This window comes from Sarcophilus harrisii, chromosome 4, assembly GCF_902635505.1.
Source record: "Sarcophilus harrisii chromosome 4, mSarHar1.11, whole genome shotgun sequence".
In the NCBI taxonomy this organism is placed as follows: Eukaryota; Metazoa; Chordata; class Mammalia; order Dasyuromorphia; family Dasyuridae; genus Sarcophilus; species Sarcophilus harrisii.
In genome coordinates, this window is record NC_045429.1 from 194,535,210 (window position 1) to 195,111,925 (window position 576,716).

General features: G+C 35.4%; 4 protein-coding genes across 6 annotated transcripts; 3 read left to right on the forward strand and 1 right to left on the reverse strand.

Annotated features, from left to right (window-relative positions):
• Window positions 1-38,374: 38,374 nt before the first annotated feature.
• PDSS2 (decaprenyl diphosphate synthase subunit 2) lies at window positions 38,375-326,868 on the forward strand. The gene is made up of 8 exons (XM_031964462.1): window positions 38,375-38,831; window positions 157,151-157,285; window positions 215,071-215,269; window positions 247,363-247,437; window positions 264,015-264,188; window positions 265,111-265,242; window positions 282,285-282,317; window positions 325,235-326,868. The coding sequence occupies exons 1-8, from the start codon at window positions 38,557-38,559 to the stop codon at window positions 325,391-325,393; spliced, it is 1,182 nt and encodes a 393-aa protein (XP_031820322.1). The 5' UTR covers window positions 38,375-38,556; the 3' UTR covers window positions 325,394-326,868.
• Window positions 326,869-370,121: 43,253 nt separating this feature from the next.
• Window positions 370,122-436,815, forward strand: BEND3 (BEN domain containing 3). Its single transcript, XM_031964463.1, has 4 exons — window positions 370,122-370,848; window positions 396,829-396,876; window positions 397,939-398,150; window positions 430,461-436,815. Exons 2-4 carry the CDS (start codon window positions 396,840-396,842, stop codon window positions 432,717-432,719), a joined length of 2,508 nt encoding a protein of 835 aa, XP_031820323.1. The 5' UTR covers window positions 370,122-370,848; window positions 396,829-396,839; the 3' UTR covers window positions 432,720-436,815.
• A 9,864-nt stretch (window positions 436,816-446,679) lies between these two features.
• Window positions 446,680-460,422, reverse strand: MTRES1 (mitochondrial transcription rescue factor 1). Of its 3 annotated transcripts, none has more exons than XM_012549251.3 (5): window positions 460,308-460,422; window positions 457,089-457,195; window positions 453,436-453,902; window positions 451,815-451,887; window positions 446,680-447,252 (listed from the first exon to the last, which is right to left on the reverse strand). In XM_012549251.3, exons 3-5 carry the CDS (start codon window positions 453,897-453,899, stop codon window positions 447,073-447,075), a joined length of 717 nt encoding a protein of 238 aa, XP_012404705.1. In that variant the 5' UTR covers window positions 453,900-453,902; window positions 457,089-457,195; window positions 460,308-460,422; the 3' UTR covers window positions 446,680-447,072. The 3 variants fall into 3 exon arrangements, with proteins under 3 accessions (XP_012404705.1, XP_012404706.1, XP_003769379.1); XM_012549252.3 differs by having other exon boundaries at window positions 457,089-457,279; XM_003769331.4 differs by lacking the exon at window positions 457,089-457,195.
• Window positions 460,423-519,859: 59,437 nt separating this feature from the next.
• Window positions 519,860-527,481, forward strand: LOC100914995. Its single transcript, XM_012549245.1, has 3 exons — window positions 519,860-519,957; window positions 520,838-521,211; window positions 525,617-527,481. Exons 1-3 carry the CDS (start codon window positions 519,860-519,862, stop codon window positions 525,691-525,693), a joined length of 549 nt encoding a protein of 182 aa, XP_012404699.1. The 3' UTR covers window positions 525,694-527,481.
• The last annotated feature ends 49,235 nt before the right edge of the window (window positions 527,482-576,716 follow it).

Consider the following 576,716-nt stretch of genomic DNA (forward strand, 5'->3'; position numbering starts at 1 on the left):
AAGAACTCTGGGAGATGACTAAAAACCATTACATTGAATTCCCAATCCCTATATTTATGCCCACCTGCATTTTTGATTTCCTTCACAAGCTAATTGTACAATATTTCAGAGTCTGATTCTTTTTGTACAGCAAAATAACGTTTTGGTCATGTATACTTATTGTGTATCTAATTTATATTTTAATATATTTAACATCTACTGGTCATCCTGCCATCTAGGGGAAGGGGTGGGGGGGTGGTAAGAGGTGAAAAATTGGAACAAGAGGTTTGGCAATTGTTAATGCTGTAAAGTTACCCATGCATATGTCCTGTAAATAAAAGGCTATTAAATTTTTTAAAAAAAGAGAAAGTGACTATTAAAATTAATTACTTTTAGGCATTAGTGTAGCTGGATAAGGTATATAATTTAAGATGTAGTAGATTCAATGCTGATTAGGTCTATCAGAAATTTACACAATCTACAAACACATACACATACACACTGAATAAAAAGTAGCAGCTGGGATGGGAAAGGACAAGAAAATCTCAATGATGAAGAACATGGAACTTGAACAGAGTCTTGAAAGAAACCAGGAATTTCAAAAGGTGTCAGTGAAGAGGAAGTATATACCAGTATGGAGGACAATCAATGAAAAGACAAGAAGACATCATATGTGTATATCATATGTGAGAAACAGCAAATACACTAGTATATTTGGAATGCCAAGTATAGGGGAAAAAAAACACTGACAAAGTAATGAGGAATTTATTTTTTATCCCTAATGGCAACAGTAAGATCTTAAAGTTTGTTGAGTGACAAAGTCAGGTCTAAACTTTAGGAAAATCACTGTGGCAAATAAGATGGATTGGAGTGGGAAGAGATTTGAGTCAGGGAAATCAGTTATTAGTCTTATAATGAAAGATTGAAGTAGTCCAGATGAGATTTGTTGAGGGACTTAACCAAGGTGGTGGCTGTCGGTGGAGAGGAGGGTATGGAAAAAGATAAAAATGTCAAAATTTGGCAACTGATAGGAGATGTGGAATAAATAAGCAAAGTTGAGGTTTACACAAAGATTGTAATCTTACATGACTGGAAGAATGCTAATACCATGTTTGTGTGTGTATATATACATATGTGTATGTATCTGTATTATATATACATATGTGTATAATATATAAATGTATACATATACACATGTATTTTGTGTGTGCATATATGTATGTGTGTATATATGTATTTATGTGTGTGCATATATGCACACAAACACACACATATATATAAAGAGGGGAATTGGAGTAGAAAGGTAATGAGTTCTGTTTTGTACATATTGAGGCTGAGATGTTTTTGGTATAGCCCATTTGAAATATTCAGTAAGAATTGGATAATGCAAACATGAAGCACAGAAGAGATATGGGTATGGATATGTAGATCTAGGGTCTACAGTATAGAGATAATCATTTTTTAAACTTTTACGGAGATAATATGTAATTTTATAGAGATAATCATTGAATCTATAAAAACAGACAAGGTCATCAAAAGAAGTAGTTTATAGAGAAAAGAGAAAAGGCCCAGGATAGAGCTTTTGTTTGTAGTTGTGACATGGATGATAAGCCAGAAGAAGTCAGTATGAAGATGTCACCAATTCTGAGGTACCAGGTACTACCAAGTACCAGGTACTTGGATCACATGGCCCCACTCACTTCTGGGAGTCCTGTTCTTAAGAAGAAAGAAGCACTCCTTGCCTGACAAGTCCAAAGAAATTTTAAGAACTAAGATTTTGTGTGTTGCTATTAGAAACTGGGGAAGAAATATATTCTCTTTGCTAAATCACTCAATTTCACTTGAGGGTATACAACTGAAAAAGAACCAGAATTAGAAGAGCAAAAAGTGACACTCTGGCCTGAACTCTAAGACAATCTGGTGATTGTTAGAATGAGAAATTTGAGTAGCCCTTCAACGACTTGGTAAAGTGCCTCTTGCCTAACCAGTTATTTATTGGCTTATGCAGATTCGCTCAAGCTCTTTGTGTAACACATGGGAGACAAAAAGAATTTGGAAGCAGTTTTACAGCAGGAGAGCAATGGCCACCAAAAGTGTATTGCATTTGCAAGTAAAGTACTTTATCACAAAGAGATTCATCATCTCCTGAATAAACTAGAGTTTTTGGCTTTGGAGTGTGTTGTCATGTGGAAAGGCAATAACTCATTCACATATCCTGACTTAACACTAAGTTAGGTGATATTTGCTATAGGTGAGTAAAAGCACTAGATAACTTTGAACTCAACGTGCCAGGGATAACCAACATAAAGGACTCATCATCCTCTAAGTCCCATGTGTCCTAAGTCATGGTAAAACACATAGAAAAGGTTGATTTATGTATAGATTTTTTACAACTGGAATGAAATGGAAAGAATATGAATGATATCCTAATGGTGACAGACCATTTCACCATTGGTATGTAGATATATTCGACCAGAAATCAGAAAGCTTCTATAAGTTCCAAGTTCTTGTAGGAGAGATGTATGACTGATTGTATGTCAGGATCCACTCATCAAAATTGAGACTTTGAGAACAAGCAACTCAAGAAGGTGCTAGCAGGAATCAAGAAATCCAGAAATGCACCGTGCCATCTTAGAAACAGAGTCTAGCATTTTAATTACACATTGCTGAGCATTTTGAAAATCATGAAACCAGAACAGAAACTCAACTGATTCACTGAAGTCAAAATATGGTTTATTAGTACATGCATATGTAACAATAGAGACTTTGGGATTTATTCTCCCAGCACCACTCACACTAGCAGGTCAGATCCCCAGAGTTTTGGTACAATTATGTCCCTCCCAAGGTTTTAGGAGTGGTCGGGGGAGATTTAGGCATTTCTTTCTAGTACTATAGTCCATGAACTCTCACAAGTATGCTGGTATATTCCACAGCATATTTCCCCTATAATTATTAGTAGATACTCAAATGTTCAGGTCAATAATGAAGTGAGAAAATGATACACCCAATGGACAGACCAGAATAACTTGAAGAAGCTATCCAATATTCTGAGTAGAACCACTATGAAATACAGAGTGTCTCAAAGGATTTAGTACAGTTTTGTTTTGTTTTGTTTTGTTTTTTTGCTGAGGCAATTGGGGTTAAGTGACTTGCCCACAGTCACACAGCTAAGAAGTGTTAAGTGTCTGAGACCAGATTTGAATTCAGGTCCTCATGACTCCAGGGCTGGTGCTTTATCCATTGCACCACCTAGCTGCCCCGATTTAGTATAGTTTTAAGGTATTATACCATATGATAGAGTGTAACAGTATTGATTGTATCCAATAAAATGATCATCTTGATTGATCTTCCCAAATTACCACATCTGTTTATTTCATTTATAGATTACGCTATTAAAGCTTAAAACTTAAGACTTTTGAGAGACCCTGTATTTATTGGGGAAAGACAAGGCCAAAACTCACAAAAGATGACAAGGATTGGATGGGTTTCAGTTTGTGGGACTGAGTATCATATTATCATGGATTTTAAATAAATACTTGTTGATTTTACTTTGTACTTAGAATCATTTATCCATTTATGACAAATACTAACAAAACATATTTTGTTTAGTGACAGTATTCCTTGGAAATGCTCATTTTCCTATATTTTTTTTTCTAGCAAGAACCTTGGAACTAATTATCTTTATCCCACCACCATCCCCCAAAGCCTTCTCTTCTCTAGAATGCTCTATTTCTCTATCATCATCCCTCTAATAATCTAGATTTATAATGTTCAAAATAATGATTGATTCTATTCCCTCAGTTTCCAGACTAAGACAATTGCCAATTGTTATTAAGCATACCTCAAAAGTATTTCTCCCTTTATTCTCCTATCTCCACTCACATGATCATTACTCCAGTTCAGGTCCTCCTCACCTGTCTCTAGGATTCCTGTAATTGCTTCCTTTTTAGTCTATTTCATTCTAGTCTCTCTTGTTTCCAATATGACCTTCATACAACTGCCAAAATAATCTTTCTAAAGTCATATTACTGCCCTGAGGAAGTGGTATAAGTTAATCTACTATGGCAGTTAAATGCAAGACATACTTGGGGAACAGTAATAAGACAGCTTAGCTGCATTGATATTTCCTGTAATCGAGAAGCTAAGAAACATAAGTTGGTCCCAGAATATGAAGATTGCTAAATCCCAGGTTAAGGAGGTTGGATTTTATTCAAGAGGCCATAGGGATACATTAAGGTTTCTGAGCAGGGGAGGAACAAAATAAAGTGGGGGAGGAAAGGATGTATTGTAGTGATGGAAGAAAATGAAGTGAAAGAGATGTGCAGTGAGACCAAATTAAGCTATTTTAGTGAGTTAATAAGCATCTATAAAAGACCTACTGTGCACCTGGATCTATGCTAAGCATCAGGCATTTTGAAAGCGTCAATGAGGAAGTAATAAAGGCCTAAACACTTTGAAATTACACTAAATCTCCTCTGACATTTCAATCAATTTTTTTCATGCTTATATCTTCCAGAATGATGCACATTCCTTCACTCAGTTAATAACAACAGCATTAGTCACACAAAGTACTGTCTACAAATGACCTAACTTTGTGTGAAGAACCAATCATAACATATTCCTTGGGCATTTGTACCTGAAAACAGTATTAAAATGCAGTCTTAACAAGTCAGATCACAGATGGCATTTAAAGAAAGAAAAGTAGGAGCAGTGAAGCTTTTAAGATAGGAAATAGATTGTGGGATTGAGAGGCAAGCAGGGTGGAAGATTAGAACTATTTATGCTAATCAGTGAAGTTAATTTTCTCATTATCTACCTCAGTTCCAGTTTAATAAATTCATATCAGATTATGATCTTGTAGGAGTTGTTTTTTTTTAAACCAAAGATAGAGTTAACACAGATATATATATAATATGTGTGTATGTATATATATATATACATATATATATAAAACATATGCATGCAAATTTGTTTGTGTTTGATCTATTTAAATGCTATGAATGAAGTATCTTTGTTTATTAGACATTGTAAGTTCTCCTGCCTTGAAAAGAGAAATGCATTTATTCTGATAAATATTAATGTCAACTTAATTTTACAAAGTGTCTCTCTCTTAAGGCACCTGGGAAACCCTAGAGACATTCATATCCATCTTAAAAACATCATAATAACCCAATAAAAGCACTACAGTAAAGTCATATGGGAGATAAAATCAGACCTAGGGAGAAAAAAGAAATTGAGGCTAGATCCTAAAAATATGAGAATGAGAGCCCAAGTGTTAAAAACAATTCCTCTGAAAATAAGTTTTATGTGTCTTTTAAGGAAGGAAGAAAAGATAAATTGAAAAAGATGAAACTCAGAAGGGAAATCTGTACCTAGGGGACTCCCAAAGATTGAAATGTTGACTAGATTCACTGTAGCTTCCGTGCCTGCTGATATGCTATTTTTGAACTCCCCATGCTTCCTACCCCACAAGTACATTAGAGGGATTGTTTTTCTTGTTTCTGCAGCAGCAGAAGTATGCAGTGTCATAAAAGGCTATGGTACATAAGACCTCTAGGTCACTGCACACCAATATATATAAAACAAAATCAGCCCTTGAAGAAGTGCTCTCTCTTGCATCTCTCTCTTGTCTCTGTCTCTCTCTCTCTCTTTTTCTCCTTTATGTTGCTTTTATGATTATGGTTTGATTTATAAAAAATGATTTTAGGACTAAGGACAGGATAAACATGTGCTCAAAAATGTACAAAACTAAAAGCCAACAATTAAAACTATGCAGTGTTGATGTTTTGGAAAGGACACTTAACTAGATTCCAGAAGTACTGGATTTGATGGCTATGTCCCTTATCAGCAATATAATTTTGTGCATGTCATCATCTCTTTGGATTTCAGTTTTCTTTTATTAAAAAAAAAAAAAAAGGAAAGAGGGAAGCAGACTAGACAACTTGTAAGTCTCTTTCAGCTCTAAATATAACCGATAGCATATCAATTTGCATATTATATGTATTTTTGTGGTTAATATTCATTCATTCAGTGATATCCAACTCTTTGAGACCCCATGGACTACAGCCAGGTCCTTCTACCCTCCACTATATTCCAAAGTCTGTCCAAGTTCATGTTCATTGTTCTTCTGACACTATTTATCTTATCCTTTACCTTTTTAAAAAAGATTTATTATTATTATTATTATTATTATTATAGCTTTTTATTTACAAGTTATATGCATGGGTAATTTTATAGCATTGACAATTGCCAAAACTTTTGTTCCAGTTTTTCCCCTCCTTCCCCCCCATTCCCTCCCCCAGATGGCAGGTTTTATCCTTTACCTTTACCATTCCTTTCTCCTTTTTGCCTCCAGTCTTTCCAAACATCTGGGTCTTTGCCAGTGAATTCTGTCTTCTCATTATGTAGCCAAACTATTTAAACTTCAGCTTCAGTATTTGATCTTCCAAAGAACAGCCTAAATTAATTTCCATAATACTGATTGATTTAATCTTCTTGTTGTCCAAAGGACTCTCAGAAGTCTTCTCCAGCACCATAGTTTGAAAGCATCATTCCTGCATCATGCTTTCCCTATACCCCAACTCTCAAAAGTATACATTATATATCTTCAACACATGTAAGTTTATATATTATGTATATTAAATATACATATATAATATGTAATATAGTTCTATAATATATAGTATATTATATACTATAGTATAATATACAACATTCATATTACATATACATTTGTATATATGTATGTATGTATATATATATATACAATATACAAATGATAACCATTACATTTGTTCTATAATATATACTATGTATACTATATACAATGCTATATATACTATATGTGTGTATGTGTATATATGTATACATATATAGTAACATACACATCATGCAATATAGTGTATAGCTTGCCTATATATTTCTGTGTATATGAGTATACATACATGTAATAATACAACATATGCTCATACATATAATGCATGTATATATGCTCATATATACAATACACATTCATAAATATTACATACATATATACTTATAAACACAGATACAAACACCCACAATTTTATTTATGTAGAGAGCTTCTCATGTGGACACTTCCTGCACCAATTGCTAACTATCTGTAACTTATAGTCTTAGTTGTTGAAAACCCTGAGAGATTCTGTGACTGTCCCATGATCCCACAGCTTGTAGGTGGCAAATAGAAGGCAACTTCTTCATAGCAACACCATAAGAAAAGTTTAATTGGAAAGCTGGCTTACACTATGCCCCAGAGACTAATAGACCCTAATCTAAGATGAAATCCTAAATTTTAAGATATGGAACTAGAGAAACCCATTAATTAGTCCCATCACAATACTCATAAGAGACATCTCAACTCTGTCTTATATGAGAAAGTGAACATATATTTCTATAAATGTACATGCTGTGTAAAAAATTTGGAAAATTTATCCTCAAAATATGTGAGTAGAGTGTAGAAAGGAAAAAGAAATGTCTTTTTTAGTAATTTGCACAACTTCTTCAATCCAGACCTGTGATCTCATTGATATGGGGATCTCCCGAAGAGGAAATATCTACCACTGCAGACCTGTAACTTTTATGTCATTTATAAACTATTGTCTGATGTTTACATATATTGTATTTAATTTATACTTTAACATATTTAACATGTATTGGTCAACCTGCCATCTGGAGGAAGGGGTGGGGGGAAGGAGGGGAAAAGTTGGAACAAAATGTTTTGCAATTAATCAATGCTGAAAAATTACCCATGCATATATCTTGTAAATAAAAAGCTATAATGAAAAAAATTAAAAAAAAGAATTGTCTAAGAGACTGATTAATTATGTGACCTATGCAGGGACATGCATCCAATAAGAAGGTGATGGGAGACTTGAATCCAGGTCTTCCTGACTAAAAATAGCTTTCCTTCTTCCATACTCCATGCTATTTCTCACTTCTCTAAAACTTTGAAAATAAAAAGCTTGTCATTTGCATTGATGTAAGCATATTGCTTCTTACTTGTCACATATTTAAAACATATTACCCTTTGCTCTCTTCAAACTGCTCTCTATCTTGTTCACACTTTCTTATTGATTTTCTAGTTGTGATAAAAAGATTTTTTAAGTCAAAACATCAATATGATATATACAGAATGATTTAAACCAGAAGTTGAGACTCCAGTTTTGACATGGCAGGAATTGACAATGACACATCTCTTGTGTAGAAGCCAACTTCTTATTGGAAGTGGCTTACATGATAAGCCCTGATCACTGATCTTCTCAGATCTTCTTTCAGAAATTCTTCACAGCCCAGCATGTTGACATCACTGTTTCTCTACCACCAAAGTTAAGAATCTTTTTTGGAAAGTTACTTCTTATTCTTCACTTCAGTCCCACTTCCAGAGAGATTTAATTTGAATGAGAAAGAAAAATTCTGATTATATTTTCAATCTAGGTAAAGAGGAGAATTTTCTTTGCAAATATGAAAAGAAAAATAATTATTTTAGGGGTGTCTTTTGGTTTTCCACAAAAACACTTAGCATTTAGACAGTGCTTTAAGTTTTGCAAAACATGTTGTCTCATTCAATCTTCACAACTGCACTGGGAGGTAGGTGCTATTATTACCCCCATTTTACAAATGAGGAAATTGAGGCAGACAGAAGTTAAGTGACTTGCCAGGGTCATACAGCTAATAAGTATCTAAGAATTCAAATCTTCTGGACTTATCCACTGTAGCATCTATCTATCTTATATTAGGAGTAATTGTTTTCATATTTCTCATAACTAACTGTTCTTTATTTAAAAAAAAAGATAAAAATTTTTGTTGTTCAGTCAGTTGTATGCAACTCTTTGTGACCCCATTTGGGGTTTTCTTAGCAAAAATACTGGAGTAGTTTGTCATTTTCTTCTCCAGTCTCATTTTGTAGATAAGGAAACTGAAATAAACAGTGACTTTCCCAGGATCACACAGCTATTAAATAAACATCTGAGGTCAGATTTGAACTCAGGAAGATGTCTTCCCGACTCCAGGTATGATACTCTATCCACTGTGCTACCTAGCTGCCCAAGATAAAAATTAGATTAAATCTATGTGAGGGCTACTCAAATAACTACTTAGAACTAAATATTCAATCCAATAAAAAAAAAAACTAAATTTCACTGAATTAATTAGAAGCTTCATTGAATTAACTGGATAGATTAGTTTGGTCTAAAATAGACAGAAAATTCAGTTGATAGTCCTTCAATTTTAGAGAAAACATTAGATTGAAACAAAATGATTATTCATATAGTTTATACTTATTCCATAGCTATGAACTACCTTGAAAAATACTTCAGTGGTCCAGTACAAATGAGATCTCATTGATGTGGGTACTCCCAGCAATGGAGCATATCATAATCCATTCATACTCACTTGTACTTATCCTCAAGATCTTTATTCATTTCATTTTATAAATCTACTATGGAGGGTTTGCTGCATATGCTGGAGGTCTTATTTAATATCATGTACTCCAAACCAATGCAGCCCACAAGCTATGCTATCCTTGTCACTATCCTTTTCTAGGCATACATCCTTTAGTATCTTTTCTATTATTTTGTATGTAAGTAATCATTAATATTCTACATGTTTATACCCATCATACATCTCACTTTTGCTCTAACAGTGACGTATAATTTTTATTCCTTAAAGATTTTAGTATTCTATGGTTCAAGGAAATGGAGCATTACCAAAAAGAATATTAATACTTAAAAAATGGATCTTTAGTATATTTATAAGATGTCCAAATAAATATGAAAGTAGTATAGTATTTGATATGATTCCAAATACTTGGATAATACTATTCCACAAAAACCTCTAAAAAAAGCTTAACAGTAGTTTGGCAGAAATTAGGATTAGACCAACATTTCACATCATATACTATAATAATCTCTAAGTAGACACAGGATCTACATATAAAAAGGTCATATCATAAATAAATTAGAATAGCAAGGAATGAAGTTTTCTCAGAACTGTGGACTTAGGAAGAGCTCTTGACCAAACAAGGGACACAGAAGATCAAAAAAGAAAAAATATATAATTTTGATTATATAAAATTGAAGCATTTCTGAATAAATAGAATCAATGTAGCTAAAATTAGAAGGTACATAATTAACTGAGGAAAATTTTTATAGCAAATTTCTGATGAAGAATTGATATTCAGCAAGATAAATAAGAAATTGATTCAAATATATAAAAACAAGAGTCATTTTCTAAATGGTTAAAGAATATATAGGAACCTTTGATTTAGCAGTATTTCTACTGGGCTTATACCCCAAAGAGATACTAAAGAAGGGAAAGGGACCTGTATGTGCCAAAAGGTTTGTGGCAGCCCTGTTTGTAGTGACTAGAAACTGGAAAATGAATGGATGCCCATCAATTGGAGAATGGTTGGGTAAATTGTGGTATATGAATGTTATGGAATATTATTGTTCTGTAAGAAATGACCAGCAGGATGAATAGAGAGAGGCTTGGAGAGACTTACATGAACTGATGCTAAGTGAAATGAGCAGAACCAGGAGATCATTATATAGCTCAACAACAATACTGTATGAGGATGTATGTTGATGGAAGTGGATTTCTTCGACAAAGAGAAGATCTAACTCAGTTTCAATTGATCAAGGATGGACAGAAGCAGCTACACCCAAAGAAAGAACACTGGGAAATGAATGTAAACTATTTGCATTTTTGTTTTTCTTCCCAGGTTATTTTTTACCTTCTGAATCCAGTTCTTCCTGTGCAACAAGAGAACTGTTTAGTTCTGCACATATATATTGTATCTAGGATATACGGTGACATATTCAACATGTATAGGACTGCTTGCCATCTGGGGGAGGGGGTGAAGGGAGGGAGGAGAAAAGTCAGAACAGAAGTGAGTGCAAGGGATAATGTTGTAAAAAAAATTACCCAGGCATGGGTTCTGTCAATAAAAAGTTATTTTTTAAAAAAGAATATATAGGAACAAGTTTTTTTTAAAGAAGAAAGCCTAGTTCTGCCACTTCTAGTGCTGAGCATATGCCCTCAGAACTGTTCAGAAAAAGCTCAGTTTAGCTTCAAACACACTCCATGGAACATGCTCCTTCCCCAAGTGAAAGCGTGTTTTTAAAAGCTTCATTTTCAGTTTCTCTAGAAATATTAGGAATTCTATTTCTTTAACCTAAAATTCTTTCCAACTTTTCCCTTTCAGAAAGTGGGAATTTCTAAAGCCTTCCACTGAAATGGAGTAAGGATGACCAATTTTCCTCATGCCTAGATAAGGTGATTACCTCCTGCTCACCTAGATTGGTGGGTATCAAGACCTCACCAAGGGACAGTGTCTGTCCTCTTGAAATTCAAAATTAATTCAAGGGCTCTTTTGAATCCTTAAAGGAAACTATCCAAGAAGGAATCAAGTAGCTTTGGAATGTTGACTCCAAACTTTATTTTCATATATGGTGTTTTTCTTGGTCAAGATTTCTACAAATTTTACTTGAAATCTTTATGAGGTCATCATGTTGGAAAGCATGGAAGACTATGTCAATTTGAACATCATTCTGTCTCCCATCTTGATTTAAACATATATTAAATAAAAAGATTTCTGGCCTAAAGCACAGGGTACAGTATTAATATTAATTCACTTTTTGACACCTACTACATAAAAACTGAGTCCTCAATGTTAGATGAATAATATGACCCAGGGATAAAATAACTCAAGGAGCTTCTATGTAGCATTTATTGAGGGTAGAGTTGAATAGGAAAGCAGTCTGTGTAAATGAGAGTAAAAAGTTGCATTATATACCAGTGTTGATGTTGAGGAAACTCTTAGCTTATGATTAACCTTGATAAGCTATAAACAAACTGACACATGCTCAAAAGGCAGTAGAAATCTCCAAACACTTGAGGAAAGCTAAGAAGCAATTTCCCACTGCAGCAGCTCTGATGCTAAAATAACTTCCCAACCTCACCCTGAATTAGACTTATCCTTTTACATTAACGGCTTCTCTACATATGGCCTGGGCAGGAATTCTTAACTTTTTTTGTATCATGGATCTCACTGGCAGTCTGATGAAATCAACAGACCCCTTCTCAGAATAATGTTCAAATACATAGAACTACAAAGGAAATCAATTACTTTGAAATAGTCATATACACGTATACACATGTTCATAGACCTTGGGTTAGGAATTCCTAGTCTAGGGAATATAATTATGAAATGTTTATACATTCTGCTATTTGTGGGAATATAACAGGATACTTTTTAATTCTTCCCACTATGGCTACCCTCCCCTTCCTCCCACCCAGGTTGAAAGAAGATAATATGTCTCTTTTCTTTCAAAGGTCCAGGGTTGGAAGGAACCTAAGTAATGTCTAGTCTGACTCTTAAATTTTTTAGTTGAGGAAATGGACCCAGAGAAATTAGCTTGTAATATGGTATAGGAGAATACATTCTAGAGATGTTCATTCTGGGTCTGAATACAAAGTTCTGTACTTATAAGTTTTATGATAAAAAGGAAGCCACTTCCAATCTGGGACTTCATCTCATAATCACAAAAAAAAAAAAAAATGATGTTTCTATTACTGACTTCAGATGGTTGTTGTGATTTGTAAATCTTTTTAAGTACATAAACATGAGGGATTATTATTACCAAGTTAACATAATAAGTTAATGATTGACCCAGGACTAGAATTCAAGTCTCTTGACTTTACCATTACATTTTATACCATTCTATCTATACCTGAGCAAAACTCTTCTGGGCTGAACAATTCACTTTTCCACACCACATTCAATGACTCCTAGGCAGAATTAGCAGATACAAGCAATTGGAAAATAAGAGGTCTAAGTTCTTCTCCAGGTGCTAACCCTAGTGTGAAATTAACTATCATCCCCATCCTAGTCAATTTCACATGATTGTACTGTGGGGAAAGAAAAGGTAAAAAAAGTATACCATGTCTTGGTCCATTTCCTTCTTATCTACAGGTGTTCTAATCACATGCAGTTGGAGAACAATAACTGTGGGGAATGAGATAGGGAGTGGATGGAGAATAAAGAATAGCCTAGCAGCAGTTAGTAACCACGTGAGGTTATGTATAATAAATACCCTTTATAATTTTGTAGATTTTTATCATACTTCCCTCTTTAGTCTTCAAAGCTGAAGCTTCCTAATTCTTTGTATGCTCTTCTCATATAGCAAGATCTTTGTTCCCTTCATTTTTTAAAATGCTAAACCGTCTTCACTTTCATATCTATCTTGAATACCAAACAGAATTACGTACCATAATCTAAGTACAGATAGATCTGCAATTGTTGTTTTATTCAAGGGTCATATTATGTTTTCTATTTTATTTCAATAATCAAATTTCAATTTGTTATTGATTTTGTTTCTATTTTAAAACAACTTCAATTGCAAAAACACTGGTAAGCCAGTACTTACTGAGTCTGCTGGAATCTGTTACATAATCTCAACTGAGCTCTCACTACAAGACAATCCTTTTTTACTTGATGAACTAACCCACTTGCCATAATGTTTTTTTTTTTTTAAACCATTTCATCCCTCCTTAAGACTTTTATGGCTTTCTTCTACTTCACCCTATCAGCTGAGAATTTTACCTTATATTTTACTTTTTAAATCATTATGGCCATTTCCTGAAAGGTCTCTCTTCTCCCTTCCTTATCATCTCACTACTTCTCCTACTATATCCACCCTTGCTCCAATCTCTGATGAGGTGGAGACTCATTTTTCTTGCTAAGGCAAAACCCTTAACAAGCACCTTTGTTCCTATTCTCTCCAATCTTTGCCAGTATATTAATTGTCTCCTCTGTCATCACCATGCTCCGATCTTTAATCTTTCCATATCAACTAGCTCCTTACCTGATACCTACAAACATGCATATGTCTCTCTTTGAACCCTAAAAAAATCCTTTTTGCTCTATTCTCACTAATTAGCATCCTATATCTCTCTTTTACTTCTCAACTAAACTCTTTGGCAAATCTATCTACTTTAAGTGCTTCTACTTCCATTTCCTTTTTTTTTTTTTTTTTTGCTATTGTTGTTCAGTCATTTCAGTAGTGTCTGAATCTTTTTGACTCCATTTGGAGTCTTCTTGGCAGAGAAATTGGAATAGTTTGCCATTTCCTTCTCCAGCTTACAGAGGAGGAAACTGAGACAAATAGGATTGAATAACTACATAGGTAGTAAATGTCTGAGGCCAGATTTGAATACAGGAACATGAGAGTTCCTGACTTAAGACTCAGCGTTTTATCCACTGTACCACATAACTGCTCTCCTTTTTCCTTACTTCTAAAACAGCATTCTAGCTTCTAACCTTCAATACTCAAATGAAGTTGCTCTCTTCAAAGTTACCAAATAAAACCTTAATTACTAAATCTAATAATTTTTTATCAACTTAATCCTTCTTGACCTATCTCCAGCCCTTTATACAATCATGGTCTCCTGAATAATCACAGGTTTTCGTGACCCTTTTCCTCTGGTTCTCAGTCACAATATTCTTTCTAAATCTCCTTTCAAGACCATTGCCCAAGTCAAACCCACCCAACCCAACCCAAGACAACTTGGGATGTCTCCCAAGACAAAGTCCTGAATCCACTTCCCTTCTCTCTCTATATCATTTCTCTTCATTATTTCATCAGTTGCCATGGGTTTAATTATCTCTATGCAAATGATTCCAATATTTATGCATCCAAGCCTAATCTCTCTCCTGAACACTAGTTCCACTTCAACAACTGCTTACTGTGCATCTCAAACTGGATATCCCACAGGCATCTTAAACTTAACATGTCCAAAATAGAATTTATTTTTTCGCCAAAACCCTCTCCTTTTCTCAACTTTCCTATATTGTCAAGAGCACCATTGTTCTCCAAGTTACTCAGACTCATAGTCTCTATGTCATTGACTCTCTTCACTCACATATACTCTACGTATTCAATGTATTTTAAAGTCTTGTTAGCGAGGAGATGCTATGACATACAAGTGAACTGAAGAACAAACAATAATCTCTGTGGGTAAAGCTGGCCCACAAACTGGAATTAATCAATTAGAAGTTTACTTCCTTCTTTACTTCCTTTCTTCCTTCCTTTCTTCTCTTCTTCCCTAATTTCTTCCCTTTCTCCCTTCTTCCTTCTCTACTTCCCTCCCTTCTCTTCTCTCTTTCTCTCCTTTCCTTTCCTCCCTCTGTCCGCATAGGATATCATACGCTTACCCACAGATGCTCTTAAAAGCATTTTTTTTCTCTTTTGTACCTCCAAACCCTCCCAAGGTATCTTGGGGTTTACTGGCTAGATTTCTTTCTTAAGGACCAGGCCTTAAACCAAACCAATCTGATTCCAACTGGCCACCCATAGGTTCTAAGCCAAGTCCCATTTGGTCCTTGTTTGAGTCCTGAAGGATTCAGATTGAATGTAAATAGCAATAATTTTTACTTTGGCCAGAAACCCTGAGGGTCTTCCCCTCCCAGATTCATTTACTTATTTAGATTTATTTTTGGAGTAGTGAAAGAAGAGATTCTTTACCTCATTTGCTATCTAGCCTTAGGGTACAGCCTCAGTCAAACTGAGACTTGTTGAAGACCTTAATGTAAAAAAAAAGAACAAGGTCTACCATTTCATACAAGGTCATTTCTAGTTATTTTGATCTATATCATGCCACTGGATCCATATGGCTCTGGAGGGAAAAGTGAGGTATGTGACCTTGTACAGGCTCCCTCACTTAAATCCAATTCACTAGCATGTCATGGCATCACCTCCCTGAAGGACAAACAATAACAAAGTCTTGTCATTTCCACCCTTACAATATTTTCCCTATATTTCCTCTTTTCTCCACTCATCATCTCACATCCAAACTATTGCAATAGCTTTTTGGTCAGCATCCCTATTCAAAATCTCTAGCCATTTCAAACCCACCTTTAATTTAGTTGCAAAAGTAACCTTCCTAAGATGATAGTCTGATCATGTTAGCCCTTCTACTCAATAATTCCCCATGATTCCCCATTATCTAGAGGACTACATATACAATATTTAGATTGGCATTCAAAGCCTTCACCTGATAATTTCTTCCTGTCTTTCCTGTCTTCTTTCATTTTACTGTCTTCCATGTTTTCCACAATTTAGGGATAACATATGAGCACTCCATTTCCCAAGTTCATACCTTTTTATTGACTGTCTCCAATTGGAATGATCATTTTCTTCTCCAGGATTCTCTAGCCTTGTTCAAGATCAGTTCAAATCCTGTCTACTGTTAAAAGAAGGGCTTTTCTATTTTATTTCCCCATATCTCCATCTTACTCTATAGTCCCCTTCCTACCGTACCTTCTATGTGAGATTACCTTCCATTTACCTTGTATATATCTTATATGTACATAATTATTTACTAGTCATCTTGTCCATCAGAAAATTAACTCCTTAAGAGCAGGGGATCAACGGCATCCTGATTCAACAGACTTTTCAGAAAAAGAATGCATATAGATGTGTGTATATAACTTTTAAGTTTAATCTACATTATTTAGCATTTTCTCTATCATTTCTTTAAGTTTAGACAATTAAAAAACACGATAACAATAAATCAAGTCCTGCCTTATAGCATTTGTGGATTTCCAGGGTGTAAATGCTCACAAAATTTAACAACCAGCTCTCACAAGCTAATTAGAACTTTGTATAGCACCTCCCTGGCTGGGATTATGTTTTTCCAGTGTTTAAAAGTCTCAGGGATAGTTGGCTGCTCCTGAGAGATAAAGGTCTGGCTGTTAAGGGAAGTTCTATGATGACAGAACAGCTAAAGCATGGTTTGGAAGTCCAGAAAAGTCAGGAGTAGAGCTAGAAGGGGAATGAAGACTTCTCCACAAATGGAAGGCCCAGGAAGAACTCACCAATGGGAAAAGAGGTTTGCCTGACAGAATTATATCATAGACAGAGGACCACAGAAGTGATTGGAAGCTCCAGGGCAAATAGGTTTTCCAGGATGAAATAGCAACTGAGGCCTGGTTTGGAAGTCCAGAAAGTCAGGAATAGAGACGGGGAAAACCAGAGGTTCTGAAAAGCCATGCTGGTCCCCCAAAGTCACTGATAGCTCAGAAGTAGTGTCACCCCTTACATTTTATGAGATTGACTTTTGCAACAATAATTATTATTTGGAAGATTAAAGAGTAAGTACAATGTTATCCCTCTTCTAAAACTAATCATTGCAAGGTAAAATACAGGTTAAACTCAACATTTTAATTTTAAGTGTAGAGGAAAGTGCTGATTATTCAAGGTAAATGGGACTAAGAGTCCCATGAATAATCAAAAACTTGGTTAATAGGGTATGACCGGAGTATAATGCTTTTGGCTTCTGTGGAGAGATTAGGTACATGCTGTGAATTGGTATTAAGGAAATTGCACAAAAAGTTAGTCTTAAGGTACCATGATTCTGAAGAATCAGCCTCAGGTGCACAATATATCACTTTCAGCTTTTTCTCTTGTCTTTTTCCATGACTTTTTTCACCTTGGAGAATAGAGAAGCTCACCTGAGCCCTGGAACTTTTTGAATCAGTGAGATAACTCCCTATCTGTACCATCATGGTTTAGATTGACTTGAATGATTTTTACTTTCAGAAACTGATATATATGTTGTGGTAATTCTTTCAAATTTTGCCTAACATAATTGGTTTTGTATTGCAAGTTCTTTGACAGCAGGGAATGGATCTAACACAGAGTTGCTTAAATCTTTTTATGTTATGGATCCCCTGGACATTTTGGTGAAGCATGTGAACTCTTCTCAATAACATTTTTAAAAACTTGTAATTGCAGGAAATGATAAATTTCAATTATAGGTGAGTAAAAATAAAAATGAATTTTTTCCCACCCAAATTTCTAGACCCTGAAAACTATCCCTTCTTGAGATTTATGGACATCAAGTTAAGAACTAACTTTCAAATATTCCTCACTTTATATAATAGCTATGGCACAGAAGTTGTGGGTAAATTAAATCTGCATAAATGCAATTGTAATATAAACCTGATGAGGAATTTCTGTTTCTGACTCCTATAGCTAATCCTTCATGAAGCAAAATGTTCTTTTAGAAAGTAAATAATAATTTATTTTAACTGCTTCAGAAATCTAGATTTTTTCATACACTACATGAAATACTTCTGTATTATCCAGTGTGCAATGAATTATACTTCATACACTGCATGAAATATCAAAAAGAACAGGAATTATTTGAAAGACTGATATAAATTTGGATTGATATTTTCCCTGGGGGATGGTAAGGTGGACCAGAACTGCAGCTAGACTTAAATAGGAGTTGAAGGCACTGGACATTAGCCACTTTACCACTTTTTCTGCCAAATTTAAGGAGAAAAGATGGTTATTTGGTGGCTCAACATACAGTAAAATTTCATTCTAATAAATTAATCATTACAAACATGGAGTTGGAATGGAGATCAGATGCTTAATTCACTTCTCTTATAAAAAAAAATAAAAGGGAGAGATGCTTACTCACTGGACACTATACTGGGTGAAGATTAATAGTTGCCTGATGCAAAGAATGCCTATAATAAGCCACAAAGTAATAGCAGAGCAGATGTTGATGAAGGAGTGCTCTGGGGAATTTTGTTGAGCTAGGGTAGGTTATAATCTTCTTGAGAAGTCTATGTTATTTGATTCTGACACATGAATCGTGGTGCTTGACTAGGAAATACTAGTTTTGATTAGTGGTCTCTTCCCTAACTTTTTAAATTGTGGATATCTGGCAATTTTTTTATTAGAAAGAAAGCCTAGAGATGGAAAGGGGCAAAATAGAGTAGTATTACAGGAAAGGAATGGTGAATTTGTATTACAGACAAGCTCATGAAGCTGTGGTCCCCCTTGAGTTATTTCACTTCGGAGTCCTCAGTCTAGTTCAATCCTTCCTTGAGACAAGTTCTTTTGGCAATGCCCCAAACAAGTAGTCATTTAGGTTAGGAACTGTCACTACAAGGTGAACTTACTCCATTGTGGGACAGCCGACTGTTATTATTACTAATATAAATCACTCACTTTTCTATGGCATTTAAAGTTTTTAAAAATTCTATTCTTATTAATTTACTGAGATGTATTGGGAGATACAAGAGAAATATAAATGTTTTGTGCTCTGAGGAGCTTGCACCCTGGTTGAGGAATTGTCCGACTTAGAGAGGGGAAAAGATAAAACTCTGGTAACCAGATTTCTAGTCAACTCTGAATCCTTCTTCCCATATCTGTGCTTTTATGCTAGTTACCCCCCCCCCATGCCTGAAATATTCTCTCTCTTCATATCCACTTCTTGGAATTATTGATTCCTCTAAATAATTAGCATAGCCACCTTTCCCAGGAGGACTTTCTGGGCTTCTTAACTTTCCAGGTTCTCATTCAAGATTACCATATATCTGCTTTTCCATTACAATGCTCCTGCCAATTCAGTAGACCCTAGGAGAAAAGTGCTGTTATTATCCACATTTTCTAAGTGGGTTACAGGGGCTCTGGTCATGGTTCCAGGGAACAATAGAGTGCTTGCAGTTCCTTACAGACCAAATCACAGGCTAGAGGAACTGGTAACTATACTTCTCTTTGGCTAATGCTTGGAAAAACTGAGGTCTTGCAGATCCCTGGAACTCTCTTTGAAAAGCATTAGAAAGGCTTTGAGGGCAAGTTTTTGTTTGTTTTTGTCTTTCTAATCTGGGAATTTAAGATTATGTTTGGCACACAATAAGTGTCTTTCTGAACTTGACTCTCCTTCAAGTTCTATCACAAAGCAAGATACATGTCAGGGCTTGACAGAGAGTTCAGCTCCAATTCCTACAATACCCTCCTCCTAAAGTCTTAAACTTCAAATGGCAAACATCACCCCAGCAATAGTGGAGTCATCAATCAACAATATATCACTTGTATAGCAATGCCCTGAAATTGCCAGGCCAGGGAACAAAGTAAGCAGAGGAATGGGATTGGATCTCTTTGGAAGTGGGGAGGAAGAGGCAGGGTTTGTATTAAATACAAAATAGGAAAAGAAAAAAATTCCTTTTTTTAACTTTTTCCCATATGGGTTTTGCTTTTTAGAATTACATCATACTCAGTCCTACTCCAATCTTTCTTTTGAACTACTCAATTACTAATGACAAGGTTAGACATACATTTTACATTTCCATGTATTAAAAGTAAAAAAAAAAAAAAAAAAGTCCTTATTGAGTCCTTTATAAAAAGGGACTCAACTTTGATGTTTACTTTATATTTCTCTCTTATTTGTCAAATTTTCTATTAAGTTCCGGTTTTTCTGCAAGAAAATCCTGAAGATTGACAATTCATTGAACATCCATTTTTTTTTTATTTGTTTAGGCTTATACTTAACTTTGCTGAGCATGATGTTTTCAGGCAAAACCCTTTAGTAGATAATGTTCCAAGATCTGTGGTCTTTTAATGTAACTGCTACTAGGTCTTGTGTGATTCTAATTGTGGTTCTGCTGTATTTGAAATGCTTTTTCTTGTTGCTTGTAATATTTTCTTCTTGAGCTAAAATCTTTTGGAATTTAGCTAAAATATTCCTGTAAGTTTTCATCATAGGATCATTTTCAGGTAATGATTGGTGGATTTTTTTTTTCTATTTTTACTTTTCCTTCTCATTCTAACACTTTAGGACAATTTTAAAAATTATTTCTTATCTTACTGAATCAAGATTCTTTTCTTCTTTTGCTTGTATCTTTCAGGTATTGATTATCATGTTTACTCTTCTTGATCTATTCTCCAGATCAGTTGTTTTTCTTACATTTCACATTCTCTTCTATTTTTTCAGTCTTTACATTTTGTTTTATTATTTCTTGGCCTCTGCTAACTTTGCTGGCTTCCCATTGCCCAATTCTAATTTTCAAGGAGTGATTTTCTTCTTTTAAGATTTTGAATCTCCTTTTCTAGTTGGTTGACTTTCTTTTCATGATTACTATTATTATGAAAATAGCTTGGCCTTCTAGACTCCCTGAAAGGACCTCATGATTTCCCAGGGTTTCACTTTGAGAACTGTTCTCCTAGAACATAGCCAATTTTTATGAAGGTGCCATACACAACTGAGAATATATATATATATTAGTTATTAATATGTATAATATATGCTAATTATATATATTTATATATATATATACTCCTTTCTGTTTCCATTCAATAATCATTACAATCTCATCCTGTGTAACTTTTTTAAAAATATACTGAAGTTCTTATTTCTTGCTTAGTTTTTTTTTTTTGTAAGATTTGTCTAGGTTTGAGAAGAATACATGAAGATCCCAAACTATTATAGTTTTGCTGTCTATTTCTTATTATAGCTTACCTTTTGCTTTTTAGCAGATCCATGTTATGTTATCTGGCATATATAGACACAGATAAGGTTTTGATATTAATTTATCATCTATGATATCTTTAAGCATAATGTAGTTTCTCAGCCTGTAATTTTTAAAATAAAATTTATTAGTTTTATTTCCTTGCCTGAAATCATGAGTGTTACCTGATTTTCTGTTTCTTTACCTGAAATATTCTTTTTTATTTTTTTTTATTTCATGCATTTATTTTAATTGTGTGAATCTTTGTTTCAAGTGTATTTCTTGTAAACAATATATTGTCAGTTTCATTTTCTCATATAGTTACCCTACTCTATTTTATAGGCAAATTCATCCCATTCGTATTCACAGTGTAGTTGATTGTGTTTTTCCTTTCATTCACTTAAACATTCCTCTTTGCCTCCACCCCTCCCACCCCCATCTTCTTTATAGGAAAGCAAAGAGCAGCAAAATAGAAGTATACACAACATTGGTTATTATCTAATGCAATCTTTTTTAAAAGATGTACTCAACATTGATTATTATTATCTAATGCAATCTTTTCCCATTCTGCTGCTCCTCTTTTTCTTTTCTTGTCCTGGATTATAGAATATTCCCTTTTCTTTCATTTATTTATTCTCTCATGAGCTGCTCTCCAAAGTTTGAGTTTGTTTTGATTATGACAAATCCTTTCCTGAAAGTACTTTACCATTTTATACTGACCTTATTTCCCCTATTCCTGCTTAATTCCCTCTTGACTTTTTAAACATATTTTTGAAGTAAATAATATGTATGTGTGTTCAAATATGAACATTATATATAACCTGATATGATGATCCTTCTTCCATGTTTATACAATCTTCTTTTCATACCTTTTGCAGGTATCAACCCTGTTACCTTGCCATTTGTCAATGCCTCCCTCTATTATACACTCTTTGTAATAGCAAGTAGCCTGGTATAACATGTCAATATGTCCTATTTTGCATCTCAATTCCAAGAACTAGTTCAATCACAATATCCTGGGTTCAATATACAAAAATATATGAATTAAGATCTGCCCTGGAGATCTAAAAATAGCACGGTTACCAATCAGCATTAGACAACTCATCTCTATTGCTCTTCATCAAACCCAAACCCTATATAAGCACACAAGTAGTCTGACTATCTAAGAAAAAGTCATTCTCCCTGATAAACTTTATAAAAGTCTTCATTGGATCAAATTTTTGGTCCACTTACTTAGGTGTTCCCATCATCCACTCTCCAATTTTGTGAGATATCTAACTCCTACCTCTTTCTTCTTCCTTTCTTTACTAATTGATTCATTTTTTCCCTTTCCTTTCCTATTTTTCTTTTAAAATCATCAAAATATGACAAAACTGCTTTGAGCATTTTCCATCTTATTTATTCTCACTATGATGAAAACATTAGGGTTCTGAAAAGCCACTTGTTTCTTCTCCCCTTATTAGAGTGTACATGCTTCATACTCTCTTTCAACTGCTCACATGCATTTCCTTTTCATGTTTCTTTTGACTGTGCTTGCATTTCAAAGTATCTATTCAGCTTTGTTCTTTTTATCAGGAATACTTGGAAATCTTTTTCATTAAAGGCTCATTTTTTTCCCTTTGTAAGATTATACTCAGTTAATTGGGGGTAATTTATTCTTGGATGTAAGTCTTTGTCTTTTGCTTTCTGGAATAACATATCTCAAACTCTTCCTTCTTTTATATTAATGACTACCAGTTCATATATAACATGATTGTGTCTTCATAGTATGTGACCTCTTTCTTTGTGAATATTTATGTTATTTTTCTTTAACTGGAAGCTTTAGCCTTAATCAGACTTATGTAAGACTTTGGTAGCTAACCTCTGCTAGAAAGGAAAAAAGTACTTAGGATATGTTATTCCAGTTTTCATTTTGGGATTTCTTTCAGACAGTAGATGGTAGATTCTTTCTATGTTCCTTGATCTAATAGATCTGGGAAGTTGTCCTTCATTGTTTCTTGAAATACTGTTTCTGGGATTTTTTATGATTTAGTTTTTCAGGAAGTCTGATAAATTTTAAATTGTGAGTCAGATTTTTCTTTCTTCACCCATTTTTGAGGACTGTTGTTGCAGTTGTTGTTTTAAAATAGGAGATATCTTACATTTGTTTTTCTTTTTTTTCAGTATTTCAATTTTTTCTATTATTATTTGAATCATGAAATGATTGATTTCTGTATATGATTTTTAAGGAATTTCTTACTTGAATAAATCTTGGTAATGTTTCATTGAAAAAAAAAGTCTGGCTTTTTTCTGCAAGAATTCTAGTAAAATGTGGAAAACCTGTGTTTTTTTTTCTGATACTCCACAAGCAGATGATATGGTGTTCTTTTCTTCTACATTTGTGCCTTGGCATTCCTGGCTCCATAATAATTTTAATTGCTGGAGTTTTCTTCTGTTTACCGATTTTTCCAGATTTATTTACTAAATTGAGGTTTCATGTTAGGGCTAGATTCTATATACTTCTGGAAGGAATAGTGAAGCCTCTTTGGCCCTGATATGAATGCTATGTTCTTCAAAGATCTTAGGAGTAACTGGCTAGGGATAGTTTAGATGTATTCTGGTTTGTCCAGAGTGTATTGTTCTTCCTGTCCCAGTCTCAGAGGCTCTTGAGGCCTGGCTCTGGAGCAGAGTGACATATCATTAAGGTTTAAGAGTCTCTGTGTAGATCCTGGTATAGATTCCTATCTCTCTCCCCCCCCCAAAAAAAAAAAAAAAAAAACATAGCTTCAGGCCCCAGTTTACTGTTACTTCATGCTGGAAGGCTTCAATGAATTGTACTCCCGGATAAGTCTTCTCAGTCTAGACTTTTTCTCTTCTGCCCAAAGATTTGTGGTCCCATTAATTTGACTACTAATGTGTGAAACATGTGTATGTGTGTGTGTATGCACTCAAACTTTTTCTAAAATGAAGTTTCATTTAAAGAAATTTATTATGATAATACCTTCCTTTGATGCTACATATTTTACATTGGTTCTTCATAGTTTCTTGTTTGTGATGTGTTATAACCTGCTCACACTCAGAGTATGTGCTTTTCCATTGTTCTTTGAGTGATGGAACTTGTTTTTAATAATTTGGGGATTGCATCTATTTATTATAGGCATACACTAATACTAATAAATTTCTTTTAATGAAACTGTGAGAAGCTTTTGTTAATTCAATTAAATAAACATTTATTGAGCACTTACTATGTGGCAGGTATTAAAGATTACACAGATACAAATGAAACACCTTTACTTCCTTTTAAAAAAAGTTTTTATTATTTATTTTTAATAGTCCCTACTTTCAAGGAATGTACCTTCTCTTTGGAAAAAAATGATATCGTATTATACAGATAAGCATACAGAACATTTATAGAAACTAAGTAGCTTTGCAGCTATGTGGGAAGAGATCAGGAAAGGCCACCTGTAGGAATTAACATCTGAGCTATGCTTTCAAGGAGGGAAAATATTCTAGGTGTAACCAGCAGGTGTCACTATGTAGCAAAGTTGGCTGGGCATCTGCCCTTATTATTATATTTTTTATTCTACCTCCCTTAGGCTTGGGGGTGGGGAGGGGGCAGCTAGGTGGCACAGTAGAAATAGTGCCAGGCTCGGCGTCAGGAAGACTCATCTTTGTGAGTTCAAATCTGGTCTCAAATATTGATTAGCTGTGTGATCCTGAGCAAGTCACTTAACTTTGTATGCTTTAGTTTTCTCATCTAAAAAGTGATCTGGAGAAGAAAATGGCAAACTACTCCAGTATCTTTGCCAAGAAAATTTCCCAGATAGGGTTACTAAGAGTCAAGCACAACAAACAGGGACTTAGGAAAGGCAGAATTTTCTCAAACTAGACCTTTCTCCTACCAGAGGGCAGCCCAGGAAAACAACCTACCCTCTGATCCTGGTCTCTATTCCCACCAAATTCAATGAGAACTTATCTCTTTTTCCTCTTAATTTCCCATCATTCAAACATTTTCTCCCCTTATCTCCTTTTTTTTCACTCTGGGCTTAAATAACTCATGAACCTTTAAAATCATCACCAATTACTCCACATTCACAACCCAAACTCTGAAATTCCCTTATATAACCATAAACTCTTATCTTCCCTCTTCCTCCTCCTCCTAAACCTATTCTTTGTCTTTTTGGCATCCTTTTCATTTCCTACAGGCTGTACTCCTTTTGACTTCAAAAGGAAGAACCTTATAGTTCTGCAAGATCACAGCAGCTCTCAAAATTATACCTCATCAATGCTCCCTTGCCCCTGGACCCCTTTCCACCCTCTGATTGGAGAGAGGTAGGAAATGAAAGAACTCCTGCCCAAACCCCAAAATTTGAAGAGATCACCCAAGTTGGCCATTTCTGCATTTCCCAGATGACTAGTTCCTCTCTACTTTATTATGGCCCGAAGTGGTACTTTCCCCACCATCCTCCCATTTCAGTTTCCTTTTAAATATTGTTTTCTCCCATTAAACTGTGATCTTCTTGAGGACACTTCTTGCCTTTCTTGGTATTCTTTTTTTAAAAAAAAAATATAGCTTTTTACCTACAAAAACATATGCATGGGTAATTTTTCAACATTGACCCTTACAAAACCTTCTGTTCCAACTTTTCTCCTCCTTTCTCCCACCCCCTCCCTTAGATGGCCAGTAGTCCAATACATGTTAAATGTTAACTTTCTTTGTATTCTTTACTTAGTGCCTGGCATGTATAAAGATCACTGATTATCTCCATCTTTCCACTCCTTTCTTCACTTTCCTTCCTTCAAAATACTGTGAATTCAACATAATATCATCTCTGTCCAATGAAGGAATAAAAAAATCTTGTTTCCTACACCCCATAGAAACAAACCTTAGTTTAAACAGCTCACATTATTGCTATTTTTAAAAATAAGTTTTTGTTTCCCATCCTTCATCTCTTCATTCTATATAAAAACTAGTATTAGTAAGATAAAAAGAAAAAAGAAAAAGGAGAGAAAAATTCAGCATAACTGATCAATACAAAAAGATCTGAAAATAATGCCAAAAAACTGCCAAAGTCTTCTAGAAGAAGCTACATAACCATGTCAATGGAATTCATTACTTATTCATATCTACTATTATCTGAATCCTCAATACCACTAAGACAATTTTTTATGCTTCTCTGATTAATTCTGTCACTAATTAGAAATCTGGAGCAAACTTTCTCTTATCCCATGCTATGGATGGACTGGGTATAGGTAAGTGGAGGAACGGGATACCGGGCAAAATTAGTCATGGAGTTGGCTTGCTTGCAACTCTGCTAAGGAGCATTTTTTGGAAATTGTTAAGATGTGCATTCGAGTTCTGTAGCCAAAAAAAACAGAAATATCTGATGCTTCCTTGTAGAGGGCTGGAACTTTGGAGAAGTATACTTGAAACAAGGATACTTATAACAAGATGTTAACTCAGTGGAACTGATAAGATGATGGTTCTTTAATATACATATACTTAGTATTCAGCATGGTGATGTAATGACTCTAGTTCACACCTACAGTGTGCTGTAATGATATAATCATACCAAGGTATTTAAGGGCTGAGAAGGACTAGAAATGAGATTCCATCTTTGACCAGCCTCGTGGTGGCTGTCCTGCCTTCATCACTTCTCCATCCACTAAGACTGGGGCTGATCCCAAGGTCCTCCAGAAAGCTAGCCTGAACATTACACTTCCTGTCTACTGTAAAACAAGAAAATTATTTTAGAGTATTTGCATCTCAGAAAATTGTTGCATTTTATAATTCAACCTTACAAAAAGATGGTGGGGTGATATATAATGTAGTAATGTTGTTATTATGAAATAATGTTGTCTGAGAGTAATTGTGCAGCAAAGTGGAGCAATGGATAGAGTGATGGGTCTGGAGTTGACAACTCATCTTTGAGTTCTGCCTCAGACACTTAATAGCTATGTGGTGCTGGGCAAGTCACTTACTCTTATTTGCTTTAGTTTCTTCATCTGCAAAATGAGCTGGAGAAGAAAATGGCACTCCAGCATCTTTGCTAAGAAAACCACAAATGGCGTTTTCCAACAAAGAATGAGACACAATTGAAATGACTGAACAATAACAAAAAAGAATAATTCTGCCTGTAACAGTCTTGTACTAGTTTTCTAATCCCTAGTAATTAGGAGTCAATGTGTCAAAATCAAGAAAGAAAGCCTTCTTTGGAGTTAGGAAGACTGGCTGTTAATTTTGGACAAATCATTTAATTCTTCAGTCCCCAGGCAACTAAGACTATAAATTTCAGAATAAGTGCCTATCTACATTGATAAGAAAGTTTCCTCACTAGGAATTCTCTAAGATAATGAAATAACAAGTCCAGGTTTTTATTTTTATTTTTTTTAATGGTTTTTGACAATTGAAAAACTTAAGAACTTTAATCAACTCAGTGACTAACCATGATTTTTAAAGGACTGACGCTGCCTACTTTCTGTCCAAAATATTATTGACTCAGGATACAAAATAAAATGTATATTTTTTTGTTCATGACCATTATGAGGATTTTTTGCTTGCACTATGCATATTGGTTATAAGGATTTTGTTTTTCTTTTCAATGGGTGGGGAGAAGAAAAAAATTTTGTTAACTGAAAACAACAAATTAAAATTTTAATTTGTTTTGGAATATTAATATCAGGGATTGAAATTAAGTATTGTTTTGTTTCAGGTTTGGTTTTGCAAAACTGCTGGATCCTCTAGTACCCTTTTTCTCCAACCCCTGGTTTTGCAAGTTGCCACTAGGGGAATAATATCCCTGGCCACAAAGGCAGAGATCCAACTGGGAGGAGGTTCTCTTACAGAAGGGAATACTGCTTTAAGTGGGATTCTGTATGAGAAAAAGTTGTCGTTGGGCAATGACTCTTGTTGATTCATTTGTGCTATCTTCCTGACCTTAGCTTTTCTTAATTCTCTTTCCTAGCTTTGATTCCGCTGCTACAGGCCCCACATCTGAATTCTTTGTCCAGGTCAATAGATCAGAAGTTACCTCTTGAGATCCTCTTTGACTCTGACCTCAGTAATCCAACCCTAGTTTTCCAAGACCCCTTCTAGAAAATTGTTCCTAGATATCAGAATACCAGGTCCCCTCTTGCCTGAATCTCTATGCAATGTAGGAGTAAAAAAATATTGTATCATATAGCCAACAAAAACAAACCCTATTTCTAACAACTCACATTTATAGTGTCCCAAAAGTCTTATTGCTATTTTTAAAAATGTTTTTTTTAAATTCACAATAATTTTTCCCAGCATCCTTTATCCTCTCCCAGAGAGCCACTCCATATAAAAATAAAAACTAGTATTTGTAAGACAGAAAAAAACAAAAAGAGAAAAATAACAGCATAATTAATCAATATAAAAAGTTCTAATAAAGGCAATGTACAATACTTGGGACCTCTTGCTTCTGAAAAGGAGTGAGTGGAACTATCTTCTGATATTTATTCCTTTGAATCATGCTTGTTCTTTATAATTTTGAAACATTTGCTTTTGAATTTTTTTTTTTAGTTTTTTGGTTATTCTTTTAGTTTATTGTAGTGGTTTTGTGTGGTGTTTTCTTGGCTCTGCTTACTTCACTATGAATCAGTCCATGTAGATCTGTCCTTCCTTTTATATATTTGTCAGATCCCATTTGACATTTTTTATAGCACAGCAATATCACAATTTGTTTAGTCATTCTATTTTGTTTCCATTTTTCTGCTACCACAAAAATTGGGCATATGGGGTATTCCAGGAAGACTAGTATCTCTGGTATGAGGACTTGCTAAGCCCTTTTCAAGGCTGCTCATCCACATTTGATGTCCAGCTTCACATACTTACTAACTGTGTGATCCTGGGCAAATCATTTAGCCTTGTTTGCCTCAGTTTCCTCATCTATAAAGATGATCTGGAGAAGGAAATGGCAAACCACTCCAGTATCTTTGCTAAGAAAACCCAAAAATGGGGTCACAGTGTCAAATATGACACTGAATAACAAAAAAAAAAAAAAAAAAAAAAAAAAAAAAAAAGATGTCTGCTCTCTCAATTATTACTGGAATTTGTCATAAAATAAATCTTCCTAATTTCAAGTCCAGTGCTCTATTCAAGTCCACCTACCTGCTTTACTTTTGTATTTAGTGGGAAAGATTTTAGTATACCCCTTTTGTATATGATGCTTGCTTTTAGTCTTAGATGGATGCATTTTATGATGTTAAAAATACCCATCTGGATTATGTGGTTTTTAATTTAAATGAGTATTGTACTTTGTCAAAGGTTTTCCCCCATCTATTGGTATAATCATGTGGCTTGGGATGTTCTTGTTTTTAATTTGAATAATTATGTTGACTGTTTGCCAATGTTGAACCATCCTTGCATCCCTGGTATAAATCCAAATTGGGTGTAACAAATGATTTTTTAGATTCATCATTGTAGTCTGACAGGATTTTATTTTTAAATATTGAATTGCTATTTATTAATGCTCTTGGTCTATAGTTCTCCATCTGTGCTTTAGTCTTTTCTGGATTAGGTATTAGGACTATATTTGTCTCATAAAATGAATGAGGCAGGGTGTTTTCTTTCTCAGTTTTTGAGATTAATTTGTATAGTATTAGTACTAGTTCTTTAAAAGGTTGATAGAATTCTCATCTGAATCTGTCAGATACATGATTTTTTTTCTTTTGGAAATCTCTTTATGGCTAATTTGGTCATCTGTGAATTTGAATATTTTATATTTTTAAAGGCATTTCTTTATTTCTTTTTTGTTCTCAGTTTTGCTAGCATGACTGTTTATGACATTCTGATTTTTTTTCCTTCTGGTTTTGTTGTTCATTTACTTTGTTCATTTGCTACTTTATTGATTTGATTTTATGTCTTCTTTTTAATTAGATTGACAATTATATCAATCTTTTTAAAAATCAGCTTTTAGCTTTTTAATTTTTTGTTGTTCCCAGTTTCTCCTCTTTTTGCTTAGTTTAATTTTTGCTGGCTATTTTTTAAAAATTCATATTCAATATATTAATCCTTTTTTTATATTTTGTCAATGAATGAGTGTAAGAATGGGATTTCTTCTCAAAGACTACTTTACCTATATTCTAGAAATTTTAGTATGACATATTTCATCATTGTTATTTTCTTTTGCATGATTGATTCTCATTTGTTCTTTGACCCATTTATTATTTAGCATTTCATTATTAAGTCTTCATTGGGTCTATGTCTTTTGTTTGTTATCTCTCAAATGATTACTATTTTTATTGTATTATGATCTTTAAAGGGAATATTTATTATTTCTGCCTTTTTGAATTTATTTGTGATATCTGTGCATGGTCTTTTTTTTTTTTTAATTCCCTTCTGAGAAATATCCTTTAGCAGCCCCATTTAGAAGATGACACAAGTCTTTTAGCTTTAATACCTTGAAGAATTTGTTCAATTCTATATTTTGTCTCTTATCTGTTTTTCTATTAAATTTATCCAGTACTGAGAGACATTGAAATCTCCTGCCTCTATAGTGTTACTGTACATCTTGAAGTTAAGTCAATGTTTCCTTTGTGAGTTTAGATGTTAAGGCATTTGGATCATATCAGTTCTGCATTTAATGTTGGGTTTTTTGTGAATTCAGTATAATGCCATTTCCTCATTTAGCCTTTTTATGTTTTCATTGTTTTTGCTTTGTCTGATAGCATAATCACAGCTCTTGCTTTCTTGGATTCATCTAATCAATCACATTTTTTTAAAAATCCCCCTCATTTTTATTCTTTTTTTTATGTCCTTGCTTTTTTTGCATTTCTTATAAGCAATAGATTTTTAGAGTTTTGTTTTCTTATCCATTCTGTATTCCATTTTATTGGATTATTTAATCCATTTACATTTAAAGATATGAGTTATTCTATGTTGTCCTCCATTTGTCTCTAATTTTTTTCTAAATTTTTTCTAAAATTCTAAAAACCATTTTCCTAAGTAAGTATGTATTATGTCTCTTCAGTTATTTTATATTAATCTATTTTAAGGCAACCCTACTCCTAACAGCTCTCTTCTCTTTATTCTCAAACTCCCTTGATTTGTCACATACTTCCCTTGTCTGGGGTTTTGCTCATTAATTCATTTTTATCTAACATTTTAATTGTTCTGCTTTTTCCCCTTTTATTTAAGTAATCAAATAAAATTCTCCTTATTTTCTACTCTGGTGGTTTCATATTTTTGCTTTTGTGCCTTTTTCTAAAAAGGAATTCTTTTTTTTCATTCTCTTCATTATTTATCTTCCCTTTTTGTGTTTTACAGGCTTTCATTTCTTTATACATGGTCTATTTACATTTTAGTCCTTTTAGTCTCTGTATTCTTCATCGAATTAAAGTTTATAAGAAACTATATTTTGTTCCTTCTAAGCAGATTCTATTATTACTTTGTAGATCTTATTTCTTAGCCCTGTCCCCTTTTCTATTGCTTCACTCTTAGAAATATTAATTATTACAGGTAATAGAAAATATATTGCTTCATGGTAGGGATTTTGGAATCCCTATGACTTGGCAACAGAAACCCTAAGTTGCTAGTGCCTGATAGAGCAGGTTATTATTTATCTTTGCCTTCTCCATGATCATTATTTTTCCCTTTGCCTTGAAATCTCCCTAGGTCCATGCTGCCCTACACTTTTGAGTTTAAGCTGCTTCCAGGTGCTTTGATTCCTTTCTTTTAATGCAGGAAGTTATCTAAGTACCAAATTCCTACTATTGATATAGACACTGAGTTCCTCCACTCACATTAGCATTCATCAAGGATCCCTACTTCCACCACTGAAACAAGATTTCTCCATTTCTTTTGCCCCTTTTCAATTCTGCCCTTTACTTCTTTGAACATTCTGCTACAGGATTTCTTAAGAATGATTTTCTCTAGTCTTCGACTTGATTGGGTACATGACATATTTATCCTCTTATCTTTTTTTCCTCATCCCTTTTATATGCCCTTCTATTCTGTAAATTAGGCCGGAAAAAAACACAGGGAGGAGGAGTTGGTAAGTTGGTAGGTTAGATTTAGTCCATGATGTTTCACATTTTTTTCAACACTATCATTTCTATTTGACTTTGGCTTTCATTCTTATTGCTTTGTGTGCATTTAAAAAGAAATTTCTTAAGAGTGTTTCTATTTTTATTTTGGTTTTGATGTCACCTTTGGTTTCAGTATTTCTGTGATTCGGAATGTTTAAGAAACATCATTCAAGTCTGATATTCTTTCTAGGAATGTTTCAAATACCTCATTTTATTTAATATCCATTCCATTTTCCTTTCCTTTTTATTAGATGATCTTTGTCCTGGTCACTTGTAGAATTTTTTGTTTCTCAATGGAATTGTTAAATATAACCATTATAGGCATGGGAGATTGTAGCATATTCTAAGACCCACTAGATCAGGGCTTCTTAACCTTTTTCTACTTGCAAGTTCTTTTGTCCAGAGAAAATTTTATGTGACTCTGAATACATAGGTGTATAAAATAGGTATACAAATCAAAGATTTGCTGATAAATCATAATTTCATGACCCTCCCCCCCCCCCATTCTGCTGCAAGACCCCATATAGGGTTGTGACCCACAATTTGAGAAGTTGGACAGTAGACAACAGGGGTAGCAAGTTATATTCATGATAGTCCCATCTATTTTCACAATATCTTTGCATGATGGTACATAATAGACACACAAGATCCAGAAATAATTGAACACAGTGGCACAGAGTTCAATAAGCAACTGCTGGTTTAAGGTTGAACCCACTATTCCACAAAAACAGCTGGGAAAACTGAAAAACAGTCTGGCAAAAATTAGATTTGGACCAGCATGTCAAATCATATAAATTCCAAAAGGATACTTGAGCTATATAAAAAGTCATTCCATAAACAAATTAGAAAAGCAGGAAAGAAAATACTTTTGACAACTAAAGATAGGAGAAGAGCTCATGGACCAGAAACAAGCTGTACATAATAGTTTCATAGTTCCATGTATAATATTTTTTTTCTTATTTTTTGCCCATGAAAATGTCCAGATGTTGATATTTGTGAAGTCCAAAATAATATACAATTTAATTTAAAAAGAAATAGGGGAACGGTTCATTTGGATAAAAAGACAATAGCAACTTAGGGTTTCTGTTAAGTCAAAATGCTTTTCTCCTAGCTCAGTCTGCTTCCAAAAAGAGAAATCTGCTCTCTTGATGAAGATAAGAGTTTTGAGCTAATCTCTCTTTAATTGGCAATTGAGGGAAACTGTTTCCATGGGCTGTTCTATAATCTTACCAGGTACCAGTCCAATTTATTGGCAGCCCATGAGAAAAAGATAGCTCCTTAGTTTCTGATTCCCATTGTCTGCAATCTGAAAATTTATCAGTTCTGAAAGTCAGAGGCAGGATCATCAAGAGATCATGAACTTACTTGCCTTCCTTCTATTTTGGTTTCTGGCTTCTCTCTCCCAGAAGCCTCCAAAAAGAGTTTCAAAATTTTTGTTTAGTCAGTTGTTACTAAATGGGAAATCCTAAGATATTATTATTTGAGTCTTTTGTCTCCTCAGAAAAGACTTCATGTGTTCTGTTTTCAAGTCTTTATGGGGGGGAAGGGTTACACTTGCATGATTCCAAATTGTTATCTAGCATGATTAGATTAGCCATAGCTAAGTAAGGCCTTGTCTTCCACAGCCTAACAATGACCATTTTTAATTTTTTTGTTATTTATTCCAATCTGGGTGGCACATTAGATAAAGGGTACAGATCCTGTAGTCAGGAAAATTCAACTTCCTGAGTTCAAATCTAACCTCAGATACTCCCAGCTGTGTTAATCTGGTCAAATCACTTAACCGTTTGTCTCAGCTTCCTCATCTGTAAAATGAGCTGGAGAATGGCAAATCAGTACAGTATCTCTGCCAAGAAAGCTTGAAAAGAGGTCATGAGGAGTCAAGTACAACGAAAACAACAAATGTGAAAAAGTTCAACAATAGCAGAATGACTCAATAAGTCCAAAACGATTTTCCCAAAAGTGAACCCCCATCTGAACTTCCCTACTCTAGTCATGGGCACCACTCCAATCATCTTCAGGCTCATCCTCTCCTCCACATTCTCTCTCTTCTCACTCACATATATCTAATAACTTGCCATATTTTGCCATTTTTATCCCTACATCCTATACTTGGGACTATTTGGCTTAATGTGAATTATTTGTGCCTGACTTGTGGCAGAGCCTTTGGAGGTCATATTGATCATATCGGTCACACTTAGACACACCTTGACCCCAAAATAATGTTATTTTGGTCCTCTTTGAGATGGATGAACTACCACCATCACCACTTATATGCCATTTTCTCCAACCACATAGGCACCACCCTAGTTCAGGTCTTATCACTCCTTCAGTGAATTATGACAATAGGCTTCTAATTAGTCTGTCTAGCTCTCCTCCCCCCATTTTAATATGTCCCCCACACAAAGGGTTTTAAATGCACATTTGAACAGGTTATTCCTTATTCAATAAATATCAGAGGCTCCTTATCTCTTCTAGGATCAAATATAAACACCTCTCTGGTAAAGCCCTTTACAATCTAGCCTTAACCTATCTTTCTTTCCTGCTTTCTTACATATCTTTCCTGTTCAAGTACTGCCCAGTTCAGTCTGATCTTACTGTGTTTCATACAGGATATTCCTATCTACTTCATACTTACTCTCCCTCAGTCATTTCTTATAAATGTCCTTGAAGACTTAATGAAGTTTCTTAATCCAATCACTTCCCAGAGAACTCTCTCCCAAATCACCTCTAATCTCTTTCACAGATATTTTTTTAATTCAGATAGATATTTGTACATATTGTTTCCTTGGAAAGAACATAGATTCTTCTAGGGCAAGAACTGTTTCACCTTTGTTCTTGAAACAAAGCAACTAGACACCTAGCACTTGGCACAAAATAGGTGCTAATAAATGTTTCATCATTGATTGATTTTATAATCCTTCCTGGTCACACAGGTCTATCATTACTCTCCTCAATACTCAATCCCCCTTGTCTACGAGTCTTTTACACAAAGGGTTTTCTTTCCACATAATCCTTAGCTACCTTTACTAATTAGAGACAAATAAGGGGAATGTTACCTTCCTGATCAATTAATTGGTAGTTATTGAATGAATGAAAAAGATTTTATTAAGTCTGTGAAGAAAACATGAACAGAAAGGTAAATCAATCCTTAATTTCAAGGATATTATTTTAATAAGAAGACAACATAATTAGAAAGTTTTAGCTGCAAGTTAGATGGAAAGACCAAGTGTTTAAGATGCAACAGCTTCTTTAATGTTATTTTCACTGAAAAAAATCATACCCATTTCTGATACTGATACTGAACCATTTGCTAGTGTCATCCCTTTCTTTTTCCTGGTCTTTAGTAGCTCTATCTGCTAAGGAGGGAAGGACTGCTGTGTTTGCATTGCCAGAAGGCTGGTCATATATCTGGAATAGGGTTGCCATCCTGAAAGATGGCTGCTGGGACCAGCCTGGAAGCAGGGCAGGTGGCCTAGGGACCAGCCTGGAAGCAGGGCAGGTGGCCTAGGGTGATATTGCTATTCTTGGGGTTGTTGAACTTTCCTCCTCATTGGTGGCAATTGGTTTTGTCAGCTAGCAGTAGCAGATTCCATTTTCCCCAACAGTTGTTCCCATCTGAATATGGCTAGGGCTGGAAATAGGGATGATGGTCTAAAAGGTGTTATTTCCAGTGTTCTTGGGCTCAAAGTCTGCAGTTGTCACCATTGGTATCTGAGGGGAAGTACTGATTGGTGCAACCTGTCTGGAAGATAGCACTTCCTGTCCCACCCTCAGGGTGCTCTACTGCTTTGTATCTATTATGTTCCATACATGGCTAAATACAGAGAATACAGATATAAAAATGGGAACCACAGGGCTATGTATAGGATAGTCTACATAGTCTCCTGGGGCTTCCTCTAATTATAACTCAACAAAAACCGTGACTTAAGAGTTCCGAGTCCCTTTATGTTACACCTGGATCCATATCAGTGTTGACACAGGTGAGGAAGGAGCAAGGCATGCTGACTACATGAAAGCTCTGCTTGAGTGGAAACTTTGTGTGTTTCTCCTTTCCAAGTTTCTTCTGAGGTTAGTGAATGCATAGCACTCTCTGTCTCTTTTCTTCCCTCTCTTTTGGATGTGTTCCAGACTTCAATTCATGACTTTGCTGAGGCTTTTGGCCTGATTCCTTTGGTGACTTTCTGGGTTTGATCTGGGCCCAGCATTATTTGCTCTTGTGGATTATTTTTCTGAATTGCAACCCTATTCTTCTCCAGATGTGTTATCTCCCTCTGGGGCTGCAAGTTACTCCCAATAACTGACATTAGGGGCAGTTGGGTGGTATGGTGGATAAAGTGCCAGGCCTGGAGTCTGTAAGTCTCAAGTTCAAATCCAGCCTCAGATATTTAACTAGCTGTATAATCTCAGGCAAATCACTTAACCTTTTTCTGCCTCAGTTTCTTCATCTGTAAAATGGGGATAGTAATAGCACCTACCAATTAACAGAAACAACCAGGATTGCTGTGAGGATCCAATAAAGTAATAATTTTAAACCATTTGACATAGTCCTTAATACATAGAAAACATTATATAAACAGTGTTGTCCAGTCCTATTCTACTCTTCATCGTCCCATATAAGGTTTTCTTGGCAAAGATAATGCAGAGCTTTGCCATTTCCTTTTCTAGCTCATTTTACAGATGAGTTAACTGACCAACTTGTCCAGGTCACACAGATAAGTGTCTGGGGCCACATTTGAACTTGTCTTTCTGACTCCAGGTCCATGTCTCTCCACTGTGCCACCTAGCTTGTATTTATGTAGGAGAGCTATTATTTTTTATTATTATTTTATTAATAACACCTAAGTTCCTGGTTTATTATGAAGACCCAGAGAGTAAAGTACTTTAAATAGAGTGTCTGGCACATAATAAGAGGTTTATAAATATCAGTTGTTATTCTCATCAATGTGACTCTAGATAGTCACTTTACCTCTGTTTACCTCGATTTCATCAACTGTAAAATGGGATCATAACATACCTTATTCCCAAGGTTGTTGTGAGCATTCAATGAGATAATAATTGTAAGGCATAGTGCCATATAAATGTTAGTTATTATTATTATATATTGTTATTATTATTACTGAACTCCTTGGGCTTCAATTTCCTCAGATGGAAAGAAAGAAAAGAAAGAAAAGGAAAGAAAGGAAAGAAAGGAGAGAAAGAAAAGAGAAAAAGAGAAAGAAAAGAGAGAAAGAAGGAAGAGAGAGAGAGAAAGGAGAGAGAGAAAAGACAGAAAGAAAGAAAGAAAAAAGAAAGAAAGAGAGAGAGAAAGGAGAGAAAAGAGAGAAAGAGAAAGGAGAGAGAGAAAGAGAGAGAAAGAAAAAGAGAGAGAAAAGAGAAAAGAGAGAGAGAGAAAAAGAGAGAGAGAGAGAGAAAAGAGAGAAAGAGAAAAGAGAGAAAGAGAGAGAAAGAGAGGAAAAGAAAAGAGAAAGAGAAAAGAAAGAAAGAAAGAAAGAAAAAGAAAGAGAAAAGAGAGGAGAGAAAGAAGAAGAGAGGAAGAAGAAAGAAAGAGGGAAAGAAAGAGAAAAAAGAGAGAAAGAGAGAAGAGAAAGAGAGAAAGAGAGAAAAAGAGAAAAGAGAAAGAGAAAAGAAAGAGAGAAAAAAGAAAGAGAAAGAAAGAGAGAAAGAAAGAAAGAAAGAAAGAAAGAAAGAAAGAAAGAAAGAAAGAAAGAAAGAAAGAAAGAAAGAAAGAAAGAAAGATTTTGTAATCTAGGAAAGCCTGAGAACACAATCTTGAGAATCTAGCATTTGGACTCAAAGAACTTGGGGTAAAAATTCTATCCTATTACTTGTTATTTGTGTGACCTTGGACAAGCCACTTAACAAATTAATTCTCAAAAAAAATTAAGATTAAAAAAAAAAAAAAAAAGTCCTCCCTAGCCAGAGCGTCGCAGCGGGTCCCAGGAAGGCGTTTCCAAATTGGGGGATGGAGGGGGAGTGCCCGCTACCCAGTACAAGCCCGAGCCAGGGAGGCGGGGCCTGGCCCCGCCCCGCCCTCTTTACGACAGCCGGATTGCGGCGCCCAATATGGCGGCGCCCAGGGTACCGGTAGCTACTCCCGCGGCTGCGGCTCCGCGGCAGAGTTGCTGAGCTGGCCGGTGACTAACTTGAGCTTTCCTGACCCTGTCTCTCCGCCGGAGTCTTTGGCCCCCCCTCGTCCCTCGGTCCCTGCTAGCGCCGACGCCATGAGTCTGCGGGAGCTGCTGCGCCGGCCCCGCCGCCCGGGGACGCCGAGCGCACTGTGGCGGCCGCTCCTGCGGCCGCCCCCCGCGCCTCGGCGTAGCCTCTTTTCAGGCTCCCCGACCCACTGGAACCAGGTGGTGTCGGAGGCCGAGAAGATCGTGGGTTACCCGACTTCGTTCATGAGTCTTCGTTGCCTTCTGAGCGACGAGCTCAGCAACATCGCCATGCAGGTGCGCAAGCTGGTTGGAACGCGGCATCCGCTGCTCTACACGGCCAGGTGAGCCCGCGCGTGCGCCCCCGCCCCGCTGTGCCGCGCCCCGCCCCCGCCCCGCTGTGCCGCGCCCCGCCCCCGCCCTGCTGTGCCGCGCCCCGCCCCGCCCTGCTGTGCGCGCGCCCGCCCCTGCCCTGCTGTGCCGCGCCACGCTCCTGCCTTCGCTGTGCCGCGCCCTGCCCCTCGCCCTGCTGTGCCGCGCCCTGCCCCGCCCTGCTGTGCCGCGCCCCTGCCCCTGCCCTGCTGTGCCGCGCCACGCTCCCGTGGCGTACTTTGGCGCCGTCTCTGCGCGCGCGGCTCCTGCCTGCTCCGCGTCCCAGGCCAGGGGGACGCTCCTGCCCATCTTTCCAGTCCGCTTTCGCTCTTTTGGGGCAAGAAAAGGAAAAAGCTCTGCCCGCTTCTCCTTCCTCATCTTCTCCTTGAGACCGCCTCTAATTTATGTTTGGACGTAGTTCTTTGCGCGTTCTCTCGTTTCCATCCTCCCCAATTACCCTGTAATCTCCTGGAGACCAGGGACTGTTTTTTTGCCTTTTTGAATCGCTACTTTCCGCAGTCTGAAAGGTTCTGCAATGGTTGGCCATTTCCCTTTCCGGCTCATTTTAGAGAAAACTGAGGCAAGGTAGGTAGTAAGCGTTGGACTTGAACTTGAGTCTTCCGAAATTAAAGCCCAATGCTCTCTCTATCCATTGAGCCAGTCACCTGTGCCTGCCTCGTGCAAAGTAATTCATCCGTGCTAGTTTCTTTTCCTTCAGGGCATTGCTTAAGAGGCCGTTCCATGAAGTCTTTCCAGCCCTCTCCGCTGAAAACGATTCCCAGTGGAACGTTTTCTCTGGATCTCTCTTATTCCTTGTGTTTTATTTATTTGTGTGCACTGTATTCCTCCTAACTCAGGCTGTCTGGGAAGAAAGAATTGTATGAAGGTTTTGGGAGAAAGTTGGCTCCAACATGAGTCCCGTGTGGGGAATTCCTTACAGTTACATTGCTTCGCACAGTGCCTGGAAGACAGTAAAAGCATAATAAATGGTTACTGAATTGAATTTGACCTAAATTTTACAAAGTATGACATGCTGCTTCAGTTGAGGGATTTGGAGAAGATACGGAGAAGAGAGTTAAAGAAGCTATTATCTTTTTCACCAGCAGTCCCAGTTATCCGTTCCTAAGAGTTAGAAAAAGTCTAGTCTGACCCTCTGATTTTACAGGTAGGGAAACTGAATCCCAGAGAGAGGTAACATGTTTCTTTATATCAGAATTACTTCCACTTGCGTCCCCTGAGGACCTCAGCGTTTCATCATGTTTTGAAAGAAATCCTGAGTTCTCAAAAGAAGAATCAATAATGGGCACACTGTGAGGTCCTACCAAGCTGGGAAGGAGAGGTGGATTTTGTCTTCCGTGTGAAGAACAGACTAAACAGACGTTTATCATCAGGAAGTTGGCAAGGAGTTGGGTTTTTTTTTTTTTTCTCTGCCATAACCCCTCAAAAAGACTGTCTGCCAGAATAGAGACTGTTTGGCATCTATATGGGTAGAGAGGGTATACATATTTGCCACTATTACCACCACCACCACTACTACCATTACTACTACTGCTTTGAAATTTGCAAGTGCTTTACCTATATTATCTCTGTTTGAAGGAGGTACAGCTTCTAAGGGAAATATAGCAATAATCCTAAAGTTCCCTGGCTTTAGAATGCTATTTTCTAATAATCTGTCAATGAGATAATCTGATGGTCTATGACAACCAAGTTCCTGAGACTATAATGCATAGAACACTGCTCTGATTTACCTCTGGGCCATAAAATTAGCATATCAGTGACTTGAAGCACCTGATCTCTCTCTTTTTCCTACAAATCTCTTCTTGCTCCTGGTTCTTTGCTAAATGCTTTTGGAATTTAGCCTGCTTCAGTTGGCCTTACAATTAACAATAAACTTTGCTCCTTGACTTGGAGATGGGTTCAAGCCTGCAAATTCTTTTGAGAAACCTCTTGACACAGGTCGGCCATCCAAACCTCTTAGGGTCTCCTTTTGAACCTCAACATTTTGATCCTCATAGCAACTTTTTGTTGTGGGTGCTATTATCATTTTCATTTTTTGGATGGGAAAACTGAGGCACAGAGAGGTTACTTGACTTGTTCAGTTCTGAGGTTGAATTTGAACTCAACTCTTCTTGATACTAACCAGTGCATTATCAACATTACCAGGTGCCTATGATATCAGGAATCCTTGAAGTCGAAATTCCACAAAGCAACTTTCTCCATTGAAGTTTCAGTACATCATAGGTTGATATAAGAAATCAAATGGGAATTTGGAAGAAGTTTTATGGAAACTGCAAGTGACACAGAAAAAGTTTAAAAATTTAGAAATGCATAAAATATATGTATATTATACATTATCAACATGTTTTGTCTTTTAATACTATGATATTTCAAACTTTTTGTACTATGAGAGGAACAAAAAAATTTACAGGTGTACATTAGTCTTTTAATGTTATGACTAATAAGAAATCGGAATTGTTTCATCATTTTTGAGTTTTATATTTGAAGGGTAGGAAAATCTGGCATTGGATCAATTTAGAAATTGTGAAGGGACTGAGGTAGTGACACTGGTTGCAGTAGAAAGATGAATGAGGTTGTTATTGTTTGTCCTTTGTTTTCTAGAGGACCATGATCTCAGGGAGGTGATGCCATGCTATGCAAGTGAATTGGATTTAAGTGAGGGAGGGCTGTGCTAGGACACCCACTTCACTTTCCCCTCCAGAGCTTGGCTTTTTAAAGCTAAAATCTTCCCGGGTTTCAGTTTAACTGAGGCTACAGTCATTCAGTGATTAAGACTAGGGGCTATAGAGGCAAAAAAAAAAAAAAAAAAAAAAAAATCTCCTCTTTCACTTAATTAAAAAAAAAAGTCTAATGGACTGAATTGGGTCCTCACATGTCCCATTCCTAGCTTTGTGCTATCCCACACTCATCTCTTCTGCCAGTTTCTCTGTTGGAAGATGGTAGCTGGGAGATAGTGAAAATGGTTTTAGCTTAGAAGTGGTTTCCTTTGTGTAGATCTCCCACAGAACTCATCCTAGTTGTCTTTTGCTAACTACAGAGGTGAAATCAAACAGCCACTAGTTGGGAATTTTGATATTAATATTTAGAATGGCGTAAAGATTAAGACAAGCTATTTTGAAAACTGTCGGTTCATTTTATTAAGAAATGAGCAGGGGCAGTTAGAGGACATAATGGATAGAGCATCAGCCCTGATGTCAGAAGGAACCGAGTTCAAATTTAGTCTCAGACACTTAAGACTTCCTGGCTGTGTGACCCTGGGCAGGTCACTGTACCCCAATTGCCTCAGAAAAAAAAAAAGAAAAGAAAAGAAAAATGAGCAGCATAGTTAGTCTAGTAGAAAACACACTAGCCTAAATCACACAGCAGGCCTGGGATCGAGTTCTGGGTCTCTGACATGACTTTGCTGGGTGATTTTGGTCAGTGTCTTAAATGAGATTCCTCATTTGATAAATCCTGAAGGTTAGTATAATTTATCTCTGATTTCCTTCCAAGAGTCAACTTTCACCTCAGACTCAGAGGGAAAATCTTTCAAAATAAATATCTGGTAGACCCCTGCATAATTTTTGCAGAGCATGTCAAATTTCATTAGAATATTTTCAGTAGCATTTAAAGACAGTTATACCAAGAAGCATTAAACAAAATGTTTCAATTATAACAAATGGTTCACTTTCATCAGCAGGAATTTATGAGTTGCATCTCTTTCCATATATAAAAGTTTAATAGAAGTACTCAAAATCAGGTCAGGAAGGCAGTAATAATTGTTGAACAGGCTGTGATGTATAGTTCAGAGTAAAACATTACTGACATGTTACAAATCACTCAAGTGATATACTCTCGTGTAGCAGGGACCTTCAGAGAATATCCAGCAAAACTCAAAGTGAGGCAACAGGAGCATATTATGAAATTAAATTAGTATGTATGTTTTAGATTAGAAAGAAGTCTATTTCTCTAAATTTTCATCAACCCTCTCTTCAGAACTTGAACTCCCTTTCCTAGTATCTCATTTATATGGCTTTAGATAAGGCTGACAAGTTGAAAATCTGATATTCATCAAATTTAGTTAAGATGGAAACATTTCAATTATTTTTGAAAGAATGGTTTTGGGGACTCTCAGGAAAATGACATTTATTAAACTAAACTAGTGTTCTTGCTTACTGAAAGCAATTAAGTTTTGTAGTGTAAATAAGAGTTAACTTTTAAATGATTACACTAAGCAATAAACCTATAATGTAACTGTAAAAATTGATGAAGCATAGTATATATCTATCTATCTATTGTCTTATTGGTAAATTTAGGAATCAAATAATTAGAGGCAAAAGTTTCATTTTAAGTACTCTATTTTTAAAATTTATTATGTAATTTTTAAAAATTATAGCTTTTTATTGACAAAACATATGCATGGGTAATTTTTCAACATTGACCCATGCAAAAACTTCTGTTTCAACTTTTCCCCACTTTCCCTCCACTCCTTCCCCTAGATGGCAGGTAGTCCCATACATGTTCAATATGTTAAAATATATGTTAAATACAATATATGTAAGTAATTTAATTTTTAATAATTGTCAGTAATTTCATTGAACCAACATTTTACCATTTTGTTCTTGCAAAATATTGCAAGATTTTTTTCTGTACAGCTCTGCAGTGTGACAAACTTTTGTGAGGCATTTTCAAATTGAACAGATGTATTGCTTAATTGTTGCCTTATGATGCCTTTTTAGTAATAGATTCCTGAAGGTCTATATATAAAGTTATAGTTAACATCTTAATGGTTTGTGCTGTAGTTTCCCAATTCATAAATTTTAAACCAAAATATTTATATTTACTCTTCATTTCTGAAATGAATAAAATTTTATTGATTCCTTCCATATAATATAAAATTATAAACAGTTAAATGGTTTAATAATGCCATACAGAATTCAAAATTCAAGTTTTGTTTTTATAATTTTTCAGATTTGTATGACAATATTTGGAAATAATTTTCAATCTCACACCATTTTATCTGAAATTTTTGCTATATATATAGCTTCATGTTATATGCATGAAGAACTAGATTACATTATGAGTACTTGTGATTTTTCAGTCAGAATTGGGAGGAAAATATATGCTACATGTTGTATATAATGGAGTATATATACACTATATATAAATATATAAATCTCTCTCTCTCTCTCTGTGTATATATATATATATCTTCTGAGAGAAAGGTAATCTGAATTTAAATCTACATAGCAGATAATCACATGTAAACTGGTTCTGTAAAATTGCAAAATCATGCAGTAAAGTCTGCCCTGCATAAATATCAGATTTTCTGGTCACCAGTGTCATTTTTTCTGTCAACATCTTGGTAAGCTTGATAAGAAAAACACCTCCAGGAAAGCTCATTGCTTACTTCATTCTTTATTCTCCTCACTTGTCTGCGCAGGGACTTTCTCCCATCCACCAAAACCTTTCTACCAAGAAAAAGAAAAACAATACATATTTCAGTTGTTAACAGTTCCCAGATCTTTCTTGGATAGATGATAATTATGCCATTTACAACAATGTAGCAATTAGCTGATTGTTTTTCCCTTGTTCTTTTAGGTGTTAAGTATCTCTTTGTAGTGTACATTTACAATTAGGTATGCAGATCCTTATTAATCAGTCACATGTTTGAGTGCCCAGTATTTGCAAAGATCTGTAAGACACTGTTCTTACTCTGAAGGAGTTTGTGGCCTATTTAGAAAGATAAAACATGGGTAGATAATGCAATTGAATTCAACAAATTTTTTTAGCCTACTATATTCCAGAGGCCTTTCTAGGTGCTGAGATTGTGAACACAGGTATAAAAACCATCTTTGTCCTCTAAGTCACATTATGTAGGAGGTGGGAGGGAGGGGGAGATAGTGCATACACAGATAAATTATACACATATACATATGTCATATATAGACTGTACTTATACACGTGTATATAGATTGATTTATCTCTGTACATGTTATATGTATGTTTATAATATCTTGCATATACACATGTACGTGCATGTGTGCATGCAATATACAAAGTAATTTTCAGATCAGAAGGTGACATATCAGAAACACTAACAACCAGGGAATCAGCAAAGGTCTCTTGTAGGAAGGTGTACTTGAGCTGGACCAGAGAGAGATGGAGAATCAGTGACAAGAATGAAGGGCAGCAAGCAGGCTATGGTGGCTGAAATCTGAAGTGATTGAGAGGAAATGTATATAATTAGCCTGTAAAAATAGGTTAGAGTCAGACAGGGAATGACTTTAACTATCAAACCAAGAAATCTGTTTTTATCCTAGAGACATTAGGGAACCTTTGGAGCATCTTGAACAGGAGCGTGATATAGGCACACCTGTTTTGAGAATTGTTATTTTTTTTTTTTATCTGTGAAAAATGAATTGGAGAGAACAGATACTGGAGTACAGGAAATCCAGTTAGAAAATTGACATAATAGTCCAGATGACAGGTGATAACGGGAGGTCAGAAGAGGATGAATTTGAGAATTGCCGTGTGAGAATCCAACAGTCAATAAACATTAAGTACTTGCTATGTATCACATTGTGCTACATGTTGGGGAGAAAAAAGAGGTAAAAGATAGTCCTTGCCCTGAAAGAGCTTAGAGTTTAGCAAGGAAAACAGTAGGCAAACATACATACACACACACACACACACACACACACACACACACACACCCCAAGCTTTTATTCAAAATAAATAGAAATTAATTAACAGCAGAGGAAAGGCCCTGGAATTAAGAAGAGTTGGGAAAGGCTTCTAGTAGAAGGTGGGATTTTAATTTGTATGCCCTGGAATTAAGAACAGTTGGGAAAGGCTTCTAGTAGAAGGTGGAATTTTAATTTGTATTGAGGGAATCCAGAGAGATAAGTAATTGAAGTGGAGGGGGAGAGCATTCCAGTCATAGGTGACAGAAAATTCCCAGAGCAGAGACATGTTCATCGAACAGGCCAGAGGCCAGTGTCACTAGATTGAAAAGAACATGAAAGGAATAAGGTGTAAGAATACTGGAAAGATGGGAGGGAGCTAGATTATGAAGGGCTTTGAATGCCAAACAGTGCTTTTTGCATTTAATCTTGGAGGTGATGCAAAAGATTGACATGATTGGACCTTTATCTAGGAAAATCACTTTACTGGATAAATGGAGAATGGATTGGAGTGGGGAGAGACTTGAGGCTGGTGGATCCAACATCAGATTACTGCAGTAATCCAGGCATGAAATGAGTGCCTGCACTAGAATGGTGGTAAGATCTGGTGGTAAGATCAGCGGAGAGAAGGGAACATATTTGAGAGATGTTACAAACATGAAAGGATGTGGGAGCAGATTGGTTATGGAGCAGCAGGGGTTGAAAGGTACTAAGAAATCCATTAGTACTCATAGATAGTGATCTTGCTGGATAGGGAAGATGGTGTTACACTCTATAATAAGGATGTAGGAGAGAAGAAAGGTTTAGGGAGAAAAATAATGGGTTCTGTTTTAGACATAATGAGTTTAAGCTATCTACAGGACACCAGTTCAAGATGTTTCAAATTTGGAGATCAGCAGAGAGTCAGAGGTAGGATAGGTAGATTTGCCAATCATCAGCCTAGAGATACTGATGAAGTCAAGTAAAATAGTGTAGAGGGAGAAGAGAAAAGGCAACTTTGAGGGACATCTGTGGTTAAAGGGTGATTTGGAAGTAAACAATTAAGGCAGAAAAGGAGTGATCAGGTAGGTAGTAGAAGAACCAAGAAAGAAGGTTGTCTTAGATAACTGCATAAATATGTGTACATATATTGTATTTATATATACTTTGACATATTTAACATGAATTGGACTACCTGCCATCTAGGGGAGGAGGTGGAGGGAAGGAGGGGAATAGTTGGAACAGAAGGTTTTGCCAGGGTCAATGTTGAAAAATTACTCATGTATATGTTTTGTAAAAAAAAAAAACTATAATAATAATTTTTAAAAAGAAATAAACGTGAGCTGCAATAAAAAAAGATAATGACCAGCAGAATAATGAGGGGGAAAAAAAAGAAAGAGGGTTGTCTTCAAAATCCAGAGAGCAGAAAGTATCAGGGAAGAAAGAGTGATCAGCAATGTCATGTGGAAAGCAGTGAGACCAAGGAAGATAGGGTTTGAAAAAAGGCCATTAGATTTAGTGACTAAAATTTCACTAGCAGCTTTGGAGAGAATAGTTTCATTGGAACCAAAAAGTCTGAAACTGGATTATAAAGGATTAAGAAGAAGTGATGGAGAGAAAGTAGAGGCAACTATTGTAAATGGTCTTCATGAAGAGTTTTTACTATATTACAAAAAGTAAAAGAGAGGACCATAGTTAGCAAAAGTAGAAGAACTGAGTGAGGATTCTTTTCAGAGTGGGAAAGATGTATACGTTTATAAATAGTGGGAGATGAGAGAGAGAGAGATTGGAAAAAAGTGAGACTTTTTTGGTTTGGAGTTTATTTTTTTCCTGGTTTTTCCCTTTCTGTGTCTTCTTTCACAATATGACTAACGTAAATGATTGTACAATCATAACCAATCAGATTACTTGCCATCTTGGGAAGAGAAGAGGGAAGGGAAGGAAGGAGAAAAAAATTGAAACTCAAAATCTTATTTTTTTAAAAAAAGTTGAAAACTATCTTTACACATAATTGGAAAAAATTAAATTCTGTTTATAAAAAAAAGTGAAAGAATTCATAAGATGTGGCAATTAATTGAGATTTACATAGGTAGTAAATGTAGAGGATGAAAAGATGGTATTGGAGTGAGACTTGAGGCATGTTGAAGGATGATAGGAATTAGATGAGAGGAGAAAAAGCAATATTCTGAAAAAATGGAAATATTATTAACAAAGATACTTGTATATAGAACACTGAGTAGACCAGTTTGGATAAAATGTTTTGGGTTTGAACAGGGCAGTTTATAAAGGAAAAATGAGACCAGATTGTAGAGGATTTTGAATGTCATGTTCTTAGTCCATGAAATTGGCCTTATCTTGTAAGCCCCGAAGAACCTTTGGAAGATTTTGAGCAAAGGAATGATGTAGTGAAAATGATCAAAGAACCAGAGGTTAGAGCTATATAATTAGTTAAAAATAATACATATACACGTCACTAGATTTGTTCTAAACAACCACAGATACATATCTATATATCTATATCTTTTTACACAAATAGGGTGGTACAGTGAATAGAATGCTAAGTTTGAAGTCAGAAAGACTCATTTTCCTGAGTTCAAGCTTGGCATCATACAAGTGGGAAAAATTACTTAATTCTGCTTCAATTCCTGTAAAATGATCAGGAAAAAAACAAGTGGCATATCCCTCCAGTATCTTTACCAAGAAAACTCCAAGTGGTATAACAAAGAGTCAGATACAAGTGAAAAATGACTGAATGATAACTGCTTCCAAAAATTTGGAATTATATTTAAGTTTTGCCACTGTGGTAGCATTTTTTTTCTGAATATATATTTACCCATTTAAATGAGTAATAGCACAGTAATAATGTCTTTGTGGAATTAGGTAATAGTTCGAGCTGGTTCTATTTGAACTGGGCATAGGATTTCAAACGGTGGATCTACAAAGCAGTAGTAGTTATACAAGGAAGAGGAAATGACCTGAGTAAAGGGCTCAGATGAAATGAGGGGTAAAATGGGTTAGGGAAATGACTAGTATATTAGTTCATCTAGGTCATCTGGTACTGATTATCCTTTAGGTAGTCATGAGTCATTGGAGGGTTGTTTGTTTTGTTTTGTTTTAAAGCAAAGGAGTAAATTTTGACTATAAAACATTATAATTTGTATTTAAATTTTTTTTCTATTTACTTTTTTTCAGAACTTTTTTTTTTAATTAAAGCTTTTTCTTTTCAAAACGTGCATGGATAATTTTTCAACATTGATCCTTGCAAAACCTTGTTTTCCAAATTTTCTCCTTCCCCTAGATGGCAAGCAATCCAATATATGTTAAACATTATAATTTGTATTTTTATATATGTTTAAATAGTAGTCATCTTTTAAAAGTTGTGAACAGGTGGCTAACCTTAAACAGACATCTATATGAAAACAGAACCTAGTGGAACTAAATTTTATTACTGACTCAGGGCATAAGCCTTTTTTTTTTTTTTTTTTTTTTTTTTTTTTTTTTTTTTTCTCTTTTACTTGGTTCATAAAAAGAATCCTCATTACCTAGTTTCTACTTAGAATGGGTTTAAGAATCCTTGACCGAGGTAATCCAGTGATTTATAGCCATTGCCTCAGAGAACAGGTGAACAGGAACAGTTGAGATTATGGATGCTTAGGCTGCAGGTTGCTGGGAGGATAGGGTAGAGGAAGGGAAGGAATCTGCTTTGAGATCTCCCTGATAATTACTTATTTGAGGATTAGACTAGATGATGTTGGAGTTACTTAAAAAATATCAAGACTAGAATTTGAGTAACCCAACACTAATATTAACAGTTAATAAATTCCCTTTGCTTCAAAATATCACCTGGCTGTGTGAAGTATACCTGCTTACGAGAGCCGTTGCTATAGTAAAGGAAGCTGGGTTACAAAGTTGATAGAGTGCCAGGTCTGGAATCTGGAAAACTCATATTCCTGAATTCAAGTCCAGCCTCAAAACATACTAGCTGTCTGATCTTGAGTAAGTCACTTCATTCTGTTTGCCTTAGTTTCCTCATCTGTCATATGCGCTGCAGAAGGAAGTGAGAAACCACTTCGGTATCTTTGCCAGGAAAATCCCAAATAGAGTCGGGAAGAGTCAGATATGACTGAACAAATGCTTTCAAGTTTAGTAAAATAACTTTGTTCCTTAATTCATCAGTTTTTACATCTGAGATTCTGTAGAGCAGGTATACTTATAGTGAGGCATACCTGAAAAGTAGCATGCTAGCTCTCATTGGGTTCTGGTTCCTATTCTGCCACCTCTGAGTAGAATAATGTTTTTTAATACCCCCCACAGCTGGAAGTATTCTTTCTCTTCTGTGAGCTGTCATGGTATTTTATTTAGATTTTTCTCTTGTGTATACACAATATACTTTGTATGATATTTACTTTTAAACTCATCTTATTTCTGTTAATAAATTCAACAAACATTATTAAGTGCCTGCTAGATGTAAACTCTGGTAATACAGAAAAGAAGAGATAGTGCAGCTTCTAATATCAAAGAGCTTATAATTTAAAAGAGAAATGTAGTATGTATGTATATATATATATATATATATATATATATATATATATATATATACTTGTTATATATACATTGTTATGTCCCAAGGTAGAATATGATTGGGGCAAAATAGATTTACAGGCCACGTATTGTAAAAAGAATTTGAGAAGTTGCCATTCAGCTGAAAGATAGTTGTGAAACATACATTTTCAGACACAGTTAATGTGTTTATTTGTTTTGCTTAACCATACTTATTACCATGGAGGCCTTCATTCAGAGATGGGAGCCATTGGGAAGTGGCAATGATATAAACCCCAGCTTACTCTCACCATCTGCTTTCTTGCTGTTGGACAGAGCTAAGGGAGATCACTGGACCATGCTAATTGGGTTCACTGCAAATTTATTTGAACTAATCTCAACTGGGATTTCACTAGAGCAAAGCAATCCTTCTACTCCTTCCATTTAATTCCTTGTCCTATTCTATAGCACCTGTTTCAAATCTTCTCATCTTCCTCTTGCCTGGAATGCATTTACTTCTCACCATCTCCTATTTTCTTCTCTGGCTTCTTCCAAGACTTAGCACAATTCTGTCTCCTGTAAGAGGCTTTTTCGGTGCCTTCCCCCTGTGATTATCTTCTGTCTTCTCATGAATATATTTTGCATGTATTTAGCTATTTTACATTAGAATATAAATTTATTGAGCACAGAAGTTTGTTTTTGCTTTTCTTTATATAGCCAGTATTAATTGTACTGTCTGACTCTTACTACTATAAAGAGTATTTAATAAAAATTCATTGACTTTATATATAAATAAAATATAAAAATATAAATAGAATATAAAAAAGAATATTAATGAAACTTTTTTTTAAAAAAGAAAAAATTTGAGAGACTGATGCCTTTAATTTAGAATGATCAGGAAAGCTTTTTGGAGGAACTAGCACCCGAGTTAAGCCTAAAAGGAAGGGAAAAATCTCAGGAAGTAGATGAGAAAACAAGGAGAGCAATCTCTGAAAATGTTGAGTCAGGAGACTACAGAAGAGATGTCTTTAACATAAAGTATGTGAAAAAGGAGTAGAATAAAAAAAGATGTGAAGGCTAAACTAATGCCAGATTGTGAAAAGTATTAATTGCTAGTTTAAGAAGGTTGAATTCTGTCTTCTTCTTAAACTGGTTTGTGATTCCATATGGAGTCTCATAACTAACTGACTGTGGAGATTGTGAAGTTATGATTTATCATGTAAATGTTGATTTATGCCTATATGCCTGAGGTTGCATAAAAATTTCTCAGGTAGAAAAAGAATCACAAGTGGAAAAAGTTTAAAAAGTTTTGCAGTATGAAGATTTTTGAACAGAGATCAAACTTGTATATTAGAAAGGTTATTTTAGTAGTTTGGGGAAGGATGAATTAGGAATTCATAAATTGGAGGTAGGAAAATCATTTAGGCGGCTATTATAACTAAACAAGAGGTAATGAGGGTCTAAAATAAGGTTAGCTTTGTGAGTGGCAAGGGAGACATTAATCCTTGAGATAATAGCCTGGTTGATTTACGAAGTAAGTCAGCTGTAACATATTTATGATGTGCCTACTATGTGCCAAGTGTTTTTTCTAAGTGTTGGGTATATAAATAAAGGTAAAAGATAGTGCCTGCTTTGGAAGAGCTCTCTGTCTAATGGGGAAGACAATGTATAAACTATGTATGGGATAAATTGGAGAAAATCCAATTATCTCAAAGAAGCAGGAATATAGGAGATTAGGAAAGGCTTCCTGTAGAAGGTGAGACTTGAAGGAAGCTAGAAAAACCTGTAGTTAGAAATGAAGAGGGAGATCATTCTAGGTATGAAGGACAGTCAGTAAAAACGATTGAAATCAGGAAATGTTGTCTTATTCAAAGAGCACCAAAAAATTGACAGTTAATTGGGTTTTGCAGGAAGGAGTTTGGAGAAGAAAAGTTCTAAAGGTAACTCAGATTTTGAGTTTTGGTGAGAGGTAGGTTGTGAGGCTATTCAAAAAAGTAGAGAATTTTGGTAGAAATGAATGAAAAAAGGATTTATTAAGTACTTTTTTCTATACAAAGCATTGTGTTAAATGCTAGAGGTACAAAATGAAAAGTAACAGTCTCACAGTAGCTCCTGTTCTAATGGGGATGACAACACATATGGAAGGTTTCAATTGCAAGTCAGATGGAAAGGTCCCCTGGTCTTTATGGTGCAGCCGTATAGCAGATGGTAATGCTTTTTCTTTAGTGTCATTTTCACTGATAAAATTATATTAGCTTCTTATGTTAAAACATTTGAAAATCCCAAGGACTTGGATGCCAAAAATTTCCTTTTCTAATCTTTTGGAGTTGTGGCTATGTAGCACCTACAGGTGCAGTTGGCAGGTTGCATCTCCCAGGGTCATGGTTGAGGGGCCTGTTCCGAAAGCATTATTATTGCTAGTGCTTTTAGATTCAGGGTCCTGGGCTCTCTCCATTGGAGTGTGAGGAGAGATGGTGATCTTTTGATTTGCCTGACACATGCTGTCTGTCTCTATCTCTTTTAGGGTATGTGGTTTTGTTTTGTTTTGTTTTTTGTTTTTGTTTTTGTTTTTTTTTTTTTTTTTTTTTTGCTTTCTTTTGTTTAAGAAGGAGGGAGAAGATGATAAATTAAATTTTGAATATTAAATTAGAAGTGTCATTGTAGGAGATGTAGATTATCTACTAAGCAGATGGAAATGTGAGATTGGAACTTAGTAGGGGTTATTGGACATAGTTACATATATCTTTCTGCTTATCTATCTCTGTTTATCTAATTATTCTGCCTGTAGAATATATTTGAAAGTTATCCATGGAAGAGAAGTCTTACAGTGAAATAGAAAAAATAAAGTTTTAGAGAACTTTATTTAAACTCTGGCTTTGACACTACATTTGAGGCTTTGGGCAAGTCACTTAATTTTGGCCTCAGTTTCCTTATCTATAAAATGAGATTGGATTTAGTTTTAGTGCAGGAGTTCTTTATTTGGGGTCTTCAAGTTTACTTTTAAAATATTTTGGTAGGGGCAGTAGGTGGGACAGTGAATAGAGCACCAGCCCAAAAGTCAGGAGGACCTGAATTCAAATATGGTCTCAGATACTTAACACTTCCTAGCTGTGTGACCCTGGGCAAGTCACTTAACCCCAATTGCCTCAGCAAGATAGATAGATATGTAGCTCAACAAAATTGGTGTCCTTTACAATCCTATATTTTATTTGATACATTTTAAAACATTCTGAGGAGGGTAATCTATCTAAATTTCACTATCCTGCCAAAGGAATAGACACACAGAGTTAAGAATCTCTGGATTACCTGATCTTTGAAGTCCTTTCAGTTTTAAATATATAACTTCTGGAAGCGGATAACATTATTAATAAAGTAGAGAAAAATGGACTTAGGACCTGGGAAAATGTACATCATAATGAAGATGAACCAGTACATGAGACTAAAATGTTTTTAGTCATATCTGACCCCATTTGGGGTTTTCATGGCAAAGATATTGGAGGGATTTGCCATTTCCTTCTCCAGTTCATTTTACAGATGAGGAAATGAGGCAAACATGGTTAAGTGACTTGCCTGGCGTCACACAGCTAGTAAGCGTCTAAGGTCAGATTTGGACTCAGGATGGTGGTCTTCCTACTCTAGGTCTGGCACCCTATCCTCTGTGGCCAGACTAAGAAATAGCAGATAAGAATGAAGAGAACTGTGAACATAATAAATCTGGCACTAAATAAAACTGAACTAAATTAGCCCAGAAAAAAGATGTGTCATGGAAGCCAAGGGAAAAGAAATGATCGAGAAAGGACCTTAGTGAATAATGTCCATATGGTACAGGAAATTCGAGAGTTCTAAGGTCTTGAAAGAAAAGATCTGTTTTATTTGTTTTAGTATTTTATTCAGTGCTCTGCATATGGTAGATATTCAACATATATCAATTAAATTGTTGATCTTGGGTAGATCACTTTTCCCTAAAAAATCTAAAGATTTTTCTCATTAGCCAATTAAGGACTTAAATTCATTTATCTTTAATATTCCTTCCTTCTATGATTCTATGTTAACTACTTCTGACTTGTGGGTAAGAGTATTTCATATTTGATGAACATCTACTTTTATTCTGGACACTGTTTTGGGCCCATTAGGGTATATAGAGAAATTTGATGTGGAGAGAGAGACTTGGAAGAAACTTATCTTGATGTCTTGTTGGGGAGAAGCAAGATAAAGGTGATCAGACTTTTCATACTTTGTATAACCATCACTGTCACTGTTATTTGCATAAATTAGGGAAATATTTAGGTGGCAGTAGGAGAGATTAAAATCAAATTCTTATCACAGTATCACTTCTTTTCTAGTTGAGATAGTAGAGCTTTGAATATTTCTTTTTTTTAACACTAGCTTTTTATTTTTCAAAATACATGCAAAGATAGTTTTCAACATTCACCCTTGCAAAACCTTATGTTCTATATTTTTCTCCTTCCCTCCCCATCTCATGCCTCCCCTAGACAGCAAGTAATTCAGTATATGTTAAACACGTACAGTTCTAAACACTTCCACATTTATCATGCTAAACAAGAAAAATCCAATCAAAAAGGGAAAAAAATGTGAGAGAAAAAAAAACAAGTAAGAAAACAACAATAAAGGTGAAAACACTATGTTGTGATTCCTATTCAGTCCCCATAGTCCTCTTTCTGGATGCAGATGGCTCTCTCCATCACAAGTCTATTGGAATTGGCCTGAATCATCTCATTAATGAAAAGAGCCAAGTTGATCACAGTTGAGCATCACATAATCTTATTGCTGCTGTGTACAAGGTTTTTTTGGTAAGAAAAAAACTTTATTAAAGGTTTTTATTTTCAAAACATATGCATAGATAATTATCAACATTCCCCTTTGCAAAACCTTGTGTTCCAAAAATTTTTCCCCTTCTTTCCCTTCCTCAGAAGGCAAGTAATCCAATATGTTAATTAAACATATGCACTTCTATACATATTTCCATAATTATGCTACACAAGAAAAATCAAATCAGAAAGAAAACAAAATGCAAGCAAACAACAATAAGCAAACAATAACAAAAATACTATGTTGTGCACATTCAGTCCCCACAGTCCTCTCTCTGGATGTAGATAGTTCTTTTCATCACAAGACCTTACAATGTTCTCTTAGTTCCACTCACTTCATATAGTATTAGTTCATGTAAGTTTCTCCAGGCCTTTCTGAAATCATTGTTTCTTATAGAACAATAATATTCCACTGCATTCATATTGTAACTTATGCAGCTATTTCCCAAATGATGGGCATCCACTCACTTTCTAGTTTAAGTATATTTTTCTAGCTAGGGATAATAATAATAACTTGGGTATCTGCCCATAAGTTGGACAGCATTTGTTCTGAGAGCTTCAGAAAGATATTCAAAAAGAGAATAAATTGTCAAAAAGAAAACAGAAAGATTTCTTAGAACAATTCAGAAAACCAGATCTGATTTTGTCCTGAGCTTTCCTTTCCCTCTAATATAAGCTGGCTTAGTGGAAGAACTCATGGAGCCATACCCCCCACTATAGGGGAGAAGCTTACTCATCACAGTATCCATAGTCAATATTGCACAGCATTTAGGTGACTCAGAAATAGCTAGATAGTTGAAGACCAGCTGAAGCAGAGATGTGAGACCTTGAAGGGAACAAGTGAGATATCTACCAAGTCGCATTTTGAAGACAATAAATAGCTAGGTGATTTGACCCCCAAAGTACCTAGAACTTAGAGTAGCTAATACTTATAGGTAAAAAGAGATTCAGATGTTCTGTTATTAGGGGCTTTTCTGAGATTTTAACTCAGAACTTCTAGCTGCAGGGATGAGACTTACTCTCAAGGAGTTGACAATCTATTTGTAGGAGTGAAGCATACATGAAATGAAATAACTAAAGATTAATACATGGCACTATTTTTAAAAAACGTTGTGAGGCAGGGAGGTGACACAGTGAGATACAGCACCAATCTTGGAGTCAGGAGAACCTGATTCAAATTTGACCTCGCATACTTAGCAACTGTGTGACCATGGCAAGTTACTTAACCCTGATTGCATTCCCCTCTCCCCCCAAAAAACTCCACTACCAATAAGTTGTGTGTCAGAATCCGGGGGGGGGGGGGGCGGACTTGAAAATTTCTCTCTTCCTCTCCACTCAACAACAACATGTGTGTGCATGAGTGTGGCAGGGGAGGGGGAGTGTCTATCTAATGTCCAGATTTCGCATACACTCCTGAAAAATAAGTTGTGATATAGCCATTAGGTGGAAAGGAACGGTGGTAAAGTCACAGAATTTGCAGTCAGAGGAACTGAATTAAAATCATGCCTTTTCTGCTTATTATTTGTGTAACTGTTACGTCATTTCACCTCTGCTTTGGTTCTCAGCTATAAAGTAATTTACGTGACTGCTCCTTTTCCAGTTCTAAATCTTAAGAACTTTTTATTTATATAGCATTTTACATAGCAGAGTGCACTTCCATAGACATTTCACTTGATCTTTAGAAGTGTTACTACTGGGCTTATATCCCAAAGAGATTTTAAAGAAGGGAAAGGGTCCTATATGTGCCAAGAATGTTTGTGGCAGCCCTGTTTGTAGTGGCTAGAAACTGGAAACCGAGTGGATGCCCATCAATTGGAGAATGGCTGAATAAATTGTGGTATATGAATATTATGGAATGTTATTGTTCGGTAAGAAATGACCAACAGGATGATTTCAGAAAGGCCTGGAGAGACTTATATGAACTGATGCTGAGTGAAATGAGCAGGACCAGGAGATCATTATATACTTCAACAACAATACTATATGATGATCAATTCTGGTGGACGTGGCCCGCTTCAGCAATGAGATAAACTAAATCAGTTCCAATGGAGCAGGAATGAACTGAACTAGCTACACCCAGCGAAAGAATTCTGGGAGATGACTATGAACCACTACATAGAATTCCCAGTCCCTCTGTTTTTGTCCACCTGCATTTTTGATTTCCTTTACAGGCTAATTGTTCACTATTTCAAAGTTTGATTCTTTTTGTATACCAAAATAACTCTTTGGACATATGTACTTATTTTGTATTTAATTTATACTTTAACATATTTAACATGTATTGGTCAACCTGCCATTTGGGGGAGGAGATGGGGGGAAGGAAGGGAAAAATTGGAACAAAAGGTTTGGCAATTGTCAATGCTATAAAATTACCCATGCATATAATTTCTAAATAAAAAGCTATTAAAAAAAAAAGAATAGGTATGGTATGTTTCATTAGTCATGTTTTACAGATGAGGAAAATGTATATTTGAGAAGTTAATGATTTGTTGAAGGTAATATGCTTTGGAAATGGCACAAGAAGAACTGATTGATGGGATCATAGATTTGGAGCGGGAAAGGACATTATAGTCCAACCTTTACATTCTACAGATGAAGCTTCTGCAATCCATGGGGGAGGTTAAATGATTTGTCCAACTTTATGGAGGGGTACTTTTCAGAGAAATGATTTTACCCAGGTCCTTTGATACAAAAAAGTATACATCTACAACTTTAAAAAAACACAAAACTATATTCAATATTGTTTTCTTACATTAACATTTTTTTCTTGATGTCTTCAAGATAAAGCTAAATGACTACTTACCAGTTATATATCAGAGTGGTCTTCTTTTCAGTTAAGGATTGAAATAGTGATCAATGAATTCCCTCTAATTCTGATTCTCCCAAATCCAAAAAAAGTGGGTGACCACTTGTCCTCCAGGATAATGTAGAGAGTATTTCTATATAAGTAAGTCCAGGTTGAACTATATGGTTTCTTAGGTTTCTTCCATTTCTGAGATTTTGTTATTCTGAGGTGTTTGGATGACTCAAAAGTTCTTGATCAAGGAAGTTACCTTTCTTATGCTGATGGAGGTGGAGAAGACATTGGAGCCACAGAATCCAATGAGGATGCTGTTGAAATACTCAGGGGTGTTTCTTCCCATTTCTCAAAGTCTATATTTTCTGAAAAATTATATACAACTAAATGCTTCTATCCTGTTGTTTTCATTTAAACAGTATTAAATCCACCTTATTAAATAAGTAAATTGATCTTACTAAAGTGTCTTAAATATTTTTGTCTAAAATAGAGGAGCCAAGTTTTTTAGTAGTTGACCACATGATCAAAAATCCATATGTGTGTGGGCCACATGAATTTAATCATATAATTAATTACATTCAACTTCAATTATAATTACTAATTGCTCTAAGCCTGCTAGCAAGACACCTGGCAGTAGTCAGTTACACAACAGCAGTTGACAGGTGGTTAGGTCCTACTAGTTCCTATGTGCAAGCTAATTAGATAAAATTTTTTTTGCTTAAAAATCTCAGGTGGACTGCATCTTGCTCCCCCTCGAGTAGGCAGCTTTTGGCCTGAGGCCACATGTTGGCCATCAGCAGAGAGAATTGATCTCTTTTTAGACTTTTAATCTTTTAAATCCTTTGTTAAATGCTTTGTACAGGCTTTACCAGCTCTCCAATTTAAATACTAAGGTGTTGGAAATGCTTCTGATGATGGTAATTCCATTAAATAGGATAGTGATTTGTCATTTTTATCAGTAAGGAATTACCTCTGTTTTACTTTAAACATGAGAAACCTCAATTTATTTTGATATATCATTGGTATCTTGAAAGATTTGACTTTTGGAATTAACATTTATCTAAATACTCTGTACCTTGCCTTGACTTTAAGAACATTTTGATCTTGTTCACATTTAGAAAGACTGGGTAATTTTCTGTGCATCTTTTCTTATGGAAGAATGACATTTTATTTATTAGTCTCATCAAGGGTATTGGTTACTTTGTGATTGAGACTCTTAAGTTCCATTCAGCAATTTTGGATACTTAAAAAAATGTTCTGTCTTATTATTCTTTTTTCTTTCTATGTAAATCCCTAAGAGCTCTTTCATTTTTATGTGAGATTATCTTTAGCTTCAGTATATTTCCCTTTTTTTATTTTAAAGAAAGAAGCTTTCTGGATTTCTATTCTAGGAATTTCTGGCTGAAAAACTATATTATTTGATAGGGACTGTAGTCTCAAATATTGAAATTTTAGAGGAAAAGTGTGAAAAGTTACAAACTTCTGAAGTAATCTTGACATGTTGAATCTTATTTGATAAAAAGTTATCAGTGCTATTTTGGTTTTGCATCATAGACATTTTGGAATTTCTTTCCTCCTTTAAAAAACTTTCCCTTCTTCAAAAAAAAAAATGACAAGTATAAAAAAAGTATAAGAGTAAAATGGAGGGAAATGAATAATTATCTATCATAACTATGAGTGGTATGAACTCACCCCTAAAATGGAAGATGTTAACAGAATCAATTAGATTCTCAATTAGAACTCAAAATCTAGCAATGTGTTATTTACAACAAACCCACTGGAAACATTAATACAGTTAAAATGAGGGGTTGGAGCAAAACTAATCATTTCCAATCTGAACATAAAGCAGGATTAGCGATTATGATTTCAAATAAAGCATCAACAAAAAAACAAATTTGATTAAAAGAGAGGGAGACTTTTGGTGAAAGGTAACATAATCAATGAATATTAAGTACTGAATATGTATTCACTCAGTAGTATAGTTTCTAAATCCTTAAAGGAAAAGCTAAATTAATTATAATGAGAAATATTTAATAAACTACTAATATAGAATCTCAATCTGTTCTTATCTGTAGATAAATCTAATCAAAAGATAAACAAGAAAAATGTTACAGCCCTAAATAGAATTTTATAAAAATTAGATATGATGAATCTGGCAATTATTGAATTGAAATAGAAAAGAATATATATATATATATATATATGAATGAATTGTAGCTGTCATCTTTTCATAAATTGTTTACGTCTTGGGTCATAAAAACTTCATAAATTCAGAGAAGCAGAAATGTTATACTCATACTTTACTAATAACAATGAAATAAAATTAAAGGCCATTGGGAAAAAATTTTTAAATGAATTGGTGACTAATAACTAATTGAATTTTAAATAATTGAGTCAAAAATAAATTATAACAATGATAGGTAATTTCACTAAAGATAAATGACAACAAATTCCAAAATTTTATATCTCTAAACACTTTAATTAACTAGAGAGAGAAAGAAAAGAGGAGGGAGAGGAGAGAAAACAGATTAATGAATTGAAAATGCAACTAAAAATACTAGTAAACCAGCGAATTTAAAAACTTCAATAATCTTAAAATGAAAGATTAATAAAATTCAAAACAAACATTGAATTACTAAATAAAACTAGAAGCTTTTTTTTTGAGGGGAAGAGGAAACAAAAATAAATCATTAGCTACTTTGATCTAAAAGAAAACAAATTATCACTATCCAAAAAGAAAAAAAAAAAGGAAAATTTACAACAAATGAAGAAATAAAAGATGTTATTAGAAACAAATTTTTCTGGACTATGGCCCAACAACTTAAATGAAACAAATATTTAGAATATTTATTTAGAGATATTTAGAAAAATATAAAATCCCCAAATCAACAGGACAGTACGATATTCAAACAACCTAATTTCAGAGGAAGAAATTGAACAAGTCAAACAAATGGTAACTTCCGAAGAGGTGAGAAAAACTCCAGGATCAGAGTGATTCATTAGTGAAATTTCTCAAATATTTAAAGAAGAATTAATTAAAAGTTATATAATTAGATTATAAAAACAGCAAAAAGGTGTAGGAGAAGGGTAATCCTGCCAAGTTTTTTTATGACATAAATATAATCTTGATCCAAAGAAAAATCACAACAGAAAAATAAACTCTAAAGAAATAAAACAATCTCTCTAGTGAACATAGATGAAAAAAATTTAATAAATATTAGCAAAAAAAACCCTAAAACAAACCCACAAAGTTTATATATTATGCTCAAGCTGGATTTATATCAGAAATGCAGGGTTATTTTAATATTAGAAAAACTAAAAACTTAATTAATTATATTAATAACAAAATTTGATAATATAAAATGTAATGAATAACAAAAATTGTATGATTATATTTAAAAATGTAGAAAACTTTTGATAAAGTTGCAAAACCCATTTCTGTTAAAAAAAAAAAACCACAAAAACAAATGAACCTTTCCTAAGAAGATAAATGGTATTTATCTAAAAATTAAAAAAAAATTATAATTATAAAAGAGATAAAATTATAATTCTTTCTAGTAAATTCAAAGGAAAAACAAGAATATCTTTTTTTTTTCCCACTACTCCTATATGCCTTCATAATAACATGTAAAAAGATAATCTTCAAGGATAAGATATTGATTGAGTTTGGTATAGTTCAGTTTTCTCTACATTTGTTCTAATGGTGTTCTTGGTTAGCAGTGCATCTTCTACTTCTACTTCTTGAAATCTCTGTTTCCCTTTAAGACCCTAATCCTACTTTCTATCAAATTCATTCATTCATCTCTGCAAGAAGTCTTTTCTGATTCCCCTCCCCATCCTACCTTGATTGCTAAAACTATCTTCCCACCATTGAAATTACTTCATATTTACAGAGTACATTTTGTTTTTCTCTTTGTATCCCCAATGCTTTGTATATATATTTAGATTCTTAGAAAATGCTTATTGAAAGAATGAATAATCTCATTTGAGTCTTATACAAACAACTCTGTGAAATATGTCCTTTAGCTATTATTATTATTCCCATTTTACAAATAAGGAAACTTGGGTTCAGAGACCTGCCCATCCATGTAACAGTATGACAGTACATGATTTCAAATTAAAAACCTGAAATAAATTCTTGGTTCCATCTTTTACTAGTTGTGATTCCATGGTCGCCTAAATTTTTTAAGCTGTAGGTTCTTCATCTATTCAGTGGGGCTAATGTTATTTGCACCACCAACTTTACATCATTGCTGTGATGACCAAATCAGATTATGCATATCAAACACTTTGTTACTGCTTTATAAATGTCAGCTCAAATTCTTATGTGAAAAACTTAAATGTTAAATTTCGGGTAGTACTGATCCATGAAATGTTCATAAAATACATTTCGTGTACTAAAATAATTTTTACAAGAATCATAGGTCCAAAACTGGGAAGAAATTTAGAGAGGTCATCTAATTCAACTCATGTCATTCAAATTAGGAAATTGAAGCCCCAATTCAGGTCCTGTAATGCCAAATTCAGTGCTTTTTTACGCTGAAGTTCTCTGGGCATTTTCTCTTTTTTAAAGCAACAGTTATTTTTTGATAGTAAATAAGACTATATTTTTAGTATTTCCCAAACATTAGGGGACATTTTAGTCTAACATTTCTGTGTTGGAGGATATATTTGTCTTATAGGGAGCAAAACTGTGATTTTTAATTTTAAGAGCAAATTCCACAGTTTTGTAAGATGAATAGAAGGAAACCAATTTGTGAAGATTATCATAGACTAGAAAAACTTTCATCTATTATATTTCATTTGGTCAGGACAAAAGTGTTCTACCAAAAACCATTCCTGCCCTAGTGTTGTGTCTATTAGACTTTTATTTATTGATGGTAAAATTTTAATTACAGAAGATTGAGAGGTTATCTAGTTTATGCCTCTATGTGCCACCATCATGCTTCTTCCTCTCTGTAGCATTTTGAGTGGAGTACACATATCTTTTAATTAACCTAATTCTGTAAATAGAAGAGATTCTAGAAAAACCAGAAACATGTATTCTAGCTCTGAGTATGGACAAATTATTTGAACCTCTTTGTCTCATTGTCTTTGAAGCATTATTGTGAAGGGCAATTGAGTAATGTGCTAATATGCTTTGAACAATTATAAGATGTCCAGTACAATAATAGTAATTTCAGCACAATAAGAGGAATAGAACTTATATTCCAAAGTCACAGATGAAAGATTTGCAACAGGTTCTAACTGTTGGTGAAGAGAAGATAGTATTTTTATTAAAGGACTTAGCAACTATAGATTATACTTACTATATTTATTGGTCAAAAAAAGAAATTGGGAACTGTTTCACAATGGATATGGTAAAAGAATAGGACTAAACAATTCTCAGAAGAATAATTTGTTAGGATTCTTGCAAGGTACTAAGTCAGTGGAATTGATAGAGACAGTAGTTATCTAATTTAGCATGGTTCAGTATGATTGATTTTAATCCTACAAGGAGATGTTGTGGGCCAGAACTTGAAACAAGGTATTGTAACAGTGGTATTGAGGAGACAATGGTTAAATTTAGTTTAGCATTGATTTACTCCTACAACAAATAATGGTTTCTTATTGATATAATGATTGGTGTATACTCAGTGTGGGGCATATAAGCAAGAAGGTCTCAGGGCCAGAAAAGACAAGCGCACTAGAAGCTCTCCAAGGCTGAGACAGATTCATTCCATCTTCCACCTTTGTGCTGGCTAGAGGTTGAAGCACAAACCTTTGGAGTCAGAGACATTCGGAGGGAGCTAGAGGCAGAAGCTGGCAGAGTATAAGGACTAACAGCAGGAGCTCTCGGAACCAAGGAGAGAAAAAGGCCTCTAAGAAAGCTAACCGAGCCCTGGAAAAGCGACAAGTCTTTGAAGGAGACAGTAAAGGATTTGGACTTTAATGCTTGGCTGCACTGGTGATTACTGAACTGAAACTAAGACTGCCTCCAGAGGCCCCAAGGAAACCCTAACAAGAGAACATTATATTTTAGAGAAGAATATTACAATAATTATTCCATATTAACAATATGAAAGACTACTCTGAATCATTAATAATGAGAGACCCTCAGATCAACACAACACTGATCTTATTTGAGATAATAATCAGCAGAAATAATAAAAGATGAGAAGAATCAGTATTGGAGGGGCTGGGAAAAACCAGGTTCACTGTGAATTGGCTTAACTGTTCTGGAAAGTATGTTCAGGTGCTAAAATATAAATAAAAGAATGTCCAGCTTTTCTTTTTTTTCCCCTGAAGACAAAAGCAAAAATGTGCTAAACCTTCAGTGAAAGAAATGGATTCAGGTTACATATGAGGATGCTCTCCCTAGTTTTAGTTGATAGAAATAGCATTTCTTTTACATAGGGGGTGCTCATTCCATTGGAGAGTTCGATTTGTAAGCAATGGTTTTTCTTTAAAGCAGAGATAAATCACATGATTGCTGAGGTCCTTTACAATTTCTTACAAGAATTTAGACCACCAGTATATACTACAAATGTGTTGCAGATGGTTTCAGTTGTGCCTAATAAAATTAAACATGGCAAATGTTTAAACTAGCTTTAGGACTGTGCAGCTTTAGACAGGATTTAAGAATGAATCCAAATCAGCAGGTGTTTAACTTCCACAAAAATATGGCTTGTTTTTTTGAAGGAATTTGTCATTCCATAACTTGCTCCTCTATCAGAAACAGCTGTATCCAAATATTGCTTCATATTGTTGGCAAATCATTTCAAACGCAGGAAGCAACTCCTGATTCATGTTTTTGATTTGTGTAAATAGTTGGGATGATGTTCAGGCTATCCACAAACCATTTTCACTAAGTCTCACTGTCTAAATTTGATCATTTAAAATTTTCTTTGAATTTTATTTTATATAATACACATAAATGACAATTTCAAGTTTTTTAGCTCCCTTCTCTCTCTCTTTTTCTCTCTGTTCCCACTCCATCCCTGGAAGAAATTTCAGAGCAAACTCAGGAAGATTTGGTTCAGGTCCTGCCTCTTAGCTAACTTACTGGGTCATAATAGATTAAGTACTTACGGCACAGTTTTCTCATTTGTAAAATTAAGGGTTGAACTAGATGATCTCCAAGGTCCCTTTCAACTCTCTTTTTATCCTCTCTTCTTTGCCACAGTAAGTGTAATGCCGGAGAAACTGAGCAAGATAGAGATTAGAGAGTATTTAATAATTTATTTAAAAGGGAGAGATTTACTGGGACCAAATGGATCCATGGTTTGGTCCCAGGGCTGAATGAGACTATCCTCTCCAAGAATCCAGCAAACAATGTGAGATCTCAATGACATATATACAAAACTCAGGGGATAGACTGAGGCAGGGGCAGAGTCCAAGTGCTAAGAGCAGAACAGGACTCTGAAAGGGTGGGGTGAGTCACCAGAGATGGGGAGAGGCATCTTGATAAGACAGTATCTGATATTCTGATAGCTTGGGATGGGGAGAGATATTCTGATGTTCTAAAACATAAGATCTTTTATCCTTATCAAATATTCTGATTAAGAGGGAGGAAAGGTTTTGCAGGATTGAGCAGAACAATTATTAACTGAAACAGAACAATTAGGGAAATTGAGTCAGGACACTAAACCAAAGAGAATTGTGGCGTAACATTCCACACTCTCTCTTCTGAATATTCAAATCATTGAATTACCTTCCTCTAGAAGGTCTTAGCATCATAATTTTGACCAACCCTATGTAAAGCAATTAAACCAAAATAAAACTAGAAAAAAGCAAGGACAAGTCTCTCCCTGATTACCCCAGAGTTATTAGCATAAAAACAGCAAATCTCATTTAGGAAGGCACACAGGCCTCCCTGTTGCAGAAATAGCAGGTCCTCTGCAGTTGGGGAGCATCTCAGCCAGAGAATCCAGTTTGAGATGGACAGTTCACTGTGAGTTAGGTCTGTGATCATTTGTGCATTTAACTCAGCCTCTGCTGAGTAGCAGTGCCCAAGACAGTCCTACTGCCCATCTTAAGAGGGGCACCCCAAGTCTGTCAGGGGCTCCAAAGAGGGAAAAAGTGGGGCCTGCAGTAGCTCCACCTGTCCCCTCTGATAGAACAGGAACTGCTACTAGGAAACAGATTTCTGAGCAGATTATGCAGTTAGACCAAAGCAGGCAACCCTGAACTATTAGAGGCCTGATACCAACCTTTGAGAATGCTCAAATGCTAATTAAAGAACTGGGGTAACAGGAGTAGAGAAACAGATCAGAGAGACTGCCAGTCCCCAGACAGGTGTCTGATTTCTGATTATTTCTAAAAAATAATCCCCAAAACTGAGTCTGCCAGGGCAATTCCAACAGAATAAGGGATTTCAAAGTTAAAACATAACTAGCAAATCATAGTCCAGTAAATTTTAAGTAAGGAGTAAAAACGAAAAGGACTGTTTAAATGATTTCCAACTCAATCTGAACTAATGAGATAGGGGGTGGGGCAGAAGTGCCTAAGAAAAATACATCAGTTTCCCCAATTTCCTAACCAGTTTCTTCCTTTTTTTTTCCTCACGGAAAGGAATTATCAAATAACCATCCTACATATAAATCCCAAAAGTGAATCAAAATTCCTGTATGTAACACACTAATACAGTAAGTTTCCTAAAAATCCCTCAAACATACAGCAGTAGTTACAGTTTTAACAAATCTTATACACAGTAATACAGTTAAAATTTTAACAATAATTCAACTACTTTCCACTTCCCAATATCAGTCCAAATTACATCAGGAGCAGTAGTCTCTCAAAAACTGCTTCATGCTGAGGATGGTCCAAAATGCTCAGTACAGGGAGGGGATGGGCGTGGCCGTGCTGCTTGCTACCAAAGCTTTAGATGGGCTGATCCATGTCTCAGAAGCAAGTCAATACCTATAATTTGACCAAAATCTAGGAAAAAAAACAAAACCATAAATCTAACAAGTAAAGGTTAGAATAGACTGATACAAAATGTGAAGAGTCCAGTGTGAATTGGCCAGCAGCTTCACAGGACAGGCAAATGGCTGTCAGCTATAGTCCCCATAAATAAATAGCAGGTAGGGTCTCACTGTGCTAACTGTCCTCTCATTATTTAGAAACCTTTAAAAACCTGAATATCCACAGACACAAATATTTATTAACAGATAGATGACCAGGGTAAATACTCATTTGCCAAGTATTTAGGATATAATGATTACATTTAACCAGATTGGAAACAGCAAGGTATGACATAATTGAATTGCATTAACAGTTTCTTATTGACCATTGCTCTGATTATAGAAATAGTTACAGGCGGAAAAAATGCAGGGACATAACTATAACATAACATAAGCAATCAATACTGATCCCTAAGCTCATACAGGATAAATAAGCCACTTTAATCCAGTTTACTCCAGATAATTGTCCCAATGGAATTTTAAAATTCCCAAATAATATTAACTACAAGCCCAAGAAATTTTACCTCCAATAATAAATCCCATTAACCAAAGTTTCAGATAAATCCTAAACAGATATTTACCATAACCTTATATTTATAACAGTGAGAATTTCTCAATAAGTTCACTTCTTTCATATCTAAGTAGTTGTTTCCATAAGTGAACATTATACCTACAAATCAATTTGCTTTTAAAAATACCCAATACATAGACAAATATTCCAAATTACATATTGTCCATAACAAACATTTTCAAAAAGACAAACAAGAAAAAATAAGCTTTATTATTTTCAGACTCTTTGAATGACCCGATACAATCAATTAAAACTTAGAATATCCTAATACCACATAAAAGAATCCAAAAGGTTCTTAAAACTATTAATCTTTTAGACATAACCTCATATTGATAACAGTAATAAATTTGTTTCAGTAAGTTCACAAGTTATCTTTCATATTTAACAGAAACATTTTCAGAAGGACAAAGAAAAATTATTATTTTCAGAATCCATTGAAATGACGGGCATAACCTCAGGATACACTCAATTAAACTTATACAGGATACTCAATTCTACATAAAAGAATCTGAAAGATTCTTTAAAATATCCTTTAAACTTTTAGAAATAGCCCTACCAAATTATAGATCAGTCAGTTAACTTAAAAGGGGAACTATCTCTTGAAATCTTTTGCCAAAGCCCAGCCCCTACACTTCCAGCCAAGGCTGGAACACACTTAGTGGGGAGGGGGATTTCATGTGGCTGCGCTTACCCCCATTCCACCTCCAAAGAAGCAAGGGGGAGGGAAGGTGAGCCCATTTCTAACCCCACTCAACTTCATTTTCTCCTCCCAATGTCTACTTGCTAAAACCTTCTCCGACATACTTTAATCATTCCCAAACCAATACTAGATGCTCCATTTAAACTATTAATTGCTTTTGCAAACCAATCTCTCTTGTCCCTTGTCTTTAAATCACTTTTTTAAAAACTTTAAACTTCAAGATTTGCAAATAACTTTGAACCAAATTTTATAAAACTTCTACCTATACCCAACAGAGCTGACAAATTTTTAAGGCATAACTCATAGTTTACAAATTACCCAATACTTTTAGAAAGCAACATACCATCTAAGTAGGGAGATACAAGCATGACTTCCCAAGGCAAGCTACTGGCATTTTGTTTTAATAACCTATATTTTAACTTAAAATCCAATCAAATAACCTTTAAATTTCCAATAATATAAAACTGCTTTTCCCATCATATTTCAAATAATGATTCTCTCTGGCCCCACGTGGCCATTATTCCCAATGGACTTTTCCTAAGCTCCAACTTTGGCCAGAGTTGGAGCCTTTAGAAAAGTCAGACCTTTCTTTACCTAATTAGAGGCACATGATCCCTTTCAGGTAAGTCAACAGAACTTCACTTCAAAAAGTTATTAGAATATTACTCTCAAAGATAACTAAATCTAGCCTGCATAGGCAACAGTAAAATTATTTCCCATAATTTTAAAACTGCCCAAAGGAATACTCAGAACAAATCTAGCATGCAAAATGTAAAATTATTTCCCACAATTTCAGAATCATCCTAAAATTCCTAATCAAATGTTTTTTCCAGCCTGAGTTCAAAGCAATTAGCATAAACTCCTTTTGTTCTCCAGAAGCTTTATCTAGGCTAGCTCAACCCAAGCCATGCCTGAATTTTAAACTACTTCAAAGAAAAACCTGAGTGCCAGTTTTTAAAAGTTTAAAATCACAAGCAAATTTTATATTAAGTACAGTTGCAACATTGAAATAAACAATTCCTAAATTTCTTAATTTAGCAGAGCTCCCAAGGAACAGGACAGACAAACAAGTCACACAGAATACACAGATATAGACTGCGCAGCCAAAACATTTAACACACAGACCAGGGGCTATCTGGAAACCTTAGAATAGCCCTGAGGGAAGTTGTTGTAGCTTGAGAGTCTTCCCTCCCAGAATCCAAACAGAGCCTTTTTAGGCTTTCAAACATTTGGTGCATTTCTCTGCCTTCAAAATCAGTGCCAGATGGTGTCTTAAAAAGATACCCAGATTTATACTCTGAAATGCCCAGAGTTGTGCCAGCTGGCACACAGAACCAGATGTGTCTTAGACACCAGGTAGTGACCCTGTGTCCAGAGATACCACAACCAGAATTTATGCCCGTCAGTATCTCATGATTCTGGGAATCCAGATGCTAGCACAGACAGAACAGAACAGGTTTTAAGACATCCAGATTTACTCTCCTGTGGTGGAAATGGCGTGTCCACCATCGGGCATCAGGCAGTTGTGGCTGAAAACTGCTCTTTTCCTGAGGCTCTGAAAAAAAAATCCAGAGGGCCGGCCTCTCCAAGCCAAAAACCCATAGCTACCCTGAAGCCCAAGGGGGAGACCCAAATCTCTCCATTCTCTAATCCTGCCCATTTTCTAACATCTCGGTGGGAACCTCCAAAATGTAAGGCTGGAGAAACTGAGGCAAGATAGAGATTAGAGAGTATTTAATAATTTATTTAAAGGAGAGAGATTTGCTGGGATCAAATGGATTCATAGTTTGGTCCCAGGGCTGAATGAGATTATCTTCTCCAAGAATCCAGCAAACAATGTGAGTTCTCAATGACATATATACACATGGCTCAGACTCAGGGGGTAGTCGGAGGCAGGGGCAGAGCAGGGTGCTAAGAGTAGGCACGGGACTCTGACTGGGTGGGGCGAGCCACCAGAGATGGGGGGAAACACCCCAGAGATGGGGAGAGGCATCTTGATAAGACAGTAACTGATGTTCTGACAGATTGGGATGGGGAGAGGCATTCTGATATTCTAAAATATAAGACCTTTTATCCTTATCAAATATTCTGATTAAGAGGGAGGATGGTTTTGCAGGATTGAGCAGACAATTAGTCAGAACAACAAAAAGAGAACTGTGGCATAACATAAGAAGGAACTAAACTGAAGAACATGCACTTTTCTGGATCATATCAGTCCTTATTTCTTTGCAGTTTCTTTTTTAATGAGAGTAAGACAGGGTAGTAAGCAGTGATATGTTGAATTTTGGCATTAAAGTCCAGCTCTGATGCCTCATGGTGGATAAATGATTCCAAATTCTTGAAGGCTATACTAGTGGAGTGCATACTCAATTTGGTACTACAAAGCCACAATTAGATGACTCAGAAAAGGGGGAAGTAATGGATGGGATCTATTGCCTGAGGCTATCTTAACTAAATTCAGAGGCACTCATTGCCTCATGAATTTTGGGGCTATAACATTTGAAGACCCAACTACTTAATTTGAGAGAGATATTTGATTTTTTAGGAGTACTTACTCTTATAAAATCATAGATCCTGAAGTAACCACTAAAGTATTCTCATTTGATAACTTTGAAAGGTTTTAATGATTTCTAAAAATGAAAATGTTCAGTATTTTGTGAGACCAGATCTCTTTGTATAAATAGCTTCTGTGGTAGATTGATTATAAAGGCCTGATCCCTGCCCTCAATGGAAATTTCAGTTTGGTTGTAGGTATAGTGTAGTGTTACAGAGCATTAGAGTTGTATAGAACCATACAAATCCAGTCTTGATCTTGTTATATAGATGTTTTATATAGTAAGTCCCAGAAAGACAGCTGGTATGTGCAGTTGATAGATCATTGTTACACTACTAGTCAGTGTCTAAAGCAGGCCTGAATCTCAGGTCTTTTGGACTCCAGAAGTCACTTAACTTATGCTTGTTTCCAATGTTCTTAAGTGTAAAATGGGAATAGTAAGAGCTTCTACCTTCCATAGCCACCATAGAGATCCAATGAGATATTTGTAAAGTAATTGGCGTAGGGCCTGGCATATAGGAAGTGCTTTATAAATGCTTATTCTTTTTTTCCCACTCATTGACTTGGCTAAGGTCTGCATTTCAGTCCCAACCTTTACTGAGGCTCATCTGACATTCCGGTAGGCCGGAAACTAGACAGTGGCAAATAAGACAATATTCATCCTTTTAAGGGGCAGCTAGATAGCACAGTAGAAAAAGTGCCAAATCTGGAATCAGGAACACTCATCTGCCTGTCCTCAGACACTTGCTACCTGTGTGACCCTGGGCAAGTCACTTAACCCCATTTGCCTCAGTTTCCTCATCTGAAAAATGAGCTGGAGAAGGAAATGGCAAATCACTTGTGTTTTTTGCCAGGAAAACCTAAATGGGGCCACAGAGAGTGAGACACCACTGACAACTGACAAATAGCAATCCTTTCGAGAAACATAACAGTTTAGGGGCTTTGGACAACTTTTGGAAAGTTGGACTCAACTTTTGGAAAGTTGAGTTTGGACTCAACTTTTGGATTGAGTTAATCAATAAACATAATATAGAATGCAGTTATGGTAGTGATGCAAAAGAAAAAAAAAAATGAGTTCAAAGGAGGATGGGATTACCTTTAGTGAAGATGTATCTGGAGAAGTTACTTGGAAAGTTAAATCTTAGAGCCCAAATTGGAATGTAGTTCTTCTATTCATTTTCTGTTTTTTACAATATTGTTAGCTCCTCAAAGTCTCTCATTTAAGCAGCAGAATTAAAAAGTGAGGTTGAGTAATTGGAAATAACAAATACAAGAACTAAATACCATTAATTATGATAATATGTAATTCACAAATTAAAAGTATAGACAAAGATTATAGGACTTAGCAATGGGGATTGAAACAGCTGGGAAGATTTCACAGAAAAGGAAGGAATTTGAACTAAGACTTGAGAGATGGGTAGGATTTGAGTAGCTAGAAACCAGAGGTGGGAGAGGAAATACCAGCTGAAATGAATGACATGAGCAGAAAACGTAGAGAAAGAAAAGGACTAAATTTTAATTCAGGAAGCTCTTACAAGATTAATACAGTTAATTTGGCTACAGTTATGACTATGAATTTTGTGGAGGAATAACATTAAAAGAAATGAAAACCTAATATTATCCATCGTATATTATAAGTACTTTTTTCTCTCCTTCATGAAACTCTCCAACTTCTGAACTTTATCTTAGCACAGAGGTGGTCCTGTACTATTGATGACTATGTCAACCAAGTGCAAGACTCTGGCATGTTCTACAAGAGGGAGATGATTTCAAATAAAAAATCCAGCCATCAGCTATATTGTTGTCTGAGAACTGGTCTGTCCAAATTTAGAAAGTCTTGCTACTGTGTTATTAATTTTTGTTTTATAATAGAATAGAATTAAAGTTTAGAATGAACTTAACTTAAAGGAGAAAAAGATGGAATTTAGAAAGGCTTGCTACTGTGTTATTAATTTTTGTTTTATAATAGAATAGAATTAAAGTTTAGAATGAACTTAACATGATGATAAGAAGTGTAGATTAAAAACTAGCATAAAATTTATTAGTAGGCTCATGCATAGATAATCAATATAGAAAAAATAAATTCTAAAAGCAGTTAAAGAAAGGGCTGTGTACAAACATGGAACATGAAAGTATGGATTTCTTAGAAACCTCAAATTAAATGTAACCATTTCAGAAATAATCATAATGGTGAACTATTGAAATTGAAACATAGTATATAAAACATCCTGAAGTTGCCCTTTTAATTTCCTTTATTGTGCTGTAAATAGAAAGAGAACATATGTGAAAGATATGGTGGTAGTATAGTCAAGACTTGGCAACTGATTGGATATGTGGACCAAGGGAAAAGAAGAGGTAAAGAATGAATGAAATGATGGTAATATCCTCAGAGATTGGTACTCTACAAAAGTAAGGAAGGAGGGAAAATTAATTCTGTTTTGGCCAGTTCTATTTTGAATTTGAGATGTATTCAGAACATCTAGGAGGAGCTGTTGCAAAAGTTTATGCTCATGTATAGTACTATATGTTGCAATAACCTAAATGTCTTATGAAATAATGTTTCTCATATTTTTTTAGTGCACAATAAAACCAATTCTACTTGTTCATTTTTCCCAGGCCGAAACTTTGACCTCTTCTATTTGCAACTTCATCTTATTTTTGGTATTGTTTCTTGCAAGAATGCTAGTATTAATTAGTGTTATTCAGTTCTTCAATAGTATATCAAATTCATTGAAATCAATATTTTATGTCTATAGATTATCTTAAAACTGCAAGATTCTTGCCACTCTCTGTCTCTTTTTCTATTAATCTGACACTCTCCTAGTGGAATTGAAGTCTGGTTGCAAAAATCTTAAGAATCTTTTTCCTCTATTCTCTGCTTCATGGGTTGCTGTAGTTGGAAAATTTATTACCTAATGACCAATTTCATGGTAATGAACCTCAGTACTGTCAAGGCAACTGTACTTGGCTAACTTGATCATAGAACAGCTGATAATCTATTGCCAGGAACTGAATCTTCCAGAATTTATCTTTTTTTGGCATACATAGTCTTTGATAACCCAGGCTATGTTCCATCAAAGAGTATTCTAAAAAGAATGGTAGAAATTTATATTTATATAGCATTTTATTGTTTGCAACATACAAAAGCCTTGTGAAGAATATAGTGCAAGTTACAACAATTCCCATTTTACACATAAAGGGATTGAGGCTAAATGACTTGTTCTTCTTGATCCCAGAGTATAGAACTAGAAGAGATGAAAGATTTAAATAGAAAAATTTAGGTTTGAAGACAGGAAAAACTTCTATTCAAAAGTTAGACTGGAGTGTTTCTGAGTTAGTAGGTTCTCCTTCCTACTGAAGGAGATCTTCCAACCAAGGCTAAATGACCATTTAGTGTGTTTTGGAGTGAATTTTTGTTCATATACAAGTAGAACTAGCCCTCTGAGGTCCCCTATAATTTCAAGATCTTTGATTCCATGATTTGTCCATGATCATAGTTGGTCATTTACCCAAAGAGTACTCATTCAACCCTCTGCCCACTGTTAATATATCACTTCTTATAAATAGCAGCTATTTCTTAGTTTTCAAAATATATTTTATTTTTCCCCCAATTATGTTAAAACACTTTTTTAACATTTGAATTGGTTTTTTCCCCAAGTTTTGAGTTCTAAATTCTGTTCCTCTCTCCCTTCCCAACCTGCCCCTTACTTGAGATGATAAGCAATCAGATAAAGGTTATATATGTGCAATCCTGTAAAACATTTCCATATCAATCATTATGTACAAGAAAACTTGAATAAAAGAAAAAGAAAATGAAAAATATTATTAGTTTGAATTCAAACAATATCTTTTTTTTTTTTTTAGAAAAGTATGTATATATGATAGTATACTTCATTATTTCTGTGGTATAATCTTAGATCATTGTATTTCTGAAAATAGCTAAGTCATTCATAGTTTTTCATTTTATAGTATTGCTGTTACTTTGTACATTGTTCTTCTGGTTCTGTTCACTTTGCTTTGTGTTGGTTCCTGTTTTTCTGAAATCATCCTGCTTCCTCATTTCTTATTGTCCAATAATATTCTATCACAATCATATATCATAGCTTGTTTAACCATTTCTTAATTAATAGGCATCCCTTCTATTTCCATTTTTTATTACCACAAAAAAGAACTGCTATAAATATTTTTGTACAAGTAGGTTCTCCTCTCCTCCCCTCACTCCTTGCCACCTTTTCTTGATGTCTTTAAGATATAGACTTAGCAGTAGTATTAAACAACAGTTGTTTCTAAGGTGCTTGAAGATTAACAAAGTACTTTTTTTATAATCTGATTCACTTAGTCGTATATCATTGCCCCTGTTTTATAAATGAGTTAACTGAGACTAACAAAGGTTTAGCAAGCAGTTATGTGTCATGGGCAAAATTTGGAATTATATGCTCTTTCTGCTCTCCCAAGATGCTTCGACTTGCCAAGGTTTCATAGGTAGTAAGTAGTAGAGCAGAATTTTAAAGCCATAGTTAAAGCTGAGATTTGAACTCAGGTCTTCCAAATGAACCCTAGTCTATTTTTGAAACCCATGATTTTGTTTTTTTGCTGATAAATTGTATTTTAATAAAACAGACAAAAACTTAACAAAACCCAAAAATGCTTCTCAAAATAATACTTCCCCAAAAGATTCTGAATGTTTACAATAGGGCATTTTTATTTTTTACTGTGGTAGAAAAGCCATTCTTTGTAACTAAAGTGAACTGATAAATAGCATTTTCCATTATATTATTCCACAAATTCATAAAAGTTTATACATCAGAAGAGATTCATTGGTTTAGAAAACCAGGATTTGAAGACCAGAAATGGAAAATGTCTGGGAAAGCCATAGATATCATAAAATGTTAGAACCAGAGGGGGTCTCAGAGAGTTTGGTCCCATCATTTTACAGTCGAGAATACTAAACCCTATTGAATTTAAATAATTTCTCAAAGGTTACTCCACTAATTTCAGTAAAGCTGTAACTACAGCCTTTGTCTGTATCCTAGTATAATGCTATTGTTGCTATACCATATTTCTCTATATCTGGTCTCATCTCTCATCTCTTCTCCCATCCCAGTCATGGGGCAAGAGCTTTGTATTCCCTAGTTCCAAGAGCTTGCAATAATTTACTGCTTCCGAGGTCTGTGATTTCTTGGGTTTGACCCATTTGTGCTTCTCATCTTGTTTCTCTTGCCCGTGTAATTATATAAATTTTCTATGAAAGATCAATTGGTCAGTAAGAGTTTATTAAGCATCTACTATATGCTAAGCATTGTACTAAACATGAGTAGCTAGGTTGCATAGTAGAAAGTAGACTGGGCTTGGAATCAGGAAGATTCATCTTCATGAGTTCAAATACAGTCTCAAATTTACTAGGTATGAGACCTTGGGCAAGTTACTTAATCCTGTTTGCCTCAGTTTCCTCATCTGTAAAAATGAGCTAGAAAAGGAAATAACAAACTACTCCAGGATCTTTGCCAAGAAAATCCTAAAATGAGATCAGAAAGAGTTAGACATGACTAAAATGATACAAAAAGAAACAAAAGTTACTAGGTAGAGGGGATACAGAAATAAAAATGAAACGCTTGTCTTCAAAGAGTTTACATTTCATTAGGGGAAAGAACATGTAATACATAAGGCTATACAAATAAATCCAAAGTATTTTGCAAGGGAAAAATATTGGGAGCTGAGATGATCAGGAATGATTGTGTCAAAGGTAGCACTTGAACTGAACCTAAGAGTTCTAAGAAGTAGTGCAGTCTTGACAGTGGGGGAAGGTGAGACAGAGGCTCTGAGATTGAAGCTAAAAGCTTTTGCAGTATGCCAAGGTGAGTTTGGCTAGACCTTAATGTGTGTATGCCATGATCTGATAACTCATTGTAAAGGGCTTTAACTACCAGAGGAGGATATAATTGATCCCATAGGTTAGAGGGAACTATTGAGATTTGAGCAGAGGCTGTACTTAGACTTCACTATGGTTTAGGAAAATTACATTAGCATCTATGGGGAAGGATGAAAAGAAAAGAAACTTGTGGCAGGGAGATCAATTAGACTGTACTCCATAAGCTTGGATTCCTTCCTCTGGGTCTTTTTATATGTCACTGATACCAGTACAGCTTTCCAGATGTCCATCCATTGTGTTATCCCTCACTTGAAGCATATATGTGGCCCTTATCCTTTTTGGATACTGATTTGTATACAAGAAATAACATACAGACTTCATTTCAGCCTTAATGATTTAAAAGAATCCCAAATTCCTTCTCTATCTGCTAGATAGAAATTATGGGTAGGGTTGAACTGAATTGATACAAGTAACTTCTAGAGAGAATCTTTTCCCGCCAATATAGGTAGGTACAATCTATAGACTAAGAGTTATCTGGAATTGAAATGTTAAGTGATGTGCCTTGAGTTTCACAGCCAGCATATGTTAGAGATGTGGCTTAAACCCAGGCTTCTTGAGTTGCAGGAAGATCTTAAAGACCCATTCTTTAATCACTGTACCCTATCATCCCTTGAGAAAAGGGGGAAAAAAATGTATACGTATATTTTAATTTAAAGGCACATTAAGATTGTTTCCCTTCATATCTCTGAGGAGACAGTGGTAAAAAGATTATTGGTCTCAAGCAGGTGAAAATTGTATTCAAATCCTACTTCATGTTAAATGTGTTGCCATAGGATAATCTCTTCTTACTTACACAGGATACTTTTAATCTCTTCAAGCTTCAATTTCCTCATCTTTGAAATGGGAATAAATTCTATAATTTTTATATAGTGCTGTGCAAACTTTAACTGACATTGGCAGGGCCTTCCTACAAGGTGATGCCCTTTTGAACAGTTTGGCCGTCCTCTGGCTAGGGAAAGGCTTTGACTAACTGAAAGATGATTGAATTGTTTGTAGTAAATAGCTAATCTCTGTTATTTTTAAGAATAAGATGAAGTAATAGGTTTTAATTCTGAATGGTAAGATTTTTAATTGCACTTTTAGATAAGTAGTTTGAAAAATCTTCAATATGAGAAGTAGTGTGACTTAATATTTCTCATAAAATAAAGTTTATAATGCAAAGGAAATTATGTGTATGTTGGTGAAATTTTTTTTTTTTTTTGAAAACAGGGGAATTGGACTAGATAACCTTTCAAAGAATCTTCCCTCTCAAGATTGCTGTTAATGTTTTCATTATATCTACTGTAATCAAGGGAATTGATTTTGTGTTTCTGCAGCAACTATAGCATAGATCATATAATATCAAATACTTTTTGTGTATGTGGTGTTAACTCTGATGCCTCATACACACTACATGTATGGCAGTTACAGTTGCTATGGAGACACAAATCTATGGACACATTTTGGTTGATAATGATGCCTTTTTAAATGTGGCTTTTGTTGCTATGTGAATCTGAGGTGATATTAGGGCTTGACCAAATGATGCAACATGAGATCAGTAATTTATTTTAAAACTTGTGGTATTTCTAAATACAGAAACAACAGCAAAAAATTAAAAATCAGTTCTTTAGTTAGTAAAGCAATGTTTGTGACAACCTAGGAAGCTTTAAAAAAAAATAGGGCTTATTTGAAAATGGTAAGAAAAAAGTGCCATTGTTAGAGACAGAAAACTCTTCTACCTAAGTGGTTTACTTATTTTCTAATACATCTTATAAAAGGTCAGAGATTACAAGTGTCATGTAATTATTACCACTCCTAAAGTAGAATTAGTATTCCCTAGTAAAGATTAAGAGAAACTTCCTCTGATGTAATTTGAATCTATATCCTCAAAGGTGAGAGTTAATAAGAACATCCTCATGAAGCAAATGATACCTTTCCTAAAGCTAGGAAACTTTGAGAATAGTGGTCATGATTTATTCGTTGCCTCTGTGGAAGTTTATGTCAAAGGTTGAGATGAACATCAATTTGAGGCCTAAATTTAATCATGTCTTTGTGAGTGCATTAATTTACAGCAGAGAACATTATTCAAAACTCTTTAAGTATCAACAATTGTTTTCCTTCCCTCAATGAAAACACAACCTTATTATAGTTTTAATCTTTAAAGTCTGTAAGGTACATTGCAGGTGTTGGTTAAGATCGCTAGTTAAGATCATTTCCTTGATGTGGATTGTAACACAAGACTATATTTTATTCTGGTTAAGTCTAGGTTCACAACGACTTACTGCGATTAAAATGAAAACCTTTGGGATTTTGTGAGTCCAGATCTGCATGTATAAAGAATGAATGCATAATGAACCAAAGCCAAGTGTCAGTCAACTGTGACTAGAGACTGCACGAGTGACAGCCACCATGTCTCTTAGTTTCATCTTATCTAGTTGTTTTGAAACAAATTGAAGGCCTTTGTGGGTAAGAATAGATTTGAAAACTCATTGGATTCCCAGTAGTTTTAATTTTTTCAAATTGGAAATTTCTCAAATGGGAAAAAGGGGGAGATAGGAAGACTAGAGAATCAATCTAAAATTCTTATTGTATTCTAAGATGTTATTCCTTTTAAGAGAAGAATATCAAATTTACTGTTAGATTCTATAAAGTAAGGAAAACCTGGGTTCAAATACTGTTTCTGATACTTACAAAAGACAAACGATATCAAGATATTTTTTTAAAATCACATTCATTTCCTGTTATATCTTTCTTTCTTTTGAGCCAGTCTTCTTTTGTGACAAAGATTTAAAACAAAAATGAAAACAATGTCAGCTTAAAAAATCATCCTACTTAATAACCAGCCACATGTAATGAAAATTGCAATATTTTGCCACTCCAGTTTTCTGTTATTCCCCCCTTATTCCAATGAAAAGGGATGATGTGTTTTGTTTTAATCTTTTAAAGGCCAAGTTTGCTTATTAATATGACAAAGGATTCAGTTTTGTTTATTTCTTTCCTACTTTACATTGTTATAGCATTGTGTGTATTATTTTCATGGTTCTTTTTACTTTGCTTTGCAGCAGTTCATAATAGCATTCATATACCATTATTTGTTTAGCTGTGCTCCACTTAGTGGACATATACTTTTTCCCATTTCTTTGCTGCTACACAAAAGTGCTGCTAAGAATGTTTTAATATAGCTGAAAACTTAATGGTTTTTGTTTCTTTGGCTTGTATATCTTGCAATGCGATCTGTGGGTCAAAGAATGCATGGCTCTTTTAGTCTCCTTAACATAATTCTGATAATTAGATCAACTTACAGCTCCACCTATAATGAATTATTATACCTGCATTTCTTAAGCCCCTCCACTATTAACTATTTTTTCTTTTCTGTCATTATCATTTTGTTGTATGTGATCTGAAATCTTAAAGATGTTTTAATTTACATTTCTTTTTATTTTTCATTTGGAGCATTTCATATGGCTAAATGGTTTGCAATTCTTTTGAGAATTTTGTTCATATCTTTAGACCTCTTATATATCAGGGAATAGGTCTTGATTTTATACACACACACACATATGTGTGTTTGCATCTGTAATTTGCCTATATTGGATTTCAGACCTTTATCAGCTATAATTGATAAAAAGCTCTTTTTTTTTTTCCTTTAATGAGCCATTTCCATTCCTAACTCGAACTGCATAGGTTTTGTTTATGCAAATATTTTCTATTTCATGCAATTAAAGCTTCTGATTTTGATCTTTGTGATTTCTTATATTTCATCCATTTTCCTCTATTTTATTCTTCCACATGCTATATACTTTCCTTCCTTCCCCATTTTGATACCCCGATTGAACCATATAAAGCTTTGCATTGCCCTTTCTGGCCCTAGTTCCTCGTCCCTTTATCTTATTACCAGTCTTGCTCTACCAGGCTTCAGTTTGGGATTACTTCTACCATTTATTCTTCACTGCCTTTATTCTTTATATGCTACTGAATCAATCTAGGAAAAAAAAAAGATCTGTGCTGAGTCCCCCATAAATATATACTTTGTCTTCTAAATTGAGCCTTCATTTGCATCTCCCTTTCCATTAATTGACTATCACTCCTCCCATTGACTCTTCCAAACCTTTGCATTCCTTTTCAAGTGTGCTATGATTCCCCCTTTCCCAAATATTCCCAGCTGATTGTCTCATATTACTTAAATTATTAGAACTATTCTTTGAAATCCCCATCTTATTCTCTCTTCATCCTCTCATATCATTTAGTTATCTTCTGTTACTATTTCTTATTTCATTTCACACAAAGAGATGGTCCTTCTCTCTTTGCTAAGAAAACCTTTCTTCAAGCATAACTAAATCTATACATCTCATTTTCTTCAACAGATTACCTCTCTTCTCTTATCCCTACTTTCTCATTAATCTTCAGGCTCTTCCTTACTACCTACAAGCATTCCCTTGTCTCTCCCCAGTCTCAAAAAACAAACAAACAAACAGAAAACCCCAACTTGCCTTTATTCTATCCATCCCTACTAGCTATTCTCCTATGTTTCTTTTTTTTTTTTTTTTTTTTTTTTTTTTTTTCCGTCACTAAACTCGTTCTTTTCTTAACCCTGCAGTTAGGCTTCTAACCTCCTCATTCAGCCTAAGCTGCTCTCTGGAAAGTTACTTATGTTCCCTTAATTGCCAAATCTAATAGTGTCTGCTCAGTCTTCATTCTTCCTGACCCCTCTGCGGCCTTTGATTTCCTCCACCACACTCTTCTCCTAGATAATCTTTTCCTTCTAGGTTTTCATGACACTTCTCTTTTCTGGTTTGACTTTCTCCTCTTGCTAGTTTGACTTTTTCTTTTCAGTCTCCTTTGCTAGATGTTCATCCAGGTTATGATCAGTAAACAGAAATGTCTTCCAATGCCCTTTCTTGAGACTTTCTATTCTGTTTTTGGTGGTGATCTCATCAGTATCCATGTATTCATTTATCATTGCAATGCAGATGATTTTCATATCTACTTCTCCAGGCTTGATTTCTGTTTCCTCTAGTCTCACATCTCCAGTTGCCTGAATGTCTCAAACTAGGTGTCTTTCTTCTTCCTTCCTTCCTCTTCCTCCTCTTCTTCTTCCTCTTCTTCCTTTTCCTCCTCCTTTTTCTTCCTTCTTTCTTCTTCTTCTTCCTTTTTTTTTTTTTTTTAACTTTCCTGTTGCTGTCAAGGGCATGTGGCATCTTTATATCCCCCATGCTTGTAGCCTCAGTGTTACCTACTACCTCTCACTCCTTAACCCCTGTTTCCAATTTTTTTTTTTTTTTTTTTTTTTACAACATCTCTGCTATCTCTCCTTTGCCACTGCCACCAGTCTGGTACAAGTTCCCCTCACATCATGGCTGGACTTTTGCAGACTGCTGGTTCCTGACTTTATCTTCTGTTTTCAACTCCTGGATCTCTTTGAAACTTATATGGTATAAATGTGGGATTTTTGAAAAAGGGCGGCTTCTGATAACAGCTTTGTAACCATTAGCAATCAACTAGCAAACATTTATTAAAAATTCTTATTAAGTGCTAGGCATTGTGCTGAATGTTGCTAATAATGAAAAAAAAATGTCCTATGTGACCATGTTATCTAAGACATCTCTCCATTAAGATTTTTAAGTGCAATTATGTATTTTAACATTTTTGTATCCTCCAGAGTATCTAACATAATGCTAGGCGTATTATAGGTGCTCAATAAATATTATCACCTGAGTAGAATGCCACCAACAATTATTTTCAAATCATTTAACTTCTCCGAGTTAAGAGTTTTCTCTTCTATAAAATGAGAATAATAATTGAAGGGCTCACCTCCCAGGGTTTTTATGTGGCTCAAATGAGAGGATGAATATAAAACACTTTACATTTTACCACCTTTAAAGTGCTTTGTAAATAATGATGGTTGTGTGAACATTTAGAGAATTTTGAATTATGGTAAACCCTAAGACTAAGCAAGTGAATACTCTAATATTATTCTAATTTATTTTTTTAAAAAATCATCAATGATTTGTTGAATAGCTTTTATACTTAAAGGAATACTTGATTTGGTGTCAATGAAAAACATGCCCAGTGTTACTTTCAAGCACTAGAAAATATTTATTGCCGCCTAATGTCTTTGTGAATGTGACTTTGTTTTCAAGACCTCTGTGTTCCATATACCCTTATTCTGAATTCTGTGAAATGCTGTATTTTAAAATTCTTTTATTCAAAATGAGCCCTTTTTTGTAGTCTGGAGGCAGAATTTTGCCATTTACAAGTGGATTAAAATTTGTCTTCCTTCTGTAATTGAAGTTAGGATAAACTCTTTCTAAAAATTAAACTGTTTTATGTATTCATACTTGTTTAAGTAAATGTGATCCTAATCTTGTCTAGTTCTTATGAATGACTTTCATGACAAGAGTAGCTGCTAGATTCTGTAATATCCTCTGTAGCGGCTCACTTGGTCTGAGATGTGTATTTGAAAATGAAATTGGAATAACAGCACCTATTCCTTTTACTTGAGAATACTCCTCCTCTAGACTGATAAAGAGTAGTAGGATTTTTTTTTTTTTAAGTGAATGCAGGTCTTTGATGTTCTGGCCTTTTCTTGTGCCTATTTTCTGCTTATTCTTAAGAGCAGAGTCAAAATGTTTGATATATGTCATTGAATCACAGTGAAAGTGATTGTTGGCAGTTTCTATCCATTAAATTGACTATTTATTAGGCCACTTAACTGTGTGCATAACCATGTGATAGGCACTATCAGGAATTGTACAAAGAAGTATGAAACATTTGAGTTATAAATTCAGTGGGAAGGTATCATAGATTACTAGTGCCACCTTTTTTGTTCTAGGAAACCTTTTCAACAACAACAACAACAAACTGTTGTGAACCCCCAGATAATTTACTATACTACTTTATAATATTCTTTTAGATTTATTAATTGATTACAATAATTACAACTTTTGTTCCCCAAAAGTTCCAAATTAAAATTTATATTATATAATAAAATTTTATTCAGCCTATAATTATGAAAGCTATAAAATAATAAAACTCTAATTATAAAAAATCACAAATACTTTACGTGGGACATTCTATTAGAATTAAAAGAAATAATCCATGCTAATTTCTTATGCTTACTTGCAATATTTCATATTATTTTAATATAAGTAACACTTTTAATGAAATAAGTTACAGCCTAGGTGTTCATATAATATAGTAATCATGCATTATTATATATTATTAACCTATTCTTCTTATTATATAAATTGTGATAACATAATAATCATGAGGGCAGCCAGGTAATGCAGTGGGAGAATACTGGGCCTGGAATCATAAAAGTTAAGTTTAAATCCTACCTCAAACACTTACTAGCTCTCAAACTCTGGGAAAGTAACTTTCTGTCTCAATCTACTCAAATGTAAAATGGGGATAATTATAGCACCAATATCTCAGGATTGTTGGGAGGATCTAGTGAGATTATGTTTGTAAGATACTTAGTATAGTACCAACTACATAGTAGGGACTTAATAAATTCTTGTTCCCTTCCCTTACCCTTCCTTTCATATATTAATTTAATTTCAGTATTGGACTTTTTTATTTGAACAAAGGTTTGTATCTGGCTCACTCCCAGACATAGTCTTAAATCTGGTTTCGTATCTGGTTTATTTTGGTATTTGATTTAAGACAAGAATAAGGTGAAAGTACTTCCTCACATGAATATCTAATGGAAAATGGCAGGAAAATGTTGTAAGCTCTCTTGCTTGTTATGAGATAAAATAATAACTTTAGATGTGATGTAATACATATTTCACTGGAACATGAAATGTTGACTTTTCTACCACTAGTGACAAGCACTGTATGAAATGGTAAGTGTACTTAGAATTCATTTGCATGTATTACTTTATGTATAAACTACTCTTTGTAAGGAAAGAAAATTTTTAGATGGACTTTCTTCTATTTTACCTCTAGCACATTGGCTGTGTTCTCATGGAATGACTGGTCAATGTTGCTAACGATGCACTTGAAAATCTACTAGGTAAAAGAAGAGGAACATTTGGAAAACAGTACTGCCACAAGAGGCCGTGTAATGCAGAACCTTTGTGATGGTCTCTAATGATTTTAAGAACACCTTGACATTTGTGCTGCAAGGACACATACATACATTTGTAACATCTTGATCATGTGACTATGCAGCTGATGAATGTAACAAAAAGAGCAGAACAAAAGGGAACAAGGGAGCTTTCCTGGTGCACTGTTAGGTTGTCTGAAAAAATACTAGAATTCCGACATACCATCCTAGTTCAGTAGTTTTTATGCAGTTGTTTATAGGGGGGACTGTGGTGAGAATGGAAGAGAAAAGGGACTTCTATTTTATTTTTAATTAATGTATTTTTGTTGTAATAGGACAGACATAAGCATACAAACAGGAGGCAAATGATACTTCCAGAAAAAAAAAAGGTCCAGTAAGGCTTCATTTCCTCACTTTTTGGTAGTAATCCTTTATGCCTGTGACTCTTCATAGCACTGGGTCAGAGGCCTAGTACGACCTCTTACCTTAGGGATCTTTTAGGAACTAGATTTTTTTGATTGATCTGAGGGTATAATGGCACTGTAGAGTGGGCCCATTTCAGTCTAGATACCTTTGTGCCAGAGTAGCAGCTTACCTCAAACTTTGGGTTTATGTCTGGTCTCAGCCAGCCCCACTTTTGTGGACAAAGGCAACACAGGCAGGGTAAACTTGTGATGATGAGATTGGTCTACAGGGCTTCCCTTAGCAACTTTTCTCACTTTGTGTATTCCTTTCACTCACCCAAGGCCTTCTTGACATGTCTTTCTTCATTCTCTGCCTTTACTGTTCTGGGCTCTGAAGGGACACCTGCCTAGACTTGTCTTCCCATTAAAAAACACATGTTTACTTCCCTGTTTGCTTTATGCTTTTTTTTCATACCTCTTAAGTTAATAACCCCTTACGATGAGACTTTTAGTATTTTCTTTGATGAACATTAAATTAATTTGATAAACTAATTCATGCTAATCAGCAAGAAGACGGAGAATTTCACAGTGGAAAGAAGATTGGATGGAAGTCAGAGAACTTCTGTTAAATTTTCTCTCTGGACTGGACCTCTCTAAACATCACCTGCCATATTTATAAACCAAGAGTTATAGTCCTGCATGGTCTCTAAAGGCCTTCCTTATTCTAACCAGCATTAAATTCATGGTCTTATGACCCCACTAGGATCTTCCTGCCCTCCTTTTAGGTAATTTTCACAGTAGCCTTTATAAGGCAATGACTCTGATTTTGTGATCTTATTTAATAGTAATTCTTTTAGGAATGTTAGGCCAAGTAGAATAGAGTGGCTAGGCTAATAGATGAGATATTTTTGGACAAATGAAACTTTATGGTATCTTCTCACTTCATACTATGCAGACAACTAATTACTTATAAATCAAAGACCAGGTATGTGAATGGAGCCACACTTTCCTAAGCTGGCCAAGAATAAAATTGTTCTTCTAAGGTTATGCTCTTTTAAACTATTTGTGGCTATCTGTTAATGTTTGATCATCCCTTCTAAAACCTAATTCTTACCTTTTTTTTTTCTAGTCCCTAACTTAGGGAATTATATTGGAAACATTATCTTATGATTCCTTTACATGAATTATAGAAGTGGTCTTGTCCCTCCATCCCCCTCCAAGAACTTTCTCTGGTTTATATATTTAGATCTCAGTTTGAGAAGCAAACCTAAATAATAGATGTAGTTCATTACTTTACTAATAGAATTGAAGATATTTCAGTGTTGGTGTTGGTGCGTTCTTCCTTTATAAAGAATCACCCAAGACCACTTTAGAGCAAATTGATATTTTGGAAAAATAATCCCTCTAATCTCCCATATTTGAATTGTAAACTCCTTGAAAGTAGGATCATGGACTGAGAGCTGAATTTGATTTCATGACATCAGATCCCAGAGGTCATGGAATCCAATCCCTTCGTTTTAGAAATGAGGTACTGATTCACAGAGAAATTAACTCCAGGTTCAGAGCTTAATCTACTCCATAATACCCAATATTTGCTGAATGAATGAATAGTTAAATTACTGAAATTATGAATAGGTATGATTGGTTAGAGATTTTTAACTGAACTTGGAAGGGTTGATTGTTGAAGCCAAGCATTTTTGTCACGGTGGGAGGAAAATATTTCCTATAGATAAATAACACCTCAGTCTAAACTTTTTGTTGTGAATATTAGTTCTCTGTGGACAAAGAAACTAATTGGGCTAGAATATCTGGAAGGAGAAGAAGAAAAGAATGGAATATTAATTTTTTGTACCATCTTTGTCTTCCATGTCAGAATAAAACTGATATGAAACAACCTTTTTAATTTGCTTGTTACACTGCTTTTCCATTTCAGAAATATATTTCCTTAATTTTTTCATCAAATAGAAGGCAACTTTTAAAAATGCACCAAATAGATTTGTGAATTGGAAAGTTGGAAATGGATGTATGCCATAACCAAACTGTATTTGTCATAGCAACTAAGGTTGTAAAAATCAGGTTTATTCCAAAATTATGTGATCTAGAATGATGAGGGAGCACAAACGTATCATGTAATGGCAACAGAAGCAGAGGTAGTTGTGAATCACTGAGGTTATAGCCTCTATCATGTGATTTGTGGTGATGCTCTTGGAGAGTTGATGCCACTTTAGTCAGCTCTTATGTTACCATTGCTTCACCTCAGCCCACACCAGTTGTGAAAAGTCAGTGTGTTATTTTAACACATACTTTGTGCTAGGTTTTCCTTTTTAAAAACCCTTGGAGCAGGTATTTTAAAAATTATGTTTTTATTCTGTTTGCTATACTCCCTGAAATGAAATGTAGACTACAGTTTTATAGAATAAGAAAGATTATTTTATATAGGAGTTCTTTGACACAGAATAGGGTTTGTACAAGTGATTAAAGAAGAAGCATTTAAAGGTAGGTTGTGTTTTTATATATATATATATATATATATATATATATCATAATATATGTATAATAATATGTGACACATTGAGAGTAAGAAAGAACAAACTTGTTGTCTGTCCAAATGATTCAGTTTCTGTAGCTGCTGTGTGTTTACTTTTTCTAGGCTCTTTAGTCTTTCAAATATCTAAGTTCTGTCTTGGAGTAGCTTATATGTGAAATGACCATATCATGCAATACTTGGTCTGTTGCTTTGCTGCCAGTAATAGTAAATTTTGTGGGATTTAATGTCAACATCTGCTCCAGAAATTGAATTGAGATCACTATTTCATCTTAGCATAGTTCATTAAATAAGCATCAGATAAAAATTACTGCATTTACAGAATCACTTGTTCTGCAATATGCTCATTTTCAGATTTGTTTCTGTGTCAATAAGTCTGTAAATATTTACAAAGCTCCAATTAGGCACCAGGCACTAAAGCTATGAAGAAAGACAAAGGATAGTCCTCAAGGAGCTCATAGTCTAATAAGATAGACAATATGCATACAGCTAAGTATAAACAACCTACCTTCAAGATGAAGGAAGCTAGGGAAGCCTGAGGGCAGAGATGACAAGTGAGAGAGTTCTAGGCATGAAGTAGTCAGGCAAAAAATGGAGAATCTTGTATGAGGAACAGCAAGGAAGTCAGTTTCACTAAATGGCAAAATATGAGGTGAAGGGTAGGATGGAGAAGAGTAAGGTATAAAAAGACTAGAAAATGGGGCAGGTCATGAAGGGCTTTGAATGTCAGGATATATTTTTTTTAATTCTGAAGGTAATTGGGAGCCATTGGAGTTTATTGAGTAGGAGGTGACATGATGTTAGACCTGGGCTTCAGGAATATTATGCACATGCACCCCAATACACATACCTAGTGTGTAAACAATTACATCTAATTATTAGTATCTGAATCATTCCAACTATGCATTATCATCTGTTAATACAGATGAGTTGAGATTTGTTTATGGTATCTTGAGATCATTTCAGGTTTTGCACAGAATTGAAGGAAGCAAAATAACCTGATTAGTTTCTAGATGGATGATGGGGAATGGGTATAGCTGTAGACATTTTAAAAAAGAAGAGGAAAAACATCAAATCATGTCTTTCTCAGCTATCCACAAACTCAGTTGAGCAATTTGTTAAGCCTTTTGGAAATGATGGTGTATTGGCAATGCTTTTGTAATTGTTTATAAACAGAGTGAAAAAAAAATCACAGATTTTTATTCTTTCTTCCTGGAAGATAAAATAGAAACTAGCAAGTTGCTGCTTCTGCTTTCTATTTATTTGAGTTTAATTGACTATTGAAAATGTTATAAATTCAGATATTTTGGAGGATACAGTTTAAACCCAGGCTTCTATAAATTTGTGAAATTAGAGAATCATAAGTTTAAATCTCCAGCCTATTTTACCTGGTGAATATATTTTTCTGAAGTTTATTTCATAAATTTAAAAGATAAGCCTAGAGTGAAATTGTGTTAAAGACTGTAGTTCTTTTGCCCTTTAAAAAAAGGTTAACATTGACTTAACTATAATCTTGTCAACCAGACGGAATCGTTCTTTAGTTCCCCTGGGTGAGGTTAATACTTAACTTTGCTATCAAAGTTGACAGTGGAAACATTGATTTTTATAGTTTGGAAATTAACAGTTTGAAATTTATAGCTCAGGTTCAAAAAGAATCAAACATATTTTTAATAAATACTATACTGTGTAGTCTGTATGTGTGTTGTGTAGATAAAGATAAAACTATAAGCATACAACATTTCTCAGTGAAGAATTGCCTCTATGTCTGCTCTCTGTGTATGTCTATGGATATCTCTCTTTTTTCCTCTCTCTCTCTCTCTCTCTCTCTCTCTCTCACACACACACACACACACACACACACACAGGCATTGTTAAACCTTATGTTTTTGGGGAAGGGAAAAATAACAAAAGAACTAGGGGAGTAGAAAGAGAGCTAAGGGAGGCATGACTTAATTAGGAATTTATAAATATCTTAAAGAATCAGCCAGGAACTTCTTTAAGTGAAAATATAACGTGCCATTTCAGGATTGAAGATGTCCTGGTGATTTCTGAAGCACAAATTTGTGATGATAATCCATGCAGAACTTTGGCTAGCCTGAGGCTAGTGGTCTGAATGTTTTCAGTACCATTTCAAAGTGGTAGAGGGGAGGTGACACATCCTGCAATTATATTAATAACAGACATTTTAAAATTGTCTATTGTTATATGGCTATTTAACTTTATATAGAAAAACTTTATAGTAGAAAGATTACTTTTTAGCTTATAAAGAAAATATCTTTGAGGGAAATAATTTAATTCTTACATAATGTTCACTTATTAGTGATATCCAGATGCTATATTTTCAGCTTGGAAATTGTAGTTAGATTATCCATTGTGTAGTACTTTTCTTCTGTTGTCTCTAGAATTCTGAAGCCAGGCAAAGTTATAATTCACCACGGAGGAAGGAAAGGCTTGTTAGAAAATAAGCCTGATTTTGTGAAAAGCATTTTTTTCTTTAAAGATATTTAAGGAGCTTTGGAGCAAAGAATAGAAGAGAGAGCCAATAAGTGCCCTTTTTTTTTTTTTCTTTTTTTCCAAAACTGGGTTGCAAACTTAAGTCTTATAGTAAATGTTTCAAGTCTTGTAGTAAAGTCTTTCTTGAACAATTCTGAATTCCTTGACCATTTTATAATATATAATATCAATTTACATATTATAGGGATACTTCATTTTATTGCACTTTGCTTTATTGCACTTAATAGATATTGCATTTCTTTTACAAATTGAAGGTTTGTGGCAGTCCTGCATTGAACAACTCTATTGGTACCATTTTTCCAACAGCATATAACTCACATCATTTCTCTGTCACATTTTGTTAATTTTTATACTATCTCAGACTTTTAAATTATTATGATATCTATTATGGTCATCTATGATCAGTGATCTTTAATGTTACTATTGCAATTGTTTTGGAATGCCACAAACTCTGATTCTAGAAGACTGTAAAATTAATTCATAAATGTGTGTGTTCTCACTACTCCACTGACTAGCCAATCTTGTCTCTTTCTCTTTCTTCAGACCTTCCTATTTCATGAGACATACCAATGCTACAATTAGGCAATGGCCTCTAAGTGTTCAAATGAAAGGAAGACTCATTTGATGTTGCAAACTTCATTGTTGAAATATTTAAAGAAATTGCCACAGCCACCCCAGCCCTCAGCAAACACCACTGTGTGGGGTGGGTGCTAGTGCCCATTTCCCAAATTAACTAATCAGAGACATCTTCAGGTACAAAGAGAAAGCATTTATTTAGTCTATGCAGGGAGAGGCCCAGACACACACCTGGGAGGCATCCCAGCTCCCAACATGTATTGGTGGACCTGACAAGCTGGGTTAAATAACAAAAGACCCAAACCTTTTCATTGAATAGACTAAAAGAAAGTAACCAGCCTTGACCAATGGTCACCACTTTTGTCTGCTTCCTTTGGGTCATGTCACTTCCTGTCACTGACCTGAAGTCTTAATCTTTTAGAAATTTGCAGGCCCAGAGATCACAGAACTTCCTGCAACCTGAGGTGCAAGGCCTGGTCTTCCAGCTTCATGTGATTTAGCCCTAGTCTCATAAATTGGTGGTGAATGGAACTGATTGGGTGATCAATCAGTTAGCTGCTATCAACGTTAGGGCAAGCACCCCCCTTGCCAGCAAAAAGATTATGAATTGCTGAAGGCTCGGGTGATGATTAGCATTTTTAGCAATGAAGTATCTTTTAATAAAGTATGTACAGTGTTGTTTTTTAGCCATAATACCATTGCACACAATAGAATATAGTATGGTATAAACATTACTTTTATATGCATTAGGAAATCAGACATTTTGGAGGACTCACTTTATTGCAGTGGTCTGTAACCAAATTCACAGTATTTCCAATGTATGCCTATATTTTGCATTTGTGTTTCTCCTTCTATTAGATTGCAAATTATTTAAAGGCTAAAATTAGGATGTATTTTTTGGCATCACCTCCTTAGTGTGCAATGTAATCTTTCCAATTCTTATTCAGCTCTTCTACCCCATTCTCTTGAACTGAGTGGCTTTTTAAAAAGTGATCACTTGTCCAGGTAGACAAGGGATTTCATTTTTTCAGATTGAGACTGGAGTATAAGACTAGATCCACTGCAACTTTGAAAGTCTATATTTCCATAATAAAAAGACCTCAGAACCTGTAGACCTGTAGTTTATGGAACTCTATGTAGTATAAGCTCATTAGTGACAGTAGTTGATTTGTACCTTAATACTTAATTGATTGATTGACAAAAACATATTAGGAGAAATGGCATTTTAGAGGTACATTTTTTTCTCAGTATGTAATGTTCTAAAAGGATATTTATATAAATATCATTTCAGTGGAATATTGTAACTTTATGGTGGTCTTGGGTATCGATGACACACCATTGATTGTGGCAACATTTGGTGGATTATCTCTATATAAGATGACTATTATGCTTTTTCAGTATTTTTGTTTTCTTGTAAGGTTTTGACAGTTCTCCCTTCCCGTATGCTGCCATTTCTGGCTTTTGTCAGTAAATGCCCTCTCAGCACCTTCTTATTTGCTAAAGCTCAACTTATAGTTGTCTTTGTGAAAAAGCACAAACAAATAAATGTTTCCGAGTGAAAAGCTGAGGGGCTCTTCTATGAATAAGCATACAAGTTTAATAGCACTTATACTGCCTACCTCATAGAGTTATTATGTACTTTAAACTTTAAAATACTATATTAATGTTAGTTATCCTTATTATAGTACCTCCACATTGTGGCCCCTTTAATTAGATATGGATCATAGGATTTAGAGCCAGAGGTGGTTTTAGACATTAGCTAGTCCAACATACATTAATTGTTCTGTAGTTCTTTGTTGGTTTTCATTTAGTAGAAAATATTAGACTGGTTCATCAGAAGAACTGGTAGGTCATTGGAGCAGTTATCTGCCTACTGAGCCAAATCAGTTTAATCAGAACTTTTCCCTTCTGGCTTCTGGCTTCCCTTGACCTTCTCTCAATGTTTTCTCTATTGCCTGAGGTCTCAGGACAAAAGCCTTTCTTTCACCTAGGTGATGTTCCTCACCAGCCCAGCGGGACTACCTCCCTGCCAGGTTCTTTTACATCTTCCTGTTGTAATTCAGGCCTCTTAGGGCCACAGAGAACATCTTATCACCATTTGTCACAAGAGAGGACCTTGTATGGTCTAATCATATACTTTCCTAGACCAACCATTGATACTGCCTACAGTCATTTCTCAATGAATGGCATATTCCTACCTCCAGTACTCTCTCCAGTCCAATGATTTTAAATCCCCAAGCCAAAGTACAAATCCCATTCTTCATCTGTTCACTTCTTTATATCCATGTCAGTCCTGTCCCATCCTCCCTTGCTCTGGATCTTTTAGAACTTCTGATTCATAATTACCAAAGATTCATTTCATTTTAAACATGTTCCTTTCTTGTTCCTTCTGTATTATGGTTCTCACTAAGACAACACATTCAACAGTTTTTCTTCCCTTTCCAGTAGTAGCTATATGTTGAGGTAGGAGGGTTGGACTACTTCCTTCTCCCTGTTACCATGTCTACAAACTCTCTCATTTTCTCAAATTCTCATTCTCTCAAATTTATTACCCAATCTGGATACTGGTAACCATTTATTGTTTGACCACTTTCCCTTCCCTAAGGTTATTCTCTTTCTTTTCTCAATAAGACCATTGCCATGTTTATAGTCTTTTTGCTTGTGCTCCAATTTCTGCCCTGATAGTAGAGGAAATTAATTTACATGACAATTCTCCCTAAAGTACCCTAATCTCTCAATTCCTCATTCTCCTTAATTCCCATGATTTGGTGTTTCTCATTCTCTGCTAATTACAGAGATAGTCATACCTTTAATTTTTCTATCATCTGTCATCCACAATATTTCACTTTCATGTTCATGTGGTCTGAAATTCCTTTATCTGATTATAATCTTTCCTCATTCTCTCCCCTATGCTTCTAACCCTGTTCTTCCTCCTTAGTGTGACTTCCATTCTCTTTACTCCACAGCTTTTTCCATATATTTTCTGTTGTTGGACAACTAAGTGGTGTAGCAGATAGATCCCCAGGCCTGGAGTCAGCAAAACTGAGTTGAAATTTGGCCTCAGACACTAGCTGTGTAATCCTGGGCAAGTCACTTTAATTCTGTATGCCTCAATTCCACATCTGTAAAATGAGCTGGAGAGGGAAATGGCAAACCACTACAGTTTCTTTGCCAATAGTACTCCAAATAGGATCATTAAGACTCAGACACAACCGAAACAACCGAACAACAATAATATATTGACTGTGCTCTCCTAACCTCTTGGTGAACTAATTCAACTCACCACCATTCATTCTCTCCTCTCACATCCCTTGTCCATTTGTTTTATTGCCTATCATTCCTTGCCAAACCCCAGCCTTGGGATTATTCCCACCATCTGCTGCCTTTGTTGCTATTCACGTGATATTAAACCTAGCTTGAGGAAATCTCAAAATTGTTGATTGGATCCACTAATTTATGTTATCCACAAATTTATGTTCTCTAATCTGAACCGGGCTCTTACTGTAGCAAGGCATTCATTCTCCTCCTTAATCATTTTGCTGTGTCGTTCTTCATAGCAACTGTTTCAGATCTCATCTTTTGTTAAGCCTTCCACATTATTCTCATCCATCCATTGTTTCACCTATGGACCTTTACAAATTGAGGACATTTTTTTCTTCTTATCTATTGTCTTTCCCCACTTTCTCCTTCTTCAGTCCTGTTTCAGATTGCCAAGGCCATGTCCTCTATATGCACCTTTGCATACATAGTGTTGCATGTATAATAGACCATTAATAATATATACTTAATGGATAAATTAAACCCCAATAAGCATTAGATAGTGCAAGACACAGTCATTTAAATAGCGGGAATGGTTCTTTATTTTTTTCTTTGTCGTTATCATCTGATTTATGTGCCATTGAATTAGAGTCTACATTTTGAAGTAACTGACATAAGTCAGAATAACCAGCTGGCCTTGCTGAATATTTTCTCAATCTACAAGTCTATACTTCTTGTGAGCCTGTTTTCTGATTCCTGTCCTATGCCAATAATCTGTAGAACCTCATATACATCTTTGTAATGTATGATACTATCTATTCCTCCATCATAGCATGAGCTCTAATAATTTTTTTTTCCCAGTAATTGTTGGAAGTGCAACTTTTAACATCCCATTTTAGGTTCAATTTTAGGAGGAAATGAGGCACTCAAGTCATTGATCATTTGACAAAGGAGGTTTACTTTTCTCTAATACAGTAAGTGATATGCAGTAAGGCTGCTGTGGCCTTCAGCTTTAGTAAATTCATCCTTCTTCTCTTCCTCACAGAAACAGATCATTGGATCACCAGGTTATAAAGACTTATGTAGTCTTAGGCACCCACCAAGTCTAAGGGTCTCAACTTGACTGTATTCCATGTGGCTGGGACCAATCAAATCTCAAGGGCAGCTTTGTCCTGGCTTCACTCCAGGTTGTCTTTGGGGTGAGGTGGGAAAACTGCAATGGAAAAATCCTGGCCCTATCACACTAATAGTGATATATCAGTGCTGTTTGCAAGAAAACTACAGATCTAGCAGAAAGCATTATTAAAAGCAAGTTTCTTAATTAAAGCAGACTTATACCTCTGCTTTTTTCTATTTTGATGTAGTAAGATGTATTCCTGTTTTCTTATCTATGTACTCTGATCTTAATCTCTCTTCATTATCAAAAATCTAATATTTCTGTGTAATGACCTTTGATTCACTTATGCTTAGGTGTCCAGGGCAGTGATAATATCCATTCTCCACAGTCAACCTAAGAGTCTTTTGATTAGTATGTCAGGATCTAAGCCTGACTGCCCCCTTGTTTCTTTTTCTTATTTTAAAACTCTACTCAATCAACCACTGACACTTTATCTCTCCTAGGAACCACACTTACCTATTTGGCTAGGCCCTAGGGAAATTCCTATTTAAGAGTTGAGGGGAGGGGAAAGGTACTACCTTGACCCAGTTTTGCTCCTATATAAATTCTCTTCTATGACCATATCCCTGCACTCACTATCTAAAGATGATAGATCCCATGGTTATAGGGAGTCTCTTCCTCTACCAGTTCTCTTCCTAGAAATAATGTTGAATAAATCTGCTTGTCTTACTTAGCTCTGGCTTCTGTGGCTCCTGGTGCCTGAACTGACTTTTTAGAAGCCTTAGATATGCCTGACCTCTGTCTGGGTCAAATACTGGGTGTAACCTTCTGACAACCACATCTACCTCCTAAGATTTACTTTTAGGAATATGTGCTAGAGAGTGTGGTGAACCTTGTGTTGTCCTGAGGAGTGAAGGGGAGCTTCCTATCTCAAACCTTGACTGGAAATCTGTGATAGGAAAATCTTTGTTCCGATCAAAGAGATATTTATCTTGTAGTACAGGTGGGCCTGTTCTTTGCTTTTTATTTTCTGGATTTTCAATTTCATTTTAATCACTCTTAAAAAATAATCAAAAAATTCTAAGATTTTTCATGTCTGTTGTGGAGACCAATTATGAACATATAGAGAAACCTTCTTATGTTTTCTAATAAACATATGGTATATATTTTAACATGTTTAACATATATTGAATTGCTGCCATCTAGGGAAGGGGGTGGGGAGAAGAAGGAGAAAATTTGAAACACAAGGCTATGCAAGGATCATTGTTGTCAAATTATCCATGCATATGTTTTGAGAATAAAAACCTTTATAAAAAGAAAGAAAATACCTTGAATACTTAAAAAAAAATAAACGTATGGTAAATCAATTTGTTTTGTTTCTTATTAAAAAAAAAAAATCTTTATTGTTGCCTTCTATTTTTATACAGCCATCCTTCCTCCTCCACTGATATCTTATCTTCTTTTTAACAAAGAAAAACATTTAAGGCAAGTCAATAAACACAACTACTAAGTCTGACACTGTCTATTGCATGAGCCCTAGAATCAGGAGGACCCCCCTCATACCCCCCCCCCCAAAAAAAAGGCAGGTGTCACAGTGAATGAGCACTGGCTCTGAAGTCAGGAGAACCTGAATTCAAATGTGACCTCAAAACACTTATCAACTGAATTACTCTAGCCAAATCACCTAACCCCAATTGCCTCAAAAAAAAAAAAAAAAAAACTTATGGAGAAGAGAGTAAATAAACAAATATGTATAAACTACATAAAGGCATACCTTAGAGATATTGCAGTTTTGATTCCAGACCACATCAATAAAACAAATATCATAATAAAGCAAGTTATACAAGTATTTTTGGATTCCCAATGTATATAAAAGTTGTTTACAGCATACTGTGGTCTTTTAAATGTGTAGTACTATGTCTTTTTTTTTTTTTAATGTATATCCCTTAATTTCAAAATACGTAATTGCTCAAAAAAAAAAATGCTATTTTCTGAGCCTCAGCAACTCATAATCTTTTTTGCTGTTGGAGGATCTTGCTTCACTGTTGATGAATGGAATGGATGTGGCAATTTCTTAAAGTATGACAATAATGAATCTTGGAGCATCTATTGACTCTTCAGTTGAAAACTTAAAGGCCATTGTAGGATTATTAAATGGCCTAATTTCAGTATTGTTTCTCAACAATATTCTTTTTTGAGGAGGGAGGCTCAAGGAGGATGGGGAGAAAGACTGGTCAGTGAAGCAATCAGCACACACTGTTCTCTGTCTTACATGGGCATGGTTCATGGTGTCCCTAAACAATTACAATAGTAGCATTAAAGATCACTGATTACAGATCACCATAACAGATATGATATTTTTGAAATATTTCAAGAATTACCAAATATGACAGAGATACCATGTGAACACATGCTTCTGGAAAAATGGTGCTAGTAGACTTGCTTAATACAAAGTTGCCACAAACCTTTAATTTCTAAAAAATGCAGTATCTGTTAAATACAGTAAAATGAAGTATGCTTGTATAGTATAAATAGTAAATATTTAGCAAAGAGAAGAGACTAGAATGAAGAGGGATTGAGAACAGCTTCCTGTAGGAGGTGAGTCTAATCGATATTTAAAGGAAACCAGGAAAGTCAGCAGCCAAAATTGAAAGAGAACATTCCGGGCTCTGGGGTCAGCCAGAGAAAATGTCAGGTGGGAAGAGATGAAGAATCTTGTTCTTGAAACACCCAGGAAGCCAGTGTTCCTGGATTGAAGAGTGCGTGGGAGGTGTAAGGTTAAGAAAACTGGTATTGCATAAAAGAGTAGAAATAACACTAAAAAAAAGAGAGAGATGGGAAAAGCAACATGAATAAACCAAGTACATGTAGAAGAGGTTCATGCTGGAGACAACACAATTTTAAGGGGATTGAGTAATGAACTCTCAAGAAATAAAAAATATCAAATTTTGGGGGTGAGAAGTGGAATCATGAATCTTTTTGTTACTCCTCTCCTCCAGAAAAGGCAATTGAGAAAATATAACTAATGATTCTACTTGCCCATCTTCACAAACTGTTAATTGGAATAATATATCTATACCTATATATATCTATATCTATATCTATATCTATATCTATATATATATATATATCAATGGCAACCTTGATAGAGCTCTGAGAAGATTAACAAGTAGTCTCTTTCTTGCTAGTCACACAATTGACCAAAGATATACTGTTTTGGTTCTATTGGTGTTTTACCCAGTTCCCAACGCATCCCCCTACAAGATTACACTGTGCTTATTTAGAAACAAAAACAATAAAACATTGGATTCAGCAGAATTTCCTTGAGAATATAGTACTAGATCATCCCTAAGGTCCCTTCCAAATATAAATCTGGGGTCCTGTAGAATAAATGCAAATGCTCCACTAATAAGTTGTTTCCCATACATAGAAAAACCACATGAAATCCTTTGAAAGAAGTTATACCTGTTATTATCTTTCAAGGAATCTGGTATGATTTTGGCTGAGAGGCTACTGGGTCCACTCTGCAGACTTTTGAGGACAGTCTCCCTTTCAATTGAAAAATTATTTGTTAAGTACCTGATGCATATAAAATGGACTCTGTTCTAGGCATTAGGATATGAAGATGAAAAAAGGAATATAAGGAGTTTCCAGTCTAATTCTTTAAATTGTACCTCTGCAACCCTAAACCTGGCATGGTATACTGAACCAAGTAGCTACCTATTAAAATAAGCTAATGTCAGCTAGGTGGTACAGTGGGCCTGGGGTCAGTCCTGGAATCAGGCAGACTCATTTTCCTGAGTTCAAATGTGACCTCAGAAGCTTACTACCTGTGTGAATCTGGGCAAGTCACTTAACTCTCTTTGCCTCAGTTTTTTTATCTATAAAGTGATCTGGAGAAGGAAATGGCAAACCATTTCAGTATCTCTGCCAACAAAACCCCAAATAAGGTCACAGAGAACCAGATAGTTATAATGTCAGGCCAAGTCACTTGGAACATCTCAGTACTAAAAGAACTTGTGGATGTAATGGATGAATTGCTGTCAGGAATCTTTGAAAAATTCTGGAGAATGAACAAGGAGTCATAGGACTGGCAGATGAGATCCTGATTTTCAAAAAGGGAAGCATGATAAATTGTTCAAATTGTCACCTTTCTTGTCTTCAATTTCTAACAGACTACTATAATGGATTATAGTATTAAAATAATGATTTGTGAACAGTGGAAAGAAGAAACAGTGATCAAAAGCTAGCATTAAGGATCATGGGATTGTATATTTAGAGCTAGACTCCATTCCATCATTTTACAAATGAGGAAACTTCACAGAGGCACAAGTGGCAAAGGTGAGGTTTGAACCTTGATTCTCTGAGTAGATTCATCATTTTTATACCTGTACTATTCTGCATTAGAATCTAGAATGAGAAAAATGAGAGTATCTTTGTATTCTATCCTGGTCAAGCCATCTCTATAAAAATTGTGTTCAGCTTGTGTTACTACATTTTAGGAAGAATTCTGACAAACAGATGGATCCAAACCTATCTTACCTGGTAAATGAAGAGACTTGAAGGACAAAAATTGGAAATGCCCATTACTACAAAGAATAATCTATATCTGCATTGAGGGCAACTTTGATAAAGCTCTAAGAAGAGTAACAAGAAACCTATATCTTTATAGTCACACAGCTGACCAAAAGATAGGAAGGGAGAGGGAGGAGAAAAACAAATTAGAAGTGTTTAGTTTGGATAAGAGAAAGAATTTACATTTACAAGTAATTACAAAATCATGTAATAGGTATTATATTTGTTTTAATTGACCTACAGGGCAGGACAAAGAACAACCAGAAATGAGATAGAGGGAGGTTTTGGCTTAATATAAGGAAATCTTCCTAATAATTACAACTGCCCCAAAGTAGAATAGACTACCCTGGAAGTTAAATAAGTCTCTTTTCTGGATCTCTTCAAGAGAACACTGTTGATCTTCTATGAAGATTCCTCTTCTGGTAGAGAATTGTGTAGGTTAACTTCCTATTTATGACCCAAACCAATTTTTTGTTATGGCTTGGGCATTCTAACATAGGATATACCTATACTGCTTTTTAAAGTTGAGTTTGAATGTCCTTTGTTCTGAGCCTTATATTGTTATATTTTTCTTTGTATTTCTTTTTGATAGTAGATATTTAAATTCTTATGTGAAAAATACAGTATCTAATCTCCCTTTCCACAAAGCCTGTTTGTTTGATTTCCTGTAATACATACTGTTTTGCATAATCACTAAGTACTAGGTTAGTATCTTTTAAAAACTGGAATGTATGTTGGTCTGAGCTTCCCAGCTAAATTGTTAGGTCTCTATAGGGTAAGAGTAGGTATGGTAGTGATATGTACCTTCTCTCCTAGTGATACGTACAATGATAAAGTTCAATATATACATGATTAATTTTGGAAGAATATCCCCTTTGCATTTTAGAACTCAGAATTACTGAGAGGAGATGTGGTAATTTTTCACTGGCAAAATTGTGTCAATGGGTCATGTTTCATTTACCTTAAAGTAATATTTGGTGAAACAATACCTGAGCAAGATAACTTCCCTTTTGAGAATTATTATGAAGATGAACTTGGAGCTCAAAAAAAATCAGAAAGATGACTGCAAGTCTGGAGCTTTCTTAAAAGAGGAATTTTTTTAGCAGTCAGAGTAGTGGGGATTTAAAAAAATATTTTGTCTTATGCTGCTGTAGGCATTTTCAACTAGTTTTATTTGCTAAGGGCTAAGTAGAAATTATCAGGAAGTTTGAAGTCTCTGACATGGTTTGACCAAAGTTATTGTGTATTTATGAATAACTTCATTCCTTACAAGTGAGGACTTTTCATTGCCAAAATGTGGACTTTTTTGTAAATGAACTCTTTTAATAGAACCTTGTCTTCCTCTATACTATTTCACTTGTTGGTCTTATCTCCCATGGATTTAATAGTTATGCCTTTACTAATGACTGTTAGTATCCAGCTCTAACTTCTCTGTTGACTTCTAGTCTTAGATCTTCAACTGCCTATAGATGCACATCTTCAGCTAGATATCCCATAGATAATTTTAATTCAACATGTGCAAAACTGAACTCATCTTTCCTTCCAAATCTTCCACTCTTTTTGATTTCCTTAGTACTATTGAAGGTATCACCATGGCCCCAGTCCCCCAGGCTCATCTTCAATTCCTAAGTGTCATCTTCGTTTTCCTCACTTTCTCTTTAAGCTCCTATCTCATATCCAATCTGTTGTCAAAGCCCATTGATTTTACCTTTATAACATTTCTCATATATGCACTCCATTTTCTCCTGTGATATTGCCACCATCTTAGTGTATATCCTTATCACCTTATTGTAATAATACAGTATGCTTGTATTATTACAATAGTCTTTTGGTTAGTCTTCCAATCTCAGCTAATAGTGATCTTCCTAAAGAACAAGTCTTGACCAGTCACCCCCCTACTCAGTAAACTCCAATGGTTCCTTATTATCTCCAGAGTCAAATATAAAATTCTATATTTGGTATCCAAATTCCTTCATATTCTGTCCTACCCCAATTCCAACAGTTATCATTTCTTATACCTTATATCCTTCATAAGTGTACCCCTTCACTTATGTTTCTGCAAAAAAAAAAAAAAATACTCCATGTTCCAATTCTGTACGTTTTTCCTGGCTCACCCCATGCCTAGAATGTGCTTCCTCCTCATCTCTGCCTCCTTACTTCCTTCAAATCCCAGATAAATCTCTCTTTCTACAAGAAGCCTTACTCAATCCCTCTCAGTTCTAGTACCTTCTCTCTGTTGATTATTTCTAGCTTTTCATTTACATATGTGCATAAAAACATACATGTTTGCATGTTGTCTCCATTCTTAGACCATGAGCTTGAGAAGCAAGTATTGGCTTTTGCCTTTCTTTGTATTCTCAGTGCTTAGCATAGTGCCTGACACAAAATAGCTGTTTAATAAGTATTTATTGAGTATGAAAATGGTGACAAAAACTATTAAGCTTGTTTTTGTTGAATAGAAATTATTGGTTTGAGTTCATAATGTTCTGCAGTCATTGAGGACTATGATATTCACACTGGCTTTTTTTTTTTTTTTACTTTTGGACTTTTGCAATAACTGTTTTTCAACTTTTTTGTATAGCTTAGGGTTATCTCTATAGATGGGAATTTTCCCAACTTGGAAAGTGGCCAAAAGTTTATCAAAAGTTTGTTTTATTATTATTTATTTTATCTAGTTTGTCAAAAGTGAAATTTAAACAATTATTTTAAAAAATAAACTTTTGGAGTAGAGGAGATGGGGACTGTGGTCCTGTTCTTATATTAAGCTTTGGTCATAAGATTCACAAATGGATTTGAATGAAAAGTCCTTTTGGCAGTTATCCCAGTTACTTTGGAATCGTTCTTCTAAAAGTTTATGTGGAACATGGATTTCAAAGTATTTGCCTGCGTTCCCCATGTACTTTCCCAGTTCACATTTCGAACAGAGTATCAAGAAAATATTTACCCCAAATAATTTCTCCATACTTATTCTCTCTCTCCCACCCTCTTTCTACTTGGAAGCTGTGAAGGCAAAAGAAGCCTTTTCCAGGAAACTAGACAAAGGACTCAATGAAAGGGAGCAGCTAACCAGCTGCAGTATAGGGGAACTCTTCTGTGTGTCTTCTTTTTGAGATTATTTTCTATTTACACTGTGTATGTCTTTTAAGTACATAGTTATTTGTATGTTGTCTCCCTAGTAGAATGGAATATTCTTGAGGACAGGAATTTTTATTTTTTGAACTTTCTTTGTATCCAGCACTTAATAAATAATTGTTTATTTTCAGTTCAAATAGCACTCTACCATCCTTTAACTACTTCTCTCTCTGTTACTTTCTCCCTAATTCTCTTGTCTCTCACTGTCTCTCTTATCTCTACTTTGCCCTCTCTGTCTCTTCCCCCTGCTTCCTCTATGCTCTTGTTAGAGATTTAGGGGTTTAGGGTTACCTCTAGGGAGATGGACAGGTTTTCTAAGAGGGAAGTCACCCTTATCTTCTGGACCAAAGTACTTGAGACTAATGGGAAAGCTTCTTCCCTTTCACCTCTTCTCACATTCCCTCCCTTCCCCCTCAGTTCAGGAAGAATAAGAAAAGTCAGTTTTTTATTCTCTAGATCAGGAATTACCAAAGAAGTAGAGAATTTTAAGATCTAGACTTGTTGCCTTTAACCTTGTTCCTGATTGCTTTGTAACTCTGCATAGGAATCATTTTGCTACTCATGAGGAGTAGAATGGCATATAGAGTGAACCAGACTCTTGAGGTTCAGGAGATACAGATTTGAATTCTTGCCTCAGATACCGATCCAGCTTATTTTATAGACGGAAGTAATGAGGCAACTGGGATTAAATGATTTGCCCAGGGTCACAGCAGGACTAAGTGTCTAAAGCCAGATTTGAACTAAGGAAGATGAGTCTCTCTGAGTCCAGGCTCGGTGCTCCCCACTGTGCGACCTAGCTGCTCCTGCCATTTACTCGTTTTGTCCATCGCCCTTTCGGAAACCCCTTCTGTGTAGTGGGAATGATCGGTCGAAAAGGAGCCTTGATGAAATAGATCCTGTGGCAAGATCTGACTTGGGGAGCTCATCATTGCTTGCCGTTCCCTGTACTTCTCAGCTGGGTACAATTCTTGTTAAAGATTTAAATTATAGCATTGGGCTTTTGACCTGGAAAGGACTTCAGAGAATCCATTCCCAGAGATGAATACACTGAGGTCAGGAAAAGTGGAGTGACTTGTCTAAGTTCATACTATAGCAAAACAAGGATCCGAATCCAGCTTCCATGGGGATCCAATTGTCCTTCTGCCCATGTGATTTGAGGGAGCCAGCAGAGGGCAGCAGAGGCCCAGCTGAACCAGGGCAAGATCCCTTTGGCCTGCACAGGTATTCTCTGGGGTAAAAAGTTCACAGGCTATATTTCTTCCCTGGGGGGTGGGGGTGGGGTCTGAAGATAGGTCGATGATAACGCTGAATTCTCAAAAAGCTGAAAGCCCCCGAGTTGTGATCTTGAAGAAGCTGTCTGAGAACGAGGCAAATGGGCCCTAGGGTTAGGAGGCATTCCAGAAAGAAGGGGGAGAATCCAAACCAAAAGAAAGAACCTTTTAATCACTGAACAGCTCAAGAAATGCTTTGGAAGGTTTATTTTCTTTTTTTTTTGTTTTGTTTCATTTCTAAAGAACAACAGCTGATGGAAGGAAGGAGGCTCCTCTAGATTTGAGTAGTAGCATAACCCTTAGATAGAAAGCTTCAGAAAGGAAATCTTTTCAGACCAGAGAGACATCTTACAGTTTCCTTGGTTGATTCTCCTTTGATTCGTCCCATTTCTTTATCAATTATCCGAATCAATTAGTAAATGTTTGTTTGTGTTATTGGTGATTATGGGAGTAATACCAAAACGTTTAATTGCATTAGATACAGAGAGCTTCTGGACAGCGTGCTTTCTTATTTGTGACCCTAACCACCATTTCATTCTTTGATCTCTAGGGTTAATATCTTTCAGTGGTATCTTGGCTCTTCTGCAGTAGCTTGGGGCAAATGCTCTTTTTGCCATATCTTGCCATATCGTAAGCAGTACGAGCACGGTTTATTGTTGTTTTTGTTAAGATATCTGCTTTCCTTTGGTGACCCCCCTCTTTTTTTGTACAAAAAGGATGTCAGCAAAAAGAGTTCAAGGCTCATTGAAAGTTTTTGAGCTAGCCACCTCTCCCTATTGGTGACTCAGAAGGCTCTCTAGAAAAAGAGGTCATTTAAACGAAAGTTACAAATGTTCCTGGAAGCTCAGACTGTTTCTTTAGTCAGTCATTCAGGTAGGTACTCAATTCTCAGGTCAAAGACCACAGGTACATCTTCAGGCCAATCAACCTTGAGAATAACTGACCAACCTTTGTAGACTTTTTGACTACCAGTGAGAAAATGCTGAGAGAAAGAATCAGCTTCCAGATGTCATAGGCCAGGTAGGTCAAACCAGACCCTCCTTTGGGAACTCAACTCAAAACAGTGATCACCTAGAAAGCCTTAAGTGTAATATCTGGCAGAAGATTGAGAGGCTCAGATGAGATTATTTCAGGGAATCCCCTGATTAAATGCTGATTAAATGTCCTATTGCACATATGCATTTCTTAAATCTAAGCTCAGTAGCAAAATAATATTGGATTTATTTCTATGGAAAATAATAGCATAGAGAATTCTAAAGAACCTTTCCTAATTTTTGTTGTTGTTGTTGTAATAAATACTGGGGGGAAATCTCTTTGAAGACCACAACTTTTAATGTGTTTGAACTTTTTCTATCCTTCCAGAGGTGCTTAGCTATATATATATATATTCTTCTGCAGTCTTCCCTCACACAGAAAGTTGCCTTATGAACTAAACAGATCCATGATCCTTTCATTAAGAAGGATTCCTCATTAAGAGAGATTTCTTCCTGCTTAAAGTGACTCACATAAGTCAGTGTTCAAATAAAATATGAATGGTATGAATTCTTCATGAAATAAAGTCATATTACTAATGAATAGCACAGCTTAAAAGACACATCATATTTACTGTGATATACTGGGTTTCATGTAATCCTAATCTTTATACATTCTATATCGTTTTAAGTCAGAAGTGTAGCATTTCCATGATATGGAAAAAGCTATGTAAAAAATGTCTTCATACCAGAGAAAGTCTGAATTATTATAGTAATAAAAGATAAAATACCTTGATGCTATGCAATTTTATATATATGTTTTATGCATTTCTGAGTTTCTAAACTTTTTCTGTGTCATATGCTTCATGTGTTGTCTGCAGCTTCCACAAAATTCCCTCCAAAATTCCCATTTAATTTCTTAGGCTATCCCTCAATATATAGAACCATGATGGAGAAAGTCATGATGGGAAAGAGATAATTGAACAAAACATAAAGCCATGCTTAGTACAAACCTTAAGGGAGTGTGAGAGCCAGTGCTGGAGACAACAATCAGGGCTCACAATATCATTAGAGGAGCTAGCTAATGAATGGAATTTTGTGAGATGTGAGAGAAAATTCCAGGATGAAAAGGAGTTTGTTCATTATGAAATGGAAATTCCAGAGGGCACAGTGGAAAGGAGATTGGGATTGGGATATGGATAGAGTCAGAATGGGGATGATGGGAATGAGAGACTATAAGGAGAGAGCAAAGAAAAGTTTTTTCTTCAATGCTTTTGACTAATTATTATAGGAAGAGGTAGAGAAGCAGCAGAAGCCATTAGGAGTAATTGGAGATGGCTGATGGGGACAGAAGATCACAGTCTTCAAGGAGTATTGTACAGAATTGGTCTAAGTCTGGTTCTGTTCTTTCATGTAGTTGGCTGGTAGAGAGAGGGGAGTTATGGGGAATAGAAGTGGAGAGGTTTCCCTGCTGGTTGAAGATTTAGTTGGCTCAAGGCTCTGGATCTGGTCTGGATTTAGACTGGTGGCTCCACTAAGGAATAGGTATGAGGGAGTGGAGTGGTGGCTCTGCCTTTAAGGTGCTAAAAGTTTACTGGAAAGGAAAACCTCAGAGTTCCCTGTATTAGATAAAGAGAATAAGTGTCTTGTCTTGTGAATCAACTGGCTCCTTCTTTCCTGAGAATCCTATGGGACTTCTACTTACTTAAAATGTTAGCTCCTATCCACCAACAAACAAGTATATTCTGGGAATTCTGTGGTTGTTTGAAAGGTTTTAGGGGAAATAGGAGAGGGGGAATTGGTATGAGAGAAAGGGACTGAAATGCTATAACTTTTCCCATTCTACATAGAGTGACAGGTTGTGGTGATGCTTTGCTGATTTCATCATTTCCTCCCCTTCTTTTTGACGTACGAGAAAAAAGCTCTGATTTTCAAAATGAATAGGACCATAATCAACATCAGATCATGATCTTCATTTGATGTTGCAAGAAATAATAAAAGACTTAGTTACAATTCCTTGCAAAATTCAGCATCTAGTAACATTTTTATTAGCTAAAAGAGAGATCTATCCAGATATTGGGAAATGTACTATAGACAATTTGATTTTTTTTTGCATTGAATTTTTCTTGTACTGCTAATAAATATGCAGCTTCTTAAAGAAAACTGACAAATCATTGAAAATATTCAAAGCAAGAGATTTCTAAATACCTAGATATCCACAGTATGATGTCAGACATTATACTACAAAGTAAACTAAAAATAACCTGGGATTTCATAATTTGAGAATAATTAAAATAGAAATAGTGTAATTAAAATTGAGTATACAAATGGATTAAAAATGTGTCATAAAGGTCTGAAATAGGATAGCTATGTATTTTTAGAGAAAGCAAATGATACAGTATGATATTGAAGAGAGACAATTGCAAGAGTCACGTCCATCCGAAATACTTGGGGGAATATTTTCCATCTTTTGATGATTCTATCCATTTCTCCTGGGACATACCAAAATGTAGGTTCACATATTGATTGAACAACTCGATAGTAATTTTTCCCCATTTAACTTTTACTTCGTAAAATCTCTGAGTTGAAAGAAACTTTAAAGGTAATTTCATTCAACCTCTCACTTTCTACAGAAATTTCCCATATAGCATCTCTGACAGATGACTGTTCTTCTTTTATTTAACTTCCAAGGATAGGGTGCGCAGCATTTTTTGAAGGAGATAATTTCATTATTTAAAAAATGGAAAATTATATCTTATTTTGACCCAGAATCTGACCCTTAACTCTTCTCATGGTGATTATTTTTGGTCCAGAAATTAACTGGACAGCTATATATTTAAGGGGAGGGGGTAGAGGGGGCATTTGTGGTGAGTTTCCCTTCATTGGAGTTCTTCTGGTTATTTGTTGCTGGTCTTTTGTGGAGACTAGGTAACTGTAGTTGGGGATTTAATTTGATATCTATTGTGTGCAAAGACCCAGACTTGGTGCTAAAGTTATAAAAACAAGTTCCTTTCCTCAAGGAATTTTTATTCTATTCATTGTGTCTGTTTTCTGCAAACTAACCTTACTAAATTCAGAAAAACGTATTGGATGAAGGTGGGTCATCAAGAGATTGGAGGAGGGGGGTAAGAAACTTAGGAAAGCATTTCAGATGTGATGAGCTTATTGTGATCAGATAGGTAAAATCAATGAATCAATGATCTTTTTAAAAAATATATTGAAACATATTGATTTGAGAGGCAATTTGAGAAGTATAGTGGAAAGATTACCAAACATGGAACAAGGAAAATGTTTCAAATCCTGATTCAGCTATTTGGCTATTGTTAGGTCGGTTAATCATTTTAAAGTTTAAGTTTCCTCTTATGTAAAAGTGGAGTCTTTTCTGGCGGTGCAGAGGTTCTCTGTAAAGGAATTTACAGACCTGAAAACCTAGATTGATAAAAGAGGTTTATTATAGGAATTGAAAGTAAGCTTAGAAATCCTGACAGAGAGGCATGAAGTCTGGTTAGGGAAATAGGTGAGGATAAGGAGAGGACAACACTGGAAAAGAATATTATTACTGCAGGCAGATTTATGAAAAATGGAGTTTTCGCATTGAGAATGCAGTTCTCAGTGGACAGAAAGTCCTGGCAGCTGAGTAAGCCACCAAGATCCATCTGCAAAGACCTTAGTTGATGGAAGCTTATTATATTGGTTGTCTTGGTGAGGGTTGGGAAGCCCCAACTTGGGTGCCCCAAGCAAGTCAGAATTGGGGTTGGGACAACCGGAACAAATCAGAACCAGTGGAGGCTGGGAGAGCCCAAGTTGTCTCAGATCCAGTGGGGGCTGGGACAAGCCTGGATCTCCTATTGGAATTCAAAGTTTCTTAAAGGGACCACAACCTGCTTCAGTACCTATCTTAAAACATTATTTTGAGGATCAAATCATTTAATCCATGTAAAGTACATGGCAGACCTATTTATGTAAATGCCAATTATGGTTGTTGTTGTTATTTCCTCAACTATATCGTCAGTTTCTTAAGGGAAGAAATTATATCTTCATTTTATGTCTGATTTCTAGGACAACACATTTCATGAAGTGGGTACTAAACAGATGTTTAAATGAAGGAATTAATATTGCATTCCTTCTGGGGATAAAATTATAGTATAACTGTCATGTGGAGGAAGAAATAAAGCATTCCCAAGCTTAGGAATCTAATGAAAGAAAGGATAATCATATCAAATAGAATGTTAAATTTTAAATCACTTTCACATTTTTGAAGGGTGTTCTAATATTAAAAATATCAGAATACTATGAACATGTGAAAATGGGAAAAGAATATGCTTTATTTAATGTTAGCCTTGCATCATGTAACTGTAATTTATTGGTTACTGGGCAAGTAATTCAACTTTTCTGAGTCTCAGTTTCTTTACTTTAAAAATGAAGAGTTTGGCTAAGATGATCCTTAGAGACATCCATTTTTCTTTCTTTTTTTTTTTTTTTTTAAACTCTGTGACATGATTAAAAAGAGTCCTAAATTGCAGTCATTGCTAATGTAATAATAATAGCTCTTTAATGTTCCATACAGTTAAAAATCAAAGGAAAAACTTACAACTTAAGGTAGATTATAAAAATTGCACTTTCAATTGTACACATATGCAAACTGTTTTAGAAAGAGTACTGTGTAGAATTTTGGCACTAAAATAGAATCCATGTACTTTAATTATAATGAATTGTTTTAAAATCCATAGACAGGAAAAAATTTAAAGTAGTGAATTTTAAGTCTTAAAATTGAATCATAACATTTAACTCACAAAGTCATTTTATTGTGAAAGCATTATAGAGACATTAAATTAAATGCCTAGCACTGTGCTAAACAAAGTAGCCTAATTGTGGTCTTAAAGTGCCAAGCATCCAAAAATTTTTTTTTCAATTATACATTTAACCAATTTTGCTTGGTTTCTTTGAGCTGTACCTAATAAATTTAGTTACTGTATCCTCGGATGTAAGAAAGTTACTGTTTCTCAAAGCAGTCAGTTCCAGTTGTGGAAAGCTCTAGTTGCTAAGAAATTTTTTCTTTCATCCTTCCCAAATCTTCCTCTTTGTAACTTTTTACTCATTATGCTCATTATATTTAGTATACCCTTTGGGCCAGACAAAAAAGTTTCATCTTCCTTGAACATGACAGTCTCATATTTGAGGTAACATGATCCTTTGGTTTCTGTATGGTACAGTGAATAGAATGCTGGGCCTAGCACCAGGAAGACTCGATTTCCTGAGTTGAGATGTGTTCTCAAACACTTACTAGTTGTGTAACTCTGGACAAGTCATTTAACCCTGTTAGATATGACTGAAAAGGAGCATTTCTTGGGGCCATAAATGCCCCCCCCCCCTCAAATTTCTTCAATATAATCTCTCATTAAGCATGGTTTAAAATCCCCTAGCCATTTTTAAAGTGACCCTCCTCTGAAGACCTCCTGCTTGTTAATATCCTTCCTGAAATGCAGCTCTAATTACTGACCCCATACATGTACCCCCAATATTACCTTATCAAAGCAGAGCATTGAACATCTTCCTCATTCTAGGACTCCTTCTATTACTACATCCCAAGACCAGGTTAACTTTTTTGGGCTATTCTGTCACCCCCCTGATTATGAAGCTTATCATCCACTAAAATTCTAAGGTCCTTTTCACACCAATTGTCGTTCAGTTAAGATCTTACTATCCTATACTTGTACAAAGGAAGTTCTGAGCCTGTTTAATTTCAACTTGTCATAATTCATCATTTCAGTTTGTTGAGATCTTCATGATTCAGTTCAATATTTATTGAAAGCGTGTGTGCCAGACACTGGGGATAAAAATGTAAGGAGTGACAAAGTCCTTTTTTCTCCACAAGGCTTATAGTCTAGTAGATGAAAAATTATGGTTTCTTTTGTAATTGGGGTCTTTTTACTACACAATATTGCCTGAAATTATACTTGATGGATATTTGAAACTTCTTTCTTACAGATGATCTCATGTTTCTGAAAACTGACTCATCCCCTTGATTATATGGGTCTATATAAGTCCACATTCAAATTGGTTACTCAAAGAAGCTGGTAAATTGGTGGGCAGTACAATTCACATTCTCATATTCTTCATTTTTTTCTGCTCTGAACTGAACTTTAAAAGGTTAGTCCCATTTTTACAAGATTACAATATATCATGAACAGGTGGTTAACTAGATTCCTACAGACGCTTAGCTTCTTTTGCTTTAAAAAAAAAAATTCTTTGGGCATATTTTGTCCAAACAAAGAATATGATATATTTTTAAAACTGCTCATAAAAAATGTTTTTAAGAAACATAAGTGTGACTTCATATAACTCTTCCCCAGCCTTTCTATTTTCTCCATCTCATTATTGCTTGTAGCTTAGTACTATTCAATTACATTATAGTACCATATTTTTTTGCTGTTGCAATAATGCTGCTATAAATGTTTGGATTTATTTTGGAGAAGCAATAACATTTTTCTTTTTTTTTTTTTTCTCAGTAATAACATTTTTCAAAACTAAAATGAAGAGATTGTTGAAAAGAGAACCTCAAATATTAATTATCAGTTTTTTATATGTAGTACTGAATAACTATGATAAATATCTTGGAAATATATTTAAATGGCAACAAATGAGATACAATTTGGAATTGAAGATTTATTATTATTCTTGCCTCTACTCTCACTAACTTTGTAATTTTGGACTTCATCTCTGACCTCCAAACTTATTTTCTTCATTTATAATATGAGTGATTTGGGTAGATGACTGCTAATGGGCTATGTGGAGTGTTCAGGGAGGAACCCCTGGCACAAAGGTTGTTGAGCCCTTTTCAGGACTCTGTATCATCTGCTAGTGTCTGACTTCAAGAAGCTGAAGCTCACATGCCAGCCACGCCCCAGTAAATTCATCTCAGCAGATGGTTAAACCATGGTTGAGGATAACAAGAAGACCTCAAACCTGTCATTAAATTAGGGGGATGTCGTACCCTCGACGTGAGGAGATTTTCTTTGGTAGAATAAGCAGATAATAACAATTTGTTCTAACAGTCATGAAAATACTTCAGGTTTGGTCAGACATTGAAGAGACCAGGATCATCCATTGTATCCTGGAGCATTTGTTTTGCTATTGCATTTCAATGGGTCCAATGTCCAAGTCTCCAAGAGAGAATAGTACTGATGATTTTGCCCAACTCTGTATCACTTAAATCCTAAGCAACTTAAGTCGAGACATGACCCATGATGTCTATGGTCTTTGGTATTCTACAAAAACAAAGGACAAACAACAGCAATTAAGTGCCTACTATTTGCAGAAATAGTAGCCAGGCATATATAAATAAATAACTCTATACTTTATATTCTACTGAGTTAACTATTTTTTATTATTATTATTATTTTATAATTATTTATTTTTAAGATTAGTGCTTTTCTTTTGGAATCTAGGTCTTAACATTTTCCCTCATGACCTATGAACATCTATATCTCATTTTAAAATTTTGTAGCTCAGGGTAAAATATGTAGATATAATATTTTTAAAAAATTCTTTATGACTACTTAGAATACACTACAAAATGGGAAATAGTGAACAATGTTGGGACAAATTTGATTGTGAATCTGATGGGGGGGAGGGGTGAACACTGAAAACTGTGTCCCCTTTAATCTGTAAAATAATCACTCTGAAATTGTGTCCCCTTTGATTTAGGGTCTCCCAGATTGCAGAGAGTCTAGGAGAAAGCATATTTTCCAGACTAGACCTTTTCTAAGGCAAATCACATCCCACACCCCCTATTGATCTTTTGGGTAGTCAGATTCCCATTCAGGAAGCCTTCCAAGTGAATTTCTTTCAATTAGAGAACATTTGAGTAGCTGAAACTCCAAGATAAATATTTAGGCCTAGGGGCATTGGCTCTCTTTTCAAATGGGAACCTTAGCCTCAGACTTCTATAAAGGACAATTCTAAACTCCATATCTTTGCAGAAATCTGAAGTGGGAATTATGCTTCTGCCAAGGGTCCTCTCTCTCCTCTTGGCACAGTTGCCTAGCAGGACTCTTGCCTGCTGTGGAGACATTCTCTTCTCAGTGGTAACCTCTATTTCTGTAACAGGACTTTGCCACTCAGAAGTCTGCCTTCCTAGCAAAGCTGACTTCTCAGTACCAATAAAACTTCCCTTTGCCATTTAAACTTTTCGGGTTGGTGAATTCTTTTCGCTTTGGACTTATCCCTCTGACCAAAGAAGGGGATTCCCACAACTCTCTGCATTGCCACTAGAAGAGCATCAAATCTACTTAACTTTTCCCCCATATTATGTTATCTTTCATTTTGTAGTCCTGTCACTGGAGAAACTGGAAAATTGACAGAATTATGTACATGGATAGATGTGAATGTTTAGGCATGCACAAGATGGAAGAAAGTTATGGAAATATCCTCCTTGTAAGAGATAATTTCTTTTTAATTTTAGCGTGACTTATAGTTTACTATCTGTGTAGTGATTCTCCAAATAGTTTTGTCACTCAAAGAATGCTTTGATATAAATAAAAATTTGAATTTGACTCATTAATTATAATGTCCAAGATCTTTTATATCAATAGTGCATGCCAATGAAAGACTAAGAGTTATGGTATGTCGGAATAACTAGTGTTTTGTGAAATATTTGCCTAGTCTTTCATTTTTCCTTATTCTGTTTGAAGAACATTGCCCTATCTACCAGAATAAATCTGGAAAGTACTATAATACAAACTATAACGAACTTTTCCTTAACCTTTTTTGAATCTACATTCCTGAATGAGGGAAGAACAATCTCTGATCAGGTTTTGTTTTTAATGTTAGGATCTTTGACAAATCTTCTGGCTAATATTTTGTATGCCTTTTGAATGGTGTAGCTAAAACTATATTGCATTTGGAGTCCAGATTCTTTGGCTCAAATTTTGGTTCTCTTATGAATGACGATAGGCAAATCATTCTATTTTTCAGGATTTCAGTGACCTTATATGTAAAATGAGGGTCATGGACAAGATAGGCTCCAGAGACTTTTTATAGCCTCCAGAAGCTTTAACTTTTCCCTTCCTTGGATTAATGTGCATTTATTAATTTGTTATATGAGTATGTCCAGAGAATTGGAAATGTCCTGATCTGACATTTTGACACTAGTTTTAAGTAGAGGAATTTGAGCAAATCATAGTTTATTGAAACATTTTGGTAAATTGAAATATAAGAACTATCAGTCTGGGATTAAAGTCTCATATATATATGTTATAAGTAGTTTCTTTGACATTGAGTCTTGCTATTATGAGATGACATCTTGACAGTTTTAGGGGAAAAACTTGTATTTTTCTTTCTGGAATTATACTTTTTTTCTTTTAACCTGCATTACATGAACCTCTGAAACCTTTTGTGAGAAGAGGAAATGCCTAATAAAGATTTTTCCTTTCTTGTTTGAATTGAATTGCTGTTATACCTTATAAATAACCCTTTCTGAATGGTATTTTACAGGAAAACTGCAAATATCATACTTCTTTCTCACTTTTTTTTTTTTTTTTTTTTGTCTCTTGGTCTCTGACATTTCATCAAATACTTAATTGCCTCTGTATTTAAAAAGAGAAAAAAAACTGTTATGATTTATCTTGGGAAGAATATAGAAAACTAGTCAGTTTTATAGGAATATTAATAGCAAAATTGTTGATTCCATTAAATTATCTTCCATCTTTTGAAAGGAAATTATCTTCCATCTTCCATTTTAGATTGGTATCTGAGAATATGGAATAGATGTTGTAATGCCGGAGAAACTGAGGCAAGATAGAGATTAGATAGTATTTAATAATTTGTTAAATGGGAGAGATTTACTGGGACCAAATGGATCCATGGTTTGGTCTCAGGGCTGAATGAGACTTTCGTCTCCAAGAATCCAGCAAACAATGAGAGTTCTCCATGATATGTATACACATGGCTTAGAACTCAGGGTAGACTGAGGCAGGGAGCGGAGTTAGGATGCTGAGAGCGGGAATGGGGGACTCTTGACAATCCATTTCTGACAGGGAAGCATGGGGGGAGGAACCTCGGAGATGGCGAGAGGCATCTTGATAAGATGGTATCTGATACTCTGGTAGTTTGGGATGGGGAGAGGCATTCTGATATTCTGAAACATAAGATCTTTTATCCTTATCAAATATTCTGATAAAGAGGAAGGGGAGGTTTTACAATACTGAGAAGCAGAGAAACTAAGTCAGGTCAAGATAATCAGAGAAACTGAGAACTGTGGCATAACATTGTTTGCTAAATGAGGAAAGAACGAATTTGGTATTTGAATCTTTTATATTGTAACTGGAAAGGCACAAATAAAAATTTAATTACTAGTAGTTAATTAACCGAGGCTTTTCTTTGAAATACACTTCCTGTGCTTGACTGTGGGGCTTAATTCAGAGTTTTAAAACCCATCATTTAAACATTAAACTTACACTTTCTTTAGTGCCTTTAGGTTTGTGCACTTTCCTCACAGCAGCTCTTTGAAGTAGGTCAAACAAGTATTATTATTCCCATTTTCCAGGTGATAAAAAGGGATAAGAAAGGTTAAATGGATTGGCCTTGATCACTCTGCTGTTATTGGAATTGTGATTCAAACATCTCCTCTTGTGACTTCGAATCCCAGTCCATTTAAAATATCTTTCTATACATGTATTTCAGTGGTAATTGAACTTGTAGAGATGAGAAGTTATGTTTGATTGTTTAAAATCTTTCCTGGAAATAAAATGATTTAGTATCCTTGATGATTCTTCTCCTTCTCTCTTTCCTCCTCCCACACTCTCTCTTTCAAAAGGGGTTTGCCTTTGAAAGTATCTCCACAGTACTTTACTGTTGTGTAAATGGATGCTATGGGAAGAAAAACTGATAACTTCTAGGGGACATTGAAGTATGTACCCAATGAATGTACTATATAATCTAAATCAGGATGTTTTATGTGATTAGAAAAAAAAATCTGAATTTAGGTTTAGGTTGATAATTTTTAAAACTTATCAAGTCTTTCATCACACTCTTGAGACATGATTTAAAGCTAAATTAGAACTCTTGAATGTAAAATAATGTTCCAAAAGGTCCCTCTTTGTCTTCCTTGTTTTTACTGGTGTTACCTCTCTAAAATTTGCTGCTATGCTTTATTTTTCAGTGTTTTGGCAGAGCTTTGTGTTCTCACAAAGTACTTTTCGGTTCTATTTTCTATATTTTGAAAATTCTTTAATACCAATGTGTGGAACAGGTCTGGTGCAAGACCCCCTTCCCAGTTAACTAATCAGAGACATCATCAGGTACAAAGAGAAAGCATTTATTTAATCCCTGCAGGGAGAGGCCCAGACACACCTGGGAGCCACCCCAATTCTGCCATGTGCTCCTGGAACCTGGCCAGCTTCCCGTTTGTCCAGGGTTTAAAAGCAAAAGACTTGAGCCTTCTCATTGGTTAGACTAAAAGGACGTAACATTCTTGACCAATAGTCACCAATACTGGCTGCCTCCCACAGGTGATGTCACTTCCTACAACTTCCTGTATCTCCTGATTCAAAGTTCATCCCTCCAGAGATCAAATGACCTTCCCAAGGTCCCAGTTCTGGGAATAGGAATCATGTGACTCAATAATGAGAAATACTTTATCCAATCAGTCCCATTCACCAGCACTAAACTTTTTGTGTAGATGGCAAGTTACACAAATTATGTGATTTTTAGTATTTATCATATTCTTGTAATATATTGGCTTTCTTTTGTTGTTGTTGTTCAGTAGTCTGAATTTCTGTAATTAAAAATAATTAACTTAAAAGATGTCAGTCAATTCTAACATAATAAAATACAAAATTAAAAGCAAAGATTATAGTTATCATCATTGATAGTTTTCCTCCCCTAAATCATGTTCTTAAGTAAAATGGAGAAAATAGGGGAAAATAACTTGGTAGTATAACAAAAGGCAGTAATATTATGGAATCCACATCCTTACATTTGAAAGACAGTAGTAAATGACTGCTTGAGCATTAAACTCTTATCACTAAAGGTTCAAGGTGAACATGTAAAGCATGAACTGAAAGATATTTAATTTTTTTCTTATTATAATGAGAGTGCTTTGCAGTCTGAGAATAATTTCTTGCTTTCTCCAAACTACACTCTCTATATTCCTTATTAGTATCCTAAACCTATGCACCAGGTGCTTGGGTGAGTGCATTTAGTAACTTAATGAGGGAGTTCTCTGGCCAGTGGCATGTGATTTACCATTCATCTTGGGTAAAGATCACTGAAATGGCAATCTGAAGGCAAATTCTAGGCCTGATTCTACCATCAATGACTTTGAGCAAGTCATTCATTTAGCCCCTTTGGCTCCTATTTTTCTCATGTATAAAACAAGGGAATTGGATTAGATAAGGGTAATTTCCTCTCCAGCCTTCAAAATCAATTCCATGTCTATGGCCTTAAGAGAAGCATTGTTCACAGAACCATCAAAACGTAGAATAAAAAAAAGTTAAAAGAGATGGGAAAGAGTAGGACATACTTTAGGGTAAATGAACAGAAGAGAAAAGACTAACCTCTGTAGACTCCCCCCAAAAAAATCATTGAAAACTCACACAAGAAAAATTATCTTAGAGGAATTTTTGTTCCTGTAATAGTTCTCAACATAGTCATAGTCATAACACGATACTGATTATTCTTCTGATTTTGTAGAGAAACTGAACTGTAGTAGTAAAATTATGGAGTAAGTTAATAGTGTAAGAAGTTAGGATTCAAAGTTCCAGACTGAAAAAAGATAGTCACATTAATACATTATTAGTGAAGTTATGAATCTGCTACCTTTTAGGGGAGCAATTTGGAATTATGTAAATGAAGTGTTTAAAATGCTTATGATCTTTGACCTAAATATTGCATTATTGGACTCATGCCTTAAGGAAGCCATTGAAGAAAAGGTCCTCAGTCAAACCAAAATAATTATAGCAATATATTTATAAGCATCTATACTAAATTCTACTTGGAGGAAATAAATTGGTTCAGGAAGCAGGATTGTTCGTCTTGGAGAAGACTCTGTCTTTGGGACAGAAATTGGGGGTGGAGAAATGGGAAAGGAACACATAATTGTCTTTTAAGTTTTTGAAGTATAGTGAAATGGGCTGCCTTAAGAAATAATGGAAGCACTTTAACTGGAGTCTTCAGGCATAGACCCCCCTGGATATTTCTCAGCAGTCTTCAATTATAATTTAAACCAGCTGGCTTCTGAGAACCCTCCCTCTGGCCATTAGGGGGCACTGGATAATGCACTGGGCTTGGACTCGGGAAGAACAGAATTCAAACCCAGCCTCAGACACTTTCCAGAGTCTGGGGCAAGCCACTTAGCCTCTGTCTGCCCCAGCACTGTAATATGGAGAGCTTAATAGCACCCACCTTGAAAGGCTGTTGTGAGGAACCTATGTGATATCAGGAAAGAACTTAACACAGGGCATGGTATACAGTAGACACTTGTTCCCCCAAACACTCCTACATTCCCTGACTTTCTAGTCTGCTTACCTTCTTGGCTATGCTAATGCAATAAGACCACTTAAGTTCTGCTCTTATTTCATACCTCTATGTTATAGAATGAATTTAGGACTTTTCTTAAATGAAAATGCTGTTTGATTCTGTATTTCATGCTAGTGTTGTTTATAAAAGATCCCTTGATTGGCTAAAATTTATTCTTTTGGCTTCATTACCCCTGCATATAAATAAGATAATTTACTACCTGAATGAAGCTCTGCTTTCAACATTTAAAGGGGTAGAGAGGAAAATATGTCATCTCTTAAATTCTAATTGAAACACAAAATCGGTTAGAAAGCTTCAATTATCCCAAAAGTTATCCACAGTAGTTGATGACGTGCTATTTTTTTTTAATGTAAAAATACTTTTTGTTGGATTAATTCTACACCCGTGTATAATGCCCCTAATGCCAACTTAAAATTCAGGGAGTGAAGTTCATTTTTATAGAACTTAGCATTTCTAAGAATATATATGCAGTATTTACTGTTTTTTCATTTAGAATTATTTCAAGGAACACAAAATTGTTTTGGTTATTGGAAGTGGATTTAATATCTTTTTTTAGATTGGGGATTGGGCTGTGTGTGTGTGTGTGTGTGTGTGTGTGTGTTTGTTTTAAATTCATTGAGATTTGGAGCAGCATTTTGTTAAAATTTATCATTTGTCTGCAGCAAAGGTTTTCTAGATAATGTAGTTTGGATATTTTTCATAAATTATGAAGCTTGTAATTTATGTAAATGATAACATTAAATACAGTGTAGTGTGGCATTACAGTTTCTTTAACTAAAAATAGCTTATCTTCTACATAGACCAGATTTTTCTGTATTTCAACATTTGAAATTACATTTTCATATGCTGTAATGAAAATGCTATTCAGATTAGTTTCAGAGTTAAAGAAATACTTTTGTTTTGGGGTAAATGCAAACAGCAATATATTCAGTCCAAGCTACTAATGTTGGAGTAATTGCAACACCACCAAAACAAAACAAATTTGAGAAATTTTCATATATTGACATCTTGTTTTGTGAAAGCAAGTGGGTCATTCAAGGTGACAGTTGTCCCAACCAAAACAGATTGAGTCTATATGCTGAGATGTAAAGACTATTTCAAAAATCAGACATAGACGCTTGATTCCTTTTACTGCTTCCTGATGAAATTCTGTCCATCATGATTGCTCTCAGTGCTATTGCAGGGCACTCTATCTGTATCTCTCACATATACTCATATTTTACTTTATGTGATGGCTTTGGGTCCTCCTCCTATTTCCTCTCCTAAATTTTAATTTCTTCTCCTCCATCATGGCAGGGAATGTGCTTCATTATACCTTTGTATCCTCAATATCTCCCACAGTGCTTTGCACTTAGTAGGTACTTAAGAAGTATTGGAATTGAACTAAATTGAAGAACTTCAAGTAAAGCAAAAACAGGTGGATTTTTTTCCTCATACCAGCCTTATGTTCAATATTCTCAAGTTTATCTAAATGTTCACTCTATCCAACAACATGTGGAGAAAGTTAATCCTGCTCTCATCTTCAGCCAGAGGTAGAAGTGTATTGCCAAAGGGAGTTTTGACTTTTTGTGCAGACCCTGGAGATGCCTGCAAGCAGAGGGCACTAATGGGAGGCCTGTCTCCTGGACTTTACCTCTAGTATGCTTAACAACTTATACACTTGATCCTGAGAGCACTCTTTTTTTTTTTTTTTTTTTTTTTTTAATAAGTAATTCTTAAATTTTTTTCTCTTGTGGCCCCTGTCCATCATCTTTTTCAAGACAAGTCTCTTTTTGTCCTGGACCCCACATTTTGCTTATAGTTAGCTACAGCCATCATTAAACAGTTGATCAGCATCTCATAGCTAAGGTCTATTGCCTGGAAGGAGTATAGAGAAGATGCAGAAATGCAATCATCTCATCCCATTTCTCAAAAGTCTAACCCAGACTTTGCTGTCACCGTTGTCTTGCTCCTCTATTTCTCTAACTTTTTAAAAGCTCTTTAGCATTTTGGGGGTGCTTCTTTCCTACAGTTTAGGAATCAGTGATGGGATAGGATACCTGACAGACAGATTAGTTAAGCACTAAGCTGTTGTCTAATTTACTTGGAATTTACTCCTTGGAAGCTTATGGCAGAAGTACCCAGCCTCTAAGTCACAGTTTGCTGTTTGGTTTGATTTCAATATTTAAGAACCCCTCTTCTAAATATAATTCTTCATATTCAGGAGGATTACATCTTTTGGAGAGAATTATAGCTTCCAGTTTACTTTCTCAGCATTAGATTGGAGCTGTACCTGACTTATTATTTATGTTTTTATTATTGTTTAGTCGTTGCTCAGTCATGTCTAGCTCTTTGTTACCCCATTTTGGGTTTTCTTGGCAAAGACACAAGTGTTTTGCCATTTCCTTCTCCAACTCATTTTACAGATGAGGAAACTGAGACAAATTGGATTAAGTGACTCGCCCATGGGTCAGACAGCAAATAAAAGTGTGTAAGGCCAAATTTAGACTTGGGTCTTCCTTACTTCAAGCCTGCTGCTCCATAACTCCTGCTGTGCCACCTTACTGCCCATTCTTTATATTTTAGTAGCTTGAATTGAATCAAAAGAAAGCAGAACTTCTTGAATTCTGCCTTTTTAAAATAATTTTTTCACGAATAGTTTTTGGCTCTCAACCTATTAAAATTAAATACTATGTTAATTCTGTAATACTATTATTGGATCATAAACTCCTTGTGGGACATGTGGCATCAAACACTGTCTCTTACATAATAGGACTTCCACAAATGAATGAATGATGTCGACTTCAAAATATTTACAGCTGACAAAAAGCCCTGGGATAGAAAACTCTGAATGAAATCTAATGACTTAGATATATATACCTTATGATGAAGAAACTTAATTTTGTACTTAAAAAACAAAAACAAAACAAAACCAAAAAAAAACCCTTGATTTCTATTTTCTGGTTTTTATTCAAAATTGGGAGAAAAGTGAGTTGATAAAGATAACATTCACTACATCCACCTCAGGCTTTTCAGGATAAGCAATATATTAGACAGCACTGGGAAAATGTACCGATTTAGATTCAAGCAAAGTTGTCATCTTTTTAGTCCATTTGCCTAACACGTGTTTAGCATACAGTAAGTGCTTAATAAGTGTTGCTGATTGATCTGTATCAGTAATTTTTAATTTATGATGCAGGAATGGGCAGGAATTCTTTCCAAATAAAGATTGACATTACTAAGATAATACAAGAGACCATTTGTGAAATTTAGTTACACTCTTGTTATCCATACTCAAACTAAGTTTGATTTTAATGTTTTTATTCTTCAACCTGTGAAATATTTGTATGTGAAGTCGCAGTATCCTCTCTTGACTGTATATATTAAAAAATACATTTGTTTTCATTTAGCTTCTAAAGACCCAAACATTGTCTTTACATGTAATTGTTGGAATTTCAAAATGTATTTATTCTTAATCAGTTGTCTGGTATTTTAAAAATGAATTTGGATACTGGCAGTTCATAATAGTTAATAGCCTGTATAAATGAGTCCCAAGCCACCTCTTCCTTTATTGTTTAAGAAGTCCTGTTTGATGTGTTGGAAGTCTAGAGTTCCTGTTGTTTCTCAATCCTAGCACATCTCTCTGTCTCCTCTGTGCATGTTTAAATGACATTAAGTCCTGTTATTTCCTCTTATTTTCTGTAGTCTCTAGATTTCCACCAGACACACTTACTGTCTTTAATAGGTTGCTTCTTCCAAAATGCATTAGGGTGATGTTTTTTCCTGTTTTGTGTGTTTTGTATCTTTTTGGTATTGAACCTCAATCATGTTAGTGGTGAAGATTTGATGTAAAAATTATGATGATATAATAGCATCAGACACACAAATAGCCAAACAAAGTTTCTCAGGAAAAGAGTAGATGACTTTGGGAAATTTTTGGTGGCCTGAAGAAATATAAGAGACAGAAAAATTAAATTTAGAAATAATATGCCAAGTTTTGTAATGTGTAATTCTTACATGTGGCATATTGCTGTTGACACTTACCTGTAGATTTCCTTTTTAGACTTTTTATCCCCAGCATCTTCCTAATGCCTCTGATTAGTTTTATTTCTATTTTTCAGTACATATAAGCAACCAACCCTTTAGTTTGAGCTGAAAACAAAAAAAGTACGTGTAGATCAAACCTCTTACAGATCTGTAGCAGGCATTCAGATTTTTTCCTTTGTAGTATTTGTAATAATGAGCATATTACCAGAAGTAATATCTCTGATCCTGCATATATTCTCCTCTGCAATTGATAAGTTGGTTGATTTTGTTGAATTGATTTTTTTTTCTTTTTTTAATTGTTGTTATAAGAACAGACATTCTGGGATAAGGAGGAAGAGAGAGAGTTATATTCCTAAGTGAATGTGATAGGGGGAAAAGAGCTTTTTAGTTTTTAAAAAAAAAAAAAAAAAGATGGATTTTTTTTTTAATATCTTAAAAAGATTCCTCTTCATAGGATCATAATTTCACAGCCAGAAGGTTCCCTAGAAGTCATGTAATTCAGTCCCCTTATTTTTACATATTGAAAAACAGGCTAGAAAGATTTCACCAGATGACACAGTTGTTAAGTGACAGACACTTAAACTTCTGTCCTCCTATTCCAGCCCCAGCACTCTTTTCACTGATGGAACTTCTCTTCTGGGTTGCAAAGTTGATTTGCAGACTCCTATAAGAGATAGATAATAACTGTTGAACATCCAGGAACTGAGCACATTAGAGGAAATGAGACAATAGAAGGTGTTATTCTTACACTTTGACTCTCACACTCCTACCCACAGGATCCCTCTCTTCCCCACATTTCTGGCTCTTGAGTAGTTGTGTCATTTGAATTAGTACGAAAATGTTGAAAGAAGTAGAAAATTGAAGAGTACTGAGGTTCAACCCCTCTTTTCTTTTATTTCAGTTGAAACTTCTACTACAGAATAAGTAGGAAATGAGACCTGCTCTACAAACCTTAGATAATTTGGCATTTTTATTCATAACAGCATCAGGCTAAATGTACTGGGAATAGAGAAAACATTTGTTTTACAGAACTACTGATGTGAAGGATTCATTTTATCCTGACCAACGAAAATACTTTTGGTATGTACCATCCCAAAGGGACTTGAAAATAATAAATTCACTATTCACAACTCTTAGTCTTAAGAATATTGATTCTAATATATAAAATAATATTAAAGCAATATTACCACAAGAATAGTTAAAAAGCTAGGAAGAGTATTTCACATACATTATTATGCAGAAGAGACTTTAGCTATGATCACACTCATTTTGCTGAAGAAAGTGAACCTCAAAGGAATAAAATCACTTGCCCAAAGCCACAGTGCTTATTAAGTGGTAGACCTAGGATGGTAGTGCTGATCTTTTGACTTCAGAGAAAGAATGCTTTATCCTTTGTCATGTTCTAATTACAACAGAATGCACCAGTAGAATCCAGCACAACAGATAGTTCTAGTCATTGCTTCATTATCTTTTCCCCATAAACTCTGCCTTCTTTCAAAACTTCCCAATTATTTATGGACACCACCCTGCTCCCAGTCACTCAAGCTTCCAAAATAGCTGTCATCTATGACATCATATCCCCCATATCCAATTTGTTGCCCACTTTTCTCCTCTGAGATTGCCACCCTACTGATGAAGGCCCTTTTCACTTTCTGCCTAGATAATTGCAATAGATTTCTGGCAGGTCTGTCTGCTTCAGGTCTCTCTCCATGCAGTCAAGCCTCCACTCAGCTTTCAAAATGATCTCCCTAAAATGTAGGTCCGACCATGACACTTCCCTATGCATTAAACACCAATAGCACCCTATTGTCACCTAGATCAAATATGAAATCTTGTTGGCTTTTAAAACCCTTTACATCTTGGCTCTTACCTTTCCAGTATTTTTATACCTTCATCCCCTCTGCTTACTCATCAGTGTGCTCAGTGTTCTCCCATAGGTTAATTGATCTAACTGTGCATTTAATAAAAAAATTATATCTTTTTTTTCAAGCAGCAAAATTCCACCTTCCCTATCCTGTCTCCAACTGAGAACAAAAGAAAAGCAAAATTCCTATTACAAATTTATATTATCAAGCAAAAGAAATTCCCACATTGGTTGTATTTCATTTTGCACTTTTTCTCAGGAGGTTAGACTCCTACTGATTGATGGATTCCTCCTCCCTTCCCCCCCTCCAATGGGAATTTTTTGTCACATCATTGTTGACACCTAACTTAGGCACGAATTGACTATTCAAAGTCTACCACATTAAATACATTATTATTTTCTTGACTCTTCTTATTTTCTTAATGTTTAATTATTAGTCTTCTCAAAATGTGCTTGCTTATTACACTTATCAGAGTTCTTAATTCTTTCAGAGTTGTTTATCATTTCCATATTGTTATCATTGCATAACTTGATCTCCTGTTCACTTTACATCAATACATGTAAGTTTTAGCAAATTACTCTCAAACCATCTCTTCTTACAACATAATAATATTCTGCCACATTTATGGACTGTAACTTGTTCAGGTATTCAAGCATTTTCTTTAGCCCCTCAAACTAGTATTCTTTTCCTTCTTATCTCTATTTCCTAGTTTCCCTGGCTTCCATCTCAATTCAAACCCTACCTTCTGCAAGAAGACTTTTTCTGTCGTCCTTCATATTAATGCCTTCCCTTTGAAATTATCTCCATCTTGTCTTGTTTATAATTTGTTTGTACTTAATTGTTTGTATATTGTCTCTCTTGTTAGACTGTGAAATCCTTAGGGGTAGGAACTGTTTTTACCTTGTTTGGTTCCCAAGTGCTTAGCACAATATCTGCCACATCCTAGATTTTTTTTTTTTAAATACCTGTTGAGTTAACTAGAGTCAGTATAATGAAAAAGAAAATCTAATACCTAGACATGGAATTCAGGTACATTAGGTGTTCCTGGAAGAAATTTTATGCTCTCCATCTTGTTTAATCTGGTTTTTTAAGAGGCAGTAAAATTTACTAGTGGGTGTGCTAATTACCAAGACAGCTTCTCATGATTTTCAACAACGAAATACAAAAATGTAGTTATAAGGGGAAAGGAAATAATTCTCTTCTAATAATTAAAGAACTTTTCTTGCTGTTTTATTATTGTTGGATACTCCCTATACAGATATTTTAGTAAAGAAAAGTATATGAAAAGATCAATTCATCACAGTTATAAACCAGATTTCCTTAGTTTTATTTATTACCATTGAGGTTCACTTTTTTTTTTTTTTTTGGTCTGCCTGTAAGTTTTTCTGGTATATGCTTTAACCATTAAGCATGTTTTAGAGATTGATACTTCCCATTGTAAGCTGGAGATAAGAATATCTTATCTAAGATCAAATTTAATAGTCCACATTCAATGTTCAAGTGACTAAAGATAGTAAATACTGAAATCCAATGCTTTTTTGTTAAATCATGATATTTCATTGCATTACTTTTATCTTGTTTAGCCTTCTCTCATTATGTGTCTTATTTCTATTCCCTTTTTGGAGTATGTTGTAAGGGTATCATACTTTTTAGCTTTGTTTTTTGCCCCCTCCAAAATCTAGAGAATTGAAAATGAGAAAAGAAAGTTAAAGAAGAAACAGCCAAGATAAATAAGGGAATTCTGAGATGAAGAGTAATATTTGATGGGATAGCGATTTCTTAGGATAAAATGGCATATGTATAGCACAATTTGATTTTGTAGTCCCCAAAAGACGTCTTGTAGTATTAAAAATAGAAAATAGGATGTTTTATAATAATAGCAGCATTAGCTGACATTTATATAGGGCTTTTTAAAAATTGGGTTTTAGGATTTGCAAAAAAAAAAAAAAAAAAAAAAAAAAAAAGGTTTCTTTTCATAGATTTCTCCATTTCATGTAATCGAAGCTGTAGAGTTGAAGTGACCCTGGAGAGCATCTGTTGAGTCTAACACTTTCATTTTATTGATGAAGAAACCAAGTTCTGAAGAATGAAGTGATATTTGCCTGAGGTCATACAATCAGTGACAGGAGCAGGATTTGAACTCATGTCTTCAGACTTCAAACCCAGGGCTCTTTCCACAGCACCATGTTTCCTTTTTTGGGACCTCGGAATAATATTATAAGGAAGATGGAAGAGATCATCATCCTCTGTAGTAAGGCTCAGAAACAGGACTTGCCCATGGTCCCACAACTAGTAAATATCGGAGTGGAATGCAAATTAAATCCAAGACTCTAACCAATATGCTTAACTCCCTTTCATAATACTAACTGTCATTTATACAGTGCCTTAAAATTTGCACAGTGCTTTATGTGTATGGTCTCATTTGACCTTTTACAACAGCCTTGACAGAGAGAGAAAATAAAGGTAAATCAAGTTCCTATGATGATCTGAATGGGTTAGTGATTCTGATGTAGATTGGATGTGCAGACTATTGTGCTGTCAAAGTCAATCCTTCTGTTATTAACTTAAAGCCTCCTAAATAAAGTTCAGACATTCATACCCTGCAAAAAGCCATTGGGGAGATAGATCCAGAATTCTATTGGGCCTCTTCTGATTGATGGACTCCTCCCATGCCAGGGATCTTTTTGCCACATCACTGTTGACACCTAGCATATGCAGGAATTGACCATTCAAATCTTGCCAAACTAATCACATTAATATTTTCTTGGCTCTTTTCATTTTCTTAACAAATAGTACATTGCCAGTTAACCACAACTCAGACCAACCTAGCTCAGAGCACCTGTGTGTATCAAAGCCACTACTATATGGACGGAATAATATTTGATTAAAAAAAATCTTCACCATTTTTAACATATATATTTTAACAAAGATAATTTTTGTGTTTTCCAATTTCTGGTTTTCGTTTTTAAAGATGATGAAGAAAGTATAATTTCAGAAGTTTACAACGTACAGATGGGGTTGTACTTTAATTATTTTAATTCATTATTTTCTCCTCGTCATATTCATATTTGTGGTTTTATGCCCTGCATGGCAAGTGCTGAGAAAACATTTGTAGAACGTCTTGCCAAGGACGACTGTTGACTATATGGAGTACAGTGACTTTACTGTTCAAAAATTTCATATGTTTATGAAAAAAAACCCTCAAATACTAGTAAATTATATTTGCCTGTCAGAATTACTAGCTCTTTTTTACTACTGTATTCAATTTATTAAATAACTTAAATGTATTAGATACAGTAGTACAGCAGTTTTATTGATATGCTGGCAAAGAAACAAACATGACCACTCTTTACCATCTGCTTATAATGCTATATAAAGAAGACCATGTTGGTTGCCTTGGAAACTAACATTTCCAAAACCACCAGTGTTTGCTTAAATTCTCCAACCTTTTAAAGTCTTGAGATTTTTTTTTTCCTGAGAGAAGAATAGAAAAAAAAAAAACCTATAAAATTTTCCAGTGATTTTCCAACAGTCCTCTGTAAAAATTCATTTAGCATTTCAACAGACATATTTTGCTTCAGAGCTTCATAAATTAAACTATATGTAGATTATAAACTGATAGTATTCTGATATTTCTTAATGTTTAGAAGGTGCTAATGCTTTCTTGTTGAATACTTAGCTTTTATCAATAGTTTGACTTTAAAAAGAAAAAAATCCTGGGTTACTGTTAAACTACAAATCGCGTTGGGGGGGATGTGGGGGTTGGAGTGTGGGTATGGGTACAGATAACAGAAATATTAGCTGGTGCTTAGTGTGGTTAAATTTTTTTTTTAAGTGGATAGAATTTAATTATGGTAGATAATCCTTTGTATCTCACTGAAAAAGACAATCTTAACTATGTTAGCCAGTCATTGAGAAATAATAATGGAACAAAGCTTAACTTTAGAGCCAATATGTTCACAAGAACTGTAGATATTGAGAAAACAAAATTGAGGGGGAGGGTAAAAAAGCTTTGGCAGTTAGTTGCGAAATTACTTGATGTAGGAAGTATTCCTATTCCCCAGGGTCAAGAACAAAGAAATAGATACGTGCTTTTTAAAAAATTGAAGCTAATAGAAGTGGAGCCTCAGACCTTTTAATTCTGATTATTCAAGATTATATTTGAATTTTCTGTGTATGCTTTCTTCAGAACAAACATTGTGCCAGCACTGAAAGGAAAAAGCATCTGTTCCAGCTTTCATGTAGTCCTTGTTTAAAGGTTGTTCTTAGTATTTGCTACAGGGCAGGACAAGGTTGGAATGCCATCCCCTTTTCAAGAAGGTCAGAAATGATCAAAATATTAGGTAGTAAATAGGTTCAGACTTAGTAAACTACTCTATTTCCTTTTTTCTTGAATGGATACAAAACCATTTTACTTTGTCTTTCCCACTCCTTTTTAGTTACTGATTACTGTTAAATTATTTTCCCTTTGATTTCTGGATATTAAAATATCTATACTCATCATCGGAAGAGAATCAAGATTTTTAAAACAATCTTATAAAATAATGAATTAAACTGAAGTAAATAATTAAAGCATTATCAAAACTACAGAGACATAATGAGAGTCTTTGGATGAGAGGTTGTTTAGAATTAGTATAGTGAATGTGGGGAGGAAAGCATACAATTTCATGTTCTGAACTAAAAATACTAAACTAAGGTTCTTGGTTTGGGTTTGTTTGGAGGGTGGAGGTGAGGGGGGGGGTTGCACCTTTTTTATTTGAATAGGATTACTTACATGTTGAAGTCTATGTGGGACAGAATTTTACATATATGAGTTCATAATAAATATTTCTTGAATGAATGACTTCCTAAGACTAATTAAATAAAAAAAAAAGATTTGTTTCTAGATTTATGTCAGCCCCTATCTTGCCAATTTTTGCTTGAAATTTCATTAGTTCCACAACATAGGAGGAAACTTGGGGGCAGTAAGCCAAGTTCTAGAGCTTAAGTCAGAAGACTGAGCTATAAAATCTGACCTTTGATCACAATAATCAACCCTCATAGCACACTTTTAGAATTGTAAGGAACTATAGAGACCATGGAGGTCCATGATCTCATTTTATAGACTTAGAAACTCAGAAAGGTTAAGTAATTTGGCCAGTCTGAGCTATTGTGTCTAAGGTGAGATTTTTCTAGCTCTAATTCCAGTGTTTTATCCACTTTACTCTGAGATAATAAGCACCTACTTTGTATTATTCACTAGATATTAAAAAAAAAAAAAAAAGATTGAGACATTTAATTCTTAAGAAACTTACAAACTGATCTGGAAGCAAAAGCATACATATAGGTGTATATACAAAATAGATTCAAGGTAATTTAGAGGAAAGGACACTAACAAGTGGAGAAAGTTAGAGATTCTTTGAAGCAAAGGAAAGGAGGGAGAAATTTTCAGGTATAAAAAAGTCAATGCAAAGGCATGGAGATGGAGATAGAAGGCCATGAATGGGAAACAGACAGTTGTCCCATTAAACTTGACTAAAGTATATGTGAAGATTGGAAACAGGAGTATTCAATCCACGAAGCAAAAAGGTACCATTGGAATGTCATGGTCATATCCCTGTTTAAGGAAAATCATCATGGCAGCTGCACAAAGGATGAATAGGTTAGAGAGAGATGAAACAAGGAAGCCAATTAAGAGGCTGTTATAGGGGCAGCTAGATGATGCAGTGGATAGAGCACTAGCCCTGAAGTCCAGAGGACCTGAGTTCAAATCTGGTCTCAGACACTTAAAACTTCCTAGCTGTGTGACCCTGGGCAAGTGACAACCTCAATTATCTCAGCAACAACAACAAAAAAAGAGACTATTGTAATTCAGACAAGAAACAAGGAGGGCCTGAATTAGTGACTATGGGAGTGGAGAAAAGGGAAGTGATTCAGTACATATTATAGAGATAGAAATAGAAAGGATTTGGCAAGTAAATTGTTATATAGAGTGAGAGAGAATGAGGACTGGAAGGAAGGTGTTACTTTCTACACTATTAAGAAATGTCAGAAGAAAATGTGTTTTTGGGAAAAGATGAGTTCTATTTGAGTTTGAGCTAGCCAATAGGATGTCTCATTCAAAATGTCCAATAGATAATTAGTGATTAGAACCCAGGAGAGATGAGATTTGGAAATTATTGACATAGAGATGATAATTAATAAGCTCTGATGCAGCCACTTATAGGGAGAGAAAAAGACCCAGAACAAAGTTTTAGGTGTAAATTCATTTAAGGGATGATACAGCAAAGGAAATTTAGGAGTGATCAAATTAGTTGGAGAGCCAAAAGGTCAATAGTGTCAAATGCTGTAGAGAGATTAAGAAGAATGAATATTGAGAAGACACTATTAGATTTGACAATTAAGAGAGAAATTTGGAGAGAGCAGTTTCAGTTGAGTATTAAGGTTAGAAGCCAGATTGCAAATTGTTGAAAAATGAGTGAAAATAGGAATGGAACTTTTGAGGGGAGAAGAGGGATTACAAAATGGAAAAGCAATAAAGGATAATAAATTGAGGAAAGGATCAAGGAAAATTTTTTTGTTTTTATTTTTTAATTGAGGAGACTACATCATGTTTTTAGGAGGCAAGTAGGATGTCAGAAGATTGAGAAAATTTTAAGATTAACCAAGGGGGCTGATTGAGACAGGGCACATATAGAGCAATTGGCTTTGGCAAGAAGAAAGAAAACTTCATCATCAGAAGTTGGAATAAAGGAGGGTGAAGTCAAGAGTTTTTGATATGCCTAGAAAGACAGAAAAGAAAGAATCGAACTCTATGTACCCTTACATTAAGTCACCTAACTTCGTTTTTGTGTCTGTAAAAAAAGATTAGACTTGAACTTTAAGGCCTGTTTTAGCCTAAAATCTTTGATCCTATGTCTAGTAGATAGATAGAGTAGAATTACTTTTTTTTTTTTAATAGATTTTTACATTAGTGGGGTTTTTTGTTTGTTTGTTTTGTTTTTGTTTTTTCTGAGACAATTGGGGTTAAGTGACTTGCCCAGGGTCACACAGCTAGGAAGTGTTAAGTGTCAGAGGCCAAATTTGAATTCAGGTCCTCCTGACTTCAGGGCTTGTGTTCTAACTACTGGGATCCCTAGCTGCCCCCCAAATAGATTTTTATTGATAGTTTCTCTTTTGTCTAAATATCCTGCTGAATCCTTCACTATCTGTTCCAAAGAGACAGCTTTTATAACAAAAGGTTGTTTTTTGTTTTGTTTTTTTTTTTTAAGAGAAAGAAGAGGACGAAAAAAATCAACAAAACTCATCAATACATTGAAACAATAAATTTTTGCAGTGGTCTACACCTGGCACCTCTACAAAGGAGTGGGGAAGGGGTGTTTTCTCCTATTTCTTCTTTGGGTTTAAGATTGTTCTTTAAAATTTTTCAGACATGTTTTGCATTCTGTATTATTATTACTATTATTATAATTATTGTGGTTGTTCTTCCCATGCACATTATTGTATTGTTGCTTCTCTGTTTACTTCTCTTTGGGTCAGTTAAATAAATCTTTAAAGTAAGTCAGTTTAAACCAAGTCTGCTACTTTTTTATTCATCATGCTTTTCTTTTCTTATAGAACAGTAATATTCCTTTACATTTATATGCTACAATTTCTTTAGACTTTCCCCAATTGACAATTTATTTTCTTTCCAGTTCTTTAGTGCCACAAAGAGTGCTGCTATAATTTTAAGTTGTTTTCCAGTCATGTCTGAGTCTCTGTGGTGCCATTTGGGGTTTTCTTGGTTTGCCATTTCCTTTTTCCAGCTCACTTTACAGATGAGGAACATAGGCAAACTAGGATTAAGTGACTTGTCCTGAATCACATTGTTAGTATTTGAGGCTGGATTTGAACACATGAAGATGAGTCTTTCTGTTACCAACTTCTAACTTCTTTAGAATTTGTCTAGTATACTGTTAAGTGTCGTTTTGCTAAAGGTGAAAATGATGTAAAAGATATTTAAAATGGATTCAAGGAATAGATTACAAATAGATTCTTTCTCTTTTATGCTTTAATTTTAAAATGTTTGTACCTTAGAATTTCTGTCATTGATACTATGACAGATCTGGCTGAATTTTGCATTTTTACCAATGCATGAATAGCAGCAGGAGAATCATCCTAAAAAATTAATTCTTCGCAGGATCCCTCTAAACTTTTTGTTCTCAATCTTTTTTTTTTTTTTTTAAAGAGTCCTCAGCCACTGTTTACTCTTCCTTGTTCTTATATTGCCACTATTTCATGAATAAACTTGCATTGTAAAGGATGACATGTAATCTTAAATATTCCTAACAGCTTCACTGGAGCTTCATAATAGGAATAATCACTTCCTCACATTTATTTGAAATGTCCTTCTACATAAATGTTATCAGGCTTTTAACAGATATGCTCAGAAACAAAGATTTTCCCATTGTCCTTAAATTCTGAATGTTTGCTACTAGGTTGAAAGTATAGGCCAATTATTGCTGGTTTGTCATTCCTTTATTAACTCAGTTTATTTTTTTTTAATACATGTATAGCAAAAATAGCACTTATTTACTTTTATTATTCAAGAAAATATGGAGGCAGCTAGGTGGCGCAGTGGGTAGAGCACCAGCCCTGAAGTCAGGAGGACCTGAGTTCAGTTCTGGTCTCAGGCACTTAACAATGCCTATCTGTGGGACCCTGGGTAAGTCACTTAATCTCAATTGCCTCAGTTAAAAAAAATTCATTGAAAATATGTATGCCCTTTTCTGTACTATCACTTCCCCTTTTGCTGTCTTTTAAACCTTACATATTTTATATCATCTTCTGCAAAAGCCACAATTTTTTTAAAAAATGTATTTTTTTGTGTTTTACAATTCTTACTAAATTTGGATTTTACAGGGAGGCAATGTTGACTATAAGGCTTTGATATCATTCCTTGTTTAATTAGTTACTTGTTAAATTGTATAACCATATCTTAGGTAACTAAGGTATTGGATTATTTTAATTTAGGATGGGCCTCTTCCCTTTAAAATTAAAAAGAATGTTTCTTGATTAAGAGTGTAATACCCTCTTTCTTAAAGATGAACAGAAATAAACTGACCATAGGAATAAGTAGAGGTCTCTAAAGATTATTCACCAGCTCTTCAATTATAGGTTGTATAGGTAGTTTTATGGCAAATTTGTGCCAGGCTTTCCTGAAATCCAGTTGTATTCACAGCACAAACATTGCACCTACACACACACACACACACACACACAGACTTTGTCATCATTATTAGTATTTTTCTTTCAGAATTAAGCTCTCAAGATTGTTCTTTCAAAAAATCATTGGTTAGTGTTTAGAATTTTGTAATATTAGACAGCATCTTGTTTTTAGACTTTGCCCTATATAAAGACTGACTTTGGGAAGGATTTTTAGAAATTTAGTAATAATGAAGTATTTAAAATCTGCATACTTACTGTGATTTAAAAAAAAAATCTTAAATCTAAATGTTATATTTCTTGAATTTTAAATATTGACTTCAGCAAATACAGATTTTGAGAAGTATTTTTAAAATATTACATTATAATTTGCTTTTTAAGTGACTGTTTAAAGCAGAACTGGTACTGAATTAGGATGTTTTTTGTTTTTTGGTTGCTTTATTTTTGCCTTGGACAGGGTAAAAAACCCTTCTTGTTCTACTAAAAAAAAAAAAAGTCACTGGGCCAATATATTTTCCTTGGCTCTTTCCACAATCACTACTGCCATGCCCACAATTTCCTGCTATTCTCAATATTACCCAACTCCCAGAATGTGGGTCTATAGCAAATATTAGTACTGAATAGGCACAAAATATAGCTTTACCTAAAAAAACAAGTAAGGAAAGGATAATTATGCACCTATTGGAAGACCAGCTTTCTGTTAGGCATAAAGCTTGTGCTGATTTGCATAGCTGCTCTTGTCAGGGTTTTCTCATTACTGATGAAATGCAGGATATCATTTTTCAGTCCATACCTATCGACTTTTCTAGAGAAGAAAAAACCATGGGTGAGAAACTGCATCTAAATGAGATGAAACCTAGTAATGGCAAGAGAGATTTGCATTTGTTATGTGCTTTCTGTTTGTATTACAGATCTATTAAACCACTTTTCTCTTCAGTCCTTCCTCACTAAAATAAAATTATTGCAGCATTGTCACAGGACAAAGAGGAGATAATAAAAGCAGAAGAGTATGAGAGAGTGTGGTAGTCTTCAAGTATGCATTACGTTTTATTAAAAACATTCATGCAAAATATAGAATATATTTTTAATGTTTCATTTGCTACCCCCCTCTCCCCCCAACCTTCTGCTGACTATTTTTGTACAGGGAATAAAATTCTTTAGTAATCCACAAGTTAAGGAGATTGTTTTGAGGTGTCTTTTAGGGAAAAGATGAAAGAAAAAAATGTCTGCTTCCTTCCCTGGAAGGTATAATCTTGTGTACCATTTTGGTGGAACAAATGCCACAGGCCACCAAAAGGCCCAGAATCTTATATGATGAGATATTTCTTTGTAATTCCCAATTTAAAATTGAGACTTCATGGGCAATAGAGTAGACACTGGCAGCCACTGCTGTCTGACTTTTTTTCAGTTGTGGTTTATAACCAGGACAGCATTTTTACTGTAGTGTAGTTATTTCTTATATTGAACACCTTCTATGTGAATGGGGGTCATTCAAGGCTTCTTTCTGAAGGCTTAGCGTTTCTTTGCCTCTTATGAGTAGTGGGAAATATCTTTCTGGTTCTAAAGTTCTGGGAAATCTTTTATCTTCCCAGTCTCTGAGCCTCAAAACCTTGGACTTGTTTTTGAATCTCCTCTTTTCTTCATGTCCTACATCCATTTGGTTTCCATGTCCTATTAATTCTACATCTGAAGGAGATATCACTCACACACTACTGCCTCTTTCTGTTCTCACAATAGCCACACTCTCATCTCCCTATGGTAATGGCTTCCTGGCCTTTTGGTCTCTATGCTCTAATCCCAAGTAACTTTCTTAGTGTACCACTCTGATCCTATTATTCCAGTTTTTGAAAATCTCTGGTGATTTCCCATTAAGTCCAAAATAAAAAAAAATTCTTTGATCTTGAAATTTGTTTTTATAACATGACTGTTCTTCCAGCCTCCTCACATCATTTCTTTTTTCATACATTCTGTATTCCAGCTTGTCTCTACTACTGTAGATGTTCTCTGTCACTGTGCTTTGCTTATGCCATTTCCGCTTACCTAGAATGGATCCCTATTGTCTCCCCATTTCAACCTTTAGGCCTAAGTCTGAAGCTGCCTTCTTCATGAAACTTTTTCTGAATAAGCCCGCTGCATGTGATCATAGCTATAAAGTTAGAGGCTATTCAGTTGGAGACACTGTCTTACAGATGAGAAATTGAGAGCAGAGGTGAAAAGAAGTGCCCATTGGCATATTTGAATTGGCACAGTCAAAGCTTTGGAGAGGTCACCTTTAAGCAGTCCAGGTAATGCCATGGAGGAAGCAGTTCAAGACATTCTTCAATAACAATTAGTCTCAGGCAAAGTTTCCATATGTATGGTGGCAACCTGCTAGCACCATCCATTCCTTCCTTAGCCTTGTCTGCAGCACACTGAACTTTAGAACAGGCTGTTTCTTTCTGATTTCATCTTTGAAGCATCAGCACCTACATAGCAGCTAACAAGTTACCTTACATAGAGCGGTTCTCATTTTGAGCAAGTGGGCCTTCACAAAGGCTTTATTGGAAATAGTCTGTTTTATTGCTCTTTTCTCCTGCCTTTAATTATGACACTTATTTATCTTTGAGCCTTAGAGTGTACCCTCTTCTCCTTTAATTTGAAAGTTATACATGAAGACTAATGCACCTTCTCAGGTGAATTGCCCTAGTGTCGGTCAGATAGATGATATTTTCCTCTAAGGGTTAGGTTGGAAATTCTACAGGTATACTCCAGAATATTCAGGCAATCAATAAACATTTATGAAGTGCCTACTATTTGCTTGACACTATGCTAAGGGATTCAAATAAGGGGGAAAAAATCAATCCTTATCCTTAAGGAGCTTATATTAGATGGGGGAAACAAAAAGCAAAAGGAGACTGAAACCGGGGGTGGAAAAAAAGGGGTGGGGGGCAGTTAGAGAAGATAGAAAGGTCAGAGAAATCCCTAATTAGAGCAACCTGGTGAGAAATGAGAGGTTCTAAAATGAGCTTCCTCTTCAATGGAAGGTTTGGGAATTCCTAATTCCACCCTCTAGCAAAGGGATTAGAGAAAGAGTGGTGTTGAGGTAAAGGCCCAAGGCTGATAGTTCCCAAAAATGAAGTTTGTGGGGGCAAAAAGGTAAAAGTCCCAAAGAAGTACTACCAGATGAGAAGTGAGATGTTCTGAGTCTGGCTCCCTACTTAAATCCAATGTTCAGTAAATAGAGTCAGGTGAAATAGTTGTGAAATAAAACTTTTGCATATGAGGTTATGTTTTCTAATTTTCATTTCCAAGTGGTATTTTAGAGACCTTTATTACTACCATCACAGCAATTTTTCCCTTTTGCCCCATCCATTTTGTTTATCATTTATTCATTTTTATTAACCATCCTCATTTAAGTTTATGAGAGCAGATAGGTACAAACACAGGGATATGATCATTTTACATTATGACAATTCTGTCCAAAGAAAATAAGTTGTATTAATTCTAAAATTTTATCAAAAGCTTTTTTTTTGTGGGGGAGGGGTATATAATCCAAGTAGGTTTATATATATATATATATTTTTTTTTTTTAATTTTCTTTATGCCATGACTGGCTAAAAATTCATTCCTTATCTAGTTTTGAAAGATAGAAAGATAGCCTTTCATTTTCCTCTAACTTTTTAATGTGACTTTTAATATTTAGCTTCTTTATTCTTTGAGAATTTATTGCATCATGTGATACAAGATACTAGTCTAATGCTATTTTCTAGTTATCACTCCCAAAAGTAATCATAACTGTAATCTATTTTTTTTTACAAGGTTAGAGTTTCCTGCATTGAATAGTTCACACCAGCATTTTGGATACAGTTTTCTAGAATTGTGGTGTTATGGAGAACAGTTTTATTTTCCTGGACCATGTACATTTTATTTCTCATACTTGATGGCAAATTTATGTTGTTGTTAAGCTATAAATGATTCCTGATTATTATTTTAAACACAATTATTCAGTTTCATAATTTTCTTTGCTCTCCTTTTTTCCCAAAAGGCTTTATTTGATTCATAGTAAAAAGTTTCTCCTTTCCCCCCCTTCTGATTATTTAATTTTACTAGCTTCCATCTGCTATTATATTTTTATATTTAATTTTGGCCTTAATAGATGTGAAAGGCATTATTTTGAGTAACACCTATTTTTTGTCTATCACTGTAATGCCAGAGAAATTGAGCAAGATAGAGATTAGAGAACAATTTAATAGTTTACTAAGTGGAGAGATTTACTGGGACCAAATGGATCCATTTTTGGGCCCAGCTCTGAATGAGATTATCATCTCAAAGAGTCCAGCATTGAATGTCAGGTACGAGATTCTTTTATAGAGTAACAAGAACAATGACATAATGGGGGTGGTACCTAAGATGTCATAATGGGAGGTACTTGAGAGGCTCCTGATATTCTAATGATATTTAAAATGCATAAAGACCTTTATCCCATCAAACATTAAGAGGCAATAAGTATAGCCTAAGGTCTAAGACAGTGGTTTCAAACTTTTGTTTTCAGTATCTTCATCCTATTAAAAATTATTGAGGATCTCTCCAAAGCGTTTTTTGTTTGTTTGTTTGTTTTTTTGTTTATCTGGATTATAATTATAGACATTTACTGTATTGGAGATAAAAACTATTTTTGAATTTGTAGACCCTCTAAAAGGGTTTCAGGATTCTCTAGACCCTACTTTGAGAACCACTGGAAGATATAAGACCTTTATCCTATCAAACATTAAGAGGGAATGGTTATAACCTGAGGCAGAGTAACTAAATAATACAATTAGGGAAACTGGGTCAGGACATTAAAAGAGAAGGTGGCACAACATCACAACTTGTATTGAAGCAGATTTTCTAAATTCTTCACAATTGAACGATTGTCATTAACTAATAGGACTGATACTTTCAACACTAAATATTCATTAGTTCTACTAAGGTTTGGTGTGTTTTTTGTTTGTTTGTTTGTTTGTTTGAACATGGGCTGTTTACCAGTTGAATAAAACCATAGAAAATTGAAAGAGATTAATTTCAAAGTGTTTTTCTTATATTCGAGTAGTGGAGTCTTTGAAATTGGGATTACAAGTTGAAAAAAAAAAGCATAGAGCATTAAGAGAACACTCATTCATATTTCCTTGATTTATTTTCTGCAATAGACAGCCTGTGGTAGTAGGAAGTGTAATTCACAGTACATTAGCTATTCGTGAGTGTCATGCCTGAGTTTGTGGTGAGAGTCTGTATAGTATAATGACATGTATGTTTCAGAATTTGATTTTTCTGCCCTTGCACTCCAATATATTAAATATGTTAAATAATATGATCAAAGAAATTACACATAAAATCTTTGTGTTTTATAATTTAATATTCATTGGTTGTATGATTAAAATCCCTTAGTATATTTTTATACTACTTGCATTAGCAAAGCTTACCATTTTCTAACTGTTCTCTTAATTTTAAGGTGTTCGTTCTTTATTCAGTTTTCCATAAACCTAATCAGCCTTATTTTTAACTGTCTATCTTGACTTCACTTTCGTATTTTTCTCTACACCACTGTTGGTTAATGCTATTTTAGGTTTTTAAATAAGTTCTTACTGTGACTTTTGCCCGGTGCTCTTCTCATCTCCCATCCTCATATGCCTTTTTTTTTTTTTCCCCTTCTCTTTTTCCTTTTTTATATACACCTGTCTTCTGTCACAAACTCATCAAATCTAATTGCATCTTCTGGAAGCCTTTTCTGTAGTGGCTAACTTGGTCAGGCTATCTCTTGGGGATTTCATTCAGGTGCTATGTGAATATGGCCCGGGAGCCATGTCAGATGGCCTGCTCTAGTTCCTGTATTCTAAAGCCTGGTCACCTCAGACCTTAAATTTGTTTCAAGTCTATGGTAGTTTAAGCTCAGCATATATCAGTAATAATGCACTTTTCATTGGAAATTGACTTCTGGTACTATTACTAATTTTGTATAAATTTCTACAAAATTTAAACTTTTTATTAGTTTGCCTCAAGTTATATAATAATTTGTAGTTCCATATGTTTTGACTGTTTATATGGAACTGTTTATTTTTACTTAATATTTCATTTTTTCCCAATTACATGTAAAAAAATGTCAACATTCACTTAAAAAATTGAGTTCCAAATTCTCTCCCTCCCTCCCCACTCCTCTTAATGGAAAAGCAAGCAAATTGATATAGGTTATACATGTATAAATATGCAAAACATTGTTTCCATATTAGTTATGTTGTTATAAAAGATGGACCAAAATAAAAACCCAAGAAAAGTAAAGTTTAAACAATACTATATGATGACCAGTTCTGATGGACCAGGCCATCCTCAGCAACGAGATCAACCAAATCATTTCCAATGGAGCAGTAATGAACTGAACCAGCTATGCCTAGAAAAAGAACTCTGGGAGATGACTAAAAACCATTACATTGAATTCCCAATCCCTATATTTATGCACACCTGCATTTTTTATTTCCTTCACAAGCTAATTGTACAATATTTCAGAGTCTGATTCTTTTTGTACAGCAAAATAACGTTTTGGTCATGTAAAAAAAAAAAAAGAAAAAAGAAAAATAAAGTTTAAAAAGTAAGCTTTAATCGTATTCAGATTCTATTAGTTCTTTTCATGTTAAGTCCTTCAGAGTTATCTTGGCTCATTGTTTTGCAGACAGTAGCCAAGCCATTCACAATTGATCTTACAACATTGCTTGTTGTGTACAATGTTCTCCTGGTTTTACTCATTTCATTTTGCATCATTTTATGTAATCTCTTCAGGTTTTTCTGATAGCATCTTTTGTTCTATCACAATAGTATTTCATCAAATCATATATCATAAATTGTTCAGTTATTTCCCAAATGATAGGTATTCCTGAATTTTCATTTCTTTGCCAACAAAAAAGAGCTGCTATAAATATTTAGATATAGTTCCAAATTGCTTGACATTATAGTCGAAGTTTACAACAGTACATTAGTTTCTCAAGTTTTCCACACCTCCTTCAATAGTTATTCTCCTTTTTCTGTCCTATCAACTAATCTTATCAATCGGTATTAAGTTGTAATCAGTATTGTTTTAATTTGCATTTCTCCAATCAATAATCATTCAGGGTATTTTTTCAAATAGCTATAGATAGCTTTGATTATTTCATCTGAAAATTGACTTTATATTTTGTGATCATTTGTCAGTTGGGGAATGGCTTTTATTTTTATAAATTTGACTCATTTCTCTATCCTTTATCAAAAAAACTTGATTCAAATTTTTTTTCACTATATTTCCCTCCATCCTGCTTATTCTGTCTCTCCTTTCACCCTGTCCTTCATCTAAAGTGTTTTGTTTCTATTTCCTTCCCAATCCAACCTCCCTTTTATGAGCACATTTCCCCCTTATCTTATTCTTTTTCTCTCCTACTTTCCTGTAGGTTAAGATAGATTTCTATACTCAATTGAGAATATATGTTATATCCTTTCTGACCTAGATCTGATAAGAATTAGATTCAACCATTCCCCACCACTTCCTCCATCTAGTTCTTTCTTGCTTCTTTCATGTGAGATGATTAATCCCATTCCTTTCCCTTTCCCCAGTGTATTCCTCTTTCACCCCTTACTTTTATTTTTAAAGTGATCATCCTATTATATTCAACTCACACCTGTGCCCTCTGTCTAGATGTGTGTATGTATGGAATTATTTTCTTCAGTGAGGTTTTATACTTCCTTTCTCATTTGGGCACTGTTACTTTTTAATGAGTTCTTTTCTTCAGTGAATTTTTGTGCCTCTTTTCCCCTTTGGGTAATTCTGCTTTTTAACAAGTTTTTCTCTTCAGTGAATTTTTGCGTTTCTTTTAACATTTGACCAGTTCTGCCTTTCAAAGCATTCTTCTGTTCGTTGGATTTTGTACCTCTTTTTACCATTTGGTCTGTTTTGTTTTTTTAAGCTGTTATTTCCTTTAGTATTTTTTTATTCCTTCTTTACCAAGCTATTGACTTTTTTTTTTATGATTTTTTTGCATCACTTTCCTTTTTTCCCCCAATTTCCTCTGTCTTTCTTACTTGATTTTTAGACCTCTTTTTAACTTTTCTATAGCTTGAGACCAATTCATATTTTTCTTGGAGGCCTTGAATATAGGAATTATGAATTTGCTGTCTTCTAAGAATCTGCCTTGTCACCACAGTAATTTTTTATGGTCAGAATTGATTTTTGTTGTTTGCTCATTTCTCATTTTCTCAACCTATTTTTTATTTTTTTATTTTTAACTTTTTGCTAAAGTGAGGCTCTGCTTCCAAGTTGAAGGGCACATTGTCCTAAGTTTCAGGAGTTTTGTGCAGTTATTTTCAGAGATATTTCTAGGGACCTGTAAATTTTCAAAATTGGGATCTAAGGGGAAGTGTAATTTCTTTTTATTATTATTATAGCTTTTTATTTACAAAACATATGCATGGGTAATTTTTCAACATTGGCCTTTGCAAGACTTTTTTTTTTATTTTAAAAATGCTTTGATCTGCATTCCAAGTCCATCAATTCTTTTTTTTTTTTTTTTTAATATTATAACTTTTTATTGACAGAGCCCATTCCTGGGTAGTTTTTTTTTGTTTTGTTTTTTTTTTACAACATTAGCCCTTGCACTCACTTCTGTTCCAACCTCTCCTCTCCCTCCCTTTACCCCCTCCCCCAGATGGCAAGCAGTCCTATACCAGTTAAATATGTCACAGTGTATCCTAGATACAATATATGTGTGCAGCAGAACTGAACAGTTCACTTGTTGCACAGGAAGAATTGGATTCAGAAGGTAAAAGTAACCTGGGAAGAAAGACAAAAATGCAAGCAGTTTACATTCATTTCCCAGTGTTCTTTCTTTGGCTATAGCTGCTTCTGTCCATCCTTGATCAATTGAAACTAAGTTAGATCTTCTCTTTGTCGAAGAAATCCACTTCCATCAGAATACATCCTCATACAGTATCGTTGTTGAAGTGTATAATGATCTCCTGGTTCTGCTCATTTCACTTAGCATCAATTCATGTAAGTCTCTCCAAGCCTCTCTGTATTCATCCTGCTGGTCATTTTTTACAGAACAATAATATTCCATAACATTCATATACCACAATTTACCCAACCATTCTCCAATTGATGGGCATCCATTCTTTTCCAGCTTCTAGCCACTACAAAGAGGGCTGCCACAAACATTTTGGCACATACCCTTTCCCTCCTTTAAGATCTCTCTGGTATATAAGCCCAGTGGAAACACTGCTGGATCAAAGGGTATGTACAGTTTGATGACTTTTTGAGCATAGTTCCAAATTTCCAAAACCTTCTGTTCCAACTTTTTCTTTCCTTCCCCCCCCCCCTCCCCTAGATGATAGGTAGTCCAATAATACATGTTAAACATGTTGAAGTATATGTTAAATCCAATATATGTATACATATTTATACAGTGATCTTGCTGCACAAGGAAAATCGGATCTAGAAAGAAAGAAAAAAAAAACTGAGAAGGAAAACAAAAATGCAAGCAAACAATAACAGAAGGAGTGGAAATGCTATGTTGTGGTCCACAGTCATTGGGGAAATGTATTTTCTACTCTCTTGGCCTATGTTGTGGTCTGTGAGTGACCACAAGCACTGTTTTCTGCCCTGAAACTGTGATGGAGGGTACTTGCTTCTCTGGAAACTGATATGCTAATGCTCCTCTTTACCCTGAGGCTGCCACTCAGGACTATGACCTGAATCTGAGTATGGGCAAAGCAACAGAGTCCTGCTCCCAGTGCCAGCAAAGAGATCTCTATGATCTCCTTCTGACAAGTTGCTTGACCACTCCCTCTTCTCCCTTCCTGCCCCCCTCCCCTTTACACATTAAAGGACTGAGAGCACCAAGAGCCGCTGCCACTATAATTGCTGTTTCATTCATTCCCAAGATCTGCGCCTAGTTTGTCGGGGCCTGATCTGTGCTCCCCTCTTACCTGGGTATAACAGACTTTTTCTGTCAAACTTTATGTTGTATTGGGCTAGAAAATTGTTTCCCTACATCCTTTTGTGAGTTCTGCCGTTTCAGGATTTGTTTTAGGGCATTTTTTCAAAGGTCTTTGTCAGGATTTGTGGGAGAGCTTAGGTAAATCCTTGCCTTCTCTCTACCATCTTGGCTCTACTCCCTGTTTTTACAGCCAAATGTGTAAAATGTTCGTATGACTGAATTATTAATTGTTTTTTAAATAAGTTTTTCTCTGCCACATTTTAAACCTTGGTCCTGCATCTAACTCTTAATTTGGATCTTTTGTATTAATTATGTGTAATTAATGATTTTGTATACATAGATGCAGATAAAAATAATTTTAAGGTGATACTTGAAAACAATTACATATGAAATCTTATAATCTTTTAAAAATTTTATTTAAACTTCCTGGAAAAAGATCACTTAACCCAGAGAGAGGACTATGGGGACTGAATGTGGATCACAACTTAGTATTTTCACTTTTTTATTCTTGCTTGCTTGCTTTTTGTTTTCTTTCTCATTGTTTTCCTTTTTGATCTGATTTTTCTTATGCAGTATGATAATTGTGTGTTTATGTATAGAATGATTGCAAATGTTTAATGTATATTGTATTACTTGCTGTCTGAGGGAGGGAAAAAATTTGGAACACAAGGTTTTGCAAGGATCAATCTTCAAAATTATGCATATGTTTTGAAAATAAAAAGCTTTAATTTAAAAAAAAAGCTAGCTGATATTTCTCAAAAGCAATAAATTCGTTAGCATATTTATATAGGCGTCTCATTAAAAGTTGTGATAAATGCATCTGTTCATATTTTATTTTGTTATTTGTTTTCATTTTGTTTGGTTAGTTTGGTGTTGAGTCATTCATTTAAGTCCAATTCTTTGTGACTCCCTTTAAGATTTTCTTAGCAAAGATAACAGTGGTTTGACATTTCCTTTTCCAGCTCACTTTACAGATGAGGAAACTGAGGGAGGCAAACAGATTAAGTGACTTGCCCAGAATTATCTAGCTAGTAAGGGTCTGAGGCTGGATTTGAAGTCAGGAAGATGAGTCTTCTTGACTCCAGACCCAGGATTCTATCTCTATTTCTATTTGCCCTCTGCTTGCTTAACAGACCTCATATATATCATATACTTGTTTATTGGGTAAGTTAATTAATATATAGTACTTTTATGCCAGAAAAGAGCACTGTCCTTATAGTCAAAAGAAAAGGGTTTTTAGTGGGAAATGGTGTTTCCTTCTGCCACCTCCCTTTAGCATATGATGAGATGGAGACACACACACACACACACACACACACACACACACACACAAATTGGTGACTTTCACTAGTCCCTTACTTATCCTTGGAGTTTGCCATCAATTTGTTGCTCTGGAGTTGTTTGTCTCCTCAACATGGGAACTAGGGTCCCAGTGCTTCATTACACCTCTACTTCAGATTAATAAAGAACTTTTTTTTTTTTTGGCTGAGGCAATTGGGGTTAAGTGACTTGCCCAGGGTCACACAGCCAGGAAGTATTAAGTGAGTGAGATCAGATTTGAACTCAGGTCCTTCTGACTTCAGGGCTGGTCCTCTATCTACTGTACCACCTAGCTGCCCCATAAGGAACAATTCTTTGTTGACTCAATTCTAAGGAGATGGAAGAAAGAAGAAGGATTTTTGAATTGTTCCTATAGTACAAACATGAATTAGGCATGGAACAAAGAATTCTATTCCACCACAAAAAAGGGACTACCAAGTAGTAAAGAACAATAAAATTAATACATTCAGCTGAAAAGCTAGTGTTCAATCAGCATTTGAACAGTGATACTTATTAATCATTTTACATTTCATTTCCATGAAGTGACCCCATTCTTCCATGGGTTCTAACTCTAGATAAATGCTTTCCTTTGTCATTGTTTCTGCCACAACTGCTCCAGTAATGAGTATCCTGATGCTAGGAAGGAGAAGATGCCAGCTGCCTCTGAAGATCTCACAAACTCCATCCCAGATAAGGGGTGATTCTATAAACTTCCCCTTGTGTGTAATACCCCACATCTCTCATAGAAGACATGCAGACATTTACTCATTTTCTGATCTCTCTAACCCTCTCCAACCTTTTTACACATTGGAAAGTTTAGGTTACATTGAATGATCACCAATGAAAATACTCAAATGTCCTCAGTATCCAAGGAGTTACTCTATCATGGGACATCCCTAGGAATCATGTTAGTTTCTGGGCTCCTACTTATGTTCTTTTACTTGTACAAACCCAGAGACACTCAAGATGTTACCATTTATTTAACTAAAGCAAAAGATTTATATTAACGAAAGCAAAAGAAATAGTAAAATAACAGAAGTATTCATTTTAAAAGCAAGTGTGGGCATAATAAACATATCACAATTCACATATACACCTGAGTAATCTTTCAGGGCACTGAGGATCAGGAGAGACTGAGCACACCATTGCAGAAATCTGCCAAGGAGTCATGTGAATGAGGAAAACCTATGTGTTTAGGGTGAATTACAATTCCAGAACTGTAAATTTTAGTGTTGTCTTTTTGTCTCAATAACTGTTTATAAAAATTCCTTGACAAACTAGCTTCTGTAAGGAACAGATGATTCTACACTAAACTAACTTGATTCATGCTATGATTGAATAACACCTCACTGAGCTCTGCATCTCAGCAAACCAATCTCCTGCGTAACCTCTGATTCCCTACTTCAAGCTGTTCCTCTGCTGAGAACTTACTACTTAATAATAATGTAGTATCCATCACTCTGGCTTTGAACTTAACTAGTGCAGTTCTGAAATCTTTCTGTTCTCTCTTCTTTTTTTAAGATTGTATTCTAGGCCCTCTGATCTCAATTTAGCTTATTGTATAGTAATAAAATTCTCAACATGTCTATAATCAGATAAATAATTTTTTCCCATATTCATAAAACAGTTCTGGTGCTTATTTCCAACATAACATAGCTTGTTACATTATAATTGAACAACAACTGTATCAGAATTCTGTGTCAGAGTTATTATTCTCCTTAGGACTGTGAGCCCACTTATGTCCTAGACAAGTGAATTAACAATGCTTATTTAACTCAGCAACATGTTGTTCCATATGAAGAGAGAATTGTCTTACTTAGTAAAGAAAGAAGATAGTACATTACACGTCCAATTCAATGAATAGAGAAAGCTCTCTAAGATTAATATTAATAGAATCTTATTTTAATGATTGTTATCAAAGCTTCCAATTTTAGGTTAAAGGCTATCTATAATTTTAGGCCTATAGGAGAAATTAAAATTGCTTGACTCATGCCTACAGTAAATTTCATTGAATTAAATCCAGTGTAAATTTATTAGCTCCTTCATAAGTCTTTTTCTACTTAGCAATCACTTTAATCAAAGTATTCCTTTGGGGCAATATTTGTATAAGAACTGTTTAAAATATATTGTTAGATATCCTTATTAAGACAACATAGTTTTAAAATGTATTGTTTTTTTTTTTCTTCTTTTAATTCTAAAGAATATTCTCTGAAGGAATCGGAGAGCTTTTTGCTAGGAGGTTTGTGACTTCAAAATATTTTCTTACTACAGTCACTGTAATTTGTGAGATGTATTAGAATTTCAGAGAGGTTAAAAATTAAAGTAGTGGGCAGGGAGCAAGTTAGTTATTGGAAAAGGAAGTAATAAAATGAAGAGTTTCCACAGGTTAATTAAAAAAACATTAGATTGACAGTCTGAATTTAAATTCTTGCTCCAACATTTATTACCCTTGTGACCCTTACCAAATTGCATAAACTCTCTGGGCCTTTTTCCTTTTTGTAAATTGAAAGAACTTAACTAGATAACTTCTGAGATGTAGCCCAATGCTAAGTCTTCACAACTGTGTTTGATAAACCCAAGAACAAACAAGTCATATATAACAAGAAATATAGGGAAAACTGGAAAATAGCTTGGCAAAAAATATATATCATCACCTTCCACCATATACCACAGTAAGCTTCAGTGGATATGAAATCCAAAGATAATAGGTCACCTAATATGAGATAGAAGAGATGGCCAAAGATAAAGATTAAAATAGGCACTTTTAATGACATCATAAAATTTTTGCATTGTAATGCTGGAGAAACTGAAGCAAGATAGAGATTAGAGAGTTTTTAATATTTTATTTGAGAGGGAGAGATTGTACTTGGGGTATGTTGCCCCCAGGGCTGATGTCTAAAAGCTTCTGGCAGGGAATGTGAAGTTCCCATGAAATATATATATGTGACTCCAAGCTACTGGGGTAGACTGAGACAGGGATGGAATCAGAGCACTGAGAGCAGGAACAGACTATCAACCCGGTTCTGACAGGGTGGGGGGAGGCACCAGACATTCTGATAAATAGGGAAGGTCTGGGGTCATGATGTCTAAGACATAAGATCTTTCTCCTTATCTGGATCAAATGTCCTGATGATTAGGAGGGAAGGGTAGTGTTGCAATTAGGGGGATTGAGGTAGAACAATTAGAAACTAAGGCAAGACAGTTAAAGAGAACTGTGGCACAACAGCATGAAAAAATAGCACAACTAGATTAAGAAGAGTAACTTATTTAGGGATAAAAAGAACTTTGCATCAAATATCTCCTCTAATGTCCAAGACAGAATTAACATAAGTATGAAACCAAGAACCATTCACTAATGGTTTAAATGATCAAAAGATAAGAACAGTTTTCAAAAAAAAAATTGCAAAATTATTAATTGTATGAAAATTTCCCCAAAATCACTAATCAGAAAAATGTAAATCATAACAATTATGGAATTATGCTAAAAGAGTGACTTAAATGAGTACACTTTTTGAATGAAAGATATCACTAATGAGTTTATCCCTTAATGAGGGCAAAGGTCCCATACACTAAATATTCATAAGCATTTTTGTGGTGTCAAAGAATTAGAAACAAAATGGGTATTTATCATATAGAAAATGACTAAATAAATAGTGGTACATGAAAGAAATCGAATGTTGTACCTTAAGAAACAATGAATATCAAGAAGCCAGAGAAAAATAAGAAAACTTATATTAACTGAAAAAACAGCAAAGGCAGCTGAACCAGGAAAACAACCTACATAAAAAGTACAGTAATGTAAATGAAAAGAACAGAAATACAAAACTGAACACCATATAATTATGATGACCTAGTCCTGTTAAAAAGAAAGTGCAGCTTCCTCCCTAATTTGGAGAGATGGCAGGCTATGAATATGGAATCTGGGACATGTCAGAAGTGTTTAGTATATTGATTGCTTTTACTATTTTTTTTTAATTTATTAAAAGTAAAGATCTGCTGGGTAGGAGAGGAGGAAAGAATACATTAGAAAAAAAATATAATGAAAAATCATTAGAAAGGAATACAATGAAAAATCATGTGATATCAATAAAACATTTTTTTAAAGAATAAATTATTTTGGCCATAATGACCTTAAGGAAAACCACTTTATAATCATACCATTTCTCCTTTAACTTCAAGATTTATATATAGGCAGTAATTGCCTTAACTATTTTTTGAATCAATTACCACTGAGGTGTGCCTGTCTTCTCATCTCTCTCCTCCTTAGTTGATAAATTAATGATAAAAGTAGTAAAGCAAGACATTTGCAACATATGCTAGTTTGAAAAGGCTTCTGGAAGCTATTGTAAAAATATAAGTATGTTTTCTTGTAACAAAGTAAGTTCTCTGGGGGCAGATTAACAGTTTGAATAAATTAAATAACTGTTTCCAAAACAGCATAGCCTTAAATTCAGTTCATTAACACCCTTTTTGAAAGTAGTCATGATGAGATAAACTGATAACGTTTACAGCTCAAAAACTATCTCACTTAAAAAAATTTTTTTTTTTTACACAACATCAAAAATCTACAGGTTTTCAAGTGTCTTAAGGAGCTTCTGGACAAAATTTCCCCAAAGCTACATATTCATGAAGAATTAGCACCTAGCTATATTTAGGTATTTTATAATCTAGAGAACCTAGTTATTATAGCAAAACTTGGGGCACGATCTGATTTATAAGTTGTTATAGAATCACACAGACAATTCTGATCCTTATCAATAATGTTTCCTGAAATTATTTTCCTTTGAGCTGATAAGAAATTAAGACAAATGAGTCATTAAAACACTACTGCAACTGAAAATTGAACTTTTAGATACCCAACACATATGAGTTTCACTATGAAAGTAACTTTCAAAGGCCAACAAAATATATATTTTTTATTATAGCTTTTTATTTACAAGATATATGCATGGGTAATTTTTCAGCATTGACAACTGGAAAACCTTTTGTTCCAATTTTTCCCCTCTTCCCCCAGATGGCAGGTTGACCAATACATGTTATATATGTTAAAGTATATGTTATGTATTGGTCATCCTGCCATCTAGAGAAGGGGGTGAGGGGAAGGAGGGAAAAATTGGAACAAAAGGTATGTTATGTATTGGTCAACCTGCCATCTGGGGGAGGTGGTGGGGGGAAGGAAGGGGAAAATTGGAACAAAAGGTTTTCCAATTGTCAATGCTGTAAAATTACCCATGCATATAACTTGTAAATAAAAAACTATTTTAAAAAAATAATAATATATGTTAAATACAATATATGTATACATGTCCACACAATTATCTTGCTGTACAAAAAGAATTGGACTTAGAAATAGTGTACAATTAACCTGTGAAGGAAATCAAAAATTCAGGTGTACAAAAATAGAGGGATTGGGCATTCTATGTAGTGGTTCATACTCATTTCCCAGAGTTCTTTCATTTGATATAGCTGGTTCAGTTGGTTACTGCTCCATTGGAACTTATTTGGTTCATCTCATTGTTGGAGATGATCAGGTCCATCAGAATTGATCATCATATAGTATTGTTGTTGAAGTATATAATGATCTCCTGGCCCTGCTCATTTCACTCAGCATCAGTTCATGTAAGTCTCTCCAGGTCTTTCTGAAATCATCTTCTTGGTCATTTCTTACAGAACAATGATATTCCATAACATTCATATGCCACAATGTATTCAGCCATTCTCCAATTGATGGGCACCCACTCAGTTTCCAGTTTCTGGCCACCACAAAGAGAATTGCCCAAATATTCTTGCTCATACAGGTCCCTTACCCTTTAAGATCTCTTTGGCATATGAGCCCAGTAGTAACACTGCCTGGATCAAAGGATATGCACAGTTTGATAACTTTTTTGGGCATAATTCCAAATCGCTTTCTAGAATGGCTGGATCCCACAAAATATTTTTAAATGATCTGCAATCAAGGCTACTTATTTAACAGTTTAGGCCTGTGTGCATGGATTCACACACTCTCTCTCACACATACACACTCACACAAAATGTCCCAAAAGTTTTATGATTTCAAGCTTTAAAAACTTTAGAAATTTAAATGCTATAAACTTATACAAAGCATCCTCTGAAAGTTTGCTTAAATTCCTTTTACATTTACTTAGATTAGTAAATTTTAAATAATAAATTTTTAGTTTTAACCAGACAAGGTAACTTATCAATATACATTGTATGTACAATAGTTTCTGGATGACATTTCTCAGACCCGTGGATTGGTAGAGGCCAATCTTGCACAATCAGATTTGTTATTTCCTGATCTGTCTCCATTAGACTTTTTCTTGTAAGGTCACATCAAAATTTTCATGGAAAACCTAATTCTTTGAGTGGTCTTAAGGCTAGAATTATGAATGCAATCCCTTTTGAACAATTTTCAGTTGAAGAAACTAAAATTATTTCTAGTTATATAAAAAGATGCTCTTAATCACTATTGATCAGAGAAGTGTAAACTAAGACAACACTGAAATACTACTGTTCATCTCTCAGATTGGCTAAGATGACAGAAAAAGATAAAGATAAATGTTGGAGAAAATGTGGGAAAACTGGGACACTAATGCATTGTTGGTGGAGTTGTGAACTGATCCAGCCATTCTGGAGAGTAATTTGGAACTATGCCCAAAGAGTTATCAAACTTTGATTCAACAGTGTCTCTCCTGGATCTGTATCCCAAAGAGATCATAAAAAATGGGAAAAGACCCACATGTGCAAAAATGTTTGTAGGAGCCCTTTTTTGTAGTGGCAAGAAACTAGAAACTGAGTGGATGCCCATCAATTGAAGAATGGTTGAATAAGTTATAGCATATAAATGTAAAGGAATATTATTGTTCTATAAGAAAAGTTCAGCAGGCCTAGAAATGCTAAGTGAAGTGGGCAGAACCAAGAGAACATTGTACACAATAACAGCAAGAATATAAAATGTTCAATTCTGAGGGATGTGGCTCTTTTCAACAATGAGGTGATTCTGGCCAATTCCAATAGACTTGGGATGGAAAAAGCCATTTGCATCCAGAGAGAGAACTGTGGGGACTGAGTGTGGATCACAACATAGTATTTTCACCTTTTTTTGTTGTTGTTTGCTTGCTTTTTATTTTCTTTCTCATTTTTTCCTTTTTGATCTGACTTCTTATGCAGCATGATAATTGTGGAAAGATGTATAGAAAAATTGCACATGTTTAACATATATTGGATTACTTGACATCTAAGAGGGGATGAGGTGAAGAGACAGAGAAAATATTTGGAACACAAGGTTTTGGAAAAGTGAATGTTGAAAACCAGTGTTGCATATATTTTGAAAATAAAAAGCTATTATTTAAAAAAATAAATGCAATCCTTTCAATCACTGAACAGCAGCCGATGAAAGTTTTTACAAAATTTAACAATCAGCTAGAGTGATCTATTTGTATAAGAGAGTGGTTATTTTGAATTTTCATAAGAAACACCAGTATTGAACATTTAGATAATTAACCTTTCAAATGTTTTTTGTAAATTTGTGTGTGTGTATGTGTGTTGGCACAATAAATAGAACATCAGCCCTGGATTCAGGAGGACTAGAGTTCAAATCCAGCCTTAGATACTTGGCATTTAGTAGCTGTATGAGCAAGTCACTGAACTCTGATTGTCTGTCAAAAAATAAACAAAAATGTGTGTGTGTGAGAGACAGACAGATAGACAGACACACACACACACATACACACCATGAGCTTGGTAAAATGCATGTGTATATATACATTTTAAATTGACTACAATGGAATGTTTGTTTTGAATTTACCTAAGAAAACAACTGGTAGGCAAAACAAGTATTCTATCATATATAACATTATACTTTTTTTTTTTTTTTTTTTTTTGCTGAGGTAGTTGGGGTTAAGTGACTTGCCCAGGGTCACATAGCTAGGACGTGTTAAGTGTCTGAGGTCAGATTTGAACTGAGGTCCTCCTGACTTAAGGGCTGGTGCTCTGTCTTTTAATACTTTTAAATATTTTTAAATTACTTTTAAAGTTTTGTCTATTTAATTTTTATAAATTGAATTTTGTGACTATTTCCTTTTTCCTTCTCATCCCAAAATCAGTTCTGTCACAAAAAGCAGGTGTTTCATAATTCTATCACTCGTCTGGACTTCCCAGGACAATTTAGTCCTGGCCCCATTTTCCCAAAATTTATAAATACAACCTATTCACAACCATTTCTATATTACCATACTTCTCCAATGTTATTATCTGGTTGGTTTTGTTGTTGTTATTTTTGTTTTTGCTTTACCTCCAAATTCCTATAAATGCTTTACTGTGACTTTTATCCACCCAATACCAAATCCTCTTTCTTGTACATCTAACATCTTTCCTTCCAAATATAGGATCAAAGGATTTGGAGCTTTAGGACTTTAAAAAGCATTCAGTTCAACTTCATTTTTATAGATGAGAAAACCGAAGGCCACTGAATTCCAAATCCGTATACATTGCTTTTTTTTTTTTTTTTTTTTTTTTTTTTACAGCACCTTATTGCTTCCTTTTCTTCATCTGTTAATCTCTTACCTGTCCTATAAATTCCAATTTAGATTTTACCTTCTCCTTCCTCTACCACCCAAAAGACTTCCTTTAAGCCTCATATAGTTAATGCCTTGATCTAAAGTCTTTATTGCAATTGTCAAATGATGAGTATATTAGATATTTCTTTGTCTCATACTCTTCTATCAAACAACAAGTATTTATTAAGTGTGTCATTGATTTAAAAAAAAGAAACAAAAAAAAGAAAGAAACATTACTAGAGCCTCTATTATATGAGGAAGACAAAGAGGTAGGAACAACATATTTATGTAAGTGTATACAAAATAAATTAATAAATATAAGATGATTTTGGGAGGATCAGGAAAGGCTTCATGAAAAAAGTATTACTTGAGCTGAACTTTTAAGGAAGAGGTAGAGCTAAAGAAAAAGGGGAACCGCCAGTGCCAGTCAGGAAAGTCAGAGGAGTGTTGACTAGGATGATGGAAAAGTTTGAAGGAGATAAGGTTGTGAAGTGCTTTAAATGTTAGTTCATTCATCAGAATGAATTTTGGTATTTCCTTAGATTTACATTTGTCTCCTTAGTTCTCAAGACAGTTTCAATCTATGTTGCAAAAATCCTGAGGCAGAAGGAGGGAGGTAGAAAGAAGGTTGTAAGACCCTCGTCAATATTTAACAAAAATTTTAGAAAAACTTGTTTAGTTATTGTTTCACTTATGGCTGACTCTGTGATCCCTTTTGGGAGGGAGGAAAGTGGTTTCTTGGGAAAGATGCTGGAGTACCATTTCCTTCTCTAGTTCACTTTACAGAAGAGGGAACTGAAACAACTGAAACAAACAGATTAAGTGATATGCCCAGGGTCACTCAAACAATGAGTGCCTGATAACAGATTTAAACTTATAAAGTGAGTCTTCTCAATTTCAATCCCAGGGCTTTATCCACTGTACCATCTAACTGATCCTAGCTGTGATTAGGAACAACTAGAATTTATCAAGTAGGAGGGGGTAGAAGATAGATTGGAGTGTTCAAAGACAGAATGTAAATTAGTAAAAGGGCTATTAAATTAGTTCAGGAGAGAGATTATAAGGTACTAATCATGGTGATAACTGTATGAGACAAAAGAAGACCAAATCATTTTGATGATTACTACTGCATAATGTAGTTTCTAGTCACTTTCCAGTCTTAAACAATTGAAACAGTTCCTGCCATATATAGTACATTTTTATTTTCCTCCTTCTTCCATGCTATAACAACTTGGAATACAGACTTTAAGAAACAAGAACTTCTTTTTGGCATCATTATAGAAAAAAAAGTAACTCCCAAATAAACCCATTACGTCATAGAATTAAATTTAGAGTTCCCAAACATTCATGTAAGCTTTTCAGAAAAAAAAACCCTCATATTTTTTACAAAATAAATAGTGTTCCTTTCAACTCATGGACAAGATTGAACTAAAGGAGGTATTGTATAAGAACTATTAACTATCGAAGTTTGGGATAAATTTATAAATTTGACAATGTATTTAGTAGCTTTTGTTCTTTTTTCCACAAGAACTTAAAATTTTTTTCTTTACTCTAAACCTAGTAAATATCCACTAGATTTTAAGTGATGTATGTAAAATCATATGCTTCAAGATAATTGATAATTTAAAGTGTGTATGGTCTTTCCATAAAAATAAAAGAATTGCTTTATTTCAGTATACCCTCCAATTTTTCTTCTGCCTCTTTTAAAACTACAGTTGCTATTGCTGCTGTTCTAATTCTGTTTCTGCTACTACTTGTTCTCACTTTACTTTCTTTATTCCATATCACTTTATATATTTCTTCCCATGTTTTTATAGACCTCATATATTTCTTTTAGCACATTTATTATTTATATGCTGTAATTTGTTTAGCTATTTCCCAACTGTTAGACATGAGTTGTTTTTACCTTTTTTAGTTTTATGAATGAAACAGCTATAAATCTTTAAAAAAAAAATAATACCTTTAGCATTAAACCCTATTAATGGGGTCACTGTTTCGAAAAAGGTGTGAATGATGTTGCAATTCACTATACAGAGCCAGTTTATTTCCTAGAACTTAATAATTAGGCCTTCTAACTGACCAAAATTTCATTACTTAAAAAAGATGAAACAAATTTTATTTAGAAAGCCCTATATTGATGAAGGAGCCATAGATCTAATCATATTAATACTAACAAACTAGAATACCTCTTTGACATTTTTGTCTGGTCTTAACAGTCCTGCATGTGACCCATTTATATGTTGACTAATTTATTTATTCTGAAATTACCTTAGCTTAAATTGGTTCCTCACAATATATACCTATGAGGATGTTAATAGTCAACCATTTCAGGGCACAGTATATATATAATACAATACTTAACTTCAATTTATTTCATTGCTTATTTCACTACATTTATGACTTCAATCTAAAATGCATGTGAATCATTTGTATATTAACCATTCTGTTTAATTTTTTCTTGTGCTGTGAGATTATATAAAATATCTCTGTCCCTGCTGTGAGCATGGCACTATTCTTCAGCCCTAAAAAGTTATTTCTGTTAACATAAAATTTGTCTTTAGTTTTTAAAGATGACACTGTTCATTTCTTACAGAAGTACCATCTGCAACACTAACCTCAAAATATTCTGGACGACTGCATCAGAAATACTGGAAATTCACCATAAAGAGCAAAAGAAAGTTAATATTCCAGTTTGAAACCTATACGTGTCTGGATTGATGATATTTTGCATAAATAATCAATGGAAAATAACACATGTTGCTGATAATATTTCCTTTTGCTTGTGAGAGTGAATCCAGGTTAGATTACTTGGATTTAAATTGATCCTTTGGCTCTTAGACATTTCCATTCTAAGCAGTAAGAATTGAGGATTTATCTGACCTATATCACACTTTCATCAAAAATTAGGGAAAAAAAGCCCAGTATTTTTATTTCTCATTCTGTTGCTGCCACTAAAATTCAGTTATAGCTTTGTCCTTCCATTTTCTATCACAGGATATCTTTTTCTCTGGTATTGGATTGAGAATTCAAAATGAGAAGTTTTCCTGACCAAAATTTTTCTTTCCTTACAGCTACAGTTTATCAGTTTTGCCCTCAAATAGGAATTTAAGTTATTGTCAGGGCCTCCTTAAAATTCTCCTAAAAACTCCTCCCTCATTACTCTCCTGGCTCTGCTTCTGACTTTCCCAGATTTGCCACCATGTTTCAGTTACTGTTTCATCTGGGAACTTCCCTCTGTGTTTGGAACCTCTTCATCTGAAATATCTTTATCCTTCTGTCTTCTAAACCCCACCCCTATTCCCAATATCCCTCTATCTGTTCATGAGTTCCTCCTGAACCTTTAGGGGAGGGGCCTAGTCCTCTCCCCTCCCAGGTCTGCTTTTGATTTTCAGGATTTAAATAGCATGTCCTTTCCTTTGTTCTCTTTTAACCCATCTCCATTTTAAGCTCTTTTTTGATGTTATATTCCCCTGTCAGAATGTAAGGTCTTTGATGACAGCGACTATCTTTTTGCTTGTATCTATATCTCCTATATTTGTTAGCACAGTTCTTGGCAACATCATAATTACCTCATAAATACTTAATTGTTTTACCACCTCTTAATCCATTTACTCCCTCACAATATTCATATATTCCCAGAAATTCTTAATTTTATGAATATTTGTATACTAACTAACCTGTATATAGTGGTTTAAAGTTTGCATCACCTTTTATCTACCATGTGTCTCCTAATCTTGTGAGTGTAAGTACAATCTCCATTTTACAGATGAAGAAACTAAGTCTTAGAGAGTGTAAAAGTCTCTCTAACTGCATCCAAAATACTTTCCACTATATTTATTTTGTTATGATTTTGTGAATCCTATTAAAATGAATAATGAAAAGTCTTATTTATTTTCTACTTTTTGTGTGTTTAGGAGGCTTGTACAAGATAGTCGAAATAACCTCCAATTGCGTGGCCTGGTGGTATTACTTATTTCCAAAGCTGCTGGACCTAGTAACACTGCAGTATTGCCTCTCAAGCATGACATGGTCAGTGGAATTTATCCCAGGTAAGAAGAAACTGGCTTTTAGAATGGTTGGGGGTTTGTTTTGTTTTTCAAGTTAATAGGCATTAGTTGGGCAGACCATATATAGCCATTGATTAAGTATATGTACTTTTTTTTTAGCTGTCATTCTTTGAGGCAAAGACTCCTTGAGGTAACAATAAATCTTAAAACAAAATCAAAAAGCTACAAAAATGAAAAAAAAAAAAAAAAAAAAAGGAAAGTACTTCTAGTACTATTGTTACCATCTCAACCTAGACTTTCCTGGGGACCCAAAACTAGTTCCTCCTTGGTTATAATAATGGAGGAGAAAGTCAAAAATTTCAAGGAAATTAATTTTAAAAAATCAAATGAAGGTGGCCTAGCTGTACCAGATCTAAAATTATATTATAAAGCAGTGGTTACTAAAACCATCTGGTATTGGCTAAGAAGTAGACTAGTTGATCAATGGAATAGGTTAGGTTCAAAGGACAAAACAGCCAATAACCTTAATAATCTAGTGTTTGACAACCCCAAAGACCCCAGTTTTAGGGATAAGAATGCATTATATAATAATGGAGGATACTGAAGTATGTTACTGTAATTATTATTCCCCTTTAAAAAAATCATATGTGTCCAGTGACAAAAGACAAATGGCCCCTGATAGCTTACATTGAATTTTGGGGAGCTAAATATTTGTCATACCAAGTGCTGTGATAGTTTATGGCCACATCAAAGTAGCTCAAGGCTTTAGGTGTATGGTGTAGAGTTACAGATGCTCTTTGCATATTTATTTGTGTATCTGAACCTAATTAGTAGTTTACTTTTACCTAGGAAGGAATGTAGTGTATTTTTTTTTACCCTCCTTCCTCAAGGCTACTTCATATGGCACATTTGGTGCCTTAAAAAGGGTCCATTTCCTGAGGATATTGATGTCCATCATTGTATTGATGGTGTACTCATGACCACACCAGACAAGACCATGGTGGCAATGGCTTTAGATGGAATTTTCGGTGTCCTATGTAAAGAAGAAGAATTAGGTAGGTAATCAACCTAAAAAGAAAATCCAAAAATTGAACAGGAATTTCGAGACACTCAAAAAGAGGAGATTGCTATTATTTTCAGACACATGCACAGTGAGAAGCCTGAGTTAGGATCAAAACAATGGTGTTGTAAAACACCTTGTATGTTTTTCTATTTTTGTAAAAAAAATGTAGAAAAATTTTTATTTTTGTTTTGATGTTTCTTAATGCCTCATGGAATTATCAGTTTCTATTTGCTACATTCATATTTTCAGATAGTTTTTTAAGCCAAGCTATTAATTCCCTTTTCAATTTTTTCTTCCGTAGCTCTCATTTCATTTCTGGTTTTTTCCTTAAGTGCTCTCATCTCATTTATGAAAACATTTTAAATTGTTTTTAAAACTTTTGTTTCATCTCATAGATTCATAGAATTCATAGAATTCTAGTTGAGTTTGTGCCCAAGCTGTATTTTTTCCTGAGACATTTCTTGTAGATGTTTTGGAATCATTTTCTTCTATTGTATTTGTGTCTTAACTGACACCTTTGTTTCTTTGCCCATTCTTCCAGACTGACTTAAATATGATGTTGGGATTGAGCTCTGCCATATTTCTGGAGGAAAGATCTTGGCTCGTCCTATTACTGCTTTCTTGGGGATTATTTGAGTTTTGTGTATTCTAGGACCTTGGGACCAGGCTGAGAGACCTACAGACTTTTAGTCCTCTCAGAATGGTCTGATCTGGAACAAAGTTTATTGCATATCCATCCCCCCATCCCATTCTCCTGCCTATCTTCTCCTTCCCCCCTAGTATATGCATTCACACTTCTGCAGTTCCTGATCTGAGTTTGTGTAAGAGTAGACCGCTTTTGGACTCTACCTCTGTTAGCTAGCTTGGAAAGCTTAGTTGCTTCATTTAGACAGAATTATAGCTTCTCTTTGTTCTAGTTTTCTCACTCTGTTTATTCTTGAATTGTCTGGGCTAAATCCTAGAAATGAGAACCTGCTCTGAGTTTGGAGTCTGAGCCACACCAGTGTTGCTGTTGACTCTGATCTTTTCCCTTTCTCCATACATAGCTCATGGTCCCCTTACATTGGAACACCACTCTCTCCTTGGGTCCCCTTTTCAGTTCATCCTATATCTGTAATCTAGCACTGGGTAGCTAATAACAAAGCTGCTAGTTGGTATCTATCCTTTTTGCAGTGTCCTAGTCTAGGTTTGGGAATATCCTAGTAGAAATTCTCACTCTGGTTCACAGCTTCTCCTTGTGCATTATAATGCTTAGTATCTGGTTGCTCCTGAATGATCTCTATCCCTGATGTCCATAGACCTCCCTCTCCATCTCCCTATGACAAACTAGACTGGACATAGGACTCACTTACCTCCCTGTGTTAAACTAGACTGAATAAAGTACTCATTATGACTTGGAGTATCACTCTACCATCTTAGTTCTGCCCTTAGTTCTGAATTGTTTTGAATAATTAGGCATCTAAATTTTTGGAGGCTTTGCAATGTTCTGGGATTCGATTCTTTCCACATTGTGTGTTCAGCAATTTGCATCATCTGGATGGCCCTGATATCTTTTTAATATCAATATTGTTCCATTGAGACTAATTGACTCATAGGATTTCATAGTCTGCAAAAAATAAAAATGGAGAGTTACCAAAAGGACAGTAGAGTGGTACACTGTGAGTAAAGGTGGCTATTATGAAGAATTGTGCAATATACTATCAAAAAGAGCTATGAATGGAAAAGAGGGTGGTTTGATCATGATCAGATGAGTTCATAATTTTGTCAACCTTAAAGTACTCTATAAACATTCAATTTTAGGATGATGATAGTGATGATGCAGTTTGAGAAATGAACTGATGGACAATCCAAAAATCTCTAATGCCATTTTGGAATATCATAAGATCTAGATTAAGATCCCTGACATATAAACATTAGATTAGATACTATGAGTGATGAGAAAAAAAAAAAAAGGATAAATAGAGAATCTTGTTATTTTGTGGCAGTAAGAAACTGAAACATTTCAATAAATAATAAAAAGGTAATATGTAAAAAATAAATAAGTGCTATAGACAGTATAGGTACATTTTATTGTAAAGGAATGAACAGTGGGTTTAAAGTTAAGGAAACTGGATTTAAGTTGAACTTTGTAGTAATCTAGTAATATATATATATATATATATATAAAAGCTATTTGATAACTGGTAGATCTACCTATGCTGAATAAATAGTTCTTATATCAGATGATTGGGTCAGAATCTAAGGTAAAATGTGGCTTTGAGTTTTGAAAATCCAGTGCTAATTAAGCCAACTTAGTAGGCAAGTTGACTATGAACAGTGATTACCTAGTATAATTTTTAAAAAAAAGCTTAGACTTGACATCAAAAGATCTGTCTCTGACACTTTAGCATTGTGGCAATAGGAATATCATGGAAAAGTCTTTATCGGTACAAGATACATACTAGATAAATATTAGAGGTCATATTTGCAATCCCTGCCTCATAGGCTCATTATGAGAAAAGTACTTTATAAAATGCAAAGTGCTAAAGAAGTATAAGTTGTTAATTGTTAACATAATTGTGACTGGTTAGCAAAATTGGTAAAGAACCCCATGCTAATAATGAAACCAAGGTCTTTGAGCTTTCCTTTCTGGTAAAAGGAGCAGAGCAAGAGGGCATAAAGAATCATTAAGTGTGGCTTATATCCTATCATTCCACTTTACCCCCATACTTCTCTCAGAATGCAATTCCCTTCTAGATTGAAGATCAGTTCTAATATTCTCTCATTACCCCTTGGTAACCTGCCTCTAAGCCCTCATTCTTTGACTAAGCTGAGAGGATAAACTTTTTCTCCAGGATCTTGGATGTTGGACATTTGTCCCTGTTCTCAGCTATTAGTTCCACACATTACACTGTTCTCAGTGGACTTTCCCAGTATCTTATTTTGTTTTTGTTTGTTTGGTTTTTTTTAGGATAATATTTCCTTGGGTGTTAAATTATAACTAGAAACCATTCTTAAGCAGGTAGTACTCATTAAGAGAACATTCTTTCCACTGTACAGGCAGAGCTTTACATAATGCAGTAGATTCTCCAGATGAAGACTAATGATGTTCAAGAGCATCTTTCAGCTTGAGTCCTGAATTTTTGCAATGTAGTATACTTATTAGATAAAATTGTAAAAATGAAGGCAGAAATAGGACATCCATAAGTGGATCAGCGTCCTTTCCCCCCCCAAATTTGCAAAAGCATAGTGGTATATTACATAAATATTTAAATGTATAAATATGTCAAATATTAATATGTATTTAAATATATTCCTTCTATGTGCCAGGCACTCTAAATGTTTCTACATTCATAAGGCGATTTATACATTGGGAAATCTAGGTGCTTTAAGGGGAAAATATGCAAAACAATTTTATTAAATAAAAATATAGTAATAAAAAAGAGATAAAAAGAGGATATGTATAAATAAAACAAAAGTTTGAAAAATATTTTAAAGAAATGAGTAAAATCTTTGGTTTTATTGGTATAGGTAATTCCCACTGAGGAAAACCTTTCTATTAATATGAATCAAAATCTGCTTTGCAACTTCTATTCTTAGGCATTTACTTGGGACACTAGAGGTAAAATGACTTGCTCAGGATCACACTCTTAGTATGTCTCGGAGGTGAGATTTAATTAAACCCAAGTCTTCTTGGTTATATATCCACTATCCTGTGCTGTTTTTCTTTTAAGAAACAAGCAACCAACTTTTAAATTTTTCACAGATAATACAAAATTGTATTTCAGCATAGACTTTGTATTGAATTTCTTGACTTGATCTCTCAGGCATCATTCATTCCCCATAACTCCCCATTTAGATACCCCCAGGCTTGTGTTACTCTTAGTTTTGTTTGCTATACCCAGTTTAAGGAAGAGAAAGGACTGACATAGTATAAGCCTTGCATTTGCCATTAAGCTTGCTGCAGAATGAACATGATGGCTTTCAGTGTGGATTTACTGGACACTCCTGCCAAGTCTGGGCTCTTCTAGTAGAATTTAATGAAGATCCATAGTATTTTTAATGTGGAAACACAGTGTTTAATGAAGATACACAATGTAGGATGATCATTACCTTTCTTTATGTCCATCTTGCCTCATATTCTACTTGTTGGCCACAAGGAGAAACGTGTTAATGAAAATAGAATATGCCAGTGTGAGAAAGAATTAAATCAATCAGAAATAAGGTAGTTATAGTCATATCAGCCTCATAAATAGCCACTTTCTAGGATAGGTAATGTGCACTTGGCAAATGGTAGAGTACTGATTTTATTTTCTCTAACAAGAATCATATTACCTGCATAGCTACCTAGATGGAGTAGAAGCAGGTCAATAAAAATTAAATTGTGGGCAGGTAATCTTTTGTATTTATTTAAAGTGAGGATAGAGGGCATTCAGTCAACTCTTGATTGTGTGCTTGTTATCCATGTTTCAGATTATCCTGATTACTATACACTTTGCAGATTACTATTATCTATAAGTAGCCTTGGGAACCATAAGCTGTTGCTAAAAGGGCATGGCTCCCTATTGATGAGAAAAATGTCATAAAAAATAATACTATTTGCAATTTACTTTCCCCAAATCCCTTAAAATGGAGCAGAAATAGAACAAAATTATAGCCATGTAATTTTCTTTTCTTTCTTTTTTCCTTCCTTTCTTTCTTTCTCTCTCTTTTTTTTTAAGCTATCTTTTTGTTAACATTTATGTTTAGTTCAGCAAGCATTTATTTATTTTATATCTACTGTGGACAGAGTACTGTTGGATATATCCTGCCTTTTCTGTCTGATACTTCCACTTAAATGTTTGGTGCAGGCCTTCATTACCTCATACTTGGATCATTGCAGTACTCTGCCTAAGTCTCTCCCTATTCCAGTTTATCCTCCCCTCAGCTATCAAATTAATCTAACCAAAATACAGATCTAACAGTGTCACTACCTCATTCAGTCATCTCCAGTGACTCCCTATTACATACAGAATCAAATAGAAAATCCTGTTTGGCTTTTAATAACCTTTATAACCTGACTCCTTCCTACATTTCTAATCTTCTGACACTTTATTCCCCTCCATCTATTCTTCAATCTAGTCTCCTTCCTATTCTTCCCAGAAGATGCCTTCAGACACTGGGCTATTTTCACTGGTCATCCCCCATGCATGGAACTCCCTCCCTCCTCATCTGTTTCCCAGCTTCCCTGCTTTCCTTCATATCTCAGTTAAAGTCCCACCTACCGCAGGAAGCCTATTCTGGTTCTCAATTAACCTCAGTGCCTTCACTATAATATGATCCCCCATTTATAATTTCTATATGTTGTTCATATATAGTTGGGTTTTATATTGTTTTTCCCATTAGAATGCAAGTCTCTTGAGACCAGAGACTGCCTTTTGCCTTTCTTTGTATCCCAAGTGCATGCAACAATGCCTCTCTGGCATGTAGTAGACATTTAAGAATAAAGCAAGTAAAGAATAAACTTTTCAGTTACGGTTCTTTGGGTAAAAATACCTTTTACATAATTTTACCTTTTACCTTTTACATAATACCATAGAATCACTTAATCTAAAATATTTCATTCTTCCAACTTGATAAAATCAGTTGCTTATTAAAGTTTTTTTTTAAAGATGATATAACCAAAATAACTTTTGTACTTCAAATTCTAATATATAGAATTGTAAGTATGAAAACTTAGCTGTTGAGAATTCTATCTAGAAAGTGACTTACCTAATCCCAAATAAATAACTATACTGTTCTTCTCATTCACTTCCCCCAAATGCAATGGAAAGCAAGATGGAAACATGACTATATGTGAATTCTTAGTTCAAGAAGAAGATAAAGAAATTATAAAGCTCTGAAAATCACTCTTTCCATAAACCTGTGAATCTAAATGATCACAGCATTAAGACTGGACTTGGTCTCAGCTGCAGATATTACAGTGATTTATCTTATTAATGTGGTGTTAATTGGTGTCTGGTGACTTCTAATTATAGTAACAATAGGCTCTAACAATCATTCCTCACCTCCACGTGCACATTAGGAGTCTGTTCATCATTTAAACAAATAAACAACCCTTCTTCCCGCCCTGACCCTCCTTTCCAAGCTTGTCTTTTACCTTAGGGATTGAACTATTCAGTTCTTGTCATTTTAGGTTTAGTTTTTTTAAGCAGCTATGTTTATTTTTTTATTAAAGCTTTTTATTTTTTCAAAACATAAGCCTGGATAATTCTTTGACATTAACTCTTGCAAAATCTTGTGTACCAATTTCGTCCCTTTCCCCTACCCCCTCCTCTAGATGGCAAGTAGTCCAATATGTGTTAACCATAGTAGAAATATATGTTAAATCCAATATATGCATACATATTTATATAATTATCTTGAGCGGCTATGTTTATAAAAATGTGGAAAAATGTTTTTGGTCTTAGGTAGCTTAATTATCTATTAAAATTAAAAGAGTAATGCTAAAAGCATTTAGTTAAGCCAGTATTATCTGGCTCTGATTATTTTGTGAACAAAATTGTTGTGCCTTTTTATCCATGAAAGGCAGCATGGCATAATGGATAGAGGCTGCCTTGAATCCAGGAATACCAAGGAAAATTTCCATCTCTTTCTATACTGTCTTAAGGACACTAGACAACACTTTTAACTCTTTGATGCAATTCTCCTAGGTAATCAGTTAAAAAAAAAAAAAAAGACACCAGTCATTAGTAGGGGGAATTTTCCCCACCAGGAAGTTCCTTTCACTATTTTACCATGCTCTGTGAAATGGTGAAAATTCTTTTTCAATTGAAGGAATGTAATATGGACTTTTCTCCTTTGAAAACCTCAACCATGAGAAATGGTTGTGGCACTATTAAAAGATTACTCTGAATTATTCAATTTAACTTGTTCTTTCCAAGATAAATTTGAGATACCTAATCTCTTTTATAAAGAAATCTCAGGAGATAAAAGCCTGTACAGTTTGATTACATATTCCTATTGATTATATTCCACCCACAGCAATAAAAGTAAACTCCAGATACAAATCTAACAATATTACTAATTCATTACAACCAGCACTTATTTTCTTCATTAACTTTTTATTGTTATTTTCAGCATACTCAGCATGCACAAATGCAGCAATTATATGTTGAGCAGGAAAGGGGAAGGTCCTTTATGTTCAATGTACAGTACATCAGAAGTCATTGCTTTACCAGAGCTGTTGGAAAAACAAAATAAGATCAGCCTCTTACAAAACAAGTATAATTAACAACAAAAAGTAGGTGGGCAAACTTACCAATCTCCTCAGAGCTGAGAGTTTGTTATAGTATATAAATAACATAGTATAGATCAGCCTCACTAAGGAAGTAGTAGTTTGGGGGCAGGGAGAGATCTAGACTGCATAAATTATTCTTTTAATAACTAAAAAGCTTTAACTTTCTTTCTAAAAGAAACACTGTCTATTAGACATAAAGTTACTGATATAAGCCCTTTCCTTCAGCCTGGCTTCTCTTCTCTGTACAAATATGCTTAGGAATCTCCCAGTTCTAAAGCAAAAGCCTTCCTTTGAAGGCCTTAATCCATCTCATTCCTTGCTAGACGTCATGATCATTCTGGTGTTCTTGTCACTTTACAGTGACTGTACTATGTTCAGTTTTGGGCACCATATTTTAGGAAGAATATGAGTAAGTTAGAGAGTGACTGGGAGTGAAGCAGGTTGTGGTCCCTTTAAGAAAGTAGTCCTTTCAGATTGATTTGTTCCTTTCTGATTCCCAGCCCCTCCTGGCTGATGCATTATCAATTCAAGAAGCTAGGACCTTTGACTCACAAATCCTGGTCAAAAGCACCCCTTTGAATTCCAATAGAAGATCCGGTCCTGTCCCAGCTCCCACCGGATCTGAGCCAACTTGGGACTCCACCCACGGGCCCCTTTAGCTAAATCTCTCATTGTAAAAGAGCCAAGTTGGAGCCCTCTCTAGGCAAAGGTTCCAAACATGACAGCCTTACATCTGACATGCCAAGGGTCTCTGCCCACTGGAATAATATTTCCAGTGCTCTCTTCTCTTTACTTAACACCTTTTACTAACTAGACTTTAACCATACTTCCTACTTCCTGTGCTCCTTTATCAATCCTAGTTTTCGGGTCTGTAAATTCCTTTACAGGGGACTCTTGCACCGCCACTAGATCTCATTTAACTCTCTACCCTTGCGCCGAATCCAAAGGGGTTCCAGGGGAGCTCCATTTGACTCCCTGTACCCTGAACCTGCCACTAGACCTCATTTTCATTTGTGTACCCTAAATCTAAACCTCATCAGGAGGAGACAGCCAAGATGATCAAGGATCTTAGCTGGTATCATCTTAGGAATACTTGACAAAACTGGGAATGTTTAGCCTGGTAAAGAAGAGATTATTAGTTCTCTAGTTTGTTAGACATCCTCAAATGTTTGGTAGATATATCTGATATAAAGACTGTATACAATATTTCTGCTTGGCTCCAAAGGGCAGACTCAGAGCCATGAATGCAAGTTGTAAATAGGCCAATGGAAGCTTAGTAGAAAGAACTACCTACCTACCAAATAGTTATCTCTTCTATATTGTAAGGTTAGAGGTATGACATTCCTATGATTTGAAAAATATGTGTAAAATTTTTTGCTCCCCTCCCCCCCTTGTATCAGAGAGGAAGCTTGATTTTTATTTGTTTGTTTGTTTGTTTGCTGAGGAAATTGGGATTGAATGACTTGCCCAGGGTCACACAAGAAATATTAAGTGAATGAGAACAGATTTGAACTCAGGTCCTCCTGACTTCAGGGCTGGTGCTCTAACCATTGTACCACCTAGCTGCCCTTTTTTATTTTTCTTTTATGAGGTATTTACCGTACCTTATTGTAAAATTTGGGTTGATATGATACTATACGTATATTTTATGCATTTCTGAATTTCTAAATTTTTTCTGTGTCATCAGCTGACCTTCATGTATTATCTACAGCTTCCGCAAAACTTCTCCCAAATTTCCATTTAATTTCCATTTAATTTCTCATGCCAACCCTTGGTAATGTCGAAACCACAATGAGGAAAATCTCATTATAGAAGGGATACTTGTAGAGCTATTCAAAAGGAAATGGGCTGCCTCTGAGGGTGGTGGGTAAGTTCCCCCTTGCCCAGAACTTCTTTATACAAAGGCTTGATGATTACTTGTCTGGTATGTTGTAGAGAAGATTCTTGTCCAAGTACTGATTGTATTTGATGGCCCCTGAGAATGCTTTCAGTTCTGTCACTTTGTGAACCCCTCTGTCCTACTTCTTCATCACCCATTGCTTGACCTCCCGCAGCCAAATCTGGCTTTGATCCCTTCTGCTTTTTCTAAGTTCTTCCTAATCACCAGCTAACAGTAGATCCTTCTTGTTCCTTTCTGCATCATTTTTACTGTGCCAAACATTGGGGGTAGAATGTTCAAATGAATGTAGGTGGATGACACAATTAATTTAATTAAATTAAATAGAATTTGTAAAAGGGGTGTGGATGGAGAATGTCTTGTAAAATAATACTGGAAAGCAACTTGGAGCCAAACTGTAGAAAGCCTAAATACCAGCAAAAAGATTTTTAAATTTGAATTCTATAGGCAGCAGGCAAATGACAAACTCAACTTTATGTAAAGATGATTTTGGCAGTGTATGAAGGAAGGATCAGATCAAAAAGGAGGAAAACAGACCTATTATCATAGTTTAAACAGGAAATGTTAAATGTATCAACTAAGGTGGTGGTAATGGTAAAGAAAGAATACTTGTAAGAGATATTTCAGAGAAAGTGATGAATTGGATATAGGTCAGAAAAAGGAAAAAGTCAAAGATGGGCCCAAGGTTTAAAGCCTAAGTGACCAAAAGAATAAACAGAAATAGGAAAGCTAAGAAGATCAAGTTTAAGAGAAATATGTTGAGTTTATTTTTGGCCTTGTTAAGGTGTTGCGTGAAACATATTGGTCAATAGAGATTCCCTGCAGACATCTAGAAATATGAGACTTTGTAAAAGATTTAGAAATTATAAAGAGAGAAATAATAACTAAGGCCTTAGGAAAGGAGTCAAGAGAAGACTAAGGCTAGGTCTCGGAGAAGTCCCATTCCACAAATGGGAAGAAGAGGAACAAATGAAAGAGAATGAAAAGGAACAGTAAGAAAGGTAGAAACGGAACTAGGAGAGAATAGTGCCCTCCAAAGGAAAAAAGGAGGAAAGAATACCAGGGAAGAGAGGATAATGTGGGTGATCTTGGCAACCACTGTATCATCTATTCCTTAGAGTGTCAAGGCAGCCTGTGTAGCTGTGCTGTTTTTAACAAATTCAGCCACTGGAACTTGAGAAGTGCCTTCTCCTAAGCAAAAAGTTCAAGAGAAGCATTAATTCAGACTCTCTTGGAACTTGTAATGATTTGACATAGTATCAGCTGTACTAGAGGTAAAGACAGAATTTGTTAAAATTAATCAAAATTTTTGAAGATTTTTTTTTAATATAAGGGAATATATTAAGGATTATAGAATTATGTTAAATTAAATTTTTTATCTTTGTGTTGGCTAATAAGATATATTCTTAAGAAGTTTGTACAAGTTACTATTTGTATTTTTTAGATAATAAAATATAGCAATATAGTCTGACTACATCTCTCCCTAGGGTTTTAGGGTTTACCAGCCTCTCAATGGTTGGTAGTATCTTTCCCTAAGGCTATTAACTTGAACTATTATTCCTGTATGTAGGTCCTACTGTTAGCTACTATTAGTTAACTGTTAGTTAATTTCATTTAACCAATTAACATAATATAGCCTTTTCAAAGAGACATTTACTTCTAACATATATCAAGAAAAGGAGTAACATTCCCCCTCTCTCCCTCAACAGCTAGGACTACACTCTCTCCTATACTACATTGGTCCTTGGGGGGAGTGTACCCAAACTTAAAGCAAAGCATTGATCCCACAAATTTAGCCTCCAAACATAACATAACTCTTGCATGAATCTATATCTCAACTATCTCTGGGCAGAATCCCTTATGTCACTCATCAGGACCTTGCTGGGCTGAATCCCTCTGGACCTTACTGCTGGACTTGATGGCTGATAGAACTTGTAACAGACTCCAGCTCTTGAATGTCTTATAGTTTGCCATTCTTACCTTTGAAGTTCACAAGAGCATAGCTGTCACCAATATTCTTCCACCTAAAAGCAGGGAAATAAGTCAAAACAGAGACAAAAGCAATTAGAAGGTCATATCCTCACAACTTTATTGAAAGAGCTCAAGTTCCATCCCTACCCAGATATAGCTCATCCTCCTTGAATATCAGTTAGGAAGAAAAGAGCTATCCTAGAAGACTAACTTGCTTTGGCTAGTCTTCTGAATATAGCCTGGTTCTAACTCATACCATAGTCACTTAACAGAATGACAGTACATACATGTGTATATGTGTATGTGTGTGTATATATATATGTGTGTGTGTGTATAGATAAATACACATGTTCATATCTCTATGTATGTATACATTCTTATGTGTCCTGTACAATAATAATTGACGTTTATAATACTTGAAGTGCACTTTACATACACTATTTCATTTGGTTCTCACAATAACCTTCTCAATTAGATTCTGTTACCCTTATTTTTCATATGGGGAAACTGAAGCACAAAGGAATTAAGTGACATACTTAGGTTAGTTAGAAATATCTGTGGTGAAATTCTAACTCAGATTTTCTGACATTTAATGTCTCAGCTTTAGCTTCTTTATTAAAAAGATTCGGAGACTATTAAAGTCTCTTCTGGCTCTAAATCTTTGATCTTGTGATTCAGAGTCCTGTGCTTTATCTATTATATATCATTTCCTCAATTAAATATCTGATGACTTAATATTCTTATAATTAAGATTTTTCTCAAATTCATGCTGATATTCTGCAAGTAGTTTGAATTTATATGCTCATAGTGGATATCCTTCCTCCCTCCATTCTTTCCTCTTTTTCGTTCACATTATGAAACACATCCAGTTGGTTATAGTAGAAAGAATGTTGAAGCCAGGAGGGTTGCTGTTCAGTTGTTTCAGACATATACAACTGTTCATTTGGAGTTTTCTTGACTAAGATACTAGAGTGGTTTGCCATTTTCTTCTCCAGCTCATCTTATAGATGAGGAAACTGAGGCAGACAGGGTTAAATCACTTGCCCAGGGTCCTACAGCTGGTAACTGTCTGAGGCTAGATTTGAATTTAGGAAGATGAGGCTTCCCCAGATTTGTCACTCTATTGCATCATCTAGCTGCAAAGAGTGCTTAGTTCTGATTCTGGTACTACTTTTAAGTTGTACAAAGACCACTTCAGCTAAAATTCTTAGTCTGTGAATTCACTCAAATTCTAGTGATATTGGGGCACTTTATTTTCTAAAACAAATTCTAGTTTCTAATATGGAGAAAGGTTTTGCTATCCATTAGCTGTACTTGTTAAAAAACTGAGAAAATGAGGAAGTACAGTAACTCTGAGTAGGTAAAATAAAAGAGGTCAGACATTAAAAGTTCCTTTACCTTACTCATAGGTGAGCCTCTACGGCCCTCATTTTCATTCAGAGCCTATTTATTCATCACAATTCTCTCAAGCATGATAGTAGTTTTTGAGCTACAGGAAATTAAAGGTGATATAGGTAAACATACTGATCTCAGTGAGAAGTGATAGCTGGCAGTAAGGGAGAAGGCAAGAAAAGTATTAAAAACAGATACATGACTTAAAAAAATATAACCATTCAGAGCTATTTATATAGTCGCATGTACTCCAATAGATCCTAAAATCAATGAGTATTATTTTTAATAAAATACTCTCTTCACTCTAAATGGTTAGGAAAAATAAAGAGTGCCTAAATAAAATGAATATAAGGTTTCAATGAGAAGAAAAGGAATCTGAAGTGGGGGACAGTTTGACATTTATTAGAATTTGGAGAGTGTAAAAGTATCATATAGAGGAGGAAAAAAAAGGAAAAGGATAGATAGACATTTAAAACTTCAAAAGATTTTATTCTCTTCTTGAAATAATAGCTGTTATCCTGAGGAGAAAGAAGTTGCCTGCCCTCTGAAGAATGATATTGGAGAGGCAAGAAACTACTAAGTTGAGAGATTATCTAGGTTAGGAGAAAAAAAAAAATTGTAGTCCTTCTTTGTTGATTCTTTGCGCACAGATACTGAGGCAACTATTTGTCAACCTGTAAACAACAATAAAGATGTCTATCTTCTAGGTTTACTCTCCTTGGTTAACTGTATCAACTGTGCTTCCAGATTCCCTTCATTCTAAACCCATAGCAGTCTTTTTTAATTTGGTTTGAAGAGCCAAGATTTATGAAACTGCTTCCTCCCTTGAGTGACTATCTCTTTGTTTCTAAGTATGTCTCCACTCTCAAGTAGATATTTTCTCCTATTTATATAGTAACTCCAATAAAATGGCCAATATAGAGAGAAAGGAAAATTCCTGCCCTGCTTTGTTACCCTTTGGTACAGGCAGAAGGATTTTTCAATCATTTTCAAACTGTGACTTTTCCAGAAACAATGATTTGTTTCTTTTATGTCTCAGGTAGTATGACTGATTCTCTCAGCTAATCATAAGACATTTTCTATGTAATATCACTTCACTTCATCTAATTCCTAGATCCAAAATTGTCTCAGATTGATTAAAAACTTATTTGGTTTTTATTGGTTGCTGGCAAATTTCCTTGACATCTACTTTACTCATTGTAATTGCCTTCTGGACCCTCTCTGGTCACATACATTGAGGTAAGAAAGGGAAATTTCCTTCCTTATACTGAACCATGGGTTGATACAGGGAAAACAGATTTCTGGCCAAAAATGAAGTATGCCTAACAATGGCTATTATAAATGTATTTGCCAAGTGCCTAGCAAAACCAACTAAAGGAATTTTAAACTAAAAAAAAAAAAAAAATAGGGTAGAAAAAGGAGATGGTGATAAAATTGCCTACATATATTCCCTCCAAGTTAGATGCCATGGAGAATAGCTTCAAAAAATAATAGCTGAAACACCAAGAAGTTGCAAGTTTTCTAGACTGGCTAATAGAAACAGAGGAAGGAACAAAATAAAATCATAATTTTTCTATCTAGGGGGTTAAAAAAAAAGCATGCAAATTTTAATGATGCAGTTAGGTTTTTATAAATTGTCTGGCCATTCCCAGGATGGCCTTGGATTGTATTTTGAAAAATCACTCTGCACAGGCTTCATTCAGTCTACAGGAGGAAAAAATGTGAAAATGTATCTCTTCAATGAGATGAGGTGTGTAGACAATTGCCTGGGATTACACTATTTAAAAAAAAATTTATCAGTTTTTTTTGGTTACATTTTAAGTTCTGAACTATCTCCCTTTACCCTTTCTTCCCTCCTTACCCTGCACAAAAGGCGGCCTCTATTTGACACAAATAAATAGATATTGATATACATATAAATATAAACATATGTAATGGAGATATAAAATATAAAATTCTATTTATCAGTTCTTTTTCTGGGAGGTAGTTAGCAACTTCCTTCATAGATCTTTTATATAATACTCAGAATAACTTAGTTGGTTACAGTTCTTCAAACAGTATTGCTATAAATGAATACAATATTAATAATAGACCTAATAATAGTTTTGCTAGGTCAAAGATTTTATAACTGGAAATAATTCCAGATTGCTTAAATGGTTGAATGGTTCTAAATGGTTGAGTCAGTTCACAGTTCCACCAACAATGAATTTACATCCCAATTTTTCTACATCATCCTCAACATTTCACTTTTTCCTTCAATCATTTTAGCCAATTTCATAGAAGTAAAATGATATCTCAAAGTTGTTTTAATTTGGATTTTTCTATTCAATACTATTTTTTTCTTATGATTATAAATTGTTTTAATGTCTTCATCAGAAAACTGTCAGCTCATATCCTTTGACCATTTATCAGTTGAGGAATTACTCATTCTTATAGATTTCATGATTTTTTAAATATATTTGTGATATGAGATCTTTATCTGATAAACTATGTGCAAAAATTTCCCCCCAATTTCCTTTTTTCCTTCTGAGTTTGACTACATTTATTTTTATAAAATCTTTTTTTTTTAATTTAATGTAATTGAAATCCATTTTACACCTCATACTGCCCTCTACCTCTTATTTATTCACAAATTATTAGCCCATCCGTAAGTCTGATAGCTAATGTGTTCCATGTTGTTCATATAATAGCTCTTTATATCTAAATCATGTATACATTTTATTCTCATCTTAGTAAATAGTGTAAGATATTGGTTTATGTCCGATTTCTGCCAGACTAGTTTCCAGCTTTCCCAATAATTTTATATCAGATTAATGAATTCTAATTCCCAAAATTTAAGTCTTCACACTTGTCAAATACAAGGTTATTATAGTCATTTGCTGCTGTAAATTGTATGTCTACTCTGTTCTACTGGTCTACCTCTCTGTTTCCTAGCCAGTACCAGATAGTTTGATAATTACTACTTTATAATATAGTTTAAGTTCTGGCACTTTATGCTGTTTAAAATTATTTTAATAAAGTATCTCTTACTACCTCTTCTTGCGAGGTTTTTTTTTTTTTGTGATACGTAGGAATGCTGATGATTTATGTGGATTTGCTTTATATCCTGTTATTTTGCTAAAATTATAAATTGTTTCAACTAACTTTTTTAGTTTAGTCTTTGGGATTTTCCAAATATGTCATCATTTTGAGTGTTAAAAAAGAGAGAGAAATTTTATTACCTTGTTTCCTACTCTTAATTATTTTAGAATTTTCTTTTATTTATAAGATCATAGATTCAGGAGTTGGAAGGGACCTCAGAAGTCATATAGTCCAACCTTCTCCCGATTTTTAAACTGAAAAAAGTTTTATTGTTTGAGGGGATGGACACTCAGCTAGCCTCAAAACTCTATCATCAGAATCACTTATTTTCCAGTGTTTTTACAATTGACAGGGAAAAATGCAAAAGAAAGCCAAGTGAAATATCTCCTTAAAAAGTGTATACCATTCATTTGGTCAACTAGTAAATATAAATACTTAATATGTAACTAGCACTGTTTCAGGCTCAAAAGAGTCAAAGAAAAGCAAAAATAATCCTTGCCTTTTGGTAGTTTACATTCTAATGTAAAATAACCATAAAGGGATGCCATTGGAGTTTATTGAGCAAGGACCTGGGTGACATGGTCAGACTTAGATTTTAGAAAAATCACTTTTGTATCTATGTAGAGGATGGATTGGAATAAGGAGATATTTGAGACAGAGAGGCCAAATTATAAAACCATTGCAGTAAATCTAGAGTAGAGATGATGAGGGCTTGAACAAGAGCATCAACTGTGTGAGTAGAAAGGAGAAGATGCATACAAAAGGTGTTGTGAAGGTAGAAATGAAACATTTTGGCAATAGTTTGCTATATGGATTAAGGAAGAGTGAAGGATTGAAGATAAAACTTTGAGTTTGCAAGATTGGGGGATTAGGAAGATGATGGGATCCTCAACAATAATGGGAAAATTGCTGGGATGGGAATTTGGAGGGGAAAATAATGAGTTCTGTTTTGGATATAAGGAATATGATTTGCCTATCACATCTAATTTGAAGTATCTAAAAATTAATTAATGACAAAAAATTATAGCTCAAGAAAGAGACTAGTGTTAAAGGCTATATATTTCTAGCAATATGATATATCCCCTAATGATGATGACTAATTCTGTGGAAGCTGATGGGATCGCTAAATGAAATATCACATAGGGGTTCTAAACTGAGCTACATGGATTTTTAAGAATATTTTGATAGCTGTATTTCTATATTATCGATTTTTTTTGTAGACATTTATTTTATTTTATGCATTTTAAAACATTCTGGAAGACGATACATAGGCTTTACCAGACTATCACAGAAAATTCATAACACACAAAAAAAGGTGATTAATAGTTACTGAATCCAAAGATAAGAGAACCCAGGATAGATCACTGGAGACCTCTCATAGTTAGGGGCAGGGCATGACTTGGGTGATTGGCAAAGGACACTGAAGAGGGAATCAACAGGAAAAAAGCTAGGACAAATAGTGTCATGAAAAATCAGAGAGGAGGTGATTGAAGGTATTTTATATTGCAGAGAGGCCGAGGATGAAGCCTGAGAAAAAGCCATTACTTTATTTGGCAATTAAGAGATTATTGGTAAGTGTGGAGAGGATACTTGTAGTTAAATGAAGGGGTCACAAGCTACACTATAGAGAATTTAAAAGAGGATGGTAGTAGAGGACAACAAATAATAATAATAAAGGTAAACATGTTTATAGGCAAGGAAATAGTCAAGAAAAAAGGAAATAGGGAGAGAATAAAGATGAGAGTAAGTGGACAAATTGGCTGCAGTTCACTAGAGAAAATGGGAGAAAATATGGTAATTTGCTTAGCAAGAAGGACCATTCCTTCACCCTATTGCAAAATGAAAGCCATCATGGTAGGGGAAGATGTCTTAGTGATATGAGAAGAGGAAGGGAACATATAAGAAGCTTAGAGAAGATGGTCTAAAATTTTTCAATAAAATATAAGGCAATGTAAGTTTTACAAGGGTCAATACTGAAAAATTATCCATGTATATGTTTTGAAAATAAAAAGATGCAGTTAAAAAAGAAAGAAAGAAAAGAAAATATGAGACAAGTCAGGTCCAATGCTGAAAGTGTAGTGACAGAGGATGCCATGAAAGATTTCAGGAGGGAGGAAGATGAAATGAGTTGAAATAATTTACTTGAAGAGTATTGATATTCTTGTAGAGTCAAGTGAAATTGAACAAAAGCCCCAGCACATTGGATAGATTGGATAGATCCAAAATTATAGGCTATAAATAGGACATTCCACACACACACACACCTTACCCCCCAAAAAAAGGGAAGGCACGGATGGGTGTGTTGACCATTAAGTCATGTTTTAGATAAATGATTCTTAAACAGATTGATAATAAAAATAGTGGTAAATGTTTTCCCCTCTCTCCATGTTTTGAGAGGCCATGATTTTGTAGTATTAAATAAAGCAAATGTATTGTGAGCCAGACACCTGTTAATAATCTTAAACTTGCTTTAATAATAAAACTACTAAGCTTGTAATTCCCTTGCTGTCTGAATGACTGACTTTATAACCTAACTTTTTAATTTTTATTTTTAAAACAACATTTGTTTTGCTCTCTGTTTTGTAATAGTTTTCTACAAGAGTAGATTTATGAAATAAAATGAATTTATGCTTGGAGGAGGAGGCATCTCTTGCATATTGGCATTTTAAATTGCTTAACTTGAATTACTCTAATGACATTTATTATTACCAGGTTGATAAAAAAAATTTGATCATATATTTTTATGTTATGTTGCATATACTAATTGCCACTTATGTATTCCTTTGGATGTTTATGTGGATTCCTCCAACTTTTAGCTGTCCCAAATAGGGAAAACGTTCTAGAATATTTATATGTATTGTATCTTAGTTTTTAGTTAAATAGATGGGGCTTATGATTTTGTTTGTGCTAATGAATTGGTTTTGTCAGATGAACAAGAAAATGTTGAATTTTTGTTTTGTTTTGCAAAAGACAAGCTTAAATACAAAGATTAAGTTTCACCAACTAAATCCAAATCTCCAACTATTCATTTGCCATATGCTTTTATTTAGGAGGGTAGCACATAGTAGTTGTTCAGTAAAAATTGAATGAAGTTACATATGAAACTAGTATTTCTTACTTTTTCTGTATAAGATATTGTACAAATACGAGTATAGATTTATTAAATTATCACATGAATATAATAAATTACATTTATTACATAAATATTATTTAAGACTATTACAAAGATATCATGGGCTTGTGAGGATATGAAAGGATAGGGAAGGAATTACCTTTCCATTACCTATATGAGAGGATAGGGAAGGAATTACTTTTCTATTAATGACTATCTGCCAAAGACAGGCATATTTTCACCAATATTCTTAGGCCACTTGGCCAATTTAATATACAAAGTGTTCCACATGCTTGGTAATCCCTATGCCCTATAATGGCACATTTCCTCGTTTTCTTTTGACTCCTGTAATTTGGAGTCTTATTTAAGTGAAAAATACTTTTTTTCCCTTTCATCTCTCCCCATTCTTTAACATTTCCCCCTTTTCTTCTCTGTTTTTTCCTTCTACTTTACTTTCTCACATTTTGTTTTTTTCCTGAGGTAAAGACATGTCCTGTTCCATCTTCATTGCTGACTCTCCTTTTCCTTATTTCCATCCTTCTCTCTTCATCTTCACCCCACCCCTATAGGACATGAAATTGGTATATTCTAATATTCTCAGTATGACTTTCAGATCTTTTTTTTTTTTCTCCTAGCATCATTCAATACTCTTTCTTCCTTTGCAATTGGTATCATATGACTATATTGCCTGTATATATTCTTGTGGCTTGATCTTTTGGTCACTGTCCCTGCTTCCTCAGTGAGAGTAATATCTTCTGCTGGTCAATACTCAAATCTGAATAATGTCTACATTTCACTTCTCTGTTCCTATCCCTAGTGCTGCTGTAAAAAGTCATAAAATTGTGTGTTTATATTAGCTGATCTTCAGTGAGCTCCTTTTGCTGCATAGAAATATTCTTCAGTTATCTTCATCTCATGTTCTCAAGATTCCATATTCCAATTCTAATCTGTCATTCCACCTCCAATCTAAACACTTCTGATTAGTGAGCCTGCATCATTTCTGGCCCAATCCTGATCCCAGCATTGTGGTTCTCTCTTGCCATATTCGCTCCATGTTCTTCCAGTCAATATTTGATACTTTATTTACATCAGCACTCCAAATTGTCCAAGGGATGTCGTTCATCTTCTTTTTGACTGTACTCACTGTCCCTATAACTTCCCAGATCAAAACGCTTGTTCCTGGTGATCATATATTGTCCTGCTGTATTAGAATATAATACAGGAATTTTTGAAGTCAGTTGTGGGTTTGTTTTTCTGTTTATATCACCAGCTTTTTGCACTGTACTTTGCATACAGTGAGCACTTAATAAATGATATTTCATTCATTCATTGAAGTCCTTTAGATTATCTCTATTTTACTCTATTTTTACAATTGACACAATACTTTACTGAACCTCTCTTTAAGCCTCTAACTCCAAGACTTCTTTCTCTCTGTCTCTGTCTCTTACTCTGTCTCTGTCTCTCTATCTGTCTCTCTGTGTCTTTCTGTGTGTGTGTGTGTGTGTATGCGCGTGCGTGTGTGCGCGTGCGGCACGTGCGTGTGTCTGTCTGTCTCCAACAGATGAATTTTATTCCCATTTCACTGATGCCTTTGTCCCTTTTCACACCTAAAAATCAATCTTAAACTTCATTCATGCTTATTAGTGTTAATTTGTACTATTTGTACTATCATTGATCTCACTTCCTTGTCTTCCCTTTCTTCTTTGCTTCCATTTTCTGTCTCCTTGTTGACCCCTTTCTCTGCTTCCCTAAAAACATTTAACATTCAACAAACATTTAACATTTATGTGTATCTAGTACTTAAGTGCTAGTTCTTAAGTATACTAAAAAGACAAAGCAAAAACAGGGCTACTCCTAAGCACCCTAATATATTCTTGTGAGGAAACAAAAGGTATAGCTTCTAAGAATCCCCTATCCTTAAAAACTCTTCATTTGACCTTGTCTGTCACTTGAGAGATAACTCTTAAGATATCTTTCTACATCTATACTCTCTTTCATTACCATAATTCGAAAACAGTTGTCTATACTTAGTCCCTCTATTTCTTCACCCGCTTCCAGAACTCTTAGAATTTAACTTACCCATCCTGTCACTCTACTCTACTGAAACTGGTATTTCAAAGGTTATCATTGATCAAGTCTTAAGTGCTAAATCACTTTTCCTCTTTAAACAATTTATTGACACCTTTTTTTACACCACATTCATTACTTTATATACCTTCCCTTGAGCCCACTCTTGTAACAAAGGAAAAGAGATAGGAAAAACTATCAATGTTTATATACACACATATACACAGCTATCTATCTATCTACATATACATATATATGTGTGTGTTTCATATATAAAAATTCTGCACTCATAGTCTTACCCCCTCTCTTCTAAAAGAAAAGAAAAATGTGTTTCATCATGTTTCCTGGAATAAAGATTTATCATTGCATTTAATTCTGCTTTAGTTATCTTTTAATGTTTTGTTTTAAGTTTATCTTATGATCATTCTATAAGTTCTAATTCCAGTTGCTTTTCAATTCATACAAGTCTTCCTGTGTTTTTTGAATTGTTTATATCATTTCAGTAACCACTTAGGTATTCTATAGTAGTATTAAATTAAATTTTATACCACAGTTTGTTGTTTCCCCCAATCTTTAGTATCCAATTTTTTCCAGTTTTTGTTTTTTGCCAACATAGAAAGCTATGATATGCACAATATATATGGCCTTTTCTCATTTCATAATTCTCAACCTCTGAATAGTTTTTGATTCTATAAGCCCCTCCCTTCTATATACTCTTTTCTTTTTTGGCTCCTCTAACCCTGTTTTCTCCTATTCCTTCTATTATCTTTTCTTGTTTCAGTATCTTACTTCCCAAGTGTGAGTGTCTCCAAAGATTGGACCCTAAGACCCCCTTCTCTTTAGTGATCCTTGGCAGTCACTTTCAGTTTCGACTATCAGAAGACATACAGTGCTATATAAATGTGTTTTAATATTATGGGAGAAATCTCTCTCTCTCTCTCTCTCTCTCTCTCTTTTTTTTTTAAAGTTCATTTGGTAGATAACTGGTGCTGAAATAGTTCTATCACTATAAGAAGTTACAGAGTCTGTGAAAACCTAACCTTAGTATGCCTAAGCACAGTTTCAAGAGATAGAAAAAAAAATCCTGAACATACATTAGAATTATGAAGCGTTGTTTTATAGAAAAGATTGCAACAGAATAAGAAAAATAATTGTTTTGCATATTACAGTTTTATACAAAAAGACATAATAATCCAGTGCTTCTTTCAGTATCACAAAAGTTGAACAAATTTAAACAGAATCATAATTTCATATATCCCCTAAGAAAACAAACCTAAACAAACTATTGGTAAACTAAGGATTCATAGTAGGCTGATTGAGGAGATTTACATGTCACCATGTAAGAATTAGGGACAGTTGCAATTCTTTTTTAATAATATATCACTTTGATTTCTGTTTAAGGGTTGTCAAATCGTTTCCCCTTAATTCTATTGTTCCATGAATCAAGTTTTGATCCAGTAAGGTTAATATTAAAAGAAGACAAGTTTTAAGTTCACCAGAAATTGCAGGAGGAATGACCTTGAGCTCTGAATAATAAAAATTAATATAAGGAAATCTAAAAAATTCTCATAACATTGTTATTAAAGGTGTTAAGTAATTGTAAGTGATTTTATAATTACAGAATTACAGAAATACAATACTTTTTCATTGCCTCTTAACCTCCTCCCAATCAAATTAAAGTCTCCTTGAAAATGAGAATTATTCCTTTATTTCTGCCACACTTAGCATACTGCTCAACATGTAATAGATCCACAATAAATACTTTATGATTAATTGAGACAGACTTGCATACAGGAAACATTTTTAAAACTAGTACCAGATCTTTTGGATCTGAAGGATTTATTAAAATCTGGGGTCAAGGGTAGCAGATGGGGAAATTTTTTTCTACTGTATGAATGGGACAATAAAATGGATGAAGTTTTTTCAGTTTGAGACTAAGTCACATGGTCCCTATTCCCTGAGCCAGAAAATGAGGTCTTGAACCCTGGAATGCAGGAAGTTAGTGAGGTTACAGGAAGTGATGTGACTCAGAAGAAGTAGACAGTATCCAATGAAAAGACTGGGTCTTTTGCTATTTAACCCATTGTTCTACTTTCTGCTGTTCAAGTGGAGCACATAGCCGGAGCTGGGATGCCTCCTGGGTGTGCTGGGCCTCTCGCTGCAGGGACTAAGTCCATGCTTTCTCTTTGTACCTGAAGATGTCTCTGACTAGTTAATTTGGGAAAGGGGCACTAGCACCCACCCCACACATGTATATGCATTTTTAATTGTATTCCTATTAAACACTGGTTATCAAATATTTAATGCATTTGGTTGTTCATGTTTGGTTGAACATAGTAATGTATTTCCCCAGATGACTTTTGAGCAGGTGTTTTTTCTGATAAACTTCCTTTTTATATACAGAAGAAAATGTAGTGCATTTGTCCTTGTTGTGAACCTGTTATTTGAGGTATTAGAGATTATTGTTTTATAATAACTTTGTGTGTTGATACTTATGTGTTCCTACTAAAGAGCAGAGACAGAGATATCATTATCTTGCTGACAAAAAAGATCCATATCGTCAAAACTATGGTTTTTCCAATAGCAATGTATAGCTGTGAGAGATGAATTATAATGAAAGTTGAGTGCCACAGAATCAACATTTTTGAATTGTGCTGCTGGAGGAGACTTTGGACAGTAAGGAAATCATACCTATTTACTGGAAGGTGATATATTGAAGTTGAAGCTTAAATACTTTGGCCAAATAATGAGAAGACAGGACTTATTAAGGATGACCTCCACGTTGGGAAAGATTGAAGGCAAAAAGGAGATGGCAGAAGGTGAGATGGATAGATAGTGTCACAGAAACAATGGACATGAACTTGGTCAGACTTCAAGAGACAGTGGAGGATAGAAGGGGCTGGTGTGCCATGGTCCATGGGATCACAAAGAGTCAGACATGACTGAACAACAATAAAGGTGTTGAATACCTCAGTAGTCACACTCATTGAACTTTTTAGTGTGGAGAGGGGGAGAACAGCCCCAATGATAGTTGTGGCCACATGAGAAAAGCTGCAACTGCTATAGGTAGATATTTGGTGTTATTCTGAGCCATCTCTTACTCTCCTGAAGGTAATTTCATATCAAATGCAAATGTAACTGAGTTTCTGAGACCTTGAGTGAGAACCAATAAACTGAGATGCAAATCAGGATTCCACCCCTTCTTTCCAAGACCATAGATAATCACTTGAATACTATCCAGTATAGCAGAAAACTGGCAGAATTATCTTTGCAGTTGGCTATGTAAAACTGTTGTTTATAATTTAAGGCTTATTATAAATCATGCAAGTGACTATGTTCCCACTAAAGAAGTGAGTGAGAAAATATGCCATGAAATTACTTGGTTTTCCCTTTGTTAGCTATCTTTCTGGCAACAGGTAAGTGAAACATGACACTTAAAATGTGTTGTATTAATTTGACTTCCCTCTTTTTTAACAAGGGAATTTACTTTTCCATATCTTTGATTATAGATGGGCCAGAGCAACTTTGTTTAACCCAAAGACTATGTTGCAAAATTAGGGATTATCAGTGAATTGAACTAGAATGGTGAAAAATAATAAAATGAACTAATTCAGTTATAGTTTCATCAATCTGGATTTTATTCCATGTTTTGCCAGTAAAATAAAAATTAAGCTCCTTTGGTGTTTTGAATCACATTATATACTATTAGTTCTATGAAGCAAGATGGCCCCCATCTTACCTCAAATAGGCTAGCTAAAGGGCAGGCAAAATAATAACAGGTTGTAATTTGTTACATATATCTTTTAAAGACATCTTATTGTTATTTTCTCTCTTCATTTGTTTGTAATTTTCCCCCCACTAGATTCTGACAGCCAAGGATATTTTGCATCTATAAGTCCCTAGAATGTATCCCTAGTACAGCATCCCACAGCTCCTGGGAAATGTTATTTATCCTTATCCCCAATATCATCTAGTCTGCTGCAGAGAGAGACATTCCCAGGTGTAAGACTTTTAAGCCTTTTGGACCAGTTTTAGGAGGGAAGTCTTCAATAAAGTTGGTTTTGAATAAGATTGGTAGAACTAGAATCCCTAAACTTTAAATGAAGTGGAGAATATCAAGAGAAGTGTGAAGTGCTAGAGGAAAGGGGAGGCCCATGGGGAGTGAACTCACATTTTAGTGTCTGTTTTCTACATCTGCAGTGTGGAAAATGGCTGCTGGAGTAGTTGTGTAGAGAAAGAGCCTGCTGTGTAGTAATGCCTACCATAGGCAAGTATATATTCTCAATCTGTGGTAGTAAGGGAACCAATTTCCTCTAAACTGATATGCTAATGAGGAAACCACCGTGTAGGTCCTGATTGCTGATTTTGGCTTCCTATAATCCAAGTTTCTTGAGTTCTTTTAAAGCCATTTAGGAGAAACGCAGCTTATTTTTATAAATACATCAAAATTGTCTTCTTTTTTGGATAAGGACAAAGCATTTGTCTAAATCATTCTTTAATATTTTATAAAAAGTCATAAAAGATTTTACTACCAATGTAATGTAGCAGTCATACTGGAAACAGTAATTTGCATATGAAAAACACCATAAGAAAAAAGTTTAATTCAAATGGTATATAAAGCAATTAAGAGAAGATTGTGTGTAGTACTCTTCATTTACCTGCTGCTATATGTATGTAGTACATAATGTTTGATTTTGGTCATTTGAGAGAAGTTAGGAAATTTTTATCCAAGTACCTGGTAAAACACCTTTAATTTTTCTTTTTGTTTTGGAATAAATTTTGATCCTGGAAACTTATAGTTCTTAATCTTTTTTTGAAAAAAAATCATTGTTTCATTTATTCGTGAATGCATCAATTGTAAATTTTTTTTTTAAATAAAATACCTACACAGATTAAACTCTGATCAAATGTAATGTAAGTAATTGTGTACCTGTAATATGTAAAGTTTTATGTAGATTATTATCCCTAAGGAAATATATGTCAGAGCAACTTTAAAAGAATAACAGATATGTACTCTAAAGAACTGTGTATTAAAAGAATTAGGCACTTCTTTTCTCTTAAAAAGTTATATTGTATAATCAGTTGTATTTGGGAAAATTGTCCTAAAAATATTCTCTTACCTGCAAGTTTATTTCAAACTTAAAGTAGGCAAAAATTGGGCTAAAATAAAAAATTTTTGAAATGTGATTATAACTTTTCCCCCAATTCCATCATCTGTATTAAAAGAAACTAAAATTGTTGAAACCATGCTTGCCTTATGAAGGGTGGTGTGGGTGGTATGTTGGGGGTTGGGATGGGAGTTGATCCTTCTTAAGACACCTGTGCTGCATAATGGAGGAAGAGTAAAAGAGAATAGACCAATAGAGATTGTTGAGGAAGTATCTAGAGTAGTTATTATACTATTGATTAGCATAATATGCCTTTAAAAAACCTTGACGTTTGCTAATTTAATGCAGTTTTTAGATTGTAGAAAAAATTATTCAAAGTCATGGTTGCAAATTATGTATTCATTGAGATAGGTTGGGGGAGGTGTAAATAGATTGTAGAGAAATAACAATGACTCTGATGATAGGACACTATCTGTATTACTTTTCTGAAAGAGGTTTGTATGGAGGACTTTGACAAAGCCATAAAAAGTTTACAATTATGTTTGCCAAGTCATGTTGAGGCAATGTTTTGTATTATTAGTGTTAAAATAGCCAATGTTAGTAGAAAGGGGGGCCTTTTTTTTCCCTGGACATCATTTAAATAAATCTGTGATTCTGATTATTAGTTATTCGTGTCTTTCTCCTCAAATATCATATCCACTCACAGCCTACTATATTGTGTCATGGGTTTCCCAACAGTTTGTGGAATGATTTGTCAGTTATGGTCAGGGAATATTGATTATTGGTGGTAGACTTATTAGGGGAGAGGGGTGCTTCAGCCAGTAAATAATTGTTTAGTAAGCACCTACTGTGCACCAAGTACTGTGTCAAGGCTAGGGATATAAATAAGAAAAAGAAAGACAGTCTGTGTCCTCAAGATGCTTTCAAGCTAATACCTGGAGAAGTCATAAAAAAGGAAATGTGGGGGATGACAGAGATGGTAGAGATTAGTCTAAGGAATGTAGCTGGTTAGGAAATAAAGATTTGGCTTTGAGAGAAGTTCTTTCCCCTTCCCCGCAGTCCTCCAGTCAGAGTGACAGGAGGATATTGAGATGTGAATACCAAAGCTAACACACTAACCCAGGATAACAAATTTACTGGGGATGTGATCATAAGAGCTACAAGCCAGAGTACATTTGGTGGGAAATGAATGCTTCATAGAAAAGCAACTTGTTTTATTAGAGCTGCTAATTGTCATTTACTATTTTACCTTTGTTCCTGTTATGTTCCATGGCCTCACTCAGGGATCTCACTAAAACTCATTCTGACTCTTGTTCTTTTAATAATATTGTCATATAGAAACAAACTTCAGAAGTAGACAATAGCCAATCACTTCTCTATCTTCTTGGCAACTTATAGAATAGCAATTTACATCAAATGATGCTTTAAGTTTTACAAAGTTCTTTCCTTTTGACATAGACACAGAAATGTGCAAAGTGAAAACATTGCATTTATACTAATTCCTCCCTGTATGATATTGGACAAGTAATTTTCCATTTCTGGGTAATTTTGACCCCCTATAAAGCAAAAACTCATTTAGCTAAAAGTTACAAAACACTTTGCTTATATATCATCTCACTTTATTTTTTTTATTTTTGGCTAAGGCAATTGGGGTCAAGTGACTTGCTCAGGGTCACACAGCTAGGAAGCCTTAAGTTCTGAGGCTTAATTTGAACTCAGATCCTCCTGATTTTAGGGTTGGTGCTCTATCCACTGCACCATCTAGTTGCCCCTTGCTTTCTTCTTATTATAACAGTGTGAGATAGGTCGAATGTTTTTGTTGTTGTTGTTTTGACTTGTGAATATGGGACAGTAGGAAGTGTGTTGAATTTGGAGTACGAGGACTCAAATTCTGCTTCTTGGCTGGCCCCTGGATATTGGCAGTAGTTATTCCTTCCACGTGACAGGGGTTTAGGGGCCCAGCACTCCTGCAATCTAGAAAATCCACATTAAATTTTTTTGGTCTTCCTTTTGTACCAGAGAAGTCTTAATTATTATGATATGAAAAATGTGTTAATATTATATAGCACCATGTGTTTTGTGAATTTCTGATTTTCTAAACATTTTCTTTGTCATTTTACTAGACTTCATGTCTCATCGCAGCTTCTTTAAAACTGCTCCAAAATTCCCTTTAAATTTCTTATGCCAACCCATAATATATTGAAACCAAGATGGGGAATGTCATGATGTGGAAGGGATATCTGTAGTTGGTTAATTGATTTTAACTTAAAGGGGGGGGGGGATTTTTTCAATTTGTGACTAGAAGGGAATTTCTCAGAAATCACAGATTTTCATCCATCAAGGGGCCATACTGACTGGTAATCAAGTAGAGTAAACAAACTGAAAGGAAAAGAGATTTTAGGAGGGCCACAGATTCTGTGTGTCAGAAGCATGTTTTAAGCCCAGGTCTTTCTAAGTAATAGACCAGATAGCTGTCTATCTACTCTTGTCTGGTACAGGTATTATTATCCCCATTTTACAGACAGCACAAAGACTGCCTTTTTAGAAAAGGAAAATTACTTCCTCAAGACTTTAATAAGTAAGCATTGTTGCTAGATTTGAACAGGTTTTCTTTCCCTGCTCCAAGACCTCTTTCTACTATACTGCTATCTGCTGATTATACACTAGGTCTTCCATTCCCCCTTTTTTTATTTGGCTTTAACTTCTTGTCTTGTGCTGATCTTGCCACAATTACCCATGCCTTTGTGACCTCCAGTACTCTCTGTTTAAAACTGTTCTTGAGGGAGAAAATCCATCTACTCAGAATTTCAAATAGGAAGAACAAAGAATTCATTTACATTGAGTAAATCTAGACAGATTTGAAAGAAAAAAATCCTTAGTGGTTATCTGTTCTCTATCACCTCTCCACCAGAAGGAAGGAAAAGGAGAATTCTAGTGGCCCTGGATTTCAAAGCTATTAAAATGAGATACTGATAAAGAGTAAAAAACAATAACTAGAAAGAGAAGAAAAGAATAAAGAGGAAGATGGTGTAGGAGAATGTGCTGGATTCAATTCAGAAGACCTGTATTTGAATCTTGGTCTTTATTCTTAATATATGCCTCTCCACAAATCATTTTACCAACTGTCCTCAATTTCCTTATCTTTAAAATGAAGTTTGGTACTTCCCCTGCCCACTTCACAGATGGATTGTGAGGAAAATGCTTCAGTACAAATAGAGTTTTATTAGTATTATATTATAGTGGTACCTTGGAACTCATCGTTAATTAGTTCCAGAAGGCACAATAAAAGTGGCAAAAACAGTGAGCACCAAACGAAATTTTTCCCTTAAGGAGTATATCTCCAGGCTGCAGTCTAGCTATCCCTTCTTGCCCAATTCCTCAAAGGGATAAGAGGCTCTGCCAGCTGTAGAGAAAGCCAGTCTAGCCCGGCTAAGCCAGGCTTCTCCTTCTTGACAGCTCACCTTCTGAGATGAACCTCAACTTTTATATACTCCCCCAACCCCAGCCTGCCTAACCTTGTTGAGGTGGGGGAGAACCTGAATGTAGAGACAAAAGCTATCATCCTGTGCCCTCTGGTACCCAGGGCTCTGGCCACCGCACAGGGTGCCCAGGAGTCTCAGGTTCAACACTGCTACAACCTCTGCCTGGGTTCTCAACCTCCGCTGTTCCTTCTGCTTTTCCTCCTACTGAACATGTTGGCTCCTCTGTACCCTTTCCAGTACTATTGTTTTCAGAGCTAGGACACTATACACTACAGCCCACATCGACCTGTGGGGAACTGTCTGCAATCTGCCTGCCAACATGCACAACCTCCATATCCTGGAGGCAGGAGGGAGACAGTAGTGGCAAGGACTTGGTAGTCTTCCTGGCCAGCCTCACAATCCTATTGCTCAACCAAGAGAAAACCAAGTGCAGTGGGTGCCAACCAAGTTAAGTGCTGAAGCTTTTTTTTCTCATCAAAATGAATCAAATAACAAATCGGACAATTGCCAAGGTACCACTGTATTAGTATTAGTGGGTCAGTAGGATAGAGCTCCAGGCCTACCATGTGACCTTGGACAAGTCACTTAACCTCAGTTCATCTCAGTTCCTCTTTTGCAAATTGGGAACACTGTGGAAGATGAAATGGCAAACCACTCCAGTATCTTTGCCAAGAAAAGTCATGTAGAATCAAAATAATAACATAGGACTATTAGTATTATGTATAATGTTTGCATATATATTTAGTATAAATGCTTTTGTGCTTTTTTTTTTCAGTGGGGGTACTCCTTCCACAGATACAAAAGATAAATCTCCATACCTTAGTAGGCAATTCCTGGTGATGATTTCACTTAAAACTAAATTATGCTTAAAGTCATAATTTTTTTTTTTTTTTGGTGTTTAGACTTTTCTTTGGAAGTCTTTGGCAGTACTGAATATTTAAGGAGGATTATTTTTGAAAATGTATATAAAGTACTTATGCCTGTAATTTGCAAATAATGTGTATTTGAATAATATTAGATTAGGTAAATTATTTCTCATTAAATATAAATAAATGTGTTCTTGTAGCAGAAGCAGCGATGAGGACCTAGTATTGCCTTTTTTTAGGAAAATATAAATGTTTGTAACCATCAGTAAATTTGTAACCTTTAATGAATTTTTAAAAGGTATACACAAAGGCAATGTAAAATGAAAACTATTTAAAAATAAATTGATGTAAATGAGGCATTTCAAAGTATAGGTTGACACTTTATCATTAACTTTAATTTTGCAACTTTTGTCAGTTGGTGTCACAACCTTAATGTTATTTTTTAAATAGTTTTTTGGGGGTATTTAATTAAGTAATGTGCTGTTTGCTTATTTAAAACTGCCTGTCTTTGTTCATGTCAAAGCTCTACTGGCAGTGCTTTTCTTTTCTCTCTCTCTCTTTTTTAAAATATTCGATGTTAGATAATGGTTTAGGAAATAATAGATTCCAAGAACCTTTGATCCACCATTACTACAAAATAAAATGCAACTTAATTTTTTTTCCAGGCATAATGGTTTTAACCTTGTGTACTAATTTGACTGTGCTTGTGGGGGCAGAGCCTTAAATGAGACACAAATGAAGGAAAAATTGCTAATGCTGCCACTGTATATCTAATGAGCACTGTGTAATAAACCATAACCTCTTCGACATTTCTGTGGAAAATGGCGTGATTATTTTGGATGGCTGGCCCTTTGTGTATGGCTCATTACCATCTGGCATAATGTGTATTGATATAGCCTGTAATTGTCAACTCCTATTTGACATGCTGCCTTTAATAAATGTGACTTGCATGGTTAGAACCCACTAATGGTTATATGGGAAACTGTAATTAAAGAAAATATATATAGTTAGATAAAATATACACACATGCATGTACACTATATCTTTATAGATGGACTTTCTGTTTCTTTTCAGCTTCTAGTCTTTGAAAAAGAATATGAATGCATTTCCACTCCAACTTAATACTGGTATGCCAGTATAGGAGCCAACATATCACAAGACCAATATGAACCAAATGGAATATTTTCTAAATTTTCTTTAGTCTTGAGTAAAGCAATTCTAGTGAAACCTAAGAAGTAATATAAAAAGAATCTCTCATCCTTATAGTTGTTCCTATGTTTATAAAGTTAATAATAACTAAGCTAAAGTTATTTTGTCATTATTCATCATCAATTTAAATTTAAAAATATTTATTAAAGGTCTGTTTTGTATATAGGACACTGTGTTAGATGACAAGATATATAAAAATGAAATATGTGATAAATGGTCTCTGACTTTAAGGAATCTAGTTGGGTATAAGACATGTATGTTTAAAATGGACTCAAAATGAAGATATACTTTTTTGGTCTAGAACAAACAATAAGGGAATCTTTTTTGCTTGATATTTGTTACAAAGGTTTTGCATCCTTTTTTTTTTTTTTTTTCATGGTAGGCGTGTGGCTCTATCCATGGGGGTGGGGAGGGTGGGGAGGGTGGGGAGGAAGGGACATTATAGGAGGGAGAGAAAATTAAATGCTTACAAAAAATATGCTAAAAGAATTTTGAGGCAGAGGGCATCACTTCTGGTTGGGGATCACAAGGACAGCCTTTTTGGAGGAAGAAGTTAGCACCTGGAGGAGAGAGAAGAGAAAAGCAATAATTGAGCACATACTAATTGTAAAGAACTGTTCTCAGTATACAGATATTAAGATCAAGACATCTGCCTTCAAAGAAGCTTTCATCCCAAAAGGGAGAAACAACACTGGTAAGAGTGTGATGGCCAACATTTTGTTCAAGAAAGCCCCAAGGATGCTGAATGGAGCCAGGGGACAAATGAGTGATGGCTTCTTATTATTGTTTTCTAGATATGGTAATTGGTATAGGGTCTATTTCATTAAGTATTTTCAGAACTAGAGGTTTGGGTTTGGAGTTTGCAGAAGGATGTGGAGTGGAAGAGAGGATGTACACAGATGATGGCTAAGAAGCAACAGTATGCATGGTATGGGAGAGGCTATTTATGATCACTCACCTACCAGAAGCCTAGGCTCCAAGGCAGAGTTGGAGCTGGGAGTGCCTGATTGGAAGTAAAGACTAGAATAAGAATATAGTGGGATGGTGGCTTGAAAGGGATTTCTAGTGGCAAATATGAAGGGGGGACTTTAGGAAAGTAGGATTGCCCTGGTTTTCCTCTTCCTAACACTTTTTAGATAATATTTGTATTTCAAACACTTATGTAAAAGTAAACTTTTAATAAAAATAGCTCACATTCATATGGTACTTAAAGGTTTATAAAGCACTTTCAATCTAGCAGTTACATAAGATGGAGATGATATTCACATTTTATATATGAGAAAATGACTCTTTTTTAGTTAGCTCAGACTTTCTCTTGGTTGCCAGCTAGCAAATAATACTTCTTCCTCTGAAATCTACTCCATTTTTTGCCTTCACTATATCCGCTACTGGGGCTAGTTCCTCCATTTTAAAATTGCTATTAACAATGACAGTTTCCTCTTCCTCAACTCTCATATCTACACAGATTATCAGTTCTCAAGAATTAAACCTTCACACTCTCTCTCAATCTGTTTTTGATATTCCCACTGCTAACACTTGAACACAAGCACTTAGTACCACGTTGGGGCCATTACAGTATTTTTTTTTAAGCCGGATCTGTCTTGCCTTATTTTTTCTTCTTTCTCCAGTTCATCCTTCATTCCTTTCCAGACTAACTTTTATGCACAAAGCTGGCTATGTCAGTCCTGTCTCTCTGCCTTTGTTCAATCTATTCCTTATGCCTTGTTCTTCCCTTCTCTTTGAATATTGCATGCTTGCCCATCATTTCAACCTCTCTACCCCGAACACCTAAATAGGTAATAATAGGAAGGTAATAATTCTTCCATTTCCCCAGGTCTCTTATAGTATTTTGTATCTTTTTAACAAACTTGATTTACTTTGAATTATACTTCTTTGTGGATAGATATGTCTTTCTACTAAATAGTAAATGTCATCCAGGCAGAAATCACGTCTTACCTAAATTTTGGATCTTCCCCCAATGATCTGAGAAGAGTATCTTAAGCATATATTAATGTGTTGAATTTTCCAGAAAAAAAGAACCAAAACTAGTCCCCAAAATGAATCATAAGTATTCTTTATGAACAAAATTCATAAGGTAGTACTTAAGTTCATAGGGTATGCATTAAAAATTAGACATGGTCTACCCTCATGTTTCTAAACTAGCTAATAGTTATCTCAATTACTTAACTACCTTCAAGAGTTTAAAACTGAAATATAGAAAAAATTACATTTCTGCTAAAGAAACATAATTGTCTATAAATTTATATATTTGGATAAGAAAATAGAATGTTTATTTGTAATCTAGTACCACATGATTTTTGTGAAATAGCATCCTTACACAGAGCATGCATTTATAATGTGAGCATACTTGATGTCTCTAAAGGAAGGTTGGAAGGCCATACAAATAGCTAAGCAACAGGCAAGCTTCTTAATAGTTCTAGAAATTAAAAGATTTTTTTTTTTGAAAGAGGAAGGGAACTTCCAGATCATCTAGTTCAGAAGTTTCAAATTCACTGTGCCCATCTGCAAGCAACTGTCAGAACTCCCATTTCAGGCTGAATCAGATTAAAATGTAACTGAAAAAAAATTTTTTTTAAATATAATACATCATTGATAATGTTAATTTAGAGGATCCATTTCTACTTGGTTTTTACACCACTGATCAAGTTGAATATCTTTATTTTGCAGATAAAACACTGGAGCCCACAGAAATAAAATTATTCTCCCCAAGTAAATCGTGCATTATTGTGCAGAATTCAGATCAGCTGATTTCTAGCCAAAATCTTTCTCTTACATTATGTTAACTCTCTACATGAAATGTAAAATTATTTTTTGTGTGAATAGTTATGCCCCATCCTCATGTCTTTTTGGTGAATGGAAATTGCTACTAGGGATGATAGATATGATAAAAAAAACATCCAAAAGATAGCAAAAACTAATGTAGTAGTACAATTCCCTGGGAAGGAATGGAAATATAGATACAGAAGGAGGAACATATACTTGCTCATGGGAGGCTGATTCCAAGGTTTTCCAGAGGAGATGGTCCAGTAAATACTCTCTTTTCTGAGGGGGAAAACAATAACTTTTGCTATAGATTTTCTTTATGTTGAGGACCTTTGTATGCAAATAGTTTGCCTAAAATATAATTAATTTGAATTCATTTTTGTTATAGGAGGTTGCTGTTCAGAATGGTTAGGTGGTTTCAGAACTGGTTGACTAACCTGATCCAATGAGTGCTAATTAGTGGCTTAGTGTCATGATGTCAGTCAGCCAGAAGGGAGGGCTCTCTTGGAAGGCCTTAGAGATCTGTACTTGGCAGAGTTGTATTTGCCATTCTCATCAGTCACTTATGAATAGACCATGCATATCAAATCAGAAAATGACAAGTAGCTTGGAGGAAATTACTAATACATGGGAAGACAGAATTAGGATGCAAAAAGGTCTTACTAACCTAGAATAGTGGGCTGGAGCTAATGTGATATAAAATTTTATACTCAGTTCCAAAATAAATAAATAAATAAAATACAACAGTATGGATATATTTAAAAGTTCAGGTAATCAAAAAAATCAAGGAGTTTTTGTTTTCTTATTATGGGGACAAGAATGTGATATGGTAACCAAAATGGCTGTTTTGATCTTCCTTTCAATTGACTTTGATGAAAATGATGAACAATCCTTTGATCACAGTCTATAAATATAGACTGTGTATAATTCTCCTGTATAATTTTTCTGTATAATCTGAGCAGTGTCCCCAAAAATCTATGTAGGCCTTTAAAAATATAGAAGAAAATTGTCCTTTCTCTATTTTGTGAATATAACTAATTTTTTTTACTTTTACATGACCAATTCTCACCTCCTTTTCCTGTTATAAATGCCTTTGATTATTATTATTTTTTTTTTTATCAAGAGTAAGTTATTATTGGTTATGTAGCTACCAGGCATTTTCCCACTGTAATTTAGATAGATAATCTTCAATTATGATTATTCCTTTTTTTTTTTTTTTCCCTGAGGCAATTGGGGCTGTGACTTGCCCAGGGTCACAGAGCTAGGAAGTATTAAGTGTCTGAGGTCACATTTGAACTGGGGTCCTCCTGACTAAAGGGCTGGTGCTCTATCCACTGCGCCACCTAGCTGCCCCAATTCTGATTATTCTAATATAGCACAAATGCTATCATTTGTGACCATATAACTGGAAGATTACTAGTAGTAAAAATGAACTTTTAGGACAGGAAATAACACGAGAATTTTGAAAGCACTGCACAGATTTCAAAACACATTGTTACCCATCTTCATTCTCCTATTTGCTTCCCAGCCCAAGTTGTCATCCTCTGCAGTGCCCAAACATATATTCTGATGAACTAACTCGCTATGGGGTCCTACACATAACTTTCTTTGGTCTACTGTGTGAGGATCAGCGTATTATAGAGGCTTGTCTCCAGAAGTTTGAACATTTAATGATGATTAAATGCCCCCCTATTCTTTGCAACATACTTATGTTTCTTTCTATACAGGTAGAGGTGAAAGAGAAAACAATGTTAAAAAGCACAGTCTGTAGACCATTTTCAAATATTTTGGAAATCATTGATATTCTTAAGAATTTAACAGCATCCATATTCCTATTCTTTCTATAAATGAAAACAGATAAGACACAGAAGTCACCCCTAAATGGATGGATTGATTACAAGTTCTCCTTTGAGAAGTTAATAGTGTAGTTGTCAGAGTTAGTTTCATCATGGATCTAAAAATTCCGAACAATATCATTTAATGGGATGTTACTTCCTCTTTCCTTGTAGCATTCATGATGAGCTTAAACAAACAGACCACTAGGACTATAGTCTGTTATAGAAGCAGCTGAATTTGACTTAAAAAAAAAAAAATTGGAAAATTTCTAAACTTATAGCTTGGCATTTGTTGACTTCATTGTGAAAATACACAGATGCCATAAAAAAAATAAGTTAATAAAAAAGATTAAAGACTTTAAAATCACAGAACAAAGACTCATAGACTGTTAGGGAATCTCATATCTATATATTATTAATAGTTCCCTCAAGAAGAGGATTCCAAACATGGTGATGACTATATCTTAATCAATAAGGAAGTAACTCTTGACCAATGTGTCAATTGTCTGAGAATCAATTGTGTGCAGTTGGATCACTTAGCCAAGATTTTTTTTCTTTCTTTTTTTTTTTTTTAATTATAGCTTTTTATTTACAAAATATATGCATGGGTAATTTTTCAGCATTGACAATGGGAAATCTTGTGTTTTAACTTTTCTCCTCCTTCCCCTCACCCCTTCCCCCAGATGGCAGGTTGACCAATACATGATAAATATGTTGAAGTATAAGTTAAATACAATATATGTATACATGTCCAAACCGTTATTTTACTGTACAAAAAGAATTGGACTTTGAAATAGTGTACAATTAGCCTGTGAAGGAAATCAAAAATGCAGATGGACAAAAATGGAGAGATTGGGAATTCTTTGTAGTGGTTCATAGTCATCTCCCAGAGTTCTTTCGCTGGGTGTATCTGGTTTAGCTCATTACTACTCTATTGGAACTGATTTGGTTCATCTCATTGCTAAGGATGGCTATGTCCATCAGAATTGGTCATCATATAGTGTTGTTATTAAAGTATATAATGATCTCCTGGTCTTGCTCATTTCACTCAGCATTAGTTCAGTCTCCAGGACTTTCTGAAATCATCCTGTTGGTCATTTTTTTACAGAACAATAATATTCCATAACATTCATATGCCACAATTTATTCAGCCATTCTCCAGTTGATGGATATCTACTCAGTTTCCAGTTTCTGGCCACTACAAAGAGGGTGCCACAAACATTTTTGCACATACGGGTTCCTTTCCCTTCTTTATAATCTCTTTGGGATATAAGCCCAGTAGTAACATGGCTGGATCAAAGGCTATGCACAGTTTGATAACTTTTTGAGCATAGTTCCAAATTGCTCTCCAGAATGGCTGGATGTATTCACAATTCCACCAACAATATATCAATGTCCCAGTTTTCCCCACATCCCCTCCAACATTCCGCATTATCTTTCCCTGTCTAGTCAATCTGACAGGTGTGTAGTGGTATCTCAGAGTTGTCTTAATTTGCATTTCTCTGATTAATAATGACTTGGAGCATCTTTTCATATTAGCCAAGATTTTTTTTTTAATGCCAAATTAAGATGAGAATAAATTGTCCGATTTTAATATCTCCAGTCCAACCTATTTAAACAAGCTATTCACTCAGAAGACCAAAAGAGCCCCAAATTGTGGTTTTTAGGGAAAGGTGTTGTCCTGTTGTCATTGTCCCTATTCAGGACACGTCCAATTTTGGTCACTCTTTTAGAAGGACATTGGCAAATATGTCCAGGGAAAGGTTCACAGGATTAATAAAGGGACCTGAAATTATGCCTATTGGGGGGAATTTCATTTTTGACGTCTATGAAGGAAATTAATTTACTTAGCACAGAGAATAAAAGACAATATACAGGGCAACATGGCAGAGTAAAAAGAATACCAAATTTGGAATCAAAAGTCTGCTACTTAACTGTTTTTGTTCCCTTGAACAAGTAGCTTAAGAATTCTGGATTTCAATTTCTTTATCTCTAAAATGAAGGAGGTGGGACTACTTGGCCTTTGAGCTCCCTTCCCGTTTTTGGCTCTATGATTTTTCCTGCTAACTCATGGAGAACAAAATAAAAATCAAACATGTAGAATTTATCAGGGAGCCTATTTCTGCTTAATGCAAAGAAAAATTCCCCAACAATTAAAGGCTTTCAAAAGCAGAATGAACTATCATGACAGTAAGTCCTCCATCACTAGAAGACTTCAGCTAAAGGCAGAATGAAGGTTGTCAGAGATGTGGAGAGGTTTTGTGATTTCATAGGAGTTAGATTAACTAAGGTTTTATTCTATAATTTGGCATTATGTTAACTCTAATGCTAACTTCCAATGTTAACTCTTTTAATGTGAATTTTTCTGTGCTCACATTTAATTGTAGTTAGAGTCATCCCTCTAAAATATTTTTCCATTGACTCCAAATTTGAATACACTGGGATAAAAATTTAAATAAGGAAAAAAGATCACAAAACTGAACATAAAATAAATTATATAATATCGTATAAATTAAAATAATGGCAATATGATTCATGATAGCTACATTACAGCATAGATGCTTAGTATTCATACTCACCTGGGAACTGAGATAGCTTTTGGCAGTCCTCTGCTTACTTTCATGACATATGATTCAACTTGTTCCTACAGGCAAGAAACATAGAGCAAAAAGGCAGGCACCATGTAAATTGCTAACAATCCCCTTTTGAAAAGTAATTTATATCTTTAAGAAAGATTTTTAAAAGTTCATTCTACCTCTACAATTCTATGATTCTGTACTGAAAGGGCAAACCAATAGGTTTGTTGTATTGATAGTCTGATCTGTTATTTATCATGTTTTATATAGGTTTTCTTCACTGTAAAAATTGATAATAAAAAGAATGTTAGCCCTATTCATGCCTTTCTTTGTTGTGATTTCATCCAATTAGGCTATTCTGATATATAATTAAGTCAGTATGGTTTACAGAACAGACAAATAGGGAAAGGACCCAGTTATCTCAAAATGAAAAACATGATATAGGAAAAAGATATATATATGTGTGTATATAAAAAGGTACTTCTCATTGTTAATCAGTACAGAATATTTTATCATTCTCTACATTACTTCATTTAATTTACCATGCAAAGTATATGTTAAGTACAGGCAAGTTTTCTTTAGGCTTTGTGGAACCATTTTACATGGAATAGAATTCTCTCCATCTGGATCCTAATTGCCTTGTCTATTGGGGTCGCTAGACCCTACCAAGCAGGAGCCTAAAGGTGATATATAAGTCCCTGGACTGTCCCTTTCTTTGGCCTATTCATACTTCCTTTGGTCTTATGTCCTATTTTTCTATTCCAGTTTCTTCCCAGATTCTTCTCCCCATTTTGTCATCTGTTTCTATTCCCACTGGTTACTATCCATTTTATTAGATGTAGTCAATTAAATCTAGTAAATTTAGTAGATGCTAGTAAATAGCACTGTTTGATAAATTCCCAATTAAGAAAGCCATTAGCAAGCAATCAACAAGTATTTATTAAGTAATTACATATTGTCAGCCATTGTGTTAGGTACTGGGGAAAAGAGGGCAATGAAAGAAACCATTCCTACCCTTGTGGGAAGACTGGAGTTAGGGGCCTTAAATGATAGTAGTGCCAGTGAATAGGACCAACAATATCTCAAATCCCACCTCTTTCATGAAACTTTCTTCCACTATCCCAGCCCTTAGTATATATTTCTGTGATTATTTCCTGTTACTACTCACTTAAAATTTATCATACTTTACCTTCTGTTATTATTTCTCTTCCCCAGATGTTTCAGGAGTGTGTTTCTTTAGCATAGTGCCTCACACTAAGGATCTCAGTAAATATTTGCTGAGGATGAGGAAAAGTTTCAATCTAAGTTTATAGATGATGGATTTAAAACTACTGAGATTTTTTTGAACCCAAATGATCCAAGAAGCACAGTTTCTTTAGTCTTGTGCTAGTTAGAATAGATGTGTGCTGATTATCCATGCTTTAACTTATTGTTATTGCTAACTGTAAATTATTTGGTATTTCAAATTCTTAGAAACCTGCCCCTCCTACTTTTTCAGTCTTCTTACAGCTTACACATATATCCCCAAACCCTCCCGAGAACCCATTTCCAGATTGTCAGCATTTTAATGTCAACCCCTCTTCCCCCCATGCTTTCAGTGCTTTCTCTCCCCATCATTACCTCTAGGCTTCCTTGCTAAAATCTCACCTTCTACAGGAAGGAAGCCTTTGGATCTCCCTTAATTCTAGTGCTTTTTTTTTTTTTTTTCTATTGAATATCTCAGATTTATCCTAGTTGTAGTTGTTTTTTTGTTTTTGTTTTTGTTTTTGGTACATAGTTGTTTGTATATTGATTCCCCTTTTAGACTGTGAACTCTAAAGACTGGGGACTGTTTACCTTTCTTTGTATCCATAGTTTTTAAGAGAGTGCTTGGGAATACCTAGTTGGTGCAGTGAATAGAGCACCAGCCCTTAAGTCAGGAGGGCCTGAGTTCAAATCTTGCCTTAGACACTTAACACTTCCTATCTGTGTGACCCTGGGCAAGTCACATAACCCCAATTGCCTCAGGTGTGTGTGTGTGTGTGTGTGAGAGAGAGAGAGAGAGAGAGAGAGAGAGAGAGAGAGACAGAGAGAGACAGAGAGAAAGAGAGAGAGAGAGAGAGAGAGAGAGAGAGAGACACAGAGAGAGAGAGAGAGAGAGAGATGAATGCTTGCCACTGGTATTTATTAAGGTCCTTAAGGGGACAAATATCTTTCTCTTCTTGTATAGCTTCTTTTATGATGTATTTTTTGTCATTTTATCAGTTTCTTTGTTTCATGTGGGTTTACAAACATACAAGGTTTGAGGTGTGGGTCAAAAACTTAATTAGCTTAGTTCATCTGACAACATAAACATAAGCATAAAAATATAAATGCATGTGTCTCTACAGGGCCTGTATCCTAAAGAGATCATACAAAAGGAAAAAGGACCTACATATGCAAAAAATTTTGTAGTGGCAAGGAATTCAAAACTGAATGGACATTGTTCTCTAAGAAATTATCAGCAGGATGATTTCAGAAAGGCTGGAGAGACTTACATGAACTAATGCAAAGTGAAGTGAGTAGGACCAAGAGAACATTGTAAACAGCAGCAGTAAGATTATGTGATGATCAACAATGATGTACGTGACTCTTTTCAACAATGAGGTGATACAACTCAGCTCCAATGATTTTGTGATGGAAAGAACCCTCTGTGTTCAGAGAAAGGACTGTGGGGACTGAGTATGGACCACAACCTATTATTTTCATTTTTTTTTGTTGTTGTTGTTCTTGTTATTTGGTTGCATTTTGCTTTCTTTTTCATTTTTTTTCTTTTTGATCTGACTTTTCTTGTGCAGTATGATAAGTGTGGAAATATGTATAGAAGAATTGCACATGTTTAACATATATTAAATTGCTTGCCCTCTAGGGGAGGAGGTGAAGGGAAGAGAGGGGAAAAAAATTGGAACACAAAGTTTTGCAAGGGTGAATATTGAAAATTATGTATATGTTTTGAAAATTTAAAAAATTAAAATATAAATAAAGTGCATTTAAAATATAAATAAAACCACAGATCAACTGAGGCCTGAGAAAGGAAAAGAAAAATTGGTCGGTGCTAATGAGAGCAAAAACATATAAAGAGGAAAGTCAGAGTAGCTTAGTGTTAAAGGAGTAATACATGATTTTCTTTTTAATACTTCCTTTTATGCTGCTGAGGATCATTATCAAAGCTTTAGAATCAGTCAAACCTTCCCAATGTTAGTCTTTATTTAGTCCCCCTGTACTATTGCATTTTGATCCTCAAGATTTTGCTCTCATTCACTTTCTTCCTCTCCCTGGCAGAAACACCCTGGAGAGTATGGCTTTTATGTGAATTATCCATATCAAATCCAATATTATCCAATCAAAACTTGATTCCCCTCAACTACATTTTATTTGAATGACAGACCCGAAATTTGCCATTAAGCAATGTCAGGTTGACTAAAACCATAACTTTAGAGAGATGTTCAAAGCAATGAAAAAGTCACAAAAGATAAAAATTAAACCAGATTTTTTTGAGGAGTATTAATAATCATCACAAATTTGGGGAGAGAGTCTTATTTCAGTTTTCACATGCAAAACAAATTTTAAGAGACACTGAATATACTATAGAATTGTGAATTTTACTGCTTTAGCTTCTTCAAAGTCTCTAAGCATATGCATAAGTGCCAATTGTCAGTGATTGATTTGTAACAATAGGTAGATGTACTTGTTTTTTAAATAGTTGTGTTAGAAACTTATTTGTTCCAACCTCCTCATATTTGTACACAGCACAATAAATACGTATTTCCTTTGCCTCCTCAAACTAGAAAGAATTGTGTCCAAAATTAGACATTATAGAAATGATCAGGTGCCATGGAAGACACAGTGAGCTAGACTGGGAGCCGAGAGCCAGAAGTAATGTGGATTTAAAGGACCAGGAAGGAACTATATGAATATTGAGTGTGCTTGGATAATACTCAGAAACTCCATACCAAAGAAAGCAAAAATTCAATCTCTTTTTTACATGGAAGCCATTCAGATTATTTGAGTACAACTATCACCATTCTAATTCCTTTCTTTTCAGAGCTAAACATTCTCAGATCCTTTAGCTATTCTCCATCAGAGCTAAAGAAAAGAATATTATAATCCAGGCCATATTTCTTGGTCTTGACCATTCCTTTTTCTCGTTCTTTTCCTTCCTTCTTCCCTTCCTCCTTTCCTCCCTCCCTCCCTCCCTCCCTCCCTCCTTCTGCATTTATTCCAGACACTTTGCCGTCCTGATTGTTCTCTGCACAGGTTCCATTTTGTCAAAGTCTGTTTTGAAAAAAGTCCCTTAATTAAATAAAGTACTGAGATGTGATCTAACCTGTGCACTGATTGGAGTGGAACTCTTGCCTCCATATTGATAAATCATAGTTACCATAGCCTATAGTTCAATTACCTTTTTAAAGTAGACATGCCACAATATTGAGCCATGTTGACCATAAGATCATCTTTATAAATATGAATTGCTGTTAATTTAGCTCATCTGCATCTTATACTTAAAATGTAATAGATATTTATTATGTGTCTGTGGTGTATAGAACATTATGCTAATATGGGCAGCTAGATGGCGCAGTGGATAGAGTGCTGGTCCTGGAGTCAGGAAAACCCAAGTTCAGATGTGGCCCTGAATGTTACTAACTGGCTTTCTGGGCAACTTACTTAACTTCTTTCTCTCTGCCTGAAATTCTTCAGCTGTAAAATTGGAATAATAATAGCACCCTGGCTTTTTGTGAGGATCAAATGAGATGCTGGTAGAGCAGTTAACACAGTGCCTATGAACTTCCTTCCTCAGTGCTGAGGGGAAGACAAAGTTTAATAAATAAGACATAATCCTTACCCTCTAGGAGTTGAAATTCTTGGAGCAGGATATCAACATAGATAATTAGTAAATAAAGTATTATACAAATACATTAGATCAATCAATCTGTAAGCATTTATTACAAAATAAAGTGCTGAGTGAGTCAAAGGGGCATTATCTTTATTGATTAAGGGGATTGAAGGAGCTTCCTGTAGGAAATAGCTAAGATCTACTTAAAAGGTATGAATTCAACAGACAAAGAGATGGAGAGAAAGGCATTCTGGGAATAAGGAGTGTTTTAAGCAAAGGCGCAGATATATTCGAGAGCAGTGTATGTTGGAGACAAATTAGTCAGGTGTCCTGGAAAGGAGTAATGTCCAAATAGGGCAGCATCAGATTAGGGAAGACCTTAAATCTATTAACTAGAAGAATTTAAATTTTACTTCACAGATTATAAATGTACTTTGTGAAATTATCCCTCTTTTTCTGTGAAATATTCCTCTCTCTCACCTTTGTTGAGTTTTGTTATTTTGTTTTATTTTGGTTTTGGTTTTAAAAATCAGGACCAAAAGAACACTGAACTTAACTTTATTTCCTATTTTATATCATTTCTTAAGCATGTCTCCCAAGACTCTTTATATGCCTGTGATTAAATTATTAAATAGTTTATATGATAGAACTCTATAGCAACATTAGAGATTTTTTCCTACAAGTTGACATCAGTCCATTAATTGATGCTCTTTTGGTTATGGCTATTAAACTGGCAATAAATCAGTTTAAATATATTATCAAGCACATTTTTCTATCTAGGTCATTTATTTTTACCAAACTATATACATTTGCCACTCTGTATATTCTTTTGTACTTAATGTTTTGCTTACCTATGTATCCTTCTTTCCATTCTCTGATTTGTCTTTTTAAAATTTTATAGCTCCCTATATATCACTTTCTTTAAACAAATCTTTCCTCTCTTATTGGACTCACTTGTGATTATTTTCAGAATTTAATTTTTAAATATATCCTGTTCTGCTTAAGTAATTTGTATTACACCCGTGCAATCATGTTATTTCTTTAAACTTTTTGATATAGTCCAGTTATGTGTGACTAGACTATATATAGTCTTCCCTTGCTTAGATATCACTGGCTTCCTTCAATTACACCAACCAGTTTTTTTCTAATTGTTTAGTATTAAAGCCAGGGTAGTAACACCTGACACTTCATTTAGAGAGAGAGAGAGAGATTGATTGTTTGCTACTATTGAAGAGATTTAAAAGTAATATGCTGCAGGTACTTAAGATAGTTCCCAAAGAAGAGTTACAAAAAGATTCTGATAGGTAATAGTATTATTAAAATAAGCATATAATCATTATTTAGAAGAGCTAATAATTCTTGCACAATTGTTTTTAGAAATGTCACAGTACTTAAATATGCCATATACACATACACGCACACACAATTTTCATGTATTTTATATTAAGGAATAATATTGGATAGCATTTTGTCATACTAATAAATTCCATTGACATGACATTCTTGTACTTTTAATTAATTTCATCATTGTGCTTTTGTGATGAATATGAATTAAAAATTAAAACCATAATCTGTAGAAAATAATTCTTGTTGACTTATCACTAATTTATTAAAGTAGTTATCTTTGTAGATGATTGATTTATTGGCTAATTATATATGCAACAGAAAGCCTTAAGGTAATGGTCCATTTGCTTTAATGTGATAATTTTTTCTTCCATCTTTCTTCTGAAGTTTCACTGCTTATTTAGTTAGCCTTTCTTTTCTTAGATAACATTTTACATATTACATTTAGCTGTGGTAAAGCCTGTGAATGGTATCTATTGCCTCAGCATTTATCCTTTGACTAAGAAAAGCAATAAATAGTTTATTTCTGTCTCATTATTGCATGTGACCAGTATCACTTTAAGGGAATAGATATGAGAGCCAAGTTGTTGAATATCTATGCAACTTTGCTACTTTGGGTATCCTTAATCTCTGCAGGATGCAAATTGTCAGACACCTGTGTTATTTGGAAAGCTCCCTGTGGCTTTGTATGTTGAAATGTTATTTGGTGATAGTGCTTGTAAGTGAGTTTTCTTTTGAATTGAATTTGGGACTTCAAAAAACCTTCCTGAAAAGTCTTTTCAAATTTCACTTGGTTCTGACTGACTTTTCAGTAGCAATGCTAAGGTCTCTTGATATTGTTTACTTCAATTAAAATCTGGTTTGGCAATTTACTACCTCTTGGACTGAGAAAATTGCTTAAGGTTTTTACACTTTTTGACCAATATTTTGACAGTTGTGAAAATTCTTTAAAAAATATCCTTTATCTCTACTCTCACCCTCTCTTACCATCTCCTCTCTATAGAAGTCTCTTTTAATTTGATATTGTATAGCAAGTGATTGTAATAACCTGTCACCTCTTTGGAGCTTAATGCAATTCTATTTTAAATTCTTTTTCTTCTGAATACAACTGAATAGCCCAACTTTTCTTCTCTCATTTTGGCTTGGAACTTTAATTCAGCATGATAATTGGATTTGAGATTTTCTTTTTTCTTCCTTTTATTTCTAAGAAAAGAATTCCTTTAATGATCAAATGTTAATTTACCTGAGAAACATCATAGCTTTTATATTGTATTGTGCCAACATGCAAAGGGAAATATACTGTATGAAAAGTCTTGATTTAAATATTTCATTTGCTTTGTGGAATTGTTTCTTGTGGCTCTTCAGTTATCTGATTTGATTGAATTCACTGTAATTTAATGTGATGTTTCACATTTTACACTGAACCTGGAACCTTTCTCTTCTAGGAAAAAGTTCTTTGCCCTTTAGTTTTTCACCTTACCTCATCTCTAGTAACTGTAAATGAAGCCTGCCAGGCTTCCCATTTCAGTCCATTGGTGCTTCCTGTGATTCAGTCAGAGAGGTCATCCTGGAGTGACATCTCCCTCCTTTGTGGGGCCTCTGCTCTATTTAACATGCAGCCTCCACATCCCTGTTTGAGAAAGAAGGGGAAAATCCACCCTCAGCTGCTATCCCGAGGTGGTGCAGCATCCTGGCACTAGGGAACCAGACCCACACAAAACCTCTGCAACCATCCAAGTGCCCTTGTTCCGGGACAGACTCCGAGCATGATCGAATTAAAAACCTGTTTGGTTTTCTCATTCTTTTTTCCCCCACATTCTGCCAAAAAAGACTATCTTGAATCAAACTTTCAAGGATTTCCAGATCTCATATTCAGATTTAGATAAGAGCAGTTCTTTGATTTCACTTCTTATTGTCAACTGTTCTGTTCTGTCTCCCAGGAAGTTTGTGCATAAAGCAGTTTTCATTGCTGAATTATGAACCCCCAAAGAAAGGGCTTGTAATGAAAATGGCAAGACCACTGTGTTCTTTGTAATCAGTTCTTTAATACTCCACCTGCTGTACCATGGAGACATCCTGTAATTACTGGAGCGGAGAGCTGAACTCTCCTACCGAGGCAGCCCTGAAAGAATGAGCACTATGGGATGTTGGATGACAGAATCTAATATATAATGGGGGAGGGGAGGGACAGATATTTTGGAGAAGCATGACACTCGATCTGATGTATTTGTGTAACCTTTTCATGTAGAGCTAGGCAGAAGTCAAAAGGGAGATTTTTGGTTTCCTTCATTAAAAGCTTATTAAATGAAGAAATAGGACAGTCGTTTTGCCTCAGTAGATGAGGGTCAGAGAGGCGGGTCTGATCTCCTCAGGATATTAATGTCTGCCTTCAGCTGGGGGAAATGAGCCGTCACTTGAGTTAGCGGCAGCTTTATGTGCTCATCACTAGGGATTCCCATATGTCCTGGGATCTGCAGCAGTAAAAAATGGCAGAGCTCAGTTGTAGAGAGCACAGAGGGCTCTCATTGGTATTCATGTCAGGTAACTCAGCTCAATCTGCCCAGAGCAAGTCTGTTTAATGTTGATCAGCTGTCCATCTGATAAACTGAATTGATATGGGCATTCCCTCCAAGGGCTGCCCTGACAATGACAACCAGAGCATCTAGATGTCTTGTTAGTCTTTTTCTGTAGACTCAAGTATTTTTAACCCTTTTTTGAGACTACAAGACACAAGTAATTTTAGTGACATGGTATGGCTGCCTGGGTGAGCTGCCTTTCTCGGCAGAAAATCTCCTCGCACCCTATATAGTAGACATGTCTCTTGTTGATCAACCATCCTTCCTCCCCCTACCAAAAGCACCTCTTCTCCATAAGCAACTGATTGTCCTGGCAGGATAGTTGTTTAGATTGGAGAGGTCAAACCCAAGTTAAAAAGAAATTCCAGATAGTATTTGTCTGTTTTATTTTACCAGTAGGTACTTCTCAAAAAGTTATATTTAAAGTATCTCTGTCTTTTTTCTGTAATAGAATAATGCAATAATTTTTTTTAGGCAGCTAATTTTTATAGTGAAAAGCAATAACTCTAGTCCCCTTCCCCTGTTATCTGCTTTTTGAGGCATTGATGCTCCTACACAAGGTATCTAACCTATTTGTAGATCAATGCAAGGGTGTCCGTAAGAGATTCATTTACAGAATGGATCAATGTTGAACCGTCCTATAGAAATAAGCATGAAGAGCTTAAGCTGTAAAGCTGTAATTTAGTTTTTTAATTCATCTTCTGCACATTAAAATGTCAGCAGCTGTAAACTGTGACATTACCAGTGTAATGTGTGTCTTTGTGTGTCTGTCTGTGTGGGGTGTGTGTATGAGATTTTTGTTCTTTCTTAGCTACATCTAAACTGTTTATTCACAACATGGCGAGATTCTAACACAGTCCCAGGTGTTTAATTTCCTTAAAATGAGACCAGCTGCTGAGCATCATTTCTCAAAGACTTTTCTTTCTTTCTTTCTTTTTTTAAATCTTCTTCCTCTTTATTATTTCTCAACCTAGAGTTGAGACTTGGATTTAAGTAAGGCAGAGATGTGCAAGGTCACCAACCTCATTCTCTCCTCCAGAGCCACCTGAGCCTAGTGGCAAGGCTTAGATCAGAATAGATGCAGTATCCTTTTTAAGTTCAGAGCTTTCCCAGGTCTCAGTTTATAGGTCTTCAGTAATTAAGGTTTAAGTAAGAAATGAGGCAAAAAAAAAAAAAAATGACCTCTTTAACTAGTCAGAAAAAAATTGTATATCTGGGAGGGGAAGACCCTCAGAATTTCTGGCCACAGCAGAAAAAGAAATTGCTATTTACATTTACTCTGAGCCATCAGTAGCAAACTGTGAACAAGGGAGGCTTTAGGATGAGATCTTTTGTTAGCCAATCAGTGACAGAGTGATTTGGGTTTTAAGGCATGGTCCTTGAAAAAGAAATCTAACTTATAAATCTCAAGATATCTTGCCAGGTTTCAGCTTGAACTATCCCCCAAAAAGGTTCAGAGACCACAGCTGTTCATTAATTACCTAGTAGTACTCTTAGACCTGGAAATGAGGTCGTAGTATATGTATTTGTTGTTTTGGTTTATGATCAATTATTTTTGTTTTGGGATTTCTTAGAAAATGAACATTTCTCCCAACTACAGCTTTACTACTTTTGTTTTCAGTGGCTGAGATTTTTCTGCATTTTGGTCAGATTTTCATAGTAAAATATATGAATGGGATGAATGAAAAGAATAATTTGGGAAGCTGCTTTCATTTTACACCTAAATTTGAAAGTGTAATTTTAATGGAGACAAGATGTCAACATGAATAAATGGTGAAATTAAGGAAGCTTTTTATGGTTTTATGCTCTTTTTATGGGGGTTTAAATTGACTAGAATCTTCTGAGACTTCATTCCTATGGTATACTTATGAAAATAAAATTTTGATATATTTGAATATAAGATTGATGCTATGAAGAAAGGTCTTCTTAACTGATATGACTTACTGTAACTAAATATTTAAAATATTTTAAATTTGTGTTAAATACATTCCTCATATTTTAACAGGCATTTTTTTTTAAAGCAAGTTTAACCCTCTTTTATTTGTTCTTCTCTACCATACCATACCACTATTTAATTAAGAATCTCTGTTAAATTCTGTTTTAAGTTCAGTTTTGTAAACTAATAATAATTATGACATGTTCATCTCCTCTCTGAGGATTTTAGTCAAGCTTTATTAGTTTATTATTGTTTCCCTTGCATTCTTATACCAGATCTTGCACCTTACCTGAAGTAGTCAAAAAAGTACCAGAAAACTTTTTTTTAATCTCTTCATATATATTACCAATTACAGATTAATTTGTATTGAACTGCTTTTCTTTAGGAATACAAATAGCTGAGATAAAGCTTAGTATTCACACTTTAGTATAGGTTATTTTAATCAAATCCATCTTAAACTGATAGCCTAGTGAGATGGATTTTTAATAGAAAATAGGGAGAGTGTAAAAAGAGAGGGAGACAGTGGCAGCAGAGATGCTATAGACATCAGATTCTAATGACCTTTTCTTCCTTCTGCTCGATAAAACTCCTCTCCATATTTATTATGGATACTTATTTCCCCAGCCATGTTTTCTACAACCTGCCTCTTAGTAATTCAGAAGATCCCATTGTGGGAGTCAGAATGCTTTAGATGTTCTGATGGGAAATGAGCAACAACAGTAAGGGAAAACTTCAGGAGAAGATTGGATTTGAGTTTTTAACTGGATTCCAATTCAATAAGCATTTCTTAAGCCCTTGATTATGTAAGGTTTTGAATTGGGCTATATTGCTATTCCTAACCTTTGCTAGAAATTTATACACAGTTCTTCAAAGGTATGCTGCCATACAACTATCACTTTTACAGTAATGCTTTATCAGTTTTGGGGAAAGAACTATCATTTAAATGTCATATGTTGACCATATGTTATACAAGTTATTTTATGAAAGTTAATTGTGTAGATTTTAAAGTCAGTGTTTCACACTACATTACATTTTGAAAAGAATACTGATAAGTTTTCATCATCCCTCTCAAATTTGAATATTCAAATAAATATTTTCTTATTTGGTGGGGCAGCCAAGGTCTAGTGTAGTTGCTGACTTTGGAGTTAAAAAATAGTAGTTCAAATTTTATATCTGATGGGGGACCATGTTGTGGGGACCCAGAGCAAATCATTTGACCTTTCTGATCCTCAGTTTTCTTATCTCTAAGATGAGGGCTATAATAGCTATAGGATCCTATTTTTCAGGGTTATAAAGAGGATTAAAAGAGATGGTATGCCTAATGCACTTTATAGTATACAATTGATAGCAATCATTATTAATCCTTTGTGAAGGTAACATTATCTTTACCCTTCCCCCATAATCCAAATAAATTTCATTAATACAGTTTTCTAATAGGAATCCACAGTATCTTGGTATTTTGGACTACCTGATGGTTTTGTGAAATTATCAGCTTCTTGAATTGTAAATTTAAGAATGACTTGTCAGTCAGTTCTGTTATAGAATTTGCAGATTTTATAATTTTAATATCCAGGATTTGACTGAAAAATCTTTACTATTTATATGTAGTATGATTTTTTTAATATATCTGAAATATAGGCCTGTGATAAATATAGAAAGTGTTGGAAGAACTCATAGGAAATAGATTAACTGCATTTATTTAATACAAAATTATGTGAAATTGCTGAACATTAATTTATTAATTAGTAAAAGTGATTGAGGTTCTTAAACATACTGTATAAAAATTTTGGGTGAAAAATAATTAAATTTAAATTTTTTATTGTTAAACATGCAATATCTTATTTTAATTACTTTACCACAATTATGTTCATTTGTACTCTATTACCAGAAATGAGTCATAAAGAATATGAAATTCCTGTGAATATAAAAATGACAAAGTAAAGAACTGATATATTAAAGAAAGCTTAAAGCATCAACAAAGGTGATATATTGTTCCAGATGACAGCTATTTAGAAATAGACTAATGAAAGATATATAGATATAGATACGTCATCATGTCAGCTTAGAGTTTAGAATTGGACAAATGATGGCAAGTCAGTGTAGATTTAAGGTTGACTCTCTACTGTATTCCTTCTTTCCCTATGGAAAACTAGTTTCCAGGACTCAGAACCATGTACAAAACAACTACAGTGATGTTTCAATGAAAACAGCAGTAAAAATCCTGAGAATTAAGAGTATAAATTCTCTACATTCAGTAGAAGGCATTAGACTCTAGATGTAAATTGAGGTTTATCAGTAGTTCTCAGGCATTTTTTTGCTAATGGTATTATTCTTTGGCTTGAGGAATAAAGGCATACCTCACGGTTAATTTGACAAAAAAATGAATCCTAGGCAAGTTAGGATCTAGTACTATTAATAGTGCCTAAGATTCCACTTTTCCTTTCTTAACTAAGAGCCCCAATCTTCTTTCTTTACTCTTCTAGAATGTACAGTAGAGAAGATGGCAAAGAGAGTTACTGTTGTGAAGCAGAGATAAGAAGGCAGAAAATTAAAGCTGGGGAAAGGAGAATTTGAGAGTTGGAGGAACCTCAGTGGTCTAATCCATACACAGAAGAATACCTATCTTGATATACCCAATAAGTAAATAATCGTAATCCTGCTTGATGACCTTCAAGGAGTGAGAAGCCACCACCTTTTGAGTCTTCCCATTCCAATATTGGACTGCTCTCATTGTTAGGAGATTTTTACTGACCTCAAGTCTAGTGTCTTCTTTGAAATTCCTCATTGTTCCTGGTTCTGCCTTCTGGAGTCAGAGACCAAGTCTGACCACTCAACCACATGATAACCATTCAGATACTTGAAGACTATCATGTTCTCACTAAGCCATTTTTTCCTCCAGGCTAACCTTGTTCAGTTCCTTTAACTCATTCTCATATGTCTTGTACTTAATGACTTTTGACATTCTTGTTACTCTCGTTGGATGCTAAATATCAGTTCTATCTATTTACTTACTTATTAATTGTTCTTCTTTTGACTGAGAGCTCCTGTAGATGTCTAGATAATTGAAATCCTCCACCACTACTTTATTTTGCCTCTGTGCCAGGTTTGCCATCATTTGTCCAATTCTAAAGTCTAAGCTGACATGATGACGTATCTATATCTATATATCTTTCATTAGTCTATTTCTAAATAGCTGTCATCTGGAACAATATATCACCTTTGTTGATGCTTTAAGCTTTCTCTGATATATCAATATTTACTAATAGTTCCAGATATTTTAGTATCTGGACCTGAACATTTACATCTGGAACAATATATCACCTTTGTTGATGCTTTAAGCTTTCTTTGATATATCAGTATTTACTAATACTTCCAGATATTTTAGTATCTGGAACTGAACATAGTACTTCAGATGAGGTTTCACAAGAAGCATGGTACATTTGGAGTGTCACTTCTCTATTTCTAAAAGTTATAGCTTTCTTAATACAGTTCAAGATCACATTAGCTTTTTTTAAAAATCTGCCACATCACACAGCTGACTCATTGAGCTTTCAAATACACTGAAACCCTCAGACCTTTTTTCAGAATAATTGCTGTTTATCCATTTCTCCCTCAACTTATACTTAAGAAATTGGTTTTTTACAGTCAAGTGTTAAGACTTTATGTTGATCCTTATTAATAATTTCATCTTGTTAGATTCATCCCACTAACCTAGTCTATTAAGATCCTTTTGGATCCTGACTCTGCCATGCAATGTTTTAGCAGCCTTCCCAAATTGTATGTCACATACAAGTTTGATGAGCATGCCATCTATGCCTTTATTTGATTTACATGTAAAAATGTTAAATAGCACAGAGCCAACCATTCATCCCAGGATACTTAAGTAGAGATCTCCTGAAATTTTGACTTTGACCCATTAACACTTTGGGTTCTGCTATCCAATTAGTACTAAATTCCTCTGGTTATATTTTATAATAGAAATCTATCTTCTCTGTAGGAACAGTATAAGATAGTTTTATCTAAAGCTTTATTGAAATCTAGATAAACTATATCCATGAAATTTATTGCCCTGATCTATGAGTTTAGTCATTCTGTCAAAAAAAAAAAAAGGAAATGAAGTTAGTGCAGCAGGATCTGTTCTTGATGAATGGGTACTGGTTCTTTGTAATCATTGTTTACTTTTCTATATATATATTCACCAGTCATCTCTTTAATGATCTGTTTGAGAACTTTGTTGGTAATTGAAATCAAGCTTACTAACATAGTTTGAATGCAATTTTATTTATAAGGCCGTGCCATCTTCTCATTCATCTTTTGTGACCTGGCCTCGCTTCTGTTTTCCGCATATTTTCTAAAATCCAAGTTGGTTAGTAAGTTCCTTGTGAATCCACAGCAATCTCTTCAGACAGATCCCATTTCTCCTCATCAATTTTTTTCCCCCGTATGGCTTCAGAATTTCATTCTTGAACCATTCTTTCCACTTAGATCAATTTCTCTTCAAGCATTAGTCACTTGTATACTATCTGTCCTTCACTGAATTCTTAGAAGTTTGTTTCCTGAAATCTAGGATATATCAGACTTAGGATACCTAGATTTACTTTCCTTTCTCTTAAATGGCATGGTCATATTTCCCCCAGGGTTCCCATCATTGCCACCCTAGCAACCAGTTCCACCCTATTAGTGAGAATCATATTCAGAATAGAATTTGCCTTTTTTCTATTCCTCTACCTTTTGAAGGATTAATTATCACTTAGGCAAGAAAAGAAGTTATTATTTGTTCTTCTTTTGACTGAGATCTCCTGTAGATGTATAGATAATTGAAATCCTCCACCACTACTTTATCTTGCCTCTGTGCCAGGTTTGTGTGGTTCCCAAATTCTCCTCTAGGTGATATGTAGTACATATAAAAATCATTTCAATTTTTGCTTCCTGAATCAAAATCAAGTTGTTGTTGTTGTTTTCACTATCTAGTTGAGAATGTACATGCATAGGTAGGAAGAAAACATTTGTACATATAGGGACTGGGGTATCCAGTTCAGAAAATAGCTTGCTGGCTACTTTAGTTAAAAAATAGTATTTGAAGAGGAAACATTTAATAAGATAGAAAGGAAAATACATTAGAGTCATATTGTCGTCTTTAAATATCAAACTGAGAAATTTGCATTTTATTCCAGGGGCAATATAAAACCACTGAAGGCTTTTGAGGAAAAGAATTACATAGTCAGACTTAGCTATGCCTTGAGAAGATTATTTTGACAACTGTGTAGAGGATGGACTGGAGAAGATTAAATTGTTTGATAGGTATCTTCAGTTAGTCTTAGTGTTCTGATAATCCCACTTTACCCTGACAACTATAATATAAGCTCCTTGAGTTTGGGAATTGTTTGATTTGATTTGGTTTGATTTTTAACATCTCCAGGCCTAAGAGAAAGCTGGACACCCAGAAGGTACTCAATAAATACTCGACAAATTGAATTGAAAGAAGAGTTCTTGTTTACTAGCCTTCTCTCTTGTTTACTCAGACTTTAGTCTCCACCAAGCCTTTTCCTTTTTCCTAATTTAAGAGCAGCCTTAGTTCAGGATGTCATTATCATCTTTTTAACAAATCAAACACAATGTCCTACCATCTACATGGGAAAGATTTAAAAATATGTTTCCCATAGTAGACCTTAGTGAATATTTGTTCAATCAATAGTCTTATGGAAAAGACCTTTAGGAGACTATGTAATATAACCCTTTCTTCTTCTCTCTCTTGTATTTTAGGAATGAGTCACATTTATAATCCATCTTAAGTATGTTGAAAGAGAGTAAATGAATCAGAAATACAGCTTTTCCTTTTAAAAGCAAAGTTTTTAGAAATATATTGATCCATTAATTATGTTTAAGTATTAGTGTATTCTTTCTGTGGGCATGTTACCATAATCTTCTTTCCATGGGTATATTACCATAATCTTCTTTCCATTTTTTTCTAAGGAAGAACACCTCTTCTTTCTCTTCCTTCCTTGTGATTCCTAAAACTATCACCCCACTTCAGGCTTTTGTTAGAACTATTGCAATGTCTCTCTGATCTTTCTCCATTTAATTTGTCCTTCTTAACTCCCATGAGAATATTCTTCTTAAACAGCGTATAATTGAATGCTTCTCCTTCTGAAAGCCCTCTCATGACTTCCCGTTGCCTAAATCCAAATTCTCTACCCTATTAGCAGAGGCCTGCAATAATCCAAACCTGGTTTTCCAGTCATCTCCCCAGAGAAAGTGTGTTGTGCTCTGTATCACTTGTCATTCTGATTATGTTTAATGCTTTTCTACCTCAGGATCTTTCTTCATTTTATTTCTTCCACTTAGAATGCTCTTCCAAAGGTCAGCAAGGTGTCCCAGTAGATAGAGCAGTAGCTCTGGAGTCAGGAGGACCCAAGTTTAAATCCATCTTCAGAGGCTTGACATCCACTGATTATGTGACCCTGATTGCCTTGCCCCACCTATCCTGAAAAAAAGTCATTTAGAATGCTCTTCCTAGCTACCTCCCCTTTTCAGAATACCCATTATCCTTCAAAATCAAAGTCAAAGACTACCTTCTCTATATAATGCATTTCTGGACTACTTTGAATGAAAATAATTTGTCTCTCTTTATAACCTGGTAGCAGTTCATACCATTTAGTGCATCTTCTTTTACAGTTGTTAGTGTTTTATGTCTTATTTCTCTTGTGGATTATAACCTTCTTGAGAGTAAAAGTTATACTTTATTAATCTCTGTATAAAATGTTTAACATACTGCTGTGCACATAAAAGTAGCTCAAGAGACAATGTAATCAAGAATGTTGGACTTTAGTTAGGAGACCTAAGTTAGAATCCAGTTTCTGTCACCTCTATTAGTGACTGTGGACAAGTCGTTAATTATTCAGAACCTCAATTTCTCTTTCTGTAAAATGAGAATACTAATGTTTATTCCACTTGTGTCAAAAAATGGGACAAAAGCACTTGTAAATTAATATGCTATATTTTTATGTGACTTATTTATATAGTGTTAGGTATAAGAACAGTAATGGCAATGATAATCAACTTTGTGACAAATTATTTTGAAGCCTTGAGACTACCAGAGATTGATGAACCAATAACAAAATTCTTGAGCTACTGTTATCTTTGATTCTACCCATTGGGAGTTTTAGTAAATCATGGAGGAATTGAGGTGGTGGAAAGAAATGGACAGAGCCTGCCAGCTTAAAGGACCATCCAGCAGGGCATTAGCTCTATTAGTAGATCATGATCTGTTGGTTGGAGACTTTTGCTTAAAAGCTAGGTGGAAAACGAATAGTCAAAAGCATCTTTTATTGTTAACTTTAGTCTGATTTTCATGGTGGAATTATACTCTGATTTTTCTATCCTAAACTTCTAAAATAAATTTTACTTTTATGTTTTAGTCAAAGAAGCCTGGCAGAGATCACAGAACTTATCCACACTGCTTTCCTTGTGCATCGTGGGATAGTAAATTTAAGTGAATTGAATTCTTCTGATGGTCCACTGAAAGACATGCAGTTTGGAAATAAAATAGCTATCCTGAGTGGAGACTTCCTTCTGGCAAATGCCTGCACTGGACTAGCTCAGTTACAGAACACTAAGGTAAAGAAGGGGAAAAAGCAAACACATAGAGAAATATGTGTTATTTTCCTTCTACACATACTTATCTATTATCTAATCACTGACTTCCCTATAAAAATGGGAGTTGCCTAGATATGTGCACATTGAATAATTCAGTAGCCTTATTAAGTAAATGTTAGTTTTTGATGGTGCTCCAGATTGCTAATCAAAAATCATCATTGATCAAGGCTGCCATAGTTTCAGAAGTGAGCAAATCATTGATTATGAGAAGAGAAAATATATGATCTTTTGACATACAATTTGCATTTATAGAAAAAAGGGAAGAGTGAAAAGAAGTGTCATCCCCACACACATAAACACTTAGATTTAATTCCATCCTCAGTGATGATTAATTTCCTCCATTGAATTCCTCTCCATATTGTCACCTCCTAGACTTTCAATGGAGTGGTCTCTTAGGCTTTATGGTTTATATTTCCATTTACACTGTAATTCACATGTGAGTTCCATGGTCCCAATTCCTATTCTTGCTCTTAAGATATTTCTTCCTTTCTACTATTGCATGAATATTTTTAGAGGTCACAGGGATACTCTTTCTTTTAGGCTCTGCATACTAGGATTGTGGATATGTCCCTGGGTTTGGGGGTGAAACAGAAGTACAAATTAATGTCTTTAAACCTTTGTGAGATAATATCTGGTATATTCACTCAGTTAATATTGTGTTATTCATAAATATTCTTCCTTCCTATATTATGTAACTGTTTGAATTTATGAGAATGAAATGCTTTATTTCCACTAAAATCAGATCAGGAAGCCTCTGAAATTCACTCAGTATTTTACATTCAAAACCATTGCTGTAAATGTTCTCAGAGTTCAAGACCTCTACCATCTGCTCCATTAGGCACTTGTTTTCAACATCAGTTCTTGATTTAAAAAAAAAAAAAAAGTAGTAATCTTTAACATTTCAAATCCGTCGCTCAGCTAGAAGCTTCTTGAAATCGATGATTGGCCATTTCTCTTTCTATCAGTAAAACTCACCTGCATGCTTTCTACACAGATTTTGCACTCCCAGATTTCATTTCATAACTCTCTGTGGGAAGATGTTTTTCCTTTTTAAATCATGGCATGTTTTCACTTAATTTGACAATTATATCTTGTAGCTTTTATTCTCAGCAATTCTCTCTTTCCCCTATCCTAAACATGGATATTTGATTTTTAGTGTTTCTACCTTTGTTCTTTAAGGGGGTCATTAAAATCTCTACAAGGTCAGTTTCAAAAGAAGCTTCATTGACTCAATTTGTTTAAAATACCTGTAGTACTATGTTCAGTGTTCTGTGGTTGAGCTTCTGTAAATCTCAGCTTTTGATGTATCACTGTTTTAACCACAGTAGATGACTTCTAAATGATGTGGATCGTCTTTGAAAGTAAAAGGATTATAGGTTGATACTAGTGTGCTTAGCATCCAGAAAAATGTATTTGAAGAATGTCTTCCATGTGCTGAAAAGATTCCTTTCATTCAAGGACTTATAGTTCCCAACAGAATAGTTTTCATATAAATCGAAGCCATGTCTCAGAAATAGAATAATTTATTAATCTCTTAAGTATCTGGCAAGCAAAAAGACTAAAAACAAAAAGCCAGGAAACGGAAAAAATCCACTTCAATACCACCCCTTAAAAGGTTTATACATTTTTAAATTGATGTCTTTTTACATTACTTTCATTTCTCAGTATATCTCTACTCTACCTCACCCAGAGATCCCAGTCCTTCTGACAAAGAATAAAAAAAGAAAGATAAAGAAGAACAATTCAGTAAAACTAACCAACACATCAGCCAAATGGGATTATTGTATTAAGTGTTGCACATCCATTATCTCCTCCCTTCTCCATAAACATATATTTCTTCCAAGAAGAGAGAAAGGATTATTCTTATTTAAAATCTCTTCTTAAATGACAAGCTTGGTCATGATAAACCCTTTACTTTCAGTTTGGACTGATTAAATTTCCATTTCCTCCATAATCTTTGTTTTCCTGCTTCTTCTTACTTCATTTTGCATCAGCTTCTAACAGTCTATGCTATGGTTCCCTGTATACTTCATATTCATTTTTTCTTGTGATACAGTAATTCATTGAAATCAATCCTGTACCACATTTTTCCTCAATCAATGGACATTTTACTTTGTTTCCTACAAAAAGGGTTTCCAAAAACCCTTTTGTGTGATGTGTAAGAAGATTTTTAAAAAAGCTTTGACCTTCTTGGGATGTGTACTTAGCAGTGGGATTTTTAGGTCAAAAAGATTTTGGCATTTTAGTCACTTTCTTCACGTGATTTCAAATTGCTTTTCAGAATAGTTTGCACAGCCCTAGCCACAGTATAGTAGTATGTCTTAATTAAGACATTCTTCCTATATTTTTGTCACCTGACAATTTGCTGGTTATAAAGTGAAAGCTCAGAGTTGCTTTGATGTGTTTGTCTTTTTTCCACCCCTGGTTTGGAACATTCTTTCATATTAATACTTTCCAGTTTTTCTTTTGAGAACTATTGGTAATCTTTGACCATTTATCTACTAGGTTATGATTCTTGATCTTTTATAGATAGGCTAATTACATATACAACTTGGATATTTGACATTCAACAGAGATAAGTACAAAGATTTTTTTTTTTCCTTATTTGACCACTTCCTTTCTTATTGTAGTTGTCTTGATCTTATGCATGTAAATGCTTTTCTATTTCACACAATAAAATATATAAATTTTATCCTTTGGTATCACCAAAATCCCTATTTTGATTAAGAATTCTCTCCCAATTATAGATATGAAAATTTTCATATGATCAAGTTCTCTGATTATTTTTTTTTAATAGAGTGACCTTTGATATTCAGCTCACATATACTTTTGGAATTTGTCATGCTATGTGGTATAAGATATTAATTTAACACTAATTTCTTCTAAACTGCCTTCTTGTTTTCCAACTTGTTGGCAAATATGGAGATCTTCTTCCAGTTATTTATTCTTATCTGGGTTTATTGAACACTTAGTTGAGTTTAATTTGTGCCCAATTCTTCCTTATCTAGTCTGTTCCACTGATCTACTACATTACTACTGTACTAAAGCTATTGTCTTTTAAATGCTTATTTACTATTTTTTAGAGGTCATTTTTTGAAGTCTTCATAGATAATTTTAATGTTATGTTTTATTTGACAACACTGAATCTTCTTATCTAATCATCTATTCTACATTATGTTATCTTCAATTTTTGGCCAGTGATTTTGGACTTCTTTTTCATAAAATAAGTTCTCAGATATTAACAATGTAAAGATAGAGGAGTTTTGTTTGTTTTTATAGTGCTAAAATGGTGTCTAACAAAGAACCTTTCACAAAGTAGGTACTAGGTAAATGAATGAATAAAATGGTCTGGGATGAATTTCTGTAATTGGATGATAGGTACAGGACAGTATCTTTTTATTTGTAATATAATTTTAATGTAATATAAATGAAGTTTCTCTTTCTAGATAGATTTAGATGAATAAATCAGAAGTAACATAACTTAGCAGATAGTCTTGAAATCTAGAGGAATTGGATTCAAATACAGTTTGAACTTTGGGCAAGTCATCTTCTCATAGCACCCACCAATCAACTTTCTTAATGTATAAATTACATACGAGCTATCTATTGGCATTGATAAGAGAAATTTTGATTCCTGGGAGCTCAGTATATTAGTAAAATCACTGGTCAGGAGAACAAAACAACCCCAAATTGTTTTATTTATAGTAATTAAATGTGATTTTTTAAAACTTAAATCCATTCTAGCATACTAATTTTATTGTGCTGTTAGACTCTTGTCTGAGATTCTGTATGGTGTATTTATCTCTGTACTTCTCTTGGGGCAGACAATTAGATGAAGGATTCCGCAGTCATAATGAAATGCAGAGCTATTTTATAATTGCCATGGGTAAAATTAGCAAAGTCAATTATTTTCCCTTAGGCCTTTCCCTGAAGATATTAGAGGTCTGCAAGGTAATTGCCTTAGGTAACACTTAGATTTTTTAAATAACGCTAAGTATAGAAATTGTTATATTAATTCTCTGGTAATTTTCTTCTTGCTACAGCTGTATACTGTTTCAGTAGTGACAGGAGCACAAATGAGATTTATGATTCATGAGGAAAAAGCTCACAATTGATTTAAAAATATTAATGCTGAAGTTCATTCATATGTTTTCAATTTTGATGGAGCTGAGAGTAATTTTTTATTTTAGTTCTGTGAGGACCTTCAGATAAAGATATCTCAGAATATCAGTTCTGAAGCCATAAATTATCTGACCCTATTGAGATTAGTTGCTGCATTGTATTTGTGTAAAACATCACTGTCTGGTATAATGATGAGGCTATGGCAACCTAAAATCTTAGTTACTTGAACATCAACCTATCAAGGAGATTGGCTAAATAATTGGGGGAAATATTATGAAATGTAAAGGGCAGCAATTTTCCAAAATAATTCATTATTGCAGGTTCTCTTTAGATTTTATGTTTATTTATAGATTAGATTTGTATTTTAAGATTAAGCCACAATGCATATTAGACTTCTTAGATTACTATTTGATATGTTGTTGTTCAATTGTTTTTCAGTCCTGACTGATTCTTCATTAACCCATTTGGGGTTTTTTTGGTAAAGCAGTTTGCCATTTCCTTCTTCTGCTCTTTTTACAGATGAGGAAACTGAGGCAAACAGGATTAAATGACATGCCCGGCTATTAAGTGCCTCAGGTCAGATTTGAAAGCTGGAAAATAGTCTTTCTGAATTTAATCCACTGTGCTACCTAGCTGTTCTAATTAGACATATCCTTTTAAAAAAAATCATTTAGTCAGTGTTTATTAAATGCTGATATAGACCAGTATTTTCAAAGATCTGAATCCTGCCATGTTATTTTTGTGTATTTGAATGTCCCCTTTTTTGGTGGAGTAGTCTAATTTCCATATATTAAACTGGGGAAATGAAATTTTGTATTATGATTGAACTAGGGTTTTTGTTGCGGATAGCCCACAACACTACCATGAGGTCACACCTGAATACTGTTTTATTAAGCATTAGTGATTTACATTTATAAATAACCAGTGGCAACAGATGTACTCCTTACATAGCTGATGTATTTCCTTATGTTAACTTTGTTTTCCTAAAGGCATAAATATGTTGTTTACAAGAAAGACTTTTGTTTGTATAAACATTCCCAATTTATGCATGTAAATCTACTCTTCTTACACCAACTCTAACATACATTTTATTAAAGAACACTCTATTGCTGATTTGCTGTTTGTCTTCTCTATGATATTAAATTATAGTTTTAGTTGATGTTACAAGTACAATAACCTAAAAAAAAGAGCTATGTTGAAATAAAATATATACTTTCATGTGACAGGGTGTTTTTTTTTGTTTGTTTTTTTAATAATGTCAGGGTTGTAAGAGTTAGTTTTATTTACCAAAATTATTGAATTAATAGCTCTTTAGCATTTTAAAGCTAGTACAACTTCAGATCCAAGTTCTTTTTACATGATAACCTACTCTAATGTGATTTTTCTTTAAAAGGATATGTTTTCAAAAGTAGAATGAATTTCAGTGGATCATTTTTACATTTATATAAAAAGATTTGGCATATATACATTTTTACACAGAGACATGAATGAAGCCAGTGAAAAGTACTGGACTTGTTTTAAGAACCTCATTTCTACCCGACTTATTTGTCTGATGCTTTAGATTTTTCTGTAAATCTGTATTGCCAGTTTTCAGCAAAGTGTCTCGCATGTATTAAGTGCTTAATAAATGCTCAGTGATTGTTTCAGAAAAAAAAAAACTTTTCAATTTTTTTTTGTGAATTTATTTACTTTATTTAACCTTAGCTCTGAAGTTAAAGTAGTTAGCACATAAGGTGTAGGCTAATTATTCAACAAACATTTATTTAGTACTCACTGCATTTGGTGCCTTTCGGTAGAGATATACAAATAAATGAGACATGTCAGAGAAGTTCTGTAAATTGCTATATATTACATGAGGGAGGATATCACTTTTTGCTGGTAGGAAGAGAAAGATGAAGAAAGGTTTCATATGTGATGGAATATTGAATAGAGCCTTAAAAATGGCTAAGATGTTAGTATGAGAAGAATATGGAGGTGAAGGAGCACAAGACTTTCCAGATATAGGAATTTCTTCAATTGAGTGATGGTGGGAGTTACTGGTTTATGGTCAGATAAAAATCCTTTGACTGTGTATAGATCTCCTCTAGGACACTACAGTTTACCTCTCAACTAACTGTGCATATACCCCAAGGTTATGTCCTAGACATTCTTCTCTTCTCCCTCTGTATTCTTTTTTGTTAACCTCATCAGCTTCCATAGGTTTTAATTATGCCCATATAAATTATTCCAAAATCTCCATAAACAGCTCCATTCTCTCTTAAAATTCATAAGTCTTTATCATTCAGTTGACTATTGGATATTTCAAACTGGATACTCCAGAGACATCTTAATCCAAAACTCATCTCATTATCTTTTCCTCTAAACCCTCTCCTCTTCCAATTTTCCCAATTTAAATTGAAGGCACTACCACCATTTCATTGTTCATCTCAGCATCATTCAGAACTCTGCACTGTCCTTGAATACACATCAGTTGTTATATCTTGCCATTTCTACCTTCTATGCTAATATTTGTAGCACGTAGATATCTTAGAGCTTAGGAACTAGATTTTTTTTCTTGCCTACTTATTTATTCTATCTTTTTTTCCCCAAAAAAAACTGGAACAGTTAACTCTTTTATCTCATGTAGTTTTCATTTATGATTTTTTGAAATATAGCCCTGGGAAGCCAAGTTTTTTTTTTTTTTAATAGCTTTTTATTTACAAGTTATATGCATGGGTAATTTTTCAGCATTGACAATTGCAAAACCTTTTGTTCCAATTTTTCTCCTCCTCCCCACCCCCTCTCCCAGATGGCAGATTGACCAATACATGTTAAATATGTTAAAGTATAAGTTAAATACAATATATATACACATGTCCATACAATTATTTTGCTGTACAAAAAGAATCGGACTTCGAAATAGTGTACAATTAACCTGTGAAGGAAATCAAAAATGCAGGACGACAAAAATAGAGGGAATTGGAATTCTATGTAGTGGTTCACACTCATTTCCCAGAGTTCTTTCCCTGGGTGTAGCTGGTTCAGTTCATTGCTGCTCCATTGGAATTGATTTGATTCATCTCATTGTTGAAGATGGTCATGTCCATCAGAATTAATCATCATATAGTATTGTTGTTGACGTATATAATGATCTCCTGGCCCTGCTTATTTCACTCAGCATCAGTTCGTATAAAGTCTCTCCAGGCCTTTCTGAAATCATCCTGTTGGTCATTTCTTACCGAACAATAATATTCCATAATATTCATATACCACAATTTATTCAGCCATTCTCCAATTGATGGGCATCCACTCAGTTTCCAGTTTCTGGCCACTACAAAGAAGGCTGCCACAAACATTTTTGCACATACAGGCCCCTTTCCCTTCTTTATGATCTCTTTGGGATATAATCCCAGTAGTAACACTGCTGGATCAAAGGGTATGCACAGTTTGATAACTTTTTGAGCATAATTCCAAATTGCTCTCCAGAATGGCTGGATGTATTCACAATTCCACCAACGATGTATTAGTGTCCCTGTTTTCCCACATCCCCTCCAATATTCCTCATTATCTTTCCCTGTCATTCTAGCCAATCTGACAGGTGTGTAGTGGTATCTCAGAGTTGTCTTAATTTGCATTTCTCTGATTAATAATGACTTGGAGCATCTTTTCATATGGCTAGAAATAGTTTCAATTTCTTTGTCTGGGAATTGTCTGTTCATATCCTTTGACCATTTATCAATTGGAGAATGGCTTGATTTCTTATAAATTAGAGTCAATTCTCTATATATTTTGAAATGAGGCCTTCATCAGAACCTTTGACTGTAAAAATGTTTTCGCAGTTTATTGCTTCCCTTCTAATCTTGTCTGCATTAGTTTTGTTTGTACAAAACCTTTTCAATTTGATATAATCAAAATTTTCTTTTTTATGATCAGTAATGATCTCTACTTCTTCTTTGGTCATAAATTCCTTCCTCTTGGGAAGCCAAGTTTTGATAAAGCCCATTGGGTTTCAAGTGGCCCTGCTTGACGATTCCTTTAAATCCAAATCGCTCTGGTTCTCACTCATTGGCTAATAATAGGTCCCAATCCAGGCCTTACTTGCTTATTGAATTTTGGTAACTCAGTGTAAGTGTAAATAGCAATTGTTTGTGTTCTGACCCGATACTCTGAGAATCTTTTTTTTCCCAGATTGATTCTTTGGTGAAAGCAAAGTAGGCCATCTTCTGCCTCTGTTCTTACCTTAATGAATGTTGCCTCAGACAGGCTGAGACCTTGGAAAGGCCATAGCTTAAAAAGGCCAAGGTCTCCCACTGCATTAAGGACCATCTTTAATTTTCCCACCAGTCCTGTCTCTTGCCACTGGACTCCAGTGATTGGACGACAGAATGAAGCAAATGACTCTACATAGCTCTGCCTCACTTAAATCCAATTCACTTGCAAGTCAAGGCATCACCCTGATGATGTCATTGTTTCTCTTGGAAAACAAAGAAGGAACAACAAACAGCATCTAATCCTTTTGCTCCACTCACATCTATGACTTTAGTTCAAGCCTTCATCACCTTTCACTTAGATAATTGCAACAACATCCTAATTATCCTCTCTGCTTCAAGTCATCACTCAGTTGCCAAATTGATTTTTCTTAACCATAGAAAGAACTATGTGACTCTCTTACTCAACTTATTCCAAAGGTTCCCCCCTTAACTACAATATAAATGCTTCTGATTAGTTTTTAAAGCCCTCCACAACCTGGTCCCAACATACATCATTTCTCATCTCATTTTAAATTATTCCCTTCTCTCTCACTTCAATGTTGTGATTCAGACAATGTGGCATTTTCTCATTTCCCCACTCATAACACTCCACCTTCTATTTCTACCCTTTTGCATTAGCATCCCCCCTTACTTAAAATATACTCTCTCTTTACTTCTCCCTCAAAGAGTACTTGTCTTCCTTTAAAACACAACCCAAACATCTTTCTATATGAAGCCTTTCTTTAAAAAAACAAAAACTTTTTAGTTTACCAAATACATGAGAAGATAGTTCTCAGCATTTACCTGTGCAAAAGCTTGTGTTGAAGCTTTTTCTCCTTCCTTCCTTCCACCCCCCTCTCATAGACAGCAAGCAATCCAAAATAGGTTAAACATGTGCAGTTCTTCTAAACATATTATATTCATCATGCTGCACAATAAAAATCAGATCAAAAGGTGAAAGAAAAAAACTCAACAAAAACAAATAAGGTGAAAATACTATGCTTTTACGAGATCAACCAAATCATTTCTAATGGAGCAGTAATGAACTGAACTAGCTATACCCAGAAAAAGAACTCTGGGAGATGACTAAAAACCATTACATTGAATTCCCAGTCCCTATATTTATGCACACCTGCATCTTTGATTTCCTTCACAAGCTAATTGTACAATAATTCAGAGTCTGATTCTTTTTGTACAGCAAAATAATGTTTTGGTCATGTATACTTATTGTGTATCTAAGTTATATTTTAATATATTTAACATCTACTGGTCATCCTGCCATTTAGGGGAGGGGGTGGGGGGGGGTAAGAGGTGAAAAATTGGAACAAGAGGTTTGGCAATTGTTAATGCTGTAAAGTTACCCATGTATATATCCTGTAAATTAAAGGCTATTAAATAAAAAAAAAAAAAAAAAAGAAAATACTATGCTTTTGATCCACATCCAGTTTTCATAGTTCTCTCTCTGTGAATGCAGATGGGTCTTTCCATCTCAAGTCTATTGGAACTGCCTTTGAATCATCACATTGTTGAAAAGAGCCAAATACATCACAGTTGATCATCATGTAATCTTTTGTTGCTGTGTACAGTATTTTCTTGGTTTCTACTTACTTCTCTTGTCACCTGCACATGTAAATCTTTCCAGGTTTTTCTGAAATCAGTCTTCTCATTTTTTCTTATAGAACAATATTATTCCATTATCTTCTATATGAAGCCTTTCTTGATATCCCCTACTACTAGTGCTCTCCCTCCCAAACTATCATGTATTTAGTACTTTTGTGTGTATGTGTGTATATACATATATATGTATGTAGATATGTGTGTGTGTATGTATATATATATATATATATATATATATATGTCTGTGTCTTATATTAAATTATTATAGATTGTATTTGTATTCGTTGTTTCTCCCATTAGAATTAAATGCATTGGGAACAGAAGTTATTTTATTCTTTATACTTTCTATTTCCTACAGTGTTTGGCATGCTTATACATTTCATAGTTGTTGAGCCATTAAAATAGTGTGGAACATATTCAAAAGATGTTAGTTAAGAGGTCACTTCAAGTTGGTAAAATACCCAAATTGTCTCCTGAAACAACCTATTTTAAATCTTGGAATATGGTAGTAGTTAAACAGATATAGAACTCTCTGGAAACTGAATTCAAAGACTGGTAATCTTAGAAAAAAGATGTCTTTAATGGAATGTCCTCAAGAGATCCTGGCTCTACGTCATTAAACAATTTTACAAGGAGAAGGATGAGCATTTAGGTGCAATGCTTATTAGATTCTCTAAATGGCACAACTACCCAAAAAGATCTAAACAAACTAAATGATATAAAACCTAATAATATGATATTTAATGAGATAAAATGAGTTTGCAGTTCATTAAAATCTTCATCTCATTTTTGAAGTACATTTTTACATATTTATGATATATAAACTAGAAGAATGGCTAACATGACACAGGATCCAAAAAAGTTCTTGACCAATTAGAACAATGAGATAAGTCTGTGAATTTTAAATTTAATTGGGATAGATGAAAAGTCTTACAATTGAATTCAAAAAAATAAACTTCAAAAGTACAGTGTAGTGAAGATAATTCTGAAAAGCAATCCGCTTTAAAAGATGTAGATTTTTTAGTAGACTAAAAGTTCAGTGTGAGTCAGCATTGTTACATACCAGCCAAAATAGCAAATATGATCATCAGCTCCATTGTGGGGTAAGTGTAATATATAGAACATAAAAAGTACTTAGTTCTTCTGTCCTAGAATATTTTGTTCAATTCTGAGTAAAGCATTTTAGGAATGGCATTGAGAAGTTGAAGAGGAAGAGAGAGACCAGAATGCTGTGGAATTTGGACATTGTAGCATATTAGGAAATGGGGATTCTTAGAAGTAAAGTGCCCATCATCTAATATAGCACAGTAGATAGAATTCTAGATTTGGATTTAGTAAGACCTGAGTTCAAATTTCATCTCTCATACTAGCTGTGTAACCTTGGCTAAATTATTCCGTCTTTTTGATTCTGTTTCTTTTCTCAGAAACAGGGATAATAATACTTGTTCATCTCTATGTAATGGAGTTGTTGAGATCAAATGATATATTGTTTGTAAAGAGATTTACAAATTAGAAATTTGTTATTTCTAAATACTAGTTATTATTATTATGACATCTGTCTTCAGATATTTGAAAAAGTATCTTCTGTAAAAGGGATTAGATTTATTCTTAGTCCTAGGGACTAAGATCAGTGGTTAGAAATTACAAAAATGCCAGTTTTGGCCGAATGTAAAGAAAAACTTGAACAATTAGAGATCTTTAAGAGTGAAATGAGCCACCCTAGCAGGTAGTATATTCTGCTTTCCTAGAGGTCTTCCACTAAAAGCTGGATGGCCCTTCCAATAATGATTATATAAAAACTGGTAGCTTTTGAGACAACAAACTAGCCCTTGGAGAGGCTGTTGCCTCATACTCATCCTTTTGAATGACAGTTACATAGCTTTAATTATTTGTTCTTAGTATGGTTATTCAGTGATTTACTGGACTGAGAGAGAAATACAGTAATTATTATTATAACAACTAGCCCTTTAAGTATAATGACTTTACCAAGCCAGGTTTTTTTATTAGTCTTCTTGCTCTCTCTCATTACCCCCCTTCCCTGTTTCACCCCTCCAACTCCCCCCCCCCCACTCTCTCTCATACACACACACACACACACACACACACACACACACACACACAAGAATCAAACAAATTAAGTCATGATTTGCATTCTTCTTTATTCACTTATATAAATTTTTAAAGTCACAGAATCATGGAACCTTAGAGTTGGAAAGGACCTCAGATTTGACCTAATTTAAACCTCACCTATACCTCTATTGCTATATCTTCATCTACTGATAGGGGTCATCCAGACTTTGAAAAAATTTATAGCAATGGGGAATCAAAATTTCATGAAGTAGCTTGTTTGGAACAATTCTAGTTTTTAGTAAGTTTTCCCTCCAATGAATTGAAATCTGCCTCCCTATAATTTTCCATTTCTGATGGGAGCTAGGGAATCCTTATCCTTCTGGATATCAGTTGAATATTTGAAGAAAGCAATCATGTTCTACATCCCTCCCCCCCATTTTTTTCTTCTATGTAATCATTTTCTTTTTCTTTTTCCTCTGTTCTCTTTGTGAACCAATCCTAATCATGACAAATAAGGGGAAAAACTCAGCTAATGATATGTCCATTATAAGAAAAACCATTAGCATGGAAGTAAAATTAAACATCAGAAAATTCTACCAACCTCCAAAAGACATAGAAGTACTCAGATTTGCCCTTCATAATCTTCTTGAGTCTTTATCTTCCCTTTTTACTTTAAAAATAATTTTTTCAAGTGCTAGTATTCAAAATAAAAATTTTAAAAGTTCTTCAGTTTTTAAAATTTAATTACTAATATGACAGAAAAGTATTGCATTCTCCTATTTTTCATTTTGATACATGGCATATTAATAATTTTATGGACTAAATCAGCTTTGGGGGGCAACTGTGGCAGACTAGCAGAGTCAAAGAACATAAACACACTAGTTAGGTGACCCTGGGCAAGTCATGTAGATCTTTTTACACCTTAAATATTCATCTGTAAAATATAGTAACTCAAAATATAAAAACTCCTGTTTTTAGGATCCAGTGGGATATTTACAATCTCTTTTCAGAAAATAGATTTTGAGTGCTAGATTATCAAGGCATAAGGGAATTTATTTATATATATAAATAAAGTGTGTGTGTGTGTGTGTGTGTGTGTGTGTGTGTAATTTTGTAACTACTAGTATGAGACTAATACCTAATTGGAATAACTGCAAACAAACAAAAAAATTGAAAAAAAAAAACTTTTACTACCTGTAGAAAAAAAATCCAGGTGGACACATTTCATTAGTAGTGATTCTTAGCCCAGTTGGGTTGAAGTAGTTAAGCTTTGGCATTTCCATCATTTTCTTCAATCTTCAGAATTGTAAACACTCAACTAAAAAATTCACCCCAGGCCAAAGTTGGCTTATAAGGTCTTAGCCCAGAAGCAAATTTTATTTATTTAGCAATAGTGATTGGAAGGATGCCCTTTCCTGGCAGCTAATGACCAACTAGAGGACTTGTGTGCCCTAGGCAAAGCTAAAGGCCATTAGCCCAACAGGTCATTAACTGACAAATGCCTGACCTGGAGGTCATTTCTGGTATTATAAACTGTAAAAACATTGAAGTGTATATGAGAGGAAGGAGGACTGGGCCAAGGAAAAGTTCCTCTTTTAAAAAAATAGAAAATTGCATGAATCTACTTCTATTCTTATTCACATGATTTAATTCTGTTTGTTCTGTGTTTATTCTTGTAGATTGTAGACAAATCAACCAAAAACATTCAAATGACTTTGCTGTTATTTTGTTATCTTAAGAGTGACATCCCTGAATGCTGCTATTCCATCATCTTCTTGATTGTCTTATCCCATTTTTATAATTTCATTTATACTGCATTGAGCATATGCTGATGATTTTTTAATTATATATTTCATGTAGTCTAAAACAAAAACACTTTATATGAAATCATAAATCTCCATTTCATAATACTTGCTTAAATATGTAATAAATTCTACTTGTACTTTCAAAGCTGTCCTACCTGTCTGTGCTTCCTTCAAAACTTCCTTCTGTTTCTCATGTGAGTTTTTTAAAAGTGCCACAATGACCTTTTTGCTTCATTATTGCTAATTGTGCTCCCCTAATTAACTGACAAAAAGGAAGGAGGAAAAAAAAAAGCCTTTTACCAAATAATCATAGTCAAAGAAAACCAACTATACAGTAGTCATGTTCAAAATTGTATGTCTCTGCACCTTGTGCCCATCATCTCCTCTATCAACAATTGAATAACATGCCTTATCGGGTCCTCTAGAGATATGGTTGGTTGGTGTTTTGCTCAGTGTTCTGGAGTCTTTCAACATACCTTTTCTTCACAGGATTGATATACATTGTTTACCTGTTCTCACTCTGCAACTGTCTCAGAATCTCTGAAATTGTTCTTTTTAATTTTTTTTTATGAATCCATTATATTCATATACAGTTTGTTCAGCTGGTTCTTGTTTGTCAAAGAAAGAATTCATGGGACCCCTTTCTTTTCTTTCCCCCTCTTTTAATTTCCATTTAGTATCAGAAGGTTTGCTTTGCTTATGATTATTTCCTCCCCAGCATCATTCCTTCTTAACATCCCCTTCCTATACCTTCTAGTTTCTGTATTGTTTAATGTATTTCTATACTAACAATGTATGAGTACTATCCTCCTTCCTTTCAGATAAAAGTGAAGTTCTCTCTGATTCCCACTTGCCCATCCTCCATATTTGCATATTCTTACATACTCCAATTGTAAGAAATAGCAAATTCTTCTCTCTTCCTTCTTTTTGTACTAGAATATTTTTACTTTTATCCATTTTTTTTGTCTTTTTCCTCTTAAAACCCTCAGATAGGAATCAATCCTGTTCTTACCCCACAAGAATACATTTTTTTTTACATTTGGTTCTGAATAGATACTTGATTTTCTCTTTCAATTAGAATGTTAGCCCTGCATCATTATGAAGCTTCTTCCATTTTCTCAAAAATTTACCTTTCTAGGTTTGTCTAGACTCTTGTATTTATATTTAAGGTTATTGAAATAGCAATCCCAAGGCAGGAACTCACCCATCTGAGGAGAGGCATTGTAGTGTTTTGAAAACAGGGCTGGATTTAGAGTCAAGGAGACCTGCCTTCATGTCTCTGCTTTAACCATACCTAGTTGGGATGGTCTCTTCATCTAATTGAGCTTCAGTTTCCTTACCTGTAAAAGAGGATTATACTAGCACTATTTATCTCATAGGATTGTTACGAAGAAAGCACTCCATAAAACTTAAAGCACTATAAATATGAACTTTTATTCATATGCTACACATTCCAACCAAATTCTATTATGATTTATCTCTCTTATTTCTAATTTTGTCCTTTCTTTCAGTAGAACATTATCTGTACCTTCATAATATTCTGGAAATGACTTCCTTTGCCTTCCTCCTCTTCCTGCCTCCACAGTTCTATTAAAGCTATTCTTCAACAGTACAATTTAGGTGGTATCCCCTCCGTGAAGACTTCTTCCCTTGACCCATCAAGGTAAAAGTGATCTCTCCCTCTTCAAATGACTCCTTCTCTTGTCTCCACCAGTCTTTTATGTTTATCTCTCTCCCTTGTACCATAGTTTTTTTGTATCATAGTCCCCCTTTCCCAATTTGATTGTGACCTCCTTGATAGAAATCACACACACACACACACACACACACACACACACATATAGATAGATAGATATAATCTTTGTATCCAAAGATACAGTGCTTTGTCTCTAATCAGTACTTGTTGATGCTTATTAAATGAATTTTTTGTATTATCAAAGACGGATAAGGCATGGAAACAGTCCCCATGGGAGACGTGGTGGTACATGGTGAAGAGTGGTATAAAACACCAACCATAATTATAATGATAGTAATGCCTAAAAATAATGCTTTAAGGTTTGTAAAGCATTTCACAAATACCTCATTTGATCCTTACGACAATATTTTATGATAAGTGCTATTATATATAGGTAGTTAAGAGGGGAGAGGGAGAAAGGAATGAGTACGTAGATAAATAGGTAGATGTAGATGTCTAGATGGAGCATAGAGAAAGAGCTTACTCTGTGCCAAGCACCATCATGAGTCCTAGAAATACACATTTAAAAAATACTGTCTTTAGGCATTTTATGGATGAGGAAAGCAAGGCCAGGAAGTTAAATGATTGTCCCTAGATCCCACCACAAGTGGGATTATGCTGGCACTCTATGCACTGTGCGATCTACCTGTGAAGACTTAGGCAGAAGATTCTGAAGTTCACTTGGTAGACCAGAGGGGATTGCTGAACATTTTTGAGCAGAGTGAAAGACATTACCTAGTTTTATTCATATAGAATAGTAATCTAGTAGGAGTTTAAAGGATAGATTGAAAAGGGAAAGATAATGGAGATAGAAATATCTGTCAGGAGGCTATTGCAGTCAAGACAAGTAGTAATGAGGGCCAGTGCTAGGACAGATAGAAAAGAGGGAGTTGTGGTTTATGTACTGATAGGACATTATATAACCAATTTGTTATTAGAGGAGTAGGTGAACAAAGAATCAAAGATAATACCAAGGTTTTGAAGTCAAGAGAAGAGGAAAGGAGATGGCTTTGAAAGAAAGCTATTAACATGTCTTCCATATGGTTACTAATAAATCAAAAAGTTTTTTGATAAGACCCCCCCCCCATGTGCTTGATAGTGTGTTGGTATAGAGAACTGTAAGCTTGAATTTTAGATCTACCTCTCCATACGCTGATATGACATTTCCACCTGAATATTATTCTAGCATCTCAAACTCAATAACAAAATTCATTTCAGAAAAGTTTTTACTTTTGGTCATAATACTTAATTAAAAAAAATTAGTGATAGTCACAGTTTTACTATTTGGAGTAATTAAAGTTTATCAATAACCACAATTTTACTAGTTTACATGAGGTTTGATGATAAAATAATGAGAGGTTCCACAGAACAACCAGTTTTATTATTACATAGGGATTCCATATCTGCTGTTTTCTAAATCTGATATATAGTTTATTATATCACTTGAGTTCTATATATTTTTTCAATCTCTACTGAAAAAGGTGCTTATTATTTGTAGCTATGCTTTACAAACTAATGTATCAGCTGTTCTGAATTAAAAATTAAGGATACCAATTTGCCTGTTTTTTACTGCACCTGTACTAATAGTCTTGCCATTTCTCTCTTCCCTTCTATCTTTCGCCAAAAGGAATTTCCAGCCCAGTGAAACAGATTGTCATCCCTCCCACAAATAAGCAAGGCCCTACACTTGGCAGCATTGGGAAAGGCTTCCTCCAGAAACCCTCAAGTTTATAAATCCCTCCAGAACTCTTTTTGGTCTATAACAAGCTTGCTGCAAAAAACTTTTGAGCATTATCTTCATTTTTGGGGATCCCTGACTGTTGGGCAGAGGTCTAAAAATGTATGTCTTTTCTAGACCAAGGAGAGTGCTCTCTTGAAGCAATTAATTTATATTAACACTGGCATATAGTTTAGCACTCATCTGGGTTTTCTGGTTCCAGGTGGTGAGTGAGTTGGTTTCTCTATGGTTTGGGCCAGTATTGTAGCTAGTGATTTTCTTCAACGACTGCTGCTACCTTGAGGTTGCCAGTAAGGAAGTTTGATCTACTGGAAGTATATAAGGGCAGAGGATGAGAGGAAACACTTAATGGGAGCATTTCCTGAAATATTTCCTATGAATCTTCTCTTCCTCTCTCTTAACTCCATATGGCAAATACCTTGACCTATATCATATGAACCCTGAGTTAAATTAGCTATGATGATTTCAACTATATCAAAATATATTTATTTTAAAAAGATGTATTCAATGAAAATTGTCACATATTTTGAATCCTCTCATGTTCTGCTCTGTGCATGACATTTATTTATTTTTCTGTTATTTTGTATTTGTATAAATAAATACATTAAATTTCTTTAAAAGATATATTTTATAAAACAATGGCTAATTTTTGTGATTTTATTTTTCCTCATCTTGCTACTGTTCTGCTATGAAAGAACACTGAATTTGGAGTTATAGAACCTGGATTCCAGATTTGAGCTTTCCTACATACTACCTCTGTGACTTTACAAAATCACTCAACCTTCTCTAGGCCTCAGTTCCTGTACCCATAAAATTAAAGCATTGGACTACATGACTTCTAAGGTCTCTTCCAACCCTAATTTTAAAAGCCTACAAAGACTTATTGAAAGAATAAGCCTGGCACTTGCTTATCTCAAGATATGAAGTAAGACTAAATCTTTCTTGAGAGTCCTCTATTTTTGCTTCATATCTCTGCTATTTATTTCCCCATTGGAAAGAGAAAAGGCAAAATAAATTTGTGTGTAATTAATGCTAGTAGTTTTACAGATTAATACAGTAGTTTTACAAAACAGTAGTACAGTTTTACAGTATACAGTGTGTATACCTGGTCATGGTCTGCTAACAGCAGCTTAGAAAAGAGAGTATAATTACACGCCTGTCAGATTAACTAGAATGACAGGGAAAGATAATGCAGAATGCTGGAGGGGATGTGGGAAAACTGGGACACTGATACATTGTTGGTGGAATTGTGAACACATCCAGCCATTCTGAAGAAAAATTTGGAACTATGCTCAAAAAGTTATCAAACTGTGCATCCTCTTTGATCCAGCAGTGTTTCTACTGGGCTTATACCCCAGAGATTTTAAAGAAGGGAAAGGGGCCTGTATGTACAAGAATATTTGTGGTAGCCCTGTTTGTAATGGCCAGAAACTGGAAACTGTAATGGCCATCAGTTGGAGAATGGCTGAATAAATTGTAGTATATGAATATTATGAAATATTATCATTCTATAAAAAATGACTAGCAGGATGATTTCAGAGAGGCCTGGAGAGACTTAGACAAACTGATGCTGAGTGAAATGAGCAAAACCAGGAGATCATAATATACTTCAACAACAATACTATATGATGATCAATTCTGATGGACCTGGCCCTCTTCAACAATGAGATGAACCAAATCAGCTCCAATAGAGCAGTAATGAACTGAACCAGCTACACCCAGTGAAAGAACTCTGGGAGATGACTATGAACCACTACATAGAATTCCCAATCCCTCTATTTTTGTCCACCTGCATTTCTGATTTCCTTCACAGGCTAATTGCACACTATTTCAAAATCCAATTATTTTTGTACAGCAAAATAACTGTATGGACACGTATACATATATTGTATTTAACTTATACTTTAACATATTTAACACATATTGGTCAACCTGCCATCTTGGGGAAGGAGTAGGGGGAAGCAGGGGAAAAATTGGAACAAAAGGTTTTGAAATTGTCAATACTGAAAAATTACCCATGCATGTATCTTGTAAATAAAAAGCTATTAAAAAAAAAAAAAGAAAAGAATACATTTTGGTGGATAGTATATAGGGTAAATGATATCCTAAAGGCATAGTTATTATGCCTTTGTGGAATGAATGTTGGTGTAGAGATAGGTCTTTCATGAATAAAAAGACATATGTGTTTAGTTCTATTAAAAAAAAAAAAAACAAGAGGGTCTTCTAAATAATTTTGTTTTTTTATATTGCAGTCAGAGTGATCTTAAAAATAATGTTTAGAGGGCAAGTATTTGAAAGAAGATTATAAATCTTGAATGTTTTCCAGGGTTTTGACATGCTGAGCAAAACAAATTATGTTGTGACCTTTTTGTGGATTAAAACTATTCTATTTTGATATTAATGTTATTTATAGGTTAGCCAAACTTTGATAAAGCCATTTAAGTTCATCTTTAACATTTGTATTTTAAAATTTCAGAGTATTTTATTTTACTTTAGGAAACTGATCACTTTAAGTTATGATACATTGGGGTGAGCTGATGATTTGCTAATTTAACAAACATCTGCATTCTGTAAAGTCCATTCCATCTGTCAGTTGTTAAATAACAATACTCCTGAATTATATTTATTGACAGAGGCACAAGAATACTTAATACCACTTACAGATAGGACCTGTGTCAATTCAAGCCTGGTCAATTTTTACTGATTTATTCCACAAATCAGTTTGTGGACATAGCCTAGCTTGATGTCTGTCTATGCTTTTGGTTTCATTTGGTCCCTTCCTACATTCTCTGTTTTTCTTCTTCTGTTGGTGAGTGTTCTATCACTACATTATTATTTAGTCAAGCATTATAATTATACCATGTTATTTATGAGGAAATTCAATTTATGAAACATTTATCAAGTGCCTACGATATGCAAGGCACCATGGCTACAAAGACAAAATGAAAAAAAGACTCTACCTTTGAAGAAATTATGTTTTATTAGGAAATATAATGTGCAAACAGTTAAGTACAAGGTAATTTGAGAAGGGAGAGAAAACTAAGAAGTTGGAGAATCAAGAAAGATTTCCTAGCATTCCCAAATAGCTAGTTGTAAAAAACTTGGGCAAACAGTTCTCAAAAAAATATTGACAACCATGTTCTATCATTACAAATAAGAGAAATGAATATCAAAACGATTTGGGGCCTTAAGTAAAGCTTTACTTAAACATAGAAAATTGCCAAAGATAACAAAAGATGGGAATGAGCAACAATAGAAGGGTTGTAGAGATTCAAAACTAATGGAATTGTAAATTGATTCTTGAATTTGGAATTATGCTCAGAAAGTGACAAAAATTTCTTTATCCTTTAATTCAGAGATTCTCCATGATTGGACACATACATTTTGAAATGTAAAAAAGAAAGGCCATTTGTATATATTTATTTAAGGCAACACTATAGTGACAAAGAAGTAGAAACAAACTCTCTTTATTGAACAAAGAATAGCCAAAGAAGTTGTAGTATATGAATTTAATGGAATATTACTGTTTTTTTTTAAATGATGACTACAGAGAAACATGAGAAGATTAATGTGAATTAATTCATGAAGTATGAAAAACTAGGAAAAACATTCTATGTAATGTCTCCAAAAACATAATTAGAAATAACAAAAATGAAACAAACAAACCTGAATTCTGTGTAATTATGATTATACCTGGTCTCTAAAAAAAGATATGAAAATATATTCCCTCTCTATTACCATCTTTCACCTTTGTGGAGTTAAAGGATTATGAATAAACAAGTGAATGAATGAATGAAATTAAAGCACTTATTAAGCACTTAATATATGCAAGGCACCAGGCTAAATGAAGTAGAAAATCCTCATTTCAAAGAATGAACATTCTAATAGGGGAAGCAGCACAAATCAAAGGATTCAGCTACACAGAACCCTTCACATTGTGAATGATGGATCAGTCCATGTGATCTTATTGACTGGGGTATCTTTGCTTTCTAAATTTTCTTCTGCTATCCTCTATATCTGAAATGCTCTTCTCATTCAAATCTGCTTAATAACTTACTGGGTTTTTTTAAGTTCCAAATAAAATCCCATTTTTTATAGAAAACCTTTCCCTACTTCTATAGTTCTAGCAACTTCCCTCTGTTAGTTATTTCTCCAGTTGTTAGATTATGAGTTCTTGGAGGGCAGAGATTATTTTTTGCTTCTTTTTTTCCATTTCTCCAGCACTTAACACAAAACCTGGCATATAGTAGTCTTTTAGTAGATATTTGTTGACTGATTGCTTGACTTATTAACCCACATCAGCTTGATAGGCTATCAGAGAGTGTCTGAGGCTGTGGCTCCTGAATATGACAGATTTTTCCAATATTCTGGTTAGTTTTGTGGCCAGTTACATTGACAGATATAGGTAGTGTAAAAACAAAGGTATCACAAAAGTGTTTATATATACATATATATTTTAAGAAAATTTTTTCATGGTACATGTCACTGCATCTAAATCTTAAAGTAAGTTGAGGAATTTAAGACGTGAAGATAAGAATGTATTCTTTCTAGGCATAATGAGTTGAACTATATAAAAGTACAAAGAGAGATATAATGTCAAATGCGTAGCAAGTAGGCTTGTTTGACTGCATGGAATCATCTATAGATAGCAATAATGTAAAATGAATTTAGAAAAGTAATCTGGATTTTCTAGATAATAGGCTTGGAGAAATACTTTGTGTCACATTCCACAACAAATTCAAAATGGCTATAAATTCTTCATATTAAAGATCACACAATAAAAACAAATTAGTAGAGAAACATCAAAGGAATAGAATCAGTTGCAAAAGGTAAAATAGATCATTTTGATTACATAAAATGAAAAGGCTTCTGCATAAACAAAATTAGTGCATCTAGAATAAAGAGGGAAATAGAGGGGAAAAATCTTTGTATAAGATTTGGTACCTCATCCAAGATCTACAGACAACTAACAGAAATATGTAAGACCAAAAACCATTTTCATAATAGATAAGTGGTCAAAGGATGTGAAAAATTTTTTCAAAAGAATAATCACAAACTATTAACAAAGATTGAACAGAAATTTTCAAATCACTAATAATAAGATAAATATAAATCAAAAGAAATCTTTATCTCCCACCTAGCAAATTGCTAAACGTTACAAAAAATGGGAATAATTAGTGTAGGAAGGGTTATACAATTCTAATTCACTGTTGATTGAACTGTGAATTTAGTACAACTATTTTGGAAAGCAATTTAGAATTATACAAATAAAGTGACTAAAATCCCACACCCTTTGATCTAGAGATTCCACAACTATGTGTATATCTTAAGGAGGTCTTTGACAAAAAAGAAAGGCCCCATACACACCAAAGTATTTATAGCAATACTTTTATATATCAAAGAATTGGAAAGAAAATAAATACCCATCTTGAGGAAAGGCTAAACAAATTGTGGCATATGAATGAAATGGAATATTACTGTGCTGTAAGAGACAACAGATATAATGAAAATGGAGAAGCATAAAAAACCTTATATAAAGTGAAACGATAAATTAAACAGATTCAAATAATGTATACAAAATAACTATAACTAAAATAAATGGAAAGAACAACTGCCACAAAACAATCAAAATGAATTTTGCAAAATTATAAAGAATAAGCATGACCTCCAAGAAGAAAGAAAAAAGGTAACTTGACTACAACTTCTTTGAAGAGATAGGGGATCCTCAGGTATAGAATATTGTATATGTTCTATTTTTTTCAATATACTGATTTCATTTTTTTCTTCTTTTTCCTTTAAAAAATTTCCTTGTTATATGGGGGTTATATGAGAAAAAGGAGAGATAAAGGGGGAAATTTAGACAATATAAAAGCAACAATTTTATTTTTTAATCTCTCTTCCCAAAGTAGGTCAGAGTAAAATTGCAAAGGATTTATATGCCACAGGAGGTTGTGGCATGTAATACAATGAAAAATTAACCAGGTTTGGAATTAAAGGAACTCAGTTCAAATCCCATGTCTGCTATTTCCTATATATGTGTCTTTGGCCCATCTCTATACCTCAACATCAGCATGGAGTTTCTTGAGCAAAGGAGTGACATCATCAGATCTGTACTTTAAGAAGATTATTTATGAAATAGAGAAGGATATAATGAGGTCAGATAAAAAAGTACACAGCTCAGGGGAGTGAAAAAAGCCTGAACTAAGGCAGTGTCCCTGTAAATGAAAAGAAGGTAATATATGCAAGAGAAGTAGAGATTCAATTAAATATAGATTTGAGGGAGAAAGAAACATCAGAGATAATTCTGAAGTTTTATTCTGAGCAACTGGATAGAGGCATCCCTACAGAGATAGAGAACAAAGAGATAAAGATTTACAGGGAAAATAGCTTGGTCTTGGACATGTTGTGTTTGAGAAATATATGAGATATCCAAGTAGAGGTATCTAGTAGGCATATGGTGTAAGTTGAGCTCAGTAAGAGCAATTATGGTTGTCTATATATACAAAATAATTATAAGGGTCATCTATATTCTAATAGATAAGATCCTAACTGAGATTATTTGTTTGAATCATTCAGGATTTTACAAATGACTTCAACTATAAAATGTCTTTTCATCTGAAAGATGCAGTAAATGTAAAATCTTATTTTGTTTCTTGTTTACCAAAAAAAAAAAAGGCATTTGATCTGGCAGGACAAAAAGCCATCTTATCTTTTACAAGATCATTGATATGCCAAGATCATTCAAGATTACTTGGAAAATATAACAACATAAAATATACTTTTTAGTGACCTTCTGATAATAAATAGCAAAGCTCAAAGCCAAAAGATATATATTCATCAAAAATATTTACCAAGGTGATAGAGGAGAACTATAATGTTCAGGCTAGCTTTCTGGAGAGCCTTGGAACCAACCCTGATTTCAGCAGGATAGTCACCACAAGGATGGATAAGAATAGAGTCCAAAGCCTTTATTCTTCAGCAGTCTGACAGTCTCCAGAAATCTCTCTCACAATCTCAATCAGTCCGCCTCTTTCCCCAGTTCTCTCAGTCCTTATAGGGTATATAAGGTATATATAGGGTATATATATATAAGGGTATATATAATTACATCATTACAGCATACTAAATATGTGTGAACCAGAGAACCATTACATCACCATACTAAGTACTAAATATATATAAACTAGATAACCATTGTCTCATCAATTCCACTGAGTTAACAACTTGTTTCAAGTGTACTTATCCAGAGGTCTGGCCCTCTACATATATAGATGTAGGAGTTATCTGCATAGGCAATTTGAACCCATGGTGGCTGATAGGAAACTCAAAGCAGAAGGTGTAGAGAAAGAGAAAGAAAAGGGCCCAGGACAGAGATCTGGGGAACAGCCGTGTTTGGAAGTAGGACATCCAAAAAGGTCCAATAAATATTTTAAATATACAGTAATGGTTATTTAAAAGCAATCTCATATTTTTCCCTGATTTCTAATTACAAACTTAAACATCATTGGCTTTTCAAGGGTTTGCAGTAGCAAATCTAAGGTTATATTTAAAAAGAAGGGGGGGAAGACAAGGATTTTTTTTTAAATTGTTAAAAATAGTGTATTAGTATGCTTAACCTTTGATTTTTAATGTGGAAAAAGCAATAGGATGTTTGGGGGTGGGGAGACAGGAATGGTGAAATAAATAAATAAATTCTGGCTTTGGAATAATGAGCTTCTGACAAGTTCAATACAGCCAGAAAACTCCATTCAAAAGGTGGTTGGCATCAGGGAGAGCAAAACTACCTACCTAATAAAGAAATCTGATATTCTTGTCATTTTAAGCGTGTTCTCTCTCTCTCTCTCTCTTTAATAAGTTCTTTCATTGACATGCAACTATGAAGTGAACAATGGGTTGAGAATTAGTAGACAGATACCATTGCTGATTGCTGCAGAAAAACTTCTAGATATACATACATTGTTAGTAAATGTCCCTATTCTCAGTTACTAGAAATGGAAAGACAAAGATAAATGTTTCATAAGATAAAAAAGGACAGATTACATTTTTCTCATCCCCAAGAGTAAAGATTGCTAAGATTTCTTGGTCAGTTTTTTGGGTTTTTTGCTTCTGAATTATGCCAAGCATAACAGAAAATCTGTTTCCTTCAAGGTATTATTATTGTTATTGTAGATAAATTATATCATTTTCTCCAGAGTAGAAGATAGCTTTGAGATCTAAGGTTAGATGATAGACCCAATGTGATTCATTCTGGACTACTTAAAAAAATTCTTCAGCTTAGTGGCAAATTAGAAGGAACATCAGCCATAGAATCAGAAGGACCTTAATTCAAAACCAGCCCTATAGACACTTCACCGCTATGTAAACCTGTGCAAATTGCTTAATCCCAATTGCCTTCAAAAAAAATATTTTTTAAATCCTTTTTCTGATGTCTTCTTTAGTGAAGTAACCAGACTGGTCATTGGACTTTTTAAAATCTTTTTCCTCATCTCTTAAATATAGATAATGTAGTTCTAAACTCAGAGGGATATTATGGGTCTCAATATAAGGTCTGTCAAAGACTGCCATTGTGATGATTACTTCTTCAGTACTGTGATGGCTGTAGCCCAGAATAATAAGGATACTTACTATAGAATAAACTTCTCAAGGTCTAGACAGGCTCAAGAGACCCAGTCCCTTATCTTTAAGAAAATGAATTGCCTTGTATCACCTTCTGTGGCAGTTGGAGAGAAAGCATGCTGTAGCATGCTGTCAAGAGTGTTGGACCCCACATCATGAAGGAACTAAATTTGAATCTCTACTCCAATACTTACTGTTTGTGTGACCACAGGAAAAATACTCTCTGAGGTTCACTTTCCTTTTTTGTTAAAAAGGATACATAGAATCAGGAAGGAAGGCACAGTCTTGGATTGAGTAATTTTCTTATGCCCTTTTAAGTCTTCTGTGATTCTGCATTCTCCCTTAAAGTGTAAATCAAATTTTACTCTTTTTGCAAAAACTTAAAGTGCTAAGTATTAGCTATTATTATCCACAAAGCTTCCACAATTACATTTTTACTTCTCTCTCAGACTTCCCATGACATTTTATTGGAAGAAGTAAAGGATGGTGAAGTCAAAAGAACTGGGTTCTAATCCTGATTCTGTTACTTCTAATTTTCTATATAGCAGTATATTTATTTATACTAAATATTATCTACATCAATAATAAATCTATGTTTATATGGCAATCACTATACCTCTGCGAGATTCAAAATGATTGCACCTGGATTAAATGAACTTCTAAGGTCCTTTGTTGCTCTAAATTGATGATCCTGTGATAAAAGGCAATAAGTGTTAGAAGTGCTGTAGGAAATTTAGTATATTAATCTAATAACATTGCTGGAGTTGTGAATTGATGTTAATCATCTGAAAAACAATTTGGAAGTATTTAAGGAAAGTCTTTAAATTTTTCATATTCTTTGACCCAGTTAGAGATCTCACTGTTTTTCTTTTTCCCCCCAATTTTTATTTTCGGGTCTTTCTGATGAAATATTTTATTGAGATCTACTCTAGAAAAAAGATTCCATATAGACCAAAATAATCAAAGTGACATTATTTATAGAATTTAGAATTAAAATAGGTGACTGTCAATTGATGGACAATGACTAAAAAAAAATTGTAGTGAATGTAATGGAATATTTAAAAATAGCAAATATGAAGAATGTGGAAAATTATGAGATTTCCATGAACTGATACTGGCAGACAGAATAATATTAATAATAATGGTAATAATAATAGTACTTTAAGGTTTACAGAGCACTTTTTTATATTTTGTTATTTGATGTCACAAAAACCTTGTAACATAGGTACTATTATTATCCCCATTTTATAGATGAGGGACAGAGCTAAGTAAATTGGATGAGGCAAAATTAAACTCAGTTCTTCCTGTCTCCACATTCAGCACTTTTTATCTCCCACATCACCTAATTGCTTCAATAGAATCTAGAAAACAATACACATGATTGTAATCATGTAAATAGCATTATTATTTAGAATAATATATTATTACATAATATAATAATATATCAGATAAATGCATTGACTACTTTAGGTCCTGAAGAGCAGGTGATAGAACACACTTCTTTCCTCAGTAGAGAAGTAGAGGGGGGATAATAGAAGTACATGTAAACTGCTTGATAGAAAAGGTTGTCTCATTTTTGGTTGTTTTTGTACCTACAGTACTTAGAGCCAGTGTCCAGCATATAGGTCACCTTATAAATGCATACTAATTATATACAATTTCTACTATTGTCAAATACAGTCATCATGTTGGCTGGTTTTGCTTAACCCTTTTGCTTTGTATAAAGGAGTGTCTTAAGGAATATTGTGACTTTAGCGATCAAATCAAAAAGGATCCATGAAAAGCTTAGATGTAGAGACAGCTACCATAGATCCCAGGCATGACCTAGGTAGTGGCAATGTGACCAGAGAAGAAAGCATGACTGTATTAGATAGATGCAGAAGCATTAACAAAAATTAGCAACCAATTAGATGGACAAAGTCAACAGTAATTATAAGGCTTTGAGGCTGCATGATTGCAAGAATGCTAATACTTTCAGAATTAAGAATGAGGAAAAGGGGCAAATTTTGGAAGAAAAGTGAAAAATTCTGTTTGAAATATGTTGGGCTTTAGGTTTTTGGTTTTTTTTTTTTTTTTTCCTGAGGTGTTCTTGGCAGGAGACTCCAGTGGAGATATGACATTTATCAGATAATTTGAAATTTTGGAACTAGAGCTTCCTCTCTGCTCTTTCCCCAACCTTAATGAAAATGTTTTCCTAGGTTTTGTTCATTTCTACCCCTGCTCTTATGAGAAGCAGTTCTTGGTTCCCCAGTCGACTGTTGTCTGCAGTTGTTCTGAATCAACCAGAGTCTTGAAGAAAAAGGAGCCTCAGCATCTTGGCAGCATCAGATTGGCTGACCTCCCTCATCCACAGATGGAGTTTCCAAACTGGGACCTTCTCAGAGGATGTTGACACAGCAGCCAATTTCACTGGGGGTAGGACTACCACTGTGGGAGTGGCTGGCTCTAAGGCTGGGACTAGAACTGGATTTGGAAGTCATGGCCTTGATTACACCAAGAATCCTTCTGCACCAGTTTATACTTTGCCTTATCTGAAGCCATGGGGCTTGCTTGCTTCCTAGTGGACTTCCTCATCCTCCCTTGCCTTGTGAAGGAGTCATTTCTATTCCCTACTGTTTCTCCTCCTCCTAGTTTAGTATAGCGAAAGAGGGTTGAGGAAGAAGCTTTGGGAATGGAGAACAACTTATACTTAGAGGTCAAGAGAAACTAATGACAAAAAAAGGGAGGCTCTGTTACCCAGTGGAAAAATTGCCTCAGTTTCCTTATCAGTGAAATGAGGGAGTTGGATTCGTGGTATCAAACTCAAGTAAAAGTAAGGGCCACTAAACTATACATAAGGATCTCTGAGGTCCACATATTGACTTAGAAAACATATTAAAGTTATCTTGTGTTTTTTATTCATTTTGTTAAATAATTTCCAATTATATTTTAATCTAGTTCAGGTCACACTCTGGAGTGTTATGGGCCCACAATGAGGCCCTGTGAACCACATGTTTGATATGTCTGGATTCTAAGGCATCTTATTATGTAGTTCTTAATCCAATGCCCTAAATCCTTTCGTTCATTGAAAGAAATGAGGGGAAAAAAATCTAGGAGTTAGAGAGCAGTGTCATGGGCTCAAAGTAGGTGTGGAGAAGGACCAGAAGGGAGCGGACACTAACTTTATCAAATGCTGCAGAAAGATGTGGATGGGGAATATATCATTGGATGTGATAGATCATTAGTAACCTGAGAAAGAGCCATTTCAGCCATTCAAGAGAAGCAAGAGACTCAGATTATAAAAGGAAAAATGAGTAGATGATATAGTAATGGAAAACTGGAAAAGGGGGTAAGGGAAAGAAAAATGGGCTAGGAAGAGATTTACGTTTTTTAGAATAAGGACCAAAATTTTTTATCTTATGGCAGTATACATTTAAAATAACTTATTTAAAAGTTTAGGAAATAACTATAGGTCATCTCTAACTTAGAAAATCCTAAAATTTTATTATCATTATTATTATTATCATCCAAGTAAGCAAATTACTTGGAATTTGAGGCTCATTTTCTCATAGGGAATTTTAAGTGACTGTGAAATTCCCAGGCTACACCATAAAAGTATTTTTTAATTCATATTGTAAGTGAAATAAAGTATTAGCCTGAGCTACCTATATTGGAAACAATGGCTTATATCTGGGAAAGTAGAAGAGGAGTATAATTTTCTTCTTTCTTCACTGTATAGGACTAGCCTTTGCAAAACTTTGTAATAGGTGAAATGTCTTTGGCAGGTTCTCCATTTCTATTGCCACATTATTCTTCTACTACCTGGACTTCTGGTACCTTGTTTTAGCCCTCCCTTCTAAGTCTTGATGCTTCAAAATTAAAATGCACCTTTCCTGGCTTATCTGCATTCCTTCACCCACTCACAAGTCTTATTCCTACTACACATTCCGGGTAGTAATCTGATTTAAATAAATTACAAAAGGTTATGAATGATAGCGCCTTGAAATTTTTAAAAGAGGATACTTGTTAGTCAAAGTAATGCACTAAATGATGAAATTTTAAATAGCATTTTGAATTAAAACAAAAATTTTCAGACCTCTTAAAAGAAACATATTTTTGAGCAGAGGGACCAGCATTAATTAAGGCAGATTAAGTCCTGTTCTTAAGGCTTAGTTTCCCTAATTTTTTTCTCCTATTCCTTATTTTCCATCCCTTTGGAACCTATTCATTTTCCAAATGCTCTAGGTTTTTTCTTTTTTTTCAAAATCTAATGGGCTCTTCAGGACAGTAGTGGCAGGACCTGCAGAGTCTGGGGCTGGAGAAGATGAAAGTGTTTCATGGCAGTGTTTTGAGTCATTTGTGAGTCAGGTGTATAAGTCAGAAACAGGCTGTCCTTGCTAATTGAATAAAAGTTGGGGGTGAAGAGGGAATACCAAAGAATGTTCTGTTGCGGCTACTTTGTCTAGAGTTTCAATAGAATAGGGGAAAGGTCTAGTAATCCTTAGCCAGATCCATTGTGAAATGTTCATAGTATCATTTTGACATTTAGAGTAATACTCTGTCTTTATAAATTCCTCTTCATATTACCAGTGTTAGTCTCAGAAGTTAGGCTGTTTCACAAACCATAACATTTTTTTAGTGAGTGATTGATCTGTATTATGTGTCCTAGCCATCAGGAGAATCTTGGGATGGTGCTTATATTAATGGTAATATAATCTGAGGCTTTTCATTTAGTTACAGTCCTTCATAGACCTATTGGTGATACTCAATCCTTCTGGATTTGAGAATGAAGCTTTATCTGATACCTTTAGAGGAAAAAAAAAAATCTCTTCATTTTCTCTGTTCCCCACTTAAATAACTCAACACATCTGGTAATACTGTAGGATCATTGTCCTTTCAGTTCCTATGCAGATCATATTGCTACAATATTTCTTAAGTATTTGGTTACCTCAAGGACAACACAATTTAAAAAAAAAAAAAAGGCTGTTTTTATAAATCTTACAAATTAACCTATCTGTATTGCTAGGGGGAAAAAGTGCTTTAATCAGCAGAATTTCTATAGTCAACTGTGCCAGTATGTTATATAGTGTATCAATAAATATAGATATGGAGATAAATGTTTGTGTATTGAGATTTTGAGGCAATTGATTTGGCCAAAAATATTTATCAGGTATGAGTTCTGAGACACAAATATTTTTTCTTTGGATTTGTATCCTTCAGCTTAAAACCCTTTAAATTAATCAGAAATAAAACTAAATTTTAGTAAGCAAAAAAGGATCATATATAGGAAGTTTTATATATATATATATATATATATCTTATATAAGAAGCTCAAGAAATTAAAATTTGCAAGCCTTAATGGTCTTGTCTTGAAAAAACTGCACTAAACTTCATAATAAACTCCATCATTTTGTTCTCTCAGATTAAGATAGTTTGTTTAAACAACTCTAAATTGTATCATAGTTCCAGGGAGACCATTGACTGCTTGTTTTACATTCTCAAACAAGTTCAGATTTTTGAGCTTTGCTCAATTTTTTTTTTTTAAACAATAGGAATCCTCAAGATAATAGAGATTGATAAATATGATTTAAACATTGGTGGATTGCAGACATTTTCAGCATATGTGATATAGTTGACCCTCGGGCCATGCACTAAATACATCCCCAGCTCATTTCAAGAACAGCAGAATGCCAAGTGATCATATTTAAAAGGTTAACTCTGCTTTCAATTCTGTCTTCCTTTTCTATATTAAGAATGAAGATAAGAATTCTAACAGTTTCCTGAATGAGGTATTGAAAAAATTACCTGCTACACAGCAGTAAACATGCAAAAATTAGATTGATTTATGATTTCATTGATTAGCTGAAATTTAAATAGATATTCCTAATGACTCTTGAGTAGATTTCCATGTATATTAATGGCACACTAAGACTCTTAAGATAGTGGGTTTGAAGGATTTAGATATTGGTTTTAGTTTTCAGTTGGGCAGTTATTTGCCAAGACCTTTGCTGGTAACCCTATTCATTCTGTCAAGCCACATAATCCTACCAGTACATCGTACTCTGTGTTCTGTTCTGAGACAAGATGAGGATAAAGATATTTTCAAATTGCTTCATTTCATTTTTTTCCCCTTTGTTTTTTAGGTCGTGGAACTTGTATCAAGTGCTCTTATTGACTTAGTACAAGGAATATACTGTGAAAAGTCTACTTCAACAGAGGTAATGTTTTTGAAGTCCCTAGAAGGGAGTAATTTAAAACGTTCAAGAAAAATGTGATTTCACTTTTGTTTTTGTTTAAATCATACATAGCATTTTTTTAGTTAAGTGTTTTGGCAAAAAACTAGTGGCCATATGCTTGGTACAAAACAGATTTAACCAGTTAATATAACCTCTTCTCCTCTGTCTGGACTTAGAGTCTGCTCAGTCTGCAGTACTATCCCAGCCAACTGAGAGGTATCCTTCTAGTTGACAGGTAACTTTTGTACAAGGTGGAGCTTGAAGACAATCTTTGCTGAGACAGCTGTGCTTAGGCTTTCGTCACAGGAATTGATATTGAGGCAGGGATCCTCAAACCTCGGCCCAAGGGCAGATGCAGCAGCTGAGGACATTTATCCCCCTCACCCAGGGCTATGAAGTTTCTTTATTTAAAGGCCCACAAAACAAAGTTTTTGTTTTTACTATAGTCTGATCCCCAACGGTCTGAGGTGTGAGAGAGAGAGAGAGGGAAGGAGGGAGAGGGAAAGAAAGAACGAACATGAGAACCACTTAGGCCACTTAAGCAACATAAATATTACAGGTATAACCTTGGTACATTTTGGAAAGTCTAGTCAATTGTTATTGGGCTACAAAGTTGTGTTGTTTTGGTTACCCACTAACCAACTAACCCTATTTAAAAAGTTTGAGGACCCCTGGGTATATCACAGAAGAGTCGACTGTGGTCCAAGAAAAATGGATCAACACTTAAGCATGCATTTCTAATTGTATTTTTATTATCCAGAAAAAGTTGCTATCATATGCACTTCTGCATGGTAATAATTGTGATGGTTACATAGTAGAATTATTTTGATTAATTTTATAGAAATAGAATTAAGATTTTTTTTTTTTACTCATTTAGTAGGACTTTTCAAGAAAGGTTTTGTCACACATCTTAAAATGCAGTTATTTCATTTTAGCAGTGCATTAGATATCAAGAAATTGCTTCGTTTACCATTTTCACCATTTAACATTTTATATATATAATAAGGGATTCCTTTCTTAGATCCTTCATTATTCTAACTCATGTTGTCTAATAGTTTAATTTTAACTAGCTAGAAATTGGCTAAAGACTACATGTGTGCAGATGTGTGTGTGTGTGTGTGTGTGTGTGAGAGAGAGAGAGAGAGAAAGAGAGAGGGAGGGAGGGAAGGAGGGAGAGGGAAAGAAAGAACGAACATGAGAACCACTTAGGCCACTTAAGCAACATAAATATTACAGGTATAACCTTGGTACACTTTGGAAAGTCTAGACAATTGTTATTGGGCTACAAAATTGTGTTGTTTTGGTTACCCACTAATAATGAGCCCAGGTTAGTTGGTAAGAATAGCTGTCATCTAAGCATTCTCTTCAGGGAAGGTTGGGCAGTAAGGGGAAGGGCAGTTTAGACGGAGAGAAATATACTTTGAAGGATGTTGGAGCTAAAGTATTTTAGAATGAAATAGGCTAGAATAGGACTCCTTGACTGGGTTTTTCAAAACTTACTGTTTCTTTGCCATCTATGAAATAAATGTCTAATCTTAGTCTAGTTCTTTTCTAATATTCACATGTAACTTTATGAGGCCTATATTGACAGCACTCATAAGCTCACATGATCCTGAGAACCTATTTTGTGGACTGAGAACTTCAACCTTTAAAACTATCATTCTTAGGTAGTGATCTTTACAAGGATTTCCCCATGAGATATATCAGTTAGATTAAAAGGTTACATATAATATATATGCCAAACTAAAATGTGTAGTGAAATCTCAGGCAATTTTTGAATTAAAATGTTATTGCTAGGATAGCTAGATGGTGAAGTATATAAAGGACTAGCCCTGGAATCAGGAGGAACAGAATTCAGATTCGGCCTTTGACATATATCAACTGTGTAACCTGGACAAGTCACGTAATGCCAATTGCCTTGCCTCCTCCCTCCCAATGACAAAATGTCATCATTAATCTTAAGTTATTTCTAGATTTAAAAAAAATCATAAAAATCATGCAACCATCTTAACTAATGCAGGGTCCTTCCCTCCCTCAGAGGTTGGAAATGGGAAAAGAAGTTGTAGACACAAAGAACTTTTCACTATCTTTGATAAATGAGCCACAGCTTAGAAAACACTGGTCTGACAAATTTTATTAATACTAAATTCACATTTTAGAAAGCTGTAGCATCACATTTACCATAATATACCCAGAACCAAAGAAATGTTTCCTTTCAAGCCAACTGAATTTCTGAATAGAGCCAAACCATTTGGGTGGAATGTAGGGGAAGAGAGGAAAGAAAATTCATAGTTCAATTGCAGCAGTGGGAGTGCTTCTTGGTACCTCCATTTTCGCCCCAGGTCCAATTAAGGTTAACCACATTTCCTTCCCTACCAAGAAAGCTCTGACTCTCTGTGTGTTTGCCATTGCAATAGCTCTTCAGAATCTGGTTTCTTTTGACTTGGCAGGATGATCCCCTGAGAAGCAGAGAGGGAGGAGCAGTGCCCCCACATCAGAGTGACTTCAAGGTTTTCCTGTTCTGGCATGATTGTCAAGCAGCCCACAGGTGGAGGTCATGTGGGAAGCCAGTCTTGCCTCCTTGTGAGTGGTTGCACAACCTCCTTAGCCTTGGGCCAATTCAGTACACAAAAGAATTGCTTTGTGATTTAAAATAAGCTGCAAACCTTCCTATCTCTCTAGGGGTTAAGTGGCTACCTTGGTGTTTTGTTCCTTTATGGTAACATGATGCAATAATGAACCTTGAGCTGTACAAAAATAGCTTTCTGTAGAAGGGTATCTAAAAGACCAGGGATAACAAGAGAAAACTATTGTCACTGTGGATACAAACCAAAATCATATTCTGCTCCAAAAAAGACCAAGTATGTAGACTATAATAGATTTACCTAATTTTCCTTGGAAATCTGGTCTCATCATTTCTGAGTATAAGTCTATATTAATAAGATTTAATCTCTCTACAAATAAATAAATGTGCAAATAAATTCTGGTCTTATTAAATGGACAGACTGCTTCATACCTCCTACCCCCTCCATCATTTGCAAGTTTGTGAGGTAATTTCCTATTAGAAGAATAATAATTTCATTGATATTCACTGGAAACTGTTTTCCCCCTTTGTGACTATTCTTATACAGATATATTTACTAATTAAAAAAATAAGTATATTCAACAACAAGATAATGTTTTATAATAATGGCACCTGCTCATGAAACCAACTATATACAGTTTTCCTCAGTTTCCAAAAACACTAGATATGTAGGCATTCCCATTTTTCCAAATTTAGCAGCATCTTCTTTATAACAGCATTTTTTCTACACCCATAAACATTTATAAACCAATTCTTGATTTTTATTTTCTTTTAAATATGCAGATATTCAAAATTTCCCCCACTTATATACATTATAAAACAACTAAAGGATGTATTATTTTACCAAACTAGAGCAAGAAAAAGGGGCTTAATTCTGCACCTGTACTTGAGTAGCTTCGGATTGTTCTTTCCCTTCCCACCCCCTCACCCCCATTTCTCAACTGAAAGATATAAAATCTAACAGGTTAAACAGCTGGACTAACTAATGTCCCCTACAGACCTAGGTGGTATCTATTGAGCACTATTAATTCCCACTACAATACTCTATTACCAAAGTCCTGCTCAGAAGATGACATTAAAGATTGACTTTCAATTTTGTAGCTAACCATCTCAAAATCTGATGGTTCATTAGGAAATTGGGTTTCAAAAGTCAGGCTTTATTTTCCCTTTTCTAAAATTATCCTTGGCATATTTATTTAAAATAAATTTAATTTTTTTTTCTATATGTGTATATGTCCCCTAAAATATTAGAACTTAGATCATCTAAGCTAATTATTTTAAAGATGGGAAAATTAGGGAAATGACAAGTTAAGGTGTATTCTTGGAAATCATGAAGAAAGGCCCTTCTACTTTCTTTAGAAAAGGAACTATTAGGACCAATCAAGAAGCATTTATTTAAGCACCTACTGTGTGCCAGGCAGAATTCTGTTTCTACCTCAATGGTTGCTGTCTAATTCAGTTTTTCATCCTTGAAGAAATGAAGGTCACTCATTGCACGGCTTTTTGCTCCATTTTGACATATTTCCCTAAATAGCATTCTTGGCTGTATACTAAGTGCTGCTTTTCTATCAATAGGTTTGGGTGGGATAAATTTTTTTTCATCCCTCTGATTCCTTCCCCTTCCCTTTTTAGATGATCAAGAGCTGCCTCAGGGAAAACTTCATTCCATGGGATGAACCACATGTACTTTTCAGTCTATAGATTACACTCTGGAACACTTAAACTTCCATTTACCCATTCTTCTTTATGGGAAGAACACTAGGTTTGGAGAGGGTTCTAATCTTGATGACCACTTCTTTGACCTGGGTAAATCTGCAGTTTCTTCATCTGTGAAATAAGAGACCAAATGACCTTATTTCTTCTTCCCTGCCAGAGTTTTTTGCAATTTCTCCATTTGACAGTCTGACATAAAAGATATATAAGGTATTATTTTTCAGATATGCCGTGTTCTTGATTTCTTGTCATTCACAATCCCACTCATTCCTATTTCTATTTTTTAAGAACCCCAAATTCATTGTAACAGTATATTTATTGTCTGCTTTGTGAAAGCCGCTGGAATACAAAGATAAAAAATCATGCAGTTTTTGCCCCAAGAAATTTGTAACCTAAAGGACATAGGATCCATAAACAAGTACAACACAGCTTAACAAGGTAGGTTGTTGTGATAGAGAAAAATTAAGAAGTTCCTAAATGCTCTAGGAACAGTTAAGGAAAGTGTCACTCTTAATGACACAGTGATAAAATGAGACACAGACCATATAGAAGAAATACAGGGGAGTAGATGTCACCAGGAACCAGATATTAGATGGTTATCTGATTGTCCTGATTTTTTTCTACTCTTAATTAACTACTCACTGTGGCAAAAAGACAAGCACACTGAGTTGTACATAATTTCTTTTCATTATCTATTTGTACATTTCAATAAAGTGAACATATACAGTTGAGAAGAAGAGGAGAAGCCTTACTCCCCATATTCCTCTGGTTCTAAGGCTTCAGATACTGACTAAAGAAGAGCAGAAATCTCTAAAAACAATCTTATCCAGGGATATAGACCTGGAATATGCAAGGAGGATCACATGGTAGGATCACACTTTGAAGTACATGCAGTCTGTAGCATCATGGAAGTTTTCCAAGCCTTCTATATTATTGTGACTGCCCTTTATATAGTTATAAATTTGTTTATGAGTGAATGGAATGAGTCTTCCCTCCCTTGGGAAAAGAGGAAAAGAGTGGTTCTGTTATTTTTGGAGGTAAAACCTACTTATGTCCTTATATGCTTATAATAAATTTTGTAATAAACATACATTGTGTTAAAATATATATATATTGGTAGCCTGGCTGCTGACTGGTGGACTGATTCAAGAGCCCTAAAGGAGATTGAAAAATGAGCCACATTTAGAAGTTTCCAGATAGAGACATACAATTATCTCTTACACTTATCCCTAATGTAGGTCAAAGGAGTGAGGTTGTGTAAAGGGCAAACTGATTATATTAAAGAGAAGTTACCTAATATTGAACATGATCTGCAGAAGCCCAAAGTTTTGAGGACTAGATGGATGCTAAGATCCCTTCAACTCTGAAAATCACTGATCCCTTAGCTTCCCTTATTTTCCACAGTTCATTGAAGGATTTTCCAATCCTGAGATCTAATGAGAATGTTATAAAGGTGTTAACATAGTACCTGGCACATAATAATTATTTAATAAACACTTGTTCCTTTCTAGGACTGTGTAGCATATTGTACTACATGTTTGTATTCATCCTCAGTTATTTGCCCTTGTTTCCATCTATAATTTTAAGAATCTATTGGGTTGATTAGTTTCCTAAGCATCCATCTTGGTCTTATTAAATAAATCCTTCTTTTTCTTATCATCAAAATTATTTCTTTGTGAATCTAGAATATCATTTTTGATAAATATCTTTCCCTCATAAGCTCATTTCCCTTGTAAAAAGCTCAAGTTGAAAGAAACATTTTGAAAAGAAAATATCAGCCTAAAATATGTTAGAGGTATTTAAAAGGGATAGACACATAAAAGTGCACCTGAGATGTGCCGATATGAAGAACTTGCTGCTCTGACTTGGAGAAGCAAAAATTATGTAGCAAAACTAGTTTTCATTTGGGCAGTTGCTATTTTTTCTATCTCAATCTTAAGAGACTAACTAGTCCAAAGATCCTTAGCTCCCTGCCAATACATCCCCATGAAGCTCAGAATCTGAAGCCCGTATGCTTGGACTTTAAAAGGATACTGATATATGGAAAATATTTGTCTATTATGCAGATGTCAACTTGGAAAAAAATCTATAAGGGAATGACCCAAGCATCTGTCCTTGGTGCTGTTCTCTTTAATTCAACAATGTTATTAATGCACAGTTAATTTGTTGGTTGAATGAGAGAGGATCCAAAAAGATTAATTCAAGATGAAGAGCAAATATAGTAAAATAAAATTTAATATGCACAAATATAAAATTCTGCAACTGGATTTAAAAAAACAACTTGGACAATACCAGATTGAGAGTTGTAGCTATAAAAGTACTTAAGAGAAAGATATGGGGATTTTAGTTCACTCAATATAAGTGAACAGGGAAACATAACAGTAATAATAGTATCTTAGACTATATTAAGAAATCATACCATCCAGAACAAGGGAGGTTATAGTTCCACTGTACTGTTTTCTACTCAGATCACATTTAGAGTATTGTGTTTAGTTCTCTACATCATGTTTCAGGAAGGATATTGACAAAATTGAAACATGTAGAAGAAGGTGATCAGAATGGTGAGGAGACATGGGAATAGGATCATCCCTTGCCAAGGCTTGTTTGAAGGAACCAGGGGTATTTAGCTTGGAGAAGAATATGCTCAGTATTGGAGTGGGGAGTGAGGAGACATGATGGTTTTTGCACTCATGTGCAAAAAAGGACTGGGCTTATTCTGCGTGGCTCTAGAGAGAGCAAATAGTTAGAAGTTGTAGAGTTGCACATTTCAAATTATATAAGAAAGATCTTTCTAAATATTATAGCTCTGCAAAAATGGAATGGGCTATTCTAGTGTTTTCTTCCAGTTTTTCCAAAGTGAAACTAAATGTAGCAGGGTTTGTTTGTTGTTGTTTTTTCTAGATAAAAGTTGGACCAAAGAGCTTTTGGGGTCTCTTCTAATTATGAGATTCTATAATTCTATCAATTCTCTAAATCTATTCTCCCAAAATCTAGGTTACATGTCAGACTATATCAAACTCCCTTTTCCTCTATCACAAATTCTAAGGTGGGATGGTTGTTTCTGCCAACAGCAAAATGTTTCTGAATGTAACAACCAAAAATTAATTCAAAATCAAATATGCAATGACTCCAAGGTGTTTCTGGTAGCACTTGGCCTATGCTGTATCATACAACTCCACTGCACCTTGATTCTGAACATACAGCATGTACACTTTGTACTGTATATACATGAACACCACCAGAAATACCTCAGCTCAGAATTGAGATGGGGTTGTATAAAAATTTCTCTGGCAAAAAGGAGTCACAAGTGGAAAAACTTTAATAAGCTCTGCTTTCAATTAGTTTATTTAATTTCCAATTAATTTTTTTGACGTGTTCTAAAACCCTTTATTGAATGTAATTTTAATTTCAATACAATCCAAAGGGGATGCATTTAATATTTCTGTTTTTCTACATTTCTTTATGAGATAACAAGGTCAATTTTTGTGAAGGTGCCATGTATAACTAAGAAAAAGGTATACTCCTTTCTATTCCCATTCAGTTTTCTCTAGAGGTCTGTTATATGTAATATGAATAAAATTATATTCATCTCCTTAACTTCTTTCTAATTTAATTTGTGGTTAGATTTGTCTAGTTCTGAAAGGGATAAATTGAGATTCTTTGCTATCTATTTCCTCCTATAATTCATTTAACTTTTTCTTTAATTAACTACATTCTATTCCATTTGGTATGTATATGTTTACTGATATTACTTAATTATTGATGGTGCCTTTTAACAAAATGTAGTTTCCTTGATTGTCTCTTTAATTAGGCATAGTCACATTAGAAATGTGTACTTTATCTTATGCATCTATTATATATTCTGCTGCATGTCATATATATAATGACCTATGCAAATAACTGTGACATAAAATTGACATAATAAATAATTATAGCTATCAGGACATTAAACCAAAATCAGATTCAATGAGCCTTTCTCAAAAACCTGATATGTTCAGAATATCCTTGTGCTAAGACTCTAGGTACTAGATTGAAAAGTTCACATTTAAGATTATAGAGAACCACTGTGAATTTTCAGTGTAATGAAAATTTGTTCATAAGATTATTGTGGTAGTTATGTTTATGATGGCTTGGGAACCAAAGATGGAAACAAAAAGACTAATTAAGTTGATGTTGAAAGAATCCAGGTGTGAAGTATCATAGGCCCAGAGAAAGGTGTTGGCAGTGGAAATGAACATTAAATAAGAATATAAAATTAATTCAGCAACTATTCCTGAGTCTCACTTCTATAAGTAGTTTGTGATATATATTTCTGGTTTTAATACTTATAACTGTTTTCATTCACTCAGCTCAGTGATGTTCTGTCTCTTTTTCCCTGTTCTTTGCATCTAAATTTTGTTAACTCCAAAACTCAACAGTATTTTCTCTTAAAAAAAAAATTGAAGCACACAAAAATACAAAAGGGGAAAAAACCTCTCTTCTTTTCTTCCCCCTCTCCTATCTCCATTTCTATCCTTCTGCCTCCCCTTATTTTGCCCTTCTATTCTTCCCCCCTTCTGCCCCTCTCTTCCTCTCTCCCTCTTTTCTTCTAAATATACTCACACATATCTCTCCAGCAATACAGTGGGTATCTTACACATTCACTCAAATCTGTTTTCCTGAGAAAGCATAGCTCCCATAAGCACAGCATTTCTACCCTTGAGCAACAGCCCTGTGAGCCTCATGGTTGGAAGGGAAGTATAGTTTGTAGGGAACCAGGCCAGAGGAGCTGAGGGTTTGAGCCCTCTATGTGATTTGAGGGGCTGGACTGTTGTCTTTGGATGCTAGGGAGATAGGCTGAGGTCTGAGGCTTGGTCTTCAAGGCTCTGTACGGTGTGAAAACTATTCTCTCTGTGCACATTACCTAATAGCCTTTGCTAGGCAAAGTATAGTCATTAAAAAATCATAGAAGGGACTACTAGTAGAATGGAAGAGGAGGTCTAAGAATGCATGATTCAATTAACTTGTGAAGTGAAAAGTAATTAAAGATATTTTTCCTAAGTAGTTTGGAAACAGAAGAAATATATTTTGCTTTCTTTGAAGTTAAAAATCCAGAATAGATATGTTTAAAAATAAAAAATGGATTTTAAGAGATTTTAAAAATGAATATTGAGTGCTATATAAAAGCATTAAAATACTCCAGAGTATATTTTATTGGTTCATTTACTCACAACCTTGTCCCTCACATTGTACCCAAGGCATGTATTAATGAGCTAATAAAACATGCCATGTCATGTTTTACTGCTTGTTGGGCATCTGTTAGCACTAACATCAGTCACAAATCCAAGACTTTGATGATGGTGGTGGTGATAATGATAAATACCTATAATTTTACTGACATCTTTTTTTCTTTGAAGTAGACAATCTCTTAAATCATCCATTGAACATGAAAATGTTGAAATTGATTCAGAATTAAAGCCTATTGTGTGGCTGTCTTCAGGAATGATTTAGATTCAAAGGAGAATAGAAACAAGCAAACTTAGTATGAGGTAAAAGCACTATAGATTAGATGGAGGAATGTCAGCTTGCATCAGAATAGGTCATGGTATGAAGGCTGTTATAAATAAAGAAAAGATAGAAAAGTTATGGTTGCTAAATGTAGTCATTTTTGATTAGCAAAGCCATTGAGTTCAGAATGGGTCAGATTGGTGTAACATTTTGTTTTGTTGGAAGAGAAGGAATAATATTAAATTTAAATCTGTGCATAATGTGGGTGTAAGCTATACAAATTATTAGTCAGCACCATACAACAACCTTGAAAGAGAGTTAATTTTACTTGTTATTAATAATAAATCATATTCCTATAATACTATGAGTTTTACAGCTACTTGAAAGGTCAAATAATTTGCTTATCTAAATTGTTTAAAAGATTACAAATAGGGGCAGCTAAGTGGCACAGTGAACAAACAACCCATCCTGGAGTCAGGAGGGACCTGAGTTCAAATGTAGCCTCAGATACTTACTAGCTGTGTAACCCTGGGTAAGTCACTTAACTCAGATTGCCTCCAAAAAACCAAAAACAATTATGAATGACCATTTTCTCAGAACAAGTCCCTGAAATTAAAAAAAAAAAAAAAAGTTAAAAGACTAAGAATAAGGACTGGATTCTGTGATTTCATTGATTTTCAGAACTTTTAAATGAGGAAACTATCTCAACTGATGATGGCAATACAACCTGCAAATACAGTCTTAAAGTTGCCTAGAGCACTAAGAGATAAAGCCAATTACATAGGATGATAGAAACAAAATGGGTCAGAGATGGGTCTTTATGTCTCAGAGTTCAGCCCTTTTCTTTCCTTATGCCTCTAACAAAAAATAACTATATGGAGAGCACCATAGTTCATAGAGTGCCAGGCCTGAAGTTAGGAAGACTCAACTTCCTGAATTCAATTTTGACCTCAAACTCTTACTAACTAGAACATTGTGGGCAAATCACTTAATACTGCTTGTCTCAGTTTCCTCATCTGTAAAATGAAATGGAGAAGGAATTAGCAAACCTTTGTATCTTTGTCAAAATGGATACAAATGAAAAGGACTGACAAATAAATTCTCAATATTTCAGAAATCTGATTTCATCAGTGTTGTTGTTACTTCCATTGATGCAAATAGCAACTTTCTTATAACTTAAGGGATAGTCTTGAAGATTTACTCGGACCAAAAATTTTTTAACCTTGCAGCTAACATAGTAATGAGTCTCTCAGAACTTCAGGTAGGCTGGGCCTCTGGCCTGTGTGCATGGTGCCTGGTACACAGTAAACATTTAGTAGGATGATTCTTTACTAAATGAGTTAATTGTCAACTGATTGACTAACTGTATCTACAACCTTTTTAAGTTAGTAAGTAGGTACTTCTGAACCTTGTAAATATGCCCTGACCATCTCCATACCACGTTGAAAAGGTCATTAAAGAAATTGATGGAATCAGTTTCTTTGTGTGCCTAAATGCAATAAGAAATATGGGACAGTTGATTATCCATCTTGTGTGTGTATGATGAATATAAGCAAAAAAATTACTATAATATTAATTGTAGTTTATATATCAGTAACCATTCTAAGCAGTTGAAGAATTCTGTCACAGAACTCTCCAAGTCATTATATACTTACGTTCTAAGTGATTTCCCTACAAAGATGGACATAGGAGAGTAGGGCAAAAAGTGTGTGGAAAGAGTGGATCAGGTTTGATCATTGAAAAAGAACAGAGGTAAGTTAGACTATTTTAGGAAATTAATTCCTTTATAGTATATCATTATACTTTCTTTTAAAAGGAAGGATAGTAGAAACTAGATAGCATTATGAATGGAGCTCTAGATCTGGATTCAGGAAAACTTTAGTTCACATCTTATTAGTTATGTGACCTTAGCCAAGTCAGTTAACCACTGCCTCAGTTTCCTTATTTGTAAAGTAGGAATTATTACTATTGTAGATGATTGTGAGGACTAAATAAGATAAGATTTTTAAAATATTTTGTGAATTTTATGTTACTATCCAAATACTACTAGTAATGATGATGATGTTATTATTTTGTAAAAGATGCAGGACATGGTAAGTACCAAGCAGTATCACAGGCTATAAATTTATCTTAGTGGATAGAAAACAATGGGTAGAAAGGCTAATTACTGATAGATGAATGAATAAATGGAAAAGGAATTTATAAAGAGTTTACAATGTGCTAAGTGCCGGAGATAGACAGAAAAGCAAAACAATCAATTTTCTCAAGAAGTGCATCTTCCAAAGGGGAAGAAAACACATATAAAAGTTTTCAACCAGAAGTCAGATGGAAAGGATCACTGTCCTTAAGGTACAGTGACAATGCAGATGTTAATACATCTTTTTCAATGCCATTTTCATTAATAAAATCATATCTGTTTCTGATGTTGAACCATTTGACAGTGTCAAAGACTTTAGTGATAACATATCATAAAGGTATCTATATAATTATGTCAAGACTATGAACTCTCGCCTGGCAACCCATTTTCTTAAACCCTTATCAAGAGATATTTGAAAAAATGAAGAATATATAATTTTTAAACAAGCAGTATTTTTCCAAGAAGTATGAGTAAAACAATGTGCCATCAACTTCAAATGTAGATGAATAATGAAAATAATAACATAAATATTAACTGTGTATTTTGCAGCTTTTATTTTATTCTTTTCAATAAAGACAGTTCATTGCCTGTATAACTATGATTAAATGTTTATACTTTTACTGATATGTGGACAAATTTACATAAATTCATCCCCCAATCCTTATTTAGGCCATGTACCCCAATTTTAGGTTCAAATATAGTATCACTATAAAAATAAGCAACCATTCCAGAGGTCATGGATTCATAGACTCAGATCTCTAAAGAACCTTAAAGGCCATTGAATCCCAAACCCTCATTTTGCAGATAGAAAAATTGAGGTAAAGAGAGATTAAGGGACTTATCCAGCACCTCAAATAAGTATTTGAAGCAAAATTCGAACTCAATACTTCCTAATGCCAGATCCATCATTATACTACCTAGTCCTCTCTGGAAATTTTGTTGACCTCACTTCAGTAACTAATAAGAATTATCTTAGAATATAATCCAGGCTATCCCAGATTTGTCTCTCTGAAAGATTCTTCAAAATGTAACAACTATAAATATCGATGTCTTCTACAATTTTAAATTCATTTTAAAATGAAATGGTTCAGTATGATTATATTATGATCTTTAAATGGACCTGTATGTCAGTTTAGCAAAATGTGTGCAATTAGTAACTTAGGAACATTTATTTGCAAAGAAAATTAAAAAGTAGTATTAGGTTTAAGAAAGAAAAGTTTCAAAATTTCACCATCAGCTTCTAGATTGAAAATGATGTATTGTCAGCTGACAATTCTGTGTGCCTATATTTCTTCATCCTATCCATCTTTCAAGCTAATGGATTTCCAGATAACCTTTGCCACAAACTTATTATGTTCCTATAAAATGGGTCTGTCATTTGATAGTTGTTTTAAATTCATATCTCTAACAGCTTTTACCTAAGTTCCATTTTCCATTCACATCATAAAGTGTACTTTTTTTTCTTCTTGTGCCTCCACACATGATTCTGCCATTCTGAATTTCTGTCCTTTTATCTGGTTTGCAACTGTGTGAGCATAAGGTCAGTGACTTGTTCAAAAAGTTCTAAAGTAGTTCTGTGGTAGAGACCTTAAATCTCGAGGTCCTTAATTCATTTCCCTGTTACTAGATTATTGTAAGCCTCTCGTGTATTTCTTGATTCTAGTATGTAATGAATGTGAACAAGAGAACAATAAAGAGGTTTCCATGTTTAGAATTTTTATGCTACCTAAATTGTTCAGTGATATTATACCTTACTTACCTCACTCCCTAATTGTGTTCTGGAAATCATAATCTTAGTTGACATGTGTTTCTTGTTCTTCCAGAACTGGTTTTAAGAGAAAGGGAAGGTAGGAAAAATAGAAAATAGATTTTTGCCCATTGAAATAATCGAATTTAAATTGGAGTAAAAAATGTATGTAGGTATTCCATTGGATGTAAATGCTGTTAGTAATATTTTCATAAATTCTGTAAAACAAGTCTAGAATAAATATTAGTAAAATGGCATAGAAATCTAATACAATATAATATATATATATATATATATATATATATATAAAACCCAGATCATATTTGTTCCTATCACCTTCCTGACTACAATGTATAATGGAGTGTCAATAAACAATGAATTTCAATGTAATGCTCATCTTCATTTCTTTGAATTTCAGAATTGTAATTCTTTTCCCATTAGTCACATATTCTCTTTTGCCCTGTAACCTAGCACCCGTTAGCATGTACACATGACAGACAGAGTAGAGATTAATGGATGGATTAAATTTCATTTGTTACCAATTTCTTTACAGATAATAGCTTTAGAAAGTGATAGTGTTTATTTATATCTTATTCATAAATGTGCTACGATACTTAAGTAAACCAGGCAATAGTTGGATTCTAGTTTGTTGAAATTTCAAACTAAATGAAAATTCTTGGGAAATGTTTTGTTTAAAACCTTTTTTTTTTTTAAAGTTTCTCAAGTGTAATAGTATCCTGATTTGATAATTTCCACATACTGAATATGTGACTCTTTAATAATTAAGTCTTAGAATGTTTGAAGTTCACTATTCTGAATGTGAATTCAAAATGTACAATACTGTAATTTTAGAGGGTGTTAGATATGGGGAATCCTTTATTCTCTAGAGATTGGTGACCCATAGAAAAATGTAATTAGGATTACTAAATCAAAACTATTTAGTACATTTTTAAAAGGAAACAAATAATAATTTTCAAATGGATTTCAATTCTCTACTATTTCCATAAAGGAAGGAGATGAAGAAAAGAAAAAGCAATGGAAGAGGAGTGACATACACTGATAAGTAAAGACAAAAACAAAAACAAAACAAAGCAAAGAGAACAGTAAAGACAACTTGTTACTACTTACTACTGTTATTTTTTTTAATAACCTATGTATTATGTAGAAGATAAGCATGGATTGAAATTTGTTATTAAAAATGTTTAGAACCATGAGTTTATTAAAATCCTCTCTCTCCCCCTCATGTTCAATGGAGAAATTTGCTAGTTTTCTGCTCTGAGCAATGGAGTGTTTCATCTCATTTTACAAAACAAAAAAACTGACTTTTGTAAAACAAGATATATATTGTAAAACAAGATATATATTGTAAAACAATATATCTTCCTTCTATGACTTAGAGTAGTGGGCAAAAAAAGCAAGATTTGAAAACAGAAGCTCATGTTTAAGTTTTTACCTCTGTCATTGATTATCTGTCCCAAGATTCACTTTTCTCATCTGTTAAAAAGAGATGATATTTGCACTACATATCTCACAGGAATTATGTGTGGAAAGCTCTTTTTAAATGCTAAAGCACCATGTGAATATAAATTATTAATATGGTCCTATTAAAAATAATACTCATGATGCAACTTTGTCGTTATAGACATAGGAAAAATTAACTAAGTCAATCCTAAATTAAAAGTTCTCCATCCTGCGTAAAAGATTGTACAGAATTTTATGCTAAGACCCAGAATATAAAGTCATAACCTCAGAAGGCTAGAGCTACAAGTGATCTTAGATATCTATCTTCTCATCTAGCCTCTATGTTTTAGATATAAGAAAACCCAGTTTCACAAACATTAAGTGCTTTGCCTAAAAATCACAGATCCTATAATTGATAGGATGAGCACTTGAATCTAAACCTTTGTGATTCTGAGTTTAGTAATCTTTCTGTTACCCCAGAAAGGACTTTTTTTTTTTTTTTTAAGAGAGGGTTTTGCTTCCTGGACACAGTCATAAATATGATAGAAAACAAAAAGATTGATAGGATGAGCATTACACTAAAATTCATTGTTTACTGACATTCTGTTATATGTTATAGGCAAGAAGGTGGTAGGAGCAAATATAATCTGGATTTTATATATATATATATCTTATTGTATTAGATTTCTGTGCCATTTTACTAATATTTATTCTAGACTTATTTTGCAGAATATATGAAAAGATTGCTAACAGCATTTATATCCAGTGGAATTTCTTACTTTCAGGAAGGATCTATGGAATTAAACTTCATAGTTTTTTTTTTTCAATTTGCTTTATTTTTAACTTTATGATTTTTATAATATAAAGATGAAATAAGGTGTCCATAGATTACCCAAAATTACTCCCTATACTATGTCTTAACATAGCAACCAGCCTTGGGTGTATTTATATAAAATAATCCATGCTTTGTATATTGTGGAACCAGAGGATTTTTTTTTTCATGATTTCCTTGTCCTTTTCTTTCTCTTTGGTAGTTGGAAGTCTTATACTAAGTTTTATAGATGCCACATCTGGAGATGCCACAGAACTCTACATGGAGAATGGTTCTGAACCCCACGTTGCTTCATTTCACCTCAGTTTGTTCTGGGTTATCTATTTAAAAGTGACAATTCTCTGGCTCCAAAACTAATATATATCACAACATTTCCTTTAGTTTCTACCTTCTGCATTGTTTTAAGAGCAATGACTGGTTCACTTGAGATGAGGTTTTTGCATTTTTCCTTTATCACCTTCAAGTGACAAATAGTTTGTATTGTTTATTGCCTAGTCCTATCATTCTTCAAGAACTGAAATAATTGAGCTACTTTTAAAGAAAAAAAAAACTTTTTTTTTTTAAAGTTTTTTCCTCTTGGCTTTTGTTGCATTTTCAGGAAAACTGTATCACAGATGATATCGGAATATCAACTTGGAAGGAGCAGATTTTCCTCTCCCATAGTGCCTTGCTAGCAAAAAGCTGCCAAGCTGCAATGGAATTAGCAAAGCATGATACTGAGGTCCAGGATATGGCATTTCAGTATGGAAAGCACATGTCTATGAGTCATAAGGTATTGGCACACCCTTTCTCTTTATCCAGTGTTTAAATAACTAAAATGACATATGGGAAACCTTTTAGTACTTAATGACCTTTTAGGTCTCAAAATGTACTTGAGCATGCACTTAAGACTCATCGGTAGTTTAATTATTATCTGTTATATAATATAGACCATATAGTATGATAGTATGTACTTTTCATAAAAGGCCACCATTTATTCACATTGTATTTGGAATCCTTTCTTTTCCTACTACCTTAAGTGGCTCCTGGAAATTATGAAATAATGAGTAATGCTGCCATTCACAAAATTGGAAGGACATTCACAAGAAGATGGAAGTTTTTGTTATTATTCCTTTATGGCTGCTTGAAAATTAGAAATTGAGGAAAGTTAATGAAAGCTTAGAGGTATATTGAGAAAAATGAAAACACTTTAGTTCTAATTGCTGCTTTTTAATGTGCAGAATAAAGCAAACACCCTGAGATTAGCAACCGCAGGGTTCATTTTTTTATATCTGTAATTTCCAATTATATTTAATAGTATGTATCTCACAGATGCTACTCAAACATTTCACTAAAGAAAATAGTTTTCATGGGGGGAGGTGATTTTTTTCTTTTATAGTAAAAACAGATTTGAGGAAAATATTTATAGAATATGTAGACTTTTATCAAGAAAGAATATTTATGAAATCCTTGCATCTGATTTTAAAAATAAATAAAAGCTGGAGGTGAGTTATAAAAGGAAAAAAATAGCTTCAGATGAATTTGAAGGTAAATATATTTCAAAACATTCAGCTATAAAATATTTTCATCTAAAAAGTCCAGTCTTTAGTCTTTTTCAGTTACATCAATGTCTCTTCTCATGACTAAAATATATTAGTTATAACTGTTTCAGGATACAGTGTTCTAACATAACTCTTTTTGTCTATTCTATCCAGATAAACTCTGACCTCCAGCCTTTTATTAGAGGGAAGTGTGCTGGCTCCATCACATTTAATTTAAATTCAGCTCCTGTAGTCTTACATCAGGAGTTTCTTGGAAGAGAAATGTGGATTAAGCAGATCAGAGAGGTAACCTAAAATTAATTCTATATAGAGTGATGCTAGTAGTGTTTGACTTATTTCAATATATGTTTCATGATGGCTTAAAACACTGTCATTCCATTGTATGAGAGCATTGTCAAGGAGCAGGTACAATTTCTTCTTCATAGAAACCTAGATTTTTAATGAATTGAAACATTGTCATTTAAAAGTCAGAAAATTATAATTCTGCATTCTCTTATTATCTAAGTCCCGGAGTACTGCAACACAAGGCTAGTGCCTGTGGTGAATGCTAATTAATTCAGTTTTTTTTTTCAAAGGCTTTCAAAAATTGTGCTATGGTAATAGCACCACCCTTTAACTGACTGCAATTTCCCATCTGTAGACTCTAGCACAGGCTGCAGAATTCCAGGAGCTCCGTCTGTCAACTCATTGAGTTATTTTAAAACAAACTAGGACCCTGAGTGAGCTCTGAGGCATTTTGAAAGAAAAAGAGATAGAGGTGGAAGGGGGAGGAGAGAAATCATAGTATTTTGGAGCTGGAAAGGACCTTGAATATCACCCCCTAATGGTCTCACTAACTACTTTGTTGTACCAACAACTGAGGTACACAAGATCTTCCCTTCTTATCTAAGACATCATTAGATGGCTTTAAATGGTTGAAGGATTCTTTATGACAGCTAGACAAAAAAAAAAAATTTACAAATGGATAATGTTGCTTGCTCTGATTGTGTTATGTTAATACTATATGCTAATGTTCTTAAATTTTATATTTTGGTTGGAAACTAGAGCAAGAACTGACAATATATTTCTAAAGGAAAATAAACCCACTTGCCATTATAAATGACAATAGATATAGATGTAAAATTCTATTTTAATTCTTCCACAATGTGGGATTTTATTTCTGTGAGTATTCCCCACATATTGCTTTAATTTTTAAGATATAATCTTCATAGGATTACCAGTTTAGATACGGAACACACCCTCAGAGGCATAGGATCCAACTGTTTCTTTTGATAGAGATGGAAACCATGAACCAGGGAGATTAAGTGACTTGATCATAGGCACACAGTTAGGAACTAGCAGAATTAGCATTTGAACCCAGGTCTTCTGCTTCCATATGCATCATTCTTTCTTCTGTGCCTTCTTCCTGTGGTCACCGATGTTTTACCACGTGGTGGTAAATTCAGAGTTGATCCTTGGCTGACAGTCTGTTTTCAAGGTTGCTAGAACTTGCCAAGGCTTGTACTATGCTGTCAAAGCCTTTATTATTTTATAACATAAAGTGTTTTTACAGAGAGATATTTTCACCAGGGTTATTCAAAGTATCATGAAGCAGCTCCTGCACAAACAAAAGACAGTTTTCCAGTGGACAGTGAAGTACTTCAAAGTCTCATGTTCTCAGATGACATTTACAGTAATGCAGAAATTTACAGTAATGCAGCAGAACTGTTTAGTCACATTTGCTTTTTAAAAAATAAGAAGAAAGTGAATGAAAAATACATTGCCCAGATCATGGTACGCATCTGAACACCATCTCATTAAGGCAGATAGCTAACGAAATGACAGTAGTCATTTCTAGTGCCTAAAATTAAGGAGAAGAAGAGAAGACCAGGAAGAGCTGAAGACTGAACCAGTGATTTCATTAGTAAAGGGATACACATAAAGAACTCCCTCTGCCAAAGCAGATCAGCACCTTCTCTGCAATTTAAAGCAGAGTCCTGTCTCTGACACTACTAGAAACTAGGTCTCTCTGGCTTCGAGACCCTCTCAATAACTGCCGCACCATGATGCCTCTTAAGCAGGGCTGAATACCATTGAGAGATTAGCCCGGGCTTTCAGTGGTCCCAGAAGAGAACACTACTGCAAAAGTTCGTCTCCAGGGCAGGGAGGTGGTGCAGTGATAGAGCACCAGCCCTGGAGTCAGGAGGACTGCACTTCCAATCTGGCCTCAGATACTTAGTACTTCCTGGCTGTGTGAGCCTGGGCAAGTCACTTATCCCCAATTACCTCAGAAAAAATAAAAAGTTCATCTCCTTAAAGCTAGTGTTTTCCCATTAGATGACTAAATGACACAGTCTTGGAAGAATTTGCATTACAGATAACCCAAACATAATGACTTTTTCATTGGGGACATTTAGATTGTGTTATCTCACTAAGAACAACTTGTACTCAAGAGGTGATATAAAAGCCGGGGTCATAGTCTGTGATAGAGTGGGAAAAGGGTTGTATTTGGAATCAGAGGATCTGGGTTCGTGTCTTGGCTCCATTGCTGACTATCTGTGTGCTCTTGGCCAGTTGCTTACCTTCTTTTGCCTTGGTTTCCTCACTTGTAAAGTGAAGAATTGGACTAGCTGTTTTCAAACATCATTTCAAACATCAGCTTCAAATCTATGCTTTAATCATAGAATGAGTAAAGACCTTAAAGGTAATCCAGTACAACACCCTCATTTCATTGAAGAGGAAATTGAGGTCCTTTGTGCCTGAAATGCTCTCCCTCCTCAACTGCTTACTGACTTCCCTGGCTTCCTCTAAATCCTACCTAAAATCCCATCTTTTAGAGGAAGCTTTTCCCAATCCCTCTTGATTCTAGTGCCTTCTCTCTGTTAATCATTTCCTATTTCTCCGTTGAATAGCTTGCTTTCTGTATTTGTTTGCATGTTATTTCCCCCATTACATTGTATGCTCCCTGATCAGGAACTGCCTTTTGCCTCTTTTTATATTCTCTTAGCACTGGCCCTGGCACATAATAATTGCTTAATAAATATTGATCAATTGATTAAATAACTTGCTCAAGGTTATAAGCGTAGACAAAAGTAATGGAGCCAGTATTGCAACCCACTTCTTGATGTTTTTTCCACTATGATATTGAGTCTAGACTCAACATCAAGGAAATGTGTAACTGAAATAGGATTATATAATAAAAATGAGAATAAATAGATAGATACCTTAGATGTGGTATGTTTGTATCCATGATACCACAAAAAAAGAAAAAGACCTCTGCACTATTGGATAGATCATCTATAGGAAAACACAGACAAGAATCCTACTGGGTGAGATAGTATGATCTTTGAGGAAGGAAGAAGTATCCACACAGATGAAATTACAGAACCATCAAAATGATAAAGTAAAAAGTAAAGGTCTTTTAGTACCTAGTACAGTTATCCTTTATCCTTGAAAGTACTGATTTTTTCCTTTCTTGTTTTTATTTGTGTCTCAAGTGTCTGGCATAGTCTTCCCCCTTTATTATCTTGCTTCATGATTCTCTCCTGAGTGCAATTCCTTTTTCACTAAATGCCTTTTATACATCTTGAATTGGATGTCCTATAGGCATCTCAAATTTAATATGTTCCCAATAGGGAGCATATTATCTTTCTCCCCAAATCCTCCCTCTTCCCAATTTTCCTATTGACAACACCATCTCTCCCAGTCACCCAAACTTGTACCTTCAATGTTCTCCTCAACTCCTCATTCAGACTCAGCCTACATATCCAGTCTATTGCCAAGTCTTGTTTTTTCTTGTCTATATCATCACTCTAGTATTTCCCTTTCTTTTCAGTCACAGAGTTGTTACCCTAGTACAGGTCTTATGGAAACCTCACTACAACAATAAAGCTTAGATCTGATACATCATCCCTTGCTATGCAGGTTCCAACAGCTCCATTTACCTCCAGCTCAAAATATTAAATGCTCTGTTCAATATTTAAAGCAAGAACAAATGGACAAACATTTCCTCTAATACTGTGAGAGATTATAATCCCCATTACCCTCCCCCTACTTAATTGAGGGTAGAATTGGAGATTCAGCTCACAATTTAATTCCACCTCTACATTAGTCTCACCAAGTTCAAACCTAAAGTTTCCTTCAGAGTCTTACTGTTGTGCTGGTGGAAACACTTGCTCTGGATTCCTGGAGTTATGGTATCCTGTGGCTTTAGCACTCAAAAAAAAAAGACTCCATTCCCTGTACCTGGAACAGAAAAGAACAAATAGAAAGGCCAAAGATCAGGCCCATTTCTGAGGGGCCATATAACTTACCAGGGGACAGGTAGATTGAAACCCTTCCTCCCCTCCTCACTTACGGTGATGCAAAAGTGACCAGACATGCTCCTCAAAATTGGCTACATCATAGTGTCTGCTATATAATACTTAATAAGTGCTTTTTTGATTTTCTCTTCCTACCTTGTAAAGCTTCTAATATTTTCCTCCATTCTACACTTTCTGCAGTAGTTACCCTGGATTGTTTCTACACTTGTTTCTCACACTGAACACTCCATCTTCTTACTGTAGCGACTTGTCCTCCATGCCTGGAATGCTCTGTTTCCTCACTTCCACATATTTCAAATCAAACCCTATTTTCTGCAGTAGGCCTTTCATGGCATTTTGCCTCCACCATTTTTTTGTGAGTTTCTTGGTGATAGGGACTATATTTTTGCACTTTTATATCTTTAGGGCATAACATGGGGCTTGCCACTTAGTACACTGTATCTACATACTTTTAAATTGATTGACTTAATAAGCAAATTCTTGCTGGTTGATTGTTGTAAAACAAAGAGTAGAAAATCTTAGCATAAGAATACATTGCTTATGTAGATTTCAGCCAATCCAACATTTTTGGTTACTACCTGCAAAAATGTATTCTTGGATCTCATCATTCTTTATCTGGTTGTCTTTTTCTGTTACCCATTGGGGTTCACATTACAGCAAGAGAAATATTACTGGCTAGTTATATCGGTAAGGAAGAAATGATGTATTCATTGTGTCTCACTATGCCATCCGAGAAACCAGAAAGAAATTTTTTTCCCCTGGTACTTTCAGCATTGAGCATGTCTGCTTTTCATACTTCCTTCCTATACTATCTCAAAACAACAACAGCAACAAACAGAAGACTAGCTATCTTATTTTACATATCACTTTGAGAAACGGACACTGGGAACAATCAGGTATCAGGCTAGCCTTGAAGTTGTTTATGGGTATTGGTTTTCTATTGACACTGTTCTTTCTGTGATAGGAGTGTAGGATTACAATAACTTAATTTCAAATGGCAACCTACAGCCATGGAAGAAAAAAATATGTATTTGCAGCAATACAGGTAGAGAATGAGTAATTCACCTTTTGCTGAAGTCATTAGCTATTTATCTTTTTTTACCCTCAATAAAAGAAAGAACTACAGGATTCTGTCTCTCTCAGGGGAGTGCAGGTGCTTCCCACTGTGAGGTCAGCATCCTGGATTTTTAATGATTTAGTTTTCTGATTTCATTGAAGGTCACTGCAGAAATAAAGATTGTGATTATGTTGTCTTGGCCATTCCTAAAAGTGCTGAAATGTCATATGGGTTTGTGACATTCTGACATCATTATAACTAGTCATAAATTTGCTAAGTCTATTATCTTTTACAAATTCTTACAGCTTACTTGTTATCATACATTCCACTGTTACTTCTCATTTAAAAATCTATAGCAAACTATTCTTGATTGTGTTTGTAAATTAAGTGTTTAAGGGCAATATAAATGTACAAGAAAATAACAATTTCATTTTCTTTTTTTAAAACAAAAATAAGAAAAGAAATCATCTGTTCAAGGAATTTCCATGCACACTATTCTCCATTATTCTAATTACTCTCCTAATGCTATATGCTTCAGATGATAATTCTCTTCTCCAAATTACAGTGAACATTGATAGTATAAGCATTTGAATCATAGACTTGTTGAATTAGAAGGTACCTAAGTAATCATCTAGTTCAACCCATCTCTGAAGCATGAGTGCCTTTTATAGAATCTAGCTCCAAATAGTATTCATTGTTAGGGAGATTTGGTTTGGTTTGCTTTTCATATTAATGGAGTTCTTTCTATTTCTTCCTCTTGCTCATAGTTCACCTCTTTGGCACTAAGGAAAATAAATCTAATCCCTTTTGTATATTATAGTCCTGGAAGTGTTTCAGTATACTCTTAAAACCAAGGGATATATGTCCCTGGGATCTTCTACAAACCTTCTTATGAGCTTATGTTTCAAGACCTTTCACTGTCCTACACTTCTTATATCCTGCTCTCCATGGCTGGAATTCTTGTCTCCTCCGAGATTCCCTGGCCTTTCCTTAAAGTCCCAACTAAAGGCTCAGCCTTTCCCTTTCTCCTTTAAGCTGGGGCTTCTCTGAGGTTATCTTCCATTTATATTATGCATCTTAATTGTAAATAATTGTTTTCCATATTTTCTCCCCCTTTAGAGTGTAAGTTTCTGTGAGGCAGGAAATGATTTTGCTTTTCTTTATATTCCCAACAATGCATGGGACACTGTTGTTCAGTCATTCATTCATGTCCAGTTCTTCATGATCCCATCGACCATAACATATCAGGCCCTTCTACATGCACTCTCTCTCTCGAAATCTGTCCAAGTTCATGTTCATTATTTCTGTGACACAGTCTTTCATCTCATCCTCTGCCATCCCCTTTTTCTTTAGCCTTCAATCTTCCTCCACTTCAGGATCTTTTCCAGTGAGTCATGTCTTCTCCTTATGAGACCAAAGTATTCAAGTTTCAGTTTCAGTGTTTGACCTTCCAGTGACCTACCTAAATTCATTTAAGTATTGGCTGATTTGATCTCCTTTGCTATTCAAGGTCTCCAAAGTCTCAGCATCACAACTTAAAAGCATTAGTTTTCTATCACATAGCTTTCCTTATAATCTAAATCAATAAATCCTTGTTAACCACCCTGGTTTGTTGATATTTTCACTAAACTGTGCCTATCAAACTTAACATATGACCTGACCTTTGCAAGATTCAATTCAATTCAATTCAACAAGCATTTATTAAGTACCTACTATGTAACAGGCCTGTGCTAGGCACTGGGGGATCCAGAGATAAAATTAATAGTTCCTGCCCTCAAGGAACTTTACATTATATTAGAGATATGTGCACAGAAAAATGTGTACAAAATGAACAACAAATTTGCAAGAAGAGCACTAGTAGTTAGATAAGGAAAGGCCTGTGACAAGGTGAGGAAGCAGGAGATGGAATGTTGTATATGGGGAACCAGTAGGTCAGTATGGCTAGACTGAAGCATACCTGGAAGGGGGAGTTTGGACAGATAGACTGCAGACAAATTGAGAAGGGATTTAAATGCTAAAATGGAGAAATTTAGAATTTTTTTCCCAAAAATAATGTCACTGAAGCTTTGTGGACAAATGAGTTTTGACCAGTCCTATACTTTAGAGATATCAGTTTGACAGCCTTCTGGAGTATGACTTAGAGACTTCAGGCAGATAAACCAATTAGGCTAGTACAATATCACAGGTGAGAGATGAAAAGGGTGGTTGTGGTTTGCCTGGAGAAAAGAGGACTTATTTAAAGGATATAGAGATAGAATCATTAAGGCATCACTAATTGTATATGGGGTATGACTAAAAAATCAAGAATCAATCAATCAAACATTTTTTTATAGTACCATCTGCACCCAGGAATTGTTTTAGGCTCTGGGAATACAGACAAAAATGAAATAGTACCCACCTTCAAGCTTGCTTCTGTCAAAGAAAACAGCATGTATACAATTAGTGTAGACACAGCAAGGGGGATCACGATAAGTCTCATGTAGGAGGTAGCAGTTTTGAAGGAAACCAGGGATTCTAACAGGAAGAGGTAAGGAAGGAATGTATTCCAGGCACAGAAATAGAGATGGAACATCTTGTGTAAAAATAGCAAGAATCCTAGTTTGGCTGCACTATAGAGTAATGGATAAAGCAGAATAATGTATAATAAGCCTAGAAATATAGGTTGGAGGCAAATTGTGAGGGAGGTTAAATACCAAACCAAGGAGTTTGTATCCTAGAAGTATGAAACCATTGGTGTTTATTGATCAAGGAAAGTGACATGATCAAACCTTTGGGTAAGGAATATCACTTTGAAAATTGTATATAAACTGGATTGGAGAAGGGAGAATCTTGAGTTAAAAAGACTAATCGGGAGGCTGTTATATTAGTCCATCACAAGACATAGAACTCCCTAGTATTTCACAGTCCTTTCAGAAGTGGACATTCGGATAAGAGGGGGATTAGGGTTGTCTTATCATCAGGTAAGTATGACTTATTTTTCATAAACTAGTGCTAGTTCTTAGGCAATGGTGCTTCCTTGTGTCAATGTTCAGTATAAACCATCTCTTTAAAAATGAGTATAAGAACTTTGTCAGAAATTGTCTTCACATTTCTACTTCCATAATGTGAAGCATCTACTTTCTTCCCTTTTCTGAAAACTGACAGATTTGCTCATTTCTAATTCATTAGCCTCTCTTCCATTCTCCATAGTTCCTTGGAAGTTTATGGGGGAAAAAAAGCATTTGGGTTAGTTTTCTTTAGCAGTTGCTTGAATTTGCAGTTTGGGTCATGTAACATGCTCTTGCTCAAGAAGATTCAGTAGCTCCCTGTTGCTTGTAAGATAACATGCCAACTTACCTGGCATTTAGAGTATTTTACAAAATAACTCTAAGCCTATTAAACTATTATCACCTTATTATGTGTTCTTCAGCCAAATTGGCTTACTTGCTGTTCCTCAGACAGGGCTTCATTTCTCTCTTCTCATATCCTGTATACAGGCTTTCTGCCCAAACTTAGAGTATACTCCTCCTTCACCTCTGACTCTTGGAATCCCTGCCTCCTTCAAAGCTCAGCTCAAGGTCTGTCTCCTGCATGAGGCCCTTTTTAAAAGTTCCCTTCTTTTTATTTTGTATAAATATATTTTGTGTAAATTACTAACATTTACATATTGCTTTAAGGTTTATAAAGCACTTTATAGACATTTCATTTTAGCCTCACAACAATCCTAGGAAATAGTAGTATTTTCACTGTCATTTTACAAAGAAAGAAACTGAGGCTAAGAGAGGTTGTGACTTGGCCAGAATCACACAGCTGAAAGATGTCTTAGACTGTCTCATTATTTCTGTATATACAAGCAATCTGTGACTTTCACTGAAGGTATATTCTTAGAAAGTGGCATAAAAATAAAAAACACAAATGTTGATACATTGAACCTATGGGAAATAAGGGGTTAGATTCCCACAACTACCAAAAACCATAATTTTTCACTGGAGATTGCTGAAAATACACTTTCCTGCATATAGTTCTTTATAAGCAAACATTAATTCTGATAACATATACTTTTCTTAACATAGTAATTATGAAATAACCCTTAAAATACAGGACACAAAATAAAAACTGGTAACATGCAATACATTCAGTAATATCCTAGAATTCTATGACCTTTTTTGCTATCTCAATTCAAACAATATTGTATTCACTTTTCATAAGCCATGAAATCTACAGTACTGTAAATTCTGTACAACAGATAAATTTCTTAAAACAAAAGAATCTTTTAATCTGAATCTTACTTTCTACTGTGTCAGATAGCAGTGTGAAGGATTGAACTATATAGTGTATGGCTGTAAACCTCTCTACCTTGGTCACTATCTGAAAATCTAGGGAGAGGTCCCTGGGACTTAAATCACTCCTGTCTGAAGATGTCAGGACTGGCAAGGTCTTGACATCATCTCTAATACTCTGTCCTTCCTGACTGGTAGATGGCATTGGAGATTGTAAAGGATGCATCAGACTTGAAATAATCCATCAGCAACATAAGCTTTGTGTGACATTAGGATACCAGATGCTCTACAAGCTTGCACGCATCGTGCTTATTTTTGCTCTATTGCTCGTGGCTACACATGTGCACAGTTGCCAGTGCAAAAGTGAAAATGAGGTTACTAATAAAATCATGCAAATGTTTGATATCCTGAATGTTGAGGACTGACTTTGCCAAGTTTCACTAAATGAATTTAAGTTTCTTAAGGACAGCACTTGGTAGGTGTTTAACAAAAGCTTATTAATTAATTAATCCTCCAGTCCTTCCTAGACAACAACCCTGCCCTTTTTTTTTTTTTTTTTTTTTTTTTTTTTTTTTTTTTTTTTTTTTTTTTCTGCCCTTTCTTTATATTGCTTCTTGCCTTTCAGGAACATAGCTTTAAAAGAGAGGGTATCCAGCCCTTTCTTTTGACTTTTTTTTTCTGAGATATGACCTTTTTTTGATGTTCTATCATATATCATATTCTTATAATCACTTTAGCTAAAAACTTTTGTTTATAGAATCACAAAATAACAGATTTAGAGCCTGAAGAGACATGAGAGGTCATTGTGTCCAATGCCATCACTTGATTGATGAGGAAACTGAAGCCTGAAGAACTTAAATAATTTACTGAAGGTCATATAGCTGGTCATTGTCTGAGGTGTGATTTGAACCTTGGTCATTCTGATTCCAAGTCCAGAACTCTGTCAGTTACACCATATTACTTCTCTTCTTTGTTATAGCTTTATGAAAATTTTAGTTCCCTGTGCAGCTACATTAATCTCTCAGTTCACCTTTTTTTTGGGAGGGACGGGGGGAGGCAGAATAATTTGCCACTGTGGTACATGATTTCTTCATGTGGCCAATAATGGATCTATCAGCTGCCAAGGAGCTCCCAGGCTATAGGGGAAGACAGTATGCAAATAGCTGTGTACAAATGAACTGTATACAGGATAAATTGAAGATAATAAACAGAAGGAAGATCCTAGAATTAAGAGGGATTGGGAAAGACCTTCTAGCAAAAATGGGATTTTTTTCTGGAATTTAAAGGGAAGGGAATGGAAGCCAGGAGGAGAAAGAATACATGTGTTCAGGCACATTCTAGATCACCAGGGAAGATGCCCAGAGTCAGGAGATGGAGTGTCCTGTTTGAGCAACAGCAAGGAGGGTCACTGTCACTGAATCGAAGATTATGGGATGGAATGTAAATTAAAAAGGGATTTGAACACCAAACGCAGGATTTTATCTTTGGAGGTGATAGAAAGTTTGTTGAGCAGGATAATAACATGATCAGATTAAGGAAATCATTTTGATGGACTGGAGTGAAAAGAAACTTATGGCAAGCAGAACAACCCCCAAACTGTTATATTATTCTAAACATGGAATGATGAGGACCCACATCTAGGTGCTGTCAGGAGAGAAAGGGGCGTATGCAAGAGATGTTATAAAGGTACAATTGACAAGTCTTGGCAACAGATTGGATAAGAGGCCTGAAGGTGGAAGAGTGAGGAGCTAAGGAGGACACCTAATCCCCTGGATTGAGGGGGGAGAGGAAAGGGGGAAGGGGAGGTTGCAGATGATGGTGTCCTGAATTTGAGTCTCTACTCTGTCACTAGCTACCTCTGAACTTGAGTGAGCCAGCTAACCTTTGGGATTTCCTCAAAATAAAAATTAGGCAAAATGGCGCTGTCATCTCCTCCGCCCCTTCCTTTCAAATTCAAACTTTATTTCTTAAACACCTGTGCTCCTTTAGCAAGCTTTTTGGCTTGATTTTATTGCCATTGTGGCCTTCTGTTCTGGACCCTTTGGAGATCTGAGTAGATATTATTATCCTTGGTAAAGCTTTGTGTTCTTTGTTTTACTTTCCTCCTCAGAGTCCAGAAATATAGGCAGCAGAAAAGATGGGCTTGAGAATGTGAAAGAAAAGTTTTGGTTAGAAAAAGGTTTACCACATATAGAAGACCCTACTGCTCTTCAACACAGAAATCTCTTCCACCTGTCTGCTGTTTCCTCCTCCTTCACTGAGCCCAAGAAAAAGTTAACCATAAGGCAATGAGCCAATTTCACAATTTCAAAAAATTGATTAGCTTCCCTTGGGGAAGAATATGTTAAAAAAACCATTTAATCAGCATTGCTATAGAACAGGCTATTCCAGCATTATACTCTGGACTCTTACGGGTTGTCAGAAGCGGAAGAGGAGGCTTAAAAGCCTGCCAGCAGAGGAACCTTCTTTTTATATTCTGGTAATCTCTATACTAGTTACCTGATCAGATCAACAGTGGGTAAGGACTTAAGCCTCCGACCAAAACACAACTGGCTGCTCTAATTTTAGTCCTACCAGGCTTAGCTTTGCCTTTTAATAGAACTTTGACCTAAGAATTTTATCCCATATAGGAGTTATACAGGAAAGCCTTTCCTGGATGCATTTGGCACTTTCTGACTCCATGCAGTCTCTCTTAAAGTACCAGAATTCTTCGTTTAAAAAAAAAGCCAAAACTTTCAACACCATTGCTGATGCACAGATTGTTCACTATAGCTAAGACTTATTTTACCTAAAAGAATTTTTTGCACTGTGTAGGAAGAAAACCCTTAAGAAAAATTATTTCATGAGAAAGTTCTGAAATGAAGATCTAGGAGAAAAAAGTGTGTGTGTGTGTGTGTGTGTGTGTGTGTGTGTGTGTGTGTGACTTTTGTTCAGGAATCTGGCTGTCATATTGGCTAGAAGGTTAATGTAGCCACAGATGATCAATTTCTCAGTTTGCTCTATATTATGGAATATTGCTTTCCTGCTTTTAGAAAAAGCCTTCACCAGTCTAGATAACAACAGTTGGAAATTGGAGACAGTTCATTTATGTTATCCAATTCCTCTTTGTTACCAGACATAAAAAAGCATTTGTTTTTTAAGGTAAAAGACCACATTGTATATCCATTACTTACCAAAATGGGATTTCTTTTTGGTCCATAGAGAATAGGTATATAAACCTTTGGAATTAATCCCTTTATACATCCTCTCAGTCAAAAGCACGTTTTTTTTTTTTTTCTCTGTTTGTACAGAATATTATTTTACAGTGCTGACTGCAGCTATTTGAGAGCAGTCTGCAGAGTTATGAACACCAGTACACTATCTTGTCTACTTTCACATTTTTCAAGATAATGCAGGGTTCCAACCACACATTCTCTGTGAACCACTACAGATTGATAAAAAATTACTTGTGTTTCCCATGACCTCGGTTGGCAAGAAGCATTCCAACAAGGGCCCAAAAGATGACTGAGCCCCTTTAAAAGACCCTTGTAATGAAGCCTCCAGGGAGTCTCTATGTGGAGTGAAATTTAAAGTTGCTTCCGTAGATGCACAGTAGCATGAAGCAGCTTAAGACTGCTGTCTGTTTAAATGCCCTCCTGTTTTGCATTTATTCAATATCACCCTATTTTGAGCCCCAGTGAGAAAGTTATTTTAATAATATCTTTTTCTAGAAATACATGATGTCTGGCAGATGTCATGAAAAGCAGAAAAATAGAGCATTTCATCCTCTTTAAAGCTTAGAGAGCTTATTTAGTTATTCTCCGTTGGTCACAAAAATAATCATGGTCCACATAGAATTCTAGAGCATAAAGAGTCTTTAGAGAGCATTTAAATCAATCCCTTAATTTTACAAGTGAAGCAACTGAGGCTAGTCCAAAAAAAAACTTTCTTTTTCTGTTTAAAATTTTTAAAAATTATTTAGCATTTTTTTTCTCCTCTCTATCTCTGCAATGGGAGAAAAATACAAAACCATTGTAACAAATAAGAATTGAATAAAATAAATTCACACATTGGCAAGGTCTATAAATGTAAGTCTTATTCTGCATGTTAATCCATCACCTTTGTTTTGTGAGATAGGCAGCATTCTTCATCATTGGTCTGAATCTCTGACCATTACATTGATCAGAATATTTAAATCTTAGAATTTTCATTTTTATAATATTAATATTATAGTAGAATTATTCTCCTGGTTCCACTCACTTAATTCTGAATTTGTTCACACAATTCTTCCCAGGTAAAGCAATTTTCCTAGGATTACAAGTTAATAATGGCGGGGCAGATGGAAATCCAGGAGTCCTGAGTCCTAGTTTAAGACTATCTACTTTATTACATTATTTTCCATATTCAAGGACTAAAATTAATAGTAACAATCAATAAGTATTAAGCACTTACTATGTGTGACACATCTTGTTAGGCACTGGGAATACAAATGTAAAAAATACAACAATCCTTATTCAAAAGGACTTTACATTTTAATGGGGAAGACAACAAGTACATATCAATTTACATATAAAATTACAAATCTATACAAAGTAGTTAAATAAAAGGTAGTATGGGAAGAAATATATTAGCACATGGAAAAATCAGAAAAGGCTTGACACAAAGATGATATTTAAACCATTTCTTAAAGGAGAGAGGGGCTATATAAGGCAGAAGTGAGGAGAAAGTGAAATCTAGGAATGGGGGGGGCAGGCGGACAGTCATTGCATGAACAAAGAGTTGGAAGATAAAGTGTTGTATGTAAGGGTCAGAGAGAAAGTTTTTCTGAATTGCAGGATGCGGGATAGACAGTTTGATCAGAAAGATAGAGATTAGGAACATGTCAGTTGTGAAGGACTTTGAAAGCTAAGCAAAGATAGAGCCTAGATGGTGGAGTAGTAGGAATCCGTATAGTAAACTCTTCTCCAAACAGATCCAGAAAATGCACCAGACAAAGTCCTGATGGAAAAATGCAGAAAAAAGTCACAGGGAGTCATTTGTCCAGGCCAACTCAGCATAGAGAGACAAATAGGTTTGCAGAAACTGGGGACAGGATTGGGCCAGAAGCATATTATATACCCCCTTGGAGCACTCTAGCACCCAGGGAGAGACTGAGCACTAGAGCAGGAAGAAGTCCCAAACCCATACCAGAGCCCCCCCTCATGCAAGGGCTGGATGCAATTCATAGATTGGTGGATTCTAGGACATATGCCTAGAAAAAAGAAAGCTCAAAATAATGATGTGGCTCAGAACCCAGGAGCAGAATGAAATCTCACTTCCGGGATCTAATCCACTTTACAGAGGAATAATGAGGACAGGAATCCCAAACCAAAGAGGAGCCTGCAATTCTGCCACTGAACTAGCAGAACTTTCTAGCTGATTTGTAAAGGTGAAGTCAATAGCAGTCTACTCCTGCATAGACTAAGACCCAGGGCAGGAATTTGCAGAATTCAGACAAGGGAGAAGCAATCAGACTTCGCCTAGCAAAATGTTTGGGGGAGCAATGAAAACTTCTGATTCCCTAAGCTGTCCGTTAGATCTGAAATAACACATTTCTCTGTATACCGAGAATGTAGCAACAGACCTTCCTTCCTTCCAGAGATGTGGCAGAGGATTCTGAAGTGTTGAACTTGACTGGAAGAATGGGCAGACAAAAGAAGAACTTCCAAAATAGTAGGCTGTTGTAGTGTTGGTAGTGCTGAAGGCCTAGAGGCAAAACACTCTAAAACTCTACAAGCAATATTTTAGTGAAAAACACAGCTTTTGCACAACGTCAAATAGAATTCCTAAAAGAGATAATGTAAGAGTTTGAACAAAAGACTTTTTAAATGTTTATATAAATGCAGTGAGATCACTTATGGAAAGAAATTAGAAAAGAAATTAAAACTATGGGAAAAAATTAAAAAGGAAATTAGCATCTTCCAAGAGATGTGAAATTTTGTCCAGGTAACAAACTTCCCCTTAAAATAAGAATGGATCAAATAGAAGACAATGATTCCAAGAGACTTAAAGAAATATTAAAACAAAGTCAGAAAGCTAAAAAAAAAAAAAAGAAGAAGAAGAAGAAGAAAATATAAAGTATCTCATAGCAAAAACAACTGACTTAGAAGACAGAAAAGAGGAAAAATTAAGTCATTGAATTATCTGAATGCCATGACCAAAAAAGAAAAAAATCCTAGACATCTTATTTCAAGAACTTTTAAATAAAAGTAATTTACTTTTATCTTCATTCTTTGTTCTCTATTTAGTTCTTATGTAGCATGTTATTAATATGTAGAAAAGAAGTCATTCTTTAAAGTAGGAAAAATATGCAGATTTCTGACAAATGTATTTGGAGGTATGTGAGCTTTATCTTTAAAAAGCTATATAAAAATCAAGTAAATCATATCCTCTCCCACTTGGCAAAGGGAGAGAGAGAGAGCAAAATCTTGAGAAGCATTTAGATTAATTATGTTCTTTCATACTTTTACCCACGTTGTGATAAAATTAGCAATTTATGTTTCAAAATTTGCTAATGTTTTTCACTGTTTTCTTAGCAAAATCTGCAATTTGTTTTGGGAGATCTGTGATTTTATGACTCATGAAACTTTTTAATAGCCTCATAAGGTCTCTATAGGATCAAACTCTTAGTCATAGGGCCAGCTAGATAGCCCAAGGGTTAAAGCACTGGTCCTAAAGTCTGGAGGACTTGAGTCCAAATATGGCCTCAGGCATTTAACACTAGCCACATGACCCCAGGCAAGTCACTTAACCCCAGTTGCCTCACAAAAAAAAAAAAAAAACATTTAATCATAGTGAGAAAAGTAAAAATCTTAATTCAGACAAGATTCAACAGGAAAAGGTGGCTTTGCATCATTAGAGTCAGTTCAGGTAAGATGTTAATGATACTTTTGTCCTCGACCATGCCAGAGTATTTACTTTCAATTCATTATTTTTCCGAAGCTAACTATGAATTGATGGAAATTTTTTATCATTAGATATTTTTGTAATGGTATTTCATAGAACAGAATATTAGCAATGTTGGAGAGAATGGGTGGGGAAGGAGAGAGCTAAGAATGTATATTAGAATATGAATGCTTTAGTTTTCCAAATAACTTATTGATGACTAAACCAAAACACTTCAGACTTCATAGTTGAACCTCAAAATCACTAATGTACCAATTAAGTATGTATATAATTCATATTCTTGTGACACAAGAGAAAGACAGCAGAACTAAGTGATGCTTAGCTCTTACAGCATTAATGACTTAATAGAAGACAGAGCAAAAGCTCAATGTGAAAATCCATTCCAAAATATGCCTTTGAAGCATGAGAGGTAAACAAGTTGTTCTGGGCTGAATTATAGGTGCAAATGGATATAACTAGTGACTTTAATAAACACAGAAGTGGATACTTCAGTTTTTCTATGAGGCTTTTGATAATGTATTATATGCTTAAGTTATTTAAACTGTATCTATTATCTCCTGTAATGATCCTCTAGTCAAATGCTCTGAAGTTCATAGATTCAGAATCATTTAACCTAGATTCTGTGTGTCTGGTTCTAAATCCTAAAGAAAATAATTATATTTTAAAAATAATGCATTTTAACAATTTTACGTGAGTGTTTAAGCTTCTGTCTGTTGGGAAACAAAGAATGCTGCATAATTTTTGATGATCTATAATTCAAAATTTTATTTTATTTTTTTATTTAAGGCTCAAGAAAAAGGGACCTTAGACTATTCAAAGGTAAGTGAATGTTGTTTGTCTATGTATGTGTCTACATATATATGTAAATATATAAAGCTATATAGAGAGATTTAATTATTGATCATACTTAGTTTTGAAATGTGGAAAGAGAATCATGATCAAAGTTTAATAGATTTTCTGTTTAGGGCTTGGCACATAGTAAACATTTTTAAAGTGCTTTTTTCATTCTTTTATTCATACTTACCATGTTAATTTACATATCTGAACTGAACATTATCAGAAACATTAACACTACCTATAACTTAAAGATATCTTTTCTTTAACAATAATAATAATAGTAATCATAATACTTCATGTAGGAGCAACTTAATGAAGTAGGCAGGTCAATTAGTATTAGCCTCAATTTGAGAAAATGAGATTCAGACTTAGCCAAGATTATATATACATCTACCAGGTTTTGAGCTGAAGGACTGTCACATTCCTAGATCTAGTGCAATCCAGTTCTAGTCCAGAGTTCTCTGTCTGCAAAATGTTGTCCTTTTCATCATCACTTTCAAATAGTCTGAATAGACAACCAAAGGATGTAGGACAGGGACAGCTAGGTGGCACAGTGGATAGAGCACCAGTCCTGAAGTCAGGAGGACCTGAATTCCAATCCGGTCTCAGGCATTTAACACTTTACATCTGGGTGGCCCTGGGCAAGTCACTTAACCCCAATTGCCTCAGGAGAGAGAGAGAGAGAGATGTAGGATAGTTTAAATGACAGATTCTCTATATTCAAGGTGTTTATAGGTGATAACAGACCACAGCTTATGAGGAATCATGTTTTCCACCTCTTGGCACAGAGATGATAAACTAGAGATGCAGAATCAGACATATATTTTCAAGCATTACTCATGCAATGGGTTTATTTTTTCTTATTTATTACAAGAGAAGGCTTTTCTTTTTTCCATTAAGAAGCAGTTGTACAGGTAAAGAAATGTAAGGGCAGGATGTAGGGACAGTAATGCCTCCTCCACCCCCCAAAATAGGAAAGAAATGAATGTCAATAAAATATAAAAGTACATACAAGGGAGTAGAAGGAAATTCAGGGGGAACATAGATAAACAAGATTATGTTGGGACTGCTGTATTAAATTTAATATAATATGAAAACCAAGTTGTACATTGATGGTTTCTTATAGATTCTTTTTTTCTTTTTTCATAAAAATAATTTTTTTTAATCCATAACAATAATAAAAGTTTTTTTTAAAAAAAGAGAGTTCACAGGAGAACATTGTTCATAGATCATGTAACGATTAGTTGGGGTGAACTTGGCTCTTCTCAACAATATGGTGATTCAAGGCAATTCCAACAGATGTGGGATGGAAAATGTCATCTACATTCAAAGAAATGGATTGAATATGATCAAAGAATAGTAATTTCATCTTTTTGTTTTTGTTGTTTGTTTGTTTGATGATTTTTTTCTTTCTCATGTTTTTCCCCCCTTTCATCTGATTTTTCCTGCACAACATGATGAATATGGAAATATGTTTAGAAGAATTGTACATATTTAACATCTATCAGATTGTTTGATATCTTGAAGGGGGCAGGGAGGAAGAGGGAGAAAGTGAGAAAATTTTGAAACATAAGGTTTTTTGCAAATGTTAATATTGAAAACTATCTATGCATGTATTTGGAAAAATAGAATACTATTAAAAATTTTTAAAGAAAAAAAAAAAAAGAAAAGAGAGTTCCCTAGTATAAGAACATGAACATAAATATAATGTTCCAGTTGTGGAATACTGATATGTACCATAGGCTATGTCATGTATTTGAATGAGATGCTAAGTTCCATGAAGCCCGGGACCATATTAGTTTTCTTTGTATTTCTCCAAGCACAGTGCTTCATACAGAGCAGATATCTAAAATGGTCATTCAAAGAATGAATGAAGGAATTGGGTAATTCTCTTCACAAAGAGAAGTCATAGAAACATAGTTTTTCATTAGAGACTAGGAAAAAATGAAAAATTCAAATTTTATAACAGCTCCAAGTGTTTCACCCAGGGATACCAGAAAGCAAAAAGCAAATTATGTACCCACAAGAATAGTCATACATGATTACATATGCTGTACGTGGAATTTCAAGTTATTTCTTTTGTGCTGAGGCAACAAAATCAGGAAAAAATTATTCCTATTCTTTAATTAAGAAAGACTTCATGGTAGTATGACTCCAAAAGCCATTAAGAGAGATGAGAACATAATTGACATCAGTATTGTATATGTAAGTATGTTAGAAGCTGTGAGTACAAAGAAACAAAACTAGAAACAAGAAAACCAGATGAAAAGAAAGGTGAGAAGTTAAAGGAAATTGACACGATGTGAAAAATGCAAAGTAATTTGGAATAGCAAGGAGAGAGGGGCTTAACGATGTATTTTCAACATTTTTTTCTTCATTCAGAAAGCAATGGAGAACCATCTTTGAATATTTGAATAGTGATGTATATTGGGTGGAAAAAGGAATAATTTAAAAGGAAACAGGATTGATTTAGGAACTAGAATTTACTAGAGTTGTAAAAAGGAATATTTAATAATCTGGTCTAGGGGTGATCAGGTAGAAACTGAAAAGAACTATCAGTAATACTGTAAAGGAAAAAATGTAATTTGGCATTAGATTATTAATGAATGGAGAACATTGGGATGCAAGCATTTTTCTAAACCATTTCAGGGAGCATGTTGCACATGTGAGAGTATTAGAAAGAAGACTGATGATGAACCATTGATTTTGAAATGTTCCTATGATTTCATGAGATTCAGGTCTATCTTACAAGAGTTCTAAAATATTCAGAAGGCATGTGTCATTTGGATAGTCTATTTGACCCTGGACAATTCATTTCTCTGAGACAGTTCCCTCTCCAGTTAAATAAGAGAAATGGGATTAGGGATTACTAAAATCTCCTTCAACTAAAACATTCTATGATAATCAGTTATTCTTCAAGAATACAAGTAATGATTAACAAAATATTGAGAATGCAAAACCCCAAACTGAATTATCTCTGTACTAGAAGACAGCTTACTTTCTCCTAAAGTGATTAGAAGAAAGCTTCATGAAAAGCAGCAATGCCTGAACTGAGCCTTGAAGGAAGGAGCATATTTCGTTTGAAAGGCCAGACTGAGCCAAAAAAAAATCACAAAACTATGAATACCTTTTGACTCAACAATACTACCAGTAGACTTACAAAGATATCAAATGTAGAGGAAGAGGTTTTTTATATATACATATATAAATAAAGAACGGAAAATAAGGGGGTGTCCATCAGTAAGGAAACGGCCAACCAAATTATGGTATATGATTATAATAAAAAACTATTAATGCAGTACTGTTCCCCTATAATAAGTAATGAAAGGGACAGTTTTAAAGAAACTCATAAAGACTTGTATGAAATTATGCAGAGTGAAGTATGCAGAGTCAAGAGAATAATTTATACTATAATAAGGACAACGTTGTAAAAATGAACATTTTAAAGGACATAAGAACTCTTAAGCAATCAAGTTACCAAACATGATTCCAGAGGACTCATTTAGAATGTCACCTATCTCCTGACAGAGTGGTAGTGGACTAAATATACAATAAGACATTTTTGGACATGACCAATATAGAAATTTTTTTTATTTAATTATGAATATTTTAATAGGCTTTGTTTTTCTTTGGGGGAAGGGGAAGAGGATAAAAATAAGACGATAATGTAATTTTTAAAGAGCAGTACTGAAAAGCAGAATGCTTTCCAGGTGTTGAGAATGGCTTGTGCAATCAAAATGGACATAAGAGATGGTTTCTTGAGTTTGAGAAATAGCTAGCATTGCAGTTTGTCTAGAATTAGAATATGCGCAGGAGATGGAGATAGTAAAACAGTATCACAGAAAATTGGAAAAGGTAGCTTAGAGCTTACATTTCTAAAGCACTTTAAACCCTGGATTGGTTGACTGTGTGGGTTAATGTAGAGGTGAGGTAGCAGGGAACCACTGATGTTTTTTTAAGTATAGGAATGACCAGATCTGTGCCTCAATAAGATTATTTTGAGTCTGGAAAGACTTACATGAACTGATAGCAAAGTGAGCAGAACTAAGTAATAACAAGATTATGTGATAATCAACTGTGATGGACTTGGCTCTTTTCAACATTATGATGATTCAAGACATTTCCAATAGACTTAGGATGAAAAGTGCTGCCATTTTTTTTTCTTGTGTCTCTCTCTCCCCCACCCCCTCTTTGGTCTGATTTTTTTTTGCACAATATGACAAATATGGAAATATGTTTAAAAGAATTGCATTACTTGACTTAGATTACTTGAAGTCTTAGGAAGGGGGAAAATAAAAGAGAGAGGGAGAAATACTTGGAACACAAACTTTTTTTTCCTTGTTCTTTTTTATTTTTTTGCTTTTTAATAGTATTTTATATTTTCCAAATACATACAAAGATAGTTTTCAACATTCACCTTTGCCAAATTTTGTGTGTCAAATTTTTCTCCCTCTCTCCCCTCCCCAAGATAACAAGAAGTCTGATAAAGGTCAAGTATATTCAATTCTTTTAAACATATTATTATATTCGTCATGTTGTGCAAGAAAAATCAGATCAAAAGGGAGAAAAACACGAGGAAAAAAACCAAGCAAACAAATAGTGAAAATACAAAGCTTTTATGCACATTCAGTCTCCATAATTCTCTTTCTGGATATGGAAAACATTTTCTATCCCAAGTCTATTGGAATTGTCTTGAAAAGACACATTGTTGAAAAGAGACAAATCCATCATACTTGATCATCACATAATCTTGTTGCTATGTACAATATTCTGTTGGTTCTGCTTAATTTATTCAGCATCAATTCATGTAAGTTTTTCCAGGCTTTTCTTTTCTGAAATCATCCTGCTGATCATTTCTTACAGAACAATAATATTCCATATTATTCATATACCACAATTTATTCAGCCATTCTCCAACTGACAGGCATTCACTCAGTTTCCAGTTTCTTGCCACTACAAAAAGAGCTGCCACAAACATTTTTGCACATGTGAGTCCTTTACCCTCTCTTATGATCTCTTTATACAGATCTAATGGAGACATTGCTGGATCAAAGGTTATGCATGGTGTTTTATAGCTTTTTAGACATAATGGAACACAAACTCTTTTGGGGGGGGGGGAGGCAGGGCAATTTAATCATTTTATTAAGAAGGCCAAAGGGTTATTATAAAGAATGGTCATTTGGCCATCTCTTTTAGACCAAAAACAAACACTTCAACAAGGATTTCTTGGGACTTAAGAGGGAAGATAATGTGAAAGGAACAGTGGAAAAATGTTTGACAAAAATCAAAGTGGGCAATCCCCTTTGATAATAATTGATAAAAGCAAGGAAGGCAGTCCCCTTTAATAAGGAGACTTTACAGATAAAAAACACAAAGGAAAAAAGTAGATGTCTCCCTTCCTCTAGAAACATCTGATGTACTCCTATGATTCTGGTTGGTTCTTCTCCACCTCAGGTCACATGTAGAAGTTTGCTACAAAATTGATCTCAGACTTCCTATTTACTTTGCCAATAAACAGGTTAAGATAATGAAAGTTAGCTCAAATTTTATATCTTTTTAAAATTTAGAATCTTTTATTAGACCAGGGAATTCACAATTTACATATCACCTATCTCTATATCTACAAACAGAAATCTAAAGTCAATATTATAAGGTATATTTCAATACAAAACCAAATTCATCTAAAGTTGTCAGATTTATCTAAAATTAACAAAATGTTCTGGGATTGATACATAAATATATTGAGTAACAGAAACACAAATTCTTTTTTTTTTTTAATAGCTTTTTATTTACAGGTTATATGCATGGGTAATTTTATAGCATTGACAATTACCAAACCTTTTGTTTCAATTTTTCCCCTCCTTCTCCCACTCCCTCCCCTAGATGTCAGGATGACCAATACATGTTAAATATATTAAAGTATAAATTAAATACAAAATAAGTATACTTGACCAAACCATTATTTTGCTGTACAAAAAGAATCGGACTCTGAAATATTGTACAAATAGCCTGTGAAGGAAATTTAAAAAAAAAAAAATGCAGGCAGGCAAAAATATAGGGATTGGGAATTCAATGTAATGGTTCTTAGTCATCTCCCAGAGTTCTTTCCCTAGGTATAGCTGGTTCAGTTCATTACTGTTCCATTGGAACTGATTTGGTTCATTTCATTGCTGAAGATGGCCACGTCCATCAGAACTGCTCATTATATAGTATTGTTGTTGAAGTATATAATGATCTCCTGGTCCTGCTCATTTCACTCAGCATCAGTTCGTGTAAGTCTCTCCAGACCTTTGTGAAATCATCCTGTTGGTCATTTCTTACCGAACAATAATATTCCATAATAATCATATACCACAATTATTGATGGGCAATTAATTGATGGGCATCTATTCAGTTTCTACTTTTTGGCCACTACAAACAGGGCTGCCACAAACATTCATGCACATCCAGGTCCCTTTCCCTTCTTTAAGATCTCTTTGGGGTATAAGCCCAATAGTAACACTGCTGGGTCAAAGGGTATGCACAGTTTGATAGCTTTTTGAGCATAGTTCCAAATTGCTCTCCAGAATGGCTGGATGTGTTCACAATTCCACCAACAATGTATCAGTGTCCCTGTCTTCCCACATCCCCTCCAACATTCCGCATTATCTTTCCTTGTCATCCTACCCAATCTGACAGGTGTGTAGTGGTATCTCAGAGTTGTCTTAATTTGCATTTCTCTGATTAATAATGACTTGGAGCATCTTTTCATATGGCTAGAAATAGTTTAAATTTCTTCGTCTGAGAATTGCCTGAGGAACACAAATTCTTACAAAAATGAATGTGTAAAACTATTTTTACATGTATTTGGAAAAATAAGATAAAGAGAACAAAAAGATTATTTTATATGCTCTGTAAAAAGTGGATCAAAGAAGAAAGAGAGGAGCTATTACAGTACTCTAGGCACGAGAAGATAAAGGCATCAAATAGAATGCTAGCCATATGAATGGTGAGAAGGGGGCAAATAGAAGAAGAGACATGAAGGTGCAGTTGACAAGATTTGTCAACCAATTTGAATAGCTAAAACTGAGAAAAAAAGGGGTCGGTGATGACTTTCTTTTTTTTTATTTATTTTATTTTATTTTTTTTATTTAATAGCCTTTTATTTACAGGTTATATGCATGTGTAACTTTACAGCATTAACAATTGCCAAACCTCTTGTTCCAATTTTTCACCTCTTACCCCCCCACCCCCTCCCCTAGATGGCAGGATGACCAGTAGATGTTAAATATATTAAAATATAAATTAGATACACAATAAGTATACATGACCAAAACGTTATTTTGCTGTACAAAAAGAATCAGACTCTGAAATATTGTACAATTAGCTTGTGAAGGAAATCAAAAATGCAGCTGGGCATAAATACAGGGATTGGGAATTCAGTGTAATGGTTTTTAGTCATCTCCCAGAGTTCTTTCTCTGAGCGTAGCTGGTTCAGTTCATTACTGCTCCATTGGAAATGATTTGGTTGATCTCGTTGCTGAGGATGGCCAGGTCCATCAGAACTGGTCATCATATAATATTGTTGTTGAAGTATATAATGATCTCCTGGTCCTTCTCATTTCACTCAGCATCAGTTCGTGTAAGTCTCTCCAGGCCTTTCTGAAATCATCAGTGATGACTTTCAATCTGGATGAGCAGAAGAATGATAGTGCCCTAGAAATAGAGAGGGTTAGTGTGCCAGTTTAGTAGCAAAGATAGTTCTCTCTCTCTTTTTTTTAATAGCTTTTTATTTACAAGACATATGCATGGGTAATTTTTCAGCTTTGACAATTGCAAAACCTTTTGTTCCAACTTTTCCTCTCTTTCCCCCCACCCCTTCCTCCAGCTGGCAGGTTGACCAATACATGTTAAATATGTTAAAATATAAATTAAATACAATATATGTATACATCTCCAAACAGTTATTTTGTTGTACAAAAAGAATCAGACTTTGAAATAGTATACAATTAACCTGTGAAGGAAATCAAAAATGCAGGACGACAAAAATAGAGAGACTAGGAATTCTATGTAGTGGTTCATGGTCATCTCCCAGAGTTCTTTTGCTGGGCGTAGCTGGTTCAGTTCATTACTGTTCTATTGGAACTGATTTGGTTCATCTTCATTGTTGAAGAGGGCCACATCCATCAGAATTGATCATCATATAGTATTGTTGTTGAAATATATAATGATCTCCTGATCCTGCTCATTTCACTCAACATCAGTTCATGTAAGTCTCTCCAGGCCTTTCTGAAATCATCCAGTCAGTTCTCTTTTAAAAATCATGTAATTTTTCTATTTTCTTAAAAAAAAAAAAAACAAAAAAAAAACAGACAAGCTTTTCACTGTCTAATAAATTTCAGGCTCTTTAGTGCTCTTTCCTTACTTTTCTAGCTTCATATCCACTAATAATGATATATATTTGTTGGATTTTAAAAAATTATATATGTATGTATACATACACATACATATATGTGGCATATCCCTAACTAATAATACCTAATAGTTATATAGCATTTTAAAGTTTATAAAGTACCTTATATATGCTAGCTCATTTGATCCTCACAACAATCCTGTGAGGTAGATACTATTCTTACCAACATTTTACATATGAGGAGACCAAGACACAGAGAACTTAAGTAGCTTGCCAAAGGTCACGCAGATACTACATCTCGAAGGCAATATTTAGATTCAGGTCTTCCTGACTCCAAGCCCTATACTCTATTCTGCTGAGCTACATAAATCCCTAGATTCTAACTAAATTCCATTCTTTTTCAGAGGCTCACATCTCTTTGTATTGCCAGAAACTGTCATAAAACTTTATATATTGTATGTGCTAAATAAATGTTTTTGAAAATGAGAAAATAAATTAAAGCTAAAATTAGATTTGATCAGTTCTATACCATTGGCTATCTATTCAGTTGGATAAATAGTAAGTTCCTACTATGTATAAGTTATTGTATTAAATGCTAGAAAAAGAGTCCAATTAGAAAACTGTTGCAACACCTCAGGTGAGAGGTACCATAAACAAAAACTAAGCTAATGATGTCAGTATAGAGAAATGGATGGATGTGATAGATGTTGTGGAGGTCAAATCAACAAGACTTGGCAACTACCAAGGGAATGGGGAGATAAAGAGTCAGAGATGACCTTTCAGGGGCAATGGACTCTAGATGCTGAAGAATGAGGGAATTTGTTTGACTAGACCATGCATATTGGCTATAAAGATTTAATTTTTCTTTCTCTTTTCCTATGGGCAAGGGTAGAAAGAAGAGGAAGAATAGGGATGGGGAGCCAACACAAAAGAAATTGAAAAGGAAAGTGGCTCATTGCCGCATTTTTTAAAATGCACAGAAAAGAACAGAGGAAAGGCCAGAGATAATCATAGCCTAGCAAGATAGCCTGGAAAAGTTACATGTTAAATTGATTATATATTTTTAAAGAAAAATAAGTTATTCATAATAGAGATTGGAAATTTTAAGTATTAATCTATCTTCTCTTCTTCTATGAATAGGGAAATACCCATATTATTTGATATTTGCTAAGGTCAGAATTTTAAAAGAATAAGTTGTTAGAAGGAGTCAGAGATGATTCCTAGATTGGAAACCTGGATGACTGGAAGAATGGTAGTGTCCTCAGCTTAAATAAGGAGGTTAGAAGGAAGGGTGGATTTACAGGAAAAGATAAATGAGTTCTTTTTGAAAGTCTAGCAGAAATTCTGTCCATAATATTTGTTGGTGATGTAGTACTGAAGCTCAGGAAATAAACCAGGGCTAGATCTAAGAGTCATCTACAGAGAAATGATTACTGAATCCATAACTTTTTTGTTTGGGTTTAGACTTGTAATTTCAGCAAGTTAGGAGCATCCTGATTACATTGATGTAAGTCAAGTCAGTAAACATGTGCTTTGTACCAGGCACTGTAGTAAACACTAGAGACCCTAAGAAAAGCAAAAAGAGTTCCTTCTTTCTCATAGCCTAATGAGAGAGATAACATGCAAATAGCTACAAAAGAACAATACAGAATAAAAGAACTTTAGCTAAGACTTGAAGAAAGCCAAGGATATGGGAATGAGGAGAAAAAGTGTTCTAGCTCATGAAAATTCACGTAGTCCATAGATGGTCTTATTCAAGAAGCAGCAAGGAAGCCAGTGTCATTGAATTGCAGAGTATGTAGAGGGGAGAAACATGTAAAAGATAGAAAGGACCAAGTTAGGAAAGGCTTCCGAAGACAAAAAGAAGCCTTTATATTTGATTCTGTGAATAATGGGAAGCCACTGGAGTTTATTGAATAGGGAGAGTAACATGCTCAGACTTGCATGTTACAAAAATACTTGTGACAGCCGAGTGAACTGGAGTAAGGAGAGTCTTGAGGAAAAGAGACCAAACAATAAACTAATAAGCTACTACAGGATTGAAGTAATGGGGGCCTCCAAGAGGATGACAGTTGTGTGAGTAGAGAGCTACTATGTTAAAAAAAAAAAAAAAATGATAAGACTTGACAACTAACTTGGTATGTGGGGTAAGAGAGATGAACCCAAATTACAAGCCTGGGTGATAGGGAGGATGTTGGTACCTTGGCAGTAATAAGGAATTTAGGAAGAAAGATTTGAAGGAAAAGTAATGAGACCGATTTTGGACACGTGTTTAAAATTTTTTTCAGACATCCATTCAGGATGTTCTAATAGGCAGTGAAATAATAATTGCAAGAATGAAAGCCAGCCTAGAGTTTAGGCCTGGACAAATAGCTCTGTGAATTATCTTCAGAGAGATGATAGTTGAAGCCATCAGTGCTGATAAAAATACCAAGAGGGAGAAGAGACAAGGACCCAGAACAGAGTCTTTGGAACACTCAGGCCTAATAGACATGATGTGAATGAAGACTTAACAAAAGGAAACTAAGAGAAAAGGTCAGACAAGTTGGAAGAGAACCAAGAGTGAGCAATGTCCAGGAAAAAAAAAGAAAGGGATGTCAGAAACTGCAAAAGATAAGGATTTTTTTTTAAGGTCATTGAATTTGGCTTTTTCTCTTACTTAAGAGATGCTTTTGGATTCTCTTACAGAGAAATGATTGGTAACTTTCAATTGAATGATGAGATCAGAAGCTGGATCAGCCACTCATCCTATTACTTTTAGTCTATAGAGTCATCTAGAGAACTGGAAGGTCAAAGAATTTGCCTTAGTCACACAGCCAACGTGTAACAAAAGCAGAGCTTCAACCTAAACTTCCTGACTGTTTCCCTCTGTCCACCACACCATATCGCCTCTACCTAGATAATGATGATGATGATGATGATGGTGATAAACGTTATGGCCTGAAGTCATTTTAATGGCCTACCTTGGTTTACACAGCACTGTTAGATTAAGCATTATAGATTCATGATACTCTCTAGGTTGAACAGTGTCTTCTTATCTGAAAGAAAATATTTAAAAGCCTGATTGTAAACTACATGAATTGAAGTAAAGCACTTTAGTTTTATCCTATGAATGAGGTGCATTTGCAGGCAACTAAATATTTAAACAAAAGCCCATTTCATCTTAAAAAAATCAATTCACTTAATTCAGAACCACTGAAAATATTTTTTGTTCTTATTTGATTTGATACATACCTATACGTACTTATATATACACACGTGTGTGTGTATGTGTGTGTGTGTGTGTGTGTGTGTGTGTGATCCCTCCCTGTTTCAGAATCAGGGTAGGTGATCATTTCCAAATGAATCTCAGCTGGATCTTGGAACTGTCTATCACATTCAGCAAAACAATAGTCTTTACTCAGACACTCATAGAAGAAATTGAATTACTTTTTAATTGAGTTCATGTTGAGAGAGAGAAAGAGAGAGCTTGGATATGAATGATTTGCACTTTCATAGTGCCTTTCATCCTAGGGATATCAAAGCACTTGACAACTATTAATTCATTAAGGCTCTCAACACTTCTGCAAGGTAGATGAAGCAACTCCACTTCTAAAATGCAGCCACCTCTGGGAATGGGGAAAAGCAGCTGTCTAATTGTATACAACAACACTATGCAGGAGTTTTAAAATGTAAAGCAAAGAGTATCTTATCCAGTTTAAATTACAGGGGGAGTTTTATTAGTCACAGTATAATTACTAGAACTGAATTTGACCAAAAATCTTCTGCTAACATTTCTACTCTTACAGACAGTACTATGGGAATCTTAATTATAATAACTGGTCTGAAGATCTGGGTTCTCTTTTTTTGGACAAAGCTTACTTTGTAGCACCTTCCAGCCCAAGTTGGAGTAGTATTGATTTAGCCCTATCCTAAGAGGGAAGACTGCCACCTATCGAATCCTAAGCAATTCTTCGGACTAAGAAAAACATGGATGGCCAAATGCATGCTTGGTTTGCTATGGGTGTATATATATATATATATATACACATACATATATATATATATATGTATATACATGTACATACATATATATATGTCTGAAGGAAAACGAATATGTTGAGTATTCTTGCTTTGAAAAACATCTACAAACGTCTGTGTATTTTCACCAGCTGGAGACTAGCGTATGCCTGTAGTTTAGCCTACTGTTACTTGAAATAAGCATACTGCTAAAAGACTGAGGCAGATGGTATTTTTACCACTGCAGGCAAAACATGGCACCTATGGTTCGACTTTCTAGATCTTTTCATTTTTTAACAGATTCAAAATGGCTTGTTTAAATATATATCTCATAGAGACACATTCTCCCCATTCTTATTTCTTTTCAATAGCTATGCAGCTTCATATCTTCAACTAGGGCAAAGTTTTGTCAGGTCAAAGGTTTGACTGCCTTGGTACTTTCATACAAAGAGCCCAGGTTATGCCATAAACAGCCTTGTTAATTTAGACCCAGACTAATATAAATTGGGTATAATGGCCTCCTTTTAAAATCCCAGTTTTCCATGAACCTTCTATCCTTCCTCCTCCCCCCCCAAAAAAAGAAAGGGGAGAAAAAAAGCTTCAGTGAAAACAAAAGTTATAGAGAAGTTTTTTGTTTTAGAATGTTTTCATTTGGGGGTTGAGTTCAGTATAACATTTCTTGAGGCAGGGTAGCATGAAAAATTTCAACTGAATTAAGGGAGATCTCAGTGTGAATCCTACCTCCCACACTTACTATTTCTTCATTTGCAGAATAGAAGTAATAGTAATTCCCATCCAACACACTCCCTCAGAGGATTATTATGAGGCTCAGAAGAGATATTTTATGTAAAGAACTTTACTTTTTTAAATCTTTACATGTTTTTATCATATAAAATATTGATAGAATATACCTATTTAAAATTACTATTTCATCACCCAAGAAGTGTGAGAGACATTATGGGTTGTATATAGGGAGTTAAGAACTGGGTTCAGGTTCTATCTCAGACTACTGGCTGTGTGACCTTAGGCAAGTCATTTATTCTCTCAGTGAGCCAAGCAGTTCTCTAAAACTACACCTTGCAGAATAATTGCAGATCTGCTTTGGTAACTGGAATTTCCTCAAAGAATTTTCTTTCACCAATGGAGTTTCAGAGATGTTTAATTATTGTATCCATTCATTTTCAATACAAACTCAAACATCCCTTCTTGAGCTTTTTCTTAGTTACCTTTTCCTAGTTTTCCCATAACTGAGTAAAAGTTTTCTTTCTATTTTCCTTTGATTGTTTCTTATGTCAGTTTTTATTTCCAATCATGAATTTTTGTTCCTCTTTATTCCTCTTTCCTTTTAACAAAGCTATGCAAACTCTCTCTTTGGAAGCATAACCTGTCTAGTCTTCCTTCTCATAATGGTGGCTAACGGGGGAAATCTTTCATGATAACACATTAATAAATCAGTCAATAAGTATTTTTCAGTGCTACTGTGAATCAGACACTGCTAGATTCTGGTGATAGAAAGACAAAAATGAAATAGACTTTGCCCAAGGAGCTTACATTCCATCATCCTGACAGAATTAAATGTATGAATTTGGGCCTGTGATGACAATCAACTTAGGCCCTGACTCAGTAACAAAAGCCAGTTCTGGTGAATTAACCTGGAAACAATATAGACACATATCCATAGCTCTAAAAGTAAATATGAGGTAGTTTCTGCAGGATTGGGACAGGGATAAGGGGGATCAGGAAAGGTATTTGAGCTTGAGCCTTGAGGGAAACTAGGAATTCTAATCAGTGAAGATGACAAAGAAACAATTCTCAGAGAATGAAAATGAATTTTGGATTGTCTTGTGGGAAAAATCAAGAAGGCCAATTTGGCCAGACTGTAGAGTTCATGAAAGGAATTAATGTGTAATCCTGGAAAGGGAGATTAAAATGAGATTTTGAAATGCCTCTCAAACAGAGGAGTTGGTATTTGATCCTAGAGACAATGGGGAAGCCATCAGAGCTCCCTGTTGATCAAGGCAGTACTGTGGTCTAACCTAAATATTACTTTATCAACAATATAAAGAATAGATTGAAAAGGGATGAAACTGAAGTTAGGGAGATGGATCCATGAGGAGGGTATTGCAATATGCTCTGGAAACCAGATGTTGCTATATTTTCTTTTCCCCACACTTTTTCTTGATCAGGTCCTTTATTTCATAAGGAAATGTTATATTAGCTTACTCTAACAGATTCTCACATAAAATGTTCTACATGATATCTTTGTTTGTTTTTTTTTTTTCCTTTTAAACTTAACCATTTCCCAGTAGTCTTTTTAAACATCCTTTTAATGTCTTATCCTCTAATCCATGAGCTTCTATTTTTTTTTTTTTTTATTTACTAGACTTGAGAATGTCCTTCTGATTTGGAAAAGTGCATTCAGCAGACGATGAGCTAAATGCCTAAATTTGATCATTTAAATTGCTCAGAGACACATAACTGCTTAATGAAAAAACTGAGATTAGCTTTTAGGTCTCTAGATTCATAGATCAGTATAGATGAAATAGGATACTTTACAAAGCAGAAAGGAAAAATTTAGATAATATTATTTTTACTCTCTGATTTTTTTTTGAAGGTGTCAAATTTTAAAATAATTAGGCCATCTTTTCACTTTTGAGGTTCCCTTAAAGATGGAGGGTTAGAGAGGTAATGGACTGAAAAATGGAACATTGACAGAGCAAGCAATCTAGGTTTTGCCAGCTCTTGATCTAAGTAATACATTTAAAAAGCACTTATTTTTTGTTATTAAATAGTTCTGGGTTTTCAGGGCCATTTTGAAGTTTTAAATGTTTATTAAAAAATAATATAAAGGGGTGGGAGGGTGGTGTCATGATATTCTAGTTAGCTCCTAGAACACTGATTAGAGTTAGGAAGGCCTGGTTTCGGTCCTACTTCGTACATTTAATAACTGTGTGACCCTATGCTAGTTGCTTAGATTCTTTGTACCCGTTTCCTGATTTGTAAAAAGAAGGATTCAGTGGACTATGAGAACTCTTTCCAGCACTAAATCTATGATCCTTTGATTGTATGATAATAGATCCAAAAAAGAAAATTACCTCATTTTAGTAAATTAGACTAGGTTTTACACAAAATAACACAGTCATTTCATTTCTGCCTCAGTTTCCTTGTATAAGATGAGGTAGTTGGACTAAAATTCAAAATCCAAATCTGCTTCCGAGTTACATTAATGATGATAGAAAAAAGCAATCACCAATTTATTTCAGAATATGAACATCACAGGTTCTGCACCATGTATACTTTTTTTTTAACTAAAAATATACTCTGCACAAAACTACTGATAGAATTACTCTTATTTTAGTCTTGAATTCGTAAGTAGAAACTCTTAACTGTTATGAAAACCCCAGGTTTTTTTTTTCCTAGGGTCTTTTAGACATTTGTTTCTCATCATGAATCTTTTATATGGTTTGTCACTCTCTCTAGATAGACAGCCTTTCATTTGTGTCCATTGAACACCATCTTATTTTAATAGGTCCTTTCTCTAATTTTTAAGGAGAGGCAATATAATGGCTAGAGAACTGTCCAAAGAACCAGGAAAACCCACCTATAACATACAGAGTCTCTGTCACCCTCTGCAAATCACTTAACCTAAAAGTGCTTTAGGCAGCTAAGACTATAAATTGTAAAGAAAATGTTAACTTGGATTGGTAGAGAAAATTTCCTCACTCAGGAATTCACCATACTTATTAAATCACAGCTCTAATCCCTATCCTTTCTGTTGTTTGTTACAACTATTTTAAATTGTCCTCTTATTCTCTGAGGTTTTAACAACTTAACCCAGTGGGATCAGTAAATGAGTGTGCTCTCAAATTTCTCCAACCAAGTTATATATTAAAATATTAAATAATATGAGCTTCAGGACACTCAGATTTCTATATATTGCTTGATTTCCACTGCCATTACCCATTCAGATAACCTAAACAATGACACTGCTTACATTGGATTATTCAAACAGAACCACCAGAAACCATACCAGTGATTTTTAAAGGCATATATTCCACAATTATTGGTCCCTAGTTCATAACTTCATAATATTAAATGTGAAATTATCTGATCGTAGAAATATAAGAGAAAAATAAGAAGGAAAAAAAACATCCTTTTTCCTTCTATCTATCCTTTGGGATTACAGCCTTCTGACTCCTCCCTTACCCATATATTCATACTCCCAGTGAAGACGCAGAAATATCTGTAAAAGAACTGAAAATTGTCAGTAAGTCAATTGTGAGCTAAGTTGTAGATTAAGATATTCTTTGATTCTGAACAAAGGTTTACCACATTTTGTGTTTAGTGAGACATTTTGCCTTAACCCAGTAACCAAACTTATTTTCTCTTTAGTTTCCTATTGTATTCTCCCCAGCAACTAATTCTTCCTAACCTAGATTGCAACAAAAATTTCATTGAAATTGTCTTTTGAATCTTAGTCTGGAAATCGAACTCCAAGTGCCCCAAGGCTGGTTCTGTGGGTTAATGCTTCACACTGTAGGATATCTGGATTCAATTATTACTCCCAGTCTGTGGTGTCAGGAACCCACCAGTCAGCAAAGAGAGCCTAGATGCCCCCTAGTAGTAAGTGACCTGTGAAGTTCTTTAAAAATAGTTTTCACTATCTCTGAAGGGAATGCTTTTGAATACTTGTTAAGGAAAAAAAATAAATAAGACCTTACAATTAAAACTTTTCCAAAAAAAGAGGAGAAAAAAGGGAAAATATAGGAAGAAATGAAACCTTGGAGGTCTAGATGTGAAGTAAGATATGGGAATAGGGTACATTCTTTAATAAATAACTGGGTTTATTTTCCCAAACTTAAATATCAATAATCATAGCCTAACTTTATCTGCTACTAAAGTTTTGTGACCTCAGGAAGTTTGGTCTCTTTTTAAGCTCATTTATTAAATCACTATATCAAAAGCCATTTCCTTATATGATTACTAAGAAGCGTCTGTAAGCTCTACTCCATCTCCTCACCACATCCAGACAGGATATTGATTCTTGGTGATGTTTTCAAAGTCCTTTCCTGAAAAGACAAGGTGGTTGGGTGGTTTCAACTTTAAAATGAAATCATTGAAGTCAGAAAGGCGATCAGAAGACTTCAATATAGGTTACTGTGTGAGTTTACTTCATCATTTTAATCTATATCTCTATCACGGTAAAAGATCACAGTTACTTGCCAACTCATAGACGAAGTCAAAGGAGAAAGAACAATTACCACATTACAGAGTTAAAAATGCAGTAATTCAACTTTCCGAGTCTTGAACCTCTAAAGATTTGTTGGTGCATAGCTCAATAGTGCCCCCTGTGGAAGCTCTTGTTTCTGTAGAAATTACAAAAAATATTTTTATCTTGGAGATTTTATCCCTTTCATGGCTTGACAAGGTTTAAGTGATACTTTTTAAACATGGTTGAAGTTCTTTATTTTTGTGATTCAGGTCTAACCATTTTAGAGAGTAAATAACTTCTGGGCCTTATTTTCTTCATGTGTAAAATGAAGGGGTTTCACTTAAATGACAGTGTATTTCTAGCCTTGGCAAAATAAGGAAATTCAGCATTAAAAAAAAAAAAAAAAAAAAGAGGAGGAAGAAGAAAAGAGAAGAGAAAAGAAAAGAAAGGAAATGCAAATTAAGAAGAAATAGGTAGTTCTGACCCCTGGGTCTGAGCACTAAAGACAAATCTGTGAACTAAACTTTCCCAGATCCTTCACTCACTCTATTTTGTCATTGCCTATCTTAAACTGGTGACTCTTCAAAGCGAACACAGTATTTCCAGTAGTAGTCTCTGTATCTCTGTCCATAAAAATTTCCCCTTCAAGGCCCAGTTCCTAGCATACATTGAATTATTCTAGTATCCTATAGGGTTTCATTAGGAACTAACATTTCCAGTTCCTTGTACATGTGTGGTTTAGTTGTTCAGTCATATCCGGTTTTTTATGACCCCATGTGCCATTAAGTCTGTGGGCTTTTCTTGCAAGGATTTGCTATTTCCTTTTCCAATGGATTAAAGCGAACAGACCCCGTGACTTGTCCAGGATCACATAGCTAATAAATGTCAAGGGCAGATTCAAACTTAATTCTTCTTGAGTCTAGGTCCAGTGCTTTATCCACTGAACCATCTAATTGCCCCTCCTTGTACATACTAAGCACTAAATAAATGTTTGCAGAATTCTTTCTCCCACATAGAATAATAATTTAGATCCAGATTATGTTTTTCTTAGACAAATAAATTGAATCTGTTTTAAATTGAGTATCATAGATGACATAAATTTAGAGAACTATATTATGATTTGCAGAAAAATTAAGACATTGTAAGAAAAATAGACATAAGTAGTTGGTTCACTTTAAATAGTGATGAAGCAATACCCTCAGTTTACACAATATACTGAAATTCAGTATGTGAAACTTTGATTTTGTCATTGTTTGAAATTTCAACTATATGGACAGGAGGCAGAATTACCAATTGAGAATCTTCATAAAAGTAAAATATGTTGTAAAATTCTAGTGGATGTGATCATATCTAAATCTTTTTTTAAAAAACAGGATAATCTTTTTAATCAGCACAGATTTTTGTGATTTGTTTTTTGTTGTTTTTTTTTCATAGCAGAAAATGTGGAAATATTCCATTGATTTCTATTGGCACTTGTTCTGGAACCACATGGCACTGCCCCAAACTCACTGAAAAATCTATATGGTACTTATAATTAATCCAATGGGGACTTCAAACTTTGAGCACTTCTCCTTAAACATGGTTTTAGACAATATTTTTTTACTTTGAGGAGTTTGTCACTTAACTTTTCTGAGTCTCAGGTTCCTCATCCAGAAAACAGGAATAATGCTACCTTAAGTACCTATTTCTGATGTGAGGTTTAAATTAGTTTGCATATGTACAGGGGTTTGTGGACAATAAAGAAATGTATAAATGTTGTTTATGTCTTCACAATATTTCTCATATATTACCCCCTCTCTCCATTCATGAAGGCTTTCCTAGACTCTCACCTACACCATTGAAATAGCCTAATGGTCTCCTGCCTCAGTTCTCTTCCCACTGCAATCCATCCTTCACTCACCTATCTACTTTCCAAAAGTGCAATTCTGACTGTCATCTCCCTACTCAATAAACTCCAGTGGCTCCCTATTACCTCAAGGATCAAATATAAGCTCTGCTAAACATTCAAAGCTTATCAGAGTCTGGCCCCTCACACATTACTCTTCTCAGTACCATACTTGTCTACTTACTGTTTCCTTCACACAACACTCCTATTTCTCATTTAAGCTCTTGTGCAGTGGCTTGTCACCTGCATCTAGGATGCTCTCCTTCTTCAGGTCCACCTCTTTTTGTGTGTGTGTGCCTCACTTTACCCTCATTTCTCATGAACATGACTGAGATAAGAGGTCTGAGTTTTCTCAAACTAGATTAGCTTTTATAAGGACCATTTCACCTCAAATGTTGTCTGATACTGGATCATGCTGCAGCTATTTTGTCCTCTGGATGTTCTGAGACTACATGAGTTTCCACAGAGAGCAAATCACCTAATTGACTCAAAAGTAAAACATTAGCACCTGGTGAGGGGAGAAGGGTAACCTGAAAAGTTCTCCTGTAGGTTATGCTGCAGCTGGGTCTTGAAGGAAACAAGGGGTTTCAAGAGGTGAAGGAAAGGGTGCCATGAACAGCTCAAGATCCACCTGCACTTCACCCCTTCCTTTTCTTTGCCTTCCCATGCCCCATCCCTTCCTTGCCTTAACTTCCACCACTGCCCCAGCTCTCTCTTTTTTGCCCTGCTCCCCTCTCCTGACTGATGCCTGAGGAGCCTGCATCTTGCATAGAGAGAGGGGAAAAGGGAAGAGAGACAAGGGAGGATCAATATACTGATCAATATAGATCAGTATATTCAGAAAATGTGTGCAATGTGTAGATTCACCTCCAGGGAGGGAGAAAGAAAAAATGTCAGCACAACTATATAAGACTCAGAGGGCAAGAATTTTGTGTTTGGAGACACTATCTCTGAGAATTCTTGAGTTACTACAGGAGAACTTCATGGACAGCATTGTTGTGCTATGATCCACAGGATCATGAAAAGTTGGACGTGACTGAATGAAATTACTGTCATCATAAATTACTTTGGTTCCCCTTTGTCCATATCCCTGTCTATACCCATATATGTTCATGTGACTCTTCACATTAGAAGACTGCTTGAGATCAAGGACTGTTTCATTTCTATCTTTGTATCCTCAGTGCTTAGCATAGTGCCTGGCACAGAGTAGGAATTTGTTAAATCCATGTTCGTTTATTGGTGTCAGTTATATCAATAAGCAAAATAAAATTCCAGTTTCCTATTATTTATGTTCAATTCACTCTTTTCAATTAAGGACCATTCAGTAAGCCGCTGTGCTAGCTAGGTTCCAAGAGTACAAAGATAAAATAATGCAATCTCAGGCCTCAAAGAGTTTACATTATAATGACAGGGATACACACAACAGAGCAGAATGTGATATTGTCATAAAGAGATAACAGGAATAAAACTTAATGGAATAATCATTTCAACTTGGGGGTGGGAAGGATTGATCGGGCATGACTTCATGGAGGAAGTAGCATTTGAAATGATCCTTCAGTGGTGAGAAAGACTCCAGCCATTGAACATGTGAAGGGAGTATTTTCCAAGAATAGGGCATAATCACAAATATCCAGAGGCAAGTGTACAACTCAGGAACAACTACTGATCTAATTTCCTGAGACACAGAGAAAGCATAAAGAAGCCACCTGAAATAAGGTTAGAACAATAGATTGGCACCAGATTGTGGAGAACTATAAATTCTAGGCTAAGAAATTTGTCTTTTATCCTTTATGTAAAAAAGGAACCACTGTTTGAACTTAAAGTTCTTGGTACAACAGTCATCACAATGATATTCCTGTGGATTCTTTTCTCTAATAATGTTATTGCTCTATTTCAGTCATTGTTGAATAATGAAAAGAGAAGTACATTAAGGAACATGGCTTTTTTTGTGTTTTTGTAGATTAGTGTGATACAGCATATTATTGCTCAAAGAATATGTGGACTCAAGGGGCAGCTAAGTGGCGCAGTAGATAAAGCACCAGTCTTGAATTCAGGAGGACCTGAGTTCAAATCTGGCCTCAGACACCTAACTTACTAGCTGTGTGACCTTGGGCAAGTCACTTAACCCCCCAATTGCCTCAGCCAAAAAAAAAAAAAAAACAAGCAAAGAATATGTGGGTTCAAATTTTGGTCATTTAATACCTGTATTTTTGTCATGCACAACTCTTCATGACCTTATTTGGATTTTTAATGATAAAGATAGTAGGGTGGTTTGCCATTTTCTTTTCTAGTTGATTTTATAGATGGGGAAACTGGGGTACACAGAGTTACGTGACTTGCCCAGGTTCACAGAGCTAGTAAGTGTCTAAGGCCAGATTTAAACTCCTGAATTCAGATAGAGGCTCAGACACTTAAAAGCTCTGCAACCTCAGGTAAGCCACTTAACTAAACTTTGCCTCAGTTTCCTCAACATTAAAGTCAGGATAATAGCACCAAAAAGGTGTTGTGAAGATCAATGAGATCATATTTAGAATGAGCTTGCATGTAATGGGTGCTTTATATAAATGCTATTATTGTTGTTATCAACCCATTCTAGAATTTTCCATGGAATTGATGTCAAATCTATTGCTCCAGTTCTTGCCTATCTTTAATTTTCTGGGGTGGGAGTGAGGGCAGTACAGGAGGTCAAGTCTCCCTGTCTCCCCCAAAATGGAAGCACAGCAGCCATTCACAGACCTATTCCACTATAACTTCTTCCATTTTTCCGATCTGAGCTAACTCGTTGCTCATTAGGGAGTGTGGTGACTTCAGACTCTCAGAGGAGCACCAGAGTAGTTTGGGGCTTAGTATACAGACACAACCTGCTTAGCCCATAATATCTCAGAACTCCCAGGCTCACACAGTACCTTAGCCCATCCAATAACAAGAATTACGCATGTGTACAACCATCCCTGACTTGCTATAGTTTTGCAAAAGATTACGTCTCAGTTCTGACATTAGTCATTTAATCTTAAAATCACAGAATCTTTGAGTTAGAAGAGACCTTAGAAAGTATATGCCATCACTTAGATTTTTTTGAAAGGCAGTATATAAGTAACCCCTCTTTTGGGAGTAACTGCTAATGTAGATACTGAAGAATGTTGTTTTGTCTGCAAGTGGCAGTTGTAGAGGAGTCATTTCAGAATGCTTGACCATAATCTGGGAAGTCCAAGATTTGGGATGTGTTCATAATATACTGGTAGCAAGCAGACTAAGCAAGAAAGAAACAATAAAACTAAAGTCTGCATGATACATATATATTCCGACAGATGCATATATGCACATACATAAGTGTATAGATAGTTAGCTACAGATATATAGATATAGATGTATGTATATATATGTATGTATATGTATATGTGTATCTTTTTTTCCTTTTATTTTTGAGATCATGTATAAAAATTATAGGAAGATAAATAACACTTGTCCTTTTGGTGCTATTATTCTAAATTACAGGCATAATTATTCCTTAGAGCCATTGTAATCATCATTGTAGAATTGGACTTTGAATCAGAAAGATCTTAATTAAAATAAAGCCTTATACCCATGATGAAAAATTAAAAAAAAAAAAGTATATGCCATCCCAAGAATCTACTTGACAAAATCCCAAAGTTTTGTTATCCAGCTTTCCGTGGGCTTTGAGAGAACCACAGAATAACAGCATAAGTTCTGGACCTCATTGAACAGTGGTACTAGTTCAGTCCTTACCTGAAAAGGATGCCTTTGCTTTGAGCTTTTATTGGAAGACCTTGGGTGATTAAGGATGGTCTAGGAGAAAGCAGTGAATTGATTCAGAAGATGTAGATTCAAATCCCACATCTTCAGTCTTCTCATTTTCAAATTAGAGGATTGAACTAAATGAAGTAAGGTCCCTTATAGCACTAAATAAATTATCTTGTGATCCTAACAATGATTCTTTAATCTCATCCTCATAATTATTTTAGGCTTGTAGTCTTAAATTCATAAAAAGTGGCTAGGTGGTCTTCTCTCTAATATTGTTTCATTTCCCTCCTAAAAAAAAGTTATCTTGTTTCCAATTTTGAAAAGCAGTTTCCTAGTTAGAGAAGACAAAAATAAAATGGAAATTAAATTTTGTGGCTTCTTGTCATCTGTTAACATTATCCCATTTTCCACTAACACTAATTCTCTTCATTCATTGTTTTTCCTCTTCTGGACATTGCTTTGTCCTTACCAGTTTTCACAAACCTCAGTTCTTTTTATCTTTTGCTCTCATGATACTAAGGTAGCTGGTCTGGGGGAGGGTGTGAAGGGGCAGAGGGAGATGCAGTGGATAGAGTGCTCGACCTGGAGTCAGGAAGACTTCTCTTCCTGAATTCAAATCCAGCCTTGGGTACTTGTTGTGATGAAGTTGCCTCAGTTTCCTCATCTGAAAAATGAGCTGGAGAAGGCCAACCATTCTTATTTCTTTGCCCAAAAAAACCTCAAATGAGGTTGATATGGTGCAGCTTCTAAGAAGGATATAGCAATAATCCTAAGGCTATCTGGCCTTAGGAGTGAAGTAGATAGAAATGATGTTTTTCTTCCTTTAGGCTATCTTGCCTTAGTTTATATGGCCAGGATGCTGAGCCCAAAAGATTGCCGACTGTCAGATAACAGACTATTGGTCAGTGATAACAGGGTTTCTGAAACTAATGAGCAACAATAATGAGGTGCTTAAAGTTAACACAAGTGAAAAACTCAGTTCTTGTTGTCTCCATGTCTAGAATTCTGTACCATCTAAATTAATACAGTTAAATCAATTACTTTTTCAAAATATGTGCAAGAGGTAAAAACGTCTTTCCCCCTTATACAATTGAGATAAATATTTTGTATTTTATTCGAACATTTTTTACATTGCCTTTTTAAAATGTTTGTGAACCATATGGAATTTATGTATTATATGACCTGTGTACTACTCCCTCACTAATGTCACTTCTGTTTCTTTTCTCTTTATTCTCACCCAAATGCTGTCCCATCATACTTTACCTTCAGTTTCAGAATTTTTGTATAGTCATAGACTTTTCTGGCATACAATGTTTATTTTTCCTATCTTCTATTAGACAGATCTCTTTTGTTATACAATGTATACCTTTCCAGCACCATGTATGAGCCATGAATACTATCTCTCCAAATTTATGAGATACTTGACATAATATTTACTTCCTTGTGGTAGACTTTAAATTCATTTTATTCTTTTTCCTATAGTGATATATAGACAATGCCTAGAAATATTGTTCCTTATCCTCTTAAGCATTACTGAGAATGTCAGATTTTGGCCTAGTTCTGAAGCTTTCTGTGATCCTTCCATGTTTAATTCATTTTCCTCTCCTTGGATTTCTCATAACATTGCTATTTGTACTTCATTTTATGTAATAATGATCTGTTTTGTCTTCTAGTATCTAGGTATATGACTTGTCTTCCTTACTCTAGGTCTTAACCTCCTTGAGATTAACACTTGTCTTATTCATCTGTGCATCCCCAATTTAACATAGTACTTTGCTTTCACTTAAGAAAAATTTGTTGTGTTGCAATAACAGAGAGCATAGTATATCTTTAAAAGATTGGGAAATGCAGAAAACTCATAGACTTGACAAATCTATCTATGATCCATCTAAGTCCCAATATATAGCCTCCTTAATATCAGGGATGAACGACTTTCCTTAAAAATGTATAGAAGAATGTGCTTAACATATTGGATTACTTGCATCTAGGGAAGGAGGTGAGGGAAATAGAGGGAGAAAAAAATTTGGAACACACAGTTTTGCAAGGATGAAAGCTATGCATAGGTTTTGAAAATAAAAAGCTTTAAAAATTAAAAAAAAAAAAGACTTTCTGTAGACCCCCAGTACTAGACTAGGGGAGCACAACTGAATAAAATGGTAATAATGATGATACTAATGATATCTAATATTTTATAACATCTACTATGTACCAGAACAGTAAGTACTAAGTTCTTTACATTATTAACTGATTTGATCCTCACAACAGCTGTGCAAGTTTTAATTATTGTTGCTGTTCAGTCATTTTCAGTCATGTCTTTATGATCCCATTTGGGGTTTTCCTGTCAAAGATACCAGAATGGTTTGCCATTTCCTTCTCCAGATCACTTACAGATGAGGAAATAGAGATAATAAATAGGGCTAAGTGACTTGCCCAGCTTCACACAGCTAGTGTCTGAGGCCAGATTGAATTCACCAAGATGAATCTTCTGACTCTAGATGTGACTTGCCCAGGGTCACGGTAATGTCTGAGTTAATACTGAGATCAGATTTGAATTCAAATTTTTCTGATCCTAGGGGTGGTGCTTTATCCACTGTGCCACCTCAGAACCCATAAAGTAGGTCCAATATTAGTCAGCCTACAGGAAGTAACAATCCATTTCCACTGTCCTCTTTATTGGACAAATAAGCTTTTTATGGCTCTCTTGCTCAGTTATCCCCATAGTCAGAGATTAGACGCACTAAGAAGGTCCCAGAAGTGGGAAACAGGACATGTCTGTTGGGGGGTGGGGGGCAAAGAAGCACCCCCCGACACCACTGACAATGGAGGTTGCTATTCCAGGGTAGCAGGCTGAGGACCAAGAGAGGAGAAAACAGTGGTACTGATACCAAGTTTAGTGCTCTGTTTAGTTCATCCTTCCCATCCCTGAGAAGGAGAGAAGCAAAGAGGGGAAAAAAACCTCTTTCAAAATCACAAATGAAAAGTGAAAGTTTTATTGGAGTTGAATTTCTTGTTTGTTCCTGGCTTGAATCTTTTGCGCCTGTTTATCTCTTTCTTTTAGCCAACTCCCATCATTTATGTTAACAGAGACACGTATCACTCAGAAGGAACTTAATGAACATTAAGTAATAATGTACTTCATATTAAATACTTTATGTCCTCTTTTCCCTTAGTTAATTCCCTTAATTGAATCCTTTGACAGGGGAATCAAATGTAATTTATTTCAGGTGATGCTACACTTACCCCCATTACTCAGTGGGTTAATTGGGTTTAACTTTAAAGTTTGTGCCCTAGGGTTTATATTGGAAAATAAAAGCTCAAACTGGTCTGCCACTTGTGATATGAACAAGCTTCAGGGTTAAAGCAACAAGAAGAGAGGCCATATGCAATGCTTAGCACTTTCAGCTAGCTATATCCTGATAGGGAACTTTGAACCCCCCCAAATCAGTTGTCATGTTGACTGACTAAACAGCAGCAGTGTTGGAAAGATATTGGATAGAAGAGAAACCAGTAATCAGGATTTTCTCTTGAAGCAAAAATTGACAGCCCCTGCAGATCTCCATTGGCAATATAGGAAGTTGGAGGGTTTTGTTTTTGTTTTTGTCTTTGTTTTTCCAATGTATGTCACTGGCCAATTAGCTCAATTTGTTCCATCATTGGACTAATGAAACCAAGATCACAGGCACTGTTCCTTTTGGAGATACCTTTTGTCATTACATAGGGAATAAGACAAAAATATGATAGAAAAATACAAGCCTGTATCTACCACTGGAGAAGCAACTCTTGGTGTATGCCTTCCTAATTGAAAGTATCTTTTTTGATGTTATCTTTTTGTAGTATAGATCATGTTATCTTTTTTACTAGTATAAATTCATCACCATTTATTGTTTGCAATTAAAAATACCATTTCCTTTACAAGTTTTGAGTTTTGTGACAAAAGGTCTTTTTTTTTTTTTTTTTTTTGAGCCAGCATCCATCTGATATATAGTTGGCATTAGGATACATACACATGAACACATACACACTGAACAGTGCTTTCCATGAAGAATTAGGTTGCTAGACAAAGCAGAACCTTAATATTTTGTGACTGAAAGTTATGCAGGTTTGAAATGAAGAGGACCAAAATGACATCACTGTGTTGAGGTCAAGATACAGCATGCCCAACTGTGGCTGGACCGTGGCTGATCAGACCAGTATGAGCTCTGACTGTGGTACATGTCAGCTACCAATAAATAGTACCAATATGAATATTTGGAGTGGAGATGGCTCTAAAGTTGCACATGGACTCCTTTGGCCATCTACTGAAGACCTTGGACTTTTCATCAGAATAAAAAAAAAGTACATAAGGTTATAAAGGAAACTGATTATATTGAAATTTAGGACAACAACAGTTTTACAAATTCCAGATTAAGAATCTCTCATCTAATCCAAACTCCTCATTTTATAGTTGAGGAAACTTAGAACCAAAGTGATGAAATAACTTGTCCAAAGTTCCAAAATTCTAAGAGGTAAAACTGACATGGACCTAGATCATCTGACTTCAAATTAGTACTTTTTCCACAGACAAGTTAAGTCAAACATTTACTAGGAGAATAAAGCACTGCTAGAGTTGTGTCAGTTAATGTAAAGTTAAGTAGAGGAAACAGGATGAAAACAGACTAAGGATTGGGAGTCAGGAACTGTTTGGGTTCTAATCCTAGAGCAGAGGCTGACTAATAAGTGCAGTAACCTAGAACAAGTTTATTAACTCTCAGTTTCCTCACCTATAATGTGATCCAGTTAAAGCCCAAAATCTAAGATTCTGTTAGAAAGAAATTAGCTCTTTTGTAGCAGGAATAACATTGTTATTATAACATAAATAATATATATTATAAGATAGATTATGTGATATATAGTTATATCTTAGAATGTATAATATGTAACATGTTATTAACATTAATAATAGCAGATTTTGCTCCAGTTTCAGGAAGAAGATCACTTTTCTCATGTGCAATTAAAAAATGGTACTATATGCCAATCATTATTTATTTGAACTTAGCTTACTCTGGGTTGCTCTGAATGTTATTCTGTCCCTTTTTGTCTTTGTGAGTGTGAAAATGTGGCTGCTTACCCACAGGGGCAGGAAGAATGGAGAATCTGAACTACACAGCATTTGTATTTTCTCTTGGCATTGCACATTGTACTTGAAATTGATCAGGAGCCCTAAACACTACCAAGTGTCATCAGTTCAAATACATATTGCTTTAGAGGGGCAGATAAAATGCTTTTATTCTGCAAATGGATCTAAAGGTAGAGGACACCATCCTCCCAAGCCCCTCAGACTTGCAACCTAGAAGTCATCCTGGATTCCTTACTGTTTGCAATACCCCTCTTCTATGACCCTCTCTCTCTTCTGACACTCGGCCTACTCTAGAGCAGGCCTTCACCATGTCACACATGGATTATTATAATAGCTGCAGGTGAGTCCGCCTGCCTCAAGCAGCCTCCTCCTGACTCCCATCCGTTCTCCATTTAGCCACTAAAGGTGATTTTCCTAAAACTTAGATCTGATCATGGCACCTCCCTACTCAGTGGCTCCTTCTTTCCTCCAGTAGCAAATACAAAATACTCTGTTCAGCATTAAAAGCCCTTTCATCTTTTTTTTTAATAGCTTTTTATTGACAAAACATATGCCTCGGTAATTTTTCAACATTGACCCTTGCAAAAGCTTCTGTTCCAACTTTCCCCCTCCTTCCCCCCATCCCCTCCCCTAGATCCTAGATGGCAGGTAGTCCCATACATGTTAAATATGTTAAAATATTTATGTTAAATACCATATATGTATGCATATTTATACAGTTATCTTGCTGCACAAGAAAGATCGGATTTAGAAAGAGGATAAAAATAACCTGAGAAGAAAAAACAAAAATGCAAGTAAACAATATCAGAAAGAGTGGAAATGCTATGTTGTGGTTCACACTTATTTCCCAGAGTTCTTTCTCTGAATGTAGCTGGTTCTGTTCATTGCAGATCAATTGGAACTGATTTGGTTCATCTCATAGTTGAAGACAGCCACTTCTATCAGAATACATCTTCATACACTATCGTTGTTGATGTATATAATCATCTACTGGTTCTGCTTATTTCACTTAGCATCAGTTCATGTAGGCCTCTCCAAGCCTCTCTGTATTCATTCTGCTAAGCCCTTTCATCTTACTCTCCATGTAGCTTTTAATCTGATGATACTGGCTTCCTGACTGTTCTATGAACTCAATCTCTTGGCTCTAGGAATTTTCTGTATTGTTCTTCCTCTACTCATGCTACTACCTTCCTGGATTCCTTTAAGTCCCAATTAAAATCCCACCTCCTGGAAGCTTTCCCTAACCCTTGTTAATCCCAGTGCCTAGCGTTTATTAATTTTTTTAATTTATTTCTCTGTGTGTGTGTAACTTGCTTTGTATTTATTTGTTTGCATGTTGTCTTCTCTTTTCGATTATAAGCTCATTAAGGCCAGGGACTGGTTTTTGTATCTTTTTATATACCAATGCTTAACATAATGCCTGGCACATTGTTGGTGGTTAATAAATGTTTACTGAATGAATGAATATCAGCACAGATATATAAATAGAAAATTAATGCAAAGTAAATGCTATATAACTAGTCAGTGGGCTGATGGGCTTACTTACAAGATCTTGAGGCAGTTAGGTGATAGAGTAGCTACTGTGTCCGACAGACTCCAGCCCTGCCTGAGACACTGATTAGATAAGCTTGGATAAGCTTGGACAAATTATTTAACTTCTTTCAGCCTCAGTTTCTTCATCTGTAAAATGAAGATAATCACACTGACATCATTGTGTGATGAGTGTGATGATGATAAAAACAGATGTGTAAGGTGTAAACCCTAAAGTCCAACATCAGTGTTAGCTATTATTGTTGTTGTGTAGGTAGAAGTTACAGAACTGAACGTTGAAAGAATCTAAAAATTCCAAGGACTATCAGGAGGAAACCATTCCAGACATGAAGGCACAGCCCAGGTAAAGGTGACATGCTGTGATAAGGAAGAGCAAGTTTGCTTGCTTTATATCACAAAATGCATGAAGGGAGAGTGATATAGATTTAGTCTGGAAAGATAGATTGTAAAGAATGTTTTTTCCCAACAAAGGAATTTTCATTTCATGTTAGAAGCAATAATTCTTGAACAGAAAAGTGATACAAATAAATCTGTGCTTTAGGAATAACAGTAGTGTGGTAAATGGATTGGAGAAGGGAGATGCCAGAAACAGGGAAACCAATTAGGAGACCATTGCAGTAATCCAAGCAAAAGGTGAAGAATACCAGAACTAAGTTCAAAGAAAGAATAAGATGGAGATGAAAATCACCAAAAATTAGCACCTGATTGGATTTGAGAGGGTAAGTTAGAATTTAGGATGACCAAGTTGTAATCTTCTGGAATTGGAAGGTTGATGAAACACTTGAAATAAATAAAATATTTCTCAATAGAAATAGGGAAGTTAAGAACAAAGATGGATTTATAATTTTATTAACCTTAAAATGTCATATATGCTGTATTGATTGGAAATATTAATTTTAATGATATATGCCATGTGATCTGAGAATATTATATAAGATGACAGTGCCTGGTACATTTAGGTCCATGATCTATTTGATTGTTATATCTGTGCCTCTATGTATTTTTTTTTTCATCTTCATGAGTTCAAATCGGTTCTCAGATACTTACTAATTGTGAGACCCTGGGCAAGTCACTGAACCCTGTTTGCTTTGGCTTCCTCATCTGTAAAATGAACTGGAGAAGAAAAGTCAAACCATTCCAGTATTTTTGCCAAGAAAACTCTAAATGGGATCACAGAGAGTCTGAAAAAATGAACAAAACTGTATTTTTCATAGGTTTGTGTAAGTGGATTTGGATTCAGATGTCCTGATTTTCTAGCATTAACTAGCATGTGGAATAGAATTTGCTCCCTGATTTCCATTCTGGGGAAGGAGGGTTGGTTTCAAGCATTGAACTTTTTCAAATGCAGAGATATGTGGATGGCCTCTTTCATGGAAATGCTACAAATTAAATGAGGTAAATTTAAGGCAAAACAAAGGCTGCAGTTATCCCTCTTAACCACCTTAACCCCAAAAAAGTTCTAGGTACCTTTAAACTAGTCTTGAAGAAAGGGATGCATATATCAAGCCATTAGTGGAGGCTATTGTTTTAATTAAAATTAATATCTTTGAATACAGGTTAGCCTACTAGGAAAAATTGTGAAAAATTGGGGGCTAGAAAAATTTTTTAATTTTTTTATTACATTTTAAGTTCTAAGCTGTCTCCCTCCCCATCCCACACTAGAGAAAGCTATGATTTGACAAAGACAGATAGACAGAGACAAAGAAATACACCCAAAAAGAGAGAGAATCCATACTTTGATTTGTCATTTCTTTCTGTGGAAGTAGATAGTAGCTTTCTTCATAGGTTCTTTGTGGTTGATTTAAATATTTGTATTACTCAAGATAACTTAGTCATTCACAATTATTCTTCGAACAATATTGCTTTTACCATACAACTTTTTCTTAGTTCTGCTCATTAAACTCTTTTGTTTCATGCATTCTATGACTTTAGTTGAGGACTTGGAAATCTCATCCCAGACAGCAGAAAGAAAGAATGTGTAAATCAAGAGTACTTGAATGGATGCTTACTAATTTGTAATGCAGCTCATACTTAACTATTAATTTAAACTTTAAAAGTTTATCAAGTTCTTTGCTGACAACCACTCTAGGAACTACATGAGATGAAATACCATATCCTTTTTATCTTTGATCTCCTCTAATCAATTAATAGGTATTCATCAAGTACTCACTATGTCCCAAGCACTGTGTTAAGCACTGGTAGTACAAAAATGAGCAAAGGGGGAGGGGAGGGGCGGGAAGGGGGGAGATAGGCCTTTTTGTCAGAGGACTTACCTTCTAAAAAGGAAGACAAAACATAAAAGGCAGCTAAATGGGGGCCCAGAGAAATGAATTGAGGAGATGAAGGGATGAGGGAAATGCTTTATAGAGGAAATCCAAAGTGCTACCAAGAGAAGAATGAGCTTTTAGTGAGGAAAGAACTATTTCCTCCACCTACTATCATTTACAGTGATAATAATGACTTTCATTTTCATAGTGCTTTAAAGATTTGCAAAACACCGAAAACCTTCCCATTTTCAAAGGATATGAACCCACAATTTTCAGATGAAGAAATTAAAGCAATTAATTTTTGAAATTTGCCCTAAATTCCTATTGATCAGAGAAATGCAAATTAAGACAACTCTGAGTTACCACTACATACCACTCAGATTGGCTAAGATAACAGGAAAAGATGATGACAAATGATGGAGGGGATGTGGGAAAACTGGGACACTAATACATCATTGATGGAATTGTGAACTGATCCTACAAATAGGTACAATATATATGTACAAATAACTTGTCCAAAGTTCCAAAATTCTGGAGGGCAATTTGGAATTAAGTCCAAAGAACTATCAAACTGTGCAGTATCTCTACTGGGTCTATATCACAAAGAGATCTTAAAGGAGGGAAAAGGATGCACACATGCAAAAATACAGCAACCTTTTTTGTAGTGGCAAAGAATTGTAAACTGAGTAGATGTCCATTAGTTGGAGAATGGCTGAATAAGTTATGGTATGAGAATGTTATGGAATATTATTGTTCAATAAGAAACAATAAACAGGATGATTTCAGAGAGGCCTGGAGAGACTTTCTAGGAACTGATGCTGACTGAAATAAGTAGAACCAAGAGAACATTGTACACAGCAACAACAAGATTATGTGATGATCAATCTGTGATGGATGCAGCTCTTTTCAACAACAAGGTGATTCAGGCCAGTTCCAATCATCTTGTGATGGTATGTCCACCCTGAGAGAGGACTGTAGGAACTAAATATGGATCACAACATAGTATTTTCACTTTTTGTTGTTGTTTGCTTGGTTTTTTTTCTCTCTTTTTTTTCTTTTTGATCTGATTTTTCTTGCACAGCATGATAATTGTGGAAATGTATATAGAAGAATTGTACATATTTAACCAAAAAAAATTTTTTTAACTTTTTCATTTGATTTTACTTAATCTTCATAGTCTTATGAAGTAGATGCAATTTTAATATAAATTTTACCAATGGAAAAAACTGAGCCTGATAGATGTCAGTGACTTACCCAGAGTCACATAGCTAGCCTGGGACTGAGGTGGAATTTGAACCCAGGTCATCCTTAATCCAAATTAAGGTTTTTAATCCATTCAGCCAGACTGCTACCTAGCACAGTGCTCAAAAGGTAGAAGGTTCTTAATAGAAAGAATATAAAGATTAAAAAGCTTGGTATAGTGGAAAGAGGAATGTTTTGGGAACAAGTGAATTGGCTTCTAATCCTAGATTTAACATTTTCTATTTATATGACCCTTAGGCAAAGTATTTAACCCAAGACTCATTTTATCATTATCTGTTAAATAAAGGAATTGGACTAAGTGATTTTTAAGCTCACTTTCAGTCTTAAAATTGTAATTCTGCAATCCTCTGGCATTGGTTCTGCAGGGTTTTTGACAATTTGTCAAACCAATTTTCTTTTTTTTTTTTCCCCCAAAGAAATGTGTTTTAGTCCATAATTCATTTACACGAACTATTTGGTATACATGACTATAAATTAATTTATGCTAGCTGAACTGTTTTATACTAAAAGACTGTTAATGGCTCAGTAAGAAGAGCCTCAGACCTGGAATCAGGAAGATGAAGCTCATATCTGGCTTCAGATACCTGCTAGCTATGTGACCCTGACCAAGTCCCTTAACTTGTTTCCTCATTTTCCTCAACTTTTAAATGGGGATCATCATAGCAGCTGACTCCCAGGATTGTTGTGAGGATCAAATGAGATAATATTTGTAAAGTTTTTAGACCAGTGCCTAGCAAATAGTAAACCCTTATTTATTGTTGTTGTCATCTTCCCTTCTCACTTCACCCCTCAGCAATGTGCTCTAATCCACTACTCTCAGCCTGCTTATCTTGCCTACTCCTTTAAGTAAAGAAAAACTGGCAATCCCTTGTTAACTTCCTCCTTCTACTCTCCACATCTTATCAGAAGTGGCTTTCTTCCTTGCCGAGACTAAGTCCTAGATTGATCCCTCCTGTTTCTTTCTGTACCTTGCTTAATTATAAAGCTCCTTCCTCTTGCATAATCAATAGCTTTCCCACTACTGGCTTCTTCCCCGCCATCTACAAATATCCTCAGGTCACCTAAACAACATTCTTTCTTTTTTTTAATTGAAGCTTTTTATTTCCAAAATATATACATGGATAATTTTTGAAATTCACCCCTACAAAACCCTATGTTCTAAATTTTTCCCTCCCTTCTCCCCACCTCCTTCCCCAGTCAGTAAGTGATCCAACATATGTTAAACATGTATAATTCCTCTATGTATATTTCTACAAATATCATGCTGTACAAGAAAAATCAGATCAAAAAGGAAAAAAATGAAAAAGAAAGCAAAATGCAAGTAAGCAACAACAAAAAAAGTGAAAATACTATGTTATGATCCACACTTAGTTCTCACTGTCCTCTCTCTGGGTGAAAATGGCTCTCTTCATAACAAGACCATTTGGACTGCTCTGAATCACCTCATTGAACAACATTCTTTCAAGTCTGTTATTCTGCTTTGAGCTATACCCTCATCTTCACTGTCAGAGTTCTAGAAAGGGTGTTCAGTGTGTTCATTGTAACTCTTTCCCATCACTCACACCCTCCACAGTCCCTTACTCCCTCATCCTGCTGAATAGTATTTTTCCAAAACCAGTGTCACAAAATCATCCGACTTTCAGAACCAGAAGGAAACCTCAAAGACAATCTCTAATCTAAGTGAGAGCTGAATACCACAGATCCCTTTTGCTACATCCCCACTAAGGGTCAGTGAGGGGAGACCTACTACTCTATAAGCAACTTACCCTACATCTGACAGCCTTAACTATTAGGGATTATTCTTTAGGTCAGGAAATTGCCTCTTTGTAACATTTGCCCACTACTCCTACTTTTGCCCTCTGAAGCTGAGTAGAACTAGCCCAATTGATCTTCTAAAAGCAAATATCAGTGGGTATTTGCTGTCTTTCTACCACTAACACCAGTACCATCACTACTCTCTTCCCTCTCTTCCCTCTTCCCCAGTCTTTTCTTTAAGTTTCCAACCTAAACTTTCCTTCCTTATCAATAAAATCAACAAATCCATCCATATTTTTCTTTAATCTTTACTCCTGACCATCAGTATTTGACATTCCTCTCTTAGTTTCTATGATACCACTCTCTCTTAGGTCTCTTCTTTCTGACCATTCTTTCTTTCTTTCACTAATTCTTGCCTTCTTCACTTTTCTAAATATGGTTCTCTTCTCATAAGAGAACCTTTAGCCCTTCTATTATTCTCTTCCTTGGTAGTCCTATGGCTTCAATGATCACCTCTATATAAATGACCCCTCATCTTCCTGGAATCTATCCTTCCTAATTCTCTTTCTAGTTGATGGTGTCAACATCTTCCCAGTCATCTAGGATTCACTCATTTAATAAATGTGTATGAAGAACCTCCTATATAAAGGGAATTGTTAGACACTGGGATTACATAGAAACATGCTTAAATATATTCATATCTATTATCTGTTATTGCATATTGAATGTGTGTGTGTGTGTGTGTGTGTGTGTGTGTGGTGTAAAAAAATTAGATTTTGCAATTATTGTCAAAACAGGATGAAGGGAGGGATAAAATATCTTAAGATATTTCCAACCAATCACAATGTGAGCCAAGACAAGTTCAAGCTTTGCCTTCTTTGATGCACATCAGTAACCTCTAGATGTGTTGATATAACTTCCTGGTCATATCTCTAACTACATGGATTCAGGGCTCCTCCAACTTGGTAAATTTCTGAAGATGGCACAAATGAAAACATCCCTCTCTACTAACTAGTCACATTTGGATATAAGAGTGTAATGTATAAAAGCTAAGTATAAATGTAACCTTGCTATATATTCTTGCTATATGTTAAGGCCATTTGAACCTTTTATTAAATTTATTAAAATTATTAAATTTCATTTTTTAAAAAATGAATGTGAGTCAAGAAACTGTCTAAACAACAAAGTTCCTGACAAAGGGGCCCATGCCTATACTGACCCAAATTAGTTAGGGTCAATAACAAAGCATAAGCCTTTTGACTTGGAATAGTGAATAAAGAGGATTGTAAATCTGACCAATTATAACTAGGATTGTAAACCTGATCATTTGTAACTAACAAGTTAGGGGCAGCGAAGTGGCGCAGTGGATAGAACACCAGCCCTGAAGTCAGGAGGACCTGAGTTCAAATTTGGTCTCAGATACTTAATACTTCCTAACTGTCACTTAATTCCAATTGCCTCAGCAAAAAAAAAAAAAAGAAGAAGAAGAAAAAAGTAGTAAAAGTAACTAACAAGTTGTAAATCCACTCAATCTGAACTTTGAAGGGAGAGATAAGGAACCAAACTAATAGTATAAAGCTTGCTCCCACTTCTGCATTTGGGGTATATCTCACCAGTTAGCACATCTACTTCTCATGAGAACCTATAAATAATCTTACTGTAAGAATCTTACTTTGAAAGAGCATTGGTTGTAATACTGCACTAGCTTACAACTGGGGAAGTAGTGGGCAGTGGCAGCTCATTCTGGGCTTACTCCCCAACTTGTTCCATAGGATCTTTTGATAATGTGTATATAATCACAAAGTTTATACCCTCAATTCTTTCCCCTACTTATTGACCTACCTTTATTCTATTAGTTCTTAATCTATAATATTTCTGAGATCAATCCCACCTTTTTAAACCACTCTAATTCAGTTCCTGTAACATAATTTAGATTATTGTATCTGCCAATTAGTCATTTTCCCTGAAAGTCTGTCTCCATTTAAATCTATTCTTCCCATTACTATAAAATTATCTCTTCTATTCCATAACTTTCCCCATCACAGTTTCAGTATAACTAGGCTCAGCACAAAAAATTAAAAGGGAATTCTGAGGGAGTTTTGCAGAAGTCATAGATGACACGAAAGTCTAGCAGATAATGTAGAAAAAGTTTAGAAATTCAGAAATTCATAAAATATATGTATAGTATTATGTAATACCAACATGTTCTGCCTTTTAATACCATAATTATTCAGACTTCTTCTCTAGTATGAAGGGAGGACCAAAAAATTTTTTATGGATTTTCCAGATCACCAGGATGCTTCACCCATAATTCCCATAGTGTGAAAGAAATAGCTGTATATATAATTTTCATAACACACCATGATCATACCACTAAAAAAAAACCTATTCCCTACTACATAAAGTTTAAACTCCTAATCAAGACATCTAACTTCCATTTGTGGGCCAGGCAAACCAATCTTGCTGAAATAGCAAGGTTCCCTAAGGGAGGCATGTACCTCTATCTGTCTAACTATCAAACTACTACCATAATATCAACTTCTAATTCCCTTTTGGACCCCAGTGAAGATAGCTCAGGACCTGAACCTAAAATGCTGATAATGTATGGCAGGACCCCATAGACTGCTAGTCACATTGTTAGCTCCACAGCCAATACTGAAAGAAATTATTTCAGTGAACATCAGATTCACCTTCCTTAACATTACCAATACCAAGTGCTGACCAGCTCTCCCATAAGCCCAAGACTGTGAGAATGGCAATATCCTCCAGAGTACCTGTCTGGCTTCCAGGTTACCCAGGAGGCAAACCCCCTGCAGATGAAACAGCTTCCATTAGTTTTATAGCCAATATTCCTAAAGACTCAAAAGAGAATGTCCTTACCCCTAAAATTCTTGGCACTATCAAATAACTCAGCATTACAAACTGATATGATTTTATCTGTGGAAATGACTTTGAAGTAGAGGCATTATCATCTGCTTTGTGGCTATAAACCTTAGTATCATGGGAAGTTTCCATCTAACTTGGAGTTAAAACTTTCTCAATATGTTGTCTTCCCTATGATAATATGACAGGGCTTCTTAAACTTGTATAGATACATACATATATATATATAAAATAGATATACAACACTTGCTCATAATAAAGCATAATTTCATGACACTCGCATTCAGTTATGAGCTCCTTGACAGCAAAGGCTAACTTAATTTTTTCTGTTTGTATCCTTAGTAGAGGGTGGGCAACTAGGTGATGGAGTGCCCCAGGCCTGGAGTCAAGAAGGTTCATCTTTTTGAATTCAAATCTGACCTCAGATACTTACTAGCCATGTGACTCTGGGCAAATCACTTCACCCTGTTTGCCTCAGTTTCTTTATGTGTAAAATGAGCTGGAGAGGGAAATGGCAAACCACCATAATATCTTTACCAAGAAAAACCCAAATGGGGTCATGAAGAATCAGACATAACTGAAAATGACTAAACAATAAATGTAGCACAAAATGCAAATACTATACTAGGAAAAAAAAAAAACCACATTCCCTATACTTTAAAGAGCTTACATTTTAATGGGGGAGGGGAAACAAAACATAAAAAGGACTTCACTTCATAAATTTGCTAAATTTATGTAAGTCTCACATAACTTAATTAGCTCTACCTCCTCAAATTTCTTCATAACACTTTGTCTTTACTTCTGTTCTATTCTTAACTCATTCTGTCGTATAGCATAATTATTTGTGTATATCTTTCTCCCCAATTACACTGTAAATTTATTGAAGCTAAAATCTCTTCTAATTCTACTTTTGGCTCCCCCCTGCACCTAAAAAATAGCAGATGCTTAATATATGTTGAATATTGAATAATGAAATTGATAATGCTGTGAGGCAGGGAGATAATCATTAAACTAGTTACTTGGTTCATATGAAATATAAGCATGAATGTTTCCTTTCCCCTCACTCCTCAAACCTTTGCGATCTCTCTTCCAGCCTGATTACTCAATTGAAACTGCTCTCTATAAAATGACCAATGATCTCTTAATTACTAAATCTAATAGCATCTCCAACCTCATCTTACTGGATTCCTCTACACCATTTAGTATTGTTAGTTACCTCTTTTCCTCTAGAATATTTTTCCCCCAATGGGTTTCCTTGGATCAAATTGTTGGTCTTGTCCTCAAATTATGGACATATCCCAAAGATCTGTCCTGGCTTTCTTCTTTTTTTTCTCTACATTCTTGGCAAGCCTCTCAGCTCCCATTACTTCATTTGAGCTGTGTCTCTCCTCCATCTCCAAAACTTACTAACCTTCCCTCCAGATTCTCATCATCCTGACTTCCCTGTGTCTGTGAATCATTATCCTTCCAATCATCTAGACTTGGAAACTGGAAATTATTCCCAGTGAATACTTATTCATTCTACCTCACCTCCACCTCTATATCCAGTCAGTCCCAACGTTTTGCCAATTCTATCTCTCCAACAGCTTTCCCATATGCCCCCTTCTCTCTGTTCATATTGTCACCATGATCATTTAAGCTTTTGCCTCTAAACTATTAAAATAGCCTCCAAATTGTTCTCCTTAGGTTCCAGGCTCTCACCTATACAATCTGTATTCCATACTGCTACCAAAATTATATTCCTAAAGCACAGATTTAGTTTCCAACTGAGAAAGCCTCAGTGGCTTCCATTTACCTCTAAGATAAAATGCAAACTGCTGCTTTTAAAATTTAAAATCCTTCATTTCTAGCCTCACATCTCCAACTGCCCACCCTTCTCTCCTCTCCCTAAGAGAGGAGATATATTGAATGATATTTTGATATTGAATGGATGATATATTGAAGAAATATTATTTCATTTGATGATCTCATCATCTCCAAAGAATCCAGTTATCATCTCTGTGCTGATGATTCTCAGATCACTTACCCAGTTCTATTTTCTCTCTTAACCTCCAGACTCACATCTTGAACTGGATGTCTTGAATACATTTTTTTTTCCTCCATGGTATTTTGCTTCCAATTACATGTAAAGATTTTTCTCCCTTCCTTCTCTCCTTTCTCCTCAAGACAGGAAGCACTCTGTTGTACGTTATATATGTACAGTCATTTAAAATGTCTTTTCATATTTGTCGTGTTGTACAAAAAAAAATCAGATTCAGAGGGAAAAATATCATGAGAAAGAAAAAGCAAACAAAACAAAAGAAAAAGAGATAAAAATAGTATCCTCATTCAATCTCCATATTCTCTCTCTGAATGTAGATGTCATTTTCCATCCCAAGTCTATTGGAGTTGTCTTGGATTATTGTGTATTGCTGAGAAGAACTAAGTCTGTAATACTTGAGCGTCACATAAAATTACTGCTACAATGTACAATGTTCTCTTGGTTCTGCTCACTTCACTCAGCATCGCTTCATAATGCTTTTCTGAAATAGGCCTGCTCATCATGACATCTTAAGCTAATCCTGTCCAAACTGAATTCTTCATATATTCCTTCAAATCCTTCCCTCTTCTAAACTTGCTTTTATTGTCAAGGACAAGATCATCCTTCCAGGACTTTCCAGGACCCAGACTAATAATATAGGTGCAGGGCTCATTGATTTTACTTTTATAACTTATCTTACATATGACCCCCTCTCTCCTCTGACACTAACACCCTTATACAGGCCTTCATGTCTAGACTATTGCAGTAACCTTAATATCTTAAAGTCTTATTAACCTTAATAATTTAATAAAGTTGATCTCCCTACGGAGTCTCTTCACTTTCCAGACATTCTCTATACAGCCACCAAATGATGTAAAAGTGTAAGATTAAACCACCACCACCACCCAATAAACTCCCTCTCATATCTAGAATCATATATAAAATTATCTACCATTCACAGACTTCCATAACCTGACCTCTTCCCACCTTTCTACTCTGCTTACCCCTAATACTGTGCAGTCCAGTGACACAATGCCTCCATCTCTTGGTTGTGGACATTTTCACTGGCTGTCCCTCCCTCCTAATCTCCACCTCCTGGCTTCCCTAGTCCCCTTCCTCTCTTTTAATTATTTTTGTTTATCCTGTATATAACTTGTTTGCATATTGTTTGGATGTCTCTCTCATTAGCCTAAGAGCTCCTTGAAAAAAGGGTTTGTCTTTTGCCTTTCTTTGTACCTCTAGCACTTAACACTGTGCTTGGTACATAATAAGTAGTTAATCAATGTTTATTAACCGGACTGACTTCAAGATCTGGCTCTTAGGTCCAGCCTGCTTTTTCAGACTATGGGACATCACTGTTACCTTCCAGCCAAACTAGTTTTTCTTTTACCATTCACAACATTCTAATTCCCGTACCTTTGCTTCCCTCGTCACCTGAAGCACAGATTCAGTCTCCAGCGGAGAAAGCTTCAGTGGTTCCCACTTACTTCTAAGATAAAATGCACACTACTTTTGGCAGTTAGAGCCCCTCATTTCTAGCCTCACATCTTCAACTGCCCATCCCTCTTCTCATCTCCCACTATATAATGTCATTTGATGATCTCATCAACTCCATCATCTCTATGCTAATGATTCTCAGATCACTTACCCAGCCCTATCTTCCCTCTTTATCTCTCTACCTGGTGGAATTCTTAGCTTCCTTCAGGATTCAACTCTAACACTACCTCCTCACCGGGCCTTCCACTCCAGTAAATTATTTTGTGCTTATGTCTCTATATTCATGTTGTTCCTCCACTCCCAGTAGAATATGAGTTCCTTCAATATAGGGATAGTTTCTTTTTTGTCTTTGTTCCAACACCTATCATAGTGCCTGGAACATAATAGGTACTTAATAAATACTTATGGAATGAGTGGAACACTAATCATCAAGAGTTACTCAAAATTGAAACCCCAGATGTACTTATTTATGCTTTAACATAGGACAGAATGGCCATTTCTGAAAGTTTCCCCCAGGATTTGGAATTTCAGTTTCTCCAATGATAAGGAATTTTGTTTGTTGGGTGGAGGGGGTTACATACTGAACTGTTGTTTCATAATAGTAGTAGCAGTCTAGTACATTTTACTTCTCAATTGTGAATCTCATTACATACATTATTTCATTTAATTCTTACAAGCCTTTGAGGTAGGTAAAGCTAGCTATTGTTCCCATTTAATTGATTCGGAGCAGATCAGATGACTTATTCAAGGTCATGCAGCTACTCAGCTCTTCTGACTCTTTTCACCACTTATTCTGCTACCTTACATCAGACAAAGTGAAATCTTAGAGTGTTTGAGTTACAGCATTTGGATGCAACACTCTGTATCTGTTTTAAAATTTCATTTGGACGAGTGTACCAACATATGGTGTAAAAGAAAATAAGTGATTAACTACTATGTCAGTGAAGCATTCTGCCCATAAAAATACCAGGCTGCTGAATGCAAAATGCCAGATATTTAAATGCCCTCCACCTGCATTACATTCATCCTCTAGAGTGGAACATTTCAGTTACGGAGAGGTGGTATAATTACTGTGATTGGAGCTTATTGTGCTGTTGGGGTGGGAGGACATGGGGCTCCAGCAACCTTAAGGTCCCTAGTCCTTTGGACCATTTGCCAATGTTACCTTCTTTACCTGAAAAGAAGGTAAGAGAAATATTGAATCCATAATCCATTTTCACCCCTTAGATATTTATAATTGTGGTGCTTACTGGGTATCTTCAAAACTGATTTTTATTATGCATATGTTTCCTAACAGTTGCAAGAAGCAATCCTGGCTGGCAAAGGTGTGACTTCAGCTATTGACCTATGTCGTTACCATGGAAACAAGGCCCTGGAAGCCCTGGAGTGCTTTCCTCCCTCTGAGGCCAGATCTGCTTTAGAAAACATTGTGTACGCTGTCACCAGGTTTCCTTGACACAGAATTTAAAAAGAGACTATTGTTCATCGGCTGAAAATAACAGGGAAGATGGGGGAGAGGTCTCCACTGTGAACCATCTAAATGTGTCAATGGTTTAATTTTTTTTTTCATTTACCACATAACTGAATGAGCTTCGCCTTCTTTTTGGAGTGGCTACAAACAAAATTAGGAGAAGAAGGAGGGAAAAAAAAGGTCAAACAGTTTTCACTTGGCATGCCAGAAGCACACTTGAGGCAGCTCTAGCAGAAATAATTAATGAGCTTCACTCCTGTGACCTCAGCAAATGGACAGGAAATAAGTCTGTATTGATTGGACCGAGCTAGGGATGGCGCCAGGGTGATGGCCTGTGGTTTCCCTGTGCTAAAAAGGACAGAGGGGGGCAGGCAGACAGCTGCAGGTGTCGAGAGCAACCCTTTCTGAGCAGGCCAGAATAGAAGAGTGTGTGAAGTCAAGAATTAATGTACCAATTTGTCATTGTGAAGGGACGTCCAATGAATTAAGAAGGAAAACCCTTTCTCTGTCTCCTTGCAATTATGTCTCCTCTTGGTTTTATGTATTTAAATATGAAAATACCTTGTGCCTCATGTTTTTAATATTTGCTAAATGTACTAAGAAAATATGTCATGTGTCATAGGAAATTTTTAAGCGCTATCTGATATTCATTTGGTTCTTATGGAAGAAAGAAGTCTCTTCTTTCTCTTTCCCTCTTCCTCTCTCCTTTTTCCTCCCTTTCTCCTTCTTCCTCCCTCTCCTTCTCTCTCTTTCCTTCTCCCTCCCTCCCTCCCCTTCTCTGTCTCTGTCTGTCTCTCTCTCTGTCTCTTTCTGTCTCTCTCTCACTCTCCTGAAGATTAAATTTTTAACCACCATTTCAGAGAACCAAACTTTTTCTCCTTGATCAAAGTCATCTTCTCTTACACTGATGCATTCTTTTTCCTTGATTGGTAATAGTATTGTCTTTCAAATGAAATGTATAAATTTGTAATACTTGGGATTGAGGAATACTCTTTTATTTGTACAAATTTTCCGTGGTTTAATCATACAACCAAGGAGTTTGTTGGGGGGGATTTTGTTTAACCTCGCTATGTCGAATTTGAAATCTTGAACCACAGACATCCAATTACAGAAAGAATATAAGGAATATCACAACCCAGCAACTTGACACTGTCTCTGTTTTGTTCATAGGAGATGATTTTTGTGGTTTGCATGCATGCAATATGAGAACATCGTTGACAAGAAGGCTGAGTTTACATAAACGATCTAGATTGAGACTCAGCTACCTTTCTTCCTTATGTGGTGTAATTACAGCCCAATCTGGAGACAGCTAACACAGCAAACAGATTTCATTACATCCTTCCCTCCAACTCTGAGTAGAGTTATTTCTGTTAAATTCTTCACCCCTTAAAAAAAGTCATAGAGCTTCTTTGTCAGGGACCAAATGGGTGACATACATCTCAATAAAAGATTTAAAATTATACATGTTAAATCATTGTGTTGTTAAAAAAATATTTAAAATGTACTTGAAACATCATTGTAATTGTTCGGTTTTATGCAAGTATGGTTTGAATGTTATAGGGATGTCGATTAGTAGACCATTTTATTTTTCTGTTTAAATTACTTTTCTCACTGATGTTGGCTTAATTAGTAACTGTAGTTAAGATGTATTCCATCCAGTTTTTTCTTTAATCATTAACTTCTGCAAAAGCTATCCTAATGCTTTGTCTTCCTCAGATGGGATCTTAAATGTTCTTTAATTCCTATTAAGAAAATGAATAGTGATGTTTATGTTTTTATAGAGTAAAAACTTCCTCTTTCCTAGTGCTAAATAAAAAAATAAAATAAGAAATTTGAAAAGGAGATTCTTGGTCACATAGGTAGATACTAACCACTGTGCATACCATCTTGAATTTGGAGCCAAAAGACCTAAGTATAAATTCTGCCACTTATTATCCATATAACTTTTTATTGGATAAATCATTTAATCTCTTTGGGTCCGAGTTTCCTCATCTGTAAAAATTAAGGGATTGAAAGATGCCTTTAAATCTCTGATCCCATATGTTTCTTTACAAACTCCTATATCTCTTCTTCCATGGCCAGAACCACAGGCTTTTTTGCTGCTTACATATATCCCCTGCCTTATCTATTTCAAACATCGTAGGAGAAAGGACTCTTCAAGACTGAGTGATCTTGAGACAGGATTGGGAGAATACTTTGAAAACAAAGGGTCTAAAGTAGTATGTATTAGAAAGGTTGGAAATAGTATGATCAGAAAGAACAATGGAACAAGTTGTAGGCCAAGAGTCAGAGGAAAGGCAGATTAGCATGGATCCCTTTAACTTACATTAATGCTTGGCTGGGCGGATCAGAAAATACCATGAGCACATCTTCTGTGTGCTAAACACAATCCTGGATTCCCCTTTTTTCACTTCTCTTTCTATGCCCTATTCTTTTTCCATCAGCCTTCCTGTTTCCCTTTCTGCCTCCCTTTCTGAGTTTTCTTCCCAGCTCTTTTTTGCCTCCTTCCCAGCTGTCCTCATCCTGCCTCCTGTATCCTGGTATCTTTTTTCTTTTGCCTTCCCCAACCCTCATGCACAAGGTGCCCTTATCCTGTCTTCTGTTTGCCTACCATTTTTCATACTACATTTTCTGTATACTCATGACCTCTCTTCCAGTGTTTCTGTGGTCCAGAAGTATATTTCTCTCTCACCTTTACCCCTTACCTTAAATTTCAGTATCTTTGATTGTTACAAGGGAAACAAGTTGTTCAAGACTAATTTATGCTAAGGTATGAATAAGAAATGACTACTACCCTCTGTGAAGAATGATTTGTTGACCCAAATGAATCTCTAGTAGATTTTCAGACTAAAATGTGAAGAATTCTTAAATGAAAACCATTTAGTTTACTCTCCTTTTCATAATCCCTAGAAGAAGCTTTGTGGCCCCTAAAATTACTAAATCCCTTAGAAAGAAGTTGGTCTTTTCTCTCTTTTTGGGTTCACCAACTTTCTATTTGTACTTGAAATCCAAGCTGCTTCACTGATCAGTGAAGTTTGCCAGTTTCTTATACAAGAAGAAAGGTCCATCCCAGAATCACAGGATTTGAGAGTTAAATGAGACTAGAGACCATCTTGTCCAGTCCATACACACAACTACCACATACCCTTCACTCTTCTGCATGAAAACTTCCAAAGAGGAATCTCTTTCTTGAAATAACTTGTTCTATTTTTGGACATTTCAATGTTAGGAAGTTTTTCCTGATAATTATCAAGTCTAAATTGGCCTATTTGCAATTTCTACCCACTGCTACATTGAGTAGTATCTAGTACTACTGATCCTGTACTCTGGAATCAAACCTTATCACTCCCCCACATTATAGCCCCTCAAATATTTAAGGACAATTATCTTATACCTTGTGAATCTTCTCTAAACATGGCTGTGTTTTTCACCTAATCCTTATATGTCATAGATTCAAGACCCTTCATTAATCCAATTGCCCTCCTGTGGACATTAGTGTTCTTCTTAAACAGTAGTATCATAACTAAACAAAATACTACAGATGAAATCTAAAGCAATACAGTGGGACTATCTTACCTACTATTTTCCTGGAAGGTGGAACAGCTAGGTGGCACAGTGGATAGAGCACTAGGCTTAGAATCAGGAAAATTCATCTTTGGGACTTCAAATCGAGCCTCCTAACACTTACTTAACCGTGTTGCCTCAGTTTCTCATCTACAAAATGAGCTGGAGAAGGAAATGGCAAACCACTCCAGTATCTCTGTCAAGAAAACTCCAAAATGGAGTCATGGAGAATCAGACGCAACTTTAAATGGATAAATGACAAAAAATTCCTGAAAAGTATATGTCTCAATACAGCACAAAATCACATTAACTTTTTTGACTGCCTTCAACACAGTTGCCTCACTGAACTTACAGTGCTTCCTTCCAAACCCCTCAGATCTTTTTCAGAACATTTTCTAGTTTATCCATGACTTCTTTCATCTTATACTTGTGTAGCTGAATTTTTTTTATACCTAAGTGCAAGACTTTTACCTTTGTTTAGTTTAATTTATTAGGTTTACCAGAAAGCTCCCATCTATTTCTGCCATCCAATGTGTTAGTAGTTTGTGTTCTCTGCAGGTAGTCATACTATCTTTGACTTCATCCAAATATTAAACAGCACAGGACCAAGGACAGATCCCTGGATTATTTCACCTGGAGATCTGCCATATTGATACTGAACTCTTGACTTTTTTTTTTTTCTGAGTAGGTAAAATAGGAGATTCTTTGCCTCAATTGCTACCTAAATTACTGAATGGGTACAGCCTCAGTCAAACTGAGACCTCTTGAAGACCTTAATTTAAATAGGCTGAGGTCTCCCCCTGTATCCAGGGCCATCTCCAGTCATCTTGATCTACATCTGGCCACTGGACCCCCATGGCTCTGGAGGGAAAAGTGAGGCAGGTGACCTTGCACAACGCTCCCTTAAATCCACATCACTTGCATGTCTCTTGGAGAAAAGGACAAACTACAATTTTCAAGTACTTGCCTTTGCTGTCTTGGCTCTTGGGGGGGTGGATGCAATTGTCACCAGGAAGCTGACACCACACATCCCAGGTATGTATCACTATCTGCTGTAAAAGAAAGAGCCTTGGGCTCCCCTAACCAGAGTGTTTTCAGAGGAATCAGGGCAGAATCCTCACTCATCCTGATTTCCCTACCCCTATCCCTGAAGTTGACCCTCAAAATTCTTGGTTTGATTGTTTGAAACGTAGTAATTAATAAATGACTTATTAAGAGTCATTTGGGTGAATGGTTTACCATCTGTTCCTAATTATTATACAGCACAAAATTATGCATTTCATTAAATATGTGTCTGATTAACTTTGTTGTAAATGTTATTTGATTACAACACTATGCTCTATTAAAGTACACTCTGTCTTCATAGTTTGTTGCTCATGTACCATGGTCATTCAGTTATCACTTTAAAACAACTAGAAGGAACATGGGTCAGCTAAATGGCCCAGTGGATAGAGTGCTAGGCCTGGCGTCAGGAGGACCCAAGTTCAAATTCAGCTGTGCGACCCTGGGCAAATCATGTAGTTCTATTTGCCTCAGTTTCTGCATCTGGAAAACGAACTATAGAAGGAAATAGCAAATCACTGTAGTGTCTTTGCCAAGAAAACTGCAAATGAAGTCACAGAGATCTGAACACAACTAAAAATGACTGAACAACAGCCAGGAGGGAAAACAGCTTACTAAGTTCTTACTGTTTAGGATTTTGGCTTCTCTGGTATAAACCTGTCTCTAAGGTTTAAAGGCATTTGATAGACGATGTAGAATAAAGTATACAGTGTTGTACTTGAAGCTAGTAAACCTTGAGTTTAAATCCTGTCTCTGATATTTACAAATTATGTTATTCTTAGCAAATCCTTTAACCCCTTTGACCTTCAGGTTCCACATCTGTTCAATGGAAGGAAATAATAAGTGTCCAGCCTAACTTATGAAGATGTAAGATTTAAGTGAAATAATGCATGTAAAATGTCCTTCAGACTTCAAAAGATACTACAAATAACAGTTATTAATTCTGTGCATTACATAGATAGTATCCTATGTAAAAAAGACAATTACTTTTGGTTTAAAATGCACCAAAAAGAATGGTTAAGCATGTTCTCAGAGAAACGAATTTAAAACCTCATCCAGATCTCTGTGGGGAAAATGATGTTCAGTGAGATCATTTTCAATTCTAACAGGTTCTTGATACAAATGGGGTATTTAAGACCTTCTTTTTGACATTCTCTTGGAGTTCACAAAATAGGTATTGTAGTGTGCTTTCTAGAGCCCCCATGCTGAGATGCAAAATAAACTGTCCGGACTAGCTCTCTGGAGGATCTTGGGACCAATCTGAGTCTTTGGTCTTAGTGGAGTGGGGAAGCAGGGACCCATATGGAATGGTCAGAAATGGAGTCCATTTATTTCAAGTCCTCTCAGTCGCTAAATACCTTAGTACAATTACATAACTACAACACACTGAGCAAGTGTTAACTATAAGTACCATTACATCATCACAGCATACTGCAAGTGCTAACTCTAATGCCTCTCTTACTGTAAGTATTCCTGCTTCAAGTAGAACACAGGTGGTCATGTTCCCCACACACACACTTCTCAGGAAGGCCAAGACACCCCAAGGGGAGATGAGAGTCGAACCAGACATCATTAGCTCTGGGATGAAAGGTCTTATACCTCACCGAGAATTCCCCCACTGTCTGTGGCTCTCTACAAGTCATAGGTCTAAAAGATCATTAAAGATTTAGAGCAATTTACATGTCATCTAGTTCTACTGTTCATATTACAATTAAAAATACTGGACCACAGAAGTTCAGTTACTTGCCGGAGGTCACAGAGATCTACTGACTTTACATCCAGCTTTCATTCCATACTACCACTTTCCTTTGCAGTATATATTTACCCTACAAGTCCCCCAGTGTGAAGAATTTCACTTTTCAAACATCTTTCCTTGAATTCTTAGTCCACAGCTACTTTTTTGTATCCTCTTTCTATTCCCACTTCCAACTTGATCCTCCCATTTCCCACTGTTTATCCCACCTTCCTGCCCAGTGAAAGCTCTTCCCATACACCTTTAGAACATATAATTAGTATCTGTGATGAAAGAATGACACACCTTCCACTAACTGAGCAAAAGGTCATTAGTGAACACTTTTTTAAATCTAATTACTATGGTTGCAGAGCTGTTAGGACAAATCAATCTTATTTTCTTAAGCATAAAACTTTCAGACTAAGAATACTACCACCCACCATTTTTTCTATTATATTGTTAATGCTTTCTTTTTCAAAACATCCTAATAGAATAATTGTTTTGATGCTTGTCTTCTCATCAAAGATTCAGACAGAATTGAGGTCTGACATAGTCGAAAGGACAGCTAGGAGGCACAGTGGATAGAAGGCACAGGCCTTAAAATTAAGAAGATTCTTTCTTGTTCTTCATTCTCCAAGAGAAGCAATGACATCAGGAGGATGATGCCTTGATTTGCAAGTGAATTGGATTTGTGGGTTCAAATCCAGCCTTAGACACTTATTAGCTGTGTGACCCTGAATAAGTCACTGAACCTGTTTGCCTCAGTTTCCTCATCTGTAAAATGAGCTGGAGAAAGAAATGGCAAACCATTCCAGTATCTTTGCCAAGAAAATCCCAAATGAAGTCATGGAGAGTCAAATAAAACAACTCAACAATAAACAGCAAGGAGGATGTTTGTACCATCATTTTTTTCCTCAGGGTCTATATCTGTGAGTGTTGCTTGGGGACACAAAAGCAAAAATCCACTTGCTGTTTTACAGAATCACTTTTCATCTCAGGTTGTCCTGGAACTCATTTCTTCCTCACGCTTTGGCCAAGTCTATAACCACTCCACCATACCCAAGAGATAGATTGTTCTTTTTATCAGGGAATTTGTTGGTTTCTTACATGTCTACTCACAAGGGGTTGGCTCCACTTGGCCAATACTTCTTGGGGTAAAGGATAAATTCTATTTTGGTCCTGTTGAGCTTGAATCAATAATGCACATATCGAGGGCAACTGGGGATAAGGAGTAGCTAAATAGTAGAGTGGGTAGAGCACCAGGGCCTAGTCATAAAGACTCATTTTCCTGAGTTCAAATCTGGCCTTAGACACTTTCTAGCTAAGTGACACTGGGCAAGTCCCTTAATCCTGTTTGTCTCAGTTTCCTCATCTGTAAAATGAAATGGCAAATCACTCCAGGATCTTTGCGAGAGAGAGACAAAGAGACAAAAAGAGAGAAAAACAGAGAAAATATCCTAATTAGGTCATAAAATCAGACGTAACTGAACAACAAGTTTTGAAACGTTACAGCAGCATCTTATATGACTAGAAAGAGGTCTAAAGATGATTTTTGTCTTTTACATTTGCAAGTATCTTTACATTTCCAGAATCCTTGCTAAGAAAACCCCAAATGGAACCAATAACGAGCTGGACTGAACAACAACTGGACAGTTTGAGCTGTGGGATTGCAATTTGAAAGAAAGGTCAGTGTAGATTCAAGTTTGAGAACCACTCCCATATGTGACAGCCATCTGCAGAAAACCATCATGGAGAAAAGCTATTTATATGTGATTTCTTTGTTATACCAGAAATGTTTCCTGTTGGAAAGGATGAAGTATTATGTAGAAGATAACACTAGATGAAAGAACAGCCACGTTATCCATGACAATGAAGGCAGACTTTGTGGCTGGATTGACAAATGTAAAGCTTACCCATGGAACTTCTTCACATGTCACACAGCTGTTCTCAGCTAGTTTCTATCCATTCTTCCTTCAGCAGAATAGGAGACTGGAAACATGGAGAAGACAGTGACTGTGCCTATGTGGACGAGTTAACCTACACAAACCTCAGTTGTTTTATCTATAAAATGGAACAGATACTTGTCTTACCCATTTTACCAGATTATTTTAAGGAAAGCCCTTAGTATTCTTCAAAGCTCCACAAAAATTTCAGTTACTATATCTGAAATCTGGATGTTGTCATTGCAGAGAGTCTTCTTCAGCCCTTAATTTTTCCTTAATGGGCTGTGTGCTGAAAAACTTGTAGGTAGTGGAACTATGTTCTATGTCTAAACCACTAAAACATTCTCTTTGGAAGCTGAGGGAATTTTTCCTCAAAATAATTTCTGCTCAGTTTCTCAACTTTTTGGAATTTTCTTGACTGCTGTGAGGGAGAGAGGAGAAATCATAGGAATTCAGGTGCCATTTAATTTCTTTGAACCTTTTTCATGAAAATCCCAAATTGTTTTTTCTCTCTACTTGTTCTGTTCATATATAAGATCTGATAGCATGCATTTCACCAGTCCTTCTATGAAGGTGAAGTTGGATAAATGTATAAATTCTCCACTTGCAAGGTTTTGTTTTGTTTTGTTTTTAAAGTTTGGATTCTTTTCTTTTTTCAATAGTATTTTATTTTTCCAAACATATAGTTTTCAACATTCATCTTCGTGAGACTTTGTGTTCCAAATTTTTCTCCCTCCTTCCCTTTTATCCTCTCTCTCTCAGACAACAAGCAAACTGATATAGGTTAAATATGTGCAGTCCTTTTAAACATATTTCCATATTTGTCATGCTGTGCAAGAAAAATCAGACTGAGGGAAAAACCCACAAGAAAGAAAGAAAAAAAAAGGTGAAAATACTATGCTTCCTTAACTCTAATGTGTTCTCTTCTGAAATTACTCCCTTTTCATTAGTGAACTCCCTAAATAAAATGTCACTGGTTTGTTTCATTATAGTAAAACCAGCCTAATGGAAGTTACCCATGGCAAAACAAGTATTAAATACATAAATCTGTACATGACGCAAAAGCGATATTAAAAAGGTTTAAAACTCACTGAGAAGTCTGAAAGTATGTACATAAGTTTGTGCTTTTTAACCACGAATAAATGAAAATTAAATAATTTGGAAAAAAGAAAATACTATGCTTCAATCTGTATTCAAACTCTGTAGTTCTCTTTCTGAATGCAGATGGCATTATCTATCCCAAGTCTATTGGAATTATCTTGAATTACTGAATTGTAAAAGCTTGCATTTTTAACTAGGTATGAATATTTCTCTCTCTAAATGGTGGTCTCTGATATTTTACTACAGTGCTGGGCCCATAATAGGTACTTAATAAATGCTTGTTGATTAATATATGGTATTGATACTTTTATAATTCTGCTACATTTCTAACTTTTTAAAGCATAATTTTAATCTAATAGTACCACTGCTATGTTCTTAGCAGCCAGTTAAACCAGTTGAAGGAATAGTCCTCAAATCCTTCTTGTTAGAACATCCATCTTGGTGATAAGACTTTAAAGTTCTTCTTTCTAGAATTCTAGCTTCTTTCTGAAAAATTATTTTTCTAGATAGAGTCATGAATTTCTCTGGAAGCTTTGAAGATCTTCTTGGAGAATATTCCCCATGAATGCTATTTTCCTTGTCTAAACATTCACCCTTTTAACAGCTTCACTAATTTCTTATTGTTGCATAGCCATCTCTAGTCCTCTTGGTCTACATCTGGCCACTGGACCCAAATGATTCTGTAAGGGAAAATGAAGCAGGTGACGTTGCACAGTCCTCCCTCACCAAATCTAATTCACTTGCATGTCATAGCATTAGCTCCCTGATATCATAGTCCTCTTGGAGAATAAAACAATAGAATAGTTTCAGAAAAGCTGTAGGCAAGAATTGGTAAAAGGAAATTCACTTGTCCAGGAGTTCCTGATGGCAATGAATTCACGGATCCAATCCCTATCCTAATTCTCATTTACCTTATTAGCTTAGACAATTTTGTTGATATTTTAGAATGGCCTCCATATTTCCCATGCTCCTCTTAGGGTTTAATCGGTGTTGAATGTAAATAGTTACTACACTCTTAGCTGGTCATTTTTGCAACTTATTATGCAACTCATTTTTTTGAGAAAAAAAAAGTTTCAATGGCAGGTATGTTCATATTTCACAAACTTCAAGACTTTTTTGTCTGTACTTAATTATTCCTCAGTTTGCAAAGTGAGTAGGTTGAACCAAAAGGCTGACATAGCCTTTGAGAACTCAGAGTACTTAATCTCCATACTACTGTGAGGGACTAAATAATTTGAAATTAAAATCATAAATTATTGATTCATTTAATATAAATTTGGTATTAAAATTATATATATATATATATATATATATATATATATTTTTTTTTTTTTTTAAATATAGGATTTCAGGACTTCATTCAGTTGACATTAAGCCAGCTCTCTGGCTCAATGGATGGTGCTCAGCTTGTAGTCAGGAAAGCCTGAATTCAAATCCAGCCTTGAATACTCAATATCTCTGTGACCCTGGGCAAATCATTTAATTTCTGATTGCTGTAATTGACTGGAGAAGGAAATGGCAAAGTACTCCATTATTTTGCCAAGAAAACCCCATATAGGTCACAGAGTCAGACGTGACTAAATAACAACAAAACATTTAACTTGATTACAACTTAGAATCTACATTGATAGCAGTGGTATAGTTTAATTTTCATCCTACTAATTTATTGTTGTTCGTGTGGTATACGATCAAAAGTCTTGAAAAAAAATTCTTAAAATCATCTTTTCTCATATTCTTTGTGAGAATATTTGTAAAGCACAGTGCCTGACACATAGTAGGTACTTAATATTTGTGACCTCCTCTCCCTCATTCTACTAGATTTATGTCTTCTGCCTTCAAGATTATATCATTTTCTGTCTGATTCCTAAAAATTTCAAGGTGAAAGCAGAAAGAAAATACATTGTACTATATATAGACCAGTGAAGTGACAGGATTAATAACATCATTCAAGTGTAACTTTGGAGGGCAGTTGAGTTTTTATGTTCCTTTATCTCTAACCTCTTCCAAATTTCTAATCTTAAAAGAAAAAAAAAACCCTCAACTCAACCTTTGTAACACTTGTATCTGCCACTAGAATTTTTTAATTCTTTTTTTCCCTCTTTAATTTGATATTTCTAAATCATTTTTTCTTGCAAAAGGACTTTTCATTGTGTTTTTAAGTCATTTTGTAATGGTTCAACTCAATAACAGTGACAGATATTTATTTGTACAGCATAATAAAGTTTGGGAAGCATTTTATATCTATTTTTTCATTATATCAGTATTATTATCTCTATTTTCCACATGAGGAACATGAAGCTGAAAATAGACTAAGTGACACAGGCTATTAAATGTCCAAAGCAAAAATTAAATCCAGATTTTTCATCCTATCCTTTAGACTGCCCTACCTTTCTTTGGGATTCACATTAGTCATCAATTCTGTTACTTTTGTTTTAGATTTTGATTGATACTTTTGTTGTTGTTGTTATTTGTGGTCATGGGAAGAAATAAAGGATAGAGTAGGAGATGGAAGAAAAAGAGAAAAGCACCTTTTTATTTTAACATTGAGTATCTATAGTTCATATTCCCAGGTACTGTCATTTTCTAATCAAAAGCAGAGAAGACAAATTACCTTAATTTTTATCTATTTGTTGCCAAGCTATCAATCAACTTGGTTTCTAGGTTCCAAAGCAAATATAGGACACTAAACAAAAAGAAAAAACATGTCTCTAATCCCCTCACCTCCAGAACCAGATTTGATTGCACAGTCAGCCATATCATAAATCGTCTCATAGATGACAATACCATTATAGAAAAAGCTTAATATTCCGAATGATCATTGAATTCTAGAGCTAAAAGAAAGCTATGATCTCTTAATTTTCTCCTCCCTCACACTCCCCTTCTGCACAACCCCAAAAAGGGATAAAGGAAGCTGTAGTTTTGAAATGAGCAGTGAGCTTGAAATTGGAAGATTCATTTTCCCAAGTTCAAATCTGGCATCACTTAACCCTCTTTACTTCCATTTCTCATCTATAAAAAGAGGTAGAGAAGGAAATGGCAAACCACTTCAGCAAAGACATTGCTGGAAAAACCCTAATGGAAGCATGAAGTCAGACGTGATTGAACAATAACAAATTTTGAAACATTACAATTATATCTCAAAAGACTACAAACAGGTCTAAAGATTTTTGTGTTTTACTTGTGCAAAAAGACCATCAAGGATCCCTTTACTCATATTTGTAATTTGGAGTCAGTGAGCTAGCCCTGCCTGATGTTGGACAAGTTATTTCTCAGATCCTCATTTTCATTATCTGCAATACTTAGAGATTCTAAGGTCCTTTCCTGTAATTCTGTGATCCTACAAAACATCTTCAGTTAAAGTGTTTAATCATTGTCCTTTAAAAATGCAAAAGTACTATTCTATTAACTTAATCTTTATATTCAAAGTTAGTCACTTTTGTGCATTTCTAAAAGTAAAAATCTTCCAAGTAATGATATATAAAATTATTATGTGATGATGGTATAATTTTCTTTTTATTTTTTAACAGTTTTTTCTGGTTATACATGTATATTAACTTTTTCGATATACGTTTCTTTATGAATCATGTTGAGAGAGAAAAATTAGAACAAAAGAGAAAAAACCACAGGAGAGATTTAAAAAACAGAAAAAAGAAGTGTTGATTTACATTCACTCTCCATAGTTCTTTCTTTTCTCCATAGTTCTTTCAGGTAGCATTTTCTATCCAAAGTTTATTGGGAACAGCCTTCAATCGCTGAATCACTGAGAAGAACCAAGTTTTTCATAGATAACCATTGCACAATCTTGCTGTTACTATATACAATGTATTTCTGGTTCTGCTTGTTTCACTCAGCATCAGGACATAAAAATCTTTCCAAACCTTTCTAAAATCAGCTTGTTCATCAATTTTTATTGATCAATGATATTCCATCACCTTCATATACCACAACTTACTCAGCCATTTCCCAATTGATGGGCATCTACTCTTTTTCCAATTCTTTGCTACCAGAAAAAGAGCTGCTACAAACATTTTTGAACATGTGGGTCCTTTTCCCTCCTTTATGATTTCCTTGGAATATAGATCCTAGTAATGGCACATATCAAGAATATGCAGTTTGATCGCCCTTTGGGCATAGTTCCAGGTTGCTCGCCAGAATGGTTGGATCAAGTCACAGTTCCACCAACAGTGCATCAGTGCCACAGTTTTCCCACATCCCCTCCAACATTTATCATTATCTTTTCCTGTCATCTTAGCCAATTTGAGAGATATGAGGTAGTAAATAGTATAACTTTAACATGAAGCTAAATAGCATTTATTCTCCAAAATTATAATGATTCATTATCATTTAAATTCTAAGGATCTTTACACTTTCAGTTTCCATTTCTAATGGGTTTTGTTTTCAATATAACTAGTACACTCTCATTAAGGTAGATTCTTCTCTAGCTATGCAGATTGCAGCCTCATATCTTCATCCACATCCATCCTCATTTAAGTTTTCTCCACATACTTGTAACTATCAGTGGAGCACACAAGTTGATTAGAAATTATTCCTCATTCTCACAATCTATCCGCCATGTATTTAGTAGTTAGTAGTAGTAGTAGTAGTAAATATGCATTTTTAAAATTAGAAATCCAATTTATAAACAAACTCAAAAGACAAAAGAAGAAATCTGAAAAACTAGAGAAGAAATAAATTATAAATGCAGAAATCTGTAGGAATGATCAAATTAAATGTAGTTCTTTGTAAAGAAGAAAACATTTGAACAATCTTTAATCTGATTAAAAAGAAGAGGGAAAAAAATTAAAATAATAAGTTGAAATAACAAAATTAGAAGAAATGAAAAGAATCATCAGAACCTGATATGCCAGTTACATGACCCCAAAATAAAACTGAGAACGCAAAAGAAATAAAGGGTTCCATTCAAATATATAAAATGCCCAAATTTAAAGAACACCAAAAAAGAATGCTGTCCAATTCAGGAAAAAAGAAATCAAATTTCTTGTAAAAGAACTACTAAAATAAAACAAAATCCTCCTGGTCCTGATAAGCTTACAGGAGTATTCTATTAATCTTTAAAGCAACATCATTAATGAATGTGGATTTAAAAATTTTTTATAAAATCCCAAAAATAGACTATTATCCAAGAAATCATTAATATGACCAAGTTGAATTTATACCCAAAATGCAAGGATGCTCAAACATTAAAAAAAATATTATTAATCATATTAAAAACAAAAACATTGCAAAACCACATGGTTATTATCATAGATACCAAAAAAAAAAAAAAAGCCACACAATATACAGTACTCGCTTATACTTAGGAAAAAAAAACACATCTGAAACCATGATGTTGGAGTCCAAATATAAAAGATCTAGTTCTTTATGGTGAAGAGAAATTGTTATTAGAACTTCTTTACAGATCTTTTCCATCTTTTATCTGTGTGTCATCCTTTCAGTTTGCTTCTTAAATGCTTTCTGGATGACTTTACAAAATCAGAACTCTTAACAAACTTTCTTTTAGCTTCTTTTTCCCTTCATCACTTTTCCCAGTTTTAAGAGTTAATACAATTTACAATCCTCTAACATTTTTCTCCATGAGATTTTACAATTTTTTGTTGTAAAGCAATATTTCTTTTGACTTCCATCTACTCTGCTTGAAAAGCTGGTCAAATATTTGCTGTGTAAGGAGATTTCTAAACTCTTTAGTCTCCTTGTTATGATGGCTGATTTACATGAAGTTTATTTCTATATAAAATTGTTATAATTGTATCAGCATGCTTTCTTCAATCTATTCTCCAATCTGGAGGAACAGTAATTTGTTTTGGATCAGATTGGAATTATTTTATTTGTATCTTATACCTTTTTTCATTTTAATTAGTTCTTCTAGCTTTTCATTAAATTTCAGCTTTTGAAATTTACTAAGTAAGTCTAATACTAAGTAGACAGTTAATTAAGGAATAACTCTAATATCAGCAATGAGTTGTGGTCATACAGGCTGACTGACAGTGGCTGCTGGAGATCCAACCCAGACCTGCAGAATGGATCTCCTCTTGTGAGAGGATGATACAAGGAGATTGAGAAACAGTTGCTTTTCTCTGTCCTCTCTGACTGAGAGGCTGTTGCGTTATCTGACCTCTCTCCTCTTCTCCTGCTTCCAATTTATCTCATTCCCAGTCTGCAACACCTGTGTCAGCAAAGGCTCCCCTGCAACTCCGTCAGATGCTATGATTTACAGCAGTGGAGGCTCTCAGAGAATTGACCTGTCCCTTAACAAATGAGTCATTAGCTATCTGTTAAAATATCATCAATTTCATTTTTGTGCTGTCATTCAGTGCCTTCCATGCCCAGTGTCTTCTAGTTCTGGTAGAAAGAAAAAAGAGGAAGGAAGGAAGGAAGGAAGGAAGGAAGGAAGGAAGGAAGGAAGGAAGGAAGGAAGGAAGGAAGGAAGGAAGGAAGGAAGGAAGGAAGGAAGGAAGGAATTATAATGTATAAGTGCAGTCTATGAGTCATTAGCTTCTTCTTTCCTATATGCAACATCTTTTTTCACTGTCCTTATCTTTTCTCACCTTTGCCTTAAAGTCACTAAGTTTCAAAGTATATACTCATTTAATTTAGTGGATCTTACTGAGTTTTTTTGTATAATTTCTCTTCTGCAATGGATACTAGTGTATAATCTGTGATGGTAATCTTACAAGATATCCTTTCCTTAAACACTACAATATGAAATGCCCAAGTATCTCATGAAATGGCATTTCTTCTGCACAAAAGAAATTTTATTTATTTATTTATTATCTCTTCAAGAAGAATCTAGGGCAGGGATAAACCTTGCATTTGAAGACAATTGTATTTGTTTTTCTGGTTTCTTTTAATGAGAGAATGTTGATTGATAGGTTCTGTTAATTTCAATGTTTTATTTCATGTCCATTCATTGACCATTGGATAAAGGTCTCAGTCTGAAAATACCAACAGCTAAATTTAAGACAATCTAAAATTGTGGCACAGTAGATAGAGCACCATACCTGGAGTCAGGAAGGCCTAAATTTATATGTGACCTCAGACATTTTTTAACAATGTAACTTACTATGTAGCAAATCACTTAACTCTCTTTGCAGTTTCTTCATCTGTAAAATGAGCTGGAGAAGGAGATGGCAAATCACTCTACTATCTTTATCAAGAAAACCCTAAATAGAGTCACAAAAAGTTTGTGATTCTTGGTGCCCCATTTTTCACTAGAACTGGAAGGACATTTTGTATTTTTCTTTTTTCTAAAAGGCAGCTAGCTGGTGCAATGGGTAGAGAGCCAGGTGTGATATCAAGAAGACTCCTCTTTCTGAGTTCAAATACAGCCTCTGACATTTACTAGCATCACTTAACCCTGTTTGTCTCAATTTCTTCAGTTGTAAAATGAGCTAAAGAAGGAAATGGCAAACCTCTCCAGTCTCTTTGCCAAGGAAACCCCAAACAGAGTCATGAAGACTCAGAAACAAATAAAAAATAATGCCCAAAAAATTCATCACCAAATGGCTAGCCTAATAGACATGAGTCTCTCTGTACTTAGCTGGTCCTCAGAAAGTTACACTCTTCATCTTCCAGAACCAGACCTGAAGTCTTTTCTTATAATAGACCAGCTATTCTGCTGGCCTTGCATTAAAAATCATCACAATAAAGTATCAAAGTAGGATTGTGTATAGCAAAACTATTTACCTTGAAACTCCAGCTTTCAAAAGATAACAAATGAAATATTTTTTCTTTTGCCACAGACCATTTTTATATAAAAGTTCCAGTTTACATACAATCTATAATGGGAGAATTTTAAAGCCAGATGGAATTTCTTTAAAAATTTTCTCAGTTACATGTATGTGCAAATGCATGTTTAGTCCAACTAACTTATAGTGTTCTAAAACAATTATAAGTGAAATACATCACCAAATTACCTAAAAGAAGGAAAAGCATTTATTCAAATAATGACATAGATCTGTTTTTAGAAGGCTCTGCTCTTAGCCTCATTATTCGACTAGTTTCTTAAAACCAAGAGCATGATTAGGAAATGAACCATTTTCCCCCTTGGCTAGTTTTGATGAAAGCTTTCCAACTTAAACATTGCATTTGAACATTTCTTTCATTCAAAGCATGTGCCCATCATAAACTGATTTCTGTTTGCAGTATTTCAGCTGTACTATTTATAACCTAGTTAAACAATGCCAACTAGAGGCAGTAAAAGGTGTGTATTTCATATGCAAATTCCTAGCAATAATTTCTACAATTACGCTTAGTTGCTTACACTATTATGTTCAATACCAGCATTTAAAAAAAAAAAAACTGGGTCTACGAAAAAGAAAATTGTACTAAAAATTGCATTTCTGTATTCTTTAGAGATTTTTATTGCATTTATAAAAACATCTGTGACTTAAGTGATAATAACCCAAGCTTTTAAAAATAGATATATGCAATAAAATGTGGTTCTCATTACTTGGTACAGGACCTACTCAAATGAAGAAACCCAGGGCGTGATATATATGCCACCTGAACCTTCTCTTTCTAGTTAATCATCTTTATTCTACTGCTCTCTAAATTCTACTTAATAGCTAAAATTTAGATGACACCTTAAAGTTTTCGAAGCACTGTACATGTCTCATTGGATCTTCTCAACAATAGATAGGTACTATTATCCCTATTTTACAGACAAGGAAACTGAGATGGAGGGCAGTTACATAATTTGGGGGAGATCACACAGATGGCAAGTTTCTGAAGCAAGATTTGAACTCAGTTTTCATTGATTACAAGTCTAAACCCCTATCTATAGGAGACAGCTGGTCTTATTAAAGATAAAACAGATGGAGCAGAGGACTTGGAGTTAGGAAAATCTAAGTTCAAATATAAGCTCTGACATTTACTAGCTTTGTGACTCTGGGCATGAAACTTAAGTTCTTTCTGTTTCCATTTACTCAGCTATAAAATGGGATAATAATGGCATCTATCTCCCAGGGATATTGTGAGGATCAAATAGAATAATAATAATAATGCCACTTAGTACAGTACTTGGTTATATATAGGTAGATGTACTATATCAATTTTAGGGCAGCTTGGTGGCATATATATGGTATAGAGCACTGGATTTAGAATCAGGAGCATGTATCTTTCTAGGTTCAAATCTGGTCTTAGTAACTAACTGTATGATCCTGGGCAAATCACTTAAATTTGCTTCAGTGTCCTCATCTGTAAAACGATCTGGAGAAGGAAATGGCAAATTACTCGAGTGTCTTTGCCAAAAAAAAAAAATCTTAAGGGGATCACAAAAAGTCAGCTAAGATTGAACAACAATATAAAGGTTTATTTCCTTCCTCCTCTTCCACAATGCTACTTTTACTATAATATTAGCTTTTTAAAGTTTAAGAGGCAGAGACAAAGATAGACTGAGAAAGAGACAGATAGAGACGCATAGGAAAAGACAGACACAGAAATAGAAAGAGAGAGAGGGTGTGTATGTGAATGTGTTCTAGATCAGTGAATCCAAAGTAAATGGATTCAAGATCAGTTCTTTCTGAACCTCTTAGGTTATACCTTCTACCCCAAAACCCCCTCTGCTTCTCCCCACTCTTTAGCCCCACAAATTAAGAAAGAGGAAGAACTGTCCTAGGTAGACATATGATCTGATAGCACCTTCTAGGTTCAGACCTCTTCTAAGCACAAGCCACATTCTAATTTGTGTTACAGCCAGTTCAATTATAAATTTCTTTGAGGACTGGAAAACCCAGTTTATGAGGCTCTTAATTTGAAAACCTGAAAAAGATGAAAAGAGAAAGGATGCTTATGTCAAACCTAGGAACCACAAATAAAAAAACAATAAGAAAGAAGCAGTGGAATTAAGAAGATTAACTTTAAGAAATAAGATTTTGTAGGTAATTTAAAGGAAAAATACAAGTTGCAGGAAAAAAGTAGTGGAAGTCATGTCAGAGTGAGAAGAGGTGAATTTCCCTTGAGGGAAAATTAAAAGGGTTAATGAGGAATGTAGTGTGTGCCCAGAGAATATTCACTTCAATTGTTGGTTGATTATCATAAATTAATATTTATTATGTGCCCTCTGAATGCCTGGCACCTTAGTAGACACTATTTTTTGCCCCATAGATCTAGAGCTCTGGTGCTGTTTACTGATTTAAAAGCAATTATGAGTAAACAGCCTTCATTAATGCAAAGTTAACTTTGCAACACACAAAGAGAGAATTTTGAAATTGAAGGATTTCATCTAAAAGAATAACTCAGCCATTTTGAATGTGTGTGTGGCATGGAATTTTAAGTTAGCAGTTAGCCTTTCTTGAGAATATAGCAAGATTAGAAATACTTTTACATTAAAGAAATTAACTTACCCACTATTCTTACATTATCTTCTCTTCCCTAAATAAGCCATAGTAGAATCAAAACAGAAAGTACCTTTAGAAGTCTAGTTCATTAATAAGAAAATTGGGGCCCAAATAAATGAAAGGATGTAAGATTCAAGGTCATAGATATAGACCCCAAATCCAGAGCTCTTTCCACTATTTCAATCTCAGGGGTCCTTTTCAATTCAACAAGCATTACTGAGTTTTTACTTGAGAAGTATCTGGCATACCGGGGCAGCTGGGTGGCATGGTGGATAAAGTGTCAGACCTAGAGTCAGGAAAACATGAGTTCAAATTTAAATTCAGAAAATTACTAATTGCTTGGCTTAAGGCAAGTCACAACCTTATTTGTCTCAATTTCCTTATCTATAAAATGAATTCGAGAAGGAAATGTCAAACCCCTCCAGTATCTTTACCAAAAAACCCCCAATGGGTCATGGTGACTGAAAAGACTCAACAACCACAACAACAAATCTAACATAATAACTGAAGGTCCATCTGAGAATCACAAGAACTGGGTTCAAGTGCTGTCTTTCTGTGATGTATATTGAAACCCTGAACATCCTCTCAATGCCTCCAAGCAAGTCTCTAAGACTATAAGTTACAAATCCAGTGTCAACTTCCATTAATACTAGGACTTTAATGGGCTCATAGATATAGAGCTGGAAGCCATCTTCCTCCTCTTCCATCTTTATACCAATGAAATTATAGAACCATCCAGTCTAAAAAAAAATGTTCCAAGTACTAAACCAAGAGGTGTGACTACAAAGACCAAAAAAAATGAAACAGTCTTGTCCTCAAGAAGTTTTCATTCTTTGGGGGATAAAGAGTAGGTATACAAAAAAGTAATATAAAATATCACTTCCACAACAGCACCTGAGTTCAAGTCAGGTATCAGATATTTAGCACTTACTTGTTGTGTGATCCTGGGCAAGTCATTTAATCCCAATTGCCTCCCCAAAATGTATATATAAAGCTCCAGAATAAATATAAAATCCTCTTTGAGGCTTCCAGAATCCTTTATAATCTAGCCCTTCCCTGACACCTTACCTGTCCTCTTGCCAATTATATCCCTCTGTCCCATCCACTGACTTCTTTGCTGTTTCTTTTAATTCTGGACAGTTACACAAAGTATTCCCCCCTCCCCCATATCTAGAATATCCTTCCTTCTCATCTCTGCCTCAAGTCCCAGCTAAAATTCCACCTTCCACAGGAAACCATTTTTGATTTTCCCTTAATTCCAATGACTTCCTTCTGTTGATCATTTCCAGTGTATCCTGCATAAAGCTTCTTGGTATATAATTAATTGCATGTTGTTTTCCTCATTAGTCTGAGAGCTCCTCAAAAGTAAGACTTTGTATCCTTTTTTAAAACTTTTTTTCATAGTATTTTATTTTTCCAAATACATGCAAAGATAGTTTTTAACATTCACTTGCAAAACCTCCAAATTTTTCTCCCTCCTCCCCTTAGCTTCCCCCTCCCCAAGAAAGCAAGCAATCCGATATAGGTTAAATTGTACAATTATTTTAAACATATTTCCATATTCATTGTCTGGCAAGAAAAAAGATCAAAAGGGGGAAAGGAAGAAAGAAAAATAAAACAAATAAGCAAACAACAACAAAAAAGGTGAAAATGCTATGCTTTGATCCACATTCAGTTTCCATAGTTCTTTCTCCTGATGTGGATAGCATTTTCCATCCCACAACTGGAATTGCCTTGAATGACCTAGTTCTTGAAAAGAGCCAAGTCCATCACAGTTGATCATCACAAGACTTTATATTCTCAGTTGCTTAGGACAGTACCTAACAAATAATAAGTAGGTACTTAATAAGTGTTCTGTAAATAATTTAAATTAATTAGGGATTATTAATTTTTCATTGTTATTTTGATTGTTAATTATCATTTATTTAGTGTATTAATTATTTAAATTAACAAGTACTTGTTCAATAAATTGTTTTTCAGATTATTTTGAGACTAGACAGAATAGTAACAAGTGCAGGGGATTATGAAAGGCTTTATGATAGGAAGTGGCACTTGAACTAAGTTTTGAATGAAGTAGGGAAGCATGGCATACAAAGCAATAGTAGTAGAAGTTAGGACAACACCAATAATAGCCACCATTCATTTAAAAGTCTCTGTGCCAGGCACTGTACTAAGCATTTTCCAAATAATATTTTATTTTATCCTCATAACATTCTTTGAAGGGAGGGCTTTTTTCTTTACAATTGAAAAAACTATACACAGCTATTACTGATATTATAGTTCATTCATTTTCCAATTGTGTCAGACTCTCTGTGATCCCATTTGGGGTTTTCTTGACCAAGATACTACGAAAGTGTTTTGCCATTTCTTTCTCCAGGTCATCTTACAGAGGAGAAAATTGAGGCAAGCAGGGTTAAGTAACACAGCTAGTAAGTGTCTGAGGCTGGATTTGAACTCAAATTCTTCTGATTTCAGGGATGGTGTGGTATCCACTATGTTACCTAGCTGCTCCTATGCCACCTAGTCAAGAAGATCTGAGTTGAAATCTGATCTCTGACACTACCTGTATGAACTTGGACAAGTCACTAATCCTGTTTGCCTCAGTTTCCTCATCTGTAAAATGGACTAGAGAAGGAAATGGCAAAGCACTCCAGTATCTCTGCCCCAAAACCCCAAATGGGAGCACAGAGAATCAGACATAACTGAACAAGAAAACAAATTTCCTGATCCAGGCCCAGTGCAATATGCCATCTAGCTGCCCCTTATGTGAAATATAAAATGCCTAATTGGCAGTCTCACAAACTCTTTTATGTCCTTATCATATGTAGCTATCATTCATTTAGCAGATTAAAATGGTAATTACAAATTAAAGTACTGAATCCTGGTCTGAGTTGTATTTTTTTTTTTTTTTTTGTGAGATGCTTGCTGGTCAGTCTTTTGTTTAGCATTTCTTTTGTGTGTAAGAATAAACTTACAGCCCCATACTTGATTCACATTGTATATTTTAGTATCTTTCTTATTCTTTCTTTTTGGGACTTTTTGGGATTAAGCTATGTCACAAGCTACAGTTTAAACTATTAATAAAATTATCTTAGAGCCTTAGAGTGTGGGTTTTAATAAACAATAGTGAAAGCAGAATCTAACCCCTGTCCTTTAGGATTGAATATAGTCCAAACTGGAAGCCAGGGTACAGAACAGGTAGGGACACAGTATCTACAGTCCCTATAAGCTCAGCAAGCAGTTCTTCAAGGTTAGAATAGTATGAATTTTAAACCATTAAATAGATTGAGTTTATACTGTGCTCTAGAGAGCCACTAGCTTTACCCTAAAGAAACATTCACATCAAGTCTACAGGCGGTAGGGATGAAATATTTGGTAAGAGATACTATAATGATTTGATTTCCATTTCTTTTGGAAGAACTACATAACTGGTTTGTGCCTCTACTAGCACTTAAGAATAATATGGTTCTCTGAAATTTGTGTTAATAAAAAATATTTTTTTATAACACCCCATGCCATAATATGTATTCTGCTTGCTTCTGCAGTCTCAGTTACTTTCCTTAACAAACTTAACCAGTTTTCAATATAAAACATTTAGAGGAGAGAAGTTAAGTGTGGGTTATTAGTTTCTTCAGGCTGTTTCCTTAGACTCACACCCCTAGGGTTTCCGAGAGGCGATTATTACTCTTTATTCCACAATCATTACACAGGTCAAGAGGGTAATAATGAGGTCAGCTACTTAAAGGATTATAATTTTCTAAATGTCTAACATGCTTTTTCTGCTTCTCTGGAGAAGGTCTTGAAGAGGCAACTAGGATTAGGAAAGATCTCTAATTCAAGCCTTATCCAGTTTAATCCAAAATACCTTTAATATTAAATACCTGCCCTGTTTCTGGCACTACAGGAGATCTTGGGGCTACTGAAAACCGACCAAAATACATTTTCTGCCCTCAACAAATTTACAATCCTTAGGTCAAGTTTTGTGTCCTAGGCCTCTTTGGCAATTTGATGAAGACCCTGGAACTTTTCTCAAAAGAATATTTTTAAATGCATAAACCAAAAGATACAATTATATGGAAATAGTTATCAAAATATTTTAATGATATATACTTTATTGTTACCTGTCAAGTAATAGCAATAACATAATTTCACCAACTCCAAGTTAAGAACCTTTATCTGAATAGAACACAAAATGTAAATAGATATTTGAGAAGGGAGAAAGCACTGACTAGTGATCAATGAAGGATTCTGATAGTGGAGGCCTAATAAACTGAAATGGTCACAAGATGGCGCCATAGTGCAGAGTAGCAGGTCTGGAGTCAGGAAAACATTCCTAAGTTCAAATCTGACTTCAGTCACTGACTGTGTGACTCTGGGCAAGCCGCTTAACTCTGTTTGCCTCAGTTTCCTCCTCTGTAAAATGAGCTGGAGAAGGAAATGGCAAACCATTTTGGTATCTTTGCCAAGAAAACTCCAAATAGGGTCACAGAGTCAGACACAACTGAACAACAAAATAAACTGAATTTTAAAAGGAAAACTAGGAGGTATAATGGGGTCAGGAAAGCCTTGAAATAGCCCAGGCAATAAAATTCAGGATAGCCAAGGTGTTTGTAATTTAGAAATCACTTATTGTTATTTACCGGCCGGGACGGACTCTCAATAGAATACTGTCTCCAACCCAAGTAGAGACAGGCTTATAAGCAATTCTTGTTCTGCCTTGCAGTTACAACAGTGACTCGACTTCTCGCTCTAGAAGGGGCATGCTGGAGAGCTTACAGGATGTCTGACATTGTTAGGCAAGCATTCTATCTGAACATAGCACTTCTCTTAATTTAGTTTAAGCAACATTTTCCTATAAGCCTGAGGCCCCTTGACCCAGGAATGAGGGGGCAAGTCTTTTGTCCATTTCACCCCCCCCCCTTTTTATGTTCATAGTTGTGACTCATCTGAGGCCAATGGGGAATAACTAAGTCATGAAAAGTTTCAGGGTCTGTAAGAGGTTAGGCACTTAATTACTCAGGGAGCTATGAAGAGGAGGAGAAGGAACAAAAGGACTGGACCAGTCATTAGAGTGACTGATACCAGGACATTGAAGCCTTGCAACTGGTCTCCTGGTCTTCCAACCGCTTACTCAAGGAGGCGAGCGATTCCCTAATGACCCCCAACTGCCTTGACAACCTTCCCTAGGGAGTCCACTGATTTTTCTAAATGGGTGATGAGACTCTCTAGAGTCTGCATCAACCTGAGAGCTAAGAAGGCAAATATAAGGCCAGAGAAACTGAGGCAAGATAGAGATCAGAGAGCTCCCAACATTCTATCAATGGGAGGGTTTGATTGACTGGACAGGACTCTATTCTCATAGTATCCAGTGGTGAATGTGAGTTAGACCAAGGCAGGGGTGGGGTCAGAACATTGATAGTGGGAATAGCAGTCTGATTCTGACAGCATGGTGGGAGACACTGGACATTCTGATAGGAGCCAGAAAGTCTGAACTCCCCCTTATCTTGAGTCTCACATTAATAATTTATAACCTTGGAGCAAGTGGCCCTCGGTCTTCAATGAACCAGAAGGGGGTTTTGCAACTAAGAGGATTGAGGCAGAACAGTTAAGGAAACTGAGGCAGAACAATTTAGGGAAACTGAGGCAAAACCAATTAGGGAAACTGAGTCAGGACAATTAAAGAAGATTGTGGCACAACATTCCATTCTCTCTTCTGAATCCTATGTGAAGCAAATAAACCAAAATAAAGCTAGAAAAGAAAAAAATGCAAGGACAAGTCTCCCTGATAACCCCAGAATTAATAGCAATACAAAGGATCCCTGTTGCAAGCATGTCAGGTCCTCTGCAGTTGGGTCACCATCTCAGCCAAAGAATCCAGTTTGAGATGCACAGTTCACTATGAGTTAGGTCTGCAGTCATTTGTGCACTTACCTCAGTCTCTGCGTACAGAGCAGCAGGGCTCAAGGGCTCAAGGCCCATTCAGAGGGGCAAACCTCTCCAGGGGAGAAGGGCAAGGCTTGGAGTAGCTTCACCTGTCCCGCCCAGAGGAACAGACAGGGTTGCAGAAAGGATCAGATTGCAGAGCAGATTATGCACTGTTAGACCATCAAGGCAGGCAAACCCCAAACTTTTAGATGCCTGATATCAAATACAAAGTTCTTTGAGATTGCTGAAATACTAATTAATGAACTGGGGTTACAGGACTGGAAAAACAGATCAGAGAGACTGCCAGTCCCAAGACAGGTGTCTGATTTCTGGTTGTTTCTAAAAAAAAAATAATAATCCCAAGAATTTAGTCTGCCAGGGCAATTCTGACAGAATAAGGGGTCCCATTCTTTCAGGTATTTTGAGAAAAATATACCAGTTTCCCCAATATTCTATCTCTTCCTCCCCTTTTTTTTTTCTCATGAAAAGGAATTATCAAATGACCATTCCACATATAAATCCCAAGTGAATCAAAATCCCTATACATAACAGACTAGTACAGTAGGATTTCCTAAAATTCCCTCAAACATAACAGCAAAAGCTACATAGTTTTAACAACTCCCATCCCAAATCTCAAACACAAGTAACAGATGACCCAGTCAAGGTTTAATAGTCAGTCATCAACCATTCCCACAGTCCCCCATATCAGTCCATCAGGTGTGAGGGGACAAAGCTTCTCAGTTAAAACTGCATCCTGGCAAAGATGGTCGGTGGCTCTCAGTCCAAGATCTTATCCTCAGAATAAACAGATCTAGCATGCAAAGGCAATAGCAAAATTATTTCTCACAATTTTCAGAATCATCCCAAAGTTCCTAATCAAATTTTTTTCCTTCCCAAGTTTCAATCAGATAAGGTTTTATTGCCCTCTATTCTAGCAGGCTCTGAAAACTGCTTTAAGAGAAAAACTTTCCTGTCAGTTTAAAATGGCCAAGTTCCATTTACTTACAAATTTGTACAACAGGTTAAAAAAGTTTAAAATCACAAGCAAATTTTCAAATAATCAATTCCCAAATTTCTTAATCATTGTTCTTAAAATTAACAGATCTCTTAAATTAACAAAACTGACAGACAAATCACACATAACACATACAACTAGAAGAGTGTCCCAAAAAAGCGCTCAGAATTGGATCAGACCAGATGTGTCCAGATTTAGACACCCATGACCATCACACAGTGTCCTGTGGAGGTCAGCAAAGGGGCTGTAGGGCTGCATCCAGCTTACCCCACTTGCTACAGATACAAGAGTACTCACCAGACCAGACAGGTAGCTGCAGGATAGTTAGGCAGCTGCAGAGGCCCCTCAACATCTTATTAACCAGAACTAGCTTTTAGGATGCTCTGTGCCAATTTTGAATCGAATTCAAAAATTGAGGTCTCACTCTCCTGGTCCTCAGAAAGAGATTTCTGGAAACTGGGGCCAAAGAACATCTCTTGGTGGCCACCCCCTAGGACCTATAACTTCTTTTGCCCTCCAGGGAGAAGGACTGGCCGTCAGACTGAGCCAAAGGCTTATCTCAACCTCCAAATGAAATAGCCTAGGCAATAAAATTCAGGACAGCCAAGGTGTTTATAATTTAGAAATCATTTATTGTTATTTACTGGTCAGGATGGATTCTCAGTAGAGTACTGCCTTGAACCCAAATAGAGACAGGCTTATGAGCAATTCTTGTCTGCCTTGCGATTACAACAGTGACTTGACTTCTCACTCAAGAAGGGGGATGCCGGGGAACTTACAGGATGTCTGACATTGTTAGGCAAGCATTCTGTCTGAACATAACACTTCCCTTAATTTAAGCAACATTTTCCTAACCTGAGGCCCTTTGACCCAGGGATGAGGGGGTCAGTCTTTTGTCCATTTCAGCCTCAGTTCAAATCTTAACTCAGACATTTCCCAGCTATGTGAAAGCAAGTCTCTTTAGTCTCTTTACAGATAAGTCTCCTTATCTGTAAAATAGAGATAATAATAGTACCTACCTTTAAAGATCAAATTAAATAATATATGCAGAATACCCTGCAAAACTTAAAACTCTATATCAATTTTAGCTGTTATAAACCAGGAATTGTGAGATTCAAACATAAAGAGAACGTACATTCCAGACATGGGGGAGAGGCTATACAGAGGTTTTTAGTTGAGAGAGCTCAGAATTCAGGGAAAAGCATAAAGGGAATCAGTCTTTTCTGAGGACTCATCCAACTTCAAGTTGAGTGGATATGGGTGTTTCTGGCTACTAGGAGTAACATCTGTGTGAGGCTGGATTTTCTCTGTATCCTTCAACCAAAATAAAATAGTGCAACAGACTGAATGCAAAAGTAGATATGAAAATTATTGTCATCTATTAAGTGCAGACTAAAGAGGTTTTCAAAAATATGTAATATAATATTGCTATTCACTCTTTTTTTTTTTTTTTGGAAAATACTCAACAGACATTTATTAATCACCTACTATGTGCCAGGCACTGTGCTAAACACTCTGGGATTACAAATTCAGGTAAAAGACAGTCCTGATATGGCACTTAGTACAAGAGAGGAGAACAGTGTATATTTGATAATAGTTCACCAAAAGGTTAAGATGAGGGAGAGAGATTGCCCAGTACCAGGCTTTCACTACCCCCTATTTCCCAGGGACCCAACTCCCTAAGGGACCTGAGAGCACAGCCTAAAGTCCTTAATCGTTTTTCTTGATTTGTTCACAATCCCTGTTCCTTGTAACAACTAACTGAACTGAATCAGGTACAACACTCCTGTTCCCAGCACAATAATTTTGGCTCTATAACAATCAACCAATATAACAACCAACAATCAAGCTGTTCCCACAGGGCCAAAAATGTCCATGAATGAACCTATCCTGGGAAACTGCTTCTGAAGACCTAAGAATAATTATATTTAATTATTATATTTATAAGCACTGCCTTACCTCAGTATGTTAAGCTCTCCTTCTGGAAAGAGAAGTCCTCTTAATCCCCTTCTACCTTTTCTTCTTCTTCTCCCTTTGGTTTTTTGTTTGTTTGTTTTTTTGGTTTTTGTTTTTTGGTTTTTTGCTGAGGCATTTGGGGTTAAGTGACTTGCCCAAGGTCACAAAGCTAGGAAGTGTTAAGTGTCTGAGACCCGATTTGAACTCAGGTCCTCCTGACTTCAGGGCTTGTGCGCTATCCTCTGCACCATCTAGCTGCCCCTTTCCCCTCCTTTCTTGCATGAAAGTCATTTTCCTCATTTTGAAATAAGTTACATTCCTACTCTGTGTCCTGACACACCGGCCTCTGGCCTGCTCTGTTCAGTTTAGGCCAATCCCAGGTTAGTCTAGTCTGGTTGGTCCTGTCTGTATAACATTCAAAAATGCTGTTGATAACCTGGAGAAGAAAGTGATTAGGAAGGCCATGATAGGTATCTTTCTATAATTGAAGGACTGTCATCAGAAAAAAGCATTACATTTATTTTCTTTAGTCCTAGAGAGTAGAACTAGAAATCATGGTTGGAAATTGCAAAATGGTAGATTTGGGCTTAAATAAGGAGAAGTTTCTTAACAATTAGAACTAACTCAGTTAAATTGACTTGCTTGGGAAAGAATGGGCTCTTTGAGCAAAAGATCTTAGAGACTTTTTTTTTTTCAAGACATTCAAGACCTGGAATGTCTTCATTCAAAAAAACTCGATGACATCTTGTCAGGTACATTATGCATCCTAAGGACCATGTGACATTTCCAACTGACTTGCAGCTATAACCTTCTATAGGTTTTGTCTTCCTGTTTAGAATGCAAGCTCCTTGAGAACAAGGACAATGCTTTGTGCAAAGTAAGTACTTAGTAAATGCTTTTTTTCCCCCTTCAATAATTTCTATTATGGTTATTCTTTTTCAGATATAGTAGATAGCCCTGGAAGTTGCTTCTAACTAAAAAATTCTGTGATTTTGAGAGTCATTAAATTTTTCTCAGCCTTCCTTCTTCCTCAACTTCCCTGTAGCTTTCAACCCTGTGGTCTATTACTCCTTCTCCTGAATCCTTCCTTCTTCTGCTTTCTTGACCCTATCCCCTTCTGATTCTACTCCATGTCCAACCATTTTTTTTTAATCAGAAATATCCATATCCCATACCCTAGAAAGGATTGGTCTTGAAATTTCTTTTCAACCTCCATTGTATAATAATTTCTTACCAAATTTCCCATAATTGCTTCTCTCCACCCTCTCAGCTGAGAATGATTCTTCATTTTTTAATTAATTAATTTAATTAAAGCCATTTTCTAAGAGCTCTTCTCCCTGCCTCCTCATCTCATGTCCCTCAAATACCTTAAATGCTATTTCTTCCTTTACTCTTGACTCATGAAAAAGTAGCCTTCTTCTTGCCAGAGTATATCCCTATCTGTATCCATTCCCTCTCCTTTATTAGATTTCTTCCTTTATCATCTTCACTCTCTTATTTAATTTCTTTTTTTTTTTTTTTTAGTTTTTATTTTTATTATTAAACCTTTTTATTTATAAAACATATGCATGGGTAATTTTTCAACATTGACCTTTACATAATTTTCTGTTCCAAATTTTTCCCTCCTTCCCCTCACCCCCTCCCCAGATGGCAGGTAGTCCAATACATGTTAAATATGTTAAAATATATATGTTAAATCCATTATATGTATACACATTTATACAGTTATCTTGCTGCACAAGAAAAATTGGATCTAGGGGGAAAAAAACCTGAAAAGAAAAACAAATTGCAAGCAAACATCAACAGAAAGCGTGAAAATGCTATGTTATGGTCCACATTCAGTTCCCACAGGCCTCTCTATGTTGTGTGAATCACAACATAGCATTTTTATTCTTTTTGTTGTTGTTTGCTAGCATTTTATTTTCTTTTTCATTTTTTTTGCTTTTTGATTTGATTTTTCTTGTGCAATGAGATAATTGTATAAATATATGTACATATATTGAACTTAACATACATTTTCACCATATTTAACATATATTGGATTGCTTGCCATCTTGGGGGAGTGGGGGAAGGGAAGGAAAAATCGGAACACAAGGTTTTGCAAGAGTTAATATTGAAAATTTATCCATGCATATATTTAGAAAATAAAAAGCTTTAATAAAAAAAAAGAAAAGAAAGATTGTCTGCAAAAGATGCTTTTATTTCCTCTTCTCTCTCTTCTTTTTTTTTTTTAATAGCATTTTGTTTTTCCAAATACACACAAAGATAGTTTTCAACATTCACCTTTGCAAAACCTTGTGTTTCAGATTTTTTTCCCTCTCTCCTCTTTTCCCTCTTCCTCAAGACAACAAGCAATCCTGTATAGGTTAAACATGTGCAGTTCAAATCTGGTCTCAGACACTTAACACTTCCTAGCTTTGTGACCTTGGGCAAGTCACTTAACCCCAAATGCCTCAGCAAAAAACCAAAAACCAAAAAAACAAACAAACAAACAAACAAAAAACCAAAGGGAGAGGAAGAAGAAAAGGTAGAAGGGGATTAAGAGGACTTCTCTTTCCAGAAGGAGAGCTTAACGTGCTGAGGTAAGGCAGTGCTTATAAATCCAAGTGGGCTGGACTATGATGTAATCATTCTTAGGTCTTCAGAAGCAGTTTCCCAGGATAGGTTCATTCCTTTATCTGATATTCAAAACCTTTCATAATCTTGCCCCTCTTCCCTAGCTTTCCAATCTTCATATACTTTATATACTCTCTTTTCCATAGTAACACTGGCCTCCTTACTGTTTCTCATTCAAATATTCTGTCTCCCAATTCAGGGCCTTTTGACTTCGAATGTTCTCCCTTCTTTACCCCCCAGCTTCACTGGCCTCCTTCAATTCCCAGCTAACATCTCACCTTCTACAGCTCCTCACCTGAGAAGGTAGGAGAGAGAAACAGGATCATTTGGACCAGGTAGTAGCTTTTGAATGCATTTCTCAGCAGCCAGTTAGAAATCTGTCTCTTTCCCAAATGGTTAGCTGTAATGAGCTAGAATTCTGGAGAAATGTACTTGAAACAAGGATTCTTACAACAAGGTGTTAACTCAGTGGAATTGATAAGACAATGGTTATCTAGTTTTACATGTACTTAGTTTTTAATATAGTTCTACAAGATTGACAGACACCTACAATGACATAATTATAATAGAGTATATAAGAGCCAACAAGGACTGGGTAAAAGATCTGTGATCAGGCTCCTGGTGGTTCTCCTTCAGTTCTCCACTGAAATCAAGTCCCATCTGAAGGTCCTCCAGAAAGCTAGCCAGGCCCCAAGCAAAGGAGACAGACTGTGAAGGAGATAATAAAGAATTTGGACTTTATCTCTGGCTTTTGTCATAATGATTACTCTGCTAAAACGAAGGCTAGTCCCAAGACAAGCAGAAAGCTAAATCAGAACACTACAATTAGCAGATTGGAACCAGTGATAATGATGTCTGTGCATACCCCAGAGTCCATACTGCCCACCTCATAGGGGTTGGGTTAAGCCAATTTCCCTTACCAACAGCTGTAAGAAGCATTTGATCTAGGTTCTGGTCCAGATTCTGCCATTAGCTAGTTGTATGATGGATGGCAAAATTTTACCTTTACCTTTCAGGCTGCAAAAAATGTGAAAATTGCACTAATCAATCAATAGGATGTCTTCCAGTGCTAGCATTCTGTAACTCTGAATACTGCTGAGAACTGAATAAAACTCAATTATTGCATTGTTCCTTGCATTTTTCCCCAGAATTTTTTGGACCTAATATATGGAGAAATTTTAGGGATAATTAAATTGCCTGGTCAACTTGATAAGGTAGAAGTGGTGGGGGTGAGGAACTGGGAGCCTTTGTTAGGGACTTAAAAACCAAGAGCTACTTTCCACATGTCTTTTCTGATTTTTCTAGCTACTAGTGGTCCTCCTCCCAAAAGCTATGTACCCTAGATCCCACACAATAGGTGCTTAGTAAATACCTGTTATGTGATTAATTTTAATTTTCTTACTGCTCAACATGAACAGATCGATGTCAAAGTAGATAGTGCACTCAACCTGGAGTCGAGAAGAATCATCTTCATGAGTTTAAATCTGGCCTCAGACACTGACTAGTGGGGAAGCCACTTAACCCTGTTAGCCTCTGTTTCCTCATCTGTAGAATGAGTAGGAGAAGGAAGTGGCGAACTACTGTGTCTTTGCCAAGAAATTCCAAATAGCGTTACAAACAAGCGCTTAATACATTCTTGTACATTTGGGTTTTTCTGCCTGAGACCTGTGATTTCATCAGTTTGTGAAACTTGGTGTGATAACTCCTTCTAGCCATGTAGATGACAATTTTTTTGACACTGTCAAGGAGTTGCCTAGGAACACTAAGAGGTCAAATGACTTGCTTATGGTCAATACAGTTAATCATATGTCATAGACATCACTTCCTGATTCCAAGATAAAGTCTGGCCTCTCCACCACAACCTTCTGATGCTTAATAAATATTTGTGTATGAATGTGTGTGTGTGTGTGTGTTAACTGTTGAAACTAAAATGCAGTTTTGTTGCTCCTCACCACACTATCTTGTTGACTGTCCCATTTAACTGTTCTAATTAGAATCTTGATTTTAATTTTGGTTTCTTTAAGATTTGGGAGAAAACATATGTTTCCTCTAATAGAATGTAGGGCAGAGTTTGTTTCATTTTTGGTTTTGTGTCCCTAATACCTAGCACAGTGTCAGCACATAGTAGGTACTAAATAAATATTTGTTGATTGATTGATGGATAGGTTATGAGGAGGAGGAGCTTGGGGACAATAAGAGACTAATTATTGCTTTTAAAAAGCCTGGATCTACAGCACAAAACCATTTATAAAATCAATTACATACTAGGGCAGCTGAAGTTCATTTTTCCCCCTTTAATGAGGTTTAACTGATTGGGAAACCAGTCTATACTTGCTACTTGTACTCCCTGGAGCACCTTGCCTCCTCCTAGCTCCTGACAATGGGATGGTGTCCTTGAATGCCTGGCTGCAAGCCCTTCAGGTCCCCTTCTGGGCTTGGGGGCCCCAAGTGGCTACAGAGCCTCAGGCCTGCATTCTAGAGTCAAATGAGCCTCAGTTCAAATTGGCAACTGTTTTCTCAAGGGCTTTGAAATTGAGTTTGAGATTTTACCTGCTTGCTTTCTACTCTTTGCTTCTGTTTACAGAATCCTAATATGACCAAGCTGGAAGGGGCTTTTAGAGCTCATCTAGTTCAACCTCCCACATGCAGTTCCACAATTGGAAATTGTGACAGTCAGAGTTTAATTGACCCAAAGTCATGTGTGTGACTCTCAAATCTAAATCTTCTGATTTGGGGTGAAATTCTCTTTCTACTATGCCACCCTATGGTGCAAGTCAGGTATTCAACTAGATTAAACTATGAGGCTCTGAGAGATGTTTGAAATATTAAATTACGATGTTATGTTTTATCAATGGGGCAGCCAGGTAGTGCACTGGGCTTGGAGTCAGGAAGATCTGAGTTTGATTGTTGCCTGAGATTCTAATTGTGTGACCCTAGGCTAATCACTTAACTCTTATTTGCTTCAGTCCCTCATCTGTAAAATGGGAGCATACTAGAGAAGGAAATGGTAAACCAGTCCAGTATGTTTGCCACAAAAACCACATGGGGCCATGTAGAGTCTCACATAACTAATTAATTGTACAAGAACAATCATGTATTATTAATAAATTAGCTCTACCCATCTACAACATTCCGTAAAGATTCATTTTGATTCATTTGGACAAACAATCATCTAGTGTCTTGAAAATCCCCATAATTGTGCCAAGTTCTTGGAATATTTAAACTTCAAGAAAACAACCCTGTCCTTAAGAGGGCTTGCTTTCTATTTGGAGGAAAGTACAAGTGTATAGATAAGTACTGAATAAATACAAGGTAAATACAAGGCTAATTAGTGGGAGGCTCTATTAAAGGGGAAGGGGTCTTGGTAGGAAGGGCTTTGAGCCTTAAAGAGAGTTAAGCATTCCTTTGGATTAGAATGAAGAGGAAATGCATCTCAGCCTTGAAGCACTGCCTATGCCAAGATATACAGGTGTAGGATTGAGTCCTTAAGGAATGCCCAATGAAGGTTGAATAAGCAACTAGTCTAATTGGCTATAGGATTTTTTATTCATAATCTTATTTTGCCTCAACTTGATGAGGTCCTGAGTAACTAGGTGGGGATGGCAGAGAAAATTACTCCCTGAAGCAAGCAGGGAAGGGCACTGATGGGGATCAGCTAAACCTTACAGGCCCACCCCCTGTGGCAGTTTTGAGTAACCCAGCTTTACTGTATTGAATCAGAAAGTCAGGTTATTGTAATGCCAGAGAAACTGAGGCAAGATAGAGATTAGAGCGCTTTTAACATTTTATTTGGGTTTCTGAGAGGGAGAGATAGTCTGGAGGCAGAGCAGAATCCATTCTGCCTCCAGGGCTAAACTGGACTTTCATCTCAAAGAATCCAGGATTGATTGTGAGATTCCAATGATTTTTATAGAAGTGATCAGGAGAGACAAAGGCAAAGGGTGAAGTCTGAACTCTGGTGAGCCCAGGAATTTCCAGAAATGGACCATCAATCTGGTTCTGACAAGGTTGGGGTAGAAACATAAATTCTGATAAACTAAGAGTGATGGGGGTAGTTAGTTAGAGACAAAGTCTAGAACTTAGAGATATGTAAACACATCTCCCAGTAACTCATCTGCAATTTATGGCTCTATGGAATGCTAATGGTCAGAGCTCCCAGCCCTAATGATATCAGTCCTAATGGTCAGGGAGGGAGGTTGCAACCAGGGGGATTGAGGCAGAACAATTCAAGGAACTGAGACAGAAAAATTTAGGGAAACTAAGGCAGGACAATTTAGGGAAACTGTGGCACAACATTATGTCAAACCTCCAAGTTAAATTTCTCCTATAAATCTGCCTATGGCCCATGCCATCTTGGTAAATCCCTTTTGAATTAACTACCTACAGGTCCTGTCTCACTATGTCTTTCTTCCCATCTCCCCTCCCCCACATCTCATGTTGCCTTTCTCCATTTTATAGGTAACTAACTCTCTTAGGGAAACTCCTCTATGGATTTAGCCTCATTAATGGCAGACTCCCTCCTCATGGAGTACCTTTCTCCTAGTGAATTGTGAGTTCCATTAGGGAACCTGTCTTTTTCATTGTTAATTATTAAAACCCCTTTTCTTGCTAACTATATGCTCTCCCAAATCTATTTCACCTTTATCACTCCTGAGGTATCTCTTCATTTTTTCTGTAATCTCTTCTCATAAATAAATGTACTTTTTGACCAAAAAAAAAAGGCCATCGTGAAATTATCATGTAATTGAATCCCAATATTTGATAGGCCTACACCAGTCTCATCATTTGATGCCAATTGCTCTCCTAAAACTCATCATTTGGTGTCTACCTCAATCTCATCAATCAAGTTTGGATGATTTATTCTTGTTTTGGGGCAGGTTGGACTAGAGAGCCTCTGGACTCTCTTCCAATTCCTGATATCTGTTATTTTCTTCAAATACCAATGGAAGAAGGCTAGTAATATGGTTTTAAAATTCAAAGGGTTATCCCACCCCAAACTAGGGTAGATTTGAAGCTGGAAGGAATCTGAGTCCATCTAATCCAACTTTTTCATTTTATAAATGAAGAAACAGTATCAGAAAGCTTATTATTTGCCTGGATATGATGAGGAAGAGGGGGGAGGTAACTTCTTTTATTAAACTCCATTTAATAAAATTAAAGGTTTTTTTCTTTCCTACTTTTCATCTCCTTTTTCTGTTGTTTAAGAAACCTGTATCAACTAACTACTTCTATTGAAATGGAAGACTTAGCAAAAGAATGAATATAGCAGGCAAAAAACATAGTACACATTTCTCACAAGTAACCAGAAAAATCTGTGGCACTGTCTTAATTTGACTACTTTTTTTTTTTAAAAAGTCGTTCTAAATATTGTCTTCATAACTGTAAATATAACAAAGATTAAAATCTTTCCCATTTAAACGTTATTAAAAATTATAATAATTTTTTAAAACTTTATATTCTAATATTATTTTTTGTAAATATTTTTCTTACTTTTCATATCTACAAATGTGAAAGCATAGAAGATATTATTTGCCTTTTTAAGCAGAGTAGTCTAGGGTTTTTTTTTTTTAACTGTCTTTTACTAGAGTAAATTTAATAATTGAATGATCTTAATCGCGTCTCTAATTTGAAGTGTTGGGAAATGCCATTTAACTAATTTTCTTTATTATTTCATTTTTTGTTAATTATATTATATACATGGATACAATGTACATGGAGCTTTGTGATGTTGTTTGTTCTTTCTTTGAAGAGGACCCAATGACATGGGATGATTCCTTGACTTTTGTGAATTGGATTTAAGTGAGGCAGAGTCGCACAAAGCCATCAGCCTTACTCTGTGTCCTAGATTCATCAAAATATAGTTGCATGACAAAAACAATGACTGGGGATGACCCTCGATGTAGTGGATGACCTTGACATCTTTGATACATAATCAAGTTCTAGCTCTTCCATAGCACCTGCTTCAGTGGTCTTCACTATCTTCAAACAACTTGTTCTCTTCAGTCCATTCAGCCCGGGAAACTCTTGACATGCTTAGAGCAGTTTGGTTTGAGGCCTGTCAGTTGCCCTCAACCTGATTTAGCTCCGAGGTTTTACCTGGTGTGGCCAATGAGCAGCTCTGAAAAAGGCTTGCAAGCCCTCACACCAGCAATGGTAATCATGCCTACATGCTGATTTTGAAACATAAACCTTTTCCTTTATAAGCTCTTTTTATTTAACACATTAGTTTTTGCTCAAAATTACCTGATATTCATTTTCTTCTTTTTTTAAGTTATTTTTTTAATTATATACAAAACTAGTTTTTTACATTTTATTTTTTTAAATAGTATTTTATTTGTTTTTGATTGCATGTAAAGGCAATTTTTAACATTCATTTTCTGTAAGATTCTGAGTTCCAAATTTTCTCTGTCTTTGCCCTCCCTCCTTCCTAAGACAGTAAGCAATTTGATCTAAGTTATATATGTGCAATCATTAACATTCCTTTTAAAAAAATTTTGAGTTACAGATTCTCTTTCTTCTTTTTTCTCCATGTTCCTTGAGAAGGCAAACAATTTGGTTTAGATTATACATGTGCAGTAATGCAAAACATCAATTATTTATTTTCAATAAAAGAAAAAAAATCCAACCCTGAGAATTCTCTCATTTTTGATCTAATATTTTGTAAATATGCTAATTAACCACTAGCAGTTGTCTGCCCAGAAGTTGTATTGTCTTTGTGACACTAAAAGCAAGACCCTTTACTTTTCCAGTATTATTTTTAATTATTATAATATAATGTTACTTACACAGGGTTTTGTGATAATGCATGTCAAACCTTTGTAAACATTAGATCTAGAGTATGTAAATGCCACTTTATTTGCAATAGCAGCTATACACTGTCTCCACCTCTTAGTTATTCCTTATTCAAAGCCTGTCTTTAATACTTTCTGGATGACCATAACACAACCTCACTGGGCCTCAGTTTCCATATCTATAAAATTAAAATAAATAATAGCTTGTCTTAGCTATTCCACAGGCCCATTGGGAGGATCACATGACAAAATGCTTTGCAAATCCTAAAACCTTTTATAAATATTCATCAATATGAATATTTCCCATAAATTTTTGCCATAAGGAAGTATTTTAAGAAATAATGTTAGTATTTCAAAGTCCAATTCTTTTTGCACAGCAAAATAACTGTTAGGACATGTATACTTATTTTGTATTTAATTTATATTTTAACATATTTAACATGTATTGGTCAACCTGCCATCTGGGAGAGGGGGTGGGCGAAGGAGGGGAAAAATTGGAACAAAAGGTTTGGCAATTGTCAATGCTGTAAAATTATCCATGCATATAACTTGTAAATAAAAAGCTATTAAAAAAAAAAGAAAAGAAATAATGTTAGAAGTTAAATGCAACTACCCTTTAACATTTGAAATGGAGATTCTTTCCTAAAATGGAATGACTCACATCAAGAAATAAACAATCAATAATCAACATTTATTAAGCAGTCCAGCCACTATGCTAAGGGCTCAAAATGCACAAAGAGACAAAAGACAATTCCTGCCCTCAAAGAGTCTATAATCTAATGGGAGAGACAACATGTATATATGTACGTATGTATATGTGTGTATACTAAGACAGCATATATGCCAAATATATCAAACAAGCCATGTACAAGATAAATAGGATATAGGAAATAGGGAAGGCACTGGAATTAAGAGGGATTAAGGAAAGGCTTGGAGAAGGTAGGATTTTATCTGAAATTTGAAGAGAGTCAGGGTGTTAATAATTGTAGAGGAGGAGGGAGAGTCATACAGACATAAGGGACATGTAGAGAATATGCCCATAGCCAGGAGATAAAGTATCTTGTTCATGGAACAGCCAGGAGATCAGTGTTACTGAATCAAAGAATAGTCCTCATGAAGTTAAACTGTCAGAAGACTGGAAAGGTAGGAGGAGACCAGATTTATGAAGGGCTTTGCATGTCAAACAGACTGTTTTATATTTGATTATGGAGGCAATCATTTCTCACTGGAGCCTGTTGAATGAAGGGGTAGGAGGTGGTCAGATATTCATTTTAGGAAAGTCACTTCAGTGGATAAATTGAGGATATATTGGAAAGGAAAGACTTGGAGCTGGCAGACCTATCAGCAGACACTGCAATGGTCCGGGTGTGTCTGGATAAGGGGGGAGGGGGGGGGGGGGGGGGGGGGGGGGGCGCGGGGGGGGCGGGGGGGGGGGGGGGGGGGGGGGGGGGGGGGGGGGGGGGGGGGGGGGGGGGGGGGGGGGTGTGTGTGATGAGGCTCTGTACTTGAATGGCAACAGTGTCAGAGGAGAGAAATGATGTTGCAAAAGTGAAACTGACAGGTCTTGGTCACAGACTGAATTTGAGGGGTGAAGGATCGTGAGGAATCCAGGAAAACTTGAGAGGGACTAGTATTTTGCTCTCTACCATAACTGGGAAGTTCAGTTTAAGGGAAAAAATAATGAGTTCTATTTTGGACACCTTAAGATATTTACTGGATATCTAGCTCAAAATATCTGAAAGATAGTTGGATATGTGAGATTGATGAAGGAGCCCCCAAATTCTCTAAAACTCCTTCAAGGAGATTAAGCTTCCCATTGAATTAAAGATTAAGCCTAGAAAGAGTCATTCAATTCTATTCAAATTCAGCTCAAGCTGACCAGCCCCCATCGGGACCTTGGCTTGTAGCTAAGGTTTCTATTATAAAAAGGGCCAATTTTAAATTCACTCCTTGCAGAGGACCTAATATGGCATGCCTGGCATAGCAGTAAACCTCTGCCTGATGGAATGATATTCTCTTTCAGTGTTACCCTCTCTTTATTCTCACCTATTTCCCTAACGAGACTTTATACCTCTCTGTCGGGATTTCTCTACTAGAGACTTTATTTCTCTGCTGGGACCTTGCCACTAAGGAATTCAGCCTTTCTATTCATGCATAGCAAAGGCTGGCTTCCCAATGCCAATAATAAACTTTTTTTTTTTTTAATCAGTCTAGCTTTTTGGGTTCATAAATTCTTTTAGGAAGGACCTCTGTGCCGCCAGAAGGGGGTCCTTACCTTGCACCCATCCTAAAGGGGATTTAGGAGAGCCAAATCTCTTCATTTGTTTCCCTGAACCTTGAACCTGCCACTAATCTCATCATTTAACTCCCTGACCACCAGGAACTCATTATTTTGGGTCCCTGAATCTAATCTCATCAAGATTGGAGCTCAGTCTAGTCTAGAGTTTAGAACAGGATTTGAGGATTATCAGTGCCCATAGCTAAGAGAGGAAGTATCTTGTTCATGGAATGGCCAGGAAACCAATGTTACTGAATCAAAGAATACTCCTCAAGAAGTAAGGTGTCAAAAGACTGAAAAAGTAGGAGGGGACCAGATTTATGAAGAGCTTTAAATGTCAAACAGACTGTTTTATATTTGATTATGGAGAAAATCTTGTCACTGGAGCCTGTTGAATGGAGGGGTAGGAGGTGGTCAGATATTCATTTTAGGAAGCTGCTTTAGTGACTAAATTAAGGATAGATTGGAAAGGGAAAGTCTTGGAGCTAGCAGACCCATCAGTAGATTACTGCAATAGTCAAGTATGCCTATACAGGCGTAGGGGTGATGATACTCTGTAAAAGGGTAGTAACAGTGTCAGAGAAGTGATGTTGTAAAAGTGAAATTGGCAGGCCTTGGTCACAGATTGATTACCATTTCCATGGTAATGGATAATCATCATCTAAGGTCTTATGGAGAGAGAAGTAGGGCCCAGGACAGAATCCTGAGGGACATCTATGGTTAAAAGGAACCAGAAACAGAAGGTAAGCTAGGTAGAATGAGAACAAGAAGGAAAACAAACAAACAAACATGTCCCCAAAACATTGAGAGAGGAGAGTATCAAAGAAGAAAGAGTGCTTAAAAGTGTCAAAGTTGCAGAAAAGTCAAGAATGGGGATTGAGAAAAGACTTTTAGATTGACTTGGCAACCAAGTGATCATGAATAATTTTGGAAAGAGCAGTTTTGAGATCGAGAAGAAAATGGAAGCATCTATTAGATGGTCTTTTCCAGGAGTTTAGCTATAAAGGCAGAAGAAATAAAGGATAATAGTGGGGATATTAGGAAAAAGTAAGAACTTTTTCAGAATGGGGGAGAGATGAGCATGTTTGTAGGCAGTGAGAAATGAGTCAGTAGAGATGGAAAGATTGAAAAGTAAGTGAAAGAGTAGGGATGATAGAAGAGGCAATCTATCAGAGAAGATGGGATGAAATAAGATCTCTTGAACAAGTAGAGGTGATTAGCCTTGGAAAGGAGTAAGGTCATTTCATCATGAGAGACAGAGGTAAAGGAGGAGAGAGTGGCAAAACATCTCAGTGATAGAAGATAAGAAAGAAAACTGGAATTTTACACAAATTGCTTCCATGTTTTTCTCCTGTAAAATATGAAACAACGTTCTCAGTTGAGAAAATGGGGGGAGAAGGAGCCATGGAAAGTTTGGAGAAGACTGAAAAGGTTTGGAAGAGCCATTGTACAAGGTGAGATGATTGATAAATACTGTAGTAAGTTGATGAGTATGATTGCCTAATAGCAGTGAGGGCCCAGTTGAGGTTGTATAATATCAATTTGAAGTGGACTCAATCTGAACAGTCACGTGATTTTTTTTCTACCTTTGTTTAGCAGCATGTGTACATAATCAAAAAGAAAGTGTAGAGTTGAATTGAACAATACTGTGACCCACACTCCCAAACTATTTGAGAAAAACCAAAGGAAAAGTGCCTTAGATTTAAACCTGAAAAGTTCCTCAATATTCATGTAGCCTAATATCTTCATTTTATGGAGGAGGAAATTGAGTCCAGAGGATGATGTCATTTGTCCAAGATCCACAGAGTTAGTAAGTGATTGGGCAGGGAAAAAGGGCCAGTACTTCTTTTTTAACTCAATGCCATAATTGAATACCTTAACTAGAGACATTTCAAATCCTAAAGATCAACCTAATAGTCCTTTGACTTTGACTACTATTACTAATTTTTTAGACTCAACTATGGTTTAGTTAAAGAAGCTACTTCAGTTATTTAAAACTAAGATTGATGCCAAATTTTTATATCATTCACTTAAAATAATGAGCAATTCTTTTTGCTTAAGCTTTCCAAAGGAGATGTGTTAAAAAGGCAACCTGGTCATTTAAAATAATTGGGCCAAAAGTTAAACATCTCTCAATATAGAATATTAAGTCATTAAGTAAGATTAGATAATTCTTGGAAAACTTTGGTTTAGAGCTGAATGAAAATGAAAATGATTTAGTTTCTACCCCTTTCTTATTTCTTCATTTACAATGCAAACTTTTTAAGGGTGGGAAATATCTCACTTTTTTTTCTGTTTTTCCATTTCCTAGCCCTGGCCTTTTAGATTCATACTTCCTGAAAATTTCTATTACCCAGGTTAACAGCTGGCTAATCTGGTAAAGGGCAGCTAGATGGCACAGTGAACAGAAGGCCTAGCCTGTAAGACTCTGATATGTCCTCGGAAATTTACTGTCTGTCACCCTGGGCAAGTCACTTAACCCTGCTTGCCTCAGTTTCTTCATTTGTAAAATGAACTGGAGGATATGGCAAACCACATCAGTATTTTTTTTTTTACCAAGAGGACCCCAAATGGCATCCCAAAGAATCTGAGATTCATAAAATTTAGACACCCCTTGTCAAAAACTGTAGTAACAAATTTTACATCCTTAAATTGCTATTGCAAAATGCTTCTTCCAACTATTTTAAGTCCTAATACTTGGAAGTAACTCAACACTTTTTCACTATACCAAAGTAATGTAATTTGTGTCTTTTGATTGGTGTAGAATAGCTCCATAGGTTGGCAGTTGGTAACTATAGATAGAGACTCTTCCCACACACAAAGTAAGATAGATAGACAGATAGATAGATAGACAGACAGACAGACAGACAGATGAAAGGATTGATTTAAAATTCAAGCTGAGGAAAACTGAGTGATTTGATCAGTTAACTAGAGGACTAATATTAATTTTGCCTTGGTTATTTAGTACAATTACAATTGAAATCTGAGTCCCAGCAGTTAAGAGGGTAAAAGTTGAACCTTCTCTTTAGAGGAGCTATTGTCTTTCAGTATTATTTAACCTCCTCCCCTCTCCTCCACACCCCCCTCTTCCATTTTAAATGCAGATAAGACTGAAAGTTATTTTGAATTTGAAGGATTCTGGCTCTAGGGGGCTATCCCTTTTATCAACTTTTGAATTGGTAAAGAGAACCTATTTACTCAACCTCCTCAGGGCTTCCCAGTCCAATTCTAAGTGTTTCATGCGTTGTTGTTGTTTTTTTTTTAATTTAGTTCTGACCTCAGGGTTTATCATGAGGGGCACAGCTGAAAAGATTCTGCCCTTCATTTTAAAAACTAAAGTCTCATTATCTGTGTATCCTTTGAGTACAAACTCTTAGGGAAATCGCAAACTAAAGAAAAGATAGAGGAATATGGCAATTCCTTTCTCTAAAATGACAGAGGTTCGCCTTCAGAGGCCTCCAAAATCCTAATTTTCAATCTCTAATCGTATAGAATTCAGGGAACAGGAGTCAGCATGTGTTTTTGTATTAGTTTTTTAAAAAGTATTCACTGACCAACAGAGCTCAATGCCACATGGTCTTCTCTGGCAGCTGACTAGCTGTGTGCAGCAGATGGAATCGTTTGTATGTTATCCCAATTTATGATTATTTTCCCCCACCGGGACTTTTTTTGTTAATGATTTTTTAAAGACTTCCCTCTTTTCAAGTTTGTCTCCGTTTGAGATAAAAAGGAAATCAAACTAGTTTTATGGGATTCATTTATATTCCGGTTCTAAAATTTTGAATTAATGTTCGCGCTCCCAACTCTTACTATCCCAAACCCGTGAGACTCTAGGTGTAGACTGCACTTTTTATCTTTTCGGAATCTACTGCCCTTGGAGTTAGAACCCTCATTCAGGCTTAAATGTGTGGCTGGTTAATTTTTCTGTGTCAATTGTTTATCTGTATAGATGTAATAGTACCCAAAGAGCTCCCTCGGAGATTCCAAACTTAATTCTTTAAATGAAATAAGGATTTCTAGTTCCGTGGTTTCTAAGTGACCCGAGTAACCATGCCTTCTTCCAGCCTCCGTCCGGGTCGCCCGCTGTCTCTGCCTAACTCCATGGCGGATCTGGAGAAAGAAGAGTAGGTGCTTCAGTGTTCCCTGATGGCCAAGCCAGTATTTTCCAGAGCCCCTAGTGGACTTTTTTAGGGCTGCGGATTTCTGCAAGCGTCTTGCAGTCAGGACTGTTAAGCAAATTACGTGGGAAAAGACACGGGAGGGGGAAAATGCGTGTTAACTAATGCACGCCGCCTATACCGTGGAGAGAGTTTGAAACGCCTTTAAGTGTCGCATTTCCCGTGGCACTAAGGCGTGAGCGATTCCATTTTGAACGGCACGCGCAAGGGGGAATCACGGACCGCGTGGCTGCTTCCCGGCTCCTCGGAGGGAGCGGGGGCGGCGGTGGGAGCGGAAACAGGGCTCCGTGGCTCCCCCACGTTAAAAGCTGCGAGCGACGCCGGGGCAGTTAGGCCTCCGCGCGCGCAGCTCCTCCCCAGGGAAACTTACTGGGCGGGGAGTCCCCACGGGCTGGGGCCGGGAGAGCGGCGGCGCCGCTCTCACTGGGAACGGGCAAACCCATCCCACGTGGAGCAGCGCGCTAAAGACGCCTGCATCCAGGCAGAAAGTCTCCTTCCCCGCCACATGTCCCTCCTTGTGCGCGCTTCCCCCCGGGGCTGTTCACGCCCGAGCGGCTGCGCTCGTCCCGCGTGTGCCCCGCTGCGCCCAGGGAGGGGGAGGAGCGGGGTGGGGGGAGCGAGGCGGGGGAGGCGGAGGGGAGTTGGTGGTTCCACTGCAGCGGGGGCTCCCTGTGTCCTTGTGCGGAAATGACACACGGAGTCCCGTCACGTCACGCGAGAGCGCAGCGCACGGACACACACACAAAGAGAGGGGAAAAAACACGGCACCCGCCACCCCTGCCAACTCCCCGGGCCGCTCTCGCCGGGCCCTCCCCCCCACTTCTCCTGTGGAACCCCCCACTCCCCGGCCCCGTTCCCCAACACGCGCAGCGCCCAAACTCGGCTGGGTCCCGCTCTTGCAAAGTACAGAACTCGTCCCAGGTAAGTGTGTGAGACAAATAAGAAGCGGCTGCAACGGCTGCAGCGGCGGCGGCTCGGGATCTGGGGCGTCTGGGAGAAGTCGCTGCAACATCCATGCCGGGGGTGGGGGCGGGAGCAGGGGAGGGGACGGGAAATGGAAGGCGGGGGGTGTCCTGAGAGCGTTTGCCGGGTGCACACGGGAGAAGCTCCCCCCTCTCCGCACCCGGAGCGGAGCAGCGCTGCACCGGGGAAGCAGCGGGACGGGAGCGCGGGCTGCTCCTGCTGCTGCTCCTCGCGCGGTCCGTTTCGCCCCATTGTGCGGCGTCTCCCTTTGTGCCTATTCAGAACTCGGCTACATGGCGTACTGAGGAGCACGCGCCGGGCTGGGGGGGGGGGGGGGGGGGGGGGGGGGGGGGGGGGGGGGGGGAAGGGGGGGGGGCCGAGAAGCGCGGAGCGCGAGCGCGAGGATCCTCCATCAGGCCCGGGGAAGAGGAAGGCGGGTGGGAGGGGTGAGCGCGAAGTGGAACGGTCCGGGCGTCCGCTCGCCGACCGGCCCCACTCCGCGCCGTCCTCCAGCCCACCCCCGCCGCTCCCACAACTATGGAGTGGCCGAGTTCAGGCAGCGGCGGCGGCGGCCTCTGGAGCGGGCTCGGCCGCCGCCGCCGCCAAACCCGCGGAAGAATTCGCAGAGCTCGGGGATGGGTTGGAGCGAGCCGACCTCTGTGTGTGTGTTTGTGTGTGTGTGTGTGTGTGAGTTTTGTGTGAGTGTGAGTGTGAGTGTGTGAAGGGGGCGGAGTCTGGGGTGAGGTTTTTTTTTTTGAGCCGAGTGACTGGCAACCGAGGGAAGCCAACTTTTTGCTTGAAATCAATCTCCTCTCTACGTGAAGCCCCAGCGAGCCGGGGGCCGGCGGTAGAGCCCGCCCCGCCGCCAGGAGGCGCCGGTCTCTGTCGTCCCCTGTCCTCCCTCCCCCCTTGCCCATTCCCGCCCTTGCTCGGGTCGCGCCTTTGCAGGCTTGCCATCCATCCAGAAGGACCCGGAGCAGGGCTCCTTTTCCCGCTTATTAAACTAACGCATTCCCCGTGCACGCTGCGTCCTTGCTTTACCAAACAATATAATGGGTGCAAAGCGCTTTGTAAACCTTAAAAAAGCAGTTCGCGCCTATAGTGAGCATCCTTTGCGCCGAAATCCTCCCCGAGTCACGCAACCTGCCTCAGGACGGCTGGCAATGCCCAGCCGCGGGTGCTGTCCTGGGAAGCCGGCCTTACCTGTGCTTCTGAGGCTAGAGATCTTGGGTTGTTTTTTTTTGTTTGTTTGTTTGTTTTTTTAAGCGACTTTTGACTTCTCTAACAGGAAAATAAAAGCTGCAAACTTTTGGGGGAGGAAACTGAGTCCTGAGAGTCAAGAAATCACAGGACTTCTTTGACAATGGAAAACTGGGACAAGGAAGTAGTTACAGGGTGCATTTCCAGGCCTCTGAGTAAGATTTAAACATTTTGACGTTTGGTGGCTCCAAGTTAAGTTTCTGGTTGTTATCAGAACTCTGTCCTGCGTTCCCTAACCAAAAGGTTTGAACCAGAGCAAGAAGTCATCTTTTCCTTATCCTGGGATTTCGGTGGAATCTAAAACACTTTTAAAATGCCTGTTCTCTTGATAGCTGGCAAGGGAATTCCAAAAGGTGGTAGAGAGGAAATTGGAAGTGTGTTTAGAAAAACAAATCAGTGTATGAAAATGAACTACTATTCAGATTATAAAAGAGCATAGTTCCCTTTCATTGATTTCAAGCAAAAAGTTGATTTTGTGTAATTAAAAAATAAAAAAAGATTAAAAACAGCTTGAAGATTTGAGGAAGGGGTTGCAGCGCTTTTCCTGTGGAGTAAGTTGGAAGATTGGAATCGGGGGGAATGTAGTTTATCTCTTACAGCCCTTAAGGATTGTTGTAATCCTTGGGAAATTCAATAATCTTTCCAGTAATTGTCCTCAGTCAGGCAACATGTTTCCAGTGCTGTCCAGCTCCTTGAAAAGGTATAATTAAGTGACATGGCAGGGAGGGGTTATCAGGGTCTTGGAGAGTTAAAGCAAGGTCATTGATTTTAAAATTGGAGGGTCCTTATAACTCATCTAATCCATTTTCATCATTTTAGATAAGTGGTTTGAAGCCAGCATACCTGAGACTCCCCAAATTCAGCATATTTGCTGGATACCACACTGCCCAAGGTAGTCGAGGAGAGCAGAAGCCAGAGACCTGCTTGTCATACAGGGCAAATTTTCCCATATTACTCATTTCAAGAAAAGAAAGTGTGCTTCTAAAAATATTTTTTTAATTGAAGTTTTCTGTTTCCTACATCATTATAGTATTTTGTGTGCCTTTTCCCCTCCTTAAAAGCCATCCATATGACAAAAATTTCATCATTGATTGTATAACTTGTAACTTAGAGAGCTTCTTCCTCCATAGTTTGTAGGTATCTTCCCATATCTCTTCACTGAGTCTCAGAAAGTGTAATTTTTAACAAGGCTATGCAAAAGAAATATCCTTTGGAAGACCATGTGTTCATAAACAGAGAGAAATATCTTAATGGTAAATCATAGATTGGATTGTTTGTTCATTGGTAATTTAGTGTATAAAGAATAAGAAGGCAAGGCATTTTTATTATGCCCTCTTGTTCACCTTCCAAACTTCACAGGTGACCACTGAAGCAGTCACTCGATTCTTCATTGTATTGATGCTGTAATTAAAAGTAGTTTTTGTTCCTTGAAAAGCCTGAAATTATGTCACAATGAGAACTCTAACCAGAAATAATTCCAAATTGAGAATCACAGTTATGTGGGGGAGGTGTTGGGTTGAGGTGTGAGGTTTGAAAAATGAATAATAGCACTTTTATTAGTGATGCTGGTAAATTCTTGCCCATACTGTTGTTGAAGTTAACTCAGTTTCCTCATTTATAAAATGAAGGTTGGTGGAAATTATCTCTAAGTTCTATTCCTTAAATTCTGATATTCTACAAATGTGTAAGATGAACCATCCTTGATCTGTTGGCTAAAATAGGGAACTTGTTTGTATTTCATTAGTTCATCTTCTCCTATTTTATCATGATTATCAGCTCAGTAGCTGAATACTTCATTATTTTAAAAGTTCCTTAATAATTCTTAATAGAATTGCATTATAGGTATTTTCAACCAATTTGATTCTATTCAATTCAGTAAACACTTAATAAGCCCCTGCTGTAGGTCAGACTCTATACTAAGTACTGATCGTGGGAATCTCAATTCAAATCCAATCTCAGGCACATGTTATCTGTGTCACAACTTCTGCCTTAATTTACTGGAGAAGGAAATGACAAATTACTCCAAGATGAAATGTTACAGAGTTATAGAGTTACAGAGGGTCAAGCATGACTGAAAAACAAAAAAATTAACATATTCTCTATGACTGAAATGGCCTCCTTTCCCTTCTTCACCCTGTTGGATTCCTATCCATCTTTTTAAAGTTAAACTAAAAAATTATTCTTCTTATTCCTTGATAAATCTATCACTCCCCCCCCCCCTTTTTTTTTTTTTTTTTTTTTTTTTATAATTCTTCAGTCATGTTCACTTCACTTTTCTCAGGACTTCAGTTCCCTAATATGTAAAATAAGGCATTTAGACCAGTAATTGACTGTATAAAATGCTGTCTTTTCATTTTGTCTTTGTAGCCTGGCACATACATAGTAAGTGCTTACTAAAAATCCCTATTGAGTGCTGAAGATTATTTCTAAGGCATTTACAACTCTTCACCTATGATTTTTTCATTAATTCGTTGTAGCAGATAAAATAGCTCTAGGGTTAGAGGTCCTACATGAGTTCAAATGCTGGCTGTGTCACTGAAGTTTATTATAGTCTGAGAAAATCACTTAACTTTCCAGATCTGATTTTCCTCATCAATAAAATGGAAGATTTGGTTAGGTGAGAGTTAAGGTTATCTGCCAGCTGTAAATCTGTGAATCTCATGCTGTAAATGCAGTTTTTTTCATTGTGAAGTTAGTGTCTTAATGTGCCCCATGAGCATAATCTGCTCTTACTTTGCCTATCTCTTTCCTCTCCAGATCTGACAGTGTTGCTCTTCCCTCTGATATTCCAGCATCTTATACAACTTCATTATTTCAATTCATAGCTTTTGTGGTTTCTGGAATTGGCTGCTACATTGGGACCAGTGCATGCCAAGCTAAAATAAAAGACATTCATGTTAATGTCAGCTTTTAACCTCAGTGATGGTAATTCATAAAAGTGGTGGCTGGAGGTTAATATTTTTATTGGTGTGTGGTGTGTGTGTGTGTGTGTGTGTGGTGTGTGGTGTGTGTGTGTGTGTTTAAAAAAAAAAGTGTATTTGAGCCAGATTTGTCCCTGATTACTTTAAAAGCAATATATTTAATTTGTTTTAATAACCAGAGATGACTGTAGAGCTCTTGTAATGTGTATACTGCCTTAACTACTGCTCGAAAATAAATATATACATTGTTTTCTGTGTTCCTAGTACTCTTATGAAATAATAAACGTTCTTTAAATGCAAAATGTGGATGCTTTCAGTTAAGTATTTTCCTGTTTCCTCTTGAACTTCACTGTCAGGTGTGAAGATCCAGAGTACAGTGAATTATAGTTGGAAAAAAGTATCTATAGATGGTTTGCTCATTTGGTTAGAACATCATATCATTAAGGCACATTGGGTCATGGTTTTAGTCTTGGTGTAAACCAGTTAGCTTTGCTTTAATATATACTCACAGATGATGTCCTTTACCTACAACCCATAGTCATAGGATCTTAGATTTAGAGCTGTAAGGAATCTTAGAGGTTTTCCTGTTCAATCCTTTCTTCCCTTAGTAGACTAATTTTCCCCAAAGTTACTGGAATTTGAATCCCTGTCCTGGGACTCTGAGACTGCTAGGAGATGAGTGGTTAGTATGCCTGGACTCAAGTAAGGAAGACTCGTCATCTTGGGTCCAAATCTGGTTGTAGACACTAGCTGTGTGACTTTGGACAAGTCATGTAACCCTTTCTACCTCCATTTCCTCATCTGCAAAATAATCTGGAGAAACAAATAGAAAACCACCCCATTATCTTTGTCAAGAAGACCTCAAGTAGGATCACAGAGTCAGACATGACTGAAATGATGCAGCAACAACTACCTAGGACTCCAGAAACAGTACTTGTTCCATACCACACCAGGTTCACAAACTGATTCCCAGCTTGGGAACTTGTAATATTTATTATGTTGAATTGAACTTTGTGCTAAAGTCACTTCTTAAGACAGAGTAAGAGAATGGATCAATGGAAACAATTTTACCTCCAATGGAAAAACAAATCCAAATATATGTACTATGAGTTAGTTGTGATGAAAAAGATCAGCAAGGAATAGTGTGATATAGTAGGGAAAATGGGCTCTCCAGCCACTGGTCCTGAATTCGAATCTTAATTTTTTTTGGCAAGTCATTTAACATCTAAAGGTTTCAGTTTCCTCATCTATAAAATGAAGGGGATTAGACTAAAAGGCCGAGGTTCCATTTTGCTTTTAAATATTTCTCTGTTCCCACTATTAAAGTGAGATGTTTTTTCCTCTCTCCTTGGGCAGGCTTTTTAAAGTAATGAATTTCCTGGATTGCCATTATTTAAATTATGAACATTGTATGTTTCCTTCTCTTTGACTTTTAAGACTGCAGAGTTAAGAACAAAGTTAAGAGAATTTGAGGCCTAAACTGAGGGAGACTGGCTTGTCAGTGTAGAAAACACATCCCCAATGTCTAAATGATAAGATACTAAATTACAGGTAGTCAGGATTGAAGAGCTGAAAATAAACATGAATCTAGTTCTGCATAGAGGATGGGAAGATGAGTTTGCCTTTTGACAGCTCATGAGGACAGGCAATGACAATTACAGCTTTAGAAAAACTTGTGGGAAAAATTGCCCTGGTTGAAAGAGGACCGGTATTTTTCAAACTGCATTAGCAGATGTAACTAAAAATAAAAACAAATTGAGAACATGCCCTGTAAGTCCCATGGGCAGAATGCCACTGTGAGACAGGCTTCTGAACAGCCTTGAGGCTCCCAGTCTTCCATATAAAAGCAAAAGAGACACCAGATTATACAAGTATATATAAAAAAAAAACAAAACTATGGGAACATTTTTTTTTTTGTCCATAGGGATAACATTTTATTTAGTTTCATCACCCAAGATTTTTTTTTAAAAGAAAAGTTTGATAAGATTTTAAAGTTTGAACACACACATACACTCATACTCTGTTGCAGTTTCTTTAGGAGATATGATGCTTTTCTCAAACAGTTAATTAAGAAATACATCATTTTAGAATACCTTATTCTTTCCTTCCCCCAGCTTAAATTATGTTTCCACATTTATCTCTTATGAGCATGTACCTTGGAAGTTTAGCAAAGAAGCAGTTTTCCTTTTTTTTTCTTATAAATTTTAAATTTAAATACAAAATGATAAAAGAAAAAAATTGCCAAGTACACAGCATAAAAAACATGAGGATTCAATATAAATAAATTTCCATTTCAACAAAGCTTATATATTAAATATTACACATTGTTTTCAAAGCTATTTGCTTCCTTCAAGGTTTTCTTTTGTTCTCTAATGTGCATTTTTGCTTCTTTTTTTTTTTGTTGTTGCTTCCCCCCACCATAAAGAAAGCTACAATTATGTGTTTATATGTATATCTACACATATTACACACATATATTCATATAAACATATGTAAGATCATACTGTACTTATTATCCACTTATCTGTTTCTTTGAAGGTGGATAACATTTTCCTTCTTAAGTAAGTTGAAGTCTTTCTATGTTTTTCTGAATTAACCAGCTCATTGTTTCTCATACCACAACATATTCTAATCCAAGAATGTCCCATTGGAGAAATTGTGAAAGTTTTTTCCCTTATTTTTCTGCATTCTATTTATGACTACATAGATTTTATTTATTGAAGAACATTTTAATTTAAAGTAATAAAAATTATCCATTTTATACTTCAATAAAACTATAATATAGTTTACAGTTTAATGCTACTGAATCTGCTTCCTTTACATCTTTTTCCCTTGGTTTCTTTGAAGTTCCTGACCTTTTGTTCTTCCAAAATTAACTTTGTTATTATTTTTTCTAACTCAGTAAGATAAATTTTTTTAGTAATTTATTAGGATGGCATTAAATGGGTAGGTTAGGCAAAATTGTCATTTTAAAAATTATATTGATTTGACCCACCCATGAACAATATGTATTACTTCAGTTATTTATGTCTGACTTTATTTGTATAAAAAATGTTTTATGTTTACATTTATATATTTCCTGTGAATGTTTTGGGAGGTATAGACTGAGGTATTTTATACTATATTTATTTATTTATTTTATTATAGTTTTTTATTTATAAGATATATGCATGGGTAATTTTTCAGCATTGACAATTGCAAGATCTTTTGTTCCAACTTTTCCCCTCCTTTCCCGCACCCCTTCCCCCAGATGGCAGGTTGACCAATACATGTTAAATACTGTCTAGTTATTTTAAGTGATCTAAAACAATATTGAATAATATTGCTGACATAATGTAGTTGATTTTTTCTTGAGTAAATCTATTTTAGATTTAATTTTAAGATCATGATTACTACTGCTTTTTTTTTTTAACATAAAATCTTTGTGTGTTCATTTCTCATTTTTACTGTGTTTACTGAAAATAACATATTATTAAATTCAATTTTTAATCTGCTATCCATTTCTCTTTTATGGGGAAATTCACATTCTAAGCTATAACATTTTCCTCCTTCCTATTTTCCCTCACTTCTCACCCTATTTACCTTATCTTCTTGATTCCTCTTTACTTCTGCCTGATACTTTGCCCTCCTGTTTCTTAACTTACCCACTTTTCTAAGAAATTCTCTTTATTGTCTTCTCCATCCTCGTTCCTTTGTTCTCTTATTTATTTCTGAATTTAGAAGACTTTTTTACCCTTCTAGATATATATGGTATTCCCTACCCATTCTCAATTAGAGTAAGGTTCTAGCACTACCCACTCTCTCCCCTACTAATTTTTCTCTATCAATTTTTTCCCTTTATGCCCCATTTGTATGAGATAATTACTCCTTTTTATCCCTCCTCAGTTTTATTTTTTTTAGAAATACCCTATCATATTCAGCTCAGCCCAAGCCTTTCTTTCAAACTACCCAAAAAATGACTTATGAAAGTATTGATAGTATTTTCACATATAAGAAATAACCTTTTTAAGTCCTTTTTAATTGGTCTTTAATGTTTACTTTATATTTCTCCTAGATATTATGTCAAAATTTCCCTTAAGTTTGGCTGTTTTTGTCACAAATATCTGAAAAGTCTTTCAGTTCATTAAATATTCAGTTTTTTTCATTCAGTATTATATTTAACTTTGCTGGTAAATTATCCTTGGTTGTAACCCCAGCTTTTTTGCTCTATGACATAGAACCTTCCAGGACTTATGATCCTTCAATGTAGTAGTTGCTGGGTCTTGTGTAATCTTTATTATAGCTCCATGATATTTAAGTTATGTTTTTTTTTTCCCCTTCTTATTTAAAGGCCAGTTTTCTTCATAATTTCCTAAAAATGTCTTTTTATTTTCTCCTTCTAGAGACTTATTTAATTAGGCTATTGTTTTTTCATTTCCTATATAACATTACTTGTATATTAGACACTTACGTGTTAGTTTTTGTGTTGAGTACTGAGGATTCAAAGAAAGAAACAGTCCCTATCTTGAAGGAGCTTACATAGTTAATTAAGGAGACACTATGTAAATAAAAACATACATACTGAATGCATGGAAGGCACTCTTTGAGGGGAGGCTCTTGGCATCTTGGCAACTGAAAAAGGCCTTCTGCTAAAAGGGAGCTGAGTCTTGAAGGACACTAGAGATTTTAAGAGATTAAGATGAGGAAGCTGTTGGATTTGAGATATGTTCAGGACATCTAACTTGAAATGTTCAGTAGGTAACTGGCAAGGTTGGCCTAGAGTCGGTAGAGAGGCAAAGCCTCAATGTATAGATTTGGGAGTCATCTCATAGAGGCAATCATTGCCCACAGGAATTTATGAGATTCAGGAGAGGACAGGGAAAAATGGTGGCCCAGGGAAAAGCCTTAGGGACACCTCCAGTTTAAGGGAAAGGATATGATGCTGTAAAGGACACCAAAGATTAGTCAAATAGATGGGAAAAGCAACAAGAAAGTGGTGTCTTAGAAATTTAACAGAAAAGAGATTATCTGGGAGAAGAGAATGATTAACAATGTGAAATGCTGCAGGAGAAGTCAGGAAGGATGAAGATAAAGAAAAGGCCAATAGATTTGGCCGTGTCTGCTGGGGACTTCATCAGCCAATCCTGGAAAGTCCAAGTGAGGTAAATACAATAGTCTATTTCTCTATCCTTTTTGCCCTTACTTTTTTAGACTCATAGTTTCTTACTGATCTTGAAGAAAAATGTTTATGTACATAACTGGATTGGACTGTGACATCATCATTTTTAGGTCTTCATTAGCAGTTTTCCTCAAGACAGGTTCCTTCATAGATGATATGGACATTCCTGAGTCCTGTGGGAACAGTTCCAAATTGATTATTACAAAACCAGAGTTTTGTGTGGTGGGAACAGGAGTGTAGTATCTAGTTGGGCTCAGTTAGCTGTTATGAGGAACTGGGATTGTGAGCAAATCAAGAGAAGTGATTAATGACTTTAGGCTGCACTCTTGGGGTCTGTGGGAGTTGGCTCTCAGGTCCCTGGGAAACGGGGCAGTGAATGTCTGATGTTGGTCAAAGCAATACACTTTTCCAGAGGGTGAGATCATCCAGATTCGAAAAATCATTGTTTTGCCAGGCTTAGGGCACAGCCTGCTAGTTGAGCCTTAGCTCTGGGAAACAGGGTGTTTCCAAAATATATTTTTTAATTTATTTTTTGAATAATAGCTTTTTATTTTTAAAATAACATGCAAAGATAGTTTTCAACATTCACTCTTGCAAAACTTTGTATTACAAATTTTTCTCCCTTCACTCCTTCCCTAAACAACAAGTAATCCAATATAGGTTAAACATATGCAGTTCTTTACATATTTCCACATTTAGCATGCTGCATAAGGAAAATAGATCAAAAAAGAAAAAATGAGAAAGAAAAAAAAAAAAACCAAGCCAGTAAATACAACAAAAAAGGTGAAAATACAATGTTGGAATCCACACTCAGTCCCTGTAGTCTTCTCTGGATGAAGATGCTCTCTCCATCCCAAGCCTATTGGAATTGGCCTGAGTCATCTTATTGTTGAACAGAACCACAATCATCACAATTGATCATCACATAATCTTGCTGTTGCCATGTACAATGATCTTCTGGTTCTACTCACTTCACTTAGCACCAGTTTATTTCAGTCTCTCCTTTTTGAAATCATCCTTCTGATTGTTTAACTTATTCAGCTATTCTCCAGATGATGGGCATCTGCTCAGTTTCCAATTCCTTGCCACTATAGAAAGGATTGCTACAAATAATTTAGCACATGTGGATCCTTTTCCCTTTTTCATGATCTCTTTGTCTCAAAAATATTTTGACAAAAGTAATAGAAAACTTAGGATGTATTGCCTTTTTGTACTTAATATTGGCTAAATAATCTGAGGCTATATTAGAACTCAGGGCTTCATGACTCCAGGCTCAGCATTCTATGTACCTAGCTCCCTGTTTATAAAAGGAATTTTTTGAAGTCAGTGCTAAGGTTTCCATATGTTTTGTGGAAAGCTAGTCCTATTTTAAGACCTTATGACAAACCCCAATGAACACATCTCCTTTAACAAGGACAGAGGCTGAGATTTGAACTTTGTGGTCTCAGGAAGTCCAAGTACTTCCTATATCTGGGCCAGATTTTTATACTCTGGCTCAGGGACTCTCCTATAAAATCTTTGCCTGATCATGAAGAAATCCGAAGAGGCTTGTGAAGTTGCATGCAGTTACACATAATATACATTCAAGGATTTTTGTAATAAGAGTGCTGGGAACAATTTAGATCGAAAAACCTAAATGTTTTATGTAGCTATCCATGAATGAATTTGGGGATTTCTGAAGATGAATTTAAAAATGCTTTCCAGTTAACCAGCAAACACTCTTAGATACTTCATCCACTCTCTGATTGGACTTATGCAGATTCCATTCTATTCCCAGGCTTTGAAGGAGGGGGGAAACATTCTCTTTTCAGAGGTAACACCAGAATCAGCACATTTTTGGGTGAGTCCAAAATCATTCAGTTTTACCATCTTCTGCTTGCTGTGTGACCTTGGTCATTTAATCCCTGTGGACCTTAACTGGTTCCCATCTGTAAAAATATCTGATTTTCCATGTCCCAGATTGCATTAATCAAGACATGAGGGTATTTGATTTTTAAGTGTGTGTGTGTGTGAGTGAGAGAGAGAGAGATTTCCTTCCTTAAAGGATATCTCAATGAGGAAACCTCCTACAGGGAATGAAGGAAGGGAGTAAATCAGTGCCTGGAAAAGCATTTGTTAAAAGCTTAGCATGTGCCAAGCACTATGAAGAGCAAAGACAGTCCCAGTCCTAGAGAGTTGCCTGGGGTCACTGAGAAATCAGGTGACTTGTTTTGGGTCACACAGGCAATATATATCAGAGACAGATCTTGAACCCCCTCTCTCTATACAGTATATCTTGCCTTGCTATTTTTCTTAAAAATGTCAGAAAAGAGAAGACTTGGAGTTATTATTATAAAATATTCTTCTGATTGATCTGGGAGAGAAAAACATAGTTTATAGATTTTTTTTTCCATTTTTTTCCCATTATTCAGAACAAAATAAAATAGCAACTTAGGTGTCCACATTTTTTTTTTTTTAAATTTAATAGCCTTTTATTTACAGGATATATACATGGGTAACTTTACAGCATTAACAATTGCCAAACCTCTTGTTCCAATTTTTCACCTCTTACCCCCCCCTCCCCTAAATGGCAGGATGACCAGTAGATGTTAAATATAATAAAATATAACTTAGATACACAATAAGTATACATGACCAAAACATTATTTTGCTGTACAAAAAGAATCAGACTCTGAATTATTGTACAATTAGCTTGTGAAGGAAATCAAAGATGCAGGTTGTCCACATTTTCTTGAAGTGACTTCAGCCCATTAACTTTGCCAGCCAACCATAAAAGCCCTTATAAATGACCTCTGGCTCAGCTGTTTTGCAAATCTTAGCATTAGGGGGACTTTAGTCTATTGGGTTGTTGGGTTTTTTTTTTTTCTGAAATACCATTTAATCTTAAAAAAATTTAAATGCTAATAAATTACATGGGTACATTCTGTGAAGCACCTACAAAGATATAATGGTGTTTCTTAGCATGGTTTGCAAAGTACAACTTTATTCTCTTATTTGTGCATGGCCAAGTATTTCAAGACTTTTTTTCCTGATCTAAAATACATATAAGTCTTGCTCCAACAACGATCCAATAAAAAATTACAAAGAGAAAAATTCTTAACCAATATACTTATACTTGTAATTATATATGTTTGCTTTATTTCTAATGTTTGGTACATTGTTATCTGTGGCATGAATATTTTAAAAGTTCCAAGTTGGAATGATTTGATTTGACAGAAATAACTATCTTGTCTCTACTTGTGAGTGTAATTTAGAGCATAACTAGCTGCTTTCTACCAAAGATTGTTTCTGCCTTTAGTTTCCTCCAGTGAACTTTTAAATACATTATAATCTGATTATGAAGCAAAGTAATTGGAATTTAACATCATGACATGTCCATTTACTTTTGGTGTTAGAAATTAAGAAGGGAGAGTGAGCATAGAGACAGCAACAATGGTAGCAATTCTGGGGCCTGGCTGGGTGGGGCTCAGGCTCGTCCACTTTGGGGGAGGACAAGCTCTATTCTACCAGCTCTGGTGTCTTTGCTACAGCCTCTGCCAGGTTGATCCTGAAGTCTCTTCCAACATCTGGGAGGCATTTTCCTCCTCCTCCCATCTTGTACCATCTCAATGTCTGGAGAGGGGAAGGGGATTAGGTCCATACAGTATTAGCTCCGTTCTCACACAGCATATAGACCCAGTTCCTAGTCCAAAATCCTCCATGAGCTGGAGTCCCAGGCACTCTGGCTTCTCTGGGTTAGAGCCTCTCTTCTAGGAGGACTGGCTGTGGGAGCACATTTTGTCCTTCTGTTTTAAAAAAAAATATTCCTATTCATAGAAGAAACCAGTGCTAGATAGCGTCAAGTTGACTGACTCAGCTTTAAGGACAAAGTGTGTTCGGGTCACTGAGAAAGCTTTCTGATAAGTATATTCTTGCTTTTAAGATTCTTGATTATATTCATATATGACCATACAAATTCAGCATTTAAACACACAGTATATCAGGTCCTACAGATACAAAATTGGGAAAACAGTGGATTCTGTGCCCTCAAGGGGCATATAATCCAATTTGGGAGGAATAATACAGGGTCAAAAGTAATCAAAACATAAAAAAATAAAAGTAACAAAAGAAAGGAGCAGGGATTCTTTTTATATTTTGCATCTCTGGCAGTCTGCTAAAATCTGTGGACCCCTTCTTGTAATAATGTTTCTGAGGGCATAAAATAACATTTATAAGATAAAAAGGGAAATAGTCATATTGAAGTACAATTATGTGTTTTTTAAACTTAATACAGGGATCCCAGTTCAAGAACACCAAGTGCCATAAGAAATTTGATGAAGGAGAAGCTACTTTCAGCTAGGGTAGAATTAAGGAAAGCTGCCCAGAGGAAGCAGTTGTTGAACTGGATCTCAAAGAGGAAAGAACAAACATTTATTAAGCACCTAGTTTTTGCTAGGTACAATACCAAGCACTAATATCTTGTTTGAACCTTACAACTCTGGTAGATAGATGCTATTATTATCTCTATTTTATAGATGAGGAAACTAAAGCAGAGGTTAAGTATCATGTCCAAATTCAGCTAATATAGCTAAAAAACTCGGGTCTTTCCCCACTCTATTCACTGTGCCAACTAGCTGCCTATATGAGGATTTCAGAAAGAAGAGATGTGGGGGTAAAGAAGAGGACGTTGGTAAATGAGCATGAGATGAGAATGAAGAGAAGTGAATAGTCTTCTTTGTGTGAAAGTAGAACTTATAAAGGAATAGTATAAAATAAAGTTAGACATGAAGATGGAAGCCAGTAAAGGCCTTTAAAATGCTAAATTTGTTTAGTATATAGTCTCTGAACTTAGAATAAACAAGTATTGATTAAGCCCCTACTGTGGGGTAAGCACAATGATAAATATTGGGGATTCAAGTATAAAAAATAAAAGCACTTGTTAGGTGTTTATCTTCTAACGAGGTATCCCGATTTGGGATTTCTTGGCAAAGTTGCTGGGGTGGTTTGCCGTTTTCCTCTCCAATTCATTTCAAAAATGAGGAGACTGAGGCAAACAGGGGTGCCCAAAGTTAAATAGCTTAGAGATTAGATTTGAACTAAGGCCTTCCTGATCCCAGGCCCAGCACTCTGTCCATTATACCACCTCCTACCCCAAATAACTACAGAATGCTCAATAGAGATTCAATTTATGAAGTGTATCATATAGAAATAAAGAACTTAAATAACTGGAATAATGTTTAGTGTTCATGGGTGGACCATGCCATGATAAAGATGTCAATGATACCAAAGTTAACTATTATCTTAATGTTATACCAATTAAGTAATCAAGATTTTACAGAATCCTTTAAATTTATTTTGAAAAATAATGTATCTAGCATTTCAAAGGAGATGAGGAAATAGGTAGGGCAAAAAGTGAATGGCACTTTCATATGTCAGACTATATGATAAAACAGAAGTCATCAAAACCATCTGATATTGGTTTAAAAAGAGAGAAGAACATCAGTGGAAATGATTGGACCAGGGAGAATAAGAAACAGTAGAAATCAATAATCCAATATTCAATAAACTAGAAAACAAATTATTTAGTAAAAAAACCCAGTTTGATAAAAATTGCTTAGAAAACAAGAAACCACTATGACAACAATTTGGCTTACTCCATATTCCACACTGCATTCTAAGTGGATACATGATCTTAATAACAATAATCATACCATTGAAATATTAGAACAGATTACATACTTTTCACCTAATGATAAGAGGTATATTCTAAATCAAACAAGGGATATAAGCAATTATAAAAGATAAAATAGGTTACTTTTGTTACATGAAATTGAAAAATCTTAACACATATACACATACATACCCCAAAATTATAACTGAGCAAATGAGTGGTCAAAACAAAATTTTTTTAAAGAATATTTTCCCCTCCTTCTTCTTTAAGAAAGCAAGCACTTTGATGTAGATTATACATATGCAATCATGTAAAACTTATTTCCATATTAACCATGTTGCAAGAGAATACAGACCAACAGAAAAGGAAAAAACTCCAAGAAAAATAAAGAAAGCAAAAAAAAAAAAAAATAATAAAATAGTATACTTTGACCTGCATTCAGGCGTCATCAGTTTTTTGTCTGGAGGTGGATAGCATTTTTCATAAGTCCTCTGGAATTTCTTGGATTGTTGGATTGCTGAAAATAGCTGTCATTTACAGTTGATCACCATCTAATACTTCTGTTACTATGTCCTGGTCTGCTTATTTCACTTTGCATAAGTTCAAGTAGTCTTTCCAGATTTTTGTGATAGCATCCTTCCCATCATTTCTTAATAGCCCAATAGTATTTCATCACAGTCACATACTACAACTTGTTCAGCCATTCTCTAGTCAGTGGGCATTCCCTTCAATTTCCAATTCTTTGTCACTATAGAAAGAGCATCTATAATTATATATTCTTGTATGACTAGGCCCTTGTCCTTTTCTTTTGATCTCTACAGGATAGACTTTTGTAGCGGTATTGCTGGTTCAAAGCGGATGAACAGTTTGTTCTACATGATTAGTTGAATCAGTTCAACTAATTTCACCAACAGTGCATTAGTAGTTGTAGTTTTTCACATCCCCTCCTACATTTGTCATTTTCCTTTCTGTAATATTAGCCAATATGATAGATATAAGGTTGTACTTTTGAGTTGTTTTAATTTGCATTTCTTTCATCAATGGTGATTTAAAGCATTTTTTCATATGACTATAAGCTTTAATTTCTGAAAACTCTCAGGAACAGGCAGAAGAATTGAAAACTGTTGACAAATATATGAAATAATGTTCTAGATGACTAACAATAAAATAAATACAAATGAGGTTTTACCTTATACATTGCCTTGGTAAAGATTGTCAAAAGATGTCAATAGACAATGTTGGATGTGCTATGAGAAGATAGACACAGAAATATATTCTTGTTTGAGCTATGAATCAATACAATAATTTTGAAAAGCAATTTGGAATTATGCAAATAAGGTAATTAAAATATCCATATCCTTTGATTCTAAGATCCCATGATGAAACTTATACCCAGCCTTAGACTGTTAACAGGAATAAAGTCCATATACACCAAAATGTTTATAGTAAAACTTTTTGTGACATCAGAGAGTTAGAAACAAAGTAGATGCCTATCAATCTGGGAATGGCTAAACACAACAAATCATGGTCTGCTTTAGGAAATGATAATTATGATGAATATAGAAAGCATGAAAAAAACTATATGAACTGAAACACATAAAGTGGGGCCAAGAAAACAGTATGTGTTATTATTGAAACAATGTGATTAGAGAGAACACATATACAATTAAAAGTAAATTTTACAAAATTACAAAAAGGAAACATGGCTGGGGAAAAAAAAGAAATATGAAAAGGTACCCATACTTTACCCTTCTGCAAGGATAAAAAGTTGACTTGTATGATACATTTTACACATTTTCAAACTTTTAGGATGTATCAATAAGGATTACTTTTTTTTATTCGAAAATATTTGTTGAATATGATGTTCTCTATGAAGTTGGAGAGATACTGAGGGAAATTATGGTGATATAAAAAAATTTTTTTAAACAAATACAATCCCCTTTGACAAACATTTAAAGAGAGAGAAAAGGTTAAGAACTCTAGGACTCAGTGATTCCTAAGATCTCACGGTCCTACATTTTTGATTGTATGATCCTTGGTTTTCTTCATTTCTTATTCATGGTCATGCTTCTTCTCTCTGTTGTTTCTCTGGCACAGAAAAATACTATCAACTTTTCTTTTTACCTTTGTATTTTGTTATATATACATATATTATAAGTAAAATAATCAAAGCCAAATCAGAGGCACAACAGACTACCTAGAAAATGAAAATTTCCTTAGGGACAAGATTTGAATGTTTCTTTGGAAGCCTTATAGAGGGACATTTCTTGACCTGTAGAGCTTAATAGAAAATGCTCTTCATGAGTGTCTTTCTTAAGCATTCTTTTTGCACTGATTCTGGCTTTCTCAAAAAAGATGCTGAAAAGTCATTAATTCATTAAAAGTTCCTTACTCCTCCCCCCTTTTTTGCCTTTTGAAGGATTATACTTACATTTTCTGGACAAATTATCTTTGGGTACAAACTTGTTTCCTTTATGGCATATCATATTCTAGCATTTCTTTTCTTTCTTAAAAAAAAAATTCCTCAGTAGGTGTTTGTGAGTGATCTGATCTGGAGCTTCTTGGTTTATGAGCTATGTCCTACTTTTAAAATGGTGTCTTTGCCTTGGGAGTCCAGGAGCCTGGGAACCAAATGTATGAGTGAATTAAATTTAAGGTTTCTCTCTAATGGTATACTTTGGAGTCTATCTAGCTACATTGTACCCTTTGGGTCCACTATTTCAGTGTAAATTTCATTTATGAACTACACTTTTTGTTTCATCAGTTCTTTTTTTTCTTTTTGTGGATATTTTCCCACAGTATTGAAGAATACTTTATCCAAACAATATTGAGCTTTCCCTTGTAACATAGGAAAACAGTAGAAAATAACACTGTGACCATATCTATATGTATATGTAATATTCTGCCTCTGTAGTTCTTTCATGTTTTCATTGAGAGAAAAGAATTATCTGTTTTCTAGGACCAAAGACCTAGCTTATAGTAATTTTTTTTCACTATATTATTTTTATTGTATGTATGGTTCTCTTGGTTCTGTTGGATTTCATATGAGTTCTCATATTTCTTAGAATTATTCTTTATTATTTCTGACTGTCCAAGAGTAGCATTCAGTTATATCTATCAATCATTTAGCAAGCATTTATTAACTAACTGCCTGCTATGTTCCAGATAATGTTTAGCCATTCCCCAGAAAATAGATACCTATTTTAATTCCAGTTCTTTGTTACCACAAAAGTGTTAGTATGAATATTTTGGTATACATGGGGGCTTTGTGTTTTTTATCTCCTTGGGGCAGGTAGTGGGATCATAGAGTCAAAAGAGATATGAAAAGTTTGAATTTTTCTCATTTAATTCCTCTCCAGCATTTCCATTTTGTCATCTAACAATTTTCTGAGTATGAACTAAAACTCAAAACTCTACTTTTAAAGAAGAACAAATTACCATTCTGGAGAACAATTTGGAACTATACCCAAAGGACATAAACCTGCATATCCTTTGATCCAGCAATATCACTACTAAGTCTGATTCCTAGAGAGATTTAAAAAAAAGACTTATTTGTAAAATAAGCAATTCTTTTTGAAATAGCAAAGAACTGGAAAATGAAAGGATGCCCATCAACCAAGGAATAGCTGAATAAGTCTTACTATATGATTGTGATAGACTACTCTTCAGCCCTTGTTCAATTGATGGGCATCCACTCAGTTTCTAGTTCCTTGCCACTACTGAATAAGTCTTAGATGATTGTAATGGAGTACTGATGTGCTATAAGAAATGATGAACAAAATGCTTTCAGAAAAAACCTAGGAAGACATATGAACTGGTGCAAAGTGAAATGAGCAAAAACGAGAACACTGTACACAATAACAGCAATGTGGTATGATGATCACCTAGGAAACACTTAGCCAGAAAAATCAGGACAATGATCCTCCATCATCCCGAAGAATTCATGATAAAAAATGCTATCCTTTGAGAGAGAGAGAGGTGCTGATTACAGTAGTTCTGATTACAGGTGGAAGTATTATTTTTCAGTTAATTTTTCTTTTTTTTTTTTTTCAATATGGCTAATATGGAAATATAAATGATTTCACATGTATAATCAGTATAATATTGCTTATTTTCTCAACGAGTGGAGAGAGGATTCCAAGTCACCTAGGTGACTGAATAGAATGCTGGGCCTGGAATCTTCCTGAAAGTTCAAATTTGGCCTCAGACAAATACCTGTGTAACCTTGGCCAAGTCACTTAACCCTGTTTGTCTTGGTTTCCTCACCTGTAAAATGATTTGTAACTTTCCATAACATTTACATACCACAGTTTGGTGAACCATTCTTTATGAATCTTCCCTTTTCCCCATCTCTTTCAGTCTGATATGCTATACTCAAAGGAACCTCCTCATTCCACACATAATTACTAGTAAGATGAAGCATTCACCAAACAGGGCTGGATTTCCCATTTGTTTTGCCAGTTGAAACAAAATAATCTTTTGGAATAGATGTCTAATAACTGACTTTGAGTTGCGTTTTTCCCCCCCAAATTCTAACTTGGTTTGTTTGTGTTGTACACCCAAAAAAAACACTTTTGTTTGATACTCCCCTCTCTCTCTCTCTCTCTCTCTCTCTCTCTCTCTCTCTCTCTCTCCTCTCTGCTTTGCTAAGGAAAATAAGCAATCTAAGCAGAAGTCAGAGAGAAAAGTGAAATTTTTAGTTTGGTGGATTTTTTTTTTTTTTTTAAACAACTCAGCAAGATTTGAGCTCATAATTTTCTGTACTAAAGTCAGCAGTCTTGCCTCAAGCTACACAGAATCTTTGGTAAAAAAAAAAAATAACCAGCATTTTCACTAGTTAAATTAACCACTAGAGTGATACTTTTTTTTTTTTTAATATGATCTTTCGATAAGCAGTTCAGCTACTTAGAACCTGTGGACATTTAATTCAAAGTGATGAGCTATCCACATCTCATTTTGCCACTCTAATTTATCTGATTCTTCCCACAGTTTAATCAGAGACAGTTTGGGGGACTTCAGGGATTTGTGTCTCAGACAAGTAGTTGCTTCCCAGGGGGAGAAAGAAATCAAAGTAGACCAAGGTTTACTGTGCTTGGAGGAAGAAATAGATTTTGTCATATGGACAGTAGAGAAAGATTGTAGAAATGGTGACAACCTCCTCTCTCACTGCAAATCCCACCACCACCCTCCTTACCCCAAGCAATATCTAGTACCCAGCTGTAAAATGAAAAGCATGTCAGTGTCCCAGTAATTTGATGTGTTTTGCAGTTCCCTTTTCATCAAGAAAGTCTGTAGTTTTGAAAAGAAAAGACACTTCTGTTACATGTTAGGTATTTGGGTATCTAATTTTGTATTCACAGTGAAATCCCAGGACATAAGTAACTTATCTAGGATAGCAAGGATCACCGAGGCAGAAGTTCCTACCAGGAAATGTGGAAGGATGATATTTAATTTCCTGTCTTATCTCATCATGATTGTAATGAATGTGTTTCTTTTTTCTGGGAGTTAAAATCAGTGGAATTGTGGATAGTGTATTCCAGTCTTGCTAATCCAGCATCCTTTTCAAAGTGTCTCTCTGAGCACTGCAGGCGCTGTTCAAAATGTTTGTTTTGATAAATAAATAGATGTCACACACACACACACACACACCACTCCTTGTGCTTCTCTGTGTGATAACATGTGGACAGACAGAATTCACTTAAAAACAAAGAAAACCAGGTTCTTCTGCTGCAACATGGATATGACAGGAAATAAATTGAGAATGTTTGCTGGCTGGTGGTTCTCATGCATGTGGAAGGCCTGGTAGAACCAAGTCTAGAGGTTATACCTGCTTTCCCAATAAAAGAATCTTAGAGACTGACAAGTTTGGTTTTGTTTCTGCTTTAGCTGTTTGATTCTTAGGTTCTTACCTCTTCATCAATCCAATTTAAATGAATATTGACTTGAGGAAAAACAGTCTCTCTCTCTTCCTAGAAAAGAGGTGGTGGACTTCAGTTATAAAAGGAGGCATGTTGTTAGATAACAGCTAGAATGTTGGTTTGTTTTGCTTCTGTGTTACAAAGGAAGATTGTTTTAGAGTAAGGAAGATGAGGGTTGTTGAGGTTTTTTCAAAATTAAAAAAAAAGTTTTTTGTTTTGTTTGCTTGATTGTTTTTGCTGAGGCACTTGGAGTTAAGTGACTTGCCCAGGGTCACACAACCAGGACATGTCTGAGGTCGAATTGGAACTCTGGTCGGATTTGAACTCAGGTCCTCCTGACTTTAAGGCCAGTACTCTATCCACTGTGCCATCTAGCTGCCCCTCATATTTTTAAAGCAAAACTTGCATCTCAAAGAATAAAAGGACATATTTGTACAACACTATAGCCCAAAATTGGAAGCTAAGGGGCTGTTTTCCTATTGGGGAATGGCTAAACAAATTGTGATACATGAAGGTAATGAGATAATAGTATGCCATAGGAAATGATGAAATTGACAATTTCTGAGGAAACTGGAAAAACCTTTATGAACTAAATGCAGAGAGAAGTGAGCAGAACTGGGAGAATAATTTATATAGCAATCAATAACATTATAGAGAAAACCAACCTTGAAGGACCATTCATTATATTGTGAGCTTGGTTGGGGAGGGAAGAGCTCCCTTCATCCCCCTTTCTTTGTTATTACAGTGCTCAGCACACTATACTTGGCCCACAGTAAGTAACTAATAAATGTTTGTTGCTATCTAGCTGGCTTTAGAACCCTGATCCACAATAATAAACCATTTTGCCAAAAGAATCATCTCCTGACAGAGTTATGGGTTCTGAGCCATACATTTTCAGATGTAATCTGTTATTTAAAAAACAAACACAAAATTAGAATTTCCAAGAATTTGCATTCTGGATTCATGGAAAATGATTGAACTTTGTTGCCTGATTCAAAAAAAGGTAACTTTTTTATTAGCTGTCTGGGAGGAAATCCTGTTGCTTTCTCAAGTCATATTCCCTATGAAAACAAGCAAAAAGTATTGCCTCCCATCCATGCTGTCAATCACTATCACACTGTTTAGTCATTTCAGTCATCTCCCACTGATCTGAGCAAAGATACCAGAATGGTTTTCCATTTCCTTCTCCAGCTCATTCTACAAATGAGGAACTGAGGCAGAAAAGATTTAAGTGATTTGCCCAGAGTTATACAGCTAGTCAGTGTCAGAGGCCAGATTCAAACTTATACCATGCTTCCTGATTCCAGCCCCAGAACTCTTATCTACCTATGCCACTTAGCTACCTCACATTAGACATTGTGTAATGTGTCCAAGAGAGAAATATTACAGAGGAATCCCAAATAAATAAAATTAATAATAAATAAAATAAAATTGCCTATTAGCATTTTGTAGTGGTATCCACTTAAAAAAAATCATAACCTAGTTTTTTCCTTCTTCTGTTTCCCCCTCTCCCTTTTATTTATTTTATCCTCAAACTCTTTGTTCATTCTGAGGCTTTATTCTTTGCCTGGCTTCTTCTTTAATACTTTATTTTGTTATTTCAATTTTTGTGTATACATTATCATTATTCATCCTTCTTAACTTCTGGAGAAAATCCTTTTATTCCTTTTTTTTGGTATTAGCCTCCTGCATTTTCTATGCTTTCTTCCCACATAGGATGATGATTTGGATCATCATTATAATGGTCACAGACTTATAGATGAAAGGCAATCATAAGGATCACTATGTTCTCTCCCTTCCCCATTTGAAAGATAAGAAGACTTTTTTTTTTTTTTTTCCTGTAAAGGTTCCTCAGAAAACAACAAAGCTAGGATTCAGACCCCTGGTCTTTGGACTGACTCCAGCATTCTTTCCACTGTACAACAATGCTTGGTCAGTTTCTGGGGGGTTGACATTTGGATCAGATGACAGTACCTATAGGGCTTTAGAGTATGGAAGCTACCCAGGAATGAAGCTTCTGAGTCAGGAGTTTTTTTGTTTTGTTTTGTTTTTTAGCCTCATAGACCCCTTTGGCATTCCGGTAAAGCCTATAGATTTCTCAAAATAATGTTTTTAAATTCATAAAATAAAATACATTGGATTAAAAAGGAAGCCACTTATATATTTTTAAAGTCTCTGGATTTCAGGTTAAAAATCCATATTCTAAATAGAATTTCTTTAAAAGCCTACCAGACTAACATTATTAGGTGGGAAATCCAGAAAGTTTCTTCTATGTTTGAGTCCGACTCACTGCACAGTAAATGATGTAATCTCTCTGCATTTGTCTCCTCTAAAATGAGAATATTAATACCTGTCAACTTGCTGCCTGATACTGAGAGAATTACCTAGTAAATATCTGTAATAGACTTTGAGCTGTTCAGTTGAAGGGTGCTAATGGTTATTCATCTTGCCTTAAAATACAATAGTGAATTCCCACTGATTGATGGGAGGAGGAAGTACTAAATTCTACCTTCAATCTGTAAAATTTCGATTTTATGGGATATATCTTGGACCCTTGAAAGATAATTTGTTGCTTAATTCTATTAAGTTTCTTGTATTAAATGTTAGAGCAGTTATTTTTATAATATTAAACATGATATGACATCTACTGAAAAGTATGTATTATAGAACTCTCTAAACCGATTGGGATAGAGATTTAGGTTGTGCCCCTTGGGAATGTACTTAAGTGTTTCAGAAAGCCTTCATTGGCACATAATAAACTTGAATGCTACAAGATCAAACCCTGGCCAATGAACTATATTCTATTCCTGCCTCAGACAATGGTGATTTATTAACTGTCACTCTCAGCAAGTTCTGTTTCCTCATTTCTAAAGTTGGGACAATAAGATATCCTGCCTTTTAGATGCTATCATAAAGCACTTTGCAAAACTTAAAGCATTCTGTGTATCAGCTATTAATATTTTTGTTAATATTATAGTCACCGCACAAAAGATACCCAGGAAGAGGGAATACACAGGTATACACATGACTTCTTTGGCCACCTTCCCAAGAGTTGGCATATCAGGTGAGACAGAAACATAGCCATATAAGGGTGGGTTCACAATAATCCCCACAGTGCCAGTTTACTTGCATAACCCCAGAGCCTGCATTGCTCTCTATGATAGCAAATGAAACTTCAAAAGGATGTCTATTGCTATTACTACTAACAATAAATTCCATTCTTTTCCTTAATTTTTCCTGCTATATGTCAATTCCTCCTTCCCCTTTCTCTGCCCCCTCCACTTCAATTCTAGCTATAATGATATCTATGTATTAGATATAGCTATCTTTTATGGTATATTATTAATAAACATGTAAGTCATAACTGTATTACCAATTGTTTTTAAGAATTACAACACACCCAATTTTAGAATATATATTTAACATAAAGTCCATTCTGGCTCTATTGATTATATATCTATATTAATCTACCCATTCATCTATATTTAATATGTAGATATCAGAAGAGGCAGAATGGGTTTTATGTTAAGTATATTCTAAGATTAACTATCTTCTAATTTTCTTAAAAACAACTGGTAAGTATAGGCATGATTTACACATATGTGAGTATGTACCATAATTAGAATATTTGATTAACTAGAATATTCCTTTCCCTCTCACATAAAATAGGAATTTACCTTTCATGCTGCAAGTAAGAACTGGTCAAATAGATATTTGCCTCTCCTCTGCTTTCTTAAAAAAACAAACTGGGAGCTTTGTATTGTGCTCTTTAACTGTTTTGTTCATTCTTAACACCTTTCTGATTAGACATGAAAGTGAAAGATAGATTAAATGGTAGATTTTAATTAAAAGACTACATTTCCTTCCCTGACTGAATTTTAACCCACTTGAACCTGAGAGCAAAAGATAGCTCCAAAGCAAATAATTTATGAGCAGTGTTATTTGGAATTTTTGTATTGTTTACCATTCAAAAAACTTTATCTTCTTTTGGGTAGTTAAGAAAATGCCAACCCCCTGAAGGGGATTCCGAAGGTGTGTTTTCTAATTTGCTAAGGCTGTGCTTCCCACCCCCATGTCTGAGTCTGGAATTACTGATTAAGATTCGGTATGGGGAATTCTTGAGGCAAAGAAAAGTGATGGGAGTAGGATGGGAGGTAGAGCAGATGGACTGATGGTCTAGAAGGAAAAAATGAAATCATTGAGTTTTAATGCTAGTCTCTTGCTAAGAAGGCCAGCTTGGTCAGAGGGAAAAGACAGAATTCAGCATGATCTTAAGAGGATGGTCAACATTCAGTTCTTTTCCTCATATTCCTCTTTCCATCAATTTACTTAATTTATTATAATGAATTAAACTAAGACATTATTTATCCTTTTATTTGTTCATTGAAGTGTCATCTTTGCATTGTAATGTTAGGTGTCAGGATGTATTATTTTTAATCTCTACCATTTCTTATTGAAATTTAAGAGTTATATATGGACAACTCTAGTTTAGAATGAGTTATAATTTTTAAAATTTAATCTAAGTTTGTCATATGATGTCAATTTGGAGACAGGGCCTGGGTTGGAGTCCTCCTTGTGCTATTTATTATCTGGATATCCTTAATCAAGCTGATGCATTTGGAGACCCTGCTAGCTCTAAATCCTTTGCTTCTAGCATTTAGTAAGGTATAATTCCTTAGAGATTGAAATGAGCTCATCCAAACCAGGGACATTTGTAACTCTTGATTTAATAGTGTGATTTCCACACAATCCTAAAAGTAGTCCTCAAGTAATACTTTTCTGCATTCAGTTGTGATAATTCTTTAAAAAGGGCTCCCATTAGTATGTGTACAAGATCTGGTTCCCAAAGAAAACTTAGAAATCTGAGTAAGAGGAATTGGCTTTGTTGTTATGGAGCAATTTCTATATGGTTTGGGCAAATAAAATAATAACCGTCACCACCACACACTCCGTGAAAAGACCAACTCCTGATTCATTCTATGTGCCCTGTGAATTTTTAGGTTCTGATGAATATTTTGTTTTTTTATTTAGTGGTACAGAAGATGAACTCAGCTGAATTCAGTGATGATGAAGAAGAAGGTAAAATACTTCAGATTTTAAAATATTTTTAGTCTGTTATCTCCATCACTACCATTCTTTCTCAAAAAAACTTAAAAATTATTTAAACAAATCCTTGGGCAAACATTTTATTGTACCCCCTCAAAAGACACTCATCATAAAATACAAGTGACCCTGGGAACCTCCAAAACTATGTAAGTCCTACAAAGCTAGAAAATAAGAATAACAGCTAACATTTACTTTGTGCTAAATTTTATGCTGAGCGCTATATAATTATTATCTCATTTGATTGTCAGAACTATCCTGAGAGGTAGTTGCTATTATTATTTCCATTTTACAGTTGAAGAAATCGAGGCAGAAAACATTTAAGTGACTTGCTTAGAGTCACACAGCTGTAAGTATGTGAGGTTACATTTGAACTTGGGTTCCTGATTCCACACCACGTGGCTCCCTCTCTAGATAAGCATTAAATGTGGGCTTAGTGTTAAAATATATGGCTGTTAGTTGAAGACCAAAATAGTTAAAACATCAAGGTAGCTTAGTGCATAGTGTTGGATTTAGAATAAAGAAAACCTGAATTTAAAAACAGCTCCTAACACTACTTGTGTGGCTCTGACAAATCATTGTGCATCAGTTGCCTTATTATAAAAATGAGAATAATAATAGCATCTATCTCACAAGGTTGTTGAGAGGGTCTATATAAAATGATTTGCAAACTAAATGTTAGCTATTATTATTAAATGCAGAGGTGCTTGGCTATCAGGTTTGTTTTTTTAACTTTAATTTTATTATTTTAATTCAGAAAACTGCCCATTTAGAGGGAAATATATTTTAGCAATTATGATTTATGTTCATCTACGATAAAGTCACAGACCTGTCAAAATATTGGAGTAGGAATTCTATGTATATTGCACAATTAGAGGAAAATGGCTTTGTATTATAACTTGCTTTTGCTATGACTAGAGATTGTGCTGTGAGATGAGGCCAAAGGGAAGACCATTTAAGAGTGGGGTACTAGGTAGGCAGAAACATGTAGCAGTCTCACTTTACCAACCTGACTCTCTCACTTATCCCCTATGACAGTTATAAAAAATAATCCTGTGAAAGTGGAGACTGAAGCTGGGGATGCTGTGCTGGATTGTTCTGTGACCTCTAGGATTGCCGAGAAGCCCCCATCGGATGGCTCGTTTACGTCCCTTCAGGACTCCAGCAAGCGGAAGCAGACTGGAAGTGATGGCCATGGAGGCCAGCAGGACATTTTACCTAGTGTGAAAAAAAGGCGTCTAATACCTGAGGTAGGTCCTCCTTGTATGGGACTTTTCATGTTGCTTGCTCAGCTTTCTACATACCATCTTGGTGATGCTGCCATGTACTCATTATAGGGATAGGGTTTGGACCAGTGAGTTCCAGTGTAGACACTGCCGATGTACGTAAACATCCTCTTCTATTTATTACCATCATTGTTGTTGTAGTTGTTACTGTGGTTTATCATCATCATCATCATTATGCATTGTAGTAATAGCTAATATTTTTGGCAAGTTTCTTTTATACTTTTCTATGGATTTTGTACATTGTAACATTGTTACAAATTGTGTATTGTTACAAATATTAAGGAACTTCCAATGAGGAAACTGCCAGTATGGGAGAGGTCCCTCTTCTATAACTTATTACCATCATTATTATTGCTGTTATTATCATCAATAATAGTAGACATAGTGGGTATTTATATAGTACTCTGTGTGTAGAGTGCTTTACAAACATTACCTCATTTTATTCTCATACTCCTGAGAGGCAGGTATGTTATCATCATCTTCACCATCATCGTCATTATTTCTATTTTCTACATGAAGAAAACCAAAACAGACAGAACTTTTATGATTTCTTCAGGGTCAAACAGGTTCTAAGTGTCTTAGGTTACATTTGAACTCAAATTTTCCTGAGTCCAAAGCCAGTACTCTGTCCTTGGTGGCACCTAGCTGTCTCCAGTCTTAGAGAATTGTTTGGGAAACTGAGATATTAAACAATTTGTCCAGGGTCACATAGCCAATTATATTGTGCTTATATTTGAGTATTTTTTTTTTTTATCTCTTATCAGACCAAGTTTCCTGACAGTAGGAACTTATCTATTAAAAATTTTTTTTTAATTTCATTTTATTTTTGCAGATGCAACTTTGTTCTTTATATTGTCTTCCATTTCTTTCTTTCTTTCTTTCTTTTTTTTTTGCTGAGGCAGCTGGGGTTAAGTGACTTGCCCAGGGTCACACAGCTAGGAAGTGCTAAGTGTCTGAGGCCAGATTTGAACTCAGGTCCTCCTGACTTCAGGGCTGGTGCTCTATCCACTGTACTACTAGCTTCTGAATATATCTTTCCTCCCCTATCCAATGAGCCATCCATTGAATGTCAATTATTAAATATAATGGCAGGGAGAAAGCTCTTCAACAAAACTAACCAAGACAAGCCACATCTGACTGTAGAAGAGCTATTATCGATTTTTCTTATTTTATCAGTGTTCTAGAATCTAGCACATTACTCTGCACACAGTAAGCATTTACTAAATGTTGTTAAATGGAGATGAATTTTTAGACTTGTCTTTCTTAGTGTACCCATAAACCCTTTGAATTCATGGCTATTTATGTTGGGCACTTCGTCCATTATTGACGGTTCTATCTTGCTGAATTCAGTGCATCCATTCTGGTACAAACCCAAGTACACAATGTACTTGTTTTGAGTTCTTTGTTTTTTGTATTGCATCATAAGATTGTAGCTCCGAAGCTGGAAGGGAGCTTAGAGGCCATCCAGTTCAATTCCCTCATTCATGTAGCTGAGGAAACCAAGGCCAATGGAAATGAAGGGATTTCCCCATGATCATGTAGGTAATTATTGGAAATGAGAGTTGACCTTGGGACATTTTATCCACAGCCAGTGAACCACAGTGAATAATCTTTCCTTTTCATCATCTTTCATTTAATATTTACTGTGTGCAGAACACAATGTTGGACTCTAGGATATAAAAAAAGATGAACTCAGGCACTGCCAGTGTCTTTAAGGGGAATGGTGGAATTAGGTATGTGCGACACAAAAGTTAACAAGGTTGAAAAATAGAATATGATACATTTATAAGGAAAATGGTTTTGAGGTTTTTATGACCTAATATATGATCAATTTTTGAATAGGTTCCATGAACTGCTGAGAAGAAAGTATATTCCTTTCTCTCTCCATTTAGTTTTCTCCAGAGAGCTATCATATCTAACTTTTCTAGTAGTCTATTTACCTCTTTGACTTCTTTCTTATTTATTTATCTAATTCTGAGAGTGTAAGGTTGAGATCTCCCACTATTATAGTTTTGCTGTCTATTTCTTCTTGCAGCTCTCTTAATTTCTCTTTTAAGAATTTAGATGCTACACCACTTGGTGCATATATGTTTAATATTGATATTGCTTCATTATCTATGCTACTCTTTAGCAAGATATAGTGTCCTTCCTTATCTCTTTTAATTAGATCAATTTTTGCTTTTGCTTGATCTGAGATCAGGATGGCTACCCCTGCTTTTTTGACTTCACCTGAAGCATAGTAGATTCTGCTCCAACCTTTTACCTTTACTCTGTATGTATCTCCCTACTTCATGTGTTTCCTGTAAACAACATATAGGATTCTGACTTACAAGGAAAATGGAAACAGAACACTCTTCGAAGAAAAATTTTCTAGAGGTAAAAATTGTTAAACTTAAGTGAGCTCCAATTTATATACTAGTGGTACTCCTAGAAAAGTTGTGTATAAATGGAATTTATCTAAATCAAATCCTATTTTAAATGTTTTTTTAAAAAATAAAAATTTTTTTTTAACATTCTTTGTTTTTATTTGAGTTTCAAATTCTTTCCCTCCCTCTCATTATACCCTCTCCACTGAGAAATCAAGTAAAATATCAATTATACATGTGAAATATGTAAATCATATTTTCATGTAAGCTGTATCACCCCCCCCCCCAAAAAAAAAAGAAAGAAAGTAGAAAAATTATGCTTGCATATGACATTATACTCAGAATTTATCAGTCATCTTTCTGGAGATAATAGCATTTTTTTCATCATCGGTCCTTTGGAATTATCTTGGATCATTGTATTGATCAGAGAAGCAAGTCTTTCACAATTGATCATTATTACACATGACTGGTGATGGTGGACAATTTTCCTGGTTTTTCTCATTTCACTTTGTATTAGTTCATATAGGTCTTCCCATGTTTTTTATGAAACCACCTCTCTCATCATTTCTTATAGCACAATAGTATTCCAAACCAATCATATGACACAATTTGTTCAACTATTCCTCAATTGATGAGCATCCCTTCAATTTCCATTCCTTTGCCACTCCAAAAAGAACTGTTATAAATATTTTTGTACATATAGGTCATTTTTCTTTTAAATTGATTTCTTTGGGGTATAGACCTAGTGGTATTTCTGGATCAAAGGATAGGCACAGTTTTAAAGCCTATTGGATATAAGTCCAAGTTATTCTCCAGAAATGACTGGACTAGTTCTTAACTCCACCAACAGTTTATTAATGTACATTTTCCCCCTCAACTCTTCCAACATTTGTCATTTCTGATAGTTATGATGTGGTACCCTAGAGTTGTTTTAATTTGCATTTCTCTAATCTAGGGCTTCTTAAGCTTTTTCTACTTGTGAATGCTTTTCACCTGAGAAATTTTCATATGATCTTGGATATATAGGTATATAAAATAGTTATAGAAATCAAACAGTTGCTGATAATAAATCATAAATAAATTTACTTTAAAATGGTTCTTTGGATTACATATAATTTTACTATTTATTAAAGACAAAAGCAAATTTGAATACTAATGAGATGGATGTGCTTGATTATTTTTAGGTAAAGAATTAATTCTTGGCAGAATTTTTGATACTCCAGGATGTGGAGCATTTAGAAACCTTTCCTGTTGCCAAATTTTTTGCTATCTCCACATTCAGTTACCTGACCCTATATGGGGTTGGAATCCATAATTTAAGAAGTATAGCTCTAATCAGTAATGATTTAGAACATTTTTTCATGTACTATAGATAACTTTGTTTTTTTTTTTTTCTTCTGAAAATTGTCTGTTCACAATTCCTTTCTCTCTCCATCTCTCTCTCTTCTGAAAATTGTCTGTTCACATCAACATAAAGGAAATCAATTTGGAAAAAAAGTTATATAAATATATATATATATTTAAAAGGTCATGATGGACTTAGGAACTCTGGTCAACATAGTGACTAACCCAAAGGACTTATGATGAAACAAACATGCTCCTCACCTTCCTCATAGAGAATTGATGGATATAAAATGCAGATTAAAACATACTTTCTTTTCTTTTCTTTTTTTGTTTTTTTTTGGGGGACATGATTAATGTGGGAATTTGTGACTAAATATTTATGTTTTCTTTTTCTTGCCTTCCTTATGGGTAGGGAAAAAGGGAGATAATTTGGATCTGAAAATAAAATGAAATGGAATTTTCAGTAAATAAATAGAATATTCATGGAATCAGGGATAAAATCCCTGTTCTAACTAGTAGGATACCATTGGATATTTTTAAGTAAGGGGGTGATGAAATGAACGTAGGCTTTTAAAAAAGTGTAGTCCAGATGTGGTTCTCATTGGACTGGGTCACTTTAAATGTGGTCATGATTGAAGGGAAGTAGTTAATTTCTATAAGTGTCTTATGGTCCTATGACTTCATGTTAGAATCATCTCACCTGGGATTAGAAGCTGAAGGCTATAAACTTTGCAGAAACAATTTGCTTGAATTTTCCAGCTGTAGATTCAAGCTGTTCTGGTAATCGAGATAAGCATCTCAATTCAACTTCTGGAGACCTTTCCAAGCCACTTAATATTTCAAGTATTATCTATCACTAGCTGGAACACTATGAGATCTTAACTTCTAGACCTTTGTTTTGTTATTTTTTAAAAATCCTGTTGATAGATCCAAATAAATGAGAAACTTAAGGATTTTATAGAAAATATTGAGTTTTAATAAAATCACCCTTTCCTTTAGTTATGAAGAGATAACTCTTTTAAGTTGGCAAAGCACTTTGCAAATATTACCGTATTTGGATCTCACAACAAACTTGGGAGATAGGTGCTATTATTATCTTCATTTTATAGATGAGAACATTTTGGCAGATGGGTTAAGTGATTTGCCTAAGGTCACAGGTAAATATCTAAGGTAGAACTCAGACTCAGGTTTTCCTTACTCCCAAGATCCATTCTCTATCTACTATACCACCAAACATTTGTATAGGACTTTTTAACAGCAAAGAAATGCAGATTTTTTTTTTTTAAATAGAAAGGTTATTATAAAATCACAAACTTTTCACCATTTAAAATTTAACAAAAATATGGAAACCATCTTTAGTGATACCAAATGTATCCTATTTATTTACATATTTACACATAACAGCACAGCACTCCATATGGTACAGAGACCTAAAGTATGAGTGATAATGCAAGTTAAACAAACAAAAATGATGGATATTATTAATCCAGATTGGTTCATTTGTCATTCTGGTTTAACATTCATGGCAACATCAAGCAATAGTCTTTCAAGCTATTAATGTAAATCTCTCAAATATGGCTTCCAAAGCTAGTAGCCTTTTCTTTCCTTACTCTTATAGTTTCTTTCTGTACAAAGAACAATGTGGAGGAGAAATACTGTCAGGGCTTCAGCATTTGGTAATATGGCCTATGAGAAATTTGTCCCCGTTAGTTACATGGGTTTCCACAATGAGTTGTTTTTGAAGATCTAGGTAGATCACATTAGGAATCTAAGTGAACTAGTCTTTAAGCTCACTGAATGACCATAAACTCATTAAATGCTTCCCTGGTCCATGTCCATTAGAGGGGCTTTGTTGTAGGTTTAGAGCATCCATGAGAGTTTCTGAGAGCATAAGAAACCTGAATATAAAAAGACAGTATTATGCCATAGAAAGGAAGAAATGCAGTGGTTCTTAATTGTAAAAGAAAATCATTATCTTTTATTTTCACATCACCATAGTTTCCCATATTCCTCCCCCTCCTCTGGTTAAAGAGCTATTCCTCATAACAAATAACATGATTTGGGATGCTAAACTCCTCTTTCTCCAATTGGCTTTTTTGCCAGCATAGGAAACAGGTGATGTTGGCCTAGATCAGTTCTGGTCTCTGAACAGTATTTTAGGAATAGATGAGATTATCAAGATAGTAACCTCTCTACCCCAATGGATTCTGAAATACCGAATTCATGAACCTGTAGGGAACTGCAGGGACAAAGTACAACCCAGAGGGCATACTCTGACATTCATACTAGTTTTAGAAAGCTGTCTCCTATTCTTCCCTTCCTGTATCTAGATCGAATAGTATATCTCTCTCCTAACCCTAGAGGTTTAAGTGATAAATACAACTAATCTTAAAAATTCACTTTATCAGTAGCACTGCTCAGGGTTTAATGGTAAAGTTGTATATTCAAAGCTGTATATAATAATTTGTTTTTGTTGTTCAGTTGTTTCATTCATTTTCAATTCTAGATGACCTGTTTTGAGGTTTTCTTGACAGATACTGAACTGGTTTACCATTTCTTTTTGTAGCTAATTTTATACATGAGGAAACTGAAGCAAACAGGATTAAGTGACTTGTCCAGGGTCACACAATTCATACATGTCTGAGGCCATTTCATCTCAGGAGGATCAGTCTTCCTGACTCTAGGGCGCAACTCCCCACTCTGTAATAATAGCAGAGATTTAACTCCTTCTCTTTCTCCCCTGCCCACCACTAGAATTTTAGTGGGGAAAGTAGATAAATAGTCAAATAAACCCCTTTTATCTGTTCTTTTTCATAAACCCGTATAGAGTTAGAGGCTGTGCCCTAGTTAATGAGTATATTGCCTAGACTTGTTCCCAGGAAATATTCTACCTGAATATTAAAGATTATACCATTTAAAAAAATAAGGGAACCAGGATTGGTTCTCTTCAACTTGTCATTTATACAGTTGTACAACCTATATGGGGATAACTTTTCTGCTTTGACAGTTTTGAAAATGTCCCTGAAGCCTCAGTACCACAGAGGAAATTCTGACTCAGATCCTGGCAGCACACCAATTAGACACAGCAGACACTGGCTCTAGTGCTAGAAGTGGAACATGACCTTTTCTAAGTCCCTTGAAATGTGAAATTATTCTATAGCAGCCATTGCATCATTTTCTGGGACCCAACACCACTGAGAAGGGGATTACTTGCAGACTAAATACTTTGCTGTGCTTCCCCACGTGGGCTTCTAGGCTTTAGTTTCCTGGATGTCAAGTTATGGGTAGAAGTCTGTCAGGCTGCCAGTGCATGCAAACAGGCTTTTTAGGAGAGATGAGTTGAACAAGGAATTTACTCTTGCTTAGTCAGCCAGGCATCCATAAAATTCATGGGAATTCTTGAGTTCACCGAACCTAGTTCCTGCTGTACCTGCTGATTTGAAAGTTTTCTTTTGAGGGTTAAGAAGTTTTAGTTTAAAAAGTAATTAGGGGGATATGCTTATTATTTTCTTTCTTTGAGAAATATCATGCAATGCATTATTTACCAGTCCTAAAAGAATTGTCAAAGTCACTTATATTATTAAAAAAAAAAAAAAAACAAAACCTTCTTGACTTACTTTATAAGCTTTTGAAGATTCTGCAATAAAAATGTTAGAAAAATGCAAAAAAAACTACATGGGAACTACATGGTACAGTGGATAAGAGCAGTGATCTGGAATCAGGAGGACCCGAGTTCAAATTTGGCCTCAGAATCAACTGGGTAATCCTGAGTAAGTTATATAACCCGATTTGCCTAAAAAATAAATAATTGGGCTTTGGATCCTTTACCCAGGGATGTGTTGGTAAATGTTTAACAACTAGCTCTCTGAAGCATTTAATCTACATCATTAATGTTTTCTTCACCTCTTTCTTAAGGCCAAACAATAAATTGAAACCATATTTGTAGTGTTTGCCAATTTCTGAAATGTAAAATGTTCACACTTTTGAGCTGGCTTTCAGCATGTCCCTGCCTTTACCTACAGTGATGAGTAGACCTAGTTCTGTGTCCTTCCTTGGGACAAGAAAGTCAGAGACAGCAGAAAGGATCAGAAGATGCTGAAGGGACCATCTTTGATTTCTGGCCCAATACAAGGCAGGACTAAAATGAAGGGAAATTTTTAGTCTGAGCATGAATAAAACTGGCCTTGATAACTCAATTAGGGCTAATTTGTCATGAGAATTGTAAATATGGCTCAAATTTCCAAATACTAAGCAACCAAGACAGGACTGTTTTGTGACAAGTTCTGCATTAAAATATGTTAAGAGCAAGTCTTGCCCCTTCCTGATTTGGCAAATATAGTTCAATCCAGACCAGGGGCTACAAGTAACTAGATAGGGGTTTAGTAATTCAAATGGAAAGGGAATGGGGCAGGGAGGTGCCATAATTCCTTTAGAGTTCTTCTCAAAGCCATTGAGGCTTTATGGTTGGCTCCTGGTTCATGTGAGATGGGGAATGGACTCTGGTTGGTCAGCCTTTTCACCTTGGCAAAATCTACAGGAACATTTCAGGCATGACCAAGAAATAGAAAGTCCTTAGACCAGAAATCAGGTCAATTTTTCTACCTTACCTAAGAAATAGGATACTCTCTGTGCTAGAATCTAGATTTCAGATTTAAGGCTAAAAGGAATCATTTTATTTATAGATAAGGAATCTGAAGCCCAGAGATTAAGTACCTTGACCAAGGGTCACTTAGGTGGTAAATGAGTGTCTGGACAGCTGACTCCACCTACTTCCAGAGTAATTCATCTGCTTTAGACAAGTCTTCAAAAGCTTTTAGTTCTTCAGAGTTCTGGTTCAGCTGGAGAGCTTGATAGGGATTTACCTGCCACCTAATTTGAGATTAGGGGATTTGGGATTTGTTTTGTTTTTGTTTTTGAGACTAGATTGACTAATCTCTGTTCCAATGGGTAGCTAGATGGGACTGTGTTTAAAGCACTGGGTCTAAGTCTGGCAGACCTGATTTAAAATCCAACTGCAGTCACTCCTAGCCATGTGACCCTGAGCAAGTCACTATAATCCTATTTGTCTAAGTTTCCTCATCTGTCAAATGATCTGCAGAAGGAAATGGCAAACCACTCCCATCCCTTTGCCAAGATAACCTCAAATGGATTCAGGAAAGTCAGACATGACTGAACAACAACAAAATACTCAGGAGAGAGAATAGAGTCAGAATTAATCGGGCAAAAGCCCAGGAGTGGTCTGACCTGTAGAATCTCCTCGGTAATCAAGTCAGACTATATTGGAAGTCAGAAAAGAGTTCTTGCTGGAGGCCCAAAGCCCAAGGAGCCTGCCCAGAGTCAACCCTGGAGAACGCTGTTCTAAGGGTAGGGTGGGAAAACTAGGCATCATGGTTGGTTTCAGGTAGCTTCCTCACCCAAGACAACTTGTTTTTTTGTTGTTATCCCCATCTTTCTCTTGCTTTGCAGCAGTACCAACATCATAAGCCTGGCCATAGGACTGACTAAATCAACCACCTTGCTGCAGATTATTAAGCCTGCTGTTCCTTGGTGTGAATGCTCCATCCCCTGAAGCAGATCCCTTTCATACCACAGTAGATCATAAAGTTAAAGCTAGAAGGAACCTCATCCTTTAACCTAAGGGAGGGAGAGAGTCTAAAGAGGTAGGGGCAAGATTGGGGTTTAAACTAAGGCCCCCTTATACTCTCTAGACCCCAACAGCCAGGCTGCTGACTCAAGAATTGGATTGCTATTGTAGACTATAGAATGTCGTTCTGAATATCAGAGACCCAGGACAAGGAAACATAGAGCTCATTATTGGGCAGTAAAAGAAGCCAGCTGGGTGGCTCAGTAAATGGAGTACCCGGTATCTTGTCAGAAAGACCTGAGTTCAAATTTGGCCTCAGGCATTTAATTATCTGTGTGATCTCGAGCAATTTACTTAATCCTTTTTGCCTCAGTTTCTTCATCTGCAAAACGAACTGGAGAAGGAAATGGCAAACCACTCTAGTATATGTGCCAAGAAAACCTGAAATGGGATTGCCAAAGAATTAGACTCGACTGAAATGATAACACCAATAGCAAAAATATCAAAGGAAAATCCCAGGTGGAATTAGGTAACAGAAGTAATAAGGTACTTTCTCCCAGCAATCTGCTGGGTTTTTTAAAAAGGGCCTTATCTGGCCTATAAAACCTAGGACCAGACTTTGCTGGAACTTGGACTTGGGAACTGATACTGACTCCTGCTGGTAGGAAGGAGATTCCTTTGGAATTAACCGCTAGTTGGGACCTGGAGTCTTTTCTAAGGCTAGTCTTCCTTTGACCCTCTCAGGGGGTTTTGAGCTTCCTTGTTTAACGTTTAACTGGTTGTGGAGACTTACAGGATATTATTCCCTGCACTAACTTTATGGTAGTGACAGTAAATTTTAAAAGACAGTTCTTTGGATTGATCATTGTTTCAGATTTTAATCATTAGCATAAACTTGCAGTTCAGATCCTCAAGCACTGTTAAATGCTTGAAGGGTGAAAGGTTTGTAAGGAGTTTGTTTGCTGAACATTTGGCTTATTCTAAAGTAGGTCTCTCCCACACAGAGTTGCCAGTCAGACTGATGTAGGACCTTTTGCCTGGCCAGATGCTGTCTCCCTGCCTCCTCCATCCAGACTCCCAAGCAGTCTCCCATGAATCTTGGGCTCATCATATCACCCCCATCCCTCCTTATATCCACTGAATCAAATATCAAATCCTTTGTTGAGCATTTAAAGCCCTTCACAGTTTTAAAGCCCTTCACAGTTTTCTACTTTTTGAAGCTTCTTAGAATTAGCGCTCTACATTTTCTGCAATCCATCTCCTTGGAAAAGCAGTCTCTTTGCTTTTCGTTTTTTCTTGTTTTCTTGTTCCTTGTACACCCTAATCTGTCTCCTGACTCAGTCATGACTGGAATGTTCTGCCTCCTTTCCTCTGCTTCTTGAGTCCCTGGACATCCTTCATATCCTACCTTTTGCAACCACCTTTTCCCAGTAACTCCTTTCCACCCAGCGGCTTCTGACATTACCTCCACTTTACCCCGTATACATCTTGTAAGTAGTTGTTTGCATATTGTCTTCCCTCCATTAGGATGTGGCCTCCAGGCCTGCCTGGATGCAATTTTAGTCCATATTTCTATCCCCAGCACTTAGTACAGTGCCTGGAATGTACTGACTTTTTAATAAATGCTTGTTTCCACTGAGCATCTTGTTTCTTTTACAATGTCCCTAAATCTGTTTGCTACTGCTTCTAGATTTGTCTTGCTTCACAAGTTTTCCTAAGAATCAAGGCCCTCTTTATGTCCTAATTTATTGAAAAGGGGATTCTTCACCTTTTATTGTTTTATGAACCCCTTTGGAAGTCTGGTAAAGTCTACATACCCCTTCTCAAAATAAATGCATAAAATATTCTGTATAGAATTTAAAAAAATAAAAAGGACATCGTTTATACACATATGTGTGTCTATATAATATTTATCACATTTAAAATATGCTTATGTCTATAAATTTTTTTTTCTAAAACCAAGTTCTCATACTCCAGATTACTAACCCTGTGTTCTTAAAAGAAATCCTGGTACTAACTATAGATTCATATACTGTGTCTATAAAGGTATTCTCTGACCTTATCACAAGGAGGTAGTTCCCATGCAGCAGGAACACAAGTCTTCTGGCACAATTCATTCTTATTCTATCCCTTAAATACTGAGGTATATCTGTGTTTCGGAGAGGGATTATTTAAATTAGTAAGGAAAGTGTGCTGAGGATGCTTCTTCCCCTCCCCCTCATCTGTGCATTTTCCAAATCCTCCTGCATGCATTCTTTCCACCAGGGAAACCTTTCAAAAGAAGTGGGGGAAAGGTCCCCGTACTGGCTACAGAGATAAGGGGGAGAAATCCATTGATGCCTGTGAAGGATTTGAGGAGAAAAGTGCCACGTAAAATCAAAGCAGTATATTCCTTTAAAATGTGCTTTTCAGTGATAAAGGATATAAGATGGTGTGTCTCAGCAAAAACCATCTATCAGTTGTATGCAATTATAGCAAATGTGTATTTTAAATGGTATTAAAGATTTCAAATTTCAAATCCAAATGAATTGTCCTTATATTGAATAAAGCTACTTGATTCTCTCCCAATTTGGCTTAAAAAAAAAATATATATATATATATACACACACACACAAACACACACACACATACTTATACATATTATATATAATATATATCACACACACACATACTTATACATATTATATATATAATATGTATAAGTATGTGTGTGTGTGTATCTATCTCCAGTTCTTGCAATAAATCAGAGAAAAACAACTTCATGCCCTGTTAAACATTTTATTATTCAGTGCAATGGGAGGTTAGAAGAGCTTGAATAAATGAAACCAAATCCCAAACACCATGATAGCCCCTTCTTCGCAGTCTTAGATATTTGGGTAGAATGACTGTAAGAAGTTTTGAAAGAGCTGCGAATCCTCACCATTTGGAGAGTGTAATGACCAATAGAAAAAGAAACTTTGATAATATGCAAACTAAATAATTTTCCCTGGGTTGTGTTTTACCATTTTCATAAAGGCTTGATTGGAGGTCCCCCAAGAAGGTTCTGTTTGTCTGCCAATAAAGTCTAATGTCCATTCTTTGAGTTAGTGTTGCTGTTTCCATTTCATTCTTTCATTCAGAAGCAAATGTTTTTGAGAAACTACTGCATATAAGGCATTTACACACTTTTAAACAGCACAGAAGTCCTGAATTAATATGCCTTTTCATTTTCTCTCCCCTACCATCTTAGAAGCCCTGTGTGAATAAGGTAGAAGGAATACAGCTGCATTAGAAACCATCATTCTAGGAGCCAAGATTTAGAATTATAATATGTCCTTAGGGGCCATCTAGTCTTGTTTTACACATGAGGAAACTGAGGCAGGTTAACAGTTAAGTGACTTGCCCAAAAGTCACATAGAGCAAGCACAGGGCAGTTCAGGTTATGAGCTAGAGCTAATATTTGACCAAAGATTCTTTGATTCTAGCTTCAGTGTTTTTCAGTATACCATTTTGTTTTCCAGACACCTGTACAAGCATGTATTTTACTTTTTGCACTTCGCAGATATTGCATTTTTTACAAATTGAAGGTTTGTGACAATTAAGTGTTGGTGCCATTTTTCCAACAGCATGTACTCACATGGTGTCTCTGTCACATTTTGGTAATTCTTGCAACATTTACAACTTTTTCATTATTATTAAATCTGCTATGGTGTGATCAGTGATTTTAATTTATTTTTTGAAAGCTTTTTATTTTCAAAACATATGCCCAGATAATTTTTCAACATTGACCCTTGCATAGCCTTGCATTTCAGATTTCCCCTTCTTTTCCCCACTTCTTTCCTACATGGCAAGCAATCCAATATATGTTATACATGTTAAAATATATGTTAAATCCAATATATGTAAACATATTTATATAATTCTCTTGTTGCACAAGAAAAATTAGAGCAAAAAGAGAAGAAAATGAATAAGAAAACAAAATGTAAGCGAACAACATCAAAAAGAGTGAGAATGCTATATTGTGATCCACATTCAGTTCCCACAGACCTCTTTCTGGGTGTAGATGGCTCTCTTCCTCACAAGATCATTGATCAGTGATTTTTGATGTTAGTATTGTAATTATTGTGGGGGAACCACGAACCATGACTATGGAAGACATAGAACTTAATCTATAAATACTGCATGTGTTCTGACTATTTCACTGTCCCCCTCCCCTTCCTTTCTCCCTCCTATTCCCTGATACATCCTTGTCTTATTTTAACAAATTGACAGCCACCCTAAACTGTTAGCAACCACTGGGCAGATCAGTCAACTGCCATCAACATAGAGGTAAGACCCTCCACCAGCAAAAAGATTACAATGTATAGAAGACTTAGATGCTGCTTAACATTTTATTTAATAAACTACAGTACAGAGTAAACATAACTTTTATATGGAAGGGGAAACAAAAAAGTTTGTGTGACTCACTTTATTGCAATGGTCTGGAACCAAACTCAGAGCCTCCAAGGTATACCTGCAGCCAGATTTCAAGGACCATCTCTGACATGGACTAGCTCTATGTATGTTTAGATATATATTTCTCTCCTGGACCTAATTTGCCTTGTCTATAAAACCAACTCAACTAGTTGGTTCTGTTCAATGGAAGGAACATATATTTACCAATTACATTTTAATCTGATTCAAGCTGCTCTAGGGGGTATTATAGACTACATGCATATATTTGATACCCCTGTTGTAGATGACTTACTTCTAAAATCTGTAGAGGAAACTAGCTAGTACAGTGAATAGGGCACTGGGCTTGAGTCAGAAAGACCTGAATTCAAAGAAATTTACTAGACAATAATAACACTTATAAAGTGCTTAGCATAATGGCAAGTAGTTGGAATTTAAGATCTTATGAACTATGATAGAAGGATAAAGGAAACAGAGAGGAAAAAGGGATGCACAAAGAGACAAGATTCTGAGCATGATCATTTTATGCTTTAAGGTATTAGTAACCAACTAAGTGGATCAGTGACCTCTTTCAATGACTAAGTGTGTCTTCTGATTGGCCTGACATTACATCATGATAGTGTTTTTTGGTAGTCATTTTAATGAGGAGGTTGGTTGAGTCACTTCACCTCCTTCCCATTACTTTCTCCTTGGAAGATGGGGATAATCCTAAAATGATAATATTAGGCTTCATCTGAGTGTAGCCTTTGGTTGAATCAAATTGAATTTGAATTACAGTGAACAAGGTTGCAATAGAACTTAAATTTGAGATCAGTGAGTAGTGGGTGAAGTTAGAGAGGTATGCAATAACAGTAGAGATTTAATTCACAATAGAATTGAGTCCTGAGTGGAGTTAATTACAAGACAGAAGGTCTTTAGGTAAATTTCTCTGGTTTGGAAGAGTATTAAACCCTTGCCAACTTAAATCTTAAAAAAAGAATTAAAATCAATTTTCAGTTTTACAGTGATATATTTGTTCTCTCTCAATCTTACCAAGATTCGGTCTTAATTAGATTCATGAATGGTGAACTTTACAAGAAACTTCTTACAGAGATTTTTTTTTTTTTTTTGGTTTAATATTCACAGTTTGAGATGTTCTCCCACTTTTTCCTCCTAAATGATTTTTTTTTTTACCTAGTGCCTCTCAGAGAGCAATCAATCAACAATTTATTAATATCTGATAGGCATTGTATTTGATGCAAGGAATCATATCTATTTGTTCATATATAAATATATGTGTGAGTTTGCAATAAGATGGTGGTAGTACAGAGGAGAGAAAGGTAGGCATATATGGGAGAATTGCAAGGTAGAAATGACAGGACTTTGCAACTAACTGGCTATGGAAATGAGAAAAAATGATGGGTTGAGGATGACATAAATTTCCAGCCTGTGTGACACAGCCATTCACCATAGGAGTATTTGCCTTGTATTCTGTTGTATGTAATTTTAGCAAATATGTATTTTAAATGATATTAAAGATTTCAAATTCCAAATCTAAATGAATAGTCCTTATATTGAATAAAGCTGCTTGATTCTCTCCCAATTTGGCTTTAAATATATATATGTGTATATGTATGTATATATTCTTCCTTTCTGTACTATATATTCAATTGTTTTGAGTGTCACAATTTCGGAACAATATTGAAAAATTAATTGTTTTGATAGAGTGCTGCAACAGTCAGATAAGACTGAGTTCTAGCTCAAATCTAAGAAATAATGTTAAGAACCTCCGATCTATGTTCAATTCTACCCATCTTAAAAAAAAAAGAAAAAAAAATTTTTCCCTTCCATTCTTTCAAAAGTATCATTGTATATCTCCTTCCTTTCATTGCTAAACTCATGGGAAGAGTACTTCACATTTACAGGTTCTACTTCTTATTATCTGTTCATTCCTCATCTAGTTTTTGATCTCCCTACACCCCGACTCTATTGAAGCTACTCTCAAAGTTTGCTTAATGACCTCTTTTTAAAAAGTTACTTTGAACTTAACATCAACAAGCATGAACATTTTGATATAAAAGAACAGAATAGATATATAAAACTGTGTGAACTGTTAATGGACCATTTTTAAGTGTATGTTAAATTGAATATATTAATGATAAGACTATCTTTCTCATCTATGTCCTCTTTTGGAATGTCTTTTTCTTGTCTATGTGTTTTTAATGTTTCATTGATATTCTTTTCTCTTTGCATCATTATTCACTATTTTACTCCCAATAGCAGTTCTTCCTTATTTTTTTTTTTAAACAACTTACTATCTGAAAATGTATGTCTTATTCTATTCCTCTAGCCTAGAGTGAGGAGAATATTTTTCTACTAAGGGCCATTTGGATATTTATAAGATCATTTTTGAGAAAACAAAATGATCAACCTAAAGAATTCTGTCAGTGGGAGGTTGTTGTCATCTGAGGTTGCCTTGATGGGGACAGACCAAATGATTTTGCAGGTCTTACACATTTCCCATCCCTGCTACCACACAGTTCTACCAGCAGGTTGGAGGCATGTTTCATCACTAATCCTCTGAAATCATGATTAATCACTGAATTCAGAGTTGTGAAATCTTCCAGAATTTCATTCCTTTGAGTTATTATGGTCATATAAATTATTCTCCAGAACAGTCTCTTTCATTGATTGTTTCTGCTCCCATCCCCTAATTACAATTGTCCCCTAAGGCTCAACATATCCAAAACAAAACTTATCATCTTCCATCCCTCCACTATAATTCTCTTCCAAATTTTTTTATTTCCTTGTATAGCAATGCCAGCCTCCCAGTCACCCAAGCTCAAAACCTTGGAATCATCTTTGATTTTGACCTCTCTCATGCCCATACTTTTAGTTACTGGGTTCTGTCTCTTTTACCTCCATGACATTTCTCATTCTTCTCCCTGCTCTTCACTCACAGTGCTAATACCCCTCTTTTTTGGACCATAGCAATTCTTCTGATCCCATTATTTTTAGTGTCTCACTTCTCTAGTTCATCCTTCCAGAGCTGCCAAAATGAGCTTCCTAATGCATAGAAAATGCTTGCCTTCACAAAAATATAAAGTGACTCCAAGTGCCACATAAGATGAATATTTCTTATCCTGACATTTAATGCCTTCAACAATTTGCCTTCCATCTCTCTTTCCAGTTTTATTTCTGTTACTTTTTTTTTTTTTCATATACTCTGTGCAGTAGTAAAATTAGGCTAAAAACTTAAGTTTAAATATGGCCTCTGACACTAACTAGCTGTGTGATCTTGGGAAAGGCACTTAATTCTGCCTTAGTCTCCTCATCTGTAAAATGAGCTAGAGATGGAAAAGGCAAACCACTCCAGGATCTGCCAAGGAAACTCCATGGACAGGGTCCATGGAGCCATGAAGCATCAGATACCATTAAGCAGTTCACTCTCTGTATGTCTTGTATGTACCTAATCATTAATATGTTGCCTCTCTCATTAGAATATAAATTCCTTAAAAAAAAAAAATCTCATCATTCAAAAAAAAACCCAAATATCTCCATATTTTCACTCTGCCTTTCCTATTTCAAATATCCAAGTAAGTGGCCTTCTCCTTAATTTTCATCTCTATCTGTTGAAATCTTTCTCTTTGTTCAGTGGGTGAATTCAGGTAACACCCTCTCCAAAAAGCTTTTTCAGAAACAACAGCTAAAAATGTATGTTCTCTCCTTCTGTCCCTGTCCCTGTCTCTGTCTCTCTCTGTCTGTCTCTCTCTCTCTCTCTCTCTCTGAATCTCGTTTTCTCTTTCTCATCCTTTCCCCTCCTTCCCTCTTTCCTCCTCTCCTTTTTCTATTTCTCTCTCTCCTCTCCTCCTTCCTTTCTTTACCTTCCTTTTTCCTCTTCCCCTTTCTTCCAGTTACCCCTCTGTCTTTCCCTTCCTCCTTCTCCCTCTCTATTTCTTTTCCCTCCTTCCCTCTCCTTTAATCACTCTCTCTCCTTCCTTCCCTCTGCTCTCCTCCCCCTTCCATAATATATGTGTACACACACATATACACATAACTCCGTAGGTACTTGAATGTAGGGGCTCTAGGCATTTCATTTTTGTATCAATACTTAGCACTTCCCACAATGGCTTAAATATGGTAGATACTTAATAAGTTTTTGTTGAAATGAATTGTTCTAAGAACAATGTTTCCAGTTTTCTGAGGCAGTTTGGGCTCTAGACAATGGAAAAACATTTACAAATTAGGACTGTTTGAAGGTCAGATGAGCTACTAAGGTAATAAGCTCTTTATAAAATGAACTTGGATAACACTAACTAGAGGAGTAAAGAGGAGGTTATTAATTCCAGTACAGGTAAGGCTAGATGATCCTTGAGATACTTTCCAATCCTAAAATTTAGTGATTCTCCAATGCAGCAATCTTTGCTTCCCTTTGATTTGACTTTCCCATTCTTGTTATTTCCCCTTCAGAAAGAGAATTAAGGGAACTTGGGGCTGGTTTCTCTTAAAGCAAGGGCAACTTTCCTACATTTAGATTTATACCACTCCAGAGCAACATTAAGGAGAAAAAAAATACCATCCTCAAAAAAAATCAAACAAAAGGCCATGTAGAGGCTGGTTTGGCACCATTGAAAGCTCTGTAGCCAGATAGAGCAGATGGTGAAGGTGAAGAGCCAAAGTTTTCATTGGTACCAGTGCCTACTTCTTTTTGTTCACAGAAGTGTGGGTGATATTCAAACACTCTGCCAGGTAGAAATTAGCATTTATTCTCTTATCTTTTCCCACCTAAGGACATTATAATTCATTGTTTTGTAAGAATTCTGAAGTGTTCACATGATTTTTTTTTTTTTCATTTTGTAAGACAGACATGTTATTTCATTAATGTAATAAGGGTGGGGGATTTTTGCTAGGGGGCAGAAACGCAGGTTATGGCTCACTTTCTCCTTTCCCCCTACCTCCAAAGGGTTGCTAAGTGTCTCCTTGCATCTTGTCAGATTTCCAAGATAATTTTCATGGCATAGGTGCTAGCTGCCAAAGATATGAACTGAAAGGACTTACTTGCTCCAAAACTACAAGGAGGACAGGTTGAGGGACAACCTCTTGGTTTGGTTGAGTGGAAGAAGATATTAATTAAGTTGAATTCAACAAGTATTTATTGGGTGTCTACTGTGTCCAGGAAGGCAACTAAGTGATGGAGTCGATAGAGTGCTGCGTTCAAATGTGGCCTCAGACACTATAAGATCCTGGACTATTCACTTACCCTTCCTAATCTGAAAATGAGCTAGAGAAGGAAATGGCAACTGCCCCTGGATCTTTGCTAAGAAACCCTACAATTGGATCCCAAAGAGTTGGACAGGATGGAAAGGACCTCACTTTGTGACAACTTTATGCTTGGCTGTTATCTTTCATGACCAAAAATGAATGTTAGATTCAAGGCAGCGTGTCCAACTGTGACTGATCAGATGATACCAGCTCGGAATGTTCCTGCTCATCTCTCATGTCTTTTGAGCTCTCTCAGTTTTGCTTTGCTCATAGAATGCCTTCTCTGCTGAGGGTACTCCATGCTGGGCGGTCTTGTGCCCTTGTCTCCCATGTCACAAAACACTTCCAGAGTTCTTAAGGGAGACCTTGAGAGTGTCCTTCTTCTGACCACCCTGTAAGCACTTGACCAGGGTGAGTTCTCCGTAAAACAGGCTTTTGGGCAAATATATGCTGGCATCCAAACAGTGTGACCAGGCCATTGGAGCTGTGCTCTTTGCTGTACAGTTTGGATGCTTGGCAACTTAGTTTGAGAAAGGACCTCAGTCTCAGTGTCTAATCTTATGCCACCAAGTGATCTTCCTAAGACAATTTAAATAGAAAAGATTCAGTTTTCTGACATGGTGCAGGTATATAGTTCAAGTTTCACAGGTGTACAACCATGAGGTCTGCACAATGGCTTTGTGCTGGACAAAAACAAATCCTCTGCCCCCATTCACAGGCACTGAAGTCTTTTTTTTTTTCCTCTGGGGTTCTCTAAGTATACCATCATGTCATCGGCAAAGAGTGATAATTTGGTTTCCTCATTGCCTATTCTTATTCCTTTAATCTCTTTCTCAGCTCTTATTGCTATAGCTAGCGTTTCTAATACAATATTAAATAGTAACAGTGATAGTGGGCAACCTTGTTTCACTCCAGATCTTATTGGGAATGGTTGCAGTTTGTCTCCATTACATATGATGCTTACTGATGGTTTTAAATAGATGCTGCTGATTATTTTAAGGAAAAGTCCATTTATTCCTATACTCTCAAGTGTTTTTAATAGGAATGGATGTTGGATTTTATCAAATGCTTTTTCTGCATCTATTGAGATGATCATATGGTTTTTGTTAATTTGGTTATCAACATGGCCAATTATATTGATAGGAGGCACTGAAGTCTTAAAAGGATCTGGATAGCTCTCTGAAGGGCTTGTGTGCTCACCTAGCTGACTGGGCCTAATTTACAAAAGAGCTGGAAATATATTCATTAGTACTGAGACTAGTTGCCTGTAAAGGTTATCACAAAAGAATGATAACACTCCCATTAAGGGCAAAGCCTGTGGTACCAGCAGCCAGCTCTAGCAGATGGGAGTAGCAGAGAATAGCAACTTCAGAGGATGGAAAAATGAGAGCTAACAGACTCTAACCGGAGAGGGGCTACTGAGACTAAGACTTAGTTCCCTGGAGAGAAAAGCTAAGCATCAGCAAACTCCACTAGGGAATTACTTGTGTCCCTTGGAGAGTTGGAACCACTTGGCCACAAAGAAAACATCATTGTATCAGCAGTAATGGTCCTGGACCAACAGAGAAATTCCTGAATCTTGCCTTCTGAAGGGAAAAGGGAAGAATTCACAGGCAATTCCAAATTAGATCAGATAGAACTCCCCTCCTCCTTTTCTAATCTTACATTTTATTCCCATCTTGGACTTCTTGCTCTGGGGAATTTTTTTGGCCCTCCCCCAAGCCTGGGATGTTCTTCCTCAACTCTGCCTACTGACTTCCCTGACTTAACTTTAAGTCCCAAGGCAAATTCTGTTTTCTATAAGAAGTCTTTTCCAACTCTTCTTCTCTCCAGTGCCGAGCTATGTGATTTGTGTCAGTCAGGTTGAAGGAGTGGATTTAATAGTAATTTCAAATAGTTTCTCCTTTGGGAGACCTTAACCACTGAGCCGTCTAGGGTACTTATAAGGTCCTTGGGGAGGAGAGTTGTTTTGACTGTCAGTGGGTTCTGTTGCGAATCTAATCCATTTTCTGGGAGGAGGGAGTTTGGAGGGTGTAAATTAAATTTGTCTTATATTTGACCTATTGTTAGCCTGCATACTTGTATGAGAGCAAGCCATGCATCCTTTTCACCTTTTCTGTAGAGATCTAGACATATATTCTGATATTCTTATTAGATACAGATTTAATCCTTATATTCCAAGAAAAATCCTAGATATGAACTGAGTGATTTATGAGAAGTCCTCAAGATTGAACCTGGTTTGTGGGAACTCAAAGCTTTGGTTCTGAAAGGAATACAGGGCATGGTAATGTGCTCTGAGACTTTGGAAGATTGATTGTATTTTTGGGGGGGAGGGGTGAGTTTAAATCCTACTACCAACATGCTCTGTGTATGGCAAGTCATTCATTCATTATTTGACAAGGCAATGGGGTTAAGTGACTTGTTCAGGATCACACAGCTAGTAAATTCTAAAGCCAGATTTGAACTCATGTATATCCTTCTGACTCCAAGGCCAGCACTCACCAGCACTCTTACCACCACCTAAGCAAGTAATGTAATCTCCTTCAGCCTCAGTTTCAACTTCTGTAAAATAGAGAAAATTATATTCACAATATCTGTTTCAATGAATTGTGGCAAGGATCAAGTGACGATGCCTGTAAAATTCTTTGTAAACCTTAAAGCATTATATAAATATACTGTTATTATAATACTTGTATAAGAATCTTAATTATTTATTTAGGTGTCCTGTTATCACTTGGCTTCCTTATATGTTTTATTGGGTGTGAGAATGACTTTTATCTTATTTAAAACTGGGCCATGTTTTTTACAACTCTGCCTTGTGCCATTTGGGGTGTGTGTGTGTGTGTGTGTGTGTTTTGCTGAGACAATTGGGGTCGAGTGATTTGCTCAACATCCTACACTTAGTACATGTCAAATGTCTTTGGTTGCACTTGAACTCAGGTCCTCCTAACTCCAGGGCTCTCATTCACTGCACTAGCTATTTGATAGTAAGAGGTATTTTCTGGGGACACAGATACTACAGTGAAATGGCCCCTAATGCCCAGTTGAGGCTGGCTGTTGGGTTCTTGGTATCACAGTTCCTTGGCTGTTATGCATCATTTAACCGGTTCCTATCCAGTGACTGTTCTTGTGCCTGGATTCATAATGAAGATCTTTGAATTCTTGGAGGGTCTCCTTGGTGATAGGAATACTGGCACTGAACTTGACTTGATCAACTGGAACAGCCCCAAACACATACTTAAAATACCCATCCACCCATGCCCTTGGGGATTGCCCAGTGGCAGGGTCCTCAGGTTCTGTCTGAGCTTCTACCAGAAAGATCTGTTGGATGGGAGGTGATCAGGGGGAGCTTGTCTTAGAATTCACAGGGCTAAATCGGCACCCAGATCTGATTTGGGAGCCTAAACCAGCATCCCAAAATCTAAACAGCAGCTTAAAAGGTTCCCATAAGGCTGGAGGACAAGTTAGAGGATGGGGAACAATACGAGCCAGGAAACACTCTGCCAAGTAGCACAGATTTAAAGATTTCTCGATACTCCTGGACAGCTGAGCAGAGCGATTTTTATCATCGGCCAGCTGTAATGTGCAGCCAACCCTGTTGTAGTCTTGGCAGTATGAGCAGAATGAATCAGAAAGCCGCGTTGACAGGACAGAGAATGTAGGGACAGCTAAGAAGTTTCTCTGTGGTAAAAGTGTTTTGTTTTGTGTTGTTTAAGGTTTCTTTGGATGAAGAATATTGCCCCCTGCTGGGGCTTGCCAAAGTTTTCTTTTTAAACTTTTAGGTCCAAAATGTTTAAAACAAGGGCAAGGATTGTTAGGGTTCTTAAGTCTCCATAAAAATAGGAATATATTTATTCATCAGTCATTTGTTAAGCTCCCACTAGATGTTAGCTATTGTACTGTGCACTGCATAGGGAAATAAAGAAAAAGAATTAAGCAGTCCCTAAAGGAATTTATATTCTAATAGAGAAGATAAGTCTATATATTAGTATATATAGAAAAAATATAAAATTAATGAATTCAGAGATATACAAAATGGTCTAAATGAGAAGACTCCAGCAGTTGGATCAAAAAAGACTTCATTTCAGGAGCAGCTAGGTAGTGCAGGGGATAGAACACAGCTCTGGAGTCAAGAGGCTCTGAGTTCAAATTTAACCTTAGATACTTGACACTTACTAGCTGTGTGACCCTGGACAAGTCAACTGATTGTCTTGTCTCAATGAATCATAAATATAGAAGGACTGCATAGCAGGCACGGGGCTGTGAATGCCATGTGCAAAGACGTAGAACCTGGAAATTGACTGTGCTATGTGAGGAACAAGAAGCAGCCAGTTTGGCTGGACTTCAGTCAGGCAAGAAGAAAAAGGACTAATGAAAGTGAAAAAATAGATTGGGGCCAGATTATGCTAGGCTTTAAAAATTAGAACGGTAGTTTACATTTTATCCCAGAGGCAATAAGAAGGCCGCTGGAATTGATTGAGTAGAGGAGGCATGTGGTTAGGTCTGCACTGCTGAAGGGAAATTTTCAGCATGGACTGGAAGGTGAGAGATTTGTGGCAGGGGGACCAGTTAGGAAGCTGTGGCAATATGGAGGCCTGGACTAAGGTGCTTCTCATGCTGTGTGAGTGGTAGAAATGGAAAAATTTGAGAACTGTTTAAAAAATGTGGGGTGAGGGAGCCAGCAGGATATATTAATTAGTATGATAGCATTTCCTTTAGTTCTGATATTTTTCCTCTTTATTTAATTTAGCCTTATTCCCTTCTACTTTCTTTACTGTCTTTATTATCTCTAAATTATCTCTTAAGATCCCTTCTATTGTTTTTGTTCTTTAGTGGTGTCTGACTCTTTGTGTGACCCCAGTTGCGGTTTTCTTGGCAAAGATTTTCTTCTCCAAAAAAAAGTTCATTTTACAGCTGAGGAAACTGAGCCAAACAGTTTAAGTGACTTGCCTAAGATCACATAGCTAGTAAGTGTCTAACCCTAACCCTAACCCTGATTTGAATTCAGGAAGAGGAGTTTTTTTCCCTAACTTCAGACCTGGCACTCTATCCACTGCACCACCTAGGTGTCCTAATGCCCCTTCTAGTTCCCAGTATTCCATGATTCTGTAATTCCTGTGTGAGTAAATAAAACAACTTCCAGGAGAAACTGAAAGGGTTTTATTGGATGCTAGCTTTCATATAGTCACATTCAACAGAGAAAAGCTCTTTAGCTTCAGTTTTCTTTGCTAAAGAGAATGACCTTTGGAAAGGAAAAGACAGAATAAAAATAGCTAATAGGGAGTTGATACCCAAGCTAAGTAGGACTGTGATAGTAAGAGAGTGCTCTGCTCCCCAGCTCAATGAAATCAAGCCTTGAATAGTGAAAGACCTGGTGGATGTCATTGTTGAGCTGCTCCTGGTGATAATTGAAAGATTATGAAGAATAGAAAGAGCCTAGGAATGGTGGATAAATGTTATACTGATTTGAGACAGAGAGTCAGACAGATATAGGGGAGGGGACAGGAATCTTGAAACTATAGGCCAGGGAGCTTAATATAGAGTCCTGGAAATGTTATAGAAAGAACCTACTTTACATGAACATGACTTTCTTTTTTGACAATTATAAACTAGTTGATCAGGAGAATGCTATAAAGTTTACTTGGTAAAAACATTTGGTAAAACAGCTCATGTTACTCTTGCCAGCTATCATTTCATAGTATAGTTATTTGGATTTGGAATTAGTTGAATGGCTAGACCCCCAAATAGACATTAAGATTTGATGTCCATCTTGGGAACAGATCTTTAGTGGAGTAGCCTCCATAATAGGCCCTATTGTATAACAGTTTTACCAGTGACTTGGATAAAAGAATAGATAAAATGCTAATCAAATTTCAGTCAGTAAACATTTATTAAACACCAAATGTGGGTCAGGCACTGTATACTGAGGATACAAAGAAATACAATTAATACAATTCCTGCCTTCAAGAAGCTCACAATCTAATGAGGGAAGATACAAAAAGAAGCAGAAGGGGTCTAGGGGACTGTTACTCTCAGGATATGATGAGGGCCTGCCTCAGGGAAAGGAATTGATTTGAGAAGGTGAAAGTTTCAGAGCTGCACTGTCCTTTTTACTTGTATCTGACTACCCTGCAATGATAATTGTCTTTAAGTATTATGATAGAATCTCACTTGGAAAGAGAATTAGATTTATACTGTTTGGGCCTAAAAGGCAGAATCGGGAGTATAAGTAGAACCTGCAAAGAGAATCCAGAGAAACTTGTCAGGAGAAAATGCAGTAATTAGGACTCTCTCAAAGTGGAATGAGCTGTTCCTCAGTTCGATTCACCTGACCAATGACTACCATTTATTGGCCATCTTATGGTGATATGCATTTTTTCTGATATGCATTGAGTTAGAAAGATGAAACTGAGATCTCCATCTTTGAGGTTCTGTTGTTTAACATGTAGAATTTTCTCTCCTGAACCATATATATGGCACATTTTTTTAGATTTCTGATGCTATCGTGGCTTTGTAGGCAGGACATTTTAGACAAGAGATGAGTCTGAAGATTTTTCTCAAAATTGAATTCTATTTTATGGCACTGAAGCAGAAATCCTCTTCATTAAAGGATGCTTCCAATAACTTTTTTCAAAATCATTTGTAATGTGAATAATTATGTCTTAATTTCTTCATTTTGTAAAAAAAAAAAAAATTGGGGGGTATATATAACTTAAAGACCAATAAGACTATATAGTTGGTGGGACCTAAAAATCCTTTTATTATGGTGGTATTTTATTATGACTTAACATTGTTGGAAACCTCATTCCCAAGCTACAGGAAATAAAAACAAAAAGGAAAATGCTTTGAACTTCTTGGGAGGGTAAAAAGGAGAATCAAGCCTATACATTTGCTTCTCCCACTTTCCCCTTTTTCCTTTCCTGAGCTCCTGGGTGTCCATGTACTCATGTTACCTCAGGCTTTCTGTCTAGTTATATTTTCTTTGCTGAATGATTTGAGGGGTTGGGGAGAGTCTGGGTAATTTTTCCTTTTCTTCCTTTTTTTTTTTTTTTTTCCCTAATTTGGTGATTACTACCTTAAGAGATCCAAGAAAATCTTAAAAAGCTGAGTTGTAGAACTCTGCTTTCCTCTTCCCATCCCAAATAACAATGTAAATATCACACAGTCAGTTATTTACATCCTAGGACTGGAGTGCCACTGATCAGGAACAATAGAAGGGATTTCCATTTTTTAATTTATTTTTTGGTTAGAGATTATTTGCTCTTCCCATAGGCTCTCTATTGTGATGTAGAAATAACTTGCCTAGAACAGGGTTTTGTAGATGCTATTAAATAAACAATATTGCATCCTTAGCACTTTTCTTTCTTAAGGCTTTCTTATCTTACAATAGTACAGCCTTGAACATCTTGCCTTAGTTTCCTATTGCAGACCCTCCACATCACGTTCTTATATGTGTCTTATGCCTTTGCTGGACTCTAGGAGACTGTGGTCCATCGATCAGAGAGAGCAGGATTAGTAAAGAGCTCTCCCTAGTCATTCATTAGCTAACATAGACAGCTCTAGGAAGGCTTTTGAACCACTCATCAGGTCATTAGAGTGCTAATTTGATTTTCTTTGACTTATAGCTATTAGGGAAGTAAAGTGGCTACCTATGATTTAATTTATGAGTGTATTTTTGTTTTAAGATACATCTATTGACTTTGTGGGAAATGCCAGAGCAAAGTTAATCCTTCTTTAACATGATGCAGATTAATATGCTAAAGGGAAGATCCTTAACACAATCAATGAAAATGAGATACATCTTTGTAAGCCTGGGAAATGCTGAAGAACTAAAGGTATATGTCACCATGCTAGGCAGTCTCCATTTCTTGATCATCCATGAATACCTTCTAGGTCCTCTATCACTTACCAGATATTGGTCTTTGTACACCATCTGTGGTTTTCCTTTAAGGGTTCTTTCTGTGTGTTTTTAGGCAAGCAGAATTAAGTACTTAAGAAATTTTATTTCTCTAGACTTTTTTTTTTTTTTTTTTTAAAGAAAAGAGTTAATTAATCAATGAGCATTTAAGTACAGGGCTACATAGTCAGCTTTGAGGATACCAAAGGAAGGCAAATAGCCAGTTCCTGACTTCAGGAAATTCACAGTCTGACTGAGGAGAGAACTTGCAAATAAATATATACAAAAAGGATAAATAGGAAATAATTAACAGAAGGAAATCACTAGAATTAAGAGGGTTGGGAAAGGCTTCCTGTTGAAGGTGGGATTTTAGTTGGGATTGTAGACAGCCAGGAGAGGAAGGGCATTCCAGGCAAGCTGCAGAGCCAGAAAAATTAATAGGTGTAGAGAAGTGGAGTATCTTGGAAGAGGAACAGAAAGTAGGTTAAGTGTCACTGTATTAAAACATATGTGATGGGGTGAAAGGTGTAAAAAGACTGGAAAATTTGGGGAGGGGGTGGGAGAGGTTATGCAGACCTTTGAAGACCAAGCAGAGAATTCTATATTTGTTCCTGGAGGTGATAGGAAGCCACTAGAGTATATTGACTACTGGGGTGACATGATCAAATTTGCAAGTGAAACTAGACTGTATCTGGATATTTATTGCAAATACTGCCCTTCCGGTGAAGATGACCTCTTCTCTTCCAAGTGAGAACATGTGACCTAAAAATGTTCCTATTTGAATGCTCATTTTCTAAGTGTAATAAGACTGTCTGTAACTGCTGATTAATACTCTGCTTAGGTCCAGCTATATACTTCCCCAAACAGGCAGGAGTGCTCATTAATCAGTTTGCCCACTCTCTGCCATGTCCGATTGTTCAATTAAGCCCTCAAAAATGCATTCAAATAAAACTCAACCTGAAAAAAAAAAAAAGGCAAAAGGCATTCAGAGCACAAGCCATCTAATTCACTTAATTTGAATGTACTGTGTTGAACACAGATTTTGGAATTTCTCAATAAGCTGTTGACTTCATGCAGGTTTTGCACTGCACAATGAAAATTAGCCATGCCAGCAACTTTGTCACTGACTCTGGGAAGAGCACCCACTAGGGGCTGCCTGCCTGGCAGGTAGAATTGAATTCATGCCATGGAATACCACAAATCAGTTAGCAAGAGTCAAAAGAGGATTGCCCTCATGGAGGCAATGATAGAAGTAACCTGTGGGAGGTTGCCATTTACTGCTGATTATAGTCCTTCAGTAACCAGCTAGAGTGCTGCTACACTAAGGTCAAGATAGTCCTTGGCAGTGGCTATATCCTGAGTCACCCTTATCAATAGGCTTTTTGTTCTGTTTGGCCCTAGGAACCAGAGGTAATGAGAGGAAGCTGTAGAGAGGTAGATTTACACCCTGTGTAAGAAGAAACTTTCTAGTAATTAGGGCTATCCTAGAGTGGAAAGGGTTTGATTCAAAGGCTAGATGACCACTCCTTGGATATTTAGGTTTCTTTAATGGGCCACATTTGTCTCTGTCTGCCTGCCTGCCGTCTACTGGAGGAATTTTGAGAGTGAAAGAAATATTTTTTAAAATAAGTTATTATTTTGGATTTTATGTCACAATATGAGGATCATTATTGGTTGAAACTCCTCCCCTCCCATTCTGTCTAGGAATTAAACTCTCACTTGTTTGGTTTTTCTTTGTCAGCTAACATTTTTTAATAGACCTCTCTACCTATGCTAAGTGCTAGGAATCTAAAGAAAGTTGAGAGACACTCATAGATGACTATAGTTACCTTAAAATATGATATTGTTCTTGAGAAAGAAAAGTCCCTTGCAATTAGATAGAGTCTAAGGTTTCCTCCTTTTCCCCCCTTCATAGAAAAATCAAGACACTGAAGTGACTTTCATTCTTTCTGAAGTATTACCAGTAGATCAGCAGAACAGGCATTCCCATTTGCTTTTAGGTATTTTCTTAGATCACTAGACCACCATTTAAGCCAAATAAACAATCAAAAAACCCTCTTTTTAGAAGACAAAGGTGAAAAGTCTGGCATAGATTATTGACAACCAGGCCAAATAAGAAATACCAGCTATTGAAGGCATCAAGGAATCTGAACTCATATATTGGAGACAGACTAAAAAAAATCTCACTAAAATAACTTTGTTTTCCCCCAGGAAAGTATTGAGGAAAATGCACTTTTGTTCAGAATCCATAAGCTTGATTTTACTAGTAAATCCCAGGAAATTTCTTAGAAGTAGTTATGTGGATCAGTGGATAGAGGTCTGGATTTGGAGTCAAGAAGACCTGAATTCACATCCTGCTTGAGATGTAATAGTCTGAGTAAGTTGTCTACACTTATTAGCTGTGTGGATCAGGACAAATCATAAGCTCTCTCCGCCTTAGGTTCCTCATCTATAAAATGTGGATAACACGTACGTCTTATGTCACAGAATTTTTGTGAGGATCAAATGAAGTAACCTTTCCAAAGCGTTTAATAAAAGTTAAAGTATCACCTAAATGCCAGATATTATTATTACTGATAAATATTAGTGTAGGGTGGAAGACTTTTGAGGGTTTTTATACCTGACTCAGCCATTAACAAGTTGTGTTGGTTTCCTTACTTACAGTCCTTTTTCCTTTACATTCTTCCCCTGCTTTTTTCTGGTTCTATTCCTGTGGGCTTCTTTTCCCATTAGTGAGTTCTTCTTGGAACCACCATTTTTGGGAAAGGACTCAAACCAGCCAACAACTGTCATTCTCAGATTTCACCATCCTCCCACCAGGTACCTTCTTTCCCTTCTGCATATTGTTTTCCCCCATAACTGAGACCAAGGACTGTCTTTCTTTTTGTTTTTGCCTGGCATATAGAAAGCACTTAAAACATGCTTATTCACTGATTGTTGCTTAAAATTGATATAAAATGAGGTTTCTCCCCAGATGTGATTTTGAAAGTTTACTGGGAGAAGTGAATTACCAGCTCCCTTTCCACAGGAAATAAATCCCTGCCTTGGGATATATATTCTTTTTATAAAACCCACTTAACCATTATGGAAGATCCTCTTGGCATGTAAGTGTTAATGTGGGTATAATTTGAATAAAGGGAAATGCTGTCTTTTTAGTGTTCGAAGTCCTGTGGTTGGATGAATGCATTTCTTCTCTGTAGACACTCCATTGGAGGAGGCACAGATTTGGACTGCAGGAGCTCCCATCCTCTGATATGTAGTCACAAGTGAGCCATCACAATGAGTAGTCCATTTCTAGTCCAAACTCCAACCAGAGATTGAGGACACTCTTGGCTAAGGGGTAGAACAATTTTAAGGACCCTTCTTTGGATCTTAAGGCATTATGGAGGAGTTTGATAATAATGATGATAATAATAATAACAAGAATGGTAATAATAATAATAGATAGCCCTCTAATGTTTACAAAGCACTATACATATATTATCTCACTTTAAAATTATAAGCTGATTTAGAGCTGGGGGTTGAGTAGCCTATGTGAACTTTAGCTGATTGGGTTTCTCTGGAAGGACTAAATTCAGGCTTGGAAAAATTTTGTTTCACATGAGCTTCTTTCAGTTAACCTCACCTTACATCTCCCTCAGTATATTAACATTTTTCTAGATGTCTTTAAGAGAGGAGAACTTAGAAAAACAAATAGACTATGGAATCATCTAGACTTTACTGAGTGTCATCTATTATGGGAGAAGATTCCCCCCGGATCAACTAAAATTATGGACTGGAGGAATGAGTAGGGCTTGCAGAATTGGTGTTCTGGGAAATTGAGTAAGATCTCCCTGGTATAGCAAGTAGTTTCTGTCTCAGCAAAGAAAATGTCCCCTAGAGGATAAATGCCAGAGGTTAGACTTGCTCAAGGAGGAGTGAAATTGGTTTGGCCACTAGGTAGAATGCAATCAAACTATCCAGCTTTTCTTCCCCAGTAGCATTTCGATTAGCATCTGCTGCTGGGTAGGGAGAAAATCATCCACCTTTGATAAAGTATTTCGAGGTTTTGCAAAAATGCTCTGCAAATATTATTTCATTAGGTCCTCAACCAACATGAAAGGTAGATACTAGTATTTATCCCTATTTTACAGATGAGGAATCTAAGTGGGCAGTGCGAATTTAGTGACTTTACTTGAGTTCACACAGCTATAGATTTGAATTCAGGTCTTCCTGACTGCAGGCCCAGTGCTCTGTGCACTATGGAGCCATCTAACGGTATTGACATCCTTTTTTTTTTTTTTTTCAGCTTGAAAATTTGTATTTAAAACCTATTCCATAGTCACATATATTTTGAATAGCTGAGGCATTGGTTGGAGGTATACTGGAATTGGGGCCTGTAATATTTTTAGTACAGGGAACACAGTGAAGTGAAAACTTCCCCAAACTTTCCATCAAATGCAGATGTGTGACTCATATGTGACTTATAGTATTAGAGTTTCCTGGAAAAACTGAAAGGGTAAATGACTTGTTCATGTAACACAGTCAGCAATTGGGCACCTCCTATAATTAGAGTATTTAAGTGAAGTGGGTATTTGTAGATACAACAATAAGTTAACACTATAGGTTGGAGATAAGGTACAGTCTTGACTTATGCTTCATGCTATATTTTTTCATTTTGATGTATTTTTTACAGAGTTTATTTTAGTCCACTTTAAAAAAACCTGGGAAGGAGAAATAACAGATTTTACAGAGGGAGAGGAAATGGTTTTCCTGTCACATCCAAACTAGAACCCAAGATTGTTGTCCTATGTTTTCAAGTCTGGCTTTTGCAGAAACAACAGCTAAGCTCCATTCTTTTTACTGTATATAAGGGCTTGTGTCCAGTGCTAGGCCAAACCAGTCAGTTTTGTCCAAAACAAGTTTGTCCAAACCACTGGACAAATCAGTTCATACCAGAAGCTGGAATGATTCCAGCTTCTCATTTCTTTGTTGTCCCTTCAGGGAGGAGAAACTCAGAACTGTGTCTATCAGTCTCATAAAATAGGAACCCACTCTCAATAGTAGCATTAATAAAAAAATTAATAATGATGATAATAATAACAAGAATGATTATACTAATAATTGTTAGCCTTATAAGGTTTACAAAGCATTACAATATATTATCTCATTTTAAAATTACAAGCTGATTTAGAGCTGGGAAGGGTTGAATAGTCTATGTGAACTTTAGCTGATTGGGTTTCTCTGGAAGGACTAAGTTCAGGATTAGAAAAATTTGCCTCTATGTGAGCTTCTTCCAATTAACCTGATCTCACATCTCTCTCAATCATTAACATTCTTCAATGTGTGTGCCATGGGCAAGGGGGAGGAGAGGATAGATAAATGGCAGAACCCACCTAACCATTATGGAAAACATTTTTTCTCTCCCTTAGGCACTTCTGGCTGGCATGAAGAACAGAGATACCAATTCACCCAACCAGGGGAATGGAGAACAGGTCAATAAAAGCAAGAGCTCTGGCATTGGGTGGCTTTGTGAAGAGGAACCTTTAAATGATGTAACCACCCCCTCATATAAAAAGCCTCTTTATGGCATCTCGCACAAGATCACTGAGAAGAAGAACCCTCCTGGGGGAGACCAGTTTACCAACTATGAACTCTATGAAAAAGTCACCTCTGCCAATAGCCCGTCACCCCTCCGGCTCTTGAATGAGCAAAGGAAACGAGACTCTAGCAACACTACTCCAGTGGCTGTGGTCACCGGGGCCGACAACGACCCGAACATCTACTCGTTGATTCAGAAGATGTTCTACACTCTCAACACTCTGAATTCTAACATGTCCCAGCTGCACAGCAAAGTGGACCTGCTCTCCCTGGAAGTCAGTCGGATCAAGAAGCAGGTCAGCCCCACGGAGTCTGTGGCTGAGTTCCAGCCGCCGCCAGAGTACCAGCTCACCGCAGCCGAGCTCAAGCAGATCGTAGACCAGAGCTCATCAGGAGGGGACCTGGCCTGCCGCCTGCTGGTGCAGCTCTTCCCGGAGCTGTTCAGTGACAACGAGTTCAATCGGAGCTGCACCACCTGCGGCTTCGTGAACAAGAAGAAGCTTGAGTCTCTCCACCTTCAGCTCATCCGAAACTATGTGGAAGTCTGCTACCCCTCGGTGAAGAACACGGCCGTGTGGCAAGTGGAGTGCCTGCCTCAGGTCAATGACTTCTTCAACCGTTTCTGGGCCCAGCGTGAGATGGAGAGCGGCCAGCCGAGCGGCCAGCCGTCCGGCTTTTACGAGACCGAGCAGGTGGAGCCAGCCCACTTCCTTGAGGACAAAGAGCAGGAGGAAGCCTTGCCCCTGGAGCGCAGCAGCACCATCGCCTCCGACATGGTCTTAGACGCTCAGGATCTCAATGAGTTCTTGGATGAGGCCTCGTCTCCTGGGGAGTTCTCCGTCTTCCTCCTGCACCGGCTGTTCCCCGAGCTTTTTGACCATCGAAAGCTGGCAGAGCGGTACAACTGCTATGGGGATGGCGGCAAGCAGGAGCTAGACCCCCAGCGCTTACAGATTATCCGCCGCTACACAGAGATCTATTTCCCTGATGTTCAGGATGAGGAGGCGTGGCAGCAGCAGTGCGCCCAGAGGATCAATGATGAGCTGGAAGGCCTCTGCCTCGATGGCAGCGAGTGCGAGCAGTTGAGGGACGACTGTTACGATTCCTCCAGCCTTCCCGACGACGTGTCCATCATCAAAGTGGAAGACAGCTTCGAGTACGAGAGGCCTGGCCGGAGGTCCAAGAAGATCTGGCTGGTGCCCATTGATTTTGACAAACTGGACATCCCCCCTCCTGACTTCGAAGTGCCGATATCTGACTATCTGCTCAACAAGGAGCAGATCCGGAGCATCTATGAAAGCAGCTTGTCCATTGGGAACTTCGCCTCTCGCCTCCTGGTTCACTTATTCCCTGAACTGTTCACTCATGAGAATCTGAGGAAACAGTATAATTGCAGCGGTTCTCTAGGGAAGAAACAACTCGATCCCTCCCGGATTAAGCTCATTCGGCACTATGTGCAGCTCTTGTACCCCAGGGCCAAGAATGACCGGGTGTGGACGCTGGAGTTTGTCGGCAAGTTGGACGAGAGGTGCCGTCGGAGGGACACAGAGCAGAGGCGAACCTACCAGCAGCAGCGAAAAGTCCTGGTGCCAGGCCTGGAGAGGAGGGACTTCATGAACTATGCAATCAACCCTGAGAGGTTCCGAGAAGAATTTGAAGGGCCCCCGTTGCCTCCAGAAAGGAGTAGCAAGGACTTTTGCAAGATCCCCTTAGATGAATTGGTTGTCCCTTCCCCAGATTTCCCTGTGCCTTCTCTCTATTTGCTGACTGATAAGGAGGTGAGGGAGATCGTGCAACAGAGTCTCTCTGTGGGCAATTTTGCTGCCCGGCTCCTGGTCAGACTTTTCCCAGAACTCTTTACCACAGAGAACCTCAGACTGCAATATAACCACTCTGGTGCTTGTAACAAGAAGCAACTTGACCCCACCCGACTACGACTGATCCGCCATTACGTCGAAGCTGTTTACCCCGTGGAGAAGATGGAGGAGGTGTGGCATTACGAATGTATCCCCAGCATTGATGAGAGATGCCGGAGACCCAATAGAAAAAAGTGTGACATCTTGAAAAAAGCCAAGAAAGTGAAGAAATGATAGGAAACTATTCAACCTTTAAAACTTGGGGTCACTAAGTTCCTAGTGAAGGGCACACTTGGAAACTCAGATGTTATTTTTTAGCATTGCTGTGGCATCCACAGGGGTGCCCACTTGCAACAGTGGGAAGTGGCTTACTACATTTGCACACTTAGAGACCTACTAAAACACAAGCAACAAAAAGCTTTGAATTTTTTTTTCTGGCCCTGGTCCAAAATACATATGCACTAAGTTCCCTTAGTGCTCAGGCAGACAGACTTGGCTCTGAGCAATAATTTTCCAACCTAGGATGGAAGTTTTTTTTACTCCTTCCTTTTTATGGTTTAAATGGCAAGTTAAGCATCTGTATTGTTCCTCTCCCCACTTTTGCATCTTCCATTTTTATCACTTTTTAAAAATTAAACAAGAAAATAACAAAAAAAAAAATCATTGAGCTCTTTGAGGGCAATTTTCATGGGAAAAATATCTTTTACACAGTTGAGCTGAAGTACTGTAACCAGAAATTTTCAAACTTAGGATTTTTTTTTAAACAACATTTAAAGATTTTTGTAATCTTTGGAAGTGCCATGCTTGTCATAGCTGATCTCAGCATCAGGCATGGCATATAGGCCATGGGTCCTGCTGTCCATGTCTCTAATACTTGGTTTTGGCATGGCCAAGATAACCACACTGATGTCAGTAGGGTGAAACTGCCCTTGTTTTTATTTTCACTGTGATCAATAAGGTTTAGGCATGGTGTAAATGTGTTTTCTTTTGTGCCCCCACACTCAATAGAATGTTAGGCTCACTTATCTATAGAAAAAAAAAAAACACTGGATGATGATAAGAATGTAGACAAATATTGAAACCCACATTTAGAGCACCATCAGAGTTTTAGGTTTCCCTTTTTTCTCCCCCTTATTTCACATAGGGAAAGGAAAAATACTTTTCCTACATTTCCTGTGTAGTTGCATTTTGCGGTTAGGTTCACTATTCTGCCTAAAAACAGCTCCCTTTATGGGGACAAGATGATACCACTTGCATTTCCTAAAAATATCTGCCTATTTTTTATATATATATAAAAAATTTCAGAAGGCAGACTCTGGAAACAGCTTGGTGATTTCATGTCACAAAATCTCAAGAGTGTGAGGAGACTTCACCACACCTCAGTGGCTGCCTCGGGAATCCATCAAAAGATCCCAACATTTCAGGGCCAGCTTGATGCCTGCCCCAGAGCCTCTATAGTTTGGGACAGTCCTGCACTCTCTCTCAAACTCTATATCCCACTTGCTTCCCAAGATCCTCTTTGAAGTTTTCCTGTGGTCTCCTTAAGTTGATCTTCTCTTTTAGTGCCTGGTTTATTCCTCATTCCCACATTTATGTCAGTAGAATACTCTCCTGTTTGGCTGTCTAATGAAGAAAAATTCCTCTAGCTTCGTGGCATGCTATTCAAGGAGTTATAACCTTCAGAGACCCAGAGTAATCTATATAAAAAAAAGATGCTGTCACCTCTCTTAGATTTATGTGGCCAAATACTTAAGAAGAAAAGGGGACCTCCTACTGAAAATTGAATAGGCTAAACACAAAATTAACAGATTGCATCCCCCAGTCTTTATGAAATTCTTGTGAAGTTTTTAAAATGTATAATTTTTAAAGTTTAATAATACATTTTGAGAGGCAGTATGGTCTAAGGCTTGCCTCAGGAGTCTGGAAAGCCCTAATTCAAATCTTGTCTCTCATATGTTCCTCCCCCCCACAAAAAAAAAAAAAAGTTAAAGGATTTTTTTTAATCTGGAATTTTTCTTGAAATTCACAATTAGTTACATCAGCTATCCAGCAGAGTTTGCCTTTTTGTCTGTGACAGTTATCAGTTTATCACAGCATCTGGAATTGGAACATTGATTATGTGTAGTTGTCTTGAATTTTGAGGGATATGTTGTTCCCTGCCACTCACAAACATTAGAAATGATCCCTAAATTAATAAAGTTTCAGTGTACACAAAGACTGTCCAAAGCACAGAAGCATACTTTCTGTGTGTCACGCTTCAGGAGCATCAACAGCCAGGGGGTTGCCCTGGGAACCACCAGTGCCATAATTGCTTTTATTTGGGCCTTTCTGGTACACCTTGGCCTGCTCTAAGGATTGTGGATTGCATATCCCTCCCACCACCATCAGTCCTTAGTGAATTAGCTTAGTAGAATTATTGAGGACTCTAATGGGGTGCCTGTCCTCTGGAGCTCTTCTGGAGAGGATCCCAAGGCCAGTGAAAATTAACCTTGTTTTTAGAAGATGGAACATAGCCCAGTTCCTCCTCCAGGGGTCCAGTCATTTAATAATCCATTTTAAAAATACTCATCTGCTCTGTTGTTGATTTTAAAAAAATTTTTTTAAAAGAGAAATTAGCAGGACACAGGAATCAAATAAGCTTCTTGGAAACTTCTGAGTTTTAGTCTTCTTTCCAAGTCCATAGTGAGCTTACTCTCCTTTATTGTCTTAAATGCCTAGGATTTTGCCTTCTAGAAAGCAATCAGAAGGAATAAATTTCAGTATAAAATCATAGATAATTCTGGGAAAGCCATTTCTTATCTCTCTTAGCCAGGAAATGCCTCCACATCCTTACTCAACCCTTTTGTATGGTGTCTTCTGTGTTGTCATCATCAGGCTGCTCCAGTCCACTTTTTATATTTAAGCAATAGAAGTACAAAATACTTGATATTTCCCCAGGAGTTTAGAAGCATTCTGACACCTTTTTGGCATTCCTTTTTTGCTTCTAATTTTTTTTTTTTTTTAAATAATCCTCATTTCAAAGGCCAAAAGAATTAACAGTTATTTGCTATAGTTGGTAACATTCACTCACAACCATCACCTGAATGTTTGTGGCATCTAAAAAGAATGTACAAAGAAAGTCATGAATGTAATTTAAATTCTGCTAGGCTGTGTCTACAGGATCACAATCAAACAGGGAATAAAAATATGCCCTGTGTAATAGGTGCTTTAATGTCTAAGTAAGGGAGCAAATCCCACTCTGTCACTGTTTACTTTTTCACTTTTTTTTTTTTTTTGTAATGGTGGTGGGGGTAGGGTGAGAAAAGAAAAGGGAAGGAAGGAGAGCAGGATTAATCATTAAGCAATCAATTGGATTTATTCTTGGGGGGGGGGGGGCGGGAATTGAATTGGCAGTTAAAAGTGGTAAGAATAATTGGGTTGGCCGTGGTCTGGTTATTATGGACCTGAAAATTGTGGCCTTTGTTCCCACTTTGGTCTCTGAATGTTTTATTTCATGTTTGTTTAGGGGTGGGATAAGGGTGAGAAGAAAACCTTCCGATTGACTGTGGTCAAGTGAATTCTCACCTTATGCTTCTGGGCAGGCAAAAAACTAAAAACAAAAACAAAAGCTTGTCTGTGTAGATCCAGCCTTAATACTTTCTGACATCCTAGATACAGCAGACCATTCATAAAGGGGATGCCAGAGTAAAAACATTCTGAAGAAAAATAAAAACAGTTTTACCAAAGAGAATGAACTGATATCACATAATGGCTGCATCTTCCTTCTGATTCGAGTGCATCTTTAGAAATCTGAATGTAACACAAACCCAGGACTGTTTTTTGTTTTTGTTTTTGTTTTTGTTTTTTGGTAATTGTATGCTCTCTAGTAACTTTGTGTGAATTTTTATACAAGCATTGTTTTATGGGTTATATAAAATGTCATAGAAAATGCATAGAGTCTTGCAATCTAGTGTTTTAAGTCTGGAGAGCGGTTTGGGGATTTCCCTCCCAGTCTTCAAGCCATAGGTCAATGATGTATTATCTCAAGTTTATTTTTGCCTTTCCCGTTTGGCCACTTGCTTAACACCTGTACCAAAGAATATAAAAAGTACTTGGTCATTCTTACCAATGGGGTGCTTTGGAATCTAATACCTGGTGCTGATTAAACACAATTCTTCTATTTTGGTCACAATTAAGTCTGACACTTCCCTGATAGAGGTGAGCCAGAGGAGTTCATTCACAGAACACACCCTTCAAGGCTGCTTATAAGCCACCTCCCTAATGAGCCATTAAGGGCAAGGCTTGTGACCTCTTGGTCACATGCCCAGCCATTTCTAACACTTACATTGCATCGCCTTCCAAAATTCTGCCCTTTTATCATTTTGGATTAAATTGGATTTCCTTGACACTGCTCTCTATTATTAGCTAATGGCCTCATATTCTTTCTCCTCTTATCTCCTCTCAATTTGCTGTTTATAAATTCATTGGAGAGACAAACTTAATGTTGTCTTTGGGAGAGAGATTTTCCTCTCAGGGGCCACTGAAATATGAAGGTGTAGTCTTGATTTTGTATACTTCTAGCAGAAGACGTCCTCCAGCTCTTCTTTTTGATAGCAATGGGTTAAGAGTTAGGGTAAACTTAAAGTTAGCATCTTCTGACCTAAGATAGTAATAACTACCCTAGGCCTACAGTACTGAGTGATAGTTGAAATATGTAATTGGTGCTCCTAGACACAAAAGTGAAGAAATTATATTCAGTTCATTTGTAAGCTTAAATGAAGTTAGCTGGGAAAAAGATGAGTTTTTTGAAATTCCTTTTATAACTAAAGTCTTGTTACCTGGGAAAAATAAATGTATAGGTGAAATTTTTTTAAAAAAATAAGTAGGGATTTCTTTGCATAGCTTTTAATATATTGTGATAAAATTTTTGAACCTTTTTAAAGTTTTACCATTCATTCCTGGAAGTACATGCAGGATGGGATGGCAAAAAAAAAGTATTAGATTTGAGGTCAGGAAACTTGAATTGAAGCCCTAGTTTTGCTGTCTCCTGTATTGAACAAATCATTTAACTTTTCTCAATTTTATTTTTCTTATGTACTTAGTTGATTAAATAAATAAAATGGCAATAATAATGATAGTGAATAGCTAACATTTATATAACTCTTACTATCTACCAGAAATTGTTACAATAAGTACTTTACAATTATCCCATTTGATCAAAACAACCCTTAAAAGTCAGCACACTTATTATACTTATAGATGAAGAAACTAAGGCAAACAAGTTAAATGACTTGCTTAGTGTCTTGAGGCTGGATTTGAATTTAGCTCCAATGAGATACTACTTGTACCATGGGAAGCAAGTGGGAAACTCAAAAAGGGGATAATATATGGGAAAGAGCTCTTTGTAACTTTAAAGAACTTTTATAAGTCTGAGGTGGCACCAAGGTTAAACTGAAGACATCAAATGAGACCACAGATACAAGAAAGCAATTTATAGAAAGCGATTTACTCTCAACATTACATGTCCCCTTCTTTCTCAGCCCACTGGTTGCTCTCTTGCCTTTTTTGTTTCCATTTTAATCTGTTCTCTTTCCAGCAGTTAAGTTGATCTTCTTAAAGCAAAGATCTGACTATGTATCCCACAAAATCACATTGATTTACACACACAATAAATTCATGGCTCCTTATCACCTGGAGCAAATACAAAATTCTGTTTGGTATTCAAAGTCCTTCACAGCTTGACTTCCTCCTGCCTTCTTTCTATACCTTCTCTCCTCTCCTCACTTTTCAAGGCAGTGACACTAACCTCCTGCTATTCCATGAATAAGACACTCCATTTTATTATTCTGGGTATTTCCAGGTTGTCCCTCATCTTTGGAATATTCTGTTTCCTAGTTTCCTTTAAGCCCTAGCTAAAATCATATCTTCTAGAAGTCTTTCATAATATTTAATGCTAGAGCCTTTCCTCTATTGATTATCTTCAATTTATTCTGTAAATCTTATTTATATTATTCTCCCCAATTATGTGTAAAAGCAATTTTAATCTTTTTTTTCCCTTCAAATTTTGAGTTCCAAATTCTCTCCATCTCTCTCTTCATTGAGAAGGCAAGTAATTTGACGTAGGTTATACATGTGTAGTCATACAAAACACACTTCTGTGTGTCACTTTATAAAAGAAAACTCAAAAAACCCAAGAGAAATAAGGAAAGCAAAGAAAAAGTATTTTTGATCTACACTTTCTCTAGACATGTGTAGTGTGCTTTCTAGAGTCCCCAAGTTGGGGTGACAAAATGTACCATTGCTTTCTAGAGCCCCAAGTTGGGGCGACAAAATGTACCATTGCTTTCTAGAGCCCTCATGGTAGGGTGCCAAAATATGCCGTCTGGACTAGCTCTGGAGGACCTCCTTGGTCTTAGTGGAGGAGTGAAGGAGGCAAGAGACCCACGAGGATGGTCAAAGATGGAGTGCGTTTATTTCAAGTCCTCTCAGTCCTTAAATCCTTAGTAGGAATACTATAGCACACTGAGCATGTGCCAGTTTTAGAACCATTACATCATCATATCACACTATGCAAGTGCTAACTATAAGCACTCTGCTATTGATAAATAAATGCCTCTCTTTACTGTAAGTATCCCTTGCTTCAAGTGGTATACAGGTAATCACGCCCTTCCTGACTTCTCAGGAAGGGTGAGAGGCACCAAAGGGAGATGAGGAGGCAAATCAGACATTGTTATCAGATTCCCTCTAAGCTGATGGGTCTTATATCTTACCCATAGCTCCCCCACTGTCTGCGGCCCTCTATAGACATGTACAGTACCTTTCATATTGCTGAGAATAGCCAAATTATTCAAAGTAGATCATCATTCAATATAGCTTAATGTTCTCGTGGTCTGTTTATTTCATTTTATCAGTTCATGTAATTCTTTCCATGTTTTTCTGAGGGCACCTGTTTATTTTTTTAACTTAATAATATTGTATTTTTTCCAAATACATGTAAAGAGTTTTCAATATTCATTTTTGTAAGATTCTACATTCCAGATTTTTTCTCTCTCTTCCCTTTCCCCCCAAGACAGCAAGCAATCTGAATAGATAATACCTGTATAATAATTTTAAACATTTCCATGATAATCATGTTGTGAAAGAAAAATCAGAACAAAAAGGAAAAGCCACACTGCTCATCATTTCTTAAAGCACAATAATATCCCATCAGAATCATATAAACCACCTTGTTTAGCCATTCCCCAATTATGAATATACCCTCAATTTCCAATTATTTGTGACCACTAAAAGAGCTGTTATAACTAAATTTTGTACAAATAGGTACTTTTCCTTTGTGTGTGTGTATGTGTGTTTTAATCTCTTTAGGATAAATACCTAATAGTGGTTTTTCTTTTTCTTTTGTTGAGGTAATTGGGGTTAAATGATTTGCCCAGGGTCACACAACTAGGAAGTGTTAAGTGTCTAAGGGCAGATTTGAACTCCGGTCCTCCTGATTTCAGGGCTGGTGCTCTGTCCACTGTGCTATCTAACTGCCCCGATTTTTCTTGTGTATGCATGTATTTATAGCCCTTAAGTTAGTTGGACAGATTGCTGTCCAGAATTTCACCAAGAGTAATTAGTGTTTTAATTTTCCCATGTCTCCTCTAATAGTTGTCATTTTTCTTTTTTGTCATATTAGTCATTGACAAGTGTGAGGTAGTGGCTGAGAGTTGTTTTAATTTTCTCTCATACAAAGTGATTTAGAGCATTTTTTTAATGTGACTATAGTTTTGATTGAAAACTACCTGTTCATATCCTTTTGATCATTTTTCAACTGAGAAATGGCTCTTATTTCTATAAATTAGACTCTGTTTTCTATGTTTGAAAATGAATTCTTTACTAGAAAGTCATTTTAAAATTGTTTTCACAGTGATGATTTCCAACTATGTATTTACTTCTATCCTATTTTTCCATTTGTCCTCTTTCTCCTTTTACTCTATCCATTCTCAAGTGTTTTGCTTTTGACTTTGACCTTCCCCAAACTGCTTTCTTTTTTACTAGCTCCCCTTCACTTCTCTTCCTCTTCCTACTTTCCTGTATGGTGTTAGATTACTACACACAATTTGAATGTGTATATTATTCCTTCTTTGAGTCAAATCTGATGAGAATAAGGTTCATATATTCTATTCACTTTTTCCATTTTCCTATCCACTGTAAAATCTCTTTCAAGCCTCTTCTATGTCACATAATTTATCCCATTCTGTCTTTCTCTTTCCCCTTCTCCTAGTGAATTCTTTCTCATCTCTTTTTATTTTTTTTTTAAATAACCATACTATCACATTCAACTCACATCTCTGCTCTTTATGTATACTCCTAACTGTCTTAATGAGGAAAATTTTAGGAGTTAAAGATATCATTTCCCCATGTAAGAATATAAACAGTTTAACCTCAGATTCCTTGTAATTTCTCTTTTCTGTGTACATTTTTAATGTTTCTTTTGAATCTTGTGTTTAAAAGTCAAATTTTCTGTTTAGCACTGGTCTTTTTATCAGGAATGCTTATAAGTCCTCTATTTCATGAATCTCCATTTTTTTCCCTAAAAGATTATACTCAGTTTTGGTGGGTATTTGATTCACAATTATGATCCTAACTCTTTTGTCCTATAGAATATAACTCTCTGATTCTCTAATGTAGAGACTGCAAAATCTTATGTTATCCTGACTGGCTTCATGATACTTGAATTGTTTCTTTTTTGGCTATTTTTGCAATTTTTCCCCTTAATCTGGGAGATCTTGAATTTGAATACTATGCCTGGCAGTTTTCATTTTGGGATCTCTTTCAGTAGATGATTGGTAGAGTCTTTCAATGTCTATTTTATCCTCTGGTTCTAGAATATCAGGACATTTTCCTTAATGAGTTCTTTAAAGATGATTCTTTTTCTTTTGTCATGACTTTCAATAATTCTTAAATTATCTCTCCTGGATCTATTTTCTAGGTCAGTTGGTTTTTTCCAGAGATATTCCACATTTTCTTCTAATTTTTCATTAAAATTTTTTTCTTTGATTATTTCTTGATGTCTCATAGTCTTAGCTCCCACTTGCCTAATTCTAATAAGCATTTAAGGAATTATTTTCTTTGGTGAGCTTTTTGAACCTCCTTTTTCATTTGGCTGATTCTGTTTTTCAAGGCATTCTTCTCTTCATTAAATTTTTGTCTCTTTTACTATTTGGCCTATACTGTTTTAAAAGATGTTTTCTTTTATTTTTGTGCCTTTTTTACCAAGCTGTTGACAATTTTATCATTGTTTTCTTATATCACTCGCATTTTTCTTTCTAGTTTTTCCTTGATTTTTAAAATCCTTTTTGAGCTCTTCCATGGCCTGAAACCAATTCATATCTATATAGATATAGATATATATATATTTTTTGAGGCTTTAGATGCAGGAACTTTGACTTTGTCTTCTGAATGTGTATTTTGATCTTGTCACCAAAGTAACTTTTTGTGGTCACAACTTTTTTCTGTTACTTGCTTGTTTTTCTGTCTATTTCTTGACTTTAACTCAGTGCTAAAGTAGAACTCTGCTTCCCAAATGAAGGGGACACTGTCCTAAACAGCAGATTTTTTTGTGCAGCTGTTTTCAGAGGTATCTAGGGAGCTGTGAGTTTTTGACTACTCCAAGATGGTAAAGGTTACTATTGTTCTGTATCATGCATTGCTTTTAAACAACCACAGGCACTCTTTTCAACCTTGGAGCTGTGTAGCCAGTTCCCCACTCACCTGCACACAAGCTCTGCTGTGCTAGTGCTCCTCACACTGGGACTAAAACGCAGAACTGGGAACTAGATCCAAGTATAGGCGATTTTGCCCCAGGTGCCAGCAAAGCAATCCCTGTAAATCTCTGACCCATCATCTGATCCCATCACCATTTGTGGGTTAGAGGTCTGAAAACTGCCTGATTCATTCATTCAACCTGAGGCCTGCTCCTGTTTTGCTGGGGCCTGATCTGCACTTGTACAACCTGTTCTGGACTACACTCCTCTCTCACCATGGTGCAACAGACTTTTCCTGCTCATCTAAATTGCCGGGTTAGAAAATGTTTCACATCATCTTTTTATGGGTTCTGCTGCTATAGAATTTGTTTAGTCATTATTGAAGAGCATTTGAAGGAGTTTGGGGGAGCTCAGGGAGTTTCTGCCTTTTTTCTGCCAGCTGGGCTCTGTCTCTCCTATAAATCTTGTTTGCTCGTAGTGGGTTTCATGTTATCTCCCCTGTTAAATTGAGCTCCCTGAGACACAGTTTTGTGCCTTTATTTGTATCCCCAGTACTTATTCAGTGTCTGGTATGTGATAGGTGCTTAATAAATGTTTAGTGACCAATTCAGCAGTTGCTCAGAACAAGGAAAGCCTTGGTCCTTAGCCACAAAGCATTTGTACATTTATTTTAAAGGCAGGGTAGACAGACATAGCTCTTTAGCTTTTTAGTTTATTACATAAGATTTTTTTTTGCCTTTTCAATTAGCTGTGTAGCTGTAAGGAATTTTTTTCCCCCCCATAGGCTTTGATTACTACCTCTTTTAAAATATAAGACTTAAATTTAAAAAGAAAACTTTTCCAACCTCCAAGACCAAAACTGCCATCTTGACCTCAATTGGGAGATACAGGGAGATGACATGTTCCTGATGGCAGATCCATCAACATTGCTAGGAAATTAGGCTAGCATCATTTTCGTAGGTAATGAAAGACAGAGCTTACTTTAAAAACTTTAAAAGTTATCATGATAGTTATTAAGTCCAGTTGGCTAAAAGATGTTTTTCCAGAAGATAGTTTCCAGTGGTAACTAGCTCAAAAATTATCGCCCCCCCTCCCCCCCCCCCCACCTTGTTCCAAAATCAGTGTGGAAAAAACAAAAACTCCCAAGTACAATCAAATCCAGAATTTTGTTTCTCTGCTTGGTGCAAATAGTGAGACAAGACCATTGCAAATAGGGTTGGATTGCTGTCCTGCCTAAGGCATACCCACAGGGCTGCACCATTTGTTGGCCCTCTTATTCCTCTGGAGATTGAAATACACAGTTGTTAAGTGGGAGGTGAATGCTATTAGCAGAGCTCAGCAGCCCTGCTTTGTGGTCTTCCATTGTCCTATTTAGGATGTTCAGTCTTAGCCTCTATCCTTGTGACAAGCAGAAAGCAGGATTTTTGAAACATTTTACCTTAACCTTATTTGGGCCTTAGTTTATTTCTCAAATGGAGGTAATGATATAGATCCAACTACATTGGATAAGAAGAGTTTAAGGGAATTACTAATAAGGCGATATTTAAATCACGAGATGGCAATAAGTGATATTTGGATTGTGTCCTTTGAATCCTCTCTGGAAATGCCCTAGTCATTATTAACTATCATAACATTGTTCTTGGGACAAATACATTAAAAGTTAGCTTTGGCTGTGCATATGAAAAATATCCCCATTGATTCTACAGTGATTGGTTCTACCAAGTTCTAGTTTGTAGTATTAGAACTCTCAATCTCTGTTCACAAGTCTGCAACAAATTGGGTATTTCCAGTTCCCAACCAACAGCAAGGGGAAGTGATCTGTGATCAAATGTCTTGTCTTTGGAGAATAGGAGTTTATGATTTTTTTCCTAGTAGTACTATCACTTTCCTTCCTGTGTTTTAGGCCTGTGTGCCCTAAACCCTATTACCTTTAATGGAGTATTTTGTAACTGACAGTTTTCTGATCAATATAATACCCTTATTCTAAATGCAAGGTTTCCATCTGAAAACAGTTCTGGGAAAGCATCAGCTACTCCTGTGTATAAGACATGACCTTTAGGAGAGTTTATGGCTTTCTCACCACCTCCCCCCCCACCCCCACCCCCCATCAGACACAATCAGTTTTCCTTTAGTTTCTTGAAAAGTGATAGCCTCTCTAACCCATTATCCCCTAAATAAACCACAACTCAGAGGTTATACACAAAGTGCTGCTTTTTCCATGAAAAGGTAAAGAGAAAATGGAACTCTTGCCTAATGATCTATTGTTTTTCCAGGAAACAGCAAGTGCCATTTATCAGGAAAATATAATTAGCATCATGTTTCTTTAAAGAAAGTTTCTTTTAAAAGATGATAACTACTGAGAAAAGATCTGGGGCTCTCCCCTCCCCCCTTTCATTCTTCCCACTGCCAAGTTTAAATTTAGACTTTTAGACCATCCTATAAAAAGTATCAAGAAAAATGGGAGCATTTTCCATGTTTTCATAGAAGGCAGGCCTGACTCTCTTCCTCTAACAGTTATAATAATGATTGAGTCTCTTAAACTGTTTTTCTTCATTCTATTCACATTTTCATTAATGGAACCTCACCATGATTAGTTTATGAGGTAGCTGTCACTAGTGTAGAGTAATGAATGAGTTTCACGAGTCCCATAAAGCATTTATGAATTGCTTTTATGTCACCACTAATGTTTCCTAAATACATTACTAGTTCCTTTTACCCATAGGAAATCTTGTAATACATGCTTTTTTTTTTTTTTTTTTTTTTTTTTTGGTAACCAAATGCCATTTCCTTTGATTTTTAAGGAAGACGACTCTGGCCTAGGTCAAACCCTGAGAAGGAATCTAGCTCATTTGTCAAGCATTCTGTGAATTCAAAGAAAAAAGCCATGGTTTTCATAGCATTATTAAAGCATTTTCATCTCTCTTCTGATCTTCACATTAACCTGAAATGGAGGAGTATTATTCTCATTTAATAGTATAGTGATTTGAGAGCTGGCTTCAAAATCAGCAGAATCTAGGTTCAAATCCTGCTTGTGACATGCTGGCTATGTCACCATGGCCAATCACTCAATCTGCTTATTCCAAACTTGAATCATAGTGCCCTAGATAGCTTTTAAAAAGATAAGCTGCAAAAAAAGCCTGCAACCTAAATTGTAAGAAATTTCCTCACACAAAAATTTCCTCTACCAATTAAAGGATAACTGCATTCGTAAACAGATGAAAAGAAAACAAATTTGAATTATGGAGAAGTACATGGGATCACAGCAGCAGCTAGATGGGACACTGGGCTTGGAATCAGGAAGACTTATTTTCATGAGTTCAAATCGGGCCTCAGACACTGTGTAACTCGAAGCAAGTCTTTTCCTGTTCCTCATCTGTATAATGGGCGGGAGAAAGAAATGGCAAACTGCTTCAATATCTTTGCCAAGAAAATCCCAAATGGAGTCACAAGAGAGTTGAGCGCAAATTCAACAACATGGGATTGTAGACATAGAGACCTTAGAGCCATCAAATTCATTTCCCTATTTGTATGGACCAGGAAGCTGAGGCTGAGACATTCTGATTTATAAGTCAAAAAACTGTCTGCAGCAGAATTTGAACTCAAAGCTTCCTTATTCCCAACCTTTTTTTTTTATCTGTTGTACCACCTAGCTGTTCTAGTTAAAGTAGAGGACTTGACTAAGTACACAGTGACTTCATGGCAAAGTAGGAAGAAGCCATATTCTTTCCATTTTAACAGATTGCCTTCCACCATTCATGCTTTTCAATCTTGAGCTTTCTTATTATGGGAGGGAAAGTTTTGGGGAGGTGAGAAAATTTGAGAATGGATAAAAATTCACAATTATTTCATAAATAATTTATAATAACTTGGTTAAAAACTAAATTGACCAGCCATAAAATAAGATGAAAAGATTCCTTTGGCAATACTGCGGGGGACATTTATTATGAACTCCTGAGAGTTTATTTAACCTTTTAATAAAAACCAATTTTCTATAATCTCCTTTCTGTGACCTGTTTTAAAATAAACAAGGATTGGTAGAAGACTTCAGGGTCACAGGGCCTAGCACCATATCCTTAGAATTAAACTTAACAAGTCTTTTTCATTACTAGGAATTCCTTTTATTTAGAACTTCCCAACCCTAGAGGTTCAAAAATTGAGTCTTGCTGACATTCTGCTTGTCATCTTCCAGGGAACCTCTAACCCATTTTTTTGGGATTATGTACAAATCTTATCTGTTTGGTCACATCCTGAGCTTGCTACCTAAAGATATGGAGATAAGAGTTAAAAGAAGAGAGGCTATTATGGATGTGGGTAATGTGAGACAGAACCATCTCTACCAATACTTCTTCCCAAGTCATATAAGTTGTAGAATAGTCTTGCCTGTGCTTGACTTTGCTAGAGGAAGCTCAGTCTCAGAGAGGCATTTAAATAGGTATAATGATAGGTATAAAACTGAAATAAAAACATTAAGAAACAATAAGGCCAGTTTTATTTTACAACACAGTCATGAGGTAGTTAAGTTAGGAAAACAGGAAAATCATTAGAAAAAGCTCTCTGGACTTAATTCATTCACAGCACATCTTATGCTGGGTGAAATGACCTGGAAACCAAATTATTCATTCCCACGCCCAGGAAAAAAGTCAAACCAAGTGCAAACCAAGTCAGCAAGAGAAACTTGCTGAAGCCTAGCACTAGGAATGTATGGACATATGCTTATCCCCATTTTCACAAAATGGTCTAGCAGATTTCAGAACTAATAAGACTTTATTTTTTATAAAAATGTCTTTTTTTCAGAAAGGCCCCCTTTGTTCCATTTTCCCACGAGATGAAAATCACTTGAGTTCTTGGATTCAATCTGGCTACTTAGAAACACTCTTCTTGGGCAATATGATTTTTTTCCACCGGCGTAAAAGCACTCGGTACTTTTCAGATTGAGTTTTCTCTTCTGACACTTTTCTCAGGACAATTCGCATAGCTGTCTCTGTTTCTGAATCTTTATCCTCTCCAATGATAAGATCCAGTGTATCACCCACTTTCACCTGAAAATTTAAAAGTGACTACTGTGATATTTTGGAAAATAGACACTGGCTTATAAAACACTCCATTTGAATTTGATTTGTTTTTTACTAGCTAGAAATTCAGCTGGTATTGACAGCACAGCAGTGATCATCTTCCTAGAATGCAAGAGAGGATTTGGAGTATATACAGAAAGCCTCATTTCTCTTCTGAGGCTGCTTGGCACTAATCTTTTGCTTGCCACTGATCTGCACTACATTTTCCTCAGCCATAAAAAAGACCGGACTATACATGACTACACATGTCCCTCACAGCTCTAAATGGATGATCTTATGATTCATTGTAGAAGGAAGGTCAAGCTCAAATAGCTTGCTGCTTGTTGAGCTTTTTGACAAGTCTTTGGGGATTATACCATCCACTCTTCTGGCATGTTCCAAAGGGCTCACCTAGGAGGTAAATACTCAAGTACAAGTTTGTACTAGGAAAGAGCACAGGAGCTCTTTGCAAGCTATTTCTGCACCACTGTGACCACCTACCTTGCAAAGCAAAGTTAGGGTTCAACATTTTTTGTTGGTTTGGTTGTTGTGAAAACCCATAGTCATCCTATCAGAGATTATTTTCTTGGAGAAATGGAAAGAAACAACATGTCCCCAGCTAGCCCTAGAAAGAAAGGAGCCGAACATGTTGCCTCAAAGTAATTATGTAAAAACAAACCCCAGTGATGGCAGTGTGAGAAAGAATTCTGGGTTTAGAATTAGAGGGCCTGAGTTCAAATTCTAGCTCTTCTACTAACTGTGATGTTTAGTCACTGGACCTTAGATTTTTCTATATAAAATGACTGGAATGCACAGATATTTACATGGTTAACTCACTCTGTCCTACAGGTCAAAAATAAGAAATGTAGTTCAATTATCTTATTTTTACCTTCCTGTATATTAGCTCTTAATATCCTTTAGAACAGAAAAACTTGAGTTCAGATGCTACCTTAGATATTTATTAGCTGTATGATTGTGTGGATCACTTAACACATATGGGCTTTAGTTTTCTCATCTGTAAAATGAGAGTGAACTCATTGACTTCTAAGGTCTTACCTTCTGCAAGAAGGCTTTTTCAGTTCTCTTTAATATTATTACTCTCTCTCTGAAACTAGCTCCATTGTGTACACATACACACACACACACACACACACTTTCTCTTTTTCTCCAAGGTATAAATAATGCATGTGTGCATGTATACATACATAATACATATACATACAAAATGTGAATGTGTATGTATATATACATATACAGTTGTCTGCATATTGTCTTTCATTAGATTGTGAAAGTTCTTTGACAGCAAGAACTGTTTGCCTTTATAATCCCAGTTTTCTTAGCACAGTGTGTAGCATACAGTAAACACTTAATAAATGCTAGTAGACTGACCTGACTTCCAGCTCTGACAGACTAAAAGTGCCACACTGAGATTCACCCCATGGACCACTTTGCCCAAATGCCATCCCTCCAATGCAAGCATCAAAGACTCTTTGTTTGAAATGAAAAACTGGGGAATCAAAACAACTTGGTACAGTTGTATTCAGATCTGGTAGCCAATGCATGCATGATGCACAAAATTTGTAAACCTATCAATTTAGTCATCCCCATACTGAAAAGAAGGAAAAAATATTCTCCAGGATACTTATCCCCTAGTGGGGAGACTTAGACCCTCCATAGAACAGGAGCCCAAATAAGTGAGCTGGATCAGTTTTAAGGAATTATAAAACCTGTACACAATTGTCTTATAATTTAATATTGTTACCCAATGTCCAGCTTTCTGGAGGGAAAGGAGAATAAGTATATAAAGGCAATAAACAATGAACCATGTTCTGTCTCATGAGAAAAGAATAAATTATCATGCTTATGTAGCACTTTGTAAGGTTTAATAATGCTTTCTTCTGGAGCAGCTAGGTGGCTCAGTGGATAGAGTACCACCTCTGAAGTCTGGAGGATCTGAGTTCAAATGTGTCCTCAGACACTTAACACTTCCTAGCTATGTGACCCTGGACAAGTCAATTAACCCCAACTGCCTCAGCAAAAATAAAAAAGGAAAAAAAAATAATGCTTTCCTCATAAGAAGCTTGACATTACTTACTTATAATCTAGAGCCACCTCTGAGGTAGAAAGTCGGAGTATAATTACCCTCATTTTACATCGGAGGAAAGGTTTAGGTAACAGATATACACAGCTAATAAACATTGGAGTTCAAAAGTGAACCCTGATTTGACATTAAGGTCAGTACCACATAATATTATCATGCACCCTAGACTGAATTCTTCCTCGGTTTCATTCAGGGGAAGAAAGGACAATATCTTTGATGCTTTTCTGATCTCGTTTTAGGTTCACATAATAATAACTGCTTATCTAAGAAACCTAGAAGACATAAGGGCAGATAGAGTTTGGCAGAGCACTACTATATAAAGTTAGCCTATATTCTGTACAAAGTTACTAACTCCATAGATCAACATTTGAAAAGCACTTCATTTTCAGCACATAGAAAAGTTTTTTGCTGGCTCTGCTACACTAGAGTAGAGCTACAATGCTGAACAAGGGATTGGCCAGGAACGGTGGCTAGGCAGGGGCAACCTTCTGGGGCATTCAGATGATTATTTTCTGTTCCCTGTTCTCCCTGAGTATCTAGGGTCCATGGAGGAAAACCTGGTCTGACATCTTTACAAAGCAGAGTAGGCTTAGATCAGTGGTTCTAACCATCTACATTTCAAATCTCCACTTAGTTATACTGTTACTATGACTACCAGACTTCCTAGTAACAAGGCAGGCCAGCCTCTCAGGCAGCAGAATGTTAATCCTGCCCCCATCCTCCACTGACCCCCAAGAGAAATCTGGAAAGCAGTGAGACAACATAAAACTGAAGATGGGCTGGTGAAGAAGCAATTAGGCAGTAGTTAACAATACATCATAGCAAGGAGAAAAAAGAGATGGTGTTGGGAGTGAAGCGATAGCCAGGCTGGATGCAATCTTTTTTTTTTTTTTCTTTATATTCTGGGAACATTGTATATAGAATAATACGATAGTTATTACAACCGAGGAAGTCACTGGACTAATTTCAAGGCAAAAAAGCAAAGCTACAAATGCTCAGCCCAATTTCTGAATGAATGACCAATTTGCTAAAAATTTTGCAATTCATATCAGAAGTAATTGACTGACATGAGCTCCCCCACTGTCAAAATCTGGTCAAAGAAGAGTTTACTTGATTGAAAGCCAGGAGCTATGAAACTAGGAAGAAAAGGGAAGAAATGAACACGTTTTCCTTCTATACTATCTGACAGTCTCCAAACAAGGGTCATACTCATGAATGCCCAGAATTATCAAGACAATGCTCTCAGAAGCCAATTTGGCATGAATCATTCTGAAATAAAAAGGGAATTATGATGTAAAATAAAAAATACTTCTTAGCTGTTTTTCCCAGAATTCCTGGGATCCCTACTAAATTCTTACCTGAAAAAATGATTCTGGCTTTCAAAGGAAGCTTCTACAGTAACAGGTGCCCTCTGAAATTCACATGCTTACAGCTTATGCAAAGTAGTTCCTTTAGGGCACTGAAAGCATTAGTCATATATGTTTCACACCATAGGAAAAAAAAAAACATGACTCTAAAATATCTATTAAACATATTTAATTTTTTAAAGTTTTTAATCTAATATTATTTTTAAAAGATTCAAAGTCTTTACTGTCCTTTACCTACACTTTCATCTATTTTCTTTCCACTCTCTGTCTGAAATTAGAGTCCTTTTTGTGTGTGTTATGAACTCCTTTAGCAGTTAGTTTCAAGAATAGTTACTTAAATTTGTGAAAACAAAAAATTTTCAAATGCCAGGTTAAGAGTCCCCTATCCAAACCATAGCTCCTTTTCTTTCAAGAGTTATCTCAATTCTGACATCCTCCTGAATCCTTAATGACTTCAACCTTTTTTCCTCTAAATTCTCAAAACTCCCACAGCACTGCTTATCAGTACCACCTTTGGTCAAACCCAATTTTGGTACTGCCTTGTATTGTTCCAATGATTGCAAGTTCATTGAAAGCAAAGGCTTTGTCGTGCTCATATTCTGTTTTCTACAGGACCTAGCACTGAGCTAGTGCAATTGTTTAACTGATTACTAAACAGAACACTGGCTCTTTGATATGAAGCCAAAGAAACCTTCAAATAAAGACCAACCTACACTGCTATTTGGGATGTGTTACTGTGAAAGAAGCAAAATGGATCAGTCAGTGGATCAGGGATTTAGTTAATGGATTGTCCTGGTTTCTGATTTTGATTTCCAATAGAATAAAAAAAAAGAGATGAACCATCAAAATGACAGCTGAGACTCTTGAAAGGTAAACTGTTTAATATGATCTTTGTCTTTCATACCCACCAAAACTTTCTAAGGATCACTGGTTCTGGCCTGGAATAGATAAAATAAAATAGTACTCATGTACAATCAGGGGAATGAATGGAGGATTTGAGATGAAAGGAGTGCTATCAGTTCAGAATTGGCCTTCTCTCTGACAAATGTATTTCAATGTCAATTTAAATTTAAACAACTCACCGTTCTGCTTTTTTTCCATAATTTTTCTCCATTCAGTCTGAGTTCACCTTTGTAGAATGCATCTTCTATTTTACTTTATGGGGAAAAATGAGAGAATAATGTTCTAGAGTAATATTTTTTATTTACAGTAGTTAATAGGCCTGTTAGAGAATACATTCTACCTGCAACTTGAGAGGAACATTATAATAGTGAACAAAATGACTGGAGGCCCAAACTGATAGTCCATATTGAATGTGATGGGGCATCAAGGGTTAATTCCATGTGTTTTTAAAATACCAAAGACCATTTCCGAATCAGTGAATTGATGCACAGATGTCACACTGCCCTTTTGTTGCCAACTAGTACTCTAAGGAGCCCAATCTTGACACATATTAAGGTTATTGTCTAGAGCTGGAACCTCTATGGGGAACTTGTCTTCAAAGTTAATGTGCCTTTGATTATCAGCTTCATCAACTAAGAGTAGCCCAAATTGGTGGGGTCCTCCACCCCCCACCAAGAATTATTATATTCTTTTTCATCATATTTTTTTTTTTGCTCTAAGAGGAAATCAGAAGCAGTACGTACAGTGAGTGCCATCTACAAACCCCACAGCTGTACTGCAATTAAACAGCTGTTAAATAGGCATTTCCCATGTTTATCTCATCCTACTGAAATTTATGTTAGCAACTGGATTAAAAGAAGACACAAAATATTAGCTCATTTTCATCTTTAAAAAAAAAAAAAGACTTAAACAATAAACAAGGGTTCTCCCCTCTCCCCTTTTTGTTGTTGTTTTTCCTGTTCTCTACGATTTGATTTATGTAAACTAAGTAGCAGATATTCCTGTGGCAGAGAGAGAACCCATTTTAGGAAGGCCATCAGATTTTAGAATAGAGAAAACAGGGATCATTCTGACTGGCCAGAAGAGAATCAGGTCACTATGTGCTAATGGGAGTCCCTGGCACTGATTGCCAGAAGCTCCAATAAATTCTGTATCCAGATATGAGCAGAAGATGCATGAAGGACTGAAAAACTAAACAATTCTCTATATATACACAGGATGTCAGGCAAATTGCACACTTGAATAAACAAGGTAATAAGGTGACAGAGAAAAGTGACACCCAATAAACTCAATTATGGAGAATACAGAGCTTTAAAGTTATCAGCCTAAAGAGACTCTTCACTTTTTTATAGTTAGCTAAGCAAGAGGTTACCAAAAAACATTAATGACTCTCTAAAAATAGTTTAAAAATCAATTTGTGTGAGTTTAACTATCCTATGCCCTACCTTTCTCCATGGATCCAAAAGTAGCTAGAGGCCAAAATTAACTTTTTTTTTTCATCCTTAACAATATGGCAAAGTGGAAAGAGTTTTGATCTAAGAGGTAGAAGACCTAAGTTCTGTTCTAAGTTTTCTGAAAATCTAACTATGAGGCTGTTTCTAAACCTTGATTTCTCTACTTGTAAAATGGTTACTGGATAAGATGGCCTCCTGGGAACTTTCCAATTCTGAAATTCTATTCTATTACTCTTTGCTGTTAATCATGTAAGGCAGACATTTGAATGTTTGTAAAGCTAAACTATATCAACTAATATTAAAAAGTAACTAATGGTTAGTACCATCACACATTTTCCAAACTTACTTTCTTGCAAGATCCAGACCCGTTTTTAAGATGACATCATAACGAAAAGAGGGAACAACTTTCTCCAGATCCTTATAATCTTTTACTACATTGGGGTTATCATCAAATTCATCTTCCTGCTCACTCCTCTCTCCCCAATCTTCATCGTCATCATCGTCATCATCGTCGGTTTTCTGCAAAGTCTTTTTACTGGTCTTTTTAGATCCTGTGTTGCTTTTGAGTCTTATGGAAAAGAGTGAAATGCACTCTGGAGATATTAAAAGCCCTGGGAGTTTCACAGAGGAAATGCCGTGGAAGAACAGTGTTCTATAATTTGATGTGTTTAACCGATAACTAGAAGAATTTATGTACTGACTCCAAGAGGTACAGGGTTTATGAGTGAGAGGTGTCCCCCAGAGTCCAATCCAGGCATTTGGTTTTCTTAAAGCACGGATAGGCAATCTGAGACTAGTCATAGCACACATCACCTGAAACAGACATTAAATCAGATACATTTTTCCAAATGTGGCACTACTGAAGTTGCAAAACATAAAAAATTCATACTATAGATCCCCCATCTCCTTTTCTTAAGTTGAATTTAATTCTTTCCTACAGCTAGAGAATATGATTCAAGTGAGTGGGCATGCTCCCCACACTCAATGTAATTAAGTCATTTATTCACAATAGACTTGGTTCTACTTCAGGAAGAGAATTAGCTGTGGGAATAGTGGCCAATCATGCCAATAAGCACAATTACTGGTCTTAATAATTCTTTTAAAAAGTTGGAAAATTGTGTGCGTAACAGAAAATTTTTAGGAAAATTCTCATATAACTAGTGTTCTTGATTATGCTGAGATATGACACCAAAGATTTGTGAAATCCAAAGGCAATTCTCAACTTTCCCTCACTTCAGCCTCCTTCCTTTTCCCAAACCAAATTAACTAATCTAGCCAAATAGCTCTGAATTTCACTTCCTCCTCTTCCCTTAGCATTTTTATCTTGTCTTACCTCATAGAAAATGGGTAATAAGAATGAATAGAAGGGACTTTGGACTCTGAATAGATCACCAGAAGCAAGATCCCTTCTCTAAGCCATAGCAAAAAAATAAAAATTTAAATCAGGAAACTTGGGCTTATACCCCAAAGAGATACTAAAGATGAGAAAGGGACCTGTATGTGCCAAAATGTTTGTGGCAGCCCTATTTGTAGTGGCTAGAAGCTGGAAAATGATTGGATGCCCATCAATTGGAGAATGGTTGAGTAAATTGTGGTATATGAATGATATGGAATATTATTTTTCTGTAAGAAATGACCAGCAGACATTGATGCATTGTTGGTGGAGTTGTGAACGAATCCAACCATTTTGGAGAGTAGTTTGGAACTATGCTCAAAAAGTTATCAAACTGTGCATACCCTTTGATCCAGCAGTGTTACTACTGGGATTATATCCCAAAGAGATTATAAAGAAGGGAAAGGACCCGTATGTCATAATGTTTGTGGCAGCCCTTTGTAGTGGTTAGAAAATGGAAACTGAATGGATGTCCATCAGTTGGAGAATGGCTGAATAAATTGTGGTATATGAAAATTATGGAATATTACTGTTCTGTAAGAAATGAAACAGGATGATTTCCCAGAAAGGCCTGGAGAGACTTCAATAACTGATGCTGAGTGAAATGAGCAGGACCAGGAGATCATTATATACTTCAACAATACTAGATGATGACCAGTTCTGATGGATCAGGCCATCCTCAGCAAACCAGATCAACCAAATCATTTCTAATGGAGCAGTAATGAACTGAACTAGCATACCAGAAAAAGAACTCTGGGAGATGACTAAAAACCATTACATTGAATTCTAATCCCTATATTTATGCACAATTGCATCTTTGATTTCCTTCACAAGCTAATTGTACAATAATTCAGAGTCTGATTCTTTTGTACAGCAAAATAATGTTTTGGTCATGTATACTTATTGTGTATCTAAGTTATATTTAATATATTTAACATCTACTGGTCATCCTGCCATTTAGGGAGGGGGGGTAAGAGGTGAAAAATTGGAACAAGAGGTTTGGCAATTGTTAATGCTGTAAAGTTACCCATGTATATATCCTGTAAATAAAAGGCTATTAAATTAAAAAAAAAAAAAAAAAAAAAAAAGAAATATTTGAACTGTTAAAAAAAAAAAAAAAAAAGAAAATGACCAGCAGGATGAATACAGAGAGGCTTGGAGAAACTTACATGAACTGATGCTAAGTGAAATGAGCAGAACCAGGAGATCATTATATACCTAACAACGATACTGTATGAGGATATATTCTGATGGAATCAATTGATCAAGGATGGATAGAAGCAACTACACCCAAAGAAAGAACACTGGGAAATGAATGTAAACTGTTTGCATTTTTGTCTTTCTTCCCAGGTTATTTTTACCTTCTGAATCCAATTCTTCCTGTGCAATAAGAGAACTTGTTCGGTTCTGCACACATACATTGTATCTAGGATACACTGTGACATATTTAACTTGTATAGGACTGCTTGCCATTTGGGGTAGGGGGTGGAGGGAGGGGAAAAGTCGGAACAGAAGTGAGTACAAGGGATAATGTTGTAAAAAAAAAAATTACCCAGGCATGGGCTGTGTCAATAAAAAGTTATAATAAAAAAAAATAAATTAAAAAAAAATCAGGAAACAAAAAGATAAATGGCTAAAGGAGGGCAATGTCAATGATATAAAATTTTCATACACTACCAAAGTGTGTCAAAGAACCCAATGTGTGCAAAACTGGTTTTAGAAACTAATTTCACAAGCATAAAACTCATACACCTTTTAAATGGCCAATAATTGGTACTTGAGTCTGAAAAAGTACTCTTTTGTAAAGGTTATACTTTACAATTGATATCCTTTAATAATGACTCTCATAGTTTATTATCTTTCCCCCCATTCATCTCACCATACAACACAAAGTGATCAACAACAACCATCCACAAATCTCACACAAAACTATTTAGTTAAGAGTTACTGTGACATGTCATGAGTCTCCATTTGCTACCATTTTTGGCCCTGATTTTTATGGGCATGATGGGACAGAAGAATACTAAACACATAACTTCCCCTTCTAGTGCTTTCAGGGTCCTCCCAGTCTACATCTATGTCTTATATAAGAAATAAAGCAGGCTCAAATTAGGGGCTGCTTTTCCAGAACAGTTCTAATTTAAAATACTCCCAAAAATATACTTCCTCTGATGTAAACAATTTATCAGGCAATGAAAGCCACACTGTCATATAGCACCCAGCTACAGGCCACAGACTCTTAATCACTTTTCAACTTGTAGTCTTAAGAGACTTGCCTGAGAAATTCAGAGATTAGGTGATTAGGGCAGGTTAAATAAATGAGACACTCAGCTTAGGTGATTTATCCAGCATATAGCTGATATGTCAGTGGTAAGACTTGAACCCAAGGATTCCCAACAGAGAGACTAGATCTCCATTTATTACAATAGGCTTTTTTAGCACTTCCAAAATCTACTTCCTTTCCCTCCCCAAATCACCAAGAAATGAAGACTTGGTTACTGAACTTCCTTTTCGGTGAAAGAATATATTTTTCTTAAGACCCCAAAGTATTTTATTAACTAAATGAGAAATTATCTGCAATTCAGGAGACAGGAAATATTGCTTACCTTGGATGAGGGGAAAGGGCAGTGACTTTGGAGTCATATACTATCTCTGATGCTTCCCTTTGTGACTTAGAGCAGATGACTTAACCTCCCTGGATCTGCTTCCTCATCTGTAAAATGAAGGGGGTGGATTAAATGGGCTCAGAGGTCTCTTCCATATGATGGTCTTCTAATAGAAGGCACAAACGCTTCCACTGCCAAAAATAATAAAAAACTTAATAAGAGCTAGTATTAATATAGAACTTCAAGGTTTACAAAGCACTTTACAAATATTTTCACACTCAATCTTCACAACAACTTTGGGTGGTAAACACTAATTATTCCCATTTTACAGATGAGGAAAATGAGGCAGATAGAAGATAAGTGACTTGCCATATATCTATTTTGTCTAGCTAAGGCCCTTAACATGTCAAACTTACAGCATGTTGTTGGGCATCAACCAGATGCATTTGTGGGATTCTTACCAAGTGGGGAATGATTAATGTCCTGGTTTTTTTTTTTTTTTTTTTTTTTTTGTCATTTTTGTTAATTCATTTCAACAAATTATTTTTTGTTTTCTGGCTTTTATGTGAAAAGACTGTAAGCCCCTGAGATTTAACGCTGGAAGAGATCTTAGAGATTAAACCCTTCATTTTACAGATGGGTAAACTAAGTATCAAAAAGTCACTTAGGTAGTAAACAGCAGAGCCATGATTAAAATCCAGAACCCCTGACCCCAAATCCAGAGCTTTCCCACTGCACAGAAAGGCTGTCCTGAAGGAAATCGGAGATGCTACACTGAGGCTGGGACTTAATAGATTTGGAGTTCAATTTAACTCGGCCAATATTTATGAAGTGACAACTCTATGTAAAATGCTGGGGATAGAAAAGTGTAATCTTACGGAAATCATTTGTCTTCTCTTGCTTAGTCTCATCTTAAAAACAAACAAATATAAAAACCAATGAGTTGATCTTCAGGTCAGGATTTTGAGTGAATAGCTTAAACTCAGAGAAACTCCACCTAGAGTAGATAATTCTAGGCATAAACAGGTGAAGCCCTTAGGGTGCTGACATGGCTGGGAAGGTGAAAGTGCCGCACCTCCTTCAACAAAAGCTCAAGCTTTGGTCCTTATGTCATTTATTTAATCCCAAGTAATAAATCCTTCCTTTTTGCAAACCCAGATCCTATCCAACTCTTCCCAAATTACTCTAGTTTAAAGATTACAATATCATAAAACTAATGCAGGAAAACAACTCAGAACCACCGCCTCTTATTCCCTAATTTCACAGAGGAATAAAAGGCCCAAGAAAACACAGATAGCCACTATCATATATGGGATTTGAATCCAGACCCTTGCACTCCAGAGACAGTCCAACTATTGGAATCTGTCTCAGAGCTCTCATAATTGGTCCCATGCCAGATTTCATTTAAATATAATATATTATCTCCTCTACCTGTTCCCAGTGTTCTATATTCCTTAAAAGTCAAGCCCAACAGCCCTTTTTGTAGTGGCTAGAAACTGGAAACTGAATGGATGTCCATCAGTTGGAGAATGGCTGAATAAATTGTGGTATATGAAAATTATGGAATATTACTGTTCTGTAAGAAATGACCAACAGGATGATTTCAGAAAGGCCTGGAGAGACTTACACGAACTGATGCTGAGTGAAATGAGCAGGACCAGGAGATCATTATATACTTCAACAACAATACTAGATGATGACCAGTTCTGATGGATCAGGCCATCCTCAGCAACGAGATCAACCAAATCATTTCTAATGGAAAGGAATGAACTGAACTAGCTATACCCAGAAAAAGAACTCTGGGAGATGACTAAAAACCATTACATTGAATTCCCAATCCCTATATTTATGCACACCTGCATTTTTGATTTCCTTCACAAGCTAATTGTACAATAATTCAGAGTCTGATTCTTTTTGTACAGCAAAATAATGTTTTGGTCATGTATACTTATTGTGTATCTAAGTTATATTTTAATATTTAACATCTACGGGTCATCCTGCCATCTAGGGGGGGGGGGGGGGGGGGTAAGAGGTGAAAAATTGGAACAAGAGGTTTGGCAATTGTTAATGCTGTAAAGTTACCCATGTATATATCCTGTAAATAAAAGGCTATTAAATTAAAAAAAAAAAAAGTCAAGCCCAAACCTGACAAAAGTCTTGTACCCACACTGGGGGGAGGAGGAGAGAAGTTAAGGAAGAAAGGAAGGAGGCTGGCAACAGACACCTAAGTAATCCCTATAGATTTCCACTGGTACAAGTATTTTAAACTCATTTTGTGTCATGGATCCTTTAAGCAGTTGGTGAAGCCTTCTCTGCAGAAAGTTTTTGGGTTTTTTTCCCCCTTTTTTTTTTCTAAGACAATTGGGCTTCAGTGACTTGCCCAAGGTCAGCCAGGAAGCGCATGATGTTAAAATTTAGAATTAAAAAGTTAAGAACTCCTTCTCAGAGAGTTCAAGGAATCATGGGAATCTATTCACTCCGCTCCCGATCCATAACGGTGGGGGAATCCTTGGCGTTAGAAAAGGAGCGGGGCTTCTCACTAACATTCACACAGCACCGCGAAGGGTTTGGAAGTGATGTACGTAGATTGACAGGATCCTCACAGAAGTTCTGGAAGGCGGGTGGCTAGCGTTATCCCCATTTCGCACGTGGGCAGACTGAGGCGACAGGTCAGGTGACCTGCCCGGGGTCACGGGCCGGCCTTAGGACACAGCCTTCCTCTCCCCAAGTCCCCAGGGCCGTGAGCGTTTGCGCGTGCGCATTTGTATTTTAAAGTTGGCAAGGAGCGTTTAAGCCACGAAAGCTGCCCGGGAGAAGGTCGCCAGAGCCAATTCCCCTTTTCCGGAGTCGGGAAGCGAGGCGGGGAGACAAGTGGCTCGCTCTGAGCCGCAGGGCTGCACAGAGCGGCTCCAGGGGACCGTAGCGCCTCATCGCCCTCCGGGGATCCTCCCGGGCCCCTCCCCCCCGGCTCGCGGAGCGCGGCCACCGCACCCGGCGCCTTCTCCCCAAGGTCAAGTGCAAAGGGAAAGCTGCCGCTCGGGCTCCGACGCACAGAGCGCGCCCCCCCCCCCCTCGGGGTCACCTCCCTCCCCTTACGCTCCCCTGCGGCCCCCACACCCCCGCGCGCAGGCGCCCACGCACGTGCCGGGCTCGTCCGCGGGGCGAGGAGGCCGGGGCGGGACGGGCAGCCTGCGCGCGGTGTCCGCAGGGGCGGGTTACCTCTGGGCGGGAAGGGGCGGGGAGCCCTTCCACTGCAGCCCGGGTCTGCTCTGACAGCCCCTTCCCCTTCCACCCCGTGCCGGCGCAGGGCGGCGAGGAGAGAGAGCGCGCGCGGGCTAGAGCGGCTGAGCCGCGACGGCGGAGCAGAGACCCCTGCTGGTGATGCGAGCTTGGAGGACTAGCCCCGGGGCGGCCCATGCTGGGCCCAGACTCCTCCCTCTCCCGGCCCGGCCCCGCCCCCGAGACCGCCCTTCCTCCTCTTGGCCCTCAGCCTCCGCCTTGTTCGCTTTCCCCCTCCCTAGTGAGTTCTCTCTTCCTGTCCTCGCTCTCCTTCCTCTCTTCTGCCTGTTTTCTCCCTCCCCCTTTCCCTGCCTCTTTCTCTCTCTTCTTCCTCCTTTTCTACTTATCCCTCTTCCTTTCTTCATATCTCCCCGTTCCTCTCTTTCTTATATTTCTTTACCCTTCCTTTTCCCTCCCCTCTGTCTCCTTTCTCGACTCTCTTCCCTTCCCCTCTATTCTTTCCTGCCTCCTTTTTTTCTCCCTCCTTCTTAGCCTCTTCTCTGCTCATTCTCCTGCTCCTTCAATTAGCCATTTACATTAAGTGCCTCCTATGTGCCAAGCACTCTGCTAAGCTCTGGGGTTACAAAAAGAGGCAAAAGAATTATTTAATCCCAAGTAATAAATCTTTCCTTTTTGCAAAAATTAAAAATAATTTTTACAATTAGGAGCTTACAATTAAATGAGAAAGCGTATAAATATATACAGAGTAAGCTATAGTTAGGATAAATAAGAAGTAGTTAAAAAGAAGGTACATCCTGGAATTAAGAGGGGCTAGAAGACAGGATTTTAAATGGAATTTTTCTTTTCCTTTCTTTCCTCTTCTTCCTTCTCTTTTCCTTTCTTCTTACTATTTTTTTACTTCTCTTTATGTCCCTCCTTTGTTCCTCTCCTTTTCCTTCCTGCTTTTCTTTTCCCTTCTTCCTCTTGCTCCTCTTTTTTCCCTCCTATTTCCTTTTCCTCTTCCTCCTTCATTCTTTTTTTTTTTTTAAATTTCTTTACAACATTATCTCTTGCACTCTTCTGTTCCAACTTTTTCCCTCCCTCCCTCCACCTCCTCCCCAAGATGTCAAGCAATCCTATACATGTTAAATATGTCATAGTATATCCTAGATACAATATATGTGTGCGCTCCTTCATTCTTTTATTCCCTGCTCTGTTCTTTGCTTTCTTTTACTCTTCCACTTTTTCCTTACCTCTCCTTACTCTCCTATTCCTCTTACTTCTGCCTCTTCTTCCTTCCTACTTCCCTGCTCACCTCTTTTATCCTGTTTTCTTTCCCCTTCCTATCTTCCTTCTCTCCTTCCTTTCTTTCCCTTTCCCCTTTTCTTTCTTTGCCCCCATTCAGTCAATTAATCAATCAGCTAGCACTTCTATTCCCTTCCTTTCCCTCTTCTGCTTTACCCTGGAATTTCTCCTTCTTAGCCATCCTCTATTCTACCTTCTTCACTTCTTTCCTCTGTGGTTGCTCTTGTTGCTTTGTTAATTCCTGGGTCCTTAGAAACAGAAAATTCTTCTGGGTTTGGCAGAGTCAAAGCTGAATAATCAGTGTCTTATGCCTGCCAAGATGATCTTCTCACAGGCTTCACAATACATGAAACTTAGGGAGTTCTTTTATGACATCCTTTCAATTAAAAAACACAGGTGCATTAGAACCCACACACACACACTTACATATACCAGCTGTCTTCCAAATATTTAAGAGATGTCAAGATGAAGTAGACTTGTTCTGCTCTGTTACTAAGAATGAAATAGGCTCTTAGTAAATGTTGATTGATTGATTGGCTTCAGTTGACAGAACTAGGAATTGTAGGTGGAAGATGCAAAGAGAAAAATTTAGGTTTGATATCAGGAAAAACTTTCTAAAAACTAGAACTGTCCAAGATAGTAATAAACTATCTGTTAGATGATATTTCCGCCTACTTGGAAGTCTTCAGACAAAATTCTGAACCATTTTTGGTTATGGTAGAACATAATCTTTTTTCAAGTATGTTTATAATGGAGATTCCTTTTACATAGGGGTTATACTGCATGACCAGTGGTGTTTCTTTCAACTCTAAAATTCTTTTGATCTAATTTGTCAAAGTACGATGAAGCTGCGGCTATTGCTGATTATTGCTGTGCTATTTTTTCCCCCTTTGGATGAACGATCCTTTCCCTGGTCAGCAAAAGCTGCATTCTGTAGAATAAGTTTATGACATTGTGTGGGAGGAAAGAAAAAAAAAAGTCTGACCACTCTCAGGTTCTGTCATGTAGGATCTTAGGATCAAAGTCCAGCACTTTGTGAAAATAGGACTCTGGACTATAAACTCTTAAAATCTAGTCTTTTAGCCCAGATTCAATAAGATTTAACCAGGAACTGAAGAAAGAAATTCAAGAAAACTTTCTGGCTAATAATGTTTTATTAATTTTTATGTGAATGGTCTTATGGAAACATGCTAGGTTAAGTTCAGGAAACAGTATCATTCTCCTACATTTGGAAACATGTTTCTTGTTTCTTTTGATGTCTGCAATTGTACCTTGAGGATCTGCATTGCTCTCATGCTTTCCTTCCTATATCCAATAACAGCAACTTATAAAATTTGTAACAGTAACTGTATACTGTATTTAAAACTGGAAGTAGTGCAAAAGATGTATAACATATCATTTCAGTTTAGCCAAAGTGTTTATTCATTGCATCACACAGTTTAAAAGAATGTGCCACATGTCAACAGTAACATGTACATAGTATAGTTGATGTGTGTTATATATGTTCTTGCCTTTTCTATTAAGGTACTAAAAATAAAAAAGATTAATATTATGCAGGACAATAAATTTAGAGGCAATGAGATATAGGGAACACAGAGCTGGACTAGAAGTCAAGAAGCGCTGATTTCATGCCCTGCCTCTAACGTATCAGTTGTATGACCCTGAGCAAGTCACTTAACTTCTTAGTATACCAGACAGCTCTTCAAGACTAAATTGCAAAGTTGGTGCCTATTGGGTTAAGCATAATGCCTTTGTATTTATATGTATGTGTATATATGTATATGTGTATGCATATGCATATATAGAGAGAGCTGTAGTTATCTTTTTTACATTAAAGCTGTATCATATATTTTACAAAGATAACTTTTTAAATTTTTAAAACTATTTATTTTAATAACAATTTTTTAATTTTTCAATTTAATTCCTGTTTGATTTGGGGACAAAATGAGGCATTCAGAAAGTTTGCATAGCCCTTAAATAGCAAGGATATACAATAAAGATCTAATGATACCTTAGCTGTTTTAAAATTGGTCAACAGGATATGGTTATTCATGTGGTCCTCATATAGCCATCAAGTCAGAGTGGCATTGAATTCACATGATTGTGATTTTTTATGCCCAGAACTGACCAAAACATTTCAAGGAGTTAGGGGCCAGTTAGATTCCAAGAATAGCTCTGTTATCTTTGAAAGAGACCTAATTTCTATAGTAGGGAAATGAAGAAACTCTGGTCCTAACACAGTGCCCATCTGTATCAATACATCAGTCAACAGCTATTTTTTTCCCCACTGCTTATTATGAGTTGAGATCTGGTGAGTCTAAAGAAGAAAGGCAAAATGTTCTTGCCTGACTTATGTTTTATTGGGGGAGTTTCTTTAAATGGAATTTTCTATACTAATAAAATCATAAATTTGGATCAAAATAAAACATGCATATTATTGTTATGGAGCAGAGTTGAAATAGCTTATTAATGGACTATATAAAATCAAAACTGTTAAGGGACAGGTCAAATCTTCCAAGAGCCCCCACAGGTGCGGATCATAACATCTGAAGGAGTTGCAAAGCAGCTTTTGCTGACACAGGTGTTGTGGATTGGGAATGAGATCAATTGGAGGCAGAGGGAAGAGGAGAGAGGTCAGACAATGCAAGATCTCTCAGGCAGAGAGGTCAGAGAACAGAATCTGCCTCTCAGTCTCCTTGTATCATCCTCTCACAAGAGGAGATCCATTCTGGGATCTCCCTCAGCCACGGTCAGGTGGCTTCCAATAGCTCTCCTGTGTATTTCAACACAAAATAGTAACTGGTCTTAAAAAATCTTACTAGATTTTAGCTGATATTTCTACAGTGCTTCTATATTACTAAATCACTTTTTTTTTAAAGGTCTATTATGACACTTATTTTTTTATTATAACTTTTTATTGACAGAACTCATGCCTGGGTAATTTTTTTTTTTACAACATTATCCCTTGCACTCACTTCTGTTTCAACTCTTCCCCTCCTTCCCTCCACCCCCTCCCCCAGGTGGCAAACAGTCCTATATATGTTAAATATGTCACAACATATCCTAGATACAATATATGTGTGCAGAACTGAACAGTTCTCTTGTTGCACAGGAAGAATTGGATTCAGAAGGTGGGAACCTGGGAAGAAAAACAAAAATGCAAACAGTTTACATTCATTTCCCAATGTTCTTTCTTTGGGTGTAGCTGCTTTTGTCCATCCTTGATCAATTGAAACTGAGTTAGATCTCTTTGTCGAAGAAATCCACTTCCATCAGAATACATCCTCATACAGTATCGTTGCTGAGGTATATAATGATCTCCTGGTTCTGCTCATTTCACTTAGCATCAGTTCATGTAAGTCTTGCCAAGCCTCTCTGTATTCATCCTGCTGGTCATTTCTTACAGAACAATAATATTCCATAACATTCATATACCACAATTTACCCAACCATTCTCCAATTGATGGGCATTCATTCATTTTCCAGTTTCTAGCCACTACAAACAGGGTTGCCTCAAACATTCTTGCACATACAAATCCCTTTCCCTTCTTTATGATCTCTTTGGGATATAAGCCCAGTAGAAACACTGCTGGATCAAAGAGTATGCACAGTTTGATAACTTTTTGAGCATAGTTCCAAATTGCTTTCCAGAATGGCTGGATGTAGTCACAATTCCACCAACAGTGTATTAGTGTCCCTGTTTTCCCACATCTCCTCCAACATTGAACATTATCTTTCCCTATCATTCTAGCCAATCTGACCGGTGTGTAGTGGTATCTTAGAGTTGTCTTAATTTGCATTTCTCTCATTAATAATGACTTGGAGCATATTTTCATATGGCTAGAAATAGTTTCAATTTCTTCATCTGAGAATTGTCTGTTCATATCCTTTGACCATTTATCAATTGGAAAATGGCTTAATTTTTTATAAATTAGAGTTAATTCTCTATATATTTTGGAAATGAGGCCTTTATCAGAACCTTTGACTGTAAAAATGTTTTCCCAGTTTATTGTTTCCCTTCTAATCTTGTCTGCACTAAATCACTTTCTTAACAAATCCTCTAAGATGCAAGAATTGTTAGTCCCAATTTACAGATGAGAAAATGGGTTCATAAGAAGATAAATGATTTGCCCAAAGTCGCACAACTAATGTCAAAATGAGAACTCAAAATCAGTTTTCTGAAACCATGTCCAGTTCATTTTCTACCACATTATTCTGTTTCTCATATTCTTTTAATTATATATATACAATGTACATATATATAAAACAAACTATACATGTTTCTTTTTTTGTAGCATTTGCTGATTTCTTTTTTAAATCATTTTTTAAAAATTAAAGCTTTTTAATTTCCTTTCTTTCTTTTTTTCTTTTTTTTTTCTTTTGCTTAGGCAATTGGGGTTAAGTGACTTGCCCAGGGTCACACAGCTAGTAAGTGTTAAGTATCTGAGGTCAGATTTGAACTCAGGTCTTCTTGACTTTAGGACTGGCGCTCTATCTACTGCATTACCTAGGTGCCCCAACTTTTTATTATTATTATTATTATTATTATGTAGACCTTTTTATTTATCTAAACTTACAATTCTAAAATTCAAGACTTCAAGAAGATTAATTTTTTAAAAAATAATTATAGCTTTTTATTGACAGAATCCATGCCTGGGTAATTTTTTTTATAACATTATCCCTTGAACTCACTTCTGTTCCGACTTTTCCCTTCCCTCCCTCCACTCCTTCCCCCAGATGGCAGGCAGTCCTATATAGACATGTTAAATATGTCAAAGTATATTCTAGATACAATATATGTGTGCAGAACCAAACAGTTCTCTTGTTGCACAGGAAGAATTGGATTCAGAAGGTAAAAAATAACCTAGGAGAAAAACAAAAATTGCCCCAACTTTTTAATTTTCAAAATATTTGCATGGATAATTTTTCAGCATTAATCCTTCCAAAACCTTGTGTTCCAGTTTTTCCTACCCTTCCCTCCACCCCCTCCCCTAGATGGCAAGTAATCCAAATATGTTAAACACGGTAAATACACACACACACACACACACACACACACTTCTTTACAACAAAGTTGTATCATATGTTTTATAAAGATAACTTTAAAATTTTTAAATTTATTTTTAATAATAACAGCTTCTTATTTTTCAAAATACATGCATAATTTTCATCATTCACCCTTGCAAAACCTTCCATTCCAAATTTTTCTCCCTCCCTCTGCTTTTCTCCCCTCCCCTAAACAGCAAGTAATCTAATATAGATTAAACCTGTGCAATTTTTCTAAACATATTTCTTTTTTATATAATAATAGTTTTTTTATTTTTCAAAATACATGTAAAGGTAGTTTTCAATATTCATCCTTACAAAACCTTCTGTTCCACATTTTTCTCCTTATCTCTCTCCCCTTCCTTCTTCCCTTAGACAGCAAGTAATTTAGTATAAATTAAACCTTGCACTTCTTCTAAACTTATTTCCACATTTATCATATTGCACAAGAAAATTTAGATCAAAAGGGGGGAAAGTGAGAAAGAAAAAACAAACAAACATCAACAATAAAAAAGGTGAAAATACTATACTATCCACATTCAAAGATAATTATTGATAATATTAATACCTGGAATATGATCTAGTTATGTATGTGAGCTAAAAGTTAAATTTTAAAATGAAAAGTACCAGTTACCACCAAAAAAAAAAAAGGAAACAAAAAGGACATTTGGGATGTTGTGGTAAGATTTAAACATACTGTGCAAATGATATCTCATGTTATTTATCCTCTTTTCTCTAGCATGTTATCCTCTATGTCATGTATTCTTATTCTAGAATCTTTATCTGAGATAGATTTCAGGAGGTCAATGAACTTGGATGGAAGAGGCAGAAATTACATTTTTATTTTCACTAATCTCTAAGTGAAATTTAGCATTTCCTTCTATTATTTAAAAACATGATTCTGAGGAGAGGTCCATAGATCTTACCACACTGCCAAAGCAGTCATGACATAAAAAAGGTGAAGAATCCCTGTTGTAAATGTTGTATAGCTTTTTTCTCTCAGGGAAGCAGGGTAAGAGAAAGAAGGAAAGAGAAGGAAAGACTGGGAGGGAGAGATCACTCTAATTTTACCACAGACCTTCCAACCATCTAAAATTAGTTTAATATATAAATAAGAGTAGTGATTAAAAAAAAATTGGACCTAGATTTCCAGAGATGATTCCTCCCACAGAATTACATAGAAAGAAAAACTAATCCTTAATTAGTGCTTTCACACTTCAGGGATTCATGAGTTTGGTGAGGGTGCTCCCTCCCAACACAGGTCACAACTCCTTCATATTACAGCAGATGGTTTTTGTGAAGGACCACACTGGTGATACACAACTCAGATTTAATAAGGCTGGTCCTCAGATGACTAACATATAGTCCATTCCTAGTGGGCACCTTTCCAGTCTTGGTAGGGCCTGCCAGAGCATGAGAAACCAAGTGATAAGATGTTAAAGTACAACTTTTGTTTGTTAATATACAGATTATAGAAATGCTTGGGAATTTGCTGCAGACATAGAAAGAAAAATATTTTAAAGACATAAAACTTCCTTTAAAAAGATATAGTTGTTAGATACTGGAATTTGTTAAAGTAGTAATAAAAGCCAGGCTTTTAAAAAAAATGAAATTGTGAAGTAACAACGGTCTAAAATAGGTTTCTTTCCTTTTCACACTTGCCACTTTGCCTCAGCTGCCTTCTCATCCTGGAACAACCCTTGGCATCTGGCATTCCCCCATTGAAGAGTTTGTCCTGGAACCTTCAGTTCTGAGGAAGAGCCTAGAACACTCATCATTTTTTTCCTTTATCCAATCTCTGATTCCCATTCTCTAGACTTCCCACAATTGACCCTCATGGGCACCTTCTCCCTCAACCTCACTTTTCAGTTCCCTTTTATGTATTTGTTATCTTCCCCCATTCAAATGCAAGCTTCTTGAAAGTGCGGCTGGCTGGCTTTCTTTTTGCTTGTATTTGTACCCGTTGTACTTAGCACAAAGCTTGGCATATAGTAAGTACGAACTTAATATGTGCTTACTGGCTAATTACTTACTGTGGAATGAGTTCCTACTTTGATGATGAAGAATTGTATCAGAACTTTCAAATTTAGTAGTTTGGATCCCAGAACTCACTTAATTATAGAAATATGGGGAGATCAAAAATGTAGTCCAGAATTTTATTATTGGCAGATATGCATAATAAAGTCAGAAATGTGAATTAGGTGGGTGGAAAATAATGGTTCCATTTTCATCATATAGCTTTTGTTCTGATTCTGAGGTTCATTTCTATGCCTATCAAAGGGGATCTTTGAGATAATTATTAGAATTTGAAACACCATATAGATCATGTGAGATTTGGGGGGACCCAGAATTGCTGAAATGCATTTTTGGGATGTATGCTTAAAATCAAGCATTAACAGGAGATAAAAGGAATTTTTAACCTCAAATCAGATATATATCTAGGACTAAGGGCTATGAGCCTGCATCCAGAGATCTAAAGACAACCTTAAACTGGAACAGTCTGCCGGCTGTTTTGATTGCCTGGCTACATTCATAGTAGCACGTAGTCATTTTCACATACTAAGAATTCCAGATACTCTTGTATGAGAGAGGTGTTCTAGCAACTGTACTTTAGAAGAAGAGTACATAGAAGCATATAGCACATAAGAGTAGTAATCCCATAAATAGAAGCTCAGAGAAGTAAAATGTTGGTGAGATCAGTGACTTTAGCTTTTCTTGGGCAAATGAAAGGAGGACCATACAGCATCTACACATTTACTTTTCAATCACTATGCAACAAATTACAGGTGGGGAGGCTAAGAGGTGACTGCAGATCTTTGGTAGCATCAGACTAGGGTAAAACCCTTTTTAGTGTCTTAAAATTTTGATTCTTTAAAAAAAATTTTTTTGGGGGGGTGAGGCAGTTGGGGTTAAGTGACTTGCCCAGGATCACACAGCTAGTAAGTGTTAAGTATCTGAAGCTGGATTTAAACTCTTGTCCTTCTGACTTCCAGGCCAGTTTTCTATTTACTTCTCCATTTAGTTTTCCCAAAACATTAAATCTTAAAGTGGGAAAGACTCTCACAATCCAGGGGAAACACAGATACACAGAGAAAGCCATCTATGTAATGAGGCTCCCTATAATTTCATTGCTCAGTTCTAGCTCTTTTTTTCCCCTCTAACTATGTCTGCTCTTCTGTATTAAAGTAAATTCAAAAATAGTGGCTCAGAAATTGTGAATACCTCTTCTTTTACAAGATTTCTGTGGGTAGCCTCAAAAGGGAAGAAAGATTGGTACTCCCATTAGAATTATTGGCAACAACTGCTGCTTTCCTCATCCACAGATCAATTACCCACCTCTGCTGATTGTGGAAAGAGAAGGGCTTCACTTGACAGGCTTATCTGAGGAATCTATTTGTAATGGGCTGAGGTTTGAGCTGATGCACTGAGGTCCCAAGTACATGAGGCTAGATAGTAATTGGGCTATACTCTATTAATATACATGATTGGATAAAGAATGGTCCCTGCCCACTCTCCGTGCAAGTCCTGATGTGTTGTATAGGAAATGACGATTTTGGTGGGTGGAGGCAGAGAGAGAGGGAGGAAGACAAGGGGGGAGATTGAGCTGGGTTCGAGACTCCAAGCTGCTGGTTGTGTGGCTGCTGGTCGAGCTAGCTTCTTGACTCAGCTGCACACATTGCTATCGCAGATTCTCTTCCACCTCCGATCCTTCTTCACTGAGAATAAAGACTGACGATTTTCCCCTAACCTGAATTCCTGTCTCGTGCTGATCTTAAAATACACGATCTTAACATCTATTAATGAGGAAAAATGACAAAGTTTCTTCCAGAGGCTCAAAAAAGCTTGTGCTCAGCTTTCTCTTGCCTGCTCTACTTTCTCTAAATTTCTGCCACTCTACAGCCAATGATGGACAAAAATCCTTGCTCAATTTAGCATGCCACATATGAGCGGAGAAAGTCCTAGTTACAGGTAAGAAGCTTGAGAAAAAGACCTGTGTCAACATATCCCTTTACCACACTATCTGTGGGAAACATGCTAAGGAAAAACAAGCAGGAACGTGTAACGTAAAATATGTATTCTTTACTAGACAGAACAGACAATTTGATACCAATTGTCTGCTCTGAAAAGCTTCTATTTGTAATAAAAATAGTTCCTTCAACATTCATCAGATATGACTGTTAGAATATTATTTTCCAAATCATGAAACTATCTTATTCTTGTGAAAAGGAATTTAATTCAACAAGCATTTATTAACTTTTTGCTAGAGTCAGGTCATACATAATGCCTGGTGCTGGGAATAGGAAGACAAAATTAAAAACAGAACTTACATTTTTCTAAGTTCTAAAAGAAAATGTCAATGCTTGTCAATTAATAATTGCTCCTGGGTCCCAGAGGTATAAGATTGGGGCTGGGAACTCTGGAAAGTCTCCCATCCTACTACAGACTCATATGGTCTGGGCCCATGAATTCAGTCCAGCCTGACTACCTAAAAGAAGGTCCAGACTTTTTTTTTTAAGACTTTAAAATTTTCCCCCCAACCCTACGCCCCAAGAAGAAAAATTTTAAAGTTTTGATTGTTTTATATCTTATCTCCCTAGAGTGAATAGAAGAAAAGTACATAATGTAAAATACAAATGAGGTATAGGGTCAGTATTTGTTTTCTAACACAAAAACAATATTAAATATAAAAAAACTCTCATAAGCACTCATTTTTCAGAAAAATTTAAACTAAAGAAGTAGCATTAATAATTCCCATTAATTATTGTTCTGTAAGAAATGACCAGCAGGAGGAATACAGAGAGGCTCGGCGAGACTTATATGAACTGATGCTAAGTGAAATGAGCAGAACCAGGAGATCATTACACACTTCAACTACAATACTGTATGAGGATGTATTCTGATGGAAGTGGCTATCTTCAACAATGAGAAGATCCAATTCAGTTCCAATTGATCAGTGATCAACAGAACCAGCTACACCCAGAGAAAGAACACTGGGAAATGAGCATGGACTGCTTTCATTTTTGTTTTTCTTCCCAGGTTGTTTTTACCTTTCTAAATCTGATTTTTCTTGTGCAACAAGAGAACTGTATAAATATGTACACATATATTGTATTTAGGATATACTTTAACATGTTTAACATGTATGAGACTGCCTGCCATCTGGGAGGGGGTGGAGGGAAGGAGGGGAAAAGTTGGAACAGAACTGTTTGCAAGGGTCAATGTTGAAAAATTACTCATGCATATGTTCTGTCAATAAAAAGCTATAATAAAAAATAATTCCCATTAAGACTTAAAAGCATCCAAGAATAAATATTTGCTGAATAAATGTTTTGCATTTCACATAGTATTGGCACTGTTCCTCTCAAGAAAGATGTCTTCTAGCAAAAAATGTCAAAGATTGTACTCCTTCTCTGGTTGGTGAGTCACTTCTGAAAACAAAGATTTTTTTAAAAATTCAGCAAAACTAGCCAACACATACAACATGTGTAGTAATATATACAATATTCCACACCAAGATTTCCTCACTTCTGTGAAGAAGGGAAGAAGGTACATTTTTTCAACCCTTCTCTAGGTCTCAGATTGGATATCATACTTTAAATTATTAGTTTCATTTGAGTATATTTCCATTTATTTTGCTATAGTCATGAATACTATTTTCTTGGTTCTACGTATTTTATTCTGTCTTGGTTCACATAAATCTTCCCCTTGTAACTCTAAATTCTTCACATTCATTGTTCTTTTTGGCACAGTAATATTCTATTACATTCTTATGCTACATTTTGCTTGATCATTCTTCAACTGATGGATGCCTACTTTTTATAATGTGCATGCACACTCCCCCCCCCCCCCAAATGCTGTTTTAAATATTTTTGGTGTAAGTGAATTTTTTTCTTTTTGTCTTTCACCTTGGAGCACATGCCTAGCAGTGTGATTTCTGAGTTAAAGGGGTATGAATATTTTAATTATTTCCCTCACATAATCATAAATTGCTTTTCAGAATTATTAAACCAATTCACAATTCCATCAACTGTATGTTAGTGTTCTTGTATGACTGAGGCTATCTATTTATAATCTTTGCCAATTTGCTAGGAGTGAAATAAAGCCTCAGAGCTGTTTTGAGCTTCATTTCTTTGATTATTAGTTATTTGGAGCAATTTTCCATATAGTTAATGGTTGCCATATAGTCAGTGGTTTCTTAAACAATTAAGAAAAAAGAAACTCAAATTGTCAATAATCAATTAAAAAAGTGCCCAGACCTATCCATATCAGAAATGCAAATTAAAACAACTTTAAGGTACAACTTCATGCCCATCAAATTAGCAAAAATTAATTAAAAGCAATGTAACAATGCTGGTGGGCTTATAGAGAATTTGTTATACATTCATTGCTGGCAGAATTGCAAACTTGTATCTTTTGGTAAGTGATCTGACAGGAAGCAGCAAAAGTTATTAAAATAATCATACCCTTTAATTGAATGTGCCCATTTTTGATGAATATATCCTTAAAGTTGCTATCAAAAGCAAAACAAAAAAATTTCAAAGATGGAAGAACTATGTGTAATGTGTAAAAAATAAAATGGAAGTAACCTAAATACACTGTGAAAAAAGTGCTGGATTTGGATGCAGAGGCACTAAGAATTCTAGTTGTACTACATGTATGATCATGTGCTAGTCACTTAATTTATCCAGGCCTCGGTTTCTTCATCTGTAAAATGAGGGAATTAAATTGGATAACTTTGGTTGTACCTTCACAATCATATGTCCAACAACTGGGGAATGGTTCAATAAATCATGGTACAACAATAACAAGATTATGTGACAATCAACTGTGATGGACTTGGCTCTTGTCAACAATGTGGTGATTCAAGGAAACTTCAATAGATTTGTGATAGAAAGTGCCATCTGCATCCAGAAATAGAACAATGGAGACTGAAGTATAGTATTTTCACCTTTGTTTGTTTGTTTTCTTTCTCATGGATTTTTCCTTTTGGTCTGATTTCTTATACAACATGAAAAAGATGGAAATAGGTTTTAAAGGATTGCACATGTTTAACCTATATCAGATTGCTTGCTGTTTGGGGAGGGAGAAGTTAAATGAGGGAGGGAGAAAAATTTGGAAAAGTGTTACAAGAATGAATGTTGAAAACTATCTTTACATGTATTTAGAAAAATAAAATACTATTGAGAAAAAATAAATCATAGTACATAGAAGTAAAAGAATACTATTGTGCAACTAAGAATAACAAACATGAGACATAGGAAGAAATCTTAAAGAACTTTTTTGAAAGTTCTACTCTTTGCAGAGTAGAAAAAAAGGCAGAAGAGTATATACTAATTATAACCATATAAAGCGGGAAAGTGAATGAGAATGAAAAGACATACTAATGAGAATTTAGAGGAATGACTGAAAAATTATGATACTTAATGCATAGAATGAATTTAATTTCAATGTAAATAATCATTAAGTACATTTAGTTGTAAGGGTTTTTTTTTTTTCCCAGCATTAAATTTAAAAATGCCTTGTGGCCTTGGGCTCCTTATATCCTCTCAGTGCTCTAGACAACTCTCTAAAATTATGTCTTTCAGGGAAAGTCCTGATATGAATTAATAGGGAAAGTTAGACCAAAGAAATCACAGGTGTGATAAAAAAATAAAAAGTTCTTAATAAAAAATATTTTTTGACTAATATGGAAGGGTTTTACAGGATTGCACATGTTTAACATATCAGATTACTTATCATCTCAGAGTGAGGAAAGAAAGGGAGGGAGGAAGAGAATTTAGAATTCAAAAAAATTTTTTAAAAGAATGTTGAAAATTGTTTTTACATGTAATTGGGAAAAATGAAGTATTATTAAAATTTTTTTAAAAACATTTTTAAACTTCACAGAGGCAAGAGTGGCTCTTACAATTGCCCTGAGGAGATTCCAACTTTGCCTTTGGCTGTATCTTGGAGAGCATTAGCACACAGGAATTAAGATGGAGCTGCCAACCAAGGAAGAAAAATCTCACCTCTTGAAGAAACATAGTGCTCTTTCATAGTCTGCATTTAGGAAAATCTTGGAGCCAATAACATGAGCTGTTCCAAGCTGAAATACTGTCATCCAAGAAGTGTAGGGGGGAAAAATCTTTTAATTTTAAAAAATATTTTTTCTTTTTAAAAAGTATTTTTAATTTATGGAATAAAACAAACATTTCCATAACATAATACAATAAAAAAAGATGATTGCACATGAAATTGCTAATCTACTATGCACAATTAGCTATTCCTTTCAAATATACAGCTAAATTATCATGTAAATGTTTTTTCTTCCCTCTCTCTTCTACCTAAAGATGGCCACCATTAGACACAAATAGACAACACACACACATACACACACACACACACACACACACATACAATTATTCTATACATCTGTTTATCAGTTGTTTCTCTTGCACATATTGTCTTTCTTCATATGTCCTTTATAGCTTATCAGAGTATTTATACTAAACAAAATAATTTATTTGTTCAAAGTCATTCTTAAAACAATATTACTGTTACTATATATAATGTTTTCTTGGTTCTGCTCATTTTGCTCTTCATTATTTCATGCAAGTCTTTCCATGTTTTTCTAAAATCATTGAATTCATCATTTCTTGTTCACCACAACTTGTCCAGTCATTCCTCAATTCATGGGCATGCCTGCAATTTCTAGTTCTTTGCTATCACAAAGACAGTTATAAACATTTTAGAACATATGGGTTCTTTTCCTTTTTCCCTTAATCATCTTTTGAAATAGACTATTTTATTAGAAATGAATTTGGCCCATAGGATGAGCTCTTATAAATATCTATATCCGAGTATGTGTATGTATATGTATACTTATACATATGTATATGTATGTGTATATATATTTGCCCATTATATAAGAATTTAGAATATCTACATATAACATATATGTAGATATATGTGTGTATATCTATCTATATAGTATATATATATCTATATCTTTATGTACTCCATCCCAATTGGTATAGAACTCTCATTAGGAGAGATGAAGATCCTGACCTGCATGAAAGGAAACCTTTAGTTGGTAAGAAACAATAGTTTTAATTTTCTTTTTTTTTTAATTAAAACTTTTTATTTTTAAAACATATGCATGGTTAATTTTTAACATTCACCATTGCAAAACCTTATGTTCCAAATTTTTTCCTTCCCTTCTACCCATCCTCTCCTCTAGATGACAAATAATCCAATATATGTTAAACATGTGCAATTCTTCTGTACATATTTCCACAATTTTTATGCTGCACAAGAAAAATCAGATCAGAAAGGAAAAAAAAATGAGAAACAAAACAAAATGTAAGCAAACAACAACAAAAAAGTGAGAATGCTATGTTGCAGTTCCCACAGTCCTCTCTCTGAAGAGAGCAGATGGCTCTCTTCATCACAAGACCATTGGAATTGGCCTGAGTCATAAGAGCTTTAATCTTCAACCAGTCCTCTTCTTGCTGGCTTTGGGGACTTTCTAAATGACAAGTGGATTCCAACACCCCTACTTCCAGAGGGAAGATGGAAGGGGCCAACCTACACTGCAGTGTTGAAGGAAGATTCTGGGAAGACAAGAGAGAAGAGGGTAGTCTCCTTCATATCCCTATTTCCAGCTTGCCACTGAAGAGACTTTGAGAAATTTTTCCTCAGATGAACTCTAGGATTTTCTCTCTTGGTTAAATGGAGTTCTCTCTCAGTCGGAAAGAGCTTTCACTCTATATTGTTTGGTATCTATTCTATTATGTATACTATATCTGATTTCTGTTTTGCTATGATTTGGAAAAATGGGTTTCTTTGCTATTTTCTATGTATATTCATTGTGGATCTGATATTAGGTAGGGAAAGCATCAACCTTGGGAGTTCTATTCCATAAAAAATGACAAAGAAATAAAAAATTAGATGGAAGCTGATCAGATTCCTGGACAAACAATATTTAAAGAAACAGGTAGATATACTTCTAGCCTGGAATCCATTCTGTCTGAGTAAAGCGGAGGTTGGCCTTTGGCCCCAACTTCCTATTTCCCTGGCAGGAGTGAAACTTTCACTTGGAGAGGATGGGGGGGCAGGAGAAGCTAGAGATTTGTATTCTCCCTCCCTTCAAGCTACACACACAAGCATATCTCTCTTGCCACTTTGTTCTGGACACATGTAGTGCTTGATCACATACATGTGGCACTCTGCCTCTCATTGCTAACAACCATAACCCCTAAGAGCCTAACAATATTGATCAGACTAGCAACATTCAGTCCATCAGTCAACTAGCCCTTTATGAAGAGCCCTACCGTGTGCCATATTGGAGATAGTAAAACAAAACAGAACAAAACTTTTGCTGTTTTTCCCTTTCATGTGATATCCAGGGGAGAAGTTTCTTCATTTTTAGGAGAGAGATAAAGAAAAGGAAGAAGAAAAATCAATCAAGATTTATTAAACACCTATTATGTGCTAGGTCTTAGGCTAAGTAATCTCTTTTAGGGTCCATGAGAACAGGTACAAGTCAAGGTCCAGGACATTTGCCCAGGCTTTTCTGCAGCAAATCTATGCCTAATTTGTGATATAGAAATAATATATGTTAAGTACTAATCACATTCCTACTTCTTGTGGGAAAATGATAGAGGGGATAACATATTGGATTGGACTAACTGAGCCTAACACATTTCCTGTCTTCCTTAACAAATCTATAATTATATAGAGAGGCTTAATTACAGGCCCTTTCCTCAAAGGGTTTATCATTTATTGGGGAAAGGGCCTGGTTATGTGATTCAATAGTAGAGAGATGAGGAAACTACCTCTGTTTATGCAGGCTAGTACTTTCTCATCTACTTATAATTTTAAAGATTCTCAAATTTTTTGGTCCCATTTACTCAATTACTCAGAACCCCAAAGAGTTTTTTTTTAAATGTAGAATATATTTATTGATACTTGCAATCTTATTTAAGCTGATAAATTTTAAATATTTATTTATGTTCAAAAAAAGAAACCTTAATATAAATATTCATATAAATAACTATTTTTAAAACAAAACAAATTAATGAGAAGAGTACCATTGTTTTACATATTTCTACAAACCTCTTTCATGTCTGGCTCAATAAAAGATAACTAGATTCTCTTATCTACTTCTGCATTTAATCTGTTATGATATGTTATTTTTGGTTAAAGTGGAAAAAATCTTGCCTCTCATAAATATGTGTATTTTAATAAGAAAACAATATAAAAATTATTTTGACCCTGAAAACTCCCTGAAAGAACCTCAAGGTGTCCATAGGGATCTGTGGATCACACTTTGAGAACTTCTATCTTTTAGAGTTGTCTAGAAAGCTGAAAGGTTAAGTGACTTTCACAGAGTCACATCATCAGAGACAGAACTTGAACTCAGGATTTCTTGGTGCTGAGACACTGAACCCTCAATGTTTCAGTATTTGGAGAAAGTTTCCCCCCCCCCCACTTATATTTTACATTTATCTTCTTAGGTATGAAGGACAAACTCAGAAGTGAATCAAGAACAGAAAGTTCTTTGTCTAAAAAGAAAAATATGTCTTTTTTCTTTTTTTCCATGTGTTGTGTGATTTGGAATGTTTGTAGGGCAGATTTTCATGTAATTATCCTCAATCTCTGAATCCCATAATTGTCAGATTCATCGTTAGCTCTAATTAGCCATGAAAGGTTTTTTTCCCCTGATAAATGAATTTGAGTGCAGGTATCCAAATCTTTTGTGAGTTATTTTTGTTGTTAGTTTTATAAAAGAGAACCAAGCTAGCTTCACATATTGTGTATTCATGTAATTAAAGGCTTGAAAAGAAGAGTGTTTTATGAGAATGATATAGACACATGAACTCCCTTTCCCTCTTTCTTTCTGTTAAGGATAAATGTATAGGAAATTATGGATCTCCTGTAATTAATACAATTCAATCCAATCCAATAGATATTTATTAAGTGACTACAATTTGCAATGGGATATTCAGGAGGACTAGCACCTCTGGGGTGAGAGCTTGCTGAGCCTTTTTCAGGGCTACTAATGTTCACCTTTTACTCACCTCTCACTTCTGGCTCTATGTAGCATATCCAGAAGCCATACCCAGGTTAAACTCTCTTGACAGATGAGCTAAACCAGGTTGAAAGTAACTGACTATCTTCAAAGCTGTTGGTGAGTTAGGAGGACATCTACCTCAAGCTTGTGAATATTTTCCCCAGAAGAATGGGTGGATAAGAACAATTTTTCCCGGGGTCATAAAAGTGGTTGAAACAGGCGCTTTGGGGAGCCTAGAGCTTGATTAGACATCAAAGACTCTAAGGTCATTTATTGGATCTTGGGCCATCACTAGTTATCTTGCTGTTAGACTTGGATGACACAGGAGAAGAAGGTGAGACTGATGACTTTGTGCAATTCTGCCCCACTGAAATCCAAGTCACTTGAAAGATTAAAAATCACCCATCATATCATTACTTATCTTTGAAAATGAAGGACAAACAACGATTTACAATCCACTGTGCTAGGAATAAAAAAGATAAAAAAAAAAAAGACTGGGGGGGGGGGAGGGAAATCAGTGCCTGCCCTCAAGGAATTTACAATCTAATAGAGGAAATACAGCATGTACAGAGATAAGTAGAATGTAATAATGTAAAAAGAAAAAGATTGAGCTAAATTGCTTATGAAAAATTGAAAGACCATAAGCTTTCAAATCCTGACCCTGCTGCTAAGTACCTCTGTGACCTTACACAAATCAGTTAAGCCTTCTGGACCTAAGTTCCTGCAACTGTGAAATAAATCCTTTAACCTCTTTGAATTTGGGATCTGAATGAGTCTGGTTTCAAGTTGGTAGCATTATGGAAAGCTCCACAGAAAAGAGGATTATTGAGGTGGATCGACAGATTTTTGGAAATGTCTTCGGATATTGGCACCTAAAGATCTGTAGTGTTGACCCAGCTTGTCTTTTGGATTCTGTTCTTCTGGATTCTGATTTGCATTCCACCTATCTTTCCCCAGATTGTCCTCAGCCTTGGTGATTGCCTCTGGGTCAGAGAGCAGGGTAAGATAAGGAAATATCTAGCAATACAGTTTTGCTGAATTGTTGAGTATATCACAACTCAAAACTACTCCTGGGGACAGAAAGAAGTCAGGGAGAGGCATGTCATGGTATAGGATCATTGAGTTAGAAGATCTACTCCAGCCCAGTCATTTTATAATTGAAGAAATTGAGAATCAAGCAGCATGATGATGACCTATTCAAATCTAAACTGGGAACAGAACCTTCAAAGCATCTTTTGAATTCTCTGTGAGATAAAAATCAAGGCTATTTTCTACCTCATACCATTTGTTACATTAAGTATTTTTATGGTATCCAGGGACCCTATTACCTGCATCTTTTGGAAATCTACTCACAAGTTATACTTTGTGATTATTCTTAGAGAAAACTCTGCAATAAGCCAAATGAGAAATGGATATTTTAAGCAAATTCCTGTGATGGACTTTGGTCTCTGTGAGCCCCAGGGCTTGGAGTGTTCGGGCCATTTGGTTACAGGAATAAGTTAGTGGATAAATCAATACACTCTTCCCAGCAATTTTATGTGGACTAGTAGTTTGTTCTAAATGACTTTCTTTGCTCTGAAGTCATCTTGATCCGTGTGTGTGTGTGTGTGTGTGTGAATGCTTTTTACAACATTAGGGCTTAGAGGTTTTTGTAAGGGGTAATTTAGGGCAGGGAACTGGAAAGGGATTCTTTTGGGGATGGGGAATTACCGGGGGAACAATAAGAATCAGTATTACAAAGAATTAAGTTTCTCTTTTTTACCATCAACCATATTTTCATTGTCATGTGAAGAAACCCAGAAGATGGGTTGCCTGCATCCACCAAGAATGAGTATAATACCAGATGTTTCAGAGTGTAACATTGTAATGCTATTAAGGCCATCTGCCCCGTATCCAGTAGCTGCTTGGTTGTTTATACCACAGCAGGCTCTGCCTTTGGCATCATATGGCTTTAGCATCTGGCTGCTCTGTGCATTCTTTTTATACATTTGTGCAATGACACACACACATTCTCTGGGATTTACAGTTCTGGATTCGCCTTAATTAGCAACTGCAGCTGTTTTCTCTGTTGGCATTTCCCTAAGATTTAAACATTCCCTTTTGCACCCTCAGAACCTGCAGTGACGCATAGGACAGTTCTTGTATATTAATCTGAGATATCTCCATTTCTACAAAAATACCACTTTGCATTTTGCTAATGATAGGACTGGATGTTTTGTCAAGCACAGCTAATTTTTATAGATTAAATTTCTGTATTCTATCATAACTGTAATGTTGCTTAAACATATGGACTTGTACTGAAGAAGAAAAATCAGTCAATATAGTGCTCTAAACTAAAAGTAGTTTAGTGTTCCCTGTCTACTAGCAGCTAATACTTACATGGTGCTTCAAGGCTTGCAAAAAGCTTTAAAAATATCATAACATTGCATCTTCATGACAACCCTGGGAGGATTATTATTATCCCTGTTTTACAGATGAGGAAACTGAGGCAGACAGAGGCTAAGTGACTTGCTAAGTATCTTAATCCAGTACTCTGAGTCCAGATCTTCCTGATTCCAGGACCAGCCCTTTATCCATTATACCACTTGGCTAAACTGGCTCTAATTTTACACAGGTCTGACCTGTTTGTGCTCATCTCTGGTCAGGGGGCTCTAAACCAGTAGATCTGGACCACTTATTGATCTTCAAGCTCCAATGATGATTTGAAACTCCCCCTGGCAGCTACATTCATATCTGTCCATTCCTCTTGAGGACTCTCATTATTTCCCATGAGAAACAGGAAAGGCATTCAAAGCCCAGAAACTGCTGACCCATCTATCTCCCTCTGGGAAGTAAAAACCAATAAGCCTCTGATCAGTACCAACAACCTCCTTTTCCAAATCTAGCAGTATTAGCAGAGCAGCCTCAACTTCTATCTAATACTAGCCTGTTAGACAGTCACTGGAGGCAGGGTAACTGAGCTCTGGGGCAGAGAAAGACAAACTCCAACTGAAGACCCTAATAAGATTATCAGTCTTTTATATGAGAAGTGTTGCAGAAATTTTGATTTTGCTGAATTGTCTTTTATTTTTGTGTTATCTTCTATTACAAGAGAGAGACTAACTGGCTAGGGAAGAGATAGGCTAAGGGCATATTCATAAATAAAGGTGATATAAATTTAAATATGTAAATATGTTGTTTAAAAAAAAAAACACCTATCAACCATCTCCCAAGACATGAGAAAGCACCTCATCTAGCTTCTTTGAAGTGGGGAGATATGGGTATGGAATGCTGAATATAGTATCTGCCTATTTATCTCTATCAGCCTTCTTTTTTCTTTCTTTGGTGAGGCAATCAGGGTTAAGTAATTAAGTCCAGAGTCCCATAGCTGGTAAGTGTCAAATGTCTGAGGCTGGATTTGAACTCATTCCCTCCTGATTTCAGGACTAGTACTCTATCCACAGAGCCACCCAGTTGGCTAATGTCTTCCCCTTTTTTCTTCTTGTTATGACATCTCGGAGGGGCAGGAATACATTGGGAAATGTAAGTGTTATTAAAACAAAAGATATCAATAAAATTATTTTTAAAGAAAAAATATCTACAGATTTTATTAATAGGTCTGGTTTGGGGTAGAATAAGGGAGCTTGAGAACCTCTGCTAAAGGAGGGAGCCTTTTCCTCTCTACTATAAGGAGGGGCAGTTTCAGATGAAGCACTTAGCTATTTGAGGATATTCCAATTGCAAGCAGAATAAAGATGGATAGCTAAAGCTATGCTGGGACTCTATTAAGGATTATACTTAGCCTATAACAACCAATTTTGCCTATTGAATCTATTTTGGACTGAGAAGTGGTGCCCATAGAAATTTTGCTTTAAAATTTATTTTATATTATTTTTATCTTGGATTTGAAAGCTAAGTAAAATGTCCATTTTTCATATGTAAAATAGAACAAAATAGTATTATTTGCCAAACTAGACAATTCTATTTAATGTACTGCTTTTTTCAAGAACGTATATAATAAATTCGACATGTTACTTTCAAATCTTTCTTTTTGTCTTTGTTTTCTTTTTTATTGCCTTTTGTTGTCTTCTCTACATTAATTTTTTTCTTCTTTTTATAGGCTACTCTATCTCTAGACTTTTGGTCTAGACTTGCTTCTGTTCTCTTTTATACATTAATTTTTTTTCTTCTTTTTACTGGCTACTCTATTTCTAGACTTTTTGGTTTAGTTGGTTATTGCATTGATCAGAGTTCTTAAGTCTTTCAAAGTTGTTTTTCTGTTACTATGACATAAATTGTTCCTTGGGTTCTGTTCATTTTACTCTCTATCAGTTTATACAGGAGTCTTTTACTAAAGAAAGACTTCAAAGACTTAAGTACAAATTTAAAGGACCACTCAATCACATCAAAAAGCCGGTGAATGGGTCTCTCACTCACAGGTAGGAAACTGTTGCTCTTGCCTATCAGGAAGGGCCAAAAAGGACTCATTAGGAGAACTCCTTGGGCTGTCCTGACTCAGGGAACAAGGTCTTAACTTCGACTAAAGTCTTAATTCAGCTTGGTTCATAGAGGGAAGGTTTTAATTAATTCCAAGATTCCCCTGTAATCTCTGGACCCTTGAATCACAGACAGCCAGAGAAAAGAGGTGACACATTATAATTATAAACCTAGTAGACATTATTTTTATGGCTAAAAAGACACTTTCAGTGGATTTTTAAATTCATAGAATTTAAACTGGAAGGGTAGATAAATATTATCTACCCTTTGAGATATTATACAGTCTAATTCTCTTACTTTTAGATAAGAGCTAGGTCCATGATTTCATAATCCTGTTTGAGGAAACTCTTTCTAAAAATACAAGTCATCACTTCTTTGTAACTTATGTTTTTAGAAAATTGCCTAGGCACTAAGAAGCTAAGTCTAGGGTCATACAGCCAGTATGTGTCCAGCACAGGATTTGAAGCTAGGTCTTTCTGTCACCAAGACAGTTTTCCCTCCTTTATGTCGTGTTGCCTGGATAGTTGGGTACACAGGTGGTTTTGAAAGGTCAAACTGATCTATACCTGGTCACTGAATCGAGATGGCTCTGGAGGGGAAAGTGAGGCAGGTGATCTTGCACAATCCTCTCACATTTAAATCCAATTTACTTTCATGTCCATTCAGTTGCATCACCTCCCTGATGCAAGTCCTCTTCAAGAACAAAGGATAAGCAACAATTAAAACAGTTCCCTACCTCTTAGAGCTACTGTCTCCTCAACTCAGAGGCTCACTGAGCAGTTAAAGGTAGTGCTGTTGACCCAGGACACAGAACTTGACTGACAATCCTAGGTCTGATGGAAGATCCCTGGCTTTAGTTGGTACAACTGGTGTTTAAAAAGATGTGGGTAATGATAAAAAACGCCAACAAAAACAATTTTTGCACACTTAGGGGAACTGTATACAATGGGCAAGCTTCTTGCTGAAATGTTGCACTAGTTGAGGTGCAACTAGTGCAGATGAATTGTGAGTGAAAGAAACTAAACCTTGGACTTGAGAGTTCTCTGAACCATTTGGTTGTTTCTCCAGATGAAGGGAATAATATTACTGGAGTACCTGGAAAACATTTTCAGTTCCTTATTGAAGAGTGTGAGACTGTTCGACTATTACACCATCATGTTCAATGTGACAACTCTTTTTATATATATATAGCTTTTTATTTACAAATTATATGCATGGGTAATTTTTCAGCATTGACAATTGCCAAACCTTTTCTTCCAATTTTTCTTCTCCTTCCCCCTCCCCCCTCCCCCAGATGGCAGGTTGACCAATACATGTTAACTATGTTAAAGTATAATTTAAATACAATATACGTATACATGTTTAAACAGTTATTTTGCTATACAAAAAGAATCAGACTTTGAAATATTGTACAATTAGCCTGTGAAAGAAATCAAAAATGCAGGCGGACAAAAATATGGGGATTGGTGGTTCATAGTCATCTCCCAGACTTCTTTCACTGGGTGTAGCTGGTTCAATTCATTACTGCTATATTGGAACTGATTTGGTTCATTTCATTGTTGAAGAGGGTCATGAATATGACAACTCTTTGTTGATTGTTGGCCCATGCCATCTTACACACTAAAATCAAGTCATACCAGCCTGTTTGTTGTTCCTCATACATAACATTCCATCTCCTATTTATGTGCTTTGATCCAATTATCTGCTTGCCTGAAATATTCTCCTTTTTAATCTGGTATTCTTAGAATCTCTGGCTTTCTTTAAACTGTCAACTTTCCTAGTCCCCCTACCTTCTATTGTCACGTCTTTTCAGCTTTGCAAGTCAAGACATGAGCTTCCAGACAACAACATGAGCAACAACACCTTTCTTATCCTCTGGGAAAGGAAGGAGATACAACTTAGATATAAAAATTATAAAAGGTTGCCCAATAAAGAAAGTTAAATGTAACACAAACTATCCTGTCCCCTACTGCCTAAAGGGCCAAAAGATTACATTTTCATTCTACCTTTATGGTTTTCAGATATCTTTCAGGACTTGGGGCATCTAGATTCCTGGAAATTATTGGAGCCCCTGCTGATGGTATTCCCTCAAGTGCAGGAGGCTAAGGTACCCTTTACCTCCAATTTCTTTCTTTCTTTCTTTCTTTTTTTTTTTTTTTTTTTTTTTTTTTTTTTTTTTGCTGAGGCAATTAGGGTTAAGTGACTTGCCCAGGGTTACACAGCTAGGAAGTGTTACGTGTCTGAGATCAGATTTGAACTCAGATCTTCCTGACTTCAGGGATGGTGCTCTATCCACTGCATCACCTAACTGTGGGTCTTAAACTCTCAATTCTCCATAATGATCCTTTCTGGTAACTGAAATTGGTAATAAACAATAAAGAACAGAAGCAAAACATTCTCAGGTCCATTTCTGGAGGAGTGAAAGTAAAAGACAGGGAGCATTGAAAAGAAAGTCCTTTTCCTGTCATAAGTTCAGTTCATGGCTCCCATGCTGAGTGAACCATGATGGCTACCTTCTGGATGAACCAGAAAAGAGTGGCTCAAAGGAATGTAGCAGAAAGAGAGAGAGATTAATAGTTGGTTCTCTCTATTTTTAATCAAAGCAGGATGCCTCCACCCATGTGGTGGGGGATATAACAGGCTCTATGGTGGGCAAATTTGAGCATGCTCATAATGCTCCTCAAAGGCATCTCCATGTTATGGTTGTCAAAGAAAGGATTTTTAATTATACAAGAGTATGCAAATCAAACATTTTCTGATAATAAATCAGAATTTTGTGACCCCTCCTCCCTATTCAGTTATGTGACCCTCTATGGGTTTAAGAACCACAGTTTAAGAAGCTTTGATCTTTGATCTACCTTCCTCTTTCTGTCTCTCTCTTTTGTGCATACACATGCTTATACACACACACAGACACACACAGACATAGACACACACACACACACACACACACACACACACATGAATTTCTCTAATGGCATGGTCCTCAAGTTGACTTTATTGTTCCAAATTCCAGCATTGCACATTGCAGTCTATCTAGTGTTCATCTATATATAAATCTTCTAATGGGGTCCACTCAATGAGTGGAGAATCTTCTCGGTTTCTTAACTTGAGGGTACCAGTGACATACTCAGGCTTCTGTCCATCTATTGTTCTTTGCTCTCACTGCAGCTCATCTCCCTTTCCAGCAATACATCTCTTGAATGATACTTCTTACCATGCAAATCACTATTACTTAAATATACTCTAATCTGTCCTTAACTTTTGCATCCTATGTATATCCACCTATCTCTTTCTCCCGCCCTTTGGGTGATACAGGCTAAAATTTTTCTTTTTTACTTCATATCCTTTTTATTGTTATGTTTTCTCCTTAGAGCATTTCTTCCTACTCTAAATCTGTAATCCTATTATCCTATAAATTATTTTGTAATTTATAGTTTAAAAGCATTGCCCAAGAAAGGCAATTCCTGAGGTTAAGTGGCTTACACAAAATCCTACATCAAGTGTATGTTAGAGACAGGATTTGAATCTGGGTCTCCCTCTGGGGCAGAAAGAAGTATAATATAGTAAACATAGCCTCTAAATATGCTAGCATGTGAGTAGGTTGAGTTAATAAATAGCTCTAATATCTTATTAAACTAAAGCTTTTTAATGTATTTTTATTTTCTCTTACAGTTCTCTTTTTTATTTAAAATAATATTTTTCTAATTATATATAGACAATTTTTAACACTAATTTTTATTGAAATTTTGAGTTCCAAACTCTGTCCTCCTCCTTTCTCTTTTCCCTTAGATGGTAAGCAATTTGATATAGATTATATATTTTATGTGCTTTTAAAATGACTTTTTATATTCCAATAAGCTTCTTTATATGAAGGAAAAATGTAGTGAAACTGGAACCAGAGGACCTAGATTCAAATCTTAGTACTACCACTTATTACATGACCCTGGTCAAATCACTTTTCTTCATCTGTAACATGAAGGGTTGGACTAGATAGTCCTCGAGATCCTTTTCATCTGTGATCCCTGATTCCTAGGCTAACTTTCTATATCATGCTTACTCTTTTCAGTTCTTTAGCAGATTTAGCAGTTTTTAGCAGATGAGCTTAGCATCTAGTTAGCAAAAACAATTAGTTCAAATTGAATCCTATGCCCTTATGATACTTTCCAGGTGCTTCCCAGGTAAGCTCCTGCTTGGCCTGATCCTGCTTCTCCCCTTCTGAACCTCCCTCCCCAATCTCACCTTATAGGGTTATTGTGAAATTCAGATTCAAAAGCATATAAAGCACCTCCCCAACCTTAAAATGTTGTATAAATGTCAACTGTTATTGATATTATTGTATGGTTATATTTGTGAAAGATTTGGCCACCTTCCCATACTGCCCCAACATGCTTTCTGCAGTTCCCAATCATCATGGGATCAGTGGCACCAGATGCCAACCTTCTTAAAAGCAGCTCTCAAATCAACTTGTTTCAATTGAAAGATAGCAATGAGAAATCTGAGGACATTGTCTAATTAGGGAGAGAGAGGCACAAAACAATGGCTTAGGATGCTATAATATTTTCTTTTTTTTTTTTTATTAAATAACTTTTTATTGACAGAACCCATGCCAGGGTAAATTTTTACAACATTATCCCTTGCACTCACTTCTGTTCCGATTTTTCCCCTCCCTCCCTCCACCCTCTCCCCAAGATGGCAAGCAGTCTTATACATGTTAAATAGATTACAGTAGATCTTGGATACAATATATGTGTGCAGAACCGAACAGGGATGCTATAATATTTTCAAAAGCTTAGGGGAACATGAGAGCTGTCTTCAAGTATTTAAAGGGCTGTCACATAGAAGTCATTAGACATGTTCCACTTAAGTCCAAGAGAACAGAACTAAAACATTGGATGAGGTTTCAGAGAGGCAAATTTAGATTTGACAAAAGGAAAAATTTCCCAATAATGAAAGTTAACCAAAAGTGTAATGAGCTGCTGTTAAAGACTGCATTGGAGGTCCTCATGCAGAGGTTGGCTGACCATTTATCAGGGATTCTATAGGATAGAGTTTGGTTTGGGAATGGGTTAGACTAGACTACCTCAAGTGTCTTCCAGCTCTTAGATGCTCTTGATTCTATGTCTTGACTACCCAGAAAATTGTTGTTGTTCAGTAGTTTTCATTCATGCCTGACTCTTTGTGATCCCATCTGTTGGAGTGGTTTGCCATTTTCTACTCCTGCTCATTTGATTAATGAGGAAACTGAGGCAAAGAGGATTAAGTGACTTGCCTAGGCTCACAAAGCTAGGAAGTATTAAGTGTCTGAAGTTGGATTTGAACCTAGGTCCCCCTGACTTCAGGGTCGGTGCTCTATCCACTGTACCATCTAGTTGCCCCCTCATTTATATTTCTTTGATGTTCTCCTCTTAATGATACTGGGCACTGCTGTGTGTTATAAACTTACCTGTGATCTGCTTTCAGACTTTTATTTATACTCAGAATGGATTTAATTTAATTCAGTATAACTTACCAGAGATCTTTCATTTTTCCTGTTCTTACCTTGTCTTTCTTGACTTCTCAGAAATGACTTTCTTATTGGGATTTAATTTTTGCTTTAAAATCAACCTTAGTCTGTTAGATATAACACTTTCTCTGCTCTTTACTTTGGGAGAGGAATCCCTCTAGTAGTTATATTAGTAAAATGATTTGCAAAGTTTTCTGCTGATCCACCTAAATTCATTCTAAGGACAAAGGCTGACTCTGGGTACAATCTGAGCACACATGGGAATACTCATGGCTTCTCAGTCAGTCTTAATATGCATTCATTTTGAAGGGGAGGGAGATACTATAAGCTAGTGACTTAAAGTTTAATAGAGAAATAACGTGAAAATAACCTCTTCAATAGGTAAACGGAACAATTTTAGGTGCTTAAATTAGAAAAGAGATTTGTAATTAGAATCAAGATCTTATATGCATTGTAATTATATGAAATTAGGGCCAGCTGGTCAGCAGGCATGCCTAGCTACTGGAAGGATGGAGGGTCATACAATAGTCTATCATATAAGCATCTTTCTGGGGTTCATTGCCCTCAAAGCTGAACTTAACTCGTAGGATCCCAGAATTTCTGAGTGAAAGATAAGTGGGTGAATGAGCAGTGCTAGAGGAGAATGAGCAGGTATTCTTATTTTTCTCTCTCTGAGATAGTAGCCTTTTCAAAATTTGTTCTTTTTGTATTGCATGAATTCACCTGATACTCATTTTATAATGAACCAGGGAAAACATTATAAATACAATATCACCACATTCACATTAAATGAATCAAGTGCTATAACCTTTTAACCCTGGTTCCAGTAGGCTTTTTATGAATTTTATGTGCCATCTGATTATTATTCAGTGAAGATTTAAAGAGACAGCTGAAACATCCCTTGTTACAATCAATAGGGGAACTCTTATTTAGAAACACCTTAATTCCACTTCAAGTTGGCCCAGGGGCTGATAGGAGATCAAATGGAGAAATGACCTTGAGCCTCAAGCAAATTTCTGTGATTCCTATTTCAGAATAGTTAAGGTTATTACAGATAAAGAAGTTTTTGATGATTCTTGTTAAACCAGTTTCTCCCAGTATATAAGTTCTCCCTTAGGGGAACAGAGACAATTTAGGGAATCATTTAAACTCTCTCAGGGCACAAATAGTACCATAAAGATTTGAAAGACTAATTTGCAATTTTAACTATTAAACCAGCCTTCAACATATCAGAATTGAATTAAAAAACTTACATTAGCATAGGACTTTTAGGAGAAAACTAACCCTTTTTTTCTTATACTAGTTCATTTTAGTCATTTTTCACTGTCCAATTCTTTATAACTCCATTTGGGGTTTTCTTAGAAAAGATATTATAATGGCTTGTCATTTCCTTCTCCAGATCATTTTACACATGAGGAAACTGAGGCAATAGAGTTAAGTGACTCATCCAGGGTTACACAGCTAGTGTCTGATGTCAGATTTGAATTTAGGAAGATGAATCTTCCTGACTTCAGTTTCAATACTCTATCCACTGTGCCTCCTAATTGTTCTATCCTAAGCCATAGTTCTGTGTGTGTGTGTGTGTGTGTATACACATATATACATATACATATATATATATTTGTTATATGAGTTGTATATGATAATAAATATCTGAGGTCAGATTTTTAACTCAGATCTTCCTGATTTCAGGTTCACTGATCTATCTATGATGTTATCATTATATAACATCAGTTAAACTTTGGCCTCAGATATTTACTAGCTATGTGTCCCTGTATACACATAGTATACCCATCATTTCTTTCCATCTTAGTTCCCTCAACTGTAAAATCATAAAATAATAAGCACTTAGTCATTAGGTTTGTAGAGTAGATCAAATGAATAAATATTTCTAAAGTGTAGTACAGTGCCTGGTACATAAGAGGAACTCAATAAATGTTTGCTTCCTTTCCAATCTCCATTTTTGACCATTTTTGTATGTATAAATGTTCATGTCTGTTAACTTTTTTTAGTTTATAATGAAAAAAAATTAAGTTAAAATGCAATATAAAGATCATTATTATTTTTATAATTATCTCATTTGATTTTGCCAATGACTCTTAGGTGTAGTAAGTAGTTGGGGGGTACAGTTCTGGATCTGAATTCAGGAAGACTTTTTTTTTTTTTTTACTTCAAACTTGTCTCAGACAGTTACTAGCTGTATGACTCGGGGCACCAACCCAAGAGCCCCCTGCTGACATGCCATTTCTAGCTAATGCATCATTTTTTTGGCCTATGAAACAAAAATTATCAGCTAATGAGAACCTGTACTTCATATAACCTCTTTGGAATGTTCAGGTATCAAATCTAGTATCAAGCATTATAAAAATAAGAACCTAGAAGAAGGGGGCATCTCAGATCATAAGGAAGATCTGAGATCCACTTCATTAAAAGGGACCATGAATCTTTTAATAAAGTACCATTGGTTCAGAGCTCTGCCTCAATCTCTTTTATTATAGATTGGACAATTTTAGTCCCCACAGTTGAGAGCAAGAGAGATTAAGTGATTTGTCCGTGATCACATAGTGTTAGAAGTATGATTTGAATCCAATGTAAATCATGGCTATTTGGTATGATTTGTGTTCGAGTTCTTAAATACAAAGTTTTAGAGTAAGAGAGGATAACTCATATTTTTGAGGAAGAGGAAGCATTTCTTCCTTTAGCAGAAACTTGGGATGAAAGCCAGAGCCAAAGAGAAAAAGTACTTTTGCTATTTAAAAATAATTTTCCAGAATGTATATACTTAAAAATACATTTATTCATTATAGTGGGAATAAGAATGTTAATTTAAGATGAACAATCCCATTTTGTTTTAAGCCTCTATTTTTGACGAAGTAGTCATTATGTGAACTGTTTTCTGTGATAAGATATGTATTGGGGTATTTCAATCAGAAGACATTTATTAAGCACCTACTATATGCTAGGCACTGTGTTAAGCATTAGGGATACAAAAAGAAGCAAAAGATAGTCTCTACCCTGAAAAAGTTTACAATTTGAAAGGGGAGACAACATGTGAACAAATATATTTGCGTGTGTGTGTGTGTGTGTGTGTGTGTGTGTGTGTATAAAAGCACACACACATATATCAATCTATATACAGGACAAGTATTAAATATTAAAAGAGGAAAATAACTGGAATTAAGAGTGGTTAGGAAATGCTTCTGTAGAAGCTAGGATTTTGGTTGGAACTTAAAGGGAAGTGCCTTTAAAGGGAAGGAAGCTAGGGAGGATAGTAAGTAGAAGTGGTAGTGGGAGAGTCATTCAGAAAATGCCAGGAGCTAAGAGATAGAGTGGAGTATAAGACTGAAAAAGTAAAATGAGGCTAGATTATAAAGGAATTTTAATATCAAATAGAACATTGTATTTGCCCCTTGAGACAATTTGAAGCCAGTGATTAATGGGTCAGGGATGTTATTAGACCTGCCTGCATTTTAAGAAAATGACTTTAGTGACTAAATGGAGAATAGATTGGAATGGGCAGATACTTGGGACAACAAGCTATTGCAATAATAAAAGGGTGAGGTGATAAGAACCTGTACCAGAGTGGAGGCAGGATCAGAGGATATAAGGGGGCATATTCAAGAGATGTTAGATTGGGAGGATGGTGTTATACCCTCTACAGTAATAAGAAAAGTTGGAGTTGGGAAAAGATTTAGGAGGAAAAATGACTTCTGTTTTGGATGTATCAAGTTTAAGATGTCTATTATTTGGTAACGATATGTGTGTCTCCCAAATTTGCAAAGCAACTACTAATGATGAGTATATGTTTCAGATTTGGTAAACACCGACTGATAATTTATGTCTTAAATCTCATAAGCAACTCATTAAACACTTGCTAATGATGTTAGTTTTGATTCAGTTTCTTTTCATCATAAACTTACCAGTCAAAACTGAGATGATTTTGTAAACATCCTTAGCCAGCACTATAACAACTCCACCAGAAGCCCCAGCCATCACTTTGCCCTTGTGACTAGGACTCTTGTGTTTCCCACATGTGGAAATCTGAGCATCCTATGTTTGTTAAGAGAGCATTTAGTTGGTTGTCTTTCATTCGTGAAAAGGATCAAAATGACATCACTATGTTAAACTCAAGTTGATCAGATTTATATGATCTTGGAATGCTCTACCACAGGTCAGGCACAAATAGTCTGTGAACATTTGGAGTGGATTCTCTAAATTTGTGTAGCTACTTTTTTTTTTTTTTTTAAATAATTTCATTTCTGCTCTGCTCAGAGAGCACAGCACCTTCTTTGATGAGGGCATGCCATGTTGAGTGGTTCTTTGCCAGTATCTCCCATGTTATACAATTAATTCCAGAGTTCTTGAAAGTGTCCTTGTATCACTTCTTCTGACACCATGTGAGTGGTTGCCTTGTATGAATTCTCCATAAAACAATCTTTGAGGCAAATATATTATTTTATTAGAATAATATGGCCCTCCCACTGGAGCTGCACTCTTTGCAGTAGAGTTGGAATGTTTGGCAGTTTAGTTTGAGAAAGGACCTCAGTGTCTGGTACCTTATGCTGACAGGTGATATCCAGAATCTTCCCAAAATAATTCAAATGAAATCAATACAGTTTCCTGTCATGGCGCTGCTATACTGTGTACGTTTCACAGGCATACAACAATTAGGTCAGCACAATGGCTCTGTAGACCTTCAGCTTAGTACTCAGTCTAATATCTCTCCTCTCCCACACTTTACTTCAAAGTCTCCCAAACATTGAGTTAGCATTGTCAATGCATGTGTCAACATGCAATGTGGACATTCTAGAAAGTATACTGTCAAAGTAAGTGAAATTACCCATACACAATATTCAAAACTTCTCCATTTGTTGTAACTGATGGTTCCATTTAAAAATTTTTTAGAAAGGACTACAGATGAATGAATACTCCCTTGGAGGAACACACAGGTATTCTTTTTGGGCAGAGAGGGAATGTTGTCATGCATGTCAGTGTGAGACATGCTATATTGAGACCTCTAGGAATCAGGTTAGTAGTTTATTCTTAGAAGCGTTCTCCAAGTTCTCCAAGAGACCTCCAAGAGGTCTCCAAGACCGCCCTCTTTTCCCAATGCTATTGTTAATTATCTTATTCCTCTAACTTTGTATTGTTGAAACTAATAAAATTTGCTTACATTGAGAATCATATCTCTTATAAGTGTATCATCAGCCTTAATAGACATACATTATGGTAAATTGGGCTTATGTGTGTACCATATATTACAAATTCATATCTTTGGACTTTCCTATGAACCTGATAGAAGAAAAGTTTGCAATAGCAGTATGTGTGGCAAAGGGAACAGTGCAGTTTCTCTGAGGTTGCCTGTTAGTATAAGTAGAACCGAAGTAGTCATAGCAAGTCCTAGAAGATAACTTACTTGCATCAAGTTCCCCTGAGCCAACTGTAGCCTATTTGAGGAAATATCTTTTTTGGTGGTCTCTAAGACCTCCCTCTCCCCCAGTGCTATTGTTAATTATCTTATTTCTGTAACTTCAATGGAAACTTTCAGAAACCAGGTATCTCTCATTTATCTTTGTATCTTCCCAGTGATTAGCAACAGTTACCTGGTACTTAAAATTCTCCTGAAAAGATAGATAAATGATTATCATAGCATTGTTTCTCTGTTTATGGAAACAGCATATAGAAATATAGAAGAAAGTTAGTACTGGCTAGCAAATAAGAGTGCTGAACCTGGAATTCAGAAAATCTGGGTTCAAATTCCACCATTGACATGTATTAGTTTCAGGACCATGGACAACTCATTTCATCCTCTCAAACTCTCAGTTTCAATATTTACATCATGGACTAATTAATATATAGTGTCTACTTCCAGGGTTTTTATGAAAATAAATGAGTTAATTATGTAAAGTACATTGCACGATATCTGTGTTGTGGGCGAACTTAAGGAGAATCTGTTCACTTTTTTTTTTAAATTTGGAAAGACTTTTAAAAAAAGATCATTAAGAAAAACAACATAATTTTTTGGTTGTCATATTTCTTTTTTTTTTTTTCACTTAATAGTATTTTATTTTTTCCAATATATATAAAGATAGTTTTCGACATTCACTTTTGTAACTTTTGAGTTCCAATTTTTTTCTCCTCTTTCTTCCCTTCACCCTCCCTAAGACAGCAAGAAATATTTTATAATGTGAAATCACTTTAAACATATTTTGATATTAATCATGTTGCAAAAAAAAAAATCAGAAAAAAGGGAAAACCACAAAAAAGAAGAAAAAAGTGGAAACAATGTTCTTTGATCTACATTCAGTCTCCATAATTCTTTCTTTGGATGTGGATAGCATTTTCCATCCCAAGTCTATTGGAATTGTCTTGGATCACTGTATTGCTAAGAGCTAAGTCTGTCATAGCTGATTATCCCATAATTGCTGTTACTGTGAACAATGTTTTCCTGGTTCTGCTCACTCATGTAAGTCTTTTCAGGCTTTTCTGAATTCAGTCTGCTCATCATTTCTTATAGAACAATAGTATTCCATTACATTCATATAACACAACTTATTTAGCCATTCTCAAATTGTACATCAAATGATATAAAGTTGTTTATAGCCCTAGGGCAGCTAGGTGTTGAGTCTGGATCTGGAGTCAGAAAAATCTGAATTGAAATATGGCTGTGTGACCCTGGACAAATCACTTAATCCTGTTTGCCTCAATCTTCTCATCTGTAGATTAAATTGGAGAAGGAAATGGCAAACCACTATAGTACCTCTGTCAAAAAAACTCCAAATGGGGTCATGAAGAGTTGGACGCAACTGAAATGAACAAATTCCCCTGAGTCTCATAGAATCATAGGATGTTAGAGATAGGGGGTACCACATAAAACATTTGATTTACCCCACCCTCCTCTTTTGTAAATAAGGAAGCCAATGCCTAGACTGTTGAATGTCTCACAATTAGGGAGTAGCAGAACAAACATTCTTATCAACTATATATTAGTTCAGTGCTCTTTCCCATTTTACCACGTTGCTCCTGAATTATGCTATTAGATTCCCTACCAAAAAAAAGGCAAATGTTGTAGTCAAGAACTCGTACAGAAATGGCTACACTACAAGATTTAGAGGTTCGCATTATTGAGCAGTCCTCTGTCATTATAGAGGAGTCATATATAAGCTATCATGCTCATAAGTAAATGTTATTCTTACCCACAGAGAAAAAAAGATACATGTATAGATCAGTTTTATTAGTATTCTTAGAAGAGATTATAATACATACATAGAGATCTGTATATATTATATACAAATATGTCTGTCTATATATGTGTACCCCAATAGAATGCATGCTTCATGAGGAAAGGGATTATTTTATTTTGCCTATATATCACCAGTGTCTTGTTGGAGTCCAGCTCCAGTGAAATACTGAGTGTGAATGAATATCTGAGACCAATCTCTGTTTATTAATTTGAGTATCAGCGTATATATATTTTGTTACAAAATCACTAGCTACCTTTATCACATTCCTTCCAGGGCATTCCCATGGCCACCTTTACTGTCAATACCAAGATGTTTATCAATACAGAATTGTAAATAGCTTTGTTGTGATGCTCATCAACATCAACAGAATTATAAATAGTTGTGATATTTATCAATACAGAGCAGAAATTATACTAATGTATTTACTCCACATATGCCTGATTCATTGTATAATTAAAATGCCTTGTTCCTGTTGCATGCTTTCTCCATCAAGATTATCCTGAATTTACCAAGTATGTTTTTATAATTGTTAGAAAGATAGTGAGCAAATATAGTTTGAATAGTTCGCTCTAACAGAAAGTAGGTCTCAAGTAATTCCTGGACTCTTGCTCTTCATGGACTTATTCAATATTGGCCCTCTATAATGTCTAGAATAGTACAAAACATATAGTAAATACTTAATAAGTGCCTATTGATTGATTGCAGAGCATTCTTCATGACAACCTTCTGAGTTCAGTAACCCTGTTTTGCAAACGAGGACATAAGGATTCTTAGGTCAGATTTCACTGGCAAAGCCAAATGGAAAACTGAGATGATTTTTTTTTTGGATAATACCCAAAAATAATCCCTTCACTCTCTACTTCCCACTACTGCCTAAATAACAATTAGGAATGGTTTGGAGCTAGGGAATGACTTTTCAATGTTTTTTTTTTTTTCCCAGAGACCCCTTGATCAAAATTATCATTGTTGTTTGTCTTTCATTCTCAAAGAAGACAATGACATCACAAGGGTGATGGACTGATTTGACATGAATCAGATTTCAGTGAGGCAGAGCTGATCAAAATTACCTTACTTGGCCTGAATTCAAAAATCAATGATTTTACTTCTACAGATAGCTGTCATAATCCATTCTTCCTTCCCTGCTAGAGAAAATCTGACAAGTTCTGGTCTGAAGTCTGAAACCAGAAAACAGATGTAGTCCCACAAACTTTTCTCCCTGGTTTCCTCACCCTTTGGGCGGGGGGTAACCATACATACATGTGTCATTCTTTTGTGACTGAATTTCCCATGTACCTATAAGATTACTACTTCAGACACATTAACCAGATCACTACAAAATTATTCAATTTTAATATTCAGCATTGAAACAAGAAACAATTTTAGGGAGAAAAGGGGTCATCTAGCCTGGGTGCTCTCACCTTGCTTTAGGGAGCTTGATGCATTCTGAGTATCACCTGGCTCATTTACTTGACATACTATCTAATTGGAAAATAGTTTATCCCTCCTGGAAGAACGATTCACCCTGTTTTGAAAAATGGGTGAAGCTGTTTTACAATTTCTGTTGAAAGTTGGCTTTATCATCTCTCCCTTTGGATGCTGCCCTCGGGTTTTATTTTGTTCAAATTAACAGCAGGTGGCAGATGCAATTAAAGGGAAAATGCAATTGCAAATTAAGCACTAGTTATTTTAAACTTCCTTATTAGTCATGACAGCTATACATTCAGCGAATAAATGCTAATTATTTTGAATTATTTGTTTATTCATTGTGTTGTGTGTATTATTTCTGATTAATGCTGCAAAGCCTATGCTACATCCTTTATTTCTAATTAATAGTCACTAATGGCATCGACATGTGTGCTAGAGACTAATACAATTAATCAGGAGGAAACTGGGATTTTTCCACTTTCTGCTTGAATCATACATTGCATTCTTTTTAAATGCACAGTTTTAAAGGAGAGAAAATTGGAAAATTATATTCTGGGCTCTGAATTAACTAAAAATTGAAGATTTATTCTAAATGATTCAGGGGGATATGATCCAGCATAGGGAAATCAGAATTCCTTGTACTCTGGCATCTAATCTCATCCCTTACCTGAAAATGCTTTCGTGATCTCTTAGCTGCCAAATCTGATGGCCTTTTTAAAGTCCTTATCCTTCGTGGTCTATTTTATCCATTTCACACCACTGAGGCCCTCTTCCCATGGGATTTCTCCATGAGATTGAATATTGCTCTTTCCTGGTTCTCTTCCAGCCTAACTGGCTGTTCCTTCTCAATCTCCTTTGTTGAATCATCATCCTTTTCCTTCCCTTCCTTGCCAGATGGATATTTGCCAAGGCTCTGTCCCAGACCCTTTTTTCTTCTTTTTCCATATTCTTTTGATCTCATCAGCTTCACAGTTCAACTATTTCTGTGCAGACAATTCTCTGATCTATATATATCCAGCCCTAGTTTTCATCCTGAGCTTCAGTTTCTCATCTCCAATTGCCTATTGGATATTTTGAACTAGATAGCTAGTTGACTTCCCAAACTCAATATGTCTAAAACAGAACCCTTATAATTAATACATATGGACACATTAACTCCTAATTAGCTCAACTATGGATGAATCTAATATAGATTGACTAGCTTATCTATGGTAAGGATAGATGGATATCTGATTTGGCATCTTGTCTACCCTGTCTCAAGAGAGACTGGGACTTCAGCCATCTTGGAGAGTTTAAGAGAGTTTTGAATGTACTGCCAACAAGCCTAACAGGGAAGGGCAGGATCCAAACAATCATCACTAGCAAGTCATCCTTTCCCTCTTCTATCTCCAAAAGGGGTTTTAGGCCAGAAATAGGTCTATTAATTATATTTCAGATACTTATAGTCTAGGGATATGATATTCTTTATAGGTTCACAATAAAAGTCACTTTTCTTGATCTCTTTGAAAGGGAGGGTAGCAATTAGCTTACACTTAGCCAGCTTCATTTCTTTCCAACAAATACTAGTCACACATGAAATAATTATGGATAGTGAGCAACATATTTTCCTAAGTAAATATTAGATAGAAATCAGGGGATTGAGGTGAGGTCTTCCTACAGCAAACAGCAGCATCCTTTAACTATCGTCTCTCTGCTACACAAAAAAAGTGTGTGTGTGTGTGTGTGTGTGTGTGTGTGTGTGTTTAGCACAAATATAAACTATACAAAAGACAACTTTACTTATACAAAAGTACATGGTTCATAGGAGCCTAGATTTATATCTGGATAAGACTATAGATATCATCTAGTATTGACAGCCCATTTTACAGATGAGGAAACTGAGACATATATTAAATGAATGGTTTAAGGTCACATTGATAATATGTGACAGGTTTCTCTTGAGTTTCAGATAGTGTATGAAGGGAAGTAATATACAAGCATTTATGATGAAAAGAAAAGCTTTGATCAGATTCTTGAAAATCTTTTTTATTTTTAAAGATACACCACCTCCCCTCCCTAACCCCCCACCCCCCACACCCGGTAGAATTATACTCACTTTTACAAGGCAAACTATTTTTGCTTGTAATTCTATATTTTTTGTCTTCTGAATCACTGTATTCCAAGACGTCCTCTCATTTATAATGAAATCTACTAGATCTTATGAAATTCTGTTTGCTTGGTACTTGAACTACTGTTTTCAGGATGTTGGCAATATTTTTTCTTTGACATGGGATTTCTGAATTTTGGATAGGACATTCTTGGGACTTGTTTTGGAGGATTCTTTTTGGAGGGTTTTTTTTTAAAAGAAATATTTAGTATTCTTGTTGTTATTTCTATCATTGCCTTTTAGTTCTAATAGACCTGAGAAGTTTTCATTTACACTATCTTAAACTATAGTGTCTAGGTTTGTTTTTTTAAGTCAAGTTTTTTTTAGAAGTCCCATGGTTTTTAAAATATCACTCCTTGACATAGATAGTTATGAAGGGAAGTAATATACAAGCATTTATGATGAAAAGAACAGCTCTGATTAATCAGATTCTTGAAAATCTTTTTTATTATTAAAGATACACCACCCTGTGCGCCCCCTTCCTCCCCCCCCCCATTGTAGAAGTATACTCACTTTTACAAGGTAAACTATTTTTGGTTGTAATTTTATATTTTTTGCCTTCTGAATTACTGTATTCCAAGATGTCCTCTCATTTATAATGAAATCTACTAGATTTTATGAAATCCTGTTTGTTTGGCACTTGAACTACTATTTTCAGGATAATGGCAATATTTTTTCTTTGACATGGGACTTCTGAATTTTGGGTAGGACTTGTTTTGGAGGATTCTTTTAGGAAGTTTTTTTTTTTTTAAGAAATATTTAGTATTCTTGTTGTTATTTCTATCATTGCCTTTTAGTTCTAATAGACCTGAGAAGTTTTCATTTACGCTATCTTAAACTATAGTATCCAGGTTTGTTTTTTTAAGTCAAGTTTTTTGAGAAGTCCCATGGTTTTTAAAATATCATCCCTTGACATATTTTCTAGATCAGTTATTTTGATATCAAATATCTTAAATTTTCTTCTTTTTGAAAGATCTTTTGATTTCTTTCTAATATTTATTTCAGGATCATTGAGTCATTGATTTTGGTTTAGGTCAGGTTTATTATACTTTCTCTTTTAAGCTATTAATTTTTCTTTTAATTCTTTCCTCTAACATTTTTATTTTATTTTTTATCTCTAGCTTTATTTCTTTTACTTATTCGTGAAGTCCTTGTAGAAAATCAATTTTTTCTTTGACTCTCTACTTGCATTTATTGCAAAGTTACTGTTTCCTTTTAGACCAAAATTTTTGTACTGATTAGTGTCTTGTTTAGTTTATTCATTTCTTTAGCTTTAAGTCCTGAAATGAAACTTTTCATCTAGGGCCAAGATTCCATCTCTTGCTGTTCATTCCTTGGATGGTGGGGTTTTCCCTGTTTGGTCTCACTTGGGCTCACCCAACTTCTTATGCCGACTTCCAACTCCTAGGCTTAAGGAGTTCTGGATCTTTGAGGGCAGTGTATTGGATCTTCAAGGTCTTCTGTGATTTCTCAAAATAGAGTTCCTGGAGTTCCTGGTAGCTGGGTGATCTCATTTTGAGAGTTGTTGCCTTTCAAAAACCTTTAATTGGTCTTTTTAATCACCCTGGATTTTCTTTGGGGAGTTTTGTACTCTGCTGCCTCTGATCATAGAACCTTGCAATCTACATGTATCATCTTGGTTATTTTGGGAGGCTATCAGCTCATTCTGGCACAAACATTGACAGCTCCCTTTCCTCTTGCTCTTGGGCTCCTGCCTTACTTTTTTGAAATTATGGAGCAAAATAAATTTTCAGTCTGTTATGAATTTCAGAATTTGTCTGGAGAAAGGATGTGTGAGCTGGATGGTCTGCCTCTGTTTAGGCAGCCATCTTGGCTAGAAGTCCAAGAAATGTGCATATTCACAAAGCACATTGAATACAGATTTTATTATCCAAAGTTTTATCAAACAGATAGGAATTTTGGGTAGTCAGATCCAACTGGTTCAGGTGTCCAGGTTCTAACTAATTAGGAAAACGTTCCTATTTATCAACTCAAATTCAAACACTACTTACTTTCCACCAGATACACATACATATTGAAGGAAGGAATTTGGAACAAAGGATGGAGATGATTGAATTGGAAGGTAAAGGCTTGAAGTAACTATTTTGGAGGTTTGAATTCCTTTGACTTTCACCTCTCTCACTAATTTGCATGGGAGATTTAAAATAATCTCCAAGTTGAGAAAAAATGGTGGGGACAGAATTTAGACCTTCAATAAATATTGTTGATTTGTTGAGAAAGAGTAGCCCTTAAAATGGTTCAGAATTAGTATAGAATGACAATCAAACATTAAATATGAGTTAGAAGGACTTTTGAACTCTAAATTAGATAAGAGCTTGGGACAAAGGTCTTGATCCTGGTTAGCTGAAAGCCAGTAAATATATACCTGTTTATTAGCTTATTTATGTTGTCTGAGGATTTCCATAGCTGAATGCCATTATGTGTTGTAAAACCTTTGTTTTTGCAAAACTCCTTAGGCAACTATCAACAAGTTGGATGACTGCAATTTAAAAGACAGTCCTTTGATAAGGAATATTTTTATCATGACATCAGATTTCCACATCATCTCACTGTGTACACAGGTCCTTGATAAAGATATGGTGACTCTAAGCACAGGAAAAGGGAAGAATATATTAAGAATTTAGTAACGCCTATTTTTGGCCTCTGAGATAAGAGAACATACCACCTCTAGGCAAATTGAAAAATGACTCTGGATACTACCTATTTACCTTTCTATACCTTTCTTTCTCTCCCAAATACTATTGCTTCAAGGAATATAAAGCTCTTATGTTGCCCTCTGAACATTTAGAATGCCCCTGTAAAGCCTGTTCTACCTTAAAGTACCTCATGTTTTTAAATGACCTGTTGTTCCTTATCCTTTCTTCCCATCATGAAGTAAAAGTGATTCCTAGACCAGGCAGATATCATGTATTTTATGATGAGGAGACAAATAGGTTACCCAAGAACCTGACTGTACATTTTTCCTTATGACCTGAAAAGTTAAAGCTGGAACAAGGTGGCTTAGGGTTGGATGATGAAAGCACTTACTTGTGAATGAGTGAATTTTTATTATAAATACATATGTTGAAAATGTGGCATTCAAAATCTGTGACACAAATTTATAGAAACAAAATCCATTTCCAAAAAGTAAGTGATCAAAGAATATAAAGTTTATGCAATTTATAAAAGAAAAAACAGAAATAAATCTTTAAAATTTTATAAATTATAATCAGATAAATGTAAATTAAAATAATTGTCATATTACCTTATGTTTATTGAATTGACAAAGACAATTAAAAAAATTAAATGTTGGCAAGCTTTTGTAGAAACAAATGTACTGTTACTCTGCTTGTGGAGTTATGAATCTGTATAATCTTTTTGGAAAGTAATATGACCATATTAAATATATGAATTAAAAATTATTTGTGCCTTTTAGACCAAATGAGCCCAATACTAAATATTCAAAAGAAAAATCCAATTTTTATGAAAGGGGCTATCTTTCATGAAAGTAGGCATGTATGTTTTAAATGGAGGAGCTTTAAGAAGAGGAACATATGCAAAAAAAAAAATTTAAAATTAATAAAAATTAAGGGGCAGCTAGGTGGCACAGTGGATAGAGCACTACCCCTGAAGTCAGAAGGACGCCAGTTCAAATCTGGTCTCAGATACTTAACACTTCCCAGCTGTGTGACCTTGGACAACTCACTTAACCCCAATTGCCTCAGCAAAATAAATAAATAAATAAATGAAAATGAAAATTAAAAAAAAAAAGAAGAGGAACATATACTCTGTAGATGAAGGAGTTCCCCAAATCATCTTTTGACATGTATAAACATATTTATATTGTTAATAATATCACAGAAAACAACACATGTATCAAAAAACTGGGGAATAAACAAACTCTGATATATAAATATAATGTACATTATTTTACCAAAAGGAGCTACAATTATAAAGGCTACAAATATGGGAGAACTTATAGGAACTCATGCAAAGTGAAAAAAGCAGACTCTGAATAACAATACACATAATATACACATTGGTATAAATATGCAGAAAAATAATACTGGCTATAAAATCTAGAAAACTACACAGAATCAGTTTGGATGGGGATATGGAAGCAAATAGAACATTTTTCTTATTCTTCAATTTCATATGAATATTTAAAAAACAAAATAAATTATAGAGTTTATATTTTTATGTAGAATCATTTGTTTATCCTTGTGGATTTGAATTTTGTTAATGGCAATATGTAAGAGTACATTTTAAAATAATTTTGGCATCCTAGGTGAGCATCTAGATATAGAAAAATCTCTTTATCCAGAGTTAAGACTTTCAAAGAGAATTTTTAACTTTAGCTAGCAGTCTAGCTTCATCCTAATAGCTTAATATCCCAGAACACTTCTTGCTTTGCTAAGAATAATATCATCTACAAATGATCATGGAAAAGATGGTATGCTGCATCTGGCTTCCATATTCCTGAATGGTTGGTGTCTTGGAACAAGTTAGTTAACAGATTTAGAAAGAATTCTGTAAAGATTGAAAGAGCTTACAGAGAGATTCTGTCCCTGTTTGGGGATTAGTATAACAAGATATGAAATGTAGCATTCTTTTAATATTTTATTATGTGCCGTTTTGATGTAGAAATATTCAAGTCAATGTTCCTCCATTTAGTGAGTCTTTATATGCATAATTCTTTCACTAACTTTCAACTCATCTTTTTTTAATTTTTTAAAAAAAATTATGTTCTTTTTTATATAGCTTTTTATTTACAAGATATATGCATAGGTCCTTATATGCATAATGCTTTCACTGGCTTTCAACTCATCTTTTTAAAATTTTTTATGTTCTTTTTTTATATATAGCTTTTTATTTACAAGATATATGCAAGGGTAATTTTTTAGCATTGACAATTGCCAAACCTTTAGTTCCAATTTTTCCCCTCCTTCCCCCCATCTCCTCCCCCAGATGGCAGGTAGACCAATATATGTTAAATATGTTAAAGTATATGTTAAATACAATATATGTATATATAACCATATAGTTATTTTGCTGCACAACAAGAATCGAATTTTGAAATAATGTACAATTAACCTGTGAAGGAAATAAAAAATGCAAGTGGACAAAAACAGAGGGACTGGAAATGCTATGTAGTGGTTCACATTCATTTCCCAGAGTTTTTTTGCTGAGTGTAGCTGATTCTATTCATTACTGAACAAATGGAACTGATTGTTTTCAACACATCTTAAAGAGAGTCTTAGAAATAAAAGAACTCGGGTTATATGAGAATGCTTCAGGGATGAATGTAACTAAATGACATTTGCAACCCCATGATTCTATGATTCTATATGCATTTCAAACAGCAAGGTATATGTGTATAGTATAGATATAGGGGACCTTTGTTAGAGTAGGTGAGTACTCCTGGAACATTAGATTTCCCAGAGGACTAGGTGGGTCCTAAAAGGTAACTTCCTAAGGACTTGTGTGTGCATTAGGTGCAAAGAGATTGAAAGTAGAAGAGAATCATATAAAGAGTGATACTATAAGCAAATTAAGGGATCATAGAATATTTTACCTGCCAGGTCTATGGATAAAGGTGTCCTGATCTGCTCATGGGAGGACTTTGAAATCAGCCTGAGCCCTGATCTTGGGCGAGGAATGAAGAGGTGGAACTCAGGAGGATATTCAAACAGAAGTCCATTTTTTCAAGAAAACTCTCAACCTTATACCCTATGTCTACATAATACACTTACATAACCATAGGATACTGTGCATGTGTTTGTAGGATACTGTGCATGTGCCAACCATAAGATACTGTGCATGTGCAACCACAAAAACCACTTGCTATTATGTGCAGATGTTTCCTTGCCATGTCAGCATAACTCTGCTTCAAGTACAACACACATTGCCACACCCCCTGACTTCTCAGGAAGGGTGAGATGCCCTTAGGTGGGATGGGAAACCAACCCAGATATGTCAGCAGGGTTCCTTACTGGACTAAAACCCAGGGTTCCCCACTATCCGTGGCCCTCAACACAAGGAAAGGAATTAGGACCAGACAATAGACAGAACATTAGGATATATAAAATGCATAATTTTGTTATATTGAATTAAACATATTTTGGCACAAACAAAATTTAAAACTGGGATTTTTTAAAAACAAGCATCTCTGCTAAAAGCCTCATTTCTCAAATACATAAAGGACTGAATCAAATTTATAAAAATCCAAGTTATACTCTGATTGGTTAATAGTCAAAGGATGTGAACAGACAATTTTCAAACAAAAATAAAAGCTATCTAAAGTCATGTAAAAAAGGCTCTAAATCACTATTGATTAGAGAAATGCAAATTAAAACAATTTTGAGGTATCATTCCATACTTAGAAGATTGGCTAATATATCAGAAAAGGAAAATGATAAATGCTGGAGGAGCTGTGGGAAAATTAGCCCACTAATGTAGTGTTGATAAAATTATAAATTGATCCCAACATTGTAGAAAACCATTTGAAACTATGTTCAAAGGGATATAAAACTGTGTATACCCTTGGATCCAGCAATACCATTACTAGGTCTGTATCTTAAAGAGATTTTAAAAAATAAAAGACCTATTATTAGAGGGTATTTATAGTAGCTCTTTATGGGGCAGCTAAAAAATTGGAAATTGATGCGATGCTTATCAATTTGGGAATGGATGAACAAGTTGTGGCATATGATTGTAATACAATATTATTGTGCTATAAGAAATGACAAGCAGGATGATTTCAGAAAAATCTGGAAAGACTTACAAGAACTGATAAAGAGTAAAATGAGCAGAACCAGGAGAACACTGTACACAGTAACAGCAATATTGAACAATGAACAACTATGAATGATTTAGTTATTCTCAGAAACACAACGATCTAAAACAATCCCAATAAGTAATGAAAATGCCTCCAGAGAAAACTGATAGGCTCTGAATGCAGACAGAAGCATATTATGTCTGTTTGTCTCTCTCCCTCTCTCTTTTCTACATGATGATTAATAAGAAAATATGATTAACATGATTTCCCATGTATAACCTACATAAAATTGCTTGTTGGCTCAGAGAGAGGAAAGGGAGAGAGAGAAATTGAAACTCAAAAAAATTTTAAATGTTAAATTGTTTTTACATGTAATTGGGGAATAAAATATCATTTTTTAAAAAAAGAAGTGTAAGAGAGACAGAGAGATTCAGAGACAAGGCAGCAACAGAAAAATGCTCTCCCTGTCCTTTAGTCAATAGCATCTTTTCTGGGGAACTCCTAAAAGGGTGATAGAAGAGAACCAGACCAATTATATTTTACAACTATTATTTAGGGAACAATTCTTTTTTTTTTAATAACTTTTTATTGACAGAAGCCATGCTAAGGTAATTTTTTACAACATTATCCCTTGCACTCACTTCTGTTCCGATTTTTCCCCTCTCTCCCTCTCCCCCTCCCCCAGATGGCAAGCAGTCCTATACATGTTAAATAGGTTACAGTAGATCTTAGATACAATATATGTGTGTAGAACCGAACAGTTCTCTTGTTGCTCAGGGAGAATTGGATTTAGAAGGTATAAATAACTCAGGAAGGAGAACAAAAATGCAAGCAGTTTACATTCATTTCCTAGTGTTCTTTCTTTGGGTGTAGCTGCTTCTGTCCATCCTTGATCAATCGAAACTAAGTTAAATCTTCTCTTTGTCGAAGAAATCTACTTCCATCAGAATACATCCTCATACAGTATCGTTGTTGAGGTATATAATGATCTCCTGGTTCTGCTCAATTCACTCAGTATCAGTTCATGTAAGTCTCGCCAATCCTCTCTGTATTCATCCTACTGGTCGTTTCTTACAGAACAATAATATTCCATAACATTAATATACCACAATTTACTCAACCATTCTCCAATTGATGGGCATCCACGCCAGCTTCTAGCCACTACAAACAGGGCTGCCACAAACATTTTGGCACATACAGGTCCCTTTCCCTTCTTTAGTATCTCTTTGGGGTGTAAGCCCAGTAGTAGCACTGCTGGATCAAAGGGTATGCACAGTTTGATAACTTTTTGAACATAGTTCCAAATTGCTCTCCAGAATGGCTGGATGTGTTCACAATTCCACCAACAATGTATCAGTGTCCCTTTTTTCCCACATCCCCTCCAACATTCTGCATTATCTTTCCCTGTCATTCTAGCCAATCTGACAGGTGTGTAGTGGTATCTCAGAGTTGTCTTAATTTGCATTTCTCTGATCAATAGTGATTTGGAACACTCTTTCATATGGATGGTAATAGCTTTAATTTGATCATCTGAAAATTGTCTATTCGTATCCTTTGACCATTTATCAACTGGAGATTGGCTTGATTTCTTATAAATTAGAGTCAATTCTCTATATATTTTGGAAATGAGTCCTTTATCAGAACTTTTGACTATAAAAATGTCTTCCCAGTTTATTGTTTCCCTTCTAATCTTGCTTGCACAAAAACTTTTCAATTTGATATAATCAAAATTTTCTATTTTGTAGTCAATAGTGATCTCTAGTTCTTCTTTGGTCATAAATTCCTTCTTCTTCCATGGGTCTGAGAGGTAAACTATCCTATGCTCTTCCAATTTAATTATAATCTCATTCTTTATGCCTAGATCATGAACCCATTTTGACCTTATCTTGGTGTATGGTGTTAAGTGTGGGTCAATGCCTAGTTTCTGCCATACTAATTTCCAATTTTCCCAGCAATTTTTGTCAAATAATGCATTCTTATCCCCAAAACTGGGGTCTTGGGTTTGTCAAACACTAGATAATTAAAGTTATTGGCTGTTTTGTCCTTTGAACCTAACCTATTCCATTGATCGACTAGTCTATTTCTTAGCCAATACCAGATGGTTTTAGTAACCGCTGCTTTATAATATAATTTTAGATCTGGTACAGCTAGGCCACCTTCATTTGATTTTTTTCCCCCATTAATGTAGGGAACAATTCTTAAGAAAACAAAGAATAGAGTCTGTCATGAAAGAGAAAATATCTAATATCAATGACATAAAATTGAAAAACTTATTCAGTAATGAAATCAATATCGCAGGCTTAAAAAAGGAAAATATCTATTGGGGATTTTTTTTTTGCATCAGATATCTCTAATAAGTGTGATATTCAAAATATATAAGGAAATAACATAAATTTATAAAACCAAGAGCTGTACCATAATGAATTTAATACAACAAAAAAATGAATGTGGTCCAATAATACAATAGTTCTAAAATGAATTAAAAACTACTAATAGCTATTTGGAAAATTGATCCAAATTACTAATAATCAGAGAAACTCAAAATAACTCTGAGATTTTGTTGCATTCCCAGAAAATTATTAAAAATGAAAAAGGTGAATATATGTTGGAGAGGCTGCAGGAAGATAGGCATACTAATATCCTATTGGGCCTGTGCATTGGACTAACTATACTAAAAATCAACTTGAAAGTATGCTTTAAAAAAGGTGACTCATCTTTGACCTAAGATTAAAGATAAAAATAAAGATCCCAAATATAACAAAATATTCATAGTTATGGTAACAAAAACACTAAAAACAAAGTAGATGCCCATCAGTTAGAGAATGGATAAACAAATTATAAGAAATGACTGTAATTAAATACTATTGTGCTATAAGCAATGACAAATACAAAAAATTCACTTGAAAGATCAGAAGACACATGAATTTATGCAGTGAGATAAAAAGAAACAAGAAAACAATATATACAATAATTACAACAAGGTAAATGGAAGACAACAACAATCACAGAAAATAAAATTTATTCTGTAATTATAATAGCCAAAACACTTGGTTCAGAAGAAGAGTTGAAGAAATTTTCCTCCACTCTTTGCAGAGGTATGGCACTACGACAGTTGAATTTTGACTATACTGTCAGACACGATTGTTGGGTTAGTTGGGTTTCTGAACTACTTTTTTTCCTTTCTTTTTTATTCCTTGTTACAAGAGATGATTCACTGGGTAGGGTAGGACTAGAGATATATTTAGAAATGAAGATGTAAAAACATAAAACATCAATAAAAACAAAAATTTAAATATAATTTTGAAAAAAGTCTGTAATAGCACACCAAAAATAGAAACCTAAAATTAACATACACAGAACAAAAAGGAACTTCAAATTACAGCAATTGTTTGAGTTAACTGATATCATAGTTTGTTTCCTGCTCCTACTGTGTATGAAGATGGCATTTTATTCAATAAATTAATTACCTGGTCATCTCTTTATCCTGCAGCTCAGGAAACTGAAGAAAGTATAAATGGATTCCAATATAAAGGGTGATGTTTGCCTTGGGGTTAAAGCTAAAGAGTTTAGAATTTCATGTTTTTAATGATATAAGATGATCTTATTGGCAGGGAAGTGGCATAATGAATAGAACTTGGAATCCAGAATACCCATCTTCATGAGTTCAAATCCAGCCTCAGACACTTACCAGTTGTGTGACCCTGGGCAAGTTACTTAACTCTGTCTCAGTTTTCTCATCTGTAAAATGAGGGGGAAGAAAATGGCTAACGATTCCAGTATCTTTGCCAAGAAAATCCTAAAATGGGGTCATGAAGATTTGGACATGGGTGAACAATTTTCTTATTTTTTCTTAAATATGTACATGATATATTGACCAGTATAATGCTGCCTTGATTTTGCCATCTTTTCACTAATTTTACTTATCATTCATGATCTTGAGTTTCAAGTGGGAATGTATTAGACCTAGTTCGTACAGTTTCTGAAAAATGATTGTTAAATTTTCAGCATGAGCACTTATATCTTAGAAATTGGCAAATGTTACAAATCAGTGCTTGATTTATTGTTTTAATTGATTGTCTAGACATAAGAAAATAATGCAGAAGATGTTAATAATGCATATTAAACAATATATTTTTGAGAACCTGTTCTTAAACCAGTATACTTCTGGCTTTAGTGACTGAAACAGCCCACTGGATCTAGAAAAAGGTAGCTAGTAAAGTAGGATCTGAGCCTCTAAGTGGCTCATCTTAATAAAAGAACCCAGGACATAACAGTAACATGTGGGATACTAGATGATTTTTGATTACCTTCCCTATGGTTCTAACTGGTATCACATACATATAATTTTCCATTAGTTCAAGCTGATTTCCAAATGAAGTATTCTTTATAGCCAACTTGCTATAGGCAAGTAAAGTGGAAAGTAGTAGGTCCTCTGAGGAGAGGATTATGTTCAGAGTAGTCTAGTACCTCTGGTGTGAGGACTGCTGAGCCCTTTTACAAAATTTATGCTGCTTTCCATCTTTGGTGTTTATTTAATTCACCCAACTCTCATTTGTGGCTTCAAGAAGCTATAGTAGGTGTTGTGGATACACTGGATCTGTTTAGTTATTTAACCATGGCTGAGTCTTCGTGACCCTATTTGGGATTTTCTTGACAAAGATATTAGAATGATTTGTCATTCCTTTTCTAGCTCACTCTACAGATGAGGAAACTGAGGCAGAGTTGAGTGACTTGCCTTATAGTGTTTGAGGCCAGATTTGAACTCAGGAAGCCATGTCTTTTAGACTCCAGTGCTCTATCCAATGTGCCACCTAGTTGCTCTTTTTGGTATGTACCCATGTATATATTATCTGTCTTGATAAAATGCAAATTCTCTGAAGGCAGGGATTTAAAGGGATTTTTTGGGGGGTATCCCCAACACCTAGCATAGTGCCTGGAATATACTTAATGAATGACAATTGATCTACCGACCATAAAAGTTGAACAATGGCAGTGACCCTGAGCTAGTCTCCTAATCTCTTTGATTCCAGTTTTTTGTAAAATAGTACTTCCCTCTTTCAAGAGGATTTTTGTGTGATTAAAGAGATTTGTAAACTTTGACTATTTTAATAGAAACAGGGAATTTGTCAAAGTGGCAGAAAAGGAAAGGCTATACAGATGCCCCCTTTCCTCTCTTAGGGTTTCTAAGTGTCTTTTTGAAATTTACAGAAATAATTTCTGAGGAATTTGAATGGCTTCTAGTTTAGCTGTCAGGAACATGATGGGAGATGAAAGGTATTCTCTTACTCTAATATATCAAGAAACTCTATAGTTAGTAAGGGAAAGAGGACAAATGGTGGTGGTGGTGGTGGGGTGCTGAGAGAAGGACCTTATAATTCCCTCAGATGTCCTTTTGTGTGTAGTGTGAGCCCAATCAAGGAAAGAACTGAAGATGTGATGATTACCCTTCCTGTGCCTTGAGAAAGAATTTCCTCCATTTTTTAGCGTACTGCCTCCCTTTCACCTTCCTAGTCCCTGCAATGTCCTGCATATTACAGTGCCCACCTATGTGATCAGCCTGTGGTCTCTAAAGCTTCCTACCAGCTAGTTAATCTCAATTCACTTGTTTTTTTCCCCCAGGGTTTCCTATGGAAACTTAAAGTCTTCCTTCTTTCTGAATCCTTGGGGAAAAGATTCCTTAAAGAAGTGATAGCTTTCCCTATGTCTTCACTGTGGAGCAAAGCCCCAGTGGCCCCTCTATAGTTATGGCTCTGATTCCATACACTTCCAATTATTAGATCTTTGGGCAGTCTTAGAAAAAGAATAAATAATATCCCTTTTGTGGAAAAAGCATCAGATAACAAATCCAGCAGATGGCAGTAATAGCTCAGCAGAGAAGACGCAAACACCTTTGCAGAGGACTATAGCGACAAGTGAAACATAATTGTTGGAGATGAGAAGAATTGCAACTGTGTTATAATTTAGGAATGTGATTTTTCTAGGGAGTGCTCCTTTGCCCACCAGAACAGGAATCTTTAGGATATTATACAGCTTAGTATATCGGATGAAGTTAATGATTTAATGACTTGACTTCCCCTTATCATTTACTTTGATATTTTGTCCCAATTAAAAGCTTTGCTATTTAGTTTTTGGTTTGTGCCTGGTCTAACTGGTTGAAAATACACTGGATAAAGGTAATATTTAAATAACTCTGATTACTCCTATATGGGAGATGGTGAGGAATTCCTGAGTGATATAGAATTCTCGCTACATATAAATGAGTGCAAGTTGCTGTTGGACTGAATCACAAATTGAATAGGAGGAAGAGAGCTCACCTTTTAATAGGAATATTCTCCCAAAATAATACTACTTACCTTCACCAGAGTCTTGTTACGATCCCTCATCATGGTGTGGAAATGTGATCCCAGGGTTCTCAAAGCCTATGTTAGGAAAACAGAAAGTTCAACAGGACCTATCAAGTTGGAAAGATTTTTAATTATATCCCCAGTGAGGAGATGTCTGTTTCTTGCTAGTCCTCAAACCAATCTACCCATCCTGTCTTTGGAGAGTCTAGCCTTCAAATTGACTGCAAAGTGATGGGTTTCTCAGTCCAAAGATCTCTTAAAGATTTAATTGTTAAGTCATAGATGGCTCAAATAATCACAACTGAAAGTTATCGAAATATAATAGAAAGGCATATGATGGGTATAAAGAGGTTGTGATGTATCACTAGAGGTGACTTTTATGTGATAAATGACACAAAAGATCATAAAGGATATACATGACCCCAAAAGGAGGCAGATTGATCAGATAATAGATAGAATAATTAATCATCAAGAATAAGAAATAGGGATGATGACAACTAAAATGATTAGAATGTTTTAGTTTTATAAATAAGATCTCATTTTATCCTCACAAAAATTTGTGACCTGATGTTATTATTATCATTATTTTATAAATGAGAGAAAACAGATTGTGACATGCTCTGGGTCTGAGGTTGGATTTGAATTCAGGTTTCTTATATTGACATAAAAAAATATTAAAAACAACCCACAGGAAGTTTTCTAGCATAACAACTCTATAAAACTAATGGAGAAATGGAAGGTAACATTGCAAAACTGAGAAAGATGGGCTATGACCTGTATAGTTCTAGGATAAGTAAGGCAGCAAGGAATACCTATACCAATGACATCTCAGATTCACCCAAACACTGAGATATTTTTCAGCATAAACTTTAAACTTAGGTAATCTTTTCTTGTCAATGCCACCTGGGCACTCCTCATTCTGCTTTCCCCCCATCCACACATGTCACAGTTAGAACAAAACACTGCAAGATATTAGCAATGATAGTAGGTGAGTGATTTTAAAAATTAATTTATATGTATGAGTTTGTAGAGGTGTATGTATGGTATTGGTGGGGTGTTGGTTGCACTCTATTTTTATTGTTTTCATTTTTTAAAATGATAGTTTGTAATGGAAAAGAGAACTTAGGTGCAAATACTTACAACCTGTGTGACATAAGAACATCACTTAAATCTCTGTGGAATGTGGTTCCTCATAAAATGAGTAATTAGATCAGAGGTTCAGGTCTTGACCTTTCATGCCTCAATTTGGCAATCTAATGAGGCTCATGGATTATTTCACAGAAGCATGTTTTTAAACATGTACAATAAAATGCATGGAATTACAAAGGAAACAATTCTGAAATACTATTTGCTTATCTTCAAACCAACACATGTTCTAAGATACTGGCCACCAGGCTGTCTGGAAGGCAATGAATTTTTCATTCATTATAGTTCTTCATGCTGTTCTTGGTTCAGTGACACATTCCTCAGCTAAAATTTAGACATGGTTTAATAATAAGTCACCTTCATACAGCTTTTGGAAATTTACAAAGTGTTTTACTTATGTCAACTTTCTAATTCAATTAAACAAATACTATATTTATTAATGCCTCCTCTGGGTAAGGTACTGGATTAGGTGCTTGAATACTAAGACATTGCCCTTCCCCAAGTGGAATTATTCCTTTCCTCAATCAATTTTCATTTTAATTGGGGTGGGGAGGAAGAACAGAATAACACAATATATAAACAAATATATAAATATAAAAAATATAAAAGTACATATGTATGTATGTGTATGTGTGTGTGTGTGTGTGCGTGTGTGTGTATTTGTCTGGGAAGAGAGAGGAAGCCCAATTTCTAGACTTAAATAAAAACATTTGGAGGAGATCAGAAAAATGCAGCAGATGGTATCTGGGTAATACTTCAAAATAAGTCTAAAATAATATGGGAATTATAAGAGGAAGGAAAGTGACCTTTATTAAGTGCCTCCTAGGTACCAGATAGAGGCAGCTAGGTGGCTCAGTAATGGGTAGAGCTCTAGGCCTGGAGTCAGGAAGACATGAATTTAAATCCAGCCTTAGACAGTGGCTATCTCTGTGAAACTGAGCAAGTCACTTGAGCCTGTTTGCTTCAGTTTCCTCATATATAAAATGAGCTGGAGAAGGAAATGACAAACTATTCCATATCTTTGCCAAGAAAATCCCAAAAAAGGTCACAAAGAGTCAGACATGACTGAATAATTGAAGAACAATAAATGTACCAAATGCTTTATAAATATCTCATTTGATTTTCACAATCAGAGTATGGTCTATTACTTCCCTAATTTTACAGTTGAAGAAACTGAGGCAGGAAGGTCACACAGTTCAAATTTGAACTCAAGTTCTTTCTTTCTCCAGCCAACACACCACTATTTCACCAAGCTGCCAAGGGGAAAAGAGGGTGAATTACATGGAGTTTAGCTTATATCAAGAAAGGGAAAGGACATATAGAATGACCTATACAAATGGTAGTCTAGTTAAAGTGGAAGCAAGAGTTTGTAGAGATAGATAAGTACAAGTATTACTCAATTCCATTCTTTAGAACTGCAAAAAGACTTACTAAAAGTGCCCAATATCAGAATTGTGATTCAAATTTAGGTTCCCTGTCTGCATTCCTCTGCTTTTGTGGTGGGACAAGGGTCTTTTGATAATTATGGGGAAAATCTAGCAGATATAACTGTGCCAAACCCTATTCTAATAGCAATCTGAGTGCTTGGGGACACAGGGAAAGATTGAGGTCCCCAAATGTAAGGCAGGGAGCATTTTGACTCAGTATAGGTAGAGTTGAACTGGAGGCTTCTTTGCACAATTTTGGGAAAACCTAGAAAGTAAACTTGGATAAGTCTACTAAACATGGAGGTGAAGAGTTCCCTTCTTTACTATTCTTTATCCCTTTAAAATACAAATAAGATCTGTTGCAAAAAAAAAAAAAAAAAAAAAAAAAAAAAGGAAATTTGCATTTAAAGGACAGTAATTATTCTATCCTCATTCTTTTTTTTTTATTTCCATCAGTTTTTTACTTCTAAGATATAAATAATCTAACTAAATTTGCAGTAATCAAGAATCCAAAAATACAAAAAACAGGTCAAAGAACTATATGTGGGTTTTTTTGTTGTTTTTTTTACCAGCCGCCACAAATCCCAGGATCCCCTTGTGGCTTCTAGAAGACAACAAAGAAGGGTGGTAGCAGCTCAAACTGGCCACTAGATAGCAGCACCTCCTCATTGAGAAGGTGAACAAGTGAAGAGGGAAGAGCGAGAGAAAGATACAGAAACAGAGACTGAGATAGAGACAAAGACCCACATACACACAGACAGAGAAGAGAGACAGACAGAAACAGAGAGAGAGAGAAGGAGAGAGCGAGAGACAGGGACAGGGAGAGAAAAGGGGAAAGGAGAAAAGAATGGAAGAGATAAGATGATCGATAAGATAAGATAATCGAAGAGATAAGAAAAGGAGAGAGGGAGACAAACGTAGTGAAAAAGACAAATACAAACCCACATGGAGTCTCTTTAGTCAGAAATGGAAAATCAACTTAAAAAAAAATCTTCTATGCCATTAAATCATTTGAGTAAGCTAGAGTTCTTAGGACAGTAATGGCTTTTAGCCAGACGACCAAAAGAAAAAAATTCAATTTTTTTAATGTTAGCCAAGAACACTGAGATACATTAAAGAAAAAAAAAAATATTGTGAACATAAATAAGAAAAGACCATATGATAAAGGAAATGGACTTTGAAATATCATGTTTTAGCTGGCAATGTGAATCGAATTGTTGGTTATAATAATAGCTTCTGTATTATAGTACTTTACATTTTTACAAAGAAAGCATTTTTGTCAAAGCTACCCTATAAGGTAGATAGTGTATTATTATTTCTGTTTTGCAGATGATAAAACTGAGACTGGGAAATGTTGGGAGAAATGATTAATGTCAACACTTCATAGAGCTGTTAACTATTTTGGCTCCAAAATCTAGTGCTCTTAACATTGCACACCCTGGTGTAGCTAATTGTTTATGTTAACATTGTCTTACAAAAACTGACATTTAAAAAATACTTTTCAGATTACAAACCAAAGAATTCCTTCCTAAAAGGGAGGTGAGACGGGTAATATCCTGATTGTTATCCTGATTTTTAAAGATGAGGAAACTTGACCAATTTTCTGCTGCACAAAAATAAAAGGATTTATAGATGCCTTGATATAGAAGAGACAATTTTTTTTCACATTTATTTATTTATTTTTTTAATTTATGGAATAAAGTAAGCATCTTCATAACAGTATAATAAAAAGATGAAAAGTACAAATCTACTTGCTATTCCTTTTAAATCTACAATACAGTTATCATGTAAATTTCTTTTTCTTTTTTTAGAATAGACTTTAGAGGCCATCTGTTCCAACCCTTTCATTTGATGCAAAAGTTGAGCTGTGTGTGACTTGCACACAGCTAATAAGGGAGAAAGCTGAGATTTGAAGGCAAGTCTTTTGAATCCAAATCCATTGCTCTTGTTTTGAATTATTTTATTTAATGTACATGTTATAAAAGATAAATATCCACTAAATAATTTACTTCCTTATATCTTTCCCTTTGAAATGAGAGCTATTACTTCTTTTACTTTAATTTCCTTACTAATGGAGTATTGTTTTTGAACAATAAAGGCACAATTCATTTTCACTAAGTAGCTTCACTTTTTTTTAGGCTGTGTTTTCATAACTATATAAAGCAGAATAGGATAAAAGAGCCTAGTAAAAATCTCCATATACTGCCTCAGTTTCCCTTTAAATTTGGATACTAACACTAGTGTTATAGGTTGAATCATGTCAATGTTTATGTCATGTGAACTTGACATGAAATAGTTGACCTATCAAATATTTAAATAGGCACAGTGAAGCAGAAAAGGCCTGGGGCTGCTTGGCAGGACACTTGGGTTCTACTTAGCTCTGGTTCTGAACTGCTTGGCTATGGAAACTGAAGCTGGTTATCTAACCTCTTTTGTCCTAAATTTCTTTCTTTAAAAAGAGGATTGTGAGAATAAATGTGTTTTACTAGTTACATGACATAACTTTGAGGAAACTGATGATGTTAAGCAATTATGTTTTTTTTTTAAAGCCAAGTGAATTTTTGACTGTCTTATAAATATTGCTTTTATGTAATCTATCGTCTATAATATCACAATAATTGTATTTCGTTTTTGTTAAATTATAACTCTATCAAGCTGATTTATGTTGGTTGGTTGCTTCCTCAGTTTTACTGGTGAGAAAATGGGTACTCAGGAAGTTGAGTAACTTGTGCAAGATTATTCAGAGAAGTTAAAATCTCTAACTATATATGCAAATTCATACTGTATATAAGCCAATCAGGATAAGCTCACCTAACAAAAATAATTTTAATGACTTTTTATAAGAATTAAAAACTGACAATTTATCATAAGAGATTCTAAGAGACCTTAGAATTCTTAGATTTCTACAATGGAATGTTGCTGGTGTAAGAGAGAAAAACAAACTACTCCCTTCTACCCTCAAGCACTGGAGGAGAGAAAGGTGGGTGGGAAGTGAGAAGAGGATAGGCTGGGACAAGAAACATCTGAGAAGAAAATGAGGCATGTCTGTTGGACACCTGCCACATCCAGAGACATCAGGAAAACTTTCTTTTCAATTTTTTTTTTTTTTGTGTGTGTGATTCAATTCTTTCTCTTCCTTCCTTTCCTTCCCTCCCTCTCTTCCTTCCTCACTCCTTCTCTTCTTTCCTTCTTTCTTCCCTCCTTCCTTTTACCTTCTTTCATTCCTCCTTCCTTCCCTCTCTCTCTCTCTCTCTCTTCTCTTCCCTCCCTCCCTTCCTACTTCCTTCCCTCTCCTTCTACCTGTCCCTCTTCCTTTCTGTCTTTTTCTGTCTCTGTCTGTCTGTCTCTGTCTCTCTCTCTGTCTTTCTGTCTGTCTGTTTCTCTCTCTGTCTCTCTTTCCTTTCTCTTAAATACTAGTATAAGTATAAATTGTAAACTAAGCTGGCCTCTGAAGAGGAACCTGAAAATAACTGTAAAGACAGTAGCGCCCTCTACCTTTGTACCTGATTAAATTTAAACTAAGCTGGAGATAAGATTTCTAAAGTCCTCCATTATGATTTTCTGGGGCTTCAGCACCTTTCTACAATTTGGGAAGTGTAGCTGTTTTTGTAGATGACAAAGCTGGGAGTTGATATTTTTTAAATTCTTCCCTTTATTAAGGACTATACCTTATAGCATATTCAGTGGATAAGTTTGTTAATTAGGAAATTTGGCTTGTGAACAATAAAAGCTTGTGTTTTTAAAGCACAAAGTTATTGGGTTACTAAAAATTAATCAACTCCATCCCAGCATCAAGTAAATTTGAAACCATTTCAAACCAATTTAGCGAGTCTCCTAAAAACAGAATTGCTACTATTATGAATATTTGGTAGAAAATAAAATGTTGCTGAAACAAAACATCTAGATGTTCCGATATGATATTGATAATCTCCTATAGTTTTTTTTTTTTTTTAAACCAATGTGTAGTGTGGGTATAATGCTGGATTTGGAGTCAGAACCCACATTTGAATCTTGATGCTACTATTTTTATTAAGAGTGAGTTAGTTATTTTAAGTCCCACATTTGCAAATGGGGTTTGGGAGTGGGGCTGAAACTACATAATGTTTAAGGTCCCTTTCAGTTCTAAATCTATAATCTATAGGACTTCCTCATTAAGCAATAGAAATTCTTGATGTATACATCTGTGGTCATGAAAATGTTTAATTTTTGATATAAGAATGTAAAGGCTAGCTTCTCTACATCACAAGGTTTTGTAACATATATCTTAGAATTAAAGGGACTTAAGAGATTATCTACTTGAGGCTTTCTCAACATCATTCACCCCCAAGCTCCAGGTTACAGATGCATTTCGTCCAGAGTTGAAATGAATTGCCCCACAGCCATATAGTATGTGACAGAGACAGGATTTTAACACATATTCTGTAACCTTTCCAATAACCAATGCCTTCTACCATATTCTGGCAAATGTTGCTAAAAGGATATACGGTTCCTGAATATAAAGTTAAATTAGAAAGCTTAGCAGCATGATAATTATTAATCAATTCTGGTCAAGTTTTAAAATTCCTAATGTTATATATGGACTTTTTTGGGGGAGGGGAAGGGAATCACATTAAAAAAAAAGTTCTCAAGTTTAATTTCACTATTGCGTTTAAAAATGTTCCTTTTGCGGCGCTACGTTGTAAGAAGACAGGACTTTAAAATACTGTCTTTTAAACTTGGATTACTTAGTGGTAGCAGCAGCCAGTGGTTGAGGTGGGGCAACGGAAACCCATTTTTTTCCAGCATATGTCGCCGCATCCACATTGAATCAGCCTGCTCCAGTCTAGGTTTCTGAAAACTGGAATTGCAGATCTCTGATATGTCTGAATGAAAACAAAACAATGGAAAGGGGGAAAAGGGTTGGAAAAGGGAGAAAGAGAGAATAAAAAGCTGGGGGAAGTTGGTCGGGATAGATTAAGGACAAGGAAAAAAATTAAATTTGATCAGAACCACGCCTCCCTCAGAGCACCAGAGCGTGCTTACTGGAGCCACGTTTGGAGTATCCAAAGGAATTCTGCTCTAAATGTCGCTGAGTTTTTAACTGGAAAGAGAATACTTTGAGCATTTCTTTCACTCGGGAGCCGGGTTTCTTGCCTCTCCCCCTCCCTGTCCTGTCCTAACGTTCTGAAAGCCAGAAATGTACAAGTGTAAACTGAAGTGTTAGTTCTGGTCTAATGTGGGTCAGAAATTTATGGATAAATAAGGGAGCCCGGGGGGGGGGTATAGGAGGAGAAAACGACAGCTTCGGGGGAACAAAGAAAAGTTGGTCCAAACCCTACAGCTGCGTGTGTGGTTTTTGCATTTTCTCCCTTCGGGTGGGTATGTGGGAGTCTCCTTGGAGCTTGTGGGAGCCTGTCCCAAGCATGCTTGCTTCCACACAAACATCTGTGAAATGCTACGGCTAGGGCCGCGGGCTGGAGGGCAGGTAGGGAGGGCATCGGGAGTCTAGATGTCAGGCGACCCCTTGCCCACTACTAGTGGGGAGGCAGCTTCGGCCCTGAGACTGGGGAGAAGGGAGGGGAAAGGGGGGTTGTGGGAGCCCCGAAACCAGGGAGCTGAGGATTGTGGGCCCAGGGGCTAGCTTTGCTTCTAGACCGCCCGAGGGAAAAGAAAAGAGGGGAGGGGGTGGGGAGAAGAGGCGGGACGAGGAAAAAAGGAGCAAACGGGCGGGAGGGAGGGAAGTGAAGAGGGGAGGGGAGGGAAGAAACGGGAGAGGCCACGTCACGGCTATTGTGTCTTTCCCCCCCTTGCTTATAAAGCCCGATGCGCTCAGTTCCTCAGAGCGCCTGGGTCTGGAATCAGACACTGCTTTAATACTTGGAGCGCGCTCACCAAACGGAGCTGTTCGTATAGTATTGCATCTCATTGGGAGGGCCCAGATCGACAGACAGAGCGGCCATGCGGACAGCGATAGCGGCAAAACTATGTCTGGGGCTCCTGCTCCTGGCACTGCTGTTACCCGTACAGGTGAGCACTGCATTATAGGCACAGAGTTGTAGAGGGATCTCCCGCGATGTACTGGGCGGGAGGAGCAGGGTGGGGCCTCTGGACCTGGACATTGACTCTCCCTTCAGCTTTTCATACTCTTTCCTCCCCCCCCCCCAAAAAAAAAAAATCTTTCCTCCTACCCTCTTAACCTGGGCAGAAGCAGAACCTATATTCAGAGAGGGCTTATTCTGTCGCCCAGGCTCCATCCATATGGAGCGAGGTTCGCCCCATCTTCCCAGACAATGCCCTGCACCCGACGAGAAGCCTTCCCTTTCCTTCCTTCTGCCCCGACGCTCTTACCGCTTGAGAGTAACAATGTCCTCCCTTTCTCTGCTGGCTGAGCAGTACCCTGCCTTGCTTCAGATTCGAGACCCCTCCCCACACACCGACCCAGAGACCCTGCTCCTTCTTCCCCGCCCCGCCCAACCCTGCCCATCCCATCCAGCTCTGGGCCACTGCACTCGGCTCTGCGCGCTACCATATGGAGAGAGCGCTGCCCCTCTGAACGAACCCCTCACCTCCCAAAGAAAGAAGCCTCACCCGACTGCCATTAAGGAAAAGGCAGTCCTCCTAAAGACCCCTCCTCACCACTCAGATCCTGCCCCCTTCTGTTCCCAAGGAAAGAACCTCTTTCCCTGCACAGAGGAATCCCCATTCTTTCCTCCTTAGCCAGCCCTCACACACAAAGACCCCGTCCTCCTTACCCCTGCCCCAGCGCGCTAACGCGCGCGCGCCCACGCACAAACCTGAGCAGAAACGCTTGCTTTTGAACGGGCTTGGATAAAACCTCGAGCTGGGACCCCGAAACCCTCACCCTCCCATCAAAATAGCCCCTGGGATCGAGGAGCATGTGAAATTTTGCAACCCCTTTTATTCCCCCAGCCCTCACCCTCCCGGGAAGCTGAGGGAACGAGTGAAGACTGTTCTACTCCGGGCTCCTTCCCTGACCTGCCACCTAGAAAAACAACACTGAACCTAGCTTGGCTCGATCCACGAGGAGGGAGTGGAGTGGGTGGGCATTTTTGTGACTCAGTCCCCGCCTGCCCCATCTCCCAATTCCACTCTCCCTTAGCCTTGAACTGCATCTAACCAGAACCTTCCTGTTCCTTCAGTCCATGGTGCCCTTCCTCTGCCCTTTTGCCTTCCACTCTCCTTCAATCCTAACCCTAGACTGTTTTTGAGCCTTTTAAAAACTGACTTCACACCCGTCAGCCTAGCAGGACTCTTCTACCGGTTTTTTTTTTTCTGCCCTTCTCTTTACTAAAGCTTGGAGACAGCAGGTGAATCGTTCAAGCTTGAAAGGGGTTTGTTTGATCGAACGTTTATGTGGCCAGCACTGTATGAGGCACCGTGTTCTTTTAGAGGGAGATAGATATAACCCAAGTCGAGCTAGATGGGGACAGGGAGCAAGCTCCTTTCTGCCCTCGAACAGTTGTGGTTTAGGAAGAAGCCCTAACCCGGGAAACCCTAAGAGGGGAAGTGAAATGTAAATTTACAAGGTATTGTCTGCGGTGGTGGGGTGGGGTGTGGTATGGTGGAGAAATCTGAAGGTCCCCCAAACGATGTAATTAGGATAGGAAAAGAAGGGAGAGTACCTGAGACATCATCTAGTTTTAGTCCCTCGTTTCACAGCTAAATAGCGGAGCTGGGTTTGAAATCCAAATCCTCTGAATCCGAGATATAAGATTCTTTAAACATTACACCAGAAGTCCATTAACGACTATGTAAGGAACAGTAAAGTAAGTGGATGGTCTTGGGAGAGTTGGACTGGGTGCCAGCAGGTGCTCTGAAGGGATGTTGTATCCCCAGGAGGGCTTCTCAGGAATTAAATCTTTTCCCTTGAGAAGGATGCCAGTAGTTTTGGTTGTGTCTAGATTTCCCCCTTTCTTGCCTACTTGTCCCCCATACTGAGTATGTCTGGGAGCCGTGATTGTGGAGGGGGGACGGTGAGGTGGCTAGAATCTAGTGTACAACTATAAGTCAACAATTCAGGAGTTTGAGAGAGCAGAGAGTTGTAGTGTTCTGGCATGTGTTAGCCGCATCTACCCGGAATTCTATAGACTAGCTTAAGTTTTTCTAATGGGGGAAGTGGGTTTTCTAAATGGGGAAGTGGGTTTATAGTTTCTTGCCATTTATATGACACCTGCTTGTGTCCCACCCCTGGGACAACATTCGTTGAAAGCCTATCTGTGTGAAGCCCTTTGAGCTCCCCCTTCTGAGGACCTGGGTAACTGTAACCTATTGTTATTTCTGTTCTCCCTTCTCTTGGCTGCTGGTTCTGCCCTGGGAGCATTAGAATTTTACTGTGGGGGAGGGGAAAAGGTTTCCAGAAATGTTCTCTTCTGCCTTTCCCTCTTTTTTTTTTTTTAAACAAAATGTTTTAGTAAACAGATAGTTATTTTTAAGTCTAATAGTATTTTTTTAAACTAACATTAACATTATCATCCTAAGCTAACGTGAGTAAAAGGAGTACTTGGAGCATTGTACATGACTATTCATGGAGGGCTGTAAATTCATCTCTAAAAAAGAAATATTGCATATTAAGGGAATGAATGGTATTATAAACTTGGATGAATCATAGTAACAACGCATTTATGTAAGACATTCAGGTTTATAAATGAAATGAATTACCTACTAAAATAAAAAGACATAGTATTAGCACTAATAATTCAAACTCTATTCACTTTAGGGGTTCCAAACCGTAGAAAAATGCCCTTTATTACTACTCAAAAATGTCAGGTTTTAGAGAAAAGACTTCTTACCTGTCTTTTTGATATTTATTATAGTACTAAGCATTACTCCAAGGAGCCATAAAAGGATTGTCAACTAGAGTGATGGACTTGAAATCCTTTTGATCAAGATAATTATTTTTTGTTGTGACTTGTATGCTTATTTAATCAATGTTTATTTAATGAGCTAATTTTCTTCAAACTAAATGTGTGTAATGGAAAGCACTTTGGTCCCCTTCCTAGCTCCCACTGACTGTGTGGACTTAGACACCAAGGCTTGTTAGTCCTGGGCCTTTCCTTTTATGTAAAGAGAGATTGGACAGTCCCAGAAATCTACTTTTTATGCTTTAATTAATAAATAACCAAAGTGTACTCAATAGTTTCCCAGCTGACTCTAGAAACTTTTCCTCCTGTAATTGGAAGCTTTGAGTGGCAGAGCTTGAAAATTTCAATACTATCTCAGAAATAATCAAGGCTGTGGCATTGTTCCCCGATAATGGAAAGATTATCATGCCTCACTCGTGTTCATTTAGTGACATTAAAAGGGGGACCAGTGACCTGCTATGACAATATTATTTTAGATCTATGTTTCATTCTCTCATACCTGGGAAATAACAATCTTTCTAATCTCACTTACTAAAACTTGTCATACTTGGACATTTGTACCTTAGTCACTTTGAATCTAGAAAAGTGCCCAAGTCAGATGGAACTCTAAATACTGGTTTTGTTTATTTTAAATGGAGATTGAAATTTCATGATTTCAAGTGGGCAACTTTTGGCACATTTAAGATAATATCCTTACCATTTGCTCATGGTGAAAAGCAGGTGAGCAATGAATATGGTCAGACTTGTTACCTGGGCTTCCCTTCAAACTTGTTTCATTGTAAATGTGTACATGTATGTATGTATGTATGTTTGTGTGTTATGTGTATGCACTATAGCAACAATTTACTTATGTATACTACAGTTACCTTCCCTCAACTTTGATAAAGGAGAAGTGAAAGGCAGTCTAAGTAAACACATCCCAGGAAGATATATATTGCCAAATGAGTTGATCATTACACTGAAAATTAGAAAATAATTAATTCATCATTTGCTTTTTTGCTTGTTGTGCTACTTTAGTGTAATTAAAAAATATTATCAATATCATGAATAATAACTTCAATTTATATATTGATTTATTGTGTACAAAGCACTCCTTTGATCTTTACAACAACCGGGTGAGGTAGGCAGGACAGACGAACATTATTTACATTTCAGAGATAGGAATATTGAAATTAAGTGATTGCTTCACAACTAATAAATGAAAGAGGTAAAAATCAAACTAAGACTCTTAGTAATTCTTAGAATATCTTCATTTTATGCTGTATTTATATGGATAACTTGAGGGGGTAATTATAAATCCTCATGGAGAAAATGGAGCTCTTCAATTCTAACTTCAGAGTGTATTTCCTTCCCAAATCTTGTGGAATAGGTCATGAATGAGAAAAATAAATAAACTGAGTGAGCATATAATTGAGCAATTCTGTTATTAAGAGGTTTATTAAGTAACTTTCTCATAATGTGTACATACTTTGCCTATTTTGACTAAATTTCTATTATTGAATCTTTTATTTATCCATCTACTTCCCCCCCCCTCCCCAAATGTATTTCAGATTTATTCTCAAAATGTAACCACAGCACCAAGTATAAACAACACTTCAACGAGCACTACCATTCTGGCAACAACTAAACAGTCACAAAACAAGACTACTTCTACTTCTTCTACTACTACTACTACTACTGCTGCTACTACTGCTACTACTGCTACTACAGGAAGTGGAAATTCCCTGCAGTCAACTGCCAGCCTCTTCATCTTCTCTCTCTCTGTTCTACATCTTTACTGCTAAGAGACTCAGTCAAGCCAACAGCAATGCTTCCCTAATCCATCTTCCTGAACCATCTGAGATGGCTACATCTACTAGTCAGTGTGGCAAAGAAGGAAACAAAACCTACAGTCAATGTCTTGGCCCCACCCACTCTAATTTCACACCTTTAAATTTATTGACATATTGGTTCCAGGGAAGGTCTCAGGCTAATTTCCCATCTGCCGAATACATAATTTGAGAAGGATCTATCTGTATGATTTCATGGGACTAACTGATGTTGGACTTTTTAGTTCAGTGTTTAAACCAGTTGGAACTTCGAACAGCAAGACTGAAAAGAGATGGCATCCATTTAATTCAAGATTTAAAATTCAATAAATATGAACAACTAGAACTCTACTTTGGGAACAAAAGGGTAGATTTTTGTCTTGATCCAGAAAAGGGAAAAGGGTGTGGAAAAGAGACTTGGTTTTCACTTTGGTTCATTAGCCATAAAATGATTAAACAACTTCCATGTTTCTGTTTATATGAATGATGGAAGAGGCATTATCAAGCTTTGGTAGTAAATTCTCCATGTGTTTCAGCAGTACTAATTTAATGCCTATATACTTTAGATAAGTTTTAAAACATTGAAGTATCACTATTCTCATAAAAGATAAATTATTTACTCTGGGGCTTTGGATTTGACATAGCATTTAAATTGCTATATTACAAATGACATGTGCCAGAGCAATGATGGATTGGAACCTTTCCACAATGAAAACAAAATGAGTAAAATTGGCTTTCATAACATTCTGTAGAAAACTAGACATTCCCATTACTTCCTCTCATCTAACAAAATGTTAGATTTCATTAGTTACCTTGCTTTCCTTAATTCCAAAGACTTTTGAAGTACACGACCTCTTGAATAACTTTCAAATGTTTTATTTCTGCATATGTCAAATAGCTAACAGTTTTGAAAATGATCTGTTGTGAAGGTTGATTATTTCAAAATCTCTAAGAGGCAAGCGTGTAAAAGCCAAACAACAAGGAAAATTGAGTATTTGGAATGTAAGGACTAGGAGCTTAATTGCATCATTATAAGTTCATAAGATCTTTTATACTATTTCTGTAAATACTTTTTTTTAAAAAAAAACCTTTGTGAATCAAAGTAGCTTACAACTGAGACTTGTCATTCAATATTTTTAGATATAGAATATGATATTAAGCCTAAAGTTGGCCTCATTCAGGGAAGCAAATATTTCTGCTTTCCTGCTTTAAAACACACACACACAAAACTACTGCAATGTTGAAAACTTCTAAAGAAATCCTTTTTCTTTTTTCTTTCTGGTTCATATGGTCACACACTGTTGCTTAGATTTGAGGTATCCAATATGACTGTATTATCCTAACTTCATAAAAAGCAAAGAAAGTTTGCTGTCCTTAATAGTCAACCCAGAAACCTCCTCATGCAAAAAGTGTCATAAGCTACTGTGTGTGTGAATGAACACTCCTTTATGCTCTATTTTGTATGCTGTACTATGTTTGGGGTTCCTGTATATTGTGTTTGTGTCCTTATGCTTTGATTCATAGTAACTACTCTAATGTTATGGAATTGATTTGCATTGAACACAAACTGTAAATAAAAAGAAATAAACCCAAATTGAAAACTTGTATATTTCATTTGTATCTAGCAGTTCATTTTATATTTTTAGTTGTTAAGTAATTTTTCAGTCATGGCCAGCTCTTTTTGACCCCAACTAGGGTTTTCTTGGCAAAGATACTGGAGTGGTTTGCTATTTCCTTCTTCAACTCATTTGACAGATGGGGAAACTAAGGCAAACAGGGTTAAGTGAGTTGCTCAGGATCACCCAACTAAGAAGTGTCTGAGCCGCTTCAACCCAAGAAGATGAGTTTTCCTGACTCCAGACCCAGCACTGTGCCATTGTGCCATCCTACTTCTCAATTTTATCTTGTCAGGGTCTTAAATTTCCCTACTAATGTAGAAACAAAACACTTAACAAGTTTAATTTTCTTCACTCTCTTCCCTAATTCTTTTATATTTCTTAATGTATAGGAATATAATCAGTGTCTTCAAAGTTAGGGTAAGAACTGTCTTTTTGCTGGTAAGATCATGAAATTTTGAATTTATGTCCTTTCCTTAGTCTGTAAGGGAAAGTGCCTCATGCCAAATGTTTACTGGAAATGGTGTTGGATGGAAACATTTGAGGTCCCCCCAATTTTCCTTACTTTGCCAGTTTTTCCTCTCATTATCATTTTATTGTTATGGGCACCACTATTGGATGTGTGCCAGCCAGTTTGCAGGCCATTGCCTTCAGTTTTGCATTAATGGCAAAGGGAAAAAAGATCCTAGACTTCTGCAGTTTCCTATCTATCCAGAACCATTAGATAAGGGAAAATAAGAGAATGAGATCTGAATGCCCAGAAAATCAGAATCTTGGACTTAAGAAAACATCTCAGGCTATCAGTCTATCTTGTAACTCAAAAAACTAATTTATAATATTTACAAACATCCCCTGCAGTCTTCTAGAAGACTCCAGTGATGGAGAGCTCTCTGATAAGGGTTCCTATTCTGTTTTGGAATAACTAATTAGGATATTTTTTCTTCACGTGGAGTTGAAATCCTTTTTTGTTGTTCATTTATTTTAGTTATGTTCTACTCTTCACAATCCCATTTGGGGTTTTCTTGGCAATGATACAGGAGTGGTTTGCCATTTCTTTTCCCAGCTCATTGGACAGATAAGAAAGCTGAGGCAAACAGGTAAGTGACTTGCCCAATGTCCCTCAGTCCCAATTGTCTGAGGCCAGTTTGGAACTCAGGAAGTTGAGTCTTCCTGACTCAGGCTCAGCATTCTATCCCCTGTACCATCTGTCTGAAATTTTTGCTATAATTTAAAGCCCTTGCTTTTAACCCTGGACACTGGGCCTAAGCATATGACTGCCCTTCAAATACTTGAAGACTTACATGGTATCCTTTACAAAATTCTTTTTCCTATGTTACATACCCCCATACCCTTCAGTGGAGTGGCTCTTTGGGTGCCTTGCTTTCTAACTCCCCCTTGATTTTGGTCACAGTTCCTGGATTTGCTCCATCAATATTCTTCTTAAATAAAATTAAGAAGCTTTCAGCCCTGGATATTGAGGCCTTGATCCAAATTCTACAAATATAATTCCAAACATAACAAGTTGAATCTTTTGAAAAAAAAAAAAGCTTAAAAATCAAAACTCCTTTGAAGAAGAGAAACATAATTAATTTTGAAAACTTGGCTTTAAAAATTGTTATTAATTAAGCTAATGCTTAGGGCATAATGGAAAATATGAAGCCTGGGAAAAGAGTACCTGGGTTCTGTCCCTGGCTTTGTCCCCTAACTCACTGTGTGATCTGGGATAAATTGTTTCCCTTCTGTTGGCTTCCATTACCTTGCCAATCAATGGATAAACATTAAGTATCTTCCCTGGGCTATTCCCTATTGTGCTAAGAAGTTAGAATATAAAAGCAAAAGCTAAATTGTATCTTTTCTCAAGGAGTTTACATTCTACTAGGATGTTGTGGGCAGAGCCAGTAGATGTAGCAATGACAATATTGACTTTATTATTCTCTGAGCAAGAGGTAGAAAGCAGATGGTTTTGGGATATGGTGGCAAGAGGGATATCAAGATGCCTTTACCGATTGCCTGGCATTTTGGTAGGTGGCTGATGGGATGAAGCATAGACTGGATTTTGCAGATAAGGGGACTTTGGTAAAGTTAATTTATCCTTTAATCGAGGGCATCATCAGAAACAATGAGTTAAGCATCACTACTATCCCCAACTTGAGGGGATGTGAATGTTGTAAATAAGGGGGCAGGACTAGATGATACCCATTCCAGTTTGAATAGCCTATGATGATATAATGAAAAGAAGAATGACCTTGGCATTAGAAGACCCAGGTTTTGAATTTTGGTTTACCTTTTATAGGTATGTGACTTTAGACGAATCAATTATCCCCTCCCTCCACAGCCTTTGTTTCTATAGAAAAATCTGTTATTGGTATAAAGAAAAAAAAGAGATCCATGAATCTTTCTGACTCGCATAATTCTCATGGTTCAATTACATATTAAGATTTGATTATTTACTTTCAAAATCTCAAAAAAATACAGATTTTTAAAAACAATTTTTTGAATTATTGATATTTAAAGTCTCAACACACAAACAATTATTTCAGACTAGAAGTGTAAGAATTGCTCTAATTAAAAAAAATGTTAGTTTTATCCTGGTCATATTAGGAGAAATGAGGGAAGCTGCTAGCATATTGGGTAGATTGTGGTGAAGATACAGAAAGATTTGAAGAAGGTAGCTTAATCTGGGCAGATAAAGATGAGTTGTATTCTTCATTACTGGAGGGCATTCCCAGATCAGTGAAATCACTGATCCCTTTGAGTATTTTGAGAATCCATAGAAAATGAATATAATCTATGAAGTTCACTCAGATAGTATTGAGATTGCCTGAACTCTTGAAGATCTTTCAAATGGCTAATTGTAGGAAAGAAAATAACAACTTAGAGATAAACAGATTTTGAAGCCCTCATCAAGCTAAGATGAGAAATAGCTACTTAAAAGAAAATATTCTAAGACTCCATACCCAAAGCCACTGCTATCCTTTAAATAGATTCCCAACCTTTAGGTAGTGAAGAAGGATGTATTTTTCACATTTCATAGTCTTAATTTGGGGTTTCCTTGGTGATTTTTGGATTGCTTCATCAGTGTAAAGATAACCTTTTTTAGGTCTTATTTAGGGTGGAGGATACTTGAAATTTTTAAAAAAAAGCATAATCAACATTTTTCCCCCCTTGAAAAGGGTTCCTCGGATTTTTTTCAAAGAACTTCTAAAGTCTGCATATGAATTTTTTTTAAAACAGAGAAATTTCTGAATGATGCCCAGGAAGGGTATGAAGGAAAAAAATATATTTTGGAGCTGGAATCACAAAATGGCAGTTTAGTAAGGTAGGTTCATCTTTCTGTATTCAAATCTGGCTTCAGACACTTATAGGCACAGTACTTGGCACATAGTAAGTGCTTAATAAATACTGTTAACTGATTCAACATTCTCTCTTGCCCACTCCTACTTATGTCCAATTAGTTGACAATTCTTGTTATTTCATTTTTTTGAAATTTTATTTTTCCAATTACATTTAACATTTTTTAATATTTGCTTTAAAAATATTTTTTTGAGTTCCAAATTTTCTTAAGCTTTATTACTTCACAACTGAAATGTTTCTTGCAATTGTCCCCTTTCTTATGATAATACCACAATCATCCTAGCTCAGTTTCTCATCACCTCTTTCCTGGACTTGCATTAGCCTCTTATTTGGTCTCACTGCTTCAAATCTGCCAAATTAATATTACCAAGGCATGGATGTGATCGTATAACTCCTCTACTCAATGAGCTTCATAGGCTCCTTATTGACAAAATACAAAGTCTGATGTTTGCTATTTAAAGCTCTGCATATCTTCCCTCTCTTTCTAAGGTGATTACAAATGATTCTCCTTTCCTGTACTCTATGTTTCAGCCATACTTTCTGTACATGATTCCATCTTCTGCTTCCATGTCTTTTCATAGTCTGTCCCCTGTCAAGTCAACAAGCATTTATTATGTGCTTATTGTATAAGAAGAAGGAGGGAAACCTTTTTATCTCCACCTCTTAGAATTCCAAATCTCTGAAAGGGTCAACTCAAGGACTACCTCTTCCCAGAGGCCTTGAGTTTTGTATGCACTTTTCCTTTCTAGTAGAATATTGGCTCTTACATGCCAATATGGGAATTTTGCTTGACTGTGTATTTGTGACAATAATTTTGTTTTTATTCTTCCCTTCTTTTGAAGGAGAGGGTCAACAGGAGGAAAAATAAATTTCTGATAATTGAATTGAAAAAAAATTCTGGCTCCTAGAACCTCCTCTCTCTCTCTCTTTCTCTCTCTCTTTCTTTTATATTTATGGTATTTTTTTAGTTTTCAACCTTAATTTTGTAAGACTTGGAGTTCCAATTTTTTTCTCCCTTCTTCCCTCCTCTCCTCCCTCCTCAGGACTGCAAGCAGTATGATATAGGTTAAAATTATATAATCATGTTAAACATATTTTCACATTAGTCATGTTGTAAAAGAAGAATCAGAACAAAAGGCAATAACCATGAGAAAAAAACATTTTTGAAAAAGTGAAAATAATATGTTTTGATTTGTATTCAGTCTCCATAATTCTTTCTCTGGATGTGGGTAGCATTTTCCATTATGAGTCTTTTGGAATAGTCTTAGATCATTATATTACTGAGGAGAGCTAAGTCTATCAAAGCTGATTATCATATAATGTTGTTTTTACTGTATACAATGTTCTCCTGCTCCTTAGAACAAAGAATCTTGTCCTGGTCTATGGACCCCTAGATTTCATATTGCCTGTGAAGTTGAATGAGAAAAAAATTACATCTTTATTTTAATTAACATTTAATTAAACTTTTTAGTACTTCCTTGTTTATCAACGTAGGTAACAAATATTCTTCTGACTGTAAGTTTCACCAAATTGCCAAAATGACCCAAAGCACAAAAAGAGTTAAGAAACCCTGACCTAAAGGGAAGAAAGGAGGTACTTCATATTTGTCTTTGTATCCCCATGTCCTACCACAATGTTTGACAAATAGAAAGTGCTTAATAAATCCTTGTTAAATTAAACATACTCTCTACCAAGGATCATGAGCAAAGGGGATTTGGTAGAGGTTCAGCCTAGAGAGTCCCGAAGAATGTACTTAAGCACAAGCTTAATTTAGATAATATAGCAAGTTCAAAGAAAGTTGATGTAATGGTTTCCAGCCTGGATCACTTGTATAACATCCCTAAACTGATCACCATGTCTTGAGTGCCTATGCTAAGAACATAGTATGGCTCAATAAATGATAGAGGTCAATTTGAACTGGCATGTACTAGTTGATTGGATTTGCACAAAGAAGGCTGGCAGTTATATATAACAGCATTTCTCTTCCTCACTTAGGAAAGCCTTCATGGATAAGGAACCAGCTAAGATCTAAAAGGTAATTGCTAAGACCTGGGCTTACAAAGAAAGGCAAAAACACAGTCCCTACCAACAGGGAATTCAATCCTAATGGGGGTTTTGCATGTAAATATATATACATATATATGTGCATGTATGTATGCACATGTGTATATATGTACAGGTATAGACATACATAGAAGTATACAAACATATATATATGCACATATACATATATACATATACATACATAAGATACATGAATAGTAAATGGAAGATAATCTGAGAGGGAAAGACTGGGAGGTTGGGGAAAGGAAAATCCTTTCTCCCTCCCATAGAAAGTGGAGTTTTAGTTAGATTCTGGAGAAGCAGGCAGAACATTTCCAGCATGGGGATAGGTAGTAAAAAGAAGGGAAATAGGTGATAAAGTGTCATATCCCAGGAATTGAAATAGATCAATGTCAATAAATTGTAGAGAACATGGTGAAGAGTAAAGTATAATAAGACTGGAGAGATAGTAAGAGGACAGGTTATAAGAACTTAAATGTCAAATAGGACTTCATATTTAATCCTGGGTGTTAATGAGGAAGCCAAAGAATTTTGTTGAGTAGAAGAATGACAAGGTCAGACTTAAATACTTTGTAAAGATCATTTTCACAATGAACAATGGATTTGGAGTGGGGAGTAACTTAAGACAGGGAGACCAGATAGAAGGCTATTTATTTATTACAGTAGTAGAGGCTGGAGGTGCTGAAAGTCTTAAACTAGAGATGTGATTCTATGAGTGAAGAGGAAAGTGTGTATACAAGAGATGTTAGAAAGGTAGAAAGAACAAGATTTGATAATGAACTGCATAAGTAAATTGAATGAGAATGAGGAATCAAAGATGGCATCTAGGTTGAAAGTACAGGTGACTGGAGAATGGTGGTGCCCTAGATAGCAATAAAAATGTTCAGGGAGGATTTGGGGGAAAGATAGTAAGTTCGGTTTTGGATATGTTAGATTTGAGATGTGTATAGGATATCCAGATGGAGATGTTAAGTTGGTATCTAGAGATGTGACAGTGAAGCTCAAGGAAGAGATAGATAAGCTTTGTAGAATTCCTATTTAGCCACAAGCTTCTGTTCCTGATTAGGTGGAGTCTTCACCTCTAACACAAACATAATTCTTTTTGGAGTAAATTCCTGGCATTGGTCATTACTTTCTAGAGTTGAGATATTTCTGTCCCAAGGTGGCTATGAAGAGTAGATGCTGCTGGTTTTTTTCCCATTTAGAGCCCTCATTTCTTTGAGTGCCTCTTGATCAAGCCTATTCAAATCAAGCTAACAGTTTCTGCAACTTGTTCCAAACCATTTTTGTCAGATCTTATGACTTGTGTTTTGGTTTGAAAATAATGGTTCCCATAAGTAGAGGATACACAGAACAAGTATGGGATATAGTCCTGTCCTCAAGGAATTACAGTCTCAATGACGAGGTTAACATATGTAAAATAATTACAAACCAGTGCATGTACTAAATTACACAGTACTGATTCATTTCAAATATTCTTTTCCATTGTCCCTAAAGTATTAGTTGAATTTTGTGCACATACCACCCTTCCTCCCCGTAATTGGGGTTAAGTGACTTGCCAGGAGTTACACAGGCAGGAAGTGTGAATTATCTGAGGTCAAATTTGAACTCAGGTCCTCCTGACTTCAAGGATGGTGCTCTATCCACTACACCATCTAGTTGCTCCCTTGTGCACATATTTTTGAAAATAATGAAAACATATGTTTATGAAGTTATTGAACTATTGAATAGTTCAATCCAATAAACACTTATTAATTGTTTAGGATATGAATCCCTATGCTAAGTAATGAAAATACAAAGATAAAAATGAGTCAGACAACTCAAATCTATCTATGTTTTTTTGTTTGTTTGTTTTGTTTTGCTGAGGCAATTGGGGTTAAGTGACTTGCCCAGAGTCATACAGCGTTTGAGGTCAAATTTGAACTCAGATCCTCCTGACTTCAGGGCTCCTGTTCTATCCACTACACCAATTAGCTGCTCCTCAAATATATTTTCAATACAATGATTTTCTTCAGTTCTTAGACTTAGTCCATTGCTACTTGTGGTAAGTGGTTATCAGATAAATGAATTCAACACTATCATTTAATGAGTGTTAACTTAATATTAACATACTAAACTTTATTAGAGGCCCTCTGAAGATAATACCTAACAACAACAAAAAAAAGAGACAACCCCAAAGAACAATGGGATAATTTAGTAAGACAGATTCTCAAACTTAAGGGGATGTTAGAAACATCTAACCTTTGACTTTATTTTGGTGACTCATTTTAATAACCACAGAAAAAATGTGTCTTGAACTCTCAGAGAAATTTAATATACTACTCATAATATTCTTTTAGATTTAGTTACTGTTTACAATAACTGCAGTGATAACTTTTGCCCCCAACTTCAAATCAAATGATATATAATTAAATAATATTAAATCATTTAAAAATTAAATACAAAATAAGATTTCACTCTTCCTGTAATTATGAAAACTCTAAATATAAAATTATAAAATAATTACAAGCATTTTATGTGAGACATTCTGTTAGAATTATAAGAAGTTATCCTGAAAGGCTTAATATAATTATTATTGTCTATAAGACTTTATTTTAAATTTCTTTATTTTATAATTTTTTTCAGCATATATAACATTTTAATGAAATAAGTTATAACTTGGAAGATGTCTAATAGAATGATCTTATACAAACTTAATTTATAAACTGGCTTTTTTTAATTAAACAAATTTTTGGTTCCATATCAGACAAACAATAAATCTGGTTCCATGTATATTTTATTTATATTTTGTTTTAAAGCAAGAATAAAGTGAAAATACTTGTTCATGCAAATATGTGATAGACAGTGGTAGGAGAATTTATTTATTTATTTATTTTTTATAGTATATCTCTGAATGATCTTTTTTTTTATTTTTTAATTTTTTTTATTTAATAGCCTTTTATTTACAGGATATATACATGGGTAACTTTACAGCATTAACAATTGCCAAACCTCTTGTTCCAATTTTTCACCTCTTACCCCCCCACCCCCTCCCCTAAATGGCAGGATGACCAGTAGATGTTAAATATATTAAAATATAACTTAGATACACAATAAGTATACATGACCAAAACATTATTTTGCTGTACAAAAAGAATCAGACTCTGAATTATTGTACAATTAGCTTGTGAAGGAAATCAAAAATGCAGGTGTGCATAAATATAGGGATTGGGAATTCAATGTAATGGTTTTTAGTCATCTCCCAGAGTTCTTTTTCTGGGTATAGCTAGTTCAGTTCATTACTGCTCCATTAGAAATGATTTGGTTGATCTCGTTGCTGAGGATGGCCTGATCCATTAGAACTGGTCATCATCTAGTATTGTTGTTGAAGTATATAATGATCTCCTGGTCCTGCTCATTTCACTCAGCATCAGTTCGTGTAAGTCTCTCCAGGCCTTTCTGAAATCATCCTGTTGGTCATTTCTTACAGAACAGTAATATTCCATAATTTTCATATACCACAATTTATTCAGCCATTCTCCAACTGATGGACATCCATTCAGTTTCCAGTTTCTAGCCACTACAAAAAGGGCTGCCACAAACATTCGTGCACATACAGGTCCCTTTCCCTTCTTTATAATCTCTTTGGGATATAATCCCAGTAGTAACACTGCTGGATCAAAGGGTATGCACAGTTTGATAACTTTTTGAGCATAGTTCCAAACTACTCTCCAAAATGGTTGGATTCGTTCACAACTCCACCAACAATGCATCAATGTCCCAGTTTTCCCGCATCCCCTCCAACAATCATCATTATTTTTTCCTGTCATCTTAGCCAATCTGACAGGTGTGTAGTGGTATCTTAGAGTTGTCTTAATTTGCATTTCTCTGATTAATAATGACTTGGAGCATCTTTTCATATGACTAGAAATAGTTTCAATTTCTTCATCTGAGAATTGTCTGTTCATATCCTTTGACCATTTTTCAATTGGAGAATGGCTTGATTTTTTATAAATTAGAGTTAATTCTCTATATATTTTGGAAATGAGGCCTTTATCAGAACCTTTGACTGTAAAAATATTTTCCCAGTTTATTGCTTCCCTTCTAATCTTGTCTGCATTAGTTTTGTTTGTACAAAAACTTTTCAGTTTGGTATAATCGAAATTTTCTATTTTGTGATCAGTAATGATCTCTAGTTCTGCTTTGGTCATAAAGACCTTCCCCTTCCACAGGTCTGAGAGGTAAACTATCCTTAAAAAAACTTTTCAGTTTGGTATAATCGAAATTTTCTATTTTGTGATCAGTAATGATCTCTAGTTCTGCTTTGGTCATAAAGACCTTCCTGTGGTAGGAGAATTTAACAAGCTTTCTTATTCAGAGATGAAATTAAAAAAAATTTGATCCAAAAATTTATAAGGTTGTCATTATTGTATAATGTTGCAGTTCAAAACCTTTTCATATATCAATTAAATTTTCTTTTTACATTCAGTGTCAACTCATCTGTTGGAAACATAAGAGGTATATCAAATAGATTGTGAATCCAATTTAATTTGTTAGAAATAGCAGAAAAAATATTAATTGAAAATAATTTCTGACAATTTCAAGTGATCATTGATGTTATTCTTCTCAGCCTGATTCAATATATTTCTAAAAATAAATTATGTACCATTCTCAGTTATGTAGTATTAAAATTTTAATTTCTTAATTTTACTTTGTCTTGAATGTTGAATATGTATCAGTACCCTGAAATATGTCATTTGTTAAATTTTGAAGTACTGTCTGGACTTCTGTAGCTATGTCATATCATCTACTTACTCAAGTTAAATAGACAGCCATTTAACAAAAATAAGTAATTATTTTCTCAAGCCAAATAAACAGATAATAATTTTTCCATGGGAAATCTGCCCATCTGCCTATATTACAAACGTAGTATACTCACTGCCTATCTCTTTGCATAAAATGGTAAACAATTGAGTTAGTGAGTTTTTACTTTATAAAATTATTTCGATAGCATTATCTAAAATGCTTTTAAGTTATTATATTATTTTCTATGATGCCAAAGTGTATTTGGGTGTACTTCATTGTATATATATTATATTTGCATTAGTTTTTTCAATATGTAAAAGAATATCCCAAATTTCCTAGTCATTGATTTTGCTTTATCTATTCAAATTCTACAACACTGAGAGACCAATTGATTTGTTTTCCTGCAAAATAATTATCATGTTAAAAATGTCTTTTCCAGTTGTTTGTTCTATTAGCTGATGACAAAATAGAATATTCTTTCACTTCACTGTCATGAAGATTGCATCTTAGAGAAACAATTAAAATTGTTAGCTTACCAATAGTTGTCTCATATAATTGCAAAGCATAAATGACACTGAACATTTTTTTTATAACTGATTCATCATCATCAAATATATCATCTATCTGATGAGTTATTGCACAGTATTGTTAGAAATGGTTATCACATCTAATGTCTTAATTAAATTATCTTCATAAAACACACCTTTGGCACACTGCAAAATTAAATTTTCTACAATAGTGTGTTTCCTATTTTTTTCAATTTTATATTTAACTAAATATGAAATTTTAATCTTTCTACTTTTTACTTATTTCCAAAAATAAATGAATCAATAGTGTCACTTCAAACCTTATTGTTTTCACTTTTAAAAATTGTATTAAATGACAAGTACATTTTAAGTTCAATTGTATATATTCTTAATTTTTAACAATGTATATAAATTAACTATAACAAAAGAATCTTTTTGGATGTGGTTTTCTTCTCTTCTATCACTGCCACATTGTTTATACTTTCACAAAAATTCAATTGAATGACTGACCAGTGTCAATAACCAGTTCATTTAAAAATCTCCTTGATAGGGGAACAGTAACATAAGCAGAGGATAAATTTAAATCAGGAAACAACTTTAATACTGTAATGAGAGGCAATATAAAGTTTTTTTCTGCAGAAGTTTTGTATTGGTCCATAAGAGTTCCATAAGACTTAGAATGTCCCAGCAATCATAGTTTTCAAACTGCAAGAATGCAAATGCTTATTACATCTTGATATCTGACTATTTTTTGGGAATCAGATTGTGTTTAAATGACAGAGCCTCAGGATGGTTTGGAAACAATTTGAAGAAAGGTTGAAAAATTGCAAGAACATGTTGAGCTCAGTCAGAAGTGGTCAGTGTTTGATGTAATTTACATGCTTGTTATGTATATGTTTATGATATTTTTAATCATTACAGAAACAAACTTATAATGCTTCAATCGTGCACATGCTTACAGTCATAGAGGAAAACTGTATTTGTAATATAATTGGGCAATATTTTACTGCTTGAGGTGGCGTTAAATAATTTTTAGTATGAATCCCTTGGACCATCATCATGAACCCCTAAGGAGCAACTAACTTATTGAGTCATACAATTTTAGAGTTGGAAAGAACTTTTGATTTAATTTAACCTAACTTACTTGTTTTATAGGTGAAGTGAGGAAACTGAGGCTCAAGGAATAAATAATTTGGGCCAAGGTCACAAAACTAGTCAGTGAAAGAATTGGTATTTAAATATGAATTTATTTTCTGCAAATGCAGAAACATTTAACCACATTATCTAATGCCTCTTTTTTGTTTTCTTTTTTGTAAATTTGACATCAACAAGAGTGGGCATTTCTATATATAAAAAATAAATAAGGAAAAAAGAGCAAGGATGCATATGAAACTGTGACTTTATATAAGTTTCATTATTTTAAAGTATACCTTAAATTTAACATGATAATACTCATGCTTTATTTATCCATTGTCTCTTTTGTACTTTCTTTTTTTTCCTTCTCTGTGCATTTTTTCATTCTCCATTTTTCTCTTTTTATTGGCATCATTATCATTACTCCCCCTTCAAACCCCTCCACTTTGTAACAAGTACAGCAAGCAAGAAATGGATCTACACATTGGCTGTGTCTCAAAACTCAAGAATCTCTAGTCCATCACTTTTCTGTCAAGAGATGGGAAACATTATTCACCAGTCTTTTTTAGCCATGTTTGGGCATTATATTGATTAGAGTTCTGAAGTCTTTCAAAGGTATCTTCCTTTATAGTATTGGTCATTGGATAACTTATTCTTCTATTTCTATTTACTTTATTGCATCACTTTCTATACTCTTATTGTATAGATTTCTAAACTGAGGTTCATAGAGAGTAAGTGGTTTATCTAACCAGAACACAATTTGCCTCTTTTCCAGTTCAAAGGCACTTTTACTATAAAACATTACCTTTTATTTCTAAAAAGGCAGGGCTATCAATCTCCTTCTATAGCTGTGAAAAGGACCAATACTAGTTATATTATCTTCTTGATTGAGCCTTATTCTCATAAAAGGAGACATTGTTTTGTTAGGTTTTCTTAGTTCCTTTCTCCAATTTCTTGTTAAACAGAGGGCACAAAAAAGTGTCAGAGTAAGAGCATACAAACAAATTCTGGGCTTCACCTGGAAATACATTCAAGGAGAGATACAGTTGGCCTTCTCTTGCCTGTATATTATTCCATGTTGTATGCCATATTTTAAGAGGGATATTAATAAATTAGATTGTGCCCTGAGGAAGGTGGTCATGAAGGTGAAGAGACTGGAGAGAATGTCAAATGAACATTGGCTTAAGACCTTTGGAGAAGAGAATTTTGGGGAGATAATAGGGCTATGATAGGCCAGGTTTGACATTTAGATATTGGGTTTGATATGAGGCCCTCTTAGTTCTCCTAATAGATAACAAAAGAAGGTTGACTTATATCGACATACAGGAACACTTTCCTTGGGTAGATGTGAACCCTCTCCCCTTCCCTCTTCATCTCCATATAAAATCATGTCTGGTTAGCAGGATCCAAAGTTCATTATTTCATTCTGAAAGTGAAAATTAATGTAAAATTTTTTGTCTTTCTAACTGTGTGACACCGTATATCGTTTAAGTTTACTCAGCATTACTTGACTGTAACTTTTGAGGAGCCTTGTTTCACAAGAATGTACTAATTTGATAGGTTAGATAGGTTAGATAGATGTTTCCTTAATTGGCAGATGTTTACAGATTAGCTGCAATTGCATCAGTTTTGAAATGCCTGACCGTTGTTGAGTAAAAGCAACTGATAACACAACACTTTTGAAGAGATGTTAATGCAATGAGGAAACTATTATTTCCTCTTTTACCTTGGTTGCTTTTAAAGTTATTTCAATTCTGATTGTCTAAGAAAGATTAGATAAATTGCAAGTACTTTGAGGTTTTTAAAAATATTTTTTCTTAGGTAAAGCGCAAACTTATCAGAACAAGTAGTCAAGATATTCACATTAAATTCTTTAAAATGAATGAATCAAACAAAAAAACCCAAAACAATTCAATAATCATTTACAACATGTTGAGGGAGAGAGGGGAAGGAATTCTGGATAGGAGAACACATTATTTCTGTTAGATGAAGAATAGCAATATATGTGTACCTAATAAATATTTGTATCCACTTTTGATCATTTAATGTGCATATAAATTATACTATCATAAGGACACAAAAAATGTTGTTTTAAAAAAACTGAACTTTAACACCAAATGAGTATTTCTATGTACATAGACCAGCAAAAGAGATATGTATATGCAAGCAACAATCTCTAATGTGTATAGCTTGCTTTTCTTTTAAAACATAATAAATTCAACATGACTTTCAAAACTGTTCTGCTTGTTTGTGATTCTTTTTGGTCTTCCTTCTGTTCTCTCTGCATTAAAAAGGGCCTCACTAACCCTCTTTTCTTTCTTTCTTTCTTTTGACTACTCTATTCCTACTTTTTCCCATGCCCCCATATGTAAAAAAGAAAAACAAAAATAAAAGTCTCATAACAAATATGTATAATCAAGTGAAACAAATATCTCCATTGGTTATGTCCAAAATTATGTCTTATTCTGCATCCTGAATCTATCAGTTCTCTATTAGGAGATGAGTAGCATTCTTTATCATAGGTCCTCAAGAGGACATCACTAAAAATTATAAAGTCCTGAAGAAGAAACTGAAGATCTTAGAGGAAAAACTAGTGGTGTCTTAATTACTGCTTTTACTGGAAGGTAAGGGTTTCAGAAAAGAAAGGAAGATTTGGGAAATAAACAACTAGTTAAGAAGAAGATAGTTAGGGATTTTTGGATTTCTTGATGGGCTCTTTTCCAAAGATAGTCTAAATATATATATATATATATATATATATATATATATATATATATGTAAAATTCTTGTTGATTGATTGATTTGCCCAGAGCCTTTCTAATTTAATCAGTAGAAACGTAAGCTGAAAAAGGAAAAAGAAGGAAAAAAACTGATTATGTATGGCTACCAAATTAGACACAATAGTTCGAAATTATGTGGTAAGAGAGATAGCAGTAGATAGAATTCAATAAATGAGTCAACCTCCATAGTCTCAGATTTCAATGTCAAAAGAATCAGTACCATACACCATAAACTGGAGAATAGGAGGAGGCAAATTTTACCTCACTTTGTGGGAAAGGATTTATGACTGGAATATAATTATAGAATAGTAAAAATTATTCAAAAGGAACATGATGAGATGTGTAGAGGTCATGCAATAAAGAATAGAGTAGCATTATATATGAAGAATATATACTAATGAGGCGAAGGAAGTTTAGTGAAAAACTTTTGGGTGAAGACAACAGAAAAAATAGGATTTTTTTGAAGCATATTACGGACTAAGAGGATAGAAAGTTGAAACAGATGAGAAGTTTAGAAAAGTGCTTTTAGGCTTGACTCAGAGGCATGTTATAGTTATGTTATGGCATGTTAATTATCTGGACATATGTTAAAGCTTTTTTTCTACCCAAAGCAGAGCTGCTAATAATATGGCTCATTTTAATGATGCTTTCACTTTTTAAAAGGTGAAGGAACTACAGAGAGAATAAATGTTAAAAGATTAGATTCTCAAAAACATGAAGAATCTGCTTCTTGAAACAGAATAATGAGAACCTTTAGAGGAAACGGCTACTCCATCTGCAAATTCACATCAGGGATGGAAAAAAGCAGGCTGTAGTTTGGTTTGCACACAATGTTTTGAAAGCAGATTTCAGGGATAAGAAGGATTCCATGAACTAAAATTCTACAAAGGAATACAACCCTGAAGAATGAGAAAAAATATCAAGACTATAAATCTGAGAAGAAAAAGAGAAACTATTTTAATGAAGAAGAAAAGGGAAGGATTATCTAAATAGTATGTTACAGATACACAGGGAGCTCACTGATGATTTAAAAATTCTTAAAAGGCAGATACAGAAGAGAGAAGCTAGGATAGGTAACAGAGAATGAATACATACAAAAATGTGGCATGATACTGTAAGAGTGGTGTGGGGAGCACTTAATTTAACAGAAGGTAAATGGAAATACTGAAGGAAAGAGAACTTTTGAAGAAAGCTATAATTGGGGAAAAGACAAGGATCAAACAAGGGATAAGACAACTATTTAAAGTACCTAGAGTAATTATAAGACAATAATAGACTCAACTATTATTTTGCTTTTTTTTCCTGCTCAAAATAATTTTCTCTGGATTGATAAAGAGAAAATAAAAATGACTTTAAAAAAGCTGAAATATAAGATCAGTAATGGGGTAGTAAGAGAGTAGTTCTTGATGAATTCAAGTCAGACTCATAAAAATTTCATCACAGGGTAGTGAAGGAACTAATAGATGATGTGACTGTTGAGTCACTGTGATCTTTGAAAAATCAAGATACAAGGTGAGAGAAGGGGAAGGGAAAGAGAATAGATTTTGCAAACATTAGCACTCAACTTTTGTTTTTAGCAAAATCTAGTGCATGTTTTAAGGCAGCTGGACAGGCAGTGGTTCTCAAAGTATGCTCTAGAGAATCCTGGGGATCTCTGAAATTCTTTTAGAGGGTCTACAAATTCAGAAATAGTTGTTATTTCCAATATGGTAAATGTCTATAAATATAACCCAGATAAACAAAAACGCTTTGGAGAGATCCTCAATAATTTTTAATAGGATAAAGATACTAAAGACAAAAGTTTGAGACCACTGCTATAGGGCATAGAATGTTGGACCTGAAGTCAAAAAGACTCCTCTTTCTGGGTTCAAATATGACTTAGGATACTTACTAGTCGTATAACACTGGGCAAATTACTTAACTCTATTTGCCTCAGTTTCCTCATCTAAAAAGGAAATGATGAATCACTATCTATCCTTGTCAAGAAAACCCCAAATGAGGTCACAAAGAGTTAGATACAACTGACAATAACTGAACGACAAGGTGTCAACCATACTTGAGAGTTCTCAGATATGTATTATATAATCCTTCTATTCAAAAGGCAAAAAGTTAAATAACACAATTTTTACAGTCTACTTGACTCATACTTTCCGTGGGCCTGCTCATCAGGAGCAGAAGCAAAAATTATGGAGTCAACATCTAGGCTTTCTTATGGCACTGGAGTGCGTAATGTTATATTCGGTGAAAATTGGAACTTAGAAATATTGCTATTTCCTCATCCCAGCCATCTGTTCATTGATAGGATCATTTGGCCTGGTTTGGATGCAGCTAACCAATATATATGGAGCAATTTGAGCTGGATGGTCAGCTATTCTCAACAAGAAGCATTGTCTCTATGAATCTCTCTCCCTCTGACCTTTACCATCACTCTTTCTGCAATTGCTGCACCAAATCACTACTTCTCTCACTCCCTGAACCCAAAGTTCCTGCTAAGAGGAGGAAGAGCTGACTTTAGATGAGGGGACATTATTTATAATTGACTTAATATTTGAAAAATTCTATTGCCGGGTGGGAGAAGGGGAGGGAAACTGGAACACAAGGTTTTGCAAGGACTAATGTTGCAGAATTATCTATGCATATATTTTGAAAAATAAAAAGTTTTAATAAAAAAAGAAAAATTCTATTGCTCTATTTTTATGGACATGATTGAGATATATCAGATGGATGATCATATAACTAAGCGAACTTGGAAATAGTTAGGGATAGAATAGTGATCAGTGACTCCTATCAAGTAAGATGGAGTTACCTTGGAGAGGACTTTTAGAGACCTTATCTTACTTAGTCTCGTGCTATTTAAGATTTTGGTCAAAGAGATGGACGAATCATGTCTGATATTTATTTGGAGCCTTCAGATTTGTAAAGTGCTTTACATACATTACCTCATTTGATCTTCCCAACATTCTTGGGAAGTTAATGCTATTATTATCCCCATTTTACAGATGAAGAAACAAGCTGTTGATGTTTAAGTGACTTAAAGAGAGGTTAAAGAACTTGCTGTGAATGACCCAGAATGTGGTTCTTAAGAGTAGAAACTTATTTTTTGAATTTGTATTCTCAACTTTTAGCATAGTCCCAGGTACTTTTAAAACATATAAAACTTTTAACATTCATTTATTCATCCTTCATTCTTGAAGAGAACCAATGATATTATAAGGTAATATCTTGACATATGTATGAACTGGATTTAAATGAGGTACAAAATTGTCAGCCTCACTCTTTTTTCCTGAGTTATGAAGTCCAGTGGCAAGAGAAAAGTCAAGATGATGGCTTGGGATGCAGTGATTAACCCTGGTATCTCCATTGTTTGATCAAGGTCTACAGTACCTGTTTCTACCACTTACATGACTGTTGGAACAATTTTGGCTTATAATTCCTATTTTTAAGACTATAGTTCAGAATGACAAGTCCCTTTCAAATTCAAAGACAACAAATTAAGAGGGATAAAGAATATATTAGATGACAAAATCAGGATCCCAACTATTTGGATAGTATAGGAAAAGTTCTAATATGAGGTAGTTATGTGAAGCAGTGGATAGAGAGCCTTGAACCTGGAGTCAGGAAAACTTGAGTTTAAATACAGTCTGAGACCTTTACTGGCTATGTAATCATAGGTAAGACTTTAACCTCTGTCTGCCTCAGTTTTCTTATCTGTAAATAGTAATAGCACCTATCCCTGGGGTTGTTGTATGGATCAAATCAGATGATATTTTAAAACTGTTTTGCATCTTTAGAAATGCAATTGTTATCATTATTGTGATTATCATTAGTAAGTATTAAAAGGATTTTCAAGTGGAAAAGATATTAGGCTTGTTCTATTCAGCCCAAAAGAATAAAATTGGGAACAGTGGATGAGAATTGCAGTGATATAGATTTATATTGGAAAAAAGGAAAAACTTCCTAACAATTAGTTTTTTTCAAAAGTGGAATTCATTTTCTCTAGTTGGACATCTTTAAGTAAAGGCTGAAGGACCTTATGTCAGAAGTGCCTTAGAAGACAGAGTCTTTTTCAGTTATAACATGTACTATGTGTATTCTGAGGTACCTTTCAACTCTTAGATGTGATTTTTGTGAAGCTTTATTGTTCTTGTGGTTTATTAAACTACCATATTTGGATATTTTTAGTGGCGTCTTGAAAACAGCTGTGTTTTACCTATGTTCTATTTCAATATTTGAAGGTGGAATAAAGGTAATTAGTTCTTCAACCAGGAGGGGCAACTAGATGATACAGTGGATAGAGCACTGGCTCTGGAATCAGGAAGACCTGAGTTCAAATGCAACCTCAGATATTTAATGTTTACTAGCTGTGACCCTGAGCAAGACACATAATTCCAATTGCCTCTCAAAAAAATTTGAAAAAAAAAAAAGAGGGGGGGGGGATAAAAACCTAAGACTTTGCCAGAAAAGACAAGTTTCGTGAAAAATCCAGCAATAATAGCTGATATTTATATGGGATATTGGGAAGCTAGATGACTCAATGAGTAGCGAGCTGAGCTTGAATCAGGAGGACCTGAGTTCAAATCTGACCTCAGACTATCTTGGGCAAGGCAGTTAACTTATGCTTGCTTTGAAAACAAGTGAATTGGTGTTTAGAGTTCTGGGTCTGGAGTTAGGAAGACCTGTTTTCAAATCTGATTTAGACACTTAATGGTGTGGTCACAAGTCATTTAATCTCTGTTTGCCTTAATTTACTGCAATTGGCAATTGGCAAAGCACTCCAGTATTTTTGCCAAGAAAACTCCACAGATAGGGTCATGAAGAGTCAGACACTTCTGAACAATGAGTATTAAGATTTTGTAAAGTACTTAATGTATATGATCTTATTTGATCTTCACAATGGACCTGGCATGTGGGTACCACTTGTATCATGATCCTCATTTTGTAGATGAAGACAGTGAAACTCAGAGATTAAGTGAATTATTCAGGGTCATGCAGCTGATAAGGGTCTGAGATAGGATTCAAACTGTCTCCTGACTGCAGATATGGCAATAGCCCCCTTCACCATTCCACATTTCCTCCTTTCAAATATATATGTGTAAGAGATTATAAAGAAGGGAAAGGGACCTATATGTGCACGAATGTTTGTGGCAGCCCTTTTTGTAGTGGCTATAAACTGGAAACTGAATGGATGTCCATCAGTTGGAGAATGGCTGAATAAATTGTGGTATATGAATATTATGGAATATTACTGTTCTGTAAGAAATGACCAACAGGGATTTCAGAAAGGCCTGGAGAGACTTACACGAACTGATGCTGAGGTGAAATGAGCAGGACCAGGAGATCATTATATACTTCAACAACAATACTATATGATGACCAGTTCTGATGGACCAGGCCATCCTCAGCAATGAGATCAACCAAATCATTTCTAATGGAGCAGTAATGAACTGAACTAGCTATGCCCAGAAAAAGAACTCTGGGAGATGACTAAAAAGCATTACATTGAATTCCCAATCCCTATATTTATGCACACCTGCATTTTTGATTTCCTTCACAAGCTAATTGTACAATAATTCAGAGTCTGATTCTTTTTGTACAGCAAAATAACGTTTTGGTCATGTATACTTATTGTGTATCTAATTTATATTTTAATATATTTAACATCTACTGGTCATCCTGCCATCTAGGGGAGGGGGTGGGGGGCTAAGAGGTGAAAAATTGGAACAAGAGGTTTGGCAATTGTTAATGCTGTAAAGTTACCCATGTATATATCCTGTAAATAAAAGGCTATTAAATAAAAAAACAAAAAAACAAACAAACAAAAAAATATATATGTGTGTGCATATACACACACATATATATAACATGTATATAAACACACATATACAGATGTATATGTATACATGTATAGTATATATACACAAACACATATAGAGCATGCACACACATATATATACCCATTTTTACATGCATAGTATATGTACATGTGCATATATAGTAAATACATATATAGTGTATACATACATATACATAGTATATCCACATATACATATATCCATGTATACATATATAGTATATATACATCATATATAGAAAGAATATATACACATAAAATATATAAACACACAAATACATATATAATATACACACATATAGTACGCATATACATACACACATAAAATACACATATATACATGCATGCTATGCATGTAGATATGTAGTATATAAACACAGATATACAATACATATATAGTATATTACACAATACGTATATAATATGTATACACATATACACACAAATATGTATACATGTAGTATATATAAACACATACATATAGTATATAGAAACATGTATACATATATAGTTTATAGACACATACACAATACATATATAGCATATACATAATACAATACACAAAAATGTACCATATATTGTATATGTATATATAATAATGTATATATATACCACAAACATACATATACATACACAAATACATATATTGTACACAGATACTCATATTTATAATATATACACATGCATGTACACACAATGCATGCACACATGTATATATACATATATAGTGTATGTATATGTATGTATATACATGTATGTATATGGCACACATATAGTTTATGTATACATACATATACAGTGTATATAGACATATCTCATATATTTATATACACACAAACATAGAGTATATTTATAAATGTACACACATAGTATAGATACACATACACATATAAAATATACACATGTATATATTTACATACATATACATACACAAATACATATATTGTACACAGATACTCATATATTTATAATATATACACATGCATGTACATACAATACATGAACAATGTATATATACATATATAGTGTGTATATACATGTATGTATATGGCACACACATATAGTCTATGCACACATACATATATAGTGTATAGAGACATCTCATATATATTTATATACACAGAGTATATGTATGCATGTATATATATATATATATATATATATATAGTATAGATACATGTACACATATAAAATATATGCATGTATATATTTACACACATACATATACAAACACATATATTGTACACAGATACTCATATATTTATAATATATACACATGCATATACACACAATACATGCACACATGTATATATACTTATATAGCGTGTATATAGATGTATGTATATGGCACCCACATATAGTTTATGCACACATACATATAGTGTATATAGACATCTCATATATGTTTTTATACACACAGAGTATATGTATGCATGTACATATATAGTATAGATACATGTACACATATAAAATATTCACATGTATATATTTATATACATATACACACAAATACATATATTGTACACAGATACTCATATATTTATAATATATACACATGCATATACACACATACATGCACACACACACACACACATATATAAACATATATAATGTGTATATAGATGTATGTATACGGCACACATATATAGTTTATGCACACATACATATATAGTGTATATAGATATATTCTCATATATATTTATATAAACACAAACATAGAGTACATTTATGCATGTACATATATAGTATAGATACACTCATGTATATATTTACATACATACACATACACATATATTTATATCTATCTATGTATCTACCCATGTATCTATCTATTTATCTATCAGGAGCTAGGTGAAGTGGATAGAGCGATGAGTCTGGAAGTCAGGAAGACCTGATTTCAAATCAGACTCAGATATTTACTAGCTATATGTCCCTGGCACTTCACCCACTTTACCTTGTTTTTTTCCTCTGTAAAATGAGCTGGAGAAGGAAATGGAAAATCATTCCATTATCTTTGCCAAGAAAATATCAGATGGGGTCATGGAGAGTTGGACACAAGTGAAATGACGGAATAATGAACTAGCTTAGATACTCTCTGAAGTCCTTTCTAGTGCTAAAGCTATAAGAGTAAGTGCCTGTGAATCTATCTTCCAAAAGTGCAATAAACAACAAATGATGAGCAAATAACAGTAGAAGTGTTATGAAATTAAGCTATCAGATAAATGTACTGCTGGAAAATGACATGATTTATTTTTAAGAGGAATGAGCAGACAATGAATAGCTCAGACCTTGTGTTTTAAAATCAATAACATTGCATTGTTAATGTATAATTAATATTAAATTGCTTGTTTTCTCAAGGAGGGGCACAGAAGGGAAGAAGAGATTATGGAACTCAGAATTTTAAACAATGATTTTTTTTACATGTAATTGGGAAATATCTAATGAAATAAATAAGAATAATTTTTTAAAATAGCAATGTTGGCCCTCAACCTTAGGAATATTCTTAGTATATCACATGGACTTCTTGCATTAAGGAAGGATATAGATGAAAATCTTATCGTACAGAACGGCTGGGTCACAATCTGCATCTTTGAAAAGAATGCCCACAAAACGATGATCACAGATCCATTGGAGTTATTGGGAATAATCAAGTTCCTAAAGAGACTTTGAAAATGATTCTGAAACCTCAAGACTTAAATTAAACAATGTCCTTTTTACCATGGAATTTTTCTCCAACACATCTATCTAAACAAAAGATGAGGGCTGAACAATAAATCATTGGTTTGTACCTCTGGCATAAAGAGTTTCCTAAAACATTCTATGTGGTTCTCTCTAGTTGTCCACACAGTTGGTGGGAAGCATCAAGAGGACGGTTTTACAATGGAACAAAAGCCTGACCCGCTAGAGAGAGAGGACATTAATAAAAACAAAACAAAACATTTTCTTGTCCCTTTGCTAATCCTTTTGAACTTTTTTTTCCTTGCTAAGTTTGGCTCAGAAATGTGGGGACCTTTTTTTTTTTTCCTCTTTTGAATCAAAGTTTTTTGGATCAAGTTACATACTGTAGTCCACAATGGTACTTTTGTGTCTGCAAGCTCTGGCATATATATAAATGAACAGTCAGGGTTCATGTATGCTTTTACAGAATTTCAGATTGCTCAGGGCTTTGATTTTCAGGCAAGATGTTGACATAATTTCCCCTTCATCCTGATAATTTGGTATGCTAACCACTGGCAAATGTTGCTTCCTCTTTGCATTGATGGGAACTTTGAAATGGGATCCTTTTCAGCTAGTTATCAACATAGTATGCTGTATTATGCCAAGTAGAACTTTATTTTATACCTATCATAGATTAATGCTGACTAACTTTCCATTCCATCTTTCCACCTGGGTTAGTTTTTTCCCTGAGCAGCATGGGGACTTTTCTGAAATTCTGGATATGTTTGAAGTGCTAATGCATTGACTATTTTGCTAAAGCCCTGGGAAAGAAACCAGATTCCCCCCTCTTAAAAAAAAAATATTCTATTTCCCAGTTATCAGTCTTTGCTCAGTGGAGGGAATCCTCTCAGCTTTTTCTTCCCAGCCATATTTAGCATGAATGGATTCTGCAAGAAAAAAATAATACTTTAAATTTTATTTAATTTATTATTAATTAATTTTTATTTAAATTTTTTGAAAATAACATTTCTGGGAAATTGTGGGAAAGGAGCAAAATTCTTGTATGGTTTCTAAACTCCACTATTAGACTGAATGCTTTTTGAGGACAAAGACCTTGGTTTCTAAGTGTCTCTCTCAGTACCTACCAAATAAAGCTATCTGGCACATAACATGACCACAAGATTATAAATCTAGTACTGAAAGGGACCTCATAGGTCCAACTTGTCCAAAGTTCTGAGACTTCGAAGGATTAAAGCACTTGCCCAAAGTAACAAAGTAACAAAGTTCTGCCTATCAGAACAATAGGAAGCAGAACTAGGAGTTGAATTCAGGATTAGAGGATCATGCCTTCTAAAGCCAGAAGGGACCCTAGAGCATCTGGTCCAGCCCCTTATATTTTATCAATGAAGAAACTTAGGCTCTCCAAAATTGAATAACTTGCTCAAGGTTATATGGGAAATAAATTAAAAAGATCAGAGTCTAGCCCATGTTTTCTGAACAAATTCAATAAATGTTCATTGAATTAAATTATGGAATTGAATGAAGATATTGCTTCTAACTAAAGATAGCAATTTATAACTAGGTATCTCATGATTTCTGTGGTGTATTAAGAATCTCACTCAAGTGCTAGAGCATTCAAAAGGGTATTATCTTATTGGGGGGAGGGTGTCCATCAGCTAGCTATTCCCTTCTCCTCTCTTCCTGTAGCTTTAGTGGTATCAAATTCTGTTTAGCGTTCCCCTACTTCATGTTATTTAAGAGTCTTCTCAAAGATAGTGATGTTGTCATTCAAATAAGCATTTGTTTTTAATTTTTCACTTTATATTTCTGAGGGGAAAATGCTTCTGATTTCCTTGCTTAAAAAATTGTAGACAGAGAACAATAAAATTTCATTCAATAGATACAAATAATCAAAACATATATTAATGCCTCATTACGTACTGAGAGGAGGGAGCAACTGGGGAAGGAAAAATATACAGGAAGAGGCAGATAGAAAAAGAGAATATCCGTACTTTTATTGAATCTCTGTGACTAAGAAATACTCTGGTTCACAGCTTGATCTCATTCATGCTGTGACTATCTTCACTGTATCTGAGGTAACAATTTCCTCCCAGTGGACCTTCATTTATTTGGTCAAGCTTCTCAAAATTTTAGGATTGGAGCAAGCAATTGAAGAGCAGTGAATAATGGCTAATCTTATAATGAGCTTGGCAAAGGGCATCAATCAGCAATTTAATTCATCCTATTGATATTTTATTCTCAAATAATCATTTATTAAGCACCTACTATGTATAAGGCACTGTGCTAAGTGTGCTAATATTAGCAGGTAATTCATTTCTCCAACCATTTCTCCAATCAACTCCAATGCAAAGAGTGATTGAGAATACATTCTTTGGAAAGGGGCATATGTCCCTGAATTTCATTGGGGGCATACACTCAATGTTTAGCGTGCTCCTATTTCTCTATGATCTCCTTATTCCTGTGCTTCTGTTTGGCTTTTAAAGGCTTTTAAAACCTGACCTCAATAAAACTTTTCAGTCTTACTGGACAGTACTTTTTCTCTCTGTACTCTTTGTACTTTGTACAGGCAAATTGAACTTCTCTCCGTTTGTAATTTTTCCACATACAAGGGATTTATGCCTTTTTTAAAATTATCTTCTTTATTTCTGGAATATATTCCTTCTTCATGTCCACCTCTCTTCCTTCAAAATGAGATGAAGCAGCACCTTCTGCAGCTAGTATTTTCTGATCTGAGTATCTGCTAGTAGCCTCTCTCCTATGTGACTTTATATTTAACTAGTTTGTATTTATTCACTTTACATTTATTCTACTTATATCTATATGAATTGTTTTCTCCATTAAATTGCATGCTTCTAAAATTAAACACTTTTCCAATAACATCAGGGATAAAACAAATTATCACCCCTACTATTTAAATAGTGCTAGAAGTTCTATTGTTTTTGTTTAGTTGTTTTCAACTAAACATACTCCCCTGTTAATGACTCCATTTGGAATTTTCCTGGCAAAGATAATGGAGTGATTTGCTATTTCCTTCTCCAGCTTATTTTACATATAAGGAAACTGAGGCAAACAGGGTAAAGTGACTTGCTTAGGGTAATACAGTTGGTAAGTGTTTGAGACTGGATTTGAATTTAGGAACATGAGTCTTCCTAATTCCAGGACTGTCACTCTGTCACTCTGACACTTAGCTACCTATAACAATAAACCAAGAAAGAAAAATTGAAGGAACAAGCATAGGCAAAGAAGAAATAAAATTATTTTTAGCACACGTTATGATGATTCACTTCGAAAATTCTAAAGAGTCAACCAAAGTTAAATGAAATAAACTGCAAAGTTTATAATAATTTAATATAATATATTGATATATTATTATATATATAATAATTGAAATAAACTGCAAAGGATATAAAATAACTCCACATAATTTAGTATTCCTATATATACTAATAAAACCTAGCAGAAAGAAAAATTCCATCCAAAATAACTACAGAATATTAAAAAAATATTTGGGAGGCTATCTAGAAAGACACATCCAGTAAGCATATGAATTCAGTTACAAAATACTATTTGTAGAAATAAAGACAAATATAAGTAATTATAAAAATCCTAATTGTTCAAGAAGAGGTTTAGCCAATATAATTAAAATGATAGTGCTATCTAAATTAATTTACTAATTCAGTGTCATACCAATCAAATTACCTAAAGATTATTTTACAAATCTAGGAATGATAATAATGAAATTCTTATGAAGGAACAAAAGATCAACAATCTCAAGGCAAGTAATGGGAAAAAAGTGGAAGAAAGGTAATCTAGGAATATCAGATCTCAAATTACATTACAAAGCAGTAATCAATAAAATGATTTTATACTGGTTAAAAAATAGAGGCTAATCAATGAAATAAATTAGGAACACAAAGAAATATAGCACCTAAAGACCCAAATGATGAAAGTATTGACTCTATATTAGAAATATTTGGGAAAACTGAAAAATTGTCTGGCAAAAATTTGGTATAGTGGAACTTCTCAAGCTGAATGCCAAATGAATTACAAATGGATACATGACCAGATATAAAAGCTGATATAAACAAATTAAAGGAATAAGAAATTGACTTTCTAATCTATGTATGGGAGTGGAGTTCATGACCAAACAATGGGTAGAAAGGATCACAGAAGATACAATAATTTTGATTTTATAAAATTTGAAAGTTGTTAGGCAAATTAAAACTAAAGTTTTTGAAATGAGAAGGGGAATAAGTGGGGGGAATTCTTGGTGGCAAATTTCTTTGATTATCCATTCTATACTATGTGACAAGTAGACTCAAATTCATAAAAACAAGAGTTATTTCTCATTAGATAAATGGCCAAAGCCTATTGAATATGCAGTTTTCAAAGGAAGAAATGCCACCTACCAATAATCATATGAAATCTAAATCACTAATGATTAGAGAAATGAAAAATAAAGCAATTTTTGGATTCTACCAATCAACTTGTTGAAGGTAATGAAAGAGAAAAATGACAGTTATTGGAAGGACTATGGAAAAACAGGTATACTAGTACATTGTTGGTAGGTCTAAGAACTGCTACAGCAGTGGAAAAGAAATTTAGAATAAAACCTAAAATATTACTCTTTGATACCACTATACCACAAAAGCATAAAAGATGCTCTTTTCATAGTATCAAAAAACCCAGATAATAAAAAGAGTAAAAACCTATTAAGAAATGAGTAAACAAATTATGATATATAAATGCCACAGAATGTTACTGCATGATAAGAAATAATGTAATGGACAATTTAAATGGAAACCTGGAAGACAGCTAAGTGACACAATAGATAGAATGCTGGACCTCGAATCAAGAAAAACTGAGTTCAAATGTAGTCTCAGATGCTTACTGGCCAACTCACACACTTTCTCTCCTGCTTCAGTTTCCTCAAATGTGAAAAAATGGGAATAATAATAACAACTAAATCTCAGGGTTATTGTGAGAACCAAATGAGATAACCTTTGTAAAGTGCTTAGCCTAGTATCTGGTACATAGTAAGTGGTTAACCTCCTCTTCTTCTCCTCCTCTTCCTTCCCTTCCTCCCCTGAACTGATGCACAATGAAATGAATAGGATATGGAGAATAATTTAGACAATGAAATAACATTATAAAGAAAAACAATTTTGGAAGACATTAAAATCCAAATAATACCATGATAAATCAATATTCCAGAGGAATTAAGATGAAGTTTGCTACCCATATTCCTACCAGAGAAATGAGAGACTTAAAAGGCAGATTAAGATATAAAATTTTTAACATGGCTGAAATGGGGATTTTAAAAAAAGTTAAAAAAATAATTTAGAATTTTATTTCCTGTAGCTATATGTAAAAACAATTTTTAACATGTATTTTAATCTTTGAGTTCTAAATTTTCTGCTTTCCTCCCTCACCATTTTACATATATCCCTAGAAGTTTCAAGTGCTGTTCTGGGCACATACTCCTTGCAATATCTCTTATAAGCCAATTCAGACCCTGCTTGCCCATATTTTCTTGTGCAAAGATTAATAATTTTGATATGTGTAATAACAATAATAACAATGATCAACATTTAACTAGAGCTTTAAAGTTTGGATAATACCTTATGTGCATTATGTCACTTGACTTTCCAACAATCCTTTAATCTGACTTTTTATCCTCATTTCTTGGGAAAAAATGAGTAAAATTATATCCTCAAATGCCATATGTGATTAAATAAAGTCATTTAAAAACCTTAAATAATTTTCTTCAATAAAAAAAAATCTACATTTTTTTTCTTTACCTCCTCCATTCCTCCACTGGAGGGAGAGGGAAGAAAAACAAAATCCTTGTAACAAATATATTTGTTGTTGTTGAGTCATTTTAGTTGTGTCTGACTCTTTGTGACCCTGTTCAAGATTTTTTTGACAAAGATACTGAAGTGATTCATCATTCCCTTCTTCAGCTCATTTTACAGATGAGAAAACTGAGTCAAAATGGAATTAAGTGATTTACCTGGGGTCACACAGCTAGTAAGTATCTTAAGGCAGATTTAAGCCTAGGTTGTCCTGACTTCAGTGTCAATGCTCTGCACCACTCTAGCCGCCCCACAAATATATAAATAAAACATATTTCAGCACTGGCCATATGCAGCATGGCCCAAAAGTCATAGTGTAGTTTTAAGTTTTAACGACTTTGGCAGTATAAATGCTATAAAGTTACAAAAATATTAAAAAGGTTAATTTAAAAACATTCCAATACTGATGTATCTTATTAACTCAACATAACCACTATCTTGTGCACATTGTTCTATCCAATTTTCAAACTTTATAAATACTTTTATCGGCTGCTGCTGAATGACTGAAATGCTTGTGTTTGTAATCCTAGCCTTATGATCATCCAAAGGAGAAGGTTTTGATACAATCATGACAGTTTTGATGTGATCCCACAGGAAAAAAGTTTAATGAAGTTAGATAAAGTAATTGAAGCTGCCAAGCAAAAGTACATCTACTGATGCAATGATCTGAGAAAGCTTTATTCAGAAACTGTCACAAAACAATGCACGACTACATGGTTTCCTATGCCGTTAAAATTAAACATTCATTATTAAAAATTCACTGAGCCAAATAAATGTAAGAAAAACAAAACTTTAAAATGATTTTTTGGAGTAAGTTTAGTGCCTTTATAGTTCTGGAGTTATTAAAACTTAAAATTACACTAAGATTTACTTTTGGGACCTCCTGAGTTTTATTCAATCTCAAGCTTATTACGTTTTTATCAAGAAGTCGGACTTCTGGAATTATGTCAACAATATGTTATAATGGATTATTTGTAGGATTTCTAATTTTCTTACTTGCTAAAATAAAAGACACTATCAATGACCTATCATAAATTTTTTCTTTGAAGGTGAAAACATCACTGTGTACCTAATGCACAGCACAGCTACACTCCTGTATCCAGAGCTGGTTTTCAATTTCCACATAGCTCATATTTCACTGCTCCAGAGAAAAGTGTTTGTGTTTTTGTGAAACAGTTTCGACAAAGGTCACATGTCATTTGAAAAAAGTATCAGTACTAAAAAATTCCTTCATAACAAAGGCTGCCAAGGCTCTCTCATTTTTCACAAAGGTTAAAAAAAAATCCTATCATTACAAGACATATTTAGAGGAACAGGATTTAGCTAGTTATTTGTTCTAATTTTATGTTGCTTAAACAAAGAAATGTACAAGATTTCTTTTCCCTATTATATTCCTAAAAGCAGAAGTAGAATACACCTTATCTTGCTTGGACCCAAACTTAGTCTGATATTTCCCAAACAACTTTAAGATGTTCCAGGTATCATCTTCCACTTGAAACACCAAATTCCCACCCTGGGGATAGTGGAAAGAGTGGTAGGTCTGCTCAGGGAGACCTGACTTAAAATCCAGCCTCAAACACTAGCTGTGACTCTAGGCAGATCCTTAAACCTATGTTTAACTGCATCTGTTAAAAGGGGAATAATAATAGCAGTTATTGTTCCCAGAATTGTTGTGAGGAACAAATGAGAAAATGATTATAAAGCACTTAGCACAGTGCTTAGTACATAGTAAGCATTATGTAAACAGCAATTAATATTATTTTTACCTGTTATTATTAATTTACCTTATCTTGCCCAAATCTAGATCCACCATAATACTTTTTTCAAGTTGCTATGCTCCCGTCCTCCAGTTGTCATCTTCCTCTCCTTTTTTCCAACTCTAGCCCTGAAATGATATAGAGATGAAAACCAAATTTGTGATTTCATAGCTATAAAAAATCCAAGAAGAAACTCCATTGATCAATGCAGGTTTTTTAGAGTTCAATCATTGATCAAAATCAACAACAAATTAGATTTAAAAAAAAAGAAAATATGGTATACAATTATGATTGCTCTAATCTGACCTATATATTTTTAAATAATAATATCTTTTATTTTTCAAAGTACATGCAAAGATAATTTTCAACCTTTACCTCTGTGAAAGCTTGTTTTCCAAATTTTTCTCCTTTCCTCTCCTCTAGCCTAATTTAAACAAGTGTTGATTACAAAAAGCAAGAAATCTGGGGAAGCTAGGTGGCACAGTGGGGTCCTGGAATTAGGAGGGTCTGAGTTCAAATTTAAAATCAGACAATTACTAGCTATATGATTCTGGGCAAGGCACTTAACCCCAATTGCCTCAAAAACAAACAAACAACATCCTCCCACAAACCAAAATAAAAAACAAACTAAACCAAAAGAAGAACTCTATAGGACAGACATTGAGAGAGACAATGACCAATTCCTAAAGGTGTTAAACTGACATGAATCAATATTTATGGTAAAAATACCTAAAATGTTTAAAAATGGCATTAGCTAGGTATCATTGTCTTTTTGCTAAAGGTAACTCAAGTTTAGGATATAAACTAAAATCTTAAAAAAAGAATAAAAATGTTTATGAGCATCATTTCCTCAAAAGAGAGAGAAGCAGTGGAGAAAAAATACCTAATTTGTACAAAAGTTGATGAACAAATTAATTAATTCAGATGATTTTGAGGGCATTTTAAGGTGAACCTAGAAAAGATACAATGAATACATAAAACATAGAAAAGATCTGTCATTATTTCTATAAATAATTTTTATCTTCATAAATGACAGTTAAACTACCATATTTGAATTCTAAGGTGACAGTACCTGTTGTGCTACAAAAGGAAACTGAAAGAGTAATATAGAAAAACAAAGATGAGAACAACTAGGGGATAAAACTAACACAGAGAAGAGTAAGTTCTGATATGAATGCTAGAGAGACTATTCTTGTTCACTTAACAATAGTGTCAACAAAACAATTTATCTCATTTAGATATAACTCATTTAAATATATCACATAAAATAGTGGGGAAAGCTCTGGATTTGAAGATAAAAGGTCTAGTTTTGAAATTTGGCTCTGTCAGTACCCATGTGATTTTAAGCTAATCATTTGCCATCCCATGGTCTTCATCTGCAAAATGAATGGGGCTGAACTGGATGATCCTTTTATCTTTAATATAGGGTCTCAAAGTCCCAAGAATAACAGGATTGGACTTAATCTATACAGAGTTTTGTGCAAGAAGTGACATATTTTTGTAGACAATGAGTGATTGATTCTCAAGTTACTCTAATATTTTAGGAAATCTTGAGGTCTGAACCTATTAGTAGTGGAGATGAGAATTTAATTGGATGTGAAATCCAGAGAACTGCCCAGAGACAGAGGTGGAATATAGAAGAGTGTTCCCCCTGAATGTTGGGGGGAAATTATTATTCCATTGTTATTTTTATATTTTTGAAGTAAATGTTAATATGTAATAATATAAATAATGGTAAATGGTTCTAAGTAATATAATTAATGTAAGTAATGTTAAATGGCTAATAGTAGCTATTTCTAGGGAAAAGGAAAAAAAGTAACTTTATTATGTATTTTTTTATATATGTGACTTTATTATATATTTAAAATAAATAGCAAGTTATACATAATAGAAGAGCAGTTTAATGTGCAATTACCTTTTTATCATACAATGTTATGGAAATGCTTATTTTATTCCATAAATTTAAAAATAGAATAAATTTTTAAAAAATAAATGAACCTGAAATAATCACTTATTGATGGTTAACTTTGTGGGGAAAAACATAACCATTTATTAGCTATGAGATCTTGGGCAAGTAATTTCTGAAAATCGTGGATGAGGAAATTCCCTTTATCAAAGAAGATCTACATTTTCTCTGCAGTCTCTGTCATAAGACTTGCCCAGGATCATACAGACAGTATGTGTGAAAGCCACATTTAAGCCTACATCATCCTGACTACTAGACCCAGTTTTGTATCCACTAGATCTCTCTTTGAGCAAAAGAAAACTCACAGTATATCTACACATTTAAACACAAACTCACCATTCTTCCATTCTTTGATTATATCCATAGCTTTTATATCTAGTCCTTAATATGATTCTTCCAATACTCTCTTGGGGAATAAGGTAAAAAACACTCTTGTTCTAGAGTAGGGGTCCTCAAACTTTTGGTGTCAGGACCCATTTATTGAATACTCCTGAGCCAGATCTTTCATTTATGTGCGTTATAGTTGTACATATTTACCATATTAGAAATTAAAACATCTTAATATTATAAAAATGTTTTTACTTTACTTTATGGATCCCTAAAGGATTTTGAAGACCCCAGATTACAGTTTGAGAACCACTGTTCTAGAGTGATAAGATATTAAAAAAAAAAAAAAGACAGTCTGATCTGAATTATTCAGATCTTTAACTAGCGTGGAGTGGTTAGGGTTTTGTTCCAAGGTGTCAAATTCAGAGGGCACTGACATTACTCCTAGTACTTCATAAGTATAGAACAAAAAACTTAGCATTTAGTCAAGATTCCCTCAGATAGTTCTCCCCCCTTTTCCTCATGATGGCATTGTATAAGGATCCCAGATGTCTGTCTCTTGTATTTTAGGAAATATTTTCTGAAAAATATAAACTAAATAAAATACTGAAATCTGAAAACAATAACTAAATAAGTACATTTCAAAATGAGATATTTTATATTTTGAAATAATATTTTGGAATTAATAAAATGTGAAATATTAAAAAAAATACTGGAGTGGTTTGCCATTTCATTCTCCAATTTATTTTACAGATGAGGAAACTGAGATAAACAGAGTTATCTGACCTGCTGAGGATTATGCATCCCCATGCCCAAATCCCCCGCTCAATGTGTGCCTCATGCTGCTTGCCTTGGGGGAAGAATTCCTCTCAAGGACGCTAGGGTTACCATCAGAAACAGATAGCACAGATATAGAATGAGCATTCTTATTTACTGTTATAACTTAGTTTATCTTGTTTTACACTTGTGCTTACTGTGAGAACATAATTATGTAATAGTTAGTCTGAAGCCACTTTTCTGAGAAAGTGGTAATTAGATTTTAAAAAAGATTCCTTTTGAAACTCACTCCTGAGTTATCTTATTCATTAAAAGGCAATTTTCTATATTACATAGGAAAGAGACCAAATTGTGTTTATTCTATATATTTAACTTAGACAATTCTTTAATAACATTTTATTTTAATTTTACAGAATTATAATATCAAATATTTACATAAAACTTTAAGGCTTGCAAAGCATTCCACATAACCATCCATATGTCTTCTCACTTCAAGAGACTTCTCTCTATAATGACTCTTAAATTTTATTTGTGTTCATTGAAGAGCAATGTTTCTTTCATTGTCTTCCTCTTTTTTCTCACACCTCCAATAAACAATATTTTAAAAAAGCAGGGAGCAAATGTGAGTGACTGGTATATGGAGCCAACATGGCACAATAGGGGCCAGGATGAACTTGAGCTCAGAAGAGCCATGTTTAGGCTGGGGTGGAGGAAAAAGAAAGCAAAAAGAAGGGGAAAAAAGAAATTAACATGATAATTTTGTCGAATACTTGAAAGAAATAATAAGTTGTATGCTCAAAGGGCTATCAAACTGTTCATACCCTTTGATACAGCATTGTTTCTACTGGCCTTATATCCCAAACAGATCTTAAAAGAGGGAAAAGGACTCACATGAGCAAAAATGTTTGTGGCAGCCCTATTTGTAGTGACAAGGAACTGGAAACTGAGTGGATGCCCATCAATTGGAGAATGGTTGAATAAATTATGGTATATGGATATTATGGAATATTATTGTTCTGTAAGAAATGATCAAGAGGATGATTTCAAAGAGTCCTGGAGAGACTTACATGAACTGATGCTAAGTGAAATGAGCAGAATCAGGAGACCATTGTACATGGCAACAAGATTATACTATGATGAATTCTGATGAATATGGCTCTTTTCAACAATGAGATGATCCTGGTTAGTTCCAATGATCTTATGATTAAGAGAGCCATCTACACTCAGAGATTTTATTATTATTATTATTAAAGTTTTTTTAAATTTTCAAACATAGGCATGGATTAATTTTTCAACATTGATCCTTGTATAGCCTTATGTTCCAAATTTCCCCCTCTTTCCCCCACCCTCTCCCCTATAAAGCAAGAAAAACAATATATGTTATATATGTTAAAATATATGTTAAATCCAATATATGTAAACATATTTGTACAATTATCTTGCTGCACAAGAAATATCAGATCAAAAAAGAAAGAAAATGAGTAAGAAAAAAAATTCAAACGAACAAAAAGAGTGAAAAGGTTATGTTATGATCCACACTCAGTATCCTCTCTCTGAAATCATTCTTCTGATCGTTTCTTATAGAACAATAATGTTACATTACATTCATATACTATAACATATTTAGGTCTTCTCCAACTGATGGGCATCCACTTAGTTTCCAGTTTCTTTATGCATGGGTTTTGAAAATAAAAAGCTTTAACAAAAAAAAAGAAATAATTAAGTTCTGCATAGTAGATTTAAACTTCTCACAAACAGTGAATGCATGCTATGCAAATGTTTGTTTTAATTAAATTAAATTAAATTAAAATTTAAATGTTAAATTAAAAAAAAGAAGACCTAGGTCTTTGCCTTGGTTTTGCCCCTAACTATGATCACAGTTAAATCTTACTGTATATTGTAATGTCCGGGCTAGCTTTCTGAAGGATCTTGGGACCAGCCTTGGTCTTAGCAGAATAATCTCCACGAGAATAGTCAGGAATAAAGTCCAAAGTCTTTATTGTCTCCTTCAGTCTCCCAGTCTGTACCAGCAGTCTTAGTCAGTCAGCCAGTCTACAGTCAGCAGTCTGTACATCTCAGTCTGCTTTTCTTTCCCTCTGACTCTGACTTCTTACATACTCTATTACAATTAAATCAATTCACCATACTGAGTATAAGCCAATTATTATATCACTAGGGAACCAATTATCTTATCAATTCCATCAATATTTTGTTGAGGATTAAATCAATCATATTGAACCTTAAGTATACTTTTTCAGAGTTTCTGCCCTCTATGGTATATCCCATCCACTGTTTCTAGTTCTGTGCTCCTCTATCCCTACCTCAGTAAGCATACAAGGAAATCTCTCTTCCATGATAGCCTAGCCTTCATGTACTAAAACAGTTCATATATCTCCACTAAGTAATTTCTTCTTCAGGTTGAACATTTCCATCTCCTGCAATTGATGATCATTTAAAGTGGCATAATATGAGCAATATCCTTAGTCCTCTCCCCTAATGAAAATTAGGCTAGGTTTTCCTTCAAAGATATTGCAATTACCTTGAGATTTGATTTGGTTTAGGGGACTAAAGTTTGGGCCATTGACATAACTGTATTCTCACCTGAATACAAACCAGAGAGGACATAAGAGATAAGGATTCAGAGAGTAGATTATCAGAATGAACAAAATTGAGAAATTAAATTAAACTAAAACTTTAGTGAATGAATATTCTTCCCCAACTCTAAGGAAATCCCCTTTTGTCAGCTGTCGGACTGAGTGACTAATTTTATTCTGATTTTGGATCCTTGGATTACAAGGAGTCTGGCCTGAGTCAGTATCAGCCTTATACACCTAAATCTCAGTCATCCCCCTGCCCTGCCAAAGAGTCAGCGTTTCATAATGGATACAAAGCTGAATTTCTGGCTTGGAAAGCCTTGGTTCAAGTTCCACTTGGTATACATCAGCTGTGTGACAACTTAATCTCTCAGTGTTCTAGGAAATACTCTAGACTACAAATTACAGGGAAGGTGTTGACTTACATTATTGGTAGAAGGACTTTTCTGTTTCAATGAAACCACAGGTCCAGTCTCTAATCCTACCCATTCATTCCAATTCTATCGATTTCCATTGCTTTCTTGGTTGTTCTCATTTGCTTACTCTTTGGCTTGTTAAAATCCTTTCCAAAATGGCAATGCTTAGGACTAAATATAATACTCAAGATAATGGCCTGACCAGGAGAGGGTAATCAGCTCCATCACTTCCCATAGAAAGGCAACATACTGATCTTGATACCAGGAAAACCTGTTTTCAAGTCCTGCCTTTTACACATTATTGACTTATAACCCTTGGCAAGTGACTTGACCTTTCAGTGCTTTAGGAAAACCTCTAAAATTCCATTGCAAAGAAAGTGCCAATCTACACTGGTAGAAGTCACTGTAATCATAGGTTTAATTCCTATTCCTCATTTATTGTGAAATTCAAAGGAGGGGGCTGTATGTGAAGGGCTTTGCAACCCTAAAGTATCATATTGACATAATAATGATAATTATTATGATGATTCATTGTCCTGTTTGGAAAAGCATAGATGGATAGTGGCCAAGAAAAAATTATTCTATCCCATTCATATCCAGACTGATCACACCACAACTGTTATATAGTAATTATTTATTTCTCTAGAGTGATGGAGGAATGTTAATGGGTAGAACATTGCACTTGGAGTCAGGAAGACCTGAATCCAAATCTGGTTTCAGACACTTACTAGCTCTGTGACCTAGGCAAGTGACTTAACATTTGTCTTTCTCAGTTTACTCAACTGTAAAATGCAGATAATAATAGCACCCACCTTCCAGTGTAGATGTGAGGATTAAATGAGGTAAAATTTGTAAAGTGCTTAGCATGGTATCTGAAACATAGTAGATGCATTTTTCTTTTCTTCCTTCTTCTTATTTGGAATCTACCTCCATCCCACTGATTCCATGCTGTCCAGAGGATGTAACTATTAGAACTGAGACTCTTCCTCTCTTGTTTGGTTGTGATCAGAGTATCCGTACTAAAAGAGCTTTAATTTTGCTCACATGTGCCATGCTTGGGCTGGTAGATATTTGAAGTGCATCCTTTGTCTTCCAGTATTACCAGGAACTGAAGACTATGTACACATATAAAACAAACAGTCTTTATTTGCATTAAACAATGACTCTTAATACAATGAAGTTGGGGAAAATAAACTAGACCAAACCAGGCACCCAGAAAAAAAACTTTAGCAGAGACAACAAATTTTAAAAGAATCAATGTTCATATCACCCGACTCCTGACTTTAGAGACATTATGGTTCAAGATGCAGAAAGCAATGTCTATTTTTTTGTACCAATGTAGGAATTTGTGTTGCTTAACTAGACATATTTCTTAAAAGAGCTTCATTTTCCTTTTATTTGTTTTCCCAACTGAACAGGGAGGAAGAAAAATAGACATTTGTTAATTGAAAAATTAAATTACATTTTTAAAAAAGAAAGCATTGAGGTAATGATTCCCAAGATATGTGAAAAAGATAACCAAATAATTAGAAACAAAATTAGAGATGATATTATTATCCCCACTCTTCCAAAAGGTAGCTGTAAGGATGTCTGCAACTACCACCTTGTCGATGTACTTTAAAATTTATATAAAATCTTTAAGAGTGTCATTCATATGCATAAAATGTGTCCTTCTTGAAAAAGTGAGAAGGAAACAAGCAAGTTTTTGCAAAAAGGATTTTCTGCAGCACCACACCTTCACATTTAGTCAATTCACTCAAAGTAATAAATAATGTGAGATCTAGCTTGCATTTTGTGTTGATTATCTTAAGCCATTGATTTGCTAGAGCAAAATTCACTTTTGTAACAAGGTAACTACCAAATATATGGTAAGATCAAGATCTTGTTATAGAAACCCCAACAGAGAGAACTTTGTTCAAGGATCCACTGACAGATATGAAACAAGGCTTAAAGCTGCTTGGTGAACAACGATCAGACAAAAAGTAGCTCTTTTCTATTGCAGAGTTTAAGAAGGATTTCTAGAACATAACATTTTCTAGATCAAAGCTTCTTAAATTGTGGGGTACAACTCCATATAGGGTCGTAGAACTAAATGTGGGGGTTGTAAAAAATTTGTCAAGAGTAAAAGATATGAATATTCTGCTCACATTTAATTCTTTATATAAAATAATCATCTATCTTATTAGCATGCAAATTTACTTTTGTCTTTAGTAAATGATAAAATTACATGTATACCAAAGAATTATTTTAAAATAAGTTTATTCATGATTTATTATCAGTAAATGTTTGATTTGTATAGCATTTTATATGCTGATATACTCAGAGTTCACATAAAAATTTCTTGTATGAAAAGAGATTGTGAGAGTAAGCAATTTAAGATATTCTGTTCTTGGTATTCCTGTTTGTTGATTAAATTTCAGGGTACTACAGGTCCTTCCTAGCGAATTCCAATAAGTAATCAAAAAAGACTGGGAAAGTTCAGGTATATGAAGAATGTCTATGTTTATACCCAGTCAAGAGAGTTGGATGGGTAGCCCACTGAACTAGCTCATAAATACATAATAAAATCTTGTAGGATCTTAACATATATGTAGTAGAACTCGTTGCTGGAGATCCTTTAAGGGTGAATTTTGTTCTGCCAAATAGATAGCATTTACATAGTGCTTTAATGTTTATTTATGCTGTACTTTATATATATTAGCACATTTGAACCCCACCTTGTAAGGCAGGTGCTTTATTATCCCCATTTTGTAAATGGATTTTAGAGAGGTTAAGTTCTTTGCTCAGAGACATATAGTTAAAATAGTTGAGGCAGAATTCGGATTCTGGCCTTTTTGTCTGACATGGGTCTGGTATTCTATCTATCATTGCCATTTACCTGCTTACATATACAATGGCAATCATTGTAGATGCATACTACAAAACTGATTAAGAAGAAAAGATCAGGTTAGATTTTGGTAAATTGTATAGTGCTTTCAATTAAATTAAGCAAACATTTCTTAAATGTTTATTATGTGCCAGGCACTCTGTCTGGCACTAGTTTTTCAAATACCAAAAACAAACAAACAAACAAAAACCCAAACAGCAATATCTACTTCTTTATTGTAGGAGTTTGTGTGTTACTGGAGGATAACAGAAGATAAGTTAAAATCTAATTGTGAAGGATTACAATTGATTTGCAATTTGTAATTTGTACAAACAGGATATTGTATTTTATTCTAACGGCAATTATTATTCAGCTGTGTACAATTCCTTATGACCCCAATTGAGTTTTTTTGTTTCTGTTTTTGGCAAAGATACTGGAAAGGTTTGCCATTTCCTTTTTTAGTTGATTTTATAGGAGAACAAACTGAGGCAAATAGGGTTAAGTGGCTTGACTGAAGGCAAAACCTAGTAAATATTTGAGGCCAGATTTAAGCTCAGGAAGGTGAGTCTTCTGGTTCCAAATCCATCCACTATCCATTGTGCTACTTAGCCACCCAGAAATGATGGGATGATCCTAAATTGGTCCCTGATACAAAACAACATTAAAAAAAAAATGCAAGGTTAAATTTTTCTTAGTAGGATGTGATGGCACATTTCTGTAGTTCCTTCTATTATTTAGGCTCAGGGTTGTAGTTCAGTTGAATTTGGGGATTTTGTTGTTGTTGTTTTGTTTTTGCTGAGGCAATTTGGGGTTGTGACTTGCCCCGGGTCACACAGCTAGGAAATGTTAAGTGTCTGAGATTTGATTTGAATTCAGGTCCTCCTGACTTCAGGGCTGGTGCTGTACTCACTGAGCCACCTAGCTGCCTCAAGTTTGGGGGTTTTAAACTGTAGTAGGGCTAAAGATGATTGGAGGTCTGTCCTGTATGATTCCAATATGGTGGACACAATATTCCTTTCTGACTAGGGTTGATTCTCTGCAGCCAGAATATATTTAAGAAAGCTTTCTATGGTCACTATTCTCCAATGCTTTGAAAACCACTATTTCATCTATTTTATCCAGCTTTGGTTATGGCCAAAGCAGAGATCCAAGAGAAGTATAGGTAGCAGCAAACATGGAACCATTAACTGGGAAAATCTGTGCAAAAGAACTAGGTAACAGGGCTCACTGAAGGTAAAACTGTGTTTACCTTTGGCCATCTCCCAGCTGCCTCTTTTTTTTTTTTTTTAACAATACCTTTTTATTTTTCAAAATACATGCAAAGACATTTTTTTAACATTTACCCTTGCAAGACATTGTTCCAAATTTTTCTCCCTCCCTCCCTTAGACAGCAAATAATCCAATATAAATTAAACATGTACAATTCTTCTGAACATATTTCCACATTTATCATTGCTGTACAAGAAAAATCAGATCAAAAGGGAAAAAATGAGAAAGAAAAAAACAACCAAGTAAACTCCCTCTTCCTCTCTTCCTCTTTTCCTTCCTCCCTTCTGCATAATTGAAAGAATGATGAAACCTTTGACAGGTACTTGGAAGTCAAGAAAAGGGACATGATGAATTCAAATTTAGAATTGTGTTGAAGGGAAGAACATCCAAGTGGGAGATGTCTTGTAGGCTGTGCTGTCAGAAGCCATCCCTTCCTCCACCTGCCCAATGGGACCCAATCGATTAGCATCTGATTGGTGGTTTAGAAAATTACTAAGCAAAATGGCTCCAAGAGAAGAAAACTTTCTCCTTAACGATGCTCTTGAATATAACAAGGACTTCAGTATTTCTTGTCTGCTGAGATAGCAAGTTATTTCAGGAATTCCATATAGGAAAGAGAGTGGCAGACAAGAAAGAGAAGGATTTTGTAAGTCAAAAAAAGATTTCCAGTTCTGACAAGAAAACTTGGTTTGTCCAGTGGCATCTGTGAGTGTTTGTGTGACCTCTGACAATGAGACAGCCATTTTGCAGCAGATTAATAGCTTAAAGAGATTACTCAGCACTTGGCCAACTCAGCCATCTCTCCAGCTGGGGTTGCTTGAATCCCTCGGGTTTTGCTTACCTCATCAAAGAAAGTTCTTGGCTCAGATTCTCTTATTAAAGCTCTAAATAATCAGTGCTCCATCAAAGGAGCATGTTCCAATGAATATTGAAAGTGACGTCACTCTACTGGAGTTTTCTTTGTTAGGATTTTCTGGTAGGACTTGGGTTTAGGACTTACTATAACCCTGTCTGTTGTGTATTATTAAACTGAGAGTAAGAGAATCTAAATTCAGTTCTTGGTTTTCTTACTTGCCATCTGTGAGATCTTGGACAAGTAAATTCAATTGTTTATATAACTATAAAGTTATAGTGTCATATAGATGGTCTCCAAAGTCTCCCACAAGTTGACCACTCTCTTTCTTTCAGAAATGTAATTTTAAAGAAATGTTGGATGAGAAATCCCATGTAGGTAGAGTTTATGAATTCTTTGGTAGATGAGAATTTTTTTTTACATCTATGTAATTGTTTTACTGAATTTACTATAACAATGACTTTGATAGGGGTTTTAAACTAGCATTTGCCAGTAGAATACAATACAAGTTATGCTATCGTGTGGTATGGCAAAAAAGTCACTGAACAAGAAGTAGGAGATGTGGATTCAAAACTTAGTTATGTCCCTAACTACTGTAATTGTAATTTGTATTTGAACTAGATGATTTCTAAAGTCTCTTATAAATTTTTTTTAAAAATATGATTTTGATTTTTCAAGTAGGTTTTGATAATAATAATAGCTTATGTTGATATAGGGTTTTTCAGGTTTGCAAAGCACTATATACGTTATCTCATTTGAATCTAACATCAAATCTCTGAGGTAGTAGTATCATCTCCATTTCTCAGATGGAAAAACTGAGTTTAAAGAGGATGAGACTTTTCTAGAATTATATAGTTAATAAATATCAGACATAGTATTTGAACTCAGATCTTCCTGATTCCAAGCCCAACAGTTTTTCCTCCACTATACTCTCCCACTGGGACCCACTTTGTGAGCACAGCAATTCTAGTATACATAGCAATGGATGTTTTGGGAGCATATATCTAATAAATGTGGGATTGGTTTCCAAAGAATTCTGGGAAGAAGACAGGAAAAAGGTACAGAGTTTGAGGGGAACAGCTGTATTCCCCATCTTGAATGAAAGAGAGAAATATGTGAAATGACTTATTTCCTTCTTGGTGCCTGAATTCAAAGGAAGTGCAAGAATCAATGATGTCTGTGGACATGATGCTGACAGTGTAGATATAGTATTGTAGACTCTTTCTACTTGGGAGAGAGAATCCTTCCCAGATGTCATCCCTCCTTCTTCTTCCCCAACCAGGGGGAAGGTACTGATGAACTCATTGTCTCCAGTATCTATGCTGGAAGCCCTTAACTGGCTACTGGGCTTTCACTGTGTTAATAAACTCCTACTTTCCCATTCTTGCATCTGTATTGAGTCTTCTGTCCTTTTATCTCTTTTAGATTCTAATCCATCCTCCTTGATACATAAAATTATTTTTTCTTATGCTAGCCTTGGCTTTGTAATAATTTGGGGAATATTGGAAATATGAGGGAGATAGAGTTAATTTGGAAAAAAATGCGTTAAATTCTTCTATTACTGGGTCCTGGAGACAACCTCTGATGCTAAAGCAGTAGGAGAACAAGAAAATGTCTCTGCTAAGTATGTCTAAGCCTCTAGCATCAGTACCCTACTCATTTTGGATAATTCAATTTTATTTTATTTTCAACCCTAGATCTTCTTCTTCCCTTCTCCCTGTCTTCTATCCATTGTGAAGGTAAGAAAACCAAAACCCATTAGAAATATGAGTCACGATAGAGTAGAAGAAGGATAAAGACCTAAGAAAAGGTTAAAAATCAAATCTGCATTCACCCACAACTTTCTCAGTTGCAGCATGAGTCCATTATTATAAACTCATTCGCAAGAATGGAAAGAAAAAGCCAGAAAAGATATTGTACTACTTGGCTTTCCTAGGGTTCTACTATTCCTGGCACTCAACATTCTTTGCTGTATAGTCCATCCAAGCCTCATTACCCACAGGCCACAATCAGTTTTGCATAACACATAGAGCACTTAGGTATCATTATATATTAATATGCCTTCTCTGGCTCCTCTTCTTCCTCCAGCTGCCCCAAACAAAGTGCTTTACAAGACTCTATGAACCTGGACCTCTCTTCTTATCTCTGTCTCTGTCTTTATCTCTCTATTCTCCATCTTTATGATCTCATTCACTCCCATGGCCTCAGCTGAGGCATCTTTGCAAGTAAAACTCAAATTTACATCTGTTGCGTCAACCTCTCAGTTTAATGTTCATTTACAATGCCTATTCAAGTTATATTTATTGATGAGCCAGCTTAATTAACTATCCAGCCAACTGTAGGTCATAGTTTAGACAATTGGCATTTTCATCCATTTAGTTTTTTTCATGTAGATTGATAGAAAACTAATTTTAGTCACTTTAAGGTTCTTGGGTTCAATGCGATTGGCAAGATGCAATTTTTGTGCAGGAACATCTAAAGAATCTCATCATTCATAAAGAATTTCTCCTGTGTCTATGAGTGTAAAAATATATCCTTTATGACCGTGGGCAATAATGATATCTTCCTGTTTTATGCCCCATTTAGCATTTTTTAAATTTATTTTTTAATTTCCCCCCCATTTAGCATTAAAGGAAATTTAGATGCTAGACTTGGTATGAATTAGACCCGGGTACAAATGTGTCTTCTGATCTCTGATTGAGTCATTTAGAATCCTTAACTCTTTAAAACTTATCTAAATTGAACATGAGTTGCAACCTTTGGTCTGTATTGGTGGAAGGAATTCCCATATCAACAAAATCACAAATACTCTATTGAAATGGATTATCTGAGACTCATTGAATAAAATTATGTTTGTATCTATATCAAGGGCTGCACTGGCCTGAATGACCTCTGAGATCTTTTCCAAGTCTACCAAAAAATCATGCAGTCATGAGAGATGCTTTATGGGAGAATAGTCTGTAAGGCTAAATTTTTAAAAATTCTAAATTTTGTATCCCTTAACAACAACAGATATTTAAATATACAAATGAGAATGGAAAATGATTGCAGATGGAATTGTAAAGTCCATTACTTAAAGTTTGGTAAAAAGATGTCCATGCTAATTTCAACACAACAATGACAAAAATACTTGGATTACTTCTGTTGTTTTCTGAAATGGTTTTCTTTTGGTTATCTTTTTTGATTATCTATGTTGCTGTTGTTGTTATTGTAGTTTTTATATAATTATTGTCAGTTCTTATAGAACTTATTTCATTTTAGGCCACTTTACAAAAGGCACAAACTTAGACTCTCAGAGTTGAAAGGGAAATCAGAAATTTTTGGAACCCATTCATCAATAAGAATTCCATTTACGGTCAATAATAAAAAGAAGTGCTCCACAGACACCAAAAATTGTTTTAGCAACACTTTGTAGTAACAAAGAACTTGAAACAAAGTATATGCCCATTGATTGAGGAGTAACTAAGTGAATTGTGGCTATATAATTGTAATGGAATCCTGTTGTGCTATAATTAATGATGAGCAAGATGTTTTCAGAAAAACATGGGAAAACTTACATGAACTATTGCAAAAGGAAAAGAGCAGAACTGGGAGAACATCGTACACAGTAATGGCAATATTGTAAGATGACCATCTTTGGATGACTTAGCAGTCATCAACTGTACAATGATCAAATGTACATCAACTGTACAACTCAACAGTACAATGATCCAAAACAAATCTGAAAGACTTATAAAGGAAAATGCTATCCACCTCGAGAGTTTCTCTAGAAAAAAAGTAGTGGTGTATGAACAGATTGAAGCATACTTTTTTATTTTTAAAATTATTCTTGGTTTTTTTTTTTATTAAAAATGTGAATCTATGAGGTTCTTGTAAAAGCTAACGACTGTCTTGAGACTTCTCCCATCTACTTATTATTTTTAGAGGAAGATAATCATGCACAATGGGTAAGGAATATTTTTGTTTGGTGACAGGATCTAGGTCATAACCATTCTTTGATATTGCTACTGTGAGTAGATGGTATATATCATGGGTATTGAGAAAGTTGGTAAATTAGGGAGCAAGGTTATTTGAAGGGATATCACCATGTAAATTCCCAAGTGTAAGGGCAGGGATTGGAATATAAGGTAAACTGTGAACTAGGAAATAAACTCCTTATGAAAGGAAAAAGAATGACCTGAGAGTTAATAGATTAGCTCCCAAATGGAACTGGGGAGGCTGTTATATCCAGATGGAATAACCTTCAAAAACTGAGTGACAGTGGTTAAGGTAGAAATTCTTATGGAAGTGATGAATATGGAATATAACAGGGAAAGAAAGTTTCTGTGAATTAGAAAGAGCATGAGAAAATAGCTCTAGTATGAAAGGCTATTTGTCACTGTAAAGAAAAGCAACCGAGAAAGGCTTAATTATTCTAATCAATGCAATGATCAACCATGATTCCAGAGGACTAGTAAGGAAACATGATATTCATCTCCTGACAATATACTCAGGATACAGAATGAGACATCTATTTTTGGACATGGACAACGTAGGGACTTCTGTTTTACTATGAATATTTGATACAAAGATTTTGTTTTCTTTTAATTTAATTTTTGTAGGGGAGTTGGAGGGATAGTGATAAGGTTACAAAATTGAGGAGGAGGAAAAGAAAAGAGGATCATTTAAGCATTTAAAAATACACAGAAGAAAATAGAAAGAAGAGCAATAGGAACATGGGAAGATAACTTTGAGAATGAATTTGTTGCATACTTGGAGGGAGAAATAAACTATATGCTGTGCAGATTTGCGGATTTATGTAGTCATTTTCAGTGTTGCTTTGTGTACACAAATGTTATTCTTATTTGGGGCATATTATGTTTAAAATGTTTGTTCTATTTAAAAAGAAAAAAGATGTATCTATAAAAATAAGATAATTTTAAAAAGATATTTTTATTATCAGTAGAAGAGGAGTTCTATGTGATTTCACTATTTTCCCTGGAGCACAAAATGAGACAGAGGGGACCAACTACAAATTCTATACCTTATGATCCTAAGAAAGCACAAGGGGTATTTCCAGCTCCTATTCATAGTGTGAAAGCACAGTGTATATAACACAAACTAGACAGTGTAGATAATATCCCTTTCCCAGGAGAAAAAGGGGCACTGCATAGAGAGACAGCTAGAGGACCAACAAAGGTATAGATGAGTACAGCCCTTGATTCCAAAGAAAGACTGATTGCCCTTGTGTTTAACTATCTGTTTAATCTTATTAGCTCTTCAGTATCAAATTGCATAGCCTGTAACATCTATGATCAACCCAATCTTTAGACAATTCCTGAAGATTTGTCTAGGTAGATCCCATCTCTTGATTATTTTTATGCATTCAACTCTTTTCCCAGACCAGCCAAAGAAAAGAACCCAATATGTAGCAACGAATATCTCAACATGGTTTGTTAAGTGGAAACGAGTAGCCACAGATGGTTCATGTATTGTCCACCAAACTTAATTTGAAGATTTTTCTGTGTTTCTTGAAATCCTAAAATTGATGAATTAGGATGTAGTCTGACTTTTGGTGGAAGAGACAGTGTAGAATGATTTAAAAAAAATCATGAATTTAACATCAGAAGACATGGTTTATATCTTAACCTTCTATGTGGCTACCAGGTATTTTAGAGTAATTTAAAGGATCTGGATCTACCTAAGTATTTTACTGAGCCATATAGCTTCATCTAAAAGCTAGATTTAGTGCATTTGACAACTTCCCTTATGAAAAGAAGCCCCCCTATTCAGTGATCCAAATCATACTCTCCTTCCCCTTCCATTAACCTGGCAAGGTATCTTTCTGCTCAATTCCAAAACTCAATAATGGATTTCTTACCTCTATTCTTGTTGACAATAAATTGCATAATGTTATATATACTCAATTTTAGTTTCAAATTGGACTTTTCTTTGTTGTCCTGGTAACAATCTTTTTCAGCTGCATACCAATGATTAGTATTATCTTTTGATTATATTAACCTAATTCCTATTTTCTTTTCATTCTTGTGGTCTTCTTGTGGCTAGCTCTTCTTACTGTCATAGAATCATACATTTAGGCCTGGAAGAATCTCATCATCTAGTCTGTTCCCCTTTCTCTCTTCATTTTGGAAATGGAATTACCCAGAGAGGTAAGTGACTGTCCAAGGTCAGCAAGTATCTAAATAATGAAGCAGGGATTTGAACTTCTGATGCTCTAGACTCTAAATCCAGCAATCATTGGATCATAGAGTCATAGAATTAGCTTTGGAAAAGATCTCAGAGGCCATCTCCTCATTTAAGTTGTAAATGAATAAGCTGAGACTCAGTGCTCTTTCCACTGTGCCAGGTTGCCCATGTTTCAGTACCAAGGATCAAGGGTATGTTTCTTTCCTCCTCTCCTGGATTATCCTGTTATCCTGGAAATGACACATTCAACAATAGTATGTTCTTATAAAAAGGCTATTGAGGACATTTCAAATACCATTGGCAGACATTCTATTTCTCATACTTAGATATGAGCCCATCTCTACCTGGGCTTTATTCACCTCCAAGTCAATTGAATCTCATGACTAAAATAATATGACTTAGTGTTCAAGAAAGTCACTTAGTTTTTCTTTTGGGTTTATTTGTCTTTTCTGTAAAATGAGACTGGACTAGATGACCTCTAAGATACCTTTGATTCTAGGATTTTGCGTGGATGGGAATCTGTTCTGCTTTAAGAAATCATCAGAGAAAGGATTCTACAGATATCATTGGTAAGTTCTTCCTATTTTTTAATAATCTTCATGAAATTTAAAAAAAGAAAAAGAAAAACAAGAAAATGGCAATATAGGAGAAAAAATCTTCAAGGTCAGAGTTCTTAGAATTACAGTTTAAATCTTCTTTCTGCTCATTTCTCATGGGAGATAGAGAATCCATGGTCTATTTTTTTTCATTCCTTTTAGTTTGTGTCAAGGTCATTATCAAAGCCTTGAGCAGTTTTCTCTTTTCTGGGGAAAATTCACTCCTAGTTCTCTATCTTTCTGCATAGGCAAAAGTTCTATTCAAACTATCATCAAGACTTAGAAACTTGAGGCATGGAGGCTAAAAATTACTTAAGGCCAATGGACTAAAACACAGGTCTATGACTGGTAAATGTTTAAGAAGTTAACAAGTTTCCAGAAAAAAACACAAATGTATACAATGCACTTTTAAGCATAATCTGCACTATTACTATTTTCTCCATCATTTCTTAAATTTGAAGAATAAATCAAGTCCAGATCTGTACAATTTGCAAATTTCTGAGGTGTAAATGCTCACATTAAAAATTTAACAATTGGCTCTGGAGTGCTAGTTGGATTTGGCTCCAGTACACTTGACTAAAAATCAGAAG

Coding starts and splice junctions, on each gene's coding strand:
- PDSS2 (XM_031964462.1), top strand. CDS start 38,557: ATGAGTCTGCGGGAGCTGCTGCGCCGGCCCCGCCGCCCGGGGACGCCG. Junction 38,832..157,150: donor CCGCTGCTCTACACGGCCAG/GTGAGCCCGCGC, acceptor TTGTGTGTTTAG/GAGGCTTGTACAAGATAGTC. Junction 215,270..247,362: donor CTCAGTTACAGAACACTAAG/GTAAAGAAGGGG, acceptor TTTGTTTTTTAG/GTCGTGGAACTTGTATCAAG.
- BEND3 (XM_031964463.1), top strand. CDS start 396,840: ATGAACTCAGCTGAATTCAGTGATGATGAAGAAGAAG. Junction 396,877..397,938: donor CAGTGATGATGAAGAAGAAG/GTAAAATACTTC, acceptor CCCCTATGACAG/TTATAAAAAATAATCCTGTG. Junction 398,151..430,460: donor AAAGGCGTCTAATACCTGAG/GTAGGTCCTCCT, acceptor TCTCTCCCTTAG/GCACTTCTGGCTGGCATGAA.
- MTRES1 (XM_003769331.4), bottom strand. CDS start 453,899: ATGTGTGCTATGACTAGTCTCAGATTGCCTATCCGTGCTTTAAGAAAA. Junction 451,888..453,435: donor GGTCTGGATCTTGCAAGAAA/GTAAGTTTGGAA, acceptor TTCCCCATAAAG/TAAAATAGAAGATGCATTCT. Junction 447,253..451,814: donor TATGGAAAAAAAGCAGAACG/GTGAGTTGTTTA, acceptor TTAAATTTTCAG/GTGAAAGTGGGTGATACACT.
- LOC100914995 (XM_012549245.1), top strand. CDS start 519,860: ATGTTCCTTTTGCGGCGCTACGTTGTAAGAAGACAGGACTTTAAAATA. Junction 519,958..520,837: donor AGCAGCAGCCAGTGGTTGAG/GTGGGGCAACGG, acceptor CTTTGCTTCTAG/ACCGCCCGAGGGAAAAGAAA. Junction 521,212..525,616: donor CACTGCTGTTACCCGTACAG/GTGAGCACTGCA, acceptor AATGTATTTCAG/ATTTATTCTCAAAATGTAAC.